The sequence below is a fragment of the Martes martes genome (genome assembly GCF_963455335.1).
Source record: "Martes martes genome assembly, chromosome: 3".
NCBI classification, from domain to species: Eukaryota; Metazoa; Chordata; class Mammalia; order Carnivora; family Mustelidae; genus Martes; species Martes martes.
In genome coordinates, this window is record NC_137890.1 from 121,025,209 (window position 1) to 121,601,924 (window position 576,716).

Here is a 576,716-nt window from a genome sequence, read left to right on the forward strand (position 1 = left end):
ATTTGTTCTTCCAATCCATGAGCATGGAATATTTTTCCATTTCTTTGTGTCTTCCTCAATTTCTTTCATGAGTACTTTATAGTTTTCTGAGTATAGATTCTTTGCCTCTTTGGTTAGATTTATTCCTAGGTATCTTATGGTTTTGGGTACGATTGTAAATGGGACTGACTCCTCAATTTCTCTTTCTTCTGTCTTGTTGTTAGTGTAAAGAAATGCGACTGATTTCTGTGCATTGACTTTATATCCTGACACTTTACTGAATTCCTGTATAAGTTCTAGCAGTTTTGGAGTGGAACCTTTTGGGTTTTCCACATATAGTATCATATCATCTGCAAAGAGTGATAGTTTGACTTCTTCTTTGCCGATTTGGATGCCTTTAATTTCTTTTTGTTGTCTGATTGCTGAGGCTAGGACTTCTAGTACTATATTGAACAGCAGTGGTGATAACGGACATCCCTGCCGTGTTCCTGACCTTAGCGGAAAAGCTTTCAGTTTTTCTCCATTGAGAATGATATTTGCGGTGGGTTTTTCATAGATGGCTTTGATAATATTGAGGTATGTGCCTTCTATCCCTACACTTTGAAGAGTTTTAATCAGGAAGGGATGCTGCACTTTGTCAAACGCTTTTTCAGCATCTATTGAGAGTATCATATGGTTCTTACTCTTTCTTTTATTAATGTATTGTATCACATTGATGGATTTGCGGATGTTGAACCAACCTTGCAGCCCTGGAATAAATCCCACTTGGTCGTGGTGAATAATCCTTTTAATGTACTGTTGGATCCTATTGGCCAGTATTTTGGTGAGAATTTTCGCATCTGTGTTCATCAAGGATATTGGTCTGTAATTCTCTTTTTTGGTGGGATCCTTGTCTGGTTTTGGGATCAAGGTGATGCTGGCCTCATAGAATGAGTTTGGAAGTTTTCCTTCCATTTCTATTTTTTGGAACAGTTTCAGGAGAATAGGAATTAATTCTTCTTTAAATGTTTGGTAGAATTCCCCTGGGAAGCCGTCTGGTCCTGGACTTTTGTTTGTTTGAAGATTTTTGATGACTGTTTCAATCTCCTTACTGGTTATGGGTCTGTTCAGGTTATCTATTTCTTCCTGGTTCAGTTGTGGTAGTTTATACATCTCTAGAAATGTATCCATTTCTTCCAGGTTGTCAAATTTGTTGCCATAGAGTTGCTCGTAGTATGTTCTTATAATTGTTTGTATTTCTTTGGTGTTGGTTGTGATCTCTCCTCTTTCATTCATGATTTTATTTATTTGCGTCCTTTCTCTTTTCTTTTGGATAAGTCTGGCCAGGGGCTTATCAATCTTATTAATTCTTTCAAAGAACCAGCTCCTAGTTTTGTTGATTTGTTCTATTGTTTTTTTAGTTTCTATTTCATTGATTTCTGCTCTGATCTTTATGATTTCTCTTCTCCTGCTGGGTTTAGGCTTTCTTTGTTGTTCTCTCTCCAGCTCCTTTAGGTGTAGGGTTAGGTTGTGTATTTGAGACCTTTCTTGTTTCTTGAGAAAGGCTTGCACTGCTATATATTTTCCTCTCAGGACTGCCTTTGTTGTGTCCCACAGATTTTGAACTGTTGTGTTTTCATTATCATTTGTTTCCATGAATTTTTTCAATTCTTCTTTAATTTCCTGGTTGACCCATTCATTTTTTAGAAGGATGCTGTTTAGTCTCCATGTATTTGCGTTCTTTCCAAATTTCCTCTTGTGATTGAGTTCGAGCTTCAGAGCATTGTGGTCTGAAAATATGCAGGGAATGATCTCGATCTTTTGGTACCGATTGAGACCTGATTTATGACCCAGGATGTGGTCTATTCTGGAGAATGTTCCATGTGCACTAGAGAAGAATGTATATTCTGTTGCTTTGGGATGGAATGTTCTGAATATATCTGTGATGTCCATCTGGTCCAGTGTGTCATTTAAGGCCTTTATTTCCTTGTTGATCTTTTGCTTAGATGATCTGTCCATTTCAGTGAGGGGAGTGTTAAAGTCCCCTGCTATTATTGTATTACTGTCGATGTATTTCTTTGATTTTGTTATTAATTGGTTTATATAGTTGGCTGCTCCCATGTTAGGGGCATAGATATTTAAGATTGTTAGATCTTCTTGTTGGACAGACCCTTTGAGTATGATATAGTGTCCTTCCTCATCTCTTATTATAGTCTTTGGCTTAAAATCTAATTGATCTGATATAAGGATTGCCACCCCAGCTTTCTTCTGATGTCCATTAGCATGGTACATTGTTTTCCACCCCCTCACTTTAAATCTGGAGGTGTCTTCGGGTCTAAAATGAGTTTCTTGTAGGCAGCATATTGATGGGTTTTGTTTTTTTATCCATTCTGATACCCTGTGTCTTTTGATTGGGGCATTTAGCCCATTAACATTCAGGGTAACTATTGAGAGATATGAATTTAGTGCCATTGTATTGCCTGTAAGGTGATTGTTACTGTATATTGTTTCTGCTTCTTTCTGATCTACTACTTTTAGGGTCTCTCTTTGCTTAGAGGACCCCTTTCAATATTTCCTGTAGAGCTGGTTTGGTGTTTGCAAATTCTTTCAGCTTTTGTTTGTCCTGGAAGCTCTTTATCTCTCCTTCTATTTTCAATGATAGCCTAGCCGGATATAGTATTCTTGGCTGCATGTTTTTCTCGTTTAGTGCTCTGAATATGTCATGCCAGTTCTTTCTGGCCTGCCAGGTCTCTGTGGATAGGTCCGCTGCCAATCTAATGTTTTTACCCTTGTATGTTACAGACTTCTTTTCCCGGGCTGCTTTCAGGATTTTCTCTTTGTCGCTAAGACTTGTAAATTTTACTATCAGGTGACGAGGTGTGGACCTATTTTTATTGATTTTGAGGGGCGTTCTTAGCATCTCCTGGATTTTGATATTTGTTCCCTTTGCCATATTAGGAAAATTCTCTCCAATAATTGTCTCCAATATACCTTCTGCTCCCCTCTCTCTTTCTTCTTCTTCTGGAATCCCAATTATTCTAATGTTGTGTCGTCTTATGGTGTCACTTATCTCTCGAATCCTCTCCTCGTGTTCCAGTAGTTGTTTGTCTCTCTTTTGCTCAGCTTCTTTATTCTCTGTCATTTGGTCTTCTATGTCACTAATTCTTTCTTCTGCCTCATTTATCCTGGCAGTGAGAGCTTCCATTTTTGATTGCACCTCATGAATAGCTTTTTTGATTTCAACTTGGTTAGATTTTAGTTCTTTTATTTCTCCAGAAAGGGCTTTTATCTCTCCGGAGAGGGTTTCTCTAATATCTTCTATGCCTTTTTCGAGCCCGGCTAGAACCTTGAGAATTGTCATTCTGAACTCTAGATCTGTCATGCTACCTATGTCTGTATTGATTAGGTCTCCAGCCTTCGGTACGGCCTCTTGTTCTTTTTTTTGAGGTGAGTTTTTCCGCCTTGTCATTTTGTCCAGGTAGGATTTGCTTTCTCCTGCTGTGGAATTCCGCTGTTCTTGGTGACTGAAGTTGGTTTTGGATGGGTTTCTTGTTGATCTTCTGGGGGAGGGGCCTGTTGTAGTGATTTTCAAGTGTCCTTGCCGAAGGCGGAATTGCACCGCCCTTGCCAGGGGCCGGGCTAAGGAATCCGCTCTGGTTTGCTTTCAGGAGCTTTTGTTCCCTGAGCGCTTTCCGTAGAGTTCCGGAGGACGGGAATGAAGATGGCGGCCTCCCAATCTCTCGGCCCGGAGGAGCCGAGAGCTTGGGGTTCCGCTCCTCAGTGCGCTCTCAGAGCAAAGCGCCCAACAGTCCCGCCTCCCTGGCTTGCGGTCGCGCCTCGAGGAAAGCAGTCAATTGTTGGAGCTGGAGAAAAGCGCCGGGTCGCTTTTGTCTCTGTGGCCTCTGGCCGCGCTCCGAGCCCACCCAGCCTGCGACCGGCACAAGGTAACCCTGGGCTTAGAGCTCACTCCTCGGCTTTGTCGCTATAGCCGGCTTCCCCGCTCCAATACCTGCGAGCTCTGCGGCACTCAGACACCCCCAGTCCTTCTGTGACCCTGCGGGTCCTGGGGTTATGCTGACCCCGCCTGGGTTTCCCCCCAGTTTAGCCTCTGGAGCGATGTCTCCCACTGGAGCCGACTTTTAAAAGTCCCGATTTTGTGCTCCGTCGCTCCGCCGCTTGCTGGGTGCCGGCCCCTCCCCCCGGGGTCTATCTTCCCGTCGCTTTGGATTCACTTCTCCGCAGGTCCTACCTTTCAGAAAGTGATCGATTTTCTGTTTCTGGGATTGTTGCTCTTCTTCTCTTTGATTTCCCGTTGGATTTGTAGGTGTTCACAATGGTTAGATAAGCTATCTAGCTGATCTCCTGCTACCCGATGTCGTCTCAGCCTGCTACTTCTCCGCCATCTTGACTCCTATTGAAGTCCAATTTGACTATCTTTAGATTTGATGTCATTTTGCTATGTAACTCCACCTTCCATGTAGCTACATGTAATAATCCATACAAATACAAATGGACACTTTATTTAAATGCATACACATGTTCTTGGTCTCTCTTGATGAAATGGGGACAGTGATACTTCATTCCCAAAGCTATTTAAAGAATTAAAGAGAAGATATTTAGTGTCAGACACCTGGAGAAGGGCAAGAAACTGGTATCTTCATGACTGAATTTTGCTTATATCCCTTCACCCTCTCCAAAGGATTGAATTTGTCTAAAAACAATGTGCAGGGTTTGAGGGCCTTTAGGTGGGGCTCATACTCTCTAAGACTGGCCAATCCCTCATGTTTTAAACCAAGCCAAAATCAAGAATTTTCATTACCTGCCTGGGCCCTATAAGAATATAAGTTTGAAATCCTGAGGCACCTCAGTGGCTCAGTCTGCCTTTGGCTCAGGTGATGATCCTGGAGTCCCAGGATCGGGTCCCACATCAGGCTCCCTGCTCAATGGGGAGTCTGCTTCTCCCTCTGGCCCTCCTTCATCTCATTCTCTCTCTCTCAGTCTCTCTCTCTCTCTCTCTCAAAAAAATGAATAAAAAATATTTTTTTAAAAGATTTTATTTATTTATTTGACAGAGAGAGAGAGAGAGATGACAAGTAGGCAGAGGGGCAGGCGGAGAGAGAGGGAAGCAGGCTCCCTGCCGAGCAGAGAGCCCGATGCAGGGCTCTATCTCAGGACCCTGAGACCATGACCTGAGCCGAAGGCAAGGGCTTACCCACTGAGCCACCCAGGTACCCCTAAATGAATAAAAAATCTTAAAAACCGAAAGAAAGAAGGAAAAGAAACCCTGAAGTCAGTCAACAAGGAGAAATGAAAAATCTAGGAATACTTTGAGACCTCAGTTTTTTCTTTACATACACAAATATCCAAACTCATTGGTTAAAGAGCAGTACCTTAGATTATGCTCCCTTTCTTCAGGTAAATCAGAAACCAGTTACCAGAAAGATATGAAAAATTAGAGAGACCAGAGGGATTTTTTGGGTGTGTGTGTGTGTAATTAATAAATTCTTTCTTTAAACGCTGAAATATGTGATCTGTTCTTCCACTGTGAGCAGATTCTCAGACACAGTCATCTTTAGCATCAAACTACATCAAATTATTCTCTTTCTCTCTCTCATTTTTTTTCTCCTGCTAACTAAAATTCAAGATAACGCTCCACTTTCTTAGATGATATAGAACTTTAGGTCAGACTTCTTTGACAGAGGAGGTTTCTTTCACCTTACCATCGCTGATGGTGAGCTACCAATGGATTAAAGCAGTGACCGCATTAGCGCAGAGGATTCTGGTACTTAGAATAAAAGAAAATTAATTATTCCTTCCTGTACATATATTTTATCACATTAATGATTCCAGAACCAAGGGAGAAATATGTAATCTGAAAAAGAATAAATGGACTACACACAGTAATCTGCATATAATTCTTTTGCAAATAATATATCCTTTTTAGTACTAAAATGAAGAGAAGCCTGCCAAAAAGACTTGAAATTGATGCACGAAACATTTTCACCTAGAGTTCAAACCTATCTATAGAAGCAGCAATTATTTTGTAATAAAAAAAAGGAGTATAAAACTTACCAACAGGAAATAAGTACTCTACTAAACAGAATTAGAAGAAAATCCAATGCCAAGTGACTCTGTATAAAGACTTCTGACTTTCATAACCCCTCTGCCAATAATTTTCTTAGTTTAAGCTATTTTCCATCACAGAGTAATTTTTTGTGTTTTTAAATTAGAAATATTGATAGTCCTAGTTAAAGAAGAGTGGATTATTTAAAACAAACAAACAAAAAAACAAACCTTACATTCCAAAATAGTTCAAGAAGGATAACTGGTTTGAATAATGAGATATTCATTTCCAGCAACTTAAAAATAAAATCTAATAAAAGATATTAGAAAACATTAGAAATTAGGAACAATAGGGGCACCTGGGTGGCTCATTCCATTAAGTGTTTGCTTTCAGCTCAGGTCATGATCCCAGGATCCTGGGATTGAGTCCCGCATCAGATACCTTGCTCAGCTGGGAGCTTGCTTCTCCCTCTCCCTTTGCCGGCCACTCCCACTACTTATGATCTCTCTCTGTGTCAAATAAATAAATGAATCTTTAAAAAAAATTAGGAACAGTATTTAGGAAAATAAGTTGATTACATTAAGTCATTATGAATTCTGTTTTAAATTGTCTGTCTCATAGGTTTCGATATATCTTCTCTTGATTTCCCAGTAACAAAAGATAGAAACTCTCAATAATACTAAAACAAAACAAATAAACCCCCAAAACAAACAAACAAATAAACAATGCTGCCGGTCATGTTCTTTATAGAAATTGGGATAAGATTCACTAAGTATGTGATTAATGGTCAGCATATACTTTCCCTCTGTGACCCAGCAAAGTCACCTGCTTGGGGGGGAAAAAAAAGTAGTAGGAAAAGAAAGAGGTATTTTATTTATTTTCTATTCTCTGACCTAAAGCTTAGGAAACTGAGAATTTGAACCATGCACAAAACCGAACAGTGGTCCCCTCACTCACCTTTAAGTATCATGAGGGCATGATACGGACATGTTTTTGCTGACACTTTATAATCTACTAGATTATAATCTACTAGATTTATAATCTACTAGAGTGCCAGTAATATATAGGTTAAATATATTTGGAATGAATGAATGAATGAATGAATAATGAATGAATAGCTAGCAAGGGGGCACCTGGTGGCTCAGTCAGTTAAGTGTATGCCTTTGACTCAGGTCATGATCATGGAGCACCCAGACTGATTCCCCCCATCAGGTTCCCTGCTCAGTGAGGAATCTGCTTCTCCCTCTCCCTCTACTCCTCCCCCTCTTGTGTTTTCTCTCTCTCACTCTTTCTCTAATAAATAAATGAAATCTTAAAAAAAAAAAAAGTAGCTAGCAAGAACTGAAATCCAACAATTAAAGGAACATTAACAAAAATTAACAACAAGCAAAGAAAAGTTCTTGAGCTAAAATAAGAATTACAGATGTAGGTGCACCTGGGTGACTCAGTTGGTTAGGCATCCCATGCTTGTTTTCTACTCAGGTTGTGATCTCATGGGTCATGGGATCACGCCCCCAGGAGGGCTCCACACTCAGCAGGGAATCTGCTTGAAAAGTCTCTCCATCTGCCCCTCCCCTCACTCATGCTTGTGCACATGGGCACCCCCCCGCCCAGTGCCTGCCTCTTTTGCTCTTAAATAAATAAATCTTTAAAAAAAGATATTTACAGATGTGGACTAAACATTATGGGCTAGTTTGGGGCAGAATGGAGAGGCTCACACCTGTGATTGTTTTAAATTCCAAGAATAAAGAAAAATATTTATAAGAATTGAGGAAAAACATCCTTTTCATAACTTTTCAGTACAGGGGGAACAGACGCTGCTGAGGAGCATCCTAGGATTGGAACTGCTTTGGAAAGGTAGCTAAACATAACTTGGCCAAGAATAGAAGTGAGACATTTACTCTGAGATCTGTCCTACATTCACATAATGGGAGTTTGGTCACAGAGAGATTCCTGGCCTATGAATCATAGGACCATGTTCTTGGCTCAGCTATTTATTAATTAAGCATATCATTTCTTGGACCTCAGTTTTTTTTAACCTAAACAGTGAAGAGTTTAGACTCCTAAAGGTGTCAATTTGGTGACCTGTGAGCTGAATCCAGCCATATAGTTTTGTTTGGAAAGAATAAAGTAAAACTGTTTTTTGTTTGTAGAAGATATGTACAGAGAAAATCCAGATGAAACTATAAACAAATTACTAGAACTGATAAGTGAGTTTAGCAAGGTTGCTTCAGACAAGGTCCATTTACAAAAATAACTAGTGCTTCTACATTTTAGCAATGACCAGTTGGGGGGAGGGGAAGCAGTAAAAAATTTCTTATCAAACTCTTAGGAATAAGTTTAATTAAAGGGTTATTAAGACTTGCATAATGAAAACTACTATTACTAGAGAAACTAAAGAAGGTCTATATAAATAGACATATTATGTTAATAGATTGAAAAAACTCAGAATTCCTAGATTTTAAGGATTTCCAAGTTTATCCATAGATTCAGTCAAAATCCCAGCACACTATTTTGTAGAAATAGACAAGCTGATTCTAAAATTCACATGGAAATGTGGAAGAACTAGAATAGCCAAGAAAATAATGAAGAAGAAAAATGGAAGACAACTTGATTTTGAGATATACCATAAATCCACAAATATTAAATGAGTGTACTATTAGCATAAGAAAAGACAAATCCGCAGCCAGAACACAGTTCAGTGATCGATTCACCTACACGTGGTAAATTCCATTCTGATAAAGGTACCAATGAAATTAAGCAGGAAAATATATTCAGCAAATGTTGCTGGAAAAATGGGACAGTCTACTGAAAAACAAAGCAAAACAAAATAAACAAAACCTTGACATTCTTCCACCATATATAAAAGTTAATTCGAAGTAGCTCAGACACCTAAATGTAACATTTAAAGGATATAGCTCTGAAAGAAAACATAAGAGAATATCTTCCTAACTGAAGAATAGGCAAAGATGTCTTTGGGCACAGAAATCATTAACCACAAAAGAATAAACAGATAAATAAGACTTTACCAAAATGAAAAACTTCTCATCAAAAAGTACTCATAAGAAAATGAAAAGTCAAGATCTGGGGGAGATATTCACAATGCATGTATCTGATAAATGACTTTCATCCAAGATATAAAAGATATAAATATTATTATATATATGACACATATATAATAATATAAATATATTTTATATATATATAATATAAATATAAAATTTAAAATAGTCACTTCAGCAGACAATTCACAAAAGATACATGATTGGCTAACAAGCACATAAGAAGGAGCCCAACGTCATTCATAAACAGAATAATGTAATGAAAACCTCAAGGAGGTACCACTTTACGTCCATAGAATGGTTTAAATTAAAAAGGTTGATCGTACTAAGTACTGATGATAATTTGGATCAACTGGAAATCTAATACACTGACAGCGTTAAATGATACAACCACTTTTGGCAAATGAGAATTTTTAATAAAGTTAAGTATACATCTTTACTGTGACTCGGAAGTTATACCCCCTATAATCGAAGCATATGCCCACGAAGACTTCTATAAGAATGTTCATAATAACTTTATTCATAATAACTAAAAACTCAAAATGACTCAAATAAATGTTCATCAACAGGAAATCATTAACCTAACTGTGGAATAGTCATCTAATGGAATTTACTTAGAAATTAAAATAGCTATTGATACACACAACAATATGGATATATCTCTAAAATATTATGTTGAGCAAAAGAAACCAGGCAGAGTATATACTTATAATCGCATGTATTTCAGTTCAAGAACAGTAATACTACCCTACAACGGAGGTTAGGAAACTTTTTCTGTAAAGAGCCCAATATTAAATATTTAAGGCTTTGCACTGATAAATTTTTAGTATGTATATTCATTTGTTTTTGCCCAGAAAGCAAACAAGAAGTTTCTGGATCAAAGGAAAATACCATTACTTACAGCAGCAATAAATGCATAATTTCCTCCTTCTCCCCCGCCCACCCAATCCTATTCCTTTTAGAGCAATGCGATGAAAGCCAAAAGTTTAGGCCTGTAATACAAAAAGGAGGTTTTTGTATCACAGGAGAGGAATCCTATAATTATGAATCCGAGAGTTTATACAGAAACTGCTGCACAGCCGCCCTCCGCTCCTGAAGGACATAAATCTTACCTCCCTAAGGTACATAAATCTTGACTAGGAATAAAAGAGGAATGTTTCTAGTTTACAATTCTTTGAAATGAAAACAAACAGCTCTAAATTTCGTTTCCCTTTGCAATGTAAATATATGCCCTTCAAATGTGAAGAGCAAATGTTCCTAGGGAACAAAAGAAGGTGTTCTCCATCTTTCCTGCTATGCCAATGTTTCATCGCTGGGGAGGCTGGGTCTCTGCAGGATCACTGAAAAAATCCAAAAAAAAGACGGACTGCCCAAGTATGGGCCACAATGTCTGGGTCTCAACTACTCAATTCTGCACTTGAGCCATGAAAGCAGTAGTATAAAAAAAAAAAAAAAAGTGTGTGTGTGTGTGACTTTATTCCAATAAAACCTATTTGCACCAACAAGTGGTAGAACATATTTAACTAGTGTGAGCTGCAGTTTGCTAACCCCTGTTCTAGAATGATAGAAACAGTAGCAATTGTTTCCTCAGGAGTACAGCTGATTGACTGACATGGAGGTTAGGGGAACTTTCCAGACTGGTGGAAATATTCTTCCTCTTGATTTGGGTGATCATTATATGGGTGTATGTATTTGTCAAAACTCATCAAACTATGCTGTGCATTGTACTTTCATAAAATTTACCTAATACAAAAAATTAAAAAAAAAATCACTACAGATTCCTGCAGCCATTAAAAAGATAATAAAGGAATACTGTGAACAATTTTACACCCATTAACTCAACAACCTAGAAGAAATAGACCAATTCCTTGAAAACCACAAACTAGGGGTGCCTGGGTGGCTCAGTGGGTTAAGCCTCTGCCTTCAGCTCTGGTCCTGGTCTCAGGGTCGTGGGATCGAGTCCCGCATCGGGCTCTCTGCTCAGCGGGGAGCCTGCTTCCCCCTCTCTCTCTGCCTGCCTCTCTGCCTACTTGTGATCTCTGTCTGTCAAATAAATAAATAAAATCTTAAAAAAAAAAAGGAAACCACAAACTGCCAAAATTCAACAAATATGAAATAATCCGAATAGCCATATAACCATTAAATAAATTTAATTCATAATTTAAAAGCTCCTGAAAAAGGTATTGCCAGGATAAAACGGTATCACCAGAGAATTCTACTAAATATTTAAAGAAGAATTAACATGAATTCTACACCACCTTTTTCAGAATACAGACAAGGAGGAAACACTGCTTAATTTGTTTTATGTGGCCAGTAATTACATCACACCAAAATCAGGCAAAGACAGTATAAAACCAAACAAAGCAAAACTATAGACCAATGTTCCTCATATAAGCACAAAAATCTGTAACAAAATATTAGCGAATAGAACTCAGAAATATCTAAAAAGTATTACACCATGATCAAGTAGGGTTTTTTTCCAAGGATGCAAGGCTGATTTAACATCTAAAAATCTATTTTTGTAATCCACCATCTCAACAACTCCCAAAGCAGTAAAAAATCAATTTGCCCTCAGATTTCATTTTCCAACACTAAATGCTGGTGATGTCGCCTATGTTTAAATGGTAAATAAAATACAGTATGTTCCTAACTTGAATTCTTACAGAAAACATATACTTACTCACATATCCTTACTCACATGTGCACACTTGACACAAATATCTACTCTTACACACAGATAAATGAAAAAAAGGGAGGATATATTTTTTAAATGGTGATGTTTCTAGATAGTAGAATATATGTGGTTTGAATTTTCCATTTTAAAAATATGTTTTCTATATTGGGCCTGAATATTTACAGTCAGGAAAAAAGTAAAGAAAGTAATCGGAAGAGAGGTGCACTGGTATTTCTCCTAAGTAATTTTACTCATTTTAAAAAATCTTGAACATTGTATCAAATACCTCTATGACTGATTTTATAATTTCAAAAAACACTAAACTATTTCACAGATAATTCCCCTAAAATTTATGTCTCTATAGGTATATCTGAAAGAACAACGTGTAAGACACTTGACTGTTAACAGCTCTAATGACCGACCACCATACTGGACTTAAACAGATTGCCAGATGGATTAACACGGGCTTATTGAAAAAAATGATACAATTTTACAGTATCAACTATTGCGGTCCAGTCATAAGGAATTACCCCTTTAAAATATACTTTAAAAACACCAACTTTCTATTATGACAAATTTGGTGTCTTCCATGGATACATGCTATTACAAAAATACAGATGAAAAATATATCGGTGGCTATTATTACACTAATATCCAGGATTAATATAATGTCCAGGAATCAGATGCAATTACAGTGAAAACCCCATGGTTTAGATGTGCTACTGGTTTCTTAAATAACCAATCTGAGAAGCTGAACTAGTGAGTTTGAGTCATCTTTACCAAATGGAAATTAATTAACAATTACACATTGATTTCTATTTTAAGTGGACGTTAATGAATAAAGCATGTATTTAATGTAATACCATAGAATCCCGGATAACTCTCCTTCCTGGTAAATGTGTTTCATATTTTCAAACAATTCCAACTCTCCCCTTTAAAAGCTGTAAATGTGACTTTGCTTCCTTGAATGAAGGAAGGTAAAGAGGCTAATAGAAACATTAATTCTAAGAGTCTTTCTTTTGTGGATCATATGGTAAGTATACACACACATCAAGAGTATCTCCATTCACCCATCATAGAAGCAGAAGAGCAAAGGGAAAAGAACCACCCAAAGAAAAATAGAGTTGATGCCTTCTCTGCCTGCTTTGGACTGTTATTTATTTTGCCCTAGAAACTCTGCCCCTACTCTAATTGATAAAAATGATATCATCATAAGTTCACACTCTTCCGGGTTTCCCGCGCCCCGGAGAGGGATAAAACCTATACACTACATTCTGCAGACTGGCCTGCCAGCAGGATTCTAGGCAGAAATACCAATGAGAAGTACTTGCATGAGATTTGTAAGGAAGAAGAAAAGCAAAAGCCATTATCCTTTAGCTTTAGACAGACCCTAGGTAGATGAGAGGTAAGGTTTTTGATATCTTGCATATCAGCCATTTTGATGCTATGGATATCTGAGACCTTTGGTGGCAGTTTTCCTACAATTCTTGCATATTCAGATGTCCCCAAAGAGGCCTTCCAGGCCTTCACTCCTACCTTTCTGCAGTTGTGTGAGCCTTTAATTCCATGTTTGATCCACAAAAGCAGCAATTTCATTCGATTTGGCCTAAAAAGAATATAAAATGAGAAGTTATTTTAGTAAAAATGTGATAATAACACCGCCCTTCTCCAAATGGGCCATATTTCCATTTTAAACAAAAGGCATGGAAAACATGTATTTCTTTCACGTGGAAAAGCATGTCTACAAAAGGTATAATTCTAACATCCTATACATATCTTCTCTTATGGTAGAAACTTTCTTCTGTAATTGGCCTCCACAGCTCTTGATGAGCTTGGATCACTTACCTCCTATTTGCATACTTCAGTCTTGCCCTGGATTCTAGAATAGCCCAGGCTTGATGACAAATGTGCTTATGTTACTTTAGTCACACATGGGTACCCCTCTGCACAGCTCACACTCCTTATTTCACCAACTGAGCCACTTTCTTCTCAATTGTCCTTTTCTAATAAATCTAAAACCCTGTCATTTATTGAGGTTCTGGCTACTTGTGGACAAACCCAGAAACCATGTGACTGGGTTCCAGGGTATTGATCCTTTGAGTTCCTGTCGCTTTGCTCTGCCTATCAGGACACCATTTTATTCTTATTTTTTTTTTTTTCTATTTTGGATCTCATATTGTTGATGGACATATTGAATGGTGACGAAACATTGCTATACTATTGTGCACAGTGCTGAGCATACTTCATTAATATTAAATGAAAGACTAAATGAAAAAATGAAAGACTGTTCAGAGAAGGCCCAGGTTAATGGGAAACTGGTGTAGGAGCCTAAAAATATCTGGATAGAGCCTTTTAAACACATTTACCTCAGGGATTTAGTTCATGCGGGCAGTTGATTGAGGTTTAGCCCAAGTCTTTGCCTCCTTGGTCAAAACTAACTCAAGATAGAGGTTAATTTTTTTTTCCATGAAAAAATACAGACTTGGGCAGACAATATGAAGTAGTATGTATCGTCTTCACCCATATGGCTAAAGCTGGCTGAGCATACTCTACGCTCCTTTTTGAAGCTTGCAGGAGAGAGGGAAAAATGGAAGGAAACAAGCTTTCTTTTTTAGATAGCTTGACCTGGGAGTTTCACATATATATACTACTTCTGCTCATCTCCCAGTGGCCACTGTCATATGACCTCATATGACCACACTCATCTTAAGAACTTAAGAAAGTTATTTCAAAAGGTAGTGTCATGTGCTAAGCTCAAATTCAGAGATTTGATTACAAATGTGAAGAAAGAGCAATTGTTCCTGGGGGGTCTATCTGTAGGGTCTGACAGACGCGGAATTAGAATTCAGCCCTAGGTGAAACCAAAGGCTTGTTTGTTCTATCATGCTACTGTGATAGGTTATAGAAGATACAAAAATTTTAAACAGAGATCTAATATAGTCATATTTGTATTTTTGAATGAGTACTTTGAAGAAACTAGAAAGATGTAGGGATACATTAGGAAGTTAAGGCAACAAGTGATGGCTTAAAGAAATAGTTCTCAATCTTTTCAGTTTTAAGACCCCTTTACACTCTTAAAAATCATTGATGACCCCAAAGAACTTAGGGTTATCTGCGTTATATCTACTGATCTTTATCATATTAGAAACAAAAAGTGAGGAAATTTTCAAGCACAAGAGCGTACAAACACATGTGCTGTTAGTCATTAGACTAATGTTGTCACCACATGTCATGTAGCTTCTGGAAAATTCTCCTGAACATTTGGAAGACAGTGAGAATAAAATAGGCAAATAATATCTTAATATTATTATGAAATCATTTTGACATCATGACCCCTTGAAAGAGTCTTGGAGACCACCATGGTTCCCTGGAATACACTTTGTGAAACAGTGACTTACACTAAGGTCATATCAGCAGAGATATCAAGTAAAAATAATTAAAAGACCTTACAGGAATAGAAATGACAAGATTTAGTGTCCTCCTTCCATAAGATATAATTTACAAACACAACCTTCCATTAGCATAGTTACTGTTTTTTTTTTTAAAGATTTAATTTATTTATTTGACAGGCAGAGATCACAAGTAGACAGAGGCAGGCAGAGAGAGAAGGAAGCAGGCTCCCTGCTGAGCAGAGATCCCAATGCGGGGCTCGATCCGAGGACCCTGGGATCATGACCTGAGCCGAAGGTAGAGGCTTTAACCCACTGAGCCACCCAGGTGCCCCAGCATAGTTACTGTTTTAAAGCTAAACTTTAAGGAATACTGTGTTAAGTGCTTGAAATACTTAATTTTATTTAATCTTTACCTAAACCTTATGATATGGTATTATAAATTTTTTCCACAGCCAATATGTGTAATGAATGTTGTATAATTGTGTGTAGTGACCAGTGTATACTTTCCTGGCGAACCAGAACCGGAGTTCTTTTAAGCAAGTGAAGTTTTGAATAAAAGCTGCTGGCCCGTGCTTCCCTGTACCTTCAGGGAAGTTTTTGTTTTGTTTTCTTTTGTTTTCCATAGCAAGCCCAAGAGATTCTGATCTCTGTTGCTTCTTCAGAGAATTAACTTCTGTATTTTTTTGGATCTGGTTCTGACACTGTTCTTGTTCTGATTATTCAACATTGCTTACTGCTCAACTTTTGTTCCATCTGTTTCTCCTGACTCTATCTTTAACCTAGATTCCATTCTTACTACTCAGCCAAACTGAGTTACTCAACACCTGTTCCAGCTTTTGTCCTATTTGTAACCCCCTCGTTCTGGTATGTAAACTTAGTTTCCTATATTCCAATTGGCGATCTTGTTCAACTACCTCAGATATTTGGGATTTTTCTTTGGTTATTATTTGCAAGGTGATACCACAACTATCTACTGCTCACAGTTGTCCTAGGGTTAAACCTTCAGTTTTTGGCATTTGCCTTTCTGGGACATTCACTAGAGGGAGGATACCACCAGAGGAGAAAATGGAGCAAGACCAAGAGGCACATGCTCTATAGAAGAAAAAAATTGTTTCTTTTGACCTCTAGGAATTGCCAGTAGAGTATCTGAATGTTTTGTTTGTTTGTTTGCAAAGTACATTAACCATAGTTATATGTTAAAGCTATGAACTATATTGCTGAGATCAGATTATGCTGAATGTTTGAAGTGATAGTGTTACTTAGAGACAGGCTTCCAGAAACAATGTCTTTATATAGCAATTTAAGAAAAGTAGCCACTTCCTCAGATAGCTATCAAAGGAAGTTTACTCAGAGTACTTGATTTCTTTTGGCAAAAGAAAATGTGTAGGCTCTTAAAAAAAGTAACCAAAACATCACTATCACAAATAAATAAATAAACAAGAACTCAATAATCAAATACCCAGTTAGTATTCCTGTTTCTCTGGTTATCAACTTATAAGGTGATTAAATTTTTTTCTATACATTTTGTTTATTGGAATCAAGATCCAAATAAGCCCACATTTTACAATGGTTCGACCTGTCTCTTAACATCTCTTCAAGTCTATAGATTCCCCCTTTCTCTCTCTTTTTCCCTTACATTTGTTCATTTAAAAAACCAGGTAGTTTTATTTTTTAAAATTTTATTTATTTATTTTTAAAGTAATCTCTATACCCAAAGTGAGGCTCAAACTCATGACCCCAAGATCAAGAGTCTCATGCTCTCCTGACAGAGCCAGCCAGGAACTGGCTATTCCCAGGTAGTTTTCTTGTAGACTTTCCCACTATCTGGATTGTGCTGGTTGCATTCCTACGGTGTCCCCTGTTTTTCCTGTGTATCGATTGTTAGATCTAAATGCATTATCAGATTACTTCAGAGATGGTGTTGTGTACATCCACAGGAGTTATATCTGATTGCAATTCCTTGTATAATTTTAGCTATTGATGATCATTTTTTCAAATTCATTAATTAATTAGGGTTTGTAAAATAATACTCTAATTCTAAAAACCATTTTACTTAATAGTAGGGACACTTCCATAAAGAAAAGTTTCCCATCATAAACTAATTACCCTGAAATAGAGTTATTTAAAGAAAGGCAGAATAAATGCATGATTCTCCCCTCTCTGCTAGAGGGAGCCTATTCAGCTTATTTCCTGAATCCTCAACAAGGCCCTTGTAGTCACCGACAGTAGCTTCTTTGCGTTCTGGTATAACAAGAAATCTGGTCTTACTCTGAATCTTTCAACACTAGACATGGAGGCTTTATTTCTCCAAAAATCCTTGGCTCCTTTTAGGAAAACTTTATAATAGTGACCACAGTAGGGACACTAGGGATGCTCAGAGCTACTGAATTGGTCATTGTCTCTAGATCTTTTCAGTGTATAGAATTAGGAAATAAGTTTTGTTTGATGGTTTTGAAGATATAACATATCAAGAAACTAGAAAAAGAAGAGCAAATTAAACTCAAAATAAGCAGAAGAGAAGAAAAAATAAGAATTGGAATAGAAATTAATGAAATTGAAATGCAGGAAATCAATAGAGAAAATCAATGAAGCTGAAAACCAATAACTGGTTCTCTGATGAGATCAGTAAAACTGATAAGCCTTTAGCGAGGCAAAGGATAAAGAAAGAGGACATGAATTACTAACAACAGAAATGAAAAAGTGGACATCCCTACATACCCCATTGACATTAATAGGATGATAAAGGAATACTATGAATAGCTATAATACTATGCCTATAAATTTGATAACCTAGATGAACTAGACCAATTCTTTGAAAGACACAATCTGTCAAAACTCACACAAGAAGAACTAGACAATTTAAAAAGGCCTATATTATAAACTGAATAATTGATTAATGATCTTCCCAAAGAGAAAGCACCAGGTCCAGATGGGTTCACTGGTGAAATCTACCAAACATTTAAGGAGGAAATTATACCAGTTCTATACAATCTCCTTCAGAAAATAGAAGTTGAGAGAATAATTTCTAAATCATGCCATGACACCAGTATTAAATACCAAGGGATAAAATATGCATAATATATTCTTTGTGTTATGATGCTGTAGGATTTATGGGGATGAGGTAGAGGTTAGCTTTATAACAGACACTTAATACTTTTTTCCCAAAGTGGGGAAAAGAAACATTTACTGGAAAAAAGAAAGACCATTTACTGAGCTTGCAATTTGGCCAAGATAAAAGTTAAATACTACATATATCATAAATTTTCATGATATGTAATTGCTTATAGCAGTTATGACACACTAAATTAAAGATTTGTGTAATTAATTTTTGCAAACCCTTTTGTAGTAATTACTTTGTACCAGGTACTGTCCTAAGAACTTATACATAATGTTCTACAACTAGGTCAGAAGTAAACTTTTGATTTTTTTATACAAATTCCTTTGATTAGATTTAAGGTTTTTCTCTTTGATGGCAGATTTTTTTTTTTTTTGATGGCAGATTTTTTAACATTGATGGATATTAAATTTTGTTAAGTCCTTTGTCCACATCTATTAAGTGGATCATAGATATTTATTTTGTTAATATCATGAATTACGTGGTTTATTCTTTTTCTTTAAATTTTTTATTTTTTTCTTTTATCCTTTGACCTTCTTCACACATTCCACCTTTCCCTGACCCTCTGCCTCTGGCAACCACAAGTCTGTTCTAACTATGAACTTGTTAGTTTGTTCGTTTTTGAGTTCATGTATAAAAGAGAGCATATGGTCTGTCTTTCTCTGTCTTTTTTTTTTTTTAAGATTTTATTTATTTATTTGTCAGAGAGAGAGAGAGAGTGAGCACAGGCAGACAGAGTGGCGGAAGGAGAAGCAGGCTCCCTGTGGAGCAAGGAGCCCAATGTGGGACTCGATCCCAGGACGCTGGGATCATGACCTGAGCCGAAGGCAGCCGCTTAACCAACTGAGCCACCCAGGCGTCCCTGTCTTTCTCTGTCTTATTTTACTTAGCATTATACCCTTGAGGTCCAACCATATTGTAGCAAAGAGCAAAATTTCATTCATTTTTATTGGTGAATAATATTCCATCATGTATATATACCATATCTTCTTTATCCATTCATTTATCAATGGACATTGGGGTTGTTTCCATATTTTGGCCATTGTAAATAATGTTGTAATAAACTTGGTGTAATTATCTTTCCAAGTTAGTTTCAAGTTAGTGATTTTGTTTCTTTGGATAAATACCCACAAGTAAAATTGTTGGGTCATATGGTAATTTTGTTTTTAATTTTTTAAGAATCTTCCATACTGTTTTCCATAATGACTGCACCAATTTACATTCCCATTAGCAGTGCACAAGTGTTCTCTTTTCTCTACATCCTTGCCAACACGTGTTATTGTTGTTGTTGTTAATTTTGGTAAAAGCTATTCTGACATGTGTGAGACGATAGCTCATTGTGGTTTGGATTTGTATTTCCTTGATGATTAGTGATATTAAGCATCTTTTCATTTACTTGTTAGCCATCTGTACAGCTTTGGAAAAATGTCTATTCAGATCTTATGCCCATTTTTTAACTGGATTTTTTCCCCCTTGAGTTGTATGTGTTCTTTACATATTTTGGATATTAACCTCTTATCAGATATATGATTTGCAAATATTTTCTCCCATTCTGTAGGTTGCCTTTTCATTTTGCTGATGGTTTCTTTGCTGTGCAGAAGCTTTTTACTTTGATGTAGTCCTACTTTATTTTTCTTCTTGTTGCCTTTGCTTTTGTGTCAGATTCAATAGATCCCCAAGAACTATGTCAAGGAGCTCCCCACCTATGTTTTCTTACAGGAATTTTATGGTCTCAGACCTTATGTTCTTTAATCCATGTCAAGTAATTTTTGTATATGGTATAAAATAGTGATCCGGTTTCATTCTTTTGCACGTGACTGTCCAGTTTTCCCAATAACATTTACTGAAGACTGTACTTTGCCCCCTGCCTATTCTCGGCTCCTTTGTTGTAAGTTAATTCACCATATATGTGTAGTTTATTTCTGGGCTCTCTGTCTGTTCCATTGATATCTGTGTCTGTTTTTATGTCAACACCATAGTGTTTTAATTATTAAAGCTGTGTAATAAAGTTTGAAGTAAGGGGACTGATGCTCTTCTTTTTCAAGATCACTTTGGCTATTTGGGATCTTTTGTGCTTCCACAAAAATTTTAGCATTGTCTGTTCTATTGCTGTAAAAAATGACATTGGAATTTTGATATGTGTTGCACTGAATTTATAGACTTCTTTGAATAGTATGGACATTTTAACAATATTAATTCCTTCAATCCATGAGCATGAAATATCTTTCCATTTATTTGGGTCTTCTTCAGTTGCTTTTGTCAATATTTTGTAGTTTTTAGTATACAGGTCTTCACCTCCTTGGTTAAATTTATTCATAGGTATTTTATCCTTTTTGATGCAATTATAAGTAGGATTGTTTCTTAATTTCTCTTTCTGGTAGTTTGTTATAAGAATATAGAAATACAACAGATTTTGTACCCTATAACATTTTTGAGTTTCTGTATTGGTTTTAAGAGTTTTTTTTTCTTCATATATAACTTTTGGCTCCCCCAAAACTTAATTACTAATAGCCTACTGTTGACTGGAAGCCATACCAATGACATGAACAGTTGATTAACACATATTTCGTTTTTTACACATGTTGTATACTTATTCTTATAATACAGTAAGCTAGAAAAGTTATTAATAAAATCCTAAGGAAAATAATATACAGTGTTTATTGAAAAAAATCTGTGTATAAGTGGACCCATGCAGTTCCAATTGGTGCTGTTCAAGACTCAACTGTATATCACTCTTGTGAGTGATACCGAGTATATTATCCGTAGGTACAGATTATCTGTGGGTACAGAGTATATGGGAAATCTCTGTACTTTCCATTCCATTTTACTACAAACCTGTAGTTGCTCTAAAAAATCAAGTCCTTTTTTTTTTTTTAAAGATACATCCTGAGTTAACACTGATACTTTTAATTCAAATCGAGAGCCACTGGATACCTACTGAACCTATCGATTTTGTATCTTTACCATCTTTTCTCTCATGCTGAAAATCCTGGTTCTTAATGACCTCAATACAATTATTCATTTGCTTTATTCTGCACTACACACAAAGCTATCTCAGAATAATACCAACAGAATCGACAATAGCATAATTCATAAAAGACATGTTTGTAGATCTTTTTTTCCCCCAGTAGGGAACTATTATTGCCTTTTTATGTCACTTTAAATCGTTTTGGTATAGTTATGCTACCAACTGAATACATATTTAGATTTATTTTATTTAACTTTTGATTTAAAATATTTACCTTTCAAAGTTAAACTGAGAAAAAAAAATGTTCAAAGAAGTCAAACTTCTATCTCTGCCCTTCCTATCTTTATTTTTTTCTTTCCCACCTGTCCTCTCTACCTCTTTTTCCTTAATTCCCCTATATGAAAATAAAATTTTAGTCTCAACTGGGACACTTTCAAGAGTGAAAAGGGGTTATAGTAACAATTACACCTTGGAAACAAATATAAATGGGGACTATCTGGGCAGCAATGGGGATATGTGTCATTGTATCTTGAAGACACCATTTACATTTGTTTTCCTTTCATTTTAAAAAATATAGGCATATACATTAAATAGAACCATATCACACTGTGATTATGTGACTGCTTTTTAATCTACAAATGGAAATTTTGTGTTCAATCTATATAATGTAAATATTCATATCCTTACTCTCCTAAAGTAAATGGTGGTATATTATACTCACTCTTCCTCACTTCACTTTTTCACTTAAATATATACTGGAGATATTCCCTAGTAGTAGATAAAGACAGTCTCCATTGCTCTTACAGGGGCACAGTCTATGTTGTATAAATGGGTCATAGTTTATTCAGTCAGTCATAGTTTATGCACTCTTGGTTGACAGTTATTTACATATTTTTGGTTTTAAAAATAGTGATGGAAAAAACAAATAAAAAAATAAAAAATAGTGCTGGACTCAATAGCCTTGTACATAATAATGTCCTTTCACATTTTTGCCAGTGTCAATTTGGGGATAGATTTCTAGAAAAGGAATTGCATACAATCAATAATGTGTATGCAGCTTTGCTAGGAGTTGCCAAATCCTTCTTCACAGAGATTGTACTTTTTGCCTTTGCACACTAGTAATATGTGAAGGTTTATACACTCACAGCCTTGCCAGTGGGTATGAGGTCAAACTAGGCATTAGTTAATTTGATATACACCATATTCTTTTTTAAAAAAATTATTTATTTATTTTAGAGACGTAATGAGCAGAGGGTGTGGGAGAGAGAGTCTCAAGCAGACTCCATGCTGAGCACAGAGCCTGATCTCATGACCCTGAGATCATGACCTGAGCCGAAATCTAGAGTTGGATGCTCAACTGACTGAGTCACCCAGGTGCCCCCACACCAGTGTTCTTTAATTTCACTGTGACTTTGTACATGCTGTGTTCTCTTTTAGAGCACTTTCTACTTTGCTCTGTACCTAATGAACTTAATAAATCTTAAAAAAAAGAACAAATTAGGGGCACCTGGGTGGCTCAGTGGGTTAAAGCCTCTGCCTTCGGCTCAGGTCATGATCTCAGGGACCTGGGATCAAGCCCTACATCGGGCTCTCTGCTCAGCGGGGAGCCTGTTCTCCCCCTCTCTCTGCCTGCCTCTCTGCCTACTTGTGATCTCTCTCTCTCTGAAATAAATAAAAAATCTAAAAAAAAAAGGAACAAATTATACTTGAGATAGTATTTATTTTTATATCTGAATAAAATATTCTTTTCACTTTTTTCTATTTTTCCCACCTGTGATCACATTACTGCTTTTATTATATTAATTTACACAGTATGTTATAAAATGTACACTCTTTCAAGGTTTTATTCCATGTGTGTTGTGCATATTAACCGCTCATGTCTGCAAAATACACTCACTCCTAAACTAAATTACATTACAACTAAGTGCCATATACATAAGCTTAGCAATATCTATGTGCACACATATATATACATGCATCCTTTATTTTTAATTTAATTTAATTTTTTTCAGTGTTCCAAAATTCGTTGTTTTTGCACCACACCCAGTGTTCCATGCAATACGTGCTCTCCATAATACCCACCACCAGGCTCACCCAACCTCCCTACCTCCCTCCCCTCCCAAACCCTCAGTTTGTTTCTCAGAGTCCACAGTCTCTCATGGTTTGTCTCCCCCTCTGATTTCCCCTATCTCACTTCTACTCTCCATCTCCCAATGTCCTCCGTGTTATTCCTTACTCTCCACAAGTAAGTGAAATCATATGATAATTGACACTCTCCACTTGACTTATTTCACTCAGCATAATCTCTTCCAGTTCTGTCCATGTTGATACAAAAGTCGGGTATTCATCCTTTCTGATAGAGGCATAATACTCCATTGTATATATGGACCATATCTTCTTTATCCATCCATCTGTTGAAGGGAATCTTGTTTCTTTCCACAGTTTGGCGACTGTGGCCATTGGTGCTATGAACATTGGGGTGCATATGGCCCTTCTTTTCACTACATCTGTATCTTTGGGGTAAATACCCAGTAGTGCAATTGCAGGGACCTAGGGTAGCTCTATTTTTAATTTCTTAGGAATCTCCACACTGTTTTCCAAAGTGGCTGCACCAACTTGCATTTCCACCAACAGTGTAAGAGGGTTCCCCTTTCTCCACATCCTCTCCAACACTTGTTGTTTCCTGTCTTGTTGATTTTGGCCATTCTAACTGGTGTAAGGTGGTATCACAATGTGGTTTTGATTTGAATCTCCCTGATGGCTAATGATGAACGTTTTTTCATGTGTCTGTTAGCTATTTGTATGTCTTCTTTGGAGAAGTGTCTGTTTATGTCTTTGGCCCATTTCTTGATGTGATTGTCTGTTTTGTGTGTGTTGAGTTTGAGGAGTTCTTTATAGATCTTGGATATCAGCCCTTTGTCTGTAGTGTCATTTGCAAATATCTTCTCCCATTCCATGGGTGGCCTCTTTGTTTTGTTGATTGTTTCCTTTGCTGTGCAGAAGCTTTTGATTTTGATGAAGTCCCAAAAGTTCATTTCTGCTTTTGTTTCCTTTGCCTTTGGAGACATATCTTGAAGGAAGTTGCTGTGGTGATGTTGAAGAGGTTACTCCCCATGCTCTCCTCTAGGATTCTGACGGATTCCCTCCCATTGAGGCCTTTTATCCATTTCGAGTTTATCTTTGTGTATGGTCTAAGAGAATGGTCGAGTTTCATTCTTTCACACATAGCTGTCCAATTTTCCCAGCACCATTTATTGAAGAGACTTTTTTCCACTGTATATTTTTTCCTGCTTTGTCAAAGATTATTTGACCACAGTGTTGAGGGTCCATATCTGGGCTCTCTACTCTGTTCCACTGGTCTATGTGTCTGTTTTTGTGCCAGTACCATGCTGTCTTCGTGATCACAGCTTTGTAGTAAAGCTTGAAATCAGGCAACGTGATGCCCCCCGCTTTGTTTCTTTTTCAACATTTCCTTAGCAATTCGGGGTCTTTTCTGGTTCCATACAAATTTTAGGATTGTTTTTTCCAGCTTTTTGAAAAATGCTGGTGGAATTTTGATCGGGATGGCACTGAAAGTATAGATGGCTCTGGGCAGTACAGACATTTTAACAATGTTTATTCTTCTGATCCATATATACATACATCCTTAATAAATGATTGAAAAACAAAAAGCCCTAGACACTTTAAAATTGCTAGTTATACCATTTGGATGGTGTAGAAGGAGTGGCAGAGAGAGAAATGTTTGCTATGTTGTTCACCTATTGGCCCCTCCACAGTTAGGCAGGGCTGTGCCACTAATTCTGGACGATGGCAAGTGAGCAGAAATATGGTACGCTATTTCTGGATTATGGGAAGAGTATGAGTAATTTATTACTTCCCTCTTTTCCTTCATTGGAAACTGGGGAGGCATTGTGACACTATGCAGGTGTAGGGTAGTGAGATCTCTGTCCATTTGCATCCTGAATGACTGTGTGGAGCAGGGAAACTTACTGACATGCCTAGGATATGGAACAAGAGGAGAAACAACTTCTTTTTGTATTAAACCACTGAAGTTTTGTGGTTTTGTGTGAAGTTTCTATAACATAGCTCATTTCTTCATACACCAAGTAGAAGTTTGTGGTCCACAAACTTGGTGTATGAAGAAATGAGCTATGTTATAGAAGAAAACACTTAAAAGATTAATAAAATAATAACATCTTTAAGGTGATTTTTGAATTATAAAGGAATAGAGATAAGGTAATAGACCTTGAAATAGCTTTGAAATGTTTATTATTTTATTTTTTTAAAGATTTTATTTATTTATTTCACAGAGAGAGAGAGAGAGAGAACATGCACAAGCAGGGGGAGCAGGAGGCAGAAGGAGAGGAAGCAGGCTCCCCAGCGAGCAGGAACCCCATCGCAGGGCTTCATCCAAGGATCCTGCCATCATGACCTGAGCTGAAGGCAGACAGTTAAACGACTGAGCTACCCAGGTGCACCTAGATTTGATTTTAAATATAATGCCTAGAGTTCTCCATTTTATTTTAAGTGAAATTAGGATATGACATGATCTAAAATATTTTAAGAGACTAGTTTGTGGGGCGCCTGGGTGGCTTAGTGGGTTAAGGCCTCTGCCTTCGGCTCAGGTCATGATCCCAGGGTCCTGGGATCAAGCCCTGCATTGGGCTCCCTGCTTGGCGGGGAGCCTGCTTCCCCCCCGCCCCCGCGCCTGCCTCTCTGCCCACTTGTGATCTCTGTCTGTCAAATAAATAAATAAAAAGATATCCCAAGCCAAGAACTTTGATTCTTTAAAAAAAAAAAAAAGGAGACTATTTTGTTTCCCACATGGGGAATGGCTAAGAGGACACCATCAGTGGACACTGGAAGAATAGTTAGGAGGCTCCAGGTGGTAACCTGGACAGGTGTGGATGGATTTGGAATATCCCTGGGGAATGGAACCCTCAGAACGTGCTGATAGATTGGATTCAGGGAATGAGGAGGATGATCCCTAGCCTTCTGGCAAAAATAGCTTCAATGAAAGTGATGACATTTATTGAGATGAGGAAGAGGAGGAAGAGCAGGTTTGAAAGCAAACCATGCACTTCACTTTGGATGAGTGAGGAGTGAGATGCCTCCGGGACACCTAATGTTAACTGGACAGTTGACCACAGCAGTCTGAACTCAAGAAGAGATGTGAGCCAGAAGTATAAATTGGAAGATACCCCCATGTAGGTAGCAGATAAAGCTGTAAGAATAGATGAAGCAGTCAGGGAGAAGCGTGAAGGTAGAGAGCAGAACAGCAGACAAGGAATAGTATTTGTGTTACAAATGCTTCCTATTATATAAGATGAAATATTTCAGGAGGATTTACCACATATTAAGTAATAATTTGTAAGGAAATTTGATTGTATTTACAACATATTAGCATCAGCAAAGGAATAAGCAGAAAATGTTAGAGGGAAGTGTGTCTCTTCAATGGCAATCCGTGATGGGAAGATAGAAAGCTCTAACCAGCTCAAAAGCTTTTTTGTTTTGTTTTAACAAGACTAACTGAAATATGTTTCTATTTTAAAGACAGTAGTGTGAAGAAGGCTGGCATCATTACTTTTTGGATGTTTAAGTTTGAAATCTATAATACGGCAGAACTCATTTCATCCCACAAATAAAAGTGACTAAGATGGAGGAAAAATCTAGATACAACTTAGTGTGTCTAGATACAACTTAAATATTAAGATACTCTTAAGACAGTAGCAAGGTGATAAAAAATTTATAGTACTAGGAATATACATTCTATTACCTGATAGTTTATGGCTACCTGGACAGACAGATTAAAGGTAATGTGAGAACAATAGATGGGATTTCCAATTGCAGACCCAAGGTTGCAATTTTATAGACATACAGACTCTCAAATCTCTAGGGAGAAATGTAGAAAAATAAAAACTTACCGAAGTAAAGCTATGTGCATCTTACATTATTATGGCAACAAATCGATAATGGTATTACAATAAAATCTGGTGTAATCACATTTTCCTTCTTTGGTATTGCAGCATTAATCTCTGTCTCATGGGGGGTGGGACAGAGCAGAGGGTATGTAAAGGGATGCAGAATATTTTGTCTGTTACAACCAAGGCAGTGAGACTAGTAATTACTGAAAGGTTTTTGTTTGTTTGTTTGTTTTTTGTTTTATTACTTCTCAATTGCTTGTTGCTTTTTTTTTTTTAGCCCCTTCAACAGTTTAAGTACTGACATCTGGGAGCCCCCAACTCCACACCAGTGCTATTGGTATTAGGCATTCTAAAAATTTCCCTTCATCCTCTCCCTGAACATTTTTACTAGCTGAAAAGCTTAGCGCATCCAGGCCTAGCTTTGACACTGACGTAACTGAACAAGCACAAATCGGTGCTGCCTGAGCCTCAGGCTGAGGGGTCACAAATGGGCTGAGGGTTTCTCTCTTGTCACCTCAGTAGAAGTGTGGCAGAACAGAAGCATTTACAGCTGGTTTCCCTCATGCTATTTTGTCTATAGTCAAGAACATACCCATTAATTTACAGAGAAAAGAAAAGGATTTATAAAGCTATTAAAAAAATCAAATCCAACTAAGATTTTATTTTAGTACCTTCCAACTGCCTTGGATAAATTCATTAACTCTTGTTATGATGTTAAATTTATTATTCTCTACACAGTCTATGGCATGGATTTCCAATTTCCTCTTAAAAATTGTTGATTGTCTTAAAAGTTCTCATCACACACACAAAATTTTGTCGCTTGTATGGTAACTGATGTTAACAAGACTTAATGTGGTGATCATTTTGTAACATATGCAAATATCGAATCATTATGTTGTATACCTGATATTAACATGTTACATATCAATTCTATCTCAGTTAAAAAGTATTGAGTGTAATTTGCAGGAATAATGGCTCTAAATATGCAAAGATCTTTGTAAACAAACACTCCATTGGAAACAAGTATCTCTAAAAGACACGTCCAGTGTATGGTCAATTGCACACATATTTATTTTTATTATATTACGGCCCGGTGTTCAAAAACACATATTAGTAAAATGGGGTGGCATAATCATAGAAGTAAACTCTTACACTGTAATCAGCACAAACATTCACCGAGACCAAACACGCAAAACATTTTTCAAGTGAATATTCCTTCTGAGAAGTGGAGATGAGAACTAGAAGTACCCTGCTAAACATTCAGGTAATAGTCAATCCTATCAACTAACTGTTTTACGATTCTAGGAAAGAGTAGGATATCTGGAATACTTGTAATACCTGGAGAGGCTCCAAATTGCCACATGATACCAAATCATCACACGGACAACAGTATCTTATTTCTAGAAACAATCAAATAAAGCCTATGCCAGCAGTTAGTATCACATCTATTTTAAGCCTTCTGTAAACAATTTCCGTAATCTTTCCTGAACCTGCTTCTATGGCATTCATTAGTATTCCTTTTCTGTCGGGCATCTGGTGCCTCTGTGATAGATATTAAATATCTTAAGGCAGGCAAAGCTCACTAGTATGCAGCAAGCAGATGCAGAGGCTCATGTAAGCCAAAGAAGCCTGTAGGCAAAACCTCAAAGACTGATAGGTCACAGCTGCTAGTTCAAGGCTAGACTGTTGGTGAAGCGAGGCCCAGTGCCAGTTTGTTATCCCACTCAAACGCATGAGCCACACAATCCTTAAGATGATAAGGCTGGATTCTCAAAGTGCTTCTCCTCACTCCAGATGGGAGTCTGAAATTGCCAATGACTTGCACATTTTAGACGCTTAAGCCTAAGTAAGACACTGAGGTGAGCATATTGGATAACTGCAGCTGACACTAGTAGGAAGAAACAGTACTCATCTATCCACTCAGCACATTTATTTGTTATGTAGTTCCTAAACATCGATGATGGGCCATGCTATCTCATTCTCAAATGACCGTAATCCTTCTCTGAACCTCCTGGTTTCCAAACTTTGGAGAGAAGTATAATGCCAATGGTCTTCATATCCTTGTCATCAGATATAAAGCTAGAAGGAATCAAAATTTATAATCCTAGAAAAGTGGAAATTCTTAGCATATTTAATAAGGAATCTTTCTTCCTGGCTTATTGGGAGAAATGCTTGATAGCTTATCCAAAGATGCAAAGGCAAATTCCAATTGCATTTTAAAAAATTTATTTCTCAGGTTTGTGTGTGTGTGTTTGCTATCTAGATCCCTATTCTGAGCTATTTACATGAAAAAGTTAATAATAAGGGTAGTGATAAAGCATCAAAACAATTGTCCAGCTTGAGATGTAAGTTGGTACCCTTAGAACAATCAACTTTTTAAACTATCTTAGTAAAGAAATATGCTTTGTATATTAATATGCACACATTGAATTTTAACACTTGTCTATTATATTGTATATAATGAACTGTATTACATAAGGCAGTTGAAAAACTTTTAGCTTACATAGGAGAATGTTTTCTTAGTGAACAAATTAGAATAATTAATTTTTTTTCAGCACATATAGTGTCTTGATCAGCTGCAAGGTGTCATAAGTAATTACTCACTGATGTAGTAGACAAAGTACCAAAACATGTGGAAGACTTGCCTTTATAATAACTTAGAGGTGGTTCAAGATTATCTCCCTATTGACATCTCTTGAGTCAAGTGTTGGCATGTGTTTTCTGGAGTGTGAGAAAAGGAGTTAAAGAAACTGGACAGAGTGTGACACACATGTGACTCTTCTCATTTGTGTCACAAGGTAAAAAGGCTTGAGAATTGTTGGTTTAAACAAAAGGAGAAATAGACTAGTATAATTAGGGTGGCCAGCTAACTTCTCACATAAACTGGGACACTTCTAAGAATAAAAGGGGGAGCTATTTTTAATTATACATGGTTGTAAATAGGAACTTGAGCTGTGAAGTTAGAAAAAACAAGGTTCAAATCCCAATCCTTCCACTTATTAGCCATATGACATTGGAACAGTTATGCTCTTTTCTATCAATACAATGGGCTTACTAATTGCTATCTCATAAAAGCAGTATCAGCAGGTTCCAAGCAGAAGACAGAAACCTCACAGTTACTTGAACAGAGTGAGTTTAACATAAAAAAAAGTGATTAGCTGTACCAGGGGACTGAAGTTAAGAAAAGATCAGTTAGTGAGTAAAACAGAACTCTACAGAGCCCAGAGACGGCAGTCAGAAGGAGCAGCCACTGCCTGAGGGCTGAGATAGAGCACCCAAGGAAGAACAGCGTAATGGCTGCCAAGTGGACTGAGGGGGTAGCAGAGAAAGCCGTCCATAGGGAGGTGCTTCTCCCTTGAGGCTTGTCTGTGAAGCTGCCTGACTGACTGGGTGCTGGGGAAAGGTTGTGGCCACCAGTGTGGCAGCAGCAGCACTAGCAGGAGCCAGGTGCTAGGGAAGGCACACTGACTGTGAGGTGCTCCCGGCAAGGAGAGCACTCCGGACCCAGCAAGAGAAACATTCCTTCCTCCTTCAATGCACCCCCAACCCTGCTACTGACAAAGTTCTACTGGTGTTATTTTGTAAAGGAAAAATATTCGAGGAGTTCAGCTCTATTTTTTCACAACAGAGAATGAAGGGTAGATTTGGGAATTGAGAGGCAATGAATTGATAAACAGCACGAGCACACGAATGATCATATGAGGTATCGCAGTAATCATGTTTAATATGTTAACATTAGACATATGGAGCACAGTGCCTAGAATACGGTAAGTGATTAATGTATGTCATACCATTATTACATTTTCTATATATCTCATTCTAGTTTTTTTTTTTTTTTAAGATGAATTTATTTTAGAGAGAGAGAGAGCACAAGTGAAGGGCAGGGGCAGAAGGAAAGGGGGAGAGAGAGTCTCAAGCAGACTCCCCACTGAGCACAGAGCCTGATGGGAGGCTCAGTCTCACCATCCTGAAATCAGGACCTGGGCCTAACCCAAGAGTCAGACACTTAACCCACTGAGCCAACCAGGCACACTCAAGCTTAGGGTTTTTAACGTTTAAACGAAACATATTTCTTCATTAATAAAGAGACTTTCCTGTTGAAGCTTTATCACCTTCCTTTTGTATCAGATAGAACTGTCTGCCATCTCATTAATTCTCAGTGCTCTTGGGAAGCAAGAGTATAGGATTATCTGTGCCATTTTATATCACCTTTAGTTCTCATAATTGAGTTAATATGTTATTAAAAATGAGTTTCCTATTTTTTATTTTTCTTACTGTTAGCAAAAGATTGGCAATTTTTTATTCTGAATCATAACATTTTGTTAATTGGGTGCATTTTTTTATGCTTTTTTTATTTATGCTTTTATTCTTCACCATAGTATGTTCTAGCGTCCCAGATCACTGATTTAATTTTTATTTTTTATTTTTTGACAGAGAGAGACACAGCGAGAGAGGGAATACAAGCAGGGGGAGTGGGAGAGGGAGAAGCAGGCTTCCCGCCAAGTGAGCGGAGAGCCTGATATGGGGCTCGATCCCAGGACACTGGGATCATGACCCGAGCAGAGGGCAGAGGCTTAACCCACTGAGCCACCCAGGTGCCCCCCAGATCACTGATTTAAAGGTTAACCATTAGGGTTTTGTATTTATTTCATTTGTCATATCTACATCTCTATTCTTGACCGTTTTCTAAATCAGTCTTCATTTGTTGTAATAGTTGACTCCCACACTGTATTTCTACTCAGAAATAGTCTTTTTTACAGATTTGTATATCTTGACCTCTCATTAAATTAGATTTATAGCCTTTCATCATTTTTCTTCTTCATTATTTCTTTAAAATTCTCCCTGTTTTTAAAACATTTGAGCATATATGATTACTTTAGACTTTTAAAACTGTTAGTAGCCTATTTTTATTCTAGAAAATTTTTTTTTGGCTCTAAGAGTTATATAATACACAGTTTAAGAGCTTCCTGTTGTCATATTTTTTGAACCATGAAGATGATCTTCAAATCTTTTCTCTATCATTAGTTCAATTCTCATTTATATAAAATAGTTACTTTTTTGTTGCTGTTTTAGATACTTCTGTCATGTCAATGAAGAGATTAAAGAATGTGATTAAAGGTATGGAGCTAATAGCAGTAAGTCAGGGCAGATGAGATATCAGCTAAATTTACTTTTTCTTAAAATACATTGTTTCATTGCTTTCCTGTCTTATGTGAAATGTCTATTAAATACAGTCTTATCAGGAGATAGTGGATTTGAAAGGGAATTGGATATTTCATATTTTACTCTGTCATGACCCTTACTTATTGTTGCTCTAAAAATGTTCTGAGGGTAAATTAATAATAAATACTAGAAACAATTTTAAGTCGGAACACAGGAACTCTATAGTATGTAATTTAAAACATTTCTATATAGTTTCTACAGTCAATTTTTTAAAAGACACCTGGTCTTACCCACCCTCTGGAATCTTAAACATTCTCAAGGAATCTCTTCTCCTTCAGATAGCTTTAGACCCAGCCACATTTGTATATTTACCGTTCCTTCATCAATTATCCTATTTCCATTGATTTTTGCTCTTGGCTCTTCTCTGAAGAAAACTTCCACGTTCTTGGCTACTTCCCTAATTCCCAGTTATACTTCAAGGTTAGCTCAAATCTTCCCATTTCCTTAAAACCTTCTCTGACCTTCTTTGCTGTCTCTTAAACTCTTACATTACTTATTGCTCTTCCTGGTTTTAGTCATTTTACAGATGACACTTATTTTCTTGTACTCTCAGGTACCATTTCAGTTATACATATGCCATATGTTATATATGTGATCCAGGGCCAGATAAAAATAGTCAGTCCATAACACTTTTGTAATTCATGAGAAGTGGTTGAGAGCTGTATGTTGATTAATTTAAACAAATATTTATTGAATTGGTATATAGCACCTGCTCTATATCACATGCTGTTTCAGTTTGGGGGAAAGAAAACACAAAATTTAAGAAAGTATTCTTCATGGAACCCTCTGTCTAGTAGTGAGAAATACGCAAGAAAGAATGTGAAATTGCAAGGCCCAGTCTAGACCCAGTGTTCTGGAGGAAAGTTGAACCCTGTAACAGAAGGGGATAGGAAACAAATTTTAGGCACTGATAAAAAGGTGTGAAGATATTGCTGCCTCTAAAGTAATACCTCAGTTGTAACAGAGATTAAATCTTACCTGAAATCATAACGTAAAGATTTATCCTTCATGAGATTGAAACCTGAAAACATTTAGCATGTTTTCCTTGAATTGGGAAACCCCATGTATTCCCATCTGAAACCATCTTGATCCTAAATGTGTGTCAATACCGGCAAAATTCTATTAGGTACATGGTATCATTACAGTAGAAATAAGTTAATACAGACCAAGTTAAAATATATTTCCTCAGGCAAACGCAATAAATATCTCCTTTCCAAGATTTTGTAAGGCTTAATACTAAATAGTAAAGTATATCTCAATGTCAAAATATTTTCAGAGATCCGTTATGGTTAAATTAGTTTTCAAAGCTTTTAATCCTGTGTAAAATTGGAGTAAGGTTTTATTTTTTCTTAATAAACACTATAGCTCTTGGTAACCCTGTGATGTAGGTTCCTAATAAATTCTATGAATACAAGTAGAAATTTGAGGCAAAGTATCCCTAAACAACTTTCCACATAGCCACTCCTGCTACATTGTTTGTAAATGCAGCTCTTCATGTAAATGCTAGATTAGACTGAATGATGAATTTAAAACAAGTGGGTGCACTCACTGTGGCCCAAATTAAGTCTGTTCTAAAGTTGCTATAGCAACATTATCTGTACCAAATGTCCTGCTCTAAAAAATAATTGGAAACATTTCCTGTTATTTAGTGGAAAAAAATAAAATCGCTATTAATTTTTTATATTCTACTATATAAAATGCACTATTCTCATGCAAATATTTCTTTAAATCAGCAAAATTCATGAATGGGTATATGTCATTTATATATCATTGTAACAGCAAAATCAAGAAGAATAAAATTAGTTTTTAGGCATAATATGATATACCTAAGAGTAAAATAAAGTATTTGATAAAAATATTTTTCTTCTTTCTTTCTTTCTTCTTTTCTTTCTTTCTTTCTTGGTTAACACTTAAGATCAGAGAGCCATGAATAGTTTCTCTGGGCTTTGTATATAGGAATTGTTTATCTATGGATCATGATTAAATTTATATTATATTGGGAAAAAACTAAAGAACAGCTGAAGTTTTACTATTGATAGAACAGTAAACAAACACATTCAAACAACATAAAAACACATGACATTCAAGAAGCAGAAAGGTCTAAAACATTTTGTGACGATAACTCAAATAAACCAAAGGAATCTGTGTTTAAAATTTGACCACAATAGTTACCTGATATAATAAAACTCCAGGCCCAGATGCATTTCTTTCTGAAAATGATTTTAAATCAAATCTATCAATAAAATGTTCCCATAAGAAATTATTAGGAAATATTGTAGCATTTAGGTAAAGCAAAAATTTGCATAAAATGGAGGGTAAATAACCCCAATAAACAACATACTATTTACTGGCTGTGTATTCAACATTTTAATACCTTTTTTTTTTAACTTGAGTTTTTGGAAAGGCACTTTCTCTCAATGTAACTCTAAGTGCCATTTCATGCTTCATTATCTCTGAGTGGGAGTTATAGTTTGTAGTTGGACCTCAGCTTCATTTGTGAATCATGGGTGGTTCAGCTAAGTATATTTCTCTAAGCATTTGAGTGAAGTAAATAATACTTCTTCTTTTATATTTTTTAGGCTTTCCTATTTAACAACACTAGACTGCAAAATGAAAGTGGCATATTCTTGGAAACAAGATGAACATATATAAACTTAAACATTTTGGAGACTGCTTAAATTTATTTGCAAAGTAAAAACACTTTATTTGCTCAATCCTTGCCCCCACCCTTGTCACCAACTCCCATTGCTCTTTCTATCAAGTATCAATAATGCTGGATATTATTGGAGTAGCTCAAAGCAAACGTGAATAAAGAGGAGGATTCTCAGTAACTGGCTTTTGGTTTTAACAACTTTTGAGTACTAATGGTGGCAACCAGCAGATCCTTTCTCACTTCCTGTTATAAATCCCAACCTGATTCTCAAAGTTGTAGCTTTGTCTCCTATACACATATAAATATATAAATGCATTCACAGCTCCAAAAGAAACTTAAATTTGGCATGGAAACTGGGAGAAACTAGGATTGAATTAATCCCTTCCACCAGAAGGTTATGTTATGTCTGTTCAATATCGGTTCCATTATAATACAGTTAAGCTTAAAAGTAAGATTTCCTTGTCATCCCCCTCATAATTTATCCAGTTTATTTCCTCTGTGTGTCCACATGTTCTGAAATGTTCTTTAAGTTTTTGCCAAGTCACTCACATAATTCTCCAAGAAATCTTCCATGATGGATGCCAACCAGTCATCTTTCACTATCTATTGTCATTTGCTTTAGATGATGTGTTAGTCAAGCAGAGTGTTTAAGAGCTTGAATTCTGGAGTCAAGTTCAGCTCAAGTTCAAATCCTAGCACAGGTGCTAGGTAAAACAAATAAATCGGATAAATTAATTATGAGTGGGCCAGACACTGTTATAAGTGCTAAAGTACAGCACTGAGTAAGGAAGACAAACAAACAAACAAACAAACAAACAAAAAAACTATTCTTACAGCACTGAGTAAGGCAGACCAAAAAAAACCATTCTCTAGAAGAGAGTGGGATATGGGCAGACAATTAAAAATAGAGACTGTAGGGGTGCCTGGGTGGCTCAGTGGGTTAAACCTCTGCCTTTGGCTCAGGTCATGATCTCAGGGTCCTGGGATTGAACCCCACATCGGGCTCTCTGCTCAGCAGGGAGCCTGCTTTCTCTCCCTGCCTCTCTTCCTACTTGTGATTTCTGTCTGTCAAATGGGTAAGTAAAATCTTTAAAAAAAATAAAAATAAAAAGAGAGACTGTATAGAGTGTTATAAAGGAAAAAAGCAAAGTCATGTGATGCAGGGTCAGTGGAGTCTCCTGCTTAAGGTGGGGGCAAGGGTCAGGAAAAGACTTGAGTTGAGACCTGAAGATTGAGAAGTTAGCTGTGCAAGATCAGCGAAAAAAGTATATTCCAGTCAGTGGAAAAGCAAGTACCATCCTGAGTAGGCTATAACATTAAAAAAAATAGAGAGGGCAAAAAATTGGGGGAGGGACAGAGAAAGGGCTGAGCTTGAAAACAAAAACTATTAAAAGGAGCTTGAAATTTATTCTAAGTTTGAGATCAAATATGGCGACTTTGCTTGACCATCACATAGATTTTTAGAAAGCTGAATTGGATCTAAATATTTAAAAATTATGAAATGCTGCAAAAGATCTTTGTACATTATGCATGTATATATATCTGCTATACATGAACACTTGCCTAATTATTAAAAAAAATTATTTTGACTCATTGTTTTCTTATCAACTCCAGTTGAACACAATATTCTGGGTGATGGTTAGAATAAGGAAAGAAAATACCCCTTGGATGCTACACCAAGTCATAAATGCACCAGCAAGTAAGCTTCTGCCTCTTTCATGTCTGTAGACTCTTGTATACAATGGTGTCAACAAGAGGGATAAGTGAGGAAACGGATCTCTGGGCCTGGAGCATATCAAGGCTGATATTACAAACTTGGGCATCATCAGAGTATAGTATGTTTGCAAATCAGTGGAATGAGATCACCTAAGAAGACCATAAAGATAGAATGGGGCCTCAAAGGAAGTCCTGGGTGTCATGCTAGCATTTAAAAATAAGTTTAGGTAAAGGAGCAGGTGTCATCAGAAGAGACTAATTAGGATCAGCAAGAAACACTGAATCTATTTACAGGAGGAAGACATGGTAAACTGTGAGATAGAGTATTAAGAAAACGGAGGCACTTTTGATGGATTTGACAATGTGAAGATACTTGTAGACCTTGACAAGAACCGTTCTGATAGAAAGGAAGAAATAAGTAAGTTGCAGTAAGTGAAGGAATGTGTGACACGTAAGGAAGCAGGAAAGAGGGAGGCAATCAACTTGCTGGAGAAATTTTTCAGTGAAATGCTGTGAGGCAGCATGGTGGAAGAAGATGGTGGCAAGAAAAAAACAAGAAGTTAGAGGATTTTTAAAAGTATCAGTGGATTAAACATTTTGCATCTTGTGAAGGAGGAAACGTTAGCAATAATACCTCCAATGGTTGCTAAGAGAATTAGAAGGTACTGCAGGCAAGGGACTAGCAGCATACGTGGTGTCCCATATATTCTCAGTGAACGGTTGTTGTCACCATCATGTAGCATTCCTTACACTCAGCACATTTACTTAATTTTTCCTTTTCACTCTTCACTGTCCCATATTTAAGTAATTATCTTTATGTCATGTGCTCGGGAAGTATATTTTGGGAAAGAAATTAAACAATAAGGTGTTAATGGAATTAAGAAATTATTCAACAATGGATACTAAACTCTGTGCTAGGTGTTATGGTTATGTGTAAGAATAAACATGATGTAGTCCATTCCCTTCCCTTTATTAGTGTATGCAGACCGCGTGAGTCCCAAATTACCCTACTTCTCATGCCAACCATAAGTTCAGGGTCCCCAAGACCATCTTTAAGTTAAAAAATTTGCTAGAAGGACTCATAGAACTCAGATAGCAATTATACCAGTCTATACCGTTAATTACAGCCAAAGAATAGAGATTAAATCAGCAGAGGAAAAATGCATGCAGGAAGGACCCAGGAGACACAAAGGCCGTGAAGGTTCCAATAGTCCTTTCTCAGCAGAGTCCTGTGCACAGTACCTACTTCTCCCAGCAACAATCTGTGAAAATACACATGGAATACTGCCAAATCAGGAGACCTTACCTGAGACTTAGTGCCATGAACTTTTTTTTTTTTTAAAAGCTATTTTGTGGTATACACTTGAGCCACTGTTCTTTTTTTTTTTTTTTTTAAGATTTTATTTATTTGAAGGACAGATCACAAGTAGGAAGAGAGGCAGGCAGAGAGAGGGGGAAGCAGGCTCCCCGCTGAGCAGAGAGCCCGATGTGGGGCTCGATCCCAGGACCCTGGAATCATGACCTGAGCCGAAGGCAGAGGCTTCAACCCACTGAGCCACCCAGGTGCCCCAGTGCCATGAATTTTTATTGTGGCTTCTTCATCACCCATGTGGTTAACTTAGTCTCCACCTCCTCCAGAGGCTAAGCCAGTACCATGTGGCCCAAGGCCCTTCACCACACATCACATTGTTAGTGGAGATTACAATATGGCCCAAGGCCCCAGGTAAACAAAAACACTCCAATGAGGCAGGATACTCTAAGGATTTAGAGCTTAGGTCCCCATAACCAAGGCAAAGACCAAACTTCTCTTTGGCGAAGTTAATTCTTATGGCACAATTTACCACCTAGTTGGTGAGGTAATATATAAAAGGAAAACATATAAAAGATAGTACATAATTTAAGAAGAGTTCACATCAACTGTGGAGTGTCACAATGCTAAGATATGTTTACATAACAAATAGTACTTACTGTAGATATTCAGAGAAAGATAGAATTGGAGCTGAGTGATAGGGAAGGTTTTATAGAAAAAGTCCCATTTGAAATAGACCTTGAAAGATTACCTGGATTTGAACTGGCTGAGAGAAAGGCACTCCCAAAAGGGTGAATAAAGGAAGGGGAGATATGGAGGTGTTATAGGATTTTTTCTCTATTGGTGCCCACAGTTCTTGGTCAGGACACTTTGAAGAATGAAAAGGTAGACCAGATAGTATGGTGGGCAGCAAAGCAAGTTTTATTGAGTGACAGCAAAGAGATAGCACAAAGTTCTCAAGACAGGAGGGGATCCAAGAGGGTCACCACCAGAGTTTCTAAGTCTAGGGTTTTTTAGGGACTTGTTGGTGGGCTGTTTTAATCTGATTAACCCTCCATGTGCCTGTCATCCAATCAGGTTTTTGTCAGCCACGTGAGAAAGGGTGGAGGGCTCCTTCCAGGGTGGTGTAAAATCCTTTCAGGGGTGGTATCCTCTTGTGGGGCAGGGGGTTGTCCCTGCTTGACTTTCTTCTAACTATCCTTCATCAGAGGCTGCTTCCCCAGGAGACAGTAAAGAAAAAGGAGTATAAAGTAAGACTGGAAATGTAGTATATTAGTTTTCTAGGGCTATCACAACAAATTACCACAAACTGTGTGGCTTAAAATAGAAATTTGTTCTTTCATAGTTTGAGAGGCCAGAAATCCGAAGTCAAAGAGTCTGCATGGTCAGTTCATCATGGAGACCGAGGGAGAGTCCATCCCATGTCTCTCTCCTAGCTTCAAAGAATTCTGGCAATTCTTGTCAGTCCTTGTCTTGTAGATGCATCACTAATAGCTGCCTCCATCATCACATGGCCTTCTCTCTTTGTGACTCTGCATCTCTGTTTTCTCTTCTTATAAGTTCACTAGTCATTGGATTAGAGTCCACTCTAATATGGTAAGATCCAGGACCTTTTTTTTTTTTAATTTAATTTGACAGACAGAGATCACAGGTAGGCAGAGAGGCAGGCAGAGAGAGAGGAAGGGAAGCAGGCTCGCTGCTGAGCAGAGAGCCCGATGTGGGACTCGATCCCAGGACCCTGGGATCATGACCCGAGCTGAAGGCAGAGGCTTTAACCCACTGAGCCACCCAGGTGCCCCAGGACCTCATTTTAACTAATTGCATCTTTAAAGACCTTACTTCCCAATGAAGTCTTATTCTGAGATTCCAGGTAGGTAGTAATTTAGGAGAAGGTTGGTGCTGGTAACTATTCAACCCAGTATAGGTAGGTTGTGAAAAATGTAGTCTAATGCACACTACAGTTTACAAACACTGTTACAAAAGCATAGACAATGCTGAATATCTTTTAAACATAATTTATTAAACACAATCTTTCACATCATTTAAATTGCTTTTTTCAAACTCTAGAATACCTTATTTCACTGCCAAATACAATAGCCCTCAAGAGTAGAATTTGTGTGTAGTGGGGGTAGAATAAAGAGGTAGAGGGTATACACTCCTCAAAATCTGAGATTGGGCTGTGAAGAAAAGAGCGTAACATTCATGTTGTCTGTACCATCCTCTAATTTTGTTACAATTTTAGAATTATCTTCTTTTTGAAGATGTGTAACTTACTGTTAGGCACTCAGCGTTGCATAGCAATGGCAATATATTTTGATAACAATGGCAATATATATTGAGGCAGTATTTGAAACCCATTATTTGAAAAGGATGTTGGTATTCCTTCCAGGTGCATAGTGAGGTGGCTTCTATGGGTTGAAAATAAAATTACTGCCATTTTCAAAATATTGATGGCCAATGAAGAAAAGGGGTAAACTATTTCAGGTCCAGGAAGTTTTAGAAAAACCCAGAGAATACCTTTCCTGAGCATCAGAAAGAATAAGAACTGACTTGGAAAGATAAAATGGAATGCATAAGAAAATATATTCAGTTTCTTAATATTGTTAGATATTTGATCAAGTTTTGGAACTGTGGCAATTTTTTTTTCTATTCAATTGAATTTTTCTAGCATTCTTCTAACAGAATTGAGTGCAAAGCAAATGAGAAAGGCAACTTTAAAAAGCCCTATCTTTGTCATAAATTTATTACAGTTCTCTAATAAAAACCTGTTTTAACTCAACTGAGGATTTCAGAAGGTTTTTCTCTTCTCAGAGAAAAGAAAAACCTTGCATCTATTCAAAACTGTGATGTCTTCCTTATTAGGAAACTTACTACATTAGCATTTGATTAGTTGGAATGTCTAATTTCTACTCTAGAGTAAAAAAGGGTCAACTAGGACTAAATTTAAAAGAAGATATATTTATTATTGTCATAATCAATATTATAAATCTCATCATTAGAACTGCCCATGATTCTTCACATTAGACAGTTTCTTTCTGTTCTGGTTTTGAGCATTAATATGCCAAGCATACCAAAGTTTTCATTCAGGTAGAGTCATTACCAGGTGAATAGTTAACTAGAATAGTTAACTGTGACAAGGGCTTCACAAAGAATAATACACTCAGAAAAGCCCACAGGTTGTGAAGTCACTAGCATGAAACATGGGCCGAATTCTGGGGTCCCCACCAGCTTCACAGAGAGATTTTAGGCAAATAACTTCTCCACGCTGAGTTCCCATCTACAGGATGTAGCATTGTTGGTAAAATTGAATACAGTATTTTTGTAAATATGCCTGCCACACAAAGTATTCACTTAATAAATATTTGTTCTTTCCCCTCTTTCCAATCCCTGACCACCTCTCCCAAATGGAAACACCAGCTGTCAAGGGCATCACAAACATTCTGAAAACTACAAGTTGGTCAGAATTTCCTGGAGCCTATACTGAGGGTGATGAGGGGCCACCGTGGAACTTCTCAGTGGATCAGCAACAGCAACAAAGTGGTAGGAAAATAAATCACTGTGATCATTTATGATTTAACACACAGATGGAAAAAAAAATACCCAGCATTTACTGAGAGCCAGTATAGTCTTGGCACACTTATTTACTGAATTCCTATATCTGTCTTAGGAAGTGAAATAAATAATTCTTTACTGAAAAGGAAACTGAGGCTTAGAAGGCTGATGGAACTTGCCTAAGGTCACATATACTATATAGCAGTGTAGAAACAATACACTGCTTGATATAACTTTGCTTAACACAGTGACTCACACTGGTGGATATCGGTAAGCTGTCTGTTCTTTACGTCAAAGAATAACAAGATCAAACTGATTCATAAATCATCCTTCAGTCTATGGCAAGCCCAGATATCTGAAGGAATACAGATACTATAACAGAGTAATGTAATAACATGAACTTTAGAGTCTGAAAAAGTTCTGGGTTTCAATCCTGACTCTACCACTAATTATCTCTGTGTCACTGGAAAATTATTAAACTTCTTAAGCTTCATTTCCTCATTCAAAAATAAGGATAATAATGTTACCTACTTCATAGAGTTGTTTAAAGATTATTTGAGGGGTGCCTGGCTGCTCAGTTGTTAAGCATCTGCCTTCAGCTCAGGATCAAGCCCCGCATCAGGCTCCCTGCTCTGTAGGAAGCCTGCTTCTCTCTCTCCCACTCCTCCTGCTTGTGTTCTCTCTCTCACTGTTTCTCTCTCTGTCAAATAAATACATAAAATCTTTAAAAAAAGAGATTATTTGAAATAATGCCTGTAAAATACTTAAGACAGTTCCTGGCATATAATAATGAATTTATTTTTAGTTGTAATAAGATACTGCAGTCTCAAAGTGTTTCACGAAGTTTGAATTAATAACTTCTTGCACCAGATTCCCTGAGGATCTTGTTAAATAAGAAGGTTTCTGGGCCTAGCTCCATACCTCATGAATCAGAATATTTGGGCAGTGAGAATTTGCTATTTTACAAGTTGCCCAGATATAGTCGATTTCTGACCCTGATGCTATCCATTCTTCATTCATTCTTCTCCTGATAACCATAGCCCAATTTCCATCTGGGGGACTACACCCTCCCCTTCCCCGGCACACCCCCCTTCCCGCCATTTTTATTTCTGATGGAGTATCTGACCTGTCACTAGTGCCTGACCATTATTCCCGTGGCTGCAGAGACTGGGACCCATCTATCCCAATTATGGATAATGTGATATATTTAGGATTTTGCTAGAATACTAGGACAAATATAAGCACTCTCCCCTGTTGGATATAGACCTGAAAGGATGTAGTACTGGGAATGTTGGCAGCCATCTTGTGACCACAAGGCAGGGTGGCTATCAGAGAATGAAGTCAGAGGAAGGAGAGCCAAGATAGAGACAAAACTCTCAAACTCATGGTGTCATTTGAGCCTTTGTTATAGCTATACCTAAAGTCAGATTAACTCCTATACTTTTCAAATACAGAGCCAACAGATTCCCCTTTTTGTTACATTATTTTGGCTTATGTTTATTTTTGTTACATGCCACCAAAGGACATAACAAATCAAATAGTATACATGCAACTCTTTTGTCAAATGCTCACTAGCTAGGTCTTAATTCCACACCCCTGGATACCTTCAGATATTGGGCTGGGCCATATATGCGGGCCATCAGAATTCTTTTTGCTTAGGTTTGAGGCAAGGTAAATGGCCTCCTAGATTTCTCCTTTAAGCTGATATCTGGATCTTGGCCTTCCAAGACAAGTAAAATACATCTAGAATACACCAATGCTGATGCTTTGACTGAAACTTGATCCTACTAGCAAGAGGTATATATTCAATTGTCTAAAGGAGCCAGGGAAGAAAAATGACTAAGCAAAACAGGCTGAAGTCCATGGAAAATTTCAAGGCACATCTGATATTAAATGTCCAGCCTCATTGTTAACACAACAACAGGGAATAGGGAGACTAAAGCATTTGGGGGGTCTTGCCTCTTTTAAAAGGAGCTACTTAGCTGCTTGAAGTTGCAATAGGGGAGATGCATTTCCAGTATTACCAGAGGAGGCATCCTGAATTTTATATGAAATCTTCTGAATTTTAAACATTAGCAACTAACTGATATTTCTGACACATAATTGTACAAACTGACACAGTGAGGGCCAAACTACATGTACCCGTGAGGCACCCTATTATCTCCTCTGTAGACTTTTCAAGAGGTGGCAGAGGACAGAGTTATTGGGTAGACTTTCACAATTAGGGCATAACCCCAAGTCCACCTACAAACACATGGGAAAGAAGAAAAAGACTTCTAACAAAATATAGCAAGCATGACTTCTTAGGAGTGTATTATGTTCTTAACTCATATAAGATCTTCTTCCTCTCGGGGGGCAGGAAGACTTCATTTTTTCCCCCCAGAATTAAGGTTGTGTTGCTAACAGAGTCTATGCACTTATTTTCTTATTTTTCCCTTTTTAAAGCTGGTAGGGTCTTCTGGTTTCCTTCTCTCCAGAAGGCATGATTAGCCAGAAGTCCAGCCCCAGGCAAGTACTGAATTAACTTTACAATTCTAAGGAGAAACAGTAACTTGAGTACATCCGATTAATAAATTGCATTTATATATGCTTTTAACATAGGCTTATCTAAACAGTGGTAATCTCTTACTCAACAGATATTCATTCCACTTCTTAGATTTCCAGATATCTGGCAGGACAGAGAGAATTAATGATACAAACAAAAAAAGTCTTTCTAATTCAGTCCTTCAAGATTGAGAAGCCCATGAAAATTCATAACACATGGTCTTCTCTGTCTAAACATTTGTAGGTAGGAGCATGCTAAAATGAACATCCAAGACAGCCAAGAAAGAAAAGAAAGAGTCCAAGAAGGTTAACATAAAGTCTTTGGGGTATGAAAGGGTGATATAATTGCTCTCATATTAAGGAGGAAGTGCAGGGCCGTATCTCATGGTTGCCCAGGTCCCAATAGTCCAATTCTACCCTATCTACCATCTCAGTCCTTATCACAAACACTAAGTATTCAGGGTGCCGAGCTATTAATATCTGATTATTTCCTGATTTCTGGACTATTGTTCTAGTTCCATTTATCCCAGGGAAATTGGGAGAAGTGAGGGAACTAATAGAGAACTATTTCTTAGATGATCAGGGAAGGTACCTATATTTGCAATCTTCTTGACTAGCTAGTGGGGTGTTTAGAAAAAAAAAAATATCAACATAAACTGAAGGTGCAAAGAAGATGGGACCAGAATCCAATGAAGAACTTATTGACTTGCTGGCCAAAAATGTATAAAATCATTAGTTGCTGAGTAGGACATCTCCCAAACAAAATAAACAGAAGTCCTAATTCTATACTACAACTTGGGTAGTTTTGTCTTACTCAGGATAACTAGTTCATGTGAAAGAGTGTGGTAAATATTACTAACACTTATAAATATCTGGTTCTTTTCTCATTCCTACTACATTAAAGACTACAATTCTCAGTGTTAGGTAGGGTTGTGTGACTGGCTCTGAACAATGGAAAGAAGCATAGAAGAGGTGGGTAGGAGATTTTTATAAACTTTTTTCTCTTAACAAACAAAACAAAACAAAACAAAACAAAACAAAACAAAACAAAACAATAAGACCACATATCCCAGATGATACAGGTTTGGTTGGTGGAGCTGCCATCAGCCTGGAGTCTCATTGACCATAAAGAGGAGAGCCCATGTTGCCAAAACAAAGCATGTAACATGGGCAAAGAATAAGCTTTAGTTAGTTAAGGCCATGGGATTTCAGAATGAATGTTTACTGTAGCATAGCATAGTCTACCCTGATTAAAAATGCCAAGTAGGCAAGGAGATTGCCCTATCTCTGGAGCCTAGGGGAAAGAAATTAGAAGCAGGGAAGGCAGCTAGTAGTAAGCTCTCCTGTCTTCTTTCTATCCTCCTGCCTTCCTTTAATCCTTGTTAGCTGCACACAAAAAAATGCACGCATGCTGTCAATTTTCAGTTCTATATTCACACATATGCCAACTTTATAAAATGAAAATAACTGGGAAAACACATAAAGTACACAGCTTAGTCTTGTGCATAATTTAAACATTTAAAAAATTTTATGTATTCAAATGCATTCATGAAAGGAGACATTAGCATGAAAAGCAGATGAGAAGTTGGTTTTTAGTTCTCCTAGTCTTGCTTTTCTTTGCCAAACATTTTCTTGATAGCTCATACCTATCTCCACTTCTCTTCCAAAGATATCCTAGAAATGTTTTCTACCTTGTTAAAATCAACACTCAGAAAACACTGTATTAAACTCATTCACTCACTTAGTCTTCAGCGCATCTTGTGTGTGACATGTGTTGTGTCTGTATCTACCCTCAAGGGACTCCCAGGTTATCGGGGAAGCTAACCTGCAAATAAATCCCCTGCAAAGGGAAGTGTGTGGTATAGACATCTGCAGAAGAACAGGAATTAGAAGCAAGCCCATATGATGTGAAGGTCTTGGGATGTCAAGAAAAGATTCACTGAGAAAGATGTGTTGACTTCACTATTTTTTTTTTTTTAAGATTTATTTACTTATCCTAGAAAAAGAGAAAGAGGAGAGAAAGCAAGTGAGCACAGTGGGAGATGGGCAGAAGAAGAGGGAGAAAGAGTTCCAAGCAGAACCCATGCAGAGCATGGAGCCCAACCTGGGGCTCGATTCCACAACACTGAGATCAGAGCTGAGCTTAAATCAAGAGTTGGACGCTCAACCAACTGCACCAACCAGACTCATCTGACTTTTGCAATGTTTTAAAAATGTAAAGGCCATTCCTTGCTTGAGGTATGGATTTGACTCATAGGCCATAGTTTTTGTCAACACACATTCTAGGTTAGGACATCCCAAGGGGGATATCTTGAGTTAGATAACAGGAGAGAAGGGTCAGCCTGAAAAGAAACTGAAAATTTCAGTTTCTAATACCAATACTACTAACTAATATTACTAACGAGGGCGAATACTACTAACTAGTTGACTGTTTCATCATAAATAGAAAAGCTCTTTCAATAATTTTCAATAATTTTGAAGTTTTGGCATACTTATTGAATTTCCCTTTATTATAAAATCTGCTTTTACAACATGTTCTTTGTTTTAGAAAATAAACCTTTGATTAATTACACCTGTAGTGCTTTAATTTTTTTTTTTTTAATTTTTATTTGCCCAGTACATGTACTTGTCGGTTTTTGGTTGTAATGTCCTCAGTACTTAGAATTAAGAATATAGGTTTCTTCAATCATAACATTTGTGTAGAACCACAAAAGACCCTGAATAGCCAAGCAGTCCTGAGAAAAGAGAACAAAGCTGGAGGAATCACCCTTCTGGATTTCAGACTATACTACAAAAGCCATAGTAATAAAAACAGAATGGTACCAGCACAAAAATAGATGCATATATTAATAAAATAGAATAGAGAGTCCAAAATTAAATCCCAGCATATATGGTCAATTAATCCTAGATAAGAGCCGAAAAACATCCAATGGGGAAAGGATAGGTTTTTCAACTAATGGTGCTGGGAAAACTGGAAAAATCCATGTAAAACAGTGAAATTGGACTCCTGTCTTACACCAGTCACAAAAATTAACTTCAAATGGAGCAGAGACTTAAACATAAGACCTAATACCATAAAACCCCAGAAGAATATTTAGGGAAGGCACTCATTGGTTTGGTCTTGGCAATGATTTTTTTGGACATGACACTAAAAGTACGAACAACAAAAGCAAAAATCAACAAATAGGACTGCATGAAGCTCAAAGGCTTCTGCATAGCAAAAGAAACAATAGAACTAAAAGATAGCCTATGGTCCAAACATATATTGGATAAGGGGTTAATATCCAAAATATATAAAGAATTTATATAACTTAATGACAAAAATGATCATTAAAAAATGGATAGAAAAGGGCACCTGGGTGGCTCAGTTAGTTAGGCATCTGCTTTTGGCTCGAGTCACGATCCCAGGGTCCTGAGATTGATCTCCACCTCAGGCTCTCTGCTCAGTGAGGAGTCTGCTTCTACCTCTCCCCTCTGCTTGCTGCTCCCCCTGCTTATGCTCTCCCACCCCCGTTAAATAAATAAATAAATGAAACTTTTTAAAAAATTAGAAGACTAAAAAATTAAAATGGGCAGAAAAACAAAATAGACATTTTCCCAAAGAAAATATCAAAATGGCCAACAGGCACATGACAAGATGCTCAATATCCTTAATCAAAAGGGAAATGCAAATCAAAATCACAATTAACTATCATCTCACACCTGTTAGAATGGCTATTATCAAGAAGAGAAGAGGCAACAGGTGCTGGTGAAGATGTAGTAAAAAGGAAATCCACATACGTTGTTGTGGGAATGTAAATTAGTCCAATCACTATGGAAAACAATATGGAGCTTCCTCTAAAAATTCAAAATAGATCTACCATATGATCTAACAATTCTACTTATGGATATTATGTAGAGTATATACACAATGGGATGTTACTTAGCCATGAGAAAGGAGGATATCCTGCCATTTGTGACACCTAAATTGGCTCTGAACATTATTTTAATGAGAGAAGTTAGAGAAAGACAAATACTGTTGATATGTACATGTGGAATCTAAAAAAGTCAAACCTGTAAACAAAACAGAACAAAATAAAGCAGAGTAAAATGGTGGTTTCCAAGGAATGGGTGGGTGAGGGAATAAGATTGATGGTATTTAAGGGTACAAATTTATAATAAGTACTAAACAAGCCACAGAAATCTAATGTATGGTATATTGAATATAGACAATCATATTGTAAGTATGTAATGTGCTAAATACCAAAACATAAATAACAGGAACCATATTACAACGTATAAAGGTAACACTCTACATCTTAAATTTATACAATACTACCAAATTTATACAATAAATTTATACAATAAATTTACTATTTATACAATAAATAATACTACTAAAATTATACAATACTATGTGTCAAATATATCTATTAAAAAAAAGGACTCAGCTTTCCTTTGTCATTGTTCAAGTGAAAGAAGAAAGAAAGAAAACTTAGTGCTCTTGCTGGCTTCATTCCAAGCTGTATGACTCTTTTTTTCATATTTCAAATTTCGTATAGTGTAAGTAGAAAGTACTGATATCTGTAGGAAGGCTGGAGGCAAGCCACACAGAGTCACACGGAGCACTCATATGTTTCTGAATTAAAGCTGTGGGTCTGAAAACAGAGTAAACTTTTTTCTTCTAGGTATTTCCAAAATGAGTTAGGTTTGTTTTTTTTTTGTTTTTGTTTTTGTTTTTTTTTATGAGTTAGGTTTTTACCATTTCTCCTTAGATCTTGGGTATATCCATTCAGGTGAACCTTGGAGAAGGTATTGTCAAAGCTGTCAGTTTGCACGTACCATGTTGTTAAATCAGATAGCTCGGGGCGCCTGGGTGGCAGCGTCTGACTTCTGATTTCAGCTCTGGTCCGGATCTCAGGGCCCTGGGATAGAGCCCTGAGTTGGGCTCCTCACTCAGTGGGGAGTTTGCTTAAGATTCTCTCTCTCCCTTTGCCCTCCCCGCGCCCACTCCCTCTCTTTCTCTCTCTCAAATAAATAAATAAATCTTTCAAAAAATCTATCAGATAATTCGGTAAGCCAAGTTTACCTTTGGAATACCTCTAAGGTCCTTGTTCATGGCTAAATACTCTGTTTTCTTCCTCAATCCCTTAAATTTAAATGTTTAAACGATATAATGAAATTAAAGTGACTAAGACAGTATATGTAATCAATAAGTAGAATTCCTTCTTTCTCTGCTCTTTGATCCCCTTTTCCAGTGCCTCGCACTTTCAGTCTTCATCTTGGATGTCCGAGCTCCAGGGGTGCTGTTCAGTGGGGCCTACGGAAGCGTGCCACACTGAAAGCCTCTACCCATCTCCTCCTCAGCTTCAGAACTTGCACGTCTCTGGAAGTCATTAAAGCATTTCAGATATTCCAGCTCTCGGCCTCCCAGGCATTATCTGTCTCCTTGCAGAGAAGCAAGTTCACATGACTAGTTCTGGTTATTAGGTTGGGAGTAGAAGCAAGAAGTATCTCTTTCAGGCCTAGGCATTGAATTACTAATGTAAGACCCTTTAGAGAGCTTTTTGGCTAGACTCTAGTGACCAGTAATATTTGAAATAGTGATTACTCTATTAACCTGAATTCCAGAGTGAAGAGATGTGGAGCAGAGTCCCAGCTCAACTGCAAAAGGCATGAAGTGAAAATAAAAGATAAACTATTGTTTTCAGAAGGCAGTGACTTTGGGAGATATATTTTTCTGTAGCATAACCTAGCTTGTCTATGACTGATACACCATCCAGTACTTCTTCCTTTCATCAGTATACAGGAAAACATAGACTTATTGAGGGCAGAGTGTATGTTGCCATGGGTTTTGTCAGTACCTTCCCAGTGCCTAGAATATGGACAATAATCTATAAATATTTTTTAATTCCAAAAATTAAAGAAAGGCTCTACTTCTGGTTATGGAGGTAGTAGGTTATAATGGAGTAAACAAAGGTAGTTACTCATGCAAATGAATTACAGCTCTATTAACTAAGTCATATGTTTTTGTTCCCGATAACTCTCAGTGGTGTTGCAGATACATTGGAAGGCTGGCATACAAGATGATTTTAGTTAGATCTGGGCTCTTTCAGAAAATGTCACTCGAGCAGCTACCTGACCATCTTCATCAAAAGAAAGGCTCCAAATCTGCTTAAGACTAGATATGAGTTATTGAGGGAACTGTTTGGCACAACTTAAAGGGAGAGAAAGAGCCAGACTGAGCCTTGAGAGTTGTGTTAAATAAGGCTTAGCTGATTAAACTGATCATGCCTCTTGAGTTATCAGTCTTGTACTTAACTGTAACTTAGTTGAATTTTAGGAAAGATTCTGGCTGTGAATTGCTAACATAATTTCACTTTTTTAATCCTTTTTTTCCTTTTCTATATGACTTCTGAGCAAACAGAAAAGCTTCATTTATTTTGTCATCTGAAATTTACCTCTCCAAAAATACTTTCTGAAATACCTACCAAAAGGAAGTTTTTATATAACAGATATATCACTGTGTGATTATAGTTCCTACACACCAAAATCAATTATAATGGAAGTATGAACATTTTCTACCAAGAACTATGTTGGGAATTCCATTGCGGGCTGCAGGCTGGTGCCAAAAGAGAAGCTAATCAGGCTGAGCTGGACCTTGAGAGTCATCCAATTACAACATCCAAAGGTCATGTTAAATGGGTCCTAGCCAGAATATCTAAAATGGGTGAGGGTAGTATTAGTGTAAGCTGGTGATAATCAATGATTTGGAAGGTGAGTGACAGGGTTGAGGTCCCAAGGGCTATCTCACTATTTATCTAGATAGCAACCGTATAACAGTAGATAAACAGACTTCTAGGACAGAAAGTAGAAATGGAGGCTGAGAAGGTAGATTGGGGACCTTGAGCTCTGTAAAGTACAAGGTTTCAGAACCGAATACCAAGTGAGACACTGAGCAAAAAGCTGATAGTGACAGTCAGAAATGAAAATAGACATAGATAATTATCTCATGAGAAAGCTACATTGAATAAATTGTTGATAATAATTTGTTTTTTTTACCATTGAAAAGGCAAGAGTGGTGGGAGACTGGTGAAGGGATTGGTGACAGGTAGCAGAGGTTTGTTTGCTGACTGACAGTCTTCTGTCACCACTTAACATTATGGAAGTCATCAAGTCTTAAATTGTCTTGTTTTACTTTTTTAGTTGAGTATTACCAGTTTCTTTTGTTCTTAAAATTTGGCTTCTTCATAAATTAGCAAAAACAAAGAGATTCTAGATATTATAAATATCAGACTAAGGAACCATTTGTTAGAAAAAGGATGTAAGATATTTAAAATGAAATAATATTCATAATTAATTATATCTTCTTATAACTAAAAGTATTAGAAGGAAATGTATTTAACTGATAAAATATATGAACAATCTATTCTTTCAAGCTTTTAAACTAAATAGTAAATTTGTAAACAAATATATTATTTTCATATTTAAGTGTTTATGAAAAGTGAGGTACTTTCAGATTTATTATGAGTGGTCTCTTTTCATCTTTATTTTGGGTGATCTCATCTTCACTTATGAATTTTACTCTACAATGTTACAACTCGCTGACACAGGATAACATTCTGAGGACAATTTGAGGTCATGGGTTCAGGGAACCTAGAGTTTCAATCCTGGCCCCTGATAACACTTACACTTGATCTTCTACATCTGTAAAAGGTATCATAATAATTTGTCTCATAAGTTCATTCTGGCCATTACTAAAGTTACAGTTGTAAAATCCTTGACCTCATTAAATGATCTGCAAATAATAAGTGCTATTTACTACCTACAAATGTGAGCTTCAAACCTGTGTAAGGAACCTCCTGTTGGCCAAGTCTAGGGGATGTTGCCAAGACACAACACATTCAGGCTCTTCAAAAACAGAACTCACCATCTTGACCTCTAAATTGACTTTGTCTGTAATCTCTGCTTAACTGATTTCAATGTTATCTCCTGGATCTAACCAATCACACAGACCCACTGATTTTACCTCACGTATGTCTATAATGACTCCTCCTTGGTGAGTCCCTTGGTCAGTGCCCTGTTCTCTTATATCAGCCCCTTAATTTGTCTCCTTTGATCTATCCCAGTGCACCACCTATTAGGCTCCCTCTTCAACCCCTTGAATCCATTCTCCATGGGCCTTCAGAGTCATCCATCTAATCCATTTAAAACCTAATAGGGTGACTCCTTTTGAAACTCCCAGTGGAGGGGTGCCTGGATGGCTCAGTCCATTAAACTTCTGCCTGCAGCTCAGGTCAAAATCTTTGGGTCCTGGGATGGAGCCAGATGTCAGGCTCCCTGCTCAGCAGGGAGTCTGCTTCTCTCTCTCTCTCCATCTTGCCCCTCCCTACCACCTTTTTCTCTCTCAAATAAAGAAAATATTTTAAAAAAAGAAGAAAAAGAAAGAAAGAGAGAAAGAAAGAAAGAAAGGGAGGAAGGAAGGAAGAAAGAAAGAGAAGGAAAGAAACTTCCAGTGGCTTCCCATCACAAAAAAGAAGTCTGAGCTCCTAACATGATTTATAAGCTTTAAGTCTCAAGTGTGTTCTTGTTACCTCTAGTTATTCTCATTTGGGGCATTCAAGTTTTACTCCTTTTTCTCCAGGAAGGTGCCTTTGTATCCTAGACTGTGGTGTGAAACGCCACACGGTCTGCTCAGAGTATTCTTACTTTCATTGATCACTTCTCTATATCATATCAAATCACTCTTGGGATGGTCTCCTCTGCTAAACTATGAGCTTTCCAATTGCTATGATTATGGTTTGCTCATCTTTGTGCTGTAGAGTCTACCTTCTAGTAGATTCTTAATGTTTTATGGAACTACTGGCCTTCATTTTAGTTAATTTTCCCTGTTATCTCTCATTTCCCTTCTACCTACAGGAAAAAAAAAAAAAGAAAGAAATTCTCTGCCTCTTCTAGTTTTCATATTTCTGGAAAGGCTATATATAGCTCTGTTTCCACCTTTTTCCAGTCTAGTTCCAGTCTATTTCAGGCATTAAGATTCTGGGGTATAAAAAGTATATAAAAGTCCTATAATACAAATGTTTGTTAAAAACAAACAAAAGAAACTGGTCAAGTCTCCAGAATATTCTGGAGATGCTGAACCAAACTTAAAATGAATTGAGCAAGCTCACGGGATTTAAATCTGCCTGGCAACAAAACAAAACAAATAGGTGGGAAGAAGGAAGGTATAACCTTCTTTAAGGCTAGACCAACTCAGACAACTTTTAGAGCTCTGCTGTCCAATACGGCAGTCACTAGCCACACGTGGTTCCTGATGACCAGAAATGTGGCTAGGACCCAAATGAGCTGTGCTTTAACTGTAAAATACATACCATATTCCAAAGACTTCATACAAACACAAGAATGTATAGTATCGCAATAATATTTTGATATTAACTACATGTTGAAATGACAAGATTTTAGATATGTTGGGTTAAATAGAATATATGATTAAAATTAATTTCACCTTTTTTAAAAAAACGTTTCTTAATATGGATACCAGGAAACATAAAATTATATATGTGGTCCACCTATTGAACAGTCCTAGCAGAGGGAATACCCCCTATAATTATTTTTTCCTTCAGTTGGAACCCCTGAGATATTCCTTTGGGGAATATGATAGCCTGTCTGGGACAGGCCCTGCAGAACCAACCTGTATACTCAGGCATTCCTAGCACCATCTGTGAACAAAACATATCTGCCCCCCCTCCCCCGAAATCAGGCATTAACCTAAATAGGTGTTCTTAGCGGGGCACCTGGGTGGCTCAGTTGGTTAAGCATCTGCCTTTGGTTCAGGTCCTGATCCCAGGGTCCTGGGATGGAGCCCTCTTCAGGCTCCCTGTTCAGCAGGAAGCCTGCTTCTCCTACTCCCCCTGCTTGTGTTCCCTTTCTTGCTGTGTCTCTCTCTGTCAAATAAACAGATAAAATCTTAAAACAACAACAACAACAACAACAACAAAACTGCTTATTAAAAAAAAAAAAAAAATTAGGTGTTCTTAGGCAAAACTACTTCTAACTTCTACTTCCAGGGAGACTTGGGATCCAGTTGAACAAGTTATGTGTTCCCCATGGTTAAGTCATTTCCAATGGGGCATGAACGATGGTTGAGCACCTACCCACTGAATGTCTACTGAGCCAGCATGTGGCTAATTGGCCATATGCCCAGATTGTTAAGGCCCCACTTTGGGTCAGTAACAGTCCTGGTTCTTGGGTGAATAACTGCTCACCTCTCTGAGGTGAATTAACTCTTTCAGGGCACTAGGGCACCACTTAGCACACTGAAAAAAGTAATTTACATAATGGCTCCCTAGGGATATCCTGAATGCAGAGAGGAAGTGCTGCAATTCAAAGCTCACAGGGCAGTCCTGCAAAGCCAATTAGGGGAGCAAGATAAATTAGATGGAAGTGTGCTCTGTCCAATTGAGATATAAAAACAGTTTATATGAGCGGGATGTAATTGCCTAAGTGGGAATCTGGCTAGGAAAATGAGGCTTTGGAAAGAATAAAGCATGGCTAAGACCTCAGTTCTATACAAAAGCAGAGTGTATGCTTGTTCACTTGAAACATTATATTTCCAGATGTTAGGCGTTTGTTTTTGTTGTTTGTATTATCATAACTGTTATGCCTAATTTTTAAATAATAATCTGGGAATTAAGAAACTTAACTTCAAGCCACAGCGCTACCACTGACTACTATGTGATCTTGGGTAGGTTAGTTTTTCTCCATGGGCCTTAGTTTCCCCATGAGAGGATGTCAGAAATTGTGTTGGGATTGGGATGTTTTTAGGTGGAATTTGGTGAAAGGGACTCAGGAATGTCCAAGTCCTACCCCAGGCAACAGCGAGGTGGGACAGAGAGATACAGGCAAGGAATGATAGCCCAAGGAAGCAGATTTATCACCGACTTCTCTTTTAGCTGGGCTCCAGTCCCAAAGTCCAAGGAATGCTCTGCTAAGCTGAGTGGGATCACCTAGCCCAAGGGAGTTTTTTTCTCCTTACCTGAAAGCCAGAAGCAGTCTCTTACCACACACTGGTTGGCTACAGCAAGGACTGAAGAAGATAGTGCAAATGATAGTTTTGCTTGAAGAAAACAGGCTCTAGGTCAAGGCACTTCCTTGTGCTTTGAGAGGAACCCAATACATAGTGGCCCCATTTCCCCATTGCCCATGAAGATGGACTCTAACTCACTGGCTGCCCTCCAGAGGAAGAGTGAGGAAGGGGTGGAAGGCTTCTTAGGGAGGAATGAAGAGTTGTCCTTCCTTAGCTCCCACTTCCACTCTTAACCAAAGTTCCATTACGCCATCTGCATGGAAGTCTGAGACCGTTACTGTTAGTCCGGCAGGTGATTTAGCAGTCTTCTACTTTGCATCTCTAAGGAAAAAAAAATGTCCTGTTGATTGCTTGCTTTGCCTACCTAAAGAGTTCTTTGAGATCTTTTGAGAAAGCTTATTAAAGACCCCTATCTTGATAATTTAGAATAATAGCTCCTCTGACAATCAAGCAATAATAATGATATTAATCACACTCACTCATGCAGCGCTAATTATGTGTCAGGTGCCATTCTAAATGCCATGATATATCAGTGCATTTAATCTTTACAACGAGTCTAGGAAGTGTTTTAATTATAATTGGCATTTCTATTTTACTAATATGAAAACTGAGGTACAGAGTGGCAAAGCAACTTTTTGCAGGCATCATGGAGGCAGAGCTAGGATTTGAACCCAGGGTAGGAGCATTTAAAGCCACTAGGTTATACTTCTGTTCGGTGTCAGTTTTACTCCTTCGACTATACATTTCCATCATATAATCATCTCCATTTATAGAAAAAGCAGATTTAAAAATCTGAAATCCCACTTTTATATTAATTTAAGTGCTTCTAATCGTATGTAAACTACTTATACACAAGTGAACAGTAATTATTAAAGTGTTCTAATTAAGAACACATACACATATTTATATTTGTTGTAGCTAATGTTTTAATTGCATAATAAAATTTTGCTAACATACTGCAGTAATTATAAAACATCAGAAAGTTTCATTTCATTTTATGCAAAAATGTAAAATAATCATGGAGGGCTAATGAGGTTTGGTGCCTCTACACTCATCACCTTTTTGTTCAGACAGGCAGAGGTGTAACATGCAAATCTAACACTTAATGAAAATTAAGCATAATATGTATTACTGACCTACGCCATCCACTTGTCACTCATTAATTTGCAAAATTTAGCAACTTATAATGAGCGCTACTGTTGTTGTGCTCGTGAGTTAATATTTGGGAAAACTTGTCCCTTAGATGCCTAGCAGGGACTAGAGTTGGTGAAAGATTTTCATTGATTATACCTCCTAAGGGAGAAATTCTGAGGCCCTTACATCAGTCAGTGGCAGCTTGGCACACAAAAGGGCAGCAGTTTGAGTCCCAAGTGTTCTAAATAATGTAGCAGGTAACTACCTCATCAGGGGTTTAAAATCCCCTAATGCTTATTTGAATTTTCCGTTATAAACACCTACCTAATAAAAACCTTTCATGTTTGCCACAATTAAATGCAAAGAGCTTGTGATTTAGGTTCTGTAACCAGAACCTAGCTCTCTTCACCCGCATAGTTTTAGAAATATTAAACATTGTTTCCACCTTTTCTGACTCAAAAGATTACCAGGAACAGGAGAAGAAATAGAAGGCCTCTGCTGGTCACGTTTTCCTTAATGGCTTTGGAACAATACTGCAAGTTCCCTTCTCCCATGTGACTAGATTACATGTTATTTTGGCATCGAGGTCGAGTATGCATTTTTGGTGTAGAAATATGTATCCTCATAAGCAAAAGGCTTGTTTTCGAACACAGTCTTTTTCTTCTTTTGGTCACTCCTGGGTCTTCATTTTTATTTTACTTTTTCCTTTCTTGTCTCACCTTTTTTCTCTTTGAAATCTTATTTCAGCCTTTCTTCTTCTACCTTCCCTTATTTCTGCAATTTGTCACTTGAGAGGAATGCAACATGTGGGGAGGGAGTTGTTGAGAGGCCTGGGGGTGGGATGGAAAGGAGGCTGTCACAGTTGACGGAGGGAGGTAGCAATATTCTCCAATTGTCACTGCCTTGAAGAAGCCGTGGGGCTTCACCTTTTCTTCCCACCATGTTTCCTACCTGAAGACCTTTCATAAATGCAAAAATATAAGTTCCCAGCACATAGTAGATGCAAAATAAATGCTTGCTCGATCATCATTTCGCTGCAGCCCTCTGAGGCAGCAAGTGGGCTTATTTTATTGGTTTGGATTTATATTCTAATTGTAGGGACTAAATTCTCCCCTGTACCTCTATTTCTATGTTCAGATTTCTCTAGTGGTGTTTTTTGTTTGTTTGGTTTTCTTTCTTAGAGAGGGAGAGAGCAGAGTCAGAGGGAGAGGGAGAATCTTAAGTAGGTTCCATGTTCAGCATGGAGCCCAGTGCGGAACCCAACGTGGGGCTCGATCTCATAACCCCAAGATCATGACCTGAGCTAAAATCAGGAGTTCAATGCTTAACTGACTGAGCCACCCAGGTGCTCCTCTAGTGGTGTTTTTAAGCAATCACAGCACACAGTTGATTTTGCAATAGTAGGAACTCTGTCCATTTTTACTTGTAATTACAGGCTATCTGCTCTTCAGGTTTACGCTGTCACGTGAGCCTAGTATGGTTATTATGCACAACAGAACCATAAGAAGACACAGATTAATGAACAGGCTGTGTTTCTCTTCCATTATGTTATCACCATTTGCCCTGGTTTAACCTGCAGACACCGTCTTCCTATGTATACTGCTATGTCTGACCTACAGGCTCTGCTTGAGAATGCCGGCTCCTCTGTCAAACGCTAGCTCCCTTAGGTTTGCCATCCTAGCCTGGAATACAGTGAAGCGGCTTGATATGGCACCGTGGGGGTCAGGACCTCTGCCTCACATTTCAGTCACCCTTGGTTACCCATCCGAAATGCAAACCTCTGATTATTTCTCCACATCTTCCCCAGCTCACGGACATGCTCTGCGCTTATCCTACTGGCCTCACAAACTTGTCCATGGCACTCTGAGGTGTAACTACCCCTCATTCCTCAACCCACTCAAAAAATGCTGCCTCCAGCTCTCTGTCTGGCTCTTCCTGGATATCCCCACTTCTCTTCACTCAACCCAGAGAAAGAGCAGTTCATTTTAAACCCAATACAGCACAGTTTCTGGAAACTAAATGGTCTTTTCCAGCTCCCAACACTGATATGGCTATTTATGGAGCACAGTCTATGCACCAGGCACTAAAGTAAGCACCTTATGTAGATAATATTTATTCCTCCTATCATCCCTGATTTATATACAAAAAAAGCATCATTGAGTGCTTCCTATATGGCAAATATTATTTTAAGCACTTTATTTATTCTGAGTTTCCCCAGAAGCCAATCCTGAAAAAAAGATTTAAGTAAAAATTATTGTTTGGGGAGTTGATTCTATGGGGAGTGGGCAAAGAAGCACAGGAAAGGGAAAATACCCCATAAAGCATATGTTATCAAGCAAGTTACCACTTTTGGTAAAATCTGGGTAAAATGGGAAATCTAAGGGTCAGTGTACAATGCCATCCCCAGAGTTATCCTACTCAGGAGTTAAAGTACATAGCCAGAGGCATATAAATGGATTTTTAGATAGTGCTGAGATCTGGCTGGAATTGGAGACTATTCATTGGTAATAACACCAGCCTATTCACTTCTGTGTGACTGCCCCATATGACCCCCACCCAAAGCCTTTATATTTTTATTCTTTAAATTTGTCTACGTCCAAGTCTCTTCTTCCTCCGTTGTTCCCCCACAGTGGTTGTTGTGCCCCTTCCTTTACTGGACATCATCTGCTTGCTCAGAGACATCCATCACTGTCTTCTCTTTTACTTCTTTCTTTAACCTCTTTGTCATGTTTTCATTTTATTTCATTATCATCCCCAAATACGAACTTGTTCAAACCTCTCTTCTCTTAAAAATAGAAATATTCTTTTTACTTATTTGTTTATTTATTTTTGAGAGAGAGAGAGAAAGAAGGGGCAGGGAGGGGCAGAAGGAGGGAGAGAATCCCAAGCAGGCTCCATGCCCAGTGCCAAGTTCAACATGGGGTTCGATCTCTTGACCTTGAGATCATGACCTGAACTAAAATCAAGAGTCAGATGCTAAACTGACTGAGCCACCCAGGTGCTCCCAAAATAAAAACATTCTTGATCCTACCTCCTTCTTTAACTGCTACCTCTTCCCCCTCCCACTCCCACCTCAAACCCCACCTTGCTTGGTTATACCTACAGTATCACTTTCTCCTCTCCTTTTCCTTCTCCAGTCCATCGCCATCAGGTCTCCCTGACCCATCCTCTCTTGAAAGTCCTTTTTTATTACAAAAGACTTTCTTCAATCTTTATGTTAATTTATTTTTCTGGAGACTTTGAATATCTTTAATGACTGACTTTCTTGAAATTCTTTCTCCTTGTCTTCTTTAAAGAATCCTCTTTTTCTTGTTTTTGTTTTTTTTCTGGATGGCTTTAAAGTTAGCTCTAATAGTACTAATATTCTTGCCTTGAGCTGTTTCTCTTCTCAACATATTTCTCCTAGATATCTTCCACGTCTGTAAATTCAATAATCTTCTTCATTCCAGTGACTTTAAAATCTATATCCCATCACAAATATCTCTGATAAGCTCCAGATCTGTATTAAACACAAGGTAATTACCACCTTCTTCTAAACCTCTTCTTCCTTCTCTTTTTTTGGTTAGGGTCAACATTATCTCTCTACTTACTTTTTAAAAAAATGAATAAACCCCAAACTGGATTTTTTAAAAAATTAGTTTCAGAGGTAGAATTTAGTGATTCATCAGTTGTATATAACACTCAGTGCTCATTACAACAAGTGCCCTCCTTGATGTCTATTGTCCAGTACCCCATCCTCCTACCCACATCCCCTCAGTTTGTTTCTAGAGTTCAGTGTCTTTTATAGTTTGCCTCCCTCTCAATTTGCACCTCATTTTATTTTTCCTTCCTATTCCCTATAGTCATCTGTTTTGTTTCTTAAATTCCACATATGAGTGAAATCATATGGTATTTGTTTTTCTCTGACTGACTTATTTCACTTAGCATAATACCCTCCAGTTCCATCCATGTCTTTGCAAATGGCATGATTCCATTCTTTTTGATTGCTGAGTAATATTCCACTGTATGTGTGTGTGTGTGTGTGTGTATATATATATATATATATATATACACACCACTTCTTCTTTATCCATTCATCTGTTGTGGACATCTGGGCTCTTTGCGTAATTTGGCTATTGTGGACATTGCTGCTATAAACACCATGGTGAATGTGCTCTTTTGAGTCACTGTGTTTTTATCTCTTGAATAAATACCTAGTAGTGCAATTGCTGGGTCATAGAGTACCTCTATTTTTAGCTTTTTGAGGAACCTCCATACTGTTTTCCAGAGCGGCTGCACCAGCTTGCATTCCCACCAACAGTGCAAGAGGGTTCCTCTTTCTCTGCATCCTCACCAACAATCTGTGGTTTTGATTTGTATTCCCCTGATGCTGAGTAATATTAAGCATTTTTTCATGGGTCTCTTGGCCATTTGTATATCTTCTTTGGAGACACTGTCTGTTCATGTCTTCTGCCCCTTTCTTTCTTTCTTTCTTTCTTTCTTTCTTTCTTTCTTTCTTTCTTTCTTTCTTTCTTTTAAAGATGTTACTTATTTATTTGACAGAGAGAGACACAGCAAGAGAGAGAACAGAAGCAAGGGGAGGGTGAGAGGGAGAAGCTAGCTCACCGCTGAGCAGGGAGCCTGATGCAGGGCTCTATCCGAGGACCCTGGGATCCAGACCTGAGCTGAATGCAGATGCTTAACGACTGAGCCACCCAGGCACCACTTCTGCCTTTTCTTGATTGGATTATTTGTTTTTTTGGTGTTGAGTTTGATAGTTCTTAATAGATTTTGGATACTAGCCCTTTATCTGATAAGACATTTGCAAATATCTTCTCCCATTCTGTCAGTTATCTTTTAGTTTTGTTGAGTTTCCTCTGCTGTGCAAAAGTTTTTTATCTTGATAAAGTCCTAATAGTGCATTTTTGCTTTTGTTTCTCTTGCCTTTGGAGACGTGTCTAGCAAGAAGTTGCTGTATCTGAGGTCAAAGAGGTTACTGCCTTTGTTCTCTTCTAAGATTTTGATAGATTTCTATCTCACATTTAGGTATTTCATTCATTTTGAGTTTATTTTTGTGTATGGTGTAAGGAAATGGTCCAGTTTCATTCTTCTGCATGTGGCTGTCCAATTTTCCCAACACCATTTGTTGAAGAGACAGTCTTTTTCCCATTGGATATTCTTTTCTGCTTTGTTGAAGATTAGTTGACCATAGTCAGGGGTCCATTTCTGGGTTCTCTATTATGTTCCATTAATCTGTGTATCTGTTTTTTTTTTCTTTTAAAGATATTATTTATTTATTTGATAGAAAGATAGTGAACACAAGTAGGCAGACTGGCAGGCAGAGTGATAGGGAGAAGCAGGGTCCCCAACTGAGGAGGGAGCCCAACACAGGGCTTGATCCTAGGACCCTGGGATCCTGACTTGAGCCGAAGGCAGCCTCTTAACCGACTGAGCCACCCACGTGCCTCTGTGTGTCTGTTTTTATGTTAGACCATGCTGTCTTGATAATCACAGCTTTGTAACACAGCTTGAAGTCTGAAGTTGTGATGCCACCAGCTTTGGTTTTCTTTTTCAACATTCCTTTGGCTATTTGGGGTATTTTCTGGTTCCATACAAATTCTAGGATCATTTTTTTCAGCTCTATGAAAAATTCTGATCATATTTTGATAGGGATTGCAATGAATGAGCAGATTGCTTTGGGTAGCATAGACATTTTAACAATATTTGTTCTTTCAATCCATGAGCATAGAATGTTTTTCCAATTCTTTGTGTCTTCCTCAATTTCTTTCATAAGTGTTATATAGTTTCCAGAGTACAGATCTTCTACCTCTGTGGTTAGGTTTATTTCTAGGTATCTTATGGTTTTTGGTACAATTATAAACCAGATGGATTCCTTGTTTTCCTTCTGCCTCATTTTTTAGTGTATAGAAATGCAACTGACTTCTGTGCATTGATTTTATATCCTGAGACTTTGCTGAATTCCTCTATCAGTTCTAGCAGTTTTGGGGTGGAGTCTTTTGGATTTTCTACATCAAGTATCATGTCATCTGTGAAGAGTGAGAGCCAAACTGAATTTTGTACTTTTGTCTTCTCCTCATTCATTTCCCACATAGAATTTGTCTTGATTTGAATTTCAGTCCATCATTCTGGCATCTGTCAAATCTCTGTCCTCCTGTGAATAATTTAGCTCATGTCCTCATCTTTACTTCGACAGCCTTCTATATGTACTTCCCTGACTCTGTTTTTACCCTTCTCAATTATTCCTCAATCCAATTCCAAAAAACAAATATGACCACATCACTTCCTGGCCTGAAAGCCTTTTCTAGCTCCTCAGGACCCTCAGAATTAGTCCTGTGTTCTTTGGCAAAGCCTGTGAGTTCTTCCTGGTATGACATCTTTGTACCCACTCACAGACCCATGCTTTTGTGCAAGCCACATTTTTTGCCTGGGATACCTGCAGGATCATTGCCCCTTGTTCCCAAACAGAGACACTGTTCTACTACTACTTACCTAAAAAATAACTAAGTATGTATTCTTCTAGCTCAGTTCAGCTCAAGCTTTGAGAGATCTCTTCAGCCTGCCAGATCCGCTCTGGATGCCCTCTTAGGTGATTCCATAACACCAAGTTATCTACAGTAATAAACTTGAGTTTGTTAAATAAAAGGTCCACATTGTATACAATTTCATATTTCAAGCACCTAACACAGTGCCTGGCATAAAGCAGGTGCTCAGTATCTAAGTAGGGAATGCAAACCTTATAGAATTCCTGCCCTCACACAAACACTCAATCCTTCTTGTAAGGAAAACATTTAATGGCAGCAATTCTTATATAATATTTTCTCACCTTTTAGAACTCCTACTATTTGGCTGGAGTTTCTCATTCTACCTTCCACGTCTCTTCCATATTTTAAAAATATTTTTGATATAAAGTTAAATAAAATTAGAAGGATGAACTTTTTATTTCTTAAAACATACTTGCAAGATGGACAATTATGAAGATGTATCTTTAGAGACAACTAAACATCCATTTAATGTAAGTGTGAAATGTCCACTAGCTGCCATCATGATGACTAAATATTTTGAATAGCTATTTTCTTAAGTAATTTTTTAAAATGTGTACTTCATTTATGTGTCAGGAAAACGCACCATTTCATTTGATTAGTGTAAATCAAATTGCTACAAACTGCTCTCTGAACCAACACCATGCTGCTTCAGATGTGCATTAAGTAGTAAATCAACTTTATTGGAAATGCTAGGTCTCATCTTTTCAGAGCGAACGCTATGTACTTTTTTCAGAGATGCAATAATTCTTTTACATTTCTGGATTCTCTATTAAATTGCTCCTATTTAGTAAATTATTACTGCTCTAAGTAGCCCAAAGTAATGAAAGTATTAAAAAGTGTCCAAAAGTTACATTCCTGTGGTATTCCTGAGCTTTCAGCTGAATGCATTTAGCCTTCTCTCCTTATCCTTTCAGGGATTTCTCAATACCTTTGGCAAATTTCGACAAAGATTTGCCAGCATCCATTGACTGGGCATAATATTTTATGACCTGCTTCTAGGGAGCTTTTGGACTAAAAGACATTCAATAATTAGAGCACAGCGAGGGGCTCAGCAGAAGAATGCCATGCTGCCTACAAGCGATGAAAGCTATTGTGTGTGGCCGACATCACACTTATGTGCATCTGTTAAATTAATTCATCTTCTATGGCTTTTCTCATTTTGATAGAAAATTTATCAGCAGCCTAAAAGAGTAAGACTGGTTCAGTTTCACATTTCAATGTGTTGCATTCAAAAGCTGTGAAGTGTGATTTTAAGTACTGCTCAGAAAACAATATCTATAATGTTTAAAAAAAAAAAAAAAAGCTTTGTCAGGTAAAAGAAGGTGCATTTTGGATCCGAAATGGTTCCTTGCTGGACAGCATGAAATGTGTGATAGTGAAGCCTTCCCCTTAAATTAAAGCAATTTAACCTGGCCTTTTCAACATAAGATGATTACTTACTTCTATTTTACTGAAAATGCACACGCATTGAATCTGCTCAAATATGACAGCTAGTGTTTTCTAATCTCTGGTCAGACACATATTAAGTTAACACATTTTAACTGCCTTGTAGGATGACATTTTAGCCCACATGGTTTTAGAAATAGTCCCTGCTACATGCTTCATCAGTTGCAACTGTGGATTGAATGTTCCTTTCAAAGCACGACCATAAATATTTCCACAAATGAGTGATCTGTTCCCATTACATCTGCTAATGCTATTTTATGGCAGAGCACAACAAATAGTTCCAACATCACATCACTGCACACGGGAACTGTTAAGGGGCACTCTGGCGGGGTGTAGCACATCACAGAGAATTGCATCACTGATTGTCTCTGAGGAGCTAACCTGTCTTTCCGGAGACATGTTTCTTGACAGCCTGTCACAAGGAAAGCTGCGGATGTTCAGGGAACAAAGAATAATGCCAACACTGTATATGTTAAAAGTCGCAAACTTTAATCTCGACAGTGAAGGGGAGCAGAGTTTGCAACCCCAAAATTTGCCTCTTTGGCATGCATTTTATGCTAGTTATTTCTTTTTTTCAAAGAAGCAACAGACATTAAAAATAAAAGAAAAAGAAGCAAAGAAAAAGCTCTAAAAACTGAGTAGAAGTTACCCTTTTGTAACAGACATTTATATTAATAAGGGAAATCTCCACTTGTGTGGATGTTCCCATCCCTGTACCGGAAAAAGGGGGAGGATATCTCAATCTCTAGAAACTCTTATCAATGGAGAGGGCAACAACTTAAATCTGTGCAACAACCTTACCCTTGCTTGCTGTGTTATTCCCAGCAACCTTCCATGGTGGACTCCCTGTCCCCGATAAACTTTGTCTTTAACTGAAGATGATATTTAAGGTGACGGCTTCAGCCATTATGGAGACTTACTCCGTTTTCCTGGGTCTATCTCATGTATACCGGAGACAGGCATGTTATTACACTTCTGTTTGTTTTTCTCCTGTTGATCTTATATCAATTTAGTTATTAGACCAGTCAAGGAAACTAAAAGGAAAGAAGAGGAAACTTCTCTGCGCCTATTTTGGTGACCCAGATGGAACCTTTGTAGGATGGATACTACTCACTCTAGAGCCATGGCAGCTGAGAAATCTTGGGGCCTCTGAGAAAAAGCTAGCAGAAGGTAAGAATTCTCACCCTATCAGTCCTGGATCTCTGCCCGCAGAGTTTAATGGAAGCAAAAGGGATTAGTTCTTTTCTTCGTCTAAATTTATGTTAGCAGGAAAAAATGTTTGGGTGAACTAGTTCATTGGGTGTAGTGTCTTCGGTAAAAAATCTGTTATGGGTAGTTTTGTTTCCTATTGATCCCTTTCCTCCCAGAGACAGTCATTGTTTTCTTTCTGTCTCTTTCATCTTGTTCTGTCTCAAGAACTTGGTTTTGCGACCAGTGAGAATATTCTCCTTAGTCTCTGTCAGCCGGAGGGTGCGCGTATGGATATGCTTCTGATGGAGAGCTAAATAGGCTGCGGATCTAATAAGCAGTGACCTCTCTGTCCAGCTCTGCCAGCTCTCAGGAGAATTTGTCATAAGGGTCTTGGTCCATATGGAGCTTTAATCATCTCAAACTTCACTGCCTTGTTAGAGCTAGAAAAGTCCCAGTCTAATAATACCTATTCAGCGTTTTGATTAACAGGTCTGTAACTGGAAGCATCTCATGTTCTCATGGGAAGCCAGAGATACCATTTACACTGTGCCATTCTTACTGTCTATGAAAGGAAGACCTTTGCTTTCTTAGGCTGACTCTGAGAGTGAAGTTTCTAGATCTTGTGAGGCCCACAACTTTGCATTCTCCTTTGGAGATGCCTCTTGCATCTTTGGCTATGCCATAAAAAGGATCACTGGTTTGACCCGTTATGGAGATTAAAATAAGATCTAACTTGTCAATGGCCAGATGATGGATCCTTTGAATTGGACAAACTTTGATATTTGAAATTTTTCCTTCCTTCCTTCCCTCCTTCTCTCCTTCTCCTCCACCTCTCCCTCCTTCTCCTTTTCTCCTCCTCCTTCTTTAGAGCCCTAATCCTAAACAATTGTCTTACTGGTACCTATAGAAAGACCAAATTAAAAAAGTGGACACACAGGCACCTGGGTGGCTCAGTCAGTTGAGTGTCTGATTCTTGATATTGGCTCAGGTCATGATCTTGGGGTCATGGGTTCGAACCCCCTGTCAAGCCCTGCATCAGGCTCTGCACTCAGCATGGAGTCTGCTTGTACCTCTCCTTCTGCTCCTCTCCTGGCTCATGCTCTCTCTCTATCTCTCTCAAATAAATAAATAAATAAATAAATAAACAAATAATAAAATCTTTAAAAAGAAAAGTGGACACAAAGAAGTGTAATGGCTGGTTTTAGGGACTCTCTTGAGGAGAAAGAAGAATAGGAATTAGACTTAAGACAAAAATCAGTATCCACATCCAATGTAAATTCCCCTTCTTAAAATCTACCCCATCTATCTATTTAAGCTTCCTCTTTCCTACAAGATTTTACAGGGACCACTCAGCCTAATATCTAGGCAGAAAGTATACAGGTTGCACATGTAAATGCTGAAAGCCAGAGAGTGAATTTATTAGAAACACCCTAGATGTGTGGTAGGGCTCACTTTGCTGCCCCTTACAATACCTCCTATATTGCAGGGCTCTGTAATCAGGCTCTGCCAGTTTCAGACTTTACTATGCATGTACTTTAGTAGCATGTACTTTAATAGCACTTTACTATGCATGTACTTTAATGCATGTACTTTAATAACACCCGTATATTAGACTTCCATCACAAAGAATTCATGTTCCCTGGACAGCAGAAGATTTTTAATTTTTTTAAATTAACTTATTTTTAATTTTTATTTATTTATTTAGGATTTTGTTTATTTATTTGACAGAGAGAGAGGAAGAGAGAGGAAGAAGCAGACTCCCTGCTGAGCAGCCCCCCACCCCAATGTGGGACTCGATCTCGGACCCCAGGATCATGACCTAAGCCAAAGGCAGATGCTTAAAATGACTGTTTTCCTTTAGTAATTTGAGAAAGAGAGTGAGAGAGAAAGAGAGCATGAGTTGGAGGACGGGAAGGGGCAGAGGGAGAGGGAGAAGCAGACTACCCACTAAGTAGGGAGCCCGATGAGGAGCTCGATCCCAGGACCCTGGGATCCTGAACTGAGCTGAAAGCAGATGCTTAACCATCTAGACAATGCAGGCAATCTGCAGCAGATCTTTTAAATGATAAATGTCTTTAACTTTCTCTTTCAGAAGATCCTACTAAATGTACAGATAAATTAGAATGATTAGTGGCCGTTGACGACGCCCCGCACAGAGAAAAGAGATGACCAAAATTGTTCCTAGGCCCTCCTATAAATTATCAGCTGAAGACATGTTCAGGGGCTGATAGAAGCTAAGTTTGAACTGTACACACAGGAAGTAGGCTTTTGTTGAAACACTTTACACAAAATTTACAAAGACACAAATCTTTTGATCCCTATCTTAGATAGATATCTCTCTGCTATAGAGAAGCAAGTGTATTTGGAAAGGTGGGTAGTTCCTTGATAGTCTAGCTGCAACCCAGTTATTCAGTGAATTGGACATAACAGTCTTCATCTTAGAAATCTCTACAAAACCAAAAATGTGGCTCTAGAAGCCACCCAAAGTTCACCTACCCTTAGCAATCCCCAAACCTCCACTATTGATCTCAAAGTGCTTGTAGATATTGAAAAAGATCAGCACGTTGGAAACAGAATTGTCTTGCACTTAAAGAAAGAAAAAAATAAATAAATAGTAATTATCCTAGACCTCTGAGAATAGTCAAATATGGTTCCAAACTCTATCTTGGAGAAAACGTGAATTGCTTTTGTGATGTACATTGTCTCTGTCTTCTCTAGGACATAAAAACCATTCTTTGAAATGCAAACTTTAGAAGGAGGTATTTCTCATCAAAAGAAAAAAAAAAGTAAAAAGTATGGGGAGCAGGAGCTATTTGGAAGTTGGACTAATAAAAAATCTTAAGTGCCTAAGAATTAATAGAAAAACTATCTGAGCAGGTGAACTTAACTTTTCCAACTGCCAAAACAAAATTTGTATCCAATTTTTTTTCATAAACCAGGGAGTTTTGTGTTATGCCTGATTAGTGGCTCAAATTTTAAGGCAATGGCTATGAAATTGCTGTGTCTGTTTTTATGTTTATGTGTGTCTACATAGGTATATTGTAGATAAAATGATATTTTTCTACTTCTAGATGGTATTGCCAAAATTAATTTGTAAAGAGCTCTGTTTACTTGGTTTTAAATTAAGTGCTTACAAATTAAGTATTCCTAAAGTTCTCAGAAATAGAATAAAAACTAACCCAAATGCTTTGTGGGTCACATGACCTGGAAAAAATACTCAGTATTAAAGCTAGTTTAAGTTCATTGGCTTAGTTAAAATAGACATGTCTTTAGAGTTATCAAGATCGAATATAATGCAGACATACAACTTTTATCTTGCCTAGGTTTACTAGTCAAATAAATCCATGTTTTATATCTGTGTTACAGAAAATTGTCAGCAAGAAAAATAGCCAGGAATGATGGCTGATTTTGTCTAATGGGTCATGAAATTCTCATGGGTAGTCTAGACATAATTGTTGGGCAGAAGTAACTTAGAGACATGTAAGCGGGATAAGAGCTTTTAGGTGAACTTTTTAGCTATAATTATATTTTATGGTATGTGTACTTAAAAATAGTTGCCAAAGTCTTTTTGGTAACTTGAACCTTTAGAGTTTTGCTAAGTGAAATTAGGTGGTGAGAATTCATTCAATATCTATATCATTTCCAAATAAGAAAAAGAGTAAAACATTGATTACTGAATATTGGTTTATCTACTTCTGGCATTTGGACTACAGAGAAACTAAAGATAAATTTGATTCTGTTAGTAACATGTCTTGTGCTTTTTTTTTTTTTTTTTTTAAGATTTTTAATGTATTTGTTTGACAGAGAGAGCACAAGTAAACAGGGCGGTAGGCAGAGGGAGAGAGAGAAGCAGGGAGCAGGGAGCCTGATGCATGGCTCAATCCCAGGACCTGGGAATCATGACTTGAGCAGAAGGCAGCTGCTTAACCAATTGAGCCACCCAGGCGCCCTAGGTCTTGTGCTTTATTGAAAGATTGTACTATGAAGTAGCACGTGCTTCTAGAAATTATAAAATGAGGGGCGCCTGGGTGGCTCAGTGGGTTAAAGCCTCTGCCTTCGGCTCAGGTCATGATCCCAGGGTCCTGGGATCGAGCCCCACATCGGGCTCTCTGCTCAGCAGGGAGCCTGCTTCTCCCCTCTCCCACTGCCGCCCCTTGCCTGCCTCTCTGCCTGCTTGTGTCTCTGTCTGTCAAATAAATAAATAAAATCTTAAAAAAAAAGAAATTATTAAATATATTCATAAATTTTCCAATCTAAGGAATACTGGTGTATCAGACTGTTCACAATAGCTTAATTTTTAATTTTCACTAAAAATTAAAATTTCTAAGGACTAAGAGTTTTAATTAATATTTGTAACAAAAACTACTAGAAATGATAATGGAAATAGCTCCATATGCAAGGAAAGTATGACATATGTTTTTAAAAGAAAGTATAAGGGATGGAAATACATTTTTGTTGGAGGAAAAAAAAAGTAAATTTGTCCCAAACTAAAACTGGTTATTTCAAAACGAGGAAAAATGTATGACAAAATCTGAAGGTTGTAGAAGGTTTGTGGAAAGGAATCTTAATTTTTTAAAAGTTTTTGTTTATTTATTTATTTATTTAGGAGGGAGAGAGAGAGAGAGAGAGAGAGCATGAGCAGGGTGAGGGGCCAAGTAGAAGCAGACTCCATGCTGAGCAGGGAGACTGACGTGGGGCTTGATCCCAGGACTCTGGGATCGTGACCTGAGCTGAAGGCAGATGCTTAACTTAGCCACCCAGGTACCCAGAAGGGAATCTTTAAAAGGGAATTTTATGCGTATTTGAAACTGAATACTATTGAAATGAATTTAATTGAATAAATGAATTTTAATATCAAAAGTAAGCTGGTATAGAATTAGAATTTGGTTTTCTTTCTGATAAAAGGATAATTTATCTTGAACTATTAGTCTCCTCTTGATAAGAGAGTGTAAAATGTTTTTCTTTGCCTTTTAAAATAATCTGCCTAGAAAACGAAGGTTTTGTACTTTATCAAAATAATTCCTTCTGCTCCATGTTATCTCTATCATCACATCTTTGATTACCTAAGTAAACCTAGTCCTCTCAATATTAAAAGAACTAAATTTTGCTCAGAAGTGCATAACCTTCTATATTTGCCCACGAAATCTTTGTCACTTTGGTTAAATAGATAAGTATTCTTTCATAGTGACCCATGATCCTATGTAGTCATGAGAACAAAGACCTTTGATATTCTCCATGAAGTCTTTTTGATCTGGAAGAAATTTTGGGGTAGTCCAAAAGGTCCCTGGAAAATATCGAAATATTTATTGAACAAATTAGGCTTATTTGGCATTTTAAGTTCTATTGAAAGTATTGTCACAAGTGATGCTAAACCGTCTTAGATTATACCTGTACAGATATATGCTATTAGTAAATTACTTATTAATAACATTAGTATGTTTTAATATAATTGTTATTAATATAAGCATTCTAGAAATTATATAAAATTCCTAAAAATCTAATATATCCTGGCATAATGTTATCACTTGTAATTCTAATTATCTTGAAGAGTTGTGTGTCACAGAAATAACCAAATTTTCTTGTCAACTGCATTGTAATGAATTATCATTATTTTATTTTATTTTGAAGATTTTATTTATTTATTTGACAGAGAGAGAGATCACAAGTAGGCAGAGCAGCAGGCAGACAGAGAGGAAGAAGCAGGCTTCCCACTGAGAAGAGAGCCTGATGCAGGGCTCAATCCCAGGACCCTGAGACCATGACCTGAGCTGAAGTCAGAGGCTTTAACCGATTGAGCCACCCAGGTGCCCTCATCAGTTTTTTTTAAAGAGAAAGAGAAAGAGAAAGAGAGTGCGTGCACACATGCATGTTAGTGGGGAGAGAAGCAGAGGGAGAGAATTCCCCCTTCCCAGCAGACTCCCTCTGAACTCAGAGCTTGGAGCTCCATCCCATGACCCATGAGATTACTACCGGAGCCAAAACCAAGAGCCAGATGCTCAACTGACGGAGCCACCCAGGCACCCCATCCTCATCAGATTTTTAACTATGGCCATTTTTTAACTCTTCGTCACTTATACAGAATTACTGTTTTACTCTGATGCTTTTGCAAAGTTGTTTGCTAAAGTGCTTCCTTTTCAAGGAGACTCCCGGAAAGTATTCTAGAATACAGGTTTCCGATAACTTGAGGACATAAAACTGGACTGGGAAAAAAATGTCCAGAACTAATAGAAAAAGTAGATTCAAGCAGTACAAAATTAGTAACATGGGACTGAATGAACTGATGAGGATGATTATAATTTTTGTGACTTTTTTTGTTTTGAAGATTTTTCTTTATTTGAGATAGAGAGAGAGCTAGCAAGAGAGAGAAAAAACAGGGGGAGGAGTAGAGGGAGAAGCAGGCTCCCCACTGAGCAAGAAGCCAGATGTGGGGCTCCATCCCAGGAGTCCCAGATCACGACCTGAGCCGAAGGCAGTGCTTAACCCACTAAGACACCCGGTGTCCCAATTTTTGCAATTTTCTTCCATCTTTTGACTCGGAATCACTGCCCATTTTCCTGAAGCCCTGGGCACTGAAGCTAGATGATTTGATATAAACTTTATAGAAAGCACCATAATAGTTATGTTTAGACAATCTTCTCTGTGCCTGTTGCTCAAAAAAGTTTACTGGTACATCCAATGACATCACCAGAGACATTCAAACTGCAAACCAGCACAATCCATCAGATTGCCACTGCCTGCTCTCACCCCATCTGAAGATGCTTCCAGACTGACATCTGGAAATCTCAATTGTTGGCTCTCCATACTCATATGCTGAGTTTGTAATTTGCTCTGACCTTTAACCTTTGGTTTTCTTTGTCTCCATAGCAATGCTTCTTATTAATTACCTGATTGCTTGCTTACAGAATATAGGCCTAATTGAGATCCCACCTGCATTACCTGCCTCCCAAAATGAGATACAACTGTTTAACTGAACTTACTTATTCTCAAGACTGAGACTGGTTCAATGAGCTGTGGAACAGTCTATCAACTTAGCTTAGAGACTGTGAAAGTTCTTATTTGAAGTTTCAAAGGTGGGACTGAAAGGGAACAGATTTTGCACCCCCAAATATGACTCATTGGCATATTGATTATTTTAAGCTTATTTAAGGTTATTATTTCTTTTTAAGGCAACAGACGTAAAAGAAGTTCTGAAAACTGAGTAGAAGTTACCCTTTTGTAAGAGATTTACATCTTTAAAGGAAAATCTACATTTGCAAGGAAGTCTTCTTCACTATACCAGGAAGAGCGAGATAACTCAATCTCTAGAAATTATTTTTTATTACATTTTTAAACGTCACTATAGTTAACAGTGTTATTTTACTTTCAGATGTACAATATAGTTCTAGAAACTTACCAGTGGAGAAGACAATGACTTAAATCTTCATAATAACCTTACCTTTGTTTGCTGTGCTTTTTGCAGTAACCTCCCATAAAGGACTCCCCATCCCCAACATCTGCTTTTATCTTTAGCTGAAGATGGTATTTAAGGTGATGACTTCTGCTCAACATTTGAAATGCTAAACATTTCAGGGACTTACTCAGTCTTCCTGGGTCTCTGCCATATACACAGGAGGTAGACATGGTATTAAACTTCTGTTTGTTTCACTTCTCTTGTTCTATCTCACATGAATTTAATTATTAAACCAGCCAAAGAACCTAGAAGGGAGGAAAGAAAAACTTTTCTGCCCCTGCAACATCTTCTGCCAAAATATAAGCATCTTTTTAGGGTCAATAAAAGTTTGGGAAAAACTCACAAGAGATGGGCACTCTGAAAACTGGGGGAAAAAATACTGCATCTAACCAAAAATATCATCTACAATAAATTTAGAAACAAAAGCTTAAAAATAATGTTTTTTGTTTTTTTTTTTAATTATTTAATTTATTTATTTGAGAGAGAGCACAAGTAGGTGGGGGGGGGGCGCAGAGAGAGGGAGAAGTATACTTCCTACTGAGTAGGGAGCCCACGTGGCGCTCCGTCCCAGGACTCCAAGATCATGACTTGAGCTGAAGGTAGACCTTAACCACCTAAGCCACCCAGGCATGCCCCAAATAATGTTTTTTGTGAATTTATTTTATTTTTGAAGTCCAAGCAGGTATTATCAGTATTACAGTGATAATTTCACTTTTTTTCCAGTGGAGAAACTGATCAGAATCTGTTATACCTTTTCTCAGTTCAATGATTATTATTTTTATTTGTGTAACAAGTGAAAGTTAAATTACTTTCCACCTTGATAGCAATTTGAGATGTTTCTTCTGCATGAGTGGTTAAAAATGACTAACCTTTTAAGATTTTTTTTTTAAATAAAAACATTACTTGTTGTCATTTTCAAGGAAAGAGACTTAAACAAATGGGGAAAATATCCATATCTTTTAATGCAGCTCAACAAAGTATGGTAAATCATCCAGATAATATTGTTTATGATCAGACATATTATGTCCTGTCATCTTCAGTGTGAGGTGATCAGAACAACAGACGCAACGGACGTAGAGGCATATGTCTCCTCTCTAGAGCACAGCCAAGCTGGCAATGAAAAGGCCGCTTAGTACTCTTTTATTTTTCTAGGGTGCAAATGCTTCTGCATGCCAAAATAAAATAAAATAAAAAGTTTCATGCTGAAAATCAAATAAAGAGCTTCAGTGCTCACAACAATGGACACATTCCAGAAGTCTTCTATTGTGCTAGCCTTGGCACGCTGCATTTGCCATGAGCTCGACTAAATAACCTGCTCACCTCCCAGTTACATTTTCTGCCTTCTGCCTTTGAGGTTGTTGAGAAGTGTCATCCTATAGATGAAGCCAACAAAAAAATTAAAGAGATTCCTCCATGACCAGACTTTCTTGTTTTAAGTGTTGTGCAGCAGAAAGCTTTACTAGCTACTTCAGTGCTTTGTGAGGAAAAAAAAAATACACTCCGAAAAATTGTTGTGTTATAACCAAGAATGTTTCTTAAGAAATGTTTTTAAAAGGAGAACATGGAGGCATCGAGAAGTTCTGTGATTTCTCCAAGTTGCACTGCTCATTGAAAGTAAGACAGAGATCTTTTGATTTCCAAACTCATGCTTTTACCTACTCCTGTGTCTTCCTTAGCAGCCACACAAACTGTGCCAAAATGAGTTCCCATTGCAATGAACTCTTCATCTTGGGTGGCCTCTGCTGGAATTTCAGCCACCTCTTTTCTTGCTTTCTCTGACTCCCCAACCTAGTACAAATATACACTACATATTTGATGGGCTTAGAGCATGAAGTGCTACTATTTTTAAACTATTATTCTATTTCAAGGATTTGCTGTGGTCTAAAATAAAATTAGCCACATAACGAATGTTTATAGGAATTTACAGTATGCAGGAGAAGCACTACAACCATTGCCAAGTAGACTTAAGATGAAGCCCTAAGGGAAATTCTACATGTCACAAACCAGATAACAACGAGAGCAAAGCAACAATGTGGCAACGTCTTCTCACTGAGACAGATTTTCACTGGCAACTACACAGACTATCCTGTTTACTGGACTTGTACTCAGACTTCTACTTGGTCACGGTTTTGTTAGTTAATATTGTTTGGGGAGAAAAAAAACTGTGAAAGACACAAGTCACCTAATCCTGGTTACTGTCTTCTGAAAAGCTAACACCGTTATCCCTACAGGTGCATTTGGTAAGCCCTTACTGTATGCAGAACACTGTTGTGGGAGTGAAGGAATAATAGCATTTGAGAAAGACATATTCTGTTTCTACCTCAAGGAGTTTTCATTCCACTTAATCAGGAACGGGTGCCCATAGCCAGTATGGGATTCCTACAGAAGAAACTAGTCCAGCCAATAGTGATTTGGGCCACTCTTGTGACAAATTTATATTCTCAGACAGTTGAGGGGAAACCCACTCTGAGGATTTGAAATGATTTACTGAAAAGCAGTATCTTTTCTGTGTATTTGCTTCCCCTTAGAACCAGTGAGAAATAAGGGACCAAATCCAATAAAACTCCATCTAAATGTATTCCCCACAGCTCAGGTGTGCTGACTTAATCCTAGTACCACCCAGGGATTTAGAGAGACTAATAGTGGTTTACTGTTAAGCAGTAACATCGTAACAGGGAATACTTTCCTTGGCTATTGGCCCATGTTTCAAAATATATAAATACCTACAAGCATTACATCTGATGACTTGAAACACAGAAGTAATCTTTCCTTACAGACACACAGACACACACATACAAACAAAACAATGGAGGGAAAAAAATGTGTCACATCAACATCCTATATCATTTCTCAAAGGCCAGATCATTAAAGCTAACTATGAACAACTGTGTGAACACCTGTAAACGATCTATGATCCAGGACATTTCCTAGGCAATACACTTCTGCAAACAACTCATGAGCAGAATGCTTTTTATGTATACTTTGCAAGGAAACGAAAGGAGAGATGAGATGGAAGGAGAGAAGAAGGAAGAGAGAGAGAGAAAAAAAACCCTTATCTTTTCTTAACCAGTTAAATTTTATTCATAAAGGCAAAGGAGAACCTGGAGATAATATTTTGTTTAGTTTTATAATGTTACGATAAACAAGGTTCAATTACATATTGGCATCAAATAGTGTTGAACGTAACTTTAACATCGACTGAGCCCCTTTCTCAATGCTGGTGACTCATACTGCAAACCCCTTGAATCAGTTTTCTATCTGTTTTTTCAATAGTTAAACACAACCACTTAGAGATTTGCAGCACATAATTTGTATGCTCTAAGTTCCAGGTCCCATTCACACTGTGCACTCATTGTCTTCCTATGTGACTCAAAGGCAACTGAGGGAAGAGACATCTTTTGCAGTGTCCACTACTGGGTCCAACTATATTTATTACTTCCACTTAGGCCAGGTGTGGCATACAGTTGTTCAGAGCAGAACTTATTACCAGTAAGACCTTTAAATATAGCACAAGCTTAGTAAAAATACATTATGTCCTAATTAGGTACTTTTTTGTTACTAAATGGTGGGCCTGGGGACAATTTTAGGTCCCCTTGGACTATTGATTGTACTTGCTTTGAAAAATTTTCAGGCAGTAATCATCATGTCTATGAAATACTTTGAGACCTTCTTCATAAGCTGAAAATGGAAAAGTGGTTTTCTGAGAAACTCATTTATGCTCTATGCATTTTTAGGCCCATCTCTAGACAGGGAGCCCTTATCCTGGAACCATCTCTGAGGTAGACACGACACAATCCAGGAACCAGTTAGAGAAGGTAGAGCAAGTGGCAGACTGGACTGAGGTATCTTTAACCATGACTTGTCTGTATTAAATAGCAGGGCAATAAGCTTTACCACCACCACCACCACCACCACTACCAACAACAACTAGATAGGGTTCAGTGAGGTATTTAACAAAAAGATGAAACATTGCATGAGAGGGGCTAACCATGTTGTTTGTGATAAAATCAAACTTATATGCATCTATTTAATTTTTTCATCAACTATAAGTCTTTTTCTTTGGGTGTAAATTGGTAATGGTTAGCACTCTAAAAATTAAAACTTAATATGCTGCAGTGATTCTGCTGAGTATTATTTTCAGCAGTACTCAAGTAAAATAAGATTCTCATGTTAAAAGTGTGTGTGTGTTTCTGTGTGTCTGTGTGCTTGGAGACTGGTTTTGTAGAAGGACGCTTGTATTGAAAACTACCATTACTTAATTTAGATGAATTTTAACCCAGGTGTATAAGTTCCTGTATTATTTTTGGACATAAGTCTACCGTTTTATTAGAACCAAAATTATTATTATTATTTCTTTGAGAGACAGAAGGATAGAGAGAGCAAGCACACAGTGGGAAGGGGCAGAGGGAGATGAAGAGAGAATCTTAAGCAGGCTCTAAGCCCAGCAAGGAGCCCAACACAGGGCTCGATCTCATGAGCCTGAGATCATGACCTAAGCTGAAATCAAGAGTCAGATTCCTAACCAAATGAGCGACCCAGGGCCCCAGAAATAAGAGTTCTTAAAGAAATTAAAACTATATAGACTATAAATATGAACAAAATAGAAAAAATAAGCAAAAATACTGGTAAACTTAGGAAGCTCTGATCCCATGATACTTTGCGCTGCCATCCTACCACTCTTCACATAGTCATGTCAACTGCTTCAGGTCCTGAGCCCAACCCTTCCTCATACCACTATGACTCACTTTCCATGTTATTCTAGACTGAAAGAAAGTATTGGGAGGTCCAGAGGATCTATACTGTAAATACTCTGAAAAGTTAAGGAAGGACATTACTGTGGCTGGTTATAAGACCTGGTAAGAAAACTGTACATTAAATGGGAGGACTCCTTAAAGAATCTATAAACAGAGATAAGATGGTAAGAGCAGTGGTTGAGGTAGATGAGCTGAACAGTGATATGAAAGGACTGAGGTAATTTCCTAGACAGTGATACTGAAATAGCAAAAATGGAAAGGGATCTACACCTTCAGTGCTGTTAAGAAGAAATAGGCAGGTCTTAGGGAATATTTAAAGATGGGAAGGATTAAAATATAACCTTGAGGTTTTTTTGTTTTGTTTTGTGATACTTGGGTAAGACAACAATGGAAAACTGATAGCATTAAAAATGTAAGGGAAAATAACCAATTCTGGATAGTAAGCTATTTTTTAAAAGATTTTAATTAATTATTTGACAGAGACACAGCAAGAGAGGGAACACAAGCTGGGGGAGTAGGAGAGGGAGAGCAGGCTTTCCACAGAGCAGGGAGCCTGATGTGGGGCTCCATCCTAGGACCCCGTGATCAGGACCTGAGCCAAAGGCAAATGCTTAACAACTGAGCCACCCAGACATCCCTGGATGGTAAGCTACTAAATGGACTTTCAGACCTGTTAAATCTGAGGTAACAATGAAACATCCATATTCAATTTTAAGAACACATAATAGGAGTGACTGGGTGGCTCAACAGGTTGAGGGTCTGATTCTTGGTTTTGGCTCAGATCATGATCTCAGGATCGTGAGATCAAGGTCCCTGATGGGCTCCATGCTCAGAGTGGGGTCTGTTTGAGATTCTCTCCCCCTTTGGCCCCTCCCCACTGTTCACACTCTGTTTCTTTCTCTCTCTCAAATGAATAAATAAATCTTTGAAAAAGTACAAAATAAGTCTTCACACTTGCATAAAAGATTATGTTTTCAAGGTATTTTCTCATGTTGTTTTGCTAGATCCTCCCAATTTCAGGAGGCCTATTTTACAAGTAAGAAACTGAAAGTCAAGTAAGTTGAATAAATTATCTGAATTCTATCTTATATGTGCTTATAAGTTGCAGAGCTAGGATTCTAACACAAATATTCTAACCACTAAATTATGCTTATACTCAGTTTGGGAGACATAGGATTAGAATTTGTCCCTGAGATTTTGGAAGGTACTAGGTAAAAGAAAATAAGAAAAGCCCAAACCAGGTAACTCAGAAGAAATCTCAGATAGATACAAGACTTATTGTAATTTATTCATCCATCTTTCTTGGGTTGAATTGTTATCTAGCTTGATTTCCTTTCCTGTCTAGCAAAACCACCTTTAAAATGACATGAAATCTGTTCTTTTCCTTAACTGCTTCCCATGCCATTGTTTCCTCCCTCTGTGTGCCCTTCCTCATGGTGATTTTCTTGCCTTTTCTTTCTTCTTAAAGGCCCTGGCAAAGTTTATGTTATCTATCCTGCCATCCTTGCCTATACCACCATATTCTACTTCTGAGTTTTTTCAATTTTGCTTCAAGCACATGCTTAACTGAAAATCTGTAAATTGCTCTCTGGTCTCATGTCCCACGAGTCTCCTCAACTTTGCTTTAAGAGTAAAACCATGAGCTCAAGCAAATGACTTAAGGTAAAGGTGACCTTCAATCCAGGAAAGGAGGGGAATTAGTCAAATAGCCAGTATCTAGTTCAATTAAGTACCATCCCTGGACATACCTATCATTTCTCTATTTTCAACATTTTTTCTCACTTAGAAATTCCCAGGAATAGAAATCCAAGTTATCTGGAAATTCTATTTATTTTGAATGCATTATTCTATAAATCCAGAAAAGATAATGTATTGTATTAAGGGATATTTTCAGGAATATAAAGCGAATCAAAGAATCGTTCCTTTTTCTAGGACGTATTCCCTCCTTTTGGAGGGAACTGTGTATGTTGTGCACGTATATGCATGTATGTAAGCAATATGAACTGGAAGAGGTGCAGCAATAGAAATTAAATAACCGCCACAGAAACAAGAAATAGCAGCACGATGATATTTAGTTGAGAAGGCTCTCTGGAGGTTTGGAAGGTGGAGTTAGGCACTAAAGGAGGGTCTAGATCGGGTCAGTTGACAGAAGATGGGATTCCAACCGCGGAAAACCAAAAGAAGCAAAGACACAGGGACTCTCTGGAACATCTACTAACAGGTACAATGGACACTGAAGATGTGGACCTCGTGTGAAAAATTAGTAGGAACAAACTTAAATTTTAAATCGATGTCCCCCACTTAAGCCTTGACTTTCTAAGATTAGTATACATAGTATTTCTACTCATTAGATCCATATTTTTCCTCTCATTTGTGTTTTTGTTATAATAGCAAGTGAAGCCTTGAAGACAAAAATTATCCAATTAACGTTTTTCTTCAAAGTGGCATTGAAAAAATTTAATTAAAACAATTTATTTATAGATTTCTCTCCTAATTAGAGGCTACAAAAATTAAAAACATTGTGGTCTTAGGAACAAAAATTGATGTAAGCATAATGTGCAATTTTCCTGGCCTGCATAAACATATTTAATGGGCAAATAATTTCAAATGACAATATCATGCCATTTAAAGCCAACTAATGACATTTGTCTAGTAGTCCCCAGCATCTGTTCTCAAATTTCTCAACATTCCTAAAAAGGCAGAGGAAAAAACACAAGTCACAATGGCACCAGCCACTAGGTCTGACAAATCACCTCTCTCTGAGTTAGGAGAGCCACCTTCTAAACTGCAAGGCGACTTCAACCAGGTTGGCAATTGCAATGAGAGAAATGAAGTTCTGCGACTAGCACTCTTGAAAGAAGCAGGAAAGTCCTTCAGCCTCCTCCTTCCCCAACCCCAGCCCCAACTCCATCATAGCTTGATTCCAGACAGAGCTCCAGGCTATTTTTCTTCTGCTGTATTGCTATTGCCTTTGGAAGGATTGGATTAGACATTACGCTCTCATCCTACTTAAATCTGGAGTTTGCAAATCCAAACATCAAGTGCACAGAAAGAAGGTGGACTGGTAAGGTGAACAAGAAAAGTGCTGTGAGCTAAAAAACAGTCTGGGTAGGATTCTTTTCCATGTTGACTTGGTAATCTTTGGCTCTACCTCTTGGACACTGGGCTGAAGGCTGTAGTATAGATACACACAGATAGATCTGTGTTCTGTTCTCTGGTCTGTGGTTAGAGACGTTATCTTTGTATTATCTTTCCTTCAAATTCCTCAAAGCTGGGAACCATTTCAGCCACTTAAACTTGATCTGGGTGATTTTCAGATTTTTAATTGTTTTCCTGAATTTGGAATACACTAATGAGTTGGTGAGAATTTGGATTGGAGAGATGCCTCGTGATTCTTATCTTTAAGTTTATTATTCCTATACAGGCACCCGTTATTGTTGTTGTTGTGATCCTCAGCAATGACAATGGGAGGAATACCTGTCTCTATCTTCAGTCCACCCTTGTTCATCTTCACTCTCCAACTGAAGGATATTAGCAAGGTGGGTTTTTTATTATTGTTGTTGTTTTTTTAATTTGAATTCCTTCCACTTTCCCTTATTTTTCTTCTACTTTCTTGCATTGCTCTGTCAAGAACTGTCGTCATCCCATAATTTGATTCAAATTGTATTATGCAGTGAGATCACTATTTATATTACCAGACCTATACTCGGAAAAATTGCTGCGAGGGCTTGGAAGAAATATTTGATGAGCAATTTGGGATATGGAAGTGAGATGGCAACAGGTAAAGACGGATGAGCAGAGATGGCCGTCCATCGGAGTGGTTTCTGTTAGGGACAGGCCCACTAACCAGAACAGTGTTGTATACAAGTTTACTGAAGAGTAGAGAAGAATTTCTGAACTTGAGAGCCAGCATAGCTGGTCCTCTTCCAGCTGGCCAACTCTTAGCCCTTACAGAGCATGTCCACCTCCATAGGGGCCTCAGGAACTCTCAGCTGTGTTTCCTACCATCCTAGGGTCTTCAGCGTTTGTGAAGTTGAGCACTCTCAGTGGGCCCATCTGGCTGGTACCTCCCTCTGTCATCACCCATTTATTGCTCAGGACTTCCCTATGAAGCCTCAAGTCTCCAGGATGACATTCAGAGAAGCCAAAAGCTGAGGACATTTGAATGTGTGTCAGGCGTGGTGGAACTGCTGGGGACAAAAATGCATAGAGAAAGTAAACATATAAAGTAAACTTACAACCATAAGTTTAATAATTGTGAGTATTCAGTATTCGAAAATTTGGTGGCTTTAGATAATTTCTCATAGGCTTTCCTCTTCTATTCTTAAAAAAAAAAAAAAAAAAAAAAAAAGGAAAAAACCCTGATAGTCTCATTAGTTAACTTAGGTCAATTTTTCCCACTAAACTCAGGTTAGTAGGTAAATCATAGGTAATCATAGGTGATTAGTATAAAACATGTAAACTTTGCATTGTAGATGAACATGAAGTGTGAGAAGCTACTGGACATCACATAGGTAAAGAAGAGATGTGCATTGCACTTCACTGGATACTAAATTCAGAATTTGCTCAGGTGCTGTGTAAGAAACCTCTGATGGCACTTCTTATAGACCTTGCTAACCTGCACAGTAGCATTTTAATAAATAACTAAAAATAAAGGGTTTTTTTTTGTATGTGTAGGGGTACAATGCAAAGTAAGATAAACCCTCCAAATGCCTATTTTAATCTTTCTTAAGGTTTGAAGTCCCTTTTGACTTGAAGTCACATGTTTAAGTCATTGTAAAGTTAAACAAGATTTGTTTGAACAAGATAATACCATTTTTGCAATCTCCCTGACCTTGGCATAAGGTCAAGGATGCAGCAAGTCCTTTCAATGTTACACTGGGGTACTCTTGGTGAAACAAAATGTCGTGGGTTGCCCAGGGCATTCCTGGTTTAGCTCTGAGAGTCCAATGTCTGAGAAATCCCTCAGTTCTTAGAAAACCAAGATAGGTGGTCATCCTGTATACCCAAAAATTGTTTTAGTGTCTTAGGAATTCACTTTTGTATGACTCTGTTATTTGCTTTTAAGGACTCAGACTTGGTGAAGTTACATGTTGATTTGTTGATCTTATCTGACAGAAATTCAGATAAATTATCTAGCAGAAAAGATAACTCCAAAAGTTATTGTTTTGTTTTGTTTTAAAGATTTTCTTTATTTATTTGAGAAAGAGAATGTGCGCACACGTACAAGGGGAGGAGAGGCGGAGGGGGAGGAAGGAGAGGAAGATAGTCTCAAGCTGACTCCATGCTGAGCATGGAGCCTGAAACGTGGAGGCTCCATCTCAGGACTTTGAGATCATGACTGGACCAAAACCGAGAGTCAGATGCTTAACTGACTGAGCCACCTTCATGTCCCAAGTTACAGGTTTTTAATTTTTTTTAGTTTTTAAATTTTAAAATTTCTCTGTAGCTACCCTACAGAGAAATTCCTTTTGTGGGAACCTGGGTGGCTTAGTGGGTTAAAGCCTCTGCTTTCGGCTCAGGTCATGATCCCAGGGTCCTGGGATCGAGTCCCACATCTGGCTCTCTGCTCGGCGGTGAGCCTGCTTCCTCCTCTCTCTGCCTGCCTCTCTGCCTACTTGTGATCTCTGTCTGTCAAATACATAAATAAAATCTTAAAAAAAAAATTCCTTTTGCATGCTGATAAATACCTAGGTTTTTTTGTTTTGTTTTGTTTGTTTTTTAAGATTGATTGATTGATTGATTGATTTGAGAGAGAGAGAGAGAGAGAATGCTCACAGGAACACAGAGGGAGGCAGAAGCAGACTCCCTGCTGAGCAGAGAACCTGATGCTTAGGTTTCCAGACCCTGAAATCATGACCTGGTCAAAAGAAGACTCCTAACTGACTGAGCCATCAAGGTGTCCCTAAATATCTAGTTTTAAAAAATGTTTTACCACTTTATTTTCACATTAATGACTTAACGAATCTTTGGTGTGTTCATTCTGTATATGTGTAATAGTTACATTATTTAAGCAAGGAGACAATTAGACTGAGGTGGCTTTAATGCCTCAGTAGCCTGTGTTAACAAACCAAAACTGAAGCCCAAATGTCTCAAGGATAAGGAAATAAAACCTAAGGATAACCTCTCACAAACAGCCAACTAAGCTTTCCCAAATAAGGCAACCTCTTAAGACATAGAAAGACAATCAAATAATTTCCTTGTTTTGCTTCTTCCTCTTCTCTATAAATGTCTTTCCCCTAGCTTTGATTGACAGAGCACTTCTAACTACTTCTGGTTTGACACTGACCAATGTCAATCAATTTTTGCTCAAATAAACTCTTAAAAATTTTAATATGCCTCAGTTTATCTTTTTTATTAATTATTTTTATTAACATATAATGTATTATTTGCCCCAGGGGTACAGGTTTGTGAATCATCAGGCTTACACATTTCACAGCACTCACCATAACACATACCCTCCCCAATGTCCATAACCAAACCACCCTCTCCCTATGCCCTCTTCCTCCAGCAACGCTGTTTGTTTTGTGAGATTAAGAGTCTCTTATGGTTTGTGTCCCTCCCGATCCCCCCTTGTTTCATTTTCTCCTTCCCTACTCTCCTAACCCCCTGCCTCTCAAATTCCTCATATCAGAGAGATCATATGATAATTGCCTTTCTCTGATTGACTTGTTTCACTCAGCATAATACCCTCTAGTTCCATCCACAGCATTGCAAATGACAAAATTTCATTTCTTTTGATGGCTACATAGTATTCTATTGTATATATATATATATATATCACACATCTTTATCCATTCATCTGTTGATAGACATCTGGGTTCTTTCCACAGTTTGCCTATCGTGGACATTGCTGCTGAACAGGTGCACGTGCCCCTTCGGATCACTACGTTTGTTATCTTTAGGGTAAATACCCAGTAGTGCCATTGCTGGGTCATAGGGTAGTTTTATTTTCAACTTTTTGAGGAACTTCCATGCTGTTTTCCAGAGTGGCTGCACCAGCATTCATTCCTACCAACAGTGTAGGAGGATTCCCCTTTCCCCGCATCCTCACCAATATCTGTTGTTTCCTGACTTGTTGATTTTAGCCATTCTGACTGGTGTGAAGCAGTATCTCATTGTGGTTTTGATTTGTATTTCCCTGATGCCGAGTGATGTTGAATACTTTTTCATGTGTCTTAACACAGTCATACTTTAACTGTTAAAAATTTATACTTAGGCATCACTAAAGAAGACAAGACCTTTATGATTTCAGTGCAGTTCTTTTAGATAATCGTATTTTAGCCAAGGTACTCATGCATTTTTCTAAGCTTTAGTTCACTTATTCCCAAATATGAAGATAATGTAGGGTTTTTATAATGATCAAATGAGATAAATGTATATTAATTATGAAGCAAGATGGCTTATATCCAGTAAAGCTATATTTATGCTTTATTGTCATGGTTATCAACTCATTACTGAATTCTTCCTCTGGAGTATTGAACACCTAAGATTAGCAATATATTTCAGCTAACTTTTATCAATGTATCCTCATTGGAAAAGTCTACATGACTAGGTTCAATATATTATGATTCGAAATATGGTCTGCTGTCCCTCTTAAGTCTTTTTTCATATACTGTTATTCAGAATACAGCCTCATTTTATATTTGTGAGGAGAATTAATCAGTTCTAGTTGCACTACTTTGAATTTGTTCTTACTGAATTTCACCACATTTAATTCAGACTCTTAATTTTTTTAGTATGAGTCTGAATTCTTTCCAAATAACTTGGTCTCTGACATTTTTGTTATCTTTTGTGAAGGTAATACATATAACAAGGCAGAAATGCTTTGTGAAAACATTCAGTTTTTTTCAGAATTAAAGGATCTGAGAAACATTAATGATACAGTAAAGGACATTTTAATTCAACAGTAATTCAGTCGTATATTATGTACTTTGAACATTTCTCTAATTTCTTAAATATAATTAACCAATTAACCTCCAGAGATACCCATTAATGTAGCAGGAGTAAGATTATTCATAAACTTATGTGCTCAAAGCTATCAAAATATTATTAAAATATTCCAGATTTTTTTGGTCTAATGCTTAAAATTTCATGATATTTGAAAGTCATTATAAAAAAAGGTTTTATTTGCAAAAATAGCAGGACAGATTTGACCCTATGGTCACAATTTCCCCTCCCCTATTCTAGGAGATTGCTCTTTTATCTGAACTTAATCTGTATGCTTGATTTTCTCATTATATTCTTGCTTTGTTCTCTGAACTCAATTCTTCTGTTATGGCCTTTTTAACCTTCTCTTGCCTTCTCCAGGTACCATGACTTAGCTCTTTTTATGGACTTTCATTTTCCTAGATTTCCAGAATTCCTGGCAATGACTTCCCACTCACCTGTGGTCACACTACCCATCAGGTGATGCCTCATCCTTCTTAACTTATCTGTACTGGAGCTCAAGTCTCAGAGCAACAATCCCCACCCTCCAGCCCCTTTTATTCTTCCGACTTAGAGAAAGTTCTTAAAAACAATGTTAGCCTCAAAGTAATCCTCGTTTCCACACAAGAGGCATGTTGACACTCACAAAAGTCTATAGGCTTTGGAGTTAGATAGAACTAGGCTCAAATCTTTGGTTACCAACGTTCTGCCAGAAAGAACTTAGTTTTTTTTCTGAGCCTTTCTTCCCACAGTCTTACAATATTTCAGGCTTTTTCTGAAGATTACACACGTAAATGTACATAAAATCTCTGGCATGTTAGAGGAAACAGCCAGTATCTGTTTGACGATGATAATCAAAAATCATGATTGCTGTAATTGTCCCCTAAAATGATTCTCCTTTTAGTCTTGTCTCTTTCATCTGTTATGCACACAAATGTTAAATTAATCTTCCTATGATATCTTTTTCAAAATCTGTCTCCTGAACGAAAATACCTAAAATGATTTCCAGTTGTGCTGATGGAATATGATATTTTAATAACCTAAACCTACAGAGAGTGTTGGGATTAAACCTTCTTCACTGGGGTCATCCAGACTAGAAATCCCTTGAGAAAAGGGGATAAAGGTTACCTTGCATGGTAATAAATTTAACTTTTTCATACAAATGTTCTACTAATTTCTACACAACATTCACACATGCCCCTACATACACACAACCCTAGGTGATAAAAATGATTCAAATATGGCATCACCATCAGAATGTGCACCTATATCTCTGCCTCCTTTTTGACCTAAATTATACTGAAAATATACTTGATTATTGAGTGCTTATTGCTTAACCCTTGTTAAATATCCTAGACACTAATAGGGGAGTGTCAGTTGGGTCCTTTTGGAAGCAGATGGGAGAGAGGAGTGCAAGGGGCTTATTGTAAGTGATGCCAATGGATAGTAAAAGGAGGAAGTGGAGGAGGAAGCAGGATGTGGCAGGGAGAGCTCTCAAGTCATGAGGCAAATCTGACAAAGTCATGGTCAACACAGGGAGCACCAAGACAACCGGTGCCTGTTAAAGGAGTTCTGCATTGGGCAGAAATGGCCAGGCCCCACACAGTACCTCCATGGAACTAGATCACTAGGTGTTGCTTAGGCAAGGGTTGGCCTTGATCCCAAAGGTTTAATGGCTGGCGACTGTCAGCTCACTACAGCTGAATAAGTTTTCCTTGAAGGAACAACTCAGTAACATGCTTCCATAGTTTGCACTGTGAGATAAAGGCAAAAAAAGAAAAAAAAAAAGGTACAATTCCTGTGACATATGAAATAACAGAAACATATATACACTAAGGGAGCTAAATTAATGTATCAATGTTAAGAGATGTAACATGAGCACATGTCCATTTAAATCTCATTAGAGTTTAGAAGAATGAAAAATCAAGTATTTCAAGAAGCAGGTTTCAATGATCGACATTTTATTAGACACTATTTGTTTGCTTTTAATTTGCTGTTTGTAAAACTTAGTTAAAACTTCTGATTCCATATTTACAGTTTTACAACGGAGTGGCTGGATATTTGATTTAATATATTGTGTCTTGTTAAAAAACAGACCCTTAGGGGCACCTGGGTGGCTCCGTGGGTTGAAGCCTCTGCCTTTGGCTCAGGTCATGATCCCAGGGTCCTGGGATCGAGCTCCGCATCTGGCTCTCTCCTCGGCGGGGAGCCTGCTTCCTCCTCTCTCTGCCTGCCTCTCTGCCTGCTTGTGATCTCTGTCTGCGGAATAAATAAATAAAATCTTAAAAAACAAACAAACAAACAAACAGACCCTTAGATTAGAAATTCATTCATGATTTCTCAAAAGGAAATTCCATGGGTTGCTGTGACACAGAGTATTAACCTATATGTTTTAAAAATGTTTCCATGCTCAAACTAATTTTAGGGTAGGAAAGGATAAAGAAGATAGACATGGATCTTTATTGCAAAATTTCTCAGGGGCTTCAAAGTACAAACATACATTGTAATCTCAAAAGGTGGAAGGGGCAAGGTAAATGGAGTATAACGAATTTCTCAGGTTTAACATAGAACCAAAACTAGTTTGGGAATTGCTGAACTAACAAACTTGAAGTTTACCCATATGAAGTAATACAGTCAATTGTTCCTATTTTTTTTAAATATCCAAAAAATAGACTGATTATTTTTTCAGTTTTTATCTGCATATTTGACATTAGTTAGACAAAGCCCAATTTCTGTTTCTTTGTTGAAGGAAAATGTTCTTTCTGAAATAAATCTCATATTTTGAAACCATTAGTTAATAACACTAACTAGAGGCTAAAGGCAGCTATAATTATTTGCATCATCATCTGGAATTGGCTTTCCTTTTAATAGAGCCCATTTGCACTATAATAAAAAGCATGATAGGAACTGATTAAAGCTGGCTGGAGCAGTTTTCATTTAAGAATTTCTCTTCCTGTGTCAGCCAATGTTTCTCTCTTAATGTTATTTTAATGCAGTCATTTTATGTTTGAAAATGAAGGCAATCATGTCAGTCCACGAGCTGGCAAAGGACAGTTATTGATTTTTACAAATCAGTCACCTTTAAAAATCCATATGAGATGAATATTTATTATTTTGCAAGTACAAATCAGTTTCTGTAGAAACAAGAATGGATGCATGATAAAGCAATGCGTTTTGAAAGAATGGAAATGTGACGAGAAATGGCTTGCCTTAATGTGTTCCTTACATTGTGTCATTGTAATAAACATCCCTCATTGATTATTTCTTCCCAAGTATCAGCAATTTTCGTTGTTTGCAGTGTGCCAAATGCAAACACTAAGAATGTTTAAAAATGACATACTCTGGAACCACCTTTTTGCTCATTGAGTTATTGCAACTCACATGTAACAATACAGATTTGTCAAACTTCAACATAAGTTTTTCTGATAACCCGATGCTGAAATGATTTTGGTAAACTGAATCATATTATACATGAAACCAGGGCAATCATTTTTGAACTGTGTTCTATGGGGCCTTTGGGGGAGAATGCAGAAAAGAATTGCCTTCGAGGTTACCCCAGAGATGAGGATGCAAAGAGGGCACTGGCTGAGTGCCCAGCCTCCCCCTCACCCCTCCTTCTACCAGGAAAGGTACACTTTTAGAGTTTTATGCAGTAATTCGTTTGTGGCTTAAACAAACAAAACAAATCAAAATTTGAAATGGACACATTTTGCTAGGGGAATTTTCACTTTTCAATGTTTATCAGCATGAACCCTTTGAAAAGAAATACTAACAACCAATTATGTAAAACCAAGTAAAAACAAATGTTCGCACAGAATTCCTTGAATAAAATAAACCCGTGTATAGCGTAAGGATGATAAAATATCCTTGGATAACAAAAGGTCCTTAATAAGATTTGGGAGCTTTTTCCCTTGCTTTCATTTTCTTTCATATCCTTCATGTCAGTAGGGAGCTAGGAGTGGAAAGTGGTTCCAGAGAGTCTGCTAAAGGCTAATGTATGACGGAAAAGATTATTTTTTACTAAGCTCAAGATAGTCCACCTAAGGCAGCAGGGCAAACTATTATTCAATCAATGGTTTTGACTTCCATGTTATAAATCTGTATCAAGTTTCCTCTGGATTCAATCCTTTCACTACATTTCATCCCTAGAGGAAAGCAACTCTTTTACTTCTCACTGGATCCAGGTCATGTCCTACTGGAACTGCTGCCAATCTTGGCAATTAGCTCCCCAGAAATAATTAACTTGACAGAACAAATAAAAGTTAAAAGATCTTCAAAATGTGACGAGGCATTCAAACAGGTAAGCATGCACTTTGACAGCAGGTTATAGAAATGCTAAGGCAAATCACATCCAATTTAGCGGAGACCAGAATCTCAACTAGAGAGAACAGACTCCTGTTACATGAGCTGAGGAATCTGGAGCAGGTTCCCTAAAGGCTGACAGAGAAAGGTGTGGTCCGTTCACCCTTTTCTTAGCAAGAATGTCTTTTTAGGGCTATAACAACAACAACAACAACAACAGTCTGTATGTTGAACACAAGGAAATGAATTTGCAGAATGCAGATCTCTTTCAGACATATCTAAAAGGCTCATTTGCCCTGCACACTGAATTTACACTGGGTTTATAAGCACGACTCCAGATACTTTAAATTTTGTTTTTGATTAAATCTCCCTAAATTGTTTCTATTCCTGACAATTTGTTTCATGAAAAGCACCTCATTTCAGGATTTAAAATGTCCAATCCATACCAGTAATCAGAGCTCCAAACTTCATTTAAATGAAAGCTTCTCCCCTCACCCCCAACCCCCAGGGATGCAAAGTTTAAGGTCTGGAAGTTGGCCCTGGGACAGCATGGCATTAACTGTGGTTTCTTTGTAATTTTCAACCCTCTCCCCCACTGTCCTGATCACTCTAGGGTCAAGCTCAGGAAGAAAGAGAGTAAGTGAAAAATGGGCAGTGTGGCACACTGTGGTAGGCACAACTCTTCTGTGTGTTTTGTTTTCATTTCACAGGTGCCCCATCCTACTGGGAATTTCCAGGGGCAATAGCAGGACAAAGGCATGCCTCCTCCTTCTGACTCCTGGCTCTCTGCCCTCAGACACAGCCATCCTGCTGGACTTTCCTTTCTCCATGCTGTTTCCCCTGCAGAGTTTTTTCAATGGCTGCAATGAGATCTCTCTCATGGGATGGTCTCACTGTCAGGCAGGGGCAACTGTAGCCTCAATCACTTCTCCTTACACTCTCTTACTAAGACTCAGATTCTAGTACCTCGAGCTTTAGGAGATATTTGATTGGCTGGCAAGAATGGGAGATCTAAAATGGTATGCAGATTGTCTCCAAAGAAATGTTCCTTCTTGATATTTCAATACTGTTTTCTCCTCTGTTCTTTGCCTCTTCTCTTTGTCTCTGTCTCTCTCTTTATCTGTCTCTCCCCCTCTTTCACTCTGTTCCTCCCAGAGCTTGTTGATCATCAATGCTACAGGCCTAGTTATACAGACTCTTTTATAATTTCCTATAGAGATAGTCCAGCGCCTGCCTCTAAAATGTAGAAGTCCTTGGTCTTGGCCTTCGGGACTTCCAGGAAATTATCTTAGTGTTCCCCCACTAAGATACATCCATCCCAAACATACCAGACCATTTAAATATCTATATCCCCCTAGACTGTGAGAGATAACTTATCTAAATATGCCCCATCAAGACAAGACCACACCCTTATTCATCATTATACCTCTAGTGCCTAAATAGGTTTTGAATGTGTAAGATCTGATCCTTTTCTTTACATTCTCTTAACTAGTCAAATTCCTATTTATCCTTCAAGGCTGAATTTAAACATCATTCCTTCGCAAGTCTTTCCTGATCCCGCTCAGCAGCATCAAATGTTTTCTCTGTCTTCATAACTTCTATATAACTTTACTTGTACCTCTGTTATATTGCTTATCCCCAGCCATGCTTTTACAGATAATTAACATGTCACTTGTCTCCTTTAATGCCAAATGCAGGCAGAGAAGAGTAATGTGTCCCTGATGCCCTCTTCTGTCTCTGCATCTAGCCTACTGCCTTCAACACACTAGTAAAAAAAATAATCTCCTCTCCACCCATGTTTCTTTCTTTCTTTTCAATTTCCCTTTGCTAGCAAGAGATCATCAATAGTTATCATGTTGAGTGTTAGTGGGTAAGAGTTTTCTGTGTCATGAGAAGGAATGAAAAACTTATCCTAAAGGGGATTTAAGGGCCTACAACTCTTCCATTAAAGAAAACAAAACCTTCCATTCCATCTGAACAGGGTGACCCCTGAGTGCTATGTATTTACTGCACATCCTAAAGGAATTTCTACTGTATCGTTCAACAAAGATCACAGGCATCAGAATGACCTGGCTTACACTTAATTGGTTATCAGTTACTCAATTTCTCTGAAATTTGATTTACTCATTTACAAACAGGGATGTAGAGTATACACCAGGAAATTTATAAAAACCACATTTGTGCACATTACCTGACTCATGGCAAGTACATAATTAATAGCTATTATTATTATTATTATTAATATTGCCAATTCTTTTGGTGTCATCTATGTGTTGGGTCTGCTGACAATGACCTATGTGTCTTCTTATTTTAGGTAATGAGGAACCACTGCCCTTCCTTGAAATGTATCAGAGAGAGATGTGTACTTTAGGTAGTGAGCTTAATGATGTTTGCAGCTGATATTAACTAGGTTAGGGAATATCAAATGTGAATCAAAGACCATTTTTGCTAAACTGGATCTTTAACACTTAGCAAGTGACAGAATCCTAGTCTCTTTGTGATTTTTTTAAGAGGAAAAAACATAAACAGATGCCATGAAAAATCTATGTATGTAAGAAAGATTACTCATTCTGAAAACAAAAATTGTGCCCTTATTAAGATCTCTATCCCATATTGGGCCAGCTGCTCTGTGGACCCAAGAACCTTTTCTGGGTGATTTGTATCTTCTCCCAAAGTAATGGAGTCATGTATTCTAACACCTGGTACCACCTGCTCCTGATAAGCTAAATGGCTTTGCAGCCTCCTTGACTTTCAATGAGAAGATAAAATGATCCTATGTAGCTAGGAGAGCGTATTATGGGGATGGCAGCAAAAGAGGAATAAATTAAAGCAGTCCCTCTCAATGCCCTTAGGTAAAAAGAGACTTAAGAGATTTAAAATGCTGAACTTTGGGTCAGCTGGGCAATCAAATAAGCAGCTGGAAGGATCTAGAGGAAATGTGATGATGGATATTTGAGGCTCAACTGTCAAGAGGGTCTAGATACACTTTACCATCAGGCCAGGGTTGGAATTGTTTACAGTGAATGTTCCCAATAACCCACAGGTTCTTTTAACTTATCAGTAAAAAGTAAATAAAATTTAAGGATTAGGTCTATTTCCCTCTTCACTTGGTTTTTATTTAAATATATATCTTAGGAGACAAAAACCAGACACTAACATTAAAATGCCCTCTTATAGAATACTTCTTACTTCTTTGAGTAAAATATTAATTTCACAGTAACCCAGGCATTGAGGTCAAGGGAAAATATCAAATATACAGTAGAAAAAGCAGACACATGAACTTTATGAGCATTCTAACCTTTGGGGCATTCTTTTAAAGTAGAAGACACTTTCCAGTAGGGATGCCTGCAACTTAACCCCTCTTCCCAGGGTCACTAAGTATTATGATGCCCCCAAAGACAGGGAGCTGCTTGAGAGGAGGCAACAGGTAGTTGGAGGGGCTACCTGAGATCAAATACTGTTTCTATCACTATTAAATTTTTTAGTTTTTAAAAATATTTTAGCTTTTCAACTTTTTTTTTAAAGTAAGCTCTATGCCTGACATGCAACTTGAACTCATGACCTCTCCCCCACAACCCTGAGATCGAGGGCTGAATGCTCTACTGACTCAATCAGCCAGGCACCCCTCTATCACATTTTTAGTGTATGACTTCTGTGCTTCATTTTCCCCAACTGTAAAATGAAAATAATAATAATAGCATCCTGTTCATAAGACTGTTGAGCGGACCGAAATAGCTGATTCACATAAAAGACTTTAGAACAATGCACTTAACATAACAGGTGCTCAGCATGTATTTTTCGAATGAACTTCCAAAAACATATACATCTACTTCTGTTTTGACTCCTTGTTGGAAATACAGCATTGGCCATAGTAACTACATCAGTGATACCAACAACTTTGCTCACTGGGCTCTTTCAGGTCACAGCCTTTGCCTCCGTCATCTCCTTTATTGCTTGACTGGAATAGAGTGCAGAATTCCTAACATACCATCATAGCACCTTCATGATTTTCTCTTCTCTCTCGTTTATGCCAGACTTGCATGGTCAGAACAACCCATGTGATTTCCAGTGGCATAGGATTTGCTCTGACTGGAATGCAGAAACTGCCACTGTCCACTGACAAACACATATTTGCACTTGAAGACTCAAGTCAATTATCTGCTATTTCAAACTGCTGTCCACTATGCATGAGCAGGCTAGCTTTTCTGTAGCAGTTACTATGGTGCTATGCAAAACTGAGCATCAGTGCAATCATCTCTGAGTTTTATTGTGTGCTCAAACTTCCCTTTCCTCTTTTTATGATTCCTTAGCTCTTCTTTTATAAACCTATCATAAGTACAGTACAAGCTAATCTACATTGACTGTGTCATGATCATCATTAAATAAGCTCTCTCATGGGGCGCCTGGGTGGCTCAGTTGGTTAAGTCTCTGCTTTTGGCTCGGGTCATGACCCCAGGGTCCTGGGATGGAGCCTTGAGTTGGACTCCCTCCTCAGTGGGGAGCTGTTTCTCCCCGCTCTTGTGCTCTTGCTCTCTATCTCTCTCTGTCAAATAAATAAATAAAATCTCTATTAAAATAAATAAATAAATAAATAAATAAATAAATAAAATCTCTAGTAAAAAAAAAAAATCACTCTCTTGCTCTGGTGTCTCATGGGGACGAAGACCCCAGTGTCTGGGTAGGACATCTGGTTACAGGTCCTAGCACCAGCATTGTGTGTAACCTTGGACAGCTTGCTTGATCTAAGCCTCATAAAATGGGGTAATAATACAAACTATTCTATAGCATTTTCTGATGGATTAGATGAGACTATTTTAAAACTGCTTACGACTGTGCTCAGCGTCCTACGTAGGCTCAGTATGCTCTATCAATTTTGTCTATGGTTAACTGAGAAATAAAATAACACAGGCCAAACACTTCCCTTTCGTTCTCTTTCTAAGTGTGGGCACACACACACATAGAAGACACGACGGGCAAAGGGATTACCACAGACATTATCTAAATGCTTACCTTAGAGGCATTTAATAAATATTTGTTGAAAGAATACTCTTGCCATGAACACTATGTTTTAAAAACACAAAAGCATATCTCTCAAACATGACATGCCTAAATAAAGGGATTATTTCTACAAATCCCTCATTAATGAAACAGAGAAACATGAGAATACAACGAAAATTCCAGTTCCTTGGGAATCCCTAACATCTTTTTGCTCTGTTCCTTCGTTCATTAGCCAGTTACTGAATGCCTGCACAACTAGTAACAAATCCTTTACTCGATGAGCTGTATATGGTAGCCTTTGGCTAAAAGCAACAGAGTTCTAACCAGTCAGTTAAATTGTCTGTGTGTAGTTGAATTTTACCATTTTTCCTTTTGTAATCCTTACCTTTAGTGTAGATGCCTCGGTCAGTATACTAAGTTCAGTTATGAAAAAGAAGTGAATGTGCGTATTACTTCTTAAAATACGCATAATTGGAAGCTAGAGAATGGGGAGGTCCAAATATTTTTTGTGCCACTCCTTACTATTTCACGGCTTCATACAGATGAGTGTATGCATGCTTACCAGGAAATCTATGGCTTAAATTGACATATCTTCCCTGTCCCCATATGCTTCAAAAGGAACAGACATTAAATTTTTCGGTGTTAAGGTAAGCAAACTACCAGTTCATTCCATTTACATATGTCTTAATAACTAATTTGCTAACATCTTTAGACTATTTTAGTAAGTTTTCCTTCCCTTTCATTAACGTGTTTTCACAGTATACTATTTTTTTCTGAAGGATGAATCTGTGTACTATTATAGCCAGAGGGGCATTTAAGATACTGCTTTGCACCTGGGAAACGCGTTTAATTACTCGAGCTGTCAAAATGTTTTATTGTAAACAGCTTTTCTGATAGATTCTGTTTCCCTCCTATGAACTATCTTCCCCAGAAGACCATCCTCTTTTCAGAGGAGCTTAAAGTACAGGTGTCATAATTTAGAGGAATGAAGTTTTTATGTTTGAAAATACTCCATCCTTCTTCTTATGTCTGATTAAGAAATATTGTATGTTCATTTTTTTTGGTTTATGTGCATCATAAAACACTATCATACTAAGATTTTAAAACTTGAAATAAAAAAAAACTGTCTATAAACTATAGGTAAAAGTAAGATTTTATCTGAGATAAAAAATAAGATATTTTAAGTTGTTCATTTCTAATAAATCTTTTTAGGATGCAATCTAACAACATAAAAAAGACCTCAATGTTATAAAATTTTAGAATTCACTTAAATAAACTGAGTAGCCATAAATAAACTCAGGAACCAAAACAAGCTTTTGTGATAAACAAATGTCTTTTCACACAACACAGTTGAGGTGAAGGAGCTTTTGTCTTATCAGAACTTGATTGGGCCTAACATTCCAAATCTATTAAATCCCTTCTTTTTTGGAACCTGTACTCTTCATTCCAGGGCCTGCTCTGGCTTGGACTACCAAGAGCATTAACAACTAAGGAAAGTCTTCCACCTTAATGCAGAGAGGCGGAGTAAGCACCATTAATTCTCAACCCTGGAGTTTTCTCATACAAATGTAAGGGCAGTTGGTTAGGTAGAGAAATACAGTGAGAATTCTATCATGGATTCTCTTTTTAAGATTTTAACCCACTGAGCCACCCAGGCACCCCTCTTTTTAAGATTTTATTTATTTATTGTGAGGCCATGAGCGGGATAAGGGACAGAAGGAGAAGTACGCTCCCTACTGAGCAGGGAGCCCAATGTGGGGCTCGATCTCAGGACTCCAGGATCATGACCTGAGCCAAAGGCAGACACCCAATAGACTGAGCTACCCTCTCTTATGGATTCTTAAAGATTATCAGAAGCTAATGGCTATAATTAGAAAAGTATTATTAGCACATTCACTTAAATGAGGCTCCTATCTACAGTATTATTGTAAAGACAATTTTCTTATATCCTTATGCATTGATAACTGTCACATGAAAATATGGATTGAACCTAATTCCTATGAATGAGTGTAAAGTTCAAACAGATGATCTATTATTGGATTGGATGATTAATAAACTAAAGAGACCCCAGCTGCCGTTAGTATATTATTATAGTTTCAAATAGAACTCTAATCTCAATCTTAAATAATGGAGTTGTTGTGAGTCCTTCTCTACTCAATATTTAAATATTCATACACACTTTCTCACATCAATGTGGGCATTGAACTGTCTATGCCGTTAGTACAGTCTGAAGTATGCTACTCTGTTCTCAAAGATACTGCATTAGAACTCTGTCTATTGGGGGCACCTGGGTGGCTCACTTGGTTAAAGCCTCTGCCTTCGGCTTGGGTCATGATCCCAGGGTCCTGGGCTCGAGCCCCACATTGGGCTCTCTGCTCAGTGGGGAGCCTGCTTCCTCCTCTCTCTCTGCCTGCCTCTCTGTCTACTTGTGATCTCTATCTGTCAAATAAATAAATAAAATCTAAAAAAAAAAAAAAAGAAAGAAAGAAAGAACTCTATATATTGAACAGAATGTGGGCTTGGTCCCTGCTTGTAGGTTCTACTCAGCCCATCCACATACAGGGCACATGCATGCACGTGCGCACGTGCACACCACACACACACTTTCTTGCTTTAAGAATTAGGATTATGGTCTTTATTTCAACCAACCAACAATGCAGGTTCTAAGTGTTCAAGGAGTCATAAAGCTACCAAAGATACCAGAAGTGTGGAATACATGTAAAACTATAAGTAACCAGAGCAGACATTTGAAAGCAGTAAGAGAAAATAATGGGTGAAAATATGTTTATAGTGTATAGACCAGGGATTGTCAGCTTAGCTGCACAATAAGATTATCTGAGAGCTTTGAAATAAATATGCTTTCTGATTTAATTTGTTTGGGGTGGGTCTTGGGCATGAGTTTTATTTAGAAGTGTCTCAGGTGAAAATAATGTGCAGAGCTGAGGATATAGATTTAGGTTGTGGAGACTTAATATCAGAGTGTCTGGGTAACAGGATGCCTGGTTAAATTTGAGTTTCTGATAAACAATGAATAATCTTTCAATATAAGTATATATCAAATATTCAATGGTGCATACTTACACTTAAAAATTGGTCATCTTTCTGAAATTGAAATTTAACTGAGAATCGTTTACCTACATGTGCTGAGGTATAAGGAGAGACTTATATTTGAGTTCTGCTAGATGACAGGAAATGACTTGATATTTTTCCTAAATTAAAAAAGTTATTATTTTCTAATAGCACTTGTTAGGTTTAGCAGATAAGTGATTATAGTCAGGTGAGTGGTGAAATCATTAAGAATGAAACTTTTGGGATGCCTGGGTGGTACAGTCAGTTAAGCATCTGACTCTTGGTTTCAGGTCAGGTTGTGATCTCAGCGTCCTGGGACTGAGCCCTGTGTCAAGCTTGATGCTCAGCATGGAATCTGCTTGAGATTCTCTATCTCCCTTTAAAATAAATAAGTCTTAAAAAAATATCATCAGACCTTAGAAGGGACTTTGGAATGGGAGCATGTGAAGCAATCCTGGTTATGAGTTTTAGGTCATTTGCAGTCACCACACATGGGCAAAAGTCCTCATCTGTTCACTGCACACACTTCCTCACCCCCATATGGTTCAGACCAGCACACTGGCATCTCACATTGCAGTTTGGAGTTTGGGGGCCATTTCTTAACTAACATTAGTTCCTTTGCTTTGTCTTATTTTCTAATCACCTGTTTTATTCAGAGGACTTGAAGGTTGCATTTTAACAATCCTAAATTTTCTTTGCTTAGATTTGATAGGGTTAGAAAACTCTGACACCAAAAGACTCAAAATAAAAATTATTTGCTCTACTCAGAAAGTTTCTTTCTTCTTTTCTTTTTTTTTAAAAAAGATATATTTATTTATTTATTGGGGGAGGGGGAGGCTGACATGGGGCTTGATCCCACGACCCTGAAATCACGACCTGAGCGAAAACCAAGAGTTGGATGCTTAACTGACTGAGCAACCCAGGTGCCCAGGTCTGATAATTTGATATAAAAAGATTCCTCTTTTTATATCAGGGATTATTGGTCATGGAAAAGAACAAGAGGAAGAAGATTACCACAGCTTTATCACTACCCCTGGGGAAGAGAAAAACCACTCTCAGTCATCTCCAGCCCACGGGAAAGTCACCTTGGTCTGAACTAGAGAGTTCCATGGAAGAAGAGACTGTGTTGTCTGATGCTCACTTACGGTTTTCTCCAGGATGTCCCTACTTCCTTTGTCTGGATGAGTTTTTAAACCTGGCCTGCTTCTGAGGTTGGTTTCTTTTCTACCATGTGAGGGGTTAAAACTGTTGATTTCTCTTTTTGGCTCCCTCTCTTACTTTCCCCCAGAGTTCCTATCCTAACTGAAAGATCAAAACCTGGATTTTTAAGCTGATTTCATCCCTCACGGAGTTTCTAAGATTTTTCTTTCAAAGGCCCAACAATAGTTGTCAGTTTATATGACAAATTCAGAAGGCTTTTTGCCCTGCACTGGGTAGTCCCTCTGCTTCTGAGCAAACACGGTTCTTGGAGCCAAAGCGATCCAGCCATGGATCTTTTGATTTCCTACTAAATCTTCGAGTACAAGGTAATTCCATTGAGTTCTATTTCCATTTCCATCCAATTTGATGACTCATAGTCAGTGTAATAAGGGCCTTATCCCTCTTTATTTATTTAGTATTTAACTGTGCCACACTCTAGGTTTCTGAAACCCACAAATACAATAAAGGATTTAGCTTACGGTCTCTGAGGGCCCTGACCAGGATATAAACTGACGGAAGACCCTGGCTGTTTTGCCGATCTGTGTGTGGATGTGTGTGCATGTGTGTTTCGTCTTTTGTTTTGGTTTCACTTCAACTCTCCTACGTTCAACCTTCTCCAAACCATGATTTATATAACGAATAAATTGAGAGCACATGGTTGGAATGACTCAGATTGGCTGGAGAAATATCTGTGGGAGTCCCCTGGGGTGAATTTGGCGTGGTTGCCTCTGACCAAAGATGGTATCACAGCCAAGAGCAAGGTAAAGAATGACAGAATCTAGGGCAACCAACCAGGTAGTAACTTCTAATGCTTGACACTAGCATTCCAAAACCAAAACAGAACAAAACGTGAACTTGCGCAAGACAGCCGTGCTGGTTTTGTGGTGAGCTTCACCCGGCTAGTGAGGAACTTTGCATTTATTGTATTTTGCCTGGACTATCAGGTCAGCTGTGCTGGCATCCAGAGTCTTCTTGTAAACTAGTAGGTTCCAACTGCATAGTTTGTGGGCCAGCAGTATCATCTGAGCGCTTGTTAGAAATACTCATTCTTGTGCCCATCCGGGGCCCACTGAGTAGAAGCTTTCACGGTGGAGCCAAGGAACCTGTTTTAATAAAGCCTGCAGGTGATTCTGATGTGTAAGAATCCCTGCCCTAAACACTAGGATCCCTTCTAGGGTTATCCCTTCTAGGGGTATGAATTGGGCCCCAATTCTGCCATTCACTTCTGCCATATTTATTCTCATCCCAGAGAGGAATGTCAGTCCCTTCGTCTCAGGCAGAGAAACATCAACAGCGTCACTAGCTAAGGTTTTCATTGCAAACCCCAAGGTCTCTTTCTGTTGTCACTGCCTGAGAGGGAGGTGTCACAAGGGACTTGGTGGGATGGCCAAGATGACTTCAGAGATGGTAGTCTGAGCCCATTACTCTTATAAAAGGAAAACATAAAAAATATATATATTTACCTCTAGTAGCTTATTACACTACAGAGAACTGAACCATCCTGCCCAGCAGAATGTCCTGGGATTTGTCTAATAGTTGAGGAGTATTTCTAGCCCTTGGGTGACTGAGAGGAAAATGAAGAGCAGGACTCCCTTCAGAGTAGTGATCCTCTGCCTTTGGTTTGCACAGGGATCCACAGGGTCACAAAAAACACAAACATTCAAGTCAGAGATTCTTGTGCAGACGGTCTAAAGTGTAAAGCCGAGGAATCAATGTGTCTGTCAGAATCCCCAAGTGATCTTACAGTTGCTTCCCTAAGAAATTTCAAAAAGTCCTGCCTTCTATGATAATAGATCCATTTTTAGCCTGTATATTATATCCATTTTCCAATCTTCTTAGGTGGAGATTTCAAAGTCTTCCCTCCGTTAAAAATATAAGGTGATACTTTGTAACAGTAATGTTCCCATATGTTCACGGAGCACTTGAACGCTTTTAAGGGTTCTCTCACATGCACCATTTCCAAAGAGGGAGGGCCCCAAATCGTCTACCTTTGAGAATGTGGCTTCCTCAATCCAAGCAGTTTCTTACGAACTTCAGAATATATAGTTGCAGACATATACAGTGTATAGGGATTCATACCATGAATGAAATCAGGCATTATAGAGAACAAGCTTCCCAAGGGAAATTCAAAAGAGGATATCTTTTTTTATTTTTACGTAAGAATTAAATTAAGGTGATTTTTAGTACAACTTCTCTAGAGTCCCAGCTGTTTTCAAGGCTGTGGTCTAAAGTATTGGATTAAGTACTTTTTCCATACTTGAAAAACTAGCAGTGCAACTTCCAACACATACTGCCAAATAAATACTATGTCCAAGTTTATTCATTTGGAACAGACATAAAAATCAACCAAGAACTCTCTTTATTTAGGAGTGGAGGCAGACCCCTGAAGGACACATTTTCATTTAGTAATTATAAAAGATCAGGACATCTCTCAGGAATTTCCCAGTGGGCTCTAGCTCTAACCAGTTACTTTTGTTAGAGAAGAATGCAAATGCAGCCAAGATTGCAAGTGTGATGCCCACAGAAGAGAAAAACTATTCTCTGGTCACATACTGCGCCCTGACCTCCAGCCAGCTGCCATGCAACTGTGGGCCACTGATCAGGAAAGACTTCGAGAAAATTCAAGGAGTTATTAATACTCCCATACATGAAATCAAAGCTCCTTTCATACTGGTACAAGCAGCTGGGGCTTCAGCTCTTTTGTATCTATCACTTAATTGGATTTCAGGCATCTACTGCTTTGAGAGCATCATCGGTTTTTTTTTTTGTACACAACAGTCTTACCATGCAACACATTAGGGGAATCTAAGATGGACTCTGCAGTATTAAATAGATAACACTATACAGAACAATACTGGCGATTAATCTGGACATTTGTATCTGATTACCTTTATTTTTGTCATGTTACTTCCTGGTTTTCTTACCAGATTTTTAAAAGTGGCTACATTGGCATATGACTTGACATTACTATAACTTCACTTGGTTCTGCTTAAGTTTTTTACTCGCAGATTTAGGTTATAAGTAAATATGCACTAATTCTATCTTGAAAAGTTCATTTTAACTAAAATAACTGCTGGAAGATTATACACGGCTTCACTCTGTGTGGAACTTAGACCAAATGTGTGAAACATACAGCATTAAACATACATCTGCACCTCTGTGGTGTCTAATTTCTCCAAAGAGAAAAAGACAAAAACCAAAAGGCGAAGGAAGGGTCCATTTGATACACCTTTTCTTAGTTCTCACTTTCTATTCTGATTTTTCTTCTTTTAAACAACAATATGGAAGGTAAAAATGGTAAAAATCTTTGTCTAAGATGGATTTTATTACAGTAAGATATAAGGACTGGAGTCAAAGGTCTTTTCCCAGGGGCATCCAGAGCAAAACAAAAATGGAAACAGAAGTCTGCAGATAACAAGCTGTGGTGGTCCCTGGGGCTGAGCTTCTCAGACCGCAGTGGAGTTCTACTCCACCACTGCTGGGCACCGTTAATGCTCTGGGCCCACATTCAAGGACTAGTTGGAGGGACAGCACATCTGTGCTGCGAATGCCATCGGCTCTGCAAGCGACACTCAGTGAATTTAAACCACAAGCATCGCTAAACGAGTTTGTATAAAATGAGTTTGAATAAAAACTCTCAGTTAATGTAAGCTATAACGATGTTATCCTGTAGTTGAAGGGCACCTTAGAAATTACCTGGTAGGATGCAAATCCCTCAGATTCCAGATAAGGTAATGACCACTCAAGGTGAAAAGACTTGTCCAAGGACACACAGTTGGTTAGCAGAGTATCCCTCAGCTATTAAAGAAAATTACCACATTTTGACAGCAGGGATAATTTGACTGCCTTAAAAACACTTAGAAAATGAGGCAAGTAATGCCTACAACAGTCTCTGACTCCTACCCAATCCCTTACCCTCATTTCCTCTCTGAATATTTCACCTTCCTCTCTTTTGCACAAGCTTCCTTTCTTCCTTCATTTCTAAGCCATTCCCGATCCTCCTCACACTTTATCCCACCGGGTCTCCCCGCTTGCATCTCATTTGGTAGTAAAGACTCAGCGGGAGGGAAGGGAATCAAGAATATATGTTGCTTATGCCACCTGGCAGTTTTTGTTAAAGGCTTTATATCTTCAGAGGACATTTCAGATGTTCCTATTAAAAGTATCTGCATCAAAACATCCAGCTTTGCAGTAAAGAAACACCATTTAAACACCAGGAATGCTAGATGAGAAATTTTACATTTTAACTTCTGACTGTGCCATTATCTGGAGGTGTATCAGACACTTGTTATATATCTTTCTGATTCTCTCAGACATGACTATCTTCCACTCTGGATACGACTGCCGAGTTGGGCTCTGAGCGGGCGCCAGCCAACCTCACACAGGTGCAATCTGACAGCATCACGTGGCACACGCTGATGTCCTCTGTCTCTCTTTACCGCTCACATGCTTCCCTCCTGCTGCAGATGGAAGAGCCCCAAAGAACCATATGTGGTACCCAAGCATGAACAACTTGGGAGTGGGAAATGGGAATTAGTGGGAAATCAGTCACCTGCCTTCCTCCCCAGCCCACTGGGAAGGTCCCGGTATACAGATTACAAGGCTTTGTGGGGGTGAGATCTCTTGGATCCGGTGACCTGGCCAGCCTGTCTAAGTACCTACATATTGGCTCTTGCTCCTTCCTGTGTCACTGCCTTTGTATCTCACTTCTGTTCTCTGGGTTTGTGTTCTCTAAGGAAGTGACAGCGCCTAAGCCTACTTTCAAGGTAACCCAGGCTAACCGAGTGTTCTTTGATTTGAACTTTACGTTCCGTTCGAATCTCAAAATGACACTGGCCTATATTTTACAGTATATGATTTAGCATTTATCAATTATGTGACTATACCGAATATATACAAAAAAATGTTAATCCCAAACTAACCAAGAAATTGGGTATTAATGACTTTCCTGGACTCTGTTTTAAAAAGGATTCCACTCCATATTTAAACTTGGCTTGCTTTGGTATAATAAGGATGTGTGTGACTTAGAGTAAGGAAAGAAAAAAAATCATTAAAACTGCATTATAAATTTATGTTCCCTATGTTGTCCATACAATTCAAAGTATTGAGTTCATTTGTGATAAAAGCAAGCTATTGATGTTTTAAGTTGAAAATAAGCATATGTTTGGTCAAACACCTTTGGGAAATTTTGAGTTAAATTTATTTTTCTTTATTGTACAATTTCTTAGAGCCTTTGATATGTACAACAAGTACAGATTATTCACTGATATGTGTCAGCATGTCAACATATTACAAGTATATCAACATACTACATGTTGGAGGTCCAATGGTGGACAAACCCAGAAATAATCCTTACTCTCATGTAGCTTTCAGCCCATGGAAAGGAGACCAACATCCAGTTAATGATCACATAAATTAATGTAAATTTGCAAATGTGAGAAATGCAAGGTACATGCGAGTTTGTAACAAAATTCAAATGAGAGCTGTGAATATATAAAGAGGCTAAAATATATACTATTTACGAACATAATTTAATCACCAATTATATTTCAGGGTGACAATTTTTGGGTGTGTGCATGCAACGCTGGATTAAAAATGAGTGCAGGTTTAGAAGCTGAGATTCCAACAATGTTCAAACATTTTTGTCCTTGAGAAAGATTCTTAACCTCTGTCTCCTCATCTGAAAATGAGAAGTTTAAACTTACTGATATCCTGTGGTTTTTCTAGCTGTATATTGTATGACTGAATAATTCTACCTAAAATATTTAAAAATGTGAGTATGTTGTTTGCGATCTCTCCAGGATCCAAATCTTTGCCACTAATCTAATTGCTGATTACCCCCTCCATCTGAATGATATTACGGGAAGTAGAAGCCATAATAACCTACATTAAGAAATTTTGCTACTTATTGACAGCTTTTGCCAGCTTTTTATTGGAACTGTACTCTTTAGCCTACAGTTATGGCATAATCAAACAAAAGGCATCCTCTTTGCTCGAAGAATAAGATTCAATGTAAAAAAAAAAAAATTGAGATAGAGAATTGGTCCACATTTTCTTTGGTGAGCACGATGGATGATAATTGTATTGAATTTTATACAGGAAAAAGTGACATAATGTATTTGGAATTAAAATAATCTTAAAATATTAAAATGATTTAAAAAATCAATTAAAATTAACATAGATGTCTGCTTTAAAGGCCATTTTCTAGCTAATCTCTTTAAGAAGTCAGAGTTCTGTTTCCCATTTGTCTCCTCTTAAAAAAAAAAAAAAAGCTTTACTGTGTGCCATGTATGTCTAATCCGTCTTGGATAATATGGATTTAATAAGACATATTTCCTTATGTGTAGCACTTGGAAAGCCCTTGCCACAATCTGCCATTTCAGGTCGCACACATCTGGTGCTATTTTGATCTGGCAATTACATAGAGTTCCTTCCTTAATTTCAGTGGAAAAAATAATAATGTGACAAATTGGGACTATGTTCAAATTAGCTTTTAAGTTTCTCCTAGTTGGGTGAACTTTGCAAGGACTTCTATATGCATTTCCTTTTCAGAGCTGTATAAAACTTTCTCACCCATTTTTCATTGTCACAAAATGTCCTTTTAAATGTCCACAAGTCAAGTTTAATGGCAGCATTGTAACATTAGTTCAATAAGCCACGCTACAAATTGGGGCTAGATATAATTCTCCCTGGATTATCATGTGCCATAAGTCCTAGCATTCAGCCCTGACTTTACCGCATACAAATTTTGGAACTTTTGTCAATTCATCTGATCACTATTAGCTTGTGTGTGTATTTCATAGTCAGAAATTAAATTATCTGGTCTGCATACATCACAAGATTGGTTTAAGAACCAAGAGAAAAAATACACAAAAATGTGTTGAAATATAAAAGGAATTTTACAAATATGAGATACTGTTCTTGTTGCTTTCCAAAGATTCAATTTATTGAGCTCAATGTCTAGAAATTAATAAGACCTTATTAGATACAAGGAAGATATGAAACCTGCATAATGTGGTTTCTCAATTATAAAAGATAACCTTAAGACACTTAAACCAATTAAGAATATACTAATTAAATACTATGTATTATAAGCATGAAGTATAATAGCTGCTAAAAGAAGTAAATAATCTGTATAAGCTGGAATAATGAGGGAGAGCTTCATAGACTTACATCAGGCAATGAGAAATCCATACTATATGAGTAAGTGGAAAGCAAAAGATCAAGACAGAAAATATTCAGCCAGGATAATCACAAGCACAAAGAGCTGAAATGTCCAAAGGAATAAATCACTTCTCAGGTGACACGGCCAGATCCTTAAACAAAAACAACTATATCATTCTAGTCTTTCATACAAGTTTGAATCCCTGTGTTCTTCTATCCAAAAGAAACATGTGGAAGAATTCAGGACCAGTGAATCATTAAGAATAGTCTGTTCTCAAACACCTAATACGTCCTCTCATTGCTCGTCCTCCACCAAAAGTGATGTAGACCATTTCTGGTAGGCTATCAATATGCAACCTGTCACCACACTGATTAATGTATCTATAGCTAGAAAAGCAATGATAAAAACGACAATGTGATGTTTCAAATTTAATCTCTGACAGCCATTTTCCCAAATACAACCCGTGGAATTTATAACTCAAGAGGAAAATTTTCATATTTTTAAATTCAAGACAATATGGTGATTCCTACTTTACCCCCTTCATACAGCATTAATGTGATTGGCCAGAGTGACTCTTCCCTAAGAAGAAGGGAAGTAAAAAACCTAGGAAGGAGAGAAACAAAAGGAGCATGTTTTGTTATGGTGATGCTCAAGATTAACACATAAATGGAGGCAATCATGGAATCATCTTTTGTCTCTAAAATCTGTCACAGTTATCTCAGAAACCTAGAAAGAATATGCATATGGCATGCCAGAGCCCCTCAGTACTGCTCTTGGGCACACTTTTTCCCAAGGGAAGAAGGCTCACACAAGGTCCCCTCTCTCACCCCGAAGTGTTCAATGATTTCTGTGAGGAATTTCCTCATTGCAGGACAAATCACAAAGTAGTTTTGTGACATCATTAAATCAATTTTGTACTTCCATTCTCTGTTTCTTTACTGGTTTCAAGCTACAGCTGAGTTACTTATTAAGCTTAAAGTTTATCTTGAGCTAATTTCACCTTCATAATCTCTCCACCCCAGAATCCAATGATATGTTCACTTAACAAAAATTTACGTAGTTCCCATGATGCTATGGGTGCTTTGGGGGGACTGATGATCCACAGACATATCATGTCTGGTCCTGAAAACTATTTATTGAAGTCACTATGCACTTATAATACTATCTAAACCTGCACTATGTCAACATAACTTGTTTTATTCTTGCCTCTTTCTTAATATCCCAAAGCAGTCAACTTTGTTTAGAGGTTCTATTTCACTGATGGTACAGTTAGGAAAATCTACCAAATACCTTCTATGGACCTTATGCCAAATTTTGGCATGGAATTAGTGGGGATGGTTACGGAGATGGAGGATGCAGGACCTACTCGATACTCCCTACCACACTGCCTTTCTCACTCACGCCTTGGTAGAAACACAAGCTCACGACAAAGAGATTTTGCCTTTGAAAGCAGTAGAGACAAATTTTTAAGTCATGATATTAAAATATTAAATCTTCGCTAAATGCAATTTACTCTTTGATAATGGCCTCACAGAAAAGCACTACTGAAAGAAGGAAATTATTATGACTTTAGAAGGTATTTGCTTGAGCTGAAAAAATTGGTTGAATCTCAGTCAAGTCATGAACACTACAGCAATTTCACTCTTTCATGCATTTATACATGCTGTGGTCTTTATTTGGAAATACCACTTCTCTCTGCTTGGAGAACCCAGCTTAAATATTACCTTCTGGGTGAAGTTTCTTCTGATCTTTCTGAGGTAGAGAATAATGCTCCCTCTTTTGTTCTTTCATTATATATCCTCATTGAACTTACTTCCATTGGAACACTGATGATTTGTTTCGATGTTCATCTCAACTCAGCTCTAAACTTCTTCAGAACAAAGACATCTTTATATTTGTTCCCTTAGTGCCAGGCTAATCACAGAGACTCAGTACTTGTCTGTGAAATAAAGCATTGTCATGGTCACATGAAGTAAGTGCGAACATTAAATGGACAAGGGACAGGAAGCCATAACCATTTGTCTATGTCCCCAGTGACTGCCCTGGTTGTGAAAAGGTGGGAGTAACCCTCACTGTTTATACTATTTATATTGATAATATCAATTCTGGATAAAATGGATGTCAAGGGCAGCCTTAAAATAAGAAGGTATCCATTCATTCCAAGAGGCATTCTGTAAACATTTACTGATTAATCGCCATGTGCCATGGAAGGCAAGATAAATGACATAGTCTCTGTTCTTAAGGAGACAAGAAAATAAATCTTCACAATACAGGGTATTAAGTGTTGAGCATTGGGATAAGAGATACCTACTAATCCACACTAGGTGAGTCAGGGAAGGATTCTCCAAGGGGGTTATGTCCAATGTCCTTGAAAGACCAATGGACTTAACTGTGAAGAAAGTATAGAAAGCATTCTAAGTTAAAAGGAAAGCCATGTGAATGTTCACTATTGGGGAAGAAGCTAGCATGCCTCTGGACTGCAAGTACTTTGGTATAGCCAGATTTGGGGCCTAAGGGGCAAAGAAAGGATAAGGAAAAGGGGGGTTCTGCCTGGTTACAAGCCAGTGAGGGAAAGGAATGAATGCATATAAATTAGTATCAGGTCTTTAAAGGTATAATTTAGTGGATTCTGATCGCCTATTCCAGCCAAGTCCCTCCTTATAGGGCAGTTCTGCCCAAATCACAGATAATCAGTCAAATTTGATGTACCTGGGGCATTTGGGGAAAGATTTAAGACAGCTATACTAATCCTACCCATTAACATTTTTAAAAAGTTGATTATGTTAAAAATCCACAATGTAGATACACCAATCTTTTTTCTTTTTCTTTACATAGATGTTTAAAAATATTTTAAAAATTTCCTTTAAGGAACACCTGGGTGGCTCAGTTGGTTAATCCACTGCCTTCGGCTCAGGTCATGATTCCAGAGTCCTGGGATCGAGTCCCACATGGGGCTCCTTGCTCGGCCGGGAGCCTGCTTCTCCCTCTGCCTGCTCTGCCTGCCTTTCCCCCTGCGTGTGTTCACTCTCTCTCTCTCTCTGACAAACAAATAAATAAAATCTTTTAAAAAAAATAAAAGGTTCACTTCCACAAACATATTCATTTCTGTTAAAAAAAAAATTTCCTTTAAGTCTAGAAGAAGGATGAAAAACCAACTGATTCTAATATATCAGCACAACTAGCCTGGAGAAAAACATTTTAGTAAAATGGACTATATATTGTAATTTTGAGTACTTTATATTGACAAGATATGGCTATAGTACAATAAAGTTTTTATCCTCATGGATGAGAGATTGATTTAGTACAAGATTAATGTGTCCGTAAGAATCTTCAATAGTAATTTCCTGGACTGAACTTTACTAAGTACATATATAGAAGACCTACCTATTTGTTTCTCTGAGAAAATCACGATACAGGAGAGTCTTATTTCCTTTTATCTCTCTAAAGAGCAGAATCTAGAATTTCCAAGGGATATTACAATCATTTAAGAGGCAGAAAAGAACTGTAAATCAAAAAAGAGCTATAAATCAGTTCCAGCGGTAGAACAATCATCTACAATCTACACACACAAATAGATTCATTCACATAATCTGTGCTAGGATTTTCAAAAGTCTCCAAACCATATTTGAAAAATCTTAATAGGTCATCAAAGAAAGCAAAGTATTTTACATGCATTTATTTAAATAAAGTGAATTCAAGCATTTTAAGTCTCTCCTAGTAGACAAGTCTATGCTAGGACTCAATTAGTACACATAGATGACCCTAGCATGGCTCTAGTCCCAAAGGGTGCTTCAGTGTGGGATAGCTGATGGATCCCTTCCTCTCTGAGTATCTCTTCATATTCAATGTAAAGTAAAATAAACACTCCCCCCACCCCATGTCAACTTACAAATATTTTAAGGCCTTTTGGGAAGATAACTAACTGGGATGAGCTAGGATTAAGATATACTGACCAGTTGCTTGTGAAGTTCATTAGAATGTGGATTTTCAGGAATTTTCCTGACAGGCCAAAAGAAAAGGGGGGGTGGATAAAAAGAGCTAACAGGTCTACGGATACACAAAGATTGTTGGAAATAAAAGGGGAAATAATTTCTTTGTAAATCAGCAACACAAGGAAGCAATCAATGCAGGAGAAGAAAAAGAAAACACGAAAAGTAATTTTTTAAATCTAGAGATTTCTGACTGGAAGTCTAAGATTGATAAATATATGAAAAATATTTTGCAGGGAAACATTATACATGTCTAGATATCAAGATATATCTAAGGTATTAACTTTCACCACACAACTGAGATCAGTGGGCATTATTTCTGCTATTGGTGAAGGAAAGTGCCAAGTTGCCTAAGGCTATGCAGCTTGTCATGGTGTGAACCAGAACTAAAATAGGATTCCTGGCTCTCTGGATTTCTGATATCCAATTCAGCAGACTTTGACTTTCCACTAGATACTCTGCAAGTTAAGCAGTTCTCTATCAGCTTGTGCCAACTACTTAAATACCCTGTCAACTCTTCAAGTGTTGTAAGTGTCAAGTGCCTAGGGACCTAGTATGTCCTCAAGGACTAGTACCTACCTTGTATTGTTAGAATTTAGGTAATAGTAAGAGTTCAAGAAGCCATCATTTCTAAAGTCCTGCATATTAAAATTCTGACGTTAATATCTTATTGAAAGAAGATCCGGTTTCACTGGATACAGGCTGAGGAGCCCCAATTTTTTCCTTAGATAGGAAACAAAATTCCCAATGTTGATAAAGTGAATCAATATTTACACAATATCAACACCGTTTGTTTAAAAAAAAAAGTAGAAGAAGAAAATCAAATAACTGGAAGGGAGTAGGCATGTATTCATAAGTGCTTATGTTGGAGCAGAATTTTTTATAATATGCCACATAACCAGTTTACTTTCTATTCAATTGATTGTTTGGTTGACACTGAATACACACAAGATATAGAAGTGCCTCATATTCAGATATTGGGGTATTAAGTGAAAAATACTCATGCTTAGAAATTTTTCTTGTTGGCATGATTGAAAGATCTGAAAGTTAGTGGTTGAAAATAGAACATAAGGAAAATAAAAAAGAAAGTAGAGGAATGGGAGGTAGAGAGTGAAATGATGAGAAAGATGAGGTAAAAATGTATTATTAAAAAAAGTACCATTCATTTAACAACTATTTTTTAATTTTTACTTTATTTTTACTTTATTTTTATTATGTTCGGTTAGCCAACATATTATTAGTTTTTACTGAAAAATTACTATTCCTAGACACTGAACAAAATATCAGAACTGGAATTCTAGTGAGCAGAGAAAATAAACAGTTATCAAATGTATAATGTGTCAAGAGAGGATAAAAGTTATGGTTATATTGATGTTTTAAGTAGAATTGGCTTAAATTTTAAGTGATGTTAGATTAAAATTAAAAATACTTTTTAGGACAGCTTAAAATAGGAATTATTCACCTATGGTCATATATCCATATGGTAGTATATAGTTCATAATAGAAAGGATTTTCACTAGGTGTTCTTTCAAGCGTCATGCCCTTACATCCCAAGAAACAACCTAAAGCAATGCTTCATTTATAATGAAACTGCTACCAAGATAACCCACTGACTTTATAGAAAGACCTTTCTCTGTATAATCTTTGAAGTAGTAACTCTAACCTTCCCCTCTCATCTCCAAATCCCTATTTTCAAAGCCTGGTTGCTTTGGGACTTAACAGCAGTGTGAAGAAGGGGTCTACGTGGATAGGATCAGACCCCAGAATTAGTTTGATAGCTTTGTATTCACTCCACAGAGCCCTGGAGCTCTGTGACAATTGATTAAAGAGTGAACAGGTAAAGGTAATGAAATGACACCACAAAGGAGACCTCACTGGGGGAAGATGATATACAACTCAGCAGACCATTAAATTACCTCTCTTGATTTGTTCCAATAAGATACATACAGTCTTAGTCCACAAAATACATTTGGTGTTACTAATGTGTATCTGAAGCTCACTCATGATTATTTTATTTCTTTCTTTAATCTCCAACTTTGCTTAAAACTCTCTTCAAGCAAAATAATGTGCATGGGGGAGAAGTCTTGCATGATCACATCCTTTCACACTCTAAACAAAAACTTTTTCCAAATTAACATAGCATTTTGAATTCCCAGTGTTTGGGTTGACAGATAGAACTGTTGCACGTTCCTATTATTGGTCCATTGACTCATTCAGTCATGTAGCAATATGTATTGAGGCTTCAGAATAGTATCAAGGCACTCTGCTAATATGTGGAGAGGGATATAGAGATAAAAGACCCATTCTCTGTTAATCTTGAAAAGAGACAGGCAGGCTTGAAGACAATTATAGTACACCTAAGTGCTATTATAGAAACAGGCATAGAGTAAAGAGAGGTTGGCACCTAACTCACTGTTGGTATAGGATACTGGGCAAGAATTCCTAGAGGAGATGACAATTGTCTTGAATCTTAAAGATTAAGTTATATGTAAAAAGTGAGAGGTTGGTATATAGAGAAGAACGTTGTAAGCAGCCTTTCTTTTTCTTAAAAGAATTTAAAATGCTTAGCAGGGACCTAAGCCCTAGCTCCCAGGTCAGTCATATAGTTATTTCTGCATCATAAATCCTGCCTTTCTGCCCCCATGTCTAGAATCATCTGTTAATGGGTGTATTTATATGGGATCAGAAATACAGAAGTGGTAATTGGGGTCTAGTCGGTGTAAGAGAATAAAACCGAGTTTTCAAAAGTGGGCTAGTTTGTCAGCTTCCAGTCAGGGAGCCGGGTCAGCCCCTGTAATCGACAATCCCAGCCTTTTGATATATTCTCATTGTGCAGCTTGACAAGGGAGGTCTCAATGTTATGAGGCTTTCGACCAGCATTCCTCTGCAAGCTAAGACAAGGTAAAAAGCTGGACTTGGCAGACTAGCTCTTGGTTCTTCAAAGCCATCTGAGACCTTGTGTAGGATGACAAACCCGAGATCTGCTTTTCTATTGGAATGTAGGCCATCCTCCCACTCCTTTCTTGTTGGAAGTCTATAGGATTAGCATGAGTATGAGGCTGCGTGGATGCCTACTGTGCTGAGGAGCCAATGATTCTGGTCTGGGGTGAAGGCTGTGTCTCTAAATTCTGATACTTAGGGACAAAGTGGATCACGATGGTACAAGCCCAATGCTCAAGGGGGCCATTACGTGGTCTAAGGCAATATTCTCCAGGGCACAAAGTCCCAGGGCAATTCCCTGAACTTCTCAGCCTTTGTGCAGCCCATTACAAAAGCACTTCTGAATTCCTGTAGGCCACAAACACCAGGCAGAGCCAGAGGTGCTGTCTCAGGCTTGCTATTGACTGAATTCAATGCCGCTGTGGTTGCTGTTTCTCAGATGCTAAGAGACCATTGGTAGACTCTCTTTGGTAGAACAATGAAGTACTCCTCTACCCAAGTCCCCTCCCTCTAGGGTAGTATGGGAAGAGGAAAAAGGAGGGTGTAGAATTTTTTTTTTTTTAGCTTTTTATATAATATGTATAGATGATTCCATTTAAAGAGTGGGGGAAAGCAAGAGTACTTGCTGCTACTACCTTTAACTGGGCTGCTTCCCTTCTACCTTCTCTAAAGACAAAGGGAGAAGCTTTCCACTTCCTCTTATGTGGCTGGGTCTTTGCTTAGATAAAACTCAATAACCAAGTCCTCCAGGTCCAACATTTGTTATACAAAAGGAAGAGCTCTGAAATTTAGAAATCTCTTTTCTAATTCCGCAAAGGTAAGCTTTTTGCAAGCTTTTTGCTTGTTATATTTGACAGTAAGCAACTTCTTTGTTCAGTGGGTACTTATTGTCCTTCCTGGAGAAGTTCACATCGTATCTCAGGATGAAGGTCAAAGGCAACAAGGGAGCATGATATACAGGAGAAATAAATAACATTAGTTTAATATTTGCAAAATACTATCCTCGTATCATTGGGAAAGACTGAGGCCCCCCAAATTATAATGTATGCTAATTCAACTGACAAATGAAAAGAAGCCTAGATATGTAGGTTTTTAGATAAAGAACTACTGTATACCCAGGTTTACTAGATCAGGTAATCGTTTTTTGGGGCCCATACTACAAGGTTATTCTGATAATATGGAGAAGAACCAAGTATCACAAAGCTTTAGAAATAGATTATCAGCAAGTAAAGAAAGGGCCCCTGTAAGTTGTGTGTAATTAATTACCTTGTTGCAGGAGTGGAAGTTAGGCATTATGCTGGCAGGAGAGGATGTATACACGAAGGTGTATAAGTTCAGCTAGGTGTAGAAAAAGTGCTATTTTAACCTCAAAAAGAGAAACAGCTTGATACATCATGTCCTTTTGACAGAAAAAGTAAGACTTGTTGGTTGGTTGGTTATTTTCTAAAATAAATGAAGAAACAACTATTTTGTTCAAATGCTTAATGATTTCTTCCAATATCTCCAAAAATCAGGGAGTATTTGAATTTAATTAGAAGTCAAGGAGTAGGGTGCCTGGGTGGCTCAGCTGGTTAAGCAACTGCTTTCAGTTCAGGTCATGATCTTGGAGTTCCGGGGTCAAGTCCTGCATTGGGCTCCCTGCTCAGCAGAGTCTGCTTCTCCCTCTGGCCCTCCCCCTTCTCCTGTTCTCTCTCTCATTCTCTCTTTCAAAGAAATAAATAAAATCTTAAAAAAAAAAAAAAAAGAAGTCAAGGAGTCAAATGCACACCATATTTAGTCAGATGCTTGTTAGAACATTTGGAGGTCATAGGAAAATTGAATATAATAAGAAAAGGGAATGTTGCCATTCTGAAAACCAGTGATTTGTTGCCTTAACTGTAAGGATTTTTGAAATCAATGGTACTGAATTAATTATGAAGCCTTATGGGTTGAAGAGTTCAGAACATACATTGACAGTGTTCTTGATGATCTTACTTCATGTTATAAGATTAATTAAAGAAAAATAAATACTGTGAGTATGAAAATGATTATAGGTCTGATTTTTGCTCATGACTTCATCTAGAAGAGATGTAGGCAAAGTAAAAGGCATACAGAGAATTTCTCACAAACATGACTATCACTGCTATTACTAGCCTTACTGTGTTCTGTGAAACACACATGTATTTCCTAGAGCAAACCTGAAAGACTCTTGTCTCTACCTTCACATTTCTTCAAACTGGGAGGAAGTTTGCCTCAGGGTCCTCTTTACTCCCTTCAAAGTGGATGGGTAGATTGACGGATGGATGGATGGGTCTATTTGTTCATTTGTGTATTCATTCATTCATTCATTCATTCATTCAAAGGAGAGGAAACTTGCTCCTTTGCTTCTGCTTCTGACAATGACTTTTTTGGTCTTTTTCTTAAAATTTTCTTCCTCTGGGCTTAGCCTGGGGAACTCCCTATACATCTGATGTCTACTGACACTATCCTCCCTGAAGGCAAGTGAGTTAGAGCCCAACTCACTTGGGGAAGGGAAATGGGAAGAGAAGGTGGCTCACTATAGACTGAATGTGCCCCCCCCCCCCAATTTATGTTAAAATTCTAATGCCCAAAGTGATGATATTTGGAGATGAGGCTTTTGGAGGTGATTAAGGTCATGAGGGTAGAGCCCTTAGGAATGGGATTAGTGCCCTTATAAAAGAGACCCTAGGGAACTCTGCTCCTCTTGCCTTGTGAGGACACAGTGAGATAACAACTACCTATGAACCAAGAAGTAGATCCTTCCCGGACACCAAATCTTGATCTTTGATTTTTCAGCCTCTAGAATTACAAGAGGAGTCAAATGAAGGTATTAATATTCCAACAATATTCCATGCTATGGCAGATGGACTATTTATAGGGATGACAGAGAGGAGAAGGACCTTTTAAAAAAAGATACCACATAGGATTGAAAAGGAAAGGGGGAGCAGTGCTTGGGTGGCAGGTTAAGGATCCGACTCTTGATTTCAGCTCAGGTCATGATCTCAGGGTCACAGAAATTGAGCTCTGCATCGGCCCGAAAGCCAGTAGGGAGTCTGGTAGAGATTCTCTTTCTTCCTGCCTTCCCTCCCCCATTCACACTCTCTCTTTCTCAAGTAAATACATTAAAAAGGGAGAAAGAAGGGAAGAAAGGAAGGAAGGAAGGAAGGAAGGAAGGAAAAGAAAGAAGAAAAGAGAAGGGAGAAATTAAAAGGATACCACAGACAATGATAACTGAAAAATGTCAAACGTTTCTCACCCCTCTCCCTTTCTGTAATGTCCTGGCCGGTCTGTCTCCTGTGGATTATGTAATTAGAGCTGCCATCATTTGTCATTTGTAGCACCACACTCTTCAGTGCACACGTACTCAACAGGATGTCAGATTAGGTCTACATGCATTGCCAAAAAAAGGGGGAGAAGAAACACCTTAGGAACACACAGTGACAAATGTCATGATTTTTGTGTGTTTGTGTGTGTGTGTTTTTCTTTTTAGTCAACAGAGTTGTTTGGGTCTGCCACACTTTGACATGAAAGCTTATTTTTGTGCCACATGAGTCCGCTAAGGTGAGAATAATAATTTGTTTAAGCAGACATGGGAATGCCCTGCTTTGGAAGCAAGGTATCTTTCTATGTACCAGAGCATGCCATTAAAACAAAACAATGTGAACATTTACCAACAGAAGGAATGTATATGTTGGATTGATGAATTGAGGTAGAAGCTCTTTCTGGTGTCTATTCCAAATCCTATGTGAAAGGGGGAGGAGGGTGAAGGAGGAAGGGAGAAGAGATGGAAAGAAGGAACTAACGGTCCTGCCATGGAGAGAGGGTGATGAGAAGGAAGGACAGAGGTCAACATCTGCATTGGACCAGTAGTCAGAGCGTTAGTCATCAAGCCACTGAGTTCCCTGCCAGAGCCAGTCAACACTGTTAATAGTACTGGCTGAAAGATCAAGACATGCTACAGTCCAAGCAGAAGGAGACAGATGCTTGAGATCTTCAAAAGACACAGAGATGCTGATGATCTCAAAATTTACTGACAAAGATTACAGATCTGAACAGAAAAGTCTCATGAAAGAATCCACATTAAAGAGGCAACCCATCCATCATAAAGCTTATAAAGGGGAGATGGAGTCAAGATTTCTGAAATTTAGAAAGAAAACTCTACCAGAAAAAAAAAAAAAATCTTTACCTCTGGAAGGCAGAAAACATGTTTTGTTTTTTATTTTTTTTTTAAATCTTTTTCTCTGTCAGCATCTGGCCTCATAAATAAAATCTGTTCACGTGAGACTTTGGGGTGTAAAGGTTTTACTGAGTACCCTGCAGCTTTCTGCTCAGAACTAGGTAACGCACTTACTAAGCTGGTACTAGCAAGGATCACCGTACGCAAACAGATAACCCCCGTTTTGGTAGTCACACTGTTGCCCTCATTGCCTGGAGATGCCCATCAAGGCTTTCTGAATATATTCAAAAGTATCTTCCCCCAGTTTGTTTTAATACTGAGAAGTAGAAGGAAAGACTATCTTGAGAGTTGGAGGGTCTTAATCTTCAGATTCTGAGATATTCAAAGTGTCCTTATTTTGTTTTCCAAGGAGGAGTCTCAGTTAACAGCTTCACAGTACAGCCTGACCATGATGGATGAGGACGAGGCCAGCTGTCCACTGCTCGGCACAGGCTATGGATTTAAAACCCAAGCAGCAGAAGCATCCCCGGACATTCCTCCAAATCCTCTTTCTGCCACACTCCACAGCTCCTGCTTCCACCCCTTGCCTCCTGCCCCCTTCTCCCGCCTTGGATTTTCACGTTAGATTTTAATTTTTTCCCCTGGAATCTCAGTTGGAGACACATGATACTACTATGTTCTTCGGCTTCCTGCTCAAATCTTAATACCGTACATTCTTGATTTTGGAATTGCAGCAGTTTGGGATTAAAGACACCCCTATCACTGGTCAAGCCAGGCAGCTTTGACAGGGATGAGGGGTTGAGAAAGATTGAAAGCAAAGTAGTACACATATGTATATCCCTTTGATGAGAACACCTGCAAGGCTAATGAAAAGCTTAAGTCAAGCAAAATGCATTTTTCCTGAAAACAAATACAGAATTTTACTTTCATGACTGTTAAAATAATTTTGATGACGCTCCGCTTGTTGTTAAGTGTGTATTCTTTTCTTCTCTGCTGCTAGAGAGTCACTAGAATAAACGCAAGTAGCTGTCATATCCCTTCCTAGAAGGGCAGGTCTAGAAATCCTGAAATTTATTGAGGACTTTGCCTAAGAAAGCAAATCTCCTTAGAGCCATGGGTAATACACTCCGAGGACTGATGGGAGGGCTCCCAGAATTACTGAAGGTCACTTCCTTTAGGGGGAATTAAAGGGGGTATCATTACAGCCTAAGTGTTTTGAGGGTTTAAAAGGAAATTTGTCCTAGGTGGATTCCAAGGGAAGACAGAGGGATGATGGTTTTAGGTCTATGAGGTGAAGGATACCAAAATGCCCTACTTCATGTTCTGAAGCCATTTGCTGCCCACGAGAGTGATGGCATATAAGAACCAAAAGACATGCAAGGTGAAGTGGACAAATTTAGAAACCAGAATGTTGGCACAAAGAGATGAACTGGTTCCTGGTGAGAGGGGTCTCTGTACCTTCGAGACATCACTGCAGCAGTCGGCCAGCAGGTTCTGTGGCAAGACCACGCAGCATTGAGCAGAATGATACCTGGATCAACCCCCTTTTATAGCTCCACTTGGGTATGGAAGCTAGATAGACCCTCCACCCTTTGCATCATAAAAGCTTCCCATTCTCATTGGTGTAAAAGGTTTCTTTATTCATTTTTTTCAATAAAATATTTTGAACATACAGAGAAGAATAATATAAGGAATACCTCTTACCCACAACCCAGCTTTACCAAACTGCAACATGTATAACATTTTGATACAATATTCTTGAACTACATCTTTACTGAAAGATTTCCAGACCCCTTTATAAACTAACCACCCTGAATTTCATTCCCTTCTCTTCACTCCCAAAGTCTGTCATTCCCACACATATTTCTATAATGTTACTGTCCATGTATGTCTTCATAAACAATATACAGTATGGTTTTTAATGTGTTTAAACTATGTATTTTTGCTGGAAAAACCACCTTTATCTACGTATATATCATCCTTCAAACAAATTCTTCAAATCTTCAAGGATTCTTCCATTATTTTCTTTGCCCTTGGTCTTTATACTTATCCATGTTAATATATACATATAGCTGTAGTAATTTTTAAACAGTTCATTTGTAGTAAAACGTCAGACTTCATTTTTGAGGTCTGACTACTGTTAGTTTTCAAGCTCTATCCTTCTCCCCTACCCTTCTGCCCACATCTAGGCAAGGGAATAAGAAAGTCCAGTGCTCACTCATTTACCATTGGGAAGTTCAAAGAACCGAAGCCCTCTTCACTGATATTTAGGTTGTTTCCAGGTTTATCACCATTATAAACAATATTGTGCCAAATTTCCATATGTAGAGATTTTCTTTTGGATTCATCAGGAATCTGTTTAGAATAAATTTCTAGACTCATCATGAACTATTTCACTGGCTCAGGGGACAATAATTGCCATTTGTCCTTACATTTTTCAAATTAATAACTCGAAGCCCCATCACACTATTGGAAGGAAATCTAGTGTCTCTATTTTGAGAACTTGCCCTCTTTTTCCCTCCACAAGCCTAAGAACCTGGAGATTTACTCAGTTCTGCTTTATACATGCTAGAAAATCTGATACGGTCACTAGAACCTTTGTTATCATTAGCTGCGTCAGAACTTTCAAGACAGCCCCTGCCCATCGATCATTATGCTGCTCCCTGTGTGCCCACTCACTGTTCTTTCAGGTCTTGGAACAAACTATGAGCTCTCCTGCCACAGAGCATCTGGTGTTGCCTCTGTTTAAGTTGTTCTCTCCACCCCACCCACCTCTTTACATGGTTAACTCTTAGTTTATCTTCATGTATCCGTCTTAACTACACCCTTCTAAGAGAAGATTTTGCACTCATTCGCTGGTCTTACTATGCTTGGACACAAAGAAAAGGCCCCGTGCTCTAGTCTCTTCCTTGACAGAACCCTTTCCATCAGCGGCACACAAACACATGCAGAGACTTACTAAACTACTAGGCACCCTGTGACTCAAGAGCTTGCCTTGTACGAAGCATCAGCATGACAGGAGTACCCCCTCTAAGCACAAATATCATGTATGATTAACTGACACCAATCAGGAACCAGGCAATGCGCCTGCACTTATCTTGCCCTCTGTTCCTGAAATGAAAGATTTCATTCATACCACGAGGGTTTGTGGGTTGTACTATTTCTTACGCTGGAGATGGAAACGGTGAGGAAACATGGGGAGAATTTGAACCATGAAAATGCCTAGGTAAAAGAAAAGTCAAATTAATTAACTTGTCAAATCCTTCCTCTCAGATGGCGTGAATACAATACATTCTTACATAATGAAGTATCATTTCCCAGTCGTGAACAGCATCTATTTCTTTTTGTTTTGTTTTTCTTTGTGTTACAATTTATGATTTAGTGGTACTCATGAATTAGCATTATATATGCACAAGCTGAAAATGGGGACTAAAGAGCATTTTGCAGTGTTAAATCTTATTTTGCATAGATGTAGGTCTAGATGTACAGAAAGTACAAGAAAATATAGGTTTTTTATGTTGGTAATTAGATGGGCACTGAATATGAGAATTGCAAGTTTTTCATTTTTATGTTATTTAATGTGATTTAATAAATTTAAAATTAAATTTCAGCTTTATTTAAATGTCTTATTTAAGGGGCACCTGGGTGGCTCAGTGGGTTAAAGCCTCTGCCTTCGGCTCAGGTCATGATTCCAGGGTCCTGGGATCGAGTCCCGCATCGGGCTCTCTGCTCAGCAGGGAGCCTGCTTCCTCCTCTCTCTCTCTCTCTGCCTGCCTCTTTGCCTACTTGTGATCTCTGTCAAATAAATAAATAAAATCTTTAAAAAAAAAAATAAATGTCTTATTTAAGTATCTGATATTTAATCCTTTAAGAATACAGCTTAATCAATGATGGAATTTGATATCCGATTGGAAAGGATGATAAAAAGATTTTATAACTAGAGAGGCTGTGGTGCCATTCTCTGAGCAGGAAACACTGATTTGGGAGGTGCTCAATAAGTAATGATCAGATGTTGAATAAAGGACGATGAAGACCAAAAAGTACCCTGTGGATTAAGCAATGTAGAGGTTAACAGTGAATTTGGACGTGACTCTTTGGGTGGAGTGATAGGGGAGTTGAAGTGGAGTGGTTGAGAGGACAGTGTGGGTTATGAGGAAATGGAAAAAATGTTGTGAATGTAGATAACTCTTTAAGGAAGGTTGGCCATGATGGGGGAAAAAGGGAATATGAAGTCAACAGAGGGTTTGGTTTTCGCTTAGCTGTTTTTTGTTTTCATTTTTAATAGGAAATGTCTAAAAGCTTGAAGAGAATGATCAAGCTGAGAGTGGGAGCCGAACCTTCCACAGACAGAAAGGAAAACCAATTGTGTGAACTCTTGAAAAAGCAGGAGTGGCAGAGATCTAAGTACAGAAAGAGGCATTGGGCTTAGGTAGCTGGAGGGAAATGTCCTTAACCTCAACAGCTGGAGAGGAAATAGAAGAGACGCTGATACAGGTGCATGTCGATTTGAAAGTGAAGGAACACCCACCAGGTGGCTCAAGATTCTCTTAGTAAAGTAAGTGATGAGCTTATTTGCTAAGATAATACATAAAGAAAGGTAAGGCAGAGAGAGGCCGGATGTTTGAGGAAAGGGCAATCAGTTAAAACAGTTGCCACAAAAAGGGAAAAAAGGTGACTAGTACATTAGAACTGAATAGTACTGAGAGTCCATTTCAGATTGGTCATTATTAATTTATAGAAAAATATACCTGCTCTGTTGGCGAGAAAACTGTCCGAATGGGCAGTTAGGTTCTACCAGGATACCTGGAGTCAGCAATGAGGAAACCACCGCCAGCGCTTCACAAGAGCAAGATCAAACCAAACAGGACCAAGATGGCAGGCACCATGACAGGAAACCCCTGACCAAATCCCCACCCCAGGTAATGAATATTCTGTCCCCTTGTTGACAACCGTCAATAAGACAGAAACCCAAGCTGCAGGTGTGCAGCTCCTTGAGCTCTCATGCCCATATGTGCGCAAGCTCGCTCTCTCTCTCCTCTTGCTCTCCCCAGAGGTAGCCTGCTCTCATATCTCAAAAGGATACTTTTGCTTTTAATAAACTTTCCTACTAGTGTTACTAATCCACTTGTGCTGTGTGTCTGTCCTTGACTTCATTCTTGTGACAAGACAGAGAACCTTCGGGGACTTCCTTGCATCTGGCTGGGTTGAGGGCTCAGGGACTCCCCAGTTCACCTGCCAATAAAAGGACCATTTAAAAAATTTGTGCTGCACAGCTACAGAAATAGAATGAATTAGAAAATCCCAGTTCTGCCTTTTATGCTGGGCACAAACAGAACACCCTTGTTTGCCTACATTTCCCTGGAGACTTACTACATTTCCTGAGGCAAAAACGGTAACTCATTCAATTTGAAAATGAATTTTAAATGCTCAAAATCCTCTTAAAGAATTTATTTACAGTACATTGATATAAATACATGTTCATTTTCATTGTGATATATGATAAATTATGTTTGTATTTGACCATATGCTTATGTAGGTTTAAATTCACTGATGCTAACAATGTATATGGATTTGAAGCAACTAAATGATTTTGTTCTTGTCAATATGACCATTCCTTAAATGTACATACTCCAATATATTCGAGTTAATTGGATTCGGAAAACTGACTTGTTAATGATTAAATTACTACCAAATCAATTTTTGACATTTAGCAAAATTTAGAGCTCTAGTGGACATAAAATCACAGGTAGAGCAAATTAAGAGAAACTACACATAGATCATGCAAATGAGTCAAGGTGCTCGAAAATTGATACTCATTATTCATTTTTTGATAGGTGATAATCAGCAAAATTGCCATGCCATCTTTTACTTTTAAACATGATAATTTGACAATATTCAGCTCCATTTACAAAATAAAGGTAGAATAATGTAACATTTAGTCAATTGAGATTTTTATTACGTTATTTGTACACTGTATTCTTTGCAGAAAACACATCCTCAAGTACATATTTTGATTATACATCAAATGAAAGATTAAAATATAACCATATTGTAACCATCTTTCTTTTGTATAGCTAATTATAAAATTTTGCATTTTAAAATTAGCCAATTTGAATTCTTCACAGATATAATGTTAAGAAGTTGATTATGTTTGTGTTTTTAGAAAAAAGAAATTGTATGTAACTATGCTTATTTTTATTCAAGGAAATGTCTTTTTTAGGGGATTTATTTTCCAATGATGAAGATAATTAACAAATATTTGTTAACTAAATCAATTTAGGACTTTACATCTTCACTAAAAAGTTAGGTCACTAGAATTTTATGAGACTCTTTGAATTCCTACTTCTTTGTGTTATAATTTTGGTGATTATAAGCACCATAGACTATAGAATATAGACTTTAGGAAATAGCCTAGGTAATTTAATCCAATGAAAATTTGGATTGAGCCATTAATTTGCTATGTTTATGGAGGACTTAAATACTTAATTTATCATTAAGTATTTAATGATTAGATCTCACAAAGTAACCATGTGGAAGTTAATCATGGTGAAATTAAACTTTAGAAAACATGGCACCACAAGGGAAAAAGAGGAGGAGGTGGTGGTGACGTTACACGAAAATCCAGTCTGCTTCTCTTAGGTCTACTTATCAGATAGGATGAGTCATTCAAAATTATTAAAATTACTTATTAGATAGTAATTATTATTTTTTTTTTAATTTAAAAAAAAATTTTTTTTAAAGATTTTATTTATTTATTTGACAGACAGAGATCACAAGTAGGCAGACAGGCAGGCAGACAGAGAGAGGGGGAAGCAGGCTCCCTGCTGAGCAGAGAGCCTGATGCGGGACCTGATCCCAGGACCCTGAGATCATGACCTGAGCAGAAGGCAGAGGTTTAACCCACTGAGCCACCCAGGCGCCCTAGATAGTAATTATTAAAATTACTTATCAGATAGGATGAGTCATTCAAATTGCAGAAAAACGTTCTATAGTTGCCATTCCTCTTGTGTTTCCAATGCAGTTTGTTGTGGTTATATAGACACATTTTAAGAAAACACCCTAGAAATTGCTGTGATTTGTCAAAAGAATTTCCTACCCTGCCAAAGATGTAGATTCCCAGGATCTGGGAAGTGGCATAGTATTTGAGATCTCAGTCAAGAAATCAGGGCGGGAGCTGAAGGCTTAGGGAGGGATGGCATGGGTAGGGCTCAAGGGAAAAGAAATGTAACAAAAGAAGTAACAGTTAATAAACCTGGAGTTGTATCAGAAATGAATCCTCGTCCGTCTAAGGCCTCTGTGGGTCTACCCATGACGGGAATATTCTAAGCTTGTGCCCAGTGACTACCTCTTCACTATCGGTGGTAACACACAATAGAGAACGCCCATACTCCTATACCCAGGATAGGAAAATGTGCTTTGTTTTGTGATAGAAAGTATTTTTAAATCTATGCATGTTTCCCCCTCCAAACGTCCCCAAACACTTCATATTTTAGAAGTGATTCTCTCTGTCTGAAATGCCTTTCTTTAATTCATGTATTATGGGTCTTGCTCCAGACTCATTTCGACATTTTGTCTGCCTGGTTTCTTCTGCTTTTACCTTTGGGAGGATGCTGACTGCGTTCTTTCCAGTGCATCATTGCCCCTCACCTTTTGCTTTCTTCTCCACATCACAACTCCTGACCCCAGTTCAGATTAGGCCCTCCCACTTCTATATACACAAAAACATTTGTTCCCAACCTCATTATAATAGTTTAGCTTATCTTCTACCTGTTGATTCAAACATCTCACCATGGATTATTTGTCTCTGGATGACAATAACTCTGCCCCATTTTTATTTGTATTCCTGGGGCTTAATACATTACTTCTCTGAATATTTTATCTTGTCTATAAAAGCTGCATTTGATATGGGGAATTGAGAGTCCCCTTATTCACCTATTAGAATTCTTGGTGTACATCGTGAATATTCTCTGCTGACCTTTCATTTGTCTTTTAACTTTGTTCAAGGTGGGTTTTTTTTTTTTTTTGCTGCATTGAAAATGGTAATATTGGTGATGCCAAATCTGTCAATATTTTCCATAATGGCTTGTGTTTCATTTCTCATTTAGGAAGTTATTCCCTGTATTAAAATAGTGAACACAGTCTTCCATATTTTCTTTCAATATCTTTATCATTTTTGTTTTCAGTCTTCTTAAGAATCGTACACTTAGTCAAAGACCATTTTCATTAAACTAACCCTGAAGAATTTTATAGTCATAACTGTTTGGAGAAAAGAAGCTGGCAACTCTGACCATTATATGAACAACTTCAGTTTTCTGTGACTCAGAACTTCTGGAAGAATGAAAGCCTAGTGACTTGATAAAGATATATATCACATATGACTACTTCCAAAATTATAAAATACCCCCCCAAAAAGCAGGATTCAAGGGAGTAGTTTTTGGTTATGAGGTAGAGTACACACATAGGAAAGAACGGTTTAATTAGTATATTCCTAAGTTTTAATATCTTTGGTGTTACTGAAATTATTGCTTTAAAATTTACAATTTTTTTTCCAGTTGCTGGCATATAGGATGTATTAGCTTGCTGGTGTTGTCATAGCAAAGCTGCACAGGCTGGGTGGCTTAAACAATAAAAATTTATTTTCTCACAGTTCTGCAGGCTAGATGTATGTGATCAAGGTGTCACAGGGATGGTTTTTTTCTTGTAGATGGCTGGCTTTTCACTATGTCTTCATATGGTTTTCCCTCTGCGTGCTTCTGTGTCCTACTCTTCTCTTCTTATAAGGGTACCAGTCATATTGGATTAAGATTCACTCTAACGACCTCATTTGATCTTAATTACCTCTTTGAAGATTCTGTCTCCAAACATAGTCACATTCTGAAGTATTGGGGGTTAGCACTATAACACAGGATATGGTACAAAATTCACCCCATAATATAGGAGTTCATTGATAAACCTTGTATCCAGTGAGTTTGTAAATTTTATTATTTTGAACTCCACTCTGCTTTTCAATGGGGTTCTACTTAGCTTCTTAGCCACTTCCCCCGAAAAGCTTAAAAATAGGGCAAATGTCTAGAGGGGAAAACCACTGAGATCTGGAGTTGCTTTGTGCCTCCCATCTCACCAGGATCTTGGCCCCTCTAGTTCTAGCACCCTGACCTCCCAACATTTGTCTCTCTCTCTCGTCTTGTGAGACTGTGTTCTGCTGGTGTCTCCACTTCACCATGGCTTTCTGCCTAGACTCAGTTTCTAAATCAGAGCCAAGATACGCAGATGTTCACAGGAAAAAAGTGACTCACCTTTCTGTTCTCCTTCCCCTAGGATCTTATTCTTTCAAGTGTTGGTTTCCTCAGCAGCTCTGTGATGCTTTAAATATACATATTTAAATAAATTTTATATATTTATATAATAATTTCTTTATACTATATTAACATATAGTATATATATTTATATATAAATATATGTTTATGTTTATCTTCATATATATTTATAGATAGATAAATTCAGATTTTCTGGTGATTTCTGATAGATGTCTTATCTACCTTATGCTAGTTTATTCCAGCTTGAACCATTAGTCTTCCATGAATGAATCCATTTGATGCTGGAAGTTTGCCACCATTTAAAATATCAACTCTCAGTTAACCTAAAAACATCAGTTTCCCAGTGTACATCGGACATGAAACTATGATAATTTCCTTAACTGCCAAGTTAAATGTCAGTTCAATTATATTATTCTTAAGAGATTTAGTTGATAGACCATTATAGAACATACGAACATTTTATTCTACTTAAAAGGAAATCAAAGGTTCCTGTGGGTTTTTTTCCCAATTAACTAATTTAGCTTTTAGTACAGTACACTAAGAAAAAAAAAGATTTTTTTTTCGCAAATAGTAAAATGTCTAAAATGCAATTAAACAATTTCTCTTAAGGGAGTCTGAGTGGCTCAGTGAGTTAAGCATCTACCTTCGGCTCAGGTCATGATCTCTGGATCCTGGGATTCAACCAGAACAGGGCTCCCTGCTCAGCAGGGAGCCTGCTTCTCCCTCTGCCCCTCCCCTTGTTCTGCCCCTCTCCCTGCTCTTGTTCTCTCTCTCAAATAAAGAAATAAATAAAAATCTTTAAAAATAATTTCTCTTAAATAATACGCATTGCTATTCATCCAGTAAATTTTTTTACAGCAGAGTATTTACTACATCCAGCGCATATTTTGTTATATTGTCAGCCCTTTTATCATTACACGTGGAAACCAGTAAGATGCAAAACTATGTATGTCATGATCAAAAGAGTTTTTGCAACTTAATGTTTAACATAATCTTTGTTCAGTAATAGAAAATACCAGTTTTGTTTACTTATTAGTAGAACTCACCAATTTTATTCCACTTGCCATTGCTGATACTGATTAATGACCATTATTAGCACAATTGAATTTATACATGAAACTAATTTTCCATGGATCATTTAGGACCTTGACCAGTCATCTTGCATAATTCTGAGATTAACCAGCTATATTTATATTAGTAAGTTACCACACATGAATAGCATTGTTTTTCTCTTAGGAATGGCCTATTCTAAAAAAAAAAAAAAAAAAAAAAAAAGACCTGTTCTATATTAGGGATGCAAGTTTTTTTTTTTTTTCCTTTAAAAAGTGGTTTGAAATGGTTTTAATTGTACTCAAGTTCCTTCATTTGGTGTTGTTTCAAAGATGTGTAAGTTTGGTCTATCAACATTTCTAACCCAGGCACCTGATCTATGCATTGGAGATGTAAATACTATCCAATATTATTCACAAGGTTGCATGAGTAAATACATTCATGGCACTTAGAACAGTGCCTGGTACACAGTAAGCACTCAATAAATGCCAGCTAATATCATTAAAAAAAGATTTTATATATTTATTCATGACAGACAGAGAGAGAGGCAGAGGCAGAGGGACAGGTAAGCTTCCTGCAGAACAGTCCTGAGGTAGGACTCGATCCCAGGACCCTGATATCACAACCTGAGTAGAAGGCAGGTGCTTAACCGACTGAACCACCCAGGCACACGCTAATATCATTTTTATACAGTGAAATTAAATTAAAATAGACTGAGACCATCCAGAAAGGTAAATTAACTCTTGAGAGGGAAGACTAGAATTTAGGAGCTGGATATAGCAGTGAGTCCCAACTATTTTGGTGATAATTTGACTAAATATTTGCATTCCATAATCACCTTACTGAGTTACTATATTTTCAGCAAACTTTTGTGTGTTCTCTATTTCTCTCCTTCCCTCTGTTTGTGCTTCCTGTCATCTTCTCACCCTATTTCTCCACTTACTTCTTTTAACATGCTAACTATCTTAATTATGTCTTCTTGGCCTTAAAATTCAACCAACCTAACAAAAAAGGCATTCCCAGGATCATCTTAGACACTATCCTCAATTCTATTTCACCACCACAATTCCTGAAAATGTTGCCTAAACCGACTGATTCCCCTCCCTTTCCCTGCCTCCTCCTCTTTTCTCACACACTTAACACAGACTAATGAGTTTATGGTAAAAAACTTCAAGCTAGAAAGGCAGGAAGTATGAAAAACAACGGAAGAGATAAGTGCATATTTCTGGAGCATCAGTTTCACTCTGTGGCAGGTAATTAACAGTGATAGGGCTCTGTCAAAACAAGCGCATATATTATGGAGTAGAATGTATGACTTATGTGAAAATTTTAAGATGAATAAAAATTTAAAAAATTGAATTTAAGTTTCAATTTTGGTTTAAGTTTTCTCTCCAGTAACCTCCAGAGGCATGTGATGTCTGGATGAGATCTGGTCCTCCCAGTCCTGGGAGGTGCTATGATGCAAAGTTGGATGTAAGGGATGAAACCCCAATCTCTCCACTGCAAAATTCAATGCAAAACTTTCTTCTAATGGTTTCATGCAATGATGATTTTAGCCTGAATTATTTATTTCTCAAAGAATTACAAAAAAATTGATTATCTGCCCTGCATTTTTAGTCATAATTGTTCTATAAAGAGTGACATCTCTACCTTAATTTTTGTCATTTAATAATACATCTAGCAGATCATCCTTATTTTTGTACAGCTGTATATTTCACTGTGCTAATGTCCCATCATTTATTGAATGAGTTCTTTATTGAAGAACAATTGAATCATATCCATTTTTGTTTTGCTATTGTAAATAATGTCAGAGTAAGTAACCTTGAGCATAAGTCATTAAAAATTTTTTGCAAGTTGTATTTTTGGAAAGAGATTCCTAGAAATGATATTGCAGGGTCAAAGGATAAATGTGTGTTTTAGAAGACAAGAATTTGGCCCTCCTACCCTTTATGACTTCTCTCCCATTATCCCAATGTTTATAATATCAGGAGAGTATCAATAATATTGATTGCTTAGTGAAATGACATGATTACAATTCCTTTCGTACTTTGTTCTACACTTGCTGAAATTGAAAATGCCTTTTAAATATTTTCAGTTGCATTATTTTCTACAAGGCCAAATTAATTAGGTGATCAATTATTTCTGTTTTATTTCCAGATCCTTCTGTCCTCACACTGGAATCTTTGCATAGCTCTTGTCCTAAAGTTTTCCCTTGACTTTTCCTGGAAAATCCCTTTGGATCTTTGCGATGTAGGTTATCTAGATCCTGAAACTTGTTTCTTGGTAGAGTATATCCTTCAGCATCCTGAGAAAGGATTCATGCAAGATAAAATTTTTGAGGACTCATATGTCTGAAAGTGTCTTTATTCTATTCTCATACTTTATTCCCCATCACACTGGTTATAAAACATGAGTAAGAAGTCAATCTCCCTCAGAATTTTGAAGGTTTTGCTTTAATTCCTTTTTCTTCCAAGTATTATTTTCGAGACGCATGATGCTATTCTAGTGCCTGTGTCTACATTTGCTTGGAAGGTCATGGCCAGACCAAATGTTGGCTTAATGAGGAAGTGTAGGATTATGTCATAACAAGACTTCCATAATGTGTTATTAGTTATTAATTCTGGGCCCTTTAGTGCTTATGTGGCCCTATTCTAGCCCAATGTTGCAACATCAGTGAGCCTACACTTCTGAGCTCCTCTCACCTGGTTCTCCTCCCTCTCGTGGGCTGCCCTGCCCACAGAACTTTGTGTCTTTCTGAACCAGGCGAGCCATATTTGTTTATTTGTATCCTTGTCTTGTATCTATCTTTGCATTGTTTGTTTATTGGTTAGTTCGAGAAATAAAGCGAGGGTGACTTTAAATCATTAGTCATCATTCTTGCCAATATCTGACACTGTACCAGTTCTCTGTGATCTTGCTTTTATGAACTTCTCTTCTTCCTAGCATTTTAAAATTAAAAGTACTTTGTTTTTTTTTAACAGTATGATTCCTTGTTATATAAGTTTTAAAACAAAACTTAAAGCATTTTTTTTTAAGCAAAGCATTTTTAAGAGAATCATACATTAGGTGGGAAATTATAAGCAAAAGAAAGGAAATAACATAAGGTCAGGACTGTGATCACCACTGGGGGTGGGGAGGTGCTATAGAGCCACAAAGTACTTTATTTTAAAGGTACCCCCATCTCCACCCCCAACCATATGGTCAACCATTTTGACTTGGAAGCTCAGGTTGTTTAGTTTGGAAAAACAGTTTTATAGTCTTGAATTACTTCTTTTATAATTTCTGCTCTTCCAATTTCTCTGTTCTCTCTGGAACTCCTCTTAGCCAAATGTTAGTCTTCCTGGATGAATTCTCCAATTTAATTTTTTCTCATGTATTATCCACAGATTTTTTTTTTTAAATTCTAGAGTCTCAAAGATTTCATTGGCTATTTTCCAAACCTTCTATTGAATTTTTCTGTTTGGGTATCGTTTTTTACATTACCCAGTACATTGTTGTTCCCAAAATGTTCCTTGAATTCTTTTATTTCTCACATGCAACAACATATTCTTCGTTGAAGTAATTAGAGGAATTTTTAAAACACTTTCTTCTGTTGCCTGCTTTGTTTCTGTTTCCTATGAATGCCTTTCTTTGTTCTCTGTCTTTCATATTATAGACATTCCTTAATTATTTGGTTTTCTTAATTATCCATCAAATTTAAGAGTAAGGCATCAAAAAGCTGATTCGAAGCTGTGTATTCATGGATGTGTCTTGGCTGGTGAGCTTTCAGCTGTGGGATTGTTTAGAGACAAAGTTCTTTTATTCGGGAATTCACAAACATCAGTATCCGTAAGCTTTTTATCTGGAACTGATCAGTTTCTTTAGAATACTCCCATCTTTTGCCTGACAAGTATCCTATTCTATCCATTTCTGCCTGTATTCTGGGAACTGAATATAACAAAAAGGCATGAGGTTCTCAAAATTTCATGTGCAGATTCTTACTTTCCTGTTATCAGTGCAGCACCTCATCCCTGTAATTTGGGTCTCTGGTATTTCTGAATCTAGAGATTTTCTGGTTTACCTTCTCTAGATAATACTTCTCTGGCTTCATCTGAAGGTAGAGAGTGGCTTCATCATCTGGTAGTTTAATGTGTTTGGGGGTAAAGAAGTGGTATCTTTGTCATCTAACACCTTTTAGGCAGACTTTCAAACAATCCCACTCTTTACAGCCACTCACTCACCTTACCCTGCTTCCATGATATTTGGTGTCTCCAAATTCTTGAGACTTTCTAGATTTCTGTGGGTACAAATTAGCATATCTTTCTTCGGTATTCCTCTCAAAAATCTTTTAGATGATAGTAATCCCTCCTCTGCTTGAAAACAGATTTTACTCAATGAGTTCATTTCAGTTTGACCAATTAATCTCTAATTAATTGGTTTCACTCTCTAATCTAATATTGATTCTTGTTCTATTCTCTTTATTCCTGTGTATTTATACATTTTGAATGAGAAGTTGGGGGCTGGAGAAGAGATAAATGCATACGCTTTTCACCATGTTAAACTATAAATCCATCTTCATATTATTTAATATTACTTCTCACCTTAATTTTATGTGTGTAGGTAAAAAAAAAAAGGACAGATCGCAAAGAAAAAATGCTGTGGTGATAGTTTTCTTAATGGAGTGGTATTTGAGCTGAGATCTGATAAATAAGTAGAAGTTAAATCAATTGAAAGCAAAGCAATAAACATGATAGAAAGCAACACTGGTCAGGGAGAAGCATATGCAGAGAATCCATAGAGGAGGAGGGAGAATGATGCATTGGAGAACCCAAATAAAGGCTTCACTCAAACAGCAAGGACAGTCCACTTTTGAGAACAGGTTGAAGAACTAGACAGGGGTCAAATCATGAAATTTAGAATCAAATTATTTAGATAATGTGGTCTTCATTCTGATGGCCTTTGGAAGGCTTAAGCAAGGAAGTCACATGATGAGATTTGCTTTACAAAATCTTCCCATTTGCAGAGTGGGGGATGAATTGGAAGGAGACAAAAAAATTGATGTAGGGCAATAATGTATTCTAATGATAGTCCATATGAAAGAAAATGGTAATGTGCGTCTGCATATTGTGGAACAACATGAGGAGAAACGGATAAATTTTAGAGATTTTTAACAGTAAAGCTGGAATATTGGAATTGGTTAGTTTAGTGTGGCATGTAGTGGAGGGTAGCTGTTCAGATGATCCCTAGGTTTCAGATTTGCATAACTAGATGGCCAAGTTTGAGGGGAAACCAGGTTTGGGGGAGAGATTATAAACGTTTTTGTTTGGTGCATGAGATATCAATTAGGCAAATGACACATGGCTGGGAACTCTGAAGTGAGCTCTAGGTTAGAGAAACAAATTCACAAGCTTTGTGGGTGATAATTAAAGTCACGAGTCTGAACTGGATCACAATAGAAGAGAGGAGAGAGTGAAGGGATAAAATGTCTATGCTCTTTAAGAGAAAGATTCACAGGTACAAAACTTGTAATTTGATAAAGTTTAGCTCTGTATAAGGATAAAATGGCTTATAAACATCCAGCCCCTATTTTAGAGCCTGGCATATAGTAAAAACATATGTGACTGAATTGAACAATAAAAAAAAGACAATGATTAATTATAAAGCTCTTTAAATTCATCACTCTCACATGATTTGCAAAGAATTATCTTCATCAACCTTCTTTTCCTATCCAGATCTTATCCACGACTCGTGCTCATCAAATAGTACAATTGTTATAAAATCTCCTGATACATCATTTCCAAGAAGTGGTTATTTTCTCCTTGAAACCATAGTACTTTGTTGGTATCTCTGTCATGATACCTGTATTTTTAGTAATTTATATATAGATCTTACCTCTCCTTCTATTTCATCAGTTTCTTGAGGACAAGAGCTAAATCTTTTTCAATTTGGTATTCTACACATCCATCTAGCTTAATGGCTGACATGTAGTAGATGGCCAATAAATATTTATTTAATAAATGCAGGAATGTGTTATTATGCTCAGACATAAGTTGCTCTAACAACTCAGTTGCAAAATCCCAGGTCTCAGGATAATAGCTTTGTCATACCCTGGGAGCAGTGAAGCATAAACTTTTGAGAAAGCTCACATTCTTTTGGATTTCTGTGGCCATATAGGCTATCATGTTTTTTACCTAGAAGAAGGTAGGTACTTGTATTTCAAAATGGATTTATCCTTAAATGAATACACCATATGCCAAATAGAAATGTTTATTTTCTTGAAATTATTTTCTTTAAAGTTAAACATTTCTACAGATTTTTAAATTATCAAGCAACACTAGAAGGAAGAGATTTAGGGTTTTTATTCATATTCATGTGTGAATATACATGTGTATGTGTATATGCATACATGCACATATTATTTTTAAAGATATCCAGAGATAAAAGTTCCATAGTTTTCTGCAGTAACACTAACCATCTTTATGATTAGTAAGTTCTTTATGTTAAACTAATGTTTTCAATGTACTTTTTGTTCAGATGCAGGATGAATAATTATAAACCGCTTGTCAGCAGTTTTCTTATTTCCTTATTTCTACTTTTCATTTATTTGAAGACAGTTATTAATTTGTCCCTAGTTAACTTAATGTGGATATTATATAGCTTCAATTTTTCTCATTATGTGCACCTTATTTTCCATCTTATTATTTAATAAGGCCACTGTTGGCTATTTCCAGTCTTTATATATCCTTCTTAATTTGTTTTAGGAAGACTTTATTATAGTACATTAAATAATTATCCAGCACCAATATTATCTTATAATTTTCTTTCAAATTTTCTAGGAATATTTAATAATTAACATAATTTATAAATTTTAAAGGTCAATTTTTCTTTGCTAAAACGATTTTCCATTTTTTTAGTTGCTCCATTCCTAAATCAAAGTATTAGAGAGAAGAGAATAGCATTTATTTTGTAAAAAAATTTTTGAGTTAAAAAATGCCTTTAAAAACCAATCCATAATGAAGGTTAATTAAAACTGTATATTTTTCCCTTAGCTATCAACAACTGGTTTTGGCATAGATTATTGGATTTATAATTAGATGTAATTTGACTTAATTAGTTGGCTATAGCTCTTAATTATGGTATACCTTTTCCCATTATGGCCACTGTAACAGCAGCTTAGAATAAACATTGATGATCCCCCTTGCCAGTGGGACTAGCTCTATCCCTTGGGTTATTTGTGTGATAATGAGAATGAGATTTCAGGAGCGTGACAGACGGTCTAGGCATGAAATACTGTTTTGGCACAGCTCCCTTCACTGCCTTTCAAATGGCAGCTTATTTCACCAAAAAAAAAAAAAAAAAAAAGTTTCATGTGGATTGTTATCGTTTTGGTGAGGTTTTCTATTGGGAAGAGTCAAAGGGAGACTTAGACAAATATTACAAAGAACAAAACAAAACAAAACAAACAAAACAAAACTGGGAAAGTCAAGTGTTGTCAGAAATGTCCTGAGCTCTAAAATATTAACATGAGTTAACTAAATGTGCTTTGCTGAATAAAATAAGTCACACGTATGCTCTGAATCCCTTTGTTTAAGAATTCCATGATGCTATTTCAGCCTCACCCCCAAAATCTATTCTTAAAAGGGATACTAGGAAAGAATGTGGTACATCAGGAAGCTAAAATAAAGCAAGTTTGTATGTTTCCTGTGAATAATGTTGAAGTGATAGTAATCGTCAAAGAAAACATTTTCAAAGGAGTTAGAGAAGGTCCTCAGCTGTTGAGTACTCACTCATGTTAGATATGGAAGCACAGATCCGAGGAGCCACAGAAATAGTCTGGTGTTGAAAATAAAAGATATCCACACAGATTATATGGTAATTTGGTAGCACTTCTCTTATTTGCAGACCAAATCATTCTTAGTCCATTTCATAATAGCCAATTACAGGTTACTCAAGGGACATGGATCATGCAAATCAGCTCATATTTCACTGAGTGACTGTTTCTCGTGTGTTTTGAGCTATTATCTTCATTACAGTGCAGCACATGAATCCAACTCATCTGTACTGTAATTGCTATAAATCAAGCATTCGTTTGCCATTATTTATTGCCTACTATAAAGAGTTTTAATAATATTTAGAGGGCACTGCAATAAAAGCAATCATTTATTGTGTCTGCTTACAGGGTCACTCAAGGTTTTCAACAAAAGCCAATGTCATTTCCTAATCTTTTAATATTCATAAGGTAACATCACTTGCAAATGGTACATTATGATTTATAAACACTTCCTGGCCAGGAACATAAAAGCATCATTATAATTCCTTCCCAGGAAAAACAGTCAAATTCTGTGAGGCAAAGAGCAACATAGGGTACCAGAGCCCTGTGTTCTTACCTGGATCTTGTTTCTTTTTGTCCCCTGCTCGTGATCATTCCACTTAAACTCAGGCTAACTATAATTACAGAAGGCTTGAAAGACTCCTATAAGGGAAGATCTGTGTTCGTATTTGAAAAGGAGGTTCTGACTTTTCCTCTCTCATCTCAGTCATAACAGAAGTGTTATGATGTGGTAAACAACTCTGAAGAAGAAACCACAGAGACCTGGGCTCAAGTTCTATTTACATCAATTACTATGTGTGTGACCTTGGACAAATGAGTTAATCTATATAACACCTGTCTTCTTTCATGTAAAATGGAAATAATACTTGGTCTACCTATTCAAAGGATCTCTGCAAGGATTATATGAAAGCCACTTGTAAAGTATAAAACAATCAAATTATTAGGTGTAAGCACAACCTTCTTGTGATAAAGGTAGAGATAATTTTCCTCCAGAACACCCTTTGTAAAATTATAAAGGACTGAGGAAATATATCACTTTATACTTTATCTAAAAAAACCATGGAATTTCAGTTCTCAGGGACTTATATTGACTATACATATCAGTGTTGAATTTAGTCTACCACACCCCCCCAGACTTTGCTTGGGCATCTCTAATGATGACCAACACATTGCTCTTACCAGTAATGTACTAAATCTGATAGTTCTCCCTAATCCAGTGCTACAGTCCATTTTGGGGGTGGGGGCAGACACAAGCCTCGTGTCTCTCTTCTTTTTTTTTTTTAATTTCTTTTCAGCGTAATAGTATTCATTGTTTTTGCACCACACCCAGTGCTCCATGCAATATGTGCCCTCCCTAATACCCACCACCTGGTTCCCCCAACCTCCCACCCCCAGCCCCTTCAAAACCCTCAGGTTGTTTTTCAGAGTCCATAGTCTCTCATGGTTCACCTCCCCTTCCAATTTCCCTCAACTCCCTTCTCCTCTCCATCTCCCCATGTCCTTCATGTTATTTGTTATGCTCCATAAATAAGCGAAACCATATGATAATTGACTCTCTCTGCTTGACTTATTTCACTCAGCATAATCTCTTCCAGTCCCGTCCATGTTGCTACAAAAGTTGGGTATTCATCCTTTCTGATGGAGGCATAATACTCCATAGTGTATATGGACCACATCTTCCTTATCCATTTGTCCGTTGAAGGGCATCTTGGTTCTTTCCACAGTTTGGTGACCGTGGCCATTGCTGCTATAAACATTGGGGTACAGATGGCCCTTCTTTTCACTACATCTGTATCTTTGGGGTAAATACCCAGTAGTGCAATTGCAGGGTCATAGGGAAGCTCTATTTTTAATTTCTTGAGGAATCTCCACACTGTTCTCCAAAGTGGCTGCACCAACTTGCATTCCCACCAACAGTGTAAGAGGGTTCAATAAATGGTGCTGGGAAAACTGGACAGCTATATGTAGAAGAATGAAACTCAACTATTCTCTTACACCGTACACAAAGATAAACTCGAAATGGATAAAAGACCTCAACGTGAGACAGGAATCCATCAGAATCCTAGAGGAGAACATAGGCAGTAACCTCTTCGATATCAGCCACAGCAACTTCTTTCAAGATATGTCTCCAAAGGCAAAGGAAACAAAAGCGAAAATGAACTTTTGGGACTTCATCAAGATCAAAAGCTTCTGCACAGCAAAGGAAACAGTCAACAAAACAGAGAGGCAACCCACCTTGCAAATGACAGTACAGACAAAAGGTTGATATCCAGGATCTATAAAGAACTCCTCAAACTCAACACACACAAAACAGATAATCATATCAAAAAATGGGCAGAAGATATGAACAGATACTTCTCAATGAAGACATACAAATGGCTATCAGACACATGAAAAAATGTTCATCATCACTAGCCATCAGGGAGATTCAAATTAAAACCGCATTGAGATACCACCTTACACCAGTTAGAATGACCAAAATTAGCAAGACAGGAAACAACATGTGTTGGAGAGGATGTCGTGTCTCTCTTCTTTATCAGTCTCTCTCATATTTGAAGACAAGCACATGTCCTTCCCAAGTCTTATCTTTTTTATATAAAATATTTCAAATTCTTGCAGGAATTTTTTTATGAAACTTGATTTCAAGTTACTGGCATATCTGGGTCAATGTATTCTGAACAATAACTTGATCTGATTAAACTTAATTCAACTCCGTTAAAAAATATTGAATATTTACTATGTGCCAGAGAGGAGCTTGATTTCAGAGATACAAAGCTTAACAAGGTATAGTGAGTGCCCTCAAGTGGTTCCTACTGTACCCCAGCCAACCTTTGTATTTATGGTTATCTATAGTACAACATCGTCAACTGAAATATACTGAACATATAGTCTATGCAAAGCTCTTCGGCATGGCCTGGGAATTCAGCAGGTGAATTCTGCCTTTGCCAAGCTTTCATTTTTGTGGGGGAGTAAAGACAGATAAAAGTCATTTGTAAACAAGTTTATTAGGTGAGGGAGGAAAGAATGTTTTAGAAAGAAAGAAGAGTGTCATGTCTTTGAATGCATGGACCATTTCTGTTTTGTTCCTTGTAATCCCTAGTACCTAGCAAGTGTCTAGTACATAGTATGCATTCTGTAAATATCTTGAATAATGAAAGCAAATAGGCAGGAAGAAATTCTTAAGACATGTGGCATAAGAAGGAAGGGATGTAAGAAGGGACCTCCAGCAGATGCCATGAGAACTGCCCAAATCCTTTTAGGTCTTAGGCACATAGTACTGAAGCTACTTTACCTGTCCCTGAAACAGACCCAAAGTGCTGGAAAATTTACTGGCCCCCCTCTCCACCGCCTTCAGCAGCTTTCAACCAAACACTAGTGAGAGATGGAACATAATAATACCTGTCCCTTCAGTGGGACAATTCTGCAGCACAGGTTTTATCACGATCTTAGAGTTTTCTTCAGTGGACTAATATTTAGTTACCTTCAGTGGTAACCACCTTGACAAGACACGCCTTATTGGCTGACTTCTCTTCTGTATCTCATTTCCCCACTTTTCTGCCCGTGCTTCCTTCATGGTGATCAAATCCTTATTCCCGTGTTTGTTTCTGGGGAACCCATCATGAGATAGGGCCACGTAATGTGAGTCTTATAAACCATATCAAAGAGTCTAAGATTTATCAAATATAATTTAAGGTGCTATATTAGCAGTATAATTAAAGTATTAAAAAGATTTTGTTCATGCCATTTTCAGGACTCTTACTTAGTCTAGTATGAGCTCTGCGTAGAACCTCACTTCCTTTCTCCATAATAAAAACAGGAAAGTGGATATGAGTCCACTTCTAGTATCTTCCTCTGGATAGTAACTGCATTCCTAACTGGAAATTGGTCTTCACATAAAACTAGAAGGTGGTTTAGGAATAAAGAAAAGATATGGGTGATATCCTGACTTTTCAGAGAGTTCTCCTGACTTGATGGCTAGGATATACTGAGCACTCTAGAGGCACTTAGAGCTCGTCGTGGGTCTCCTGAAGAGCCTCATGCACATTAACTGAGACTGATGCACTGGCCACAATAACATGCAGGTTACTCTGGACACTGATGTTCAGAAGGAGGATGGGTCTGAACACCAATACAGTGACTACTATAACCACACATTCTAAACATAACTGATTGCTTCAGATCTTCCTAACAGGGTGGTCACAATCACAACTCCTAATATACCAACTCTCTCGGACAGATACACTGTTTCAGAGCCTCCATCCTGAGGGCAAACAGACCACCATGGACTGTGCATCACCTAGTCTTACCAACTAGTTCCAGTACCCCAGGCAACCCAGGTAGGTTAGGATGAGATCATTTGCAAGGAAGGCCCAAAGTGGTATCTTCTACCTGGCCATATAATATACTTACTTCTATCTGATAAAACATTGACTCCCTAAGGATCCACAGATTATTTCCAAGTTATAACTCAAGCCACTGAATGTACCAACACCTAATGGTTATGTGATATCAGCAACTATTAATTTATAATTAACATTAATGACCAAGACCTTTTGATTATGACTGCTAATGAGGATGCTATGTTTCTTAGTATTTCTTTACGTATTCTTTCTAAAATTTCAGCATGAAGGTGTAACATTAAAAAATTCTATTTTTAACATCATTAAACATAAACATACATATCAGAATTCTAATTACTTTTGAGACTTTCACAAAGACAGACTTTTAGACAAAAGTGATTTTTATTTTCTGATATCTGTATTTAGTTGTGGTCAGCTATAAATTGATCTCTCAAGAGTATGATAATTAGATTCTTCCCTTCCTTTCTCCTTTCCTTCCTTTCTTCTTTCCTTCCTTCTATATGGAACACTTCACAAATTTGCGTGTTATCCTTGTGCAGGGGGCCATGCTAATCTCCGCATCGTTTCAATTTTAGTATACGAGATGCTCAAGTGAACAATGATCACTGGATTTCTTAAGTGCTATACATAAGAACACTTTTCCTCAGCTTAAAATGAAAATTGAAATACATGAATACCTAAATGTGCTTGGTGATAGGAAAAAGTTATGCAACATTGGGTATAGCCATGAGATAGCATTTTAACCAAAAAATGTGACAAATGTTTACAATTTGGTAACATACAGCCCTACCCTACATACCCTAGAGAGACTGAGTGCAACACAGTTTTTACAGCTCTATACTGACCCACCAAATCCACATTTGTAAATACATACTAAAAGTTATAAAGAGATATGCAATGATTTGGCTATAAGAATATATATAACCTTCCTGCTTATAGTATCAAAAAGTGGGTGAAAACCTAAATATTTAGTTATATAGATTGGTAAAATTAATGTTGGGAGTATCTATCAACATTCTTTTCAGCCCTTAAGAACATTATAGTTGAGTATTTATTGACATTAGAAAATAATTTGTTGTTCATTTCTTAAGAACAGGTTATAAGGAAGAATATAAAGTAAGTTTAAAAGTTTATAAAATAAAAATATATGTATCTATATACGTAAGATGTAACTCTAAGGCTAAACACTGAAAGAGTAACATGGTTTATCTTTGAGTGCTGGGTTCTCTGGGTTGTTTTTAAAAGTTTTGTCTTGACTTTTCTTTATTTTTCCCTTTTTTAATGCTAATGAAGGTCGCAGTAGAAAAATAGCTAAGGTGCAGATTACAAAGGGCCTTTAATGCTCTATGAAGGACCTAAAATTTTACTCTGGATGTAACAAAAATATTCTAGGTTTTTAAAGAAGGGAAACAAAATGGTCAGATAACTAGCTGGGAAGCAATCCAACAGTTGGTACCAAAGTTTCTCTAACCTGAGAAACTGTTTTTGTTTTTGTATAAATAAAGATTTAAATAAGTATTTCGAAATGGCAGATAAAGTCCTGAAAACAGGCCTGAAAAAGGATAAGTAGACAAGATAGAAGCAAAACTACTCCACACAAGAAATGATCAGGAACACAAGAGTGAGGGATATCAGAGAAGACAGGAGGCAGAGAAAACAAGAAATGTTAAAGAATATGGCAGGACGCCAGAATCGCATAAAATCATGTCAGGTGAGAAGTTTCCAGTGGTGGGAAGGCTGAAGTGATTTTTAGCACAGAAATACCAAACAGTGTATTCTTAGTTGGTTCCAGGGCTGTGATATAAACCTGCTCCATCACCTACACCTTCAGTAGAGTCCAAGTTCAAACAGGTCAGGCTGGAGGTGTTTAGGAAATCAAGTGTTGGAGCCATAAAGGCCAGTGGGTGTTATTCAGAGAGACCTGAATCAATGCTCCATCTTTCAATTTCTAAGGGAACATGGGAAAATGTCTTAATGAGATGCTGTTTTCTGAGTTAACATTTCATAACTGCTCTACAAAAATGCCAGCAATTATTATTTTACTGCTAACCACGTGCCAAGTGTTCTAAGGGGTATTACAGGCATTTCTTCACTTAATCTTCAAGATAACCCCATAAAGGTATAATCTATTTTATTTATACCCTCAATGTGCCTCAGGTGAGAAAACGAAGGCACACTGGAGTTAAATGACTTCTTTGAGGTCGTGGAGCTTGACAGTGAAGAAGCTGGGATGTAAACCAGTTATTCTAGTTCCAGAGTGTGTACTTTCATCCACCCATGTTATACTGCTCCTTGGAGGCTGGTCACAAGGTAGGGAGAACTAAGTAAGATGACGTATGCTAACGCCAAGCACGGTGACTGCCACAGATAAAGATGCTTAGCAAATTTTAATTATATTCCTTTTTACTTGAATCCACTCTGTATTTATAAAACTTGTTCACAAAGAAGTCAGAGGATTTCTGTCAAATGTCTAAGCTTATAGAGCTATTTTTTTTTCTATTTTCTTGACCAAGAAATAAAAGTATTTAATGAAACGAAGAAAAAGGAGATTAGATACATCTTATTTCCCCCAAATGAACTCTACTTTCTTTTATGTTCTGTCCTAGGATTTTATTTAAAATGGAGCCCATAGAGTTTTAATTCATATATATCTCTGTAGCCCATTGAGTTTTAATTTGTGTATTTCTCTGTAGCCCACTGAGTTCTAATTCGTGTATTTACTGAAGTAGAGTAACATACCTACTTCATTTGCTCCCCATGGCAAGATCAGTAAGACAGACATTTTTTAATTCCTTTCTGTAAATGGGGAAACTGAGACTCAGAGAAGTAAATGCCTTCATCAAGACCATGTGTGTGCCTGCCTTCAGCTCAGGTCATGATCCCAGAGTCCTGATCCCAGGGTCCTGGGATCCAGTCCTGCATCGGGCTCCCTGCTCCATGGTAAGCCTGCTTCTCCCTCTGCCTGCTACTCCCCCTGCTTGTGTGCACAGTCTCTTCCCCTGACAAACAAATAAATAAAATCTTTAAAAAAATTAAAAAATAAAATATTTTAGACTGTTTTTATCCAGTTACTGGGTGTCCAGTTATTGATGGCATTACTTCCATTCATTAGGGTAAATAATTCAGAAAGACTACATTTAGAATTTCCCACATACAATAATAACTATAGATAAAAATAACTGAACCTTAAAGCAGAAAGAAAACCAAAGCTGTAGAAATAAAAAAAATCAGAGGCCTAGACAATCTATTAAATTTAATGATAGCAATTTTCTTCTCCTAACCACTAACAGTTCTGTTGAGCTGAAATCTGAAAATATTTAGAATTCTTACTTAAATACATTAGAAACCATGAACAAATCTCTGTAGCAAATAGACTTTCCACGTCTGCATAGTCACTTAATAGCTGACGAATAGTTTCTATTAGAGCCTATCTTAATTGGTACTTGAACTTTTTGCCTTAAGTTGATTTGGATTCTGTCATCCTTCCTGTCTTATCAACTGAAATGTCCAACTCCCTTAAAGCTTACTAGACCTTGCACATGCTTTATGTGTTTATATTACAGCCTTTTGGACATTTCCCACCTTGTTTTTAATCAAGGCATCGACTGTGTGATTTGTTAAAACAAATTAGCTCTGAAATCTGCATGTACCAAGATATTTAGTTTATTCAGTCTATTTCATAAAACCCAACGCACACATTCCACAACCTGACAAACAAAGAGAATATGGTACTTACATACATAATCATTCTATTATGGCAGATGCCAGAAAGTGGTCTTTGATCAGCCCTTAAAATTAAACATTCATTTTACCCAGGTTGCAATAGAAGTATGGTTCCTTATTCCTTTGCCTTCCCAAGCATCTCCGGCTGGGCAGTTGTTTAGATGTATGTACTAGGATTCTATAGAGTACAGAGCCACTAAACTACCTCCAGGATTGTTATCCTCCACCTCTTGCTTCAGCTAGACCACCACTGCTTCCTAGATCAGAGCAGTCTGTCCTGCTTTCCATTCCTTTCTCTTGTCCAGTTCAGGGATTTTCCTTGCTGGGGAGGCATCTGGCAATGCATCCATTATTTCTTCCAACATATGTACATGCTGTGTGTGCTCAGCTAATTGAGGCTTAGCCAACAGCTTACAAGGCACTTGGCCCCCAACTTACAGCTGGGTAATGTGGTGATGTATCAGGATAAGCAAGTAAGAAGCACATGCTAGAATTATTAAAGACTGGGTACAACAGTAGGCATGACATTAAGCTGGATGCCAGAGAAACTTTAGACTCCTGGGCTGTAACTTTAGGAATCACCCTGTCCCTCATAACTGGCCACTGCAGCCAATTCGCCTCAGCCCAGAAAATAAGCAAAGTGTTGTTGGTATTTTTTCTTTGACTCTGTGCAGAAGGAAAATGCTCAGCTGATTGGATGACTCTACTCAGTAAAAAACATTCTCAATTCAGTGAAATGGCATTCTGTTTTAAGTCATTAAAAAAGCCATCACTGGAAAATAGATACAATTACATATATATGTATGGCAGACACACACACACATATATTTCCACGTATTATGTACTTACATATAACTTACGAGAATCCTTCAGTTTTTATTTTTATTTATTTTTTAATAAAGAGTTTATTTATCTGAGAGAGAGAGAGAGAGTGAGAGCACAAGCAGAGGGGAGAGGGAGAAGGAGACTCCCCCCTGAGCAGGGAGCCTGACATGGAGCTCAATCCTGCGACCCTGGGATCGCGACCTGAGCAGACACTTAACGAAATGAGCCACCTAGATGCCCTGAGGGTCCTTCAGTTTTAAAAATGGTTTAATTTTTCTGGTTATGGAAACTCTAATGTTCAAAAAATTACATTAAAATCATAAAGATCTAGGCATTCTCTCTCTTCAGGTGCAGCAACAAAAAAGCTTGGATATACTCTGTTTTTCAAATGCTCAAAACAATAACAACACATCTCATTTAATACTCAAATAGAATCATGCTACTTTCCCAAAATAGGCCCTTTCATGCTTTATGTATTTGTATATATTTTCCAATTAGTAAATTAGAAATAATAAAAATAACTTTAATGGGATATGAAGTGATCCCAGTCTATGAAGTAGAAATATATTTGAATGAGTTAAATAATCCAGTGAAACCTGTAGTGAGTCTCCTGTGTGAAGAAGTGTATTTATTTTCCGCAAGACTGTTTTATATTCTGTACTCACTAACATTTATAATACATGACTTCCCCATGCAACAATAATTTAATGATACCTTATTCTTTCCTTGAAAAACAAAAGAAATATTATCAGGCAGTATTACAATAAGCTAAACCAATTACCTTCTAAAACGATTTTAATGCAGGCAAAATACAAGAGTCATCATTTTAGCATAGTGAGATTTATTAAGACTGCAATTCAAAGTAGTACACCATGCTTCTTATATGCTACATCGCTTCCCATTGAGTTTCAATTAATATTTTGAAAGTTTGTATTTTATACCACAAAATTTCAAAATGTCATCTCCTAGCAGATATTGTGTAAAGAAACGAATAATATCTTATAGGCCACTTGGTTGCAGCTGTCATATACACACATTCAAATTCAAGGCGCACACTGCAAATGCTACCACAAATGCTGACAGGCCCACCAAATAGTTTAAAACATGGCTCCCATGTCCATAATTCAAAAGAGGTAGAAAAAAGTTATAGAAAAACTACTATGAACCTCAGACCTCTTGACAAATCCCGACTTTCAAGTTAATAATATGCTATGCAAAGGCTTGCCAGCATTACATTACACATTCTTCTAAGGAGATAAGTAGATACATAAATCAGATACTTTCCCCCCTCAAAGATAGGAATAGGTCCTGCCCTTGAATTCTGCATACAAAGAACCACTGTAAGAAAATGATTATTTTCTTTTGTCATTGCCTGGCACATATGTAAGCGTTAGGTGCATTATTTTATTTGAGGAATAAGTGAGAGTTATAGCATACATTTCTTCTTAAACCACTTTTATCCCTTCTTCAGTGAAGTTAGCATCATTTTTTTTCACTGTAATTTTGAAGTACCTCTTTTTTCAGAAAAATCTCAAAGAACTAGAAAAAAGATCTTTTTAAAATAAACACCCCCCCCCAAAATCTTTTAAAAATGACTCTTCTTGGGGGACCTGGGTGGCTCAGTCAATGGGATGTCTGCCTTTGGCTCAGGTCATGATGTCAGGATCCTGGGTTCGAACCCCAAAGCAGGCTCTCTCCCTCTCCCTCTGCCTGCTTGTGCTCTCTCTCTGTCAAATAAATAAATAAAATCTTAAAAAAATAATAAAATGATCTTTCTTTCTTCCCCACAGGATTACTTATCTGTGCATTTCAAGTGCTATAGACAACATACAACCTAACAGTTTGGCTGGAAAAGGAAAACGTATCCACATGGTACCACACTGAGTGAAGTACAACATTAATGGGTTAATAATCACTTAGTAATAAGACACCAAGAGATGCCCACAATTTAACATTTGAGGGAGATTTATTTTGGCTATAAAATTATAAGACCTTTAATTTTGTTTTTGGCCCACTGCATATTCTCACTACAGTGCACGAGTGCTGTTTTCTGTATGTCCACAATTGCTACTGAATAGCTTCAAATTGACTGGAAATCATTGTTCTTAGGAAAAAGAGTCTAGCACCAAGTACAGAAAGGCAGAGGCAGTCTCACTTCCAGAGCTAGAAGTGAGATTCCACCCCTTTGGAATATCCTCCCCATCATCACAAAAGTTCATTTTTATCATGTGCATTTCATATGCACTGCCTCATTGACACCCCACAAAAATTTTGTCAAATAAATACTACTCTTAATCCATTTTATCTGAAGAACATGAGAAGTTCACTTACGACTTGTACAAAGTCATGTGTCCATGATGACAAAGGCAGTGCTCTAAATACTATTCTGCCCCTTTGTCTTCCCTACTGTATACAGTAGATGAGTTGGGTCCTGCAGTACCTGTGAGCAGCAGTACACAACAAGCAGGATTATAGGTTCTGAAGCAGGCTGTCTGGGTTCGTATCCTGGTTCTGCTACTGAGATGGCAAGGAAGTAAGTATGTACTCTCACTTTTCCTTAGGCAAAACAGCAGTCCCTATCCCATAGGGTTGTGGCAATTATGAGATGAGGTAGCACGTGGAAAGCACTTAAAGCACTGCTTGGCATACTGAATTTCCTCAGCAAACTAAGTGATGGCACATAGATTAATTTACCAATTATTTATTAACCTTTCACTATGTGCAAGGTACTTGCAGTTTGGGAAAATGAGTGATGGTCTATGTTTTCAAAGGTAATAGAATCTAACAGGGAAACTTGCACGCCGTTAAACAAATGTCAATAATGGCTATACATCTATTGCTAAAAGAGTCTAAAGAACAGAAAACATATGAGTGTAGATGAAAAGCTGCTTCATGGATGCTTAATGGCTATATATCTATTGCTAAAAGAGTCTAAAGAACAGAAAACATATGAGTGTAGATGAAAAGCTGCTTCATGGATGGAGATATGTTTACACATAACTTGGATTTTGGAGAGGCAGAGGAAAGGTAGCAGGAAGTAATCTGTTGATCTGGGTAGATGAAACAGTTGGAGAATCTTAAAATCTCTCCCCCAAAATCAAGGGTCTTTCATTCTTTTAGAGCAGGTGCACTACCCATTCTCTGGACAAATGCACAGACTGTGTTTCTAGTCACAAAAAAGAAGTATTTCTTCTTAAAGAAGAAAATTGAGGTCAGTCATATCAATGTCCTAATCTTCCACAAATAGCAGCTTATATGTTTAATTTTTTTATGAAACAACAAAACAATGATTTCATTTTTATTGAGGGAAGTCTTTTGGTCATCTTAGACCATTTCCAGTGTATGTGGTGGGGAGCTTCCCTACACATCACCAAGCTATCCTCAGATATCAGCGGAGTGTCTAAGAACTCAACTCAATTCTGAAACAATCTACCCAGGGGGATAGCAGCAGAAACCACAGGTGAAGGCCTCAGTTCTGCAAGACAGCCCCTCCAACTTCCGATGCCAGTTGAAAGCCCAAGTTGTCACCTGCTCCTCTGACCAACCCGGGGGTTTCAATGACCCCCTTCTTGTACTTCAGATGCCAGTTACAAGTCCAGGTTGCTACCCACACTTCTGACCAACTGCCTCTAAGTCAGAGGTTCCCATGACCCTTCCCTCCCCAGGGTTTTAGTTAATTTGCTAAAGTAGCTCACAGAACTCAGAGGAACCTTTTACTTACTAGATCACCAGTTTGTCTGTCTGTTTTTTTTCTCCAATAAAAAGATATAACTTAGGAACAGCCAGATGGAAAAGATGCACAGGGCAAGGCATGGGGAAACGGTGTGGAACTTCCATGTTCTCTTGAGTATGCTACTTTTTCCAGGATCCACGTGTTCACCAACCCAGAAGCTTTCCAAACCTTCAATCCTGTCCTTTTGGTTTTCATGGAGGCTTCATCACACAGGCATGATTGGTTAAGCCAGTGAGCATTGGTGATTGAATTTCACCTCCAACTCTTCTCCGTTCCCTGGAGGTTTGGGGGGTGAGACTGAAAATTCCAACCTTCTAATCACATGATTGTCTCAACTGGCAACCAGTCCTCATTCTTAGATGGGGTCCAAAAGCCACTCATTAACGTAACAGAAGACATCTGTATTACTCTCAACACTTCCTAAATTCCGAGCATTTGGGGAACTCTGTGCCAAAAACAGGGACAAAGGCCAAACATATATATTGTAAATCACAATATCAGAGAAAGAAGAAAACAGCTACAATCTGAAATTGGTCTGTATGGAATTGTGTTAGAACAGGCCTCGTCTTATCTAGAGAAGAGTTTGAATGTCTTGGATCATTCTATCTTATCTCTAGACTGTCATGTCTCTGTCTCTCCTCCTCAACCCTTCTTTTCACTTCAGTTTGGCTTCTAGGTCAGCCCTCTAGAGAGGATAATGGCTAGACTGTCAGATTTAGTTTTTCTAATATACATTGTGCTCCCCATAAACCAGCTGCTTACTCACCCTCCTATTCCTCACACTGGCCGGATCAGAAACTTATGACGTGTCACCATCAACATTTTCCACTTGCTTGTCTCAAAGATCTGGGCCTTGAGATTAAAATTCCAAAATGTCACTAAGATTGGTAGCTTCAACCCCTATTATTTTCCCACTGGCCTGTTAGAATTACTTTCAACTGGCCTGTTTCGTGTCCATTTCCCGTACAATTCATCCTAAATATTTTGCGAGAAAAAAAAGTCTGAGTAGTAGTAAGTTCTTGGCTCAAAAAATTTCAAAGTCTTCCTATTTTCCACAAAATTATGTTGACACTTAGCTGCCACTCAAAACTTTTGGACACCAATCCCAGCTTGCCTTATCTTCCATTCTTGCCCTCTTACTCTCTTTTTTGGAGAATTTAACTTAAAAACAGAATGCAGTGATCATTCTTTTGAACAGGTTCCCTCTCTCAAATGCCTATCCCCTCAGAGATCTTCCTATGGCAAGTCTATGCATTTCTGAAAACCAATCTCAGAAACCGCATCTCTGAATGGCACCAGGAGTCCCTCATTTCTCTAAATTTCTTATCACTTTGTATTTAACTTATGAGGCATTCAGCATATTCTGAATCATGTTATAATCATCTATGTAACATTCTCAATGAAGAACTACTTATATTAAAAAAATACACTCCACAGTACCTAGCTTAGCATCTTAAATAAAAAGTTCTCCGGCTGTATATTGAAAGAACACATGAATAAACGAATCATGGAGAGTGCAAGGGTGAGGATAAGAAAGGCAGAAACTTGCCCATTTGCAAAAACTAGATTCCCAAATAGTTTCATTTGCTTCATGCTGATCCGAGCTCAGTCTGTTGATAATTATATACAAAGACTTCTGCTCTATATAGTAGGAGTGGAATGTGTAGGCCGGCTTTTGTTAAAACAGGGAAATTCAGGAATCAGCATTTTCCAATAAAAGCGTAGGTCTTTGGATATTGTTGCATATATAATTCATCATCATTAAATTTATCTACCAAGATAAAAATATTTCCATGTTGAAGTATTTTTAAATTCATAATGCAAAATACCTTGGTAATAGGCTGTGAAGGATACAAGAAGACAGATATAAGGATCTTTCTAAATGTATACAGCTTGCTAAGGATGCTTCCTGCCTGTCTATGGAAAGATACCTGTAATTATGTCCAGCAGTTAGTGAAGGCATATTGTTAGCATTTAAAGATTCTGTGGACTCTAGTGCTTCCAGGTTCTTCAGCTTATAAAATTTCGAAGTCACTCATGAACTTGAATGCGTTATAAAAATTTGAAAGAAAAGTAATACAGGATTCATGATATTCTTGTACTGACCAGCACTCACACTTTATGTCACCTGATGCCACACACTTGCTGGATTCCAAGGTTACTGAAAGAAAGGGATGAAGCTTTAGAATCAGATAATTTCATTCCATTTTAACTGTTTCATGAGCTTAAAGTATCACTTGGAATTTAAATCAAAGCCAGCTCTAATGAACTAAACAAACCCTGGATGAAAATGCTTCATTTCCCATCAAATCTCAAAGCTGATTATGTATGCACGCTGCTTGCAAAGGTGAAATTTGATTGGCTCACACACTGAAAGCTCTGTTGGAAGTTAATATTATAGCCACTTATAACTCAGATGAAATGAAGCGTTGGTTTCCCTGATAAAATGAACAGGCTGCAGTGAAAAGAACACTACCACAAACAATTTCTTGCTAACAAGATTTGGCTGTGATTTAGTTATTCATTATATACTCATTGGATTCAGGACTCAGACTCTGAAAGATAAAGGGAGCTGTGCTTTAAAGTACCAGGGCAAAGAGGTCCCTGCTTTTGCCCAGGTGACTCATCTAGATCATGACCTACAGGGTTCTGTATGATCTGGTCCCTGCTTCTCCTTCAAACCTCCTCTTGCCCACTCTCCCACTTCCTCACTATGCTCTAGACACTGTGGAGTTCAAAGCCCTTTCCCCACTCTGCACTAAGTCCTTCTCACTGGCTCAGGCTTATCCTGTAGATTTGCTTGGTGCAGTGCAGTAACCCCTAGCCACACGTGCTGTGGAACACTTAAAATGTGGCCGGTATGAAGTAAGCTGTGCCGCTGAATAAACATTAGACTGTGAAAATTTAGGATATAAAAAAAGAATGACCTCATTAATAATTTTTTTGTATTGGCCACAAGTCAAAGTGATAACATTTTAGATATTTGGGCTCAATAAAGCACATTATTAAAATTAATTTGACCTCTTTCTTTTCATAATGTGGCTACTAGAAAATTTTAAGTTACACATGTGGTTTGCATTTGTGGCTTGCGCTATATTTCAAATGAACCATGCTGCTTTCTACATTAATTCAGATGTCACCACGGAGAATTAAATTTGTCAGAAGGCATTTGTTTGTTTATTTTCTCTATTTTATATGCTGCTATATCCAAACCACCATTCATTTCATGTGAGGCATGAAATAAATGTTTGCAGAATGAATGAATGCATTATACATGTGCTAATGAAGATCTTGGGCTCTGGAATCAAGAAGCTTGAATTTCAGTCTCAGTTCTGCTATTCTATTAACTGTATAAGCTGGGACAAGAGCTTATTCTCTCAAGGAGTGGCTGTTAAGATGAATTCTCACATCTAAAGTGTTTAAATCAGTGTCTGATATGTAGTAAGTGCTCAATAAATATTAGCTATGGATAAGTATTATTATTCCATTCTGTAGAACGAAACATAGGCACAATAGTGCTAACCTTTGGTTACTGAGATGTGAATGGGCGTCTTGGGTTAACTCTTGAACTGCATGACTCCAAGATACATTTTCTGCCCATTATGAATGTAAATCAACAGTTAATATAAATAAAAACCTGAAGTCATTTTTTTGGGAAAGATCTTATTTATTATTTGTCAGAGAGAAAGCAAGCACTAGTGGGGGAGCAGCAGGCAGAGGGAGAAGCAGGCTTGTCGCTGAGTAGGGAGCCCAATGCGGGACTCGATTCCAGGACCCTGGGATCATGACCTGAACTGAAGGCAGAGGCTTAACCAACTAAGCCACCCAGGTGTCCCTTAAGTTACTTCAGTAGTGTTAATGGAAGTTATATGATTTATATCTGCTCATCTAAATGATATTGGACTTTGGCTCTAATTGAGTATTATCTATTAACAATGTGACATGTGATAACAATTATCATACTGGTGCATATTTAGGCAGTCTTATTAACAGCAGGCACTATTCTTACCTATTGTAACACTAAAATACTCAAATACTTTACCAACTTTGCAAGTGGACAATGTCCATCATCATCCCAGTTTTCCAGATGAGGATACCAAGGTACAGAGAGGTCAAGTACTTTGTCAAAGTCACACAGTTAAGCACTGAAGGAGGTAGAATTCTAACGCAGCTGGTGTGGTGGCCCCAGAACCCATGCTTTCCCCCATTTCTGCAAAAGCACATTCTCCTCTCACATTTTATGCTTGTGGAATGGTAAAAGATGGCTGAGCATTCAGCCTTACAGTTGCTGGGATTAACTCAAAGATAGGAACTGACTTCTGGTATTTATCAGTAACAGTACATTTTCTAAGAAAAATTGTTTTTCTAACTCAAGCTGTGGAATGGACCATCTAAAAGTAAATTTTCCTTCCAAAAGACATCTTTGTAATCCATACAAACCTAGGCCATCAAAACCTCTGCTATCCTGGGGACTGTCTCTCCTGAATTAGACTTCAAACAAAGAATAAATTATCCTGCATGTCATCGCACATCACATCAGGCCCAATCAAGCTCAGTAAGTGACTATTTGCTTCTCTCTTCAGAAGCCCAGCACAATAGATCCTATGATGATGACACTTACAATATTTAAATAAAGCCAGACTAGGTTTATGATTGAAGAAGCCATCATCTTTCATTAGAACGAGAAAATAAATTTTCAATAGTAGGCCACTAACATGTTTGAATGGCTCAATTCATTTTCTAGCAGGTCATGGCCAATATCCACTACACAGCAGCCTTGTTGAAAACAATCCTCTCAAAGAATCCACTTTGTCTTGATGACAAAGAGGTGTGTTCTTCCTCAGACAAGAAATGGGGAAAAAAATAGCTAAACCCTCTAAGTGTTTTTACATTTCAGTGATTTGGTTTTGTGACATTGTATCCTGTGTGAGGAGAAAGAAGAAACAACGGATAAGGAAAAAGATCGTTATCAGTGAGCACTCCTAGGTATATGGCAGAAGCAAGGAAAACTTGGAAGCCCAGTGGCTGCAGGCAGCCTGGAACAGAGGGAAGTAGCAAACAGGAGTCAGAAAGGCCAGGTTCTGTTTCAACCTTGTCACTCACTATCTCCGTGTATTCGAGCATCTTGCAGACATTTTCCAAGTCATGATTTGTGAAATGAGAGGGTTTGATTAGATCACGAGATCACTTTCAGTCTTTATAAGATCTTCCTGACTGTGTACATATGTCAGAAAATTCCAAAATCTAGAATCTTGTTAGAATATGCTGGTCACAGGGAGGTGTTCTTCTCTATAGAACTTGAAGTGGAAGGACATGATGCTCTCTGGTAGATAAAGTAGCAAAATTCACACACTAAGGGTGTGACCAGTTATCACGGGACTAAACCGGGAAAATGGATGTGACTCTGTGATCAAAGGGTTTGGGAACACTCACAACTTAGAAGCACAGAAATAACATATGAAGATATCTGGGTGTTTTACAGTCTAAACAAAGGTGTTGTCCTTTTTTTGAAGAAGGGTAATGTGAACAGAGAAGGCACAGTCACCCTGGAAAATAGATCAGGAAAGACCACATAGATTTGTATTATTTACTAATCTATCCAGTTCTGAGTCTGGGAGCGTGAGTGAGAGGCATTTCCCTCTGTGAAGATGGGCAGATCAGCCCTTAGCATTTGAACCTGAGTGTTCCAATCAGATAATACTCACTTGCCTTGTTCTGATTCTGCAGACATCCTTTGGCCTACAGAGAGAGAAGGCAGTGGGAAGATTGACATAAATATCCAATTTCCCTAGGGTGACATGTTTTTTGGAAAAAAGTAAACCTGCTTTCTGGTGGGCTTCCTATAAGAAATGGGTCACAAGGGGCACCTGGGTGGCTCAGTTCGTTAGCCACTGCCTTCAGCTCAGGTCATGATCCCAAAGTCCCAGGATGGAGTTCCGCATTGGGCTCCCAGCTCCGTGGGGAGTCTGCTTCTCTCTCTGACCATCTCCCCTCTCATGCTCTCTCTCTCTCTTTCAAATAAATAAAATCTTGAATTAAAAAAAAAAAGAAATGGGTCACAGGAAGTATATGCATCAATTGGCCAACTCGAGTATTTTAGTCTACCTAAAATTGTATTTCTAAGTAATTGACATTTGGTTGAAATATACCCTTCTCAGTGAGCTTTACTAATGGGAGTGTGTCCCTGAGAGTTGGATCTTTCCTAAGGATTCTGGCAAGATGATGTTTAAAACTGCATATCCTCAAGTATTCCAGACCTTGGATTCACCCTTCCTCTCAAAATGCAAACAACAATAGTCCCAGTCTCTATGCTGCTTGATTAGTAGGGAATCCCGTCATTTTCACCTCTATTTCTTAGTTTCTTAGTAATACCTACAAGTCCCAAAACCTCTCCTGGTTGTCACTTAACATGTCTGTCAGTGGTCTTCCTCCTCACCAGCAGGTTCTTTGCAAGTTGCTTTTTGTATGTCCTAACCAGGACCACCAGGCTTCTGAGGAAGTGTTCTTATACAGCATCACCACAGGCCTGGCAGAGGCTTGAAAACAAACCTAGTTCACTTCATTAAAGATGTGCGCTGACTAAAACGAACCACAAAAAAAAAAAAAAAAAAAAAAAAAAAAAGAAAGAAAGAAATATTAAAATTTCATGGGAGTATTGTTATGAGTTGAAGATACCATTACAATTTATTGAAGACCCGGCCCCCCAAGACCTCAGAATTTGACTGTATTTGGAAATGAGGTTGTTGTTAAAATGAAGCTGTCTATGAGGAGACTGGTCCCTAATCCAGTATTACTGGTGTCCTCATAAAAAGGGAAACTTTGGACAGAGAGACAAACATAATGGGGGAATGCCACGGGAAGACTGGAGTTAGATGCCCACAGGCCAAGGCAATGACCAGAAGCTGGGAGAGAGACCCGGAACAGATCTCCTCCTGGCACTTCCAGGCCCTGCTGACACTTTGATCTTAGACCTGTAGCCTACAGAAATATCAGACAATAAATTTCTCTGGTTTAAGCCACTTGGTTGGCAGTGCTTTGCTACAGCAGCTTTAACAAACTAGTACTGGCATTATGGCTCCTTCAAACTTCAGAAGAGGCCTCTCCATAGGTCCTGTTGCATGTTGGCTCCAGCCTGCTGCCACCCTGCAGAGTACAGATCACCTAGAGATAAATCTGTAACTCTCTGTAGCAGGGATGTTGGGCTCTCCTTACCTACTGTCTAGGCCCCTCAACCAAACTTCTTGTGTCCCCTATGACAGATTAGAAGAAAAAAATGTTCTTTCTCTATAGCTAGTGTAAGGTCTACTTCACAGCTAAGATCAAAAGGAGTTCTGCTAAGATGTGATTATAATGACAGAGTTGTCTCACATCATCATTACAAGATAAGGTTTGGCTTCATCTTTGTATAACCAAAGAGGTCCATGAAGCATTCGCCCACAAACAAAAAAGTTTTCTTCCCAAGGTGGAGTACTGCATATCATTTCAGAAAAGAGCTGCAAAGTGGTAGCTTGTCTTCTCTCTAGTCATTTGGGTTTCAGGAGGTAAGGTACTCCATGCCTTTGTTTAGCTGCTATGAGACTGATGAACTCACTGTGGACACAGTGTGAATTTTTTAGTGAATGTCACCTCTGGAGGCTTGCTGGCTGGTGTTTTCCATGAGCAGTGGATAGTGTCCATGCTCCACCCACATCCCGATATCCCCTCAGCACTCACTGTTCTCATACAAGCTAATGGCTGTCAGCAAGCTCTGCCTGACAGTTTTCTCTGGCCTCATTGTGCTTGGAACACTCAAAAGGCAAGCTGAATTACCAGAGTTGACAGTCTTGGGAGTAGTCCTCTGCCAATGCAAAGCCCAAGATGGTAGATAAATGTCTGTTTTGATGAGTTGAATTGTGTCTCCTGAAAAGATATGTTGAAGTCCTAATCTTTGGTACCTGTGAATATGACCTTATTTGGAAATAGGGTCTTTGCAGATCGAACCAGGTGAAAATGAAGTCATACCTCATTAGGGAGGGCTCTAATCCAACACGAGAGATATCCTTATAAGAAGAGGAAGATTGGGACAGATGCAGAGAGAAGATGGCTCTGTGAAGAGAGACGCAGAGACTGGAGTTAGGTTACCAGAAACCAAGAATGCCTGAGGCTACCAGATGCTGGAAGAAGCAAGGAAGAATCTTCCCCTAGAGGCTTTGGTGGTAATACAGTCCCTTTAACACCTTGATTTTAGCCTTCTGACCTCCAGAACTGTGAGAGAATAAATTTCAGTTGTTTTAAACCATCTAGTTAGTGGTACTTTGTTAGGGCAGCTGTAGCAAACAAATACAACTAGTTTGGCTGGGTTATAGTACCAGTTATTAATTCAAACACTAATCTAGTGTTGTTGTGAAGGTATTTTGTAGATATGGTTAACATTAAGTAAAGGAGACTTCCTTTGATAACATGGGTGAATCTCATTTAATCAGTTGAAGGCCTTAATAGCAAAAAATTAAGTTTTCCAGAGAAGAAATTCTTTCTCAAAAAGGAAATATCAGGAGGCCTGGGTGGCTCAGTTGGTTAGGCATCTGCCTTTGGCTCAAGTCATGATCCCAGAGTCCTGGGATTGTGTCCCATATTGGGCTCCCTTGCTCAGCAGAAAGCCTGGTTCTCCCTCTCCCTCTGCCTGCTGCTACCCTGCTTGTGCTCTCTCTGACAAATAAATTAAAAAAAAAAAAAAAAAGAAGGAAGAAAGAAAGAAAGAAAGATCAATTCTTGTCTTGCCTGAGTTGCCAGCCTGCCAGCCTATCCTGCCCTACATGTTTCTGATTTGCCAGTCCCAACAATTCATGAGCCAGTTCTGTAAGAACAATCTCTTTATAATCATATATATACCCATATGGTGTTCTTGACTTGTGTGATCCTATCTCCTTGAGTGTCAGCAGGATCTGACTTACCTGTAACTAAGAGAGGTGATGGGACATATGTCATAACAAGCACATAATTACACTACATATGATTTCAGTATTTGTCTTGCTGAGAGTGTCTCTTTCTTGCTGGCTTTGAGGAAGCAAATGACCATGATGGAAGAGCCCATCTGGCAAGGTCTGAGGGCAACCTCTGACTGACAGCCAACAAGAAGAAACCGAGGCCTTTAGTCTGGCAATCCACAAGGAACTGAGTGCTGCTGACATCATGGTAGGGTAGAAGTAGAGGCTTCCCCAGTCAAACCTCATGTGAGACTACGGCCCCAGACAACACTTTGATTATAGCCTTTGAGACCCAGAAGCATATTACCTTGAAATTTTGGAGAATTATGGTGACATACTAAAATGGAAAAGAAAAATGAAACTAGAACTCAGATCATCCAAGTCCTGGTTCAAGGACCTTTTTGTTCTACCCCAATGTACTCCTCTTGATGTTCACAAGAACATAAATGCATCATGAAAATTTCTGGTGCCAAGAAAAGGCTCTAACTATCCGTTGTACAAGACTGAGCATATAAATGTGGGTGTGAAAGTATGCTTGTCTTTTGTGTTTTGTAAGAATTTAATTTATACATCAGCACCTCTGTTCATCAGTACAAATCTCCATCTCTAATTCAGAGCAACATGGTAGTAATGAGCATCAAACGTAATCCTTCCATATGAGGAAACAGAGGGTTATTCAGCTGTTAGGACTCAGGAAAATTTGCCCTGTTGGCTTCCCACTTCCTGATGGATATTGATTCAATTGGAAAACTACAAAGATGTGGCTGCTTCACTTCCATTTAAAGTAATTAGAATTAGTGAGAGAATGTCTTCTTGTCATACCTATTGCTAGTTTTCACAATTACCATGAACTTCTGGGAAAAGGATAAAAGAGAAACCCATGTTGACCTCTGGCAGGCCAGATTATGGTAGCAATCAACCACTGAACTCACAGGATACCACTTCGTGTAAGTTTTTCTCATTATTTTTCCATAAAATTATGATGTAATTCATTGTCTTAGCACTGACCTATAACTATGGTGTTGAGGAAAATGTGTATGTTCTGAAGTTAGAAAACTCTTCTGAAGTATTCACAGTAGCAGGTATCCATCAACTTGCCTTGAATCGAAAAAAGTAACCTAAAAGCCAGGGCATGCTCCCTTCCCAAGAGAAACTTCAACCTCACTAGATACGGCAAACAATAGCACTCAAATTTAACAAAACTCCAGGGGGAAAATGGATAACTCCACCCTCTGTAAGTGCCACAGGCAACTTTGAGAAACTTGCAAAGTCCTGTATGCCCGACTCCATGCTGTTTAAAAAGTCTCCTAAGTTTTTTGGTTTTTTTTTCTAACCTTTATTTCAAGCAATTTTATCTAGCTGTGTCTGTGTCTTTCTGTTAATCTTACCATGACGTTGGTACAATGGTGCAGTAGCCATGGAGTTGCGGTTAGATGTGGGCATGGGGGACAGAAAGGATTAACATGTCAATATTGTTTGTGTCTTGTGTCTAAGTGATGAGATTACAGGTGAGTTCTATATTCTTTTGGTTTGTTTTTATTTGATGAATTTTCTAAAATGACTATGTGTTACTTGAGTAATTTTAAAGTTATTTAAAGCCAGCTTTGAAACAATGTGGATAGCTGTACATCAAGTTTGATTTGGTACCCATATATTACCATATATAAACCAACTTAGTTGTGGTTAATGTCTTTGGTTGATGAGATTATTTTACGCTTCTACGCATTTTAAAATTTATAATCACAAACGCCAATACATAGAATCTCAAGGGTACCCTCACACTGGGAAATTTTAGAAATCACCATGTAGCTTCTGGTCACTCAAAGTGTAGATCATCAACCAGCAGTGTCAACATCACCTGGGAAGTATAGAAACTCGGGCTCTACTCCAGAGCTAATTCATTCAGCCTCTGCCTTTTTAGTAAGATCTCAGGTGATTTGTATGAATGTTAAACTTTCACAAGTACTTGTGTGGTTAAAAATTCACTACCCAGAGAACTTGTTTCCCCCTCTATGTTATCAGGGCTCTTTAGTGTCTATCTTAAATATTCTGTTAGGCAAACAAATGCTGCTACAATTGAAAGTGACTAAAGTCTGACAATAGACATTTGGTCACTCCTGCGTTTTAGATAAGATTTATTCTCTGTGAAATTTTGAGAAAAAATATACATACTTTAGAAGATTACACATGGCCTTTCTGGAAGATGGAGTAGACGGAAGGCAGGAACAGGTGTGAGGAGGAAGAAACTTTGGCTATAATTAACCCTTGGTGGTGATGGAGATAGGTGGTGCTGAGGTATGAAAGTCACAATGAGGGGGGCAGTTAGAGGTAGGTATGTTCTTCCTCATCACATCAGTTTTGTTTACCACTAATTGTCTGATTATGAAAGGATTTAGTAATAATTTACACTTATTATAGCTTTAGATTTTATAAAGACTTTAACAAATTTTATTTTTATCACTACCCAATGGAATAAGCATTTTAATCAGGAGCACTGTGATTCAGAGATGTCCACATATGGCTAAATACCGGAGAGCTAATCAGCGATGAGACTATAGGTCAAAGCTTCCTTCTATACCCATAGCCAAGACTAAACAAGGAAGAAGCCTTCTTAGCACTTCTCCTCTTCACAGGGTCTCCATCTCTGGCTCTAATCCTTTTCCCTTAACCATGTGTCCTTCTCACCTATCTAAGCTGGGGACTGTGTGTCATGCTAGGCAGAGAGCAAGGAAACACAACACGTGTCCCCATCGACAAGGAGCTCACAATCTGGACAGGCTGTCCCTTCTGCATTTTATGTTTATTTCGTTCAGTATGTCAAGTATTCATGTTATCATCTTGTAAACATGACATACCCCACACTGGGTAAGCGCTCATCCTTGGAATCACTTTTCCTTAATCTCTAGCTCAAAAACTTATTTTGTGACAGGGCCAGGGACTTACCTTATATGCAAGCCAGCATATTTACATTAAGTAAGTGAGTCCGTTTTCATCAGAATGTATTTTCCCCTTTCATTGTGATATCAACACTCATTCACAGAAAACAGGAATAGAATTTCCAACACTAACAACTCTGAACCATTTCAAATGGAAATCCCTCCTGATTATGTAGCTTGTCTCGGTTCTGAAGGGCTGCACCCCAGAGAGCCAGAGAACACATTATTCTGCAGTGCTGTACCCAGTGGGAAATGACTGCTCAGTATTGCCCCCAAAGTAGCAGGTTTTACTGCTCTGTGTACTTGGTCACTGGACTCATTACGACCCCTGAAAGGTTTCAGTTAAAAACAAAAAACCCAGTGCCTTCAATAATGAATGCTTTCAAGAAAATAACAGCTTTACTTTTCATGTTAACCAGGAAATGTTATTAAAATTTTGCTTTAGAACTGAGTACTCTATACACACAGAGGGTTTTTTCCCAACCTCATCTGCCTGTATTTACTCACTTAGTTGGTGATCTCAGATATGACCTTTATAGGCAGCAAAGCAGAATGGTTAGAGTGTGGTGTCTAGAACTCTATTTCCTGAGCTTGAATTGAGCCAACTTATTAGCTCTATGCTCTCAGGCAAGTTACTTAACCTCACTGTGATTCACCTCACTCATCTGTAAAATGGGAATAATAATAGGATCTCAGCATCGTCATAAGGACTAAATGTGATCATATATCCATGGTGCTTACCAGTGGCTAGTATATACTTAGTACCCTATGTGCACTAGCTGCTATTAAGTTGTACCTCTTCTGGAAGTGGGGTCTAAGCATCTTCCCTCATTTCCATACTGTCTATGTGATAGTGCAAGTCTTTGCACCTACAGAAAAGGATGATACAGTAGAAATAGTACTGAACAGGAATTAAGAGATATGTGTTGGCAGCTCTAATTCTCTTAATTAGCTTGGGGATCTTGGGTAATTTCTTAGCCTTTCTGAGATGCAATTCCTTGTTTAGAGAAGAAGAGGTTAGAAGAGGTTAGTTAATCTCAAAATTCTTTTCCGGTTCTAAGTTCCAGTGATTTGGGGGTTTTGTTTAGGGCTCTATTTAGGATTATAGAGCAAGGGTCAGTATGACTCATAATTGCTAATATTGCATGCATTAGGACTAACTGGCTCTCTTGTAAAATTCACTCTGGAGAACGGATATCTATGTGCTAAACCACACTTCCAGGAAAGTGTCTGAAATAACACTAGGAATCTGACCCTAAAATAGCAGGCCAGTGCTGTAACAATTTCATGGCTCTAGGGTCCAGCGCGAGGCTGGAGCAGTCCAGCAACGGGAGGCTGAATCATGGCCAATAGCTCATTATCCTGTGGGAGGAAGGGGGCTGTAACTGAAATAACCTGCAGCCTGGAGTCTTTGAAGACCCAGAGCCCTCACATGGTGTATTCAGCAGATGTTTTGGTTTGTGCGACAGTGGGTTGTGTATGTGAATCTAATAAAATCACTCCTGACTTATATCAGGGCAGAAAGTCTTATAAATCCGCCATCCATGACTTTCAATAACAATTGAAAGTGAAAGTCATTTCCAAGCTAAATACAAAATGGAAGAGGTCATGTTTGTGGTGCTGATGTGGTTCCTCGCCCTCCTGGTGCATTCATTTTAAGATACGTGTTCATCTGGAACTCCTTGAGTCTGTGATATTTGCATGAAAGATAGCCTGTTCACATTAGAGGGTTTATAATTCTCACATGACTGCCATCCCTCTAACCCACATAATTTTTATAAAACAAACTGGGAAAATAAATCCCTGTTGAGATGCAATGCTTAGTGACGACCACAGCAAAATTACAAATTAGACCTTTGGGTGTTCTTGAGTCAGGCCTAGAGTGTAAATGCTAAATGCCCATCATTTAATTACTTTAATGGAGAAGATTTTGCTAATGGTAGGAAAAAGAAAATATGAGAATAGTTGGGAAAAGGTCTATAGATCAGCATTGTCCAACAGAATTTTCTGCAAAGATGGCAAGATCCTAGATCTGTGTGTTGTCCAATATGGTAGCCACTAGCCATATGTGATTATTGAACACTTGAAATATAATAAGGGTGACTGAGAAACTGAATTTTAGATGCTATTTAATTTTGACTAATTTAAATAATGTGGCTAGTATGTATTATTTTGGATAGGGCAGCTATAGATCCAACAAAGCAGGAAAACTGTGTTGTCACCAGTTAGTAAATAAATCTCACCCAACCCCTCTGCCATTATCTCCACTGGCTTTTCTCAAAATCACTTGAAAAAAATTATATTAATTTTACACTAATTTCCAAACTTGGATTTGAGCAGTCTTCTGCAAATCTAGCTCCAAGGAAAATGATAAGGTAGATGATGTCTGTTTTTTCTCTTGTGGCTTTTCTTACCATCCATATTCTCCTTTCTTTGACAACTTTTACTTTTTTCTAACCATCAAGCACCAACCCAAGTCCCATCCCTCCCACCTATATTTTGCTCTACTGTCTATGAACTATTAGCATATAATGTCTCCTAGGGGAATTTTCATTGAAATATGTGACTACTGAAAACCAGACCATGTCTTTGATTCCCAAAGTCAATGCTTTTCAAAACATGGTCTGAGAAACCCTAACATTAGAGCTATCTGGGGGTTGGGAGAAGTATATGTTGAAAATTTGGATTCCTGGGTCCCACCCCAGATACAGGAATTTCAAAATCTCTGGGAAAGGGAAGAAGGAGTCCTCTTGGGACTGGCAGAGTGGTAAAAACACAGGCTCTGGAATCAGGCTGCCTTAGTTTAAATTCTAGTTCCAGCCTCTATTCAGTGTTAAACTTGAATAATTGACAAAACTTTATAGTTCCACTTTCTTTCCTTTGAAAGGAAACTTAACTCATTAACTCAGGGTGTTGTGAGGAAAAAAAAAAATGGTTGATATGTGTGAGGTGCTTAAAAAAGCACCTGGTGCACATTAAATACTACACACACACACACACACACACACACACACACACACACACACTTTTTTTAGAGAGAGAGAGCAAGCCCTCAAGTATGCAGGAGCAGGTGGGGCTGGGGCAGGGGATGGGTGAGGAGGGGCAGAGAGAGGATCTTAAGCAGGCTCCACACCCATCATGAAGCCCAAGGTGGGGCTTGATTTCACCACCCTAAAATCATGACCTGAGCTGAAATAAAAAAGAGTTGGATGCTTAACTGACTGAGCCACCCAGATGCCCCCATATTAAGTACTATACTAACCATCATTCCTATTACTTTTAGCAAACAATTTGAGTAAGTCTTATATACACTTAAGTTTTTGAGAACTCCCAATCAAGGGAAATAGTACAAACAGTAAAGGGATAAAGGAACCCATGTTGTACAGTGGTAGTTTCTATCTTGTGTTTCTGTGTTTTCAGCTGTAAAATAAGATGGTGATATTTACTCAGAATTAAATGGATATAGAAAACAAATGTGAAAGCCTTTTACAGTTTATGTAAAGCCATACTGAGGTTTGCACATGAAAATATCAGATTTGGGATTTTGACTGGAATGAGATGCACAGAAGCTATCAAATGGACAGTGTCACACTGGGTAACAGCAAGAAGGAAGAATCAAACACACACATACAGGAGAGAGAAGTGGTATCCCCATGTGAGCACAATTTGCAAATAGTTGTGCTTATAACACATAAAGACTTTCAGTGGAACCATTGTGCATGCCGGGTTATAAAGCCTTCCATTTCACAAATCGCATATACCTGCCAATTGGGACAGGCACTTTTCCCTTGTCAGCAAGCTGGAGTGAAAGCTTTGCTGATCATCACCCTGCCAGCTAGAAAATGGATCTCACCATCAATTTATTCTGGAACTGAGAAGCTCCTTGCCTCTGGGAGAGATTATAAAATGGAGTCATTTTACTCCTGACACCTTCAGAGTCAGTTACTCCTTATGGGACAACTCAAGAGCCACGTTCTGTGCCTTTGGCAAGAGAACATTTTCTACAAGCTACTGGCTAACACCTCACAGAGGAATTTTATTTAAAGTCCATGTGGGACCAGAAAACTAAAACCAATAAATTGACACTTTCTAGAGAACACAAAATGTCTCAAGACTGAAACTGGCAGATAATTTTTCCCTTTTCTTTCAGTATTATAAATCACTATTATTTCAATATTTTTCACTATTATGATTGAATTCTGAAAGTAGCATACAGTAAGTTTTGACATTTCCTATCCTCTCAATTTCTGAAATAGATATGTAAACTAGCTCATCCCTCCTTTTATTTAGCATGCTGTATTCTCTCTCCAATAAAAAAAGCATGCATGCTGCCCTCTTTTGATATGAAATACATTTTGTAGAGACCTAGATATCTATCATGTAAGTATTTTTCTATGAAACACGTTTCTGCTTTACAGCTTCCTTCAGTAGAGGAAAGGTTGATCTAATTGCCCAGTATACTTATCTGTTTCCAGAGGGCAGTTCGGTTCAGGCTTCCCTTGAGCATGGATCATCTAGCTGCTCAGAAATGGATTTGGGAAAATCGAACTGGGGGAACCCCTGCTACAAAGGAGCCCTGTAAGCTCTGGTCAGCTCTGAAGCTGAGCCAAGTTGAGCCTCTGACATCTTGGGGAGATTGTTCTCTAAGCCTCATCAGAGAGTATTTCATTAGCCAGAAAGAATTTGTCAGTAGTTTTTATAACAGGCCTTGTCCTCCTAAAAGTCTGTGAATAGAAAATCCACCAGATTCTGACTAGATTGAATGGGGTCAGTTGGGTACTCAAGACGGTCAAACTGACAACCCGTGGAGCTGGTAAATGTCTTCACAGGCTTTAGGGCATGGAGAACTAGACACTGAACATATTACTATTTATCTATTCTTCATACCAGGTTGATGTTGATCCAGTTTGGGTTTTTTTCCCTCTCAATTTGGAGTTAACTTCTACTGCATAAACATTGAAATAAATGAACACAATTATATAAGTTTATTGAGAGAGAAGCCTTTATTTGCCCCATTTTCAGCCTTTTTCTGCCCCCATCATAATTTCAAAGTAACTTGTTCTCCACTGCTACAGGAAAAGAGATTCTGGCGCCAAAAGTGAAGAGAAATATAATCTATTGCTTCTTGGCTTTTAAGCTTCCAGTGGCCCAGTACAGATAATATGAGGTTCATTTAAGAAAGTTTCAGAGGTATATCACAATGCACCATATTTTGTATTACTGGATAATTTTAGAGCCTAAGCCCTCACATAAGTTTTTACCTAAAGCATCTCTTTACCTTGAGGGAAGTCATGGACACCTGTGAACATCCAATAAAAGCAATGGATTCAATACCTGATAGACCTTATCTTGTATGCACTAACAAAATTTTGGACACACTTTTGGGGGGTTTCCTGGACATCATGAAAGCATCCATCCAAAACAAACCTATTTTAAACCAAAATACTAAATGTAATATAGCCTTAAAAAATAAACTTTGGAATCTGATAACCTAAATTGTACCTTGGCTCAGTTATTGGCTGTGTGATGTATTTTATCTAGACTTCAATTCTCTCATCTGTAAAATGAGTATAATAAAAGCACCATTTCCTAAAGGGTCTGTGAGGATGAGATGATATCATGTATATAAAAACACAGTGTAGGCCTAGCACCCAGAAAGCATTCAGCTGAAGTTGATACTATTTCTATATTCATCATTTAAAAACAAACATGGATGGGATTCAACAAAATTGAGAATTAGCCTACATGTTGGCTTTCTCCTCTCATCTCATCGCAGAAGTTGCCCCAGAGGCAAAAGAAAGTGAATTTGGAAAAAAAAGGGAGAAAAAAGAGAGTAACAGAAATAATTGAAAATAGAGATGTGACTGAGGAATAAGGTACCATGCTGGAGAGAAAAGATGGGGAGAGTTTTAAGCCTTTTCCTTTTTTTTTTTTTCTCCCATTATCCTGGCTATACAATAGCTCAAGGGACAGCAGTGCCTACCCAGGGCCACCAGGTCAGCAGATAATAGTCAAGCTGCACACCAGACTGACACTGGGCTAGGAGAGATAACGAAAGGGCCCAGTGAGTATGGCAAATCACACTACAGCACCAAACCCATCTTTGGCATTAGCTAATTACAGCCAAAGGGTAGGTAAGATTGGTGAGGAGAGAGCAAAGAGGGATGGTCAAGACCAGACTGTGGCATGGTGGGTTCTCTGTCCAGGGTTGTCATCCTTCCATTCAGGTTTAACTCTCAGAAACCACAAAAGTTAGAACCTGGGATTCCCTATTTATAAAACCAGCTAGAGAGAAACAAGTTCCAACGTAAAAATAACTAGATATCTGAGGAGCGTAACTACTACAAAAAAAGGCGACAAATACAAGTGCAAATACTTAACTGAACCAGCTCTTAGTTTTTATTTACTTATTATCTTATTTATTACTTGAAATAAAACTAATAAAAATTTTGAATTAAGAAATGGTTAGAATATGAAGCAGAAACAAACCTTTTTAAATAAAATCAGGTAGGTATACTTGGTGTGAAAAATATGTGAGTTTCAATAAATTATTAATGCATTGGATAAATAACCAAAAGGATACAGACAAAGAATAAAATAGGATATTAGAAAGTAGGTTAGAATATTTTCCCAAAAAAGCATTTGGAGGGATGCCTGGGTGACTCAGTTGGTTAAACATCTGCCTTCAGCTCAGGTCATGATTTCAGGGTCCTGGGAATGAGTCCTACATTGTGCTTCCTGCTCAGCAGTCAGTCTACCTCTCACTCTCACTCTCTCTCAAATAAATAAATCTTAAAAAAAAAAGCGTTTGGAAAGAAGAAAAAGTGAAAAAAGTCAAAAGATACTTTATATCTTTGGATATAAAATGTTTTGATATATATCAAATATATATTATATATTATATATAAAAATATTTTGATAGAAATATCAAAATTTTTATTTAAGAACTCCCATTAGGAGAGAAAAAAATGGAAAAAAAAGGAGAGGAAAAAAACATATATAGACACAGAAAAGAAACTATTTCAAGAAATGATACCCAAGAACTTCCCCAACTGAAAAGGGATGGAAAACTTCATATTCAAAGGGCTTCATAATGAAAAAGCATAGAGAATAAGATGTCTAAACCTAGAAACATTATGGGAAATTGTGTGCATATTGAAGACAAGAAAAAATTAAAATTTTCTTGAGAGAAAAGCAGACTACCCATAATGGAAAACAAAAATTTTGGTATCAGACTTCCAAAAAACACACTTTGAGTGTACAGTAAAGCAGAATAACATTGTCAAAAGGCTTAAGAAAATAGCTTCCTGTATAAAATGTAATATTAGGTTGCCATATATGGTCATTAAGAGACACATTTAAAAGATTTTTGGGGAAGAATTAGAAAACTCACACTAAAATCTTCACAGAAGAATAAAAGTTGTAAGTAGGTAAGTCAGCTTTGAAAAAGAAGGTAAGGGGCGCCTGGGTGGCTCAGTGGTTTAAGCCTCTGCCTTCGGCTCAGGTCATGATCTCGGGGTCCTGGGATCTAGCCCCACATCAGGCTCTCTGCTCAGCAGGGAGCCTGCTTCCCCCCCACCCCGCCCGCTCTCTGCCTGCCTCTCTGCCTAGCTCTGATTTCTCTCTGTCAAATAAATAAAATCTTAAAAAAAAAAAAAAAGAAAAAGAAGGTAAAAGGTGCATGAGTGGGTGGCAGTGCAGGGACTTTCCCTTCCAAATATTAAGACAGAACCAAAGCTGTACTGATAAAATCAGTATAGTATTAACCTCAACTGAAAAGCAAACTAATCAATAGGAATAGAGTTTGGAAGTAAAATATAGTACCACAAAGCAATGGGGGGAAGGATTATTTATAAATGGTATTTGGAAAACAGGTTCACTAGGGGTGCTTGGGTGGTATAGTCAGGTAAGTGTCCAACTCTTGGTTTTGGCTCAGGTTGTGATCTCAGGGTCCTGGGATCGAGGCCTGTGTCAGTCTCTACACCCAACACGAGTCTTCTTGGAATTTTCTCTTTCTTTCCCTACCTCTTTGTCCTGTCTCTAAAATAAATAAATAAATCTTAAAACAACAACAGCTTCACTATTTGAAGAAAAGTAAAGCTAAATTTGCACATTATCATAGCATAGATGGCAGACTAAAAACATGTTAAAAATGTAAAAAAAAAATAGATAGGTTAAAAAATGTAGAAGATATTTTTGTGACCTAGGCATAGAAAAAAAATTCTTAAAACCCAAAACATACAAACTACCAGACAAAATTAAAAACAGATTTTATTACATCAAAATTAAAGACTTCTAATGAAGGACTACATAGACAAAGTGAAGATATTAATTGACTACAGAGAAAATTATGAATCAGTAAGAAAAAGAAATAGGAATCTCAATAGAAAAATGGGAAAAGAGCTGAACAAGCAACTTATGGAAAGAAAAAACACATGGTTAACAGCAACATATATGGAAGGATGATCAATGCTACTATTAATCAAATAAAGGCAAAATTAGACAATAATGATGTTTTATTTTTCATCAGTCAGAACAGCAAGAATAAGAAAAAACATTTAATAATGAATGTTGGTAAAGATGAGAAGAAAGAGAACCTTTCATATACTGTTGTTAGGAAAATAAATTGGTAGAGATGTTTCTGAAGGCAAACTGGTATTTTATTTACTGGAATAAATTATCCATTTGCCTTAAAACCCACGGATTCCAATCCTGAATATATACATAAAGAGATTCTCACATAGCTTCCTAAGGGAACATGTATAACAATGTTCATACATGTGATGCCAGGAAGGTGGAAACCACTTGAGTTTTTGCTGATCAAGCATATGTAAAATATAAACTGAAGACAATGGAAAACCACGTAGCTAAAAAAACAATAAGTAACTGAATGTACAAACCACAGAGTAGAGAGATTTCAAATGTGTTAAATATGAAAAGTTTAACAGCAAAATGTCCCGTATATAAATTTAAAAATACCCTCCTACAAAATAGTACTACAGGGATGTATGCATAGACCTGTATCACAAATAGGGTGGTAGCCATGAGTATATGGGGAATGGGAGCCATATTAGAAAAAAGATGAAACAGGGTGTCTAGGTGCTCAGTTGGTTAAGTGTCCAACTCTTGGTTTTGGATCAGGTCATGATTTCAGGGTCATGGGATCAAGCCTGGCATGGGGCTCTGTGCTCAATGGGTATTCTGCCCTTCCCTCATATTCTCTTTCTCTCTCTCAAATAAATACATAAATATTTTAAAAAAGAAGAAGAAAAATACTAGTTTGAAGCCTTAAAGTAACAAATGACGACAATGTGCAAAGAACTGAGAGGTATAACTAATTTAACTCTGTACTTGTTATCAACTCAAAAAGAAAAAACTTACAGTGAAACTGTAAGTTTGGATAGATTTGAATATCCTTTTTTCTTAATATGTCTTCCCCAGTTTTTTTTTTTTTAAGATTTATTTATTTATTTGAGAGAGAGAGCATGAGCAAAGAGAAGAGGCAGAGGGAGAGGGAGAAGCAGACTCCCCACTGAGCAGGGAGCCCGATGCAGGGCTCAATCCCAGGACCCTGAGGTCATGGCCTGAGTCCAAGGCAGATGCTTAACCAACTGAGCCACCCAGGTGCCCCTAGATTTAAATATCTTTGGAAGAAAATGTTAAGAAATAATTTTTTAAACTTCCAATAATATAATATAGTATTTTCTTTTAGGAATATTTTTCCTTGAATATATCTTGCTTATTCTTCCTTCTTTTTAACAGAGCACATATCTTATGTGATACTAAAATTGTCATTCAAAAGATAATAGAACCAGTCATACCTAAAAAGAGAAAACTGCAAAAAGTGTTGAGAAGTCACCTAATATTTATCAATGATGATATAAATAATAATATCACTGATGTCTTAAATTAATATACCCTCTTATTTCATAGGTGCTTGAAGAACTATGACTGTACTCATAATATATTTGACACAAATATTATACTGTCATCATTTTTCATAGGTTTTTACATCAGTTCGATGCAGTGAGACCTGGTGGTGTCTGATCTTCTCTGTCAATATCAGAAGGATTTGTGATCCCATTCTCATAATGAAGAGTAAGAGTAGGCGAGTCAAGGTAGCCTCTGGCAGTTATGCTGATCATGGAGATGAGTCAAGCAGAAAGAGAAGGAGACTGAAAAGAAATGATTAAAGAAAATCAGCGAGGAAATATTTTCATAAATTGGAGAAAGTACTATTGGAATCTATAAATTCATGTTTCAGTGACATATTTTTGTTGCCTCCATATGTTTCCTATAAACTGGGCACTAACATTAAGTGCTCCCACATCTGTCACTATCACGGTCTCTATTTCCAACATATCAAATCTTTGTCCTTTTCTAGAGCCAAGCCTAATCATTTCGTAAACTCGATTTTACCTTCTATTGAACCATGACTAACATGAACTAATATTATGAAATATTGATATTTTATTAAACCCCTCCAGAGACCTTCTTTATCCCATTAATCTTTCATTCCATACTTGGAAACTTTATTTTTTTTATTTTATTTTATTTTTTTGCCACAGAGAGAGAGAGAGACAGTACACACAAGCAGGCAGAGAGGCAGGCAGAGGCAGCGAGAGAAGCAGGCTCCCTGCCACGCAAGGAGCCCGATACGGGACTCGATCCCAGGACCCTGGGATCATGACCTGAGCCGAAGGCAGCTGCTTAACCAACTGAGCCACCCAGGCATCCCTAGAAACATTTTTTTAATCTATGAATGCACACCTTTATATTACTTCTACAGTCAGAAATAGAGTTGACAAAACAGCTATGCAATGACACTTTTTTAAATTAACAAACTCTTAATTTCTTTTTTAGATTTTATTTATTTGAGAGAGAGAGAGAGAGAGTGAACAAGAGAGAGAGAGCATGAGCAGGAGTTGAGGGAGGAACAGAGGGAGTGGGAGAAACAGACTTTCCACTTAGCAGAGAGCTTGATGTGGGGCCTCAGTCCCGGGACTCCAAGATCATGACCTGAGCCAAAAGCAGCTGCTTAACCAACTGAGCCACCCAGGCACCCCTTCTTTCTTCTTTCCTTAAAGAATGCTAACCACGTCATAATTTCTGAACATGGAAATTTTTAGTGATGTTCTGAATAAATTCTTATCTTCCTGTTTAAAAATGAGTTCTACATCGTGATTTCCATGTCTCAAGCATTTCAACCATTGTTATAATTCCTTACAGACGTCTGAACACAAAACACAGTCACATAACTTGCTGAATCATGTTGACCATTTTATAAGCAATCATCAAAATTTTATGGATGCAATGATTCACAAAGACGGTTTTTCTTCTAAAAGGAAATGTCTCCCAGACGGACTTGAAATGAACAGGTTGGGCACTGTAACCAAGCATATCATCATTATAACAAAATACTCCACAAAAGAAGCAATACTCCAATGTGACAATTACCCAGAACTCTCTGGTTCTATTCATGTCAACTGAGAATTAAGAGAGGAACTTTCAGTAGTTCGATGACAGGGCTACAAATTACACATGGTTCAGATGCTAGGGCTCAGGAGAAAAAAGCCTCAGAGTTTATACAATAGTTTATACTGTTGAACGAGTGTTATTTTTCCATTAGATAAAAACACACAAGGTCTTTGAAACAGTGAATGAGGAGCGGGAATCCTTTACACTCCATAAAATATTGAAAAATCCTTCCCCAAGGGAAAATACTAAAATAATCTTGTGATGTTTTTATTAACAAATGTAACCTTTCTATTCTCAGGCAATTTATCTAGTTCTGGCAAATATATGCCATCATTAATGTATTCTCTGCTGTCTCATGATTTTTGCTTAATAATAAACTATATAGTGCTCTCATAAACCACAGATGTTTATGTAGAAGTTTATTACTTTTCTGCATATAAAGCTTAAGTGTATTTGCTAGATTTCTTCTCCTTCCCTCTGTCATTTTCCTAATTAACAATTTTCAGCATCCCCAGGCCGGGTTGCATTTGCTTTGTAACTAAAAGATAAAATACTTAATTTGAACTGCATAAATCAGGAAGAAATAGAGTACCAATGAAACTGCTTTGCTCCCCTCTTGCAACTTCTTGGCCGAGATGCTTACTTTGCCACGGAACTATCCCTCAGGAGTCTGTAACTGGAGGTGGAGGTGGGGGGAAGAAGGTGAAGGGGACGAAAGGAGGGAGTGAGGAGGGAGAGAGAACAGGAGGCACTGATTTAATTGGGTCCTTACTATTCTCAGATATTTTATCTAATTACTGTTATTTTATTGATATGGCTAGTCCCTAAAATCACTGTCCCTTTTCTTGTTTTATAACTTTGCCTTATTAGAGCTACCCCTTTATTTCGGAGCCTCTGGATTCAGTTATAAAAGTGTCATACACCAAGAAAAGTAAATCATGGGTGTGGTTCACATCAAGAGCTGATGCATGAAATATCTAAATTTATTAAAAATGACTTTTTTATTGAGACATAATTCACACATATAACATGTACCCTTTTAAAATGTAAGGTTCAGTGGTTTTTAGTCCATTCACAAAGTTGTACGTCTATTACCTCCAAGTTCAGAACATTTTCGCCACTCCAGAAAGAAACTCCACACCCATTGGCAGTCACTTCCCATTCTCTCCTCCTATCAGTCTCTGGAAACAACTAACATCTTTTTCTGTCTCTGTAGATTTGCTTATTCTGGGTATTTCATATAAACAGAATCATATAATATTTGTCCTTTTGTGTATGGCTTCTTTTGTTTACTATAATGTTTTTTAATTTATCCACGTTGAAGCATGAATCAATATCTCAATCTTTTCATGGTTGAATAATATTCCATTGTGTAGACATAGCAAGTTTCATTTACTGTTTGAGTTGTTTTTACTTTTTGGCCATCATGAACATATTTTGACTGCTGTGAACATTCATGTACATGTTTTTATGTGGATATATGTTTTTCATCCTCTTGGACATATACCTGGGACTGAAATTCCTGTGTTTAACTTTTTGAAGAAGTTGCCAACTACACGACTTCTTTAAATGATGAGTTCACTTGTTCATCTAAGTTATGTTAACTTATTTCCAAAATCAACCTTGGCAAAACTGCAAATGTTTTAACTATAAGAAGGTGATCCCCCAAAGGCCTCTTAACTGAAAGGATATAGTAACATAGGAAAAGTCTTTAAGCATGTGAGGAAGGAGCTAACATACTGGGAGACTGATATTGTCACAATAGCAACTTATTTATCTGGCATCATTGGGAAATGAAAGGGTCCCTTCAGAGGAACTGTTTAGCTTATGACTTTTAAAATTTCTAACACAAAGTCATTTTTTCAGGAACCTTTTCTGAAGTGCCTTTTTAGATAGAAACACCAAAGATGATTTAGCCATTCTTGATAACTCAGGGAGTGTGCTATAACCATCTATCATAATATACTGTTTAAGTCCACATGACATATACAGGGCCCTTCGCCACCGTGATAAATTCCCATGCCTTTTGAGATCTTGTGATTATTTTATGGATTTTTTCTTCTCTTTTTATTATTCCTTTACTCATAGGCTATACTGCTTGATTCTGTCTATGAGGATGCTTCTGAATACTTTGTATTAATTCTCATTGTCTTGATTGTGATTTTTAAGCTAAGAGGACACAATTTGTTTTAAAGCATCTCTGAATTTCCTGAATAGGTACACATAATTTTATGTTTTTATACATATATGCATTTCCTGGACAGAGTTTTTTTTTTTAAAAATCAGAAATCAGGAAAGAAATCCATGTTGTCAAAAGGCACTAATCTTTGTTCCTGATATAGTATCACGGTTGTTAAAATTATCTCAGGTAAATTCTAGATAAATATGATCCTAACACAATGATTTATTCTTTGTCAATATTATTGAATCATACATCTTTATGTTAAAGTCTATGGTCAAGATAGATATTTGATAGATCCTTTTCCTCCAAACCACCCCAATTTTGACATGATTCAATTTGAGTATAATGTCAGGCCCTGCTGTCTAAGACACTAATCCTGGTTAAAGACCTTTAGGTCTTACACTGGTTACACCTCAGAAATGTATCCACCAAGCTCCCCCTTATTACTTCACCTCTTTTTAAAACTCTTCCAAAACTTGTTTTCAGAAAAGTTACTTTAAATGACATAAAAACTACTTAACTCTATACATACTTATTGTGGTAAACAAATTTTATCTTATTTAGAGAGTCCTCAATTAGGAACTAATTATCAAGGTATGGCCCATTCCTATCTATACCTTCCTTTACATATATATAAATTTGCTAGAAAATGTATTTTCCTGCAAGTGTCCCAAATGCCACAAGGTTCTATTGGTAAGACAAACTGAGATCCTATTCTCTGACTTCAGGAAAATCAAATGTCCAACACTAGGATAGTAGTTACATAAATTATGTTTTGTCTCAATGATGGAATATTCTGTTGCTGTCAAAACTGTGAATCATAAAGCACTTTAATGACATGAGAGAATTTTTTAAAGATTTATTTATTTATTTGAGAGAGAGAGAGCGAGAGAGAGAGAGCGAGAGAACATGTACCTGCACAAGCAGGGGGCAGGACAGAGGGGGAGGGAGAGGGAAAATCCCAATCAGACTCCCCATGGAGTGCGAGTCTGACACTGGGCTCAATTCCAGGACCCTCAGATCATGACCTGAGCTGAAACCAAGAGTTGGACACTTAACTGACTGAACCACCCAGGTGCCCCTACCATACTGAATTTAAAATAGCTAATTAGAAAGCTAGGTCAACATTTAGGGTAAGTTGAATCTAAATATCTAGAGCTTGATGATTGGGCTGGAAGAAGACATTTGGGAGCTGGCAGGGTAGAAACCATTTAAAGGCAGAATATTACATAAGATTGACAAGGGAGAACATGTTAATAGAAGAAAATGACAAGGGCTAATCTTAAAACATTCTAATATACAGAAGAAGACTTGGTTACTAAGAAGAGGCAAGAATTGTGAAAGGTCTGAGATTTTGGCCTTCTTGAAAGCTAACAAGTTAGCTTGGTCAAGTTCCAGGAATCCATGCAGGAGATACGAGGCTCCAGGATCAGAACCAAAGGGCTTCACTACTCAAAACAGGGCAGGTAGCAGGCACATTGGCATGTTTGCATCAGTTCCTCTTGTCTCAAGTTTCATGGCTGGTGATGCAAAGGGATCCAGGTGGACGCCTTGCATGCGTTGGCTTTGTGCCATAACTGAGGAACTATGAACCTAGGAAATTCAAATCTTTCCAATAGACAGTAAGCCTCTTTCATTTCCACCCCAGAGAAACACATTTTTTTTTTTTAAATTGTACTGGGCAGTAAACAAACCTATCTTTGTATTGGGGAGAGACACCATCTATTTGCTACACAAAAATGCATGGAAAAAAAAAAAAAACAGAATGAAATGAAGACAGCCAGTGCCTCTGCTTGCAAGATGTGCTGAATATTTCCCAACAGGAAATAGATAATAGAAATAACTAGAAGGAGTGGTAAATTAGAAGTATTACTGAGTATACTAGAAGAAAATCCCATGAAATAGAGAGTTTTTGAAGATAAAAGCAGAAGTCAACCATGTCAAACAACCACTGTTATGATGACCTTTATCAGATTTATTTTAGTGTTGGTTTCAAAAGCTTGATTAAAGAGAATTGAAGAGAGAATTGAAAATGACAAAGTGGAGCCAGGGAGTAGAGAGGGTGAACACATATAGTGAGTATAGGGCACAGCAGGAAGCAGAGCTTCTTGATGTCTAGAGGAAGTTTTTAAGTTACCTATGTATATTGACAGGAATGATCTAGTGAGAGTGAGGAAATGATGCAGGATATAATGTGGGAAATTGCAGGGACAAAAACTTGGAGAAGAAAAAAAAATGGTTTACTTTGGTAAAGTACTTGCTATGTCCAGCCCTAATCTGGTTACTTTGCGTGTACTAATTACTCCTCACTCACTTTGAGTGAGGTGCTATAACTATCCCCAGGTTATGGATGAGAAAACTTAAGCACACTAGTCAAGTAATGTGTCTTAACTGTTAAGGACTGCATGGTACTACCTTAGAAAACTGACGGGAGGTTAATCCAGAACACAAATGGAGGGCTAACATTAGGAAGGAAGAAAGACATTTCTTCTATTTCAATGGAAATTTGCATATAGATGTAGTATGAATTTGGTGATGGGAAGAGCAAGCCGTTCTCATCTGCTAGCATCAATTTTCTCTCTAAATATAAGAAAGCGATTGGCCAAGATAAAAACGGGGACAGGTATCAGAAACTCAAAGAGGGAGAAAGAAAAAAAAAAAAAAGAACAGGTCTGAAGTATTCATTTCAGAGACTAGGGCAGGCAGCTTACTGGAGAAATATAATAACCTGGCAGCGTATTTATGGCCATTCAGATTCCTGGATGTAGGTAAAGAGTGACAGAATTTTTGGATTTATAGAGAGGCAAAGAAAGGTATTGAGGGGAAGGGTGTGTTTATTTTACTAGACCCAGAATCCAAGCTGGATAAGGAAAGGGAGGAGGACATGGAGGTGACTGAGAGTGAAGCACCATCGGGTGAATGGATTGGAGGACCCAGTGTGGTCCGCGTTGCCAGAATGCAAGCACAGAGCAACAGGAATGAAAAGACTGAAGGTCAGAGAGGGGAATGCTTGAAACAGATTTTTCAAAGTAGTGCAGTTAAAGAGGAAAAAGCCTTTGAGGAGGGTATGCGAAGGAACAGATGCCAGGTGTGGGATGGGTCATTGTTGTGGATAATAAATGACCAGAATGAAGACCATTACAGTGAATCATGTATTCAAGTAACTAGTAACTACGGGATCCAGGTAGGAAGGACAGTTGCCAGGAGTTCATAGGTGACAGCAAAAAAGAAAGAAGAAAGGCTGATAAAATGCACTTCAAAGAAGAAGGCATTGATGCAGGAGAAATATTTTAGAAGCAAAAGTGATGAAAAAGGAGGTTACCTACTCTGTTTAACAAAATAATTTTGCCTCCTACAAATAGTGTAAGTATACTGAAATCCATGCACTTCTATCAATGGAATAAAGTATAGACTTACTTAGGAACTGAAACTGCTTTTACAAACTGATAGTATCAAGTTTGACAGCGGTGACAGCACTAAAGGGAGATGATTGTCTAAATACAGCATGGCTATCAAGTATAACAAAATCTGAAATATTTCCTTTGTACTTCTTGGGAATGATGACTCCTATGAAGAATAAATGATGAAAATGTGAGGAAACTAATTGGCTTTACCAAAGTACTTCCACACAGGAAAAGATCTAATGTGAAATTGCCAAAATAACACAAAATGAAATGAGCACATTCAATTTTATGTAACTAATACTTACCCTAAGCTTTTTTTAATTTTGTTTTTAAGTTTATATTTACACTGGAAATAAATATAATGAACAGTCACATAGGTTGGGTAGCATTTAAATAGTAAATCATCTAATTAACTAGTCACTTGAAAGTGAAAAGGGAAATTTGGGATCTGTTGTTTAATTGCCACATTTCACAAACACGTTTTAGCTGGCTGCATCTAAAAAGAAATAATAATATGAGATCATGAAAGCATTTCATAGTAATGAGTAGGCTCTGGTTTCTATTTATGGCATATACAAAGGATACTGACAATAGTTTTGGAAAAATGAGTAAAGCTCTCAGAATAGCTAGCACAGAGATATGAAACACTGGTATGAGACAGATCAATTCTAATACTATCTCCTGGGAAGAGGACAGAATTTCTTAAAGCTATAATGGAAAGAGTATATGACTCAAAACTGTATGGCTTTAAATAGTCACCTTTGGACCGAATTCCTGTTCTAGCCACACACATTCATGGGAGGGAAGCATACTGGCTTTCTAAGGACTCACACGTTAAATAGTCTTCCCTACACATGATGGCAGAAGGTTCCAATGTCTGAAATTCCTTCTTTCACTTTCCCCTGTGTTAAACATTGTGTAATGTTAAACATTGTTAAACTCCCACATCATAATAAAAAACAATTATTAGCAGCAACAACAACAACAACAACAAAAGAAACATTAAGTCCCTCATATTGTAAGGTATATGAATATGAGAACAGTCATTTTTCCCCTGTGACACTGATGTGGTAACAGGAATGGGAAACAATAAATTGAAATAAATTGAGAGAAAGAAGAGGGAGTCCAAAAATAGAATCTGCCTGGTGTGTATGGATAGATACACATCCATATATCTATATCTATATTTATATCTATATATCTATGTCTATCCATCCATCTATCCATCCATCTATCTTTTTATAGAGAGGGTTGGTTATACTCCACTGGTCAGGCTAATAACACTTGGGGATCTATTTTCTATCATACCATATACTTGCCATTCAAGACGATGAAATGATATGGAAAATGCTTCTGATATGATGCTGAGTGGGAAAAAATGGGCAACAAGAGCAAAAGATAATTATATAACCCAAAAACTTGAAGGCCTTACAGAGACCCACCAAGGTCTACTCTGACCCCTCGCCACACTGACTTGGAATTCACCTCCTGTCTCTCCCTAATGCTCGCTGCACTTCGGGCACACTGATCTTCTGTTTTGTTCCTGCCTGGAGGACTTAGCTTGGCTCTGGCCTATGTCTGGAACTCTCTCACCCTTGAAAGCCACCTGGCTAACTGGTTCACTTTCTTTAAATCTTTGTTCCAGTATCACCTTCTGCAGGAGACCTACTCTGTTTATGCTCTTTAAAACTGTAAGGTCCCTCCCCCTGCCCTGGGACTCCAGATACCCTCATCTTCTCTCTATTTTCTAACCAAAGCACTTCTCATCTTCTAACAGTTACACAAATTTACTTCTTTTTTATTGTCTTCAATTTCTCAGAATTTAATCTACATGAAAGCAGAGATTTTTTGGTCTGATATATTACAAACTCCTGAAATGATGTTGACACTTAATAAATATTTGGCGAATGAATGGATAAATAAATGGTTTTGTTGCTATGTTTACTACTATGTCACAATTTTTATTGCATATTGTCAAGGCTTCAAAAGGATAATGAAAAATTAAAAAGTTTAATTTGTTGAGGTGACAGGATTATGAATAAATGCTGTCCTTTTATTTGATGTTTAATTATAATTTCTAAAATATTTGTATAATAAGAAATAAAAATGAAAATTTGTGGAGGTTTTCTTCCCTTTCAGGCAAAGCAGAAATATAAACAGATATGATCAGTTGGGTACTGTGAAACAGAGAGATGACCCAATTCACACTAGTTAATATTAAATATATTTACCTTCCTTTGATCAAATTTCAGCTTGTATCAACGAAAACATATGGGATAGAGAGCTTCAGGCATGAGAATATGTTATATCTTTTAAAATATATTTTAACTATAAATTCATACATAAATTGTTACTCCAAATGTGTGTCTAGAAAGGAATTCTATATAGAATTCTGCTTTATTTCCAAAAATTCTTCTTTATCTATTTCAATGTGCAGTAATGCCTGAGATATCTTTTTTTCATTGAAAACTAGATGATGAATAAGTCACAAGGAAACTCATTAAAATGATGCCAAGTATTACAGCATTAGCACTTAAAGGATAAACTAACATTTCTCACTTCTTTCTAATTCATGGTAATGAGTCTTATAGTATTGAGTGTGGGTTATTGTGTGAGATGAGTGATTTAACACGCACTGCACACACACACAAAAAAAGTAATTCAAATCCCTGAATCATTTCTGATGTTCATACTCCTACTTCATACTCCTACTTCTTTTCCATATGATGGCATGCTAATTGTCAAAAGTATTGTATAAAAAAAGCTTTATCTATTTTGATTTTAAAATATTGGTTAGAATAAGAAGCCCAGCGCCTGGCAACAACTGATGAATTTTCTATCTTTCCACAGCTTTGCCTTTTTGATTCATTTTGAAATGCTGAACTAGCCCTGCATTCTTGGGATAAATCTCATTTGGTTCTGTCACTTCATTCTCTCTATTTGTTCATGAAAGCTAGTCTATACTTTTCTTGTACTGTTTCTATCTGGTTTTGATACCAGGGTAACATTGGCCTCATAAAACAAGATAGGAATGTTCTTTTAACTTAATTTCCCTGGAAAGTGTTTGTAGAGTTCTCATTTCTTCCTTAAAAACATGATAAAATTTGCAACTGGGATCATCTAGGTTTGGGGTCTTCTTTCTTGGAACCTTCTTAACCATGAACTTAATTTATTTAATAGATATATATTCGGATTCTCTCTTTCTTCTGTGTGCTTCTGTAATTTGTGTTACTTAAGGAGTTTGTTCATTTCTTCCAAGTTGTCAAATTTAAGGGCATAGGACTAATACCTGTTACTGTCCTTTTAGTACCTGCTATTTCTACAGAGATATTCCTTTTTCACTCCAGGTGTTGGTCATTTGTGTCTTCTTTTTCGCTCCCCATCAACCTGGCTAGAATTATAAAAAATTGGTTTTTGTTTTCATTACATTGTTTCCAATATAATATTATTTCAATATCATAAAAATAGTTTTTTGTTTTCATTATATTGTTTTCATGTTCATGATTAAACATAATTTGGACTTAATTTGCTCTTCTTTTTGTAATTTCTTAAGGTAACAACCTAGATAATAGATTTAAAACCTTTTCCCTTCCTTAATATTAGCACTAAACATGTCAATTTCTCTTTAAGCTCTACTTAAGCAACATCTCACAAAGCTTGATATGATGTGCTTTGATTTTTATTAAATTAAAAATATTTTGTAATTTCCCTTGTAATTTCTTCTTTGCCTCAAGGATTGTTTAAATGTGTGTTATCTAATTTCTAGATATTAGAATACTTTGCAAATGTCTTTGAATTACTGATTTCTAGTTTAATTCTGTTATGGAGAATTATATGATTTAAATCCTTCTAAAATTATTAACATATGCATTACATATTAGAATATGGTCTATACTGGTGAATGTTCCATGAGTACTGGAAAAAAAGTTTACTCTGCTATTATGGGATGGAGAATTCTATAAATGTTAATTAGATGAAGTCAGAGGATAGTGTCTTTCAAGACTTCTGTATCCTGGGTTTTTTTGTCTGCTTAACCTCTTCCATTGATTTTTGAGAAAAGAGCATTAAAGTCTCTGAAATTGTGGATATGACTAATTCTCCTTTTAATTACCTCAGTTTTTGCTTCATGTAATTTCAAGTTTTGCTGTAAAATGCATACACATTTAGAAATGTTATGTCTTATTGTTTAATTGCACGCTTTGTCATTATGTAATGTCCTCTTTTTACCTGGTAGTCTTCCTTGATCTGAAGTCTGTTTGTTTGATATTGGTATAGTTACTCCAGCTTTCTTTTAATTAGTGTTAGCATAGTATATCTTTTGTGAATTCTTCTGCTTTTAATCTATATATTTCTTCATACTTAAATGGTTTCATCTAGACAAAGTAAAGTTGCATCTTGCTTTTTATCTGCTAAAGACTGAATGTTTGTGTCCCCTACAGATTCAAAGGCTAAAATCCTAAACTTCACTGTGATGGTATTAGGAAGTGAGCATTTGGTAGGCTCTGCCCTCATTATTGGGATTAGTGACCTTATAAATGTGACTCCAGAGAGCTCATTTACCCCTTCTGTCATATGAGGACACAGTGAGAAGATGGCTGTTCTATGAGCCAGGAACCGTGCTCTTTCTCTCACTACACACCATATCTGACAATGTCTTGGTCTTGTACTACCTGTCTCCAGAACTGTGAAAAATAAAGTCTTTGTCATTTATAAGACATCCAGTCTATGGTATTTTGTTATAGCAGCCTGAACAGACTAAGACATTATCCAATCTGACAATCTCTTTTAATTAGTGTATTTAAACCATTTTTATGAAGTATAAATATTGATGTAGTTTAATTGAAATCTACCACCTTGCTATTTGTTTTCCATTTATTCCATCTGTTCTTTGTTCTTTCTTGTCTCCTTTTCTTGGCTTAATTTTGATTGAATAATTTACATAATTCTATTTTATTTCCATGATTAGCTTATTATATATACCTTTTTAAAAAAAATTTAGCAGTTGCCCCGGGTCTTCCATGCACACTGTTAATAACAATGTACTTTTAAATATTAGGCTGCTTCATTTAGAGTGCAATTCATAAAATAGCACATTGTCAACTCCTCCCTCTCATCTTTTGTGCTACTAATGTAATCCTTTTTACATTTACATATATTATAAACCCCTAATGCATCCCTACTAGCTTTCTTTCAACATTTAATTATTTTCTTGAGCATGTAAAAGTAAGGAAAAATGTACAGTTGACCTTTAAACAATGGGTTTGAAATGCATGGGTCCACTTACACTTTTTTTTTTTATAAATATAGTACTATAATGTAGTTTCCTTTCCTTATGATTTTCTTAACATTTTATTTTTTCTAGCTTATTTTATCACAAGAATACAGCATATAATATACATAACATACAGAATATGTGTTATTGACTAAACATGTTGGTAAAGTTTCTGGTCAACAGTAGGCGATCAGTAGTTAAAATTTTGGGGCAGTCAAAAGTTACATGTGGATTTTTGACTGCTCAGGGGATCAGCACTCCTGCCCTCTGCACTGTTTAAGAATCAACTGTATTTTATAATTACCTTCATTTTAACTATTCCTAGAGTTCTTCATTTGCAAGTATTTGTATAGATTCCAGTTTCTGTCTAGCATCATCTTCCTTTTTCCTAAAGACTTTTTTGTTTTAAATTTCTTGTGGTACAGGTCTGCTAATATTAATTAATTTATTTATTTATCCTTTCATCTCAAAAACTTTATTTCATCATCATTTTAAAAAGGTCTTTCTAGCATTTCTATTTGGCTTTTCCTCATAGCTTTCATTTTTATGCTAAATTCCTTATCCTTTTAGGCCTATTGGTTACATTTTCTACTAGAAGTTACAACTTATTATTTATTAACGATAGGTGTTTAAAATTCCTAGGTGGTATTTCCAATGTTTGTGTCATTTCTGAGTCTGGTTCTGTTATTTGATTTGTCTCTTGATGGTGCATTCTTTTTTCTCATTGTGCCTTACGTATATTTATTTTTTAATTGAATACTAGTCTTTGTGTATGGCACAAGTAGGGACTGAGGCAAATAACAGTTATGCTGGGAAATGGGCATGCCTCTTCTGTTAGATCAACAGCATGGAAGGCTGTGTCAATCTACTGAATCTTTGAGCTTTGGTTTGAGTTTCGTTGTTATTATTGTTTCCTTCAGGGTTATCTTGGAAAATGAGTTTCCAGAAGGTTTTTCCTCAATGTCCTTGATCCATCCTCAGTCATCAGCCTTCTCTTTGTGCTTGCATCTCATGGTAGGAGTCAACCTTTTTCTCAGGGACAGAAATTTGTTGCCTGTTACTTGGTATCTTCTAAACTTATTATAGCAGGGATAGTAGGCTTTTCTGTTGTCCTGCTCAGGCCTCATTCTTAGTCAGGCCTTGGGCCTTGGGCCTTGGAACTGAAGCTTTGTCCGGGATTTTGCCCCTCATGTTTTTTGTTTTGTTTTGTCTTTATTTCATAAACATATGTATATCTTAGGTGCTTAGAAAATGACTTCTTAAAATGATTCCTTGTTTTTCTGGACAACTGAGTCTTTTCATAGGTCTGATAACTTTCTTATAATTTAAAAGGGAGCTCTGTCTTTGCACTATTGCAATTTTTTTTTTTTTTCTGGTACTCTAAGAATCTGATTTTCTGAGTTCTCCCCATATCACAAAGGCTAATCATCTATAAACTACATACCCCAGACTCACTTTCCTACAGGGAATTGTAGGCTGGAGTCTAGAGTAGGCCCATAGAGCCATATATATATATATATATATATATATATATATATATATAAAATTTTGGCCAATAACTGATTCTGTGCTACAGTGCCAGAGATGAGTATTTGCAACAGAGACCATATAGCCCACAAAGTCTAAATACCTACTATCTGGCCCTTTATAGAGAAAGATTGATTATTCTGGTCTAGAAGTTGTAGAGTATAGAAAATCTAACAATTGTAGGTCCCGTGATCTAGAAAGGAAGAGTATTCTGAAGTGGCAGTTAGGAGATATCTAGCTCAGAGAACAATGCAGAATAAATCTGCTCCATGTTCTTCTTAAATTTATTTTCTTCAAATGAAAGTTTTCCCGTTCATTCACTTACTTGTCTTATGACATGGTTCTTACCACCTCAGTCGAAGTATCCAGAGTTTATTATAAAATGTGGCTTTAAATTTAATTATTCCAGGAATATATTCTATTAAAGTATATATAATATTGAAAAGCCTGCCAATACTTTCCTTATGGATCTATTTCTTTAAAATGCAGAAGGCTGGGTATAGTCTGACCACAATTTCCAGTTTGGAAATAATGTCACAATTTTTTTCCTATACATATTGGAAGGCAGTAAGAAGCAGAGCTCTCGTTCTTGCCTAAAACCTCTCATGCCAATTTATTTGTTTGCTTTTCCGATAACTGGCAGAAATGGCTTGCCTGTGAATTTTCTTTTAATGAATCAATGTCCAACAAAAATATCAACAGATTTAGGTTTTAAATAATGATCTCCTTTAACAGGCAGAAGTTAACATTTTTTTAAAAACTGGATTGGAAATATATACTGTAATTCCACTTTTCTTTCATCAGTTAAGAATTCAGGGTTTTAGCCAAAGCAGTTTTTCAAGCATAACTTACGTTTATGTTCCACTTAGTTCCACCCTTTGAGCAACAGCATATGAAAAACTGCTTCAAGTAATGGTTTCTCTGAGCTGAAACCTTATTTATTCCTTGATAACTTATATATACTTAGCACATATATATCTATATGTACCCATGTGTAAATATGTATGTATATGTTTATGTTTTATATGCATACATATTTTTCTATTAACTTAAATTACAGATGGTATTAGAAATCATGAGGTAATGCTTTATACATAGACCAAACCAATTGAAAAATTTAAGAATAACCTTAAAATTTATTTTTGGTTAATATTATGTATGAGTTTGTATTATGTATGAGTTTGTACTTACTTTTGTCATATTCCAAAGTTGGTCTCTCTTTCTTGAATTTCCTTTACTTTTCTATACGTATACCAACCTCCTGTCTCCCTTCTTACACATAACCCATCTAAGAGTGGAAGAGTATATGTAATGATAGGAAGTTTAATTTCATCTCTATCTCTAGGTTTTACATAGGAGACTGGAATTATATAATGTCCTACCATAGGACTGTCTATTCTCACCCCAATGCAGACGAAGATACTGAAACCAATGCCAGGTTTCAAAGCCAAAGATGGGAGCTCAAAAGGGTCAGTTTGCAAAGTCAAGAACAGGAACATTAAGGGCCAGAGTCAAAAGAAATATTGAGGAAAAAAACCAAGAAATCTTAGAAAAGAGCTAAACTACTAATTTTTACTATTATTAAATTTAAGAATAGGCTGAATGCTTACATCTTGTATTGCCATACCCAATATGTGGAAAACTCCCCTCTCCTCTGAAGAGGTCTGTGATACAATTCCTGGAACCTGTGAATATGTTACCTTATATGGCAAAAGGGACTTTTAGATGTAATTAATTTATTAAAATTAAGATGGCAAGATCTTCTAGGACTATCCTGGTGTGTCTAAGCTAATTACAAGGGTCCTTTAAAAAGAGGAAGGCAGGAGAGAGTCAGAGGGAGATGGTATTATAGAAGAATAGTCAAAGAAATGCAACACTACTGGCTTTGAAGATGAAGGGGGACCATGAATAAAAAAATGTTGACAGCCTCTAGAAGCTGGAAAAGGGAGGAAAAAAAAAAAAAGATTGTCCGATAGAGCTTCCAGAAAGGAATGCAGTCTTGTTGCTACTTTGATAATAGCCCAGTGAGGTGCATGCCAGACTTCTGACCTTGTAAGGTAATAAATTTGTATTGTTTAAGCTATATAGTTTGTGGTGATTTGTTACTGCAACAGAAATTCATCCATCATAGTCATCATAATTATTTATATTCTACTGGTTTTGTTGTTCACTAATATTTTTCTTAATACCATTGTTTCCCTGTTCTTATGTTTTTTACTTTGATTAAATCTTAGTCTAGAAAACTAATTATATGAGAAAAAAATTTTTTTCAATAAAGGCATATGTGGGATTGTCTAGATCTTTCCATCTATGAGCATAATTTTAATTACTCTTGCTCATACACAACAACTTGGCAGTATAGAATTCTTGGGTGACAATCTTTTATTCCCTTCACCCTCTAGATTTTTATTAATAAAATTTTCTTTTTAGCTCTCTCTCTCTCTGTCTTTCTCTACTAGGCTATACTTTTTTGGTAGGAAATCTTTTTTTTCCTATATGATTTTTCTCTTATATCTGGGCAGAATGCTTTGTATTTCTCCTCTCTAAATCTTTTGCTCTCTTCAGACACAAATCTATTTCTTAAAGATTTATTTATTTATTTGAGATCTATTTATTTATTTATTGAGATATTTATTTGATATTTATTTAATTGAGAGGGAGAACACACGAGTGGGAGGGGAGGAGCAGAGAAAGAGGGTGGGAGAATCTGAAGCAGACTTCACACAGAGCATGGAGCCTGATGCAGGGCTTGATCTCATGACCCTGAGATCATGACCTGAGCTGAAACCAAGAGTCAGACTTAACAAACTGCACCAACCAGGTGCCCTGATACAGGTTTTATTTTAAGACATTTTTTTTTCCTCTTCTTTGCTTTCTCTCTCTACTCCTTGGATGCCTATTATTTGTATGTTTCATCTCCCAGATCTGTTCTTCACATCCCTTATTCTTTCCCCTCCTTATTTTACTTCTTTTCCAAGATTTTGAATTAATCAACCCTGATTTAATTTTTAAAAATCTATTATGCTCTGCCTCCACAGCACTTTTTAATTTAGAAAACTTGTTATATCTTTAAATGCATTTAGACCTTTCAGATCTTGGATTATCCTAATTTTATGTTTGTGGCATCCAACTTTATAAGTATAGTATCCTTTATAGAACATGGGTTAGAGATTTTCCAAACTTTAGCTTTCTTCATTCTCTCATTTGCTCTGATTCCTCAGAGTAGATACCACCTCTTGAATTCAGTGATGTTCCTCTGTTTTCTCATCCTAAATTCAAGTCCTAAGTCTGCTTCTCTCTAGATAGAAGCTTGGGCAAAGTACTAGTTCTCTCCAAACTCAGATTCCTTATTTATAAAATATTCTTATAATGTCACCTACCTTAATAGAACTGAAATGATTAACTAAAATAATACAAGGGAAAGCTTAACATAGTGCCATGCACATGGTAATTGCTCAGTGTGTGGTAGTTGCCATTATAATCATTGCTTTCATTGCCGTCATAACCATCATCATTATCATCACTATAGAAGAAGGTCTATTATTGTCTGGGCAGGAGCAGAGGTTGGTTTTGTAAGAGTGCCTGGATTCCTATTTTAGTCCAATAGGTCTAGATAAGAGGAGAAAAATTTAGATTTGCAGTAGTATTACTTTGCTATTTCAGAATTTTGTTTTTCTGGGACCAGCCTGGACAGCATCTGAAGCTGAGCCAGCTGTAGCAGAAAGATTTATTTCTGGTTGAGGGTACCTTTCCCTTTGATATGGCAGCCAGAAATTTGCTGAGGTATTCTGTTTCAACCTTCATTTCCCTCATGCGCTTGTCTGCCTACTTCCTCTTGATGAAAGGCAACCATAGCCATATGTCAGCTCTTTGTCTGACTTAGTAGCCCACATCAAAGGTGTTTGTATGGGGATGGGAGGGGGAGTGAGCATCATCATGGGTTCTCCAGATAATGTGGACACAGTCATGTGTGTGTCTGTCTCCACAGTCATATGTGTGTCTGTCTCCAGTCTTTGCCCCTGTGAGTTGGGGAAATTGTGTGGCAGTGGGGTGAGCTAGGTAAGGATGTGAGGATGCTGAAATCCCTTATTATATTATTATATTATTATATGCTTCTCCTGAAAAGCATGACTTCACAGGTAGGGAAGGAAAACTGTCCTTCCCTTTCTTAGATATATTCCTGTCTGCATTTACACTGCAGAAATCTCTCAAAGTTTTTGGACATGGATATCTCATTCTCCTAATTTTCACTTGGCTTTCCCATTTTTATATTTATATTCTATTTTCCATTTCGTTAGTCAACTAGGAGGGCAGAAGTTAGACATGAATGCTCATATTAATGTTACAGAAAATCAACCATTACTCTTGAGATAAGTTTTCTTTGTCAAGCTCATCTTACACTCAATAAAATGTTCACTGTTTAAAAATCATAATGAGGCAAAATTTCTTCTGATGCTTTCACATTATGACAAAGCTGTAAATGTGAATCTTTTTCCATTTTTTAAAGTTCTCAAATCTTATTTCTATTGCTTTAGAATCTATTTAAGGTCCAGTAATTTCTAAAAATACTTTGCTCTATTAACTTAAAATGATCTAGCATTACTCTGTTATAATAGCAATGAAAACTATGCCAGGTTTTTATATCTATTGAATTTCTTATAACTTCAACTATAGCTCAATCCTCCTATAAAGCTATTCAGCACTTTAGATGGGTAGTTATATATCGGGGAAATAGAGCCCCTCCATTAACGTGAAGCAATCTAAAATGCATACAAAATACTTTCAAGGAGATCTCCTTCCAACTGTGCTTAGACAGACGTTGAATATGTTTTCTGTTTTAAACACTGTTGGTATGGTGTACTCAACTCTTCCCTATTTAGATAAGAATGAAATAATGAGACTTTTAACTTTTCCCTTTTAAATCACTGGAGATAATTGTTTTGTGATGTGGAATTTTATTTTAGATCATACATTGGTTTATAAGAGTCAATCAATTTTTCAACATTTCTTAGTTTTCTTTTTATGAACTTCCACTTAAAGCTTAAAGACTCTGAAATGAGCTTTATTGCTAATTCCTTGTTAAAATCAATTATGTTTAGAATATCTAGAACACCATTAGAAAACTATTTACAACTGCAAATACAAAGGCAAAAAAGTGTATGTGGAAGGACTGGATTGGGTTCTATTTGTGGCTCTAGGAACAGTTGGGAAAATCTCTAGGATTTACTTTTAAAAGTTAGGGAAATTTATGTTCTGACTTCTCCTGGAAACATAGGGTTTGTATATAGTAACAGAGAAGGCATTTGCCCAAAGGATGGGGATGTAAGTCTTCCTGAGGGGAATTTTCTCATTCAACACTACAAAAAGAAAAAAACCAAAAACCGAAAAACTTCTTGTATTGATTTACTGATGAGTACCTAAATTGTAGTAGCACTTTTTTACTTTTTTGTCTAGTGGGCAGATCTTTCCCTTCCTCCTTTCCTCCCTCCTTATTTTTCCTCCCTCTGTTCTCCTGTGTATGGGTATAATCTGGAAAAGCAAACAACATTTAGCCAGGCATTAAACAGACTGAATAAACACATATTGAATTGGATTATTTTGTTTTGTGTTTCTGTCTTAAAATAATCCTGGGAGAGTTGAGATGTTAACTCTCAGTCATAGTGATTATTAAAATTTACTAGGCATAAAAATCATCTTGGATGCTTGCTAAAATGCAGATATCCAAGCTCTATCCATTTGAGATTGTGACACAGGGAATCCTTGGACCACACTGTCTGAAGCTACTCTCTAATATCTTAGTACAAACTTGTTTTGTTAGTTTCCCCTGGGGCAAGTTGAGAGTTTCTGGATGGAACCAAGTAAGAACAGGTTATGTAAGAATGAGAGTTAAACCACTGTCTTTTCTTCCCAGTCTCTGTATGAGGGATGTGAATAAGGGAGTGAGTTTTAGAGTGGATGTAAAAGCAGCTCCCTTTGGCTTCTGCAGGTAAGCGTGGGCAACCAACCACATTGTGTTAGTCAGGTGGCCTTCCTCACTCCGCACCCTTACATCCCAATGGTCAGCGACTGCTCTCCTGGCCCTTCATCAGCGATTTGTAGTCTTCGCCCCATCTCCATGGCACAGCCACTACTTTTGTCAGTCTTAGCATTGCTGCTAGACTATCGCGATGAAGTACGATGACGTAACTTGCTCATGGTGTCGCTCTTCCCTCTATCCCCAGTACCCTCCAAACTGCTGATGAGTCAGATTTCAAAAAAGCAGATCTGATTGACTTACTATGCTGTTGAGATGCCTTCTAAGGATCTTCACTAATTTCAGGATAAAATCAGATGCCTGAGCCCTTTGTGATGTGATGCTTAGTGGCCCACCCTTACACTGACCTCCAGCCACGCTGAACTCTATCCACATCCCTGAAAACAACTCACTCCTCTCTTTCACATCCACAGACTTTGGTTTCTAGTCCTTCTCTTTGCCTGAAGCACCAAAAACTCACCAAAGAAGGCTGAATAATGTCTACTCATTCTCTAGAGTTGTATGTAATTTGGCCTCTAGAATTAAAAATGTTACGACATTAAGAAAATTTCTGATGAATAAAAACTATGAACTTAAGCAACTTTCAAACCTTTATAGAGTTCTATAGTTAGAACAGCAAGGAAATACTGCTGCCTTCAGAAAATGTGACTCCAAGAAATATTAACTGTGTACTGAGTCCTAGGATTATAAATTATTATTCCTCCTTTATGCTTTTCTATATGTTCTATGTTTTATAACCCAGGAATTTACTAAATTTATAAATGGGAAGAATAATTCATATAATTTTTTTGATGATGACTAATAACACAAAACCTGTCATTTCTGTATAATTTCTTTCAAGGAATTGCAAGTTCATATGTACTCACTCATTTGTAGTCTGACATGTTTCTTAGCTAGGCTGAAGCCTGATGTAGTCTCGCTTCACAGGCACAGTGGTAACTTACAAATAATATTTCAGGGAACCAATGGCAGAGCGCTCTCAGGAATGTTTGTCCATCATCCTCTCAGCAGCAACTACTGGCAAGGCTCTAGAAACTCAATCATCATGTTGCTACCATTTATTAAGCGGTCAAGTGGTACAGATCTCTGTATCAGGATATGCAGGACTAAAGAGGCCTTTCAAACAGCAGGCACAGTCCCTGCCTATTTACCTCTAGTCGCCTATATATCATTGAACAGAGACACCACAACACCCCACTGAAAATGACAGAAAACTTCTAAAGTATGTTAGTCACACTAGGTTCTTGATTACTAACAAGAGAAACAATGCTGGCTAAATTGAGCAGAAAAGAATATACTGGAAAGATCTTGCATAGCTCACAGAACTCACAGAAAGTCTAAAGAACCAAGCTCTGTAAAGAGAACACAGCCAGATTCAAACTACAGGCATGATCCTCTTAGGACTCTAACTGTAAATCCTACTGTCCTGCTTCTGTGCTTTCTGCCGGCTCCTCCTTACAGTGGAAGAACTAGACTTTGTGTTTGAACTCCTGCAGGAGTCTAAATCCCCTGAGATTGTGGCCAGTTGGCAGGCTGACTCCATATACTCATGACCTTAGTGACCAAGGAGCAGGGGATCCTCCTGAGACAGGATATGTGATCCAGTGCTAGGTAGAACTAAAAGAAAACAATGTTTGCCACATGAAAGTACCAACAGATGCAGACATACAAAATGACAACATGTGGGTCTGAGCCCTGGGGGAAGCCCCTGGCTCAAGAAAGGATGGCAGTTGTCCCTCTTGGGTTGCTCACGTGCTTGGAGAAGAGAAGATGGAGTTGCTTGTGAAACTGTCCTGAAGGGGAAGGGAAGAAAACTGCAAAAGAAAAGGAGGAGGAGGGCGCCTGGGTGGCCCAGTGGGTTAAAGCCTCTGGCTTCAGCTCAGGTCATGATCCCAGGGTCCTGGGATCGAGTCCCACATCGGGCTCTCTGCTCAGCCGTGAGCCTGCTTCCCTTCCTCTCTCTCTGCCTGCCTCTCTGCCTATCTGTGATCTCTGTCTGTCAAATTAAATAAAATCTTAAAAAAAAAAAAAGAAAGAAAAGGAGGAGGAGGAGGAGAGGAGGACATTTGAATCAGAGGAGAAAGAGAGCAATAAAGGGAGAAGAGACCCCAGATGGCATAAGAAGGAACTGAGACGCAAGAAGGAAAGATGTGGGAACAAGGCATGTGAAGACCAACAGCCCAATGGAACAAACTACAAAAAAAGGCAGGGTCCTTGCTTTCTGTAGTCATGGTACTGTTAAGCTACTTAGTGAAGATTCTAAGATCAGAGAACTAGTACTTTCAATAATACTTGTCATGCAAACATTTTAGCCATTAAATAGTAACAAATCCTATTACTGCTACAGCAGCATAGGTACAAAGTGAGGATTTTTCAAGGCAGACGGAAGGAAAAGCTCCTGTCCTTATCTAACGTTTTAAGACTATATGGTTTTGTAAGTTACCTACTGTTTTTAGAGTAATGACTATAAGTAGCTTTATGAAATGTTCTATGTATTCACATACTAAAAATTCATTTTTATGTACAAATCAGTGGCTTTCCTCATCTTTTTCTTGCTCAAGCTAGAGTTTGTTTTCTTTGTTAACAATTTTTGATTTTATTATGTTTGTTTATCCTAAATAAAATACATATTCCTTTCAGCATCTAATAACTAATTCCACAATTTAAGCTAATTTTTTTTTTCTTAGCCTAGAGTAGGGGTAACAGGAATAGAGTGGGAAAAGGGGGTTAGGACAAATCCAAGTGTAGTTCAGTGAAATAAACCATAGCCATTGGCAAAAATGATTATTTATTCAATCTTCATTATTTCACTAGTTTTAATATGTGTATCATTCAAGGCTAATCTTAAAGTCATAATAGGCAAACTATGTATTCCTCTAAAATTGCAACCAGTGAGATAGAAGGCAAATAGATTAATACTGGTATTAGGATATTAAATCAAACAGAATTCTACAAGAGAAGGTGGAATTCTACAAGAGAAGGGTTCACTAATAGATTTATTACAACTTACATGATTGTGGGGCTGGCTAGCTTAGTCTGGAATCCAAAGGCCAGTGAGCTGGAAATCTCTGTGCGGCAGCTGACACTGCGGCCCACAAGAGGAATTACTTCTTCCTCAGGAAAACATCAGTTTTACTCTTAAGGCTTTTCAACAGCTTGGGAGAAGCCCACCCAGATTATGAAGGATAATCTTTACTCAAGGTCAGGTCAACTAGTTGTAGATGTTAATCATCTTTACAGAAATACCTTCACATAACTAGTGTTTGATTAAAAGACCAGCCAAGTTACTCAGTTTTACTGAGTAAAACTCACTACCACAGATAATCAGTGACTAAGGAGAAGTCTTAGCAGGGATGGAATGACAAGTTGGTATGTTAAAGCTGCTGCACAAAGGGCAAGGCTGACTGCACCCGCTCCCCCCCCCTCCCCGGCCCCCGGACCAGTGAAGACTTTTCTGGACATCCAATGCAACTTTGAGAAAGGCAGATCTACCCTGTGGTTGATTAAAAAAAGAGAGACAGCTATGTTTGAGAATCTCATAAATCCTGTCTCTAGTGAGGGATTAACAACATCAGAAGCAGTTACCATTGACTAGCTTCTCACTATTCATGCCTTGTGCTACGCATTACCTCATTTCATCTCATAACACCATCATGGGCTAATAACGTGAATGCTTACTTTTATAGCTGGGGAAACTGAAGTTTAGAGGGGCCAAGTCTTGCCTAGTAAACTAACACTTGTTGAATACCCATGCTGTGGTAGATGCATTGCTGGGGGTTTACATTAGTAATCTTTATCATATACTTTTACAGGTGGAAGTCTCTCTTATTTTATACCTGACACTATTAAGGCCTCCAGAGTTTAAACAGCATGTTCTGCTTCTAATGTCTAGTAAAGAATAGATTCAAATTAAGGTTTTTCTACTTAAAGCCCATATTTATTCCACTGCTTGGTAGAACGTCAACAATCACTTTTCACTCAGAAGGCTCCGTGACAAAAATGAGGAAGAATTAATATAGAGTGATGATGGGAGGGGAAGGGAGTTGTTTATTTCTAACTTGCTAGATAAAAGAGTGTGTGGGTCACTGTGGTAGCTTTCAGATTACAAAAATAAGAGAGAATTAAGGAGTATGTGGTGTATCCACTGAAGAACGGTTTGTGTAATGAAGGTAAAGCCTGTAAATTTGTGCATGTGTTTGTATATTGTTTTTGAGGAATTATTGCTTAAGCAAACAACAAGGAAACCATCCATTTATACTGTTGCTTTACTAGATAGAATTAAGTAACTAATACATGACAGAGAAGTAATGATGATAATAATAGTAATGGAGGAAGAGGTTTTTTAAACCATGGTATCACAATTCATATATTTTACATAGTCTTTCATGGTATCTACCTTAAGTATCATTAACTATGAAGTGCTGGGGCACCTGGGTGGCCGAGTGGGTTAAAGCCTCTGTCTTTAGCTCAGGTCATGATCCCGGGGTCCTGGGATCGAGCCCCGAATCGGGCTCTCTGCTCAGCAGGGAGCCTGTTTCCCCACCCGCCCCCCAACCCCTGCCTGCCTCTCTGCCTACTTGTGATCTCTGTCTGTCAAATAAATAAATAAAATCTTAAAAAAAAAAAACTATGAAGTGCTGAAGCTTGTGAAATTTTCTTTTTCTTCCTAAATCAGAGCAGATACAAGGGTATACCTATAATAGCACTCTCTCTCTGGGTTTGGTCAGTGTGAGTTTGGTCAGGAAGACCAAGTCCCTGCAATTATTGTAGAAATAAAGGATTCAATACAGAAATTGGGGTTTTCACACATGTGGCAGGGGCTGGATAGCTACAGGCCCTGGGTCAAAGAAATGGTCACTAGTGATTTCAGTTCCCAATCCTAGCGAGGCTGGGAAAATTGAGTCGGTGTTAGCCTAAGAACGGTTGTGTCTTGGGCGGCAAAGCAGATGCTGGTGGGGAAGTGTCTGATGCTGCCATCACTGGTGGTCTCCCAGGAATGACCACTTTCTCTTCCTTTTGCTTTCCAAATCTTCTCCAAATACAGCTCTTTGGCTAACTACCCTGAAATCAGATGGGAAGGGAGGTTCTGGGAAGCAAGTTCCCAGCATGGGAAGATAGCAGTGGTGGTACTAAGTTTATGAGTTACTTTTTTTAAAGATTTTACCTACTTGAGAGAGAGAGCGTCAGAAAGAGAGAAGAGAGAGAGATCAGGAAAAGGGGGAATGGAAGAGAGAGACGCAGACTTCCTGCAGAGCAGGAAGCCTGATGTGAGACTCCATACCGGGATCCTGGGATCATGACCTGAGCCGAAGGCAGACACTTAACCAGCTGAGCCACCCAGGCATCCCTATGAGTTACCTTCCTTTTTTTTTTTTTTAATTAAAGATTTTATTTATTTATTTGACAGAGATCACAAGTAGGCAGAGAGAGAGAGGGGAAAGCAGGCTCCCCGCTGAGCAGAGAGCCCAATGCGGGGCTCTATCCAAGGACCCCAGGATCATGACCTGAGCTGAAGGCAGATGCTTAACCCACTGAGCCACCCAGGTGCTCCCTCTTAAGAGGGAGAGGAAGTATGAGGTTAGAGCTAAGATACCAAGAATGGCATACAGGGGTGTAACACCTGTGTATGAATGTGTCCTTACCATAAAAGAGAAAAAAAAATGTTCGAAGCATCTGTGATAAAACATGTGCCGGAGTGGCCAGGACTCCAGCAGGCTGAGGTAGAGCTGTTTGAATTATAGCATGATGGTATCTTTCCATAGAGTGAGGTTATTTTTTTAGTTACTATTATTATTATCATTTTTTTGTTTATGCTGGATACCATGGAGTGAGGAAAGGAAGGAGATCATGTCAGTGTCTATCCTTTCCATCAGCTGGCGTCAGCCTCCAGAGAAAAAGCAGCAGCAGCGATCCTATGGTCTCCTGTAGGAGGGGAGCAGGCTGCCACTGGACAGCACCCTGTGTGCCCTTCCCCTTGCTATGACCACTGCTCAAAAGGGCAAGTTTGCTTTTCCACTGTGGCTCTGATGTGATGTTGCAAACCTGGGCAATTTAGCTCCCTTATAAAACCAACACCAACATAAGGCAAATAATTTAAAAATAGCACTATAAATTCAGGGCACAGTACCTTACATAGATAAAAAATTAACACCTATTAAAATAAGGCAGTATTTACTTTTTAAGTATGGCAGTATGCACATTATTATTACTTAATATTTAATGAAGGCCACCAGTGTGCCCTTGCCGTAGATCACCCTGCACAAACAAAGGTGTGTGTGTGTATGTGTGTGTGTGTGTGTGTGAGAGAGAGAGAGAGAGAGAGAGAGAGAGAAAGAGAGTGAGCCTGGAATCCTATAATTATATCTTCATGTGGCATCTGGGAGAATGGACCATACCCCAGAGAGGTCAGATGAACAATAGAAACCATAGCTGGTTTATATACTTCATTTCCACCGATCAAAATTCCATCTTTCTTGATAACATTAACATTTAGGTTATACTTCATTGCTTGGGTGAGACTTATTGAAAATTACGACTGCTTGGAAAAAAGTTAAGCTCTCTTTGTTCAACTCTAAGTTGCCCTTACACAGAACTTTTTTTTTTTTTTGATATGTGAAATACTCTTTCTATTTGGTTGAGAGTTGCTAGTATTGAACAATATATTTTAAAGGGAGACAGTAACTATGTTAGACACAATATTTGTCTAAAAGAAAATATTTTTTGTTTAAAAAAAATCTCTAGGGGTGCCTGGGTGGCTCAGTGGGTTAAAGCCTCTGCCTTCGGCTCAGGTCATGATCCCAGGGTCCTGGGATCGAGCCCGACATCGGGTTCTCTGCTCAGCGGGGAGCCTGCTTCCTCCTCTCTCTCCGCCTGCCTCTCTGCCTACTTGTGATCTCTGTCTGTCAAATAAATAAATAAAAATCTTTAAAAAAAATCTCTAAAAATTAAACTGTGCTATGCACCCTCTTGGTTGATTTCTCTATCAAGGATAGTTTTTTTCTTCCATCTTAGAAACCATACATTCAAGACAATAATCATAGTTTTGATTACTGAAAATGAGTCACTGCAGAGAGAAATAGTATCAGGAGAAATGGATCGAAAAATGATGCACATGTTCACCCAAAGTTTCTTTGTAAATGAAAGAACTCCTTTCAACAGCCATTCCTATGCCACTCCCCGGGAAAACTGGTTTTATGGGACAAAAATAGGTAGTAACAAAATCTCAGCTCATTAGGCCCGATGCCTAACTTTTAAAAGTTCTTAGAAATCAAGTTAATCCACAATAAAGATGGTAAAATTTCTACAATTTAAGGTACAGATGAGATAAACATTCTCCAGCTCAGGTGCTTGTAAATTGTTTATAGTACAACAGTTTGCCATGTACTAATTGATTCACAAGACGTTTCTATTTCTTCCACAGCTGGGACTAGATATAATCAAGAAGAACTACTGTGACACCCAGAAATAAAAGTTAATGGAACTTTTGCTCAGCCACAAAGAGAGTCTTTTCAGTGTATGGCTAAGGGTTCAATTTCACACTTGAGAACTTTCTAGTCTGTCCTGGTTTTCACTGGTCTGTACCACTAACACTTCAAGAAAGGATGGAAAAAACTGAGCCAACCTGACAAGAGCAATGTCTTTCAGGCAAGAAATACAGCTGCCAAAGAAGGCAAATGAGGACTTTGTACAAGGACTTTATACAAGCCAGCAGGGTATCTGGGGACATCACATTTCATTGCTCTTTTCTGCTTACTACAAGATATAAAAACAGTCGTTTGCCACCGGGGGATGTTTCATGAATTCACTGTTATAATTCTGTAACCGGATACCATGGCTTTAGGGGACTAAATGAACTTTTCAGTAAGATTTTTTCCCCCGCCAAACTGGGATCCTAGAAGAGATTCTAATTGTCCCTCAAGAGGTAAATGGTAACTGTTTAAGCAAGTCCTGTTGATCCTTTCTGGCCTAAACAAAGAACTTCAAGAGTTCTTGTCCCCTTTCCTTTGCGAGACAAATTCCATTTAAAATTTAGTAATAGCAAAATATTATTAAAGAAACAATTCAATTACTCTTCTCTCTCTCTTCCCCTTCTTCCTGTCCTTCTCCATCTCTCCTTTCCCATTCTCTCTTGCCAAATAGGTGTTTATTTCCCTATCCTTTCCTAACATCCCCAAGTGCACATGAATTCTTTTGGTCCATCTTTCAACCACCTCAAGTGGAGATCGGTTGACAGGTGTAGAGAAACTTGTCCTGTAAGAGGAGCAGTAGCTGAGGAGAGTTCAGGGAAACTGTGCGAAGCCATTACATGGCAGAACTAAGATTGGAAGCCAAAAAATTTGTATTCCACTCACTACTAATTGTCTTCAGTGTAACTTATTTTGAGAGGAAAGCCTTATGAATGTGCTAACCATAACATGATAACGTCTAAAGGTGACTTTATGAATGATCTCAGAAAGTATTGAGAAGTCAGTTTATAGCTACATTCCCTACAGCACACTCTGCATTTTTTTAGCATCAATATTTAAAGAAAATCTACTCGATGCAAACTTTCTCATTATTGATAACACCAACCGTGTTTTTAGCTCTTAATACAAATTTTAAAAGGTGATGTATTGTAGCCACTTATTTGTTTAGCCAATATCTGTTGAGCACCTACTGTATTACAGAGACTGTTCTAAATACCGGGATACATTGCTGAACAGCTAACATCTCTGCCTCGGGGAGTACCCCTGAAAATTACGGAAAACTACACTGTACAAAGACAGTATTAAATTTTTGGTAGTATTAGGGAAGTTAAGCAGATCTGAAGGCCAAAAAACTGTGTTGTTATGGTGAGTCTCTAAATTCTCAATTATGAACCATCTGTGTTTTCAAAAAGTGTGTTAAAGAAGTGATTGCTAAACTTGTCCTTGTGGCAAGCTTAGGGTCGAACATGGACATTAAGAGAAAATGATGCCAAGTGGCTTAGACCAAATATCCAGTCTAGGCTAACTGAAAGATCTGTGGAGTTTCTTGGAAAATAAAAATAAGTTTCCAGAAGTTTCTATAGTGCTGTTATGGCTATGCAAAGACGTCCATGAGAAGCTATATTTTACATTGATGTGCACAAATATTCATGAGTCTTTTGGATTCCTTTTCTCAAAGTCTATGTCTCAAAAGTATTCTCATTCACTATCAATTGTCTCTGATTTCTCTTCCTGCCAGAGAAAAGCATTCAAAAAGGATTTGTCTCTCTTACTAGAGAATCCAGCCGAGCAAATACAGTTGGTGATACCATAGACAGAATATCATCCAAATATTTAATATTTAGCCACAGAATAAATTTCCACATCTCCAAAATGTGGAAGACTTAAAATGCTTAACTAGCTTTTAGGGTTACTGTGAAAACTCATTAATAAAGAGCCTTGAGGAAGACTGTTTGTAAAGCACTTGAAAAGGATAATTACAATGAAAGGCACAATTTAGCAAGCATGTAAAATGTGGTTTAGTCTCCTTTGGTTATAAAGCTCATCACTGTACATAAAAACCCAGATTTTGCATGAATGGATAAGCCAGTTAGAAGAACTCTTGATAGTCAGTTCAGCAAGATATTATATTCAGTAATTAATTTTATAATAACTGGTTCACACATATAAAGTAGTCCATTTGCATAAAAAATTACTGCTTAAATGACAAATCAATTATTGCACACAAAGTCAATTATTATACACTTGTTTAAAACTGAATATCATAATTAAAATTTGAGTAATTTGCTGTTTTTCCTATTGCAACACAGTTCAGTAATTAGTATTCTGGCTCTGTGAGATTAAGTATCTCCATATAGTCATTAAAATAAAAATCCCTAAATCTAATGCATAGTAAATGCATGGTAATTTTAATAGTCAAAGGCAGTTTTTTTCTCCTTCAATAGAAATGATCACTTGGGCCTCCTTTTTTTTAAACCTTCTGACAGAGTCCACATGGCTACTGGTTATCACTTTTTTTCTGAAACAGAGGTGGAGGTAAGAACTGAGCATGCAAAACTGCAGAGCAGGTAGCTTTCTGATCAAAGAAATTCACCTATATAAAGGAATGGTAAATCTTTCAAAAAGCTCTAAAAGGAGTTCTTGTTGAGTTTTCTAACTGGCACATGTTACTCCCAGTGAACAGAAAATAAGCACTTGTTTTGTTTCAATTCCACAGAAATATTCTGCAAGTGGGTAACATTCAAAATGATAGCAGAACCATCATGGGTGGATAAAAGAGTCTATGAATAACTATTCAATAAGCCTTCACTCTGAAGGGACCCCCAGGCCCACAGGGTCATACGGATCCGGCAAGTTGCAGGTATTCACAAATATGTTTCTCCCTAATGATTTTCTAGGAGTGAAGTACACACAGAATGTCTAGTTACCAATTTTGTCCAAAATCTGACCCATTTCACCTCCTGTACTCTACTACTCCAGTCCAAGGTACCATCATCTTTTACCTGGAACAATTTAATAGCTTCCTAACTCCTACCCTACTCTATAGAATTCAACAAAACAGTCAACATTGTCCTTTGAAACCGTAACTCAGATGAAGTTAGAAGCAGATAAGTTAAGCAGCTAACTCTGCTCAAAACCCCCTGACAGCTCTCATCTCACTCACAGCACATGCCAAAGTCTCTGCCATGGCTAACAAGGCCCTGCCCAACCGGCCTGGTTGTAGTAAGAGCTATGAAGAAAAATGAATAAAGGTAACAAGCTGTAGAGTGTCTAAGGGTGCAACCTGAGAAGAGGTAGAGGCGGAAGCCCTTTTTGAGAAAGTGTGAATGGAATGAGGTGTGGAAGTGAGCTGAGATGTTATCTGGGATATTGCTGCCAGAGGATAGCTATGAGCACGCCAAGTCGAGAATAAGTTTGGCACACTGGAGAAAGGGAGGCCAGAGGAGTAGGAGCAGAGGCCCAGGAAGGGTGAGGGGTGAGTGAAAGCCAATGAAGTTGGAGAAAAAAAACCAGGGGTAGGTTTTATAAGACTGCTGGATACTTATTCTTGGTGTGCTGGGAAGTGACTGGAGAGCTTTCAGCAGGGGAGTGACTGGTGACACATATTTTATAAGAAAAAGATCATCGTGGCTATGGTGTGGAAAGCAGACTAAAAAGGGGCAAGCACTAAAGCTTAAGAGAGCACAAAGCCTTATAAGGGAGAATTATTCACAGTAGAGCTCATTGGTAATATTTGGGAGCTGGGATAGAAGGCCCAGAATGGCCAATCATCTAGGGAAATTTAGAGGCAGAATAATATGGGGCGGCAAGTGTACTCTCAGTCACCATCACGGTCATTCACAAAGTTCAAAACAGAGGCCCAGGGTTCAGTATACCTTGGGTGATTCCTCCTAGTGTTGAAAAGGAAAAAGAAAAACACTGTAGCAAGAAATACTGTATTGCTTAATCCTTCAACTGCAGAGAGAGAAAAAATAGGATCAGGAGAAATAACACAAGCAATTAACCATCCATGAGAAGAAAATGGCCAGATCAGCCCTTTAGTCATTTATGTTCACATAAATAAGATATTCATGGATGAAGTCACCCTGACCCCTAAAGGAACAGTTAAATGAGTAAGAACATTTGTCACTGCTGAGATTTATTTTTTCTTTCCCTGTCATAATGTACAATTTTCTTCTTTTTCCCTAATATTCTATTAAATATAAGTGGCCTAGAGTTTTTTTTACAATAAAAATATATACCATGATACTCTGTGGCAACCATAATAATTTCCTCCATTATGAACATCTAGTAATTTAAGTGTATGTCATTTACCTATCTATGGCACAATCCTATTGGCTATGACTAGAGAGGAACTGATGAGTTAATAAAAGCTGTAAGTCCCTTGCACTCACTGTATCATGGCTACCAAAGGAGGTTATGTTTATATTTTTGCACAAAATATGATTCGAAGACTCTACCAATCTGAAATTCTGTATAGCACCCGCTCTCCAAGTGTCCCTAATTGTTTCTAGAAGGTTCTGTTGTTCTCATGTGACTGGAATGCTTATTTTGGTAATAGGCTCACTCATTTCTGGGTGGCCTATTCCCTGTGGATTGAGAAAAAAATACATCACAGCAATCAAAAGCTCAGGCTCTAAGTTCAGATTGCCTGGAATGGAATTCTAATACCTCCACTTACTGGTCACATGATGTTGGCAGATTTCTTAATCTCTATATCCCTCAGTTTCCCGAAGTGTCAAACAGGGATAACACTGCCTTCCTTCCTCCTAGCAATTAGCACTCAGACTCATGTTATGAGGAATAAATGAGATATCCTAAAATATTTGGAACAATGTCTGACATCTGATAAATGATTAATACATGTTAGTGATTATTATCATGTCTTGGGGAGGGTGTTGTTTTCAGCCTCATTACTGCCCCCTCTGTGAATGCTCATTGTGAGAATGCCAATGTCTGGGTCACGCATTCTGTACCCAAGTATCCCAAAGCTGTCCTTCTTTAGTGCTGAGCTCAGGACAAAGGTAGGAAGATTAACTTTCTCTTTTAAACTCTTGGCCAGGCCCTATTTCCTTGGTCCCAAAGAGAACTACTTGGGTCCATCATCTTGTCAAGCTTCTAACCTGTGGTTTACGTTAGTTTCTGGTCCTCTCTCCTCCATTTATGAGGGCTCAAATCCAGACTTTGTGCCGAGACAGGAAGCAGACCTCTTATCATCCTCTATGTTCTATTAGCACCTGCTTCCAGTTGGACTCCTCTCTTTTCCCTTAGTTACCAAATGCCCCCATACATATAATCAGAACATGTAAAACGAATGAGGAAGAGGAGTATTTTCTACACTTTTAATGTCTGCTTCTAGTTTGGTTAGCCAAACACACTCTGTTGCTTATGTTGAAGTTTTATCTACCCAGTAGTGTCAGATTTAGATGGCCCACTGTTACCGGGTTGAAAAGGTATACTGTATTAGTTAGAGTAGATTGTCTTAGTTAACTGTAAATTTCAAAACATAGAGGCCAAAAACATATGGTTCAGATGCAATAAAAATCTTATTTCTTACTCATGAAACAGTCCAAAGTTGATGTAACTATTGGGAAGCTCTCCTCCACTTGGCAATTCAGGGAGTGACCCAGATTTCTTTTCTTTCAAGGCTCGGAGCATTGTAATCATCTGTATCTAGCTCTCTAAGGAGAAGAAAAGGAGCATATAGGAGGCATGTGTGTTTCTAAAAAGACAGTACAGAAGAACACACATCTTTTCCATTCACAGTCCATTGTGAGTTAGTCACACGTTTATACCTAGCAGCAAGGTCTGTCACATGCACTCCCTGGCTAGTGTGTAACTTCCCAGCTCCACTTGTATACTGTGGAAGGGAAAAAACATCTTTTGATGGGCACCTAGCCATATCTACAGAGAGAAAAAAATTTCACATGACCACGGTCAAATAATCAAAATACTTAAACTTTTTATTCAATTTTAGAACTGGTTTACTCCAGATCAAAATTAAAGTTCATCAGTGAATTAGTATAAGGTGAAGCTAATTTTTTTTTTTTTTTTTTAAATTTTTTTTTTTTATTTATTTGTCAGAGAGAGAGAGGAGCGAGAGTGAGCACAAGTAGACAGAGTGGCAGGCAGAGGCAGAGGGAGAAGCAGGCTCCCTGCCGAGCAAGCAGCCCGATGTGGGACTCGATCCCAGGACACTGGGATCATGACCTGAGCCGAAGGCAGCTGCTTAACCAACTGAGCCACCCAGGCGTCCCAAGCTAATTTTTTTTTTAAGTTGTAACTTTAATAGGTATATTTATTCCTCCTGCTACATCCTCTGCAAGGAATCATAGTTTAAATAAGAGAAAAAATGTACTGGCAATGATTATTAAGTTCAGTCTTCATTTCAGAAATCACTTTTGGTAAAAATTAACATTGGTTAAAGAAGAATAATACAGAGGTAAAAACTGGGATGTAAACACCAACTTCTTTTTTTTTTTCTACCTCTTCTAGCATCCAACCAAGGATTTAAGTCTCTGCCAAGTATGGAGGAGGTGGCAGGTACTTCTTGGTACTCATTAACAATATTTTTGAAGACTATTTTTAACCTTAATAAGCTAAATCAATTCATGCTCAGGGAGTTGCTAAAATTCCTAGATTTCAAAGTGCTAAGCAAATACCCCTGACTCAGGCAGCATCTTTTTCTACATTGCTAATGCATTACACATAGGCTTTCCTAATATTGATACCACTATGCAAACAGTAGTGTCACTTAGAGCCACGTTCACCTTTTGTAAACAAATGATTCAATTAATAAACCTCACTAGGGAATAGTACTTTTGACTTAAAGGTTGCCTTTGTAAGATTGCTTTATAAAACAGTCTTCACTTTCCTGGAGCTTATGACCTACGTGCAATCAGGATTTGCTAATGAACTGCTCAGCTGCTGAGTTGAGTAAATAGAAAAGGCCATTTCTCTTTGCTCTTTTCACACCTTTTAATTGGAAGAAGTATGTTTTGGTCTGATTCATACTTCTTTTTTATGTGTTAGAAACTTGTGTGAATAAGAACTTGGTTGAAATTCTGCAAGCAGTAGAGGTCATATTTTTTAACATGGGCAGTAGGGTTGCTTTAATTCTACAGGACAAGAATTAATAGATCATGAGTGACATGATGGATTGGTTTGAGAATTACATTCCAACCTGAGTGAGTTTTAACTCTCATAATGTGTCTTTCTCTGTTTCTAAAGCAATTATTTTCCAAGTAGAATGAACAAGGTGGCCAAAGGGGGCTAAGAGAGATTGTATTAGTTAAGACTCTTTCTGGTTGTAAGTGGTAGAAACACTTCTCAAAATGGATTAAGTGAAAAACGAAATGTCCGTGCTCATGTATGTGAAATGTCTAGGACTGAGCTGATTTCAGGCAAGGTTGGTGGAGCATTGAGGATCTCAATAGGAAACAGCTGGGATACTCATATTAAAATAATGAGAACAGTTTACTTACACAAGGACTACTATATAGGTGTATGAAAATGAGCTAGTATAGCAACCCAGGTTTTGCAAGACTAGAACTGTTACCACCTCTAAGCCTGATGATATGAGATGAGGGAAAAGTTTAAGAATGTCTGGAAAGAAGAGTTCTGGCAAGTCAGCCCGAGACAGTCGGGCAGAGGGATCCGAAGGATCAGACCACTGCTCCTCCTATTGCTGGGCCTCCTCAGGGCCTCACCTCATCTGGAAGCCAAAGTCATTTACTCTAAAAGGCAAATAGAAGCTGCCCCACACAGCTAGATAGGGTCCCTTCAGGGTGGGTCTCCATCTCCTAGACCTCTACTCTCTATTGTCCCCACCATCAGATGTGATTTCCCCTCATGGTGACAAACCACTAGCAGCTCCATGCCTAACTCCTATCAGCCCAGCTGCCCTGAGAAGGGTTTTTTGTTTTTTTTTTTTTTTTTTCCTGCAAGTTGAGCATAAGTCCCCAAACTAGCTCACAGAGCTTTCCCTAAACCAATCACTATAGGCAGGAGATAGAACAAACTGAGAAGCCAATTTCACATGATGTGCCAGACTTTCAACTTCAGCCATACCTGAACCCCCAAAAAATGAATTAGAGAAGATTGCCTCCTCAAAGAGAAAGGCAGGATGTTATTAGCAAAAGAAAGGGAAATTGATGCTGGACAGGTACCTATGCACTGAATAAACAGATACCAATTTCAAAGACCAAAATCAGAAGACGTGTGTAAGCACATCCACTCACTGCACTCCTCAAGCACAACTCCAGTTCTCTTTATATCTTTTGCCAAGATCCATCCTGAGAAATCTGACTCTTTTCCTGGGATATACTCCTAGCGAATCTGAACACCTAGTATATCTTTATCTCTTCTGAGATTCTGTTTCTGTCAGTTCATTTCTTTGGTTATTTTTCTTTCCTTGAATGGAAAATGACTCTATCCTCCCCTGAGGCACACATAAATGAGAAAAGGTGATAGGTTCTTTTGGAATTTTATCATGGAATTTTTACGTCCTAGAGAGTTGAGTTATGAAATCTATGGTGAACACTGTAATTATATATAAACACATCATTTTCATTTTTCTAATGAGCTAGTATAGCAACCCAGGTTTGAGGGAGTATCCACAGCTTTTCTTAGATTTTCAGAGAGGTAGTCCCCCAAATAGTTAATAGCCTCTGATGGCTCACTCTCTCTCATGAATAAATACCCCTTTTGATGGCTCACAGCTTCTACACAGAGCACCTATAAGAGTACTTCATCAGGATATGAGTTCAAGAGAATGCAGACTGCTATTTTTTGATTTTTTTCTTTTTAAAGATTTTTATTTATTTGCTCACATGAGAGAGAAAGAGAGAGGGAAAAATGAGCAGAGGGGATGGGCAGAGGGAGAGGGAAAAGCAGGCTCTCCCTTGAGTAAGAACCACAATGCTGGGCTTGACCCCAGGACCCTGGGATCACAACCTGAGCCAAAGGCAGATGCTTAACTGACTGAGCCACCCAGGTGCCCCTTTTTTTCCTGGTCTTTAAGGTGTAGGCAGGCAGGCTTACTCTATGAAGAGATAACCATGGTCTATAAAAAAGAGAAGAAAATATTTAATTAAAAATACCAAAATAAATAACTTAGATACTTAGTAATGATGCCCCTAATAGTGACGGTGGGTCTAGTAAATAGCTATTTAATGAAAAGAAGTTCTTAGAGTTGTCTAAGGTTAATTCTATTTTTAAAACTCAAAAACCTTTCACCTCCATATTAATTTTCTGTGTCTATAAAAACCATATTGGCATATTAAAAATGCTGAAAAATCTTATAACCAAAACATATTTTTAACCATGATTGAACCAGACTTTTCCAAATTCATTTGATTATGTAAAGGGAGGTTGGAGAGGGGGAAATGACAACTGCATAACTGAGTTTTTTCTCTAGTATTTTATCATCGGTTCTGAGCCTAGCACTGTGTCTCTAGTTGGTAAACCAAACACAGAAGACTCATAGTTTAGCAAGGCCCTCATTTCAAGGTGGGTGGATTTACTAAGAATTTTGCACTATTCATGGCTGGATATCTAAGAGCAAAAGAGACAGAGGATCTGCCATCAGGATGCTAAACAAATACGTAAATGATTCTGATGATGCATGGGACAAGGTGTCATTAGAAAAGGAGAGCAGGAATTGGTTTGGGAGTAGAAAGCAAGGACAACACACATTCAGGTCTTCACTTTACATGCATTTAACAAATATGCATAACTCTCTGAAATCAGTGTTCTCATCCCTGTTTCACATACGATGTTCAAAGTCCTACAGGAGTTAGCAATAGAGCTGGGGTGGAAATCCAAACTCCGGTTTCCCTACACCTACGTCCTCACCATCATGCATTGATCTGAAAAGATCCCCGGAACAGAAGGATGTCTTGGAACATGAGCAAGAAGTCCTTCAAGAAAAATGAGGAAAGGGTCATTGGTCAGAAAGTCCTGTTTTAGGGCATAACATGTTCCATGACTTTTAATAGGAATTTGTTTTCATCCTTAGTGCTGTTGTTTATGATAAACCTGAATAAAATAGAAAGCGCAAAAATAACTTTCTCAGACCTAAGAATATGCTGAGCATTAAAGAGTCAAAAGCTATCCCTGAATTTTATGGTCTGAAAGCAGGTTTGTTGAGCTGTGCTAATTGACAAGGAAATACAAAGGGATAGATTAATTAAAAAAAAAAATCAGATCCCTTGGGACAGACCCAAATGTGTGTCTGTGCTGTGGTTGTGTCTGATCTTCAGTATGCCTGCTATGTCTCTGACATACCCTGATGCTGCAGCAGTTTCCTTGAATCTCGTTAATGTCACCAGCCAACGAAAATTAGCATAAAATGAGGCAATCTGGGATTGCCAAAAAGATACTGAAGCAGTCAGTATAAAACAGCAGTCAATGTGGTTGTGTACCTCTGCCCCGTAGGAGACACATAACAAACATAGACTAGCAGGAGTCCAAACGGCAGCTGAAGAACAGGTTGAACTGAGCAGCTTTCTAGAGACACAGCAGCCCAACTTCCAGTGGCATGGCAGAGCTGGGAATGAACTGGAAGCATCGCTGAGAGACAGAACAATATGGCATGAAGTATGGGGATAGGGTGACTCTTTGACTAAAGGTGTCAAACAGATTGTGAGGAAATGAAACAGATTCTTCCATGGTGACTGCAGCTGAAAATGAAAGGGGCAAGGTCTGTGTGTCAGCAGTGTGCAGAACTCCACTTGGCTCTTTCCAGCGGCAGCAATCCCCCACCCCCAACATCTACACTGTGAACGCTGACAGAGCTGACTTTTTAAGTTTTTGAAAAACTGAACTCACAAGAATAATCCTTTAAGATTATCGAGCCTTCACACATTGTGATTTGCCATGGCATTCTGTGCTCAGTGCAGTCCAACTTCAAATACACAGCTGGTCTGTATCATGCTATTGTACTAATTGTTTTTATCGCCAAACCATGTGAGCTTTTCCTCCAAACCCAAACAAGACAAATGGGGTAAGAGGGAGGGGAGGGGCAGAAGTGTCTCAAAATATTATTACATAAAAAGGCTTAAAAAAAAAAAAAAACCCAAACTAGAGACATTTGGTTAGAAGAAATAAATAAAGGTACTTGTTGAAGTAAACCGAACCAAAATGGGGACATGGGGAGTCTTCAGATATTTAAAAGATTATCCTACAATAGAGGGAGTAGATTGCTCTTGATTCAAAAGAGCAGAACGAAAATGAATTGTTGGGGGGGGGAGCGGGTGGAGAATCCACAAAGAAACAGATTTTAGCTCAGTGCAATCAAGAATTTTCTAATTACATTTCAAAGTTACAAAAGAATAGACAGCACGGAGGTAGGTCCTTAGCTGGAGTGGTCAGTGACTAGAGAACCATTTGTTTAGATGACACAGAATCATCTCTTTAGTGAGTCAGACGTTAAAGTATATGTACTTTATATATACACACACACACACACACACACACACATATTTGTTGTTGTTGTTTTTGTTGTCTCTTATTTTTCCTGCTGGGCTGTAAACTCCTTGAAGACAGGAATAGAGTGTTCTAAATATTTCTCATCTCCACAGAGCCTAACAGGGAACCATGAACACAGCAGGCTCTTAGAACTTATGATTGAATTAATTTTATAGCTTCTTTCATGTTGAGACTGCTATGACATAAAGAATTCAAAAGTATCCACTTAATTTAATTCAGCTCATTAGGCCCAAAGGAATCCATTCATCAGATTTACCCAAACAACTAAATTTTCTGAGACAATGTGATTTTTTATTACCAAAGTGCTTAAATCAGTTCAGATTATGTGTATCAAGAAGGCCAATGTCAGCTGACTATATTTTCTATTTTCCAAACTTATATTACCAATAGGATATAACTATATACATAAGAAAGTAAATCTTAGGGGCACCTGGGTGTCTCAGTGGGTTAAGCCTCTGTCTTCGGCTCAGGTCATGATCCCAGGGTCCTGGGATCGAGCCCCGAATCAGGCTCTCTGCTCAGCAGGGAGCCTGCTTCCCCCTCTCTGCCTGCCTCTCTGCCTGCTTGGGAGCTCTCTCTCTCTCTGTGTTAAATACATAAATAAAACAATCTTAAAAAAAGAAAGTAAATCTTATACTTTTCGGGGATTTGCAACAGTCAGGTAAAAAAGTACAGGTGGATCAGTGTCAATACTTTCTACACTTCGGCCATTCTTGCCTATCCTATTTAAAAAAATTAAAATAAAATGTACCAAATTAAAAAGGGATTTCAGTTATATTCTTTTAAAACTTAATAATTGTTTGACCCACTTCAAAATATCATGTTGACCTTTGAAACTTTTACGCTTAAGTCCATCTTTAAAAGTATGACACTGACATTTTTGTCTTAATAGACGTTTCATTAAGGTCACTGCTACATTTACTGCAATAAATAGAAGAGAATTAAGAGCTCATCAGCACTGTCATAGTACGCATTGAAAAGATTGAATTACGTGCTTAAGGAGATGAATTGATAATCACTGGCAAACTCTACTAAGAAAACTGCTGCCTTCAAAAATATCTCAGAGAAAAAGTGTTTCCACTAATATTTTTGATCCTCCAGTGTATTTTTATTTTGATAAAATATACCCATAAATTAGAGTTATCATTTAAGATTCTAACTTAGACTCTGTGATTTAACTGCCCTCTAATTAGCTCCAAAGAATCACTGTCTTACCTGTGATTTTGAAGTACATTCTGGGAAAACCTGTCGCTGAGTGCTCATTGAAAATATGAGTTGTTCTCCTGACCCAAGAGAGTAATCAAATTGCTTTCTGGTTAACACGCACGCACGCGCGCGCGCGCACACACACACACGGAAGGAAACTGAAGAAATATTAAAATAATGAAGAAATATGTAATGTGTGTAGTATATTGGTATACTCTGAGCTATTTAAAATATCCTTTGTGTAAAATGAAACATCAATCTAATTTCAAGTGTGGAGAGCTAGCATGGCAAATCCAATGTAGCTGCAAGGCAGTTTACATTGTATCTTACCAATGTTCAATTTAAGAAAAGATTGAAGAACATCAGGCTGCTATAAAAACAATTTGCACAGAATAAATTTGGTTCTTGCCAACCATTTCTCAGAGAAAGCAGCTTTCCAGCAGAGCTAGGATGTCATGCGACATGGGTTACTGGTACTCATGCAGAATGATTATTAGGCATAAAATTAGTTCAAAAAATAGATTTACAGAAGTATTAAATGTTTGAAATAAGAGCAATATCTGCCATCTAAATGGTATTTAAATTTTGTTAACTGAGAATAAGTAGTAAGAGAAGCATGTTTCTCACCGAAACTTACAGGTTTCTTTTTTTTTTTTTTTCTTTCTGTCAGATTTTTGCTACAGGTACCTACAAATAAGGTGTTAAGGGAACACCATCAACATCTATGAATTAAGCTTGTCTATGCTCTTTTCTATCTGGCTCATGTTGTTCAGGGTGGATAAAGGGTCAGAAAGGAGAGGGAAACCTGGGGTAGAGGTGGGGGCACAAAAAAGAAAATGTCATTATTCTAATAGGGATAAAAAGCATGGGAATTCAGAGAAAATTGGCTATAAGGAATGAAAGGAATGATTTTGTGGAAGATAGGAGATTTAAGGAGTATACTTCTAAAGAAGTATAGATATCGATACAAGTAGTCAAAAGAAAGCATACTTAACTGACAGCAAATCTTAATGGTTTTGGGCAAAGGTTATGGAGTCTGGTGCCTGGTTTCAATTCTGCCACTTCTTAAATCTGTGTCCTGTGTCCTTGAGTTTCTGTTCTCATCTGTAAGTAGGAATAATGAGAGAAGCTGCCTCTTTGGGTTATTAGAAGGGTTAAATAAGGTAATACATGTAAAGCTTTTAGAACAGAGCCGGGCATGTAATAGGTCCTCACTACAGTTAGCGGTTGGTAGCAGCAGTTGCATCATCAGGCTTGAAATTCCTATTATGAATTCTCTTTATCTTCATTTTTACCTCTTTATACACATATCTTTTCACAAAGAGTAAACCAGAGGATCTTAATTGGTTGGTGAATAAACATGGACTTTAAAAACTCCTGTTGCTTTGGGGCTCCTGGGAGGCACAGTTGGTTAAACATCTGACTCTTGGTTTTGGCTCAGGTTGTGATCTGAAGGTCATGAGGTGAACCTCACGCTGGCTCTGTGCTCACTGCAGTCAGCTTGGGATTCCCTCTCCCTTTCCCTCTGCTCCTTGTGCTTGTATCTTTCTCTCTCTCTAGAATAAATAAATAAATCTTTAAAAAAATCCAGTTGCCCTTTTTTCCCCAAAACCCCTAGAAATTATTTTTCTTTCTCTGAATATATAAACATATATTATAGATGCATGGTCCAATGTGAACTTTGGATTCTTCATGATATTGAAGTAGATACATGCCTAATGCTTGACAGAAAATATTCAAGAAGTAGTAATTGAAGAAAGAATGCAAACTTGAGTGAATATGACTGAATTTATCAAAAGGCATAAGCATATGAAAAAAACTGGAAGCCAAAATGAATTTAGTAGGGGAAGAGCCGTATTATATCTATGCTATTGTAATTTAGTTTATAATTTAAATATATATATTTAAAACATATATTCTTAAATAAAAGAACCCAATGTATAGTATTATAAGAGAAAGGTTTTTGTGTGTATGTGTATTAATAATCAGACAGCCCAGCTTTGTTAGCAGCTGAAAGGTCTCCCTATCTTTTCCAAGCGAAATTACTGTGCTGCCTAGCTCAATATCTTCGGTCATAAAGAGGTGTCACTTTTCTTTGGATCTTATTGTCATTTTTCTTTGGTTCTCTATTTACTTCTTCATCTACAGCAGAAGTGTCAAGTGACCTTGACGAGTTATCAATGAGAATTTGGCTTACAGAGAACACTGTTTAATTCTGTCAATCCCTATTAGATACTAATGGTTGTCATGGTATCAATTTGAATCTTTTTTGCTTCCTTATGTTTTGCCATCAATGTTTTTTTCACTGGCCTAAAACTGATTTCCCTCAGCAGACAAGAGTTAATACATTTGAGAGCTGGACTAGTTAATACCCAGTCAACTTCTCAGTAAGTGAAAGCAATGGAAAATATTAAAAACAAACTGCTAAGTGGCCAGCCAGTTCTACCACTATCCAGTTTAGTAATTTCTTAAACACATACCTTTGTTAGTATTTTCTCTAAAATCCTAAAGCCATAATGGAAATAAGACTCTATATAGAAACCCTCCCCATGTAGCTAATTGAGCTTATTATGCTGACCTACAGAAAACAAAATATTGCAATATTTTTATACCCTTAAACCCTTATGCTTTTAGTTGTTTGTGTTGATAAGTTCTTCTGGGTTCATGTTTCTGAGAACACTGATTTGGCACATGATGAGAGTTTGTTTTCATAAACCAGTAACCAATTAAGACATCTGTCTAGGGGAGGGGGGAAGACATCTGTCTGGGAATGAAATCTGCATCCTTGTCCTTAATTTACACTAAACTGACTAGCCACAACCATCAAATGTCAATTCTTTTGGCCCTTAAAAATATCATCAGGTGTAGTATTGTTTTGGAAAATTATTTTCTCTTAGTAGAGAAGAAGGATTTCAACTGTATTCTCCTTACTAAAACACTTTATGTCACACTAAGCCCTTAAGAACTCATGTCACTGTTTTTTTGAACAGTGTTTTATGCTAGTGAATTTACTTTTGTAAAATAAGTCTCACACAGAGATATTATGTCATTATGATTCTAACTTCAATTAACCTTCTTTCCAGTGGCTAAATTTACACAAATTAGAAAGGATGTCATTCCAAGCTATATAACCTTGGTGTTACAACTAGTGGTCATCTCATAAAAACAGTGCCTCTGTTACGAAAAAAAAAAAAAAAAAAAAAAGAAAGAAAAAAAAAAAGAAAAGAAAAAGAAAAAGAAAAAAATGAGAAAAAAGCATTTTGAATGCATTACAGCACACAGATTTCATTTATCTCTTGGTCCTTATTATACAGTGATATTCCTGGAAATCAGTAGCTACATAATGTCAGTTTATCCCACTTTTCTTCCCCTCCTAAACTGAAATGTTTTAAATAGCCAAAACAGCATTAGGTCTTCTACTTCACATTCGTTAGTCATGCAGGAAGTTAATCATCTAAATATAAATGAAAGCTGGTACCAGTTTCAGTAAGGCAATATTTATTTTCTTTTTATCCTTAGAGATAGAAAGTCTAACTGGTAGAGGAAATTGAGACTGACAAGCCTTGAGACGGTCTGATTTCTAAATACATTTTTTTTTCCATTGAAATTTCTCAGAGCACGGATGTCCAACAGTTTTCTACTGAAAAGGGAGTGAATGTATCCCTCACCCAAGACTTAGTGAATCCTGAGAAGGTAATGGTCCGTGAGTGAGAAGTAGAGGAGGAGAATTTCACACCTCACTTTCATGTTCCTGGTGGTAAGCACAGTTCTCTCTCCATGTATCACTGCAATTTGGAGAGATGTGGAAGACAAGCCTGACAATTGACAGATCTGATTACCTTCCTTTCCTCGAATCCCAATTTGAAATTCTGGAAATCCCTGGGTAAGGAAGATTGACAACCACCATTGCCTGAAGTTGACTCTCAGGTTTCCTTACTGACCTGAGGACTGAATCCACGAGGGAATACTTGTATGTGTAGTAAGTATTGCTTTTATGTCACTGACTGAATAGCCAAAGGCCCTAATAGCAAAGAGTTGCAAAACTGTGAGGTAAATACCTATTCTTAAATTACCTTATAGATTAAGAAATCACTACAACTTAAGATCATACTTTTCTAGTAGAAAAAGTATATTAAATAGGATAAAAATGATTAGCGGCAATTGTACTGAACAGACAATTTGGAAGATTTTTCATTCTAAAATGGCTGACCAAGCACAAATCTTTACCTTGCTTCTTTTGACAAAACCCATTAAAATGAAAGAAGATACACACAAATAAGAATAAATCTGGTATCATAGAAATACTACCATCAACAGAGCTGAAACAGAAGAATTTCTAGAAAAAGGAGAACGGTTGGAAACAGATGAACCATGAAACCAAACGTAGTTGAAGAGGAGAAGATCTCTGCAAAAATAGATCAACCCAACAGAAAATAATAATAATAATAATAATAACCCTAAGATCAGGAACGGGTCTTGGAATAGCAGTGAGCTGTCTACCAGTAAGCATGATAATTTAAAGGCTGTGGAATATTTGTCCCAGTCTTTCCGATCTCAGTTTCTGGTTGCAATGTTTTTCTCTAAGAAAAAGCTATTATTAGAAGTCACTCAGTAAAGTGAGATTTGTTGAAGGAAACTCTCAGAATTAAGATGGAAGTAAAAAGAAAAGCAGGACAGTGTCCCCAGGCAGTCATCATGGCAATCATCATGGAGGACAAGAGGTGACCTAGAGAGCAAACTCTAGACCCCAAAGGACCAGCAACTGTCTGTCCTCACAAACTAGAGCCAGCACTTTCTGTGATCATTCCTTGCAAGAAGAAGAGAGTTTTTTATTTGTGTTAGGGAGCCTGCATCTAGTTAATAGTATTATAAATATTAATAAACCCAAGATCACCAGGCATTTGGGGGGAAATCATCATTCTGAACAAATCCCAAATGAAAATGTTGATGTAAAAGGTAAAAGGGAACTTTAAAACGAGTGTTATTATTATCCTCAGAGAAATTCAAAGGGTTGTCATATACACTCAATAAAAAGACTCCCATTGTGTGTCAACTACACTCAAAGAAAAACAAAAACAAAAACAAAAACAAACAAAAAACCCAAACCCAGACCAACAACAAAAAAGGAAAAGTCCCCCAGACAAACAAGGAAGCAAAATCCCAGACTGCTATGAAAAAGGAATTAAGCCTCTGAAGTGAAAATCATAGTAGTGGAGGAAAAACAAACAAACAAACAAACAAACAAAAAAACCAAAACCCTAAATGGCAAATAGCAGGACTTCATGGCAGGATGTTTCTCTCCAGTTTTCTCTATAATCTTTCATATTAACTGAAGTTTCACCTTCAGGCTCCAAATGGTGACCCTTCAATCAATTTTGACCTTGAGGGGTCAACAACTGCAACTGCTACAGGTCTCAGATTCTCTTCAACAAACATCTGGCATCAGAGACCTCTGGTAGCTGCTGCATGAGCCCCAGAGTTCACTCACTTACAGGCCTGAGCTATTCAGGACAGATGGCCTGCCCATGGTAACAGGGGTAAAAGTCAATCTCAGCCAAACCACTTGGAGGAGACTGGGAGTAAAAGAATCTGTCTTGGAAAAATAATTGTTAGGCAAATGGAATTGGTGCTGCAGAGCCAATCAGCTACATCAATCAAACATGTCGATAAGTAAGAATACAGAGGATCCGGGTAACATATTTAACATGATTAAACTTAATAGTCATGTGCTTCTATGTGTAATAATTAATACATAATTGGGGTAATGAATAATAACTCAATACATTCCAATATGTAGAATTCATACAGATCGTTTTTTTTTTTTATTAACCATGGACCAACAACTCAATATTGACAACAAATGATAGAGGATATCATTATAGAAAATATAAGGTAATTTTTTTTTAAATTAAATTTTTTATTTATTTTCAGCGTAACAGTATTCATTGTTTTTTCACCACACCCAGTGCTCCATGCAATCTGTGCCCTCCCTAATACCCACCACCTGGTTCCCCCACCCTCCCAGCCCGCCCCTTCAAAACCCTCAGGTTGTTTTTCAGAGTCCATAGTCTCTCATGGTTCACCTCCCCTTCCAATTTCCCTCAACTCCCTTCTCCTCTCCATCTACCCTTGTCCTCTATATTATTTGTTATGCTCCACCAATAAGTGAAACCATATGATACTTGACTTTCTCTGTTTGACTTATTTCACTCAGCATAATCTCTTCCAGTCCTGTCCATGTTGCTACAAAAGTTGGGTATTCGTCCTTTCTGATGGAGGCATAATACTCCATAGTGTATATGGACCACATCTTCCTTATCCATTCATCCGTTGAAGGGCATCTTGGTTCTTTCCACAGTTTGGCGACCGTGGCCATTGCTGCTATAAACATTGGGGTACAGATGGCCCTTCTTTTCACTACATCTGTATCTTTGGGGTAAATACCCAGCAGTGCAATTGCAGGGTCATAAGGAAGATCTATTTTTAATTTCCTGAGGAATCTCCACACTGTTCTCCAAAGTGGCTGCACCAGTTTGCATTCCCACCAACAGTGTAAGAGGGTTCCCCTTTCTCCACATCCTCTCCAACACACGTTGTTTCCTGTCTTGCTAATTTTGGCCATTCTAACTGGTGTAAGGTGGTATCTCAATGTGGTTTTGATTTGAATCTCCCTGATGGCTAGTGATGATGAACATTTTTTCATGTGTCTGGTAGCCATTTGTATGTCTTCATTGGAGAAATGTCTGTTCATATCTTCTGCCCATTTTTAATATGATTATCTGTTTTGTGTGTGTTGAGTTTGAGGAGTTCTTTATAGATCCTAGATATCAACCTTTTATCTGTACTGTCATTTGCAAATATCTTCTCCCATTCCGTGGGTTGCCTCTTTGTTTTGATGACTGTTTCTTTTGCTATGCAGAAGCTTTTGATCTTGATGAAGTCCCAAAAGTTCATCTTTGCCTTTGTTTCCTTTGCCTTTGGAGACATATCTTGAAAGAAGTTGCTGTGGCTGATATCAAAGAGGTTACTCCCTATGTTCTCCTCGAGGATTCTGATGGATTCCTGTCTCACGTTGAGGTCTTTTATCCATTTCGAGTTTATCTTTGTGTACGGTGTAAGAGAATGGTCAAGTTTCATTCTTCTACATATAGCTGTCCAGTTTTCCCAGCACCATTTATTGAAGAGACTGTCTTTTTTCCACTGGATATTTTTTCCTGTTTTGTCAAAGATTATTTGACCATAGAGTTGAGGGTCCATATCTGGGCTCTCTACTCTGTTCCACTGGTCCACGTGTCTGTTTTTATGCCAGTACCATGCTGTCTTGGTGATCACAGCTTTGTAGTAAAGCTTGAGATCAGGTAACGTGATGCCACCAGTTTTATTTTTGTTTTTCAACATTTCCTTAGCAATTCGGGGTCTCTTCTGATTCCATACAAATTTTAGTATTATTTGCTCCAGCTCTTTGAAAAATACCGGTGGAATTTTGATCGGAATGGCATGAAAAGTATAGATTGCTCTGGGCAGTATAGACATTTTAACGATGTTTATTCTTCCGATCCAGGAGCATGGAATGGTCTTCCATCTTTTTGTGTCTTCTTCAATTTCTTTTAGGAGTGTTCTGTAGTTCCTCGAGTACAGATCTTTAACCTCTCTGGTTACGTTTATTCCGAGGTATCTTATGGTTTTTGGTGCTATAGTAAATGGAATCGATTCTCTAATTTGCCTTTCTGTATTTTCATTGTTAGTGTATAAGAAAGCCACTGATTTCTGGACATTGACTTTGTATCCTGCTACATTACTGAATTGCTGTATGAGTTCTAGTAGTTTGGGGGTGGAGTCTTTCGGGTTTTCCATATAAAGAATCATGTCATCTGCGAAGAGAGAGAGTTTGACTTCTTCCTTGCCAATTTGGATACCTTTTATTTCTCTTTGTTGTCTGATTGCTGTTGCTAGGACTTCTAATACTATGTTGAACAAGAGTGGTGAGAGTGGGCATCCTTGTCGTGTTCCTGATCTCAATGGGAAGGCTGCAAGCTTTTTCCCATTGAGGATGATATTTGCTGTGGGTTTTTCATAGATAGATTTGATGAAGTTCAGGAATGTTCCCTCTATCCCTATACGTTGAAGCGTTTTAATCAGGAACGGATGCTGGATTTTGTCAAAAGCTTTTTCTGCATCAATGGAGAGGATCATGTGGTTCTTCTCTCTTCTCTTATTGATTTGTTCTATCACATTGATTGATTTGCGAATGTTGAACCATCCTTGTAACCCAGGGATGAATCCCACCTGGTCATGGTGGATAATCTTTTTAATGTGCTGTTGGATCCTGTTTGCTAGGATCTTGTTGAGAATCTTAGCATCCATATTCATCAGTGATATCGGTCTGAAATTCTCCTTTTTGGTAGGGTCTTTGCCTGGTTTGGGGATCAGGGTAATGCTGGCTTCATAAAAAGAGTCTGGAAGTTTTCCTTCTGCTTCAATTTTTTGAAACAGCTTCAGGAGAATAGGTATTATTTCTTCTTTGAAAGTTTGATAGAATTCCCCAGGGAATCCGTCAGGTCCTGGGCTCTTGTTTTTTGGGAGGGTTTTGATCACTGCTTCAATCTCGTTACTAGATATCGGTCTATTCAGGTTGTCAATTTCTTCCTGGTTCAATTTTGGGAGTTTATAGTTTTCCAGGAATGCATCCATTTCATCTAGGTTGCTTAGCTTATTGGCATATAACTGTTGATAATAGCTTCTGATGATTGTTTCTACTTCCTTGGTGTTAGTTGTGATCTCTCCCTTTTCATTCATAATTTTATTAATTTGGGCTTTCTCTCTTTTCTTTTGGATTAGTGTGGCCAATGGTTTATCGATCTTATTGATTCTTTCAAAAAACCAGCTTCTAGTTTCGTTGATACGTTCTACTGTATCTCTGGTTTCTACCTCGTTGATCTCTGCTCTAATCTTGATTATTTCCCTTCTTATGTGTGGAGTTGGTTTGATTTGTTGTTGATTCTCTAGTTCTTTAAGGTGTAGAGACAGCTGGTGTATTCTGGATTTTTCAATTTTTTTGAGGGAGGCTTGGATGGCTATGAATTTCCCCCTTAGGACCGCCTTTGCTGTATCCCATAGGTTTTGGACTGAAGTGTCTTCGTTCTCATTGGTTTCCATAAATTGTTTAACTTCTTCTTTGATCTCCTGGTTGATCCAAGCATTCTTAAGCAAGGTGGTCTTTAGCTTCCAGGTATTTGAGTTCCTTCTGAACTTTTCCTTGTGATTGAGCTCCAGTTTCAAAGCATTGTGATCTGAGAATATGCAGGGAATAATCTCAGTCTTTTGGTATCGGTTGAGCCCTGATTTGTGACCCAGTATGTGGTCTATTCTGGAGAAGGTTCCATGTGCACTTGAGAAGAATGAGTATTCTGTTGTTTTAGGGTGGAATGTTCTGTATATATCTATGAGGTCCATCTGGTCCAATGTGTCATTCAATGCTCTTATTTCTTTATTGATTTTCTGCTTCGATGATCTGTCTATTTCTGAGAGAGGCATGTTAAGATCTCCTACTATTAATGTATTCATATCAATATGACTCTTTATCTTGATTAATAGTTTTCTTATGTAATTGGCTGCTCCCATATTGGGGGCATAGATATTTACAATTGTTAGATCATCTTCGTGGATAGTCCCTTTAAGAATGATGTAGGGTCCTTCTGTATCTCTGACTACCGTCTTTAGTTTAAAATCTAATTTATCTGATATGAGAATCGCTACCCCGGCCTTCTTTTGAGGCCCGTTGGCGTGAAAGATGCTTCTCCATCCCTTCACTTTCAGTCTGGGTGTATCTTTAGGTTCAAAATGGGTCTCTTGTAGACAACATATGGATGGGTCCTGTCGTTTTATCCAATCTGCAACCCTGTGTCGTTTTATGGGTGCATTTAGGCCATTCACATTGAGAGTGATTATTGAGAGATACGTTTTTATTGACATTGTGTTATCTTTGAAGTCTTTCTTTCTGTCGATTGTCTCTATATTTCTGTTCAATGCTATTCTTAGGATTTTTCCTCTTTTATAGAACCCCCCTTAATATTTCCTGCAGTGTCGGCTTGGTGGTTGCATAGTCTTTCAAGCCTTGCCAGTCTTGGAAACTCTTTATCTCTCCATCCATTTTGAATGTCAGTCTTGCTGGATAAAGTATTCTTGGCTGCATGTTCTTCTCATTTAGTGCCCTGAATATATCTTGCCAGCCCTTTCTGGCTTGCCAGGTCTCTGTGGACAGGTCTGACATTATTCTGATGGGCTTTCCTCTGTATGTAAGGAGCTTCTTTGTCCTAGCGGCTTTCAAGAGATTGTATCTACAATTATGATTCCTCAATTTTACTATGAGGTGCCTGGATGTTTTTTTTTGAATTTATAATCTTGGGGGGGGGGACCTTTCTACTTCTAGTACATGAACACTTGTTCCATTCGCAAGATTGGGAAAATTTTCATGAAAAACTTGTTCCACTATATCTTCTAGACTTCTTTCTTTCTCCTCCCCTTCAGGGATTCCAATAATTCTGACGTTGGAACGTTTCATGGCATCATTTATTTCCCTGATTCTGTTTTGTGGCTTCTAAGCTGTTTGTTCCAGGCTTCCTCCTGATCCTTTCTCTCTATCTGTTTGTCCTCCAGATCACTAATTCTATCTTCTGTCTCAGTTACCCTAGCTTTTAGAGAATTTAGATTAGATTGGAACTCATTGAGAGCATTGTGAACCTCATCCCTGGTGGCCTTCAGCTCTGCCCTAACATTATGAACATCCTCCCTGGTCGCTTTCAATTCTGCCCTAATCAATTCCGTTTGGTCATCCATGGCTTTCTCCAACCTAGCTATTGCCTGGATAATTGTTAGCCTGAATTCTCTTTCTGACATATTGTCTATGTTGATAGCCGTTAGCTCTGTTGCAGAAGGCCCATCCTCTGTATTTTTCTTCTGTTGGGGATTCCTCCTCCTAGTCATTTTGGTGAGAGATGACTGGACAGATGTAGCTGGATGTATCAACCGTGGTGCAGTCAAGGTGCACCCTGGAACGCTTCTGAGCACTCAGGATTCCCCACCCAAACAAGAGAAAAAAGAAAAGAAAAAGAAAAAAGAGGGGGAGAGAGAGACAGGGAAAAAGGGGAAGATAAAAGAGAAGGTTCAGCCCAAATGGGCCCCAGGGTAAGATTTATGACATATACAAACAAAAACAGACAAACAAAAAGACTGATAAAAGTATATGACGAGAGAAAAAAAAATATATATATATAAGCAAAAAAAGGAGGATCCTTGTCAAGAAGAACCCCAAGTATAAGATTTATATACTATCAGGACAAACATAAATACACAGAGACACTGGCAGAAGAAAAAGATGGGAGCATGGTTATAGATTCTCGGTGTGGCCGAGGAAGGTTATTTTGATTCTTCCTGGATGTATCTTGATATCTTTGTTAAAGGACTCAACTTTCCTAAGAAAAAGGGGGATTAAAAATTGGTTCACCTATAGGGGTAGCATTGCTTGGAGAAAGGGGGTTACCTTGAAGTTTAACTCTATATGAATATTAGAAAATAAAAATAAAAAAGGAATAAACTGGACTAAACTAAATTAAAAATTTTTTTAAAAATTAAGAAAATAGAAAAGCAAAAGAAAAACACATGTGTATGTATCAAAAAATTCAGGTTAGAAGTTTATCATGGAATTTGATGTACTGGACATCTCACTGTGATGGTAAATAGGTTAAAAAATTATCTATATAAAAAAAGAAAAAAAAATGAACCAGAATAGTGGGAAAGAATTAAAAATAAAAGTTGTATCTATGAAGTAGTGGTGGTTGTTCTCTTGTAGTCTTTTTTTTTTTTTTTCTTTCCTGATTTGTTTTCTGGGGGAGGGGGCTGCCACGTGGGTTTTCAGTCAATGATGTTCCCTGAGTAAGTCCTCCCGACCCCCTCAAGGGGGTGTGCTCTGAGAAAAACAGTTTTTTCAGGTTTTTGTTCTCTGGAGGTTTTTATGTTTGTTCACTTCTTTTCTCTCGCCTTGACAGCTTTTGATGGTTTTTGGAGGTTTAGAGGAAAGAAAACTGCACCCCAACCTCCCTCTCAGAGAGAAGCCTCAGTCTGCTCCCCTGCAGGTGCTGCAGCCGCTGGGCCGCTGGCAGAGCAGGTTCTGAGTTGCGGTCCCTGGGGACGCAGGATCTCCTGCTTGTACGCAAAACCAAGGCAGCTGTGGCTGTCTGGGCAGCTCCAGACCGCCAGAGAGATTCCAAGCAGCGATCGCACACTGAGATTTTCCCGCTGGCTGGGGCTAAGAGCGCCAGGCTTGTGCACACCTCTCCCAGGGGAGGGTTTGGGGCGCGGCGCCTCCAGCTCTATTGGCTCTATCAGCTCTCTCACTGCGTGGGTCCGAGAACACCAGGCTGGGCATTTGTGCACCTCTCTCAGGGGATGTTGAGGCACGCGCGCATCTCCAGTAAGGTGCGCGTTCTGCCGTCTGGTGTGGCTCCCAGCCCCTCACAGGAGCCGGACTCCACCCGTTCTCGGGCGCACTGGTGGCTCAGGGACAAAGACCAGGTTTCTCTGCCGCACTCTCTCTGGCTCAGCGCCAGGGGAGGCTGTCCTGGGTCTGGGGACTTAAGCCCCTGTCCCTAGCCGCCCCGATTCCCACAATTTCCCCGCGCGATCCTTTGCTCTTTTGAGTGCTTTCAACAAGGCTCCAAGTTAATGCTGGTCCCCAGATGCAGGGCACTCTCGTATTGGGGTATTATTTTCCAATCGGTCGCCTCTGGTGGCTCCCTCCCCCTTTTGTTTATCTTCTGATATCAGTCCGACGTTCCCACTCCACTTTACCTGCCCACTGGCGTCTTCTGGCCCCCGTAGAGATCCAGACGTGTATAATTCTGATCTCAGGCTGATTTCATGGGTGATCGGAGTTCTTTGGTAGGTAATCAGCTCACTTTAGGGTACAGGTTGAAAAGGCGCCTCCTCCTACTTCCCCGCCATCTTGTCTCCCCCTCTATAAGGTAATTTTTAAAAATAATGTCTTGGGTTAAAGAAAAATTCAAAATGGAAATGACAGATTATTCATACTATGTGTATGATGATAATCTGATTATAGGGAAACAACAACTGGGGCGTGGATATCAGGGGACTCAGACTCATTTCCTTTTGCTAATGAGATCTGTGACTTTCAGCATGCCACCTAACTGCTTTCTCAGTCTCATTTTCCTGTTCTCTTTATTTTGTTAGCTTAGGAAGAAAGAACGTGTGTTTTTAAAAAATATTCTAATAATTATCTTTCTCCCTATCTATATAAAAATATATATTGCTATATATAAATATATACACAAAGACATGTATATATGCTCTTATTTTCAAGATAATTTAATATCGTTGATCCTAAAGACACCAGCTGTCATAACTTCTAACATTGTATACAATTGTAGCAACCAGGATTTTATTCTCTGCCTGTTTATATCTTAAGACAACATTTTACATCACACATACAAAACATACCCCATTTTGGGGGGTTGTGTGAAGGACAGAGCACAAATGCAAAGCCAGTTTCCTTGATTTTTTTTTTCTTTCTTTTATTTGGCAGACAGAGATCACAAGTAGGCAGAGAGGCAGGCAGAGGAGGAAGCAGGCTCCCCGCTGAGCGGAGAGCTGGATGCGGCTGGATCCCAGGACCCTGAGATCATGACTGGAGCCGAAGGCAGAGGCTTTAACCCACTGAGTCACCCAGGCGTCCCTCCTTGATTTTTTTTGGTTTGTTTTCAGAACTGGAGACTAATTACTTCATAAATGTATAACAGTATATACAGAAGCCTCCCCAGTTATTTCAAAATAGAGACTCCCTGCCCACCCCCTCTGCCAAATTCTCTAAATTCTGGAAACTATCTTTGATAACCCAAAAACTTCTCTGGAGAATTTTTTGGCTACAACTAAACACTGCTAAGAAAGATAACATTTCATCCCTCAGACCAGGTGATAATTGTGAAGATTTGGAAATTTGTGTTATCTCTGCTATACTGAAATTGGGAAAACCACAAATATTAGTGCTTAAATAAGGCCAAATACAATTTCCCTTTACAAGCAACAATCCTCAGTGTGAACCAGGACCAGTATTCACATCCATGCAATGCAAAGAAAATGATCTGATATTTAACAGACAATTTTTGCATTATAGAGTTCCTGGATGATGAGGTTAAAGACATTTTATAGATAGATGAACATAGTTTTGAAGGTCAATGATTGGAGATGAACAATTATTTCACCCCCCAAATCATAAAACAGAGAGATGCTGGACCATAATTAGATTGCTGCTTCTCATCACTGCCCACTCCATCCCCTGCTGCAGCCACATTTTAGCACATTCACAATGAAGAATGTTCATGTAGTTTCAATGATAGTGAAGAGCTCCAAGTGTTAAGAGCATTCCTCCCCTCCCCCATGATAATTTTAGGCACAAATTGGGCATAATTAAAACTTAAGCATAAATTTCATTCCTGATGACCAATAGAGAATGAGGACCATAATTTGATCTCTGAGAACCAGGGAATTTAATATTATTTCTTAAATCTTCTGTTCAGCTTTGACTATATATTTCAATAAGGAAATACTCTAAAATGTCATTTCAATTTCCTCTCTAAGTAATGTTTTGGCACAGTACTAAGAATGCAAAGTTTCACAAGGATTTCTCAAATGGTGTGATTTTTTTTTTTCATTTAATGATTAAGAGGACTATATTAAACAAACTTTCACAGCTTTTAGAGTTTGCTGGTATGTTTTATTACCATTTAATCTCATGTACTTTGGTGAATTGTACTTTTTGGAAAAAATCAGTAAAATAATTAAAAATAAGCTTTCACAATTTTAGTTCAAATCAAAAGGCCACATCGTCTCACTGCTGTTTATAAACATAAAACTTGTGAAATTCTGATTATCTTTTATAATATACACAGATCTAGACTTGAATTAATCATCATCATTTTGGAAAGGATTTTAAAAAACCTCTCACTGTCTCACTAACAAATCAATAAATTTGTGTGTTAGCTGATAGGTATGAAATGTTCTATACACTTAGGTATGTCTGAAACTCAAATGAAATTTAATTTCTATACATACCTATACTTGCAGCCTAATACCTTACATTGTTTTATAATACTAGAGGACAGCTTCACTCCCATCACACTGATACAATTTACAAATGAAATATAAGATATAAAGTAATAGATTTTTTTTTTTAAGAGAGGGTGGGAAGGGGAGAGGGGCAGAGGGAGAGAGAGAATCTAAAGCAGTCTCCATGCCCAGCACAGAGCCTAACTTGGGGCTCAATCTCACAACCCTGAGATTATGACCTGAGCCAAAATCAAGAGTCTGACGCTTAACCGAGTGAGCTATTCAGGTGCCTCTAAAGTAAGGGACTTTTTGGGATGCAATGCTAGTTACTGTAAAGTCCAAGTTTACTTTTTACATTAAAGTACAACTTAGAGTGAAAAGAGCAGATCTAATTTAAAGTTTGATTAATTTTAACAAATGTATATATATCACTGCAAACCAACCTCGATCAAAACATAAAACATTTCCATCATGCCAGCAAGTGCCCACGTGTCAGTTCCAACTATCTTACCATTGCCCCCTCCCCACTCCCCTGTTGCCAGAAGCAGCAACTGTTCTGTTCTCTATCACCACAGATGAACTTTGCCTGTTTTAAAACTTCATACGCATGCATGTAATCTTTTGCATCTGGCTTCATTCACTGAGCATAATTTTGTTTGAGATCTACTCATGGTTTCCCATATGTCACTAGTGTATTTCTTTTTATTGCTGAGTAGAACTCAAGTGTATGAACATACATAGTTTGTTTATCTATTCTCTTGCTGATGGAACAGAGGCTGTTTTCAGTTTGGGGCTATTAAGAATAATGGCACTATGCATATAGATGTAAAAACTTTTTGTGGACATCTGCATTCATTTCTTTTTAACAAATATCTAGATGCTCAATTAACTGATGATAAGGAAAGAGTATATTTAACTTCTTTATGTCTTTCAGTTTTTCCTGCCTTATTGTATGAATAAAATCCAGTATGAATAAAAGTTGGAAAAGCTGATATTCTTTCCTTGTTCCTATCTCAAGGAGAAAACATTCAATATTTCACTATTCAATATGTTAATTGTAGGTTTTCCAAAAATGCATTTTATCAGATTAAGGAAGTTTTATTTTATTCTTAGTTGGCTGAGAGTTTTAGTCATTTCTGGAATGAAGCCCACTTGCTAATGATTAATTTCTTTTTATGTCTTGTGGATTCTCCTTCCTAATATATTTTTGTGTGTGTCTTTAATCACGAGGAACATTAGTCTATAATTTTCTTTTCTTCTAATGTCTCTGTCTGGTTTTGGAGTATGCTTATCCTGGCCTCATAAAATAAGTGTGGGAAATACTCTCTGAAATAATTTGTACAGGATTACTACTACTACTTCCTTAGAACTGATAGGATTCCATATAAAGCTGCTGGGACCTAGGGCTTTCTTTTAGGGAAATATTTAAAATAAAAATTTAACTTCTTTAAAAAATATTAAAATTTTAATTTGTTGTAACAGTTTTGTTAAATTGTGTTTTCCAACAAATTTGTCCATTTCATCTAAGTCACCAAATTTATTGGAATAAAGTGGTACACAATAGTCATTATCCTTTTAATGTCTGTAGCATCTGAAGTGAACTCTGCTCTTTCATTTTTTTCTTTTTCTCCCAGTTTAATTGAGAAAAACCTGACATATGTGATGATATAACATCAAAGTATCCAGCATGATGGTGTGATTTACTTCTATTGTGAAATGGTTACCACAATAGTTTTAGCAAACATACATCTCCTTACACAGATAAAATAAAAAGAAAAGAAAGGGAAAAATTTTTTCTTTGTGATGCAAATTCTTAGGATGAACTCTTTTTTTTCTTTTTCTTTTTTTTTTATTTTAATAAACATACAATGTATTTTTTTCCCCAGGGGTACAGGTCTGTGAATCGCCAGGTTTACACATTTCACAGCACTCATCATAGCACATACCCTCCCCAATGTCCATTTCCCCACCACCCTCTCCCATCCCCCCTCCCCCCAGCAACCCTCAGTCTGTTTTTTGAGATTGAATCTTTTATGGTTTGTCTCCCTCCCAATCCCATCTTTTCATTTTTTCTTTTCCTACCTCCCCCCAACCCCCCTGCATTGCATCTCCACTTACTCATATCAAAGAGATCATATGATAGTTGTCTTTCTCTGATTGACTTATTTTGCTAAGCATGATACCCTCTAGTTCCATCCATGTCGTCGCAAATGGCAAGATTTCATTTCTTTTGATGGCTCCATAGTATTCCATGGTGTATATATACCACCTCTTCTTTATCCATTTGTCTGCTGATGGACATCTAAGCTCTTTCCACAGTTTGGCTATTGTGGACATTGCTGCTATAAACATTCGGGTGCACGTGCCCCTTCGGAGCACCACGTTTGTATCTTTAGGATACATACGCAGGAGTGCAATTGCTGGGTCATAGGGTAGCTCTATTTTCAGTTTTTTGAGGAACCTCCACACTGTTTTCCAGAGTGGTTGCACCAGCTTGCATTCCCACCAGCAGTGTAGGAGGGTTCCCCTCTCTCCACATCCTCGCCAGCATCTGTCATTTCTTGACTTGTTAATTTTAGCCATTCTGACTGGTGTGAGGTGGTATCTCATTGTGGTTTTGATTTGTATTTCCCTGATGCCAAGTGATGTGGAGCATTTTTCATGTGTCTGTTGGCCATCTGGATGTCTTCTTTGCAGAAATGTCTGTTCATGTCCTCTGCCCATTTCTTGATTGGATTATTTGTTCTTTGGGTATTGAGTTTGATAAGCTCTTTATAGATTTTTGGATACTAGCCCTTTATCTGATATGTCGTTTGCAAATATCTTCTCCCATTCTTTTAGTTGTCTTTTGGTTTTGTTAACTGTTTCCTTTGTTGTGCAAAAGCTTTTGATCTTGATGAAATCCCAATAGTTCATTTTTGCCCTTGCTTCCATTGCCTTTGGCGATGTTCCTAGGAAGAAGTTGCTGCAGTTGAGGTCAAAGAGGTTGCTGCCTGCATTCTTCTCAAGGATGTTGATAGATTCCTTTCTCACATTGAGGTCCTTCATCCATTTGGAGTCTATTTTCATGTGTGGTGTAAGGAAATAGTCCAATTTCATTTTTCTGCATGTGGCTGTCCAATTTTCCCAGCACCATTTGTTGAAGAGGCTGTCTTTTTCCATTGGATATTCTTTCCTGCTTTGTCAAAGATTAGTTGACCATAGAGTTGAGGGTCTATTTCTGGGCTCTCTATTCTGTTCCACTGATCTATATGTCTGTTTTTGTGCCAGTACCATACTGTCTTGATGATGACAGCTTTGTAATAGAGCTTGAAGTCTGGAATTGTGATGCCACCGACTTTGGCTTTCTTTTTCAATATTCCTTTGGCTATTCGAGGTCTTTTCTGGTTCCATATAAATTTTAGGATAATTTGTTCTATTTCTTTAAAAAAATGGATGGGATTTTGATAGGGATTGCATTAAATGTGTAGATTGCTTTAGGTAGAGTAGACATTTTCACAATATTTGTTCTTCCAATCCTTGAGCATGGAATATTTTTCCATTTCTTTGTGTCTTCCTCAATTTCTTTCATGAGTACTTTATAGTTTTCTGAGTACAGATTCTTTGCCTCTTTGGTTAGATTTATTCCTAGGTATCTTATGGTTTTGGGTGCGATTGTAAATGGGACTGACTCCTCAATTTCTCTTTCTTCTGTCTTGTTGTTAGTGTAAAGAAATGCGACTGATTTCTGTGCTTTGACTTTATATCCTGACACTTTACTAAATTCCTGTATAAGTTCTAGCAGTTTTGGAGTGGAGCCTTTGGGTTTTCCACATATAGTATCATATCATCTGCAAAGAGTGATAGTTTGACTTCTTCCTTGCCAATTCGGATGCCTTTAATTTCTTTTTGTTGTCTGATTGCTGAGGCTAGGACTTCTAGTACTATGTTGAATAGCAGTGGTGATAACAGACATCCCTGCCGTGTTCCTGACCTTAGCGGAAAAGCTTTCAGTTTTTCTCCATTGAGAATGATATTTGTGGTGGGTTTTTCATAGATGGCATTGATAATATTGAGGTATGTGCCTTCTATCCCTACGCTTTGAAGAGTTTTAATCAGGAAGGGATGCTGCACTTTGTCAAATGCTTTTTCAGCATCTATTGAGAGTATCATATGGTTCTTACTCTTTCTTTTATTAATGTATTGTATCACATTGATGGATTTGTGGATGTTGAACCAACCTTGCAGCCCTGGAATAAATCCCACTTGTTCATGGTGAATAATCCTTTTAATGTACTGTTGGATCCTATTGGCCAGTATTTTGGTGAGAATTTTTGCATCTGTGTTCATCAAGGATATTGGTCTGTAATTCTCTTTTTTTGGTGAGATCCTTGTTTGGTTTTGGGATCAAGGTGATGCTGGCCTCATAGAATGAGTTTGGAAGTTTTCCTTCCATTTCTATTTTTTGGAACAGTTTCAGGAGAATAGGAATTAATTCTTCTTTAAATGTTTGGTAGAATTCCCCTGGGAAGCCGTCTGGTCCTGGACTTTTGTTTGTTTGGAGATTTTTGATGACTGTTTCAATCTCCTTACTGGTTATGGGTCTGTTCAGGTTATCTATTTCTTCCTGGTTCAGTTGTGGTAGTTTATACATCTCTAGAAAGGTATCCATTTCTTCCAGATTGTCAAATTTGTTGGCGTAGAGTTGCTCGTAGTATGTTCTTATAATTGTTTGTATTTCTTTGGTGTTGGTTGTGATCTCTCCTCTTTCATTCATGATTTTATTTATTTGCGTCCTTTCTCTTTTCTTTTTGATAAGTCTGGCCAGGGGTTTGTCAATCTTACTAATTCTTTCAAAGAACCAGCTCCTAGTTTTGTTGATTTGTTCTATTGTTTTTTTTTAGTTTCTATTTCATTGATTTCTGCTCTGATCTTTATGATTTCTCTTCCCCTGCTGGGTTTAGGCTTTCTTTGTTGTTCTCTCTCCAGCTCCTTTAGGTGTAGGGTTAGGTTGTGTATTTGAGACCTTTCTTGTTTCTTGAGAAAGGCTTGCACCACTATATAATTTCCTCTCAGGACTGCCTTTGTTGTGTCCCACAGATTTTGAACCGTTGTGTTTTCATTATCATTTGTTTCCATGAATTTTTTCAATTCTTCTTTAATTTCCTGGTTCACCCATTCATTTTTTTTAGAAGGATGCTGTTTAGTCTCCATGTATTTGCGTTCTTTCCAACTTTCCTCTTGTGATTGAGTTCGAGCTTCAGAGCATTGTGGTCTGAAAATATGCAGGGAATGATCTCAATCTTTTGGTACCGATTGAGACCTGATTTATGACCCAGGATGTGGTCTATTCTGGAGAATGTCCCATGTGCACTAGAGAAGAATGTATATTCTGTTGCTTTGGGATGGAATGTTCTGAATATATCTGTGATGTCCATCTGGTCCAGTGTGTCATTTAAGGCCTTTATTTCCTTGTTGATCTTTTGCTTAGATGATCTGTCCATTTCAGTGAGGGGAGTGTTAAAGTCCCCTGCTATTATTGTATTACTGTCGATGTATTTCTTTGATTTTGTTATTAGTTGGTTTATATAGTTGGCTGCTCCCATGTTTGGGGCATAGATATTTAAGATTGTTAGGTCTTCTTGTTGGACAGACCCTTTGAGTAGGATATAGTGTCCTTCCTCATCTCTTATTATAGTCTTTGGCTTAAAATCTAATTGATCTGATATAAGGATTGCCACCCCAGCTTTCTTCGGATGTCCATTAGCATGGTACATTGTTTTCCACCCCCTCACTTTAAATCTGGAGGTGTCTTCGGGTCTAAAATGAGTTTCTTGTAGGCAGCATATTGATGGGTTTTGTTTTTTTATCCATTCTGATACCCTGTGTCTTTTGATTGGGGCATTTAGCCCATTAACATTCAGGGTAACTATTGAGAGATATGAATTTAGTGCCATTGTATTGCCTGTAAGGTGACTGTTACTGTATATTGTCTCTGTTTCTTTCTGATACTCTAGTACTTTTAGGGTCTCTCTTTGCTTAGAGGACCCCTTTCAATATTTCCTGTAGAGCTGGTTTGGTGTATGCAAATTCTTTCAGCTTTTGTTTGTCCTGGAAGCTCTTTATCTCTCCTTCTATTTTCAATGATAGCCTAGCTGGATATAGTATTCTTGGCTGCATGTTTTTCTCATTTAGTGCTCTGAATATATCATGCTAGTTCTTTCTGGCCTGCCAGGTCTCTGTGGATAGGTCCGCTGCCAATCTAATGTTTTTACCCTTGTATGTTATCTTTTCCCAGGCTGCTTTCAAGATTTTCTCTTTGTCGCTAAGACTTGTAAATTTTACTATCAGGTGATGATGTGTGGACCTATTTTTATTGATTTTGAGGGGTGTTCTTAGCATCTCCAGGAATTTGGTGTTTGTTCCCTTTGCCATATTAGGAAAATTCTCTCCAATAATTCTCTCCCATATACCTTCTGCTCCCCTCTCTCTTTCTTCTTCTTCTGGAATCCCAGTTATTCTAATGTTGTGTCATCTTATGGTGTCACTTATCTCTCGAATTCTCTCCTTATGGTCCAATATTTGTTTGTCTCTCTTTTGCTCAGCTTCTTTATTCTCTGTCATTTGGTCTTCTATGTCAGTAATTCTTTCTTCGGCTTCATTTATCCTAGCAGTAAGAGCTTCCATTTTTGATTGCACCTCATTAATAGCTTTTTTGATTTCCACTTGGTTAGATTTTAGTTCTTTTATTTCTCCAGAAAGGGCTTTTATCTCTCCGGAGAGCATTTCTCTAATATCTTCTATGCCTTTTTCGAGCCCGGCTAGAACCTTGAGAATTGTCATTCTGAACTCTAGATCTGTCATGTTACCAATGTCCGTATTGATTAGGTCTCCAGCCTTCGGTAAGGCCTCTTGTTCTTTTTTTTGAGGTGAGTTTTTCCGCCTTGTCATTTTGTCCAGATAAGATTTGCTTTCTCCTGCTGTGGAATTCTGCTGTTCTTGGTGAGGGAAGTTGATCTTGGCTGGGTTTCTTGTTGATCTTCTGGGGGAGAGGCCTGTTGTGGTGATTCTCAAGTGTCTTTGCCTCAGGCGGAATTGCACTGCCTTTGCCAGGGGCCGGGCTAAGTAATCTGCTCATGTTTGCTACTATGGAAGACTTCTTCTTGAGCCTGTTTTCTCCTTAACTTCTTCCATGACCTCGTTCTGCCTAGATTCCTGCCCGTTCCTATCAAATTCCTGCTGTCACCATCCCTGCCCTCAGTCTACATCAGCATCTTTCTCTACCTCAAGAGTGAATGGGGGAAGGATGCTGCAGAGGGCCCGATGGGACTTTGGAGGCCCCCACACACACCATGGGCTGGGGGTGTCCAGAAGGCACCCGGAGTGGCCAGGCAGGAGGGATCCCGGGTCCCCGAAGTGAGGGGACAGTGGGCTGCACGGGCGCCACGCTGGCCACGGCGCAGAGGGACGTCCGTTCCCCCCGGGCCCGGAGTCCCTGCTCCGCCCCGGCCCCAACTCGGTGCGAAGTGCCTTTGCCGCAAGACTTGCTGAGCTTGGCAGTCTGCGCCCAGGCGGTGGCGGGAGGCGGCTGATGGATGGGTAAGCACAGCGAGCGCTGCAGTCCTTAGGATGAACTCTTATTGATTTTTCTATATTACATACAGCAGCATTAGTTACATTCATGATGTTGTACATTATATCTCAACTATTTATTTAACCGATAACTGTAAATCTGTACCTTCTGACCACCTTCCTCCAGTTCCCCCACTTCCCGTTCCCTCTGCCAATGGTACCCTGAAGTCTGATCTCTTCTTTGGTTATCTATTGTTTTTTAGATGTTAGTCATTCTAACAGGGGTGAGGTGACTAACATTGTAGTTTTAATCTGCACTTCCCTAATGGCTAGTGATGTTGTGAATCTTTTTATGTACTTGTTGGTCTTTTATATATCTTTGGAGAAATGTCTGTTCAGGTCCTTTGCCCATTTTGTAATTGGGTTATTTAGCTTTCTACTATCGAGTTGTATGGGTTCCTTATATATTTTGGATATTAACTCCTTATCAGATACATGTTTTGCAAATATTTTTCCCCATTGTTGTTGTCTTTTCACTTTGTTGATCATTTCCTTTTCTGTACAAAATCTTTTTTCCTTGGTGTTCTGCTTATTTTTTATTTTGTTGCTTGTGCTTTAGGTGTCATATCCAAAAAATCATTACCAAGACCTTTTCAAGGGTATTTATTCCTATGTTTTCTTCTAGGAGTTCCATAGTTTCGGGTCCTCTATTTAACTCTTTAATCCATTTTGAGTTAGTTTTTGTGACTGGCATCAGATATGGGTCCAGTTTCATTCTTTCATATGAAATATCCAATTATTCTATTTATTGAAGAAATTAAATATTCTTTCTCCATTGAATATTCTTGGCTCCCTTATCAAATATTAGTTGACCATATATGCTTTGGCTTATTTCTGTGCTTTCAATTTTGTTGCATTGGTCTATTTGTCTGTTTTTATGCCAATACCATATAATTTTGTTGATTCCAGCTTTCTAGTGTAACTCGAAATTAGGAAGTGTGATGCCTACTGCTTTCTTCTTCTATCTCAGGATTTGGGGTTAGAAGTTTTTTTTTTCCCCCTACTTCTTTAAAGTGCATTATTGGAATGTTCATAGGGATTATGCTGAATCTATAGATGTTTTTGGGCAGTATTGACATTTTAGCAATATTAATTCTTCTGATTACCCAATAATTAATTCTTCCTATCCAGTCCATGAACACAGGATACCTTTTGACTTACAGGTCTTCTTCAGTTTCTTTTATCAATATTTCACAGTTTTTAGAATAGAGATCTTTTACCTCAAATTTATTTCTAGGTATTTTATTGTTTGATGGTGTAAATAAGACTGATTTCTTTATTTCTTTTTCAGAAATGTCATTGTTAGTGTATAGAAGTGCTATTGATTTTCTATGTTAATTTAGTATTCTCCAAATTTACTGAATTCATTGATTACATCTAACAGTTTTTTCATAGGGTCTTTAAGATTTTCTACACATAAAATCATGTCATCTTCAAAAGAAACAATTTTACTTTTTCCTTTCCAATTCTGATACTTTTCATTTATTTTCTTGCCTGATTGCACTAGCTAAGATTTCCTGTATTCTATAGCATAGGAATAGTGGCAGTGGGCACCCTTGTCTTGTTCCTGGATCTTAGAGGAAAATCTTTCAGTCTTCCACCATTAAGCGTGATGTTAGCTGTGAGCTTGTCACATATGGCATTATGTTGAAATATATTCCCTCTATGCTTAATTTGTTTAGGCTTTTATCATGAATGGATATTGAATTTTGTCAAATGCTTTTTCTGTGTCTATTGAGATGATCATGATTCTTTTCTGTCATTCTATAAATGTGATAGATTACACAATTGATTTGCATATGTTAAACTAGTCTTATACCCGTCAAATAAATCCCACTCGATCCTGGTGAATGATCTTTTTAATGTACCACTGAATTTGGTTTGCTAGTATTTTATTGAGAATTTTTATACCTATATTCATCACGGATATTGGTCTGTATTTTCTTTTCTTGTAGTATACTTTCCTGGTTTTGGTGTCAAGACAATGCTTCCTAAAATAAGTTAGGAATTGTTCCTTCCTCTTCAATTTTTTTTTTCAAGTTTCACGTATTTATTATTCAGTGTAAACCCCGACACAATACACCAACATGATTTTGTGCATTTAGAGGGGAAATATTTCCTGGATAAGTGGTAAATTGTGCGGATGGCTTCTGGAAGACCTTCATTTTAAGCAGCTTAAAGTGAAACATTTCATTTAGAAGTCTGGACCTTCTTTCTTCAGTTTGCTGTAATCTACATTCACTGAGTAGAACTTGTATTGATCATTGGGACCCAGTTTGTTCCAGGGTTCTGGGTTATTCTTCCTATCCCAACTGACATCTGGATTGAACAATGCCAGGCACAAGACATATAGTGCTGCTCCTGTACCTCCTGCCCCAATAAATACGAAGAGGGGGATCAAGCTCAGATGCTTCTTGGCCTGACCGATGATCTGGCGTAACATGGCTGCGGCAGAGGCCTCCTGACCAGGAAAGGAAAAAACCAACCGTGGCAGGCCTGGGACTAAGTAAAACCTACACCGAGGATGAACTGACGTCCAAAGTCACCCAGAACCTCCTACCTGAAGGAACCCCCTTCCTCTTCAATTTTTGAAAGAGTTTGAGAAGGACTGGTGTTAATTCTTTTTTAAATCTTGGGTAAAAGTCACCATCTAGAGTCCTGGGCTTTTCTTCAGTGGGAGATCTTTGATTACTGATTCAATCTCCTTACTAGAATTGTTCTATTTAAATTTTCTATTTCTTCCCAAATCAGTTTTGGTAACTTTTATGTTACCAAGAATTTTTCTATTTCTTTTAGGTTGCCCAGTTTGTTGCATATCATTGTTCATGGTAACATATTATGACATGTTTAATTTCTGAAGTATCATTTGTAATGTCTCCTTTTTTCATTTGTAATTTTATTGACTAAGTCCTTTCTCTTTGTTCCTTGGTTAGTCTAGCTAAGGGTGTGTCAACTTTATCTTTTATAAGAACCAACTCTTAGTTTGGTTAATCTTTTGTTTTACTGTTCTCTATTTCATTTATTTCTACTATAATCTTTATTATTTCCTTTCTTTAGCTAAACGGGGACTTAGTTTTTCTTCTTTTTTAGTTCCTTAAGGCATAAAGTTAGGTTACTTATTTGGGATCTTTCTTGCTTCTTAATGTAGGAGTTTATTGCTAGAATTGTTCTGCAGCATCCCATAATTTCTAGTATGTAATGTTTCCATTTTAGTTTGTCTCGAGAAATTTTATTTCCCCTTTAATTTCCTTTTTGATCCATTGATTGTTCAGGAGAGTGTTAAATTCCATGTGTTTACCAATTTTCCAGTTTTTGTTGTTGTTGTTGTTCATTTCTAGTTTCATGCCATTGTGGTCAAAGATACTTGGTATGAATTTAGTCTTGCTGAATTTGCTAAGACTTGTTTTGTGGCCTAACATATGGTCTGTCCTAGAAAATGTTCCATGTACACTTGAGAAGAATGTATATTCTGCTGTTGTTGGATAGAATGTATATTTCTGTATATTTCTGTTAGGTCCATTTGGTCTACATTGTTGCTCAAACCCATTTCCTATTGACTATCTGGATGATCTATCCATTGTTGAGAGTGGGCTATTAAAGTTTCCAATTATTAGTATACTACTGTTTACTCCTCCTTTTAGCCCTGTGAGTTTTTGCTTCATATATTTAGGTGCATCAACATTCAGCCAATAAATATTTACAATTGTTTTAACTTCTTGACATATTGGCCTGTTTACCATTACATATAATGACATTGTCTCATTTTACCATTTTTAAAGTTTATTTTGTCTAATATAAGTATAGCTCCCCCTTCTTTCTTTTGATTACCATTTACTTGAAATGTCTTCATCCCTTCATTCCATCTTAAGGCTAACATGAGTCTCTTATAAGCAGCATATTGTTAGATATTATTTTTTATCCATTCGGTCATGTCTTTTGCTTGGAGAATTTAATCTATTTACATTTAAAGTAATTATTGTGAGGTAAAGACTTACTCTTGCCACTTTGTTAATTATTTCCTAATTGTTTTTCAGTTGTTTCTTAACCTTTTGTGTTTTGTGTGTTTGTGTGCATGTGTGTGTATGTGTATGCTTTTATGTTTTTTTGGTATCAGTATGCATTGACTACTTTATCATGTTCTTTTGTATAATTACTAAAATATTTTCCCTTATGATTATCATGAGGCTTAAGGAAATACCTTAGATTTATAACACCCTATTGTAAACTGATAACTTGACTTCAATAAAATTCATATACTTTACACTTTTACTTCTCTTCAGCCATACATTTTAGATTACTGCTGTTATAATTTACATGTTTTTATATTATATAACTAATAACATATTTTTGTAGTTATAGTTTTTTATATTTTTTAAACTTTCAAACTACAGTTATGAGTCATAAGTACTATTACTATATTTCAGAATCTATCACTATATTTACCATTACCAGTGAGATTTACACTACTTTTTTATGTTTTTGTCAAGTTAATTAGTGCCCTTATAATTCCACTCAAGGGACTGCCTTTAGTATTTCTTGTAAGGCAGGTCTGGTGATAGGGAACTCCCTCAGATTTTGTTTGTTTGGGTGTATCTTTATCTCTCCTTCTTTTCTTTTCTTTTTTAAAAGATTTTATTTATTTATTTATTTATTTCACAGACAGAAATCACAAGTAGGCAGAGAGGCAGGCACAGAGAGAGGGGGAGGCAGGCTCCCTGCCAAGCAGAGAGCCTGATGTGGGGCTCGATCCCAGGACCCTGGGATCATGACCTGAGCTGAAGGCAGAGGCTTTAACCCACTGAGTCACCCAGGCACCCCTCTCCTTCATTTCTGAAGGAGAAATTTACTGGGTATAGAATTCTTGGTTGACCGTTATTTTATTTCAGTATTTCCAATATGTCAGCTCAATCTATCCTGGCCTGAAATGTTTCTGTTGAGAAATCTGTCACTAGTCTTATGGGGGTTCCCTTTTATGTAACTTCTGTCTTTTCTCTTGCTACTCTTAAAGTTCTTTGTCATTGACTTTTAACAATTAATTATAATGTACCTGGATGTAGTACTATTTGGGATCATTTAGGCCTCACAGATTTGGACATGCATTTCTGTTCCCAAGTTTGAGAAATTTCAGTCATTATTTCTTTAAATATATTCTCTGTCCATTTCAATTTCTTTTCTTCTGAAATCCCCATAATGTGAATATTGCTTCTTTTCATTGTGTCTCATAAATCCTGAAGGCTTTCTTTACTTTTTTTCATTTTCTAGTCTCTAATTACAAATGTCCTATTTCCTAGGTTGCTGATTCTTCTGGATGGTTGAGTCTACTTTTGAAACTCCCTACTAAATTCTTTAGCTCAGTTATTGCATTTCTCAACTCTAGGATTTTTTTGTTCTGTTTGATGATTGTGATTTCCTTGGTGAGCACTTGTTTGTTCATGCATTGTTTCCTAATTTTTAGTTGTATATGTTTTCTTGTTGTTCACTCAACTTCTTAAAGGAATTATTCTGATTCTTTGACAGTTCACAGATCTCCATTTCTTTAGGGCCAGTTATGGGAACTTTATTTGTTTTCTTTGGTGGTGTTATATTTACCTGATTTTTCATGATCCTTCATTCATTATCCTATACTGCTATCTATGCATTCGAGTAATGGGGCTCCCCTTCCAGACTTTACAGGCTTTCTTTGGCAGAGGAAGTTCTTCCCCCAGTCAACTCAGTTTGAGTTTCTAGGTCTTTCTGTAATAATGTCTTTAGACAGGCAGGGGCTACTACTGTGGTCTACTTTTGGACAAGGTAACTGTTTCAGCATTAGGGATAGAGATGGGAGAGTGTGTCACTGGCTGCCATAGGAATGCTGGCTTAGTTACCTACCTAAGTGAGGCTGTAGGATGGGCTCTGCTTGGTCAGGCTTACTAGACAGTCAGGACTGGGTACTATAGTCAGTAATAGAAGGGGCTATGAATAAGCTTCCTTGCCCTGGCAAGGCAGAAGGCCAGGACTCAGGGCCTAGGCAGCTTGTTCTTTGGAGGCTCAAATCAGGCCTGAATGTACACTGAATTCCTTGGTCAGATGAGGTCACTGGTTCTGCTGTGCAGTTAGGGGAAGCCACAGGCTGTGCTCTCTGTTCTAGGGCCACTGCATGTTGAGTTATTGAATGGGCTATGCAGCTTCCTCCATGCTCTGGTTAGTTCCCTGGTGAGACCAGTAGGAGGCTATATTACTAAGTGGGGCTACAAATTAGATTCCCTCCTCAGGAACAGTGAGAGAAGAAGCTCTAAAATCAGTAATGCTCTTTGGTATCTTAACTCAAGCCAACTTGCACTTCAAGTTTTCTTGTTGAATTGGGTCACTGGCTTTGTTCTGCAAACTATCAGTTTTGCCTGCCCTTCCCTTGACTTGAGTGCCCCTGGGCTGCACAATTTCTAGGAGTTGTCAGCCCTTTTGGTCAGATGGGACTGGGAGGCACCCTCCAGAGTGGGCAGGGATGTCTCAGAAACCTTCCTTGGGCAGGAGGGCAATCGACCACACCAGGCTACTCTTAATTTCCCAAATGGGCTCTCTGGTTGGGAGGGGCCAGGAGCTACCTTCAGCTTTGGCTATGATTTGATTCCCCTGACCTAGCATGAGAACACTGATGTTCCATATTGGCTTCATTCTAGGAGTGATCACTTCTGCCCACCTACCTCTTGGCTGGAGTGCCACTGGGCCACATAGCAATTTGGAGTTGTTGCCAGACACTGCTCAGGTAGGACTGGAATAAGCTCTCCACAGCACGTAGGGCTATGACTCAGCACCTTGTGTAGGTGTAGGCAAGCCATGCTTTAAAACCAGCAAAACTCTTCATTAGAGAATCTGAATCAGGAAGATCTGCACCCTCCCAAATTCCCTGGTCAGAGTGTACTCCTGACTTGGTTCTGCAGATGAGCAAAACTCTGGCTGGGATTATTACTTGGGCACTGTGGGTAGAACTCAGTATGCCGAGATCCATGTGCTTGTTGTTGGCAGGCCCTCTCACTTTTTCCACCATAGCCAAATTCCCAGCGGTTGAGTCCTGCAGTTTGCCCTGCAGTCTTGTGGGACAAGATCAGAAATGGGCTCCCACAAAACAACCCACAGTGCTGGTGGTGGCTGGTTGACCCTGCCCCAGGGCTCTCTTTTCCCACCAGGGGAACTAGAGGCTCAGGGGAGATGACTCCATGTGGTGCTGAGCTGGCCTGGCAGAGGGGGGACAATGTGACCAATGGGCAGCCTCTTCTTCCCCATCTAATGTGGTCTGTCTTGGTGACCCATAGTCAGGTGGTGTTTCAGCCTCACCTCACAGTCTAGGATTCTCTCAGTGGTGTCTTATTCTTGAATAGTTGTCACTTGTTTTTTCCTGTGGGGAAGGAAAGTCAGAAACAACCTGTGGTTGTCATCTTGGTGACATCACTCCCCAGCCAGATTTCTTTATAATCACAATTCAGCCACTCTGGTAGTCGGTGAAGAGTACTTAATATTTTCCAAATAAGATAACACCATCAGGTACTCTTATTACCTTTTTTGCATTTCATCAATATGTCATTACACAGAAAATAAAAGAGAAGGAGGTACAGGGTGAGTTATTTATGGGCTGTGTCATTAAGTGCAATCTGTTCCTCTACATTCACCTTTTTCACAGGAAATCACTTATCTAAATTGGAAAATTTCTTTTGTAGTTGAAAAAGTAATCAGAATCCATGTCAACACACTTTTGCAAGATGCAGTCTATATGAAAACAAGTAACAAGCAAGATAACCTTGAGAAACTGAAATCCTTGAATTTTTCAGAATTTTTTCCAGTTGACATATTTCACTGTACTATGCTGTATTATTTAGAATTAAGATACTGTCCTGTCATATTGATTATGTAAGTTTTTTTCATTTTTATAACTCATCATGTAATTTTAAAAATAATCTTTATGTATGACAAATATGAGAAGGAATATTTAAAGATAGTAATCATGAATAAAATTTGGCAATCCCTGCCCTAAGAACTTATTCTGAAATGTTACAAACAGATGAACATCTAGACATACTGTTTTCAACTCTAATAATCTACATAATAAAATTGACTGATAGAAGTTTACAACTTTATTTCTTTTTGCAAATCATGAAATATCCCATATTAAGCAGACTATATCTATTAGACTAGGTTGAAAGAAAACAATAAAGCTTCTGCTACTTCTCTTAAGAGGGGTGAGCCTGGTGGTGGGTATTGTGGAGGGCACGTATTGCTGGAACACTGGGTGTGGTGCATAAACAATGAATTTTTGAACACTGAAAAAATTTAAATTAAATTAAATTCAAAAAAAGAAGCATTGTGTAATTTTGATTAAAAGGGAGTCCACTCATGTTTTATGTGCAGTCACACCAAATAGTGCCAAAATATACAAATTACACACACACATTCTATACAGTTGATTTTTAAATGCATATGTGATTATTGATGGACTCATAAATAAAAGTTGCTCTTCTCCAAGTTTAAGAATAATTTTTTTTAGGAAACAAGACAACAAAGTTGCAGAGAGCTACAATTACTTGGGAGTTTGTTGGGAAGGAAGTTGTGAAAGAAGTATCCTGACTATCAGATTATATAGCCAGTGATCTTTACTGCTATTTAAGTATTCAGTTTAAAAATGTACCATTTATGTCCTAGAATAAAATCTTTAAGAAGTAAACCATTTTTAAGGGTTTTCTAACTATGTCAGAAAGAAAAAATAATGTACATTTTGAGTACAGATGATGACATTATCACATCTCTTAACTCTATGCTGTCCAAAAAAAAATCACTGGTCCAGTCCACACCAAAAAAGACATTTTTATATAGTTGGATGAAAAATATTTTTCAATATTAATATAACTGAGAGGATACACACTAAAAAACAAAGCTTAATATTCAGATTTTAGTAACATCCACTATCCTAGCCACTTTCCCCTTTAATTGCTTTCTCAATAATATTATTAATTTTAAGATAAAAATATATAATACTCAAATATTTGGACAAAGGAAGCACATCCATCCTATGTGCCTCCACAGACATAAATACAGATTACATATATGCTTCTCATACCAGGTTAAAATTGGCACTCTGTTTGTATACTTCTCTCCCTCGCAATAGATTGCAAATTCTAGAGACAGAGGTCATAACTTTTTTAATCACTATTGATCACTATTGTAGTACCAGTATATAACTAGTCATAATACAATTTTGTTAAACTTTTATTCATTCATTAAGCAAATAGTTATTAAATGCCTTCTGTGGGCAGTGTGATGGGCAAGAAGTTTCTGACATGAATGTAACCAAGAAGCTCAGAGTATAATAGAGGAAATAAATAATACAGTGTGACAAAGGCAAGTACAAAAAGGTATATCATTTATAAAAATATTAAAAGGGAAGGAGGACTTAATTCCTTCCTTTAAAGTTTATAATAGATTCCAGAAAGAAGTGACACCTGAACTGGATTTTCAATGATGAATGGGCTTTTTCCAGGCAGATCATGGAATAAGATGTGACAAAATTCTAAACAAATGGTACAGTATTTGAAAAAGCACATTGGACATGATGACAAAAACTGACACAACATATATCCCTAAAACATAAATCAGTTTTTAAAGTATATGGCAGTTCTCACTCCACAAAGAGTGAATTCTCACTCCAAAAATCCCATTAACATCCCCTTGATATTTCTGTTGCTTGATCCTAGTCTTTTATAATATTATCATTATTGGAGTTCCATTCTAATTTCGTCAGTATGTCCCACTTAACAGCATGAGGTACAAAATTAAGTTACCCTTATCTTATTCAAATTAAGTTTTTTGAGGTTCTTTTCCATCTTAGAATCCTCTCATTATCAATTGTTCTGAGATCCCCAGGGATAATTTCCTAATCCAAAGGGCCATCTTGGTTACTACCACCTCAGGAATAAAATCCAGGAAAACATGTCCTATCAGAGTAAGAGCCTTGTTCCTACCTGCTGTCCTGTGGCTGCTTACACTGACTGCTGATGTAACCAGGGCAGTCAGCCCAAGTAAATGTAGTCCAAGAAGGCAAGGTGTTTCCTTGGGACTGCATACAGTGTCTTGTGCACACACCAAGCCCAGTGTTTGGTGAACCAGCATGCAGGGACAATTCCTGCCCCACTGAATAAAATGCTTCCTGCCCCCATGCCTGGTTCTGGATGAGGGCATAAACAAAGTAGTCTTATGCTTAGGTTTCCTGGCTCCATGCCACCTTCTTCACAGGCTCCTGGTATGGAAATTATTTAATAACACAAATCTATTTATACACACATACTACACAAAATTCTTTTTATTCTCCAAACAAGCCCAAATATAGAGGAGTTTCCTATTTCACGTGCTATTATGCTATTCCATAAACTACCTTTTTGTGTAGTTCCCAGGAGTGCTAGGGGCCCTACCTCTTCCAGGCACACTGTTAATCACCAGTTCCTATCCGTGGGCAAATAAGATCTTTATCTCTGAAAACCCTGAATCTAATCCATCTTCACAATGCTTCCTAACTAAACTTCTTAAAGCATAACTCTTATTGCACCAGTTTGTGTTTGTGTGTGTGTGTTTACTGGTTCTCCACTGCATATTAAAGTGTGGCCACATGCAGCTTAGCATTCACAGGTTCCCATGTTCCAGTTTTCTGTCATTCTGTCACAGTATACCACTTCATCTAATCATAAATTTACATAGGCTATTAGTCATAAGGAATTAGGTATCACCTATTTCTTTCTTTTTTTTTTTTAATATTTTATTTATTTACTTGACAGACAGAGATCACAAGTAGGCAGAGAGGCAGGCAGAGAGAGAGGAGGGGAAGCAGGCTCCCTGCTGAGCAGAGAGCCCGATGCGGGGCTCGATCCCAGGACCCTGGGATCATGACCTGAGCTAAAAGCAGAGGCTTTAACCCACTGAGCCACCCAGGCGCCCCAGGTATCACCTATTTCTAATTCAACCATCTTCTTTTACTGGTGAGAGAGCAGACATGGAATTTCAAAGTTTTATTATGGAATTTGCATATTCCCCTCTATATAGTCAATGCTGAGAAGAGTGTCTGGCCAATAGAAAATGATCATTAAATATTTATTGTATGAATTAAGGTTAAGATCCATTAATTTTTCTTCTTTCTAGTCTACTAAAAGTTAATCTCTTTAAATTTTCTAAAAGTTAATCTTTCCAGCTTACTTCCAAGGTATTACCAGAGTATATATAGAGAAAGACCTGACTCTCACAACAATCATACTGAGTATTGAAACAAATAAGAATAAAAATTATACATCTATCTATATTCATTAATGTAATATCAAAGTGCACGAATTCAGAACAGCTGTAATTAAGATATTACTATTTCAAATATAATAATTGAACACTTCAGCATGTATCATGCATTCATCTAATACTGTATATGTATTAACTGATATAATCTTCCAAACCATCCTATACTATAGATACTATTATTATGTCCATTTAAAAATGAGGAAACCAAAACCCAAAGACATTAAATACCCAGTACCCTTGGGAGAAGATGTAGGGAACTTTTCACGACATCTTGTGTATGGAAGATAGTGAAGAACTAACTTTAAGTGGTCTGGTCTAAGTATCTGAGTGGATACACCAAAACAAAAATGGCAAATGTTGAATGAATATTTGGATTGGAGGTGTGCTTGTGTACTTTTAATGTTTGCTTTAGATTGTTTTGGGTTAGAGGGAGCTCTAAGATACCCAAGAAGATATATTAGAATGGCAATTGGTTTAGACCAAGTCCTGAATGGGGAATATAAATCTGGGAATCATTGACTTATTACACAATGTCTAGATATGACACTATGACAAAAAATATATATATATACACACACACATGCACACATGTATATATACACATGCTGATACACATACACACACACTCAGATACTAATATACAGAACTATGTCATATAGAACTATAATTTAGCCCAACTTCTGAATATATCATCTTTTGATACTGAAACTTGGGTATCTGTATCACTTAGGATTGATCTTAGCGGCTTGTAACAAAAATGTTACAAATATTACTTAGATAACAAGTCTGTAAGTAGGCATTTTAGGGCCAGCAAAGCTGCTAAGTGACCCATTAAGGACTCAGGTTTCTCATAGCTTCCTTCTCTTCTATCCTAATGGTGGCACTTGCATTCATTGTACTGTGCTATATTCTAGGTAGAGAGAAAAAGAAAGTGAGCAGAAGGAAGAGTAGTGTCTGTATCAGGAAATGAAAACATTCTATTTTATTTGCATTGGCTAGAATGTGTCATATGGTGATCCTTATTAAAAAAAAAAAGGCAGCTGGGAAATCAAGTTTTTGCCTGAGTGTATTATAACCCAAATAAAATTAATAATTTTTTAAGAAAGAAAGTGAGAGTAAATATCAGATAAACTGCTATTTCTCCCAAAGAGCCACAGAGTTTTAGCACCTTAGTAGAATTTGAAACTTCCTTGTTAGTAGAAATCCCTTCATTTTATAGATGAAAAAACTAAGTGATATGCTCTAGGTTACATGGTGAGTAGACAGAGTTGATAGTAGGTAAAGTTGATAAGAACAGAACCTGGATGTTCTGGGTTCTTGTTCAGTAGCAAGTCCATCTTACCACGCTGCAGTATCAACTGCCTTAAGCTTTATCCCAGAGCCTCCATTTCCCACTCAGCTCTCCTAGTTCTCTGTGCAAATGGCTATCATATTTACCATAGTCTACTCTATTTGTGTGTGTCTATTTGTCCTCTAAAATTATTTTGTGTGTCTATTTGCCCTCTAATTTGGAAATACCCCTGGAACAGGTGTTGTGACTTCTTCGTCTTTATCCCCCTCCCTTTTCCCCTCAAGGTCTCAGAGAACACTCATCATATTGTACATAATTAATAGGTTCTTATAAAATGAACTAATCTTACACAGAAAATATAACTTCAGGATGATATTTGAGTGGTTTCTGATGGAAATATATTAAGCATTCTTATGATGTGGACTTTTACTCCAATAGACTCTTGAGCAATTGGTTAATATCATTATTACAATATTATACTCTTATTATAGATCTTAGGGCTGGTAAAAATCATCTGATTTACTCCCCATGTTCATATAGTCTTCTTTTATCAGAGTCAACTAAGGACCAGAGACTTTACATTGTCCAAGTTTACTCAATCAATAGGAGGAAGGGCAGAAACAAAGCCAAGAGTCCTTCTTAGGGCATTTATTGTTTTTATTGTTTTTCAATACATCACATTGCCAAACCTTGATGTAATAATGTATTTCACTTTCATGCCTTATATGTTCAAAGTTTAAAATGGTCCATGCTATTTTAGAATACTGACCCTTTGATATATTCCTAGGTGAAGATGCAAAGGTTTTAACATGTATGATACTGTAAATGGATAACAGCAAGAGAGATCCAAAATTTATTATCAAGATTGAACTTGAGTTTTTCCACTTCTAGGGATGAAACTCATAATACATTTTTAGCACCCCTCCAGGGCAGCTTAGATATCCTACTTTCTATTTGTAACTGGGAAAATAGAGGTTAAGATAAAGGCCAGAGCAACTGTCAGAAACCATTAGTTTTGCTACTCTATAAACATCCATTTGCTTAAATTACACTGGCTCTTAGCATCCACACTTTTGCTATATGTAACATGGTCAGTGCTATTTTCTCAGCACTTTACTCATTTGAAAATGAGAACATGCATTTTATATGATTAAATAAATTATACCAGGCTAGAATATGACACATAGTCCTTGTCCCCAAGACCTAAATGAAATCAGGGAAGCCTATTAAGAGCTAGAAAGTAGACATAAAGACAGTCAGGTGCAGAAGCAAACATGAGCTCATATATTTCTCATATCATAAATATCAAATATATCCTACATATTAATAGCAATCTTCATTTTTTGGTTATGTATAGTCATGTGATCCCTATTCCCCTCAGACATGAATCTCACTTAATATATATTTGGATAAAAGTGATTCATGTTTCTTCTTCAATTCAGTTCAACTTACAGAAGGAGGGAAATTTTTGGAAGTTGTTTGAACAATGAGAGAATTACCTAAGTCAAATAGGATCAGATGGAATTTACATGTTAGGGTTATGGTCCCTAATGTATCCAGAGGGTTAGAGCCTAGAACTTTGTCCTCACAATGTAAAACAGAAAAAGTCTTATATCCAGATGAGAAAAATGAGGCTCAGAGAAGTCTGCAGCCTGCCCAAATTCTAATAACTATGATATCCTGGAACTGGGAGTCAGGGCTCTGCCCCCATACTCTGGACTTCTTTTAATTCAGCATCTTTTCCTGTTCTTAGAAATGGAGTGAGGGTGTTATTATACACTGTGTTAAGTACCCAGCTGATCTCCCATAGATTTATTTTAAAAATTATTTTTTAATCTAGCGTAGTTACTAAACAACTACACTCAAGACAGGTAATTGTTTAAAGCCTCCATCATTTGACAAAAGTATGAAATACCTGAACAGTAATTAGTTCTGCTACACAATTGCTATATTTAATAATTACTGTGCTTTTAATCCATAATTTTCTAATATCTACCTACCTATTGCTGTGGGACCAAGAAACTCTTTTCTGTGATATGTGTGCCCGGTAATCCTCCATGCTCCTTTCATGCTCCATGAAAAGCTGATTAGGAGCAGAACCCATTAAGGTCTATATTAAAAGAACTGTGGGAAAACAATGACTCAGAAAACTGACACAGGGAGTTAAATGGAAAATAAATCCTTTAACACCTGTTCATTCTCATAAAAATGCATGTATTTCTTTTGCAGGGAAGTTTTCGAAGTCAGTTAAAAACTTATTTTGAAAAAGATTTATTGTGAATAATTCAGAACCTTCTTTCACACAGCATTGTTCTCTTGTACCCAACCTGCTCTCCAAATAATATTACGTATGCTACCACTACCTTTATATTTTTGTTTAGTGCTTTCTAGCTGAAAAGAGAATTTTCACATATTTCCTTGATATCTTTCTCTATATTAGTTTGTGCATTGTCTCCCATCTATATACTACTGTATTTCTCCAATCATTTCCTATTTTTTCTAAAATGTTAGCTCAGAGTTTATTCTTGCATCAAAGTGTAAGACATGTGTGTGTTCAGTTTTGAGAATACAAAGAAAGCATAAGATTTTTAGCTAAGCAAGAAGATAGAGGTCCTGAACATCATGCAATAAATTTCCTTACAGAATATTTCATAAAACATCTAGAAACTCCTCATTTTCTTGGATCAAAAAGACTTGAGGATTCAGAAATGTAGAGATGTTCTCATTGTCCTTTGATATTCAAAGATGACTCTAATTACCTATGTCCTCATCTTTATCTGAGGTTACACCTGAACAATGCTTGAAAGTCTTGGTCATTTCCACACAGATCAGGTCCCATTACTGTTAATAGCTGTCATCAAATGATCTGGTTTACATGTTCCTTGATTTCCCATGCTATAAGTTTTGCTTAAACTTCTGAACTCTTTAAGTCAGATTAGCTGACCTGCTGTCAATCTTCTCCTATCCCACAGCTCAATTCTTCTGCTTGAAATTATATAACCTTTATTATACCCATTCACATTGCTTAGTAATTCTCATGTTTCTGTCCAACTTCCCAATTTCCTCTATGTCTAAACTAAGACCATGGATATAATGGGCCTGGGCAAGGGAGAAAACGAGATGAAGCTTGACTTCAGGTGTCCCATCCTCCTCAGTCTACTTGTTCCCTCTCATCCCAGCCTAACCACTCCTCCAGTCAAAATCTTCTTTGAAGAAAGAGTACTATAAATATTAATTTCTATTTAACATAGTAACCCTAATTAAAGAACATTTAAATACATCTTTTTAAAAGATACTATTAAAGATACTTCAGACATCAAATGAGAGAAAAAAATCATAGGAAGGTTGTGATGAAAACAGTAAAGGGTAGAGAGTTTGTTTCTGGAGTATGAATTTGGCTGAATCTTTATCTAATCAGAATCTGACTTTGTGACCTTAAGAGTAGTTTTCTTTACTCTGGTCCTCTGACAGAATTGCCAGAAAGATTAAGTAGGAGATCTTTGACATTTCAATTTAAAGCTAAAAAGCAATGTTTGAGTTATCTTAACTCAAACGATGTCAAACTTAGGGCCAAAAGAAAACATTTCAACTCTTTTATTTTGTTTAATTAATGAATATCTTCCAGAGAAGAAAATATATTCTTGGGAAAGTTTTGGGAAGGGAGATATCCCTGGGAAAGCAGACAATATAACTGTTAAGATGCCTGATTCTTAATGACTCAAAAGGCATCAGAATCGTTGCCCCTTTCTATCATTTTGCCTACTTTCTAAAATGAAAACTTGCCTTTCTAAATTGTACTTGGAACAACTATTAGATATATTAAAATGTCAGCCTTAAGATAAAAATTGGCCAAAGGCATCACCTTGATTTTTATCATTTTATCCCTTGAAAGTTACAACTCAAAAAGTACATTTTTAAAAAAGATTTTATTTATTTGACAGAGAGGAAGAGCACAAGCAGGGAGATTGGTAAAGGGAGAAGCAGGCTTCCAGGGAGCCCAATGTTTACCTCGATCCCAGGATCCTGGGACCATGACCTGAGCTGAAGGCATACACTTAACTGACTGAGCCACCAGGCACCCCTGAAGTGTACATTTAATAATCTTAGTAATGGGCTATAGAAATGCCAGGGGTGTGTGTGTTTGTGTATGCATGTGTGTGTATAAAAATACATACATACATTTATATATCTTCTATGGCAGAGTATATTTCCCAAGATGGCTGCACCAATATATAACCCATCTTACATATTTTTACAATATGACAATAACACTTCAGTCAGGAGGTAAGGTCTGTATTTCCTCTCTTTAGATCTCTGTCCTCACCCTTCCTCTCTACCCCACATGGAGAGAGCACAGAGAAAGTTCAACATGGAAAGAGAGTGAGTGCTCTAGTGAACAGCTAGTCACAACTCCAGATGACTTCAACCCCCACTCTTTGAGTCTTCCAACTGAGGCCCTGGGCATTGTGGAGGAGTGATAAGTTGTCCCCTTTGTGCCCTATCCCAATTCTTAACCCTCATGGTCCATGAGCATAATAAGTGGTTGTTTAACTCAAGTACATTCCGTATGATTTGTTATGTAGCCATAGTAACTCAAACATCACCATATTAGAAATAAGTACTTGATGTTTTTGTTTTCTACTTTTGGCTACTGTCACCAATGCACTTCTTGATTGTTTAAAGAGATACTGAGATATAGTGCTGCCTCATTTACTCTATTTTTTTCCATGTTTCTGAATCTCCTAGGAAGGTGCAATAAAATTCCAGAGATAGGACATGGCACCACCATATTTCAAGACTAAATCATCAATTTAGAAGCCACATGGGAACAACATTTTCTTCAGCCCTATCTGTGGTGGTACCTACATACACAAATATTCAACTTACTTCAACAGATATTTATTGAGTATCTGTGTGTACAAAAGAAGAGAAAGAGGGAATTAATGTTTATTAAGTAAATTGTGCATGGCAGGCTCTATTAGTTCCTTAAATATTTATAACAACCTTTTGACATAGGGCTTCACCACAGATGAGACTCAGGGAGGTTAAATAACTTTCCAGATCTAACTGCCAGTGAGCAGCAGAGTTCAAGATTCAAACTTTCATCTTCACTGTAACAAATACGTGCCTTTTGCATTCTGCCTTAGTTTGGGGATAATAACAACTTCGGTGGTTATTAAGCAAATTGAATAAATTTATGAAAATTGACTACAATGTAGTAAATAATATTAAATAGTACTTACTATTGTTATACCATTTGTCTTACTTTTCAATTTAGTGCCAGCTACCATGAAAACACAAAAATGAATAAGATGTAGTCTTCAATTTCAATAAGTTGAGGTTATAGTTTGGGGGGTATTGAATTAGAGCTATAGTGGTTTAGGTGTTGAGGCAAATACACAAACTTAATGTAAAATGAATTTTAATAAGTGACTCAGAAAGGTACAGGAAAATCCAGGGCACCTGGGTGGCTCAGTGGGTTAAAGCCTCTGCCTTCGGCTCAGGTCATGATCCCAGGGTCCTGGGATCGAGCCCCATATCGGGCTCTCTGCTCAGCAGGGAGCCTGCTTGCTCTGCTCTGCCTGCCTCTCTGACTACTTGTGATCTCTGTCTATCAAATAAATAAATAAAATCTTTAAAAAAAAAAGGTACAGGAAGATTCCTAAATTCAGTAACCAAGGAATTTCTTATGGATGCAATGGTAGTGAGGATGGACCTTGATGGTTAAGATTTTATTTCGATAGGAAGAGTGCTTAATTCCATGCCGAAGGAATTTCATAGCAAAAGAACATAAAAGCATTAGAAACTACTCAAAAATTCTAAGAAATTCAGTATTCCTGGAGGGAAAAAAAACTCATTAATTTTTTTTAAGATGGAAAAACTGGATATGTTTGCAGGTTTAAGGGAAGAAGTCAATAAAGATTATAAGGATAGATATAGAAAGGCGATGGCTGTCCTTAAAGAGGTGAAAACGGATTAGGTTGAGGGAGGTGGAAATGGAGTTGGCTGTGAACAGCAAGTGGAGGATGAAAGTATAGCAAGCATGAAAGTATAGTGAGAGGAAGAAGGATGCATATGGCAGCCTCAGGTCCTCCACTGGTTATGAAAGGAGATTATGGAAGGGGTGGGAGTGAGAACAGGGCTTGAAGAGGATGGAGAAGGCTTAGAATTGTTTTGAAAGGGGATGGAAGAAACAAATGAATAAGGACAAACCCAGTGTTCGTTAATAGTGTTGCTACCAAAACAGACATTGCTTGTTCACTTCCCATGTGCTAGATGTTGAGCGTACCATAATAAACAAAGTTGACATTGCTTCAAGTAGCAAAGTAGACTCTGCCTTCAAGACAGGGATTAGGTAAATAAAAGTGAAATTACTAATCAGTATGATATAGCCAAATAGAAGTTTATTGTGTAGACCTCCATAGGGGCACAGAACCTTGAATTTGTGATTAGAAGAAAATTTTCCAAAGCGCATGACATTTTGATTGAAAATAACAATAATGTCAAAAGCAGTAGGTGTAAACCAAGCAAAGGGAGACAGGAATGGGGGAAGTGTGGCAGTACGTGACCTAGTGGATGCAAAGACCCACAGTTTTAGGAAGCCTGGCATATTTTTCATGGAAAATGGTACTGTCTTTCTTTATATGTTACATCAGTAGTGTGAATTAAACCCCCAAGATATTAGAGAAGGTTTTACATAAAAGAAAATTCAGCACAAATCTACATTTTGGAAAGATGTCTTAGTCAAAGCTCTCGGTGGTAAAATACAGAATCCCACTTGAGCTGACTTAAGCAAAAAGGAAAAAGATTATTAACTATATATTATAGTGCTTTTCAACCTTTTTCATATCCTGGCACAGATGGAAAATAATAATATTTATATAACACCCTGGAGAAAAGAGATGAGACTGCTTGTGGCAGGAAGCAATCGGCCTGGGGACTCAAGCTGCCCTAAGGGCATGGTGGGTCAATATTGAAGCATACATCTTTAGCACACCAGCTGGGGAGCTCAGATCCATTATATGAAATTATAGACACAGGGATAAATCATGAACCTAAAAGACTGGCAGACAGACATATGCAGGGCTGTGGTTGGGAACGCCAATGTCAAGCTTGCTTCTGTTTTTTACTTTGGGCAATGGGGTCTTTCCTCTGCCCCTTTCTGTATATACATACTTTTCTTTTGCTTTCCTTGAGCTAGATTCATTGCTTCCTTGTGCACGTCAGAGAAGATACAGCCTCACAACTCTCACATGTGCAAGTTCTTCCAGTTGAAATATTTAATAAAAATAAATTAAAAGTTCTCAGTGTTGACCCCAAATTCCCCACCCTCCCAAAGTGTCTGATGGGCCCAGGTGTCCCTTCTGTTTGAAATCTATTATTGTCAGGGCCACAGGGCCTGACCATTATATTGTTGGAGGGGACATTTCCAGAGAAGTGGCTGCAGAAGCTGGCAGTTTCTGAAAGGCCACTCTGGCTGCAACAAGAAGGATGTTCAGAAGGAGAGGCAATATGGGAGTCATGGGGATGAGTTGAGAAGCTGCTGCGGTAAGACAAGAAAGGGTCCAGAATGGCCATGGCTGGGATAAGAGCAGGAATAAGGAACTACAGAGATCTGAGCAGCAGTATGTGTTAGCAGAACTAACAAGACTTGGGTTTGATGACAAATGAGTGAGGGAAAAGCGACCCAGAATTCTGGTTTGAACAATGAGGTGAAGAGGGTGGCATCTTTCACTGATAAAGGATAAAAAAGATGATCAAAAGTACGAGATGGAAGAGTTTCCGTATTGGACGCAAATTTAAGGTTTCCTTGTGAAATCCAAGTGGATATATCCAATAGACAGCTAAGTAAGAGACTGCAGCTCAGAGGAGTCATTTAAAAAAGTAGAATTGGCGGCGCCTGGGTGGCTCAGTGGGTTAAGCCGCTACCTTCGGCTCAGGTCATGATCTCAGGGTCCTGGGATCGAGTCCCGCATCGGGCTCTCTGCTCAGCAGGGAGCCTGCTTCCCTCTCTCTCTCCCTCCCTGCCTCTCTGTCTACTGTGATCTCTCTGTCAAATAAATAAAATCTTTAAAAAAAAAGTAGAATTGGGAAATTTTTAGATGATGGCTAAAGTCTGGGGATGAAACTCTGTATTAGAGAGTTTTAGGAGGAGAAGATAAGTGATGCAACAGGGCAAAAACCTCTAAGAAAACCTAAACTTTGAGGGATAGTCAGAGTTAGAGAGGACAAAGCCTCCAAAAGAGATGGAGAAGGAACACAAAAATAAATGGGGAGGGGTGAAAGACCTAGTGCCAAATGCTGCCAAGATATAAAATAGAGTAAAAAGGGCTTGCTGGATTTGCCACTAAAGACCTTGGCAAGAAAGCAGTTTAAGTAGAGGGGTAAGTACAAAGGCCAAATCAGAAAGTATTTTAATGGTACATGAGAGGTAAGGAAGTAGAGCATGAACAAGACTTTTGAGAAGTTTGGTTATGAAAGAGCAGAGAGATATGCCAATAACTGGAGAGGGCTATGGGCTCAGAGAGTGTTCTGTTTTGTTCTTACATACATCACATTAATTCCACACAGGGATGCGGCTGGCTGGCCTCCTCAAGCTGAAGAGTAAAGCATGAAAAGGTGTCAGTGGCCCCAAACCAGTGCTGAACCTTTGCTCCACATACATAAAATGCAGAAAATAATGCTGAATTTCAGGATTTAGACGTGGATTCTCTAGTCATTATACATATCACATGAATAAAGCCTTTAAGATGCTGACAGAGATCATAGTCATATCACCTATATAAGAACAACCCCAGTAACACGGAGGGGCCCCTTACTGAAAAGGAACAAGCCATTCTGAAGCCAAATTAGGAGTCTTCCCAGAAGGAAAGAGCCCAAAAGAAACAGAAGGGAGCTTTTGGGCATGCAATGCATCCAAATAAAAGGGAATTAAGAGAGAGAAGGTGTTAGCTAAAGGAAAGCATAAGATCAAGGTGTGTCTGTGTTTTGTTTTTACAGAATGGGAGAGACCTAAGCCCTCAGTATCATGACCAGCACACAACAGACACTTAATATGTAGAGTTATAAAGGCAAGAGGGAGGGAGATGAAGGGAAAGAGAGAGGAAAGGAAGAGAGGGAGGAGAGGTATGTGCAGGCTCAGTAGAGAGACTCCGTGAATGGTAGGGTTACTGGAGATAAAGCAGAACGGATACATAAATGATGCCTAAAATCTCAGTGAAGTCTGAAAAGGATGCAGTCTAGAACCCATGGGTTTATTTTTAAATTAACTAAAATGGGTTTATTTTTAAATTGACTAAAATTTGCCAAGTGAAAGATTTTTGGAGAGAAATAATAAATAAAACTAAGAATAGAAATATCTGAAAAAGTAGAACAAAGTCCCCAAAACCAAAGGCTATGAACACCAAACATAACTGCAGCATCTTCAGAATGGTGCTTTTGGGGTGAGCTGAGTTACTCTTCCTTGGCTTCCGTGAACAATAAAGTAAAAAGATAAACATAAGCCCTAGAATTTGTTGATTATTTATACAAAAAGCTAAACTGTCATCTTTAATGAGAACCAGATTTAACAGGATGTTGAAATGGACTGAACCTCCCAAATAATAAACATAATGTCCTAATCGAAGTACAAGATAAATATGAAAAATTTCAAAGGTGGTAACCAAAAGCCAGCTTTGTGATTATTGATCTTCTACTTATATTTAGCACATAAAAGATTTTGGAGTTTGAGAAGAAGTTTGGAGAAAAAAAAAAGACCTTCTGTAGGGAGCTAGTATTTGTAGAGATTCCCTCCCAAGTGGGAGAAGTCAGGTTGTCTTTTCCTCACCTCATTCCTAGGAAGGGCCTCAGAGGGCCTGATATGTGCTCCAAGAGCTGGAGGTGGAGGGTATGGGGCTTTGGTCGTCAACTTGCGCCTAAGAAATGCTGCTTTCTACCTTCTCAGTTCCAAGCCTGAGTCAGGCATAGACTTGGGATAAGCAAGAGGTTTTATATTAGATGAATGGTTGGGGCTTTGATATTTATTAATATTTGAATGAAAGTGGCAAAATAATCTGGTCTTATTTTTTCTGACTGAGAATTCATGGAGGGAGAGTTGGGGGGGGTGGCCCACAGGAAAACCATTTGACAAAACAAAACAGGTTTAAAGGTGCAGAGATGAGGTGGCTCCACTGGTTCAGTGGCTGAGTCTTGATTTCAGTTCATGATTTCAGGGTCATGGGATCAAGCCCTGCCATCAGGCTCTGCTCCCTTAACACAGAGTCTGCTTGAAATTCTCTCTCTCCCTCCCCCTGCTTGTGCTCTCTCTCTATCCAAGATAAATAAATAAAATCTTAAAAAAAAAAAAAAAAAAGAAGAGTGAGAGAGAGAAATCAAGGTTCGCAATGCTGTGGCTGGCCAAGTGCCTAAAGAATGGAGCAAGGAGGGAGTTGCTGTACTGAGAGAGGCCTGCTGCCTACACTTCTCAGGGCAGAGGACATGAGTTTTCCCTCTGGACCATCTGTGGGTCTCCTGCAACAAAGATAACATGAATTTTTTCAAGATTTTGTCTTGAGGAATGAGAGAAGTTGAGCAGAGAGAAGCTCTGCTGGGGGCAGAAGGGCTCTAGAAGACTTTATAAAGAAGCAGCTTGAGAAAGACATATGACCTCTGTCAAAGCCACTGCCAATGAGAGGTCCCCACAGGGGAAACATCTCCAGGGAGCTCACGGGAGTAACAAAACAGAAACAACTGCCAAGGCCAGAGTGCTGATACGAAATCTTGTGTTTTCTGCAAGTAAAATTCTCCTGTTTCTCTTAATTTTACCTCCTCTGCCCCCATCCAGATTCCAAACATCAAAGGATCAAAAACTGTCAGAAAGATGAAAAATGGGGTAGTATTACTAGATTGGGAGAGAGAAAATCTCCCCAAGTCTTTCCCCTCATTTCCCACTGCAGGAGGCAAGCCTGGGTAGGTCCAAGGAGGGAGCAATTAACTTAAAAAATAAATTTGGTGTGTTAATTATTACATCAGACTGGATATAGCAATTATGGAAATGAGACTATGATCTGTGTCTTGAAGTGGCTGGGGAATTTTCACTATGAGTGAGTGACCAAGAAAGTTATGGGTTTGCCAAAGAATTCATCAAGGGGCAGGAAAGCGTTAACCCCACACCAAAGGTTTGAATAGTGGGAGAAAAAAAAAAAACACATCAAGCTGTTTTCTGATTGTCCTGCAAGACCCTTCTGTTCATCAAGGTGTTTACACAGGTATTCATAATCCTTCTAGTACTTGCTCCCTTTCTCCAGGCAATATAAAAATAGACATTTCTAGAATCTTGAAATTTTTACCTGTCTTGCAACTTGAAATTTTAAAAAGTAATAAAGGAATGGAAAAATCAGATGGAACCTAAAGTTATTTCATTTCATTAAATGTTGAAACAGTTTTTTCTCATGTGTTTTCTGAGAGAAGTGAGTTAGAGAAAGTTTGAAGAAAAATGCCTCTTACCTCCAGAATATAATCTGTGCTAAATGTGTCCACACATTCCTGGATTAATTTACTTTTTCACTAGTATTTTAATGCCTGTTCTTGAAATATATTTCGTTAGTCAGATGATCCCAGGAAAATGTACTTGATAGGAGAAAAATGAAATTTACAATACGCTAATGTTAATGGCTATTTTTGTCCTGGTTGATTCTGGTTTCATACACTACAAATTATCTGTCCTAAGTAGAAATTTTTTTATTGTTTACTTTCTGAGAATTCATGACTAAACCGTGGAATGCTGATTTCCATGAGCAACACTTGAAATAAAAGCAATCATTTGGAGGTGAAACAAATTCTCTGCATATGCAAAACAACCAGCAATATACCAAGTTAAACACTAGAATTTGGGGAATTGTCTCTGTGAAAATCTACATTGATTAGCTGACTTTTCATGTAGTGCCTCACCCAGGCATTTGGAAATAAAGCAAGTTTGCACTGATGGAACCATTCTTTCAGTAAAATATTGGCATGGCATATTCTCCACCAAAGTCAACTTTTGGTTAATAGCTTGTTGAAATATGAGTTTTACATTTTTACAAATGCCTTCTGAGGCTCTACATTTTGGAGGAGTAAAAGTAATTTTGTCTTTTCCTGCTACAGATAGAGCAGTTCAATTTTTCACTTGAGGGGTAACGTTTCCTTAGTATATTGTTTTATGATGCTGACATTTTTGCTGAGTTTGAATGATAAATTCAAAGGGCAAAAATACAGTAAAGGTATTTCTTAGAATAGTTTTCTCTTACGTGAAAAATTCACAACAAATAGGAAAAATTACATGTACTAAAACAAAAGTTCATATGCCTTGTTAGGAACGTCTTTTGTTTTCTTCAATGGTACTAGTTATGTAATGGTACGAAAGAGAAAGGACAAATATTACGCCTTTATCAAGGTCAAAGAAAAACCTGGGAACAGATTTGGACTAAACTGAATTCAAAAGCCTGATCTAAGCCCCAAACAAGTTTCTTCCATGGTCTATTGAAAGGAAATACTTCTTATTCATCACAAATCTAAAAGTCTCATATTCTCATATTCAAAATCCATTTCTTCATTTAGGGCAGGGTTTCATATTACTGTTGAATCGTGTCTTTAATCTCTAGGAGAGAATATAACTGTTTAGCTTGGAGTTTTACCTTCTGCCAGAGAATGCCTTTGCATGGAAGCAATTTTAAAAACTCCTCACTGGGGGCGCCTGGGTGGTTCAGCAGGTTAAAGTGGGTTAAAGCCTCTGCCTTCGGCTCAGGTCATGACCCTAGGGTCCTGGGATCCAGGCCCTCAGAGCATAGGGCTCTCTGCTCAGCAGGGAACCTGCTTTCTCCTCTCTCCACCTGTCTCTCTGCCTACCTGTGATCTCTGTCTGTCAAATAAATAAATAAAATATTGGAAAAAAAAACCTCACTGTAATCATTAAAAATAAAATATACACACAGTATTGGAACTCAGAACCCACTGATTTGCTTCTACTCATTTCCTTAACTCATATTCCTCAGGGTATGATTTTTGAAGGCAGAGGGTACAGCTCATGGACAAAATGGAGCCTCCTTTTAGAACTACTGTTGTTACAAAGACAATTGCCTCTTTGCTCAGTGAGTCATTTCATTCCTAGAATTTTGAGGAAAAAATTCACCTGACAACTACTGATCCACATAAGAAGCATTAGGAATTTCATGCCAGCAAACTGAGAATACTTTATGTCACATGAAGTTGAAATTCTGACTACGGTTCCAAAATTTTACTTTAATTTATGCCCTAAAAAACTCAGTTTCTAAAACAAAAATTTGATGTGGCCTGAAGATATTCCTTTGGACCCTCTTCCTTGTATTCTTAGCTTTCTTACTGTGTAATGCTTGTTAGTGTTCACAGAAAATCTTGGGCCACCTGTACCATCTATTGTGCTGGCCCAGTTTTCATCCCCACCACTTGTTAAGAGTCCTACAGCTTCAGCTTGTTGATTAATTTTTTCATATATTTTCTCAGTAAATTCTAAGCCACAAAAACCAACGTAAGCATTATATCTGGAGCCTGTGAAGATTGAGCAGTTAATTAAAGAGACATGGGCCCTCCCATCTTGCTGTTTATGTCCAAATAGAAGAAAATGATGGTAAATCATTTTATACTGATAAATTATATAAATTATATATATAAATGGTAAATTATATTATTAATTATTCAAGCACAACTGTGGTAAGTGCTATGAACAGCAGTATAGGGAATGGTGATAGGGTTTAATGGAGGAATCTGAAAGAATCTGGAGTCCAGGAGTTTATTTATTAGTGTCCAGGAGTCAATGGGGAGTGGCATTCCACACAACGGAAATGATAATGAGATGAGCATGAAGTGGAAAGAACATGATGCACTCCAGGAAAGAAAATAAATCATGGTAACTAGAGCTTATTTCTCAAATGAGCTTCCACAGAACTCTAGGATTCTGTAAGATGTCACCAGCGGTTTCACTAGATTGGGGAAAGGAGAGGGGGTATTTTTTCTTAAACTTCACACATCATACAGTGTTAGCACTCATAGTGAGGGCTGTTTATTGAGTGGCCCCAAAAGAAATTTCATTAGCAGTCTTGCAGCTCTGTCTGACAGTATGCAGTAGTAGAGGACATTCTCAGCTGTTTCATGAGTTAGGCGAGGTCACTGATGAATGGTGAATACTGGGGTACACCAAAGGGAGGGTAGTAGATCGCTGACATCAGACTCTCCCTCCCAAACTGTCTCCCTCACCTTCCTCTTATGTGCTAATGGCTGCCTTAGAGGACTGACTGAGCTCTACTTGTAAAACAGAAAGTTGTAAGGTAATTTTTAGTCTAAAGAAGGTATTTTTAGGCACCATAACTCCGCTTCTCTCATGTTGCTTCGCTATTGCTGTAAATGTTGCAATCACAGGTTGCGTAGGTTAATGGTGAACTATATTGTAGTTTCGTGGCTTATACTTTTTCAGTTTTTATGTTTTCCAAAATGTCTGGCATTTCATCATGGCGATTTTTGAAGAGAGGAGTGTAAAGGAAGATTCTGGGCCTAGGTCAATGAATGATTCTGATAAGGTTAGTGAGAAGAGTCACAAACTTCCAAGCCTTACCCTGTACTACAGGGAAAGATACAAGAAATACAAAATAAGTTCATTTTTAACAGTAAAAAAAAAATGAGTTATCAATGAGTTTTGCATGGGTTGGTTATCCAAGTTGTATCCATTGTGCAAATGCATCAATGGTTGCAAGAAGACTAAAGACATGAATATAAATCACAGTCATTTAACAAGTAAAAGGGTTGGTTATTTCAAATGAAATGAAAATATTTATTTTAGAGAAAACTTTGTTTAAAAAAAAGTCACATTTAGTGAAAAGACTCAGGAAGCAAGTTATTTAGTAACAGAGCTCATTGCCCAGAAAATGAAAAACATCATGCACTTGGTGAGAATCTAATAATGCCAGCATATAAATATATAGTGATGAAAATGCTGTCAAGTTGTAGTATGAGAAATTGAAAAGGTTCCATATTACATGGTATGATAAGTTGTCATATTGATGACATGTCACATGATGCTTTGGGGTAATAAACTAAAGAACAACAGCTTCCCATTACAGGGTGATGAATCAATAGATTTCATTGGTAAATGTCATGTTGTAACATTTGTATGATTTCTAAATGGTGATGAAATTTAAAAAAAACTTTCTGCTGCATCTAGCCTGCCTAAACAAGCAAAGGCCAAGACTAGTTAATGTTGTGCCATATATCTAGAAACAAAAGGCCTGTCTTGTGGAACTACTGGCATCTGTGTTGATGGTATCCCATTAGTGATTAGCTACATGAAAGGTTCTGTGTCTCTTATAAAAAAAAAAAAGAAAGAAAAAGAAAATTCTAATATTATCTTACTCATTACTTCTTTACTGAGAAGTACTAGTGACAAAAACTCTTCAACATGAAATAAAAAGACTCTAAGTAATGCCATAAAAATGGTTAAGTTTATTAGACAAAGATTTAGTTTACAAAGAATTTTAGAAACCCGGACAACATAAATCTGCTACCTACAGAAATCCAAATACTTAGCATAGGAGGAGATCTCTATAGGGTGTGTGAGCTGAAAGGCAAATTTCAGGAATACCTAGAAGGACCCAGAAAGCCAGATTTTACTAAATGCTTGAGTGATAAAGAATAGCTGCCGACTAACCTGCTTAACAAACATTTTTCGTTATGTGAACCAGTTGGACAAGTCTCTGCAAGAAAATGTTTTGCCTTCAAATGACAAGATGTTTGGCTTTAAAAGCAACAGAATCATTGGTTAAAAAAACAAAAAACAAAAAACAAAAACGTGTTTCAACAGGAAACCTTGAAATATTTCTTGCTCGGGTTTCAAAGCAAGATTATCAGCAAGATTCTCATCTTCTTGAAACCCTTTTGGAGGACTTGCAGAACAAACCAGTCTTTTCCCTCACAATCAATACAACTGCAGGGCTAGGTGATGGGTCCTATCTCTGATTCTCCTGCTCAGTCTAAGAAACTCATTTCTCTGTATTTGTGAAGTAAAAAATAGGCACATGTTTTACATTAAAGAGGCGAATCTCATTCTTTGTTTTTAGTTTATGTATATACAGACTTATAAAATAGATGAAGAAAACGATATATGTACATATGGATTTTGTAACTGTCTAGGCCTATATTTGAGACTGATATGTGATTCAGCCAAAAGATGTTCTTCAAAGTCATATAAAATTATGCCTAAGCTATATTTTTTATTCATGCTGCTTGTTTGGTAGCTTTGCTATTCAATATTGTTAATGCATTTTCATTACTGAAATAGTATTAATTAAAATCAATTTATGAACTTTATTTAAATGAAATCTATATAACCTATCATTAGGAAAGTTAAATCCCATCTTGGCTCAAGGTAGTTATTTAAGATAAACTTATTATGTTTGTTTATAATTGTTTCTGAATTTATGTAAAGAATAATTTCTAAAGCAGTAAAATTAACTCTTTTTTAAAGAAAATTTGGACAAAAAGTCAATTTTAGTTTTAAATAAGGAAAAAATATAACTATTCCTATACATACTATACATAATACACGCCAAATCTCATTAGCATTTTATAGAGAATAAATTTATAATAATATGTTTAGATCTATTTGAATATCTTTTAAAAAATTGAACATAAAATTTTTAAATAAAGGAAAAGCTGAAATTTCCCTTACTAACTTGCTAACTTGCATTAGAGTTGACATCTTTCAGAGAGGTGGAATGATATGAAAGTGGGCTTATACATTGGCCAAAATAAAAATATCCACTGAAAAATCTTTTCCATTGAAAAAAGCATTAACAGATCTTTCATCTCCATGGTAAATTTATTCTGAAATATTTTACTCTTTTTTGATGCTACTGTAAATGGAACTGTTTTCCTAATTTCTTTTCTGATATTTCATTGTTGGTACATAGAAACACAATTGATTTTTGTATATTAATTTTTTATCCTGCAACTTTACTGAATTTATTAGTTCTAACAGGTTTTTGGTGGTGACTTTAAGGTTCTTTTTAAAATATAGTATCATGTCATCTGCAAATAGAGATAGTTTTTTTCTTCCTTTCCAATTATGATGCCTGTTATTTCTTTTTCTTGCCTAATTACTCTGAGTAGGACTTTGAATAAGATGTTGAATAAAAGTGCAGGAGGGGGCATCCTTGCCTAGTTCCTGTTCTTAGAGGAAAAGCTTTTAGCTGTTGACCATTCAGTATGATGTTAGCTGTGGATTTGTCATATATGGACTTTACTATATTGAAGTATATTCCCTTTAAGCCCACTTTGTTGAAGTTTTCACCATGAATGGATTTGATTTCTGTCAGTGTTTTTTCTGCATCTATTGGGATGATTATATAATTTTTATTCTTCATCTTGTTAATGTGGTATATCACACTGATTAATTGTGGATGTTGAACCATCCTTGCCTCCTTGGAATAAATCCCACTTGATCATGATGTCTAGTGTATTGTTAATTTGATTTGCTAATATTTTATTGGGGATTTTTACATCTATGTTTGTCAGGGATATTGGCCAGTAATTTTGTTCTCTTGCAGTGTCCTTGCCTGGCTTTGGCATCTGGGTAATATTGACCTTGTAAAATGAATTTGGGAGTGTTCCCACTTCTTTCTTTCTTTCTTTCTTTATTATTATTATTATTATTATTATTATTTTGTAAGAGGCTGAAAAGAATTAGAATTAGTATTAATTCTTCTTTAAATGTTTGGTAAAATTCACCAGCAAAGCCACATGATCCTTGGTTTTTCTTTTTTGGAAGGTCTTTATTAATGGGTTCAACCTCCTTACTAGTAATTGGTCTGTTCAGATTTTCTATTTCTTCATGATTGAGTCTTGGTAGGTTTTATGTTTCTAGAAACGAATCTATTTCTTCTAGACTGTCCAATTTTGGGGTATACAATTGTTCATGGTAGTCTCCTATGATCCTTAGTTTTGTATGGTATTAGTGGTGATGTTTCTTCTTTCATTAATAATTTTACTTACAAGTTCTCTTTTTTCTAAGTCTAGCTAAAGGTTTATTTTATTTATCTTTTAAAAAAACAGCTCTTATTTTCATTGATCTTTTCTATTGCTTGTTTAGTCTCTGTTTCTTTTATTTCCACTTTGATCTTTGTTATTCTCTTCCTTCTACTAATTTTGGGTTTCATTTGTTCTCCTTTTTCTAATTCCTTGAGATGTAAAGTTAGATTGCTTGAGAGATCTCTTTTTTCTTAATGTAGGTATTTATTGCTATAAACTTCCTTCTTAGAACTGCTTTTTCTGCACCCCATAATATTTGGTATACTATATTTCCATTTTCATTTATCTGAAGATATTTTTTATCCCTCTTTTTGACTTCTTCTTTGACCTATAGTTGTTTAGAAGCATGTTGCTTGATTTCCACATATTTGTAAATTTTTCCACTCTTTGTAACTGATTTCTAATTTCATACCAGTATGGTCAGAAAAGGTGTTTATACAATTTTAATCTTCTTAAATTTACTAAGACTTTTTTATGGCATAACCTATGATCTATCCTGGAGAATGTTCCATCTGTACTTGTGTAATCTGCTGTTGTTAGATAGAATGTTCTGTACATGTTTGTTAGGTCAGTCTGGTCTAACATATAGTTTAAGTCCAATATTTCCTTATGGATTTTCTGCCTGGATGATTTATCCAATGTTTAAGAACTCTACTATTATTGTATCACTACTTCTTACCTCAAATATATGTTCATATTTGCTTTATGTATTTAGGTGCTCTTATATTGAGTGCACAAATATCTACAAAAGTTATATGCTCCTAATGGATTTACCTTTCTATCATTATACAGTGACTTTCTTTGTCTCTTGTTACAGTCTTTGGATTAAGTCTATGATAAAGTCTTTGAAGACTTAGGATAAAGTCTAGCTACTCCAGTTTTCTTTTGGTTTCCATTTTTATTGACTATCTTTTTCCATTCTTTCACTTTCAGTATGTGTGAGTCCTTAAAGCTGTGACTTGTAGGCAGCACATAGCTGGGCCTTTTTTGTTTTGTTTTGTTTTCATTTTAATACATTCAGTTACTCTATACATTTTGATTGGATTTAGTTCATTTACATTTAAAGTAATTTTTGATAGGTATGGACTTACTATTGCCATTTTCTTCATTGTTTTCTGGTTGCTTTGGAATTGTTATGTTTGTTTCTTCCTTTCTTGTTCTCTTCCTTTGTAATATGAAGATTACCTGTATTAGTATGCTTATACTCCTTTCTCTTTATCTTTTGTGTATATACTATAGGCTTTTGCTTTGCTTATATAAAACATCTATTTTCTACCAGTCTACTTTAGGCTGGTAACAATTTAACTTCATATGCACACAGAAGATCTACATTTTTATATCCTCACCCCACATTTTATGTTTTGATGTCACAATTAACATTTTTTTTACCTTGCATGACCATTAAAATTATTGTAGTTATATTTATTTTTAATACTTTTGTCTTTTAACCTTTATATTAGAGTCATACATTGTTTGCCTACCACCATCAAAATATTAAGAGTATTCTGAACTGTATCTTTGATTTTACCAGTAAGTTTTATATTTTCATGTGTTTTTTCTGACTAGCTAATATCCTTTAATTTCAGCTTGAAGATCTCCCATTAACATTTCTTGTAGGGCCTAGCTAGTAGTGATAAACTCTTCAGTTTGGGGGTTTTTTGTTTGTTTGTTTGTCTAGAATCCTTTATATCTCTTTTAATTCTGAAGGATAACTTTGCCAAAATAAGTGTTCTAGTTGACAGTTTTCTTCTTTCAGCACTTTGAATTTATTAAGCATTCACTTCTGGCCTGCAAATTTTCTGCTGAAAAATCTGTTCATAGTTTTATGGGGGTTCCGTTGTATGTAAAAAGTTGCTCTTCTCTTTCTGCTTTTAAAATTCTCTCCTTGGGGTGTCTGGGTTAAAGCCTCTGCCTTCAGCTCAGGTCATGATCCCAGGTCCTGGGATCGAGCCCCACGTGGGACTCTCTGCTCAGCAGGGATCCTGCTTCCTCCTCTCTCTCGCTCTGCCTGCCTCTCTGCCTACTTGTGATCTCTATCTGTCAATAAATAAATAAAATCTTTAAAAAATAAAATAAAATAAAATAAAATAAAATAAAATAAAATTCTCTCCTTGTCTTTAACTTTGGGTAATTTAACTATCATGTGTCTTTGATGTGCAACTCTTTGAAATAAGGTGTGACGATTTAATGTATAATAAGGGGACTATACTTAATAATACTATATTGTATATTTGAAATTTGCTAAGAGAATAGAACTTAAATTTTCTCATCAAAAAAATTTTTTAAAGGGTAAATATGTAAAAGGTTGTATATGTTAATTAAATCAATGGAGGAAATCCTTTCACAATGTACACACGTATCAAATCACAATGGTATACATTTTAAATACTTTACAAATTTATGTTTCAATTATTCCTCAATAAAAATTTTTTAAGAAGAAAGCATTGACAATTATTATTGGATTATTTTGTCTACAACTTACTACACATAGCATACTGAAAGCGATATATATACTAACTTTATACAGGGTTTTCTGGAATCTGAAAATTATTTCAAGGTTCCCTCTGGATTAAAAAAAGAAAGAGAGAGAGAGGGAGAAAGGCTGATACAGAGAAGTAGTAGTAAAAGATTGACAGATCCTGGATGAAGGTGGAAATGTATGTTAGGATCAGATGGAGTAGAGCTGCCAGAGACTTAATTTTGGTATCTCTTCATAATTAGTATGTTAGAGTCTAACTCCCAATGTGATGGTATTTGGAAATGGGATCTTTGGGAGGTGATAGGTGATGAAAGCAGAGCCCTCACAAACAAGATTATTGCCTCTATAAAAGGAACTCTAGAAAGCACCCTTGTCCCTTCTACCACGTGAAGACACAGTAAAAAGACTGCCATCTAAGAAGTAGAAAACAAACCCTCACCAGACCACAAATCTGTAAATGCCTTATTAGATTCAAGCATCTTCCAACAAATACTGAATACTCCAAGAGAACAAGATTAAGCCTGAAGATCGTGTTCATTTTTCTAACAAAGAGGAAGGGATGACATAAGCAAGAGTAGATTTGTTAAAGTTGCAGCTGTTGAAGCTAAATCAGGTGAGGAGAAGAATAGGTAGGGGATGAGCAAATGGGATGCAGCAAGTTAAGAAAACTTTGATAAGTCTTGTTGTAAGGGAGAGTAGAGAGATGGAGTGGTAGCAGGTAAGCCTATGGCAAGAGTTCAAATGGTGGCTCATATGCTGTATATCTAATTATTTTAAAGTTATAAATCAAATTGACACACCGTTAAATAAAAAATATATTTTCCCACCTTTAAAAAATGTGTCTTTATAACAATCAGTAAGGCCAAGTTCAGATTTGAAAGTTTTGGACTTCTCAGAATTGTGCACTGGAATGTGACATCAAGGACAGTACCTATTCCAGGTCTATATACCTGGCCAGTAATTTGTTTCTCCTTCTATTTTGGTTCACTGAGGGACCTCACATTCAGGTGTGAGGACATCCCAACCTGCCTGTCCAAGTTCTATCCACATCCCCTGCAAACTATCCCCACTTAACCATATCTCTGACTCAGGTACAATGAAGTCCACACTTGAAAGGAGGGACCCTTTAATAAGTCTGTGCCGGTCCTGGAGGTGGGCTTAAGCCACAAGTACCTGAAGTGTGTCTAAAAGAAGAAATGTCAGGGCATCTGGGTTGCTCAGTCGGTTAAGTGTCTGCCCTCAGCTCAGGTCATGATCCCAGGGTCCTGGGATCAAGCCACATGTCGGGCCTCTCTGCTAAGTGGGAGCCTGCTTCTCACTCTGCCTGCCACTCCCCTTACTTGTGCTCTCTGTCAAATAAATAAATAAATTCTTTTTAAAAAACTAAAAAATAAAAGGAGGGAATGTGAGCTTTGAGTTGACACATCTGCTTCCCTGTGGACTCCTAGCTCTATGAAGAGTGATATGGTAAAGTTAGATCTAGGCCTTCTAAAGCACAGGGTTTGTGTCAGAGGTCCCTCTTCCTGAGTTCTGATGGTGGTAGTGGTACCTGAAAAGAAGGTATTTTTAAAACTCACTGTACTTTTCTCGCTTTTAGAACTGAACTGACCTTTTTGGCAAATAGGTAGAATGGCCTGCTTTTACTCCAGTTTTTCCTATTCAACATTATCTAGAGGAGAAAATCAATAGGCTGTAGTATGGCTTCAAATGAAAGAGGTTGGTTACCAAATTCTTGTAAAACATTGATTTGTGAGTTATTTATTCAAGTTCACTGAATAAGCAATTTACAAATCACTTTCATTGAGCTTGATTCAGCACTCTGAAGTAAATAAATATGGAATCTCTATCAGGCTGTTAGTGCTATGTCAGTCTTGTCTAAATAGAGGATGCTGAATTTATGCTATAAATCTAACTCTATTTTGCTACATTTGGATTTTGTTTTCTTGTTGTCATTCCTGGGATTCATATAAAGGCTAGATCTACATTAGCAGAATAAAATGAAAAAGAAAAAAAAACCTTGCAACATTATTTGTTACAATAATATATTGCAAATATAATGATTCAGCCTTAATTATCCACATAACCAGCTTAATTTTCTTCATTTTCATTGAGTCAAACTGTCCAAACATACAGCTTTTTCCTAGTCTTGTTTCTTCTAAAATTTGACAATATTAGATTTAAATACCATCTTGCATTGTGCCTCTAAATTTTAAATTGGCAGATTTTCACAAAAAATATTTTAATATGATTTATGTTTTCCCATATCAATATAATTAATTCATTACATATAACATTTGATGTAAGGTTATAAACTGTACAGATTTTGAAAATACCTCATTTATTGCATTAAAAAGACAATATTAAGGCTCTGTTCCTGTTTCCTTTTTCTACTTAAGGGTCTAAAGAGGGTGACAGATCTAAAGAAATTGTGCATTAAAGTGCTATTCAGTTGTTTAAGAAATCATTAGAGAACAAGATAACTAGAAGAAATTATCTGGTACTTCTCAAATAATTAACTATTTTGATAATTAATAAACTGGAAGAATCAGAGGTTAAAGATATGGAACAAAGTTATGGTTAGTTATTTTAAAATAACAAATTGACCTAAAGGTTAATCAATGAAAATTATTCCCAGAAAGTCTCCTGTTAACATGGATTTATACAACTATATTATGTGGTATATGAATGTCTTGTGAATTATTTCCACATGTTTCCTTCTATTTCTCTCATGTTTGATGTAGAGTTAAATAAGAGGCCCCAAGTGCCATTTAGAACTCTTATGAGTTATTTGAAATTCAGAAAGATTTCAACAATTTTGGTCACATTAGTAATTGCTTTCCTCATTGGGATAAACCCAGCTCTTGAAAAACTTGATACTAAGGCAGTAGACAGAGGCTGACTCATACAACACAATTACAAGCAAAGGGAGCAGAGGTCCACAGCCAAGGTTCTGGTTTTATGGATGTTTTCCTCAGGTTCACTGGTACAAATGTGCCCACCTTCTTCTGGATATGAAGTCAAAAAAACGAAAGTAAATGAAGAGACAAATGGCAGGGGAATGCTAAATTGTGTCAACCCACTATTTTCTTGATGCTGAATAATGGGGAAAACCTGTTTTTATCTTGGACCTTACACATAAAGTGACTCCTGCCCACGAAAGACTTTTAAAATGTCCTTGCCACTCTCTTCACTGCAGAACATCAATGGTGCACTCAGAATGCTGATCAGGCAGCAGGAACAATGGTCAATGAGAACACAAAGACTCACAAATGAATGGCAACACCAGGCAGCCATGCACACTAAGTATGCACACAAAGCATTTGGGGGACAAATTAAATCTTCCACAGAAACATACTAAGAATGATTTGGTGCTTAAATTTATGCTTTGCGTGATTATTTAAGCAAAGATGGGAAAAAAGGGGGGAGGTCCTAGTCATAAGAAGCTTGAAACAAAATTATAGACATCATGGCACTAGAGAAACATGGCACCTATTAAAGGAGATTCTCTCCTGATCAGAATCTTTGCAAGCAGATTGGGTTTTTTATTTATTCCTAAGAAAAGAGGAAGACATAGACATTGATAGCTAACCCAATGCATGGCTTTTGCAAATGACTGTATATAAATATGCACATTAGTCTGAACAGAATTCTTATTATAGTGTATCAGTTTGGTCACTATCAAAAAATCCTTTGGCTGTTTTTGCAAAATACCAGGCTAAAATCTCCTCTAAGGATTGCTATAGTTAGATAGCTGAATTTGACTATATCAAAGTGTTGAGTTAGGCTTCTAGTGAACAGAAAAGGAAAGCCAAATAGTGTGTACCCCATCTGAATGGGGCATATTACATAAACCCTAGCTTTATGAAAACAGATCAAAAGTAGGAAAGAAAAATTTTAAAGTTTTGCAATAGTCCTTAAATCTTTCTAGAAAAAATCGCAATGTATAAGTAATATACTCAATATGAATTTCAATATAAATGTTTGGATGAGCTAGAAATATGATTTTATATTCTATAACAATTTAAATCAATTGCAAGCCTCCCAAGAAAGAAGACATCTACTCAATGAAATTTGGGTTTCTATTCTTCCTTCTTTAGGTTGTATCAAAGTTCAGAGTCATCAGAGATGGGAGAAGGGCATGGATTCTTGGATCCTTGAATTAGCTGGTAGCTCTGCAAAGCTCTTTATGGCTCCCAATTAACTACAAGGGAGCTTGCACGGTTTTTTGTTTTGTTTTGTTTTTTGTTTTAAGTTTTATACTATCCTCCCTCTGCCCAAGAGACAGACACAGATGATGCTACCTCCATGACCCATTAACATATTTGCATCTCATTTCCTCTATATCTTTCCCTTTTCCAGCCTAAGGGAATTATTTCCTAGACTAAAAATTAAGCTTAGAAGACCTCCCCCCTTCTTTCTCCTTAATGTTTGAACACTTTTCTTGTCCTAAATTTAGGCTTAGAATTTTGGAAACCAAAGTTAGGATAATGTATGGGGTTTCTCTTCTCTCTGTACTATCATACCTAGTCCCTGAGGGATTAAAAAAAAGAATCCACTAGCTATTCCAATGGAGTATTTCACTCTAGGAAAAATAATCAGAGGGGAGAAAAATAATATTGGTTAATAGCTGAAATAGAAAGGTGCTTTTTTTCCCTATAAAGCCTTTATAATGAGATCACCGAAAGATGACTGTTCACTTTGAAATCCTAATATATACATCACATAAAATACTGCCACATGTATACTACTATCGTAAGGCTTTTGGCTTTATATTATCAATTTTCATGAGCTATAAAATGCAAATTATGAATGAATGGTACCTGAAAGAATAGTTTGGGTTTAAAACTTGCTATTTAAGATATTTCAAGAAAGAACACTTTTTAAAAACTTCCAAGCTAGCCCAAAATATTATGATTTCCACTTTTTAAATGTCACCATGTTCTAAGCCTTTTGCTTTTAATGATAAACAGAAATTTCTGAAGACATCCAGCAGTAGTCATGACATCAGACAGGAAGAGACAGCCCTCTGTATAACACACACCCAGGAGAGATGTCCTGCAGAGGAAATGTCACGAACAATGTTATGTCGGGGATTTCTCTAAACCTATCATTGCCAGGCACCTGTGCTCCAGGGCATCCATCCAATCAACCAGAGAGCAGGCACCTTGCCATTTCAGCAGATGGGTATTAGTGTTGAAGGCAAAGGAACCATGTACAGTATATATTTCAATTATAAGTGTGGAGACTTGGAGTCCCAGTTGGAATCATGTCCATTCCTTTCTAAGCTGGTAACAAACTAGAGCTTATACCATCCAGAATGTGCTTTACACAGAATTAGCTTTCAGGAAAAATACACATTTGCAAAGGGAAGAACATATTTTGTATGACAAGTTGAGAATCAAAGGAAAGAACCTAAATATTCCTTAAAGAAATTTCCTAGGCTTCATATTTCTACTGAAACAGCATTGAAAAGACAGAGGAGGGGGAAAATTTCCACCACACAGATATATTATGGCAGAATTGACAGAATTTTGAAAGCCTGTACATTCCTAACTGTCAATGTGTTTCAGGTTTTTGAAATGTTCTAGTCAAACAAACCTCAGAGGTGATGTGGCTTCTGGGACAGGGCCATCTTTCATGTTGGTCTATATATTCTAAGACAAAGGTTTCTGAGTTTATCCTTTCAGGTCATGCTGACTTCTGCATTGTTAAATTTTAGAAGTATTTCAAGTAAAAATATTTATGTATCATAGTGATTAAAACTATTTACTGGCCAACCATTATTTCCATATATGATAACACAGAATACCAAATCACTCTGCATTTAACTATTTACCTAACCTTATTATTATCATCAAAAATTAAATGCTCCCCTAAGAGTTTACACATTTTTCTGGCCAGTCAGTATTATAAAACAAGCAGCCACACTTGGGCGAATTGTTGTAATTATCTAAAGAAACATCATCTAGATTGTTTCTTTGCTTTGGCATAAAAATACACAGAAGCCTTCTTAAAACTTTTAATCTGTTACAACTAACTTAGAAATAGAAAAAGAGGGGTTTTTTTTTTTTGTCTTACATCACTAAAATATATATCTATTATTGCACTTGGTATGTCATCAATTCTTATGAAATTGTTTTATGACACCTGAGGTTAGCATATGGGAAAAATGTCAGCATATCTTGGAATTCATCTAGCCCATGAAATGTCTCTAAGTTCTTGCTCAATGATTCAACAATTTATTTCACTGACCACAAGAAATGCTGGTATCCTCCTCCTGAGAAGCAGTCACAGCTCAAGAGTCAAATGGGAATAAGGCATTGTGGAGGGTTCCTGTTAAACCACTCCCATGTGTGTTATGGTTATGTACCAGTGGCAAAGACTTAAGGCCACTGCACGTACTTCAAAACCTGATAGCTCTGCTTGTCTTCTAAAATGCTGCTTGAGGGGCGCCTGGGTGGCTCAGTGGGTTAAAGCCTCTGCCTTCAGCTCAGGTCGTGATCCCAGGGTCCTGGGATCGAGCCCCGCATCGGGCTCTCTGCTCAGCGGGGAGCCTGCTTCCTCCTCTCTCTCTGCCTGCCTCTCTGCCTACTTGTGATCTCTGTCTGTCAAATAAATAAATAAAATCTTTAAAAAAAAAAAATAAATAAAATGCTGCTTGAGGCTTACACCCCTTTAATAATTCATTCTGGTAACACAGAGACTGCAAAAAGTAGCACCTGCAACACTTGAGAGAGTTGTACATGCAACCAGATGGCTGAACCTGTCACCAGAGTGTACAAGTAATAGTAGCAACAAAAACACCCACAGCCCTACTGTCTGTCCAATGTGGATTAAGAAGCTGTATGTTGAATCTAATTCCTAATCTTCTCATGATTTCCAGCTCAACTAGGAACCTGTCTTCCCTTTCCTTTAAGAGTCTTCAGGTTAAGTTTGAAACTCCCAGGCTGTTCTCACCATTATTCTAAAATAGAGGTCCCCATGGGCACGGGCCTAGCATAAGGCTGGCCTCAATCTGCATTCCCAGACAAGAAACAGACCTCCTAGCCCATGAATAACCACCACACACTGACTTACACTGGTATCCATCACACCACAGTCATTGCCTCCTAGTAATAGCAGCTACCACATATTTGCACTTACTATGCACCATATATTAACCTCTTACTAATATTGTTAGTAACTACCTTATTAATGGGAAATGCCCGGGCACAATTACTCAAGAAGACACAGTGAAGTAATTGGTGATTTTCACCATCTGTTGTATCACTGGAAATACAACCTCCTTAAATGAAGTATGATAAGGTTGTTTCACTGAAAGTCAAATACTACGTATAGCGTTGCTGCTTGCTATGTGATTTTTTCCTTTTTTTTCCCCTAAAAGAGTGAACAACTTTTGATAAGTAAGCACAAACAAAACTAAGCATAATCTTCCCTCCATTTAGATGACAGTAGTTTGCATTCCTGGAAAGCCCAGTGTATTTAAAAAAATATATATTTGTATGTAGTTAGGTTCTACGCTTAGATAATTATAAAAAGGATTTTTACCAACATGAATGTCTTGGGAGCTTTAAAAATTAATTCAGGGAATAGTACCATCCTCCATGCTGGGACCGTCCCACATATTGAAGGGTACCCAGCCGCCCTGCTTTCTACCCACTGAGTGCCACTGTCTTTTCTGATCCTGTGATCGTCAAAAACTCCCTCCAAGGGAAAATGCTGCCCTCACCCCACTTTGGGAAACACCATCTTAAAGAACAGGCATTATTAACCCTATTTTACAGATTAAAGACCTGATTCTTAGACATTTAAATAATTTGCTTAAAGTCACATAGCTAGAAAATGAGATTCATACCTAGGGCTCTCTTATTTCTGAAGAATGGGCTCGTCTCATTACAAACAACTGACTTCTGGAACTAATTATTGCTCTGTTTAGAAAATGCCCAAGTAATTTAATTAGGTAGGGCAGAAATGAGGAGTAAACAGTGTCTAGCCTCAGACTCATACTTAAGAAATTTCTACCTATGGTAAGCTTTGAGTGAATAGGGAACTTCTGTGACTTACTTATTTCTCTATCAGGTCATTTTCTCATCCAGTTTTCTAATTTCTATTTTGATTTTAAAATAGTTTAAATTGACCAAAATCCCTTACAAGTTTTAAGAAAATGAAGAAAATGAGCTATTAAACTACCTGTTTTAGTGCCATTTTATATACTATGGATGTTGCTTTTGCTACTTTAACATAATTCCAGGGGCAGCTACAACAGCAAGGATTCTTCAAATACTGAGTCCTTCCTTCAGTTGTAATCATCACCTTTCTTTCTGCTGAAAGAGTCCTCAAGTTCTTCATTTTGGTCCACACCATAGCCAAATACTCATTTGCCAAATCTGTTCTCTCAGTAGAAGACTACAAAAAAGGAATAAATAAAATCTTTAAAAACTTTTTTTTAAAAAGGGGCGTCTGGGTGGCTCAGTCTGTTAAGCAGCTGCCTTCGGCTCAGGTCATGATCCCAGAATTCTGGGATCAAGCCCTGCATCAGGCTCCCTGCTCAGTGGGAAGCCTGCTTCTCCCTCTCCCTCTGCCTGCTCTCCCTGCTTGTGCTCTCTTGCTTTCTCTGTCAAATAAATAAATAAAATCTTAAAAAAAAAAAAAAGACTACAAAGTAGGGATTATCTCATCAATTAAGGATATTTTCTCAAACAATTCCTAAATAATAGCCATTAGTATTTTCAATCTTCTGTTCCTAGAAACATTCACACAGTGGTTCCCCAACTTGAATGTGCATCAGAATCATCAGGAAGGTTTGTTCAAATACAGCTGGCTGGGCCCTACCAGCAATCAGAGTTTCTGATTCCAGAGGTTTAGGTTTAGGGTCAAGTACAAGCAAGTTCCCAGGAACTGCTGATGCTGCTCTTCTGGGAATCATACTTGGCAAACCATTAAAGAAAACTTCCTTCCACTGCTATAGTACATAAAAGGTATATAATGACTAAGAAACAAGCTATACATTCTTATGCACATTCCAACACAATATTGAACAAACTGGTGCAGGAACCTTCATTATAGTTATTTAAAAGAAATCCTTGAACTCCTGTTATGAGGTGATAAGGAGGTGTGACTGTCTAAACAAAGTTCCCATACCTAGAACCTAGCTACTTTAATGAGGAGCCTTATTACCCAGGGAAGTCATGCCATAGTAAATGTAGCAACACCTAAAATTTTAATAATACAATGTTAGTAATAACAACAACTTATATTTATTGAATATTTACTATAGGCACTAAGTATATACTTGGTATAAGTGTACTATGCACTTTCCCTGAATTATTTCACTTAATATTAGCCTTGCAAGATGCAGTTATTGTTAATTCCTATTTTACAGTTGAGTAAATCAAGACACAGTCAGGTTACATAATACGCTCAAGGTCTCAGAGCCAGAGAACTTGCTTTGTCTGCCTCTAAAACAGAAGTGCCTACTCAACCTACTAAAATGTTCCCCTCAACAAATCTTCCTCCTCTTCTCTTCATTAGGCGTTCACATTGACTAGATCCTATGAGCTATGAGATATGGTTGTTCATGAACTTGACAACCATTAACATACTTTTTCTTGGAGCATCGTGTCTAAAAGGTCAGATTTGCATATGATAAAAGTGCATGAGGCTAATTAAAGAATTCATGATCTTTTGAACTGGATCCTAAAATCACACTGATCTGACAACGAACTCTTGGGCAACAGGACCACGGGGACAATAAAAAAGTTGTCCATATGCGGTATGTATTTGTCAAGTTCATAGGTCTCAAATGACTATGAACTATGATAAATTCACAACAACATTAACACAGCTTGTATTAATGCTTGCCATTATTATGCAAATGCGGCTTTCACTTTAATCAGGACTCTGAGAGATCACCAAGCAAAGCATGGTTTGAATATTTTAGTAACAGTCACCTATATGGGAGAAGTTTTAAAAGAACCTAATATTACAGTGAGCACATAGCTTTATCTAGTCTCTTCGGCCACATCATACGCTGAGGTAAAGGGCTCTAAATAAGGAAAAAAGAGCAGTCAGAGTGAATATTTGCTTCATAGTAAGAAAAATAAGAAAACTTCTTTTAATAAATGACTGTAAATGTTAATAAAATGTCAGTAGGGTAAGTGATCAACTGTTGTGACATTAAGAATAAGAATTAAGTAATACATATTCTAAAAGGTTAGCTCACAATTGGGGTGTCATTTTATTTCATTCATGTTACAGCCTATAAATATACCATCTATAAACACAGTCTGGAAACACACAATGACGAATACAACCATCAATCATTGTAGCAAAATATTCTTCAACCAAAGTCCTCACCTTTTGATAGAAAACAAAATCTATAGTGTGACTTCTTAAAATTTTTATGGCAACATTGAAGCTTTATTTTTGAATTAATTGTGCTTTCTTTGATTCTTAACAGCACTCTCAGGTTACCTTTAAATATCCAGGTTTCCAAATAACTGGGTCATGAAATCTTTTGAAAACTGACTTCCTACTATCATTTTGAGGAATTCACCTTTAATTAACAGGAAAAAAATTGATTTGCCTCCAGGTCTTCCTTGTGAGAGTGAACTTTTTACCGAAGGCACAGCTTAAAACAGAATTTTCTCAGTTGATTCATAACAGAACAATACACTGACACATAAGAAAGTCAAAGACTGATTTGCAGTTAATATCTTCCACCCAGTATAACAATTCAAAAGACTCACTCCCCCCCAAAAAAAAAAAAGTAGACTTGAGCTTGAGATTATTTTATCATTTCAACAGAAACTCACCTAACTTGGAATCATAAATTGAACAGGTGGAAATTTTGTAATGGTATTTCCCACTTATTTTTCTAATGGTGGCATTAATTTTTCACTGCATCTGAGCAAGGTGAAATAAAAACAGATTAAAAACGACAAACACAATGGGCAAAAACAAATGTTCTTTTTCCTTTTTTCAAGTTATGCTGGCATGACTTTTTTTAGTTTCTTAAAAACATATTTATTTGAGAGAGAGTGAGTGAGAGGGAGAGAAGGAGCAGGTGAAGGGGCAGAGGGAGAGGGAGGAGCTGACTCCCCCACTGAGCAGGGAGCCTGATGCGGGGTTCAGTCTCAGGACCCCAAGATCAGGACGTGAACCAAAGGCAGATGCTTAGCTGACAGAGCCACTGAGATGCCCCTTTACAGGTGTGATTTTAAAGGAAGGGTGAAGTAGATATTCTCATTTCCAGTTCTCTAGCAGTTCTGATGTCTACCTAATTCTGAAACGTGTGGATTGTGGCTGAGACCAGAAAGGGAGGTAGAAGAGTGAGAGCTGTGGAGGAGCTGAGGACAAAGGGAAAGGAAAACAGGACAGGAAGGGAGAGAGACGTGAAAACAAATTGGGGCTGAGGCCAGAAAGAGCCAGAAGACTTTGTCTAATGGAATACATTGAAAATGAATTAAAAGTGGAGAAGCAAAAATCATGAAGGAAAGTGAGATCATGACAAACTGTCTTAAGGATTCTGGAGCATCCAATACCTTGATTACTCTGCCTGCAAATAAGGTTGTATCACATCATTCATAAAGCTCATATTGAGATAGTAAATGTTCTATACCATCATTTATAATACTCATTATTCTAAAGTCTCAGCCATATATAAACACGTGGCCAAGAAAGTTCATTACATCTTCTAATCATTAACTGGAATGAAGATACTGGAATACACAATAATAATATTTCCAGTAAAGCAGAAAGGTACATGAAGTGTATTTATCTGACAATACGTTTTTATTTTTACTTTTTTGAGAGAAAGATTTTATTTATTCATTTGAGAAAGAGAGAGAAAGAGAGAGAGAGGATGAGTTGGGGTTTGGGGGAGAGGCAGAGGGAGAGGGAGAAACAGACTCCCTGCTGAGCAGGGAGTTGATGTGGGGCTCCCAGGACCCAGAGATCATGACCTAGCCAAAAGCAGGCACTTAACCATCTGAGCAGCCCAGGCACCCCTGTATCTACTTCTTAAACACTCAGAAGTGATCATTTAAAAGTTATTAAAGGGTGAATTTCATTCCGCCAGCTTTTCAATAGTTATTATCCTCAAAATATTTTGTGATATTATTGTTTGAAAGGAGGTCACTTATCACATCCAAAAGTAGAGCCATCTTCCCCAGAGAGGGTCTCTGTAAAAATGTCAAGGCACTGTCACATTCAGTAAACAATTTTGTCCTCAACCAGGTTAACCAAGTAATCAGACAAAAGGGAGAAAATCATACTCAGGAACTATGAATCTTGCCACTGATGGCTATTCTGATTGTAAGATAAATAGCAAAATATCAGAAGAGTTGGTTTCATAAAGCCTGTTCTCCATAAGCTATGATCATATTTTAAATTGTATATGTTCCAATATGTGTTATTAACTCCTGTCTGATAATAATGATTCAAAAAGCAAAAACATCTATATATGCTCTTACGAGAATGCATTTATTGTCTTAACGATTTTCGTGAATTCAGAGAAGGGTCAAATAGAAACCCAGTTATATACCCTCACAACCTTAGGCAACAGGCATACCTAATTACTTCTAAAATCTTGAAGCAGAACATAATATCCTTTTATAAAACTTTGATAACTATGATCCTCTTAATTTCTGAAGTGGTGTACATAATTGCTAACTAATATTCTCTTTTATTTACATGTCCACTAAGCTTTCATAATAAATAATAAATAAATAAATAAATAATAAATTCTGGCCACAGATTCTAGCCTTGACCTGTTGGTTTGCCCTAGGAAACCTGGCATCTCATCCCCAGCACGCTGAACCACCGAGTGGAAATAGCCTGCAGCTGGTGTCAGATTGGTCTGCAGCAGCCCACAGGCAACAGCCAACCCGATCCCAGTGCTTTGCTGAGGTGCATTATTTATGGCCCCTGGTGACTGCAAGCCACATTACACTGCATTACACAAGTACTGCATCCATGGTTCAGGACTGGAGAAGAAATAGATTTTATTAAATACAGTTCATATTCGATAAGAAAAAGGAAATAAATCATCTGTGCACTCCACAAGGAGAGTACTCTAACATCTATCTAAAAAGCTATTAATAATTATCCTTTCAGTGTTGAAGCACTTGATGCTATTTTTATGCAAGTTTTAGATCACAGATCACACTGGAATGCCAGTTAGATATTTCTGGTTCTGGCCAGGCCTGAGTCACTTTATAAAATCCCAAATAAGAATTGCTTTCACTGCTGACACTGGCCATCTGCTGCTGTGCCAACCTGGATAAAAGCGCCTCTATACATGGGTGTAAGGAGTCAGCATAGTGTGCCTGAGGTAGAAACAAAATCCTTCCATGGTTCAAACCCTGTGCTTTTATGCAGCAAGTCCCATATCACCTCTTTTCTTCCAGTAAGCATTGGGTATTTCTTAGAACAAATAACAGTAGGTCTGTAAACTTCCTTCCAATACTTTTTAATCCTCCGTAACTCCAGACATATACGTTCAGACACAAAATCAAATTTCTTTCCCAGAACCCTCACAACAATTCCTCATTAAACATACTGAGAGCTTATTCGGTGGCAGGCTCTTGCTGAAGTGTTTTGCATGCATATTCTCCTAATGATCACAATAACCCAATGAAAAGTAATCAGAAGCAGCTACTAGCACAATATTGCTACCTTTCCTTTGGTTATTTAGTTTGGTAGTTTCCTAGTAGTGTGTACTTAGGTTGGTATATTTTCCTATAAAGCAGATTTTGTGGTTTTTTTTGTTGTTTTGTTTTGTTTTTAAGGAGAGCTAAAAAACAAAAACAAAAACAAAAACAAAAACCCAGAAGGAAACTGGAAGGAAAGAGTGAGAGAAAGGAAAAGAAGAGTGAATTTGCATAAGAAGTCATTTAAGTTCTATAAGCCAAATACAATTTTTGCAAGTATAAATTTTGTTAAAAGTGATTTAACAAATGAGCAAAAAGATCTTACTCATTTTGTCTCCCACAGCACTCTCTACATGCATTCATTATAGAACACAGAAGAACATATTATAATTCTAGGTTTTCATATCTTTCACTCTGTGAAGGCAGGGATCATCCCAATCAATCTGTATTCACAGTGGCCAACTTAATGTCCAGCATTTAGTAGTCACACAAAAATGCTTTTTAAGTGAATGACGACTGAATGGTCTTAAAGCACCAATGTTTCCATGATCCTCAAGAAGTCCAGAGTAGACCCTTACAAGCCATCCTGGAAGACACCAACTTTCCAAGGAAGTTCCTTGAAAAAAATTAACGTCCAAGCAAACATACCTGGTTGACCCTCTTTGCCAGCCCAGGATATAAAATTTCTTATCTATTTTAATACTTGAAATAAATGCTAGAAATCCCTCTTTGCTAAAAATAGCAGGCCCTCCAGTATTTCTCCCCTCTTCACCTTACCTAAATGCTTATACAATATATCTAAAAGGCTTACGCAGTATGAAAGAACCAACTATCCTCTGAAACAGAAGTGAGGTGATTATGTGAGGTAGTAACAAATCCCTGAGAATGCCAGATTGGGAATGATTTGCCTTTTTTGGTTATTAACAGATCATGAGTTGAAACTTTGTGCTATGATTTTTTTTTATAAATTTGAGATATAATTCAAATATACTACAAATCACCTATTTAAAAAGTACAGTTCAATGGTTTTAGCACACTCACAGAGTCGTTGTTCAACAAATGTTAATGCTTTCCTATCCATTGGCTTCAGTTATAACTTTTTTGGTCCATGCATCTGTACAGATCATAGGGATGCCTTCAGGAAGGTGAATGAAACTTCTTAGGTGCTTCTTTTCTTAGGCAGTCTAGATTATGACACCAGGCTTTAAACTCATAAGCTCAACCATTGTTTCCAGAATATAATCCTTATCCTAATGCCAGGTTGCCTGAATGAGACATAAATTCACCATCCACCAAGACCTGGCAACTGAGCTCTTGTCAACAGTCTAGATGTCCTGTAGTACATATGGAGATGTGCAACACAAATCCCCTTCAGATAAAGATAGGCTGTCCAGTGAAGGGAATCTGATCAACAGATGGCCTTCAACTCTCAGCGCTTTTAGGGTTTGCCTCAGCTGCAAAGAGTTGCCTGGCCCAGAATCCCATCTTTCTTGGATAACCAATATCCAATCACTGAGAGAGCCATGAGTCAGCCTTTTGGTCTGACATGGACACTGTGATGGGCAATATTTATTCCAGAACTTTCTTCAGGGTGGGCTGAGATTTTGCTGGGCTGCTTCACAGTTTGGCTTTTTCCTCTTTCCAATACTGTTCCTTCTCCTTCCTTTTTACGGGTGTTAATCTCTAATAAACATCTCACACCTCAGATTCCATCTTAGTATCTTAGGAGTCCTGGCTGTTCTTAAGAATGGTCTGAGGAAGCAGGCAATAAGACAGTTTTGAGGCTGGATCACTTATGCCCAGCTAGTAATGAATGTTGCCTCATCAATGGCAGAGATGAACCACCAATAAGGCCTGGCACAAAGTGGTAATCCAGTTTTAAAACTTTCACTGGAGGTGAATTAGGTGGGTGTACTGGTGAAAAGGAGTGCATTGGGTACAGCCTATCAGGCATTTGAGACATATAGAGGAAATAGTAGCTATAAAGATAATAGGATTAGATGACTATTTCTAAGTCCATTGATGCTCTACAGAAAGGTATTGTACAGTGAAGGGTAAGTAATAGGCAGTTAAAATCCAGATATGAAAGCTAGAGAAACTCTTTGGTGACATACATACAAAGAAATTCTAGTTATTCAAAGGGGAGGGCAGAGAAGGTTGCAGACCAAGACTAGGACTACCTAATAGTATGAATGACTTTATTTCAAAGAAGATTAAACACAAAACCAAGACAAGTCTACTATCTGTAGTTCAAAGAAATGTGTAGGTTTGTTGGAAAAACCTGAAAACTGCTATAAGACCTAGCCAGTGTGAACTGAAAGGAGCAGGGGAATAGCATGGAAGTGAATTTTGAGGGTATTTGAACATTGCATTGGATAGGGAAGAGTCTATTGACTTTTATCTCCCTATACAGATCCACCTGGAAAAGACCCCAAGGGCATAGGGTGAAATTGCTACCAGGATAGCTCCTAGGAACATGGAAAAAGTGATGGCTCATTCTGAGCAAAGGTGAAATGCCAGAATTGTAGCAGCTAGTGAAAAAAGGAATAAAGGACTCAGGGAAGTAGGTATCTAGGAATGAATATATCATGTAAGGTTGGAAGACCCACCAGATGATCACGTTCCGTAAGAATGCCCAGATGATTACGTACTATTTACTAAGGCCATAGGAATGCAGTGGTGACAGGGGTAACAATACTACCAAAAAGTATAGTGGCATCTCCTCTTCAAGTCAGGGCTGACAATAGGAAAGGGTTGTTACATAAACTGGCTTACTGATGGCAAAAGAGAGAATAGGATCCTAAAACCATACAGCTAGGTAATAGCACTTAACCTCCAGAAACCAAGGAGTTGTAATCATTATAATGACTAAACAGGTCTAATTTCCAGTGAAGAGACCAAGCTGCAAAATGCTATAGAGATAAGTAACAGAGCACAATATCCTAAGGGTCATAGAGTTATGTAGCCATCAAAGGTGCTTCTCCATTGTAACAGCAGAAGAAATCACGTATGAATGACCAGAGGGCTGAGGACTGCTGTGTCAATAAAAAATAATGATCCACTTCCATTTTTCAGACCTGAGCTATTTCCCACACCCATAACACAATCACTGAAGAGTTGGTTGGATCCTTAGAAGGAAGGATATATACCAACTTTACCCAGAGATTCCTTCGTCTCTTCTCCAAAGGGACCTATGGCCATTTACACATACCTTGTAGGAAGAAGATACACAGACATTTTAAGGGCATTTTCACATGAGGTCAGAGTTAATACTGGAGATATCTGGAGACCTAAAATGTCAAGGTCTCCTTGGAAGAGTTGGGGGCATGTGTGAAAGAGTTGCTAAATTGGAATTAGAAGTGGGAGAGATTTATTGGGAGAAACTTCTGTGAAAGATAAAGAAAAAACAAATAGGAGTAGGCAAAGAGAGTCTTCAGTTTTGCCCCAGAACTATGTTAATTATCTGGCACTCTCTCATGTATGTAGGATCATCTAATCATCATACAAAATACCACTTGATCCATTACACTGGTGACTTTTTGTTGGAGGGTCCAGATGAGCAAGAGATGGCTAGCATGTTCGAGGTCTTGGTAAGTCACATGCATGCCAGAGGCAAGAAAATAAACTTCATTAATATACAGGAGACTGCCGCCATGATAAATTTTTAGGAGTCCAATGGTCAGGACGTGCCAAGACATCCTCTTAAAGTAAAAACCAAATGATCACATCTTGTGCATCTTACCATGAATAAAGCAGCGTCACACCGGTGGGCCTCTTCCATCTCTGGAATCAGTGCATTCTACCTCTATAACCAGGATGATAAGACTGTCAGCTTCAAGTGGGTTGCACAGTGGGAAAGAGCTCTGCTTCAGGTCTTGGCTGCAATGCAGGCAGCCCTCACACTTGGACTATAGGATTGGGCACACCCTGGGGTGTGGGAGGTGTCAGTGGTGGGAAGAGATGGCATATGGCAAGTTCCAGTGGGAGAATCATAAAATGGGTCCCCTGAAATTTGGGGGCAAGGTCTTGCCATCTGCAATACAGAATTACACATCTTTCGAAAAATAGCTTCTGGCATGTCACTGGCCTGTAGTAAAGATGGAATGCCTGACCATGACTCAGCAAGTGAACATATGGCCAGAGCTATCCATCATGAGTTAAGTCTTCCAAGACTCACCAACTAGAAGGTACTGTGGACCCAGAAGCAATCCATCATAAGGTGAAAATGGTATATCTGTGACTGAGCACAAGTAGGATTGGAATCAACTACGGTTATACCATGGTCCTCCTTCAGCTCACTCATATGGCTATATGGGGAATTTTTGTAGCCAGCTAAAGGAGGAGGAAATCCTCCTAATGGACAGATTAGGTGCAATGCACCTTGTCATTCATTTTAGCTAAAACTAGTGAGGTTATAATATATTCAGACCTATGGACAACAGTGAAAGTCCTGATCAACTCTGCAGGGATGTGAAAAGAATATTAGAAGGTGGAGTACAGTACAAGGAGGTCAGATTGGACATGTGGAATAGCTATCAGATGGACATATGTGAATAGTGTGAAGTGAATATCTGTGTATAAGTTCTTGCCCACTAAAGATTTAGTAATCAACCAAGTAGACAAAATAATTCAGCCAGTTAATGTCAGCCAGCTCTGTCATCAGCCACATCAGTGCTGGCTTGAGAAACACATGAATAAAATGGTCATAGTGGCAGAAAAGGAGATAATGAATGAACCAATATCATGGACTCCCACTCATGAAGGCCAGTTTAGCTACTGAATTTCTAACCTGCCAGCAACACACATTAATGTGGAGCCCCTGATATGGCACTATTATTTGAGTCCATTCAGCCAAGTGAGCCAATTCCATCCTAGAAGGATCATTAGTTTATATTCACAGGACTAGATATAACATTATTCTAAACATGTGTTTGCTTACTTCACCCAGAGGCCTCAGCCAACACTCTGAGGGATTATGCAATGGCTGATATACCGTATGGAATCCAACATAACATTTCTTCAGACTAGGACACCACTTTACAAGATAGGAAGTGCCACCATGGGCTCAACCCCCAAGACATTCACTGGTTATATCACAAACCACTCTATACAGACGCTCTTGGCATAGTAGAGCTTTGGAATGCCCTGTTGAATGAACGACTGGAAGCTCCAAATGAGAGGCAAAACTCTGTGAGGAAGACCTACTATCCTGCAGAATTCAGTATTTACAATGAATTGAAGAACTTTATATAGCAGTGTGTACAGGAAGAATTCATGGACCCAAGAAACAAGAAGTAGAAACAAGAAATGCCCCAGTTACTATTATAACAAATGAGGCACATAGAACTTTGTGCTCTCTGTCCCTGCAACTCTGTGCTTTGCAGGGTTAAAGGTCCTAATGTAGAAAGGGTGACACCATCAAAGACCTACAATCTATGTTTGCTGTCTGAAGACTTGGGGCAAGAAGAGTCATCATCGTCTTGGCAGGAATAACTGAATTCGATCCTCAGGAAGAGATAGGACTGCTGTTACACAACGGGGCTAGAAGTACATGTAGGACCCAGCTGAGCCACCAGAGGGCGTCGTGGTATTCCCTTGCCCAACTGTGAGTGGAAATAGGCAAACTGAGCTATGCAGGCTTGAGAAGAGCATGGTGACCAAGAGATTGGGGGTCTTCTCAATGAGAGTCTGGGTGATGTTATCAGATAAGCCACCAGGTCTAGCAGAGGTAGTGGCTGAAGATACAAGGAATCTAAAGGGAGTAGTTGGGGGTGAAGAAAGTAGTAACTGTGGCCTTGAGATGAACTGCAGCAGTGGAGATGGAATTGATTCTGTTACTCTCCCTCCTTTATATTTCCCCTCAGGAAAAGAGGCCCACGAGAATCCGGGAAAGTCCAGCTCCCCAAACACATACAGAGAAGTGTATACAAGTGAGAGAAGGGGGAATTGTGACAAATATGAAATGTGCCACCCAAATCCTCCTTCAGAGAAGAACTTGCTGCCTTCAGGGTTTACCACAGCTGTAAGAGTTACTATTGCTGCTATCAAACAACCTACTAAACTTAGCCACTTAAAATAAAAAATTTTATCTCAAGTTTTTGCAGGTCATGAACCAGCATGTGGAATGAGCCACTCTTGAGGTTGTAGCCAAGCTTCTTCCTGGAGCTGCAGTCTCATCTGATGGTTCTATTGGGGGACAGGGGGGCGGAGCAGGGGTTTGAAGGGTCCACTTCCAAGATCACCAACACAGTCATCAAATGAGCCTCTCTGAAGGGCTACTTCACATCATGATGGCTGGCATCCCCAGGATAAGTGATCCAAGAGAAAGTGTAATAGGGAGACTCACCCAATGTCATACCCTTTCCAGGGCATCCGACATCCAGGGAATAAATAATGCAAAGAGAAAGACCCAGCCACTTCATTCCAATGTGGGTCACAGATAGTAACACTTGTCTACAGGCTCCCTGTCAGGTTGGCCTGGGCATTGTCAGGCTTGCATTATAGTCCAACTTCTTCCTCTGGTCCATCCTACCTCTGCCATGCTTCCTCTCATAAAAATTGGTCCCTAAAATGTCCTGTATCCCAAACTCTATCTCTCTTGAGGGAACTGGTGAGGGAAGTGTTTTCTTTCTTTTCCTATCATTGCTGAGTGTCTTCTCCTCAGGACATTTTAAGTCCCCTTTTCTAATTCACTACCTCCTCCCCACTGACCAAACCTATAGGCCAACAGACGCCAGCCAGTCTCCACATGCCATAAATGGTCTTGTTATACTTTCCAAGTTAGGAGCTACCTCCTAACTTTATAGTTAAAAGGATTTTAATTGTGGAGACAGTAGAGAAACTGGGGAGAAGTTCTCAGGCACTTTTCTTTAATTAAGAGGTCTACCCTACACTTAGTAATTTAACCTAAATAGAATTACAACTAACTCAAATGGCAGTTGTCTTAAAATTTCTACAAACCTACTTAGTAAACAAATAATGATATTATCAAATGAGAGGTTCTCTCACAAAAGTACATGGAGAGTGGTGGGAGGTACAGCAAATGAAGCCAATAATTTGTTTTTGTTTTTATTAATAATCAAATAATTTTTTAAAATTAAATTTAGAATACCCAGACTATTTTGGTTCTACCTCAAGGTAAATATTCTTCATTGAAATAAGAATTCTTCAATTCTTTTGAAAGTATACAAACGATCAAACATAACACATGTGATTTAGAAGAACAGTTATAATGAAAATGCAAATTAATTCAAAGGTCCATAGTGAGATCATTCAGCCATATGGTCACTAATGAAGTTCCTAATTGTTACAACATCAACACCCCAGTCAGAAGGCAAGATGGAGAAATTCTGCTGTATTTGGACTTCCTTAGAATACTTTAAATTTTTAATTAAATTTCAAGAAATGGTTTCCATCTCTGAAACATTTTTTTTACACTAAGGAACACTGCAAACCTTCTAATTACAAAACTTGAAAATTTTTTTGAATAATAATTTCCCAAGTTGTATAATGAATAAAAAAATCAAAGTACTACATTCATAATTTAGCATATAAAATATATGCCAACAGAGATTCTATGAGTAAAATTAATTTATTCATTCATCCAAGGCATATTTACGGTCATCTAAAAGGTGCCAGGAACTGTCTTACGCATTGGAGAGATGTAACAGTAATCAAAACAGACAATTATTCTTGCCTTCATGGAGTCTGCATTCTACTAAGGGAGACAGAAAGGAAAACAAAAAATAAAATGTGTGGTATGTTAAATAGTAAAAAGTTATAAACATAAAAACAGTCAAGAGAGATATAAAATGTAAGAATTTAAAGTTTAGATCCTATGATGAGGAAAGACTTCACTGAGAAAGTGTCCTGAGTGAAGATCTCAAGTGAGGAGATGAGTTAGGCTTCCTCTGGGGCAAGAGCACCCACAGTGGAGATAGCAATTACAAAGTCCCTGAGGCAGAATTTGACCTTATTAAAAAAAATAGTGAAGTGGCCAGATGAGTTCTGAAAAGTGACAGGTCATGTACACTTGGATCACAAGGAGAATTTTGGCTTTACCCTGAGGGACAAGTGAAGTCTTTGGAGAGTGTTGGACACAGGCAACATAGCAGGATCTCCCTGAGGTTTCAAAAGAATCACTCCAGTTCTGATAAGTACTAAAGTGAGGCAAAATTAGAAGTAGCGATACAAGTTCAGAGCTAGATGAAGGTGAGAGGTGGTGGGGACTTGTCCAGGATGATGGCAGCAGGGCTGGTGACAGATGGTCAAATTCTATAGTACATAAGGTTTCCCAAAGATCCAGATTAAGGAGTGTAATTTTTTTGGTGAAAACGGTGATTCTAAAATGTCTTTACCTCCATTTTATAAAGCATGTTCTATAAGAATCATAGTTCTAAATCTATCTATAAACTTTACTGTCTGTTTGCTTATTTTGTTAGAACAAAGAGACATATTTCTAAAATTTAACACTTAACACTGCCCTGTAGATAATGTTTTATTGATGAAGCTTTAGATGATGTCCCAGTTTAGTACTGAATAATAAAATGTTCAAGAATCTATAAACTTTTGGCCTATTATCATGTTAAAGAAGATCCTTGGAGGAAAACCCTATTGAATAAATTCTTTATCTTACTCAATGCTACGTAAGTAGAAGTTAAATGTTGGCTGTCTGGGGCAGGGGGAACTGGGCAGGGCAGAGGCCTGTGTTTCCAAGGGCATTTGCAGACCCTTCTATAGCATAACTGTCTCTCTCACATCCCAAACAATATCCTCTCAGCTCCAATCACAGTGTCTTCTACTTCTCTGGTTTCTTCTTTTGGGTTTAAATGATGATATAGTCCTTACCGTAGTCATTAGAGTACAATCTTTGTACTCTCCAGTTTCCAGAACGGTGTTATGAATGTTTCTTGAACCTCTTTCATATCTAATTTGCTTATAACTAGACCTAATAAAAAATGAATGCCAAAACTTCAAACACTTAGCATTGTGGTAGTTGTTAGGGGTATTGTTATCAATTGTATTAAGTTGGCTCAGTGATTTGTTCCTGAAGGAGAATCTAGGTGAAAAAAATGAAATTATTAGCATCTTAAAATGGCAAGAAACAAAGAAAACTAAAGACAAAAGAATCAAATGGTATAGTCAGTGGACACCAATCAAGAAACGGAGTAGGGTCTCCAAATAAGAGCAGAGAGCAACACCTGGACTACACTTAGACACATAGAAGCCTAAAGGGGAAAGGACCTTGTGTACAGGACTTAATACCAGAAAAATCAAATAAAATTTAAAAATCAGGGAGAATGAAAAAAAAAATTAAAAATTCTGAGTATTTAAAAGAATGACAAATCTGCAAAAAAAAAAAGGATAAATTTAGAGTTTATTAGGAATAGTTCATTCATTGTCCAAATAACATCGATGGGTATAGAATATATGTTAGAAACATTTGTAATCAGTTAATTGCAAAATGGCATTTGAACGCCTTTCCCAAAACAGAAATATAATCCTAGTCATGAGTAAGTTGAAATTAAGGTCAAGAATCTATCAGCATGACATATTTTGGAAGTAGGAACACAATTCCTGGAAAGAGTTCATTGTTATTATTATAGGAGGATCCAAGATGACCCTCTAAAGATGAAGAAAGGAAGGAGCACACAGGATCAGATTGTCTAATCAGATCACATGGGGCACCTGGGTAGCTCAGCTGGTTAAGCACCTGCCTTCAGCTCAGATCATGATCTTAGTGATGAGGGAGCAGGAGGCTGGCTGAGGACAAAGCAAAAGCTGGCACCTTGCACCCCCTCTCCACCCGCTCCCCTCCCCTTGGTAATATATGTGACATTCCTCAGGCACCCCTGACTGCCATAAACAAGAAACAAACAAATAGTTAACTTGCAGAGATCACAATCCTGCAAGACAGGAGTCTCCCTTGGTTTACCAACTTCCTAGAGATTTACAAACAAAGAAGTTACCTTATCAATAGCACAATATCCAGAGGCAAATAACTCAGTTCCTCAAGCCTTACTGTCACCCTCCCCTCCATAAACAAAACTGAAGGAGGCTGGGGTATAAGGAAATGTAAGTAAAGTTAAGTTTCTTCTATACCTAAATCTCACTAACAAAGACGCTTGATAGCAGGATTGTGACATCCCACCAGGAATCTCCCAACTATCTTGATGTTTATGGCTTGCCAAAAGACAACATTGATCAAGCCACAGGAGCTCAGGTATCCCTGCCCTTATAGGCCCTCTTTAGCATATGAAAGCTATATTGAAACCCCTCTTTCCCTCACCTTCCCCCAACCAGAGGGTACATAACCTGCCATCTCTCCCAACCCTGGGCAGCAGCTCTTCCTGCCCACGGGTCCTGTCCCCGTGCTTTAATAAACCACCATTTTGCACCAAAGATGTCTCAAGAATTCTTTCTTGGTCATCGGCTCTGGACCTCACCCCACCGAACCTCACCTAGGTTCTAGAACTTCATCATTAGGATCCTGGGATCTAGCCTCACATCAGTCTTCTTGGTCAGCGGGGAGCCTGCTTCTCCCTCTGTCTGCTGTTCCTCTTGGTTGTGCTCTCTCTCTCTCAAATAAATAAAATCTTTATTTTTTATTTTTTATTTTAATAAACATATAATGTATTTTTATCCCCAGGGGTACAGGTCTGTGAATCGCCAGGTTTACACATTTCACAGCACTCATCATAGCACATACCCTCCCCAATGTCCATTTCCCCACCACCCTCTCCCGACCCCCTTCCCCCAGCAACCCTCAGTCTGTTTTTTGAGATTGAGTCTTTTATGGTTTGTCTCCCTCCCAATCCCATCTTTTCATTTTTTCTTTTCCTACCTCCCCCCCAACCCCCCTCCGCATTGCATCTCCACTTCCTCATATCAAAGAGATCATATGATAGTTGTCTTTCTCTGATTGACTTATTTCGCTAAGCATGATACCCTCTAGTTCCATCCATGTCGTCGCAAATGGCAAGATTTCATTTCTTTTGATGACTGCATAGTATTCCATGGTGTATATATACCACTTCTTCTTTATCCATTCATCTATTGATGGACATCTAGGTTCTTTCCATAGTTTGGCTATTGTGGACATTGCTGCTATAAACATTCGGGTGCACGTGCCCCTTCAGAGCACCACGTTTGTATCTTTAGGATATATACCCAGTAGTGCAATTTCTGGGTCATAGGGTAGCTCTATTTTCAGTTTTTTGAGGAACCTCCACACTGTTTTCCAGAGTGGTTGCACAAGCTTGCATTCCCACCAGCAGTGTAGGAGGGTTCCCCTCTCTCCACATCCTCGCCAGCATCTGTCATTTCTTGACTTGTTAATTTTAGCCATTCTGACTGGTGTGAGGTGGTATCTCATTGTGGTTTTGATCTGTATTTCCCTGATGCCGACTGATGTGGAACATTTTTTCATGTGTCTGTTGGCCATCTGGATGTCTTCTTTGCAGAAATGACTGTTCATGTCCTCTGCCCATTTCTTGATTGGATTATTTGTTCTTTGGGTGTTGAGTTTGATAAGCTCTTTATAGATTTTGGATACTAGCCCTTTATCTGAAATGTCATTTGCAAATATCTTCTCCCATTCTGTCAGTTGTCTTTTGGTTTTGTTAACTGTTTCCTTTGCTGTGCAAAAGCTTTTGATCTTGATGAAATCCCAATAGTTCATTTTTGCCCTTGCTTCTGTTGCCTTTGGCGATGTTCCTAGGAAGAAGTTGCTGCAGTTGAGGTCAAAGAGGTTGCTGCCTGCATTCTCCTCAAGGATGTTGATAGATTCCTTTCTCACATCGAGGTCCTTCATCCATTTGGAGTCTATTTTCGTGTGTGGTGTAAGGAAATAGTCCAATTTCATTTTCCTGCATGTGGCTGTCCAATTTTCCCAGCACCATTTGTTGAAGAGGCTGTCTTTTTTCCATTGGACATTCCTTCCTGCTTTGTCGAAGATTAGTTGACCATAGAGTTGAGGCTCTATTTCTGGGCTCTCTATTCTGTTCCATTGATCTATATATCTGTTTTTGTGCCAGTACCATACTGTCTTGATGATGACAGCTTTGTAATAGAGCTTGAAGTCTGGAATTGTGATGCCACCGACTTTGGCTTTCTTTTTCAATATTCCTTTGGCTATTCGAGGTCTTTTCTGGTTCCATATAAATTTTAGGATAATTTGTTCTATTTCTTTAAAAAAAATGGATGGGATTTTAATAGGGATTGCATTAAATGTGTAGATTGCTTTAGGTAGAATAGACATTTTCACAATATTTGTTCTTCCAATCCATGAGCATGGAATATTTTTCCATTTCTTTGTGTCTTCCTCAATTTCTTTCATGAGTACTTTATAGTTTTCTGAGTATAGATTCTTTGCCTCTTTGGTTAGATTTATTCCTAGGTATCTTATGGTTTTGGGTGCGATTGTAAATGGGACTGACTCCTCAATTTCTCTTTCTTCTGTCTTGTTGTTAGTGTAAAGAAATGCGACTGATTTCTGTGCTTTGACTTTATATCCTGACACTTTACTGAATTCCTGTATAAGTTCTAGCAGTTTTGGAGTGGAGCCTTTGGGTTTTCCACATATAGTATCATATCATCTGCAAAGAGTGATAGTTGGACTTCTTCTTTGCCAATTCAGATGCCTTTAATTTCTTTTTGTTGTCTGATTGCTGAGGCTAGGACTTCTAGTACTATGTTGAACAGCAGTGGTGATAACGGACATCCCTGCCGTGTTCCTGACCTTAGCGGAAAAGCTCTCAGTTTTTCTCCATTGAGAATGATATTTGCGGTGGGTTTTTCATAGATGGCTTTGATAATATTGAGGTATGTGCCTTCTATCCCTACACTTTGAAGAGTTTTAATCAGGAAGGGATGCTGCACTTTGTCAAATGCTTTTTCAGCATCTATTGAGAGTATCATATGGTTCTTACTCTTTCTTTTATTAATGTATTGTATCACATTGATGGATTTGTGGATGTTGAACCAACCTTGCAGCCCTGGAATAAATCCCACTTGTTCATGGTGAATAATCCTTTTAATGTACTGTTGGATCCTATTGGCCAGTATTTTGGTGAGAATTTTTGCATCTGTGTTCATCAAGGATATGGGTCTGTAATTCTCTTTTTTTGGTGAGATCCTTGTTTGGTTTTGGGATCAAGGTGATGCTGGCCTCATAGAATGAGTTTGGAAGTTTTCCTTCCATTTCTATTTTTTGGAACAGTTTCAGGAGAATAGGAGTTAATTCTTCTTTAAATGTTTGGTAGAATTCCCCTGGGAAGCCGTCTGGTCCTGGACTTTTGTTTGTTTGGAGATTTTTGATGACTGTTTCAATCTCCTTACTGGTTATGGGTCTGTTCAGGTTATCTATTTCTTCCTGGTTCAGTTGTGGTAGTTTATAGGCCTCTAGAAAGGTATCCATTTCTTCCAGATTGTCAAATTTGTTGGCGTAGAGTTGCTCGTAGTATGTTCTTATAATTGTTTGTATTTCTTTGGTGTTGGTTGTGATCTCTCCTCTTTCATTCATGATTTTATTTATTTGCGTCCTTTCTCTTTTCTTTTTGATAAGTCTGGCCAGGGGTTTGTCAATCTTACTAATTCTTTCAAAGAACCAGCTCCTAGTTTTGTTGATTTGTTCTATTGTTTTTTTAGTTTCTATTTCATTGATTTGTGCTCTGATCTTTATGATTTCTCTTCCCCTGCTGGGTTTAGGCTTTCTTTGTTGTTCTCTCTCCAGCTCCTTTAGGTGTAGGGTTAGGTTGTGTATTTGAGACCTTTCTTGTTTCTTGAGAAAGGCTTGCACTGCTATATATTTTCCTCTCAGGACTGCCTTTGTTGTGTCCCACAGATTTTGAACTGTTGTGTTTTCATTATCATTTGTTTCCATGATTTTTTTCAATTCTTCTTTAATTTCCTGGTTGACCCATTCATTTTTTAGAAGGATGCTGTTTAGTCTCCATGTATTTGCGTTCTTTCCAACTTTCCTCTTGTGATTGAGTTCTAGTTTCAGAGCATTGTGGTCTGAAAAAATGCAGGGAATGATCTCAATCTTTTGGTACTGATTGAGACCTGATTTATGACCCAGGATGTGGTCTATTCTGGAGAATGTCCCATGTGCACTAGAGAAGAATGTATATTCTGTTGCTTTGGGATGGAATGTTCTGAATACATCTGTGATGTTCATCTGGTCCAGTGTGTCATTTAAGGCCTTTATTTCCTTGTTGATCTTTTGCTTAGATGATCTGTCCATTTCAGTGAGGGGAGTGTTAAAGTCCCCTGCTATTATTGTATTACTGTCGATGTATTTCTTTGATTTTGTTATTAATTGGTTTATATAGTTGGCTGCTCCCATGTTAGGGGCATAGATATTTAAGATTGTTAGGTCTTCTTGTTGGACACTTTGAGTAGGATATAGTGTCCTTATTCATCTCTTATTAGAGTCTTTGGCTTAAAATCTCATTGATCTGATATAAGGATTGCCACTCCAGCTTTCTTTTGATGTCCATTAGCATAGTACATTGTTTTACACCCCCTCTCTTTAAATCTGGAGGTGTCTTCAGGTCTAAAATGAGTTTCTTATAGGCAGCATATTGATGGGTTTTGTTTTTTTATCCATTCTGATACCCTGTGTGTTTTGATTGGGGCATTTAGCCCATTAACATTCAGGGTAACTATTGGAGATATGAATTTAGTGCCATTGTATTGCCTGTAAGGTGACTGTTACTGTATATTGTCTCTGTTTCTTTCTGATCTACTACTTTGAGGGTCTCTCTTTGCTTAGAGGATCCCTTTCAATATTTCCTGTAGAGCTGGTTTGGTGTATGCAAATTCTTTCAGCTTTTGTTTGTCCTGGAAGCTCTTTATCTCTCCTTCTATTTTCAATGATAGCCTAGCCGGATATAGTATTCTTGGCTGCATGTTTTTCTCGTTTAGTTCTCTGAATATATCATGCTAGTTCTTTCTGGCCTGCCAGGTCTCTGTGGATCAGTCCACTGCCAATCTAATGTTTTTACCCTTGTATGTTACAGACTTCTTTTCCCGGACTGCTTTCAGGATTTTCTCTTTGTCGCTAAGACTTGTAAATTTTGCTATCAGGTGACGAGGTGTGGACCTATTTTTATTGATTTTGAGGGGCATTCTTAGCATCTCCTGGATTTTGATGTTTGGTCCCTTTGCCATATTAGGGAAATTCTCTCCAATAATTGTCTCCAATATACCTTCTGCTCCCCTCTCTCTTTCTTCTTCTTCTGGAATCCCAATTATTCTAATGTTGTGTTGTCTTATGGTGTCGCTTATCTCTTGAATTCTCTCCTCGTGGTCCAGTATTTGTTTGTCTCTCTTTTGCTCAGCTTCTTTATTCTCTGTCATTTGGTCTTCTATGTCACTAATTCTTTCTTTTGCCTCATTTATCCTAGCAGTGAGAGCTTCCATTTTTGATTGCACCTATTAATAGCTTTTTGATTTCCACTTGGTTAGATTTTAGTTCTTTTATTTCTCCAGAAAGGGCTTTTATCTCTCCGGAGAGGGTTTCTCTAATATCTTCTATGCCTTTTTCGAGCCCGGCTAGAACCTTGAGAATTGTCATTCTGAACTCTAGATATGTCATGTTACCAATGTCCGTATTGATTAGGTCTCCAGCCTTCGGTACAGTCTCTTGTTCTTTTTTTTGAGGTGAGTTTTTCCGCCTTGTCATTTTGTCCAGATAAGATTTGCTTTCTCCTGCTGTGGAATTCCGCTGTTCTTGGTGACTGAAGTTGGTTTTGGATGGGTTTCTTGTTGATCTTCTGGGGGAGGGGCCTGTTGTAGTGATTCTCAAGTGTCTTTGCCGCAGGCGGAATTGCACCACCCTTGCCAGGGGCTGGTCTAAGTAATCTGCTCAGGTTCTCTTTCGGGAGCTTTTGTTCTCTGAACGCTTTCCGTAGAGTTCCGGAGGACGGGAATGAAGATGGCAGCCTCCCAATCTCCGGCCGGAGGACCCGAGAGCTTGGGGTCCCGCTCCTCAGTACGCCCTCAGAGAAAAGTGCCCAACCGCCCCTGCCTCCCTGGCTTCCGGTCGCACCTGGAGGAAAGCAGTCAATTGCTGGCACTTGGAGAAAAGCACCCGGTCACTTCCGTCACCATGGCCTCCGGCTGCACTCCGAGCCCACCCAGCCTGCGATCGGCTCAAGGTAACCCCAGGCTGAGAGCTCACTCCTCGGCTTTGTCACTGTAGCCGGCTTCCCTGCTCTAAAACCTCCGAGCTCTGAGGCACTCAGACACCCTCGGTCCTTCTGTGACCCCACAGGACCTGGGGTTATGCTGACCCTGCCTGGGTTTCCCCCCGGTTTAGCCTCTGGAGCGATGTCCCTCCATGGAGCAGACTTTTAAAAGGCCCGATTTTGTGCTCTGTTGCTCTGCCGCTTGCCGGGAGCTGGTCCCTCCCCCCGGGGTCTATCTTCCCTTCCCTTTGGATTCACTTCTCCGCAGGTCCTACCTTTCAGAAAGTGATCGATTTTCTGCTTCTAGAATTGTTGCTCTTCTTCTCTTTGATTTCCCATTGGATTTGTAGGTGTTCACAATGGTTAGATAAGCTATCTAGCTTATCTCCTGCTACCCGATGTCATCTCAGCCTGCTACTTCTCCACCGTCTTGACTCCTCCCCAATAAATAAAATCTTTAAAAAATATTCAAATGACTCATTTTTATTCAATTTCCAACTTTACTAAATAATTATAAGAATACAAGGCATTCAGGAATTATGGATGAAGCAGAATGAGGTCCAGGACATTAACAGTATGTCCCTAGGTCCTTTCTTCCCATATTGAACATACACCGAAAGCCCAGGAACACAGATAAGAAAGGAAAGCTCTCGGATTCCTTACATAATGGGACATGTTTAAATTATGAAATGTCTCAGTTTTATACCCAATGGAGTTTCATAGCCATTGTGACATTCTCCAAGGAGTCATGTCATTTACCCTGGATTTTATTTATTATAGGCAATCTTCAGTCAGGGACTCCTGTTAAGGGCATTTTAGTGATATGGTCTCTTCCTCCAAGCAAACAGCATTAGTCTATTTACCTAGAGGTCCATTCAACAAAGAGATTAGATTGGGTCATCTGCCTTTTCTTTCCCTAGGGGACCTCTGCCTCCTGAAGGGAAAGAATGGATCCCATCACCCTGGCCAGCTTTAACATCTTCTTCCCAGGAAGTTTAAGAGATTATTTTTATGTGCTACTTTTTGTAAGAAAATGTAAGGTGATTTTTGGAAAGTGGGGGGAAAAAGAATTTTAAAAGAATTAAACAAGTGTTAATAAAATCCCTGAGTCTACATTTGGAAGGAAATAAGATATTTGGAGGAAGGGTCAAATAAATGGTAACTTGACTGAAAGTACTTATGGTAGCCTGGGGAGAAACACGGGCTAATGTGTTAAAAGTGCAAAGAATTTGGAATGTTCTCATATAATTGGTAGCAACAATGATTCCCAACCTGGCACTATTCCATTAGCTATGAACTAGATCACCTCCCTTCACAAACAACTTACATATGGTTATAAAATATAAACCATATGTGATATAATATTAAAATGAGGCTTCCTGCTTCTCGCAGCTGAACAAGAAAATAATAGATGCTCTATCCCTAAGTGAGTAGCAAGACATCACATCATGGCCTAGAACCCATTATAGGATGTGAACTACTGTGATCCCCCAGAGCAAAGTCTCTGAGCAGTGGACAGTTAAGGAATCAAAGACTAGGGGAGAAACTGCATCCTGAGGGGAGCACAGCACCTGCATCACAGAAAGTTGCAGGGCAATTCTCCTGGCAGAAGTATCTGAGGAAACTCTCAATGTGTTCTCTGGAAAGGGACAGCTTTAAAATCTGCCAGACTCAGTGAACAAGTGTTTCCCTCAAGTGTCTGAGGGAAAAAAAACAAAACAAAACAAAACAACAATCATCTAACTTTCCTACCATCCTGTTTCATTCTCTCTCTCTTATCTCTACATTTCTTCCAGTTAGGAACATTAGGGCAAACTACCAACACCATAACAATGAGGAAAGAAATAGGAAAGACCAGTTTTCCCTTATCTGGGTTGTGCATGCTGTCAGTCTCAAAGGTTTATTATTTGGGACTGGGCAGTTTTAATTACTAAAATGAGATGGGGGGTGTGTGTGACTTCTATTACCTAAGAGTAATCAGAAAAATCTTAATCCAGTTGTCAAAATAGGAACAATACCCCATGAGTAGATTTAAAGAGACTGTGAGAGACAAAATGGCTTTTACAATTATGCCTTCTAGAAACTTCTCCTTCAATGTATTGGTCAGTTTAGTAACTTTGATCTTCATATCCCTATAGAAAACATAGTTAGCAGCATTAAAAGTCACCTAATTGGGAAAAAAAAATCAAAGAAATCAAACTGACTCCTAAAGGAAAAGTATAGGATTTAAACTATTGTTTCTATTCATTAAAATAATGAATCAATAATTGGCATGTAATCAAACAGTGCATATTTGTTATTTTACAAACTGAGGAAATGCATATGGGAAAAAAATAATGGTATTCTATCTTGCGATAATAACTACTATCAACACTTCAGATTATACCTTTGCAAATGTTTCATAGATGGGATCCTATGTGATATTTTCCCCCTAATGAAATAGTAGCAAATCTACACTTCATATATGAACACTTTCAGTCTTTTTGTGAAATTGAATTCAGACCTTTTTGGGGGCACTTATATGTGTAAGGTAGAGAAGGCCCCATCTCTATGGACAATTATCCCTCAGTTTCAGGAAAGTGCTTCACTGGATTCAGGTGAAACCATCATTCAAAAAAAAAGAATTTCATTGCAGTGAATAAAGGTCGCCTTCCTGTGCTTTAACAAATGTCATTGAATATTTTTTTCTTATCACAGGTAAGTCATCATTTTTATTACCACACAATACTTCTAACATATGCTTGGGTTACTGCATGAAAATTTTCAGTGAATTATTAAAACCATGTTAAGTGAAAAATATCCAATCGATTGTTCAATAGAAATCTAAGTGAAATCTACAAGTACAATTTCTAACAACAAAGATAACCAGTTTCTCCCCAGAATATACTATATCCAGAGACTGGACTAATGTTTAGGCAGTCAAGTTAGACCTAGTGCAATCATATAAAGAAGAAACAGCTCAGGACTACAGATGCCATTGGTTCCAGCTAATTGTGTGAGTTCCCTCAGTCAGGGAAGACAATCTCTTCAATAAATGGTGCTGGGGAAATGAGACAGCTACGTGTGGAAGAATGAAACTCAACAATTCTCTTACACCGTACACAAAGATAAACTCGAAATGGATAAAAGACCTCAATGTGAGGCAGGAATCCATCAGAATCCTAGAGGAGAACATAGGTAGTAGCCGCTGCGAGATCAGCCACAGCAACTTCTTTCAAGAAATGTCTCCAAAGGCAAAGGAAACAAAAGCCAAAGTGAACTTTTGGGACTTAATTGAGATAAAAAAACTTTTGCACAGCAAAGGAAACAGTCAACAAAACAAAGAGGCAACCCACAGAATGGGAGAAGATATTCGCAAATGACACTATAGACAAAGGATTGATATCCAAGATCTATAAAGAACTCCTCAAACTCAACACACACAAAACAGATAATCATGTCAAAAAATGGGCAGAAGACATGAACAGACACTTCTCCAAAGAAGACATACCAACGGCTAACAGACACATGAAAAAATGTTCATCATTAGCCATCAGGGAGATTCAAATCAAAACCACATTGAGATACCACCTTACACCAGTTAGAATGGCCAAAATTAACATGATAGTAAACAACAAGTTTTGGGGAGGATGTGGAAAAAGGGGAATCCTCTTACACTGTTGGTGGGAATGCAAGTTGGTGCAGCCACTTTGGAGAACAGTGTGGAGATTCCTCAAGAAATTAAATATAGTGCTACCCTAGGACCCTGCAATTGCACTACTGGGTATTTGTATATATGGACCATATTGTCTTTCCTACTTGTCTGTTGAAGGGCATCTTGGTTCTTTCCATAGTTTGGTGACTGTGGCCATTGCTGTTATGAACATTGGGGTACAGATGTCCCTTCTTTTCACTCCATCTGTATCTTTGGGGTAAATACCCAGTAGTGCAATTGCAGGGTCATAGGGAAGCTCTATATTCTCTATATTCTCTATCTTTGGCAATTACAGATAAGTAAATCACATGGAGTATACACACAGTTATTTGTAATACAATGTAGAGGATGAAAAGTGTCACAAGCAAGAAATAAATACAGTGATAGATTTCAAAGCAGTGATTACTTTCAGCCAAAGGAATCAAAGAGGGCTTTTTGAAAGAGGCAGCATTTGAGCAGGGCTTAAAAATGGACTTTTGGACTTTATCAAATGCTTTTAGTATTTTGAGGTTAAAATAGTTTTCTTCTTTTGATAAAATTACATATTAATTTTTAGTAGTCATATTCCTATAAGAAAAAATGTTTCAAAAAGTTATTTTGGAGTCAGCTTATATTTTGGGCTTTTGCATACTTATTCATGTATATACCAGAAAACTGATGGGTGCTTTTCTGTGTATCATCTTTATAGATTTTTATTATCAGGTTAACATAAGATGAATCATGTAGCATTCCATCCTTTTGCATATACTGGCAGAATTTACCAAGGTGATCTTCAGTCCCTTGGATAATATGGAAGAATTCCCCAGTAAAACTATTCTACTTTGGATCCTTTTTTTCTACCCCTTCTCTCTAAAGTAACTGAAAATTCTAATTGGGTTTTCAGTTTTCTGTTGATGTTTGTTACTTTTTCCAAAATTCATTAGAGTATTATTTCCTAGAAAGTGTCTTATTGAAATTTTAGAATTTGCATAGAGCTTTCGTTCTTTTTCTCCTTGCAGTCTTTTGACTTCTTTTCTAACAACGATGTCATTGTTCTAATTCTGTTTATGTATTTTTTTTAAAGATTTTATTTATTTATTTGACAGACAGAGATCACAAGTAGGCAGAGAGACAGGCAGAGAGAGAGAGGGAAGCAGGCTCCCCGCTGAGCAGAGAGCCCGATGTGGGGCTGGATCCCAGGACCCTGAGATCATGACTGGAGCCAAAGGCAGAGGCTTAACCCACTGAGCCACTCAGGAGCCCCCTTTTTATGTATTTTTAAATTGGGGCTCTTAAAAATTTCTTGGTTTATTTTTACCAGGAGAGCTGATCCCCAAGAGGAGTAGGATTTGGAGGCACAGAGGCAGGCGGGAAAAGAAAAGTAATCGTTTCATTAATTGAAATATATCTTTTGATAAGAGTGAGCAGAGAAAGAGAAACAAGACTGGGTCCTCCATAAGATAAGAAATATTGTTTGTCATGTTAACATAATAATGCTTTCTGAAGTACTATTTTACTAACCCCATTTGAATAAGAATTGTATTTTAATATGCAAACACATTAATCAAACTGAAGGTCTTCAAATACAGGTGTGTGATTTAAGGCTTATGCCTATCCAGAGAAAAATATACTAAAAATGGAAAAATGTGTGTTCTCACCATTGTACAGACCTGGGAAAACTAGTTTTAAGTGTCTTATCGATCTTCTTGCTCATCCTAACTGAGGAAAATCACTGCCCCATCTTTATCACTCAAGGTTATTTTGCTAATAAATGAGGAAATACAGAAAGAAAGTATTTTGAATCTTTATAAATGGATGGTTAATAAGAAAACTGTAGTTTTCTTTTAAATTTTATTGAAAAATAGATCTTTCTTGGCTAATATTAATAAATTTGCATCTACACCAGAATACTTATCACATGCTTTCATTTCCATGTTTTAGACAACATTGACTGAAATTAAAGTTATTAAACAACTGAAGCCTCAGTTTGAAACATTTCCAAGCAGCCCGGTAACTCCTCACTTAGGTATAGGCAACTGGCAATGTTACACATCACACTGTCTCCATCCTGAAATAAGTAAAGCCATTCGCAAGGAGGCCTGTTATTTATATTGTTGGTCCTCTCCTCTTCTATCAGCAAGCACAAGTACAATGAGATCCTGAACAAATGAGCTTATTAAGATCATGGTTAGACATATCGTTTTTCAAATCACACTCTACAAGACAGATATGCTGGCAAAGCTGTAATAAATGTCAAGGCTCAAGGCATCCACCATTCTTTTCAGCAGCCCGATGGCTTGGCTAGAAAAGCTTTTCATAAATTTTAGTGCACACCTGTCAAGTGGCAGGTGCGATAGTTCGCTATCGTGGTGCCTGAGCTCGCTCTCCAGGCTGGCAGCACAGTCACCGTTTGTGGCGCAATCATGTGCTTTGCTCTGTTTGTGACCGATGAAATCTATGTGATCACACTGAGAATCGGTGCATCTTGGCAGATCTGCCAGGGGTACTCGTCATGCAGAGATTATTTTAGATTGGCTGCCATGAGGTGTTATTTCCCATTTGTTAACACAATGGGGTTCCATGACTATGACATCTGAAATACATTCATTTGTATATGGCTGTTGTCCTTGTTGTGGGTTTAAAAACACACTCCATCTTTCCCAGATTCCTTTAACCTTTCACAATCAATCCTCTACCTGAGACAACTGCTGGGCTAATTATGTCACATTCTCCTCAGAGAAAAGACAGAGGAAAAAAAAAAAACAAAACTTTGGTTTCAGTAAGCTGAATTCGGGAGTTAGAAATATAACTTTTTGAATGAAGTTATGTGGAATAAAACTGCATTTCTTATACATGTCTACAAATATGATTAGAAAACTTCCAAAAGGAAAATCAAACTGTTTATAGTGATACCACTGAAGAGGAAGGAAGATTGGAGGTAAGGGAGTTAGGGTCTTCCATTTTGTTCTCTGTATATTATGGTAATTCTTGAATTTCTATGATCATATTTTCAGATATCCCTTGTGTAATAAAGTAAATTTTAAAACCTAAATATTAATATCAAGGTAAGAACTGGATCCCAAAGGATCATGCTTAGATGAACAATGTCATGTACAGTGTGGTCATGTATTTTCCATCACTGAATCAGGGGGATGATTGAATCAGATATTGGCCTTCTCATTTACATACGTAAAATCTGAAACTTAATGAAGTTTAATGACCTGCTTAGGTTTAAGTTTCTGACTAGCCCTTCTGCTGTCTAGTTGCAGTTTCCATCCCTTCAAATACCTACCACCTACTATGTCTTTAATTTCTGCTCTGAGAGCAACAAATATATTCTTATATATTATCTTTCTAATGGCTATAAAACACACTATCTTTTTCCATTTTTCATATTTCTGACATATATATTCAGTATATATATTTCAGGTTTCCAACAGAGTCACAGTTTTGTATTAATAAAATATGTTATTTAGGAATTTTCAAAGGGAAATTTAGATTTTGGAACATAAGTAGAAATTTCAATACTAAGCTTTCCACTGAAGAAAAAATAACCACAATTTTGTTTAGGACACTATTTTTTTTTTCCCAAAATTATGGCAAATGCAAGGCCTCTGGTTTGTCAACTAATGGATGGCTGCCATAAATCCCATTTAAAACATAACTGGTAACAGGTCTCATAGTCAGAAGAACACATGACTCTTGCTCTCAAGGTTATGAGTTTGAGCCCTATGTTGGGTGTAGAGATTACTAAAAAATAATAATAATAATAAAAATAAACTTAAAATAATAATTGCTAAGTGGTAATATTCATTTCTATGGATGTCATTGTCTATTCCACCAGAATTAATAAAAATTTATGAGTTGGGCATAGGTACATTTTTAAAAAACCTTTAATCTACTAACTGATAATTACTTAGGACAAAAATTTAATATGAGATTTTAGGAAACTACTTAACTGCCCACCCATCCTTTATTCCCACATCTCTGACCTTTCATACACCTTTGTACAATAGCTTATAATCATTTTTCTACTACTTCTTTTGTAAATGGTTCAGAGAATATTAAAGGCTCTTACCTCAAACTTGGTGTTTTAGTACTAAAACATCATATATTCCAACCTATGTGCAGAAAGACTACATTCACATACCACAGATTCCTTTGTGACCTAGAAACCTTTCCTGAAATCTTTGGCACCCACTCTAGTGATTCCCAAGCCTTTTTCTGGCACTCTCAGGAACTAGAATTGTGGTGAAAATGAGGAAGAAATACCCAAGGGGACTAAAAATCTTCAAACAACATCAACAAGTGTCAACAATGATAACTAATCCCAACTACCGCATAGCAGGGTCTTATGTGCCTTCCAAAAGCACCACACTGCTCTTTAGCCCTGTCACTGTTTGAATCTGCCCCCTTTGAGTTTTCCTCACAAGGCAAAGTGCAAACAAAACTTGACTTCCTTTGGGGGCAGCTAGCCATGCTTCTGAACTGTGGAAACCTCAGCTCTCACTCTGTCCATTCATAGGGTATGCTCAGTTCAACATTCACTCTGGCAGACATTTACCAAATCTATCATCAACTGAAGACAAAAATATGCTTTGCTTTGTCATATTGGAGACACACCTGAGAAGGGGAGATGGTAAATGACTGCCACAAAACACAAGAGAACTACCAGCCCTTTACTTTCCCAAGTCAGGCTACAGCTGTGGCTGGCACAGTGACTCTGGAGAGTAGTCACACATTTCCCATGAGTGACTGCTGAATCGCAACACCAAACCCCTGGAGATGGTTGTGACTTTCACATCCTGTACCTGTTCAAGTCCTTGAATCTGCACTAGCAGTTACCCATCTAGGGCCTTCTGACTTGCCCTATGGAAGAACTATAAGCGTCTTCTCCTTCTAGGAGGTTAGAGGCAGGACAAACTCAGCACATTTAACAAGCAATTGCCATTTTGATATTTGTGTTTATTTCTAACATTTATTTCTCTTCCAGTAACTAAGATTTATTTAATATAAAGATATATTTCTAAGACCTTTATACAGTAATTAAACAATAAATAAAGCAACCCAAAGAAAATATACCACCATTACTCAGATTGTATAAATAAGAAAAGTGAAGACACAGAGAGGCTAAGGAATTTGAGAACAGATGTATTTTAAGTGTCCATTCCCTCTCAAAAGTCTGTGGCCTTAACTGCCATGTGATGCTACTTTATTTACTACTTTGTCTGCCTGTTGGTTCTTCCTCCACCTCTATATCCATTTAAACCACGGAACTCTAGGGTTCTCCAGGCATCTCATATAGCCTTGTGTATTGAAAAATATTGTAATTAAACTGTTCATATTGAAATTAGAAGCTTTGAGATTTACTATATTCAAAAATCTTTAAACATGCAGGAAAGCTGGACTTAGTATATAGCATTTTCCCTTAGAAAGTTTAGGTGGTACACCTCCAAAGCTAAACACTGCATTGAAAACTGGTGCATTTTATAAACCATGTTTTACACTCAGTGTCCCCCCAAAATGGGAGAAGGCACATCTGACCTTGAAATCCCTGCTGACCTTCTTAGCCCCTTGTAAGAAATATTCTAGCACTGTGCACATGTGCCTTTCCTTTCAATATCTACTGAAATTGTCCCTGGAGGGATTAAGAAAGAAAGTGGGTAAGACAAAAAGGACACTCGTGCTAATTCTATCCACACCCTGACATTCTATCTTCTATGAAATAACTCGTCGTGTATATGTTGATTTTAGAAAAGGTTTGATGAAAGCTCTGGCACTTTAATGAATCTACAGCTTGTTTCTAGCATGAAATGAACATTTTAGCTAGTGTCTTACTCTGCTGCATGTTGAAGGGATTTCCTTTTCCCTTTTCCTCCTCTGGAGCTAGAACCCCAGGCCTGCTCTAGGTACTGAAAGGACAGAACAGTGCTTGTGGCACCACCCTTGCTCTCCGGGATCTCACACAGTGTCACAGGAAGTTCAGCACCCTGCCACACAGAACTTCCAGGGGGTACCTCTGTGCTCATATTTTAGCTTGTCAACTTTCCAGGTTTGAATTTTAAGTTGAATTAATTGTTCCATTGTCCCCTGCAGCTGTCATCCCAATAGCCTTAAAACAAATACATCTTGCCTAAACTGGTGATCAAAAACTTTAAGTAAATGAACAAAGCAACGGAGACTATCAATCCAAAGGAAATGCTCATTAAATTCTGACAGGGAAACCATTAATACTTAAATAGTTCCAGGGATTATAATCAGATGCCTGATTAATGCAAAGCCATGTTCCACTGGCAGCTTATGCAATCCTGAACAAAATGGCCTGATCCCTATGAAGTAAAAATTTAAAAGAGACATAGAACCTATAAATAGCGTCTTTGCTAGAGCACTCGATCGTTGAGAAATTTAGGCAGAGGATAAGTAGCTCAGCTGCTTCATTTCTCTGATGTTCTTGCAGTAAAGGCTTGGCTGACTGCCTTTTAAATTTTTTTTTTTTTTTTAAAGAGACTTATTGCATTCAGCTTGACATGAAACTGTAGTTTTTACTCAAGGAAGGTGTGGGGTGATTATTTTTCATTTGGAAAATAGAACTGCTACTTTAGTTAGTGAATTGTAAACATGCTAATATTCATTCCCTGAGCCCCATTGCTAGAGGTTTTCCTCACACATTAAGACATCTTTTGGCTGCAGTTCTAATATCCTTCACTGAAGGTAAGCACCACTAAAATGTGCATACTGCTTTACAGGTACCCCAAGGCCCTGCTTGGTTCAATTGCTGTTTGGGTTTGCATAGAGAAATAATGTGAAAATCTGAGATACCATCATCCCTTTATAGGCAGCAAGGTGAGCAATCTACCATTAAAAAAAGACAAGAGAAATAGCTCCCGTATACTGAGCCCAAACACACCATAAAAGCTAAGTGTTCCATTTCACCATCAACACCATCATGGACTATGACAGAACTGTGCTAAGTTATATACTTTCTAAAAATTATTTCTCCCAAAAATTTGAGATAGGCACTATTGTTATTTCTATTTTTACAGTTAAAGAAATTGAGTCTAAACAAGACCAAATGACTTTTTCAACTTCCCTCAGTCAGCTCTACAGTCGAGATGGGAACTCTGGTCTGTCAGATTCCAAAGCTAAACTCTTGCCTGGACCAAGCTGCTCTGAAAATTGAGAAGCTAACTCAGTATAAACTATTAGTTTCCTGCACAGCATGGAAAGAAAGTGTGCAGTCACTTCTGGGTTAAATAAAATTTAAACTTTACTTGCTTATTGTGACAAGTCACAAGAAGGTAACTGTATAATTATACTTTTTTTAAAAGTAAGAATGGAGTCCCTTTTTTAAAAAAATGTTTTTCAAGAATTTTTCATTTATTTGAGAGAGAGGGAGAACATGCAAGCAGTGGAGAGGGACAGAGGGAGATGGAGAAGTAGACACCCTGCTAAGTAGGAAACCCAATGCTGGGCTTGACCCCAGGACCCTGAGATCATGACCTGAGCCAAATGCAGACTGAGCCACGTGGGCACCCCGGGAGTCTCCTGTCATGCATATTTTTTAACTTAATATCTCATCAGCATCCAAGTTAGCGTATACTGATCCTGCATTTTCTCATAACTGCATCCCAATTCAGGAAATGGATAAACCACTTTATCCACACATTCCTGTATTAGAGGGCATCCAGGTTGTTTCCAGATTTTGCTCTGATAAACACTGCAATTGTAAACAGTCTCTACATATGAACACACATGCATATACAATAACAGATGCACATATATACATGTATGTGTATAGGTCTATATATGTGTGTATAGGTACGTATGCATATACATGGGACTTTTTAAATGTTCAATTAGCCAGCATATAGTACATCATTAGTGTTTAATATAGTGTTCAATGATCTGTTGCATGTAACACACAGTGCTCATCATAACACGTGCTCTCCTTAATACTCATCACCCAGTCAACCCATCCTCTCACCCCCCTCCCTTCTATAACCCTCAGTTTGGTTCCTGGAGTCCAGAGTCCCTCGTGATTTGTCCTCCTTGGATTTCTTCCCAGTCTTCCCTCTCTGCCCCTGTGGTTCTCCACGCCATTCCTTATGTTCCACATGTGAGTGAAACTATATGATAAGTGTCTTTTTCTGCTTGACTTACTTCACTTAGCATAATCCCCTCCAGTTCCAGCCATGTCGATGCAAATGGTTGATATTCATCCTTTGATGGCTGAGTAATATTCCATTGTATATATGGACCACATCTTTTTTATCCATTTGTCTGTTGAAGAGCATCTCTGCTCTTTCCACAGTTTGGCTATTGTGGACATTGCTGCTATAAACATTGGGGTGCATGTGGCCCTTTTTCACTACATCTGGAACTTTGGGGTAAATACCCAGTAGTGCAATTGCAGGGTCCTAGGGTAGCTCTGTTTTTAATTTTTTGAGGAATCTCCACACTGTTTTCCAAAGTGGCTGCACCAACTTGCATTCCCACCAACAGTGTAAGAGGGTTCCCCTTTTTCCATATCCTCTCCAACATTTGTTGCTTACTGTATTGTCGATTTTGGCCACTCTAACTGGTGTAAGGTGGTACCTCATTGTGGTTTTGATTTGTATTTCCCTGATGGCTAGTGATGATGAACATTTTTTCATGTGTCTGTTAGCCATTCGTGTGTCTTCATTGGAGAAGTGTCTGTTCATGTCTCCTGTCTATTTATTGACTTCATTCTTATTGATAGATTTCAAAAGTAGAATGGTTGGCCAAATAAACTAATACAATGTCTTTCTGAATGGTTTATTTTACACCCACCAGCAATGTAGGAGATTAGATATTTCTCTAGCTCTTCTTCACATTCAACTCATTGATATTTTTAGTTTTTGAAAGTATGATAGTAAAAAAAAAATTCTATTTTAAATTTCTTAACTAGTTAAGATGTAAAGTTAGTAGAGTTATATTTTACTTTCTACTGTTTACTTACTAGGTATTGCCTTTTCTGTTTGGTTGTATGATTAAGTTTTACATGGTCAGGGTATAATAGTGTCAAGGGCTGTGAATATCTCAAGTTTCACCCTATTTGCATGCCAACAGTTTACTGTAGTTTTGTGGATGCCAGCAGAAGACAAGATGCCTGGGCCAAGACAAAGGGCATGCCTTCTGACACCGCAAGAGGCATCATGATCATCAACATCTGTGTCAGGTCTTCTTGCCTCCAAGTCCACAACGATGCCCAGTTGGGTCCAGACAATACCTGTATCTGAAATTATATCTTGCCTTTGTCTGTCCTTCTTCTTATGGTCCGTGGTCTGATGTGTACTATTCTAATGTTAAATTCAATATAATCACATGGAAATCATTTCCCTAATTTTGAATACAATTATTACTTTGCTCCTAGTCAAAACAAAAACCGCTATTGTCTAATTGATGTTTTATGAAAATCCGTGTCCTTTTTTACCTCTGTTGTATTTTTGCCTTGACAAAAGGGGAATAAAACACCTAAAAAGGGAAACCCATGGGAACTTTTGCTCAATTAAAATAAAGACTTAAGGTTCATAACTCCTTTCCAATTATTACAAATTCAGAGGATTAGCAGTATCAGGACCTTGCATATGAGAAGACCTAGAGTCTAGGGCTTAAAGCTTGTTTTGTGGGGCTTAAAGCTTCTTTAACTGAGGGAGGGGATGTGCTTAAATATAAAATTATAAACAACATGACTTTGACCTGTACAAATTTATACAGCCCATGCCAGTGTGAGGCCTTAGAATGTCAGCTATTACCTTCAGAGTAAATCTGTTCTATCTGGTAAAGCATATGAAACAGAAGGTTGAAGCTAATCACAATTTGAAATTTTTGCTTTTCTAGGGCATAGTGCTACTTTATAAGTTCAGTTAAATATGTGGCATTGGTCCCTCATGGAAAACATTCCATAGCTGCTGCCCTTCCTGACCTTGGATTATGCTGACGGGCAGTTCAAGACGAAAGACGTTTTATTGAATATACCCACTGGGTACAAAAGTTACCACATCAGATCAAGCAGGATTACCTCCAGTGCTGGGTGTGTGTTTGGTAGGGGGGAGTGGGTACTATAACAATCCGTTATATCAGGTGCCTTTCTGTGAACTCCCAAGTGTTTGTAAGGGTAAAATCTGTGCAAAGTGGATTTGAAAGGTAAAGGCAGCAAGAAAAGAGTTGTAGAAGTATCAGAATATAAGGAGTGATTATTTAGGAATGTGCATGAAAAGAAACGGATAAAGTATTTTTAGACAGCCTTAGTTAATCCTGTTTCATCTTTCTGATTGTTTTTAAGTGTCTTACTTCTTTCTAAATTAACAGCAATTGGTAGAGCTGCCTCCTTTCCTCGGATTTGCCCCAGTCATTTGGTTCATGTTTCACAGTTAACTGTAAACAATATATCAATAATAATGAATGCCCAATATTCACATGGTACTCTATAAATCACTGATACAAATATTACAATACTCCCTACTCTTATAGTCTTATAGAAATAAAACAAGTACACAGATATCTCCAAAGCTAGACAATGTGTCTCGTGGCATGAGAGACCAACAATTATTTGACTTTAAAGGAGACTACTTCTTAGTAGAAGCAACATTTAAGATGCCTGAAGGACAAGGTTGTCTGAAATGTAGACAGACAGAATATTCTAGGCAGCTGAAGGGGCAAAGCCTTGGGTGTGGGATAAGAGGCAGAAAACTCCAAAGAACAAGAAGTGAGTCTAGTTTTAGTTGGATGATATGGTGAAATTAAAGAGATTAAGCAAGACAGGTGTGGTACTGTATCACTGAGATCTTGCAGGCCTGTCAAGTATAATCACTAAAGTGTTCATCAATGAGGAGCTGTTTTCTGCAGGGGAATAGATGAATGGGGAAGTAATTTTGGAAAATTAACCTGAAAGGAGTATGTAGAGCAGAGAAAAGACAAGGGAAAGTAGTGGGAGGCCAGGTCACAGAGTACACAATAGGTTTGGAGGGAAAAGAGCCATCTAATCTCCTTGCAGAGATTAAGTCTCATAATGGGAACAGGAAGTGTAGGGAGAAAGTGATAGCTTTCCAGAAATCTCACAACTTTGGGATACTACAGGACAACCTTTTTTACTAGTACGTTTATCAGATTGACTTTTTCATGCTTTTTTTTTTCTTTAGTATTTTAGATAGATGGCCACTCTGATGCTTTCTCTTCTCTTCTTCTGTGCCTTCACTTACCAGGAGCATCTGTCATTTTACTCAGTTTGGTTAGTGGCACGGTAGATTAAATCCTGCTAAGCTCATAGACACTGTGTGGTATTTCAAAAGAAAAAGAAAGCTCAACTCTTCTTAAGGGGTAGACATCTTCCCTGAGATTCAGACAAGAAAGTACAAGTGATAAAAACATGCAAACATCAACACTATCAACTGCCTTCAAGTGTACCAAAAAAAAAAAAAAAAAAAAAAAAGGTGCATGGAGAGATAGTTCCCCAGGGAAGATGGGGAAAGATGAGATGAGGGGGCTACTATCAGGTGATGATGCTATGCAAAATCTCCGTGACCAAGGATAATCAACACACTGCAGAAGAATTACTATGTGATTTGGAAAGCAGAAGGATATTAAAGGTCCAAGACATTGTTAGGGGCCTGGTATACCATGAATATCCTGTTCCTCCATTTCATCTCTTCACCTCCATCTTGTTCTCATAGACACAGGCATTCCCACAAGCAACTGAGGGATTCAACAGGGAAGACATTCTAATGCTATAAAATATTATACAGCATCATCTCCTCTCCATGAAGTATTTATTTACATGTGTTTTCATACCTCTCAGTGATCTAAGGCAAAATCATACAATCTTGATTTCACCTATAAAATGTCAACAGATTCCTGCCAGTCGTGATTATAGACATAATGTCAGTCAGAGATTCACAATAATTGGTATCTATGCCAGAGAAGTGGATCACACTTGACCTGAGAAGTAGATTTAACACTTTGTCACTAAAGGATTTAACACTTTGTCACTAAAACTGGCAGATTTGTTCAAAATTTCAGTGTGCCCCTTGTTACTTGTTATGGTGGAAATCACCACCTTAGGCTAGGAACCCAGATTCTAGAAGTGCTCCATACCTGACTGATTTTGTGATATTCTGCAGGTTGTTTTGAGTATCTAGTGATACAAAGTAAATAAAAAAGTCCATCAACTGTAAAGCCCTATATAAATGAAATTTCTTACATAATTATTACCACAAACGCCACAATTTCCTGTGGCACTCAAATCCTGGTGCTGGTGGAACTTTAGAGAAGGACATTTGAAATGATTGTTTTCAGAAAATTCCTGAGGCATCTAGATTTTCTTCATGACATGGCTAGTATTTATTAGCAGCAAAAGTACCATTCAGGGGTGAGCAAGTGTTTTTACTTTATAAGAAACAAGTCAGAAAATTGTCAGAAAATACAACCAGAAGACATATCTAGGTTTTGACTAAAGCCTTACAGTTTGGAGATCTCTTTTAGAAAAAGAATATAAAATCATAAGTACATAATTTAGTAAAAAATGCAAATATATTTAGACTAAGGAAAGAAATCATAATAAATTACAAGTTAAAAAACCTGACAACACAAGCATACAAGTTTCAGGAAGATGCAGTAAGTGCTTGACATAGAAGTTAAAGACTTTTTTCCCAATTTTTTTTTCTGTATATATAGTCTTATTACCCTTTTAGATAGCCATCATTTTATGTTATTTCTATAGAGAAAGCAACAATGACAATTTAGCCTTTCCTCCAGCGTAGCTGATTGCAATGTTTTTTATTATTTATAATATAAATGTATAAAACATGGCCCTTCATATTTAGATGTATTCTTTGTTTGCTGTTTTCAGATTTGTGCTCTCTTATCAGAGATTCTAATAAATTTTGTGATCTCTTTAAAATATTATATGCATAGTACATTTGTGATTGTATATATTCATTACGGAGAGTATTCTTGACAGGAGAGAACTTCTGTTCAGATTTGATGTCAATGAGAACTGAATCTTCTGCTTCCAATTTTACACATCTGCTGTTTGGAAAAATTTACCACAGACTGCTTCTGGCTCTGTACATCTAATTTTATTTATCCTAAGCCACCCACATATGTACTATGACAGCTTCTGTGGGACCTGTTCATATTGTGATAAGACCTGTACCTTCCTGACATGGTGCCAAGTGTGTTGGTTCAACGGGTAACTTCTAGAAGTAAGTGCCATCTTGAGTCATGGATGTGACTATATCTCAAATACATACCGTCAACTACAAACAATAAAAATACATCTATATAAACTAAATGTATTCATGACTCTACTTCTCATCTACATTTCCAAAATTCCCATAGTCACAAAAACACTGTTATACAAGAGGGAATGGATTTAGGAGCATTCTAGTGGAAGGAGACAACAGTCTGGAAGGGGTGGGTGTCAAAATATCTTTCATTGCCAATATTATAAAACCATATGGCCATATGCAAACACTACAAAGGCCACTATAGTCCTAGAAAAGGCCCAAGCAAATAAGGGCCCTAGAGCTGAAGCTTAATTAGCCTCGTGGTAAGTCTGCCTCTGAATTAATGATATATGAAAACAAGAGACAGTAACTGTATTCACTTTTTCCATTTGTATCACAAAAGTGTGTCAAGTCTAGTTCAGTGATAGGTTACAGCTCTTCAAGCTTGATCAACGATCAGGGTGTAAGGTCAAGTAGATATAACAAAAGGAAGTTTAATCAGGAAAACAGGGTAACAAAGTTGAAATTCTAATGGAGATATAGGGAGGATCACAGACAGGAAAATGATCACAAGTAAATGATCACAGTTCAGAATCACTGGGCATGAAACCACAGAAGGACTATAGCTAGAGATACTTTCTCCATTGGAGTCTTCTGATAATACCTGGGTATCAAACTCACATAGCCCAAGACATAAGAACCTGTCCACTCCAGGAATATAAAAATAGAAGACGTGCTGGTGTTGGTCTAAGTTGTTAAACTATGACATAAACCTCTAATCACCCTGGTTTAGTTGACACTCTGGTGGATTCACCAGGAATTTCTTTCAAATGAGACTATCATTGAGGAACTCAGCTAAGGAGATGTTATGTCATTAGTGCCTCAGTGGGACTGCAGGTAATTACACTGACTTATTTTTAAATATTTTCTTTTAGTACTATCAGCCTTTTTGAGTTTGGGAATTTATAGTCACTTAGGAGGGAGAGGATCAGAAATTTTTTTTTTTTATTACCAGAAAATAAACTCTGGTTTCTGTTTTTTTTCCCTCCTCTATGCCCAAAGAAACACATCAGATTAAAAAAAATATATAAAAGAATGTATTATTTTTAAAAAATAAAATATAGAAAAAATATATTTTTCCATTTCTTTGGGTTCTAGCTTAACTCTGGGAAAATCATACCAACAGTGAAGGCTAGATTAGAGGTGCAATACTTAAGGTAGTTTAACTCTCTTTGAAATCTGTCTTTCCTGGGAAAGACTACAAAATCTACAGGGCTTGGGTAGGAGTCAGAAAGCAAACTGAACTACACCTTCCAAAACAATGTTGTCCAAAGGCCCAGCTGCACTGCAATACTCAAGGGTGCCTGTTTAAAATGCAGAATCGCTGGTTCACAAAGGCTTTAAGGAACCAGAATCTCTGCATGTGGTTGCTATAAGTATGTGTGCCTAACAAGCACTCAAAGGGATTCTTATGACCATAGTGCTAACTCTTGAGAGTGGTAGAAGCTGCCGTAAAGGAGTGGGGATGGATTTAAAGTAGGGTCCTGAGGTACCATCAAGACAGCTCAAAGCATGGCCTCAAGTTTTAAGTCTAGAGTGCAGAGAATCTCAAAAATGAGGATGCTCATGCAGTTTTACCTACCTTCATCCTCCCTGAACTAACCTCCCACAGATTAACATCTTACACATCAGAAACTAATTCAACTTCACTGCTCCCCATTACTGCTCACCTACCTTTTCTTCTCTCTTTTTGTCTGCAACTTCATTGTGGGTGTTTCCATGGCCCTCCCACTCATTCTGAACTCCCAACACTGAAAGGGACCTCAAATCCAACCAGTGCAAATTCCCTCTGCAATATTCCCAAAATATTTCCATATGTCTTTGGGTAGATTGACTCTATTGAAAGGGAACTCTGGGGCAGCTTGTTTCATTTTTAGACACTGCTGATCATTAGAACCATCTTCCTTATCGCAAATCAAAATGTTTCTCTATAATTAGCACCATTGGTCATAGTTCTGACTTCTGAAAGTATATTTCTGGCAATTGCATTCCCTTTCCACATGACGGTTTTGGCTACTTTCTTACTCATGAGTATTTAGCTTTAAATATTTTGTAATGTACCCAGGATGAAGGTACTCTATGCACGCGAAATGAGAATTAACAGTCTCAATTGCCATTCCTATGATAATAGCTTCACGGCAACACGCTAATTAGATAAAAACTGTCAAGACCTCCCCCGCCAGGCCCCCCCCCCCACACACCGGAAAAATAACCTATACCTAGAATAAACCAACCAAAAGCCCGAGGAAAGTTGTCTTTGTGTGTTTCAGTAGTGGTTCTCAAACCTGGGCAATTCTCTCTCCTAACCTGCCCACCACTCCCCTCCCCCATTTTGAGGACATTTGTCAATGTCTAGAGACGCTGATTGTCACATTTGGGAGAGAGGTGCTACTGCCATTTACTGAACTGATGCCAATGAACCACTAAACACCTTACAATGCCAAGAACAGGTCCCTTCAAACTTCCCCACAATAAAGGATTATCCAGACCAAAATGTCAAGTGTGGATTAAGAAATCTTTGTTAGAGAACTCAAAAAAATCAACATAGAAAAAAGTATACAATGATTACTCACTCCTTCTTGAGATTCTTTTCAAAATGACTAAAATTTTCAGACTCCATCTTTCACCTGGAAAATTGTTCATATATTTTTATGAGTTAGGACCATCACTGACAATGTTCTCAGTCACTTAAACATTTGTCTTAGCGTAAAACAGATAAATACTGGCTATTTGGGCATATTTCTCTGAATGTTTTGCTTATCTAGAATCTGTAACTACCCTGAGACAATCAATTCTCCTCTACTTCTAAAGTAAAATAAGTATCAGCAGAGGTCCTGGCTTTGAGTCAGATAGTCAACATCAACCTTCCATAAACTCTGCCCTTAACTCTACTCCAATGAAATAAACCTAAATATAAGTATGTTGAAACTACATATTAAGTAAAGATGAAGACTAAAGTAATTTTAGACATTACTTGGTTTTATAGTCATTCATGAAGTATTTAATGTGTGCCAGACACTTGGTCAGATGTGCGATAAGAAGATAGAGAAGACATGATCCCAACTTTAATAAAAAGTCTCAGGAGGAAGTCAAAATGTTTACTCAAAGCTAATGACTTTTCTTCTAATTCCACCAAAAATAAATAAGTAAATAATAGGAGGAGGAAGAGGTCTTCTTTATGCTTCTGCCACTGAACCTTCTGCCCCACCAGCATCTGTAACCATGTGTACTCTGCCTCCATGCTGACACTATGGATTCATTGTGTCTTATACAGGCCATCTTATCTCACATACTAGGTCCTGTGTCTACCTACTCCAGAGATTTTCTCATGCAATTATTTCCTCTCCTCTCCCTCATCACATCATCATGACCTCTCTCTCTCTTATCATAAAAGCATGCTATAGATCTGTCCAAGGCAGCCCCCAGTCTCCTCTCTAACCCCTTCCCTTTCCAATCTTCCTTTCTTCCTAAACTTCTGATCTTCCTTTACCTTCTTAAACTCTCAGCATCATTTGGTACAGCCCATCACTACTTCTTCCTTCAAAAATCTTTTTTTTTTTTTTAAACCTGGAATTCGGTAAACCATATTCTCCTGATTTTTTTCCTTGCTCATATAGCTGCTACTTCTCAGTCTCCTTTACTGGATGCTGTTCATCTTCCCAACCCTGAAATTCTGTAGTATCATTTACTCTTATCTCATCCATCCCAATGACCACATTCTAATGCTGATGACTCCCAAATTTGTATCTTCAGAGGGAACCTTACCTCTGAATTTTCATACTGTTCTAGGATGTCTAATGGGCATTTCCATCTTAGCAAATCCAAAACTGAGCCTTGATTCTCTCATCTACCATTGTCAAACTTGTTCTTCTTAAGGTCCCTGTAACATCAGTTATTGCCATACAGTATCCAGTTTCTCAGGTAAAAACCTTGATGCCACCCTTGATTCCTCCATATTTCTCATAATTTTTCTTCCATTCCATCATATGAATCCGGTTAGAACTACATCCCAATAATTTCCTGTTCCAAACTAACCCAAACGATCTCCATCTCTCTCTTGGGTTCATTACCTGGTTCTCCAAGAGAACTTCTACTCTGGTCGATCAGTAGTCAGTTTTCCCCACAGTAGCAAAAGAAAAATCTCTTAAAATGGAAATTATGCCCTATCACTCAGATCTTGGATAACGTGCAGTAGGTTTCTAACACTCAAAATAAATTCCTAAATCTTTACTGCAGCCTCTTAGACCCTACCTTAGCTGGCTTTGGCTATCATCTTCCTCCCATTTCCTGTCATTTTTGGTTTTGCTCATGAAACTTCATTGGTCTCTTTGCAAGTTTCAAATATTCTTCCTCCTCAGGATCTTCATATTCACTACTTCCTAAAACAATCTTCCTCCAGATAATAGCATGGCTCATTCTCTCACTTCATGTATATCCCTACCCAAATGCCATTTCCTAAGAGACAATTCAAACAACACTTCTCTATCCCCATACTCTTCTATAATTTTCTTCCTAGTGTTTATTATTAGTTAATATAATCTACTTTTATAGGACCTGTTTATCCCACTATTACATGAACTTCATAACCACAGGGTTGTTATTTTGTTCTTGGCTCTATTCTAGTGCCAAGAATAGTGCTTGGAGTATTAGCTATGCAAATACTAAATTACTAAGTGAACTTGTCTCCATATTCAGCCTGGAATCACTTAGAAAGTATAATCTCAATTTTTGTAAGCTCTTGTCATTTCACTTATTTTTCAACATTATATTTTTGGAAGCAGTATATCTATGTTGTTTGTAGTTAACTGAAAATAAGCATTCATTTATAATGCCTCCTATATTTAAGCAAATCTTACCCTAAGGTGGGAGCAGACAAAATATAACACAGTAAATATAATGCCCACAGCACATCAATTAAGTACAAGTCAACAATTAAAATCATGACCAAAGTATCACATTTAAATTTTTCTAATTTTTAGTATTTTAAATAAGCAAAAATTTACAAGAGTTTGTATGTGTTTTAGATGAAACAGAATGACCCCTAGATGTCATTTTAGAGATAGGAGTAATTTGAACTCTGGAGAAAATTGTAGTGTATGTAATGGTTTTAAACACCATTTTGATACAAGAAGCAATATCTGTCTTTTCTGAATTAGGTTTTGATGCATTGCCTGACATCTAGGATTTGAAGTTTCACAAGCTGACAACACTGAAATTTCACTTTGTCAACAGCAAGTGGAAACATATATTTGAGAATCATCTTAATAACTGTTCAACATAAAACCTGAATGTTAGTGAATCATAAAATGCAGAGATAAATAGACAATTCACACTGTTCTTGTGTAGCCTTAGATTAATTGTCAACTTCCAGAAGTACTAAAAATGAGTGAAGAGTATCCTGCCTCAATCTTGCTGAGAATAAAGATTCTGACACTTATCTGGCATTACAAAGGTCACTAAATGTCTTTTAATAGGGTATTAAAGCACTGGATTGGGAGGGAACAGGCCTGGCTTTTAGTCTTTGCTCATCCACTAAGCAGCTGTATGGCCTTGAGCCTCAATTTCATTTTTCTAATAAAAGAGGGCAGTGAAATAAAATAATTCTACTTTGTGTCTTCCACTTCAGACCAACTTGCATTTAGGTCACAGAGCTACTTATCAGAAGAGCTGAGATCTGAACTTGTATCCATCAGGATAGGCAAGGTTATGCTGGGAAAACAACCTCCAATTCACAGTGAGTTAAAATATTGAAAGTCTATTTCTGACTCATGCTACATGTCAGCAGGCATGGCATACTCTTGGTGGTCATTCAGAGGCCTAGTTAATGAAGTTGCCGTCTTGCCATGTGTCCACTATCAGTGAGGCAGGAAAAAGGGAACAGGATACCTGAAGCTTCTGACCAGAATAACACATACTTTCTCATATTTCATTGGTCAAAGTCATAAGGATACACTTAATTTCCAATGGAATGGAGAAATGCATCCCTCTGTGGGCATGGAAGAACTACCAGGATATTTCTGAAGAACTCAAATGACTGCACAAAAACTAATCTGAGTCAAGAGACCATACTGCTCATTTCCCTGTTAGAGGGAAGATTCTTCATACTTCCTGGTATACAGTAGATCAACAGTGTTTATCTGTTTCTTTTAAAAGTTTACTGAGAAAGAGGAGAAAAAAAAAAGATGTAAATGAAGATAAATACCCTGTATACAAGGATATTTTTAAGTCCCTTATTGAACACATGACACAAAATATATTTGTGATATAAAAATATATGCATTATATATGATCCTAAAACTGGTTTGTGATTGAATAGATTAAAAGAGGAAACTTGAACTTGAAATAATCCTATCATGTGAAAATTTTTTAAATATTGCTGTCATACATATAACCAATATGAAGAAAGTCAAAATAGCCCAACGACAAAAAACAGCAAATTTTATGAATTTTTAATTGTTTTACTCAAGAAAATAGGTGATAGCCAATTTTATGTAACATTCAAAAGCATGAAAGTATCTATATTGGAAAGCATGTAATTCTCATCTTTATCCCCTAGTCATTCAGTTGTTACTCCATAGAACAACCACTGTTTTTAGTATTAATGTTAGAATTAAAGTATTTAATTTAGTACTAATTTTAGTATTAATTTTAGAATTTATGGTGATTTTTATTTATGCATGGATAGCTAAATTTACCAATCTTTTATGGGTTCTGTTTTTTGTTGTTTTGTTGTTGTTTGTTTTTTTGGGGGGATCATTCCTAAAAAGGTATTCTAATGCCAGAAATATTTTTTAAAAATCCCATGGTTTTCTAGTACTTTTATGGTTTCACTTTTCATTTTAGTATGTATAAAGCACATATTTTATTTTTGATGAAGAATGTGAGATCAGAATGATGTATTATTTTCTTATAGTTAGGTATCTGACTGTTTCAATGTTACCACAAAATTCATTAACCTCCACAGATTAGAAAAGTCATTTTTATTTTATACCAAATTTCTGAGTGTTATAGTGTATTAGGTCTCTAAGTTTTCAAGTCAATTGTATGAGCAATATTTTAAATTCAGCATTTACTATATTGTGACACATTTTAAAAAATAATATTTTTACTTGAAAAGTCTGTGAAAGGAAGCATTTCTAGAATAGTAGAGTAAGGATCTCCAACTCTAATTTTCAAAAAAAAAAAAAAATCAATCAGAATAGAAAAGAAAAAAGAAACTCAAAATCAACTCTTAGAACTCTGAAAATTAACCAATAGTTTGCAATAATCCAGGGAGCATTTATTCAAGAAAACTGGCTGCATCTTGATAAAAGCAGTAAGCTTTGTGAGGTTTTCTGTTTGTGTTTTTGCTTTGTGATATCTTTAATTTGCCTTGTTTTCATCTTCTCTATCTCTGTGATCTACATGAAATCTAAAAGCCTTCCAATCCACCGTGATAACCATCAGCCCAGCAGCCACTTGTTGGGGAAGAATAGATTATGAAGCTCCCTAAACAGCCCCATTCTCAGAGAATGGTCAGTTGAATAATCTGGCAGCACTCTGAAAACCAGTACTCACAGGACTTATATTTATTTGACCTGACTTAGAACTTGCTCGGTGAGAAGAACTCTTTCTTTGAGGGTATTTAGCTAAAACAATCAGGGACAATTGTGTAAGATTAGTACAGGACAAACAAATTGCTAAACTAGTGAAGGAGGGATCTGATTTCTGGAATAAATGTATTAAAGATGTCCAGCTTTCAACAATAGAAAAATTATTAGACATGCAATGAAACAGTAAAGTGTGTCCCATACACAGAGGAAGTTAATACAAACTGTTCCTAAGGAAGCCTAGATGTTGGACTTAATAGACAAACACATTGAATCAACTATTTTAAATATGTTCAAGGAAAAAAGGAAATTATGTCTAAAGAATGAAGAGAGAAAAAAAAAAGAATGAAGAGAAATATGAGAAAGCATTCTCACCAAACAGAAACAATAAAGAGGTATACATTAAAAAAATAGAAAACTAGAATTAAAAAGTAATGATTAAAATAAAAACTACTAAAGAGGATCAACAACAGGTAGGAGATGGCAAAAGAAAGAATCAGCAAACTTGAATATAGGTCACTTGAGACTCTGGTCTGAAGTATAAAAAGGAAACAAAGAAATATGTACAAAGACTCAGAGACTTGTGGGACAACACGAAAATGAGAGTCATAAAAGAGAGGAGAAAGAGAAAGGGGCATAAAGAATACTTGAAAATAAAACTCCACAAACTTGATTAAAAATATTAGTTTACCTATCCAAGAAACTCCAACTTGAAGTAGAATAAAAGTCAAAAAGACCCACACTTGTATGCATCATAGTTAAACGTTTAAAAGCCAAAGACAAAGAAAATCATAAATGCAACAAGAAAGACATGACAAATCTTGTACACAGGACCCATAGTAAAATAAAAATTTTTTATCTTAAAATTTAGAGGTCCAGAAAGCAGTGGGATAACATTTTCAAAATGCTAAAACCAAGAATTTGGTATAAGCAAAACTACCCTTCGAAAATGAAATTAAGATATTTGTTGGTGAACAAAAATCTAAGAATTCACTGCTAGTAGACCTGTCTCACAAGAAATATAGGGAGTCCTTCAGGCTGAAATAAAAGGACATTAGAAAGAAACCTGAAGCTACAACAAAAAATAGGAACATAGGAAAAGGTAAATATATAGGTAATTAAACATATAGGTACAGACAAAAGAGAGTAAGTATATTTTTTGTTTTATTTTCTTACCTTATTTAATGGCAACTAACTATAGCAATCATAAAACTGTTGATGTTTGCAATGCACAAAGATGTGCAAAAAACTAACGTATAAAGATGACAACTGCACAAAGGGTAAAGGGAATATAGACATACTGAAGCAAAGTTCATGTATATAATTGCTATAAGGCAGGTATTAATTTTAACTAGATTATAGTAACATGTTAATTACAACCCTTATGGCAATCACTAAGAAAAAAAAATTTAAAAACAAGGACATTAAAAGGATACACATGAAAATATTTAACATAAAACATGTAAGAACAGATTTTTAAAAAGCATATAGAAATCAAAGAGCAAATTAGGAAAGTAGATAAAAAAATAATATTATTCAACTATATGTTGCTAAAAAGGAAACTTTAAAAGACACAAACAGTTTGGGATGCCTGGGTGCTTCAGTCAGTTAAGCACCCAACTCTTGATCTCGGCTCAGGTCATGATCTCGGCTCAGGTCATGATCTCATGATTATGAGATCAAGCCCCATGCATCAGGCTCTACACTGGCATGGAGCTTGCTTATGATTCTCTCCTTCCCTTTGCCTCTCCCCTACTTCTCTCTCCCTCTGTATAAAAAGCAAAAACAAAAACAAAAAAAAAGGCAACCAAACCAAAAAAAAAAGAAAGAAAGAAAGAAAGAGAAAGAAAACCACACATACAAATAAATTGAAATAAGGATGAAAGAAGACAATACCAGGCCAAAAGTAATGAAGAGAGCTAACATGGCTATATTAATATTAGACAAAATATACTTTAAGATAAAAATTATTATAGACAAGAAGTATTGTTTCATAATGATAAAAGGGTCAATACGTTAGTGAGACATAATTTAACCAAATATGCACCTAGAGTCTCAGAATGTATAAGACAAAAATAGAATTGAATAAATAGACAATTCAACAGTAACAGACACTTCAATATCCCACTTTCAATAAATATTCTATTACATTGTTTTAATAGAAGGAACAAGGAATAAACAAGTCCAATGACACTGTAAATCAACTAAAACAGACCTCTATGAAACACTCTCTCAGCAACAGAATACACATTTTTTTCCCCAAGCCCACATGGGCCATTTTCTAGGACAGACCATTTATTAGGCCATTAGAATAGGCTTCAATATATCTAAAATGTTTGAAATCACTCAAAACCTGTTCTCTGACCACATGGATGAAATCAGAAATCAAAAACCAAAGGAAATTTGAGGACTTCACATGTATTTGGAAATCAAATAAGATATGCCTAAATAACTGGGTCAAAGATGAAATCACAAGGGAAATTAGAAAATAATTAGATATGAATAAGAACAAAAACAACATGCCAAACAAAGGGACAACAACTAAAGTAATACATAGTAGAAAATTTGTAGCTGTAAATGCCTAAATTAAAAAAAAAAGATACAAATCAAAGTATATACATTCTGTGGTAGTCCTTTGTCTGTAGTTTCATGAAGATTTAAACTTCACATTTAGTGTTATATACAAACCTGCCTTCATTTCCATTTATTACCTTCTCTTCATCTGAAAGAGCACCAGCAATAGTCAACTTTTGTTCTGGCTACTGAATTAAGCATAGACTCATCAGCTCTTTTTCTTTATCATAAATGTATGTTATCTTGCAGTTCACCAAAAGTTTAGTAGACCACTGCTATCTTCAATGTTCAAAAATTAAAGGAAAACACATTTTTAAAATGATCTTTTGATAGCAAAACTGACACATATATGAGGCTGCATTTTACTGTTGTACATTTGTTATCATTCCTATGTGAAAGATCACTTTATTTATTGTCATGTGACCATAAGTACCCTTCTTTTTAGTTTTGTTAGAGCTTAAATCAAGACTATTTGAAAAGCACACCATTGTTTTTCTATTCTATTTCACTTGCAAATAATTAAATTTGTCCTATATTCCATTAATTGATATCTCATATTTGGTTCTCAAATAATATTTTTGTGGTAAATATATCATACCTGAGAAATTATACTTCATCTTTTTATTACCATAGCCTAAGTTCTAGAATGTCTTCTTGGATTATAAATAGTATGCTTTCAGTTACTTAAATATTAAAAACTTGAGTATGTACATTGAGGCTATTTAAAGTCATGGCTAATGCAGTAAGTTTTAGTCCTGTATCATTTACACTTGTTATACCTATTATATGAAAAAATGTGAAGAACAACATATTCAAATCCCTTGCACAATCTTTAATACTCTGATTTCATAACATTTTTTAATTTTTTAAACACGAAAAAGTGATAAAACAATGAAAAGAGCAAGAGTTTTAAAATAAATGCTTAGGATCATTTCAACTTTGTTGGCCAACAGACTGATATGTCAAATTTCTTTACTAAAGTAATTTTTCAAAAGCCATTCTTTTCTGTAGTTTTATTTATTTATTTATTTTAAAAGATTTTATTTATTTATTTGACAGACAGAGATCACAAGTAGGCAGAGAGGCAGGCAGAGAGAGAAGGGGAAGCAGGCTCCCTGCTGAGCAGAGAGCCTGATGTGGGGCTTGATTCCAGGACCCTGGGATCATGACCTGAGCCAAAGGCAGAGGCTTAACCCACTGAGCCACCCAGGTGCCCCTCTTTTCTGTAGTTTTAATATGAAACTGCCAATACCATAAATAGTAAGGGAGACAACAGGTAATTTTCAGTTATATTTGTATTACCTAAAGGAGCATTGTGGAAGCAGATGCAACCAACCAGTTTTATGATTTGCATAGTGCTGATTTAGAAGCTTCCATATTTACATTTTGTATTTTTCATATGTAATCATATTGCCCAAGACAAACTATTCCATCATTTAGTGTGAGTAACCCTTTCTTCCAGATCTACCAGGAAGTTTCTGTGGCACTGTCTTTTAGTTGCAGTAAAAATGACTGAGTTGCAGCTATTGAAGAAAATCTCAAATCAATAATGCAAACTTGCATCTTAAGAAACTATAGAAAGCAAAGCAAACTAAATCCACAGCAAGAAAAAAAATACAAATCCCAGTAGAATAAGTGAAGTAGAGAATAGAAAAACTGAAAACCAAAAGTTAGTTCTTCAGAAGATGAACAAAACTGGCAAGTATTTAATTAGACCTACCAAAGAGAAGACCTACCAAGTACAGATAAGGCTTAAGATTCAAACTACTAAAATGAGAAATGAAAGAAGGGTTATTGCTACTGACATTACAGATAAAAAGGTCTACAAGGAAATGCAATGACATATTATATGCCAAAACATCAGATAACCTAGATGAAATAAAAAATTTCTACTAAGGCATAGGTACTGAAACAGATTCAAGAGGAAAGAAAATCCCAATAGACCTTTAACAAGTAAAAAGATTAAGTAATTGAGATAATGGTAATAACAACAATAACACCACTAATAAAAGCATCCCACAAAGACGAGCCCAGTCCCAAATGACTTTATTGGTAGTCTATCAAACATTTAGAGAAGCACTAACAATTGTCATAAATTCTTCCAAAAAAAATAGAAGATAAAGGAAAACTTCCCAACTTACTTTATGAGGCCAGTATTACACTGATAAACAACAGACAGCACAATAAAACTATAGACCAACAGGTTTTATGAGTATAAACACAACAATTCTCAACAAAATACTAGTAAACCAAACCCATAAACATTAAAAAGAATTATACTTGATAACCAAATGGTATTTATTTCAGGAAGCAAGGCTGGGCATTAGCAAAATCAATCAGTAGCATCATCTCAGTAAAAGCAGAAAAATATTAATAAGTATTAAAGACCTAAATAAATGGAAATATAGCCCATTTTCATGGATCAAATTATATTAAGATGGTAATAGTCACTAAATGTATCTAGATTCTACACAGTTCTCATCAAAATTCCCATCAGGCTTGTTTATAAAAATTGACAAGGTGATCCTAAAATTCATATCCAAAGTCAAGGTCAAAGGTAACCACAACAATCCTGATAAAAATAATGAAGTTGGAGGACTCACACTTCCTAATTTTAAACATTACAAAAGAACTTCCAATTTCTGATATGTAAGAGGCTGGAAGTCACCACTCCATCCTAACATAAAGTAAAAAGCTAAACAGAATAAAAAATCAACAACTGTCCTAGAACCTAAGAGAGGGATTCCAGGAAAATCACTGCCTCCAAGATTAGAGATGGACAGGAGCATATAAGGGAGAACTGACTTACCAGAAAAGAAACTCACAAGAAGCCACCACAGGAATCCCACTGCTATGGTAGGAAAACTTGAAATGCTACTGTGAAATTGTGGAAGCTCAGTGTGGACAAGTCTCAGAGTTAAAAACTCAAGGAGGAAGCAGTCATATGCGGGGTGGCCACAACATTGAGATTTTGCTCCAGGGGTTCGACCAGATTCTCACAAATACTGAAGAAAACCCCCATCCTACTCATAGAAGGGGGAAGGGAAAAGGAAAATTGTTAAATACACCAGACCACTCTGATTTTCTTAACAAGGCCTGCCCTCAGGGGAAACCAGTTACCTAGAGCCTCATCTGCTGGAGTATTATCAGAGCCTAACTGAACTGGGGAGGGAAAAAACCCAACTCTAGCTGTCTATAGCCATCTTGTCCCAACTAAGCAGAAAAAGAAAAAGAGAAACACTTATAAAAGCATGGTTTGAGGTACAAGCTCAAAAAAAAAAAAATACTATTTAGTATATACCTAGAAATTCTTTAAGTATAAATGGTCTAAATGCTTCAATCAAAAGACACAGTATGACTGAATGGATAAAACAAACAAAACCCATGAATATGCTGCTTATAAGAGACTCACCTAAAAACACATACAGACCTAAAAACACATACAGACTGAAAGTGAAGAGATGGAAAAAGATATTCTATGAAAATAGAAGTGGGGGGGGGAAGCTGGGGTAGTAATATTTGTATCAGACAAAATAGACTTTAAAACACACACTTGGGGCATCTGGGTGGCTCAGTGGATTAAGCCTCTGCCTTCAGCTCAGGTCATGATCTCAGGGTCCTGGGATGGAGCCCCGCATGGAGCTCTCTGTTCAGTAGGGAGCCTGCTTCCCTGTCTCTCTCTGCCTGCCTCTCTGCCTACTTGTGATCTCTCTCTGTCAAATAAATAAATAAAATCTTTTTAAAAAAACCACTCTGAGAAAAGACCAAGAAAGGCATTAAATGATGACAATGATAAAAAGATCAATCCAACAGAAGGATTTAATAATTATAAATATTTATGCACCTAATATAGGACCACCTAAATACATAAAGCAAACATTAACAGATGTAAACAGAAATTAACAGATTTTAATATGCACTTACATTCATGGATAGATTATCCACACCAAAAAAAAAAAAAAAAAAAAAATCCATAAGAAAAAGTGGCATTGAATGGCACCTCAGACCACATATATATATACACTCCATCCAAAAACAGAATGCACATTCTTCATCCTTTTCAAGTGCAGATGGAACATTTTCCAGAACAGATAACATGTTAGGCCACAAAACAACTTTCAGATTTAAGAAGATTGCAATCATTTCAAGCATTGTTTCAGAATGGTGAGAAACTAGAAATTACAAGAAAAAACTAAAAAAAAACCCCAAAAAACCCAAAAACATGGTGAGGCTAAACAACATAACACTAAACAACCAACTGGTGAACAAATAAATCAAAGTTATTAAAAAAAAAAAAACAAAGAAAAGAAAAAGAGAAAATACATTGAGACTAATCAAAATCAAAATCACAATGGTCTAAAATCTTTGAAGAGCAGCAAAGATAGTTTTAAGAGGGAAGTTTATACCAATACAGGCCTACCTTGAAAGACAAGAAAAATCTCAATCAATCTAATCTTACACCTAAAGAAACTCTAGAAAGATAAAAACAAAGCACAAAGTTAGTAGAATGAAAATAAAGATCAGAGCAAAAGTAAATGAAATAGATACAAAAAACAAACAAACAAACAAACAAAAAACAAAAACAAAAAAGATTAAACCAAGACCTGGTTCTTTGAAAAGAAACTGATAAACTTTTAGCTAGACTCATTATGGAAAAAAGTACCGAAAATCAGATATGAAAGAGAATACAACCGACACCACAGAAATATAAAGGATTTTAGAGACTACTACAAAAAATTATATGTCAATAAAATGGACAATCTAGAAGAAATGGATGAATATTTAGAAACATAGAACCCTCCTAAACTGAATAAGAAAAGGAAAATCTAAACAGAATATTATTGGTAACAAAAATTGGTAATCAAAAGCCTTCTAAGAAAGGAAGAGTCCAGGATCACATGGTTTCATTAGTGAATTCCGCCCAACATCTGAAGAATAATTAACACCAATCTTCCTCAAACTTGTCCAAAAAAATAAAAATGAAGGGAATATTTCCAACTTTTATTTTATTAGGCCACCATTACCCTAATACAAAAACCAGATGATACCACAAAAAAATAAAATAAAATTACAGGCCAATATCCCTGATAAACACAAATACAAAAATATTCAACAAAATATCAGCAACCTAATTTACTCTCAAAAAATTCATATACCATGATCAAGTGAGATTTATTCCAGAGATAAAGGATGGATCAATAACCACCAATCAATGCACTATATCACAAGAACAAAATGAAGGATAAAAATAAAATCATCTTAATTGATGCAGACAAAGCATTTGACAAAATTCAACGTTGATTCATAAAATTCTCAAAGAGGGTACAGAATGAATGTACTTTAACATAATAAAGGCCATGACAAGCCCACAGTTAACATCACGTTCAATAGTGAAAGACTGGAAGCTTTATTTTCTAAGATCAGGAAAAAGATAATGATGCTCACTCTTGCAACTTCTATTCAACATAGTACTGAAAGTCCTAGCCAGAGCAACCAGGCAAGAACAATAAATAAAAGGCATCCAAATCAGGAAAAAAAAAATACAAAATTGTCATCATATCGTACACAGAAAACTCTGAGGACCCCATCCAAAAAACTGTTAGATGAAATAAATTTAGTAAACTTATGGGATGGAAAAAATCAGTGCACAAATCTGTTGTTTCTATACAACAACAAATTACCAGAAAAAGAAATTTAAAGGACAATCCCATTTACAACTGCATCAGAAGAATAATACCTAGGAATAAGTTTAACCAAGGAGGTAAAAAAAACCCATATGTTGGATACCATCAGACATTGATTAAATAGACAAACAAGTAAATGGGAAGATATTCGGTACTCATGAATAAGAAGAATATTTTTAAAGTGTCCCTACTATCCAGAAGAATCTACAGATTAAATATAATTTCAAAATTCCAATGGCATTTTAAAATGAAGTAGAATATTAAAATCTGTATAGAACCACAAAAGACTCCAAATACCAAAAGCAATTTTAAGAACAAAGCTGGAGGGGCACCTGGGTGGCTCAGTGGGTTAAAGCCTCTGTCTTCGGCTCAGGTCATGATCCCAGGGTCCTGGGATCAAGCCCCGCATTGGGCTCCCTGCTCAGCACGGAGCCGCTTCCCTTCCTCTCTCTCTCTGCCTACTTGTGATCTCTGTCTGTCAAATAAGTAAATAAAATCTTAAAAAAAAAAAAAAGAACAAAGCTGGAGGCATCACACTTCTGAATTTCAATCTTCATTACAAAGCTGTAGTGAAGAAAACAGTGTGGTACTGGCATCAAGATAGACACAAAAAAATGAGTGAAAGATTAGATATCCCAGAAATAAACCCACATAAATATGGTAAATTAATTTATGACACAGTGCAAGAATATACTATACAGGAAAGAACTAGATAGCCATATATGAAAGAATAAAGTTGGACTATGTTCTTATACCATATGCAAAAATCAACTCAAACTAGATTAAACACTTGAAGATAAGACCTGAAACATTAAAGCTCCCAGAAGAAAAGGTAAGTGGTAAGCACCTTGTCATTGGTATTAGCAAATACTTTTAGGATAGGACACCAAAAGCAGAGGCAATAAAAGCAAAAATTTAAAAAAAAATAGTATCAAACCAAAAGCATCTATACAGAAAGGAAACTACCGACAAAATGAAGAAGCAAACTAATAAATGGGGAAAATAAAGAGTTAATATCCAAAAGATATCAAGAACTCCTTCAAAACAAAAACAAACAAACAAAGGCAGAAAAACAAACATGCAGAGAACAGATTGGTTGTTGCCAGAGATGGGGAATGGGAAAAATTCATGAAGATGGCCAAAAGGTCCAAACTTTCAGCTCTAAGTCCTTGAGATGTTTTCTATAAAATGGTGCCTCTCAATATTATAACGTGTATTTGAAAGTTTTAAGACCTACTCTTAAAAGTTCGCACCACAAGGAAAACAACTATAGCCATTTGAACAAAATTTAAAACCCAACACTGAGACACTACTGCATGAAAAAGAGTGATATAGCACCAGTATTTATTAGTCATTGGCTCTTTGAACTTTTGTGTAGTATTTGGGAACTGTGAACATGGGAAATTGTTGGAATTGAATCAATGACAAAGGGCAACACAGACAATGGAAGGAAATCAGTTCGTCTACTAAGTAAAGCAGTTGAACTACTAGAGTCCTAGACACTGTTGGACTGGGCAGCATGAGAGTGGAACCAAGATTGCCAACACTGAAGATTTAGCACCCTGGATTAGATCCTTCATTTTTACCTCTCAGGGTATATTAGGTATTTTTGCAAACACATTAACTCCTTCCCTTATCAGGAGTAAGCATGATATGAAAGAAAAAAGGAGTGTCTTTGGAACCCCCCATTCGGGTTCAATGCTCATAAATGGGAGTTGGGCTAAGTCAGTTAACCTCTCACAGGCACAAATTTTTCATCTGCAAGAGAGATTTAATAATGTCTTGCTGAGGGCTATGTGAAGATTAAAAAAAATCTTTTGAGTACATTATATAAAAGGACCTGGTATAAACTAGAGATTAAATAAATGCTTATTGAACCAATTCTTCCTGTTAAATAGTGTCTAGTTTTTGGTATTATTTTAAACCACTATAATTTCACTGCAAAAATTCCAATACTCACACTAAATACTAACCCTAGTGACTTGGAAAAGCACATGCTTAATGCAGACATGTCCAAAGTAGATTACCTATTGGGAGAATGTGGCTCAGTGACCTGTGAAAATGCTCCAATCCTTGCTGAGCATCAAAGGGTTTAATATCTGTATCTCCACATAGGAGCGCTCCTTGAAAATATCAGGCTGTAAGGCATGATCTCAAGTACAAAACAAGATCAGTCTTTCAGCACTGTCAAAATTAAGGATTCTCCACAATAATGCTGTTCCCATTTAAAAAGAGCAAAATGAAGTCAGTTTCAAAGACCACAAGACGCTCCAGTACTATCATCACTTATGCTTTAATTGGTTTAAACTGCTTAATTCTAAGATCTGAGATTCCAAAAAGATACATACAAAATTTACCTATTTTTTTTAAATAAGCTTTGTTTGAAATATGTTGAAAACTAAGATTGTTTTAAAGCTGACCTGTGTCTACCAAACACTTGAGGGTTTTTTTTTCTCCCATCTTATGAGAGTATTTCAATCCTCCTGATTTATCAGTATTTCAAATAACGATAAGCAGTAAGAAAATGTGTAATTTACTGTAATCTATATTTGACAGTACATGAATGAGACTATGTATATCAAATAAAGCCACACAAATGGATTAAAAATGATTTTTAAAGTATGAGGGTGCTTGTCATAAGAAAACAAGGTGACTTAATAGAAGCCAGCCAAAAAGAATTGCTTAAAGCTTCAGTTTAACTTGGGTTTATCAAGTCTCAGATATATTATGATCTTCAACTTCAAATCATTTCAGTTTAACAAATGTCATAGTGCTTACTATGTGCAAAGCACTGTTCTAGCCTGTTACCTTCCTCCTGCCCCACTCAGCATTTTCAGATGTCGGCCTTTAAAAAAATCCATTATTGCTTGTCATTTGCTTCTCAGAGCACAGAGGATAATGAATCATGTGTTTCAAAAAAAATTAAAAACTTCTTGCTTCAAAAGGACATTTTCAAGTAAGTGAATTTTTTTTTTCAGATCCTGTCATGTAACAAACTGTTATCAACAAAATAGAAAGAATTCCTGTAACACAGGTCCTACAAAAACAAATAACCAAATTAAAACCTAGGCAAAATATTTAAATAGGCATTTCTTCAATGAGCACATTAAAGAAAAAAATCATTAGTCACTAGGAAAATGCAAAACAAAACTAAACAAAAACCGTTATACCCCTTAGGATGGCTAACATACAAAAGAGAGTGAAAAACCAGTGTTAGTGAAGACGTAGAGAAATTAGAACCCTTATATACCACTATAAATGTTTGGAAAACAGTTTGGCAGTTATTTAAATTGTTGAACAAAAAGTAACTTTGACCTAGCACTTCTACTCCTAGGTATATACCCAAGAGAATTCAAAGTGTCCACATGAAAGCCTGTTCATGAACATTCATAGCAACAGAATCCATGATGATGGAAACAACTGAAATGTCTATCAACTGGTGAATGAAAAAATAAAATGATATATCCATAAATGTGGCTTTATTCAGTCATAAAAAGAAATTAAGTACTGATACATGCTATATAACATGGATTAACTTTTAAGACATTAGGCTAAATCAAAGAAGCCAGGCAAAAATGGCTATATATTGTATAATTCCATTTATATGAAATTTTCAGAATAGGAAAATCCACAGAAATAGAAAGTAGATTAGTAGTTGCCAGGGCCTCAGGGAGGAGGAATGGGTAATGACTATTAATGGGTGATGAAATATTCTGGAATCAGACAGTGGTGACAGTTATATAGTTCTGTGACTATCAGTGCGTTATACACCTCAAAGCATGAATTTTATGGTATATGAATTCTATAATAAAGCAGTTTTGAAAAACAGTCTGAGTCATCTTTAGTTTCAAATCTACCCTGTAAAATATGGACATATTCTTTTATATAAACACATATACATGTATACCCAAGCCCATAGTTTCCGGGTATTTGAAAATGCACATATTTGACTTTTCCTTAAGTGATGAAAAATCAGTTTGCTTGTGTTCCAAATTAACAAGCTAGTTCTATGTAGATATATAGATCTGTGGACTCATTTGACTATTTCTAATATTTACCCAACATAGTATAATGCATATGGATCATTTCTGGAAAGATTCTTAGAACTTCCTAACTTAGAAGACATTAACAAGTTACACTGATTTCTATCAGGCCAATGTCATTATATTAAAAATCTAAGTACTTAAAATTTGTCAGCCAAAGGCATTTCTTTATATCATTTAATATGTGCCACTAGTTAGACAGCTATGAGAACTAAAGAAAGTTCAAATTAAAATATCTGCACAGTCTTTCCCCTAAAATAACCCAATCTGGAAGATAGTATTATCACTTCTGCAGAGCAGTGAAGTCATCAACTTATATAGGTCATGCTTATTTTTCTCTTCCACAAATTTCTTATCTATTGCACACAGACCCTTTTTGGGAAACCACTAGTATGAGAGCAACAGAAGTGTGAATTTTCTAACACCTCTTTCTGTCAATATTTTCCTTTAAGTTCTCCCTTGTTCCATTACAAGTTTGGAGCTCAAGTCATTTTCTAGTCAATAGCTCTTTGTAGCTTTTGACTGAACCAAGAAATAAGGAGACTCTCTATGGAAAATCAAGTCATGATTGACCATTACAGAAGAATCAATTTTAGTCAGAAATACGTAAGTTTGTTTCACTTGAAAATTAAACTGGTGCAAGAGAACTAGGTTGTAAATACTGTGACTGACATAGTATACACTGAAGACAACCAATTGAACTGTCAACTTCACATGAGCAAATAATAAATAACTAGTTTTTAGGATCTTTTGACCTATATCATATATTTGGAATTATATGGCAGAATTATTAAAAAGCTTTTTCAACAGCTTTACAGAAAATACTAATCAACCTTATCCCAATTGTTTAACATACCATAATGAATATTAATACTCCTGGTGTTATGTGAGTGGCAACCATAGACTTTATTATAATTTAGATCACTTTGGGATAATTTTTATTTATAAAAATTGCATGTATAGGAGAATTAAAAAGCTAGAAGCAGTTAAGATACTATTAACTAAACTTTTATAAAAGTTTATAATAATTGATAATTATGCTATCCTTTAAAAAAGTTCTAATTCAATTATTTTTAAGAGAAAAATCTATGTTCAAACACACTCAAATACCAGCAAGTATGTCAAGCCCCAATGCTTTTTATTATTTACCTTCTACATTTCTAAGATTCAGGGATAAACAAGCAAAATCTTTCTCCTCTAAGCAAATTCAAAGATCACTAAAATTTATGAATAATGAAATCAAAGTAAACTGAGCAGCTTGGTAAAAGCAATAAAGAACTTCTGAGACTGCAATTATGTTTGGTTCATGTAATATTGACTTGGTTTTAGTAAATAGATATACTTCTTGCATGGGCTTTGAGAAAATATGGAGCAAGTAAGACAAATTATACTTCGATACAAGACCAAGAAAAACAACCCAAATAATAAAACCTTGGATTGGAAGATTTAGAATTCATCTAGTACATCTTCCCATTAACCAAGAATCCTCCTAACAACATTCCTAGCAGGTGATAATTCAAATGCAATTTTCTAAGTACCCCACTTGCCAAGAAAACATGACTACATCATCGAGTGGCCACCTCCCAAGGTCAAGCTAGTTCTTCAGAAAGCAGCCTATTCTACTCTTACAATTCTGTTTCTTAGAAAATTCTTAAGTTGGGATAAAATCTTCTCTCTGGAATAACTATTTTTACTCTCCTTCATACCTTTTCTTCCTTCTTCTAGTCATCCTTAATGATTAACTTGTATCATAGCTTGAAGTCATAAATAATAACTCTTTCATGGAGCCAGGATATGAATCCCAGCTGCCTGACTCCAGACTTCATCCTCTTAACCAGATTTCATTCTGTTTCCCTGGGATAGAGGAGGAAAAGCCAAATAATCCAGTCTTCCATGTTCTTTCAAGCTCTGGTTTTCTTCTCACTACCTATTTTCTATATAAGTATATTGGATGAAAATTTTTAAAAAATATTTTCTGCCTAGAGTTTTTAAAGTACTAAAGGATTAAATGAAAATATTTTAAGTAACTGAGTTTAACAGGTTATTAATGTTGAATATATAATTTTAAAACCCCTGAAATTATATACGGTATTTTACATATGTGTATGTGTGAATGAGTGAAAGTGCAAGTGAGCATCTTTCCCCCTTGTGAGAAGATGTGTAGCTTTTACTACAGTCTTAGATGGATTATAGATATACACAATGTCAGCATTGTCTCAGATCACCTCTGATCAACTGGGTAAGAAAATTTATCCATGTTTTCTAAGAACATGAAGCTAGAGGAAAAAATTTCTTGAATGCAGGTGAATTGTGATTATAATTATGAAAGTTGGGAATTTAATCTTGAGCAAATTACTTGTTGACTCAGCCTCAGTTTCCTATTTTGGAAACAGGGTAAAAATAGTACCTACCTTAAATAATTCCAAGACTAAATGTAAAGCACTTGGAACAATTTCTGACACATAGTTGGTACTAAATATACCTTAATATTATGAAGAATGTACTGTGTCAGAATGGTCAAAGCTAAAAGATGAATAAGACATATCTTCCCGGATGATTTGGGAAAACTTATTTACACATTAAAACCAGTATTTTATTGAGTACAAAAAATCTCCTGCCTGAATATGAACTAAAGTGGGGGACTTAGAAATTCATTCATGAAGCAGGCATGTTCTACTGAAATACCTCAGTAGAAACATGTGAGAAACACTGGTGTGGGAATTCTCCAATTCGGCAGTTTAATAACATTTGCCAAAGAGGGAATAATTTCTTTAACAACAACAAAAAACAAAAACAAAAACAAAAAAAACTTAAGAATGATCAATTTTACTATAAAATTTTAACTTCTTATGGCATATACTGTCAGAAGACAATACTCCATAGGTCTCTCATTTTTGCATGTCTTGGTAGCAGAGATACTGACAAGTTTTCATGAATCATCTTTTCAAGGACATTTATTTAGCAACAGCCTTGGGAAATAAAGATAGGGCATGTTTGCTGTCCAGCATAGTAATGGCTCCCTATAGGGCAAATAGTGGGCAGATTTTCCTGTTGGCTATTATGAAATACTGCCATGTTCTAAGTTTGGGGTACTATCCTGTAATGAAACCTACCACATGTGCAAACATTAATTACCTGGCCCTTGTCAATTAGGCTTCAGAAAAATCAACCCAGGAAAAGACTGATATTTTGGCTACTGCTATTGCTGTGAATAATGAACTATCCTTTTTCTCTGATCCAGAGGTCTCATGTCTTCTGCCAACACCCATGAAATTGTGGCAACCTAACTTATTAGCTCACAAGCAAGACAAAATCTTGCACCCTTCACAGTTATTTATTAAACACACACAAAACACACACATAATATTATTAAGTCTGAAGTCTGAAATGTAAATGATAAAGAAAATATACTTAACTATATGAAAGACAATGGGTCAGTAGCTTAAATTAAAATTAAAAAAAAAAAACCTTAGGGGAAAAAAAAGAAAAACATTTTTAAAATGAGCTAAATGTATGAAAAGCAAAAAATATATAAATGTTAAGTATGTGAAAATACAAAAACTTTTAAAAGAAAAAATATGTTAAAGCAAAGAAAAGTTTAAATGGATTCTATTAGCTAGGATCTTGTTGAGAATCTTGGCATCCATATTCATCAGGGATATTGGTCTGAAATTCTCCTTTTTGGTGGGGTCTTTGCCTGGTTTGGGGATCAGGGTAATGCTGGCTTCATAAAAAGAGTCTGGAAGTTTTCCTTCTGTTTCTATTTTTTGAAACAGCTTCAGAAGAATAGGTATTATTTCTACTTTGAATGTTTGGTAGAATTCTCCAGGGAATCCATCAGGTCCTGGGCTCTTGTTTTTTTGGGAGGTTTTTGATCACTGCTTCAATCTCATTACTGGATATTGGTCTATTCAGGTTGTCAATTTCTTCCTGATTCAGTTTTGGAAATTTATAGGTTTCCAGGAATGCATCCATTTCACCTAGGTTGCTTAACTTATTGGCATATAACTGTGGATAATAATTTCTGATGATTATTTCTACTTCCTTGGTGTTAGTTGTGATCTCTCCCTTTTCATTCATAATTTTATTAATTTGGGTCCTCTCTCTTTTCTTTTGGATTAGTTTGGCCAATAGTTTATCAATCTTATTTATTCTTTCAAAAAACCAGCTTCTAGTTTCGTTGATGTGTTCCACTGTATCTCTAGTTTCTATCTTATTGATCTCTGCTCTAATCTTGATTATTTCCCTTCTTGTGTGTGGAGTTGACTTAATTTGTTGTTGATTCTCCAGTTCTTTAAGGTGTATAGAGAGCTGGTGTATTCTGGATTTTTCAATTTTTTTTGAGGGATGCTTGGATGGCTATGTATTTCCTTCTTAGGACTCCCTTTGCTGTATCCCATAGGTTTTGGACCAAAGTGTCTTCATTCTCATTGGTTTCCATGAATTGTTTAAGTTCTTCTTTGACTTCCTGGTTAATCCAAACATTCTTAAGCAGGGTCCACTATGACCAGGTTGGATTATATCCATGGCATGCAAGAGTGGTTCAACATTCACAAAACAATCAATGTGATAGAACAAATAAATAAAAAAAGGGAGAAGAACCACACGGTCCTCTCAATTGATGCAGAAATACCATCTGACAAGATACAGCATCTGTTCCTAATTAAAACGATTCAAAGTATAGAGATAAAGGGAATATTCCTCAACCTCATAAAATCTATCTATGAAAAACCCACAGCTAATATCATCCTTAATGGGGAAAAGCTGACAGCCTTCCCTTTGAGATCAGAAACACGACAAGGATGTCCACTCTTGCCACTGTTGTTCAACATAGTACTAGAAGTCCTAGCAACAGCAATCAGAAAAAAAGAAATAAAAGTTATTCAAATTGGCAAAGAAGAAGCCAAACTCTCTCTCTTTGCAGATGACTGATACTTTATATGGAAAACCCAAAAGACTCCACCCCCAAACTACTAGAACTCATACAGCAATTCAATAGTGTGACAGGATACAAAATCAATGTATAGAAATCAGTTGCTTTCTTATACACCAACAATGAAAACATAGAAAGGGAAATTAGAAAATTGATTCCATTTACTATAGCACCAAGAATCATAAGATACCTGGGAATAAACCTGACCAAAGAGGTAAAGTATCTGTATTTGAGGAACTACAGAACACTCATGAAAGAAATTGAAGAAGACACAAAAAGATGAAAGAGCATTTCATGCTCATGGATCAGAAGAATAAACATTGTTAAAATGTCTATACTGCCTAGAGCAATCTATACTTTCAGTGCCATCCCGATCAAAATTCCACCAGCATTTTTCAAAGAGCTGGAGCAAACAGTCCTAAAATTTGTATGGAACCAGAAGAGACCCCGAATTGCTAAGGAAATGCTGAAAAAGAAACACAAAACTGGGGGCATCACGTTGTCTGATTTCAAGCTTTACTACAAAGTTGTGATCAATGAGACAGCATTGTACTGGCACAAAAACAGATACACAGACCAGTGAACAGAGTAGAGAGCCCAGATATGGACCTTCAACACTATGGTCAAATAATCTTCGACAAAGCAGGAAAAAATATACAGTGGAAAAAAGACAGTCTCTTCAATAAATGGTGCTGGGAAAATTGGACAGCTATGTGTAGAAAAATGAAACTCAACAATTCTCTTACACCATACACAAAGATAAACTCGAAATGGATAAAAGACCTCAACATGAGGCAGGAATCCATCAGAATCCTAGAGGAGAACATAGGCAGTAACCTCTTCAACATCAGCCACAGCAACTTCTTTCAAGATATGTCTCCAAAGGCAGAGGAAACAAAAGCGTAAATGAACTTTTGGGACTTCATCAAGATCAAAAGCCTCTGCACAGCAAAGGAAACAGTCAATGAAACAAAGAGGCAACCTATGGAATAGGAGAAGATATTTGCAAATGACACTATAGACATGAACAGACACTTCTCCAAATAAGATATACAAATGGCTAGCAGACACATGAAAAAATGTTCATCATCATTAGCCATCAGGGAGATTCAAATCAAAACCACATTGAGATACCACCTTACACCAATTAGGATGGCCAAAATCAACAAGACAGTAAACAACAAGTGTTGGAGAGGATGTGGAGAAAGGGGAATCCTCTTACACTGTTGGTAAGGCAACAGTGTTGAAGGCAAGTTGGTGCAGCCACTTTGGAGAACAGTGTGGAGATTCCTTAAGAAATTAAAAATAGATGGGGCGCCTGAGTGGCTCAGTGGATTAAAGCCTCTGCCTTTGGCTCAGGTCATGATCTCAGGGTCCTGGGACTGAGCCCTGCATCAGGCTCTCTGCTCTGCAGGGAGCCTGCTTCCTCCTCTCTCTCTGCCTGCCTCTCTGCCTAGTTGTGATTTCTCTCTGTCAAATAAATAAAATATATATAAAAAAAGAAATTAAAAATAGAGCTACCCTATGACCCAGCAATTGTACTACTGGGTATTTACCCCCAAAGATACAGATGCAGTGAAAAGGAGGGCCATCCCTACCCCAATGTTCATAGCAGCAATGATCACAGTCGCCAAACTGTGGGAAGAACCAAGATGCCCTTCAACAGACAAATGGATAAAGAAGATACAGTCCATATATGCAATGGAGTATTATGCCTCCATCAGAAAGGATGAATACCCAACTTTTGTATCAACATGGATGGGACTAGAAGAGATTATGCTGAGTGAAATAAGTCAAGCAGAGAGAGTCAATTATCGTATGGTTTCACTTACTTGTGGAGCATAAGGAATAACACGGAGGACATTGGGAGATGGCCAGAAGTGAGATAGGGGAAATTGGAGGGGGAGACAAACCACAAGAGACTGTGGACTCTGAGAAACAAACTGAGAGTTTTGGAGGGGAAGGGGGTGGGCATTATGGAGCGCACATATTTCATGGAGCACTGGGTGTGGTGCATCAACAATGAAGTTTGGAACACTGAAAAAAAATTTAACTTAAAAAATGAAAAAAAGGGAAAAGTTTAAATGGGAAAAATCATATATAATGATAACACTGAATTTAATATAGATGTTTGGAAATGGTCTCCATTTCTAGATTGTGGGAATATAAATTGTAAAAAAAAAATTTTTTTTTGGAGGGAACTTTGTAGTATGTATCACAGTTCCTAAAAAGAATGCTTACCCTTTGATACTATTATCCCATTTTAAAAAATATATCCTATATAAGTAATTAGACAAAATAATTTTATCACTTCATTATTGTTTATAATAGCAAACTACACAAATTTTCATGACAAATGAATATTGTTTTTAATTATGATGTAGAAATATAATAGAGTATATTATTATTTTAAAATAATAATTTAAACATACATTTATTGGAGCACCTGTGTGGCATCATCAGTTACGTCTCCAACTCAGTCTGGGGTCAAGTCATGATCTCAGGGTTGTGAAACTGAGCCCGTCTTTGGGCTCTGCATCAGCATGGAGTCTGCTTGAGATTATCTCTCCCTCTCCCTCTCCTGCCTGTGCTCTTTCTCTCAAATAATTAAATGAATAAACCCCCAAACCATACATTTACTGATTTGAAAAGACACGGCATTTATAATGTGTTTTGAAGTGGAAACAGAAACATCATAGGAAGTTGTTTTGGTAAAATCTTATTTTGATAAAACTTGTATGTATAATTTCTCACAAGGAATTTGAAAGCTTATACCGCAAAAATGATTGCAGTGATTTTTCTTCTAAAATATAGGATTTAAAGTAGTTTATTTTTTTCTATTTTTTGATTATTTAGAAACTTGTAAAATTTTAAATAGAAGAAATTAACTTACCTTGTCAAATCTGTTTTGTCTATCTGATCTCTTTGAGAGCTCCATCTCCTTAAGGAAGAGGCCCCAAACCCATGTATTCATGAAGATTTCTTTAGTTCTCCACACACAGTGGTCAGTGTCACTAGTTTGAATGATCTGCAGTTCACCTTCTCCCACATTCCAAAAAAAATATACAAATCTTTATCATTTTCTGTTTCTTGGAATGTCAGAATGCAAGTATATGCTCTGAGATGCATAAGACATTTAACTATTTAAACATGTTGCCTAGGGATGCCTGAGTGGAGTGGCTCAGCTAGTTAAGCATCTGCCTTCAGCTCAGGTCATGATCCCAGGGTCCTGTCATTGAGTCCCGCATTAGGCTCCTTGCTCAGTGGGGAACCCGCTTCTCATTTGCCTGCCGCTCCCCCTGCTTGTGCTCATTCTCTCTCTCTCTCTCTCTCTCTGACAAATAAGTAAAATCTTAAAAAAAAAAAAAAATGTTGCCTATTCCCTCTACCTGCTTTCATCTCTGGTTTGGCTTCATCAGTCTTCCCTTTTAAGACTTCATTCTTATACCCGTCTTCCTCACAGTCATCTGTTCTCATTTCTTGGCACTCTAAGGTCACTGCCTTTTTAAAACTTCAAGAAAACATTCTTCCATACCTAGTTTAATAGGATAAAAAGACCACATTTTCCATCATTTGTATATTTATTTAATTTCCATTAATGCACCTCTTTTTACATCTTTTAGAAAGTGGTCATATCACTATGATGTATATTGAACTTCTCACCTACTATAAGTGTTTTCATAAAAATACTGACAAATCAGATTTCTCTCACCTCCATTTCCTAATTGATTTAAGTATTTTTATGTATTTTATGTATTTAAGTATTTTTATGTGTGTATTCATAATTATGTTTAGGACTTCACATTTCACCCCTATTATATTTTATAAACTCTAGTTCTTTTTTTTGTTTTGTTTTTTAAAGATCTTATTTATTTATTTATTTATTTGACAGACAGAGATCACAAGTAGGCAGAGAGGCAGGCAGAGAGAGACAGGGAAGCAGGCTCCCTGCTGAGCAGAGAGCCCAATGCAGGGCTCAATCCCAGGACCTGAGATCATGACCTGAGCCGAAGGCAGAGGCTTAACCCACTGAGCCGCCCAGGTGCCCCTTAACTCTGGTTCTTATCCTAATCAGAAAACTGCAATATAATTTCTAAGCTTGACAAATCCATATGAATTACATATGCCTGTAATTATATTCCTTTGTGTATTTCTTATGCATCTGTATCTTTACAAAATGATGTAGTCAAATAGTTTGTTTTCCTTCAGAGATTAAGTTGTCATCTTGAGAGGATCCTAAGTGAAGGACACTAGAAGTTTAGAAGGAAGGGAAACAGACATTTTTTTACTTTTCTCTATTTTTTTTTTTTTTTTTGGCAACAGACCATTTTAATAAGAGCCCTCAGACTTTGAGGTTCACAAACTCAGAGGGAGGTAACATACGTGAGTGAAGCTGGTTCCTGCTGGACAGCACTTCATCATCCAGAGGGAGAAGCCACTTCTGATTGCTGCCATAAGAGAATGTGGCAAATGTTCTGATTTTTCATGAGAATCCAGAAAGTGGTGTTGCTATGTGAAATCATCCAATTTTCAAAATGCTTCATTTAATTACATGAAAGTCTCAGCATCCAACTGCCCACTACTGATAGCATGCTATGCTTTATTGAGCATTGATTCAAAAAGTATTTAAATTCTTTCTATAATCTATAATCAATGAAAAAAAAATCAATGTCACCAACCTCTTAGCATCTACCCAGAATCTAGAAGAATTTCAACAAAGTCTAATTCAGGATTTCATGTATAAGCCCCTCTAAATTCCTTAATAAAATCAGATCAGGATTTTGCATGACAACTGTTTATCTCCTAATCACCATGAGGACAATTACTCACAATATGCATCTTTCATAATCTAGAGGTATTTCAATGCTTTGGTATTTTTTAATGAGACTTCCCTTGAACCTCACCTTTGTTAAATGTAACTAGTTAAACAACACTTGACACAATGTCAAAATTCCATGAGCAAAAACTCTCCTCTTTGACCGACAGCAACTGTACAATTCTATTTCATGCCTGAAAGCTGATTCTCACAAGACCTCTGACATACCAAACACAATCCATGTCACCTGATTCTAGCTAACAGCAATCACTGTAGATAATTCTTTTTGACTAGTTGTTTGAAAGAAGCAAGAATGAGTTATATATTTGATCTCCTCATGAACAGAGATGGTCTTTCATTAGATCCAGATCTGGAATTAGGAAAAATTTCATTTTGTAAACTGACATATTACTTTAGGAAGCACAAAGAAGTAAATTGATGATTTATATTTCAATACCATTGTTGAGATTTTTCTCCATTTCTCTCCATCAGCCATCCTTTAAGCTAAAGGGAATTCTCTTTAACATGCACATCCCCAGATCAAAAGCAGAGAGTTTCCCCTCTTCAACCTAGAAATGACCCAGAAGTCTGCATTTTATTAGACACTTTAGGATTTTAGGAAGCAGGACATCTGCAAAGTATACTTGGTGAGATACTATTTAAATCCCTATTGCTTCCCTAAATGTTAATCATGTAAAATTTGCACCCATCCTCAATTCTTCACCTCCTCCATATGCACATTACATATTATTCATATCATTTTCAGAAAACCTAGTAAGAGATTGGAAAAGACAGAGGCACTAATTTGTTTAGTGACTGGTAGTCTCTGCTAGCCTATCTCCAGTTATTTCTACCTCGCCCCAGCAACTGACAATGAAAAAAACCAGCCAAAATCTGATTTTTCTGACATAACAGTTTTTTTATCAATATATGATGCTACGCAATGAAGGCTGCCAACTCTCTATGGAAGAGGGACTTTGAAGCTAGCCCAGGCTTCATCTACCACCAGTGGGAACAGAGGGCATAAAGAGCTCTAGTTCCAGTCAAGTTCCAAGTCCACTTAACACATGAGCCCCCAAGAAAGAAAGCTCTGAAATGTATTTGTGTGGGTTAGTTTTAGGAATCTGTGGAGGAGTTTTGGCTGTAACCTACCAGGCCAAATAAACAAAGTGTGACTTCATGTTTGGGTTTCTCTGACCAACAGTTATTGCCAGATCTGGGCAGTGATTTGGCTGTAGATCCAGGTCCTTTTGATCAGATTCTTCCAAACAAAGTTCAGCAATGGGAATAACCATCTTTAACTGGTTATGTTGGCTTATTGGACAGGAAAAAGGAAATAGTCAACTCTGTGTGTAAGGAGGGAGAGACAGACGGACATCTGAGCATTACAAACTTCTCTAATAAGTGACCCAACTGTAATGCTAACTAGCCATATCAATTTCCTTAGAAAGTACTTCAAGAAGAGGACTCACTATCACTATTCTTACTCAGCATAGTACTAAAAGAGTCCTAGCTAGAGCAATCAGGCAAGATAAAGGCATAAAAGGCATGCAAATTAGAGAAGTAAAACTGTCTTTGCAGATATGACCTTATTTATAGAAAATGCCAAAGTCAACCAAAAAACCATTGGAACTAATCAATGAATTCAGTAAGGTTGCAGGATTTATATACAGCAACAATCAGTTGTATTTCTATATAGTAACAACAAAATCTGTGGAAAATAACATCTCATACACAGTAGCAACAAAAAATACTTAGGAATAAATTTATCCGAGGAAGTGAAAAGTGTAAGATTTTAATGCAAGAAATGAAAGATGATACAAACAAATGAAAAGATATACCATGCTCATAGACTGAAAAGATTTGGATTTCCATTGTTTACATAAAAAATAAATTAGACTTAATGAGGGCAAATGATTCCTTCTCTAATGCTCTGTTTCATTCATATACAAGTTTCATTAAAGTCTTAATACCTCATCTGTATATTTCACCAACAGAAGTGAACTCCATGGTATGTCTTATACTTTTTTCCCTTTACTGCATCTGAAAGCATACTTTTCTTTTTATTCACAAGTTTTGGTAGACTAATAATTTCCCTTTTCCTCTAAATTATACTTTTTCCTCTCCTTGAAGTTAGAGATGATCATGGAACTCAAGTCTTAATAGAATGTATATAGAAGTAAGTATATAGATCTAAGCCAGATCCCTAAAACCCTCCTACACACAACTACCCATTCTTTGCCCTCATATAACAGCTAAACAGAGAAAACATGAAGGTCTGGAAGAAAAAGGAGCCACAGATAGAAGTAACTTGTATCCTTGAGTTGCTGTTTATGAAGAGTTACCCAGATTGCTACCTCATAAGGAATAACCATTGTAAGCTGTAAAATAGGCAAGAAAACTGTTTGTTATGTAACTCCCATGTAATGCAGTGTTATTTATGAGCATTTAGGTACCCAATACATAGCACTTACCTCAATTGTAATATTGTTTACTTATTTACTTATCTTCCTAAAGAGCCTAAAAACTCCTGAGAGGCTGGAAATATGCCTGGTTTTGCTTGCTAGCAAGCTTCTTAGCCCCTCACACAGTGTCTGGTATGTAGGAGGTTCTCAATAAATACTGTTGAATATATGAATACAGGAAAGCAAGTGCAACAGGTGTAAAAATGAACAAGTACTTATTAACCTGAAGCACAAAAACAGAAACCCATAAATAAAATTTATAAACTGTATTTTATTTCTTATTTTGTCTTGCTTCCTCTGATCCATAACATTTCAAAATACTTGGCAGTGAATCTCTGTGGGTTTTATTAAGTAATGTAAGTAAATTCCATTCAATCAAAGGACACGTAAACACTGATATTTCCTATCCCCCACCAGGTATATGTAACTGTCTTCCTTTACTAGTATGATTATGTTGCTATGTGACATTCTAGCAGTCAACCAATATTGTACCTGTATTGGCACCATTTTGACAACTATGCTAATTTTGCCTAAATTGTTCTCATTTCTTACAGCTTTCTCCTAGCCAGATAGCTCCGGATGTCTGCTTAATACAACATTTAACCCTATATGAGCCCTTGTGTAGATCATATTAGATCGACAACCCCAGCACCAAATGCCTGAAAGGTAATCTCCTTGTCTTCTTTGACTATAAAGCCAAAGCAATGCCAACAGGCATCTTTACATGTTATTGTACTTACTGTCGGTCAGTGCCAAAACAGACTATCTTAACAGGATTTAAAGTAATGTGGTACTTAAAATGTGTGTGCTGCCAAGACAACAGGGTAGATTGCATCTGTTGCCTGGGATACACATCTACAACTTCTAACGAATGAGCTCTACAGTTCAGTGTTTGAGAAATGCCCAGGACATGCCTATCAAGCAAAAAGTTGAGGAGGAACTGCCTTGGAAGACGAGCACAATCCAAGTAGTCACAGAAGGGCCAGAGATCAAAGCACTAGCTAAATATCAGATCTGTACGCCAAATTTTCATAGAGAGAAATGCATGAAGATCTTATTTCTTAAACTGGTCTTTAACACAATGATTTTCTGCTTGAGACAGCACCTAATCAGTAGGATTGCATAATGTAACGAAATTGTTTGACCATAGACAATTTTCCACTGACCTCTAAAGGTTGTATAACTACACAGATGAAAGTTTTTTTTTCAAACCCTCATTTCCCTAGGATATTCTGTTTTGTGCATGATATACTAGATTAAAGAGGGTCATAAATTCTTAAACACAGCTCTTTTTAAGAGGTAAGTGTATTTACCTTCCTCTTCAATCTTTGCTATTTTGACACATAATGTACAGCAGAAGTGATACTAATTCTGCCCTAGACCTAACTTTTAAGAAGCCTGGCAGCTTCTATTTTGGTCTCTTGAGGACCTGAGCCTCCAAAAATAAAGTTTGACAGTCCTACTGGAGACACAACATAAAAAAGACCTATAACTATATTGAGAAAGAGAGGGGCCACTTGAGGTGAACCTTCTACCTGTCATCATCAGAACAGCAGGCTTTTAAATTAAGCTGTTCTGTTTCATTTAGACTGCCCAAAACACCAGCTAGGACCCCAGGTGACACTTTATGATGCAAAATAATTACCCAGCCAGACCCTGATTGAATTCTTCACATACGGAACTGTTAGATATAAAAGGTACTAAGTTTGAGAACTTTTTTTTAATATACCAATAGATAACAAAACACATGAACATCCAACATCAAAATTTGGTGCAACGGCTTTTATGTGAATCTGTGATCTATACATTGATGACCAGACAATACAATGACCCAATCAGAAGAATGGGGGAAAGGATTTAGATGGACAGTTACCTGCTGCAGGGGTAGCACCCTCAGTGCTTGCCTACCAGAACTACAATCTTTCCAGTACTCCTCAGTCACCATTCCTTGGCTTCTGCTGACTAGCCTAGGGGATTTTCTTCTAAAACCCATAAAATTAAATTAGAATTCACTGCTTAAGCATAATTACTTCCTACTGTTTATGTGGGTTATCATTTACAACCAACTGGCATTTAATCAGACCACTATTTTTATTTGAGGACTAGAGGCCACAACATTGCTTTTTTTCTCTGCCACCCTGTAGGGCTAAGCAGCTTCATCCAAGCTGAGAGGGGTATCAAATTGTTTATGAAAAATCAGCATGCAGTATTGTTTTCAAACATATTTATGATTTCACACCAACTTAGTGAGGATTTAGTTCATTTTGTTGACTGGCAATAATTTTACATTTACATATGCAATAATGTTGACATTTCCTGGAGAAAAAAATATGGATTAAAGGAATGTAATCACATTCTGATACAAATTTACCTGTGTAAGACTAGCCTTGCCTCATAATTCTAACTCTTCCTGAATTGGAAGTATTTAGGATATGCACTCTATTACCATGCTCAAGTGAACAATGTCGGCCCTCACCTCAAGCCTCCCATGTCCACACTCTTGCTCCTGCAATTCCCTTCACCAAGAATTTCCTCCCTCTCTCCGCTCTTAAAGTTCCCTCTCTCCAATTTTTCTTGAAATCATCAAGCTTCAGCTAACTACCAGATCGGTAATGGTCACCCTTGGGTTTGTCTGCACTGAACACCTTCTTTGAATTCTGAGATACACTGCTCTCTTTCCATGAAAGCCTTATCCTCCTCCAGCCCTGACTTCAAGTATGTACATGGCTGCAGGAAAATACCACACATTTCTTGTTTTAAACTAACCAGAGTTGATTTCTGTCATCACTTGCAACAACATTAGTCCTGACTTCTTCATTTTGATGATTTTCCTGTCTCTAACTATAAATTGTCACCTCTGAATACCTTTATATTTATTCCAGTCTTAAATTTCAAATTAACTTGTAATAAGCTAGATGTTCTTTGTGGCAGGTACCTGATTGTTTACTCTCCTTAAGACCAAGCACAGTGTCTTCCTCACACGTAGTTGGTATTTATTTAGCAAATGTTGTTAAATAATGTAGTATCTGTAAAAATATTAAAATAGAGAGAACTGCAGAGGATCTTTTCTTCCCTTTGATAAACTGTAATGACAATGGAAATGTGAATTTGGTTATATACTAGCTGGTTACTATGAAAATCACATATGCAATGCCTCTCCTATCATTGTCCTTTAATGGTACTAATGCTGGGGAAAAGAACAAATTCCTGCCTATTGAATAACTGTTTAGTTAATATTAGGTTTGCAGTATCTGTGTAATTTGAGCTATGGCATAACCAATTTCATCTAATAAGCTGTATTACAACAAAGTCCATTAATTTGTTTAAAAGAATTCATTGGCTTCAAAATTTCTTAGAGCTCATTAGCCAAAAACTTCTGAAAACATATACATCTCAGTAGTATTTCAGGTAAGTCACTAATTTTCAAAAGCAGATATAATAAGTCGGGTATTTACATATGTGGGCAATCCCAGTCCAGGGAAACATGCATTTTATTTCACATGTGCTGGTTGCTGTCATGATCATGCCACAGTTGTTAGAAATTGCAGGTTTTCAGTAGCAAACATCAGCCATCACTGTAATTATTATTATTTTATCAAACACAATCACAGGGAGTATTTTAGGCTGACAAAAACCTTCTAGGTCTTTGTTTATTCCCTGCACCGCAGATTCTGCCCTCCATACTGACTGAGTTAAAGTTCTCTTACTCCTGATTTAAAACCTATTATTAGAGCAAGTAAAGGCTCCCATCTTTAACACAAAGTAAGATTGGTGCTTGCATAGAGAGAACGTTAGTCCAGGAATGTAAATAAAATAAAGCACAACCTGAGAAGCCTTATTCAGTGGGCTTTCAGCAACATTCCCAAAGACACTGCAGCGTGCCATGCAATGTGAAAGTGTAAGAGGTAAGCCACAGGCCAATGCTAGAATAATGAATGTAAAACATCAGATACAAGACTAACAGCTCAAGAAGGCCATGATTTCCATCTAAGAAGCAGCATAGCAAAAAGTCTCCTTCTATACCCTGGACATTTCCCCTCTGCTAGCAAACCATTACTGTCACAAGAAGTCTCTCATGGCACAGAAGACTTTTCTCCTATAAACTCTTTTGTCAGTGTGTAGCAGGTGGCTCAATAAAAGGCAGAGAGTTTAGTGATCTAGTCCCTAGGAGAAAGGAGACAGAAGTCAAAACTACCTCCTTCAGCAACAATGCTGAACAAAGTACCAGCTGACTGGGAGATGGATATTGGCATGGAGCATTTCTAACAGTATAGGTTATAGACACTAACTATCACCAAACAATTTAAACTGCATATTATACATTAATATTGCACAAACTTTTGCTGCCCAGTTATGCCATGAGTAGTATGGGGAGATGATGGAAGTTTCATTGCTTAGCATATTATTCAGGGGAAAAAAAAGATATTCACAATATATTGAATAAAACAGGGGGAAAGTCTGAATGCCCTTAGTCTGTATTTTACAAGGAAATGTTTAATAATTCCATTAGTTGTGTAAAGTCTCTCAGGAGTGGATGCAGTGGAATAAGAATGACATCATCCCTAAAGCATTATTGAATAGTGTTCTCTTATAATAGGAGATATAATCTTATAATTGGATATCATTATTTGGCTCATAAAATTCTAAACTCATGAATAACATGACAAGTTATAATCCTGACATGATCTTTTCAGATGTGAAATACCTTTTCCATATGCTTTTCCATTCAACTAGGTATGTTTTTTCCTAGAACACAAAGTTTTAATATTAAAGTTAATGAATGTTGAAAAAGATGAGCTTTTGTGTACCTAACACAGCACTACAGAATAAACATGTGCTGGAATGCCTTAATACTTTTACCAAGCTTAGATATCATTAGCTTCATTCAAATATTAAAATCTGATGTACATCATTACATTTGAAGCTTGATTCTGCTACTACTGTTTGCTCCTAGAGCTACTCTCTTAATACTATTACCATATTCAGAACAGAAAGTTCTATTGAGGCTCAGTTGCTACCTGAGCCAAAGCTGGACCTACTTAGAAATCACATACTTGCCCTGAAGTTAGAAAAGACAGTGAAAATCAGCTTAACTACACAGTTTACTCCATTAATCCTAACAGAATAGTAAAAAAAAGAAAAAAACGAAAAAACGAAAAAAAAAAGTCCACTTTGGGTCACTGGTCTGTCTTTTCAGTGCCAAATTTAAGGGCTATTCTATAAGGTCATATTTGAATATTTAACCCAATCAAATTTTCTCCTTTTATTTTCACAGTCCAGTAGTCTCACCATTAATTTCCCCTGCAAATTAACCTGTTGACATTTCTTCAAATGATCCTATTCTAAAATTAGCCATTACTCTCCATTTAATTTAAAAATCTGCTAAAAGGCTTTGAAAAGTAAAATCCACACATTACAAAAGTAGACATCAATAATATTATCTTAGTTTCAGAAAAATATTCTAGCAAATATGAAATGAACTGAGGAGGAGCAAGATGGTAGAGGAGTAGGAGACCTAATATCACTGGGTCCCAGGAGTTCAGCTAGATAGTTATCAAACCATTCTGAACACCTACAAATTCAACAAGAAATCAAAGACAAGAAGAGCAGCAATTCTAGGAACAGAAGAGCAACCGCTTTCTGGAAGGTAGGACATGCAGAGAAGTGAATCTGAGGTGATATATGGGAAGATAGACTGCAGGGGGAGGGGCCGGCTCCTGGCAAGCAGTAGAGCAGTGGAGCACAAAATTGAAATTTTTAGAAGACTGCTCCCATTGAGGGACCTCACTCTAGAGGCTAAGCAGATGGTGGAGCCCTCATGGGGACAGTGTGGTCTCAGGACCCCTGAGGTCACAAAAAGACCAAGGGAGCCTGAGTGTGGCAGACCTCCCAGGTATCAGAGTGGGGAAGCCATCTGCAGAGACAGAGCTGAGGAGGGGGTTCTCAGCTAGGGGTTACCTTAAACAGTGATCTGAGGCACAGTCGGCCCACTGTTCTTTGAGCAGGGACCCCCACAAGTGGCAGATCTGGGGAGACACCTTCCTTCTTCCTCTAGGAGGAGTGGCGCAGGAGCACGTTACATGTATGTGCTGGGTTTGGAGACTCCAAACAGGCCATGCACCAGAGATAGAAACACTCGATCACAGGCTGGGTGAGCTCAGGGTGCACAGGAGACCAAGGAGACAGGAGTGATTGACTGCTTTTCTCTGAGAGCACTGAGGAGTGGGGCCCTGAGCTCTCAAGTTCTCTGGGCCAGAGAGTGGGAGGCCACCATTTTCATTCCTATCCTCCAAAGCTGTACAGAAAGCATTCAGGGAACAAATCTTCCAAGACCAAAACCGAGCAGATTACTTAGCCTGGCCCCTGGCAAAGGTGGTGCAATTCCACCTCGGGCAAAGACATTTTAGAATCACTGCAACAGGCCCCACCCCCAGAAGATCAGCAAGAACATCCAGGCAAGACCAAGTTCATCAATCACTGAGAACTGCAGAACTCCAGAGCTAGGGCAATGCAACACATAGAATTCGCGGCTTTTTTCCCATGATTCTTTGGTCTTTCAAAGTTAAATTTTTTTTAATTTTATTTTTTTCTTATTCTATTATTTTAATTTCTCTTCTTATTTTAACATTTTTTAACTATTTTATCTTATCAATACCTTTTTAATAATCTTGTTTAATTTTCATTGTTATAGTCATATTCCATCCCTTCATTGTTTTTAGCCTTATTTTTTGTATATATATAGACTTTTCTTTCTTTAAAATTTTGGGATACAGTTTCATCTAACAGATCAAAATATACCCTAAACCTAGCACATGGCTCTGCTCTGTTTTCTTTTTTCAATCAATTTCTTATCAATTCCTTTTTAAAATCTTTTAAAATTTTCATCTTTACAGTTATATTCCATCCCTTCATTGTGTTTATCCTTGTTTTTGTATATATGTAAGTTCTTCTTTCTTTAAAATTTTGGGAGGCAGTTTTAACAGACAAAATACACCCAAAATCAAGTGTGTGGCTCTGTTCTGTTCACCAGTCTAATATATATATATATATATATATAGAGAGAGAGAGAGAGAGAGAGAGAGAGAGAGATATCTCTATCTTTACCTCTATATCTATACATCAATATCTAGATATATAGATAGATAATTTTTTTTCCCCTTTCTTCTCTCCCTCATTTCAGGTCTCTTCCAATTTGGTTAGTGTATATTTTTCTGGGGTCATTGCTACCCTTTTAGTATTTCAGGGTATTCTATTTTTATCTGTTCTTATTCTTATCTGGATAAAATATCTATTCTTATCTGGATAAAATGACAAGGTGGAAAAACCTCAAAAAAAAAAAAAAGAAGAACAAGAGGCAGTACCAATGGCTAAGGATATAATTAGTATGAATATTAGTAAGATGTCAGATCTAGAGTTCAGAATAACAATTATCAAGGTGCTACCTGGGCTCAAAAAAAAAAAGCATGAAAGATAATAGAGAATCCTTTTCTGGAGAAATAAAATCCCTTTCTGGAGAAGTAAAAGAACCCAAATCTAACCAAGTTGAAATTTAAAAAAAAGCTATGAATGAGGTGCAATAAAAAATGGAGGTTCTTACTGCCAGAACAAATGAGACAGAAGAGAGAATCAGTGATATAGAAGACCAAATGATAAACAATAAAGAACCTGGGCAAAAGAAAAACAAACAACTACCAGACCATGAGGGGAGAATTTGAGAAATAATTGATATCATAAGACAAAACAATATTAGAATAATTGGGATCCCAGAAGAAGAAAGAGAGGGGCAAAAGGTATATTGGAGCAAATTATAGCAGAGAATTTCCCTAATTTGGTGAAGGGAAAAAGCATCAAAATCCAGGAGGTACAGAGAAGCCCCCTCAAAATCAATAAAAATGGGTCCACAGCCCATCATCTAATAGTAAAACTTACAAGTCTCTGTGACCAACAGAAAATCCCAAAAGCAGCTCAGGACATGAGGTCTGTAACATACAATGGTAGAAATATTAGATTGGCAGCAGACCTAGCCATAGAGACCTGGCAGGCCAGAAAGGACTGGCATGATATATTCAGAGCACTTAATGAGAAAAATATGCAGCTAAGAATACTATATCCAGCTAGGCTGTCACTGAAAAGAGAAGGAAAGATAAAAAGCTTCCAGAACAAAGAAAAACTAAAAGAATATGCCAACACCAAACCAGCCCTACAGGAAATATTGAAAGGGGTCCTCTAAGCAAAGAGAGAGCCTAAAGGTAACAGACCAGAAAGGAACAGAGACAATATACAGTAACAGTCACCTCCCCCATACCTCTTGCTTAAATTCTCCCATCAGGTGTACTTGCAGGGGCTTGGAAAGAAAAGAGAAAGCATTATTAAGCAGCAGCTGCTCACCATAGCTAAATTAGCAGCATCTAAGTTTTCCTAAGAAAAATCCACCACAGCATGGATGGGGGCCCTTGACAAATGGATAATGGTTATTATGCTCCTTTCAGGTGAAATTTATAATCATGGTAGGAGATTTTCTTAAAAAAACAAGACAAAACTAAGGTCTCAAATAGGACATACTTAATGTGATTTATATACTAATATAGGGCATAGATTAATCTGGGGATGATTTAAGTATTTTAAATGAGATATTCAAGGAACATTTTCTTCTTTGTCTCCTCACCAAAATTCTACAGTCATTTTTACATAGGTCCTGGCCATTTTTGCTGTTTAGTCTTAAACATTGTAGTAATTGTTGAAATTATTGTGAATAGATTAAATTTTTCCCATTATATTTTTAATCATTTATTATTATTGCACAGTAAATTATTAAAGATTAAACTCAGTAAGAGGAGAAGGAAATCCAGAGATATCTGCCAGTTTGTTTCCCTTGTGTACTCCACCCAGTAATAGAAACTGCAATATACTTTACTGCTCAACCTTGGAAAGTGGGGTCTTCCAGGAATATATTAAATGAAAAGTTAATACCAAATGAAAAATAATGTATTATATTCAAAGTGCAGAGGTAATGTTTTTGCATTACTAATAAACAGTATGTTTAACTGTAAAAGAAGTTCCAAGAAGAAATTAACTACTGAGCAAAATATTAGTAGTACTTTTTCACACCTGAATTTCATTCATCTCAACTAAATTTCCTTCATGTATCTACTGAATATTGTCAAAAGTCCTGTATTCATTCATTTTGACTCCCCACCCCAACACAGACACTTAAATTTTTGTCATACAATAAGCGTCTTTTGGAATCAACACCTAACTCTATAAGTTTGCATTTAAAACATCACTACACTAGCTCTTTAGCAGGCTAATCCCAGGTTGGCCATAATTGTATGCCTCACTAGTGAAGCTTTTTAAAAATGCAGATGTCAAAACCCCACAACAAAGTCTCTGAGATTGCTCTATCTTTAATAATCCAGAGTTGAAAACCCTGGATGCTCAATCCTCGGAGAAATTATAAATGCTCTCTTAATCACAATACTCATTATTTATTAAAAATAGCCATCACTGAGCAGTTGTGAAGATCCAAGCATTGTGTTAAGTACATTGCTGTTGTGAATTTTGCCATTTGATTCTCTACTGTTTTAGAGTCCTTGCCATCCAACTAGTACTACAGAGCCTAGATAAAGGGCAACATGCCCTGTTGTCAGTGCTGGCTTGATGGTAGGGAATGACAACACCCAGTAAGCTTTTCAAAAACACAAGTACTCACCACTGTCTTCCTTTTTTCACATTTTAATGAAGGAAATTTCAACCTGCTCCTGCTGAGGAATCTAGTCTCCTTCTGGAGTTTTCTCCCCTTCAGACTCCCTGCCTCCAAACTATTTGTCTAACAAGGGCTCATTTCCTGATTCTTCTGGCCAAAAAAGATGACTTTTCTATCAGGGTTGTTTTTTTTTTTTTTTTTTTTTTTTTTTTTTTTTTTTTTTTTTTAAGTTCACAATAACAGGTTGCTCTGCACTGAGATCTTTCCTTGAGATAAATTTGGAAGAGAAAAAAATAATGTTGGTTATTTACCCTTTGTTTCTCTGTTTTCACTCTCCTGCATAATCTTCCTGTTTTTGTTTATTTGTTGAATTTTCATCCAGGTAGTTATTGGCTGGTTTTTGTGTTTTTGTGTTTTATCCACTCAGTGAGTGGATACTCTGTTCTCACAAAGTAAACTCAATCTAATAGTTTCCTTCACCAAGCCTTCTAATGCCTTTCTTAATACTCTGCCAAGGTAGTTCTAGCAACCCTACCTAATTAACTACAATCATTGTGTCCAACCTTCAAGGAGCCATCCTAGTGACACATTAGGCCCAACTCTTAAGTGGTCTTGCCAGGACCCTGAATCACAGAAGAGTGCCATCACACATCCTTCCCTACCCAGCCTTATAGTCTCTCCTCTTGGGTCCAAGTCCCTTAACATCCTCTCCCATGTGTGTTACCCCAGTTCCAGCTGGTACATATTAGCCAGACCTTACAGTCCTTTGGTGAGTGTATTATTTCCTCCTGGAGTATATTATTTTCTGATCCTAATTAATGACCTTTAGTCAGTGAGGGAAGGGAGGACAATTTTGATACAATAAACATCATTTGTGAGGGAGCCACCATAGCTGGGGTAGTTTTGGTCTCCAGGCAACCAAGAAGGAGCTCACTTCTAGAAAGGGAAAGGAAACTGCTGCTCCTAACCTGGAGGCCTTGGGTGAATACGGGAATTGTCAGGTTATATTTGTGTGCAGCTGGTTGCTATAGAAATAGCCATAGCAAAAAGGTAGGCTGGGAAGTTGCAGGGCAGAGTATAATAAGTATCTGACAAACTAATGAAGCATTTAAGGTAGGTTTTGGTTGTGAAGTAAGCTGTCAGTCTATTACTAAGGATTTAATGAAAGAAAGCAGCCAACAGTGAGTGGCAATAAACACAATCAAGTGTGAAAGAACAAGCAGGCCCCACTGGTGAACTGGCTGCTTACTAAAGTGAAAGGGCAAAGCAAATAGCAGAATGCAAAAAAACAAGCCCTGTTCAAGAGCGTAATAGACCTTTTTTATTTAGGACCCATTAAATCATCAGAGAGCAAATTTGAATTAGCAAAGAATCAGCTAAAGCATCATCATGGAACAGTTCCCCTGATAAACTTGACATTAAAAGATAAATAAATTGTACAAAAATATGTATTTGGGGGCCCTGAAATAGTTCTGATTTGTTCAACAATTTTGAAATCTAGTTTAAAAGAGAAAGAAAAGGGGGAAAAGGCCAATTTAGAAAAATAAACAGATTTACACCCTGTGCATCTTGATTTTGACTTATGCATTCCTAATTAAAATAGCCCAATTGCATAAATAGTGCCTGTAACTTATTTTAAAAAAATAATAAAAAACAATAATCAAAATAAGAGGAAGGATGTTGGTTCTAGTAGGATGGCACAGCACCTGAGAGCTACCCTTCCCTCTGATTAAAACTAAAAATTCTGGATAAAACACAAAAACCAGCCAATAACTACCTGGATGAAAATTCAACAAATAAACAAAAACAGGAAGATTATGCAGGAGAGTGAAAACAGAGAAACAAAGGGTAAATAACCAACATTATTTTTTTCTCTTCCAAATTTATCTCAAGGAAAGATCTCAGTGCAGAGCAACCTGTTATTGTGAACTTAAAAAAAAAAAAAACAAAACAAAAAAAAAAAAACAACCCTGATAGAAAAGTCATCTTTTTTGGCCAGAAGAATCAGGAAATGAGCCCTTGTTAGACAAATAGTTTGGAGGCAGGGAGTCTGAAGGGGAGAAAACTCCAGAAGGGGACTCTGTAATTGTACATATGAATCCATGTAAGGTTTGGTTCAACCCCTCAATGATATATATTCATAAGATGGACCCAAACCAACATAGCAAAGACTTAGAGACCATAAGTAAAATTTGAATGCCTGTGCACAATAGAAATAAACAGACCTTACTGAGTGAGTCTAGTTTCAGATTGATAGCCTGCTAATATGAAAATACTATTTTCTAAAAGACCATAGTGAGATTCAGAGTCTGCACAATAAAATATTCACAATGTCCAGAATGCAATCCAAAATCACTCGACATAAAAATAAACAAAAAATGTCAAAAGGGATATCTCAAGGGAAAAGATAATCAAGAGATAACCCTGAGATGCCCAGATGTTAGATCAGAGTCTTTAAAGTATCTGTTATAACTGAGTTCCATGAGATAAAGTACAAATATTTGAATGAAATAAAAAAGCATTCTTGGCAGAATAGTAGGCGTTATAAAGAAAACACATGGACATCTGTCCGAGATGGTGGCATAGAAAGCTCGTGAAGTCACTTCTTCCCATGGACAGACCAAATCAATAGTATGGAACAATTCCCTCTGAAAGAAATCCAGAAGTGGAGAAACTCCTACAGTTTGGGCAAATGAAAAAATACCCATACTGATACGGGTAGGAAAGGCTGAAACATACTCTCATCATAAACCCCATAATGGCACAGTGACACACAGTAGCAGTGGGAACACACAATTCTCATCTTCTCCATGAGGAGCAAATGGTTTTGATCCAATATCTGGTGCCTCAACTTTTGAGACTTCTGTCTGAAGGACGGGATCCCAAAACACCTAGCTCTGAAAGCCCATGGGGCTTGCACCCACGTGCACCACCCACAAGACTATAGTAAACAAATAAACAAAAGTCCCTAATAGTTTCATAAGGACTCACTGTGGGTATCCCCCTAGGACTCAGCACAAAGGATACGAACAGAAATCTCAGGCACAGATGGAAGTAGCCCATCTCCAGTCTTTCTCTGAGATAATCTTATGTGCATACTTCAAAAGCTCCTACTTAAGGGTCAGGTTTCTAACTTAGCATACATCTGGGGTGCTGAATGCAATCTTCCCTAGAGACCAGAGAGGCAAGCAGTGCCTTCTCTGCATTCTTCTCTGGCTTACTCCACGTCACTGGTTTTGGCTTGGAAGGAGTTTGTGCATACATCTGGCACCTGGACTTTTGTAGCTGCTTTCCAGGGAATGTACTTGATCACCAGGTTCTGGTGGCAAGTGAGCAGAATTTCTGTTCACTGGCCCTACAGGACTGTCACAAACAAACAAACAAACAAACAAACCAATTTTTAACTGTCTATCCCCCCAGAGCTCAGTGCAGAGGGAGCAAACAGAAATGCCCTCCTGAAACACCTGAAAGAAGTATGTTTGTATACTTTAAAAGCTGCTCCCTGAGGTTCTGGCTTCCAACCTATACCTAAGTGCTGATTGATATCCTTCCCTTTGGGACACTGACAGTTCTTGGCACACACTCAAATACTGAGAGCCACTGAAACAAATAAAACAGCTTGAATAATTAAGAGATAACCAAGAGCTCAGACTAGGCTGAATGATAAAGTTCATCTTACACACAAGATCACTCCATCAAGACTGGTAGAGATGGCTATTTTATATAATGCCAGAAACCAACAAGGGTCAAGGAAAATGAAGAAAAAGATAAATATGTTCAAAACAAAAGAACAAGCTAGAACTCCAGAAACAGACCTTAATGAAAGAGAGAGACGTGATTTACCCAGTCAACAGTTCAAAATAATGATCATAAATATGCTCATCAATGTCAGGAGAAGAATGCATGAACAAAGCAAAATTTTCAACAAAGAAAAAATATAAGAAAGTACCAAACAGAAATCACAGAACTGATCAATATAAAACTGACCTGAAAAATTCAAGATGGGTTCAATAGCAAACTAGATAAAGTGGAAGAAAAGACCAGAAAACTCAAAGACAAAGCAGTGGAACTCATCAAATCAGAGGATCAAAGTGGAAAAAAAAAAATGAATGAAAATGGGTGAATATAACAAGGGACTCCTAGGATACTAAGAAATACACCAATATCTGCATTTAGGGATCTCAGAAGGAGAAAAGAGATAGAAAAGGGCAGGATGCTTATTCAAAAAAATAATACTGAAGCCTTCCTTAACTCGGAAAAGGAAAAGGACATCCAGATTCAGAAAGCCTAGACAGTTCCAAATAAGATATATCCAAAGAAACCCACACAAAGACACATTATAATTACATTGTCAAAAGTTAAAGATAGGAGAGGATCTTAAAAGCAGCAAAAGAAAAACAACTTGTTATGTGCCAAAGTACCCCATAAGACTATCAACAGGTTTTTCAGCAGAAAGTTTGAAAGACAGAAGTGGCATGATATATTTAAAGTACTGAAGGAAAAAAGTGCCAACCAAGAAGATTTTAAAGATATATCTGCACTCCCACATTCACTATAGCATTATTCATAGTAGCCAAGATATGGAAATAATCTGAGTGTCCATCAATGGGTGAATGAATAAAGAAATGTGTGTGGGGGGTGTGTATATAATGAAATACTATAAGCTATGGAAAAGAAGAAAATCCTACCACTTGTCATAGCTCAAACTCAGAAACAGAGACATAAAAAGTGGTTGTTGGGGGCTAGGATTGAGAGAAGTAGCAACAAGTTTGTAAAAGGACAGAAATTTTCAGCTATAAATGAATATGTTCTGAAGCTAAAATGTAAGACATAGTGACTATAATTGACATTGTCTCATAATTGAAATTAGTTAAAGATAGATTTTCACTGAAAGAAAAGGAAAGGAAAGGAAAGGAAGAAAGAAAGAAAAGAGAAAAGAAAAAGGAGAGAGAGAAAGGGAGGGAGGGAGGGAAGGAAGGAAGAAAGGGAAGTATGGAAAGGAAAGGAAGGAAAGAAGGGAAGGAAGGAAGGGAGGAAAGGAAGGGAAGGATGGGAAAGAAGGGGAGGAAGGAAGAAAGATAATAAGAGGAAGAGAAGAAGGAAGGAAAGAAGGAAGGAAAAGGAAAAAGATAAATGTGTGAAGTAATGAATGTATTAATCAATTCAATGTAGGGGAATCCTTTCACAAGGTATATGCATATCAAAAAGCCACAATGTCCATGCACTTTATCTTACAATTTTACATGCCAATTATACATCAATAAAGCTTAAATATTAAACACAATGGAAATTTTAAAATGGAAAAAACACAACTGCTAATTTTTAAAGGCTTCTGGAGTAAACAAAGGAATTTTAGAATACAACAAAGTTGTAATATTTATCCTACCTAATTTCCAAGACTTATTATAAAGCTACCATAATTGAGACAGCTTGGAATTTTGAAAATCTCTCCCATAGATCTGTCCCATGGATGACTGGAAAACAACAGAAAGTCAAGAAATTGACCTATACATATGTGGTCAATTGATTATTTACAAAGGAACAATAAAATGAGAAATTCTTTTGAAAAAATGATACTGAATAAACTGGACATGCAAATGGCAGAAAAAAGAACGTTTACCTTACACAGCACAAAAAACTGAACTCAAAATTGATTAAAGACTTAAATGTAAAATTTAAAACTAAAAAACAGAAGAAAATATGGGAAATAATTGTTGCTTTCTTGAAGCACAAAGGTTTCTTAGAATACTAAAATCATATTTTTTTCTTTTTTTATTAGTTTCAGAGGTAGAATTTAGTAATTCACCAATTGCATACAACATTCAGTGCTCATTATATCAAGTGCCCTCCTTAATGTTCATCACCCAATTATCTCTTCCCCCCACCCAACTCTCTACCTCTTTTCCAGCAACCCTCAGAGTTTGTTTCCTACAGTTGAGCATCTCATCTCTTATGGCTTGCCTCCCCCTCAATTTTCATCTTATCTTAAAAGGAAAAAAATACTAAAATCATATAACACAAAAAGAAAACTGATAAATTGGATTTCATCAAAATTAAAATAATTTATTCCTCAAAAAGATAATACTGATAAGTAGCATTGTTATACACATCTGGTCAAATCACAAAGGCATTATGCTGAATGATAGAAGCCTGTCTCAAAGGTTACATATGGTATAATTTTATTTATATGGCATAATTGAAATGCTAATTTATAGTAATGTAAAACACATGAGTGGTTGCGCAGATTTATGGGTGGGAGAAAGAATAACTATAAAGTGATAGCATAAAAAATTTTAGAGAATGATAAAACTCATTTTTTCCTGAATATGGTGGCATTTTCATGAATCTATATATTTGTTAAGATTTATTAAAGTTCACACACAAAAAATTCAAATTTATTGTATGATCATTTTAAATATTAAAAAAAAAAAGCTATCTTCCAGAGTGGTTGCCCAAATAAACACACCACCATTCCTGTAAGAGTGTATACTATGAGAGTGTTCTTTTCCCATGCTCTGGTCAACGCTGGGAAATAGAAAATTTTTATTATTTTCTGATCTGAGAAGTGAAAATGGAATCTTAGTGTTTTGATTTGTATCTCTTTAATTATAACAATAATGTCTTTTCACATGTTGAATGGCAATTGACAGTGCTATGTTGTTTTGTTTAGATGAAGAGTGTGTGTTTGTGTATGTATGTGTGTTTGAGGCAAAGTAGGGAAGTTCTCCTGTTAACTTCCTATTTATAACCCTTACTTATTTTTTCTATCTTTTAAGTATATTGCTTTGTATAACCTTATAAAATAAAGAAATGGGAAAAAATTGATTTAATTTGACAGGATTGTAGAAAACACTGAGAATAATTGGAAGTGAGATTAAAAACATTCCTTTTTTGCCCCAAAGATCATAAACGGCCTAGAATGTCATGTTAAACCATTCAGATATTTAGAAATCAGCAGCTGAGATGGTAATGACCTATATTCTAAAGCTGTGGCATCATAGCTGGCATGACTAGTGAACTAGATTGGGTGACTGAAATAAGTGGATAGATATTTATGAAGTCTAAAAAGTCTAAAAGGAACCATATCTAGGGTAACATATGGGTGTACCATTATTTTTAAAGAATACACATAGACAATGTAAGTAGAAAAATTGGACTTAAATTAATGGCATACCCTTGATTAAACTTCTGCCCCTGACAACCAAGAAATGTTTCTTGATTTGGTATTGTCACTGGAACATAAATTCCAAGAGGGAAGAGACTTACTGTTATTAATTCCCATTGCTAATATGAATGTCAGTTAAGACTCAACCAGATTAGAGCTCCCTCTTCATATTCTATCATTCTCTGTATTTCCTCCAAATGCTTATCCAGCATAGTGCCAGGAATTTTGTATCTAGAGCTTTTTTTTTTTTCTCCCCCCAAGGGAAAAAAAGAACAAAACCACCTCCTTCTCTTATGAGTCGTATTTCAACCACCACTTTTTGTTATACTCCTCTAGATGAACTGGCTTATTTTATACTACTCCTTTTTTTTAATTTAATGGGTTTTTGTATCCCTAAAAATTATCAAATTAGTTTACTTATTGATGTATCTTAGTCTTTTTCTTACTATTTTGACTTCTGTATGATCAGGGGTGGACCAGGCAGAAGATCATAGAGGAATATTGTAGTCATCCATACCCGATTCAGAATGAACACTATGTTGCCAGCTACAACTGCTAAGTAGATGCAGCATTAATCAAACATAAATTCAAAATCAAAATCAAAATAATTAATTGCTGATAACCAATATTGTCATATTTAACCACAGAACTAACAAAGTGAAATAATCTATGGTTTTTTTTTTTCAGCTAAAAGAATAAAACACCAAGAAAACATGTTTTCCTCTTTAAAATTCTGTGTAATTATATGATTAAACACACTCTCTCCCTGTACCCCCATGCAAATTAGAATAACTGAATGTTTGAGGAATACTTTCAACCTAAATATTTACTCAGGGAAGTAAGTTACTTATAGTTTGTATAAACAACTTATTTAGGCATAATGTTTATTTCTAAGTAGTAAAGTAATGATATAAAACTCTTTGGAGCTGAATTCTGCAACCCTATATAATGTTTGCCATTTTAGACTATGTTACTTTTTCCCTCCTGTAAACATTCTTAATGAAGAATTTAAATGCATGCAACCATATGTCTCTTTTCCAAGCAACAACTACTCAGAGGAAACAAAGTCCCCAGTGATCAGTTTGCTTATGTGTTAAGTAAAATAATATCATAAAGAAGACACACATTAGAACACTACATGTATAATGTAGCCTTTACCATATTTCATGTAAATATAAATCCTAGACTATTTCTACAACTATGTTATTCCAAAAAGAACAATTATATATGTTTACTAGAAATCTGACTTCAGAGATTAAATCTATGCCCAGGCATTAAGCTCATGGGATGCCTCACAGAAGAAGCTGCATAAAGCATTAACATTTAAAGAGAAGGACCTAAGAAACCACCCATTCAAGTTTCTGTCATTACAGAAAGACCACTTATAGCCAACCCTCCGACAAGGGTATGTTTTTTTTTCCTCCAAGTGAGAGCTACACACAGACATCGCACATAGTGGTCCCTTTGCTTTCCTCACAGCTTCTATCACAAAGCAGGAATGCTGTTGAAACTTATTACAGATATTTTGTATTATAATAATCTTGGCAGCCATAAAATAACTCGAATTTAGACCTTATCTTACAGATGGCCCAAATATCAATAGCAACCAGCAGAGAATCTTCTACTGGGGTCAAGAATATTTGAGTTGCATGTTGCCTTGTGTTGACAAGTTTTAGCTCAGTATTTATGATTCCTTTCTAAAAGCCACTGACCTTCTTTACATGTCAATGTTTTCACAATTGGCAGAGGGAGAGTTTGATGGTATATAATTGAGTCAAATTTCATCTTAATTAAGTGTTCATATTTGTGACTTAGATACCGCTCTCTTTAGCTCACCTTGGTTCCAATGCCTGCATGTGGATCACCTGCTTTAGTCTCTCAAGGGTATGTAGCTTGATAATAAGATGAAGGAATGAAAAGAAGGAGAAAAGGAAAACTTAAACCTAAATATAAGATGTCACTGCCACAAAACTCACTGTCCGAAGTGTCTCTTTGTTATGTTCTTACACAGAAAATTCCATAAAAGCTATCTGCCTTCTGTACTCCAACCTTCCATCCTAGCATTTGGGCCTGTAGGCTCCATAGACCAACTTGAGTCCCCCACATCCTTTTTATCTACTCTTATCTTATATCTTCAGTCTTGGATCTTAAAATGGAGAAATATCTCAGGGCTTTATTTGCATTTCTCATCATACTGGCACTTACTAAGGTCACAAATGTGCTTAATTTTTTCAATAACTATTTGTTTTACTGAATCCATAGTATCTACTTAAGCAATTTCACGTTTTTATAAATAAAAGATAAAATGGGAAAACACTAACATCTCATGATTAAATTCATAGTATGCACCCCTATAATCTCAGCTACAGTCATATCTACTTAGTCTCACATACATACATGATAAATGGCATTCATCTTAGATTCTACTGTATCTCTCACTCTACATATTTAGGTTAATATAAAACCCTGTCTATTTGACTTTCTATTTAAACTGCCGTCATTCCTCCATAGATTGTTGCAATAGCTGCTTCATCAAGGCTCTCTCTATCCAGTCTCAATCCCTCCATCCATCCTTCATGTTATTATCAGAATAGTTTTTTCTAAAACAAAAAATCACAACACTTCCTTATTTACAGTCAGTCAAAGGCTTCCCATTGTCAACAAAATAAAGTTCAAACTCCTTCACCTGATCTACAAGATTCATCAAGGTTTGGTTCCTGCATACTTTCTTAGCTTAATCTCCTGCTCTTTCCTGGTCCTTCATCTCCAACACAATGCTCTATTAACTACTTCCATTTAGGGAGTGGTAGAAGAGGGGGGAAACTAAAGCAGGTGTTCTCATCTAAAAGAGGTCAGGCTACTGGGCCCCAGCAAACCACCTCTAGGAAGAAAGCTAAATCGAGCATTGCCAATTCTGATTTTCTCAAGTAAGCCTCAAATCCAGATTATTGTGTGCAATATCCCAACCTTTAAATATTGCACCTAATTCAAAGAAGTTTGTAAAATACTCTGCAAGCCAAACTATACATATACAATGGATTGGACTCCATGTATGGACTGAGAGTTTGTGAGTTCTGAACTAACACTTGTTCTGTTGTAAGGACAAATTCTAATACCTAATAAAGTATCTGACACATTAGTGACCCTCTATAAGGGATTTTTGCATGTGTAGAGCAAGACAAAATGTAATTGATACCTTGATTTAAAAGGTAGTTAAAAAGATTATTTGAAATGTTTGGGGGCTTTAAAAGTAAAAAAGATATTACATAATTCGTTATATTCACTTGAGCATATCAAAAGAAAAAAAAGTTTCCCTTCCTTTGGTTCCTGTCCCCAACAGATATATTTCATACAACTGGCAGAAAATTGAGGTTAACATATTACATTTTCCACCATTATTTAGTCCCACCCCCATCCCTATACTCCCCAGTTCCACAGATTGAAAAAACAGAAAATTAAAGCAATAAAATCCATTTCATTACAACTGGCCCCCTATAAATTATTTGTGACTCCATGAATGTAAACACATGGCAAGCTACAAGATTGTTAAATAGGCATGCAAAATATTTACATAAATGGTTTTGTGATTTGGTTATAAATTATATGAATTACCCAAAGGAAGGGTGCTGTGTAAATGTGAAATAATAATGATGATGGACTATCCATTATTAACCATATAAAAAGAAAATGAAATATTTTGTGTATACTTAGCACATAAGCAAATTCTTTTACTAGAAACAATTAAACAGCAAATAAAATATGCTTATGTGCTGGAAATGGACAGCTGGATTTATGCCACCCTTGCAATATCTCCATCTCAAGCCATATGGTTCTTTCTCATTAATGCAATTTTTAAAGAAAGTCTCACTTGAGAGTAAGTCTGAGTATGATAAATAAACAAAAACTTATTATATCATTGTCCCTCTTTTGCATCTGAAGTGTTTTTATTCAATTTATATCAACAATAGGGTGAACCTATTACCCAGTAACACATCCTTATATAATTTGACACCCTCTTTAACCTCTTTAACGTACCATATTTAGTATGTACTTACTAACAAAGCGTGACTTAGAATGAGGATAACCCTAGTTGATAAAGGGAGCAGTGGCATAGCATTATTTTCAGACATTCCAGGAACAATATTTAATTTAGTTCAAATATGTGCATTGTTTCAGTCCCATAGAGATTAAATTTAAAAATCCTGCTATCTAAGAAAACCCTTGAATTTAAGGGTTATAGATTTTTCTTTAATTCTGGGACAAGAAATTCTGAAAGAAAGTCTACTTCGCAGAGTTTGTTCAAAGATAGTCAGCTCTTCTCTTAAAAGGGATTTAGTCAGAAGACAATGTTCTTAAGAAGCCTTTTAGAAGTCACATGTAAGGAGAGGAATATCTCTGTGAAAACTGCTGTGCCAAATTCTGCATAGATAAAACATTTTTTCACTTCCAGTAACTTTATATTTGAAGAAACATATATATTTTCATTTTAATGTACTCTAACAGTACATTTTGGTAAGTAGATGGTAATTTAATGGTAATGAGAAAAATCTGAAGCACATGGAAATTTGTTTGATGATACTGAATATTATAGAAGAGAAATATCTATGGTTAAGTTCATTCTAAAATTTGTGAGTTGCATAATTTTGACTCTAGACAGATGGCAAAACATGTAGAGATTCTAAGGGCCAGAGATCACCATTCTCCTTATTTATCAAATACCCGTTAAACCATCAAAAAGAAAATACTGTCAACACCATAGGGAAAGTCCTAGTATATTCTATATTCTGAAAGGCATTTTAACATTATATAAGAAAAGATGTAACAATATTAAGCTTAGGGGGTCTGCAGACTCTGTCTTGGGCGGTATATCTAAGCGAAAACCACAGAAATGGGTATCAGTCAGAATTGGCCTCAATTTCCTGATTAATAGTAACAACACACAACACAAATACATAAATGTCAACTTTGGGTGGGGCTACCTTCTAAAGAATCCACTGAATGGATGAAAGAGTAAAATGCTAAGCATATATTCTTTCATCCAAGTCTTAGGAAGCATTATAAAATACACTATTCAGTCTTTAATTAGTCTTTAATCCCAGTAAACTGTAACATCAACCGAGGCTAGAATAATAGAGGAGTTAAGCTAAGGCAAGATCTCAAGGTATATTCTCCCCAGCTCCCCAAAATCACAAGTGATTTCCCTGGATAATCTTCCTCAGACTGAGCAATTAGTGCAGGCTTGGAACCCACCCACTGACCTCAGCTTTCCTCCCTCATGATGAAATGGCCTTTCACCAACATGGCTGCCAGCAACTTCCCATTGGGGATAAACGGAATGACTGAAAAAACATTTCAGAGCAGCTTCCCACGAGACTCTTCTCTAAGAACTAGCAAAATGATTACAAGAAAAAAAAAAAAAACTAGCATAGAAGGGAGCACGGGCAATCATTTCAATATTTTGACTCTCATGAGAAAATTCTATATTAAAAAAAATGTTTCCATAAGCACTTTTTATTATTGTAATATTTTGCTTTTCTACAAGTGCAATCTATATTTGCCTTACTTTTCCCCTTCTTCATTTATTTACATGGGGTCTTTGAAAATGTGTCACAATTAGTGTAAAGCATTGAGCAAGCACCATAGCCCATGTGCCAGCCATTCTCAGACTACAGAGTGTGAACAGATGCTGAGGGCTCTGTGAAGTGCTCTAGCATAAATTTTAGTTTGGGGTAGAGAAAGCTGTGGGAAATTGAGTCAACACAGGGTACACAGTAGTGTTAGATGTTGGACTATGATGTAATCAGTACTCTTCATATTTCAACCTGAAATGTCATGTCAGCAAAGCAATATCATTTATCTTATAATCTCATTTAAATGTTATTATGGTCATCATTTTTTAATATACTGAATCAGTACATTTACTTGGATTTTATATTTGTAGAAGAGCTATTATGTGGAGGTTTTATCTGTTTTATGTTTGAACATGTTTAACTAACATTCTGTTAAAATCAAATTAAGTCAGTATAGAGTTCTGTAGGAAGTTGGAGGGGGCTTCAAAAGGAGCGCAAATAATAAGAAGTTTTAAAACTCAGCCATATCAAATAATAGAATCAACTTTTATGGCTATAATAATCAACTCAGACCTCCAGGGACTAAATCAGAGTGATCCATCAATTATGTAATCCTGCATACCCACAGATTTCAGTTAAGAAAAATATCAGAACATCAGTAAGGATTTCCTAGTATACAACTCTTAATTACTTATTTCTAAACTATTAGAATTCATGCAGCTGAAGTCCCAGAAAATAATGTTGTGTTTAATCTATAAGTAATAAAAGCAGCCCCTGGGTTTACCTTCTCGGATACTGATCACAGCAAATGATGCAAGTGTGTCACCTTCCTTCAGTGCATTCATCGGAATGGGATTCTACGAAAGCTTTCAGTCTTACACACCTACCCAAACCCAGGAACTTGTCTAGTCTCCAAAAGACTGCACAAAATATTCCATTCCTTCTAGCCACAGAATTGACCCGGTTTGTCTATGTCGCAACATTTTCTTCTCTACACCTTATTTTACTTCATTTTAGCCGCTTTTCTTCCTATAGATAGAAATGTGCCCTGTGCTCTGCCAAATCAGGAAGCAAGTCATATTTCCCATGATTCTACACCACATTAAACCACCACACTTGTAAGATAAAACATGTCCTCTTGAGCCAATGTTTTCCGAAGAACAAGAAGAGAGAAAAGACTTATCTTTGCTTCACTCATCTTTCTTTGTGATTATCTGATTTAGCCTTGTGGAAAGGAACTTGTTGACTCATTCACATAGATCCAATGTGAGCCAGATAAACCTCCTTTCAATGACGAATGCTGTTCTGATTTGAGTACTACCACCTACGTAGGGCTTTGATAATTTATTAAATTCAAGGGAGATTTTTGGGTATCACTGTACTCATAGCTACAAAAAATGTCTAGGCTAATCTTAGCTTTTAGACTCAATTTATAGCTGGCAAGTAAATACGTCATATAAGAGTCTGTTATATGACATAGTAAAATATGTAGATTCAAATTATGAAACTGACCATTTGGGTTACCTTACTTGTAAAATGTCACTGTGGAGGGCATGGTGAGGAAGGGGGACCTACATAGCTTATAGGCTTATTTAATCTGGCTAAAACAATTTTTATAATTTATATTTGAAAATTTTTACACAGGGCACTCAAACTTCACCACTTCCTATTATCTTACAGCAGACCAGCTGTGCTCATTTATGTTACCTACCCAATACTTGAAGGCAATACTTCGCTTTATAATCCCTCGATAGCCTTTAAAAATTCTCTCTGTCACAGTTTATGGTGCCTACCAATATCCAGAATACTTTCTGTGCCTAACAATCCTCTTTACTATTTCAGATTGGTATAATATTCAAAGTGCATTAAGTCCTTAGGGGATTTTATGGGAAAGGTCAGCTGTAAGAGGCGATTATTGCTCATTATTATTAAGACTCCTTTGTTCCATACAATCCCTTCATACAGTTGGGGAACACCCCTCAAGGGATGAGTTTATCTCTGTGTACTTTTGCAATAAAAGCAGTATTCATTTGCGGCCTTGGCCTTATTTTAATTCTTTCCCAGTCAAAGAAAGCCAGTTTTTCTGGTTAATGCTTTTAAATTATTACTTTAAAATATATCCCTTCTGAGACATTGGATTTATTTTTACCTGTTACCTCTAAACTTATAGTGACTCTGACCCAGCTAGACACAACCTCCTGGCTTACATTTTTCTTAAATTTGGCTCTCACTACTGGGCACTAATTCCTGGTCCAAATGACAAAATTAGTATTTTAAAAAATGTTTTAAAAAATCATGTAATCATGACCAATCTTTCAAAAAAAATCACCCTTGAAATTATTGCATTCAATTACACCCTTTTCCTTTATTGAGAATCATATCTGTCTTCATTTAATGTATAGGTTTTTTCTTTAAACAGAAAAAATATTTTCCTCTATTAAACTTGTGATGATGTGATTATGAAAAACCACTGACTATGAACACCTGAAAAATGAATCAGCAAAGGGAGACTGAAGAAGAAGCATGTTGCAACTGTCTAAACACCGAATTGTCTTTATCCTGCCAGCTGCAAGCTGAAAGCATCCTGCAAATGGAAACTACAATCTTGTGAGCTGATCAATGAGCCCTATCTCTTTAGAATAGAAGTATTTTCAACTGTGAAAGTAACTGACATGGGGCACGTAGAATACAGAGAAAGCCTCGGAGGAAAAGAAGCCAGAGCCACAAATAAGGGAGATTGATTTCCATGATGGTAGAACCAGCCTTAAAATTCAATGGGTTTGCCTCCTGCTTAGTATGCACAAAGCTGGAAAAAAGTGCTATTTAATCCTTAACAACAATAAGGTAGAAACTACAAAATCATAATTTTAGTTGACCATTCAAAGAGCTAACACGCAAGGCAACCAAGTTGGCAGACTCCAAAGAGGGAAGAGCTTCTCCAAAGACAAACAGAACATGTGAACTGCTTCACTTGTGAGAAATTATGGGAGTCAAGAGTAGCCATAAAACCTTTGCGAGATTAGAGGAAATTAGGTACAGTTTTCACAAACAGTTGGAAAGTATGGCTAATGTGTTTGTCTGGAAAGCTTAGGAATGTCGGTTTCTTCTTGTTACTCACCAGCAAGTTTCTGTTTTGTTTTATTTTTGTTTCTTTTTTTTTTTCTTTCATGAACCTCCACTGAGTGCTCATGAGAAAAAAGTGGAGCAAAGCAATTCAGAGAGAATCCTTAGACACAGGAGACCTGGAGGTGATTTGCAGATGACTGATCCCCCTCTCTTACTTTAAGCAAAGCCGTGAAACCATTAAAGAAGGTGGGACAGAACCCACTGTCTTAAGAGACAGAAAAGGACCAATTGTGGCAAGGCTAAAGCAGAAAAAATGTCTAGGTTTTTGAGAGGGGCAGAAAAGCATCCAGAGCTGAGGATATTATTTTAGTAACAAGCAAAAGTGATCCATTAACACTCAGGAAAGGGCAGAAAACGTTTGCCCAAGATTAACCACAGAAATAAGGCAGCATTTGGCTGTTAGGAGAAGTAGAATCAGGAATACTGAGAAAACCCAAAACCAAAATCCAGGTGCACAAGGCCATCTAGGATCAGGATAACAGAAACCTATTACCATTCCCCCAGTGAGTGACAAACAATGGCAGTCTACACTGGGTGAGGGGCACAACATGGAGAAAAACCCCATGCAAGGGTGCAAAAATGGCTGCCAGGTGAGAGTGGCATACAAACCCTCAGAATGTCCCTTGGCAGCAGAGCCCTCACTCTAAGCACATGGAATGGCAGCCCGCCATTAAAGGGAAAAAAAAGAAAAGAGAGAGAGAGAGGAAAACAAAACAAAACAAAAACAAACAAACAAACAAACAAACAAAAAAACCCCAAGGGCTATGGACTGATTGTTTCTTCCCCCAAATTCCTATGTTGAAATCCTAACCCTCAAAGGTACAGTGTTTAGAGGTAGAGCCTTTGGGACTTGATTAGATCACAAGGGCAGAGCCCTCCTGAATAGGATTAGTGCACCTATAAAAGAGACCTCAAGAGATCCTGGGCCCCTTCTGCCATGTGAGGACACAATAAAAAAACACTGACAATGAACCAGGAGTTGGACTCTCAACAATACCAAATCTGCTAACACTTTGATCATGGACTTTCCAGCCTCTGAAACTGACAAATAAATTTCTGTTGTTTATAACTTACCCCCCCTCATTTTTATGGCATTTCTGTTACAGCAGCTTGAACAGAATAAAACACCAAGTTCATCACAGCCACTAAGTGGATTGACCTAATCCCCTATACCATTGATTTGATACAAGAAGAACACAACTTCCCATTTCTGGGTATAAATAATATTTATATCAATTTCAACTGTTATACTTGATGTTTTATATGCAAGTAAAAAATATAAGAAATACCAGTAAGGAAGAAAAAGTAAACTATCATCAAGAGATAATAAAACCCATAAATGGAACCAATCTCAGAGATGGCCCAGATGTTCAAACCATCACATTAGTTCTGCAAAGTTAACTGATTAATATGTTAAAAGCTCAGGAGGAGAAGGCAAACATCATGCATAAGCAGATGAGGACTTTTAGAAAAGAGACAAGACCATCATGACAGGCTCATCAATAGACTTGACATGACTTAAGAATCATTGAACCTGAAGATGGATCAATATAAATTATTCTCATTGAAGCAAAAAGGAAAAGAATGAAAAAAATATAGAACAGAGTATCACACTGCTGGATGATATCAAGTGGTCTAATACATGTATAGCTGGAGTCATCAAAAAGATGAGCAAGAAGAGGCCAGAAGAAATATTTGAAGAGACAAAGGCCAAATTTCTTTTTAATGATGAAATACACCCAACCACAAATCCAAGAAACTTAAGAGAACTGCAAGAAGAACTAAATTATAAACAAAACAAAATAAAAGTTAAACAAAACACAAGATACATCACATATGATAGTCAAACTGCAGAGAGCCATAAAGAGAAAATTTTGAAGGCAGACAAGAAAAAAAAAAAAAAAGGACATATTACAAACAAAAAATAAAGAAATTAAAGCAGACTACTTGCCAGCAACAATACAAAGCAAAAGATAATGGAGTGACATCTTTAATTTGTTGAAAGAAAAAACCTTATCAACCCCAGAATCCTAAACCTTAGGAAAATATCTCTCAAAAAATGAAAGCAAAAATGAGTATCTCAGTAAAACAAAATCTTAGAGATATTTCACCATCAGGAGACTTACACTAAAAGAAATATTAAAAGATGTTCTTTCAGGCAGAGAGTATAATATTACATCAGAACTTGTGTATACACAAAGAAATAAAGATCGCTGAAAAAGGAACAAAGGTAAATAAATATTGTTTTTCTTATTTTTAATTGCAACAAAAAATTCATTATTTAAAGTAATAACACTCTTTTGTGGGGCTTGTAAGTTAAAGTAAAATGTATGACAATAATAGCAAAAACAGTCAAAGAAAGAATTTGGAAGCGTATTGTCATGAGATTCTTACATTACATATGAAAAGGCGTAATAATACCTGAATATAGAGTGTGATAAGATGACTATTCTAAACTGTAGGGCAAATACTCCCCCTAAGTTTTAAACAGGAAACAAAAGTGAAAATGAACTTTTGGGACTTAATCGAGATAAAAAGCTTTTGCACAGCAAAGAAAAACAGTCAATAAAACAAAGAGGCAACCCACAGAATGGGAGAAGATATTCGCAAATGACACTATAGACAAAGGGCTGATATCCAAGATCTATAAGGAACTCCTCAAACTCAACACACACAAAACAAATAATCACATCAAAAAATGGGCAGAAGACATGAACAGACACTTCTCCAAAGAAGACATATAAATGGCTAGCAGACACATAAAAAAATGTTCATCATCATTAGCCATCAGGGAGATTCAAATCAAAACCACATTGAGATACCACCTTACACCAGTTAGAATAGCCAAAATCAACAAGACAGTAAACAACAAGTGTTGGAGAGGATGTGGAGAAAGGGGAACCCTCTTACACTGTTGGTAGGAAGGCAAGTTGGTGCAGCCATGTTGGAAAACAGTTGTGGAGATTCCTTAAGAAATTAAAAATAGAGCTACCCTAGGACCCTGCAATTGCACTAATGGGTATTTACCCCAAAGATACAGATGCAGTGAAAAGAAGGGCCATCTCTACCCCAATGTTCATAGCAGCAATGATCACAGTCACCAACCAATGGACGAATGGATAAAGAAAATATGGTCCATATATACAATGGAGTATTATGCCTCCATCAGAAAGGATGAATACCCAACTTTTGTATCAACATGGACAGGACTGGAGGAGATTATGCTGAGTGAAATAAGTCAAACAGAGAGTCAGTTATCATATGGTTTCACTTACTTGTGGAGCATAAGGAATAACATGAAAGACATTAGGAGAAGGAAAGGAAAAGTGAATTGGGGGAAATTGGAAGGGGAGACGAGCCATGAGAGACTGTGGACTCTGAGAAACAAACTGAGGGATTTGGAAGGGAGGAGGGTGGGGGGTGGGTGAGCCTGGTGGTGGGTATTAAGGAGGGCACATATTGCATGGAGTACTGGGTGTGGTGTATAAACAATGAAACTTGGAACACTGAAAAAATAAAATTAAATTAAAAAAATAAACAGTACAACTGGTTTAGGTTATCTGAAATGAGCAGACATTTTACTTGTAAATAGTTAACAGGAAGCTTAGAGTAAGAGATATTACTAAGAACATGGTAGCTGGAATTTTAACCCTTAAGATACAGGGCTTAATAAATTAAAGATAAACTAGAGTGAAAAGCCAGGACTTGGAGATTATAGAAAGCCACATTAGGATTTTCAGTTGATGTTGAGAGATCCCAGCCATTAACAGGCGGGAGAGCTTCTCTCAAACCATGTATGGGGAAGTGACTACCATGCAGAAATCTGGTATTCAGTAAAATAGAACTGTCACAAGAACTAGAAACTAGCTATTACTCATGCTTTATTTGTTTTTGGATACCCCAGGTTTCTAGTAAAGTACAGGGACCTACAGGAATGAATAAGATAGACAATTTCCTGTATTCACAGAGCTTACATCATGAATAAAGCAGGGCTGGTGGATAGTAAACAAGTAAACACAGGCAGATATATTGCAATTTGAGATAAAGAGAAATGTGATGAAGTAAAAAAAAAAAATGGGAATATGAGAAAGAGTGTATAGCCCCTGGACAACACAAACTGGTGCAATCAAAGAAGGCATTTCTGAAGAAGAGATATTTTGGCTGACCTCAGTTATTAGAAGGAGGTGGTCCTATACTCTAAGAAGAAGAAATATTAAATGAATGCCCCTGAGATAAGGAGGTTCACAGTGGTTGGAGCAGAGAGGACTCACCTATGCCTATAGAAACAAAGACCAGATTTTTGTAAGACCTTATAAACCATGCTATGTCTTAAATATTACTTTGATATGGGAAAAACTATTAAGAGTGTTTTAAGCAAAGAGATGACATATGACTAATATTTTAAATGAATAAACCCAGAAGCTATAATAATACTATATAAAGACTCCTGGTCTCAAATTTTGGTGATGCTGGACTTACATATGGGTCCAATTAATAGTAAAAGTGTTAACACTTCCACTATTCCCTTTATTACTGCTTCTATCACTTATTAAGTGTTTATTATGTACTAGGAACTTTGTAGAGAGTTTTTCTGTGCATTATATTCAAACTACCCTACAATCCTGACTAGAAACTGAGCCTTAAAAGATTAATTGCCATATGGTCATACGGTGTGTAAGTTTGTTACTGCTACTGTAAAAAATTACCACAAGCTGAGGGGATTAACACACTTTATTATCTTACACCTCTGAAGGTCACAAAGTCTAAAATGTGTCCACAGGGCTGCATTCCTTCTGGAAGCTTTAGAGAAAACTAGTTTTCCAGTCTTTTTCAGCTTCTAGAAGCTGCCTACATTGGTTGGTTCATGACCCCCTACTTCATCTTCATGCATGTCACCCTAATTTTTGAGCTCTGCTTTCCTCCATATATCCTTTCTTGAAATCTAACTACTATCTTCCTCTTTTGAGGACCCTTTAAATTTTACTGAACCATTAAGATAATCCAGGATAATCTCTCCATCTCAAGATCCTAAATTTAATGACATGCAAAGTTCCTTAGTCACATAAAATAATATTTTCACAGATTCTGAAGGTTAGGATACGTATGTCTTTAGGTGGTCATTATTCAGCCTACACACAGCAGCCTTTACATCCTCCATGTTCTGGGGATAAGAGAAAAGAAGGGTCATTATAAAGCTAAGGAATCTCTAAGCAAAAGATCAGGAAATGCTTTCACCTTTCAGGGAAGACACTGAACTGGAAAGGATGATGGGTAGGTGCAGAGTAAAAATAAAACCTGGCCAGGAGCCCACATGTATGACCCAGATTGGCATACCAAAGCAAAAGAAGAATCAACATTTATTGCATTGCCTACCCTGCGTCAGACCCAATAAATATGTCCTAAATACACATCATCCCATTTAATCCTCACAGCCAGTATGTAAAATACGTATCAGAGTCCCAGTTTTACAAGAGAGGAAATCTGAGCTCTGTCAATACAAGTTAAGGAAGCAGTGGGCAAGCACCTCCGTCTGGCTCAGATTCCAAAGCGTACATTCTTTTTTTTTTTTTTTTAATTCAAAAATATCAGAAAGAGAATTTTTTTAAAAAGATTTATTTATTTGACAGAGAAAGATCACAAGTAAGCAGAGAGAGAGAGGGGGAAGCAGGCTCCCCGCTGAGCAGAGCGCCCGACGCGGGGCTTGATCCTAGGACCCCGGAATCATGACCCAAGGCGAAGGCAGAGGCTTAACCCACTGATCCACCCAGGCACCCCCAGAAAGAGAATTATAACAGAAAAAGTGTCAAACTGGAACACTGGACTAGGGGGTAGATTGGGAAAGTACATCATTTTGAAGAAGGGCTCAAAGAACTGGGGATGATTAACTTGAAAGAGAGACTTACAGAAGAGATGATAAAGCTGTCATGTGGAGAAGTGCTAGACCTAGTATGTAAACCTGAGAGAAAACTCATACAAGCAACATGGACTTGAGGTATATGAATTGCATTGAAATGCAAGGCTAATACTCAAAATGCTCTAGACGAGACTATATTTTTTCTACAATCGTGGTTAAGAACTTGGGCTCTGGAGCCAGAGTGCCTCTGTTTGAATCTTAGTCCTCCTATTTACTATCTATGTCCTTAGGCAAGATATTTAACTTCTTCATACCTGATTCCTTATCTGTAAATAAGGACAACAGTAGTACCTTACCTCAGAGATTTGTCATTCAATGAACTAACATATAAAGTGTTTCCGTAAGTTTCTAGCAATAATAACTGCTCAAAAATGTTAATTATTGTTATGCCTATAAAAAACTGAAGAAGTGGGTACTAGTTATAAGGCAAGATCTGGACATGTTGGGTTAGAAGATCCCCATTACTAGAATTATCAAACCAAAGTTGAACAGTCACATGTAAAGGATGCCTACAGGAAGATTCCTGCATTTTTGTTTTGTTTTTTTATTTTTTTGGTTTTTTTTTCATTTCATTTTATTTTATTTCTTTTCAGTGTTCCAAAATTATTTATGTACCACACCCAGTGCTTCATGCAATACGTGCCCTTCATAATATCCACCTCCAGGCTCACCCAACTCCCTACCCCCATCCCCTCCAAAACCCTGTTTGTTTCTCAGACTCCGCAATCTCTCACGGTTTGTCTCCCCCTGTATTTTATAAAAAAAGAAAACATCTTTTTCCAAATTGTGTTCCATGAAATGCTAGTAAAATAAGATATTTAAAAATGTTCATGGGTTGGGAGTGAGGATAAGGTAATTAGTTAAATAAGTTTCAGAAACACTGTAAGTCATTTCTTGATTTGGGAATATACAATGTGTATTAACATATGAAAGCTCTGAGAAGTCATATAGGAAAAGAAAGCCACAAAACTTTTAAAACCCTTCTTTTTAACGTGTGTGTGTGTGTGTGCGCACACACATGTGTGTGTGTATGTGTGTGTGTGTGTGTGTAATGCTTGTTAATATCTAGTGAAATCTTCTTTGGAGTATAGTTTGTGAAATGTAAAATTAATAGACTAGGTAATCTCTAAAGTACCTTCTGCCTCTAAGCTATTACAAATTCTAGGTTGATATAATGCAATTCCAAATGCGTTAAAATAACATGCTCTACAATGATATGAACTCTCAGGATATAACTCTATTTCACTATAGACTTAGGATTCACAGCCCAGAATATAACTCTGTTTCACTACAGATTTAAGATTCACCGCAATCCTTCAAATACTTACGCATTATCATTTAAAAGTAGCAACTTCCACTGACAAGGGTACTTTAAGATTCTGAGCAGCTGACTTGGTTTTTACAACCAGTCTCAACAATAATTACCTTATAATTCAGGATCAGCCATAAAGAGATAAATGGTACATTCACTGGCAAATGACCAGATACATAAAATTCTGGCCAAAAACATTATACATCGCTTCAAAAAATTTAAGAAATATATTGCATAAGACACATGAAAATGTTTTGTAAGTGTAACTGTAAACTGCTCACTTACTCAAGAGTAAAATGACATAATTATAAAAATCATATACTGGACATACTAGGTCTTTTTCATGCATTGGCCAAGAGAATATATTTGTAATTCACAGCATAGAATCGGCACCCTGTAGGTATGCTCCCATTCTTTTAACAACTCAGTGAGGCAAGTGTTATAATCTCTATTTTACAGTTTCAGAGATCTTTGCTCTGCATTTGCTTACTATACTGTAGCTATCCTGACCTTCTCTCACACCTCAAGCTCTCCCCTGCTTCCAGGTCTTTATGCCTGCTATATTCTCTGCTTGAAAATCTTTACCTCTGGCCTTGCCTTAGCTCATTTCTTCTTTTCACTTAGGTGTAGAGTCACCTCCTCAAAGAATCTTTCCTTGATTGCTCTTATCTGAAAGTACCAATGCTCTTCCTACTTAGTAACTAGTTATTCTTGCACTTGTTACTATTTGAGACTCTTTTATTATTTTTTTGTATTTTAACAAATGATAGAATCTACACTACTGTGTATACTTTAAGACAGCTGAACCCTTAACGGAAATGGTTCTCTGTTCCTAGAACAATGCTTGGCCCATATGGTTGATTCTCAATAAATACTCTTTTAGAAAATAAAGTTACATCTTGTCGTTTTGATTAAAGAAGAAAGAAAACCCCCTTTTCATACAAAGCTTATATTAGTTTTAGCCTACCTCAGATTTACTAACAAAGGAAAATTATTGTTTTGTTTTGTTTTTTAACTTCCTTTTCCTAATTACTGATAAGGATGGTGCATACATGACAACAATAAAATGTTCAGGAAGTTTTTTGGTAGACTCAGGTCTCACAGCCACAAATGCTATTAAATGCAAGAAGAAAAATTGGAGCCTCTCCAAGTAACTGACAACACAATGCAATATGATGGAAAACAATTGTCAAGTGAGATCACTAATCATGCAAAAAATGCTCTGATAAAAATGATCCTGGGGAAACCGCTCAAAGAGTACACAAATCTGTTGATAACATTTGTTAGGCCAGAATAAAATATGCTATATGTATTTCCTGATGGAAGGATCATCTGAGTCAGATCAGTTCTGAAAAACTTGGCATTATACTGCCTCAGTACTTACTACTACTTCAGTAAACCTCAATCCAACATGAGCTTTAGCTCCATAGATTAATTTTCTCAGGACCTCATAGTCTCTGAATTAATCATACTTCAAGGTTTTTTATCTTTCTTCCTCTCTATCCTTTAAAAAATATATATTTTTAAATTATTTTGAGGCTCCACAGCACCTTCCAGAATCTTCTTTATCCTTTAAATCCCCTTCACCTATTTTTCCCACCCATCATCTGCTACTTCTGGAAACAACCAAACTATTTTCTGTATCTGTGAGCTTGTCTGTTTTATAGTTGTTTGTTCATTCGATTCCACATATAAAAAAGATCATATGGTGTTTATCTTTCTCAGTGACTTACTACACTTAACATAATGCCATCAAGATCCACCCATGTTGTTGCAAATGTCAATATTTCATTTTCTATGGCTTGAATGATATTCCATTGGATATACACCAGAATTTCTTTATCCATTTGATCCACTGAAGGACACTTAAGTTGTTTCCATATCTTAGCTATTATAAATAATGTTTTAATGAACACGGGGGTGCATATCCTTTTGAGTTAGTGTTTTAGTTTTCTTTGGGTACTCAGAAAAGGAATTGCTGGATCATATGGGGGTTCTATTTTTAAATTTTTGAGGAACCTCCATACTGCTTTCCATAGTAGCTCCATCAATTCACATCCCCACCAACACAACACACGACTTCTCTCTTCTCCACATCCACAACACCTACTATTTCTTATCTTTTTGAAAATTGACACTCTGACAGGTGTATGGTGATATGCCATTGTGGTTTTAACTTGCATTTCCCTGATGATTAGTGATGTCATCATCTTTTCATGTGTCTGTTGGCTATCTGTATGTCTTTGTTGGGAAAAATATCTGTTCAGATGTTTTGTCCATTTTTTTTTAACTGGACTATTTGTTTCGCTATTGAGTTGTGTGAGTTTTTTAATATATTTTGGGAATTAGCCCCTTATCACATATATGACTTGCAAATATTTCCTCCCATTCAGTAGGCTGCCTTTTCATTTTGTTGATGGTTTAGTTTGCTGTGCATAAGATTTTTAGTTTGATTTAGTCCCCACTTGATTATTTTTACTTTTGGCATCAGATTTTTTTTTTTTTTTTAAAGATTTTATTTATTTACTTGACAGAGATCACAAGTAGGCAGAGAGGCGGGCAGAGAGAGAGGAAGGGAAGCAGACTCCCTGCTGAGCAGAGAGCCCGATGCGGGGCTCGATCCCAGGATTCTGGGATCATGACCTGAGCTGAAAGCAGAGGCTTTAACCCACTGAGCCACCCAGGCGCCCGGCATCAGATTTTTTTTAAAGATTTTATTTATTTGTGGGAGAGACAGAGAGAGTACAGGCAGGCAGAGGCAGAGCAAGGAGCCCGATGTGGGACTTGATCGCAGGATGCTGGGATCATGACCTGAGCCGAAGGCAGCTGCTTAACCAACTGAGCCACCCAGGCATCCCTTGGCATCAGATTTTTAAAAATCATCACCAAGACCTATGTCAAGGAACTTACTGCCTATGTTTTCTTCTAAGAATTTTGTGGTTTCAGGTCTTATGTTCAAGTCTTTAATCCATTTTGAGTTAGTTTTTGTATATGTGTAAGATAAGAGTTTAGTTTCATTCTTCTGCATGTGCCTATCCAGTTTTCCCAAGACCATTTATTGAAGGGACTATTCTTTTCCCTTGGATCCTTTGTAAATTAATTCACCATATATGTGTGGGTTTATTTCTGGGCTCTCTTTTTTGTTCCATTAATCTATGTGTCTGTTTTTATGCCAGCACCATACTGTTTTGATTGCTATAAGCTTTGTAGTATAGCTTGAAATCAGGGAGTGTGATGCCTCCAGCTTTGCTCTTTCTCAAGATTGCTTTGGCTATCTGGAGTCTTTTGTGCTTCCATACAGATTTTAGGATTATTTATTCTAGGTTTCCGGAGAATGTCAATGGTATTTTGACAGGAATTGTGTTTACTCTATAGACTGCTTTGGGTAGTATGGACATTTTAATAATATTGATTCTCCCAACCCATGAGCACAGAATATTTTTCCATTTATTTGTATCTTCTTCAATTTCTTTCATCAATGTTTTATAGTATTTTCAATATACTTGTTTTTATCTTTGGTTAAACTGATCCCTACATATTTTATTCATTCTGATGTAACTATAAATGGAATTTTCTTTTTTTTTCCTAAAGATTTTATTTATTTATTCGACAGACAGAGATCACAAGTAGGCAGAGAGGCAGGCGGCGGGGGGGGGGGGGGAGCAGACTCCCTGCTGAGCAGAGAGCCTGATGTGGGGCTCAATCCCAGGACCCTGGGATCGCGACCTGGGCGGAAGGCAGAGGCTTTAACCCACTGAGCCACCCAGGTGCCCCTAACTGAAATTTTCTTAATTTCTCTTTCTATAGTTTCTTATTAGTGTAAAGAAATGCAGCAGATCTTTGTGTATTGGTTTTGTATCTTTCAACTTTACTGAATTTATCAGGTCTAATAGCTCTTTGATGGAGTCTTTAAGGTTCTCTCTGTTTAATATATGTCACTTGCAAATATGTCATTTGCAAATTTTTCTTCTTCCTTTCCAAGGTGAATGCTGTTTTGTTTTGTTTTTCTTGCTTAATTGCTCTGGCTGGGGCTTCCGCTATGATGTTGAATATAAATGGTGAGTGTGGACATTTTTGTCTTGTTCCTAATCCTAGATGAAAAGTTTTCAGTTTTTCACCATTGAATATGATGTTTGGTATGGGTTTACCATAAATGGCCTGTATTATGTTGAGCTATGTTCCCTCTATACCTGCTTTATTGAAAGTTTTTGGATGTTGAATATTTGTCAAATGCTTTTTTTTTCAACTATTGAGTTAATCATATGATTTTTATCCTTTTTTTTAATGTGGTGAAACTATTATTTTTAAAACATTCTTCTTATAAATATTTTTAATTAAATATGGACTTTTAACATAACGCCCAGCAATAGCTTACTCAGAAACTATTAACTAAGGTTAGGGCTGTTTCCACAAGGTCAATAGCAAAACAGCTTCAAGAAATTTTGCAACTATAATTTCCAAGTGTACCAGGTAATATAAGACCCTACTGTCCAGTTGTTACCATGTAGATGGAGGAGACTAATCAATCTGACTCAAAGATACGTTTGAAATGATCCTCATAGTTTTTCTTGCCTCATATACAGGAAAAGTCTAATTTTTCCCCCCACAGACTGAAGAACTAGATATGTCCTTTTATCCTCAATGACAGGAGTTCTAATCGGTTTCTCAACAATTAGGAAAATCAGCCACTGGGTCCAAATCAAAGGATCTTTAGGACTTATTTACTGCAATCTTATCCTCTGTGGATGTAGAAACTAGATGTCTGACAAGTTATGCAACATACTAGGACCACAGAGTAGTAGGAGACAGGGACAAGAGTACTCAAATCCAACTATCCTAATTCTTTCATCCAACCCCCTCTCTACTAATTCACACCACCCTTTCTATAGGTCTAGAATTCTTCATGTCACGTCCACCTTTTTTACCTCTTCTTATTTCCCTCTTTTATCTCTCCTCGGAAGAAAAGGTCCTTAAGGAGAAATATTATTTCATTCTAAATTTACATTCACTTACTATATTTGCCTTATGATTCTTACTTACCTATGTTCAATTTTAGTGCTTGATCATTGCCTAAGTCACTGATAACTTTAAATTGTTCTCTTACCAATCCACTCAACTATTAATCATGTTTTTTAGGTGTAAAGCTCAAACCAACTTATATTGAATTTATTTGTGTGAGTCTGTTCTTCAAGATCAGCTTAGGCATTTGTAATTTAAGCCCTCCCTTAGAGAATAGTTAAATGGCCTAAACATAACCTTGGAAAACATATGCTTGAATGCTGATAGAAGCAGTTTGACTAACAGGTGCAGTTGAAATAAATGCCTTTATGAACTATAGCCTACTATATCCTAGTAATGGACTTCCTGCATCATAAGAGCTTCATTTACTATTTCTATAATCATCATGCTGCCAGTCTCATAAGAAATTAGTGTGTGTTTACCTTCCTATCTGTCCTTCATAATTATTATATTATTGTTACAATAAACTAATGATTAAATTGAAAGAACAAGACCACAGTATTAAGTGATTTTCATAGATAAATGTTTAGTAATTTCATAGGAACTAAAATTAGTCATTTTATAAAGCTGAAAAGTCATTGAGAAATAAAATTGGTTTATTACTTTTTCCTCATAAAAAATCATTTGGTTAAGAGGGATTCATTGTGAGTGTTGATGATGCCTGAAGATGTCATAATCAAGACTGATTTAGACCAGCATAGCCTGACTGAAGATGCATAAAATCTATTAAAGACTGACATCAATATATCACAATCTCTGGACCACTAAAAAGAACTGCTTCGTGAGCAAGTGTGTAACTTTTTCATTGACATAACCCCATTGCTGAAACATGAATTTTGAAATATGATATGTTCTATATTTAAAAGTACTAATTCAGTAATCAAAAATCATAATAGGTTATGCTAATAATTGAGAAAGTTCAATGAATACATATAAATTAGCTATCCCTCTTCTATCAGCAGCTATCAGTAATTCTTTATTTTTTTAAAGACTTTATTTATTTGTTTGAGAGAGAGATAGAGCACAAGCAATGGGAGCGGCAGAGGGAGAGAGAGAATGATGTGGACTCGATTCCAGGATGCTGGGATCATGACCTGAGCTGAAGGCAGATGTTTAACTGACTGAGCCACCCAGGTGCTCCAGGAGTTCTTTCATAAGGAAATCTTGGACACTGAAGCCAGACCGACACCTGGATCCAAATTCCAGCAACACTACTTCTTAGTTGTGTGATCTAGGACAACTCACGTAATACATATCTGTCTCAGCTATTTCACAAGTTACATGAGAATAATATTTTCTACTTTTTAAGACTGTTTTGAAAATAAAAATATCTTTAACATTAACAGTACCTAATAAGTGATCAGCAAGGGTTAGTTTATAGTATTAATAAAAAGTTAATTTTACCAATTAACTCAGATTATATTAGAGTTACCAGGATGGCATGTACTAATTACCATTTAAAAAATCTTTCTTTGGAGATTAGTTCAAAATATGTAATAATTTGAGTCATGTTGTGTACAATGTAAATGATGATTATAATGGAGAAATGCAGAAATGCCCTATAAATAAGATATTTCAGAGTAAATGATTCTAAACGGCATAACTTAACTGCCAATTACTAATTTCAATGAAAGGTTTTCTTGTTCCTTTTCTTGATTAACCTAGAAAAACATTACTACAATAATAGTTGACTACAAAAACATTCATAACAAAATTATTCAGAAAATCCCAAACTGGAAACAATCCAAATACCCATCAACAGGAAAGGGGATAAATAAATCATTACAATTTCATATGCTAGAATGCTACACAGCAATAAAAAGTGAATGAATTACTGATACATACAACACAGATAGATCTCAAAACCATCATGGGTAAAAAATGCCATGCACAAAATGGTACATAACATATAATTACATTTATATGAAATTTGAACACAGTAAAAGTGTTTTATGGTGACTGAAGTTAAAAATAGTGCTAATTCTGCAGGGTAGGGATGATGGGTACTAACTAGGAAGGGGTGTGAGAGAGGCTTCTAGGGTAACAGAAATGATCTGTATCTTGATCCTGGTGTTTTCCTACGTTTATACATATGTAAAATTTATCAAGCTGTACATCAAGTTTTGTGCATTTATAGTATTTATATTATATCACAAAAAAGTAAGTAAATCTAAAAATACAATGAGAGATTACTTTAAAAATTAAAAAAAAAAAAAAAACAGACCTGACAACTGGACTGCCTATGCTTATGTTTTTACTTCTTGAATTTAGATTAACTAGGACTTCCATTTCCAACTGAGATAGAGTAACAAAAGTTGGATCTATCCTCCACATGAAACAACTGAAATCTTGCCATTTCCAATGACGTGGATGGAACTAGAGGGTATTATACTAAGCGAATTAAGTCAGCCAGAGAAAGACAATTATCATATGATTTCACTGATCTGAGGAATTTGAGAAACAAGATAGAGGATCACAGGGGAAGATAGGGAAAAATGAAAAAAGATGAAGCCAGAGAGGGAGACAAACTATAAGAGACTCTTAATCTCAGGAAAAAAACTGAGGGTTGCTGGAGGGGAGGTGAGTGGAAGGGGTAGGATGGCTGGGTGATGGACATTGGGGAGGGTATGTGCTATGGTGAGTGCTGTGAATTGTGTTAAGACTGATGAATCACAGACCTGTACCCCTAAAACAAATAATACATTATAAATTAATAAAAATGTTTTAAAAAAAGAAATAACAAAAATTCAGACAAAATATGGACATCATTTAGTATAGAATAATAATTCCCAAAAGTTTGAAAATAAAAAAAGTGAGCCCTATTGTTGTCCATATTACTGCCTGAAGAGAGAAACGAGGCTGCAGCACAGGGAAAGATAATCTAGATAGAGCTTCTCTGAAGTTGAAAGTCTGAGCAGACCAAGACTGCTAGAGTTTGCAGAACATAGCGCCAAAGAGGAAAGCACTCCACAGACTGGAAATTCCAGAGATCTGTAGAGTATTGTCTTGGATCTTTAGCTGATTAAAGATCAGTGCATGCATTTGAGAAAACTACCCAAGGCTAGGGTAAGAACTGTCTAAAAGTATTTGAAGGAACAATAATCACATTAAATGTAAGTAACCTAAAGGCAGAAAGTAAAAGGTAGAAATTCGCCTATTGGTTCAAAAATAAAACAAGACTCAAGTATATACTGCCTACATATAGAGAATTCCACTGTATAAATATAAGGTCACAGATCGGTTAAAAGTAAAAGGCTGGAAAGAGATATGCTAACAATAATCAAAAGAAAATTGGAATTATTCTTTTAATATAAAACAAAATAGATTTCAGAGCAAAGAATTATACCAGGCATAAAGATTATTTCATAACAATAAATGAATTAATTCTTCAAGAGGATATAACAATCCTAACTTTTATGCACATAATAACAACTTCAAAGTATATGAAGCAAAAAAACTGACTTCTCAGAAACTGTGAAATCCAGAAGACATGAGAAATATTTATTCAAAGTGCTAAAGAAAAAACAGTCAACTAGAATAGACTATCAAAACTACCATTCTAAAAAGAAAGTGAAAAGATTTTTAGGGGGAGTTAAAAAATGAGAGAAGTACTGCCATTCAGTTCAAACTACAGAAAATGATAAAGTTCTTTAGTCTGAAGGAAAACATGGAACCACAAGAAGGATTGGAGAGCTCCGGAAGTTATAAATATGTGATTAAAAATAAGCACTATAGGGCTACCTGGGTGGCTCAGTAGGTTAAAGCCTCTGCCTTCGGCTCAGGTCATGATCTCAGGGTCCTGGGATCGAGCCCCGCATCAGGTTCTCTGCTCAGTGGGGAGCCTGCTTCCTCCTCTCTCTCTCTCTGCCTGCCTCTCTGCCTACTTGTGATGTCTGTCAAATAAATAATTAAAAATCTTTTAAAAAAATAAGCACTATATACTTTTTCTTTCCTTAACTTCTTCAAAAGATAATGTTTAGAGCCAAATATAAAACATTATATGGGGTGCCTGGGTGGCTCGGTCAGTTAAGCATCTGCCTTTGGCTCAGGTCATGATCTAGGCTGGGATCAAGTCCCACATCGGGTTCAATGCTCAGCATGGAGCCTGCTTTTCCCTCTCCCTCTGCTGCTCTCTCTCTCTCTCTCTGTCAAATAAATAAATAAAACCTTAAAAAATAAAACAAAACATTATATTAATGGATTTATAATGGGCACATATGAACACAGTAGCATTAAAGGGGGGGGCTAATTACAGCACCTTGCTTCAAAGTTCCTATAAGACCTGAAGTATTTGGATATTAACTTTAAATAGATTGGAATAAATTTAAGAGGCATATTGTAATCCTCAGAGCAACCACTATGAGAAAGCAAAGAAATTGAGCTAAAAATCCAATTATATAATTAAAATAGAAATATCTAACGAAAACAAAAGAAAGCAAAAGAAGAAACAAATGGAGAACAAAGGAGATGAGAGAAATAAAAACCAAAAAGCAAAATGACAGACCTAAATAAGCAATATCAAAAATTGTTTTATATAGAAATGGAATAAAAATCTTAACAGAAATCAGAGTTTGTCAGAATCACCCACATGTTACTTCAAGAGACAAAAATACAAAGTCACAAATAAGAAACATAAAATACTGGAAAAAGACATGCTATGTCAAACAATAAGATTAAGAAAGTGAGAATGACAATATTAATATAAAAACATCAACTTGAAAACTAGACGTTATTACAGACAGGAGAGTCTATTCATAATAATAAAGGAGTCAATACATCAGGAAGCTATAACAATTATACATATCCATGTACCTCAAATGGAGTTTGAAAATATATGAAACAAAACCAGAAATAATGGTAGAAATACACAAATATACAATCATAACTGGAATCTTTAACACATCCATTTTAGTAATAGATACAACAACTAAAGAAACAAAATCAGTAAAGTAGAGAATCTCTCAATGACATTATCAAGCACATTAATCTAATTAACATTTTAAAAACACTACACTTAACAATTGCAGAATATACATTCTTCTTAAATGCACATGGCATGAGTACCAAGATAAACCACAGCAAGGCTATAAAGCAAGTTTCAATAAATTTCAAAACACTAAAACTTTACAGGATATATTCTCTAACCACAAGAAATTAAAATAAGAACTATAACCAAAAAAGCACCAAATATATACAAATTAAATCACCTATTGAATCCATGGATCAAAGAAATCATGAAAAATACACCTTGTATTCTTGTAATACAAGGTGTATTCTTGTAATACAAGGTGTATTGTTGTAATGTTCTATTACTAAAAATTGAGAACTTGAGCATATAATATGTATCTACAGTTGGGGCTTGGGGTGTTGAGTTCTGTGGGAAGGGGGAAGTGTCTTGAAATGATATAAGAGACAAATTTCATCTGTTCTATCTCTTTTTTTTTTTATATATTATGGCCAATTGTTGGATATATTCCTTGTTTGCTCAAGAGTATGTATTATGCAGTTTCTTGATATAGTGATACACACACACACACACACACAGATCTGTACTTTATGTTGAGGTTATGTTATTAAGTGCTTATGAACATATAGATAATGTGTTTTCCAGGTAGATTAAAACTTCACATTATAAAATAAAAACAAAGAATATTAGAAAATATTTTTAACTGAGTGGTATTTTAGGAATAACATTATCAAAATTTGTGGGATGCAGCTAAAGTAGTCTTTAGAGATATGTAAAACACTAACTATATTAGAAAACAAGAATGGCCTCATATACAATATCAAAATTTTCACCTTACCAAATTATAAAAAGAATGACAAACTCAAAATAGGTGGAAAGAAGAAAGTAAAATAATGGACAGAAATAAGTAAAATACAAAACAGAAAGAAAATCGAGAAAACTGATACAACCCCAAATTCACCCTTTAAAAGGTCAGTAAATTTAACCAACATCTAGCCAGACTGATGAAAGGGAGAGAGGAAACACAAATTCCTGATAACAGGAATAAAAGAGGGAAGAAGACTATACAATCTGCAGATATTAAAAGGATAATATGGGAATATTATGAACAACCACATGCCAATAAATTATAAAATTGAGATGAAATAGACAAATCCTTGAAAGATAAAAACTACAAGAGCTTACTGAATTAAAAATAGATAACCCACCATCTAAAAATAGATAACCCACCATCTATCTATCTAAAAATAGATAACCCTCCATCTATTAGAGAATTAAACCTGTAGTTTAAAAATGTTCCCTTTCAGCCTTTTTAGCCTTTTCAGATTCTCTCATGGGAGGCAGACTGCCAGCCAGGAAGGAGCAGATGGTTGCTGATAGAGCAACAAACAGTATGTGCCATATCTCCCCCATAATACAGTCAACACCAAATCTCCCTTAAATCTTTCCTCTGCCTCTCAAAGCCCCCACCTGCCGGTACTGTGATATCTACATTTAGGAAAATCAAAGAGAAAGGAAGGAAATTATTGCTCTCTTCTCAAGCCCCACATGGAATATTATGATCTACCTTTTCTACTTATATTAGAGTTCTCTTTTCTACCTCTGCTCAAGTTGTTGGGTATACTGGCTAGCCCTTTGGTTGTAACTTCTACAGTTATCTTCCATGCACTTCCATGTAATGGTTAGTATGCCATCTGTGAAATCCAAATACAGATCATATCCTCACTCCTTAACCTTTAGTTCTGTGACTCTGAGTTAGTTACACTCTTGTTCTAGATTTCTAACATGTAAATAAATATGGTTAATACTGTTAATATCATAGAGTTATGAAGATTAAATGCCTTAATACATATGAAGCATTTTGACTAGGAAGTACTCAATACACATTAGCTATCAGTACTATTATTACTATTATTATTATTTTCCCTGATTAAGGGGCAAACATCCATGGCGATTTTGTGAGACCAACGAAAAGACTATGGTTAATACAACTTAAATTATTTTTTTTTTTTAAATTTATTTGACAGAGATCACAAGTAGGCAGACAGGCAGGCAGAGAGAGAGAGGAGGAAGCAGGCTCCCTGCTGAGCAGAAAGCCCGATGTGGGGCTCGATCCCAGGACCCCGGGATCATGACCCGAGCCGAAGGCAGAGGCTTTAACCCACTGAGCCACCCAGGCGCCCCACAACTTAAATTATTTTTGAAGACAGGTAGTTAGTTTGCTAACTAACAAAGAAATTGCCTTTATTCTTATGATTCTTTCTAATTTTCCAAGACACTTTGCATACCTTTTCTATTAAGTACCATTACAAAAGCACTGCATTCTCTTTTTAATTGCTGGTAAGACGTTTCTAACGTAACAGGCAGTAATGTCCTCGCCACTGGCCGACAGCATTCTTAACTGAGGAGTATATTTTATGACTTCTTTATGGCACTCTCTGAAAATTAACAAGGTGACTACATTAAAACGTTTATTAGTGTGTTTATGCTTTGGCACTCCTGTTGGACTTTTATTGAATTTATAAAAGGGATAGCCATTGAGAGAAAAGTTCCACATAAACAGATAATGTAAGTGGCAAAGGAAACTGATATGAATTCTAATAGAACGCAGATGTCCTGAGCACTGTGAAAATTTGTCTCTGACATGATCATAAAATGCTAGAGTCCAGGGATTTCTCAGATTACTAAATTTTAGAGGTGGATCATACCTATGAGGTTGTTTTGGTTAATTCCTCATTTTGCAGGTATGGAAAGAAACAGAAACAAAGAGAAGTTCAGTAACCTATTCCAAGTCAGATCTCAAAACAAGTTCTCAGGCCTTTGACTCACACTCCAATTTTCTTTCCCCAATGCCAGTTTTCCAATCTTGTTGATTTTCCTTCTCTGAATGATACAGTTCCTAACCTTGCAGTTAAATTTACTTGTCCATTGCTTAAACAGAGTTTCATTCAGAAGTGTTTCCATTCATCATTAAAATAGATGATTGAGACTTAATCCAAATATTATTCTATTTAAATTATTTTGCATTTACCTAACAAATCTCCCTTCCTCTCAAAGCTCAGAATTCCCAGTACTTATAAGATTTGTAACAGACTGTTTCCAAAATTTATTAGTGTATAACTAAGGCATCAATAAGTCTAAACAATTATCTCAAGAAAAGCTGGAAGGGGCACCTGGGTGGCTCAATAGGTTAAGCACTGACTCTTGATTTCAGCTCATGTCATGGTCTCAAGGCTATGGGATCAAGCCCTATGTCAGGCTCCTCACTTAGCGGGGAATCTGCTTGTGATCTGCTCCCTCCCTCTGCCCCTCCCCACTGTACTCACTCGCCCTCTCTCTCTCTCTCTCAGAAATAAATCAATAAATCTTAAAAAAAAAAAAAAGAGCTGGCCTGGTGGTGGGTATTAAGGAGGGCGTGTATTGCACGAAGCACTGGGTGTGGTGCATAAACAATGAATCTTGGAACACTGAAAAAACAAAATAAAATTTTTTAAAATGACAAAAAATAGAACTGGAAATTTTATTTCTCAAAGAGCTTGAGTTCAATTACTCTGATTTCAATGGCAAGGGTAGCCAGGATGGGTCACTCACACCTCTTAATCTATGTAATGCCATTAATGCAGTTTATACATGGTTAACACTGAGGCAAGCCATTGGGTCTGGAAAATCTTCACTAGATATTTTAGGAAACTCCACCTCTTCATAGGGTTATACTACTAGAGATTGAAGACTTCTCAAAATGTGTAGGATATGCCTACTCAGAAAACAAAACTGATAAATTTTACTAAGTAACAGAAAACAAAACAATATCATACTTAATGTTGTCACCTAAAAATTATTTATTCACATATGGAGCACACTGTGGCTTAAGGCCTAAAATTAAGGTCTGATATTATGTCCTGCCTTGACATCTGGTAAAATTGGAAAAGCCCTCAAATGGCCTAGGTGCAGGTTCCCCTCCCCACTCTGCCCTAAGAATATGTTCCCCTACCCAAACAACTCTCCTTATCAAACAAATCAGGTACAGTTTTTGTTTCTACCTGAGTAGCAGTTTCAGTTCCCTCCCAGCCAGCAGAATTATTCAAACAAGCTAACCACACCCTCCTTTGGCAACCAGAGAGCACCCACCATATTGTTACTATGAAACCTGCTTACCACAGCTCCTGATTATTTACTCTGTTCCCAAAGACAACCCTCATGTGGCCCTGCACAGTATACCGTATCCTCCTCCAGGCTGTGAGTACATGTGACTAAAACATTTTGTGGTTCTCAGCTGTCCAGTGTTGGGTGTCATGTGCTCAACCTTCACTATAATCTTAGGATAAGAATCCCTCACCAATGGGGTGAATAAGGGGTGACTCAAACACACACATAAATGATTCTGCTTTGTGGCCAGTGAACTCAGCTGAAAGCAGAGACTCCAATGGGCAGGTTCTGTTCCATACTGTCTGCGTTACATATTCAAACACCCTTGGCCCATGCGCCCCCTTTAAGGTATATAACCACTAAAATTACAAGACAAACATTTTATAATTCCCATCTTTGTTCCTGTGGGTGGCCAGCCATTTTCCATTTCAGACAACAGAATGAACCAAAGAAATGAATAAAATGCTGAAAAGGATTACATAAAAGAAAGTGACAGGTGTTAAACATCCTATTGGATATTCTTCATTATCATCTAAAAAAGGACAGATTATCCTTTTTAATTTAATGCAAGGAAAAGAATAGTAAATGATTCCATATGGATTTTTAATACTATGATAATATCAGAATGATAAAATAATTTTTACAAAACACTTATAGGAAATTTACAGGTTAAAATGATAGACTTAAAACAGATTTATATCCCTTGTGCCTCCTGAGGACTCATTGAAATGATAGTAAAGGAATAAATATAGTATAAACTGAAAATAGCAAAAAGATTGAGAAATGGGGCCATGAGAACAGAAGTGATTTTAATGAATTTCTAAAGTGAATGACTGCATACTAACCACCAAGACAGAACAGAAGTTAGTCTAGAAAATGAGCCACAGTCTAGAAAATAACCTGAAGAATGTGAGAATTCAGAACCTACAAGTTTATAGAGAGATCCTGAGGGCAGGAATGAGAAAGAAGGCAAAAAATGGGGGTATTATTTTGTGTCTGAAAAGAGAATATGACTCCATATCTACCCTTAATCTAGAGGGCATGATATAATTGGTAACCAAGCATAATAATTATACCTCTGATACAGTTGTGTCTATGTAGTTTAAATCAATCCTTCACGGGATGTGATAAGCATCTTTAGTCTAAAAACTCAAATTTCTTTTAATCTCAAAGAAGTTTTTAGCATTTGGGGGAATATTTTATCTTCCAGTGGATATTGGTCATCTATAGTTGCTTAAAATCTAAAAATACCATACTTGCAACTTTCCACAGTGTAACTTCCACCTTCCTAGTTAGAAGTCAAATACTCAGAAGAGGGAAATGACCTTCTGGCAGCCATGGAGGTAGAGATGTCACATTGGTGAGGCATAGCAGGATGGAGAATCTTTTGCCTCCAGCCTTAAGTAGTGATGCCAGTGCCATTTGTACTATGGAAGCCCCTTTGTGCTTAGGCATCTTTTTTTTTTTTTTCCCCCCTAACTTCAATATTTGGTCATTAGTCCTAAGTGGCAGAGGTGACCAGTGGTTAGGGCAGTCTTGCTTTTGCTACAGAAGCCCCTAAGTTTTTCTGAGCCATTATGTTCTATCCCCATAGTTCCACAGGCTTGCTCTCCAGCCATATTGTGGATATTCCACCAAATACATTTTAATAAATTCACTTACTTCTTCAACTAGCCAGGGTACATTCTGTTGTTTGCAGGAACAATCTGACCAACATATGTCTCCTACTGTTCCATTTTTCTTTATGGACATCTTACCATTGACTTACCTAGAAATCTTACCATTGGCTTATATCTTCTAGAGCATTCATGTCTTTTATCAATATAATCACAACTTTATTTCTTTATAATTTTGTATTATGTTAAGTTCTACTATATTTCTTCCAATCTTCCAGAAAAGAAACTTAGTTGTCATTTTGATTTTTGATTCTTCTGTTCCTATTTAATCTTCTAAAATCTTATTTTGAATTTTTCTAAAAGACCTTTCATCATAGTTCCTTAAAGTACATCTACACTGAAAGTATAGTGATCTAATTCTCTCATTACTTCTGTGTCCTGTAGAGGCATTTCTTTTGCTGTTGGTTTACTTCCTCTGCTCCAAGTTCATGTGTTTTCTTCTACAGAGTGTAATTTCTCTTTGCCTAGTCATGAGAGTGAATATGGAATTCTTCAGCATCTGGACCCCTCTTCTGTTACAATCTCTCTGAGATGTTAATGATACACTGAGAGTTCTCCAGTGGACCAGTAGCAAAAGCACAGGCAAGCTAGACCCTCACCATTGAACTATATATATTATGGAAGGGAAACCCATCTAAATTTTCAGTACCTGTGGCAAGGAAGCCTATTACTAGATTTAAACTAGAGTGTTGTATCTTTGGGGACAGGTAGTATCATGCAGCATTTACATGCGGTCAGAACATAGAAGAATACTCTCAACTGGGCGGAATCTTCCCAGACTCTCCCAAACTGTCATCTCTTTTACCTAGAACTTTAGGTCTCAGATATATTCTTGTCATATACTGAGACTAGGCACATTTTCCTATCTTTGGAAAATTCAGGACACACCATTTTTCAATGACATTGATGTGTTTTTTTCAGTGATTTCTAAATCACTGATTTCTAAATCCTTTCACACATTTTATGCAGTATTTAAAGCTACAAAATTGATTGATTGTGGGTGTCATTTTGCTTGGTCAGATACATTATTTAATTGCTTGATTAAAAAATGACTAGGTTTTTATTCTTACTCAGAAGGAAAAGAATGTAAAGTTCTCACCTATTATAAAATATAATTTGACACATTTCACTCTTTTAATAACTGAAGTTATTAATGTAAATGTTTAGGGAATATTAACCTTAACCATGGTCAACCTTAGGTCTGATAAAAACACATCTTTTTGAGGGGAGGAGTCAAGATGGAGGAGAAGTAGCAGGTTGAGATGACATCAGGTAGCAGGAGATCAGCTAGATAGCTTATCTAACCATTGGAACACCTACAAATCCAACGGGAAATCGAAGAGAAGAAGAGCAACAATTCTAGAAGCAGAAAATCGATCACTTTCTGAAAGGAAGGACCTGCGGAGAAGTGAATCCAAAGCGACGGGAAGACAGACCGCGGGGGGAGGGGCTGGCTCCCGGCAAGTGGCGGAGCAACGGAGCACTAAATCAAGACTTTTAAAAGTCTGCTCCACAGAGGGACATCGCTCCAGAGGCTAAACCCATGCAGGGTCAGCGTAACCCCAGGACCCATGGGGTCACAGAAGGACCAGGGGTGTCTGGGTGCCACAGAGCTCGCAGGTATTAGAGCAGGGAAGCCGGCTACAGCGACAAAGCCGAGGAGTGAGCTTTCAGTCCAGGGTTACCTTGAGCCGATTGCAGGCTGGGTGGCTTGGCAGAGCGTGGCCGGAGGCCACAGAGACGGAAGCGACTGGGTGCTTTTCTCCAAGTGCCAGCAATTGACTGCTTTCCTCCAGGTGCGACCGGAGGCCAGGGAGACAGGGGCGGTTGGGCACTTTTCTCTGAGGGCTCACTGAGGAGCGGGACCCCAAGCTCTCGGCTCCTCTGGGCCGGAGACTGGGAAGCCGCCATCTTCATTCCTGTCCTCCAGAACTCTACGGAAAGCGCTCAGGGAACAAAAGCTCTAGAAAGGATGCCCGAGCGGATTACTTAGCCCGGCCTCTGGCAAGGGTGGTACAATTCCGCCTGCGGAAAAAGACACTTGAGAATCACTACAACAGGCCCCTCTACCAGAAGATCAACAAGAAACCCAGCCAAGACCAACTTCACTCACCAAGGAAAAAAGCGGAATTCCAGAGGAAGAGAAAGCAAATCTTATCTGGACAAAATGACAAGACGGAAAAACTCACCACAAAAAAAAAGAACAAGAGGCAGTAACGGAGGCTGGGAACCTAATCAATATGGACATTGGTAATATGACAGATCTAGAGTTCAGAATGACGATTCTCAAGGTTTTAGCCGGGCTCAAAAAAGACATAGAAGATATTAGAGAAACCCTTTCCAGAGAGATAAAAGCCCTTTCTGGAGAAATAAAAGAACTAAAATCTAACAAAGTGGAAATCAAAAAAGCTATTAATGAGGTGCAATCAAAAATGGAAGCTCTTACTGCTAGGATAAATGAAGCCGAAGAAAGAATTACTGACATAGAAGACCAAGTGACAGAGAATAAAGAAGCTGAGCAAAAGAGAGACAAATACTGGACCATAAGGAGAGAACGAGAGATAAGCGACACCATAAGATGACACAACATTAGAATAACTGGGATTCCAGAAGAAGAAAGAGAGAGGGGAGCAGAAGGTATATGGGAGAGAATTATTGGAGAGAATTTTCCTAATATGGCAAAGGGAACAAACATCAAAATCCTGGAGATGCTAAGAACGCCCCTCAAAATCAATAAAAATAGGTACACACCTCGTCACCTGATAGCAAAATTTACAAGTCATAGCAACAAAGAGAAAATCTTGAAAGCAACCTGGGAAAAGATAATATACAAGGGTAAAAACATTAGATTGGCAGTGGACCTATCCACAGAGACCTGGCAGGCCAGAAAGAACTGGCATCATATATTCAGAGCACTAAACGAGAAAAACATGCAGCCAAGAATACTATATCCAGCTAGGCTATCATTGAAAATAGAAGGAGAGATAAAGAGCTTCCAGGACAAACAAAAGCTGAAAGAATTTGCAAACACCAAACCAGCTCTACAGGAAATATTGAAAGGGGTCCTCTAAGCAAAGAGAGACCCTAAAAGTACTAGAGTATCAGAAAGAAACAGAGACAATATACAGTAACAGTCACCTTACAGGCAATACAATGGCACTAAATTCATATCTCTCAATAGTTACCCTGAATGTTAATGGGCTAAATGCCCCAATCAAAAGACACAGGGTATCAGAATGGATAAAAAACCAAAACCCATCAATATGCTGCTTATAAGAAACTCATTTTAGACCTGAAGACACCTCCAGATTTAAAGTGAGGGGGTGGAAAACAATGTACCGTGCTAATGGACATCCGAAGAAAGCTGGGGTGGCAATCCTTATATCAGATCAATTAGATTTTAAGCCAAAGACTATAATAAGAGATGAGGAAGGACACTAGATCATCCTCAAAGGGTCTGTCCAACAAGAAGACCTAACAATCTTAAATATCTATGCCCCTAACATGGGAGCAGCCAACTATATAAACCAATTAATAACAAAATCAAAGAAATACATCGACAGTAATACAATAATAGCAGAGGACTTTAACACTCCCCTCACTGAAATGGACAGATCATCTAAGCAAAAGATCAACAAGGAAATAAAGGCCTTAAATGACACATTGGACCAGATGGACATCACAGATATATTCAGAACATTCCATCTCAAAGCAACAGAATATACATTCTTCTCTAGTGCACATGGCACATTCTCCAGAATAGACCACATCCTGGGTCATAAATCAGGTCTCAACCTGTATCAAAAGATTGGGATCATTCCCTGCATATTTACAGACCACAATGCTCTGAAGCTAGAACTCAATCACAAGAGGAAAGTTGGAAAGAACCCAAATACATGGAGGCTAAACAGCATCCTTCTAAAAAATGAACGGGTCAACCAGGAAATTAAAGAAGAATTGAAAAAAATCATGGAAACAAATGATAATGAAAACACAACGGTTCAAAATCTGTGGGACACAACAAAGGCAGTCCTGAGAGGAAAATATATAGCGGTGCAAGCCTTTCTCAAGAAACAAGAAAGGTCTCAAATACACAACCTAACCCTACACCTAAAGGAGCTAGAGAGAGAACAACAAAGAAAGCCTAAACCCAGCAGGGGAAGAGAAATCATACAGATCAGAGCAGAAATCAATGAAATAGAAACTAAAAAAACAATAGAACAAATCAACAAAACTAGGAGCTGGTTCTTTGAAAGAATTAGTAAGATTGACAAACCCCTGGCCAGACTTATCAAAAAGAAAAGAGAAAGGACCCAAATAAATAAAATCATGAATGAAAGAGGAGAGATCACAACCAACACCAAAGAAATACAAACAATTATAAGAACATACTACGAGCAACTCTACGCCAACAAATTTGACAATCTGGAAGAAATGGATACATTTCTAGAGACATATAAACTACCACAACTGAACCAGGAAGAAATAGATAACCTGAACAGACCCATAACCAGTAAGGAGATTGAAACAGTCATCAAAAATCTCCAAACAAACAAAAGTCCAGGACCAGATGGCTTCCCAGGGGAATTCTACCAAACATTTAAAGAAGAATTAATTCCTATTCTCCTGAAACTGTTCCAAAAAATAGAAATGGAAGGAAAACTTCCAAATGCATTTTATGAGGCCAGCATCACCTTGATCCCAAAACCAAACAAGGATCCCACCAAAAAAGAGAATTTCAGACCAATATCCTTGATGAACACAGATGCGAAAATTCTCACCAAAAAACTGGCCAATAGGATCCAACAGTACATTAAAAGGATTATTCACCACGATCAAGTGGGATTTATTCCAGGGCTGCAAGGTTGGTTCAACATCCGCAAAACCACCAATGTGATACAATACATTAATAAAAGAAAGAGTAAGAACCATATGATACTCTCAATAGATGCTGAAAAAGCATTTGACAAAGTGCAGCATCCCTTCCTGATTAAAACTCTTCAAAGAGTAGTGATAGAGGGCACATACCTCAATATTATCAAAGCCATCTATGAAAAACCCACCGCAAATATCATTCTCAATGGAGAAAAACTGAGAGCTTTTCCGCTAAGGTCAGGAACATGGCTGGGATGTCTGTTATCACCACTGCTGTTCAACATAGTACTAGAAGTCCTAGCCTCAGCAATCAGACAACAAAAAGAAATTAAAGGCATCCAAATTGGCAAAGAAGAAGTCAAACTATCACTCTTTGCAGATGATATGATACTGTATGTGGAAAACCCAAAAGGCTCCACTCCAAAACTGCTAGAACTTATACAGGAATTTAGTAAAGTGTCAGGATATAAAGTCAAAGCACAGAAATCAGTCGCATTTCTTTACACTAACAACAAGACAGAAGAAAGAGAAATTGAGGAGTCAGTCCCATTTACAATCGCACCCAAAACCATAAGATACCTAGGAATAAATCTAACCAAAGAGGCAAAGCATCTATACTCAGAAAACTATAAAGTACTCATGAAAGAAATTGAGGAAGACACAAAGAAATGGAAAAATATTCCATGCTCATGGATTGGAAGAACAAATATTATGAAAATGTCTATTCTACCTAAAGCAATCTACACATTTAATGCAATCCCTATCAAAATCCCATCCATTTTTTTTAAAGAAATAGAACAAATAATCCTAAAATTTATATGGAACCAGAAAAGACCTTGAAAAGCCAAAGGAATATTGAAAAAGAAAGCCAAAGTCGGTGGCATCACAATTCCAGACTTCAAGCTCTATTACAAAGCTGTCATCATCAAGACAGTATGGTACTGGCACAAAAACAGACATATAGATCAGTGGAACAGAATAGAGAGCCCAGAAATAGACCCTCAACTCTATGGTCAACTAATCTTCGACAAAGCAGGAAGGAATGTCCAATGGAAAAAAGACAGCCTCTTCAACAAATGGTGCTGGGAAAATTGGACAGCCACATGCAGAAAAATGAAATTGGACTATTTCCTTACACCACAGATGAAAATAGACTCAAAATGGATGAAGGACCTCAATGTGAGAAAGGAATCCATCAAAATCCTTGAGGAGAACACAGGCAGCAACCTCTTTGACCTCAACCACAGCAACTTCCTCCTAGAACATTGCCAAAGGCAATAGAAGCAAGGGCAAAAATGAACTATTATGATTTCATCCAGATCAAAAGCTTTTGCACAGCAAAGGAAACAGTTAACAAAACCAAAAGACAACTGACAGAATGGGAGAAGATATTTGCAAACGACATTTCAGATAAAGGGCTAGTATCCAAAATCTATAAAGAGCTCATCAAACTCAACACCCAAAGAACAAATAATCCAATCAAGAAATGGGCAGAGGACATGAACAGACATTTCTGCAAAGAAGACATCCAGATGGCCAACAGACACATGAAAAAATGCTCCACATTACTCGGTATCAGGGAAATACAGATGAAAACCACAATGAGATACCACCTCACACCAGTCAGAATGGCTAAAATTAACAAGTCAAGAAATGACAGATGCTGGCGAGGATGCGGAGAGAGGGGAACCCTCCTACACTGTTGGTGGGAATGCAAGCTGGTGCAACCACTCTGGAAAACAGTGTGGAGGTTCCTCAAAAAACTGAAAATAGAGCTACCCTATGACCCAGTAGTTGCACTACTGGGTATATATCCTAAAGATACAAACGTGGTGCTCCGAAGGGGCACGTGCACCCGAATGTTTATAGCAGCAATGTCCACAATAGCCAAACTGTGGAAAGAACCTAGATGTCCATCAACAGATGAATGGATAAAGAAGAAGTGGTATATATACACAATGGAATACTATACAGCCATCAAAAAAATGAAATCTTGCCATTTGCGACGACGTGGATGGAACTAGAGGATATTATGCTTAGCGAAATAAGTCAATTGGAGAAAGACAACTATCATATAATCTCTTTGATATGAGGAAGTGGAGATGCAATGTGGGAGGGCTGGGGCGAGGTAGGAAAAGAAAAAATGAAAGAAGATGGGATTGGGAGGGAGACAACCATAAAAGACTCAATCTCAAAAAACAGACTGAGGGTTGCTGTGGGGGAGGAGGGACAGGAGAGGGTGGTGGGGATATGGACATTGGGGAGGGTATGTGCTATAATGAGTGCTGTGAAATGTGTAAACCTGGCGATTCACAGACCTGTACCCCTGGGGATAATAATACATTATATGTTTATTAAAATAAATAAATTAATTAAAAAAAAACACTTCTTATGGTCAATTTTGGTAAATGTTCATTTTCTTTATAAATAAAATTTTTATTTAGAAATTTTCTTTTTAAATAAATTTTCTTTTTAAATGTACATTTTACGTCCACTTTCTGGTGGGCTTAGGGATTTAAATATGAAGTATATAGTTACACATTAAAGTGTCTCAGATTACAATGATGTCTATCCACCTATTGGTTGGATAATTAACAGGTAGGTATTAAGTGATTCTAGTAATAAAGTAGAGAAACTAACCTGTGGAGAATTTATTTTCTTTTAAATTAAAAATCCAAATAACTTCTAGATAGCAAATAGGTCAAAGAAGTATCAAGAGAAATTTTAAAATATTTTTGAACTCAATAAAAACAAAAATGCAACTCATCAAAATGCAGTGAAAGCAGGGCATAGAAGGAAATATATATCGTTAAATGCTTATTTTAGAAAATAAGAAAGATCTGAAATCAATAATCTAACCTCCCACATTAGGAAGTTAGGGAAAGAACAGTAATTGAAGTCTAACAAACAAAGAAATTAGTAATAAAAAATAGAACAGAAATCAATGAAATTTAAGCAGGAACATAGTAGAGAAAATCAAGGAAAAGAACATCCCATTCTCTGAGATCAGTAAGAGTGATCGACATGTAGTCAGGCTAACCATGAATGAAAGAGAGAAGACATATTCTAATATCAAAAATGAAGAAGGAATTATTACTATTGATACAATGGATACTGAAAAGATAATAAAGGAATACTCTGAACAACAGTAAGCCCACAAATTTATAATTTAGATTAAAAGGACCATTTCCATGAAAGACAAACACTACCAAAGCTCACAGAAAGAAAAAGAAACTCTCTCTTTCCGTATATGCACGTATATGATATTGAATCAATAATACTTTCCAAAATAGAAAGCATTAGATTTTATAATGCTTAAGTTGATGACTTTACTAGTGAATCTTACTAAACATTAAAGGAAGAATCATATACATTTTACACAAACTCTTGTTTTAGAGAAAACACTTTGTTCCTTATTCTATAAGGCCAGCATTATCCTAAGCCAGCATTATCCAAAGCCAGAAAGACAATAGAAGAAAACTACAAACCAATATCTCTCATGAATATAAATGCAAAAATTCTCAAGAAAATACTAGGCAAATTGAATTTAACAATGTACAGAATTATACATCATGACCAATTGGAGTTTATTCCAATTATGCAAGACTGGTTCAACATTTGGAAATCAATTAATACAACCTACCACATCAGCAGGCTAAAGAAAAAAAATCATATGATCATATCAATTAATAGAGGAGGAAAAGTATTTGACAAATTCATGCTCATTGATGGTAAAAACTCTCATCAAGCTAGAAATGCAGAGGGACTTCCTCAACTTCATAATATCTGCAAGAACTACAGCTAAAATCATATTTAATGGTAAGAAACTGGATTTCTCCCCTAATGTCAAGAACAAATGCCCTCTCTCAGCATTCCTATGCAACATCATACTGGAAGTCCTAGATAGTGCAGTAAGAAAAGGAAATAAAAGGTATACATATTGGAAAGGAAGAAACAAAACTGTCTTTGTTTGCAAGTAACATGGATGTCTTTATAGAAAATCCCAAAGAATTGACAAAAGCAAAATGAAACCAAAACACCCTGAAACAAATAAGTGATTGTGGCAAGGTTTCAGTATACAAAGTTAATACACAAAAGTCAATTGCTCTCCTATATACAAGCAATGAACAATTGGAATATGAAATTAAAAATGCATGATCATGTGTAGTTCACAAAACAATTAAATAGGTATAAATCTAACAAAATACACATAGGATCTATATGAAGAAAACTGTAAAATAGTTTTAGATTTATAGATGAAATAAATCAAAGAAGATATAAAGAAATGGAGAGTAATTCTACGTTTATCTTTTGGAAAAGATTCAATATTGTTAAGATGCCAGTTTTTTCCAACTTCATTTACAGATTCAATACAACCAATCAAAATTACAGCAAGTTATTTTGTGGTTATTGAAAAAATAATTCAAAAATTTATATGAGAAGGCAAAACTCCAAAATATCCAATACAAAACTGGCAAAGAATATAGTTGGAGAACTAATACAAACAGATTTAAAGACTTATTACACAGCTATAATAATCAAGATTGTGTGGTACTGGTGAAAGAATAGGCAGATAGAGCAATGCAACAGAAGATTGAGCTCAGAAATAGACCCAAATGTATATAATCACTTGAACTTTGACAAAGAAACAAAGGCAATTCAATGAAGAAAGACTAGTCTCTTCAATAAATAGTGCTGGAACAACTGAGTATCGAGATGCAAGAAAACGAATCCAGACACAGATCTTTCACAATTCAAAATGGATCACTTAAATATAAAACACAATAATATAAAACTTTCTGAAGATAACAAAGAATAAATTCTATACTTCGGCTTTGTGATGAGTTTTTAGATACAATACCAAAAACATATCTATGAAAGCTAAAAATTAATAAATTAAACTTTATTAAAATTAAAAACATCTGCTCCACAAATTACACTGTTAAATGAATCAAAAGATGAGCCAGATTGAGGAAAAAAAATTTCAAAACGTATATCTGATAAAAGGCTTATATCCAAAATATACAAAGTACTCTTGAAACTCAGCAGTAAGAAAAGAAACAACCTAATTAAAAATTGAGCAAAAATCTGAACAGAAACCTCATGAAAGATAAGGTGAAAAAAAAAGTACATATGTAAGGATACTCATCATTATTTGTCATTAGTGAATTGCAAAGTAAAGTGACAATGACATATACAGCTATTGTAATAGCTAAAATTCAAGTCCTAATAATAACAAATGCTTGTGAGGAAACTCTCATTCATTGTTGGTGGGAACACAAAATTCTATAGCCACTTTGGAAGACAGTTTCATTGTCTGTTATATAGCTAAACATAGTCTCATATGATCCAGCAAACAGGCTTCTAGGTATTTAACCAACTGATATGAAAACCTGTGTTCACACAAAAATCTGCATGTTTTTAGCAGCTTTATTCACAATGGCCAAAATTTGAAAGCGACCAAGATGTCTTCAAATAGATGAATGAATTAACAGACTGATACATGCATACAATGGAGTATTACTCAGAGATAAAAGGAAATTTTTTTTAATTTCTCTAAAATTTCTAGAATTTCTCTAAAAGTCATGAAAACACATTGAGGAATCTTAAATGAATATTGCTATATTGAAAATGCCACATACTCTATGATTCCAATTACATCACATCTTGAAAAAGGCAAACCAATAGCAATAATAAAAAGATAAGTAGTTGCCAGGGGTCGGGGTTAAATAGTTGGAGCACAGAGGATTTTTTGGCGGGTAGTGAAATTATTCTGCATGATATTGTATTTGAGATACATGACCCAATGTATTTGTGAAAACCCACTGATTTCATAGCATAAAGAGAGAACCTTAATGTATTAAATGTTTCAAAAAATCATGTAGACACTTGGCAGCTCCTAAGATGGAATGCAAAATGTAACAAAACAATCTAATTGTATGATAAATGTATGAAGTTATCTCACAGAAGAGGGTAAGGGGAAAGGTGCTGACCTAAGTAACTATGGAAACGAATGGAGCCTATTACATATAAGAAATTATACATAAGAGCTATATTCCAGTTGAGAAAGGTGTTCACCATGGGAACACAGGTTAGGAATTCTGATACCACTATGTACATACACTAGAAATTATACATAAGAGCTATATTCTAGTTGAGAAAGGTGTTTGCCATGGGAACACAGGTTAGGAATTCTGATACCACTATGTACATACACTAGAACTGATGGTTTCCAAAGGATAGCTGACAGCAGAAGCCACACTTCTCACTGTTAGAAGGTTATCAATGAACAAAAAGAGGCCAGAATGATCTACGTGATAATGGGTTTTGAGTTGGAGACATTTGTATGACTTTAATATAGATACAGATGGCTTCATATAGAAATTTATAGATATGTGTATATACATAGGTTAGTATACATTCATATATTTTGCTCTACCAGTTGAAAGAGCCAGAAGCAAATACACTTTGGCAGCAGCCAGCTCACCTAGTACCCAGATATTGGTTTCTAATACCCTTCTTTAATAAAATGAACAAGAGTTACTACAAGAAATGATTGATTCTAGATGGGGCAGGAAATATAGAAATAGAGGCTACAATATAAAGAAGTGCTTTAAAAAATCCACAATAATGGTAGTATGACAAAGAAATACAGGAATCAACTGCAAGAGCTCTCAATGTTCGAGGATAGAACTGTTTGAAAAACAAAATAAATAGAGCAGCATAGGTGATTACCCTGGTTATAAAATTAATATCTGTGTCTCTAAAAGGTATCAATAAATACATAGGGGAGAATAGACAAATCTCCCATGAATAACTCCAAATAATTTATGTACATACTCCACTTTCAAGTAGGTGGAGCATAGTTCCCCATCCTTAATGTGGGCTATGTGCAGTGGTTCCTTCTTTGCAGTATAAAAATGGATGGAAAGAGTAACTTTATAGTAAAGAATCCTAAAAAACACTACTTCATCCAAGTAATCAAGGTCAACATCAACAGTGATAAGTTATGTTGACAGTGTGTACCTTCGATGTGATGTGATGAAAATGACACTTCATCTTTGTGGTCTTCTTCTCAAAATATGTAACTCCCGTCAATCATGTCTAGAACATCAGGTAATTCCCAAATGAGGGATATTCTACATAAATATCTGAAAGGACTCCTCAAAACTGTCATGGTCATCAAAAACAAGGAAAATCTGAAAAATTGTCATCTCCAAGTAGGAGATGACATAAGGAAATAGAGCAACAAAAACTCTGGGCTGGGCCTCCATATCATCACTGCACAGCTGCAGTCAGGAAGCTGGGACTCAGGAAGACAGTGCTCCTCACGTCCGCTTTTTGTATCAGGATGGGGCTGCTGGAAGTGATGGCTCCTCAGTCTGGTCCTGCACCAAGAAAATGCATGACCCCTCCAGACCCTCCCTTTCCCCACTTCACTCTGCTGTGCATTCAAATCTCTCACGAGTGCATTTGATTGAATGAACTCAAATTAGATCTGGAGCTTCTTCTCCAAAGGAAGTCTGAGAAATGTCCTTTTAAGCTTTTCAGTCTCTGCCATAAAGAAAGCACATTAAGGAAGGTAGAATAAACACTGAGTCAGTCAATCTAGCTTATCCACCACGTATGACATTAGATGACTGTAATGTGAGAAATGCATTTGAGGGGCTATTATTAACTGACCTCTTGCTGGAGGCATATTTTCCTCTAGAATTTAGCAATGATGTATCCGTACAGACCCTGTGCCCAACATATCACTCAGAAACCCAAACGAACCAAAAATATAGTCCCCTCTGAAGTTGTTATAACATCACAGTCATTTTGCATTTGTTCTCCTAAAACATACCGTAGTGTCTGCATCCAAAATGCAATTTTTTTCATTCAATTTTTTTCCTGAATTTCATATAATTTCTTTTTGGATTCCTTGACATGTGTACATATTCACATACATACACATATACCTACATTATCACAAACACACTCAATTCAGCTTTCAGCAATATAAGGAAGGTCCCCGTAAATCACAAATATCTATTAATTAGGAAGATGACTTTGTCTAAACTCACAACTTTAGTATTTGGCCTTCCACATAAAACATATTCCCCTTGGAACAAAATATTAGTTTAGCACTGGCTATTTATTCGATTACCAAATAACCCCATAGGCTATCCTCTGACTTGAGCTCTCACTTCCCAGCACAGACTTCTTTGTCACCAATATCTTGTCTTTTCCATAGATGAGGACAAATTATTAAATGTCTATTCCATTAAATGACAAATTAAATTTCTCCAAGAAAAATACAAAAGGAATATAAAAATTAGTCTGGCTATACTTTTACAGAGTGGTATCTTATAATCACATTGGAGAAAAAAAAATACTCTATTAAGATACACAAACAGAAATTATTAGAGGAAAACCAATAGGATTGGTTGCTGAGGCAGATTAGAAAAGATGACTGCTATAGTCAGAGGAATTATTGAGGTATGAATGAGCTGTTAAACCAGCAACAAAAAAAGTCCTTGTGGAATCCTGTCAGCCATGTCACTCCACTCCTGCCACATGTGTAAAGACAGATGAAATGCAAGAAACTGCCAGAGGTTTCTGAATGGCTACAGAGCATTTCAAAGAGCCTCTCAATTACAGATGGTACCAGTGAAAACACACAATTCTGCAATAAAATCTCACTTACTATGTTTTTCATTCATTCTTTAAATTCCTTCTAAATAATACATTCTACAGTAGAAACTCCTCTACCAAGAATTTCTTTAAATGGATTGGAAATAACAATAAAGAAGAGATCTGAGCACAATATAAAAAAAAAAGCAACCTAAAATAACCTTCTCTTCCCAGTCTATAAAATTTCTCAGATAAATTTTTGAAATGAGGTGTTCATCATTCAGAAAGAGTGCCAAAAAATGGTGGTTTAAGAGGACCCTAAATTTCACATGCTTACACTTGAATTGCTACTATATCAAGAAAAGAATGTTCCACATTGAATTTACTAGCACACATCAATTTATTCATGAAACATCTATTCTCCTATAAAACATACTTCATTTTATCTTCACATTTGTACACCACACTTGAACACAGGAGTTCTTCATGAATGACTTCAAGAAAAAAAAAAAGGAATAAACAAAAATTTGCACCATCAGATTTTCACATTTAATTGTACACTAAATTTTATGAATAGAATCAGAAAAGGAGAGGATAAGAGATTTTTGTCAAAGAAAGTTATGCTTAAGTCAGAAGTAAGTTATATTTATTTTCCCTTACACATTAAGTTTAAAAGAATTATCTTATAATAAGATTAATGCAATTTTTTTTCTTTTGCTTTGCCTCCAAGTAGCCAAGTTGGGGCTATATAATATGCATGTACCCTGTTCAAAGCTGGTATCAAAATAACACAATAGTAACAAGCAAATGATAATATTCATTTTTTTTAAAGATTTTTTTTATTTACTTGACAGAGAGAAATCAGAGCTAGGCAGAGAGGCAGACAGAGAGAGGGGGAAGCAGGCTCCTGCTGAGCAGAGAGCCCGATGCGGGGCTCGATCCCAGGACCCTGAGATCATGACCTGAGCTGAAGGCAGAGGCTTAAACCACTGAGCCACCCAGGCGCCCCCAAATGATAATATTCATACTTCACTGTTCTACTAAACACTTTTACAACATATTGTGCTAGCAAACTATAACCCTATCTTATTTTTCCATATTTTCATTGTCAATTAACTAACAACAATTTTAAAATAGGTAAGTAGCAAAAGTTTACCAAAAGTTTTGTAAGGGCCTACTTAGCCAGAGCGGCCCCACCTTGATTAACAGTCATTTTGTTGTTTATGCAGTAAAACTTAAAATGACACACACCCCCCCCCCCGCCCCCGCCCAGGGGAACTTACTTCAAAGCAAGTCCGGGAAACCAGTTCCAGGCAACAGAGCCCAAATACAAGGGTGGGTTAGGTCAGGTGGAGATAACGGTGGGAATGCAGGGATGAGTTGGGTCAGGTGGAGACATCCAATCAGTAAAGCGTGCATACTGTCTCCCTAGCTACCAAGCAGTGTGGGCCCCGCCTTTTGGGTGCCTTTGGGCGCCAATTCTGACTAAGGTGATAGGCTAGTTCAAATAGCTACTACGGGGTGAATTGTAATTCAATTGGCCACCCATGTGTGACCTAGCATGACTGTGCAGCTTTCTCTGTGTGTTACAATCTCATTCGCCACCTGTGTGTGGCCAGGCCCAACCACATGGCCTTTGCTCTATAAAAGTTAGTCCGTGGGGCAGGGAGGGGTCGCCCTCTCTGTAAGGGGCGGCCCTGACCAGTCTGTTTGACAGTCGGTTTGATTCTTGATGCTTGGTGTGAAATAAAGCTTTGCTTGACCTTCGCTTTGTATCAGTCTCGCTCCTTTGACCATGGACCCATTACTGGGGAACCCAACATTGGGGACCCAACAGTTTAACAAAATTATTTTGGCCACATACAGGTCAAAGAACCCAGCATCTATGAAGTATTTACTATGTACCTGGCAAAATGATTGGAGCACTCACATTCATTATTTTAATCTTCTCTGCAGCTCCCTAAAGTACCTATCAATACCCACCTTCATACAAAAGGAATTGCAGACACTAGGCATTTCTTTTTGGAAGTCACTTGTTTTTGAGAAGTTTTTCATGCTATAATTTGAATTATTAATTGGGGTCACTAAAATATAGCATAAAAAGTGACATGGATATTCATAAACATATAATCTCCCAAATTTCCCCCAAATTAATTCCACATCCATCATCTCAAGTTAATTCACATCCACCATTCAAGAAAATTATATCCACCATCTCATCATTTTGATTAAGTATTTTCGTAAGTACTAAACAAGTACCATGGGAAATTCTGCTTAAGCTAGTTAAAAAAGACAAAGTTTAACTGGAAAATGAATCTCAAAGGAAGACTGTCTTAAAGCTGTCCTCACTGACCTTTGTAATGCAAAGAAATAAAAGGAAGATGAGGAGGAGCCTATGAATTACTGAGGAATTGAGATATCTCTCCCTTTCTTTGAGGGAGAAACACTCAATTAATGCCAACAATAAATAATATGGACCCATTTTTTTTGGTTTCACTTTAGCCTGGGTGACCCCTTTGAACATTCATAGAAGAAAGGGCAGCTAGCTATCCCTGAAGATGTTTTTAATTATGCTCAAAGCTCTATCCCAGCAGACTCCATCATATCGCAACTCATTACTACACATATTGTTACTGTCTATGCCAAATAGCTTCTCACAAACTGTCAGATGTGTTGCAAGAATCAGGGATTATTCTGGGTGTTCATCCTATATTCCCCAATAAGGATGTATTATAAAATATTATTCAGATATTTTTGTTACTCCTATTAAGAATATTCAAAGCTATAGGGAAAAAGGATCAGTGGAAGAAGTTAAATGAAAGAATCTACAAGCACTTTATATTCAAGTGGGGCAAGTATGACAATGGCTTCTAATACTAGAAAAGTTGCAGTCTAAAGTATATTCCAAACTTGATGTAACGTTACCTTTGATAATGGCTACTGATTCTTTTGGCAAGGCTAGTTCATGCAGTCAAATTCTCTTCTTGAAGAACAAGGATATGTATTTAAAAGCCTAGGAGGCTAGAGTACTCTAACATAGAAATCCAAAGAGATCCTAATGTAGTAGAAGATATAATAATTCTTTATTTTTCCCCCTAATCCTGGATCTCACTTGGGTGAACATAGGATTAGTAGAGTATATTCAGCAGGTTTAGGCTTTAGAAACCTGGAGTCCTAGGATATGAAAAAGTTCAATTTCCTTGTCCATTGAACACACATGGATACAGGAATATTTGGACTTTGAGGGAAAAATAACATGTTTTAAAGATTTCCAAGAAATGGAACTGAGATAAGTTCAAAACCAACAACGTATGTGGATATCAAACAGTGTCATACAGCAAAGGCAAATGAGCAATTCTTACCAAAATTTTTTAAAATCATAGTAATGCAAATATCCCAGGAGTTGCACTATAATCAGGTAATACTGTAGCTTTAATACTCAAAATAATAAAGTTACTTATTCATGTTTTTTAAGTATCAGGTTCTTTCAGGAGATGATAATGGCTAGTTACCTGTGTTCATTTATACAACCAAACTTCTCACAGAAATTTTCATAAAAATACTGAAAGTGATATAAAGTCATAATGGTAGAGAAGCAAAATTAGCAATAAAAAAATGTGGCTAAACACTGGGAGGAAATTTCCCTTATAAAAGTGCAGAGTTGAACAGATTGAGAGATAATCAATGCCCAGAGCTATGCTGTGTGAAAAGCTAGCCATTCATCACAAGCGGCCAATGAGAACTTAAATGTGACTATTCCAAATGGAAACATAAAGGAAGTGTAAAATACACATCAGATGTGAAGTCTTCGAATAAAAATAAGAATGTGAAATATCTCATGTGTAATTTTTATATCGGTTGTATGTTTAAATGATATTTTAAAATATTGGGCTGACTATAATATCTCACTTGCTTTCATTTAGTTTTTTTTTTTTTAATGTGGTTTATAGGAAATGTCAAATTACATTATGTGACTGCCACATTTCTAATGGTATTGGTCTACACATTTGAACCAGCAACATGGCTAGAGAGGAATTTTATAAGAGAAAGTTTCCACTCTCTTCCCAGGAACCCTAATGACAGAGAAGTGGGGCCAGAACCACTGACCTATTATATAAGATATATTTTCTTAAAGAGTCAGAATTGGTTCCTCCTTCTATGTCTTTGACATCTATCATAATTTTCTTCCTACCTCCATTAATGAAGCCTCATCGCCTAGCAATGCAACATGGCCAAGAGTAAAGGGCACAGGTTGTAATAAAGTACAACCTGGAATATTGTTGATAATAGCTAAGGACAGAAAGAGGAAAAGTGTGGGGACATTCAATGTTCACGAGGGACAGGAATGTTCTTCCAGAATATTATTTAGGAATAAAGCCACCTACTCATATTAAAAAGAATAGGTAATCAAAGAACAAGAAAACTTTCTGTATGTCAAAGGAATAGTAAATAAAAGACTTTATAAAATAGAAATTTCACTAGCGACTGTGTATCAACTTTTGCTTCAGTATGTACTCTAAGAAAAAGAATCTGACAGCACAGAGATATACAGTAAAGACAATCAAATTAGTATCTTGTCCAGAGGCATATTGGGCTTGGCCAGATCTTTTCCAATTCAAGAAGACTATGGAAAGATTTATAACATGAAGCAAGGAAATCAATCTACTTAAGATTAGAGGAAAAGCATGTCTATGAATGTAGAAGAAAATGTGATTCCATCTGGTTTCACAGACTCTATGAAACATAAGATAAACTAACATGACAAGAAAGAACATTAGCTAAGACAAAAATAGAGTTGGCAGATATAAGAAAATAATGCAGAGAAATGAAAACAAAATAGAAAAATTAAAATATATATTGAAATCAATGGACTACAGATTCAACACTAAAGTAATAGAAACAAAATGTAGAATATAAACTGTTCATTGCTGATCAACAAGGTAAGCTAAACCTATCAGAATCACCTGGATTGCTGCTGCTGCTGCTGCTATTTCTTCTTCTTCTTCTTCTTCTTCTTCTTCTTCTTCTTCTTCTTCTTCTTCTTCTTTTTTTTTTTTTTTTTGAGAGAGTGACTGCACGGCGGGGGGGAAAAGGGGGAGGAGGGGGCAGGAGGGGAGAGGAGGAGGAGTGAGAGAGGGAATCCCAAGCAGGCTCCATGTTCAGCACTGAGCCCAATGTGGGGCTTGATCTCACGACCCTGAAATCATGACTTGAGCCAAAATTAAAAGTTGGAGGTTTAACCAACTGAGCCACCCAGGTGTCCTAAGACTGTTTTTTGAATATATAGACATGGAATCCTAACCTTCAGAGTCTGACTCAATTGATATAATAGGTCTCTAAAACACTGTATTTTAAAAAGTTCTCCAGGTGATTACAATATACACACCATTGTGGGAATGACTAGTGTGGTAAATCAGAGGACTTAAATGCCAAGGAGAGGCAAGAATAAAGATGAGAAAAATAACAAATATGGAAAACAGAGAATGGAAAGAGAAATTAGCAATTATAAGCTTCTTTAGGGAAGAAAGAATCAAGAGAGTAGAAATATTTTAAGAGCCTTAAAAATAGAAAGTTAAGTATATATCTGCAGACTGAAATGGATTATAGAAATCTATGAAAAATGAGCAGAAACAGAAACACATTCCTGCACATATCTTGATGAAACTATTGATTGTCAAGGATAAAGAAACAAATCTTACAAATTTCAGAAAGAAAAAAAGTTACTTGGGGTTAATTTCAAAGAGTAAGAAATCAGGCCTTTTCCAACTTCTTATCTTTAAGATATAATAATTTTATATTGTATATAACTTAACAATATAAACAATATAAAATAAGTTTTATATTGTATATAAATTAATTAACATTATATAATGTTAAGATATAATAATTTTAATAACATTGTGCCTATATTTTCGGCCAGCTTAAATTCATTTACATTACTTGCCATGAAAAGTCTCTTGATTAATATAATAGGAGAAGATAAGGAGGAGAGTAAAATGTGATGGGTAGTAATCTTAAAATGTGTATTGTTAAATCCAAATAAACAATGTTAGATTCTATGGGAATGTGTAGTGTACATGATAAAGTTTCTTAAAATAGAAGAAATATACTTTAGTGAAAATCCTAACATTCACCTGGTACTAAAATTTCTAAATTAGGATTTGGGGCTTGGAGGGGCTAGGCCAGAAGTAAAAGTTTTTTTTTTGTTGTTTTTTTTTTTGTGTTTTTTTTTTTTTAAGATTTTATTTATTTCTTTGACAGAGAGAGATCACAAGTAGGCAGAGAGGCAAGCATAGAGAGAGTGGGGGATGCAGGCTCCCCGCCGAGCAGAGAGCCCGATGCGGGGCTAGATCCCAGGATGCTGAGATCAGGACCTGAGCCAAAGGCAGAGGCTTAACCCACTGAGCCACCAAGGCACCCCCAGAAGTAAAAGTTTTTTAAAAAGATTTTATCTGGAAACTTGAAGTGGATGTTAGGAAAAGTGAGAAATGAAAAGTATAATAAAGTTTATACCTTGTGGAGAAAGGAAAATTAGAAGCAGGAGAATATAATATTTGGGAGATAAATAATTGGTAACTTATTTTAATATATGGATATATAATATATAGGTTTGATTATAAGGGATTAAAAAAAGAGAAGATAACTATTAATGAAACTGAAAATCATAGAAAAATTCCTAAATTTATAAAGTTGAAAAAGAAATAATAACTTGATCAAACCAATACTAATAAAGAAAGGGAAGATAAAAGTTTAAACAGAACCAAAAAGTAGAACTTCAAAATATGAATGCAGAAAATTCTGAAGACAATATTAGCAAATAATAACCAAGAGTGTATCAAAAGAAGTAGCAAATAGAAGGTTCATTCAACATAAGAAAACAAGCAATGAATCTTGGAACACTGAAAAAATTAAATTAAATTAAAAAAAAAAAGAAAATATATCACCATAATTCATTACAGCAAAAAAATGTAAAACAGAAAAATCATATTATATTAATAGATGCTGAGAAGGCATTTGACCATATTCAACAGACACTTCTTTAAAAAAAAACTCTAAGTAGGAATAGAAACAGTCTATTTAAATATAAATAAATCTACTCACTTAAGTTCAATAGCAAATATCACATTAAAAGATAAAACACTAAAATGATTTTATTTATCGTTTGGAACTCAGCAGAGATGTTCACTGCTGTCATTATTTTTCAGTTTTATTTGGGAGGTTCTGGCATATTCAATTTTAAAAAGAAATATCTTATATAAATATTTTAGAAGAGATAAAACTGCCATTTGCTGATAATGCACTTATATGCTGGAGACAGAAAAGAGATTCTAATTTAAAAATTATAAAATTTTATAGAAGAGATTTGTAATGTGGATGAAAAAGAGATAGATATACAAAACTCAACAGCTTTACACTAGAGTATGCATCTATATCAAAAAATATAAAGGAGAAAAGAGTAAAACTAACAATAGTCATGAATTATGTAGGAAAAATCTTAACCTCCCAGGGCCCCGCAAAGACACATGAAGAACCTCATAATATTTAATTGACACTACACCCCTTTAAGAATGATTAAAAGCACCAAAACAAACAAACATAAAGAAACGAAAACAAAAACACAGTATGTCCTGATCAGGATGTGGAACAAGCAGAACGGATATACCACGGGCTGGGGCACAAAACAATACAACCACTCTGAAAAGTTTGCTGGTGTCTTAGGGAGCTAAACATAACTTATCATACAACCTAGCAATTCCACTCATAGTTATTTACTAAGGGAAATGAAAACATATTTCCATACTAAAATCTGTATACAAATATTTAAGGTAGGTTTATTCATCATCACCACAGAATGTCTTATCACCTAGTAAATGGAAAAACAAACTGACTATTCAATGGAATATTCATTTCATGATTAAAGTACAAACAAACTCCAAATACACACAATAACATATATATTTCAAATATTCATGCTAAATGAAAGAAAGTTGACACAAAAGGCAATATATTTTATAAGCTCTCATATATATGATATTCTGGAAAAGGCAAAACTAATTCAAAGAGATTTGATCAATAGTTGCCAGAGATTGGGGGACTGAGAAAATAACTAAAAAGGGGCATGAGGAAATTTTCTGGAGGTGACGGAAATGTCCTACATCTTAATTACAGTGGTAGATATGTGAGTGTATATCTTCGCAGAATTCATCAAACAGTACACCTCAAACAGAGTAATTTTACTGAATATGAATTATACCTTAATAAACATAATTTAAAATAATTGAAGGCCTTAAAACAAGGTGTGAATAAATGGAAAACCCACAATGTTCTTAGATAATGACTTAAAATCAAAATATATTAACTGTGTCAAAATTATCATGTACATTAATGCAGTTCCAATTAAAATCCCAAAAGCATGGTTCTAGAATTAGATAAAGTGATCTTGAAATTCATCCAAAAGAAACAATGTTCAAGAATACCCAAGAAAATAGGAATGAAACATAACTTAGGAGACTTGTTATACTATATCAAAATATACTGCAAAACTACTGTAATCAAATTAATACAATATCAGTTTAGGAATAGACAGACTGGAGTACAATAGAAGATACTAAAATGGATTCTAGTATATAGCTCATTTACTCTATTAAAAAGTAAAGGGTTTATTTATTAACTGATGAACATGAACCCTTTATCTAAGAGAAAATTATGTTGAACCCCTATCTCATGCCGTAAACAACAGTAAAATATGGAGTGGAGGTAGAATATCTAAATACTAAAAACATTATATTCATTAAAATAATTAGGAGCAGTGAGTCTTTTTAATCAAGACAGAAAAACCCTGAAACTACAAATAAGAAAGGAGACATATTTATAATAAATAATTTAATTGACTTATATAGGAAAAGATACCCAAAATGTTTTAATGTGTATTATAGGCAATGAGATAACATACAAGAGCCCTTTAAAACTGAAAATAAAAACAACTCAATAGAAAAATAAGGAAAGGATATAAGTAGTTCACTAATGAGCAAATCTAAATGGCAAAAAAAAAGCTTAAATTTACTATAAGTTTAAAAAATATAAATTAAGGTAACAATGAAATATCACTATATTCAATAGACTGACAAAAATTAAAAGGAATGACACATCTTGCTGTTTAGGATGCTGGGGAAAGTTATGATCATACACTGCTGGCAGAAATGTAAATCACTGTAATCTTCCGGAAAGCAATAAGACAATATCTTAGCAATCATGCTACTGGGAATATATTCCATAACATAAAATTGCCAGTTTCTAATGTTCCTTGTACTTATGTTCATAATGGCCAAACAATGGAAACAAAATTAATAATCATCTATAAAAAGGATAGCAGAATAATATTCACCATTTTACCATGAAATATTAACAATTAGGATGAACTGAGTTGGTTTTATTCCAGTTAATGTGGTAACATTTCCATAGGGTACTATTTGGTAGGGAAAAAAGATGCAGAAAAGCATTTAATATGATGACTGGGTGGATGGATGGATGGATGGATGGATGGATGGATAAAATACTTATATACGGTTCTATGAACATAAAGGAAAAGAAAAGATAAAGACAAGGTTGTTAGGCATTCAGTAGGGTTGAAAAAAGGTGGGAAAGTAAGGCAGATGAAAGAAAAAAGGAAAGGAGAGACCACTCAAGAAGAAAACAAACTATTAATTTAAAAAATGACACATAAGAGACTATCTTTTTTTACGTACAACATCACATATAAATATGGGTGATTCTAAGGATGTATGAATTAATAAAGCAATTTATAAAAGCAAAATTAACTCTGCCTACTGATATATGAGAATGTCAAGATAATTTTATGTGAAAAAAGCAAGTTCTTGTGTGTATGGTGATTTGTTTTTGCATATGTTTGAATGAGCAAAGAGAAGGGACAGAATGATAATACCAGTTTGTTAATTTTGACTCCATAGCTTGAGAATGGGTGACAAGGGTGTGCACAGAATAAGCAAAGTGTGCCACTGGTTTGTGATAATAAATGTTTCCTCTACACAGCTTTGTACGTACTGTTAGAGGAAGTGTGCATTACTATTGTAATGTAAACAACATAAAGGGAAATATACATTGCTATCAAGGAAGAAAATAAAATTACTACTTAAGGTTAATGCTTTCAAAGTAGTTGAGGGAATAAGACAGATGAAGGGAAATGATTTATTGAGTCCCTGGAGGAACGTTTCATTTATAAACATACATTTAAATCCAAAGCAAACATATTAACCATTTACTTTGGTACAGCCTGAGGACTAACACTGCTGAAAGTGTGGATTTCAAACCACCTCTTATAGAATCACTGTGCCGACCTATAAAATGGTATTTTCCCAAACTCACCCAGATTTTCTGAACTAGTCTCCGGGATGAGACCTGAATCTACATTTTTAACAGGTGCTTTCTCCTCCCTGGAATGAATCTAAAGTGTGAGACAGAGCTTTAGACCAGTGGTTAAGAGCCGACAGATCATAAGAATCACCCATTTGAAAAAATACAATCCTGAAAGTTTAGGAAACACAGCCTCAAGCAGTTTCAGTAGAGTCCTCCTATAAAACAATTGATAGAGCAGAGAAATAGGACTGCTGCTTTACTGCAATGTAGTTATAATTTCACAGCAATATTAACAGTGTTTATGCAACAGAAAAGGGAAAGTGAGATCGCAGGTTGTTTTGGTGAGATATTTATGCTAATATTTTCTCACACTTATACTCTCTTTCTCTTTCCACACAGGCCACCTTATAATAACTATGATCTTCTTCCTAGCACATGGCTGATTCCCTGGCCTATCACTTTGGGGAAATTTTTTTTTTTTTTTTTTTTGTCATTCAGAGACCATAAAATGGCAAACCCAGAAATATAGTTCCTTCAGCAGAAAGTCCTGAAAGAGAACCCCTTGGCATTTGTTAGCAACACAGTAAAAATTCCCCAGCTACTACAGGAGTAATTTGAGCAGAATTTGTATCAGGGAGGACTTAATATATTTTTCCTTGTTCAGCTCACAGACTTGTGAGTGGTTAAGTCCAAAAGCTCAGTTATCAATCTCCAACAGGTAGAAAATAGGCTGCAAATCCAGTCTAAATTTCAACTGAAATAAACCATTTGGTTGTGGAGAAGTCACTTCACTGTGCCTCAATGTCTCTGTCATTATATGAAGAGACTGGGCTTAAAGAACTTTACAGATGTATTTAACATCCTTCTGTAACTTTTGAGATATTTAGTGGAAGACAGTTTGTAGCAAATGCAATGCTCTGTAGAAATTTAGGGGACTCCAACAATGTAGAGATAAACAGATCTTAAATTTACGAATAGCCTGGTATTTTATGGTCTTTGTGCTGCATTTTATGGGGTTTGCCTTTTTGCAATGCTTTTCACTTTCTGGGTTCCCTCAAATCCCATGTATTGTCATCAAGCTTTGCTTTTTAGACATAATGAATATGGCCAGCCTAGAAAACCATGTATGTCAAGAAGTGTTTTAGCTGGTGTAAGAATTCTTAGAAAGAGAATAACTCTTTCTGTTAAGAAAATACAACAATAACCTTGTATGGAATAGAAGGTGAGATATAATGGGACTTGAGTATGGGTAAAACTGTTCTGCCTGAGACAAGACAATGGACTCCTGGCTTCAAAAAAAGAAATTAAAAAAAGAGAGAGAGAAAAGAAAGGAAAGGAAAGGGAAAGGATAAATTAAAATACAAGAGAAAGTGGAGGTAAAGTAAGAAGAAAGGCTGTGTAGTGTGACTGGATTTCTGTAGAGAGCTTTCAGGTCTGCATTAAAACCTACCAAATCCACAAATGTGGGCTGATAGATTAAAAAAAAGAAAAAAAAAAAAAACAGAGGAAGCTTGGAACTTTGTACATAAGTAACAAGGGGAGAAATTATGGAAAGCATCCTGGCAATACATTTGGGGCTTAAACAGGGTTTACACAAATCCTCTAGGGGCAGAGGAGCTCATAAAACACCTAACCAACTGACTTCTGTGTACTCTAAAGATCAAACATTAGTACGTTATTAAGGATCTGAGAATTTACATGTAGATCCAGAACCCAGTACAAATAATAGCATGTCTGGGTCAAATGAAGTCTTCCATACAAATAATGAAATCTGACTATGGAGAATAACATCACTATACTTTAAAAATGTGAACAAAATTGATTCCTGTACACACACTAGCTCAAGTAGATAGCAATATGCTAAGCCTGTAACTAATGTAAAGTGTTTTTGTCATGCAGAGAACATCAACTGGCAGAACCATTTGCACTGTTTAGACAAACACAATTTAAGTGGGAGTAAGAAATATAAAAGCTATTTCATAATTGACTTTCAACATGTACATATTTATTTGTTTACCAGGTATTAATTGAGCACATCCTAGATGCATTCCACTGCAGAGCCCCTAAGGGAATTTACAGATATGTAAGAACTCATTCTTGAAGAAGCTCCGTAACTAAGGAGACAGACTTTTAAACACAGAAAGTTAAAAAGGAAAGAGTAAATGAAAATTGATTTTTTTAATTGGCTAGAAGAAAATTTGAGAAGCTGAAATGTCGTTGGTTATATTTTAGGAGCTACGTTAATACCTAGTAAGTCACACAGATAACAAAAGCTGTAGTATTTCAGGTAACAGGAAGATCACTGAAGCTGCCACATAATGGAGAAGTTAGACTTAGTTAACATTCCATTCCAGCATAACAATGCAGAGGCTAAAATGTTAGGACATGATCAGGTCTGCTCAGCTGAAAGAGCATTAGAAAGGCAAACACAGAGATTCTGTGGAAGAGGAAAGGAGAAAACACCAGGATCTACCGCTCTCTAATTAAGAGAACTGGGACAGGTTGTTTACCATTTTCAAATATCTGCTTTCAGATTATAAAATAAAAATTAATAATATTTATATTACCTTCTTTATGCTATAAAAAATCAAATTAGTTCACGTATGTGGAAGAAATACAAACACTTTTAAGTTTCATACAAATATAATTTTCTTTTTCTTACTACAGAGACTCACCTACATTTTTAAGATGGATAACCTATTGGATTCTCAAAAAAGGGGCTTACTGGCATTCACCTTGGCCATCCTGAAACCTAACACTCATGATGTCTTTAACTCCTATCTGTTCTCTCAATTTCAGTTTAACTTTGCCCCTCCATCTTAGGTTTTTGATATACTTAGGTTTTTGATACTTGGAAGTCCACTTTCAAGGTGCCATGCCACCTGCTACCTGACCATGATACGGCCTTCAGAAAGCAAAACTGTTGCCTACTCATGCTCAGCTGACACTGACTTGGCCCATGCTTGGACAAAAACCTGCATATATCAATCACATCTGACACGGAAATTAATACACATGAACCTGGAGTAACACACATCCTTAACACTAGAATGGTTTCTGGATTTATTCAGAGAGTAAAAGCAGCCAAAATGGTTTTAAGTACATGTTGGGAGGATGGCAAATATAACAGATATATGACTGTATAGGAATATTAATGTAACTGGATTAAGAGTGAATTGAACAGAAAGAGGACTGTGTGCCAGTGTATTCTATTATCAAATTTACAAATATTATCTCACGAATATTCAAAACACTCTTAGTAGATATTAATTAATTTATGGCATACCTCATTCCAGAAAGGAATTAAGGCAGTTTACAAAAATGCACACAAAGTGATAAATTTAGGGGTGTTTTTTTTAAAAGAGAAAATCATGTGAAATGTAAAATGAAGGTAGGAAAGATGATGATAAACCCAAGAGTGATGTTAATATATAAAACCATGCTTCAAAGTTATTTATCTTCATAGAGAGAAGCCAAAAATTCATCTGTGCATATTTTATAGCATCCTACAGAAAGAATGAAATGCAATCTGTTTCACATATTATAATTATAATTTTTAAAATAACACTTTCTCAATTATTCAACAAATATTTATTGAGTACTATGTGAGAGGCAAAAGTACAGCTCAAGAACTACCGGTACCAGAACAAGATGGACAAAATTTTTCTCAGAGTTTACACACTTGTGAGGGAGACAGATAATACACAAACAAATATATACTGTAACATTCAGGTAGCAATAAGTGATAGGGGGAAACAAGATACAGAATGCAGAGTGATTAAAGAAGAGGTATAGTTATTTTCGATCAGGTAGCCAGGGAAGACATCTTTGAGGAGAAGACATTTGAGCAGAGACATGATCAAAGTTGATTTCATTCTGAGTTTGATAGGAAGACACTGAAGATTATAAGCAAGGAATTATATGATCTAATTTATATACTAAAAGGCTCCCTCTAGGTTTTGTATAGAGAACAGACTGGGAAGACAAGAGACAGCAAGGCAATGAACCAGGAAGTTCTTCCCATAAGAAAACATAATGGCTTAGACGAGAGGAGCACCAGCAGAGGTGATGAGCAGTTGCAGATGGAATGTATTATGAAGGAGGCTTGCACATGAATTGGACATGTGATGGGAAGAAAACAGCAGCATCTAGGAAGACCCCTAAGTTTTTATCTCGAGCAAATGAATGGTGGGTCTATTTACTGAGAGGAAGATGCCTGGGAAAAGTGCCAGTTTAGGAAGCAAAACCAATAATGAAGGTGCCTGAAAAACACACATTTAAAGAAGGAAGTCAGGACTGAAGACATAAATATAAATGTCATAAATGTTTATATAGCATTTAGATATTAATTTAAATTTTAGATAGGACTAAACAAGATTCCTAGGGAGAACACAGATAGAGAAGAGACTATGCTCAAATGCTGAGTCCTAAAGGCATTTCAACATTCAGGGGTGGTAAGTTAATTTCTCTTTTCACACCACCGCCCTAAGGAGATCAATCATGGCAATTTTCTCAAGACCGAAGGCGTTCCTGGGTTGCAGGATTTTGAGTACAAAAAACAGAGTCCCAGACACACTTGGATGAGCAGATCACCCTAAATCCCCTGTCTGTCCATTTTCCATTTTTTCTTCCCTGCCCTATACCCAGGAGACTGACCTCAACAGACCACTATCAACCCCAGGCTCCCTTTCTTCTGTCTTCCTAGGGCTCAGCAAATGGGAGACATCAGCAGATCAGAAGGTGGGAAGAAACAAAGGCATGAATAAATCTTTCAGTCTCCCTACCTTTCTGCAAAAATGGCAGTTACCACTTCTGTGCAACTGCCCTTTTTCATGGATCCAAGGTCTTCCTCCAAGCTCCAATTACAACACTCCCTCCCCTGCATACTCAGGCCAAAGGGTGATTAACAGCTTTCTGCTGATGCTAATCCCCAGGTGCTTCCCAGTCCTTTCTGTTCCCTGTATGAACTGTAACCTGCGTGCACTTCTTTTAATAGCCCCTAAGTCAAAATTGCCATGGTTAAACCTGATAGGGCCAACTAATTCATAGCTTGGGGAGAGCAGGACAATCCAACAAAGGAGAGGTCTGTGAAGTAGAAGAAGGGGGTTCAAGAACTAAGAGGCCAGGGGAACTATGAGTTGTCAACGTCAGTGATTTTCAGTTTGGTAATATCATCTCCTGAGAGGTGTTTTGAAAACCTGTGGAGGTGATTTTTGCTCTCATAATAATTGGGAGGGTGCCACTGGCATTTAATGGGGATGAAATATGGATGCTAGAAGCACTCCTTTATTCCAGATGGTCTCAATTGTCAAAGAATTGCCCCATGTCCTGGTAAATTTTGAAATGCCTGTTTGGACAGTCACATAAATGGGGACAAAAAAAACACACCAAAAAGTCTGGTTTAAGCATAGACTCTAACATAATGTATTTTTTTTGCACAGTTTTAATATACACTTTATATTTTCAACAAATGCAAACACCATATAAATCAAAGGAAGGTTGTATGAATATATCTGGAAATTTACCAAAGTAATTTAACATTTCAAAAAAATTTTATGACAGCATGGTATTTAATTCTCCCTCATAACATAGCCATTTCAGTCTGTAATTGTCTATTTATTGCAAGCAGATTACCATGTGTTTATGTCTTCTAGTACACTTCTAGTACACTGCTCCTGTTGAGCAATCACATGTTAAAGTACATGTTATTATACTGTATACTATTTCTCTCATATCATGGTTAAGTAATTATACTGACTTTTTAATAATTGCGTTCATTGGTAGAAATTCACTTCAAAATAGGAAAGGGAACAAAGAAATGTTATAAAGCATATAAATAATTGTAATGGGTAAAATATTGGGTCTGATACAGTTGACAATAACTGATAAAAATGGACACAGAAATCAGTGAGAATGATGACAATTTACCGAGCGGCAGGTGCTAAAAATCTTCAATGAGTGACTAGGACAATGGCTTTGCAACATTGCTGCACCTTTTTTTTTTTTAAGATTTTATTTATTTGCCAGAGAGAGAGAGAGAGAGAGAGTACACACAAACAGGCAGAGAGGCAGGCGGAGGCAGCGAGAGAAGCAGGCTCCCTGCCGAGCAAGGAGCCCGATGCAGGACTCGATCCCAGGACCCTGGGATCATGACCTGAGCCGAAGGCAGAGGCTTAACCAACTGAGCTACCCAGGCATCCCAGCTGCACCTTTAATCACCTGGGGAGCTTCCTTCAGTCCTAATCCGCAGGCTGGCCGTGTTAGAATCTCTAAGCCTGGGGCCTGAGCATCAGCATTTTTAAGAACTCCTCAATGAAGCCAAGTTGGAAAAGTCTGAATGAAGAAATGAGAAGAAAATTACAACAAGGAGGAACTGAAGATGGTGAAGTCTGATGGCATGCCATTTAAAGAATCAGTGGTTTTTCAGAAGTGAGGGAAGACAGACATGGACCAGCTGGGCGCTCCAATGGGGAGCGCCTCTGGGTCTGAAGAAAAAAACAGCCACCACTAAAAGACTTCCAGGAAACTGGAACCCTCAGGAATGACAGGTTATAATTATAAATTAGAGGAATGCAGGAAAGGGGACATTGAAGAATGAGGTTGGAGATATAGGGATGTCTGCTAAGTTCCAGAGGCACAGTAGAAGGGCATAGAGTAGCTGGGGAAGGAGACAAGTTTGAATCATATTAGGAGAGGTACAGAGAATATGCTGATTAGAGTTCCAGGACTGACCTGGGAGAGAGAGATGACACACACGATGGGACCGTCCTAACGTTTTTAGAGGAGGATGGGCAGCCACTCTAATCACAGACCCTGGAGCAGACACCTTCAGTGCTCTGCCTTGGGCCTCTGGGATCCCTTCCACCACTTCTGCGGCCCTGCCCCTAGCTTCTTTGCATTTTTGCTTACAATGGCTGCTGACGACAACTCTCTTCAGAGGACTGCCCTTGAGCTGGTGGAGCCCTCTGGCCAAGTGGGAAATACCTGGGCACTGGTGCTCCCACCAGGGAAGCCTTAGCCAAACTGTGACTGGTAGAGCAACATGAAACCCGGCTTCCTTGCCTGGTCAGAAGAATTCTAGGGTCTAATTTATATTTCAGAGTTTTCCTGTAGGATCAAGCTGAAATGATCTTTCCTAATTTGTCTGACATTGTCCCTTTGCTTTGGCTTCCTTCCCTTCCCTGTCCTGCTTTTTCCCACTTCCTTACCAGTTTCTCCTGGCAAACACTTCAAATAAATCACTGGCTTTTGAATTCTTGTCTTGGGGTCAGCTTCTGGGAAACTTGGCCAAGACAACATTCTTCTTATGGTAGACAAGAAGCAGTACATGTTAGCAGGAGCAGGAAGCACACTAGGGTCTCCCAAAACACCAGCTGAAGATAATATCACTGTGAAGGGGTGGGGGGACAGTTTTAACACTCCCAAGTGGAATTACTGAGATGACTAATTTTGATAGACCACAGAGTAGGTTTTTCAATAAGTCCTTGTAAAGAAAATAAAATCTTCAATAACACCTTCCAGGATCTCTGAAACCAATTTACAGAAGAATGTTGTTTTGTTTTGTTTTTTTATTTTGTTTTTTAAGATTTTATTTATTTGACAAAGAGAGAGACAGCCAGAGAGGGCATATGAGCAGGGGAATGGGAGAGGGAGAAGCAGACTTCCCACTGAGCAGGGAGCCCAATGGACCCTGGGATCCCAGGACCCTGGATCATGATCTGAGCCCAAGGCAGATGCTTAATGACTGAGCCACCCAGGTGCCCCCAGAAGGATGTTCCCTACATCATTATTTATCACTCAATATAATCAAATGTTATTGTTTAGAAACAAGCACCTATGTAGGTTGCCAAAACAACATGATAATATGTGAACCCAGCTGCCTGTAGCCCCTATGTTTACCTAGATAGACTTCAGATTACCTAGAAAAACAGAGGGACATATATCCATCAGGAAATCCCTGATTTAGGAAATCCCTTTGTTTTAAAACAAAATATTGTTTTAAAGTACAGATTTTCCTTAACCTATGATGGGGTTATGTCACCAAATATAGGTTGCAAAATAACGTATGTCAAAAATGCATGTAATACATCTAATCTACTGAACATCCTAGATTAGCCTAGCTTACCTTAAACATGCTCAGAACTCTTTTCCATTAGCCTACAGCTGAGCAAAATCACCTAACACAAGGTCTATTTTATAATACAGTGTTAAATACCTTATGCCATTTGTTGGATACTGTATGGAAAGTGAAAAACAGAATTGTTGTGTGGGTACAGAATGGTTGTAAATTTATTTACCCTTGTGATTGCGTGGCTGACTGGGAGCTATGGCTGCCACTGCCTAGCATCATGAGAGAACATCATACTGCACATTGATAACCCAGGAAAAGATAAAAATTCAAAATTCAAAGTATGGCTTCTACTAAGTGTGTAACACTTTCACACCAACATTAAAGTCAAAAAAGTTGTAAAGTGAACCATCATAAGTTGGGGACCATCTGTAGTTAAGCTTTTGATAAATACTGAGCATCAGTAAGTTCAAACCCTTATTTTTTAATCTGATTAGCATTCAAAACTAAACTTAAGTTGCTGTATAAATGAAGAGCAACATATTTTAACTGTCAGTCAAGGTGATACTGTCAGACATTGTAAGATGAGCAAAAATGATGACATGTAAGTAAATAAGAATTAATGCATCTACCTAAGATTTCTGCTTCTTGTCCTTTTCAATATTCAGTATTTTAGATTTAGAATTCAAGTAGTATGTGAAAAAAAATGGTTCTTTCTACTTAAGCTCAAAGTTTCAGAACTATCACAATAAGAACAGAGACTTTCACAATCACTGCTTCATATTAGGAAATGTATAGGTTTGGCTTCTTCTTTTCAGAAGTCTCCTTTAAGTTCCAAAAGGGAGAACAAAGGAGAAATATTTCCAAACCAAGATTAAGAAATGGATGAATTCAAGAGATAATGGTTACAAATGATTACATAAACACTCTCCTTTTAGGGAATACCTTGAGAAATTGAGTGATGGTTACAATGTAGAATTTTTCCTCAATAGATCTGTACAAGCTTAATACCAACATAATACTAACTTTTTATTACCAGCACAGTAATATTATGCTGTGCTTATGACAATAACAGGTCATTAAATTTTTTTCCTCCCTATTCTAGTAGGAAGGCATATCCAACACACAAAGCAGCAACACTGTGTACCATGTAAGGTTGCCAAACCTTAAGCTCTCTTAAGCTCTTTCTTCAAGAGGCAGCCCACTGAAATGAGAGGACCCCAACAGCAGGGCAATGAAAGATGGATTACTCTCTGTAGATTGAGGGTAGGGAGGAAAACTCCCCACTGGAGAGGGAGAAGGAGGGATGTCTCAGTAAGACTGCTAACCCAAGGAACTACACTAGGGGAAGTCCCCTATGAAGCATCCGGAAACTAAAGTTGCTCAAGGAGAAAATCAGTATTTGGCAGCCAGCTGCAGAGCCAGAGTTAGATGAAGGACCAACAATCCTCAGATGACAAGGACAACAAATTCTCTACCACTTTCCAACAGGAATCAATAAAACTTCTTCCTTGCTCCTCTCTACCTACCTCAACACACACACACACACACACACACACACACACACACACACACACACGTGATAAACAGGCAAAGGTGCATGGAATATGGAGGAGAAAAGAGGAAAAAGAGGAATCAGTCTACCTTCCTTTCCACTGCAAATAATTTGTAGCAACCTTGGAGCTGAATGCTGAGGTTTTGGAGAATTTTCACTAACAAAATAAATATGAAATTTATTCCCCAAAGAGAACAGAAGTGATTAAAAATGCCACGTGCTGCCAGTTTTATATTATCTTCTCAATCCACTGTAATTTTCCAGCTATTATCTGTGATAACAGAAAAAAATGCTGTTTTTACTGAGTTGCTGATTTGTATTTCTGTAAGGGTCTGACCTCCATCATTAACCTGGACTTCATCAGATTGACCTTTAATCCATTCAAGCATGTGTTAAAGAGAAAAAAAGCTGTGTAGTAGAAAGAACTCTACTGGTCTAAGTGTCAGTCTGGCTCTATCATATACCAACTTCAGGATTTTAAGAAAGCTTCCCTTGTAACATGCCTAAGCCCTATTTTTCTAAAATTTAAAAGGGGGTCCATAATACTTATCTATATAGCAAGCACTCTGAGAAACAAACTGAGGGTTTTGGTGGGGAGGGGGATGGAGGGTTGGGTGAGCCTGGTGGTGGGTATTATGGAGGGCACGTATTGCATGGAGCACTGGGTGTGGTGCATTAACAATGAATTTTGGAACACTGAAAAAAATAATAATAATTTAAAAATGTTTGTTTTTATTCCACTCATAGCCTCAACTTCATAGACCAATTTTAAAGACTATTTTTTTCAAACAACAGACATTAATTAATTGCACTAATTTCTGTGGTGTTATCTTTTAAATCAATGAGCTATTTCCTTCTTAATTATGCTAAAGAAGTGAACGGATAGTTTCCCTCTAGAATTTTTTGTTCTTGTTGTCTTGCATCTTTAAACGATACTTAACACTTGGGCAGCTATTGTCTATAAATCTATAGTTTGTGTGAATTTAGAGCCCCAATTCACCTTAGCTTGTTAAATCTGTGCCTTAACGGCTTTTGCAGAGCAGGAATACCAACATGACTGAGTTGTGTGCCTTCCCTGTGTGCATATTTGTCTTCCTTCATTGTTGTTTGAGTTAGTCCTTTTAATTTTTTTAAGACAACAGTATGTTTGCATTTGGCCTAGTTCAGCTGTAATAAATTCTTGCTCTATCCCATGACAGGTTTTCTCAGGCTGCCACATAAGTGTCCTGTATCCTGTCAAATTTGCTATTTAAATATTTGGATTTTTCTTCTTACTTTTTTATGGCTTATCTTCCTCCTAGGTTTTGGTGATGATTGTACTCTGACCCTCAAAGGCTCTAATTTGCATGCCCCTAGTAACCACTTTATAGTTAGCTGCTGTAATAGTCCATAACAGAACCTGGAGTCTTTAAAATAGTTCCCTGTAGCAAATCATATCTATAAACATTTTACAGGAAGGGTAAGTCAACATGTTTAAACAGGCTGCCTCAGAAAGGACTTGTATAATTTATGGAGTAGAATGGAAATATTGCTACTCAAAGCATTTTCTCATCCCACTAAAACTATAGTTTGGCTTCAGTGTTCGGTGACTAACTGTTAAGGGAAGATACAGAGGAGGAGGAAATAAATCTTCAGGTTTTCTTCTGGAATCTATAATCTATTTCTTTTTCCATCTTTACATGAGCATAAATAGCTCTGGATCACTTCTCTTGAAATTCCCCTTCAATTTCCCTTGGCCCTGAGCAAATTATATCATTAAGTTACTTCTGTGCCTCAGTTTCCTCATGTGTAAAATGAGGATGATAACAGCAATCTCTTTCCTAAGGTTGTTGAGAGAAGCACATGAGGCTATACATAAAAGGTGCTTAGCATAACCCTGGCCTTCAGTAGGTACTCAGCAAGTGTTAGTTATAAGTTTTATTCCCCCCATCACCTGTTCAGTGCCTTCTTCATCTCCTCCAGACTCTATCCAGCTAGTGAGGCAAAGGAAGATGGAGGACCAAAACCAATGAAAAAGATAAGTTCTTGGATTCACACATCTCAGGTTGACTATCACTTCAAGGAAGACTTTGAATCTTTTGTTCCAGTCCAATGTTTGCCATGTAGCTCTTCTTTACCCCCTGTCCTCTGCTGTCCTACAGACTTTCCCATATATCTCTTGAACCTTATTTCAGTGAACAAGACCACAAATGAAAATTCGTGTTTTACTTTCAATTCAATATCCCTGACACAAGGAACAAGCAACAAATTAGGGGGAATCAGAACTAGAAGAGAGCAAGCTGTGAACATGTAAAGATGGTAACAGTTGGGAAAGTGTCTTCTGGTAGTAGACTTTCCTCAGGTTTCCAAGTGTCACTGCCCTATATCCTTCCTTCAGTAATAACGCTGGGCACAGCTCAGGGATGTATCAGGAAGACAAAAAGATGTTCTAGCTCCACGAGGAGATTATGTTCTGGTCAGTGAGAGAGCAGCATACCACTTCCTGCTGTAATCAACATAAACTGAAAAAATCTTTCTCTAGATCTAACCTATTCAATAATACTTATCTGTGGGTGTGCACACTGAGGTATGAAATGATAAATAAAATATGGCAGTCTGTCTTCAAGCAGCTCATGATCTAGTAGTACAAAAAAGTAACTATACAAATAACCATAATATAAGGCAGTGAATATTAAGTGTCAAAGGCAAAAAATAAATAAGGATCTCTGGGGGAAAACTGGAAAGTATAGTCAGTTCCCACGAATTTACCATGAAATTCATTTTTTGCCTCAGAATCTCTACTAAAATAGCTACTTGACATTCAAAAAAATCTACCTGAGTGCCTGGTCTGATCAAGGCTCTGTCCTGGATTCTACGTTAGGTGCAATGGTTACCAGGTAACCTATAATCTTGTTGGGGATGTAAGACATACAGACACACAATGATAAAAAAGGCTGAATGTTAAAAGGCACTTGAAAGCACAGAGCAGAAAGCAGGGCTCAGCAGACCCACAAAGGCAACATGGACGGAAACAGCTCCCTCCCTAATTCAAGCCCACTCCCATGTCTTCAGTGGGCTTCGGCAATCACTCTGCAGTGATCTTCTGTGCTTTCCCCTGAAAACCTCCCCTTTCCTCTCACTTTGACCACATGATTTTAAAATGTAAAAATCAGATCATGGTTCTTCCTGGTCTACAGCCCTTCAAAGGTCTCTTACTGCCTTTGGAGTCAAACCCAGACACTCTGTCACAGCCTAATGTCCAAGTCTGGGGGGGAGGGTCTGGGCCTTGCCTACATCTGTATACTCAGCTCACACCACTTGACCACTCCACTGTTATCACTGCTGGCTCCTCGCCAGTCCTTGGCCTTATCAAGGCATGTTCCCTTCTCAGCTTCTTTGTACTTACAGTCCTCTCTTCCCAGGACTCTCTTCCTCTCTACACTTTCATTGCTGGTCCATACCTGGGTTCTAGCCTTACCTCTTGAAAATCCCTGCTCCTGCCCTCCAACTTGGTAGTCAGTAGCTGCCAGTGTTACTTCTTGTGCCCCAGTCATTCCCTCGATACTCTGTCTGCTTTCTAGGTGCGGTGGAACTGAGATTTCCCTTTGCTATCCTTAGAATAGATCTCAGACAGGCTTCTTAAGTCGCTTCCTGGGGCAAAGCAGCCCCATGTACCATCGCTGGGGCAGTGAGTTTGATAATGTCTTGGCCAAAGTGTGGTGACATGAGTGCTGCGTATGAAAATGATGCTATACTTCTAATGCTTTTGCTCATTTCCTTTGTGACCTCAATAAAGTTACTTAACCTCTCTGTCTTTCTATCTCCATTTGGAAGGTTCCCTATGTTCCTTCTAGGTCGAAACTTCTTTTCTCTATTCTTCCATTTCTTCATCCTACACATACTTATTGAGGGCCTACTTTATGCATGGTACTATGCTAGCCCTAAGGGCTAAACTGTGAATAAGACACCCAGCATTTATGCATTTTAGGGGTTTAAATGTGAGCACAGGTGATAGACACTAAGCAGTTTTATTCCATGTACTGATGGAATAATACTCTCCCTCCCAAACCCCTGACTGGTTCTCCAGATACAGGAGAAGAGAAATACTTGGATTTTTCCAGATCCTATTACAGAAACCAGGGGAAAAGAGTACCTTTCTCAGAAACTTAAATTGGCACAAGGTACAAGAAAAACTGATATTTCGAAACTTCCCATGCTTGGGTATTTTGCTTGTTTGTTTTTGTAAAGAGTAGATGGTTTTGTTGTTTGAAAAGGTACAATAATGGGTTCTGCTTTTTATGTACTTCCATGTGCTGATAAGCTTCTAAGCACAGTCCCTAAAAGCAGGAGAGTAAACAAAGGAAAAATGTCATTTATCTGTACAAACTGTCCAGTAAGGAGAGGGTAAGCTGTACAGATTAAGTCAGATTTAGGGAAAAGATTTTATTCCTTAATACAGATCTAAGCTAAGTCTATGAGAATTATTGTTTTCCCTGGAGTATGTGTGTATGTATATGGAAAGTGTTCCAACAGTTTCTTCCAAGAGATTTTAAAAAAGAAAAAGGAAAGATGCCTGCATTTCATAGAACTGGAAAGTCTGCCAAAGTTATCTACCTTGACATGAAAAGCCCTCTTTAAGTGGTCTTATAGAATGCCTCTATGATTTTATTTCAGACAGAAATCAGATTTTAAGAAAAAACCCAGTATGGTTAGTTGCATACTTTCACTAAACCTTGTAGACAGAAAGGCAAGAATTACAAAGCAAGATCAGCATTTCTGAGTAAAGAACAAATAAATTGGAATTCACCCCAGGATAGTCTGAAAAGCTCTTACTCTCCAAGGTATAGAGGGCATACCTCAAGCCTGGGAGGGATTAGAAGGTAAGGCTACCCTTTAGGAGGACCTATGTGAAATTCCTTCCCTTGAACTTCTGGAATAGTAACATTTCACAAATAGTTTCAAGATGTTTTCTCCTGTACTATAACCTCCTCTGGTAATCCCTTATTCTTGAATAAAGTGAACTAAACATGGACAGCCTTTCATTAGTAGGATTGTGAGTAATTTGGTTAGAGATTAGTGAAGAGAACAGTGGCCTTTCTCAGATCACTTCCTGCTGATCCAGTGGCAAACACTGAAGGAGACCATGGTTCCAGTGTCACACAAAGGGAGGCAAAGCAAGTAACACTCAAGACATTCACTGCTGAGAGGAAAAGGGAGGAGACCTTGATGTGGTGAAGTTGATGCCAAGTTAGTAGACTCAAAATGGCCAGGAGCCAAACACTCCTTTTTTACCAAATATACCAGAGGAAAGAAATTCTCAAAAAGGTGTGGCTGATGTTTAGGAAACAAGCACATACACAAAATTATAACTGTGGTGGGTATTCCCTGGGAAAGGCTGGGCACTGAGAAATTAAAAAATGGAGAAACTAACTAAGTGTCAAGGTCTAAAGACTGAGTGGAATTCATCAAGTTGAAGGGGAGCATGCCAAAAAGAGCCCCCATGGCAAGGAGAAGAGCGAGGTGAAAGCTGAGAGGTGTTCAAATGGCCAGATCTCTCCCTCTGAGACAGAATGAGGCTGGAGAAGCTTGTGGGGACTGCACCCTGCAAGGACTTAGGCAATTTAAAAATGTTGAATTTTCATCTTAATACCAGAAGGTTGGGCATTTCCTCCAGGTCCCTAAGTCTGAGCGCCATTAGAGACAAGAAGAAATGAACTCATGTTCTGACTTGCAGGAAAAAGTCAGCACAGTCACAGTCCCTTTAGGGATGAGAAAGAGTTTACTGGAACACATATATTCCAAGGATGATCATGGTTGATACAACTGATATAGGCTGAGAGAAGAGAAAGGAGTTTCTAAACAAGAAAAAAGGGAACACTTGTAGTTCAGAGGAGGAGAATTATCATCGTTTTCATTTTAGGGAGTAGCTAAGTCCATCTGCAAAAACAAGACATTATCTCCCCCATCCATATGAAATAATTATTTCTACTTGCAAAATATCTCCATTCTGATTTGTTTTCTTGCCAATGACATGTATAATTAAATATTTAAGACAAGATGAGCTTTGATTTTCTTTGACAACCAGACCATAGGATAATTTTTAGTGTTATCATTGTTGTGTTATCATTGAAATGCTTTCATGTTACAGGTTTACTCATTAATCTAAAATAATCTTTTCAAGGAACTAGGTTTAGATATTTTTCATCTTAACTATGTCTACACCATAGGAGTATATACACAATTAAGAAAAAACTGTAATTCCTGATTTCCTGCCCACTCCTCCTAGGTTAATGGACCACCCACAGTTTTTAAGAGTAGTTTGAAGTGGTATTTGTCTAGTTAAACTTTTTTCCTGATCACTTTTATTCAGAAAAACAAATCTCTTAGTTGGGATGTTTTGAGCTGCAAATGACGTATGTAATTGTAAGTCATTTGACCAATAATGGTGTGCAACTGTAATAAACAGGGCAGGTGGTTTCAGGGCTGAAAGTCATAGGCAAAATGGCCTGAACGAGGGTTGGGTGCTCTCCACCTTTCTGCTGTCATATACAGTACGTTGGAAGGTCTTCCTCATGGCTGAAGATGGGGGTAGCAGCTCCCAATGCCACATAAAGACACATTGATATCTATCCTAATGAGGATGACTTGTCTTTTATAAAGTCTCCTTTTATTGGAAAGAAAACAGTGTCCCCAAAACTCTCTAATGGAAGTCTTCTCCTCAGACTTCAATGGTCACATCTAGATCACAAGTACATGTGTAATGCAATCCCTGAAAAGACGAATGGGATTAAAATGGTTTGTGAGACCAACAGTGATTTACACCTCAAGGCATTATGAGTTTTGTCTTTACGGAGGAGAGGGGAAGGTGGAATGCTAGAGTTAAAGTAGAAATCCCCCAGAAGAGCTCAAACAGAGGAAGACGAGACAGAGCAGGAAAGGAGGGGAGAGAATAAATAATTCTGAAATTAGAGGGCCTGTTTAAAGAAGTGAGAGCATACTGCAAGAAAACCAACCAGGGTGCTCTATATTCTTGGTCTTAAGGGGCAAGAGAAAGGGTGGTTACCAAGACCCAAGGATGAGGTTTTGTTGACACCCACCCTTCCGAAGCCTTTATAAGGCTAGCCTGAGGCAACCCCACAATGAAGGACCCCAGGAGACCACCTGGATTTTGCTTCTCCCTTGTGGATCTCCATCGGCCAATCATGCCTCAAAGCCAGAAGGCAAGTAGTTCATCTAGCACTGACTCCTCTGGCAGGATGAGGGGAGAGGGGAATGGGGGAGAGTTGATTTGCAGGTGCAAATATAGCACAATCAACATAGCCATTGATTAAATCCATTCTGGCTGTCACTGCAAATAGAAACCATACTGCACATTCCTTTTCAAATAAAAATTAAGTATTTTTAATTAAGTAACATAAAGAGTTGTTCTCTTTCCCTTTCTTATCCTAGTCCTCTCAAAGTATATCTACAGCATTGACTGTTTCCTTTAGTTAGTAACAGATTTTTTTTTTCTTTAGCTTGATCATTTAGCAACATGTTAACAACCATTCAAAATGGTTATACACACAGGCACAGGCTAAGAAAGGGGAACTCAGTACCCCCACTGTACATGCTGGACAGAAGACCCCCCATGGAGTCCAGTCCAGGCAAGGAGTCATTTAAGCTGTCTTAGAATTTACATTTTCAAATGATTTTCAAAGCCCTTTTGAAAAACTGCATAATCCTAACCTACACAAAACAATGTTACCTTATTTCACCTCCCTGGATTTCTTCCCAAAATTCTTCAGAAGATCCTCTAACATTTTTCAGATTGGTTCAAATTTTTTCTATCCTCTAATTCCTGCAGCATCAGGAGAAAGAAAAAGACAGAAGTGTATATAGAAACCACAGGAAGAACAAACAAAACTTGCAGGTGTTAACCCTCAGATTTTCAGTCCCTTACTTTAATCTATATCCATCCAGCACTTCCCCCTGCCCTTTGCTGCTCTGATAATAGAACAATAAACTCCAAACAGATGACACGCCACCTCCATCTGTGGTCTATCAACTGCAGCACTTGGCTTTCAAGAGCCTCATTTTTGTCTTGCTGCTGGCTGAACTACTAGAGTACTTTCCAGTGTGCTGCGAATATTAAGGTGCATATACCATGCTTAATCAATTGACTCCGTATTTTAAAACATGATGGTTTCAGGTGAAAGATCCAGAGAATGAATAAAATAGTTATGCAGTCCCCATTATGTGGTACTAATTGATTTTAGTACCTCTTCTAAGCCGAAGAAATTTAAATGGGTTAATTTGGGATAGCTGTTAGCAACACTTAATCTTTTCATGCCTGAAATTTATACTTTATCTATGGCTAAAATTATGAAATCTCTTTGAAATACTTGATATCAAATAGAATAGAAAAGATAAGCTGGACTTTGTTTTAAATAGCTAATACTCTAATAGTTACTTGAGTCTTGTGGCTAACAGAAAGGCAAGATAATTAGTCCACAAATGTAAGATCTACAAGAATAGATACTTTTATCTGCTGTGTTCACTGATGTATTCTCAGTGGCAAAAACAGTGTCTGGCCCGTTGTAGATACTCAATTAATATATGTTGAATAATGAATGAATAGCTAAAGCTCAGAGCAAGACTATCAAATAATTTCAGTATCAAAGATACAGTTAGCTTATTTTACGTGCTAAGTACTAAAAACTATCAATATGAAAACCATTTTTACCATTTCCGAATATTTACTCTTTGCCAGCTCAAATTAAGTGTTTCACTTATAATACCTTGTTGAATGCTTACGAAAGATTCAATTTTACCATAAAACAAGTAGGTGGATAAAAAAAAATCTTTAGATAAAAAATCTTTAGAAAAAAAATCTTTAGATAAAAAACCTGAGACTTAAAGAGGCTATTGTCTATAGAGCCCAGGATTCACATCCTTATCCATATCTGTCTCCAAAGTTTAATCTCTAAAGCACGAAGCCATACCTATAGTTTGTATCACCAAAGTGTAACATCTCAGACTTGGAATCCAAGATTTAGTTCTTGAATTAGAAAATCTTTAACTTAGGTGCAGGCAGCTCTAGATTTAAATATCTGTGAGGCCACTTCCTCTGAGTGACAGGGCACAAGTTACTTAATTTCCCTGTGCCTCAGTTACTTTGTCTGTAGGATGTGTTTAATTACCCTACCTCAAGATGATTTTTCTAGAATGAGGTGAGACGTTCTCATGAAGCTTTCCTAGTATATACTCAATGCTTCTTTTTGTGCTTTTTTGACTCTAGCCACAAAAAAGCACAATGACATAATGGGTTAAATTATACTGTGAAGTAAAAAGGTATAGAAATGTTATCTAAGTAACTTCAACAATGAAAATACCTGTTGTCATTCCATTTTTTTTTTCCTCTCTCTTTTTGTTAGGTTAGGCATAGAAAAGATACTTACTCCGGGATCCTCGGGCTAACTCTCTGTTTCACTTTGGCAACGAGAAAGCTTTATCTATTAAATCTTTTAGACCCATTCTCAGGAAATACCAGTCCCTATTAATGACTGAGGAAGGAAACAGGAGAGGTCAGACTGACATTAAAGTCATTCTTGTTTAGGGCACCTGGGCAGCTCAGTTGGTTTTAAGCCTCCAACTCTTGATTTTGCCTCAGGTCATGATCTCAGGATCTTGACCTGGAGCTGGCCTTTGGCTCTGTGGTCAGCTGAGAGTCTACTTAAGTTTCTCTCCCTCTCCTTCTGCCCCTCACCCCCACATGCACAGGCATGCACACGTGCTCTCCCTCTATCTTCAAATAAAATAAATCTTTAAAAAAAAGTCATTCTTATTTCATATAGTTAGAGCTTTGTTTTTAGAGCCTAAGGAGAGTACAGAAAAGCAGAGAACATTGCCTGATAATTACTTTTTACTAACTCCTAATTGCTAGCTGTTTTTGTTTATTAAACTTTCTGTTTTCTTCATAAGATCACAGACGTTCTCCTTTATTGCTTAATTTTTCCAAATTACAGGTAAGCACAGGGCATCCTCTGGGACCTATCTTCCCTGCTCTACCTGTACCAAAGGGCATTTTTAATTACTTAAGCTTTTCAATTTTTTTTTTGAGAATTATTACATACCAAAGTAGAACATCACCTTAAAATGGAGATAATGTCTAAGCCACTGTTTGTCTGAGCTCCTCATTTTGTTAAGAGCTTCCTTATAAATGAGGGCAAGACATGATGGGCAGGAAAAAAAAAAAAGAAAGAAAAGAAAAAGAATCTCAAGAGAATGGAAAAATAAAATAAGCATACCCTCTTATTTTGTTGATTTTAGGGATTATTAACTTATTACAAATCTCTGGCAGATTGTAGACACAAAAGAAGCGATGTCTTGATATTATGGGAAGAAATGAAGTACAATGGGGATGAGAAGGCATAAGGTAACAATGTTTGAGAAGTCTTTAGGCATGAACCAAACAGGTGTAAAGCAAGAGTTCAGGTGAGACAGAGAAGGATGTCCTAGATTTGACTGAGAAGTCAAAAGGGTAGCTCTGAGAACAATTTCAGAGAACAAGTTAGGCTAATGCACTTTCTCAACTTGGGCTGGTCATGACCATCGTGATGCTTTTAATATCCTGATGCCTAAGTTGCCACCAGGCATTGAAACAATCTCTGAGTGTGGAATCTAGGCATCATATGGTTTTAAGCTCCTGGTGATTCCCATGAGCAGCCAAGGCTGAGAGCCACTGTGCTAAGCACAAAGATATCAGTGCGTGATTCCTCCCATCACTTTGAATCACCCAGACATCCAAGTGGACAAAATCATTATTTTTAAAAGGACAGAAACAGTCCAAACACATTTTCCTGTGTGCATTCACTGCCTGAATTTCCTGACACCTTCGCCCATCATTGGTAGAACTGGAGACAATGTTCTGAGTAAGAATTGAGTTGCAGCTCGGACCAAGTCTTCAGAGTGACAGAATTATAAACAAGGGACTATTGGATCTCTGTACTCCCCTACAGCTGGTGAAAATCTAGGTCTCTGGAGCAGCTGTAGGTAAAGCCTATCTTCTTTCCAGCTGTCCAAGGAAACACTTGCCACCCCAAGCAGCTGCCCCAAAGCATAAATGAATTGCCTCTGCCAGGAGTCACAAACAGCTGCTGAAATCAGCTGCTGGTAGGAGATGAAGAGGAGGGCGGGCGGGGAGTGTTGGCGGGAGAGGACGTCTGGAGCCAATGTCAGTTCCTTGGGGAACCCCAGATCACTCCCAGTATTAGTGTGGGTGGATAAAACACAAAAGGTTGGAAGCTTGTGAAGCAACTGCAAATAAATACCTGCAAATGAAGTTACTAATTATGGAAGACAAACTTTGACAATAAGCTATTAATAACTTCCTACTTGGAAACTTCAATATCCAGCATTTAAAAAAAATACATCTTGAAACGCTAAAATATTTTTCAAATTCACGGCATATTGTTTCTCATCCATTGTTCCTTTTTTAAAATCTGGGCATTAACAAATTTTCTTCTTTGTACTTGTCAGGTTTTATAAACATGAGCTAAAGCTTTTTTTTAAAAAGCTACTTTAAATGAATGAATTTTTCCTTCATTTCAAACAGCGGCATTTTACATATTTTTTAAATGCATTTTTAGTGAGCTAGAGAGTACATTTAAAGGTGTTAACAAATTCTGGAGCTTCAGACATATATTTCCATTTTTCTGGCACCTGGTGAATGTTGCTAAGCAGTGGCAGGAAGAGTCACCATTTGGAAGGCACCATGGTCCTATGCCATTTTGACACTTAATTTTTATCTGTTACCCCCATGATAATATTCTTACTTTACTCTCTTGCTGTTATATTTTATACCTTTAATGTCTTATTGCCTGAGTTTATCACATTTTTAGCTTATTATCTTTTTAGTTCAAGATATGGTAGGTTAACCAACAGAGCTGTAGTAAAAACTATTTTTAAAAGGATAGTTGTGAAGTAATCCCGTAATGATTTCATGTACTTTTATGGTTCAAGGTCTATAGATTTAAAATGACACCAATTGAATCTTTTCTATCTTAAAGCCTCAAATGTATCAGTAAGTTTGCAAATATAGTGTTTTAACTCCACCACCAGTGTCTTTTTGAGATCATTTTTTTTTCCTCAGGGTAAAACATTTTTAATATACTTTTTATAAGATTGCCCAAGAGACAATATATACATACAAATATACCTTTTGAAGCAGAGAAAGGCAGGCTTAGGAAAAATCTAGAGAATTAGAAAAAGTTCAAAAAAGCATTATGTAGAGAGCCAAAAGGTAGAAATTGGAATATACAAGGAACAAGGGACGAATAGGGAATATGTCAATCAGAACAATTTCTGTTTAAAATTACAGAACTTAGGACGCCTGGGTGGCTCGGTCATTAAGCATCTGCCTTCGGCTCAGGTCATGATCCCAGAGTCCTGGGATTGAGCGACGCATCAGGCTCCCTGCTTAATGGCAGCCTGTTTCTCCCTCTCCCTCTGCCTGCAGCTTCTCCTGCTTGTGCTCTCTCTCTCTCTGCCTGACAAATAAGTAAATCTTAAAAAAACAAAAAGCAAATTGCAGAACTCAACTGGAAATGGTCTAAGCAAATAAATATTTAAACTAAGAAATAGCCACTTCCAGTTAAGTCTATGTTTTTGAAAGATATCATTAGGAATCTGTTTCTCTTCCTTTTATATCTCCATTGTCGTCTGTAGGCCTTCATTCCTACTCAGTTTCTCTTCAAGTAATGATAAAGATCACAGGAGACCCATGCTTACATAATACTGCCTTAGCCATCACATGTATATCAAATATATCTAGTCTAGGGGCTGGATTGTACTGAACCAAATTAGAGCAAGTGCCCTTCCCTGGGCTGAACTGTGGCCAGAGAACATACCAACATATCCAGACAACTTGCCAACTCTGAGATCTGGAGAAGCATCATTCCTACCTCACTTACATAGACTGAAAGTGGAGGAAAGGTTGTGACCCAAATGAAAGTCTATGAGATATGAACAGAAAGACACATATACACATGCATGAAAGCACATGCACAAAGCACACACACAAACACACACACACACACACACACACACACACACACACACACACACCTATATATTTCAGCATTCCAGACGCAGAATTCAAGGAAGGTTTGCTAAAGGACTATTTACTTAACAAAGAAACGGGTAGGGTAAAATAGAATGGGAATAAGATGAGACAACAGTTAAAAGAATCTGAAAGAAGGGAATCTATTAGAGATTTCTCCCACTTTGAGAGAAGTAGTAGCTTCTTGTCAAGAGCCAGCACAAGACAACCTGGCAGGGAAGAAGCCAGGGGAATGAATACCATGCTCCTTCCCTCTGATCTCTGATAGAGATCCCCATTGGCCAAACCTAGCAGGAAGCTAGATGGCAAGGGATTTCCTGGGCATGGTAAAAAAAAAAAAATAGAGAGTGGACCTGCCAGAGCAAACAAGATATCTAGCACATACCACCACTACAAGAAAAAAAAATAGTTCACAACAGTGTTTGGTTGTAAATGTATGACAGAACTAATTTGATTACAATACAGGGTGTGGAAATAACATATGTGCATAACTTAAAGGAAATCCATCTAACCTCTAGTTCCAGCATTTATTTGTTTTTCTTCATAGCCAAGTTCATTGAAAGAATATTTCATGTACCTCACTTCTACTTTTTCATTGGATATTCATTCCACAATTACAATTTGGCTTTAGTCCTCCGACGCTCTACAGCAGTGATTTTCCAAATGTGGTCCCCTAATTAGCAGCATCAGTATCACCTGGGAACTTGCTGGAGATGCAAATTCATCTCACCTCATCCAAGACCTCCTAACTGAAAGCTCTTGAGAAGCTAGGGCTCAGCAATCTGTGATTTCATAAGCCCCCGAGGTGACCCTGAAGCACGTTAAAGTTTGAGAATCACTACACTACAGAAACGCATATTTCTAAGATTAACAATAAACTCTACCATGCTAGAATCTATGAATGCTTTTCTGTCCTCATCTTTTCTGACCTTGATTTTGATCTTTTTGTGCAATATTTGACATTGTGATCTCTTCTGCAGGCAGAATCATCCTGTCATCTCATACCTGTCTCAGGTCATAAAGCAGGAATATCCATTCTCTTAAAATAGTAGGAAGTGGGGCACCTGGGTGGCTCAGTCAGTTAAGCGTGTACCTTTGGCTGAGATCACGATCACAGAGTCCTGGGATGGAGGCCCAAGTCGGGCTCCCTGCTTAGTGGGGAGTCTAATTTTCCCTCCCTCTCTACTCCCCCTTCTCCCCCTCCACCCCTACCTCTCTGCTCTTCCCTCTCCTCCTCTGCACCTCCACTTCTGCCTCTCCCCTTCCCCCCTGCTCCTGCTCTCTTTCTCTCAAACAGATAAATAAAATCTTTAAGAAAAATAAAGTATAAATATCGGGAAGAAAACCATTGCTCATGTCTTCACCCATCATATCCCAAATCCCCCTAATACTGGTAAGCACCCTTGATAATAAACAGAGTTAAGGAAGTAAAAATAACTATTCTCCTGGAAACTGACCTGTTTGTTTGCTTTTTAAGTTGCCTCTTGCAGGCTTTATTGTTAATTCTTTTATCCTGCTTCTTCCATGTACAAAACTCAGCAGAGCAATGTGGGAAGGTAAAACCTATAGTTTTCCAGCCATTGTTCTTGCTAGTGGAAAGTGTAGTATCATTCAAGGAAGAAATAAGAAGGCAACCCAGTCTAGCCTAAGGCAAATTTTCCAATCCAACAAATAATTGCTGGATATCAACAACTGTTTGTCAACAAATAATGCTGATATCTTTATCTAGCTCTTATGTGTATTTTTCAATTCAGAATACATTAAACTAGTGAAGAAATGTGGTTAATTGTTACTCTAATCCCCCAACATAAGATGCATTGTCTGGAAAACTGTGAGAATAGATTCAGGACTTCACCGATTTAAATCAAAATGACATGGCCAGATTGAACATTCTAATGTGTCTGAAATGACTACCTTTAACAAGTAGTGGCTACTGAGTTCTTTGACCTTCGAAATCAGCAGAAGCTTATATTGTGGCTAGAGTCTACATGAGTCTACAGAGTCTTAACAGGTTTAGGCTATGTAGTTCACCTTTAGTACAAGTGAGCAAGTGGCCAGTTGGAGCTTTAAGCAACACTTCTCACTGGTGGGCTTGCGCTCAGAAACACAGTTTTAAGCGGGAAGGGGATTCATATTGGCATTCATGATGAACATTTTAAAGCATTCAAATGGAAGAAGCAGAAATCTGATCTAAAGTGAGAAAAATGTGTCCTTTCCTAAGGTCAAAATAAACTCCCTTCAGGAATTTAAATTAGGGAGACACTACCACTTTTTTGGGGACTTGGTCCCACATAAAATAAGATATTTGCTAAAACCAAGAAAGGGACCTATTACAATAGGCAATCTTTCACGCATACGCTGTTGGGAGGCATCTTAGCCTGGAATATGAAGTATAGGGCTGAAATAAGTATTGCCTGATCTGTAGAGGTTGAGATTTTTGCAGTTCTGAGCATCCCTAGAAGAAATCTGACAGATTATTCCCCACCCTATCCTATTTCTTAGCTGCTACTAGATGACCCATAATGGGGGGAGGGGAGTCAAGTCCTCCTTAAAGAGGAATATAAGTGATAGAGAATGTGCTACAGGAATCACAAAGATGAACCAATAACAAAGGAATTAAAAATGAAAGTAATAAAAGTTATTTTAAAGAAGCACATGGCATAAGTTAGTGTTTTTCACTGGACTTCTGTTCTTGCAACTATGAAAACACTGGTTTTGCTGAAATGGGAACTAATCATAGCCAACGTATCAATTTCATGGAGAAGCTAAAACCAAAAATATTTCTACCATTTCTACCATTTTTTAATCTATCTATCCTCCAGATACCTCTAAATACATGATCCTTGGCTGACATCTGTAGTGAGTCTAGATAATATGTTCTAAACCCTGATTATATTATTTTGCTAAAATAATGCTACGGGGCCTACAGATTTCTGTGCTTTCTCAGTCATATGGGTAAACAAGTAGGATTGCTATGATCCAGTGTGTCCTACTGATTCCCAGGCTCCTTTAAAAGACCCAGTGGAAGACACTGTCTTAAAAGACACTGTCGATTATAGCTGCTGAAGGAAAACTCACTGACTTAAAACCCCAACTCAACTGAAAATCAGCAAAATAAAACATGATGGAGAGCTAAACTTTAGATTTTAATTCTTTGCAAATTTAATTTAGAAACAAATTTATTCTGGGCACTTATTTCTCCTCAGCAATTTAATAATTAGAGGTTGTTCTGATTGTGAAAATTTGGGTCATGTTTCTACTGCTGCTGGCATTGTGTTATCTGGAACACTTTCTATTATAATTTGACTGAACATATAACTCACTGAATTATATAAATGAATACAAACTGAGATGGTGAATAGAACAGAGAATACATTTATAATACATCATAGTAGACAGATTATTGAATGTAGTCTTCTTTTCACCCATTACAGATCACTCTGAGGCAAAATATGAATTGCCAACCATGGTTCAAAGAGAATAACAAGGAGTGGTGGATGGTGACAGGGTATGATATCACAAAGATAGGAATAAGACTGGCCTTACAAACTACAGTTCTTTTCTGCACACTAAGTTTTCCATAAGCTTGACTGACAAGCCAAAGTGTCAAGAAATGGAAAGTGGTGGAGTACGAGAGAATCATTTTCTGACACTGATTACATTTCAGCTTCAAACCCTAACATGGGAACTCTCACCCTCTGCAATTTCCTCACTACTCCCAAAGGAAGAAGGAATGACAGATATTGGTGACACCCTGCCCCTTCTTGGGGACAGTTACTGGTATAAAAAATCCTTTTGTGACCTTCCTTCTTTATAAAACTCCATCTTCCTTTGGCTACTATGACTTCAATCTCCCAAATATTTCTGTCTCTGGGCAATTCTTCACAGTATCTTTCACCAGCTCTACTCCCTTCACACATTCTTTTAGTATGCTCTCCAGGGTACCATCTCTGGTGCTTTCAGAACAATCTTTCTAAAATGCAAATAGAGACATGTCACTCTTCCGCTTAACATCTTTCAATGGATTCCTTTAGCTTTCAGAGTAAAATCTAAAACTTTTTAGCTTAGTCTCTGAAGCTCTTTATGATACGATTCCTGATGGCCTCTTGTAAATAAATGAGTAGAGATCATCAAATTTATCAAATCATCAAATTTACAGATTTGAAATGCCACTTTGATAGCAATGTAGATGAATATATATATACATGTATCTCCAGTAAATATTTGTGAAAGAAGGAAGGAAGGAATGAGGATATGAGATCCTGACTGAGGATGTATCAGAGAAAGTGAGAGGGAAGAGTGACTCAGAGATAATTAGTTGGTAAATCTGCAGCAAGGGTAAAATAATTAATTAGAGGTAGGAGATTAGGGGGGAGGTAATATATACATTTTTTTGTTTAGTTGATGGTGTCATTTTTTAAGAGAATCACAAGGAAGAACAATTTTAAGGAAAAAATTTGTAAGTTCAGATTTAGAAATAATGGTCTCAAACTTCCAACCAGAACCCATATAAATCCTTTGCTCCATCCATTTGAAATAATTTACCTCAATGCAATATTTTAATATTTTCTCTGTATTTCATACTTATTCTGATCTCCTTGAGTATATACATCCTTCTTTTGTTCCTGACATCTTTTTAGTCTTTGAAATTCATTTTGAGCCTCCTATCCTTTCTGAAGATTGTTATGCTCCTTCTCTCATCCACTAATTATAAATTATATCCACAAATTTAAGCATCTACCATCCATTAACTTATTTGCTATTTATTTAAGCATCTAATTAATAATGTATTAAGTATTTAGTAAGTACCTATTATGTGCCATGCACCGTCCCTGCTTTTCCCCCCTACTTCTAAAATAATATTTAACATATTACACTGTAGTACTTGATTTAAAATATATCTGTTCCACACAGTACATGCTCTTTGAATGTAGATATGCTCTCTCATTTGATTTAATCTTCCTAGCACCAGCCTATTATTAGGCACATGGAGATTGCTTACCAAATGATTGTGATAGAATGAATCCAAGAAATCTATTGATAGTTAGATGTTAAACTCTGGGCAATGGTGCCTTTGTAAATCTGATCTCTGTAGATTCTACTCTGAGAAAGACAAGGAAACAGAACGCCAAATGCCAAGAATCAAATTTTGCATCAAGTTGAATAAAGTAGACATTAGTGGGACTGATAAGCTAGCAAGCCTTAAAAGAATCAGAAGAGAAGCAGTTGCAACAGGGCACCTCTCAAGTCAAATTCATAAATGTTAAATGATTACCTAGAGGGCCTTTTAGGTATCATAGAGAATGAAGTTCTCTGAACCAGGGCTGGATTCATAAAAGAGTAGAACTCAATGAAATACTGTTAGTATTATCATTAGTAAGTCTTTATTGAATTGTGAATGAATCTTCCATTATCTCAAAATATATTGCAACTTTTTTATAACTGCAATTCCATAACTTTCTCTGGCTGTTAAATATTACTGTGTCTTAAAAATTCTTACAGGACTATTATTTCAAAACCAAGTTATTATTTTCCCCATATTTTCCAGATATAAATAAATAACATAAAAATTTCCATTTGACTTGATTGCTACACTTAATAAGTTGTCCAAGTTTTTTCAACAAAGATCAAGATCTTTTTGTTATTACTTATTCCTAAATTTGTTTAAACTGACTTTAAATTTTATATTTTCATAGATCAATGTGCACTCTTTTGTTAACAGTTCTAACAAATATTCTTAAAGTCTGGTTTGTTTGTTTTTACATATGTTTATTGGAGAACAGATTAAACATTCTGTAGTTGAGGTCAGAATGCCAAGCACACTGTATTATAACGTAAAGTAGTGAAATTTACCTTTAGATAGAAGTTTAAATTATATGTGTAAGTCAATAAAAATGTACAAACATGTTCAAATGCCATAGGATTTTCACTAATCTCGTTCTCACTTATTGATCACTTAAGGAATTTGAAGGGCTAAAAATAAATGAGGAAAATTTATAGAATATGACTGACTGGTTATGAGAGGTCAAGAAATGTTTCTAACCTAGTTAACTAGACAAGTACAGTAACTATGAACAAATAGGAAAATCAAAATGAGGAAGAAACAAATTTATTAAAAGTGAATGAATTTAGCTTTAAAGATATTGAATTAGATGTTATAGTGGGATATCAAAATGACAAAAAAACATTTATACATTACTTGAAGATGTGAGAGAAGAATTCAAGAAGGAGATAATGACTAAAAAAGCACATGTGAGAGTCTTCTATATAAGACAAAGATATAAGGCATGATAAAGAACTCAGAGAGTAGAAATTTAGAATAAGAAAACAGAAGCAATCAATGGAGCAAGTAAAGAAGCAGCAGCAATAAGAAACAGTGAAGAAATGGAATGTGGATAAAACAACACTGGGATAGTGTGGAGTTCAGTTAGCTGGATCCAGAGTTAGATGCCATCCAGCACTTGAACAACACTGGAGGTTTTCAGCGTAGTCTGGGGCATGGTTGTTCTGGAACATACCACCTTCATCTCTAGAGTCAAAATCACAATAAAGAGGCAACTCCTTTTGCTTCATGGCAAAAGGAACATCAAAATACTACTCACCCCAAAACACTACATCCACACTCATTGCAAAGAGTTTTTCTCCCACAGAGGCCTTCTAACAACTGTCCTCTTCAAAAAGCATGAATTCTTTCCATTGACAAAATACACCATCCATCAAACTCCAAATAGGAACCATCTTGCTTAATTTCTCTCCCTTTAAAGTAGGAGGAGGAGGGGCGTATTAATCAGAATAGGCTGTCTGCTTTAACAACCCCCAGATCTACCTGGGTTAAGAAAATAGATGTTTGTTTATTTTTCTCTCACAAAGTCTTTTATAGTTTGGGTGACTCTCCAGGACAGGTGTCTTTTCTGCAGTCACTCAGCATTCCAAGAAACTTTGATCTTATGATATTACTGTATCAACATGTGGTCTACACACTCACCACTGGAAAAATAAGAACCTGACAGTCTTCATAAGGAGTGTGGCAGTTTTATCTTGAATCAACACGACCAATCTGAAACTGTGTTTCTCAGAATCCTCTTCTGCTTTGAGTTTCCCAACGAGAGGTGGCCAATATAAGAATACCCCAAGACTAGAAAGGTAAAAATTAAATGGTATTGGGTATACTCTAAAAGTCAGCATGACTGGAGATAGAGACAGATGCAGAGCTATTAGCAGATTCCACCTTGTCTTCGTTTTCCCCATACTATGAAATAAATGCAGAGGTGCAGAAGATCTTAGCTTCTTACTCACCCTCACTCCATGCTTTTACTACCAGCATTTCTAATCAGCAGTAATACCCAGCCCACTACCAGTCACAGAGGCAAAAACCTTCCATAGACGTCTGCAGCTATCTTTCTTTCACCGTTTGACACTGGCAGGTGGACATCCCTGGCTTTATGTATTCCCTGACAAGCACTAATTTATCCATCTGTGCCAGTGCTTCAAAACTACTGGTTTGTGATTTTTTCATTGATTTCCAAATTACCCTTTATACTCTTTTTTCTCCATCTACTACATCTGTGTAAATTCTTATCCAATAATAAATCCCTTGTTCCATAATACTTATAGTGGTTCTAGTTTCTTGACTGACACTAATTGTCAAGATTATTGGGACCAAGAGTGGCTCCAGGGGAACAGAAGTTTAAGAATGGGAACAAAGAGTGAGTTTTTTGACTAAATAGTAATGAAGGCATTAACGAAACTATTGACAGTGATAAAGAAAACTCTGGTATTCTGCAACATGCAGTGACAAAAATATCACTTAAATTAATATCTGTACTGAAAGGCCTATAGCAGGAAAAGTTTTGGGTGATCAAGTATTTGCTCCTTTAGAAAAATTTAATACAAATAAAAGTATAATGAAATCGTTGTTTGTTCTAAGTGCACTAGAAAAATTGAAGGAAAAAAATGAGGGGCTTAGGATATTAATTTATGTCACAAAAACAGGTAAAAATAAACAGTTTCTATCTGCCCCCCAAAGTCACCCTTATTTAATTGTATATCAAGATTTTTGAAAACAAAACCCAAAATCTAATCCACTAGGTGTCTGAATTACAGCCTCAATTAATTCCCAACCTTCTAGTAAAGGCATTAATTGAGAAAGAGTGAGATGCTTAAAAAATATGATGGGCAGAATCTGAAGTAGTCCAGGACCCTGACTCCCTAGATTGTGCTGATCTTCCTATGTATCTTCCCTTCTCACCTTGTCCAAGTATGGAAATGGCCTCCCTTGAGGTAGTTATCGTGCAGGGATCTACTCAATCAAGACCAACTCTCCTTGCTCCCAGACCTACAACCAGACTTTGTCCTGCCAGACCCCAAGTGCTCAGGTTCAAAATAAGTAGCATACCCACACAAAGATTTGCAATATTTTTGTCATTTTTTTTTAAATCAACAGAAACCAAGTAAATATGTATGGTAATGGGTTATTAGAGTGTTGAGCTGTGGTAGAGGGAATATTTTGTTTGATTAGGCTCAATTTGTTGATATGGCAAGTGACAAATGAAGTTCCCTTAACTTAAAAAGAGAAGATAAGCAAGATTATTGTAACAGACAGCAGAGCTAAAACAATAGTTAAAATGATTTCAGTAGGGATCTCTGGCATTTGACAATTTAGTATGATATACTAAAATGGAAAAACTACTGAAGTCTTACTTAATTTATAGAATCAGAAATTACCTAGGAATGGAAAAAATGTGTCTGACTTGAATCATAATAATAGTCACAGCTGGACTTTTGTTTGCTGAGGAGTTTTTGATTACTGATATAATGTCCTTGCTAATAATCAGTCTATTTTATTTCTTTATGATTCATTTTTTTAAAAGTGTATGTTTCTATACATAGGTATAAGTATACCAGCTTTCTTTTCATTTACATTTGCATGGAACATATTTTTCTATCCCTTCACTTTACGCCTGCATGTGTCCTTAGATATGAAGTGTCTTGTAGGCAGCACATAGATGAGTTTTCTTTTTTAAATCCATTTGGTCACCTTATGTCTTTTGATCGGAAAATTTAGTCCATTTACATTTAAAGGAATTACTGATCAGTTTGTAATTAATACCACTTTGTTTATTGTTTTCTAGTTATTTTTGTAGTTCTTCTCTGTTCTTTTTTCTCTTGATCTTTTCCCTGTGCTTTGGTGATTTTATTTAGTGTTATGTTTAGGTTCCTTTTTCACTGTGTTCCGTGTATCTACTACTGATTTTTGCTTTGTGGTTACCATGAGACTCACATATAATATCCTCTATATCTAACAATTTCTTTTAAGTTGACAGAATCTTAAGTTTAAACATTCTAAAAATTCTAGGTCTTTATTTTCCACATACATTCTTGTTTTTATATCATATTTCGTATCTTTGTATTTTCCAAATCCCTTAACTAATTATAGTTAACTTTATTACTTTTGTCTTTTAACCTTCATATTAGCTTTATAAATTGTTAATCCCTTACCTTCATTATCATTTGCATTAACCAGTGAGGTTTTTACTTTCATGTATTTTCTTGTTCCTATTCGTGCCTTTTTTTTCCCCCCAGTTTAAAGAAATCTCTTTAACATTTCTTGTAGGGCTAGCTTAGTGGTAATAAATTCCTTTAACTTTTGCTTCTCTAGAAAATTCTTTATCTCTCCTTGAATTCTGAATGATAACCTTACCAGGTAGAGTACTCCTGGTTGGAAATTTTTCCTTTCAGCGCATTGAATCTATCATGCCGATTTCTTCAGCCCTGCAAAATTTCTGCTGAAAAATTGTCTTATAGTCTTATGGGGTTCCCTTGTATTTATTAAGTTGTTTTTCTCTTGCTGCTTTTAAGATTCTTTTTTTGGTCTTTAACTTATGACATTTTAATTATAATATGTCATGGTGTGGGTCTCTTTGGGTTCATCTTATTTGGAACTCTCTGGGCTTCTGGAACCTAGATATCTGTTTCATTCCCCAGGTTAGGAAATTCATCAGTCATTATTTCTTATATAATTTTTCTACCCCTTTCTTTCTCTTCTCCTTCTGGGACCCATATAATGTGGATCTTATTCTGCTTGATGGCCCACATGTTCCTCAAGCTGTCTTCACTTTCAAAATTCTTTTTTCTTTTTGTTGCTCTGTTTGAGGGCATCCCACTGCCCTATCTTCCAGGTTGCTGATTCATGTTCTACTTCATCTAGTCTGCTGTTGATCCCCTCCAGTGTTTGGTTTGTGACTTCTGTTTGGTACGTTTTTTATATTTCCTATCTCTTTTTTTAAGTTCTCACTGTACCCATCCATTCTTCTCCTGAGGTCAATGTGCATCTTTATGACCACCACTTTGAATTCTTTATTGGGTAAATTATTTATCTTCATTTATTAAGGTCTTTTATTGAGGTTTTGTTTTGTTCTTTCATCTGGAACATATTTCTCTGCCTCCTCATTTTGCTTAATTCTCTGTGTTTGCTTCTAGGTATTAGGTGAAACAGTTACCTCACCCAGTCTTGAAGGAGTGTCCTTGTGTAAAAAGTGAACCTTATCTTTCAACTTTGCCCTAGGTTTTGGTTGTTTTTCAGACCCTTGTTATTATCTGAATAGTCTGATTTGTTCTTGACAGGTCCCAGTTGTTTGGGATTTGCCAAGTCTTGTCAGTGTTCCAAAGGGAGAGATTCCAGATAGTGTCGAGTTTCAGGCTAACTGTAAGCCAGATCTTCAGGCAACAACTTTAAAGGTATGTAGTATACACACTCTTATAGGTCCACAATTTATAAACTCTGCTGAATTCCAGATTTAATGGAGATTTAGTGGTGTCCACTGGGTTACAGTTGTCAAAACTGTGGCTTAAAATGTGTGCATAAGTTCCTTTAAAGGAGGTATCAGTGAGGGGTGGGAGGCTAAGGAAGGGCACTAATATGGTATCCCCCTGCCCATATTCCCTAGGGGGTTCTGTAGCTTCTGTATACATGGCAACCCTGAAGGCTGCTCCACAGGCTGAAGCTCTGAACAAGAAAACAGGGCTTAGTTTTTGCATGAAGACTGGAGGTTTGTTTCATTTTACAGTTTGTGAAGTGCTCTGGGTGTGGTAGCCTGCCCAGGACTGTCTCTCAGATTGTTTCAGACCTGTGAGGCCCAGAATACAATCCCCACTGGCACTAGAGTCAGGCACTCAAAGGACATCCACTATGTAGGCTATGCTGTGGCAGAGTAGGCTGTACCTGTAGCAGAGGTGGATGGGGTGCTTGGTCGGTCCAGCTGGGGTGGAGCAAGCTGCAGCTGCAGTATAGAGGGATGGGGTACTTGACCAGCCTGGTTGTGGTGGGGTGAATGACACAATTATTGAGCAATCCAAAAGACTGCAAGCTTTGAGTAGGGTTCAAACAAGAAAAGAGATGTACAAAAAAAATCCAAGATTCCTTGTAAGTTATTCTGCTAGTTAGGCCACATAATATACCAGATCCAATGGTTCTTGAAGTGTTTGTGGCAGTAGGAATGCTGAATGAAACCACTGTAAAGCCAATAAAGATTAAAAAAAAAAAAAGTACACAACTTTAAGATTTTGGAGCTATGTTGTGTCATCCTTTGCAGATGCTACTCTCTTTTTGAAAAATAGCTTCTGAGTTTTTGGGGGTCCTAATAGAGAATATATACTTAACAATAGGCCACCAGATTATCTTGAAGACGAAAATGACTATCAAGAACTGATTGTTGACTTACCACCAAGTTATGGGAGCGGCCCTGAGGGCAGTCATGAAGGAAAAGCCCTAGCAGGGGTTTCAGAATTTTAGAATTCTGAGCAAGGAATCTGTTTTTTTCTTTATCTCTTTTGCTTAGAATGAGAGACGTCTCTGAGTATGAATCTATGCTAACTCTTAGACAAGGACTGATTGTTTGCTAAGGTTTGGTAGAAACCTTTGGTATATTTGGTAAAAAGAAGTTCTGGGGAAGAAGCATGTAAATGGACCTCTGAAAATAAGCCAGAATATGAAGATGCTTGTGTATCATGTCAGTGCCAACTAAAGAAGGACTCTAGCAGAAGAAATTTTAATAATCAGATGTACAAGAGTACTATTGCTATATATGTCAGTCAGGCTCTTTCCTTAGCCATTCCTGGCTTTGCTCCATTGGTTCATGAATAAAATGGTCACGGGGTAAAGATGAAAGTTTATTTATGAGCTTAGCAACATGAACCTCTACTTACAAAGGCCACTCTATCAAAAGCCATTGCTGAGTACTGAACCTGAAAATAGCAGAGATTAACACTGAGTTCCAACAGGGTATACTATTCTCCAGGAGAACAAGCCACCTCATGGTAGGTTGACTATTTTGAACAATTTCCTTCATGGAAGAGGCAGGAATCTTCTCTCATCCTAGAAGACAATTATTCTAGATACACATTTGCCATCCTCGACCACAAGGTTTCAGCCAAAACCACCATCTGTGAACTTATAGAATGACTTATCTATCAGCATGGTATTCCACACAGCATTGCTTCCATCCAAGAAACATATTTTATACTAACTAAAAAGCAACAATGGGTTTTTGCTCACTGAATTCACTATCTTATTTCCTGAAATCAGTGGGAAGACTTGGACACAGTGTCAATTGGATGGTAACACTTTGTAGGGTTGGAGTAATGTCTTTCAGCATGCAGTATATGCTCTGAATCAGTGACCAATTTGTGATGCTGGGTTTTTTTCCCCCCATAGCCAAGTTCTTTGGTTGCAGACACAAGGAATGGAAAATGGAATAACTCCTCTCCTAGTGATCCATTAGCAAAATTTTTGTTTCTTTCACCTACAGATTTGAGAACTACTAGTTTAGAGATCTCCATTCCAAAGAAAGGAATGCTTCTAAGGGAAGATGCAGCAACAGTTCAAAAAAACTGAAGGTAAAACTGCCACCTGGCCACTCCTCATGACAGTGAATCAGCAAAAAAAGGAAGTAACTCTAGTTAGTAGTGGGTATAATGTTTTATTCTGACTACCAAGAGAAAATTGTTTCGTTAGCAGAATTCTAATATAGCTCCTAAAATTCCCACTCACTGGTGCATATGCTATTATAACTCCCTCCCCTTGAATGTGGGCAAAACCTACAAATATGATTAGATAGGCACTCCCTTGATTAGGTTACATTATATAAAACTCAGCTGCAGCAGACTGGAGTAAGATTCTCCTGCTGGAGCTGAAGAAAAAGCTGTCATGTTGTTATATAACAGCCTCATGCCTAGGACCTAAGAGCAGTTGTAGACTGACAGTGATCCTCTCTCCTCCTCAGCCAATAAATGGGACCCTGGTCCTAAAACTACAGGAACTGAATTCGGCCAATAGTCTGAATGAACTAAGAAGAGAACCCTGAATTCAGATGAGAGCACAAGCTCAGTGACAACTTGGTTTCACCTGGTGAGACTATGGGCAGACTATCAGCTAACTGGTACCTAAAGTACTAACCCACAGAAACTGAGAGATAATGAATGGATGTTCTAAATTGCTAACTTATGGTTAAGTTGGTATGCAGCAATAAGAATACTAATACAACTGTGTTGGTTCTACACAACAAGGTAGGGAGGCAAGTGTTTATAACACAAGAGATCCTCTAGGATACCTCTTGGGACTCACATATTCTTAATAAAAAATTTATGGAACACCACAAGAATTAAAAATAACAGTATTGCATGGAGCACTGGGTGTGGTGCATAAACAATGAATTCTGGAACACTGAAAAGAAATTAAAAAAAATAAATATTTAAAAAATAATTTAAAAAAAATAAATAAAATAACAGAACTACTAATGGCACAGACTCCTCAGGAATTCAGTTTTGGGACACCCCACCAGTCAAGAAACCATGATCAGCTAAATGTTTGCTGAGGGCAAAAGGAATATGGAATGAGTATGAGAAAAAGCAAGTTCTAAATACCAGCTATAATCACATGACTATTCATATAAATGAAGACTATAGTATTTATGAGTATTTCCTCATTTTTTGATGTATTTGTGTGCATATATGTACGTGTATATATCCATATATCTAACAGGTGGATGGATGGATGGATGGATGAATGCATAGGCATGCATGCATGCATTCACGGATAGTAATCATTTTCTTTATCACTTTCTTCTCTCCTGTTCTCCTACTATTTAACATAATATGTGTTACAGTGATTAGCTAATATGTCATTATTTAAGTTAGGAATTTCAAAAATGGAGTGTAACTCAGCTAGAAAAGGGAAGTATAACACCCAAAGACAGATGAAATGACTGTAGAATTTTGTGCCTTCTTTTTGGGGGAAGATACAATGTTAGCATGTTTTCAGTTTCATGTAGATGCATCATGGTAAGTGGAATCATGATTTGATCATTAGACATAAATATGGTTCAAAACTGTATGAATAGATGCCACACTGACAAGGAGCCACTCTGTAGTTGTTTTCTACTTTATCAAGCTGGCTAACTTGGAGCTATGTTTCCCAGAATCCTCTTCCCCGATATGGTTTTCATTTTGAGGTAATCCAAAGAAGAAATCAATGTGATTTGGAAATCAGAAGTGAAGCAGCCACCAATACTTTCTGAAGGTCATCCAAACTGAAGGCAATGAGAAACACAAAGATTTCCCAAAAGATTTTAGCTTGTCTTTAATCTTCTCGATGTTGAGAGACAGACACAAACATACTCCTACATTCAGCTTGTTCTCACTCTTCCCCACTCTATATTCAGTTCCCCCTCCAAATTGTTCACTCTGCTAATGGACAGGAACTCCTAATCATCACCAAACAGAGAAATAGCAAACTTCCACAGATCATTCTACCGATTCTCCTTTATGGTCTTACTCTAGCAGCTGCACATGTGTACTTAAATCATTAATACAAAATCAATTTTTAAAAAGGAGCCTGAGGGCGCCTGGGTGGCTCAGTGGGTTAAAGCCTCTGCCTTCGGCTCAGGTCATGATCTCAGGGTCCTGAGATCGAGCCCTGCATTGGGCTCTCTGCTCAGCAGGGAGCCTGCTTCCTCCTGTCTCTCTGCCTGCCTCTCTGCCTACTTGTGATCTGTCTGTCAAATAAATAAACAAATAAAATCTTTAAAAAAAAATAATAAAAAAAATAAAAAGGAGCCTGGTGGTGGGTTTTAAGGAGGACACGTATTGCATGGAGTACTGGGTGTGGTGCATAAACAATGAATTTTGGGGCACTGAAAAAAATTAAATTTAATTTTAAAAAACAAAAAAATAAAAAAATAAAAAGGAATGTCTCACTTATATAGGGGAATGTCCTGATTGAATCTAAATAGCTTCACAAATCCCCTGGCAAACTCACTTGTTGATCCACACCAGTGCATCAGAGGGGCAGGGTTAGTGCCTCTTCTCCAGCTTCCCCTAAAATTTTGCAAGATCTTATTCTCATCATAAATCCCTACTGCACTGTATTCAGAGTGTTCTGCTTCCCTAATGGAAGCCTAATACAGGAGTTTCTTACATCCGCAGCCATAAAGGGATAGTTCATGGGCCAATATCCATAGTGCACTTATCTGCAAAGAGGCTGAAAAAGATTGGAGAGCTGACAAGTGAGCAATAGCAATGTCAACCACTTCTTTAAAAAAATTTTTAAATGCTGATTTTGTATTTTAAAGGAAGAAAAATAATAACCATAAGCCAACTTTAAAAACTGCCTGGAATATAAAAGTTGTATCTTCAAATGTCAAGATGCTCCCTTTATCACCCTCCCCCAAATCCCACTCTAAGGGAGCTCTTTCTTTTGTTCATAAAGTATAGGACAAAAGTTTGGATTGAAGTTACAATATACTCCTCTACAGAGTTCACTTGCTTTTTTTTTTCTTCCTATTCCTCTAACTGGTCAGAGGAGAACACATACTGAAAAGGTGAGTGAGAGGCCATAAAATGCCTTTTAAAAGAACAGGCTCAGCATCCTCGTTAACAATAAAAGAACAAAAGTAAAAACCAGGGCTAGATGGTAAGAAAACAACAAAAAGCATTTTGCTAAGAAGGTAAACAGTGGATAGAGGAGGAGATGAGACAACAACCCGAGACAGCAATAAAATCCTTAGAAGATAATCCTGAGACAGGGAGGATCTGAAAACACTCATAGAAATGATGTCAGTGAGCACAAACTAACAAAGGGGAAAAATCCCACGGTTTCAATGACCAGAAAATATAGAAGACTAGAATAAAGAGCATAAGAAGAGAGGGTACTTAAAAAATGACAGACCCCACTTCCCTTCTCAATAGAGAGAGGGATAAGAGCAAGAGCAGAGATGCCAAAAAATTCTAATAGAGAAAGGAGTACAACCCTTCTATCTCTTTTCCTTTCTTTTTCTCCCCACCCCAACATACACTCACCTACAATGAAAAGATTTTTCTATGACGTGATTAAATCATTAACGCAAAATCAAATTTTAAAAAGGCATGGCAGTCCTGACTGAATCTAAATTAAGATTACAAGTGTGAAACCAACAAAGATTTGCCTGCTCCCACCATTATTCCCTGACTCACAAACACAAAGAGAGATACAGAGACAGAGAGATTGAGAAAGAGAGAGAGTGTGTGTGGGTGAGAAAGAGATAGAGAGAGGATACTTGAGTCATATGTATGAAACAGAAAGTGACCTGTGCAGAGGAATTTGGGAGATGGAGAAAAAAAGGGTATAAATAGCATCGTATCTCAGTACACTAGTTGGGAAATTATTATATAAACCCATCATTAATTTGATTTACTTTAACTGTAACCATCTAACTGTGATTTCCAAAACAAAACAAAAGCACATAATTAGGAAAAACATTAAAATATAATCTAGTCTTTTGTGGTCACTCTAGAATCTCATAGATGAACCATCAATTGACAAGCTTTGAAGAAAATCATGAAACAACTTATATCTGAAGCTGTGTTACAAAAACCTGAAGAACAGTTGTGGCAAGAAATATGATGTAGTACAGTATATCAATTTAACTTTTGGTCCTTAAAATCTCCGTAAGATCAGTCACACTATTTCCTGGTGGTAGTAGTAGTAGTAGTAGTAGTAGTAATAACAATAATAACTGATATTACTAAGACCTTACACAGTGTTAGACACTTTCCTAAGTACTATATTTATCTCATGTAACTCTCAAAACCCTAGAAGGGAAGCACTATTATTCGCTCTGCTTCACAGATAAGAAAATGGACTTGAGATACTAAGTGATTTACTCAAGATCACACAGTGAGAAAGGAAACGCAGTACTTAAACCTACAGCTCTTTGACATGCAAATCCTTGTTCTTGACCACTCATCCATGCCACCTTCTTCCATTCAATGACTTCCAAAAATGTCCATCCAACTATAAACATTATGAATCCACCAGCCAAATTTTTTCCTATAGGTTTTATTAAAAATGCCAATATTTTATAAAACTCTACATTTAAAAAATGATTATTTTGGTTATTTTCTTGGCTTTACTGTCTTTCAAAAAGATAGTATCTTGCAAAGTCTGGGCTTAATTTAAATTCAACCCAAGTTGAAAAGGTTTGCCACTCTCCAGAGTGCCACCATTTCTGGTATGGAATTGCTGACCTAGTTCTAAGTAAGGAATAAATTCCCGTAGCTTAACTGTAATCTTTAGGGAAAGAATTGAGTTATTGTTCATGTCCCATTTATATAGAATGCTGACCTTTCAAAATAATGCATTTCTTATTGTAACTGTTTAAAGAATAAAATAACTGTGTTTATATTTTAACATCAATAATCTATGCTACTTTGACCTTGGTTTTTATATCTTACTGTCTGAACACCCAACTTAGGTTCATTCTTAGGAAATATGACAATATTGTATGTTGTGCAAGTAAAATATCACATACTTAACCTTTTATCCCTTTAATCTGAGAGGTAAAATGGGTGGATAGAAAACAGCTGTCTCTACTTTGTGAAGTCTGATAAAAAGAGGGGAAAGCCCATTAATTATCTAACTACATGGTGTTAAACAGTTATTCCTGATTATTGTACTGATGGCATTTGGACATTGACTTTGATTCATATAATAAAGTGTCAGTAACACTAAAAAAATCTACTGATTAGAGATAACAAAATCATAACCTGTGACACTTACAAGCTTTAGGATGAGAAAATGCCCCTAAGCTTCTTCTTGTTTTATCATATTTACAAGGAAAATATATTTGAACATTACAGAATTTAGAAATTGTTATAAAATATGGAATAAAACTCCAAAAGATAAATACTGAAAAACAAAGAAAACAGAGTTGTAGTTATAATAATCTCAATTTGATGTAAATTACTTAAAAACAATGGCACTCAATGTGATTAAGTGAGAGCCATAGATTACATAAAAGAAATAGATACATCAATCAAATATTCAGGGAAGAATATAAAAACCTATGTTTTAGTAAGGATGTATTTAATTGCGAGGAATAGAAATCCTCTAAATCTAGCTTAATGAAAACAGGATTTAACATAAAGGTAAACGTGCAAGTTTCATGGGCATTCAAAGAAAGGAAATGTGACCATAAGGCTCTCATAAATGGGAGTAAGACAGGAACTAAGGCATTTCTCTATTTCTCAGAAATCACTCATGTCTCTGCTCTCCCTCTCACCATCTTCCTAGGCTTACAACACACAACATGGAAACATCACCCCCAGCTCACACCTCTGCTGTCATTTTAAGTGCCTGCTAGAATGAGATGAGCATGATTCCCAGATGCCTCAACTCTGGGTAAATAGCCCCTGGGATACATCTTCATGCCAAATCACATCAGGTGTGGCATTGACCTAAATAAAGGGCAATTTTAATAAAGAAAAACTTCAATAGGAAAAAAAAAAAAAACCAACAAGTTGTACACCTACCTCCACCTACAAAAGAAACAACAGAAAAAAAAAAAACAATAAAATGTAAGCATTAGCAAAAAAGTTCAAATGAGAAAAAGAGAAAAATTTTATGATGGCATAAAAACAAAACAAAAGGGATTCTCGAAACAATTTACTTGGTCCATTTTTCCTCTCATTTTTACACACAAGTAAAACAACTTCATTTTTAGATTACCCAAGTTGAAAACTAATGTTTAACAATGCTTTTGATTTTGGTTTTTGAACTCAGCAAAGGCTGTTCGAATAACATAACTCAACAGCTTCACCATGTACATTTTCAAATGGACAGGTATCTGGATAACATGTAGAAATAATGAACACAGAATTCAGGCCACTTTTTTCAAAATACTTGAATGGTATCCTTCAAATAAGATATCTATTGTAGTTCAAGGAAAAAAAAGGAGTTTAATGTAATTTATTTTAAATTGAGTTTTGTTAGATGGACTCATAAAATAACAGTTTTTAATTAAAAATCAAAATTTTCTAATATCTTCTAAGTATGCCTTCAAGGTGTACATCTAATATTCAACTATCAAACGTGTATATAATATTATTATATAAAGTATCTCATGATAAGATGAGATAAGATAATGTCAGACACTGTCATTTTTCATTCATTACAGAAACATCTCTTAGTTTATTTATTTATTTATTTATTTATTTGCTTATAATCTATAAATTGTTTTCTGCTTTCTATGGAATTCTTGATATTGTGCTTTCCACAAGGGAGGCACTTTAAATTCACTGGTTGATTTTAATTTGCAGTGGTCTGTCTTTCCTTTATCTACAATTCCATAAGTTTTATTAAGTACCCACTTTGTGAAAAGCACCATACTTAGTGATGCAATTAGGTTTTAGACTGGCTTTAATCAGTGATTAAACTTTTACTTTACTCTCTTCTTCTACAGTTCTCTAACAAATGAAGAAATATATACACGAACTGGTAAGTCCTTAGATAATTGAAGATTGATTACATTTCCTAATAATTTACCCACTTTAATTGGTTCTCCTTTGCTTCTATAGCCTCTTTATTGCAGGATTCCTCCCTTAGCAATTTTTCTCTGTGCATCTTGAAATGACAAGTTAATGTCAAGGTAAAAAAAAAAAAAAAGCTAACATTTTTGTACATAATTAATCATTGGAGTCATCTTGAATTGATCTTTCTTTAAATGGGATTAATTGTAGAAAGTTGGGCTTCTTTTATTTTCCAATTCGGTGATGCTAAATTTATACTATTTTACTTAAGAAATGTTTCTGTGGATAGGAATGCCACCAGCTAATATTTAGCCAATAGTGTGGAGCAGTTGGTGGCTTTCAAATTGTGTGCATCATTGCTCTATGTATAGTATAATAAGAATTACAAATTTATCATCTATTTGGAACTTGTGTCTCAGCTTTCTTCCAAATAGCTACTAGTGAAAGTCCCACTTCCAAATTCCCCACTGCAATATTAAAAAGTATTGTTCAATTTTGTGTGTTAACCACATTTTGAAAAATTTTTCATAATAATAGCTAAAAATGAAGCCCAGTTATAACACATTAATAAAACATTACTGGCTACAATTTCACATATTGAGAGCCAAAAGCAACACTATGAGGACCAGTGAATTAAGAACAGAGTATATGTGTTCAGAACAAGAAATTACGAACTAAAATTCTAAAGTAAAATTACTCAGAGAGTTGAGAGGGAAGACAAAGCAGTTGTTAATGCCAAATCAGAAGCTAAATATCCTAGCTCAAGTATGAGCAGGTTGAGACTGTTACACACCAAGTAATAAATCTAAAATCAAAACCAAAGAGGTACTATTCTATTACCATGTGACCTCCCTTCAAGGATCCTAAAATATTGTCATACTTTCACTAGCTAAAAAATGCAGCTCCCTTCACCCAGCATCTGATATCATCCATTTTTCCATATATTCAACCATGGTAAGATTTTGGTTTCTTGAGGGTATGTTATAGGAGAATATCGGGTTGGTAGGCATAAAGTTCCTAAGCTCCTAGAAATGTCTGCTGTGCACTTCCAAGTGTGCATTTCCCAGTTAATCCACTGCCAGGAGATACCACTTTTACTGTCACATTCTGGGGATAGGCATGGAAGTGGCATTCCTTATGGGTTGGGCTCTGAAAAGGAGAAAGGAGAAGAGAAATTGGGAATATTTAGAGGAATGGTAGGAATGGAAAATGGAAAGAAACAGGAGACATTTATAAAGAATCATTCAGGAACATTTTGCTAGACTTCCAAAGTTTCTGACAGTCGATGACATTTACATGGAAGGTATCCTAGAAAAGAGCCAGGCACTGCACACCTTGGTAAACTGAAAATCAGTAAGATCTTCATTTTTTCCATTCCGACTACTGTGATAAGATTATAGATCTGATGATCCTGCTCTTTGAAGGTCTCAGAGGACTTGAACTTCAAGTTCAGAGTAAGAGCAGATGTCTGAACTATATGAATAAAAGAAATAGTACCCCTGAAATTTCTAGGGAAGATGTGGGGGGAAGTATAGGAAGTTGGCCCATCATACACATTCATAGTGAATATAACACTAATTATGAATAATCTGGAAACAGCAGGAGGACATCAACTGTAATAACTAATCCCTGGTGTATTCTTCTAGAACAGTGACTGCCACATAGCTGACACTCAGTATGTATGAGTTGAATGCCAAACCATAGCTGTCTCAGCCTTGACTACACAATTTTCTGGAAATGATACTGGATGTAAATGTCACCATCCCTGTGGTCCATCTGCTGTGTGTTTCTGAGTCTTCTCTAAGGCACAGATAAGGATTAGGTAATGCCTCACATATTAGCCATCAAAGTAGAGCAGACTTCTGCTTCTAAGAACATAAAGTAGACATACTTTTCTCTATTCCCCCTTGCTAAGTACATCTAAAACCCCTGATGGAAAGGAGAAGTGAGTTAGGAGAAATCAGAGGGGGAGACAAACCATGAGAGACTGTGGACTCTGAGAAACAAACTGAGGGTTTTGGAGGGGAAGGGGATGAAGGGTTGGGTGAGCCTGGTGGTGGGAATTATGGAGGGATGTACTGCATGGAGCACTGGGTGTGGTGCATAAACAATGAATTCTGGAACACTTCAAACAAACAAACAAATAAATAAGTAAAGTAAAAAATGAAACTCCTGGACATTATATATAAAATGCATAAAAATCCTCTGAAATTTGGAGAAAAGATCCTGGTACCTCAGGATCCAAGGAATAACAAGATGATAAGTTCTCTGAATTTTCTTTTTGCCTCATACATCTCTAACTTGGGGCTAAAGAAGTTGGCAACCTGAAAATGCCAATGGGCACAGAAAAAAAGCCCCAACAAAAGCCTCCTGTTTCTAGCCAAATAAACAGGAAAAGATCAGTCTAGCAAGACAGAAAATTTAAGACAATAACTGCTCTACTCTAGACAAACAACATAGAAAAAACTATGGTTTTGCTCCCATATCCACCACAGTGAAAGCTGTTGGGTTGTTTAGACTTCCACCTTTACAAGGCTGGTACAAAGTATCCCCCAATCCCTATCAAAGTTATATCAGAGAAAGCCAAATAGAGAACTTCAACTTTCATCTCCACCAGCAGCATAGGTGATGTAGGTAGAGAGTTAGGATGTTCGCCATTGCCCAGTAGTGTCAGGGCAATGCCTCACTGCACGCCAGTGGAGACCACCTAGAAAACTAGAACTCACCCCTCTAGTGTCAAGGCAGTGTCAATGCACCCAAAATGGAGAACCTGGACTTCTACCTTCACCTAGCAATAATGAAGCAGTGTCTTCTCCTCCCTTCCCATGACAGAGCAATATCAGAGAAAAAAAGCTAAAACAAGTTTAAATGAGATCCAGAGTATTATAATATGAAAATATCCAAAACTCTATCAAAATGATGAAAAATAATGAAAAAAAAAAGACAAGACATAAATGACCAATGTCAGGAATGAAACAAGGGATGTCACTATAGACCCTGCACACATCAAAATGATAGTAAAGGAATACTACAACCAACTCAACACACAAATCTGACAACCTAGATGAAGTGGACCAATGCCTTGAAAAACACAGATTACTACAACCCATCCATACATGAAATAGATCATTTAAATGGTCCTGCAATATTTTAAAAAATTAAATTTGTGATTTTAAAAATAAAAAAAGAATTTTTCAGACCCTCACAGTTTCACAGATTCCTGCAAAATGTTTAAAGAAAAATTAACACCACTTGCACAATATCTCTTCCAGAAAACAAAAGAAGAAGAAACACTTCCTGACTCATTTTATGAAGCTGATATAACCACCAGAGAAAAATAGTACAAAGGAAAGGAAGGAAAGGGAGGGGGAGAGGAAGGAAGAAAGGGGGAGGGAGGAAATTATAGACTAAGAGATTCCTCAAAAATATAGACATAAAAATTCTTTAAAAAATTTTAACAAATAGAATTTACCAATATATAAAAAGAATTATATACCACAACCAAGTGGAGTTTATTCTGGGGTTGCCAGGGTAGTTCAATCTTTCAAAAATCAATGTAATCCACCATGCTAATAGACTAAAGAATAAAGATTGCATGATCATATCAACCAATGTTTTAAAGGCATTTGATACAATTCAGCACTCACTCAAAATTAAAAGCTCTCAGAAAAAAGGCATAGAAAATAACTTCCTCAATATGATAAAGATCTATAAAAAACCTAGTGCTAACATTATAGTTCACTGTGAAAGCCTGGAAGTTTCCCCCCGAAAAGACTGGGAATGAGGTAAGGAAGCTTGCTCTTACAACTCCTGCTCAACAGTAGGAAGTTATATCCAGTGCTTGAAGTTCTATCCAGTGCAAAAAAAGAGAGAGAAAGAAAAGGACAGGGAGGGAGAGAGGAGGGAGGAAGGAAGAAGAAAGACAGAAAGAGCGAGGGAAGAAATGCAACTTGACCTAATTTCTCATGTCTTATACTACAAATTAATTCAAAAAGGATTGTGGATTTAAATGTAAAATATAAAACTATAAAACTTTTAAAAACCTTGGAGAATATCTTTATGATCTAGGGCTATGCAAAGAGTTTCTTAGACTTGACACCAAAAGCATGATCCATCAAAGGAAAATTTGTAAATTAAACGTCATCAAATTTTAAAATTTCTGCTCTACAAAAGACCCTGATAAAAGAATGAAAAGCGAGCTATAAAGTGGGAGAAAATATCTGCAAATTCTTATCTCATGAGGGACGAGAATCTAGAATACATTTTTTAAAACTCAAAATTCAACAATAAATAAGCGAACAATCTAACTGGAAAACATACAAAAGACATTAAAAGACATTTCAAAAAAATATATATACACATATATGTGTATGTGTGTATATATATATATATATATATATATATACACACACACACTCAGATGTCAATAAACACATGAAAAGATATTCAACACCAGTAGTCATTAAAGGAATGTGAATTAAAACCACAATGAGGTACCAGTATACATATATCAAAATGATTAAAATAAACAATATTGGCAACACCAAATACAGGACCTGGGTCAGTCATACTTTGCTGCTGCTGATGATATAAAAGCCACTCTGGTGAAGAGTTTGGCAATTTCTTAAAAACCTAAATATTCCACAACCAGACTATTTAACAATTACAATCCAGGCATTTATCCCAGAGAAATGAAGAGTTATGTTCACAGGCAAACCTGCACACAAATATTTATAACCATTATCCATAATGGTCAAAAGCTGGAAACAACCCATTGAAGAAACAACCCATTGAAACATCCATTCAGGGTGAATGCTTAAATAGACTGGTATAGCCATGCCATGCAGTACTTACTCAGCAATAACAAGAAGGAATTATTAACACACAACTTAGATTAATCTTAGATTAATAGAAAATTATGCTGAGTAAAAGAAAAAATCAATATGACTCCTTCTATATCAATATATCAATATCAATATCCTTATATATATAATACATTGATATATCAATATATCAATATCCTTAGTACCAATCTTGAATCACAGAATTATAGAAATGGAAAGCAGAGATTGACACAGTGGGAGTGGAAGTGGGTGTAGGTATAATTATAAGAGGGCAACATGTGGCATCCTCGTGGTGATGGAAAGATTCTCTGTCTTGATAGTATCATTATTTTATATTATTTTATTTATATTTATATTATGTTATTTATATTATTTTATTATATTATCATTATTTTACAAGATATTACCACGGGGGAAACTAAGTAATGGATACACTGGTCATTCTATATTGTTTCTTAAAACTCCATGTGACTCTACAATCAACTCAAAATTTAAAAATCCACAAAGCTGGAAAAAAAAATTAGAGCACAAGAAATGTTCAGGGTCAGGGTGAAACACAAGTAGCATTGTTGAAATGGGTTCCTTGACATTATTTGATAGCTATATGTATCTCAAGGTGCATATGTAGCAGGAAGAAAAAACACTTTTGCCTTGAAGAATAAAAATTTATGAGAATAAAAAAAGATAAGAATAAAAAATTTTAAGAGAAGAATACAGCCTTGATTTAGGGAAAGAGCTTCTTAGTAGTAAACTAAGGTGTGTCGAACACTGTAATGGGTTACCTAGAGAAGTGAACTTCAATGTAATGCATAGTGCAATTGGTAGAAGGCGGCCCTCATCAGGGAATCACAAACTCAAATGCTAACAGGGAGCTGGCTAGGTATTGAACACGAGCAGTTAATGCATGCTGGGAGAAAAAATAAAGAGCAGAAGGAGCAGTGGAGCTATGGAAAACTGGAAAAGCCACCTGCCACTGAGCTCTGGGACACTGTTGCCTTGTGAGACTGCAGATGGAAAGGAGAACTTCAAGTGTTTCAAGAGAAGCTGGGAATCTGGCTTTTTACATGAAATCTCCCAGTAACTAAAATGCCTTTACTAATTTGCTTATTATTTTCAAATACTATGAGGTGTAAAGCTGTGTACTTCAAATAAAACTTGCCCAGCTGTTTTAATTTAAGTACTTTCAGTGAGTCATAAAAATGGTTTCTATCACTGCATCCTACATTTTGATTTCTAAAGCCTCTTAGATTGATATCTATCGTGGATTGCTAGTTCCATGAAAACATCTTAAGAGTAAATATCTCATTTGCTGCAATTTGTATTGATAGTAAGGGAACACTTAGAGTAACATCTTTCTGTTAATCCCTGTATATGATGGCCAACTTTTGGGGGGGAGTCATTTATGAAAGCTCCAACTTTCTTGCAGAATATATTGCCTTTACCACATATTCAGACAGATAATGATATGCTTCATTGTTCAAATTTACTTCATAAAGGTATGTTTTTCTTCTGACATGACTGAAACTTTCAGAGAAAGTGTCAAATCTTAACACTTCCTTTTTATGTCCTCAGTATTATTTACCATAGTTGGATCGCAAGAGTAAGTGCTTAAAAATGGTTAGATCACAAGGATTTACTTACTACCAGACCCTGTGTCAAATAATATAACTGAAGATATTCCTGGCCAAAAAGGGAAAAGTTGGGCTAGAAGATTTATTCAGTCCCGTCCTCTAAGGACTTACCTTAGCTCTACCACAACATCCTAGCCTGTCACCATTAATATTTCCAGCACCATTAATATTTCCCCAGGAGTCTTCAGCAATTCTCCAAAAGGCAGTGATTGAAGTTATCCAGTCACTGTTTAGAATTTCAAAATAAAGTAAAAAACCAGACACACTTTCTCCATGTTCCTGGCATCTTATATAATTGTGGCCCTGGGAAGGATTTGCATTGTAGGGGAGCTTAGATTGACTTTATCAACAAATATAGGAGGTAAATGGCTCAGGTTCATTCCTTTCTTTCAATTTCAAGTAGATATTATGGTATCAGTTAGGGTCTACAATGTCCAAGGTAGGGCCTTATAGCAAAAGAGGGGTCTCTACAAATCAGCAGAGTAACTGAAAACATGGCAGGTGGCATATGATAATATAGAAAAGTAATAATCCCCTCACTTACAGGTCTTCAACTCTCCATCTACTCATCAGACTGAGATTTTACAGTGTGAAAATAATCTTGTATTCGAAGAACATAAAATTACCAGAATGTAGACAATTTTATATTAGGGAGAAAACTGCACACACACACACAACACACACACACACAGAGTTCTTTTTCCCACCAAATATAATGAAAAAAATTTAAAGAACCATCCATAAGGTCTTTGACAATCAAACAGATAAAGGTCAGCATAACTGGTATTTAAATCTTCATCAGAAACTACTTTCAAGAATGTTTAGTTCCACACAAAGAGTCTGAGAACCAAAACCCAGTTTCAGAAATGCCCATATGCCAAGAGTGAACAGGTGTTAAGTTGTTGATGGGCATCGTGCCCTGGGCAAAGGTCCTCACTTACTAAGACAACACGGTTTTCACTTCACTGTTTCCTGAATGGGTTGAGTCATTCTGCCTTCCATTCCAGGAAACTTTATTTCCTTTAGCATATTTCTTTGCCTCCATCAAATTTCTCCACACGTTGTGCATTCCTTTTCCTGACTGTTGCTCCAAATATGACATATCCCTTTCTTTTTTATCTACTAATGTGGTTACTGTTATTTGCACTTCATGAGTGCATATATATATATATATATATATATATATATATATATAGAAAGGAAAGAAGAGAAAAGCAAAAAAAAAAAAAAAAATCCCTGTCCTACTGGGTATTTCAGGTTCAAAAATCAGTTCTGAGGACACAAGCTGCATTGGGAATGGCTGACCAGAATTGTGGGCATGACAGTATGTAAACTTCAATACTAGAAGAGTCTTCTCAGATCCTGAAATGCCACAGAGCAGTACAAAGAAGAGAGATGCGCTCTCTGCTATTTCATGTCACCTTTAGTCCTAAAAAAATAAAGGTACCAAACAATAGACAATTTCTCTCAAAGTGGAGTTCCTTTGCTGACTTTGAGTGTTAGATGTAAGTCTAGTGAAAACAGTAACAACAGTGTTACTTGAACTTTTTTTTTTCCAATCTACAGCCAAAAGGAAGGCAATTTCTTATTTACCGGATTATTGGACCAGCCTTTAACTGGTGACTGACTTCTGCCCTTGCTTCCCCCACCTCTCCAGTTTATTCTCCAAGAGAAGCCAGAGTGAGCCTTTAAAACACATCAGATGGTGAACCTCATCCACTCAAAACTCCAATGGCTCTGCCTTTCAATTGGGATTAAAGCCCAAGTGTTACCCCATCTCCTCACAAACTCATCTCCCTCGCTGTGCTGACCTCATCTATACCCTCTCCCGCCCTTCACTCTACTCCAGCCACAACAGTCTCTTTGCTGTCCTTTGAATACACTCAGCACGCTCTGGCAGGAGGGTGTCTGCCCTTGCTGATCCCTCTGCCAGGGCCACTTTCCCATAGACATCACTGCCTTCAAGATTGCACTCAAATATCAATGTCTCAAAAAGACCTGCCTCCACCACCCTATAAAAGACGAAAATCCTTTCTCTCTTATACCTCCAACTCCTCTCGTCTGGGTCTTTCATGTGTCCGTATTATGTATTGTTTTTGTGTACTGTCTGCTTATGATGCCAGCCTATGAAGGCAGGAATATTTGTTTTATTCACCCATTTAACTCAACTACCTAAAACAGTGCCTGGCATATGCACAGTAGACAATTAAATTTGTTGAATAAATTAAGTAATGGTAAATTGGTTTATTCTTTTCTTTGAAAATAAAAAAGGCATTATCCTGAAAAGAAAAAAAAAGTACTGTCAACAAAGTAACTGTAATTCATAATTACTGAATAATCAAAAACTGTTTATTTTCAGATGCCTGATTGGCTCAGTCATTTAAGTGTCTGCCTTTGGCTCAGGTCATGATCTCAAGGTCCTGGATCTAGTCCCACACTGCGTTCCCTGATCAGTGGGAGCCTGCTTCTCCCTCTGCTTGCCGCTCCCCCCTGCTTGTGTGCACGTGTGCGCACTCTCGCTTTCTGTCAAATAAACAAAAAAATTTTTTTAAAGTTTATTTTCTGAATTCAAACTCATAAACCTCTGTTTGTTTTTTTTTTCCCCCAAAGAGCCATGGAAGACCTTCAACACCCCTATAGCATAACAGTAACATGAACAGCTCCAGCTGAATCTAAGTTAGCAGGTGAACTGAAAATTTCAAGAGCATTTTTTAATTGTCTTCATTTGGAAAACAGGCCTATCTTTTGTCTCACACTAGATGCCCACCCTCAGCTACAAAAACACAGGAACATTCCAGAATCCTGCCTCAAGCATCAAAATTTCCTCCTGGTATTTGGTGCATTAGGTTAGTTTGTCAAACCCTTGCGGATCTTGAGCTTTTCCTGGCAATTTGCTCTGGCTAGTCTGGGACTTGGGCCCATGTCCCTGACTCACGCTTTCTGGTCCCCTACTAATGCTTTTTATACCTTGCTTCTTAATGTCCTTATTCTCTGGGTCTTTTGATTATGCACACCCATGTCTTCAATTTGGTCCCTGAGCCTTGGCTGATTTCCCAAATAGTCATCTATGTGATGGAAACAGAGATGTGTCACCTAGATCTCCCTTCTCAAAAATACTTGTAGCTGTGGCAAATATGGTCAGCAGACTAAATGCCAGTTCCATCAGCTCCCAGCTTCAAATGGCCATCTGCCCCATAGTCACACCCTTCCTCTAGCCAGTATGCACACCATGATTGCCCAATGATGGACATGTTCAGGAGCCATTCTTGCTCCGGAGCTCCCTGCACATTGGCCAAGACTGTGCCTCCCAGTCCAGATTCTCCCTGTGCCCAACCCTGCTTCCACCTCTTTCATTCACAGCTATCCATCTCTAGGAAACATCTTTTATCCCCAAATACCATTGCACAAACTGCTTCCGGAGAACCCAACCGCCCATAACTTCAAACACTTCTAACTAATAGAAAGGTCAAAATTAACAAACTTGAAGAAGTAGAAAGTGAAACAGACTACATGTGAGCAACTCTCAGGGAGCAACGCAGGATGACATGAGAACCTTATCTACTACTGAAGCAATGCTAATAATGCTAATGAGTCTTCACTGTACTATGTTTTTAACATCAGCTTATAACGTAAGAAGGCTACTTTGCTTTCTTCAAACTTTGAGCCAAAACTCTCTTCTAACTCACGCTCTGGAAAATTCTCCTTTAAGATGATGACTCTTTTGTGAGGTGGATAGGTAAATCAATCAATCAATAAATCAAACAATCATATCAATTCTGAGATAATCAGAACATAGTTTAGGTTCCAAATGAGGACTTAGGAGAACTGAACTTACTATATCATAGAATTCATAAGAATTTCATCCTGACAATTACATATTAACAACAATCACTTTTCAGAAAATTACATATCTTTCAGTTTAAAAACAAATTAGGATAGAATGGATCTTTTTTACCTCAAGATACAGTGAATTTACTGTTAATATTTCTGCTGCTGGTTGGTACCGTCTTCTATTGGCTGGAATCATTTATCCCTTACTTTATTGTGATATTTCCCTTATATTATTCTTTGATCCAATGCACCTACTATCTAGGAAAGACCTTAGCTAGATCAGAAACCATGCAAAGGAACTGTCTTGTCTTTGCCTGAGGGTGAATATAGTTAGTATTTTCCAAACTCCGTCTAGTCACCATGCGATCCTTTTGAGTGGCTGATTTCTGGGCCAAGCCCATTCGCCTTGGCCCTTTATGAGTGGTTCTGAATTCCAAAGGCTGCTTGTTTGAAAATTCATGAGCTTCTCAATGATGCGGTTCCTTTTTTGGCTGCCCCACTGCTCAGTTCATACAACAAGCTGCTTAGGGATGGATAATTTTTCCATTTAGCTGCCAAAACCTACAGGGGGGTTGGTATTTTACTGCTATTGTGGAATTTTCAGAAGTTTGGAAAACAGAGGATTTTATTTTTTGTTTTGTTTTGATATAGGACATTTTGACAATGGCTTTGGCAGTGATACAAAAATCTCCATGCTTGTAAACCCAGAATAACATTTTCAGCCATCTGGCTTGCATGTAGCACCCTCTGAGTGGGATAGATATAAAAACAGTTAGCAATTAAGAGGTTTAAAATGGCTTTCCCATTAGTTTCTGAACTAAACTATCCCATGATAAAGATATAATAGGCAATGAAGGGGTTGCTGACTCTTTGTCAGCACACTGATAAAAATTGTCTGACACCTCCATTATTTCTTAATTTCTCAAACTCCCTTCACTATCACCACAACTGTTCATTGATTTCTGGACTCAAATTTTTCTTTTGTCCTAAATATAACCTCCCCAATCATAACACACTACAAAATCCATTAAAAGATCCACTCTATGCCCAGTTATGCTGATTATTCTTCCTTCTGAATATGACTGAGGCTTCATACTGAAAGACAGAGGGAAACTCTCATAACAGCATCATGTGAATCACTATCTTTTAATTTTAGACTTCAAGGCCTAACCTTTATAGGATAAACATTAGATATTTTATCAGGACAGTATTAAACAGACAAAGGAGAAAGTTTTGATTTTTGAAAGTGAAAAGACATAGTTCTTTTAAATCAGGAATTATGGCCTTTGAACTCTTTAAAACTATTCAAAGATATTGATTATAATAATTTCTACATATATAAATAGTACTACCAATGTGGAATCTTACCATTTCTAGGAAAATAATAGGAGACCAAAGTTATCCAATACTCTAAAAACAAATTTTGAGAAGTTGTGCAGAAATGAAACAGTAAGATGAAGTAGAGTTTGGGAAGAGGTATCTATTTTCCCCCTATCCAGCTTGTTCCTTAGAATCCTATCCTGCCTGTCCAAGAGACATGATCTGCTAGGAACCTGAAGAAGAGGCTTTGTGCTGTCACTTGTTTTGCACATTTTACGGAGCACAACATATTTTTATCCAAGGCTTTCAGAGATTTCTCACTTCGTTGTCAAGTTCAGAAAACCCAGAGCTGGAAGAGATCAGACAGGAATTTTCCCAAACAAATTAGCATGTTGAAGGAGGAGGATGTAAATGGCAGCATGAATTCCCCCTGCTTGAGCACGTTTTGCAGCACAGCTAAGACGTTAACAAGTGATGGCCTCATGCACTGGGGCTAGTGATTTACGAAGTTGCTTCCTGATTTAATAGAGTGCTAGAAAGGATTGTTGTTATACCAACTAAAAGAATCATAAAATGGTAATGAATGTTATGAAACTTCATGAATATTTCATCTGAAGATAGGCTGTCAGATTTATCTTAAGGTGAAAGAGCACACAGGGCATAAATCAGGCCCAAGGTGGAGTTGCTTGAGGTTCATAGTTGGTGAGAGCTGTTTACATGTTAGGCAAGGCTATTTGTGGGTGTTTATTACTTTAGTCATATGTCAGACTCCAGTTAACTTAAGATAAAGAAAAAACTTCAGTTTTAAAATAAATCACTTTGAAAAGGATCAACAAAGATTTCTAGGAAGGATTAAAGGTATTTTTTTGAACCCCAATTGGTTTTACTGTAATTTTCTCCTGGAATGTATTAAGTATTCAAAACTATAATCAATATTAAATAAAAAGGTATCACAAGGCTATTGAATTGGTGCAATAAAATGGAATAATGAACATAACATTCTTTAGCTGTGAACTATACATATAACCATCATTTTTATTAAATCTTTAATATATCATCAGTTTTAAGGCAATTTCTCAGTTGGAAATATTTATAGTTGGTTTCAAATTCACTACTTATTTTGTTAGGTATATTTTATTTCTTCCAACAGAACCCCCAAAAATTATGCTTCCCCAGTCTCCACTAAAAACACAGAAGTGAAATTTAGTTCAGTGATTATGAAATTTAGTTCTAGCTCTATAGCTAGCCAAGAGCAATCCCCTTAATTCTTTTAAATTAGGTTTTTATCCTTTCCTATGTTTTTCAAAGTATAACAAATGTTATTTAAATATAAAAATAACCTTTCTGATTTTTTTAAAATTTACCTGGCAGGGGGAATGGAAACCTAACAGGTCATTTATTCATTTGATCAGTCACTCAGCACAATTTTGAATGCTTACTATGTGCCATGTACCTTCCTAGGTGAATTGGGTGAAATGATGGATGAATTAAAGTCCCTACCAGTAGAATGTCTTGCTTCAAGAGAGGTACCCATAAGTAAATAAGCAATTATTTAAAATAAGCAATTATAAAAAGTGTGATGTCTGATATAATTGCGGCTGTTATGAGAGCACATGGAAGGAGTACATTCCCTCGGGTTTAGAGAACAACGATGGTACTTTGAGAAAAAATTATCTAAGGTCAGACCTACCTGGATGAATGAAATCAGAATAAAGTAAGGTGTAGACCAGGATAAAAGAAAAACACACAATCTATTAGAGGAGGTAATGAAAACTTATTATGGTTTAAGTGCACTGAATGTTTACTTTTGGGGGAGAGGATGAGAAGATGGTAAAGGAGGGAAAGGAGGGCATAGTCCATGCCTATATACCCTGCAAGAGGTTTGAATTCCACCTCGGGGCAAAGGATTTCACCAAAGGGGTTTCAGCAGTGTAGTGATATCATTAGATTCTCATTTCATCTTGTTTACAGTTACATTTCTTGTTTGGTCTTGAAGAAGATTTTATACTTCTACTTTTCATATTAAAATGAAAATCAAGAATTTGATCAGATGTTTTAAGTCAGTGAAAGATGGGTTTTGAAAGTAATTTTATAAAGAGAGTGGAGGGAAGAATAAAATTATTTATGTAAAAAATGTTGAACATCTCCCATGCTCTTGAGCGGTGGAAAAGAGGGTCACCAAATAAATACACCTCTCTAAAAATAAAGTCAGACTGGGTTAGTTACCCTGAAGAATTTCCTGTTAGGAAAGTAGTTCCAAAGTTAGATCATAAGATCTCTTTATGAAGATCTTAAAAATAAAAATTATCCCTCATTCTTTAGAGGAAAAGGTAGCTTAAATATCCTAAAGAAATCATTCCTCTAAGGAGGTTTATTTCTGCATTCCACATCTTCATCCTGTTCAATACCCAAAAAATATAGTATTAAATAAAAACTTATTAAAGAAAGACAATGTATTGATCTTTAAGTGTTTCACATATAGTAACTTTTTAAAACTCCTATTTTACATGTATTAGTTTATTTAACTCTCATTCAAAAACCTATATGGTAAATACTATTATTATGCCTTTTTAAAAGATGAGGAAATTAGGAACACAGAGTCAAATAATTTGCCCAAGTCATATGGTCAGTAAGTTGCAGAGCTAAGATTCAAACCTAGGCAGTCATGCTCTTAACCACATTTAGTGTCCCAGAGTTCTCAGTCATGACATACTACTTAGCAACATAGTTTACACAGTTTCGATAGTAATAATCAGGAGGAATATAAATGAAAATTACCATCGTAAGGAAAAAAAAACTGTTCCTGTCTACTCTTGAATATTGTTTTGTGTCTGTGCATGTGGGAGTTCATATTTAGAGAAAAAAGAAAATCCCACTTCATTTTCTGCAAGGCAAGCATACTCTTGCAGATTTGACACCCACAGCAGTATACTCGTACATTGATTATTGATGAATGAAGTTTGATTGCATTTCTACCTTGGTACTCATGTACAGTATACGCATTGAATACATGATATCACATATAAGGGAATAAATAATTTTAAGAATTTTTCCTTCACAGAATATATCATGCTGAACTGTCACTCACATTGCCCTAAGCTGACTTATAATGTTATTACCTAATAGATGCCACACATCCTTCATTCAAAATGAAAATCGTGCTTTTAATTTCCAAAGAAAAACATCCTATGTGTTTAAGCTGATGTATAGGGCCTAATACCAAAGCGTCCCCAACACAAAGAGTCATTTGTTCAATTTTCTGACCTGCTCCATCCTAAAGAATAAGGAGACCGTAGGATGACAAAAGGTTTCCAGCAGAAACGGATTTACAGTCAGAATCAGTTTCCTATGTTTTCATTCATTTTGAATGAATACAAAGAATAATCTCTTGCTGCTAATACAAATGCAGCAAACTGAGCCATTAAATTGACAGTGTGATCTATCCCACTTCACACTGCTTTATAAGCAAAATGTATCATTCTCAGGAGCTTTCTCCTGGTTAAATAATTGTAAGAAATATATCTCTTGCCATTACTTTTATTGATAAAACACAGCATGTCATCTTAATTCATTCTTCCGCTGCTCTATTTTATCATCTTCTACCGAGTGATTGGGATTCTGATCACCCTGCGTTCACTCTCAGATTGAAAGCCTCTATCTACTCATCTGTTATTCTTCACGAAGAAAAGCTCTGGTGTAACATCTGTTTTCTAACTGAATCTTCACTAGAGACTCAGATGTCAGCAAGCAATAACCTTGGGGTTCCCTTAGAAATCCTCGAGGGTCCCTGCTATGTCAGGGCTTGAAGCTAACAGAATTAATGGACAAAGTGTTGTTATTTGATTTTCATTTCTGAATTTGATTTGGGGTACACAAGCTTGGTGGGGCAATGATAATGCTTAACTGATCTCTGAAGCTAGTCATCATTTGATGAAAGGTTTAGAAGGCTGGAAGCTTTAGCTGCATATCTTAAATTTTATTCCTTCCCTTTCCTCCACTGACATTCATCTAAGTTCACATCTTATTTTAATTTCAGAATGCAGAGAACATTTGTGTTGTCTCAGTCAGGTATTTTTGTGAAACTTCCCATTTCTTTTTTTCTTTTTTCTTTTTTTTTTTTTTTTTACAGAGGAGTTGAGGAGGAGAGGAAGAGAAGGAGGGGCAGAGAGAAAGAGAATCTTAAGCAGGTGCCATGTCAGCGCATAGCCCAATGCAGGGCTCCATCTCACCCCCCTGGAATCACGACCTGAACCGAAATCACCAATTGGTCACTTAACCGACAGAGTCACCTAGGCATCCTTGAAATTTTCCACTTCTAATAGCAACTGGAGGTATACAGTTCTAGTCTGAAACTGGCATCAGTTAGATTTTTTTTTTCATTTCCTCATGGAATTTGCTGAAAATTTGCCCACTTAGTTCAAATTACTGAGAAATGTAATGAACTTAAATCAGAAGCAGATTTTAGTCATGGCATAAGTCAAAAGAAATACATAACCTGGAAAATTTGTAGATATTGATCATCTTTACAATTAGTCATAACCTATGTTAAAAACCAAACTGTATACTTTAAACCGATGTGTGTATATTAACACACAAAACACCCACACATACACACTCGGATGTATTCATGTATATATATCACGTTAATAGAACTATTTATCAGTTTTCTTTTTTCTCAGCTTTACTGAAGTATAACTGACAAGCAAAGTGGTAAGATATCAGAAGTGTGTATCATGATGATTTCATATGTATATCTATAAATATATATATGTATATATATACACACACACACACACACATATATATATATATATATATATATAGTGAAAGGATTCTTCCCATCTAGCTAATTAACACATCCATCACCTCCCATACTTATTTATTTATTTATTTATTTAGGTGAGAACATTTAAGTTCTATTCATTTAGCAAATTACAATTATACAAAATAGAATATTAAAGTCAATATTAGAAGCAATGTGTCACCTACTGTTTCATTATCCATTAGTACAAAATCCACTCAAACTGAGCAATTTAAGCAAGAACTTAATTTTTGCCAGTGTCTCAGTTGACTGGACTCAGCTGGGAAATTCTTCTTCTTGTGTCATAGGCTGGCATCACTTACTCAGCTGCAGTCAGCTGGAGACTGAGCTTGACTGGAAGGTCCTAGAAAGCTTTACTATGTTTGGCACTCTGGTGCCCTTCTATATGGCTGTGCCACATAGCTAGCTAGAACTTCCTCACAGCATGGTAATCTCAGGAGAGTCAGATTTTTTTTAAAGTATAGTTGACATAACATTACATTAGTTTCAGGTCTACAACATACTGATTAGCATCTGTCATCCTACAAATTTATTATGATATTACTGACTATCTTCCCTATATTCCCTATGTACTGACTATATTCCAATGCTGTACTTTTCATTCCTGTGACTTATTTTACAACTGGAATTTTGTACCTCTTAATCCCCTTTACCTCTTTTGCCCAACACCCTATCCCTCTCTCTTCTGGCAACCACCAGTTCTCTGTATTTATGAGCCTGTTTCTGCTTTTTTGTTTACTGTTCATTTTGGTTTTTTAGATTCCACATATAAGTAAAATCATACGGTATTTGTCTTCATCTGACTGACTTTTTTCACTTAGCTTAATATGGTCTAGGTCCATCCATGTAGTCACAAATGGCAAGATTTAATTCACAATTTTATACACACACACACACACACACACACATCTCACATCTTTTTTATCTACTCATCTATCAATGGACACTTAGGTTGTTTCCATAAATCAGCTATTGTAAATAATGCTGCAACAAACATGAGTGTACATATATCTTTTCAAATTACTGTTTTCATTTTCTTTGGGTAAATATCCAGCAGTGGAATTACTAGATCATATGCTATTTCTATTTTTAATTTTTTGAGGAACTGCCATACTGTTTTCCACAGTGCTGCACTAACTTATATTCCTACCAACAGTGCATAAGTGTTCCTTTTTCCGCACCTCCTTGCCAACACTTGTTATTCTTGTCTTTTTGATAATAGCCATTCAGACTAGTGTGAGGTGATATCTCATTGTGGTTTTGATTTGCATCTCCCTGCTGATTAGTGATACTGAACACCTTTTCATGTGTCTATTAGAAATCTATATGTCATCTTCAGGAAAAAAATGTCTATTTAGGTCCTTTGCCAATTTATTAATGAGGTGGTTTTTTTGTTTGTTTTTGTTTTTTTGGTTTGAGTTGTATGAATTCTTTGTATATTTTGGATATTAATAGCCTACTGGAAATATCACTGCAAACATCTTCTTCTATTCAGTAGGCTGCTTTTTCATATTGTTGATGGTTTCCTTTGCTATGAAAACCTTTTTAGTTTGACGTAGTCTCAATAGTTTATATTTGCTTTTGTTTCCCTTGCCTGAGGAGACATATCTTTTAAAAAATGTTGTTAAGGCTAATGTCTAAAAGATTACTGTCCATTTTTTTAGTTTTATGGCCTTAGGTCTCATATTTAAGTTTTTAATTCATTTTGAGTTTATATTTGTGTATGGTATAAGAAAGTAGTCTGGTTTCTTTTTTTTGCATTGAGCTGTCCAGTTTTCCCAGCACTATTTGTTGAAGAGACTGTCTTTTTCCTGTCATATATTGTCTCTTTTGTCATAGATTAATTTCCATATAAATGTGGGTTTCTTCCTTGGCTTTCTATTTTATTTCATTGATCCATGTGTTTATTTATTTATTATGTGCCAGTGTCATACTGTTTTGGTAACTATAGCTTTGTAGTATAGCTTGAAATTTGGGATTGTGATACTTCTACCTTTTTTAAAGATTTATTTATTTATTTATTTATTAGAGAGAGAAGGAGGAAGAGGGGAGAGAGAGAGAGAGAGAAGGCACAAGTGGGGGGAAGACAGAGGGAGAGAAAATCAAGTAGACTCCCTACTGAATGCAGAGGCTGACAGACAGTTTATCCTATGATGCATGAGATCATGACCTATGCTGAAATTACCAGTGGGAGGCTCAACCTACTGAGCTATCCAGGTGCCCCATACTTCCAGCTTTATTCTTTCTCAAGACTGATTTGGCTTTACATCATTTAGATGTAAAGTTAGATCATTTATTTGAGATTTATCTTTTTTCTTGTGTTGGCCTGTATAGGATAGTCAGAGTCTTGCACAAAAGCTGGCTTCAAGAAGAATAAAGTAGAAACTGCCAATCCCCTTCAGGGCTAGGCCTGGAATTAGCAACACTTCAGCTGTATTCTATTGGGAAAAGCAAGTCATAAAGCAAGCTCAAATTCAAGAAGAAAGGACTGACTCTACCTCTTTTTTGAGAGAACCATATGAATGAGGGGAAAGGAAGAAATCGGTGGCCATCTTTGAAGATTATCTGGCACACTTACTTAAATTTCAAAGGTCTGTCTTTTTAAAACAGAACAGAAGTACTCTTAGATTTCTTCACAATACTAGACAATATTAATTGATTTTTCCAAAATATTGGTCTGTCTAAATCCCACGAAACCCCACATGTTTAAAACTGCATGGATTAATCTGTTTGTAATGCTATCCTAGGCATTTACTAATTTTAACACTGAAATCAAACTTCATATTTTAACTTTAACATTTTTAACTTTAACTTCCTATTTTAACCGCATAGTCCTCACTGTGGTTTCAATTCTTACTAGCCCTTTCTTCATTAGTTTACGTTTTCCCCTGGGGATATAATTTGAAATCAAGCAGAAAGTAAAAACTGAAAACAAACTTACAGTGTTTCTACATGTACAACCCAGGCAATCTAGTCAAATCCAACCATCTACCCAGAATGTCAAGAGGAATCATGAAACCTGAGAGAAGTCTCCAAGCAGTGTTTCTCACCATCCATCTCATTCAAACAAAGTAGCTCCAGTTTTCAATTATCCACACCAATGTTTCCCCACATTGACAGGAGTAACTGAGAGGTGACTTTGCATTTAATAAGCACTTAATAAATATTAGTCACAAAATATGTTTTACAAATATATCCAAAAAGTCATGCTTTTTCTTGTGAAAACATCAATTGAGATCCCTACATATGCCAGACATTAGAAATATAAAGGTAAATTATCTCCTTTTCAAAATTTCAGTGAGCTAAGAATTTAAGATACTTCATGAGGTTTCTAGGTGTCTTTTTAATCTTTATTTTAATCATATGAAACAAAATGAACTGCCATCAAAGTTTCCATTTATCATGCTTCCAGTACTCTCAAGTGAGATTAAACCAAATAAAACTGCTGTATTGACATAAGGATATTTAACAATAAAAGATTTCTAAAATAAAGACAGAATTTTGTGAGTTTTCTCATTCTCAGATCAAAGATTTGAGGATCATAAACCTCACACAGAAAAATCCTCTGTAGGTTACTACAGAGTAGGAAAATCAGTTCTACGATATGAGGAATACATGAAGGGTTTACTTTATTGATTGATTCAGTACATATTTATTGAGCACCTACTATGTGCCAGCTTCGTGCTGGGTATGCAATGGGAGCAAAAAAAGAGAGAGAGAGAAAGAAAGGGAGAAAATGCAATCTCTCCTTTCACAGAGCCTCCTGTGTGCCGGTAAATACAGACATGCAAGCAGCTATAATATATAATAAATAATGAGGTATATTTTAAGAGCAAGTAATATGAAATCCCAGAGGATCACACAATAGGGTCCTCTAATCTAGGGCAAAGGATCAGGGACAGCCCCTTTAGAAAAGAATGAGCATTAATTAGTTAAGTGTTTAAGTGTGGAGGGTGGGAAAGAAGAATGTTCCAGACAGAGGGAATAGAATGTGCGTAGGCCCAAAGTTAAGAGAAGATGTTCTCTTCTGGGAAGTGAACATCCTTTGGTCTGGCTGGAGCACTAATGTGATGGGAAATTGTGGAATGAGTATGTAGCCAAAGCAGGAATGCTACTGCTTCCTCAGGAGCAGGAGAGGAGTTGTTATGGAAGTCCACTAACATCCTTATTCTAAAGACTTAAGAATATACCATGTACGTTATTAGCTTTGAACAGCATAGGTGTATATATTTGAGCATATCACACAAACATACAAAAGAATGGGGAAGAAAATACATCAACATGTTAATCATGTTGGATGGTGGGATTAAGGAAAAAAATTTTAATACGCAACTTTGTATCTTTTTGCATTTGCAAAATTTTTCATAATGCTATACATAAATTATAATATTTAGCAGAAAAACATCTTGTTTTAAATATAACATAACTTCTGAATATAACTACAAATGATGTTCCTGAACCCTTTTGTAAATCCTCTATTTCTAAGGACACTTTCCATAATAGTGTTCTTCCTGTTTTTTAATAATAAATGTTTTATATTTGGAGGGTAATTCAGCTGAATTGGGTAACTAACTTTAGAACTTGATCCTTTATAAGAACAAAAGCAATATTAAGAAACACAAACAAGAAAAAAGGAACATAAAAAAGTATGCATTTTAATCATGTTCCCTACTCACAGGTCATAATCTTTATATTTGGTAAATATTTTATATATACACATATGATTTTATACACATATATGATTTGAATCTAACATCTTACATATTATTTTGACCACACTGTGAATACCCTGAATGTTACTAAATTGTATCTCTTAAACAAACCACATCTAAACTTTGGAGGATATAAATGGAAGTTAACATTTTTTCTAATTCTAGTAGGTTCTTTCCAGTTTTTTTTTTTCATTTGTCACACCACATAATATTTCCTCACTATTTGAAAATCCTGCGTCTCAAACCCAAACCCAGGAGTCCATCGGATCGTTTGGAATTTAAACCCAAAGTAGACAGGATACCAAACTTATGTTTAACTTTGTATGTGTGGGTGAGACTACAGAAGATGCACACAGAATGAATGCATCTGGTGAGAACCGCAATGAAGATGGCAAGAGTGATGCATGTCCTTGAAAATCAATACACATAAAAAGTGCTTTGTTCCCTTCCTTCCATTTCTCAGAGCTGAGTTTATGGTGTTCTGTAATTCCAGGCATGACTGCCAACACCGAAAATGAATAATCTAAGTCTTAGCTCACACACAGATCTTCAGAGGCCCCTGGCATATTCAGAACATCAAAATTCATAACTTAATTTGTTTACTTAATGAAACTCTCACTTGGTTATCAAATGTGAAGTGTCTTAGAGCTAAGATTAAAAAAAAAAAACTAACATGCCTGAATTATTAATTATCAGTTTATGGTTTAAGTCTTTACTTGGCAAAACAATTCACTTTTCAAAGATTGTTACAACAGGTCTTGGGCACAGCTAGAGCAAACATTTGTGTTTGTATTAAATCTGGCTATTTCCGCATATGCTCACTGTGACTTTAGGAACAGAGCCATAGGGAGAAAGTAAGGCCGGCAGTTATTCACATTGTGCTGATAACAGCAATTTGGGTTGGTAGGCTAGCTGTGTCAAAAGGAACACTAATATTAATATTTATGACTTCCCTTTCTCCTGCTTTAAATCTACTGAAGACATTGTCATATTTATCTTGAGGCTACTCTTGTGAGGAGCACAGGTACCAATTTAAAATAAAAATGTAAGAAGGTTTCTATAATCCTCTTTGTGATGTCTGGTTCAAAGTTAGAAAAAAATATTATATGTATTTGAAGTCCCCCAAACTGATAGCTCCCTGATTGAATTAAAAAAAAAGGTGTTCCAGTTCTACCTTTACTGTATAGATGTCTACCAAATCAAAAGTACGACTTACAGACTGAAGACAGGAAGACTGACCAAGTCTAAAAGAGATTGATAGGATTTGCAACAATGCTCCTCTGTCATTTTCTCTCACAATAGAACACTGTATTCCAGTCCTAGTGTAAAGAGGAGAAATAACAGAGCTATGGTTCAAGGACCACATGGTAACAGGAGAGACCAAAGAAATCTGGGGGTTATGTGGTCTGTTTCCCAACCTCAAAGCAGACTATCACCCTAACTATGTTGCAAACAAGTACAAGCCATAAGTGGTGGGACACACTAACATTTAGTGATGGATTCTAATGAATCCAAACCATGAGTTCAACAAATGTGTCTTAATGCTTAAAATTCTAATTTTAGAATGTCACTTTTGTATTTCATTCTTAGAAATTTAAAAAAAAAAAAAAGCCTGTAAGATTTCCCTCTCTCTTCCCTTCCCCCTTCCTTTTTACTTGCCCCTTCCTTCTTTCCTTCCTCCCTGCCTTCCTTCCTTCCTTTTTGATTTTCTGAACTAAATACACTTTGTTCCTTATAAAATCTTTGGGACAATTTCCCAAACAATCATATTTGTGTTCAGTGCCCTGGATTGTCCATTAAAATCTATAATTAGCAGAACAGGCACAAGGTCCAGAGGAAGTGAACTCAGATACTTTCAGATTAAACGATGCAAGCATGATCTGGTCATAACAGCCACTTAAAATTGGGATATCTAGCTTCAAAATCATATTAATGATACCAAGTAATGAATCAAAGAGAAATGTATAATGTGCACATGAAGCATGAATTATAAAAATCACTCTTAAATTTTTGTGTGCCTCGGAATAACATAATGCACCTATAAAAAGACCCACTTCCCTAGAGATGGAGCCCAGGAATCTGCATTTTTAACTAGCACCAAAGTTAGTTCTGACCTGTGGGCCACACTTCAAGAGACATGGATTAAGAGTATATATATTCTACTCCTAAGAAAAATCAATAATAAATCAGTCATTTAAAATAATCATTCCATAATGCCTTGTGTTCAGAACTTAGCAGAAAACAGATGAGAAAACAAGTCAGACACACTGTCCTGCCTTCATCGAACTTATATCTTACCTACTGGATACAAACAAAATGAAGGAAATTATGGCCATATATAAGAAACCTAGTTAATTTTTATTATATCCTTCAGTCCTCTTAAGAGTTTGCCTCTTAATATCCTTTACACAATACGAACTTTGAAAAATGAGAATTAATTTAGAAACAAAACTTCGTGTATTTTTAAATTCATAGGCAGTGATAAATCTCTAGTGATGAAAGAAAATATAATAAAATGTTTCATTAGGGATTCATTAAATATTATAATTTAGAGGTTGAGTTCTCCTTAGAAGTAGCAGACTAGGAAAGCCCAACATCCTGAATCAGGCTGAACTGAGCTGTTTCATTCAGTTTTAATGTTGGGCCAAATTGCTAGGTGTGCAATCATGTGGTTTGGGTAAGGGCTTTCGTGAGCTTAGGTCAGGTCTGGTTTGGCCCCTAAAGAGTGATACCTAGGAAAAGAATACTGACAACTCAAGAATTCTGGTGGTTATCTAATCCGTCTAGACCACTAGGAACTTTCAGACGAGCTGGGGGCACTACATTTTAAAAACCGGACAAAAATAATACTGAACAATGTAATAGAGCAAAAAAAAAAAAAAAAGTCCATTAGGATTTCTGCAAAAGCTGATTAGTGTGGTCTGAGAAAGGAGAAGGTTTCTTGTGATTAAAAGGTATAAAATGGGCATCAAAAGATAGAATTTAGTGGATAAAAGACTATCTACTAAGAACATAGAAAGACTACAAGCAGAAGAAGGAAAACAGTCTGAATACCACTAAAAATTTTGGAAAATCAGAAAACATAGAAAGAATCAACCCAGATAAGAACAAGCCCTGAAGTCCAGATCAACTGCAGCAATTACAAATTGATTTCAAGTTAAAATGAAGATTTAAATAGATGTTGCCAGACTTCTTTTCAAAATTTATAGCTACTTTTACATTTTCATTAGCAATGAGTATGAGTACCCACGTTCCTAAAGACTCCTCTTCCCCTAATCTACCTTTGCAAAGAACATTAATTGGGGTTTGTATTTTTTTTATTAGTCTGAAGGGTATACAGTGATATTTCATTGTTACTGTAATTCACACACTACTAAGTTTAAGCACTATTTTATTTATCTTGTTTTGTTTAGCTATTTAGATTTGTTCTCTTGTAAGTTGCCTCTTCCTTTCTTTATCACATTTTTCTATTGGCTTAATTTTTAAGTTAGCTCTCTGCCTGTCCTCTGCATTGCAAGAAGTATTTCCAAATCTATGAATTATCAGTTGACTTTCTAACTGATTTCTTTAACCATACATTTATCTAGTCAACTAATTCTCTTTCCTTTTTTGATGGCTTAGTTTCCAATCTTAGTTTAAAAAGCCCTACCCTAACCCTTCAACATAGTCATCTCACATCTAGGAATCTTTTTCACAGAAATAAGAAGAGTATATAAGGATTTAGGTACAGGATATTTTACACATCACTATATTGCAATTACATACTTTTCTCATTTAATCCTCACAATTCTTGAGATAAAATGACTGAGACCTAAAGTAGTTATAGTATTTCCTAGATCATGGCCAATAAATGAAGGGCCAATAGTCAAACCCAGGACTTATGCTTGTAAAGCTCTTGTTCTTTTTAATTATAATAGCTACTGTCAGATAAATTTTTCAAATACAAAAAGGATGGGTAAAGATTGTGTCTTTTTTTTTCCCAAGGTAATCCTTTGAGTTGTGATTATGATATATTTTACGTAATTCTAGCATTGGATTTGTAATTCCTATCATTTTTCTGACACCACATAAGTCCTGGGAATATACGCTCAGGATCATGAAGAAAAAACTATTATTGTGACAGGCAAACTTATTGCAAGTTGTCCCACATGTCTGTTTGGCTAATACAACATTCATTCTCTTATGTGTGGCCCTGAGTGGGGAAGGAAATTTTTCTGTTCAAGGTGAGCTAATAAAGTTTTCCATACATTAGAGAGTGCATTTGTGCCTCCAAGTACACCTACTTATACATGAGAGAATTTTAATAGCCAGTAAGCATATCCAATCACCTCTGACAGAAAAAAAAATTATGTAACTATGACATCTTGCATACAAATTCAAATGTTTGATGCCAAGGCACTTGTATTTGCATTTCCCGTGTTTGAAGAAATGAATATAGTGTGTTCACAGATTCTTTTTACGTATTTAGAGAATAAAATGGCTCACAAATCTATCCACATTTCTTAATTCTTATAAAAGGAATTTCTTTAAATAAAAGAGGTCTTTATTTTTATCTCAGAAGTTACCCAGCAAAGGCTTTAATTTCACTATAAACTATTAACACATGTTTGGGGGTACGTTATAAATATACGGTCCTAAGAGATAAGTGATAAGGGGAAATAAGGGCAGATGTGTAAATAATTATATGTGGACCTATCCTAAAAGAATCTGTAGCCTACAAACAAGGAAAACAAGAAACACACACACACACATTCATTCACACTCTAAAGTAAAAGTGATGAATATGAAAAGATGAAGCAGGAAGTTGTACGAAAAAGAGCTTAAAATCAACCAACATGGGGGTGCCTGGGTGGCTCAGTCAGTTAAGCATTTGACTCTTGATTTTGGCTCAGTTATGATCTGGGAGTTGTGAAATGAAGCCCCATGTCAGGCTCTGGGCTCAGTGGGGAGCCTGTTTAAAATTCTCTCCCTTTCTATCTGCCCTCTGCCACCCCCACATGTGCATGTGCTCTCTCACTCTCTCTCTAAAACAAATAATTAAAAAGTTAAAAAGCAAAATAATAAAATAATAAAATCAACCAACAGTGGATGTGATTTTCAGCTCTGCTGAAGTGACTCTGGACAAATTATTTAAACAATTTGACTTAGTTTCCTTTTTTTGGTATAAAATGGTGCCTACCTTATATAATTATTATGGTGACTAAATAAAGTAATATGTGTAAATCATGTAACTCAGTGTCTAGGCCAAAGATCTGTTCTGTAGTGGTGACTATGATCACTATAAGAAAAGAACTAATGAGTTACCATCAAAATTTCAGAGGAGGTAAAAATAATTTTAAGAAGTATTGTGGAGGTAAAATTAACAAAATTTGCTAGAGGCTAAAACTTATTTGAGTTAAAGGGAAGGGAAGCAGGGCTAATGAAAGTTCTGAAGACAGGTGGGTTAAAGGATGGTAGTACCGTTAATAAAAATATAGATAAGGATGCAGGAAGCCAAGATTAACCAAGGATAAGAAACTGCTGCTTACAGAAAATGACATCATTATTCTTTAACTAGCTTACATTTAACCAGGTACCTTCCGGATGTTTAGAAATAAGAAAAACATGAAAGTCATTTTCCTATGGGTCTATTTTAAGCAATTTAAATTACATGTTCAGCAAAAGTGCTTGATACTATATGAGAGGTACTTACAAAACTTCACCTGCACAGGTCTCCCCAGACTATGCAGCTGGTTCAGAATTACCTGACAGTGCAAGAAAATGACTTTGACAGATTTGAAAAATCTGGCTGTGTTGAGGAATAAATGTTACTGTACCCACCAAACCAAAAATGAAGCCAAAACTTCAAAATCCTATATTTAAGGAAAAAGAAAAGTCTTCAAATACAAGATGATGTAAACTCAGGTTGTAAGATGTTTTGAATGTTAAAATCCTCTAGTACATGAAAAAACTTACAATAAATGAAAAACCCTCAGGTAGTTTCACAAAGTACAACTGACTTTCAACTTGGTAAACTGTAGGAACGCTGTTGAAGGTAAATTAGCTGGGTCAGGGATCTTCTTATTCCCAGCAGATAGGCTCTTGGTATACATTCAAAGGCTTCATGTATCTTGCACACTTTAATTTTTTCTTCAGAGGTGATTAGCACAATATCTTAATATTTGGTATGTAAAGTTACTTTTAAAAACTTTTCCCACTGTGTTAATAGAGAAAGCAAGCGCTCAATGTGTTTGAATGAACCTTACCGACACATCCAGGAAAAGATGAATTGACTACGAATGTAGGAACACTTTTTCCCATAGGGAAGGGTCTAACTGGGTTGACTGCCAGGTCACAGAAAATTAAGGCAGATCCTACAGCAGACTATTTAGCCTCCAGAAAGAGAAAGCATCTTTTAAAAAATATTGCATTTGTTTAGTCTTTGGACTTCACCCTAAAATAAATGCCATGGTTTTCTTGTTTTGTAACTTTCATAAAAGCAAGATACATAGCTCTTTCTAACTGTAGTTTTTCCAGTTAGAGTTCTGAAGCTAGAACTCTCTCTCTACTTAGTTCTTCCATACTTAAAAATGAAGGAACATCATAGTCATGGAGCACCCATCCATTAAAAACATGGGATACAGCCCTTCAGCAAGTGTTAAACATTCTTTGGGAATATGGCTTTATAAGGAAAGTTCTACCCAACAACAACAACAACAAAAATCTCTTCTCTCATACAATAGGAGGAGGAGAGTCCTTTTGTGTTTTTATTTAATATTCATTGGTTTCTTTTTAGTACATAAAATATTTTTAAAAAGTCCATAATCCCACAGCACATATAAACTCTGATGATATTAAAAACAGAAAAACAAGATGAATAATACATTCAAGTAGCAAGAAATTTCAAATACCACTGAAAGCTACACAATTAAAATTCTCCTTCTCATCCCCAGTTCCAAGCCCTTTCCATAAAGGGGAACTCTGTCAACCAGTTTCTTGCACAGACTTCAGGAAAATAATTGGCAAATCCAGTATATTAATCCTTTAAAACGTTTTGACCAAAGAACCATACAAAGCAATTACCCGAGCTTTGCATTTTTTACTTACTATATCTTGGAGACCTTTCCTAATGAGTATATACAGACCTATTCCAATTCTAGAAAAGAGCCAGGTGGTGCCCCAGTGTGCATGAGTCATTACTAGTTAACAGTGTCCTCAACTGGTAGACATTTAGGCTGTGTCCAATTTTGTTTTGTTTTGTTTTTCTTTTACAAATAATGCTGGGAGAATGTCTGCAAGCATATCTATAGAGAAGACTTCCTGCGAGTGAACTGCCTATATACACAGTATGTTCATATAAAGTTTTCACAGATATTACTAAATTGTCTTCCAAAAGATAAAACCAATTTCCACTCCTAACGTCTCTATGAGAATGCCTGCATTCTTCAACCTCATCAAACTTTGCCAAAAGATGTTGAAGTCCTGACCTCCACTACCTGTGAATGTGTGTTAATTAGAAATAGGGTCTTTGCAGATGATCAAACTGAGATGAAGTCATTCGTGTGAGATCTAATCCAATATGACTGTCTCCTTAGAAAAGGGAGGAATTTAATACAGAGACAGGCCGACAAGGAGAGTGCCATGTGAAGATTAAGGTAGAGACTGCAGTTTTGCATCTACAAGCCAAGGAAGCCAAAGATGGCCGGCAGCCCCCCAGAAGCCAGAGGAGAGGTGTGGAACAAATTCTTCCTGACAGCCCTCAGACGGAAGGAACACTGCTAAGACCAGAATCTGAAATCTAGAATCTAAACTCCAGAACTGTGAAACAATAAATTTCTATTATTTTAAGCCACCTAGTTTACGGTAGGTGAAAATAATATTTCATTGTCTGATTTGCTCTTAATTCACTCTTTCTCTTCTCTTCGCCTACCCTCAAACATTTCATTTTTTATGTCTCTTTAGCACCCTAGTACAGTGTTTCAAATATATACAGTAAAAAGTAGGCTAGTAAAATAAAAACAAATTATAGGTGGAAAGAATAGGTTATTGATTGTTTGGATTAACATTTCTTTGTAAGTGAAGTTGGGCATCTGATTATATTATTTTGGGGAACTTTGCAATTTTTTTTTTTTTTGCCTGAAACTACTTCTTCATATTCTATACTTCTTTTTCTATCGAATTTTGGGTTTTATTGACTCATACAAGTCCATTGAAAACCAAAGAGATTATCAGTTTATCATATGTGTTATAAGTATAACCCCAGGCTCTCATTTGTTTTTAATTTAATGAAAGCGCAGCCTTGCCTGGGTGGCTCAGTTGGTTAAGCATCTGTCTTTGGCTCAGGAGGGGCTCTCTGCTCAGTGGGATGCCTGCTTCTCTGTCTCCCTTTGCCTGCTTCTCTGCCTGCTTGTGCTCCCTCTCTCCACGCCCCACACCTCCACCCTACTCTCTCTGTCAAATAAATAAATAAATCTTTTTTTAAAAACAATGAAAACATGTTATACTATTATTTTGTATTTGTATATTATTATGCTCTTACATAATCAAATTTGTCAAACTTTTCCTGTAAGGCTTTTGGGAGTTTGTGTCTCATTTGAAAATACCTTTATACTTTTTTTTTTTTAAGATTTTATTTATTTATTTGACAGACAGAGATCACAAGTAGGCAGAGAGGCAGGCAGAGAGAGAAGGGGAAGCAGGCTCTCTGCCGAGCAGAGAGCCTGATGCGTGGTTCCATCCCAGGACCCTGGGATCATGACCTGAGCCGAAGGCAGAGGCTTTAACCCACTGAGCCACCCAGGCGCCCCTACCTTTATACTTTAAATTACAAAGAAATACAAATTTAGTTTATGATTCTAGTTTTTACATTTACATTCTGACTCATATGCGAGGATGAACTATACATCAGGTTAAAAATGTCAAATATCAGCAGTTTGTTAAGATTCAACTTATTTTTCAGTGCAAGTGAGGTAGTTGATTAGCTTACTTTTTTCTTAATGGCTATGCAGGTCCCAATACTATTTGATGTATAAACTATTTTTTCTCTCATGACTTAAATAAAACCAAATATGATCAACATTTAAGTCAACTTCTGATATTCCTAATACCTATTCTTATTCATTATATCTATCATAAAGAGTATTCCCACATATATATTGATATTTAAGTATTATTGCAAATAAACTTAAGAATCAGTTGGTCAATTTCCTCTCCCTTTCTTCCCTTGCTATTAAAAAACAAAAACAAAAACAAAATTGGATTGTGATTGAGTTTGCATTACATTTGTATAGGTTAGTGGGAAACTGATATTCTGACAAAACTGAGTCTTCTTTTTCAAGAGAAAATTCTCCCTTTACATACAAAAGACATTTTTAAAGATTTATTTATTTTAGAGTGAGAAAGAGAGAGCGAGTACACACAAGGGGAGGAAGGGGCAAAGGGAGAGGGAGAGAAGCAGACTCCCCACTGAGCAGGGAGCCTGACTTCTGTGCTGAGCAGGGAGCCTGGTAGATGCAGGGCTGGGTCTGAAGATCCTGAGATCATGACCTGAGCAGAAATTAAGAGCTGGATAATTAACCAACTGAGCTGCCCAGGCACCCCTATATATAAAAGACTTTTTAAAAAAAATTTCCTTCCAAGGGGCGCCTGGGTGGCTCAGTGGGTTAAAGCCTCTGCCTTCGGCTCAGGTCATGACCCCAGGGTCCTGGGATCGAGCCCCGCATCGGGCTCTCTGCTCTGTGGAGAGCCTGCTTTCTCCTCTCTCTCTGCCTGCCTCTCTGCCTACTTGTGATCTCTGTCAAATAAATAAATAAAATCTTTAAAAAAAAAAAACCAAAACAAAAACAAAAAATTTCCTTCCAAATATTTAACTGCTTTCTTAATGTAGTATTTTCTTATTTCTTCTTAGAATTATTTTTGAATATTCTGATTATTTTTAACTGGCATTATGAATAAGATCTTTTCTTTGTCAACATATTCTTATTAATGTTAGTTGACTAAATTATTGACTTAGACATATTAATTTTGAAAGTGACTATTATAAGAATAGTCTAATTTATACTCATGTTTATGGTAATTCTCTTACATGGTTCAGGTTACAATCAGATCACCTACAAACAGTAATGTCTGCCTCTTTCTTTTCAGTACTGATGTTTGTTTTCTTGTTTAATGGCATTACTTTGCACTTCTACAAAACACTAAATAATAGTGTTGACAGGTGTTCTCCTTTTCTTATTCCTGATTTTAAAGGGACCCTTTTATCATTTGCCATTAAACTCTTACTCTAGGCAGGAAATGAGAATGGATAAATTCTAAGATTTGAAGCTCAGATTCTATGATGTTAAAATTAATTTTAAAACACCTGCCTTATATGGTAGTTAGGAAAATAAAATTATGATATGATTAACAGACAAGGACCTAATGGTAAGCATTTAACAAACGTTATGTAATCTTTCTCTTTGAAATTTTAGATGTTTTAATACTTTTAGTTATTTATTAAAGGAAACTACCATTTTTACTTAAGCAAAAATCATTCAGATTAACAATACTTAGGAATAATTAAATTATCACATATGTATTATGTTGCTATTGAAGAAGTTCAGAGCAAATGTCCCCCAAATGTGCCATTTTAGCATGTGGACTATTTTGAGCTGAAGACAACTGAGACACTTGGGCTCAAGAGAGACTTTTTAGCCCTCCCTAACTACCTGGAAGAATCTAAATTGGGGGTCTTTCTCAGAGTAAGAGTTATTATCAGAGATGAATTTTATCTAAATGACCTATCTATACGGCAGAACAAACACTTAATTACCAAACATCTGTTCTTCTTATTGTTCTATGAATTGTCCTCCTCCCCCTTTGAGTTCCCAGCCTCCTATCCCATTCCCTTGCTCAGAATGACATTTATACCTCATTTTACCTTTCTTTGAACCTCTCATGTATGTGGGGTTCCTATAGGTACAAAATTAAATTTGATTTTCTCATATCAATCTGTTCCATGTCAACTTAATTCTTAGACCAGCTAGAAGAACTTTTTGAACGGGAGAATAAAATTTTTCCTCCCCTACAATATTATGAGCAAGACACCATGAAAGCTCTGGTACTACCACTTCCCCAGAGATTTACCCATTCTCTGACAACTGCCAGTACTAGATCAGGCTCTCACTATCCAAGCTACTAAGTGGCCCCCTATTTTAGTCCACGTAGTAATAATAACATATAAAGCGAAATATGTGCCAGCATTGCTCTTAGTGTTTTACAGATATTAACACTTAAATCTCACACTTTCAATCCCATTTTACAGAAGAGGTGTTGAAATACAGAGTTGAAGGAACTTTCCAAAGTCTTGCAGCCTGGAGTGGTCAAGTGCAAATCAAGGCAGTCTGAGCCAAGGTCCATACTCATAACAAGTGGTTACAATTGTCTCGTTTGTCTTCCTGATCCCAACCCTCATTTTATCTGACACTTCTCTGTCAGTTTAATGTTTTTGAAACAAAGTTCACATGCAAATGTCTTAATTTGGCATTTATAATGTCTGTGAATCAGATTTCAATCTACCAAATCCCCTTGAAGATATTTCTATAAATATTTCATATTTTGTCCAAGCTGAATTTTTCATTATTTCTTGAGAATACCTCGTATTTTCCAAACTTCCTTTTGTTTTATATACTATTACCTCTACTAAGACTGGCCTCTCCTTATCTCTGGAAATTCTAAGCCTGGGGTGCCTGGGTAGCTCAGTCCAACTCCTGATTCCAGCTCAGGTCATTATCTCAGGGTCATGAGATCATGCCCCACGGTGGGCTTTAAGCTCCATGTTCAGTGGGGTGTCTGCTTCTCTCCCTCTCCCTCTGTCCCTGCCCCGGAACACACATGTACTCTCTCTCTCTCTCTAAAATAAACAAAAAATCTGAAAGAAAGGAAGGAAGGAGGAAGGAAATTAATTAATTCTAATCCATTTTTCAAGAATTCTTTCAAATGTTAACTACCCCAAAGAAACCTTTCTCAAGCTTCAGACTGAAAATGGTTTCTCCCTCTTCTCCCTATCCTAGCAATTTGAACTGTTTGTGGCATGGACCACATTTTATTCTACAGATAGTTATTTGTGTACACATGATCACATCTTGGACTGGTGTACTGACAAAATATTTATAGAGGAGACTGTATTAAAGTATATGGGGGGTTAAGATTGGGTTGAGTTTGGACAAAAAGGGGAATGAGAGAGTGTTACAGAAAGAGCTAAAAAAGTTGGGGGGAATAAAGAGGTGAGACAACTAGAAGGTAAAATGTGTATAAAAGAGCAGCGGGAAATAAAGCTGAAAAGGTAAAATGGGGTCAGACCACTCAAACACATTTAATTACCTGTTAAATAATTTAGATTTGATACTGAATGCAATGGAAGATTTCTAAAGGTTTTACATTTGGGAATGAGTACTTGTAAGTGGTGTCCTGGGAAGGTTAACCTGGTGCCAAGTGTAGGATGGATTTGCAGATAGGAAGACTGGAGGCAAAGGAATAACCAACAGTCAAGCCAGGATGAAAATTCAATTATCCTTCTGGTTAAACTTGAATCAATTCTTAGATGTGATTGGCCAGAGTATATTACTCTATCTGAGAAATTGTCCCAAAGCAGCTTCTCAACAGCAAATTCTTTCAGGTCAAAAGGACAACATCCCTCTTGGCAAACTACTTTATAATCAAATTTTCTCTAACAGCAAGGAGAATTTCCAGGCTAGTATCTACTGTTAATAAAGACTGGTGATGGTGGGATGGGAAGGGACTGATAACAGCGTTCAAACAGAACACAGGGGCTTGAGACCAAGTGCTGGGACTGGGCAGCTGCAGGGATGGACCTAAGCCTGCATCCTGGGCCAGTTATAGCTGACACCCAAGGGGACCCAGCACACACTTGAGCCCAGAATCCTGGGACTGGCAGCCACTGCCACCACTGATACCACCGCCCACGCCCCAGAGGACCCAGCTTGGACTTGTGCCCACAGACCAGGGCTGGCCGCTGCTGGGGTCCAGGCTCACCTGGACTAGAATCACTCACGGTTTTGGTGGCATGGGGGTGCAGGGACAAGTGGATCCTGGGTCCGCTGCTGAGAGTGTCACTGGGGGCATGCACTACCTGTGGGAGGTTGTGATACTCAGCGGTGGAGGTGGAGACAGTGTGTTCTGGAGGATTCAGAGAAAAGCAGACTGTGCCTTTTCTCCTCTGAGGCAGAGTCTGGGTGTGGACAGTTTAGGCTGCTCTGACCTTCCACTTCCTCTGGTGTGAAAAGCCACCAGAGACCAAAAGCCTCCAGAGAACAAAAGCCCAAAAAACTGGTTTCCACAGAGCCCAGTCCCTTGATAGGAGGCAGGACAACTCCATCGAAGCAGGACTGACTGAAAAACAATACACAGGCCCCTTCCCCCAGAAGATAAGCTGGAAGAACAAGAGCACAACAAACATAGGGATCCCATAAAACTGTAAAACCCAACACCAGGGGAAACAGTATATTGAGTTCCTGGTATTGCCTCACAGCCTGTGTATTTCTTAGATACAACTTTTCTCTCTCTCACTCTCCATCTTTTTTTAATTCTTTCTTGTGTTTCTTCTGTTTTTTTTTAACCTATGTATAATTTCAACTAGATGTTTAATATGACATATTCCATAGTAACTTTTTAACTTGAACTTTTCACACATATACTTTTTTTAAATTTTTTTATTTTAATAAACATATAATGTATTTTTATCCCCAGGGGTATAGGTCTGTGAATCGTCAGGTTTACACATTTCACAGCACTCATCATAGCCCATACCCTCCCCAATGACCATTTCCCCACCACCCTCTCCCGTCCCCCCTCCCCCCCGCAACCCTCAGTCTGTTTCTTGAGATTGAGTCTTTTATGGTTTGTCTCCCTCCCAATCCCATCTTTTCATTTTTTCTTCTCCTACCTCCCCCCAAACCCCCCCCCGCCTTGCATCTCCACTTCCTCATATCAAAGAGATCATATGATAGTTGTCTTTCTCCAATTGACTTATTTCGCTAAGCATGATACCCTCTAGTTCCATCCACGTCGTCGCAAATGGCAAGATTTCATGTCTTTTGATGGCTGCATAGTATTCCATTGTGTATATATACCACCTCTTCTTTATCCATTCATCTGTTGATGGACATCTAGGCTCTTTCCACAGTTTGGCTATTGTGGACATTGCTGCTATAAACATTCGGGTGCACATGCCCCTTCGGAGCACCACGTTTGTATCTTTAGGATATATACCCAGTAGTGCAATTGCTGGGTCATAGGGTAGCTCTATTTTCAGTTTTTTGAGGAACCTCCACACTGTTTTCCAGAGTGGTTGCACCAGCTTGCATTCCCACCAGCAGTGTAGGAGGGTTCCCCTCTCTCCGCATCCTCGCGAGCATCTGTCATTTCTTGACTTGTTAATTTTAGCCATTCTGACTGGTGCGAGGTGGTATCTCATTGTGGTTTTGATCTGTATTTCCCTGATGCCGACTGATGTGGAGCATTTTTTCATGTGTCTGTTGGCCATCTGGATGTCTTCTTTGCAGAAATGTCTGTTCATGTCTTCTGCCCATTTCTTGACTGGATTATTTGTTCTTTGGGTATTGAGTTTGATAAGCTCTTTATAGATTTTGGATACTAGCCCTTTATCTGATATGTCATTTGCAAATATCTTCTCCCATTCTGTCAGTTGTCTTTTGGTTTTGTTAACTGTTTCCCTGGCTGTGCAAAAGCTTTTGATCTTGATGAAGTCACAATAGTTCATTTTTGCCCTTGCTTCTGTTGCCTTTGGTGATGTTCCTAGGAAGAAGTTGCTGCGGTTGAGGTCAAAGAGGTTGCTGCCTGCATTGTCCTCAAGGATTTTGATAGATGCCTTTCTCACATTGAGGTCCTTCATCCATTTTGAGTCTATTTTCATGTGTGGTGTAAGGAAATAGTCCAATTTCATTTTTCTGCATGTGGCTGTCCAATTTTCCCAGCACCATTTGTTGAAGAGGCTGTCTTTTTTCCATTGGACATTCTTTCCTGCTTTGTCGAAGATTAGTTGACCATAGAGTTGAGGGTCTATTTCTGGGCTCTCTATTCTGTTCCATTGGTCTATATGTCTGTTTTTGTGCCAGTACCATACTGTCTTGATGATGACAGCTTTGTAGTAGAGCTTGAAGTCTGGAATTGTGATGCCACCGACTTTGGCTTTCTTTTTCAATATTCCTTTGGCTATTCGAGGTTTTTTCTGGTTCCATATAAATTTTAGGATTATTTGTTCTATATCTTTAAAAAAAAATGGATGGGATTTTGATAGGGATTGCATTAAATGTGTAGATTGCTTTAGGTAGAATAGACATTTTCACAATATTTGTTCTTCCAATCCATGAGCATGGAATATTTTTCCATTTCTTTGTGTCTTCCTCAATTTCTTTCATGAGTACTTTATAGTTTTCTGAGTATAGATTCTTTGCCTCTTTCTTTAGCTTTATTCCTAAGTATCTTATGGTTTTGGGTACGATTGTAAATGGGACTGACTCCTCAATTTCTCTTTCTTCTGTCTTGTTGTTAGTGTAAAGAAATGCGACTGATTTCTGTGCATTGACTTTATATCCTGACACTTTACTGAATTCCTGTATAAGTTCTAGCAGTTTTGGAGTGGAGCCTTTTGGGTTTTCCACATACAGTATCATATCATCTGCAAAGAGTGATAGTTTGACTTCTTCTTTGCCAATCTGGATGCCTTTAATTTCTTTTTGTTGTCTGATTGCTGAGGCTAGGACTTCTAGTACTATGTTGAACAGCAGTGGTGATAACGGACATCCCTGCCGTGTTCCTGACCTTAGCGGAAAAGCTTTCAGTTCTTCTCCATTGAGAATGATATTTGCAGTGGGTTTTTCATAGATGGCTTTGATAATATTGAGGTATGTGCCTTCTATCCCTACATTTTGAAGAGTTTTAATCAGGAAGGGAATCTGCACTTTGTCAAATGCTTTTTCAGCATCTATTGAGAGTATCATATGGTTCTTACTCTTTCTTTTATTAATGTATTGTATCACATTGATGGATTTGCGGATGTTGAACCAACCTTGCAGCCCTGGAATAAATCCCACTTCGTCGTGGTGAATAATCCTCTTAATGTACTGTTGGATCCTATTGGCCAGTATTTTGGTGAGAATTTTCGCATCTGTGTTCATCAAAGATATTGGTCTGTAATTCTCTTTTTTGGTGGGATCCTTGTCTGGTTTTGGGATCAAGGTGATGCTGGCCTCATAGAATGAGTTTGGAAGTTTTCCTTCCATTTCTATTTTTTGGAACAGTTTCTGGAGAATAGGAATTAATTCTTCTTTAAATGTTTGGTAGAATTCCCCTGGGAAGCCGTCTGGTCCTGGACTTTTGTTTGTTTGGAGATTTTTGATGAATGTTTCAATCTCCTTACTGGTTATGGGTCTATTGAGGTTATCTATTTCTTTCTGGTTCAATTGTGGTAGATTATACGTCTCTAGAAATGTATCCATTTCTTCCAGATTGTCAAATTTGTTGGCGTAGAGTTGCTCGTAGTATGTTCTTATAATTGTTTGTATTTCTTTGGTGTTGATTGTGATCTCTCCTCTTTCATTCATGATTTTATTTATTTGCGTCCTTTCTCTTTTCTTTTTGATAAGTCTGGCCAGGGTCTTATCAATCTTATTAATTCTTTCAAAGAACCAGCTCCTAGTTTTGTTGATTTGTTCTATTGTTTTTTTAGTTTCTATTTCATTGATTTCTGCTCTGATCTGTATGATTTCTCTTCCCCTGCTGGGTTTAGGCTTTCTTTGTTGTTCTCTCTCCAGCTCCTTTAGGTGTAGGGTTAGGTTGTGTATTTGAGACCTTTCTTGTTTCTTGAGAAAGGCTTGCACTGCTATATATTTTCCTCTCAGGACTGCCTTTGTTGTGTCCCACAGATTTTGAACCGTTGTGTTTTCATTATCATTTGTTTCCATGAATTTTTTCAATTCTTCTTTAATTTCCTGGTTGACCCATTCATTTTTTAGAAGGATGCTGTTTAGTCTCCATGTATTTGCGTTCTTTCCAACTTTCCTCTTGTGATTGAGTTCTAGCTTCAGAGCATTGTGGTCTGAAAAAATGCAGGGAATGATCTCAATCTTTTGGTACCGATTGAGACCTGATTTATGACCCATGCTGTGGTCTATTCTGGAGAATGTTCCATGTGCACTAGAAAAGAATGTATATTCAGTTGCTTTGGGATGGAATGTTCTGAATATATCTGTGATGTCCATCTGGTCCAGTGTGTCATTTAAGACCTTTATTTCCTTATTGATCTTTTGCTTAGATGATCTGTCCATTTCAGTGAGGGGAGTGTTAAAGTCCCCTGCTATTATTGTATTACTGTCGATGTATTTCTTTGATTTTGTTATTAATTGGTTTATATAGTTGGCTGCTCCCATGTTAGGGGCATAGATATTTAAGATTGTTAGGTCTTCTTGTTGGACAGACCCTTTGAGGATGATCTAGTGTCCTTCCTCATCTCTTATTATAGTCTTTGGCTTAAAATCTAATTGATCTGATATAAGGATTGCCACCCCAGCTTTCTTCGGATGTCCATTAGCATGGTACATTGTTTTCCACCCCCTCACTTTAAATCTGGAGGTGTCTTCGGGTCTAAAATGGGTTTCTTGTAGGCATCATATTGATGGGTTTTGTTTTTTTATCCATTCTGATACCCTGTGTCTTTTGATTGGGGCATTTAGCCCATTAACATTCAGGGTAACTATTGAGAGATATGAATTTATTGCCATTGTATTGCCTGTAAGGTGACTGTTACTGTATATTGTCTCTGTTCCTTTCTGATCTACTACTTTTAGGGTCTCTCTTTGCTTAGAGGACCCCTTTAAATATTTCCTGTAGAGCTGGTTTGGTGTTTGCAAATTCTTTCAGCTTTTGTTTGTCCTGGAAGCTCTTTATCTCTCCTTCTATTTTCAATGATAGCCTAGCCGGATATAGTATTCTTGGCTGCATGTTTTTCTCGTTTAGTGCTCTGAATATATCATGCCAGTTCTTTCTGGCCTGCCAGGTCTCTGTGGATAGGTCTGCTGCCAATCTAATGTTTTTACCCTTGTATGTTACAGACTTCTTTTCCCGGGCTGCTTTCAGGATTTTCTCTTTGTCACTAAGACTTGTAAATTTTACTATCAGGTGACGAGGTGTGGACCTATTTTTATTGATTTTGAGGGGCGTTCTTAGCATCTCCTGGATTTTGATGTTTGTTCCCTTTGCCATATTGGGGAAATTCTCTCCAATAATTGTCTCCAATATACCTTCTGCTCCCCTCTCTCTTTCTTCTTCTTCTGGAATCCCAATTATTCTAATGTTGTGTCGTCTTATGGTGTCGCTTATCTCTCGAATTCTCTCCTCGTGGTCCAGTATTTGTTTGTCTCTCTTTTGCTCAGCTTCTTTATTCTCTGTCATTTGGTCTTCTATGTCACTAATTCTTTCTTCTGCCTCATTTATCCTAGCAGTGAGAGCTTCCATTTTTTATTGCACCTCATTAATAGCTTTTTTTATTTCAACTTGGTTAGATTTTAGTTCTTTTATTTCTCCAGAAAGGGCGTTTATCTCTCCAGAGAGGGTTTCTCTAATATCTTCTATGCCTTTTTCGAGCCCGGCTAGAACCTTGAGAATTGTCATTCTGAACTCTAGATCTGTCATGTTACCAATGTCCGTATTGATTAGGTTTCCAGCCTTCGGTACGGCCTCTTGTTCTTTTTTTTGAGGTGAGTTTTTCCGCCTTGTCATTTTGTCCAGGTAGTATTTGTTTTCTCCTGCTGTGGAATTCCGCTGTTCTTGGTGACTGAAGTTGGTTTTGGCTGGGTTTCTTGTTGCTCTTCTGGGGGAGGGGCCTGTTGTAGTGATTCTCAAGTGTCTTTGCCGCAGGCGGAATTGCACCGTCCTTGCCAGGGGCCGGGCTAAGTAATCCACTCGGGTTCGCTTTCGGGAGCTTTTGTTCCCTGAGCGCTTTCCGTAGAGCTCCGGAGGACGGGAATGAAGATGGCGGACTCCCAATCTCTCGGCCCGGAGGAGCCAAGAGCTTGGGGTTCCGCTCCTCACTGCGCTCTCAGAGCAAAGCGCCCAACCGCCCCGCCTCCCTGGCCTGCGGTCGCGCCTTGAGGAAAGCAGTCAATTGCTGGAGCTGGAGAAAAGCTTCTGGTCGCTTCTGATGAAGTTCTAGAACCTGGGTGAGGTTCGGTGGGGTGAGGTTCGGAGCCGACGGCTAAGAAAGAATTCTTAAGACGTCTCTGGTGCAAAAAGGTGGTTTATTAAAGCACGGGGACAGGACCCGTGGGCAGGCAGAGATGCAGCTGCCCCGGGGATGTGAGGAGTGGTTAGTTATATACACAGGAGTTAGGTAGGTGAGGACAAAGGGGGTGTTCAGAAGGGCTATCAGGGTAAAGAAGACTGTCAGGATATTGAAGTCCTTGTTACTATCCAGTCAAGGCCGCTTTCCCTCTAATGAGGCACTGACATAAAGACAACTGGGAGTCTCCTGGTGGAATGTTGCATTCCTGCTATCAAGCGTCCTTGTTAGTGAGATTTAGGTTCAGAAGCAATTTAACTTTATTTATTTATCCTTCTACCTCAGCCTCCTTCAGTTTTTATGGAGGGGAGGGTGATGTTAGGGCTTGAGGAACTGAGTTATGTGCTTCTGGAAATTGGGCTATTGATAAGGTAACTTCTTTGTTGTAAATCTCAAGGACATTTGTAAACCAAGGGAGACTCCTGCCTTGCAGGATTGTGATCTCTGCAAGTTAACTATTTGTTTCTCATTTAGGGTAGCCAGGGGTGCCTGAGGAATGTCACACATATTACCGAGGGGAGCGGGTGGAGAGGGGGTGCAAGGTGCCAGCTTTTGCTTTGTCCTCAGCCAGCCTCCTGCTCCCTCATCATTCCCCCCTGAACAATTTTGACCCTTAAATCTTTAAGGTGGTTGAAGGTGGAAGGTCTCATCTTCTGTAACTTCTTCCTGCTGAACAGGGGCGTAGAGCTGTCCCTACCTACTCGGGTCAACATTGATCTGTGGAGGAACGTATAAGGGAGTTACGAAAGGTGGAGGCAGCTGAATCCAGCGCTGACAGTGAAGAGGTGTCTTTATGCGTGGTAAGGATCATCTGTCGTGGTGAAGTCATTGCAGCAATGGAGTCTCAGCACCAAGTAGAGAAACATTGAACAAAGCAACACATTAAGATTAATAAGGCAATAAGGATGAGAAGCCCAAAAAGGAGATTTTTAATTGTTGGCCATAGTCCTTCTTCAAACCAGGAACTTAACCAATCACTGAAAGAGAGAGAAGGATCTTGTAGAGCCTTATGCCATCCTCAGTATAGCGATAAGGAGGGTTTTATAACTTAGGCCCATATTTGACTGGGGAGTTATGGCTTGACAGTAATCCCCTTTTCTTCCAAATAGCTCCATGGGCATGTAATACCAGGAAGGCATATTTGGAGTCAGTGTTAATGTTTATTTTTAAGGCTTTGGCAATTGCAAAGTGCTAGTGAGCCCTGTGGCATACCTAGATTTCTTATTCTTTCTATGAAAAGTATTGTCATCAGTAAACCAACTGTCATTTGTTTTTTATAACAGGGGCATCTTAAATCTTGCCAAAGAGAGTAAGCAAGATCAATAACCACTGAACAGTTTCTGCTCTATAGAGAAAGAAGTACAGTGGTCAGGTTCAGGCATATGGGTAACTAGGTTTAAAGTTTGACAAGTTTTAAGTATTATTTTGGGCATATCTGTTAGTGTAGCCCAGTATTTAATAAGTTGACCTCCATTATCCATTGGCTTCTAAGACATATCTGGACCTGATGTGAAGTCATTACAGTCAGGGACTCTCCTTTTTATGAGGAGGGCTGTTCTATGCTTAGCTAAAGCATTTGTTTGCAATTGCACCTCAACAGAGGTGGCTTCTAGGATAAATATGACTAAGGGCTGAAACCATTAAGAAGCCCTTTGAGTAGGCCAGCCTTAACAATATCCTGAATACAGAGGATCACTGGCAAGTGGGAGAAAACTTGTCAAGAGATAAGGGGAGTCCCCCATGCATAATCCAATTTAATCATAGAGAAAGTGGGTTCATCCATTATCTCCATAAGTCCATAGTTAATCCTATGGAGTGCGGTATGCTGGCTTTTAGGCAATTTCATTATTCCAGCCACACACAAGGTGATAGTTAAGTTATACAATTGTTAGGGAATCAATCCCATTATCTAGTTGTTTAATCATGTGCCATGGGGTCTTGTTATTATCCCCACAGAATAAAAAAACAAGATCATCTAAATGAGCTATTGTGCAACTTTTCTGAAGTTTACCTCAAATTGTCTAGCTTAGGTAAACAAACATTTAAAAACAATCAACTTTAGGATTTAACACCCATAAAGGTGGGTTATTAAAACATAATTTTTCTCTCTAAAATAACCCTCATCTCCAGGGATAGCCAAATCAGGACTAAGTCATTTGAAAAACAAGTCCAGTTTTAACAAACTTGGCCTAATTATTTACATAAGCTCAGCAAGAACAGTGAGTGTGATCATAAAGATCTTTTAGAATCTGCTTTGCTGGAACTCTTATAAGGAATCTCTAGGTTGAACTTTTCGTAGACTCTCCAGGCCAGAAGCCAAGCCACATACTTGTCATCAGACATGCCTGTAATACCTGTTGATTTAGGCGAATGCCTCTTCCTGAGGTTCTGCACCTACCAAGGAGTGACATTCTTTACTCACCTGGTGAGGCTGCTGGGAACTCTGTAAGCAAGGTATCAGGCCAACAGTTCCAAGGGGCTTTACGGCTCCAGGTTTCAAAAAGTCAACCTTAGTTCCTTTAAGCTCTCTGGTCATATCTGAGTCTTTTCAAATATGACATTCCAGTCAAAGCCTTGGTAAAATAACCAGTGTTTCCAATTGCGTCCTGTTATAAGGAGAACAGATTCTTACTGAACTTATGCAAATGACTGATTGCCATGGAAGAAAGAATATTTACTGAGACCTTTTGGTTTCAGAGGGTTCAGATAGAGAGAAAAGTTGAATGCCTTAATTCCTTTACAAATGAGTACTTTTACATCTCTGTAAGTTACAGATAACTTAAGAAAAAGTTTCCTTAGTCTGGAAAAGCAAACATTAGAGAACCAGCAGTGTCTAAAATAAGACAAAACATTAAGAGACACAACACTATAATCTTTTAGTTCATTTAGTCCTGTTATGCCCCAATAATGGGTCCGTGATTAAAGGAGCGAGACTGATATAAAGCGAAGGTCAAGCAAAGCTTTATTTCACGCTAAGCATCAAGAATCTAACCGGGGCCACACCTCTTACAAGAGAGGGCGACCCTTCTGTTTCACAGTCTAGCTTTTAAGGGCAAAGGCCATGCGGTCGGGCCTGGCTACGCACAGGTGACCAATGAGATTGTAACACACAGGAAACTCCACTGTGATGCTAGGTGACCAATTGAATTATAATTTACCCTAGTAGACATTTGAATCAGCCTATTACACCTTGATTAGGATTGGCGCCAGAAGGGTTCCCAAATGTAACCCAAGGTTTATCATTGGTTTAGCAGTACTTCATGAGTAACTTAGCATACCAAGGAAAAGCCTGAGTTAAAGAGATTTACAACTTAAATCTTGTCAACAATTGCTAAAACCTTAGAAGGTTTTACAACACATGCCTAAATATAATTAGGGATGTTAAACACCTGATAAAACAAAACATAGAAACTGGGTTTTCTGGACAGGCAAAGAGAAAACCATTTACATTTTCTTAACAGCAGATCAATTAATCTTTATCCTTTTGAACAGAGAGAATTTCAGTCTTATACCAATGTACCTTTAATAAAACACATTCATTTCAATCTTAGTCCGTCCTGACCATAGTTAAAATTCCTTTTCTGAAGACTTCCCTTCACAAACCTTTTACAACTTTCCTTTTCATTCAGGTTTTGTCCCAAGTTATTTCCTTCCAAACAACCATCTCATTTAGGACAAAATTACCCTTATTTTTTTTTTTAACCTTCAAAAAAAATGCATTTCCATTCCTTAAATCTTTCTTACATATCCTCTACTTTTCCACAGAGTCGTTTTCTTTATTTTTATCAGTCTTACAGTCAGCAGAATTTTGTACTTTTAGAAATATCTTAACCTCTACTGAAGACTAAGTATTAACCAATTGTGAACTGTTACAACAGAATTCTTCAGATGGCAAATTTATCAATCAGTTAAGCACAAAACATGTTTACCAACAGATTTAAATATTCTTAGTTTCTTTGCAGTAAGAAGTCAAAAGCACAAACCTATGTTCAGTAATCAATGACTTAGCATTTTATCCTGAGTGGTTAAGAACTAGATGTCCATAATTTAATTCCATTTGTCATCCAACCAAAACTTTAAAACTTTCAGGTTACCAAAGACTTTGAAAGCTATCTCAGCAATTACCCATTGAAACTTTGAGACAGACAATTAACCATCAGTTTAGTCATTTCTTTGCTAACAAATTTAAACAAATAACACAAGCTCATTTGATCTTCAGTAAACTTCGAAGTTTCACATTTACTGCTGATAACTTAAAAGACATCTATCTTAATTAAACCAACAAACTTAACTTAGTTCCAATACTGATTTACGTTCCATCTGGGCCCACTCCACTTTGAATGTTTACCTGAGACACGAGTGGGGAGATCTGGAGTGGGGGGTGTTAGGTCCAGGGGATGATCTTCTTGCTCCTTGACAGTGAGGAGAGAAGGAGCCGTGGTGCATGATCTAGAGGCTAGTCATGCAGTCTGCACGCACATTGGTGCAGAAACAGGAGAGAGGCAGAGAAAGGATTCCCGGTTTTAGAGCTCATCAGCCCCAACAGAGGAGCAGACACCATGTTTTCTCACCAGCAGCGGTGGGAGGGGTTAAGCAGTCCAAGTCAGGCCAGAGAAAACAGGGAATTTCCCCGAAACAAAGGGAGTTTCGGCAGCTGCTTGGGAATATTCCTTAAGGTCTCTGTCTTAAGACTAACCCCAGTTGGCTCCAGTTATAGCCATTAACACGGGAAATGAGTGAGGGAGAAGCCCCCACATCTATTAGGAGAAACAGAGAGAGAGAAAGTCAGAGTCCCCTTTGCTAGGGATGACCCAGCAACCTGGGTTTACTAGAAGGAGGCTTATTAACAGAATTATCATCCAATATGTCAGGAGAAGTTTACTAGCTGACTCATTTGGGCAAGCACATTCAGCAAAAGCCCCTTAGTTAGGGGTCCTGGTGCAGAGCAATGAAGGCCTAGGTATGAGCAATGAAGGTATCCTAGGTCCATTTGCCCTGTTCCCATTGAGGCCATGCAGTGTTACAGGAGCTCAGTCCTTTTCTAAGTTTTGCAATCCAAATTATTTCCAGTGGGTTAAAAGGCACCCCAAGGTAGAGTCCTTGGGAACTGAAGAAGCCTACTGAGGCCATGCTCCCAGAAACGTAAAGAAGGTCCATTACCAAATCCCCCCTGACTCCTGGGTGGCATCCCACGCAGAATATGTCAGAGGTTCTCGTGTGTCAAAAGCGACCAGAGGCGTCCCTCAAGATATCGCTATTGATCACCATCCTGCCTTCCCCGGGAAGGCATTCCTGCCGTTAAAGGCCCTGGAGGGTTGCCGGCGTCCCTCCTCTTCCCCATCGCATCCTAGGCTGCTGATGGGTGCCTGGTGAATGAACCAAAATACTGTGCCATGCCATGCCATTGTCTGTACTGAAAACTGCATACTGTTTTGCCATTTTAACCCATGGAATTACTAGAAAAGTTTGGCAAAGGGGAAATTAGCCAATTTCATAGCTTTAAGTAGTCTGTAGAAGATACTGACAAGAAACAGTAAAGACTGAAATCCATCATGGTCTATGCGACATTCCAACACATGTGGTCCTTACAGCCAACTTCCCAAGGAAACGGTCCCCGGTTGCATTTTAATTCAATCGGGTACTGGTTTCGGCCGGCTCCCAGTGGAGGTCTCTCAGCCAGAAGTGGTTAGACCAGGGATGTGGAGGGGATCACATTAGATCAATCAGGAGGAAACCTCACACGGGAGTCTTAAGATTGGCAGCCGTCCTGGTGACTTAGGTGGCTGTCCCGTGCCCAAGAGAGACAACTTTATATAAGAACAGGAATAAAGAGAGGGCATTAAGTTTCTGGATCTTATTACCATTCCGGCCAAGGTACTAACTTACAGCCAAAAGGCAGACGCTCTCCTCCCCGTAGAGCAGCCACGGGCTAGAGGATTACAGCCTGAGCAATTGACATGCAAGTGTTCCAATAAGACCATACTCCTTGAAAAGCCCCTGAAATGAGAGTAAAGGGAGAAAAGAGAAAGTACTCACCAATTTTGCACCGAAGCTCAGAGTCCAAATGTAAAGACTCACAGTCCCTTCGTGGTCGCCAATATGATGAAGTTCTAGAACCTGGGTGAGGTTCGGTGGGGTGAGGTTCGGAGCCGACGGCTAAGAAAGAATTCTTAAGACGTCTCTGGTGCAAAAAGGTGGTTTATTAAAGCACGGGGACAGGACCCGTGGGCAGGCAGAGATGCAGCTGCCCCGGGGATGTGAGGAGTGGTTAGTTATATACACAGGAGTTAGGTAGGTGAGGACAAAGGGGGTGTTCAGAAGGGCTATCAGGGTAAAGAAGACTGTCAGGGTATTGAAGTCCTTGTTACTATCCAGTCAAGGCCGCTTTCCCTCTAATGAGGCACTGACATAAAGACAATTGGGAGTCTCCTGGTGGAATGTTGCATTCCTGCTATCAAGCGTCCTTGTTAGTGAGATTTAGGTTCAGAAGCAATTTAACTTTATTTATTTATCCTTCTACCTCAGCCTCCTTCAGTTTTTATGGAGGGGAGGGTGATGTTAGGGCTTGAGGAACTGAGTTATGTGCTTCTGGAAATTGGGCTATTGATAAGGTAACTTCTTTGTTGTAAATCTCAAGGACATTTGTAAACCAAGGGAGACTCCTGCCTTGCAGGATTGTGATCTCTGCAAGTTAACTATTTGTTTCTCATTTAGGGTAGCCAGGGGTGCCTGAGGAATGTCACACATATTACCGAGGGGAGCGGGTGGAGAGGGGGTGCAAGGTGCCAGCTTTTGCTTTGTCCTCAGCCAGCCTCCTGCTCCCTCATCACTTCTGTCTCCGCAGCCTCCAGCCGCGCTCCGAGCCCACCCAGCCTGCGACCGGCACAAGGTAACCCCGGGCTTAGAGCTTGCTCCTCGGCTTTGTTGCTGTAGCCGGCTTCCCCACTCTAATACCTGCGAGCTCTGCGGCACTCAGACACCCCCCGTCCTTCTGTGACCCTGCGGGACCTGGGGTTATGCTGGCCCCGCCTGGGTTTCCCCCCGGTTTAGCCTCTGGAGCGTTGTTTCCCAGTGGAGCCGACTTTTAAAAGTCCCGATTTCATGCTCCGTTGCTCTGCCGCTTGCCGAGAGCCGGCCCCTCCCCCGGGGGTCTATCTTCCCGTCACTTTGGATTCACTTCTCCGCAGGTCCTACCTTTCAGAAAGTGATCGATTTTCTGTTTCTAGAATTGTTGCTCTTCTCTTCGATTTCCCGTTGGATTTGTAGGTGTTCACAATGGTTAGATAAGCTATCTAGCTGATCTCCTGCTACCCGATGTCATCTCAGCCTGCTACTTCTCCGCCATCTTGACTCTTCCCCTATTTTCTAAATCTTATTCTTGGGTTTCACTTTGCTGAGTTTTGGTTTTTGGTTTTTTGGGGTTTTTGGTTTTTGTGGGTTTTTTGGTGGTGGTTTCTGATTGCTCTGAACTTTCCCAGGGTGCACTTTGCCTGGATTGTGGCTGATATTTTCGGCTGTACATCCCCTGAAACATAACTCAACAGAATGACTAGTAGAAGGAACTCCCAACAAAGAAAAGATCCAGAGACAATGGCCTCTCCAAAAGACCTAATGGAAATGGATATAAGCAAGATGTCAGAAATAGAATTCAGGGGCCAGTATGGAACATAGATTCTCTAAGGGAACAAATGAGAGCTGATCTGGCAGAGTTTAAAAATGCTATCAATGAGATCCAATCTAGATAACCTAACAGCTAGCGTAGAGGAGGAAAAATGGATTAGTGATCTAGAAGAAAGACTGATAGGGGCACCTGGGTGGCTCGGGTCATGATTTCCAGGTCCTGGGATCGAGCCCTGCATCAGGTTCCCTGCTCCATGGGGAGTCTGCTTCTCTCTCTCCCTCTTCCTCTGTGTGTATGCCCTCTCTCACTCTCTCTCAAATACATACACACACACACATACATACATACATACATAAAAATAGAAGACAAACTGATAGAAAAGAAGGAAGAGGAGGAGGCCTGGAACAAACAGCTTAAAATCCATGAAAACAGAATTAGAGAAATAAATGATGCCATGAAACATTCCAATTTCAGAATTACTGGAATCCCTGAGGGGGTAGAGAGAGAGAGAACTAGAAGATATTTCTATATTCTGTATACTCTGGGACTACAGATCTATACTCTGGGATCTACAGAACAGTCATGAAAGAATCTATACTCTGGGAACTACAGAACACTCATGAAAGAAATTGAAGAAGACACAAAAAGATGGAAAAACATCCCATGCTCATGGAAAGGAAGAATAAACATTGTTAAAATGTCTATGCTGCCCAAAGCAATATACTTTCAACACCATCCCAATCAAAATAACAAAAGCATTTTTCACAGTACTGAAACAAATAATCCTAAAATTTTTATGGAACCAGAAAAGACCCTGAATCACCAAGGAAATGCTGAAAAAGAAAAACAAAGCTGGGGCATTGCTTTGCCTGATTTCAAGCTATATTACAAAGCTGTGATCACCAAGACAGCATGGTACTGGCACAAAAACAGACACACAGATCAATGGAACAGAATAGAGCGGCCAGATATGGACCCCAACTCTATGGTCAAATAATCTATGACAAATAAGGAAAAAATATCCAATGGAAAAAAGACAGTCTCTTCAATAAATGGTGATGGGAAATTTGGACAACTATATACAGAAGAATGAAACATTACCATTCCCTCACACCATACACAAAGATAAACTCAAAATGGATGAAAGGCCTCCATGTGAGATAGGAATCCATCAAAATCCTAGAGGAGAACATAGGCAGTAACCTCTTCAACTTCAGCCACAGCAACTTCTTTCAAGACACGTCTCCAAAGGCAAGGGAAACAAAAGCAAAAATGAACTTTTGGGACTTCATCAAGATAAAAGGCTTCTGCACAGCAAAGGAAACAGTCAACAAAACAAAGAGGCAACCCGCAGAATGAGAGAAGATATTCGCAAATGACACTACAGATAAAGGGCTGATATCTAAGATCTATAAAGAACTTCTCAAACTCAACACCCAAAAAACAGATATTCAAGTCAAAAAATGGGCAGAAGACATGAACAGACACTTCTCAAAAGATTACATACAAATGGCTGACAGGCAGATGAAAAAATGTTCATCATCATTAGCCATCAGGGAAATTCAAATCAAAACCACACTGAGATACCACCTTACACCAGTTAGAAAGGCAAAATTTGACAAGGCAAGAAATAACAAGCATTGGAGAGGTTATGGAGAAAGGGGAATCCTTTTTACACTGGTGGGAATGGAAGTTGGTGCAGCCAATTTGGAAAATAGTGTGGAGGTTCCTCAAAAAAATTAAAAATAGAGCTACCCTATGACCTGGCAATTGAACTATTGGGTATTTAGCCCAAAGATACAGATATAGAGAAAAGAAGGGCCATATGCACTTCAATGTTCATACCAGCAATGTCCACAATAGCCAAACTGTGGGAAGAGTCAAGATGCCCTTCAACAGACAAATGGATAAAGATGATGTGGTCCATATATACAATGGAATATTACTCAGCCATCAGAAAGGATGAATACCCAACTTTTGCATCAACATGGACAGAACTGGAGGAGATTATGCTGAGTAAAATAAGTCAAGCAGAGAAAGTCAATTATCAGATGGTTTCACTTATTTATGGAACATAAGGAGTAGCATGGAGGACATTAGGAGAAGGTAGTGGAAAATGAGGGGAGGGGACTAATGGGGGAGGAGAACCACAAGGGACCATGGACTCTGGGAAACAAATTGAGGGTTTTAGAAGGGAGAGGAGTGGAGGAATGGGTACCAGTGATGGGTATTAGGGAAGGCATGGATTGCATGGAGCACCGGGTATTATATGAAAACAATGAATTACGGAACACTACTTCAAAAACTAATGATGTGCTGTATGGTGACTAACATAAGAAAAAAAAAGTTTTAAGAATGAGTAAGTTCATTGGTTCCATGGTCATTTGCTTTCTTATAAATAGAGAAAAAGAAAAAAAGGCACTTAATTCATTTTTTAAAGATCTCTTTAAGTAATTCACCATCATAAATCTAAATAATTTATCTAAAAATTTTAATTTTAAAGATGAAGTTTGGCACAGTGGATAGCATAACATTTGATGAAGCCCCAGAGATTTCCATAATTACTAAAAATATTTTTTTACAGTATGACTTCCTTAGCAGCCAGCCTGTAAGATGACCCCAGTGATCCTTACTTCCTGCCATTCATGCCCTTATAGAGCCCCTTTCACATTGCATGAAATTTGGTCTGTGTGACTAACAGAATATGGCAGGTCGGTATTTCCATAACTAGGTCATGGGGACCTAGGACTGTGGCCAGAGACACTGCTTCTCTCTCTCTCTCTCTCTCTGGGATCACTTGCACTGGAGAAAGCCACCAGCCACCATGCTACAAGAAGCCCACATGATAAGGTGCTGAGGTTTCCTGCTGAAAACCACATGAGTGAGCTTGCAAGTAGATCCTTCAGCTAAGATCCTCCACACAAGCCTTCAAATGACTGATGTCCCTACTGATATTTGGAATGAGCCTCGTAAGAGACACTGAGTCAATCTAACCAGGGAAACCATTTCAGAATTCTTGATCTACAAAAACTGAGAAAATTTGGTCTGCTTGATGTTTTTCAGTTTCTGTAAACAGAAATGTTAAATGTTAGTCAGGAGTATTGTAAGGTTTAAGAATACTGTCTAATACTTCATAGCTGTGTGTGTGAGCATATGTGTATATATGCATATACGGAACTGGCAACTTAATTTGCAGGACCTGATGTAAAATGAAAGTATGAGGCCCTTATTCAAAAATATTAAAAATTTCAAAATGGCAACTGCAGAGCATTAAACCAAGCACGATGCATGATTTTTGAACATGGAGTTCTCTGTGACTGCACAGGTCACATGTCCATGAGCAGGCCTTCTGTGTGTGTGTGTGTGTGTGTGTGTGTGTGTACATGCACATGCATGTATGTGTTTCATAGCCATAACTAATATTTACTTACCATATATCAGATACTCCACAAGCATATTCTACTTTAATCCTCACACAACTCTATGAGATAGGTCCTATAAGTATCCTTTTTTCAAATGAGGAAAATAAAGTTTAGAGGTATTATTAACTTGTTCAATAAAGGTCAAAAGGGTATTAAATGGCAGGACAGAGATTCAGACTAAATGTAGAAATCCTTGAATCCAGACCTATAATCATTACATTAAAGTACTTTAAGAATATTATTGTGGCTACTATTGCAGCATAAAAAAAGTTAACCCCTAAGTTAGCAGCTAAAAAAAGAAGAAGGAAAAAAAAACCTTTTATCTTGCTCACATTTCATAGGGCTCAGCTCGGCATTTTGCACTTACAGTCCCTTATGTGCTTGTAGTCAGACTTTGGCTGTGGCTGTGGTAATCTGAAGGCTCAACTGGGTTAAACATCAAAGAATAATCAACTCAGTACCATCAGTTGATGCTGGCTTTTGGCTAGAAATGGGTTGTCAGTCAGAGCATCTACTCATGGACCCTCAGCTTAGCATCTCATAGCAACTGTACTTCTTACATGGCAGCCCTTCTCCGCTTACTGACTATCCCAAGAGAGCCAAAAAAGCTATATGGCCTCTTCTGACTCAATCTTGAAATTACATGGCATTGTTTCTGCTGCACTCTTCTGATTACGAGTGACTGATTAAATAGGTCCATAATCAAGAGGAGAGGACATAAACCCCACATCCCAGTATGAAAACTATCAAAGGATTTGTGGATATGTTTAAACCCACCACAGAAATCAGTTGGATTGTTATTTGGATTCAATATACCTTTTTGAAATCTACCTCTATTAAGTATCTGCTTAAGTTTAATGAAACTTAAAATCGTTTTGTATAAATATGGATAAGATTTTATAATTATTGTTGTGGATAACACTTGATAGAAGAACAATTAAACTAATAATACTTGTTGATTTTATTGATCAAGGCAGTCTAATTTATAAGTGTGTTTTATAATATTTAAATATAAAATAATGGTATGTATAACTTGCATTAATAAAGATATTAGTGACAATTACTACCTTTATTCAACATTTCTTTTTCTACTAAATGCTATGTATTTGCATTTTTATATATTTGTATGTATTACTTATTTTTATGTTGTATTTGTATTTTGGGGGGCAAATGAGTATATTGATGAGTTGCCATTTATGATTGTGCACCCAATTTCAGTGTGCAGGGCTTTTACCCACACACCACCAGGCAATTCTCCAATACCAGCTCCTACAATTCAACTTAATTCTGACACTAATTACCTGGAGGTAATATCAGATCCCACAGGTTAAGGGCTCAGTCCTACAAGATGTGTGAGTCCCACTCCTCCACCTCAGATGCCACCTGGGCTTCTGACCCACGTGCTACAGATCACGTGTTCCAATGACCACCTTCTCAGGTTTGATTAATTTGCCAGAGCAGCTCACAGAATTCAAAGCAACATTTTTCTTACTAGATTAGTAGTTTATTATGGAAGGATGTAAGTCAGGAAACCCAGATGGAAGAGATGCCTAGGGCAAGATATGTGGAAAAGGCACAGAGCTGCCTGCTCTCTCCTTCTGGGCTGCTCTACCCAAGTTTCCATGTGCTCACCAACCCGGAAGGTGTCTGACCCCTGACCTTTTGGATTTTTATGGAGGCTTCATTACAGAGACGCTATTGATTACATCATTGATTATCAATAATTCACTCAAACTCCAACCCCTCTTTTCTCCCAGGAGGTCAGGGGTGAGACTGAAAGTTCTCATCCTCTAATCTAAGGGTTGGTTCCCCTGGCAATCCCCTCACCACCATCCTTAGGTTACCTAGGGGCTTTCCAGAAAGTCGCTTCACTAACATAACAAAAGACAATGTGATCCTTTCCACACTTTCGAAATTCCAGGGGTTTTAGGAACTGTGTGACAAGAGCCAGACAAAGACCAAACACAGATTTTCTTTTATTACAAATCACAATGTCACACCATTATTCTTTAAAACTGTGAAAAACTGAACAATTGTTCAATATGTATACACGTGTGAGAAGAAGAAAAGAGAGGCGGGGAGGGAGAGAGAAAGGCAGAAAGATAAATAGATAAGGATTGAAAAATAGAAGACTTGGTCCAGGGGTTGCTAAACAACCCAGGCTAAACTACACAGACCAAATTCAGCCTGCCCGCATTTTTATATGCTTTTGTATGGCCTGTGAGTGAAGAATGTTTTTTACATTTTAAAATCTATTTGAGAAAAATCAAAAGAAAAATAATACTTAATGACCTGTGAAAATTAAGGAAATTAAAGTTTTAATGTCTATAAATAAAGTTTTATTGGAGCACAGCCAAGCTCATTCATTTGCCTGTTGTCTATGGCTGCCTTGTGCTACAGCAACAAAGTCATGCAGTTGTGGCAGAGACCATGTGGCCTGTACCACCTAAAATGTTTACCATCTGGCGCTTAACGAAATCCAAACAACAAACAAACAAACACCCAACCCTGATTCAGACAAAATGAGAATTAGAGAAATGAAATGATAGATGACACTATTCTTCAAAAAGGGCCACGATGAGCCAATTAATAATGCTGACAGAAATGTTTCTGAACATTTCCATAAATGAGTGGGCATATGAAGTCTTCTTTCCTGATTTTATACTGAGGATACTGCAATATGTGCCCTGCACATCTATGTCACTCTGCCAATGTGAAGCTGACAAACACAAACATACATCTTTATAAACATAATTTGATTTTCCATAGTTACAAATCAGAGGCTATAACAAGCAAATTTCTCATAAATGTGTATGCCACAGATAGGAAAGTTCAGAGAGAATAAAGTTGGGGATCTTTTTTTTCCATTTCATTCTCTTAATTTATTTAGCATCATACTGTATATTATGAAAGAGACAGGTGCTCCTTGCAACATAGTTTCTATTGTTCTTTTAGTTATCACTTGCAGAGGATCAAGGTGCTGCCAGGTAGTTCAACCACAGACTGCAATTTCAACCAGGGACTCAAGAAGCTGGAACATTAGAGAGCAGGATTGTATATATTTTTCTTCAGTCTAGTTATAGAAATAGATGCCAATAATAACAAAAAACACTAATGACTTCAGTCTGCATGCCCCACCCAAGGGGCATATCCAATCACAAGTTAGATGACACAAGAATAGCAGCTTAGATACAGTAAATACAGAGTGTTTCATCTCTAAACTAGATTGAATTTAATCTACCCTGGATGACATTACAATTTTACCTGCTATAGAAAATAAATCATTCAATGTCTTTTCAGGGGTGGTTGTTTAATCTGTAAAAGTGGATGGGATTACCCAAGGAGAGTGACAGGCTAGGGACAGAAAGTGTGTCTCATGGGATCATACTTAGGCCAAAATTCCAAGAGCTGGGACACAGACAGGTATGATAAGCATAAGTGCTCTCGAGCTGCAGAGCATGGAGCCAAGAGATTTCCAAAAAAACAATGCCCAGATATCTATAGATATCTAGATATCAATGATTACCTCCTGATGTCAGTGGCCAAAAATGTTTAAACTAACTGTTTAAATGCTTAATGGTTAAACATTTAATGTTTAAATGTTTAAACTAACTGTAATCAAACTTTTAACTGTAATCAAACTTTTAACTTGTAACTTTTCATTAGGAAGAAATACAAGGAATAGAGAATAATGGACATCATGAAGGAAAGTCCAAAAAAATCAGAATATGAGGCTTTCTATAAGAAAACTGGCCTGGGCACCTGGGTGGCTCAGTTGGTTAAGCAACTGCCTTTGGCTCAGGTCATGATCCCAGAGTCCTGGGATCGAGTCCCGCATTGGGCTCCCAGCTCCACAGGGAGTCTGCTTCTCCCTCTGACTTTCCCCCCTCTCATGCTCTCTCTCATTGTCTCTCTCTCAAATAAATAAATAAATAAAAATCTTTAAAGAAAATAAAAGAAAAGAAAAGTGTCCTGTCTTGGAAAAGTCTATATTAGGGCAAGGTGGAGGGAGGAAGAATGAAGCTATCCCAGATTAAAAGGAATTTAAGAGTAAAATTTAAGAGATTTACATATGATGTGTAATTCTTGATTATATTTTGGGTTTTTGAAAATAGTTATTCTGGAAGAAACTGGTAAAATGTGAATATAAATAGAGTACTAAATTATATCAAGGATTTGTTGCGAAATTTGTTTGATGAGATTACAATACTGCACTTATTCTGTAGGAATATGTGTTTTTTTTTTTTAATTTAGAAATATATGCTATAACATTTAGGTAAGTCCTTCTAGATCCATAATTAACTTTAAACTCGTCTCTAGCCCTTTCTGTATATATAAAGATGTAACAATATCCACAAGCAAATAGTTAGATGTATGTTAATTCTACTTTTTGCATGATTGAAAAACTTATACAAAATGCTTTAAAAAAATATTTCTGGGCAAATAGATAAAAAACCCATTCAGCAGGCTTATAAAGTCTTGATCTAAGGGTTTATACTACGATGACAGAATCCAGCTAAGCTACAGAAAAAAGAGAGCAGAGTAAGCAGGTTTGGAAAAAAAGTGGAAGACCGGAAGGACTACAATGATGCTGAGAGGCTTGTACCTATCCCAGTGGTCTTCGAGGCCCTCATCATATCTTTAGGGTTGATAACAAATCAGGCATATTTACACAGAAAACTGAACCCCTGTGGCCTCAGCACCCCCTAGCCAACCTTCCCCTATTTGTACATTTCAACTTACTCCATTGTTGGCCTTTCTGACAATTTTCTTAAGGGACCTTATTGATTTTTTTACATGAGTCTTTAGTTATATGTCTCCTTTGCCTTTTGTAAATGTTTAAACCTCATCAAAAAGCTCTATGAGCATCACTCTCATTTCTCTTTTTACTTCCATAGATCTTTTTCTTTCATAATTGAAATTTTCTTTTTGATAACTCTCAAACTTGAGATTTTTTTTTCTTTCTCTATTTTCAGGCCATAAGAATATGGCCATCTTATCTCTTATATGGAATCTGCCTTTCTAAAACTGAAGCAGCTGCTTCTGTCTACTAGTCCCCTTCCAGGACTGCATGAGGACTTGAAGGACAGCGATCCTTCCATGCCAAGGTCTAGTGCATTGACCAATTCTTCCTTATGGCCCAGAATTAGCTTCAAGGCAGCAGCTTCCAAATTTCTAACTCTAATTTCTGAAAAATTAAGTAATCAACAAAAGTAGTAAAGAATTTAGCTTTGGATACTATTTAGCTCAAATGATTGAGCAGAAATCTGAATACTTGAATTCTCTGAAACATTTTGCATCTGTGATCTGGGGAAAGACTAAGACTTCCTTTCCCTCCACATGGCTACCTGCATTTGTCCTTTTATCCTCACATGAATGCTCTACTATTCTGTCCTTGATTTTCTCAGGTTTTCCTTATTAACTACTTAATAACTTAATAATAACTACCTTATTAACTACTTCATCACTCACTTATCTACTGCCCACATTTGCCAACAGTTTCCCAAAAAATGAGGAAGAGAGTCAGCATTAGTGAAGAGAAATTTAACTTCCCATGAGAGCTGACTCTACTATATCATGCTACTTTTTCTTCTAACGAACAAGGAAAGACAGATTGGTGAGAGAAAGGCTTCTATTAGAGACTATTAGCTCCTATTAGTAAGGAAGGGGAAGCTAGACATCATTAACTATGTCCCCTAAGGGATTAGGTTTAGGAATGGCAAATTAAACCCCAGCCTCTAGTAGAGAAATCTTGGTGGAAATAAGCTGATGAAAAGTACTGGGAGTGGGGGCCAAAACTAAAAGAGAAATAAACCTTAACCAAAGATGTGCGTGCTATGGGCTGGTAGAACCCAAACCTAGTGAGTCGCTTTGGCTTTCTTATGAGATTTGGTCTCAGTAGCAATCGAACCATTGTCTAAATGGAGCCACCACTATCACATTAAATGCCAGCCAAGTCCAATCAAGGGAGGATGCCCTGTCCAAAACAATCTCTTGACCTGGGACTATTACTGGTACTATTTACTTGTCAACTGCACCCAAAATACACAGGAATCTATTTTTTAAAGCCTGCATTGGGACTGCTTAGATTAAATTAGCCCATATGTGTAGGTTAAGGGGGATTCTCCATAGATGCCCATTTTCATTAAAAGAGTATTTCATACATTTTAATTTATAGAAGAGTAGGACAAGTATTTTACGGAGAGTACAGAAATATGTCATAGATGAGGCTATAGTAAAAGAGAGCCTGCAGCTATTCTAAATGAGTTTAAAATACTAGGTTTAGACTAACTCTAACTTAAGGTATTAAAGAATTTAAAAGCATGATCTCAGAGCCAAGTTAAAGATATCCTGAAAGAAAGAAGATCCAAATGACTAGAAATGGCTATGTTCAATCAGAATAAAAGAATACAAAAACTATGGATGTGGATACTTGGCAAGATTTAAATATTCAATAACTGTCATTATTATACAGTTAGTTTGTGAACATCCATAAACAATGCAGTGACTGCCACAGCAATTGTATACTTTGAACCAATAGCCAAATCATACTTAATAGTGAAATGAGACAGGAGAGATAATTTAGAAACAGTAAAATCTGGAAAATTGAATACAAAATTTTCATTATTCCCAGATGATATAATTGTATAAACAGATAATTACAGGGAATCAATTGAAAACTCATGTTAATTAATAAGGCAGTTCAGTAGATTAGCTAAATAAAAGATAAATAAGAAAAATCAATAGCTTTTCTATGTTTTGTCAACCTCCATTAGAAACTTTAATGGAGGCAAATTCCTAAAGATGGCATCTGTCTGGTGATGCATGCATGAATCGGCCTTCTTCCTCTTCCAAAGAAAATAGCTATGAAAATTCAGAAAAAGATGAACACTCTTAGTAATGCTGCAGATGAAGACTAGAGGCTCATCTATTGTGGGAATTAGGGAAGACTGGCACTAATAATGAGAATAATGAAGATCAAATGCCTGTTACAATTTTTGGTCAAGTCACACACATGTTTTACATGATTCACCAAGCAGTCAAGAAATGCTACTTCGCTTTTTAACCTTAAACAATTATAAAAATAAAAGATCAAGCATTTTTCAAAATCAAAAGTTAAAAACTAGTAAAATTTAAAATACTATAAAATTTGAAAATAATCTGGAGAGAAGTGAAAATAACAATAACAAAAGTCATCTATATAGCAAAAGATAGATGAAAAAGAAAGAAGAGGAGGAGGAGTGAGGGGACAGGGGGAGGACTGAATCAAAAACAGAAAATGTGTATGAGAGTAGTGGGCAAAAAACTCAATTATGGCAATAAATGCAAATGGATTAAAAAAGTCTCCAGTACTGAACCTTAAACAAAACACAACCTCACATCACTTATAAGAATTGCACTTAAGAAAATGGGTCATTTGGGGCACCTGGGTGGCTCAGTGGGTTAAAGTCTCTGTCTTCAGCTCAGGTCATGGTCCCAGGGTCCTGGGATCGAGCCCCACATCAGGCTCTCTGCCTGGCAGGGAGCCTGCTTCCTCCTCCCTCTCTGCCTGCCTCTCTGCCTACTTGTGATGTCTGTCAAATAAATAAATAAATAAATCTTAAAAAAAAAAAAGTTAAGAATGTAAAAATATTTACCAAACACAAAAATAATATAAAAATTAAACAACATCAAAGTGATGAAAATACAAAGATAATCAGCAAGGGACATGATAATGTATAAAAATAGTAAGAAAAAGTATAACCAGCATGACCAATTAAGAGCAACAAAACAGTGCAAGGATAATATTTTTTAGTAAATACAAGGAGAAACTGATAACACAACCTTTGGGCAGCAACAGTGTTCTCAGCCTTCCATTGATCAATTAGGGAAAAAAATAGAACTGAATAAGATAATAGCATAGATCAAACTTTCACAAATAGCACTTTAAAAGTACATAGTTAACATTTAGCAGAAGCAAGAGCTCCTTTCATTCATTCAATAAGTGTTAATTGTAATCTGTATGCCAGACAACCTCAGTACCCTGTGTAAGATCATAAAGAGAACTCCAAGACTCCCCCAAAGCAGCAATTATTTTGGCTATACTGTCTGATCACAATATAACAAAACCAGAATCAAAACATTCACTCACACTCTCTTTCTCCTTCTCTTTGTCTCTCTCTCTCTCTCTCTCTCTCACACACACACATACACACACAAACATCACTTTCTAAGTACCCCTGGGAAGAACTGAAATCAAAACTGCAATTAATAATATTTAGAAATTAATGGCAATGAAAGCATTACACATAAAAACTTATGGGGTATATGATAAATTTAACGTAGATGCCAATCCATGGTTTTAAATGATGTCATTATTAGATAAGAAATATTATAACTTAATAACCAAAGCATTCAACTCCAGACAGAAAGGTGAAATGGAGCATAAGTAACATAAGTCTGGTTAGGATATAAAAAGTTAAAAGCCCATCTTATTACCCTAACAACCAAAACAAACCAAGTCAGCCACAAAATCATAATTCGTAAGCCAATTGAAAATCTAAGGTTACAAAGAAACTTAAGTGAATTAATTCAAGAAATGAAAAAGCCCTTCATAGGAGAAAAAAGACCACAGCTGCTTATATCCCAGGCATCGTGACAAGAATGAGGACAAATGTACCACAGATGGTTTAAGGAGGAATGAATAGAACTTTTTAACAAACTTTCAACCACCATATGGAATTACACACTAGAATTCAAAGAAGCCCCAGCCACAAAGTGTATCTGTACCCACATGCTACCCTCTCCCATAGTTCTTCACCTAGTACAAAGACAATTCCCCAGCAACTCAAAAAGCTGGCAGTCAAAATATAAAGAATAGACAGATCATCTATAGTTAAAAAAAAAAAAAAAAAAACTGATGGCTCACCTGTAAAGCACTAAGAAATTTCTGGAATCTTGCCAGGGCTTAGACTCCAAATACCATTAAAGGGAAAGTTCTGGATCAGCCATTGGGCCAGTGGTGAAGAGAATAAAACAAAAGCTAAATAAATCAATTAATAACAGACCAACTCAACAACAACAGATGACCATACTAACTTAGGTGCCACTCTAGTGATATGGCAAAAGAAATGTGACCTTTTTAGAAGGTAAATACTATTAACTTCAGTGTCTAGCATCCTTTTATGCAAAATGCCCTCTTTGCAATCAAACACTATGAGACACACAAAGAAACATGAATATGTGCCTGGGGCCAAACAGAAAATAGAAAATTATCAACAGAAGACCCAAAGATAGCTCAAAGGTTAGAATTATTAGACAGGGACTTTAAAATATCTGAGAAAAATGCTAACAGATCCAGCTGAAAATGTGGGCAATATGCATGAAAATATAGGGAATTTCAACAATGAGTTGGAAGCTGTAAAAAGAGAAAGAGGACACCTGGGTGGTGCCCAGGTGGTTAAGTGACTGCCTTCTGCTTAGGTTATGATCCTGATGTCCCAGGATCCAGTCCCAGATCAGGCTCCCTGCTCAGCAGGGACTCTGCTTCTCCCTCTGACCCTCCCCCCTCTCATGCTCGCTCTCGCTCGCTCTCTCTCAAATTAATTAATTAATTAATTAAATCTTAAAAAAAAAAAACAACCAAAGGAATGTTAGAAATGAAAAATATATCAGAAATATTGAATGGAAATATCAGAGTAAACACCCTCATTTTATTGTTTTTTCCCCCAAAGATATGTATTTATTTGCCTGTTTGTTTATTTATGAGCGAGAAAGTGCTCTCCTGCACACACAGGAATAGAGGGAGGGGTAGAGAGGAAGGGAGAGGGAGAGAATCTCCCATCCAAGTACTAACCAGGCCCGACCCTGCTTAGCTTCCGAGATCAGACGAGATCGGGCGCGTTCAGGGTGGTATGGCCGTAGACTAGAGGGAGAGAATCTTAAGCAGATTCCATGCTGAGCATGAAGCTCTGGATCTCAGGACCATGAGATCATGACTTGAGTCTAAACCAAGAGTAGGGCACTTAACCAAAAGAGTAACCAGGTGCCCTTTTCACTTTATTCTTGATCTTAGGGGAAAAGGATTCAGTGTTTGACCGTTAAGAATGAGGTTAATTGGGGCGCCTGGGTGGCTCAGTGGGTTAAAGCCTCTGCCTTCGGCTCGGGTCATGATCCCGGGGTCCTGGGATCGAGTCCCGTATTGGGCTCTCTGCTCTGTGGGGAGTCTACTTCCTCCTCTCTCTCTGCCTGCCTCTCTGCCTACTTGTGATCTCTGTCTGTCAAATAAATAAATAAAATCTAAAAAATAAAAAAAAAAAAGAATGAGGTTAATTGCAGAGTTGGGGGAGAAGGGGGCAGGATGGGTTTGGTTTTGTTTCATTATGACGTCTTCAAACTGAAAAAAAAAATCCCTTTTTGGTTTACTGGGAGTTTATTTTATTATGAACGAAGATTGAATATTGTCACATGTTTTTCTACATCAATTGAGGTAATACAGTTGGCATCACACGTGGGATTCTCTAGAATGAACCTGACTCACTAAAGTATGGTAAAAGCATTAATTGGGGAAAGGACAGAGGGGAAAGAATGGTGAGCCATTAATTCCTAGATAGATTCTAAGCTCCTGTGGTATGAGATGTCAGTTACTTTGACATTTGTTACTGGAGGTAAAAGTTACCACTGGAATTTAGAAATACAGATTCAACTCCCAAGAAGCTGGCTCACTTGATACATAAAAAAGTACGAAATCATGACAAACAAGCTAAATATACTATCCTTTGGTTATTTTTATCTGATATAGCTAAAAATCAAAGTAAAGAAAACGTTGGGGATAGATTCTGGTGCTGCATTAAGCTCAGATTTTGACCTTTCCAAGATACAACCTTTAGCCTTAGTGCTGTTACCAGAGGGAAAATTATGCTGGAAAATCAAATGGCACTTCTATAACTTCTGGTCACCAAAAAGTAGTCAAGGTTGTGGGGGGGACAAAAAGGTACTGAAGCCAGGGAGTATAAGGTGAAGGAGTTCTCTCATTTAGTGAACTGATGTTATCAGCTTCCTGAAGAATCTTCACTAACTGGATTGTGAGAATGACTGACTAACTTAGCAGCAGCACTTGTTTGGTTTTGTACAATGTAGAATGGAAAAGCATATTTGGGTTAATGCAAGACCCACAGCTCACTATTGAACAATTACAACATTCACAGATGACTTGTACAGTTTTCCCAGGGAGAAGAAAGTCTCCAAACATAGTTGGCAAGCAGACCACATCAGGCAACAACTGGTAACTCTGGGAGACTATCACTGGGTCCTAACAGGACCAGATAGTGACTCTGGACAGAGATTTGTATACCAGGTGGTAGATGCAAATGTTCAAAACACTATAAAAGGACTGGGGGAAAAGTTTGCTACAGGAATTTGGAGCACCAAATTATATTCCTTGAGAGCAAGGAACACAGCTTACAGCTAATAAATGAGGTCAATTTAATCATAATTCTTAAAATGTAACAATGACGTCTAAATCTGCATTTTCAGTGCTTGGAATTTGTTTGTGATGAACTCTAATGTAACTATGGTAAAGGAATTATATTATTCTATTTTATTAACTGGAACACCTTCTTCTTTTTATATAATCCTTTATTTATCTGCTCTCTACCTTTATCTTTAAGTCCTCATAAATTTTATCTTCTTCATAAACTATGTGGTGTTGACAAAAGTAGCACACAGCAAATGCACAAAAATCTATAAAGATAATGAACATGATAATGTTGATGACAATGACTGATAAGCAGATAAAAAATATACATTGCTAACTAAAAACTTAATTTCCATTTCATTATAAAAGAGTATCTAGGAACAATGAGGAAAAAATGGAAGTTAACAGAGAAAAAATACAAGGATTTTTAAAATCAAGATTCAAAAGGAAAGTGGGCGAGAAAGCAAAGAAAGAAATCACTTAACAAAATCTCTCAGTAAAACATATAATAGGAAACAGGAAATGCTGAAGGCACTGATACAATGATAATTATATCCACGTCTCCCATTAAGATTCTGTTTGTTGCCTCAGGTAGTCTCAATTCAAACTCCTGGGAGACCTCATTCTTAAACCTTGGTTTACTTATTGCCTTGTCCTTTTTTGTTGTTGTTTTCTTTCAGAATTATTAAATTCCCCAACAATAGTATTAAAACAAAATGCCACGCATAGATAAGAATTGCTCATAGTAAGAATTTGATTGTTTTGTGAATTATTACTTCATCATTTTGATTTTGATTGAGTACAGGATGAGTTAAATGGGCCTTGCCATTTTACAACAATTCATTAAAGATGATATTTATTCCTTTATATTCAGCAAATGCTCCGCTTTGTAAATCTTTCCCGTAATTCTTTTTTTTTTTTTAAGATTTATTTATTTATTTATTTGACAGACAGAGGTCACAATTAGGCAGAGAGGCAGGCAGAGACAGAGAGAGAGGGAAGCAGGCTCCCCGCCAAGCAGAGAGCCCGATGCGGGGCTCCATCCCAGGACCCCGGGATCATGAGCCGAAGGCAGAGGCTTTAACCCACTGAGCCACCCAGGCACCCCAAATCTTTCCCATAATTCTTAATATCATGGTGGTGATAGAAGAAGTACCAAAGAAACTACAGGCCACCCCCAGGCTAATAGTATCCAGGTATGTAGCCATCTATGTTAAAACTGGAAAGGATTTAAGATATGATCTGGTTGAACTTCCTCATTTTGATACAGGAGAAGCTTTAAGTCCACTGAGACTCACTCAGAATCACACAGCTACTTAGCTCAGGTCCAGAGTGAAGCGACAATCTTCTCACCACATTTTGCTACTCCCGACTCTTTCTGCATTTCTTAATCTATCATATCTTATACCAAACTGGAAATCAATTTGTATTAGCCTGGGTTCTCTAAAGAAACAGAATCAACAGGATGTGTACATATACAGAAAGAGATTTATTATAAGGAAGCTGCTCACATGATTATGGAGGTTCGCCAGTCCAAAATCCTCAGTGTGGTCTGGTAGCTTGGAGACCCAAGAGAACTAATGGGGCAGATGAAGTCCAGAGTTAAAGAAAATTCACATGAGGATCCTCAAGATATCCTTACCTTAAAAAGTCAGGCAGGAAACTTTTGTTCAAGCCTCAGAGTGTGTGGATGAGGATGAACTTAGAGATACCAAAGTCCCACCACCACAGTAATTCTGACAAGGATTTGATAACTAAGACAACAATGAAATTATTCAATTGCAAGAATTATTATCATCTGTCATTCCTATCTTCTGGTTCATTTGGCTTTCTAATCTGTACTCACAAGCACTAAGTTCACTTCGAATACAATTCAAGGGTATTGCTTTATTGCAAAGTGACTCGAATATGAAACTAGTCTTTTTAGGGGCACCATCTGTTGTTCATGACACTTTAAATGAAGGAGATTTCAGTTGCTAAATATTCCACAGAAACATATGAAGAGAATTCAAAGGGTTTAAGTTTCTAAGAAAATACAATGTCCCCTAAGCATGAAATGAAACCCTTTCTTCAAAGTGTTTGCGATAACAAAGAAGTGTTTAATCATACTTGATATACATAAATCTTTTCTGGAAAAACAAAACAACACATGAACTAAATCAAGTCTACTATAAAGCAAGCGGAATTATGAAAATCAGTGATATTCTTATTTATAATCACGTAAGGACAGAAACAGATGGAGGTAAAGCAATTTGCCCCAAATCAAATGATTCTCAAAAGGCTAACTGATGTGCTCCCCTTACTCAAGTCGTAACTATGAGTCAATTGTACAAGGACAGAGTTAAGCTTTGGAGAGCAAGTGGTCTATTAGTATTTCTCTCAAGGGGTTAATCAGACTTCTTGGCCTCAGCAACTCATTTTTAAATGACTCGAATATGCTAGAATGTCCCAAAGGAATAATTGATGAATACTAATTACGATTCCAAAGTCCTTTCAAATAAGTAGTTACCGGATAAATGTTTAGACATAAGAGTACCTATTAATAATGTTTTGAGTTCCTTAGATAAAAGGTTTTCAAAAACAGCTCAGTTGGACTATTACAAAAGAATAGAAGCTGCCATCTTTTGTGAACCACTCTAATCTATAATAATCTGCCCTGTCAATAAACCAGTTAAACTGTGGCTTTGTTGGAGAGCTGGGGTCAGAAAGTATTATCGTAGATTGTCATTTTGCTCTCTACATGGTGCACTACACATCATTTTAAAATGATATGCTGTGTTCAATATTTTATATGACTGAAGGATAACTCTCGACTTGAATTTATTGCCACACATACTTGCAGCTAAATCATATAATATTACTTCAAATACTATTTTCAAGATATCGCCTAGCATAACTGATGATAAACTATTCTATATATAAATCCATTTTGTCTCATTTTTCATTTGCTGCTTTATTGCTTTATGGTTATCTAAAATATTTTACACCTGGAAAATTCTCTGACAACTTTACCTACAATCTAATTATGTTGCAGTTGGGTAACTAAAAGGAAAACTTGCTGCCTTTATGAAAAGTATTTTAAGGTTTGTTTTGTTTTTACCTTTGAGTTGCTATGATTTTGGAAAAAAGCTCTTTGTTTTGGGACAAAAATCAATGCTGTCTTATTGCAAACACTTGTTTTCAATACAGCTGAGAAAAAAATCAGGACAGAAATCATTTGTTATATTTATCTCTGAATTACTGGTATCTTGTACAGATATCAATTCATCCTGAATTTCAGCTAAATTTTCATTTAATTGTTCTCAACTTTCCTCACAGTGACTATTCCAACACTTGCACTTCAAAAATAAACTTATATTCCAAAATTTAAACTGGCAACTTCTCTCAACAAAAATCAAATGAGGCCCTTTCCAAGACATTGGACATTCAGTATATAGAAAACTCAATAAGCCAAGAGTTTTCTTATTTAAAAGAAAGAAGAAAGTTCTCTAATATGAGCAAAGATCCCACAATGATTGCAGAAAACATCTATCTCTTTGATATAAAAATATTGACTGCCAAAAATCTGAAGACAGATTTCACAAAAGATTTTTTTGCTTTTCTGAAAATGTTTTGACAGTCCAGCAATGTAATATTTAAGTATAGAGACTGCTGTTCTATTTATTTTATTTTTTTAAAGATTTTATTATTTGAGAGAGAAAGAGAGAGTGAGAGAGAGCATAGTGGGGAGGAGGGGGAGAACCTACACAGAGCTCTATCCTAGGACCCCGAAATGACCTGAGCTAATGGGAGACTCAAGGGACAAAGCCAACCAGGCACCCCTGCTGTTCTATTTATTTTCTCTCAGTTTTAATAGAACCTCTTTAAGGGATATGGAACCCACCAACTAACTACTATAGCTTCTAATTTTACACCCAAGGTTATTCAGGCACAGTAATTATTGTGTTAAAACAGAAACTAAATTAGTCAAGGTAATTCTGAGTTACTATTTGGAGCAGTAGATGCCCAATCCACAAGGCATTATATTTTGCCATTGAGGATCACATGCCAGTGTATTGTGATTAATAGAACGTTGTAAGGTTCTACAGGAATAATGTGCATAGATCAAATACAGGATTGTCTAATGGGCATTTACCTAAGAATAACCTCTGAAAGCACTGTATAATATTATATTTCAAGTAGACATAAATCAAGAAGAAAGATGATCCAGGGAACAGAGGAGCCAGGTATTTGTGTCTCTCTCAGTCAAGGGAAGATAAAGTCCATGTAACTTAAGGCAAATTAATTGGTGTCTAGTTCTCATCCACCTTTCCCACCTCCATAAAATAAAAATTATGGCATTTGCCAAGCATCACAGGAATGCCAGATATGAAAAGATTATCTTGTTCACCTACACTCTAAGATTCTCAAAATACTCCATTACATAACATTGTGCTATGATAACTATTTTCCAATGTCAATTTTATATTTTTCGGTAGTTATTCTGTAAGGAAAGAAGTTTCTAGTAAGTTGATTGAAATAACCTCTGTAAATTTACAGAAGACTACAGTGGGGAAGTAACCCTAAGAATACAAAAGGATGGTATTTTATACCTTAAATTTACACAATTTGTCATTTGTTATTTGTCAATTATGACTCAATAAAGTTGGAGGGGGAGAGGGAAATAAAGAAAGAAGAGGGGAGAAAAAAAGAAAGGCAAATAAACCTCCAGGCCTACTTTGTTTATACAATTTTAATGTATACAATTTTAATGGTTTCATGTAAAAAGTAATGAGAAGAGAATTATGTTAAAGAATGGAACATGGGGGCACCTGCATGGCTCAGTTGGTTAAGCCACTGCCTTCGGCTCAGGTCATGATCCTGGAGTCCCAGAATCAAGTCCTTCATTGGGCTCCCAACTCCACGGGTAGTCTGCTTCTCCCTCTGACCTTCTCCCCTCTCATGCTCTCACTCTCTCTCTCTCAATTAAATAAATAAAATCTTTAAAAAAAAAAAAAAAAGAATGGAACATGAGTGGGTTAGCAGAAGAGGAATTAAAGCTTTCCAGAAATTTAACATGTTAAATTATGGCAATAGTGAAATTAATGATTAAAATTAAATCAAATCAAGTACTTAAATAAAATATAAAGAAACATTCAATCATCAGGAAAAAAGGTAACATCTTTGCAACTGCAAAATCTATAACCAAGGTTTTCAAAAGTTTCTGTTCCCATGAACAGGTTTATAGACCTCCTTTATAGCCATTGCTAACTCCCAAAAATAATAAATAAATCATCCACCAGATTACCACTGGCCCTTCATGAATTTATCCATTTGTTTAGCTAATAGCTCCCACTATATGTCTGGCTCTGAGTTAAACTCAGATTAGGAATATTGGGAAATTCTTACTATAATTTATTATTTGAAAATTTCAAAGGAGAAAAAAATGTATGATCTCTCAGGGGTCCTGCAAAATCAACACCTATTTTGAGCTTAACTATAAATTATTTAACTTAATTTCTAAAATAAGGTGTACATATTAGAAAGGAGGAAACAAATCTATCCTAGTTTGCAGATGACATGATTTGAAATTCCAACTACTTGGGACACACATTCACCCTCTGGACAAATCACTATGCCTTGGGGTAGAGAACTAACAACTGTCCAGGGTAAGCACACATCTGACTCCAGAAGGTACTTAATTAGAAGCTCTACTTGAAATCTGTGTATTAAATAACACTGGTTCTCCTAATGAAGAAAAGGGTTATCAGCAGAAGATGGGGGAAAGAAATACTACACATTAAAAAAATAAATAAAAGGGAAATGTCTTACTGGTTTACTATGAGGCTTTAAACAAGACTATGCATATAAATACTTAGCACAGTGCCTGGTACATAATAAGTGCTCATTAAATGATCACTTTAATAACTAAAGTGGGGATTATCTCTCTTTCCCCAGTTGCTCCTGCTTTTGCCTGTGAAGAATGACTGTGTTTTTGGTTCAGAAATATTGAGAAGGCAGTTTCCTATCTCAATCTCCATCTCTCTCTCTCTCTCATTAGACATCAAGAATGACTTATCTGAGTAATTGCTAAGTTTTAGAAAAACACTAAGCAAGAGTAACTCTCCTCCCAGGATGCCCTTCTTGCAATAGCCTGTCCCCAGTCAGGGAAGTCTACTCTTGCCCTGACACTATGCAGGAAGCACAACAAGATCAAAGCTCTACCACAAGTCAAACAAGAAGCCGGTCTCTTCCTCTGGATATAAAGCATGTTGATTCCTCACACATGTAGCCAGATGTCTACTTTAAGGCTCTTTTAAATGTCAATGTGAAACACTAGCTATGAGGGCAAGTCTCAGGAAATTTGATTGTGGTGGCAGATCTATAGTCCAGTTTTATCAGAAAACAAAATACAAAACAAACAAAAAACCTAGTATCATGCATCTGTAGATATACATATATACATATACATATACATATACATATATTTATACATATACATGTATATTCTTTACTGAATCTAAACTCAGAGGGAGAAAGGTATGATTAATCATCATGAATTTGATTGGCAGACATCTTTAAGACCACCAGCATTCGTTGCTATTATTGTTATTGATATATGCCACAGCATTAAACAAAGAAAAGAGATTTACAGTGTCTGCTCGGTGTAATTTTAGGTTTAGTCACAGTTTTACAGAAAGTTATCTGATAGAAAGAACATATACACAACGGAGTGTAGCCAAGGGGGTAACACTAGGACCTATTAAATATAATAGCTGAGATTTCATAAATGATAGTCTACTAACCTTACAATTTTGTGATACAAGGGAGTTTATTTTTTTTTACAAGGGAGTTTATTAACCAAAAAAAAATCTACATAAACAGACAACTCAAGCTTTAGAATCTTGAAATTCCCCCCAAAAAAGTTAGGCATAACTTCTGTAAAGGAATGATATCAAAGTATCTTAATATGAGGTTAAATATATACCAGAATTAATTAAGCCCCCTGTGACATACAGGCATATACTTTTTCAGAGAAGAAAGCCAAGCAGAAAGGAGTAAAATCAGAATGAGGATTAGAAGGGAATAAAATCATGGGAGAGAGAGACTTCACCTTCAAGGGAAAAGCAAAGTTTTGAAAAGACAAAATTATTAAGTGTATGAGAAAGGGTTTGAGACTGTATGGGAAGACATTATTTTGAAATAATTAGGATATATAAAGAAGGTACAGGAGGTCAAGTTTTCTACACTGTGAGTAAACAGACCAAATGACCAGAGTCTCCCAGCTCCATGAAATTCTCTAAAACAAAGTCTCTTTGTAACTCTTTAATGAAATGAAAGTGGTTTAAGTTAATACTTTCAGCCACTGCTTTAACACTCTTCGCTTAAACTACAATTTCCTCTTATTTCATTAAGTACCGTAGAATGTCAAAAAATTTATATATTTTAAAAAATTAAACTGTGGTAATAAAGGTTGTCTTTTCTAGGAAAGTGTATCAGACAGTAGCAAGAAATCTGACTTTGCAAGAAAAACAAGTCTTCACTACCACCAAGACAAAAAGTATCTTATTTTTACTCCTTCATTAAGACTATGGAAAATCTATAATTTCTAGAATCTGGAAAATCTAAAAATCATTAAGAGAATGCTGTTCACTGACTATGGAATTTTACATCCAAATAATTTAGAATACTTTTTAATATGCCAATCCATTGACACCAAAGTGACACCTTTATAGACCAAAAAAAGTTTGAATTTGCACAGGTAATATGATTAATCTTGAATATTATATAAATAACAGATACAAGAATAATCATTTACAAAGAGTCAGAAGTACACACAAAATTCTTTTGATGAATGCTTAGATTTTTCTTTGGTTACTGGGAGAAAAAGGACTGTCTAAGAATTTGAACTAGGATATGTTAATGAAATATTATAGTTCTGGATCTTATTTCAAGAAGTTTACAAAATTTCAAGTATGATTGGGAAGAATGTTCAAGGGAGTAAGGGACATACTACTAACATACAAAAGTCAAGGAAAGAGATAATCATAAGGAATCCCCAAAGCAGAGATGTCAAGGAATTATAAGAAGAGTGGTTTTAGGTTATTTTCTGTTTGTCTGCTATGCTGTAGACTGTTACAGTAATTTCAAATGTTTAATTAAATTATATTTTATGTATGTGAGGCACTAGGCAATATGGGAGGCCATGGTCACTCGCTGGCAAAGTTGGGCAGAAGTCAGACAGTAGTTTCCAGAGGGATATAACAAGCAGGGATTAAGAATTTAACATGAAATCCCACAAAGTGGCTAGGAGAAAAAAGACCACCCCCTACCTGTGCTGCATCTAGAACCTTTGATCTGCCACACAATGGCCAAACTTTCAAGTTTCTGGCTTGCTTGCATACAAATATAAGGCTGCACTGCCCACTATTTTCAGATAGACATTTAATTTTTTTCATGAATCATTCATTTTGTTCAGAGTTACTTAAAGTTTTCAGTCACTGCTATTCTTGTATTTCAATTTTAATTAGTGTTAGTCTACATCAGTTATATTTGCCCAGGGCTATCAGTTAACCCTGTAATATTAACTGTACTTATGGGCTATACTTTCTAGTATACTTTCTAGTAACTAGATTTTAGAGTTTAGAATTTATAGTTCTTGCAGCTCAAATACGGAAGTATCCATTTTCCCATCTTGAAAGCAAATATAAACCTAAAATCTCAATAAAAATATGCTTATGCATTGAAACTGCAATGTTCTCCCTACCAAAAGTAGAAGCAGATAGAGTAGATGAGTCCCGGCTTACTTGTCCAGCCCTGGAAGAACTCTGCAAAAAAACTATAGAATTTGAGATACCTTCAAATTTGTGCTCTCAAGTAAGAATAAAGCTACCATTTTCTAGAATACCTAGTTTTGAACCATCATATCCTAACTGGGTTCTTCACAATGCCAGGCAAATTTTACATATGACACAGGTTGGAAAAAGAGAAGAATTATAGCTGTCACTCTCTTGAATGAAGTAGATCTATTGCCTGAAGTCTTCTCTCCATATTAGTTATAGATGCATATCAAATCCAATTTAAGATTATCTTTCATGAGCCAATTGGAATATAACAAGAGAAAGCAATAAGAACCATTTACACTATACAACTATTATCTTCATACAGCATTCATGCAAAATTACATTACCCTTAGAGATAAATTGTTGAAACTAAAGACAGTGATCTCTCACCTCAAAATTTCCTTTGTCCCTCAAATTACCTTCACATAGTTTCTTGGTAACCAGAGGCATAAGATGGAAAAAAGGGTGAAAATTTTACCTAATTTCTCAAATCCATGCATTTAATATTAAATAATAGAGAATATGTAACCCTGGTCTTATACTTCCCACATTGATCAATGAGACAGTGATACAGTGGAAAAGGAGGTAAAATATATCTTCTTAATTTGTATTGTTTTCAGGTTAACATGTAGAGCATATGGATACCATGGTAATAAGCTAAAATAGTCACAAGAGGTGGTGAAGAGTTGCAGATAATTAATTCATGTCCCTAAACTATGGATGCAGAATTTTAAAGGCTTCTATTTATAGATTATAAGGATTACACTGGAATATATGTTTATGTGAGTACAAATTCAGAAAGTACAATTATGAAAAATTAATGGAAGGAAAGTAAGTTTAAGCATGATGTTATCTTTCCTCACAGGGCAAAACAAAAGTATCCAATTATTACTATTATTCCCCTAGAGAAAGAAGTTAAAGTAGAATGATTCAGTGTTGGTAACTTCACACTGGATAGGCAGTCAACCTCTCAAACACCAGCCCCTGGGCTCTCATAAAGGCAGAACAAGGTGATTCACATCTGTCAAACAGATTGTATTGTCTTACTGCAGAAGATTATTTCCTCTGGGAAAAAAGAATGGATGTGAAGTTCTTGGTTTTCATAAGAAAATTTAGGTTCTGACTTATCAATAAAGGTATTTATAAAACATGGGGTTTCCCTGAGCATAAAAGTATGCTTTCAAGCCTTCTCAGTGGAGAAGTGTAATTTCTTATGGCTTCTTGTTGATAACCTAATTAAATACAGGTCAAGGGTTTCATTTTGAAAAGTCTAACATTTTCTGGGCAAGGTCCTTTTCTCAGTCCAGATTGCCATGTGTCATGGGATAACAGTTATACATCTGCTTCACCAACTTTCTAGCCCTACACATGTCTGTTATTCTTGACTATCCCAACCAATGAGTAGCCTGGTTGATGTGCTGTTATCTAACACACACAGGCTTTGCTCAACCTACCTAAATAGCCTCCCATCCTGGCCCCAAAAGGACTTGTTACAACTTCAACCACTGACATGTCATTTTTATTTTCCAATTAATAATTCAATGACTAGAGCTAAATTTTTAAGCAATTAATGAAGTTTTGACTGTTTAACCTTCTTTTCTGACCAATGGCAAAACAAGAGTAGTGAACACATGAAATGCAGGCTTTCTCTGCATGTCTGCACCCCATGTTCGCAGAGTAGGATTTGTAAATATACAGTATAGTCAATCAGAAAATGAAAAAGTATTGTGTCTGGTGGTGAGAAGTTTATAAAAGACTAAATCATATTTTAAAAAAGCAAACATTTTGTTCCCTAAAATTGTCAGTCGGTTAAAATTTCATTGAATTTTGTTGGATTCTGACTCTAATGACTTCCCTGGATAATTCCTGAATGCTTACAGCAATGTGGCTAATATTAAACTTTCACCATCCTAAGATTGCTAAAGATAGTTGGGAAGATTTTATCAGTTCGTGTTTGGTTTTATGATGGATAACTTCTTTTTATTACTTCCAATCATTTCCCAGAACTTCAATCCTATTTTGAAGGAAAAGAAATGGCTGTTAACTGTGCTTTAGATATTAGGGTTAAGCTGCCAGTTCCTTGACGTCAGACAGTGAAACAAGCGATAAAATAGTGAAATGCAAAAAGACAGTCTTAAGCTGGACAAGGTAAGTCCTAGTTCTCTCCTCTAGAATCCATTAAAAGAACACTTTGTTTATTAATTTGTTTGCTCTCTTATGTAAAAATAAGAATCAGTTTCTCACTGAAAATCCAAATTAGAAATTACATGATTTTGATCTCCTGCTATTGTCCTTAAATTAATTAGTTAAGAAGAGTTTTCCTGAAGTACTACTACTACTACTACTACACACTATTCAAGACATGAAAGTGGCCCTGCTGATATTACTGTTGTTTTGACTCAAAAGAAATTCTAGAAAAGATTATACATGATAGCTGTCAATTGTGAACACTCAGACATTTTAACTTCATTATATCTTCATTGAAAACATCCTAATAAATCTGGATCCAATTTATTTCTTGTTATTTTTCAAATGTTTCTAATGAAGATTATTTCCTGTTATTTAGGCTATGATTACACAATGGTTATTACTCTGCATTTTGCATTTCTTTTTATTTTTACTGGCAAGAATTGTTTTGATATTCCCCCCTTATTTTTCAAATCCACTTACTTTTGTACATAGACTGCTTGCTTCAGGTCTAAACGACATTTTTTATTGTCGTAAGAACACATAATATAAGATCTATCTTCCTAACAAATTTTAAGTTTACAATACATTATTGTTGACTATAGATACAATGTTGAACAGCAGATCTCTAGAGCTTATTTGTCTTGCTTAACTGAAACTTTTTCCCCCGCTGCTTAGGAAACTCCCTATACAATAATTACTGATGTCAAGCCTTTGCAAGAATTTTAACTGAAGTCGTATTGATCAAACCTAAATCCCCATGTTTTCTTATCACATTCTTAAGATTATTCATCTTAAATATATTTTTCTTAAATGTTTAATATTCAAATTTGACCAAAGTTTCAGAATTTAATACAGATATCATTTATGAATGGCTTTACTTTTGTAGTACTTTTACTTTATTAATATAAGGTAACTCAATATTTCAAATGATTAATATTCACTTTTAATTTTTATTCTTTTTTTTTTCTTTTTAGTCTTGATTTGGTAACATTTGCAAAGAAATTAAGAGAAAGTTACAACTATCTTGGGAGTGATTAACTACTTTTCCCAAATAGGACTCCCTGCCATCTAGGTCCCCCTGCTACAGGTGAAGGATAGGACTGAGTTTGTTCTCTCAGAAAAGAATGTTCTTCTTGAAGCTCCCTTCATTTGACTGGCAATAGTGTTCCTAGACTTAATATGGAAACCTTAAGAAATAGAAATAAGACCTGATCTTGGATATAGTCTAATAAAAATATTACTGATTATCTTTTATTTTAATTAATTAAAAAACATTTATTAATGTATGTATCTACCAGCAACATGAGAGATCCTTGTGGCAATGTTCTGTACTCTGACTACATCAATGTCAATTTCCTGGATGTGATATTGCGCCATACTCTTATAAGATGATACTACTGGGGGAAAGTATGTAAAGAGCACTATCTCTCCATGTTATGTTTTACAACTGTATATGAATCTACAAGTCTCTCAAAATAAAACCTTTCATGAATCTAAAGCGCTCACCTAATCCCCTCTGCCCTTTTCTGTAAATTGGCAGATGTGAAGAAAATCTCCCTCAGTGTTGTCCCAAATCCAATATTTGCCAGAATAAAGCTGTGTTCTCAATTTTCTCTTGTATTTTGGTTCAGGAGTCCTGAATTCTAGGCTCAGCTTTGCCAATAAATGAAAGATCTAAGCCGTATCACTTCTTTTTTTTCTCGTATAAAATGACGAATTGAGCTAGATAACTTGAAAGGGTTTTTCCCTATTGCTAAAACTCTATGATTCCAGGTACACTGAGCTAGTGCTAAGTGTTTTTCAATCAAATTATAGTAACTCTGACACATTATCAAAAGTGAGTCCTTAAGTAGAATATCTAACAACAAAGCCAATACCATGGGCTCCTGGGGCTTTCATCTATTGATCAGCAATTGAAAGCTTTGGAGTAGAAAGAAAGAGCACTTCAGGAATCCTTGAACAACTCAGTCTCCTCTGGTCCACTGCAAGTAGTTTTCCCATCCTCCTCTCAATATGTAACAACCTAGGAGATCTTTACCTCAACATTTTGGTACTTTTCCAGTGTTCCTACTAACACCACATTTAGATATAAAAATTTTGAACCAGGGAGCCCTGTGATGACTATGTGTGTTCACCTTGCCCTCTACCTTTTCCTCCACCCACCCCCGCACTGCCCCAAGAATATTCCTCACGATGCAGAACTGTTTGAACTGGTTCTTAATCCTGATACATTATAAGAAAAAAATTCAAACTCAGTTGGGAAAATGCATTCATGCAGTTACTTTAAAGTTTTACTGTTTCTGCTGAAGATTAAATAGACCAAAGAACACAAAAAAATTACTAAATATTTTTTAAAAGAACTTTTGAAGAGATTGTCTTTATATTGCTCAGGATCCTCTGCAAAATGATTCATGCAGATTCAGCATGGATAGGGATATAGCCTTTCAGAATTTAGAACGAGGAAAAAGCTTATTTCTTGTGTAGAACTTATGCATTTATTTTTGTCACATAGTTAGAATTTACATCCCATAATGTTTTCTTCATGATCAGTGCTGCCTAAAAGCTCAAATCTTAATTTAAACCTCAAACTTAGTACTCTTAGACTAGTGGTATTAAACAGTTCTTGGTACACATTCAAAATATCTCAGGACTCATATTAAGAATAAAGACTTCCGGGTCCACACCAAGAAATTCTGAGTAAGCAGGTCCAGGATAAGGGCCTCAAAACTGCCCTTTTGATGAATATCTAAGATAACTATAATGCAAGTAGCCCACAGACCTCACTTTCAGAAGTACTACCTATATAGTTTTAAATTGTCTCCACCGTTTTTGATACTTCAAATGTATCTATTTCTATAGGAGTAGCTTTTTATATAATCATTTTTATTACAGATCATCTTGATTATTTTCTAGATTAAGCAGAAAAATAGTTTTGCATCTCTTCATCAATATAAATATATAACAGGTATTAATTTGTAACAAATGGGGGATACTTGGGTAAACATTTTTTGTAGCCTAAGCATGGTAGGACTGCTTAAACAAAATTGAAAAGACTGGAAAAAGGGAAGGGCTGAATTTCATGGCAACCGAGTTTGGGATTTCTATTCAATGAGAAGTACTACCAAGTTAATAAACAATCAACAGAATGGGAGAATATATTTGTAATTTCTTTTTTTTTAAGATTTTTATTTATTTATTTGACAGATAGAGATCACAAGTACGCAGAGAGAGAGAGAGGAGGAAGCAGGCTCCCTGCCGAGCAGAGAGCCCGATGCGGGGCTCGATCCCAGGACCCTGAGATCATGACCTGAGCTGAAGGCAGAGGCTTTAACCCACTAAGCCACCCAGGCACCCCGGGAGAATATATTTGTAATTTCTTAACGCATCAGAGAATTACACCAGAATATGCTATATACATAAACATACACTAGATTCTACCTAGAACTTATGTAAATCAATAGAAAAAAAATAAAATAACAGCCCCGGCAGAAAAATGGGCAAAGAATAAGAATAAGCAAACATATTCTTTTTAGCTATCAAAATGCAGCAAGCATTTAATGAGATGCTCAGGTTCATTGGCTATCAGAGAAATGCAAATTAAAACAAAAACAAGATATCAACTTACATTTTTTTAAAAGATTTTATTTATTTATTTGACAGAGAGAGATCACAAGTAGGCAGAGAGGCAGGCAGAGAAAGAGAAGGAAGCAGGCTCCCTGCTGAGCAGAGAGCCCGACTCGGGGGGGCTCGATCCCAGGACTCTGAGATCATGACCGGAGCTGAAGGCAGAGGCTTAAGCCACTGAGCCACCCAGGCACCCCTCAACTTACATTTAATAAACTGGTAAACATTAGGAAGCTAGACATTGCCAAGGACTGGCAGGAATATGATGACATAGGAATGTAGCTATTTTGAGAGCAATCTGGCTGTAAAAGAAGTCTGACAGCCCTTGTCTTGCCATAAGATTTTCCAGTAATAATTATACATCCATCATTATGTTCACCAAACCATCAGAGGCCCAAATTAAGTCTTTGCCCTCTCCTTAAATCACACTTTCTCTTGACTTGACAAAAGGCAGAAATCCATCATCCCTTTGTGGACAGGTTTGAGAGATACAGCCCACCAAGAGCCCTCTGTGAAAGTCTCCTTCACAATCCAATCCTTGACCCTTTTGTACCCTAAATGCAAGGAAAGGGTTCCTACAGTCACACAGCCATCTTCACGCAGTTTCTTATCTTCTCCCTTAAATATCTTGCATCCTGGACTCATATCTCTTCAGAATGGGGCATCTGTTAACTCAGTGATTCAATCAAGTTCACCATCATATTAAACACCATGAGAGCTAATGTAGGTCTAGTTGAACAAGGAGGTAAGACCAAGTAAAAAGACTTGGGTGTTTTCTATCTCAGAAGGAGAACAGATTCATGCTATCAGAAGCAGGTTAACTTTTCTACTACACCTGGTACCTGACTATCTTTAGGGTCCCTTCTAGTCCTGTGAGTACAAGATTCTGGGTAGACCAGAATCCAGGTACCGAAAGTCTAGGCAAAAGAATTATCTTGAATTCAAGAGAAAGACAAATCATACATTATTTTTTTTAAAAAATCATTATAGTTATCCTTCCAATGGTACAGTTTAAAAATAATTATGCTTAAAATTTTGTTAACTGATTTTTAAATAAAACTTATGAATAAGGCATAATAATTACACTTATGGATTTACCCTTCCAAGTTGAGGGAAAGTGTTATGTTTCAAGTTTTTAAGTAATACAGAGTATCTTTCTCCAAAGAAATTATGTTCTTTTAATTTCAGAAATTGGGTCCATTTCTCTATCACACCAGTATATTACTTGAGGCTTGTAGAGCAGTATCTCAAAGTGTGGGCAAGACCACAGGTCTCAAAATCACCTGGATTACATTTAAAACATGAATTCATTTTCCTAGAAATAAGTCCTCACCCCTTCCTTGATATATTAAAGCAGACTCTGGGACATGGATTTTGTGTCTTGAAAGCTCCTCAGTATTTTTATGCAATAAACTCACAAACCAAAGTACTTAGGCACAAAAACAGGGAAACCACTGTTTTGGAATCTGCATTTGAGAGGAATTCATTTTTTAATATGGACTAAATAGAATGTCTTCTCTCAATTTATAAACATCACCCTCTCCAGAAAATCAGCTTGGTTTAATGATTAGGACTATGCACCAGAACTCAACAAATGTTTTATTCCCTGTGCTACCATTTCCCCCTATGAATGATATCAGTAAATTATTTAAATTCACTGTGATAAATAGGATATACAGTAATTCCTTTTTCCTGCCTCAGAGGCATAGTGTGAGGTTAATTAAATAACAGCTGCAAAATACTTTTGGCTCCTTAGAGAAAGACATTATATAAGACATTATATTATATATGCAGCATTTTTTTCTCTCCAATGAAAATAGAGCTAATTGTTCTTCAGAACTCAGCCCATGGCAGAGAAAACAACCATGACGTGCTTTCACAGGCATTAAATTCACAAGGGCAAAATTTTGTCACTGTTGGTATCAGACCCAGTGAATTCTATGCTTCGATTCTTTACACAAAGACCACTGCCATCTTGTGGAAAATAGCCATTATCCTTATCTTGGGCTTCTATTTCATTTGTGTGAAATGGTGACAAGATAATTTGGGTTTTCTGCTATCGAGGATTTGTGACACATACAGTCTTAGTCATCCTGAGGCCTGTTATCTGTGGCACATGAGGGCGATGTGAGACCACCCTGAAGGTCAGGTAGTGTTAATGGAAGGAAAAGTTTTATAAACAAGACATCTCCCTAGGGCTCTGAACTATACTTATCCTTCAAATGGGGCTTCCCACACAAACCTGCTTTTGTGTTCCATTTATATTGCAGAATTAGGGCCAAAAATGAAGGGAAAATGTCATCACTGGTGATCATTAAATCCAATGATGATGGCTCTGAGAAAAATATGTCAGTCTGTAAATGTTGTTTGCATTCATTTGTCAAAAGAAGAAGAGGGATTGCTTACAGAAAATAAATGAAATAAGACCATGAAACAGCCCTGAAGTCTATCAAGTCTGATAAATAATTGTCATATTTTGACAAACGTGATGAATTTCTATATCTATCCTACAAAAATAGGTTTTCAGGGAAAGGAAGATTCCTTTCTAGCTTTTCTCATATTTGTTGAAAGACTTACAAGTGTACCTAGAGAAAATATAGTAAATGCCTTTCATTTATTCCAGAGAAAACTTTGCCTTAACAAGTAATGTTACATGGAAAAAAAGAAAAAAAGAAAAAAAAATGGTCTTTCTATAAAGGAGGTTTTCCTTGAGAAACATAATTTTGTGTTATTCGCATTTTTAAATTTTTGTGGCTAAGTCAGCCTTAGGCAAAAAAGCAAAGAGATGAAATTTGTCTTTGATACTCTCTCCTCTGTCCACTTCTCCATTTTAAGTCTATCCCTTGCTTCAAACACTTCCCCTCACCTGGGAGTTTTTTCACCTGTGTCCCGAGGCCCTTGTTTCTGCAGTTATCAGATAACTGAAATGCAAATCAACATACACTAAAGTGTTAGAGACCGAGTAAGTCACTCTACAGAGGAAGGAAAAGGTACATTTTTGGAGAATTGTCAGTTATTACTTAACCTACCAAAAGATGGATTCTAGAAAACTGGGCAGGAGAGAGAATTTGGTGAATTTTTTCTCTAGGACCCAAGATTTCATTATATGGGCACCTATTTATTCAATTTATTGATCTTTAAAAGTTTAAAAAAATACTTGGGCAAGAGGAACATCTTAAGTAGTGCAGTACTACATCAAAAAAACAAACAAACAAGCAAACAAACAAACAAAAAAATCAGGGGTGACTGGGTGGCTCAGTTGGTTAAGCTCAGGATCCTGGGATTGAGCCCCGCATGGGGTGCCTTGCTTGGCAGGGAGCCTGCTTCTCCCTCTCCCTCTGCCTGCTGCTCCCCTTGTTTGTGCTCTCTCTTTGTCAAATAAATAAATAAAATCTTAAGAAAAGAAAGACCACCTTGGCAATTTTGTAAAAAAAAAATTGTATGACCCAACATATTAAAGAATAATATATAAGTTTACTGAAATGTCTTGAAGAGGCAGCAAAAAGAGGGATCAGGAATACAACACATAATACAAATAAATTTTTTTCTATAATCTTTTTTGGCTAGATTTTTCTCTTAACTCCCATGAATTGAAGCAATCAATCCCCTAAATTTTCCATCCTTGTGTATCCAAAAGCACCCCCAGGTTTCTGTTCCATTACTGAGCTCCAGGAGAAGGATTTTCTTATGTGAGCAGAAATCTTTACATGCTACACTTCTGTCCAGAAGCCTAGTCAGTACATCAGAAGACCAGCAACCTAGCATTGACAACAATGTATCTCCTTAAAGGGTGCAGGGGGTCAAAAACAATAAGCATGTGTTCCTCAATAATTTTGTTCCTTTAGCAAAAAAGTAATACCACATTACAAAAAGAAGTCTCTCTCTCAGACCAGTTTATCCCAACCAGGGTTGGCCCTTATTCAGACCTCTGAAGGGTAACCAGTATGCCAATAACGGGTATGCTGGAAGACATTTTGCTAAAGGCTACGTGCATGGCGACTTGATGATCATGCTCGTCCCAGAACACCATTTCCCATGCTTTTGGCCCAGCATACTCCAGCCCATGCTGGAGGAGGCTTCTGTTCAGTCACACACCAAAATGGGTTCTCTGGCAGAAACTGCTAGTTACCTTCTCCCTAATGTATTATTGGCTTATATTCTCATAACAAAACAAAACAAAACCTCTCCATTTTAGCTGAAGGCATGGCCACACACAAGAAAGAATATATTTCCATTTCTCACATACCTTTCAGTTAGATATGGCCATAAACCTGATATCAGACCAAAGGCATGTGAGCCCAGAGGATATGTGCATGTTGTAAGCTGTGCTCTGAAGAGGATCCTGAGTGGCTTCAACTTCTCCACTTTCCCTTTCTTGCTGACTGGAGTGAGGACAGTGGTGGGAACCATGGCAGACCATGTGGATGAAGGAACACACTGGTGACGGCAAAGCAACAAGATAGAGCCCTGACAGGATGTAAGCACCAGACCACACCTGGTGAGGAGACCTCCATCATTTCCACTAGCACTGTATGCAAGCTTTTCTTGCCTGATCTCTCTGCATTCAATAAATGGTGGTTTTCTTATCTATAGACTTGTAAACCCAGGCAGGGAGAAGATCTTATTAATGCCTCTATTCCAGGGTCAGGTACACCATGTATTTGCAATAAATGTTTGTTCACTGGATAAACAGATGGATGGATAGGTGGGTGAGTAAATGAATGAAATAGATGGCTGATCAATCATGTGATCAGTTTGTATTCATTCAGAGTCAGATATTTTTATATTATAAATTAATAGAGTTTTTGAATGGAGTTTTCGGATTTGGGGCATAATATTTAAATTATAATTTAAAAATAAGTTTTGGAAGAAAAAATGCTGTAAACAATAACAAAGGTGGTGACTCTGAAATGCTTGATGTAGGCACAGACATGATTAATGGTAACATTATTTATCAGGTGGGAGTCTCTTTTAATCAATGATCTCTCCTCAAAGTCCTAGGGCTAGTACTGGTTCTGTTTTTATCCTTCTTACTTTTATCAAGGTGGTCTTCTGATAGAGGAAGAAGCTCTAAATATAACAAGCTGCACAATTTCTCTGTAGTTACATAAATCTAGTTTCTAATGAACAAGGCCTCCAGGCTCAGCTGTTACTACCACTGTCCTCTCACTCTTCGTCTATCTCCGTCCCTCTGCATTTCCATGTTCGTATGTTGCTGTGCACTGCTGTATGGGAAAACCTTCCTGACCAGTCATAAAAACCAAACTCATCATTTATACAGTACAGTTTGTACGTGGTACAGAGTCATCATTGGACGAAGAGGATGGTTTCACCCACTTCTAATGCACTCTAGGATATCTCACACCAAGACTCCTCTTCTGATGCTGTATGCAGATACCTACATGGACTGAGGTTTAGATGTTCCATGAAATAGCACTCTTGTCCCTAGATGGTGCTTGGTTCCATGACCACCATAAATAACTATACTGCCCAATCCAGCTGCATAGTTTGTTGACCTACTCATGCTTTTGAATCTATGTTTTCCCTTTGGGGTTTTTCTTGCCCTTCAGTTTCCACTGATCTTCTGTTCCCTCACTTTTCAGCAAGTTAGACATTATTTGGCCTAATAATCCTCCATATAGAATGGCAGTGAGGGGAAGTAACTCTGGGAGTATTTCTTCTATTCCATGGCCTTTCCCCCACTTCCTCCCTCTTCAAACCCCCCCCCACACACACACACCCTTGCTCTGGGACCTTTCCCTGCCTTCCCACCTACAACTACTATGGGGTGAGAGTGAAATGCTCACGTTTATTCTGCAAAGGCTACAGCTGGCACTCACATTGCTGCTGTGCTTGCAGAAGAAGCCTCAGTATTTGTTCTTCTTTAATTCTTTCACCATCCACTTTGTGTGGTTTATTTGGGTTATTAGATGAAACATGCTTCTGTCCTTCGGAGGTTTTATTCTAAAAACAAATACAGACTCAGAAAGTCCTATACCCACTTAGTAGTCTTCTCACAGTTATGGCGTAAGCGTATGTTTACCAATCCAGAACACGCCATAACATCACTACGCATGCTAATTTCCCTCACTTGTATGTGTCTTGGAGTGTGAAACCAAGGCCTTGGCGATACGGGTTTAAAAGGGATCTGGGTAAGTTATTTTACTTTCTGCTTTAAACAGACAATCCATTCCAGACATAGCTTCATTCATGTACAAATTCACAACTCTGTGGCTAGGTAGTGCTTATATTTCATCTGATGAATCGTTTTTCATCTTTGCATTAACACCAGTGGAACTTCCTTTAATCATGCACCTATAATGCACATGATCAGCTATGAAAACACCCTGTAGCCCTCACACATACAGAAGGAATAGGAAAACCATACACATATATACCCAGGTTTCCTCAGCTAACCCACATATTGCCAGGGCCAAATTCTGATAACTCAGCTTTTTTCTACTACCTTTTTACACAGTAATTTGTCAGACTTACAGCTTTCTTGTTCTATCATCTATTAGCTCAGTTCAAACACTACCATTTACTAGGCTTTACTCAATATAATCCTTTCAATTTTCCCTACTGAATTTCAAGTTTCATTCCTCAAATATCCTCCAAACCTCATTTCATGCGATTGTGCCAATACACTTCAATTGATAGGCTTCAATCCAGTAAAATAAATGGCTGGAGGTTGAAACATGACTGGAGAAACTGTATTTGCCCAGACCATCTACCAGAATACTTGGAAAATAAACTGTGGGTCTCATCATTTTTAAATTTCTTTATGATGAATCCAAGGTCAATACTGTGGATCTGTGCGTTATGATAAAGCATCCTCTCAGGGTGGGATCTGTTACGCTACTTCTGTTTAGTAAAAGGGAATGCTAAGTGTCTCCAGCAGGTTTTCATGAGGCAAGTACAGATGATATGTACTTTCTGACATAAAAACATTTAGGCACATGACACAGTCACATTGATTATATGAATTAAAATACTGTTACTTTCACCCTTTCAAAAAACTCCCTAAAGCTGGTGAAGAAATAAAATAGGCCCATATTATGGGTGCTTTGTGTTATGAGCCAGAGGGGGCAACCCTGAGTGCAGGTAAACAGAGCCTAGGGCTCAGAAAGGTGAAAAGTGGTGAAATAGACAGCAACAAAGGACTATTTCTAGATTGATGGAATGGGGGCATCTGAGTGCTTCAGTTAAGTCTCCGACTCTTGATTTTGGCTCAGGCCATGATCTTAGGGTCATGGAGCCCCACATCAGCTCCATGGTCAGCCCAGAGTCTGCTTGAGACTCTCTCTCTACTTCTCCTTCTGCTCCTCCCCCTATTTCCAAAAAAAAAAGAAAGAAAGAAAGAAAGAAATAAAAAGGACCTAGTATAAAATAATAAATTAAATGATTTACTATAACAAACAACCCATTTTGAACACATGCATTTTAATTCTGAAAGTAAATTATTAAATTTAATTATTTCAGATGTATTTTTCCACCAAAATTGAAACCAATGCAGTGGGAAGGACAGGAAGGGGAGTGTTTGCCCTCTGGTAGTGTTTTAAGCAGCAGGCCTGCACGCAGGAGAAAAGGAAGTGGAGGCCATGAGCTCTGCAGAGACACCAGACCAGCTGACTACACGATAGGATGATCAGATTGAGGGCCAGGCTGAAACCAAATGAATGAATAATTGATAAGAATATCAAATGAGTGAAGCAGCAGTTCAGAAAGGCACAAGCCACTAAATTAGAGAGATGAGTCCTGAATGCCAACATCTGCCTCAGTTAGCTTTTCGCCATGGTTACCTGTCATTTTTGTTTAGAATTCTTAGAGTGCTTTAAGTTGGTAGGGTAAATTAGACATATTTTCCTCATTGATCACTACCTACCTAGCCTTAGATATGCCAATACACAGCAAACACTTTTCCCATTAAAAATTAAACTTGGGAAAATCACAAGGGAATTTCAAAGTTTCCTTTCACACAGTACACTCTGAAGACAAAAAGAGGAATCTTCATTAGACTTTCTAATAAATTCATATATTCACTAATAAGTATTTAATGTATAACTGACCTAGTTCCACTGGCAAAAACTGTTTATGTAATATAAACTACATAAATCCTTCAACATAAAAAAATTATTTTTATTTATTGTTCCAGAAATAGGAACGTCTATTTCATTTTATTTTGATGTCATTATGAGCTAAAGTAAAAATGAGACTGTAACAAAAACTTCCTGAAGTTAGGGGTATGTGTGTGTGTGTGTGTGTGTGTGTGTGTGTGTTCCTATATCTGTATTTGTGTGTGGGGGGGTGTTAATTGTTTTAGAAAGGGAAGTTATATTTCAGATCCTTTGTACTTCCTTCTTTATCAGAAGTCCTAAGAGAATTCTGAAAATACATGGGGGACTTCTGCTGGTTCTTCTCTTTAGGTAAAATTACATAAATATTTTCACTCACAACAAATATCCCTCCAGGCTTATTGTTGTTGTCATTGTTATTGTTTATAGTTTCTAACTTTCTACAAAATATTTTTACTTTCAGTAAAGAGTCTTTTAAAAATTCATTTGACAGCTGACCCCATTTATCAACATGCACAAGATCAGTGGTAGTCCCAGGGATAATACCACCAAGGCATCCTCCTTGCAGAGAAGTACATACATTCAGTGAGCCTTTACTGAGCATCTTTCTCCGTGCCCAACATATTGCTAGCATATGAACATGACACCCATCGGTCTAGTTTGTTTGCGTGTATTGCATATTCATGTGTATATTCAATCATTCATTTAATAGGTACCTAATGAAACTGTAACAAGTGCCAGGAATTGTTCTAGTCCAGAGTTAGAATTATAAATACAACATATATTCAGTCTTCTGGGTACTCACTTATTAATAGAAGAGAAGGGAAATGCCTACTAAAAAACCTCTGTGATAACTGCATTCTGTGAAACAGGTCAGAGACACTGCAGTAGCACAGAGGAAAGATGATTAACTTTACACAGAGCCATCAAGGAAATCTGTATGGCCACTGGGCATGCTCAAGGCTAGACAAATAAGGAATCTGATTTTCTCATTCATTTGGGCAGCAAATTTCCTACCAATGTGTCTCAAATCATTCTAAAAGAATACCACCTTCAGACCACCCACCAAATGTCTCTGTCTCTGGGCACAGTTACTACTTGGCATCTGCTGAGATGTGCAGCAAGGGTATTAATTACAGCTCGCCATGTGATTAATGTGGCTGATAGTTCCTGATGAGGTCAGTGTGTTTTGTGGATCTTAGATTAATGATTCCAATTTGACAGACAGCAAGCCACTAAATGGTTACCAGGTGGCAAAAATATTGTGTTACCCTACACAGAACCAAAGAGAGTAACATAGCTAAGAAAGCAACTCATAGCAGGGTTAATTACTTGAAAACAGTTTTCTCATATTTTACCAAATAGTCTTAATTTTTTCCCACCTTTATTTTTAAGAAACAAACTAACTTGTCAGTGTTCTCTACAAAAAATCAGGTAAAGTATTTGATAACAAAACGTAGATTTGACTTCACTGAAGCATAATGAGGAATACCATTTTAGTCTGCACAGTCTAGCTATCCAATAGAAGGGGCCACATAAATGTTAAGTAATTTAACCTTACTACTTACATAGTTAACCATTTAGATTGACTAAGCACATTTATGAGAAAATAGCAAAAGATATTTCCTGAGATTCTGTAGGAAAATTCTATTTGTATATTTTCTTAAATTAAGTACCTAATTTTAAAATATTTTTTAAAAATTTTTAAAAATTAAAAACAGAAGCCAAGAGAGAATAGTTTGACAGAAGAAAACCGAATGGAACAGAATTAATTGCATTTCTGCTTCCTGTTCGCTAAAAACAGCAAAAATCCCAACACATAACACTCTTAGATCTTCCCCAGGGCATGAGCTCATTGAGGAAGAAACCATTCATTACTTACTCTTATATTCCCAGCACTGAGAATAAGATCCAATATAGGGGTTGAATAATTTTGTTGAGTCATTTACCAATCATATCTGGACTATGAAAACTTGGCCTTGACATGAATGCCATCGGCCATGTAGGACTTGGCTTTTTACATCCAGAGTCAATCTGAGATATGGCATGTCACTGAGCACACACAAGCACAATGTGTGAGGCTGCAATAAAAACAGAACTTACAGTCACTCTCCTTCAGGACCTTAATACATTTGCTGAAACAGGTCGGCTGTTGGTTGATAGGAATATTTTGTGTCCCAGACACTAGAACATTTCACCCCACAATGCTCCGTATGTGCTTCACTCAGAAATGCTGACCTAACTTATGACTTCTCCACTTATGCAGCTTTCATCATCATAAATAAGACTGAAGAAGTGATAATAAAATCTCATATGATCAGCCACAATGACACTTTTTCAAAGGACAGCAGATCATGCCATTCTGCTGCTAAAACCCTACAGCGACTCCATTTCCCTCACGGCAAAATCCAATGTCCATGCAAAACCTGACCTCCCTCACATTGGGGAGGGTATGTGCTATGGTGAATGCTGTGAAATGTGTAAGCCTGAGGATTCACAGACCTGTACCCTATACATTATATGTTAATTTAAAAAAAAAAAAAAGAAAGAAAGAAAAGAAAGAAAAAACCTGGCTTCCCTCACTTCCCAGACCCTTCCCACTCCTAGGTAGGGTCTCCTGCCTGGGCTTCTGTACCACACTCACTGTTCCCTTATCCTAGAACGCTATTTTTACTCCATTCCTGTGTTCCTGTCTTTGCCCAAAGGTGACTCTCTCGATGAGATCTACTCCACTCACCCTATTTACAACTGGAACACTTCTCACCCTGTACCTCCCATCCCCCTTATTCTGTTTTATTTCCTGCACAGAACTTACAATCTCTAACATATTATACATATACTTACGAAGTTTAGGATTGACCTCACTTTACTGGAAGGTGAAATCTATACAGAGATGTTTACCTCTTCCGTTCTTTGCTGTATCCTCAGTGCCAAAAAGAGTGTCTGACACATGGGACGCATTCAATATTATTAAACAAATTGATCAATCAATATTGTAACTACCCTGGCCTTTGCACATAAAAGCTGCACATAAGAAGCTAACAGAAATTAGAAAAAATTAGAGTTTAATTTCTCACTGGGATGGAAGAGGAAGGGGTCACAAGAGAAGCCATGCTAGAAATTCTCCTTAAGCAATTATCACAAAAGATTTTCACAGGCATCCAATAAACACTCTACCTACAAGGAAAGAAAAAAAAACAAAACTATAAGAAGAAATGATCCTTATCTTGAAAGCACTTTTAAGGGTTTTGGGAAAATGATGAATATCTATGCATGCTACATAGAAATTTACCAGCAAAGGAAGACTCTTTTCCAGATTTCACCCGCCAAAGCTTCAGGCAGTCTACCCTTGCAGAAAACACACCTTCTAATGGAATAGAGAGAGAGAGAGAGAGAGGGAGAGAATCATGTTTCTGTCACCATTTTCGCCCTATATTAACTAGCTCACAGTCACTTACCAAATGATTTTTAATACTTTTTAATACCCAATTCATACCTGTAAAAGCCTACACATCTATGAAAGATTCCTTCATTTATTTTCATAATCAATTTTAATGTATTATGATTTTTATAAAAGATGTAGAACAGAACACCAAATTATAATCTCATGCTATAAAATAAAAAAAAAAATCAACTAACAGCAATTACTTGACAACCTTGTTCAACACAAATTAGGTGAGAGCTGGAAGTAGTCAATATCCTTAGCAATACGCCTAGATTGGTTCTAAACTACAATGAATTTCCACTATATATTGTTCTCTATTTCCTCACACTCAGGATATTTTGGGCTTTTGGTGTATAAAACTGATATAAGAATCTTGACTGAACAATTAATCATAAAAGCAAAAACTGTTTTTAAATCCCCTTGGAAATATAAAACTATTAAATCACTGTTAATTCCACATTTAATTTAGTTATATGTCATTTAAATCTATGATTCCATCGATTACATGATGCATAATTATTCTATGTCACTAAGAAAGAATAAAACATTGCCAATTATAATTGTACAATATCTTTGACTATAAGATATATCCCAATTTCAGAGATTTTAAAGTGGGGGAAATGTCTATCTGAATCAATGAGTCATTCACTGGTATTTAGGGTAGTTATAACCAGGGTGGCCAAATATTTTTTTTTCTACTAGGGAAACAGTGAGAGCAAATTAATTTCTTGAGTAAGCTACTACTTAGTAAGAATGCTCTTGTGACACTACAGATTATCAAACACTACACCAGACTCAAGGCTAATTGTGGAATAATCCTAGAATGAAATAATTCTGACTTGCATGAGCCATACAGTTAATCATGATCCACAAGGACAAGATCTACAAGAAATCAGGCTGGATATAAAAGAAGTTACATTTTAGCTACAGTCTTTTGAAGGAAATACCATGCTTCCAACAAAGTATTATCTTAGGATAATACTGGTTCTTCTTAAATTCATGAAGTGATCAATTTTCTCAAATTGCTTTTATTAGAATTTTGAATTTTCACAAAATGGCTTTGTCTAATGAAAATATTCACCAATATGATCTTCTATATCCAATTTTTCTTCATGCTGTGCTCTAATGGGAAACCAGAAAATGTCATCCTAAAAATTGTTTTGACAAATAGCAGGTAAATCGCATAACATAAGCAAGATAATGCTTAAAATGGGAGAGGATCTGGCAGCCAAATAGCCAAGAAAGAAAAATGAAAAGTACCAGTACGAAGACTGAAAGCATTTACAGAATTTCAAGAATGTGTGACTAGATCTTTCAAAATGGGAATTATAAACAATAAGAAATGTCATGCAGCAATTTCATTCTATGTAGAACCATGTAAGTAAATATACCATTTGATTTAATAATGAAGATATGAAAAAGATAAACTGTTAACAAAATATAGTGGGCCATATCTCCTTTCAGTAATGGTGTATACATTTTAAAAGGAGAAAGTCAATAGATGTAAGATTAAAAAACATTATTCATCGCGTTCTCACAGCAGGGTGACTAAGCCTGCTGTCACCAAACATGTTACCTCCCTGTTCCCTGATGGAGTCCCTTTAATAGGATGAGATGAATGCAAGTGTTTAACTATTTTAACATATCAACAACAGAAAATAAAAGCAGCTATTGAAACATGATCTGGCTTCCCACTAATTGAATATGTGTATGTCTTTAGACAGACAAGCGCTGATGCCTAGAATTTTTAAAGTGCCATAAGAATCAAGGTTTACCAATTAAACAGCAAATTAGTTTCCATACCATGGAGGTCTCTTGATCCTTAGCCAATCCCTCATAAACAGAAGTGTTTCACATTGGTCAGGGAGTCCGTGCATGTTAATTTTAAATGTACGCTGAATCTAAATCATGATTTCAAAAGTTCACCACTTTCTGACTAATGTTGGTTCAAACACAGGAAAGCACTAAAATTATGACTAGGTCTCACTGCCTTGGACATGCCTATAGTAATATGAGAGTCTCCAGAATCCAGAAAACCTGTCTGGAATGCAAGACACCTTACTATAAAGTCTACAGCCTTTTTGTTCTCTAAAGCACCCACAAACGAATGAAGTATCACTTGGGAACAGTCTCTTAGAAAAAGTCAGAGCATCAGTTCTATAAATGAGCTACTTCCAAATTTCCCAAGTTTTGGCCCTGAATTATCCATAAGTCAAAATGGAAAATAAAACTCCCTCTAGTACCCATTCTTTAATTTACTTCTCTTTTTTCCTAGTCTGTTCTTTTTTCATTGGCTCCCTTTGCCTAAGTTTCTCAATTTTTTTTTTACCCAATCTCTCCTCACAGAGAACAACTTGATAAACTTTTGCCAAGTAAGGACCTAACAGATTATTTCTTCTAGTAACGTGTAGATTTCAAAAGAGGATGATCTAGAGGATTAATAATGTATCACTAACACTGGGATTTCTGGAGATGGCTTTTAGATAACAAAGAACAAAACTTAGCCTCATTTATATAAAGTTGAACCATATCTCATATTTCACATGCCTCAACTATGTCTCCTCCAGATTTCATGACCTATTATTAAGAATTTCACATGGAAATGTGTAGAATTTTCCAGATTAGACAGGGAAGAAAGTATTTGCACGTACAGTTTCACGAAACTCACATGGTTCAGTACAAAAGGAGTTTGGTATTAGGGAACAATTTTGAACTCCAACAAGTAGTTCTACAGAATTTTAACACCCATTATAATAAATGTTTTCATTCTGTCTAATGAGTGGACAAGGTAATGAGATGAGAGTAACAGCCTTTCATCAAGCGTGATGTAATTTCCTTTTTACTATCATATCCTTTAAAGTAGGGGTTATGCCCTGGGGGCATCTAAGAATGTGTGGCCAAAGGGGGGGAAAAAAAGTTTTGTGGTTTATAATGCTTTAACATTGATTATATGTTTTTAGTCAAAATTTTCCTTTAAAGTAGCCCCAATCTGTGGCCACAATTCTGGATTTTCAGTCTTCATACCAAGGAAGAAAGGAAGGAAAGAAGGGGGAGGAGGGAGAAAGAAAGGAAGAAAGAAAAAAAGGAGAAAGAGGAAGGGGAAAAGGTGAAGGAGGTTGAAGAAGGGGAGTGACGCCTTTCTCTTGTACAAAAGAATCTCTTTCGGGGGTATAGCTCAGTGGTAGAGCATTTGACTGCAACAGAATCTCTTTCTTGAATATCAAAACTGGCCAAGTCAACAAACTCCAGTGTCGAAGTTTACACCCAGGAATGAGGCAACCACGAGGTTTCTCCACTGAAACAACTTTGCCACAAATTGAACCTCAGCCTCTTCAGTAAGGTGGTTCCCAGTCCTAGGTACACATTCAAATCACCTGGTAAGGTATAACACTGTCAGATGTGCTGGAGCTGTCCCTGAAGTTCTGAGGGCACTGGCCTGGAGGCAGCCTGGACATTAGGAGACTGGAGAGCTCCCCAGGGATTTGTAAGTGCAGGTACTCAGCATTCATCCAAGGACCGAAGACAGAGCTATCCTGGCACCTGTTTGAGCTGACTGATGGAGCTTGATAGATGGAGCCCCAGCCTCAGGGTGCTGAATCTTCCTAGCATCCCGTGTTTACTCAGTGAAACGGGAACAATAGTGCAAGCAGTTTTATATGGTAGCTCTCTGACCCACTAATCAATTCCTCCCTCTCTCTCTCTGTCTCATTCTCTCTCTCCTGACTCATGCTGCAGTAGAGGAAGACACAAACAGCCCAGCCAATAAAGGACCGTTGCCACCGGATCGCCTTTCTTTGACTACCATAAAGAGCCTTCCAGAAATGCAGACCGCGCAGGAACAAGGTTGCCATCTGGCGGCCTTCCTGGCCATCTCACACTTCTTTCTCCAAAAAGAAATATGAATGACAATCATTACCCTCCACTTCATTTGCATACTAGACACACAAGCTTAAATATTCCCCCTCTGCAGTGCTGGGGGTGCTTTATGGTGACAGGCAGAACCCGAAGGGAGGGGAGAGCTAGCACTCTCTCTAGATACACTGGAACACACACCTTTAAACATTTTTCATCCACAGGTCTGTCTTCAAAGTTCATTTTAAAGGACTTTCAGGAGACAGGTTAGCTCAAATGGGACTCAGAGTTTTGTTACCTAGAAAGATTTAACATAGCAGTTCTCAAAGAATTTGCACATTCCCAGGTGAGTTGCTGGTCCAATGACTGCACCTTTGAGGACCACTTGACAAACTGTAAAAAATTAGTTAAGTGTTAACATTTCCTGATCTAATAAACCCAGCTGAGACAAGACTTGGTGAAATATCCATAGACTGGGGCAGCAGCCGGGGTCAAAAGATGACATCACTTTGGGATTGTTTGTAGATATTAGTGGATTAGCATAAAGGAACCAAAAATACCAGCAAAGAAGTGGTGTAAACGAAGATTGGGCCAAATAAGGCTTCTTCGTTGTTTGACCTATGACCTCTAGGGGCCTCTGGGAATGCGTGGTCTCTTACCCAAATCTCAAATCATCCCAGTCCATTGAGTTTAGCAGGGAACAGACCTGATTCACAAGCCAAAATGACAAACTACAATAGATTTCAAACTGATGGTTTTATAGAGACATAGCAACTAAAGATATATTGGTTTGCATTCCAATATCGCCATCTAGTGGAATCTTGTTTTACACCAAACCCCCTAAAATGGTAGTGATTTACTTTTTGACAGGAAGAGGGCCTCACCATTTACTAACTGTGATACAATTCGGAAGGGCAAGTAAACAAAAAACAGTAAATCGAGGCTACGTGAAAGACGTTTTTGCAATCATGCATAATGTGTTCTATGAAAACAGATCAAAGCTATTAGCTGAGAAACCTACATACACAGAGAAATGAGTACAACTAAATTTTCCAGAATACACGGGCAAGAATAGGTACTGAAAACGGGGAAATTATATCAAACATTATGTTCATGTGTTGTCTTAATATGCTAATGCCTGAAACCTCCTCATAATAACTGATAAATAATTGTGAAAATAAGAAAAAGAAGCTCAAGTTCTGCATAACTTGTAAAATTCATATGATTCTATACATGTATGTGTATATATAATTCATGTAATGATTCACATAACCACATACCTTATTAAACAGTTCGATAAAATGAATTCTCGATTCTCTATTATGGACCCCAGGAAGAGACAGAGTAAGAAGGAAAAGAGAGATACTAAATCACTGCCGCTAGCCCTGAGTAAAGATTAAAAAGGAAAAAAAAAATTAAATTCAAAATGTTGAAAGTCTGCTACACTGGCCTAGAATTCTGTTCTAGGTGAGCTGATAGTTTAAGGGTAACTATTTGCCGAACATTCAGTTAAACATTAACAAGATGCAATTTTATTTTTTCTAAACATCGCTCTAAATGTGATTAGTTGACGGCTGCTTTCCTGCCTCTGAACATCTCAGGCAGATTCCATCAATGTTTGATCATCTCCATGATTAAAAATATATATAAAATTTTACCTAGTCTAAACTAGTGAAAATGGTGATGCACAGGGGTCTCGTCTGACCCTTCTCCTCTGACTCCAATGTTATGAAGCCAAACTGGGAACTTGTTAGAAATGCAAATTCTCAGGCCCAAGTCAAGAGGAAAAAGTTCTTCTCAACATATGTCATATGCAATCAAATGCAGAGTCTTCCATTCTGTGTTTAAAAAAATAACACACAGTTGCCTTGATACTACACTGCTTGGTCCCAAACTCCTTGTCAGGTATTTTTATAAATATTATTAATAAGATTATTAATATTTCCTACCTCAAGTGAGATTTCAGTATGTCCAAGATTTTTAAAATTACATTTAAGAAAGTATATGTAACTCTATAGAGAACCCCCGAATATATTTCAGTACCTTCAACTAAGGTTTTATTAAATTGTGTTTCTATTTCATGTATCAAGAATCCCTGTTCTAATAAATCTTCATTGAATTTTATATGTGCCCAGCGCTCTGCTTTGAATGAAAGATAAGTATCTTAGGTTGGGTTCCCAAGAGGCAGACTCTGAGATGAAGATTCATGAGCAAGTCATTTATTAAGAAGGAGCTCCCAAGAGAAATCAGTAAGGGAGAAGGGGAAGCAGAACAGAGAGAAGCCATGCAAGGATATGTTTCAGACTAAGTCACATGGAGGGTACCCTTAATCCTGCAGGAAACTCTGACATTTATTCAAACAAAGCAAAGGAGCTGGGCTTCCTTTATTCCCAAGCACATGACTCATGAGATAAGGAGCCTGAAGTTGGCCTGGCAAAGAAGTCCAGGTGCCAGCCACTGGAATTAAACCCATGCCAAGGCTGCAGGAGGAGCCAAAAGATAGGTGAGAGATATACAAGAGGATCTGGGTAGAGCACCAACAGTCTATTCTTTAATCAGCATAAAATGCGTTTGCTTTCCACTGGCATTTCACATTCTATGTGAATAACAGATAATAAGAACAGTAATAATAACAGATGATAATATTAACAACTGAAGACCAAAGATCAAATATAGCCAAGTACTAATTTAAGGTGCAGCTGACACACATTATAGCAAACCAAAAAGCAGTGGTTTTCAAAACTCTACTGCACACTGAAGTCACTTGGGGATCTAAAATACACTGAGGGGGGCGCCTGGGTGGTTCAGTGGGTTAAAGCCTCTGCCTTGGGCTCAGGTCATGATCCCAGGGTCCTGGGATGGAGCCACGTATCGCATGGGGCTCTCTGCTCAGCGGGGAGCCTGCTTCCCTTCCTCTCTCTCTGCCTGCCTTTCTGCCTGCTTGTGATCTCTGTCTGTCAAATAAATAAATAAAATCTTTAAAAAAAATAAAATACACTGAGGGCTGGCTCCTGACACCAAGGCATTCTGGTTTATTTGGTATGGGGTGTTACCTGGGCATCGGAATTCTGAAAAGCACTCCCACTCCCAGTGATTCTAATCTTCAGGAAAGTTTGGGAACCACAGCAAGAGAGAATAGTGTGACTTGTTTCGAATTGGGGAAGAGACATCAGGAAAGCAGGGAGGCTTGAACTGGGTCTTGAAAGATGGTTAAAATTGAGGAAGCAAGAAATAAAAATGGGCAAACATTACTGGAAAGAGATGCAGTGTAAGTTAAAAGATAAGAATTAGGATGACTAATAAAGGAAAATAAGGAAACCAACTTGAAAAGTTCTTGCCAAGACTAGGGAAAACAAGGTCTCACAGGTAAAGTGAATCCCTATTTTAGTTGGTCCAGAAGCCAAGCAAAATATTTTGAACTTGATCTAGTGGGTAACCACTGTAGATTTTTTAATAAAGGATGAAGTGATAAAAGTGGTGTTTAAAGAAAACCATTCCAGCAACAATACAAAAGACAGATTCAAATTGCAAGAGACTTGAGTCATTGAGGTCTGCCGTTTCAGTAATCCTGGTATTTGATAGGGTCTTCACTAGGGTAAGAGCTGTCAGAATTGAAAGGAAGGCACAAATAAGGAAGTGTATTTTAAAGAAAAGAGAGGTCTTGGATCTTGGATATAGAAGCCAAAAAGATGAAGGAATTAAAGATAAATCCAAATTTAATAGGGAATGGGAAGTAGAAACTGATGTGTTTTTTCCACGTGTATATTAACCCCCAACCCACTTTAAAATGGTCTGGGGGGCATGAGGCAGGTTTTGTTCTATTTAAGATATCAACGTAGTATAAGAGAAAAAAGACACCAAATCCTTTCCTTTAAATGAATAATAATAATAATTGCATTGTGAATATGACACCAAAGATTCTCAAGGAAAATTGTTAAGAAAGTTTTTTTTCTGCCCTCCCTCCATGTATACTCTCCATGGAAAAGAAGAAGAAAATCAGGTGGGAAGAAGAGGGCTTAGGCACTCAGAGTATAGACTTGGGACACTGTCCATACCCATTTCTCTGCTTCTTCCATGTTCCTCAGTTCTGTGGGTCAAAAAGAGTAGAAAGATGTACAACCCTCCTTTATTCTGACGGACCCAAGGATAGAGTGGAAGGGTACCCTCCTTTTTGCCCCCCATGATACATCAAGGCTTGTGATATCTCAGTCACACAGCTTTTGATGATGTTCCTATATCTCTACAGCCCTGCAGGGGGGTTCTCAAGAAATTGAAGTTATTTGAGTTGGTGGCCCAAAGCAGTGTCAGATATGGTGATAAAAAAATATGGCAGCAGAAAGTGACATTGGACCCTCAGTTCACACACTGTGGCATACCCCCAGAAACATCTCAGCAAAAGAAAGAACTGATATTGATAATCAAAGCAGATGTCAAGAGGATTAAAAATCTCAGCCAATTACAGCTTGCGGCAGATCAAGACTGAGATACAGATGCCTCCCACCAATAATGCATCCTCTACAGTGAAGGGAAAGAGTAGGAAATACCAAATATGTAAAAGTATAATATAAACATGTATATAAGTATATAACATAAATATTGAATATACATCACTGGGAGATCACTGAATTTGATTGAGCTTAACAATTAAGAAATCATTAAAGTGACAGTTTTCCTAGAAATGATTGGGTTGCTTTGTTACTATAAGAAGGAATAATGCATGAGATGAAAATATAATTACATTTTCATTATAGGAAAATAAGAATGTTATATTTTACACATCTGAATTTTCACTCTTTGAAAACCATACTGACTTCATAAGGTTTTGAGCTAATATGACAGGAAGAATGGTGGCGCCAAGATGATGAGTCTTGCTTGGGGGCATGTCAATTTTAAGTAACAAGACAGGCAGTAGAAAATATGCTGTAGGTTGCTGGAATGCAAAACTAGAGCCAGCCTAGAAGATAAAGGCAAAGTTATAGGTTCATTTGGTAGTTATTAGAATGGAGGTGATAATTCCAGCCAGGGTGAATTTGCAAAGAAAAGCAAAGAGGCAAAAGCTCTGAACCTCCGAATCACTCCTTTAGGACATAAAAGTGGGCTTTACATTTTAAATATTGGTGGAATTATTCAAGTATATAAAAGGACATGACATAAAATGTACACATTTTTTCCTGTGTCTTTTTCTATCTGATTAAATTGAATAAATCATAGGGGTTTAGTAGGCTTGTATTTTTCAACTATTTATTTTATATATTTATATCAAATGTAAGTACATGGAGTAGGAAAGAAATCTCAGAAATGACAATGCAGATTGCTAAAATACATGAAAAAGGTTGAGAGATAAGGTTTAGAAAGGTTCCCACATGAACCCTCCTACACTGTTGGTGGGAATGCAAGCTGGTGCAACCACTCTGGAAAACAGTGTGGAGGTTCCTCAAAAAACTGAAAATAGAGCTACCCTACGACCCAGCAATTGCACTACTGGGTATATATCCTAAAGATACAAACGTGGTGCTCCGAAGGGGCACGTGCACCCGAATGTTTATAGCAGCAATGTCCACAATAGCCAAACTGTGGAAAGCGCCTAGATGTCCATCAACAGATGAATGGATAAAGAAGATGTGGTATATATACACAATGGAATACTATGCAGCCATCAAAAGACATGAAATCTTGCCATTTGCGACGACGTGGATGGAACTAGAGGGTATCATGCTTAGCGAAATAAGTCAATCGGAGAAATATAACTATCATATGATCTCTTTGATATGAGGAAGGGGAGATGCAAGGTGGGGGGGTTTGGGGGGAGGTAGGAAAAGAAAAAATGAAAAGATGGGATTGGGAGGGAGACAAACCATAAAAGACTCAATCTCAAGAAACAGACTGAGGGTTGCGGGGGGGAAGGGGGACGGGAGAGGGTGGTGGGGAAATGGACATTGGGGAGGGTATGGGCTATGATGAGTGCTGTGAAATGTGTAAACCAGATGATTCACAGACCTGTACCCCTGGGGATAAAAATACATTATATGTTTATTAAAATAAAAAATTAAAAAAAAAAATAAAAAAAAAGAAAGGTTCCCACAATAAAGAGGAAAAACAAAACAAAACAAAATCCAAAAGGTAGAAAATAAGAGAAAAACGATAGGAGATGTTTACAGACAAGTCCCAGGAGGTCCAACATCCAAAGAATAGGAGTCAGAAAGAGAGAGAAATAAGAGAAGAGAGAAGAAAGAAGAGAGGAGAAGAGAAGTGAAAAGAGAAGAGAAGTGGGGGGGGGGGGAAGGGGAGAGGGAGGAGGGGAGGGGAGCAAAAGGGGAGAAGAAGGGGAGAAGAGATGGGGGGAGGGGAGAAGATAGAAGAATAAAAATTATTTAAGAAATAATACCATTTCCCAAAGTAGTTTCTTGAGTGAATAATATTACATGTTTGTGGTATGATAATCTCTATTTATTGATTTTTATTTCACAAAATCCACCCACTGACAAGTCATAGAAGATATCATTTTAATTCTAGAATAGAGCATAAATCCTATGAACCTTGACAATGTTTATACTATAATTTAATACTGACCGTTTGAGATGTGAAGACAGAAGAAGAGACCCACTGTAAGTGTTGGAACCCAGCTGTCATCACATTAAATAGCACAGAGGAAAGAGAAATTATTTCAAGATAAGAGACTACAAAACAAAGTTTTAAGAATACTATTAAAAGTCTTACTTAGTAGTAACCAACAGAAACCCTATAAATAAGATTATATCTGACTAAATATGGGAGGCAGAGAAGATGGAGGGGGTAATACTGTGTGGCTAAGCAAAATTTCTATGACAGGTAGCCTCCAAGACAGTCCCCAATGACCCCTGACTCTTGGTATCATAATCCTCTGTATAAATTCCATCCACTTGAGTGTAGACTGGACTTAATGACTCACTTTAAACAAACAGAATGTAAGAAAAGTGATAAAAGGTCACTTCCTAGATTAGGTTATAAAGAGACTTCGGCTCCATGCAGGGGACTCAAGCTATCTCTTCCTCATTTTCTCTGAGAGAAGACAGCTATCATGTTGTGGTCCCCACATGACATGGAACTGAGTGGGGCAACAAAACTTTGAGGGACTGAATCCTACCAAACAACCATGCAAGTAATCTTGGAAGTAGATCCTTCTTTGGTTGAAAGTTCAGATGAGAATGCAGCTCAAGCTGACACCTGGATTTCACCCTTATGAGAACTCTGAGATGAAGAACATAGCTAAGTCAAGACTTGACTCCTGACTCCTTGACTATGAACTATACTAAAAATGGAATTATTAAGAAGAAAAATCAAGGGGCACCTGGGTGGCTCAGTGGGTTGAAGCCTCTGCCTTCGGCTCAGGTCATGGTCTCAGGGTCCTGGGATGGAGCCTCTCATCGGGCTCTCTGTTCAGCGGGGAGCCTGCTTCCTTCCTCTCTCTCTACCTGCCTCTCTGCCTACTTGTGATCTCTGTCTGTCAAATAAATAAATAAAATATTTAAAAAAAAAGAAGAAGAAGAAAAATCAAAAAAGCCATCCAAGAATGAGAAAAATATGTGCAAAAATAAGAAAGTTATTAAAGCAAAGATAATAGACAAAAAGAAAACCCAACTCAAAAAATAGGTATTTTCAAGGACAAATGAGAACAAATGGAGTCAAAGCAATACTCAATGAAGGGAAGAACATTTTCCTGAACAATAAAAAAGATCTGAACCTGTAGTTCAAAAAAGCTCAGGATGTTGTATACAACACTGATGAAGAGAGACCCATGCTTAGAAATCACCAGGAAAAATCATTTCAGGGATGAAGGGGGGGAAAGCCCATAAATATTCAGGAAGAATACATAGAATCAAATTTTTAAAAATGAATAAAACTCATTCTCCTCTCAGACACTGGTCACTAGAAGACTGAAGTAATGTCTATAGAGTTTTGAAGAAAAAGTGGCTATGTTATAAGGTGGTGCGTGAGCGTAAGCGCCTGGTAGGCACCACAAGACATAAAGGGGCTATGAAAATAAACAACCCATTAACTCCTGGCTTTAAAAAATATGCAGAGATAGGGGCACCTGGATGGCTCAGTCAGTTAAATGGCTGCCTTCGGCTCAGGTTATGATCCCAGGGCTGGGATTGAGCCCCGCATCTGGCTCCCTGCTCGACAGAAAGTCTGCTTCTCCTTCTCCTACTCCCCCTGCTTGTATTCCTTCTCTCGCTTTCTCTCTCTCTCTTTCTCTGTGCCAAATAAATAAAATCTTTAAATAAATAAATAAATAATAAACAATATGCAAAGATAAACTTTACCTGATTAAATAATCAATAAAAATATGTATTCAATAATAAGAGAAGTGGGATATGAAATGTTTGTGGGGAAACATTTTTATTGGTTAAATAAGTGGGATGAAATCTAAATAATTGTTAATATTCAACTGATACTAAAAAATAAATGTGTGTGAATTCTTCATTGTTCATTCATAGCAATAGTTTCAAAAGTAATTTCATTTTTACTGAATTTGATGAAGACATTGTATTCTAGAAGGTCTTTGAAAAAGTGAAAGAGAACCAGTAAAAGAATTTACCAGTTAAATTTTACTGTATGACAAACCACTCTAAAGCTCACTGAGCTAAAACAACATTTAGCTCATGATTCTGTGGGTAAGCATTTAGATTGTGTTCTGGCAGTCAGTTGTTCTCTTCTCAGCTAGCATCATTAATCCATCTGTGATCAGCTGTCAGGTGGCCTGGGAACTAATGAGTTTAGGATGGTTTCCGCTGGGACAGCCCATATTTGCTTCATGTTGTCACCCATGTTCCAGTATGCTAGACTACGCTTTCTCACATAGCAATAGGAGGAAGTTTCTAAGAAACATGCAAGGCCTCCTCAGGTCCAGGCCAAAATATGATTACACTTTGCATTTTGTTGGTCAAAGCAAATTACAAAGCCAGCCCAGACTTGAGGGATAGAAAAATTGACTCTAACTTGTGAAATTCTCAAAATTACATTGCAAAGCACCATGGAGACAAAAGGGAAATAATTGTGGCCAATTCTGCAAACAATCTAGCACACCCTGATGTCTGGCCTCAATTATTCACATCCATCCAACAGGCAAAATATACTCAATTGCCCTCACCCCATACAACCCAAAGTCTAATCTAATTATTGCATTATGCTCAAAGCTCAGAATTTTAAGATCAACATCTGCCTGCATGGAGTTCTTCTTGACCTAGAGACCTCTGATCTAAAAAGACAAGTTTATCTATCCCCTATACAACAACCTACGACATCGAAACAAAGCAGGATAACCACAACAGACACTTAGATTAAAAAAAGAGAGAGGGGGGCTCCTGGGTGGCTCAGTGGGTTGAGCCTCTGCCTTCGGCTCAGGTCATGATCTCAGGGTCCTGGGCTCAAGCCCTGCATCAGGCTCTCTGCTCAGCAGGGAGCCTGCTTCCCCCACTCTCTCTGCCTGCCTCTCTGCCTACTTATGATCTCTCTCTCTCTGTCAAAAAAAAAAAAAAAAGAGAGAGAGAGAGAGAGGATCAAGGATACATAACAGTTATAGTTCATACAAATTCTGAAATCCAGCCCAGCAGCTGTTTCTAGGATACCCTACTCAGAGGGTATGTTCCTTGATTAAGTCTCAGTTTTGATCCCTGGAAGTAGCTTCTCGATAAATTTTTCTTTATGACTCTTGGCCCCACCCTCTAGATGTCCTTTCTTTCTTTAATCTTGCCACTTCACCTTGAATACAAGCCTGTTTGATAACATTGTGGCCCTGATGCTTCTTTTATCACAACAGCTGACTCCCTGAAAATCTTCAGAAGAACCACATTGTGAATGCATAAAGTCCAAGAGAGCCATCAAAATTCACTCTAAATTGCTGATCCACAGAATCTGAGTTAAATAAGTGCTGTTTTAAGCCACTTAAACTGTAGTTTGTTACACCAAAATAATTCATAAAGTTTTTAAAAACAGTATTCCTAGTACAGAAGATAAAGGCAAAAAAATCATAGTCTTTATAATTGAGATGATAAAGCCAAAAGGAACATAAAAATGAGATGACAGCATCAGTGTATTGTTCATACCAAATAAAAGAGTTAATCCCTCAGGTAAAAAGAAAATGCTCTCATTAAGTTCAAAACAAATTTCAACTACATGTGGCAACAAGAAACATCTAAAATGACATGATAGAGAACTGTCCAAAATAAAATAGTGAAAAAATTATTAGGCAAATAGAAGCAAAAATAAATAGGTGGTTGAATTATTATGTAATTAAAGACCCAAAGCATTGTAATGGTCTCTTCATTTTTTAGAAAAAATAAATCAATTAAGAAATACATACATGGGGGCGCCTGGGTGGCTTAGTGTGTTAGGCCTCTGCCTTTGGATCCCAGGGTCCTGGGATCGAGCTCTGCATAGGGCTCTCTGCTCGGCTGAGAGCCTGCTTCCCCCTCTCTCTGTCTCTGCCTGCCTCTCTGCCTACTTGTGATCTCTGTCAAATAAATAAATAAAATCTTAAAAAGAAAAAAGAAATACACACATGTTGTGAATCATTATTACGAATATCATCAAAATATATAAATATTACGAATACAAAAAATAAGATATTTACAAATTTTTGAACTTGAATCCTATTAAAAGATTGAATGATTTAGAATACAATATCCTATATAAAGAAAGCATGTAAAGAATACATTATTCTCAAGCACCCCTAAGACATGTTTAAAATTTGATCACATAGAAGATCAATATAGAAGTTAAAAAAAATCCCCAAAATAAAAAATTTCAATGGCTCATTTTCTGACCCTATGGCTGAGGCCCTTAATCAGAAGTCTATGCATAGGCTGCAGAAAATCCACGCACTCCTGACACAGTATTTTGTGTTTATAAGCATTTTTCTCAATATTGAGTGCATAATAGTCATCAATTTTCCAAAGGGTTCCAATCTCTCATAAAAATTAAATTGGGAAGCAATAAATACAATTTTAAGTGAAATACTAAAACCCAGTCACACAAAACTGACTTATTTTTTAAAAAGAATATTTTAAACAACAGTGTTAAATTGAATATAATACACAGTTCGAACTCTTACTCCTATTTAGTGAACAGGTAGGTGTGTATAATCAAAATTGCTTTGGGTTTGGCAGTGGACGTAAAGTTTCATATGTATTAATCAATGATTCATAAATAAAAGCATTTTTGTCATTATATTGAATCCAGCTGCATATTGCAATAAGTAAGTTGGCTTTGTGTGTAACTTTCATAAATTAGAACTTTTCCCTTGTAACTAAGAGAAAACATAATTCAAAATGGCCTAAGCAAAGAAGAATTTAATGATAATGAAATTGGAATTTCTAGGAATAGGTTTATTGATGATGCATAAGCTCAAATTGCCATCATCTAGAACTTGGCATATTTCCAACTAGTTACTGGTCTGTTTGCAGATAGGCTCCTCTGTTATACAAGCAAGGGAGCTTGAGCAACTCCAAAAACTTATACAATCTCATATTCCATTTGGGTGGCAAATTACATCTCCCTCTATCCCAAAAGTCTCTGGAATCAGTGCAACCACTATACAAAATTGTATGGAGGCTCCACAAAAATTAAAAGTTGAACTACCATATGATCAAGCAATTCCACTTCTGGGTATTTATCTGAAGAATACAAAAACACTAACTCAAAAAGATATATGCATATTCACTGCAGCATTATTTATAGCAGCCAAGACATGGAAACAACCTAAGTGTCCACCAACAGATGAATGGGCCAAGAATCTGTGGGCTCGTGTGTGTGTGTGTGTGTGTGTGTGTGTGTGTGTGTGTGTGTGTGGTGCGTGTGTGAGATATTATTCAGCCACAAAAAAAGAATGAAATCTTGCCATCTGTAACATGAATGGATCTTGAAGGCATTATGCTAAGTGAAATAAGTCAGTGAGTCTGACAGAGAAAGACAAATACCAAATTATCTCAGTTACATGTAAAATCTTAAAAAGAAACACACACACACATAAACACACACACACACACACACACACACACAGAACTCATAGATACAGAGAACAGATTGGTGGTTACCAGAGGCAAAGAGTGGGGGTTAGTGAAATGGGTGAAGAGGGTCAAAAGGTACAAACTTAGTTATAAAATAAATAAGTCATGGAGATGTAATGTATTAGCATATGTAGTTAATAATATTGTATTATGTATCTGAAAGCTGCTAAGAGAGTAGATCATAAAAGTTCTCATCATAAGAAAAAAGTATATAACTGTGTATGGTGACAGATGTTAGCTAACTGTGATGATCACTTCACAATATATATAAAGATTGAATCACTGCAATGTATACTTGAGACTAATATAATGTTTTATGTCAATTATACCCTAATAAAAACACTTTTAAAATAAAAATTAGGGATTCTATGAGTTTACCTGAGAGTACTAATATTGCATAAAGATGCACATTGTTTTAGTGATGAGAAAACAAACAAACTGGAAACAACATAAATATCCACCAACCACAGTATAAACAGATTGTGGTATAATCATTACATAACTTGTGAAATTAAAAAAGAATCTATTTGCATATCATGACTAAATCTTGAAAACACTGTTGAGTGAAGAAAGAAAAAAAAAACCTGTATCTGCATTATCTTGTTCATATGTTGAAAACAAAATCAAATAATTGTCTAAATTTTAGCTGTTTAACTAAACTTTGAACTCTTTTAATGTTTTCTCACACATTTCAGTAAAGTCAAATCAGACTAATTCATTGTTCATATTCCTGGAAGATACTGGGATCTAAAAATAATCGAATTCTCTACTTACAAAGATATTCTCTTATTTATAACTAAAATCACAATGTATAAAAATTCAGTAGAGATAATTAATGGGAGTTAAAGGATTCTTTTAAAAAGAAGATCAATGAAGTGGAAATGTCACATAAAAGAAAAGTGTAATATGAAAGTTTAAAAAAAGAAAGAAAGAAAGAAACCAACACACTGAGAGAAGACATGGGACCAAAAAGTGTTCAAAGAATGTCTAAGAGCTTAACCTTCCTGACCTCAGCATAGCAGAGTAGAAAATAAAACTTATTTAACATTTCTTAGGCTTCAGAATGTATTGTACATTGAAGGAACACAAGATAAATTATTTAGACTGTTTCAATCGAGATTGGCAAAATCCCAACCTGTCATAAACAGGGTTTAAAAAGCTTGATACTGCATAAATAATTTATAGTTTCTAAACCAGAAAACTTTTAAATTTGAAATCCTGCATTGAATAGAAGACTCTGCATCAACCACAGGGCATACATCTCCCTTCAGGAGTTGACTTGAGATACTTTATAAAAAGGTCACCATCATAAATAAAAGCACAATATTTCATCTCTTATTTCCTATTGTCAGAAATGTAAACCAAATACAGGATATTAAGGAGATATGTCATAGCAATTTTTAAGTAAGCAAGAGCAACAAAAATGCTACCTATACATTCTTATACTTATTATGCAACCTGCATACCAAATTATCTTGTCTTTTTCTTCTTATAGGAGGTTCAGGTTAATTTTATATTTACCCAAGTTCCACACCAGAAAAGACTCCCATGAAACAATGTGCTTTTAAAGTTAGGCAAGAATTATAAACTCCTTAGGAAGAAATCTGACTACAGAGTATTTCTAGATTTTTATAAGAATTTGTTATCTTTCACATTTTCTTGCCCACAACAAACTTGATCTAATTTTTTTTTAATAACTCACCTTTACCAGCTACACCCAAGGCATTCAACTAGGCTAATATAGAAGTATCTCCTTCCTACATTCATGTTTCACTGGTTTACATAATCAGCTCACATGATGGAAATAACAACTATAACTGGCAAACAGGTTTGGGAACGAGCACATTTTGTCTCACGGAAAAACAAAACACATTAGGACACCCGGTGAGAGCTGACCTGCCTTGGCACAGCCATGGCATTTCATGAGGAGCAATCAAAATGTTTTATAAGAGAAATAGAGAGCATTGATTAACCTGGTGAGTGTATTAAGTGGAGGTCAGATAAGAACACTTGCATGGTATAATAAGGAAAACAACTACTATATGTGACGTGTTCACTATAGACCTTGGCACTATTCCAAGTGTTTTACTGACCATCTGGCTGATTTAAATACAGCAGCAGGCAATGAGACATGTGTTCCACGTGATAATGTCCTTAACACAGAGCAGATTAACTAATTTTTTTTTCAAGAGTGGTCAAGGTAGACTTTCCAGAGTTCCTTTGCATTGAAAACCTTGCACAACTCATCCCCAAATGACCTGACTAATCTTATCTTTCACTGCTTCCCCATCTAAACCAGTACTCCAGCAAGAACATCTAGCCATCACCCCCATAACAGGGATGTGTCCTACAGCAAAGGGGTTAAGAGAGCTTTGAATTTTCTCATTCTACTGGGTAGCCTCCATATTGTACCTTAATGGCAATGGGACCGTGGCTGGGTTGCCCAGCCTTTTTGAGTCAGTTTCCTTATTAAAAAAAAAAAAAAGGGAATAATACAATAATGAAGATATACAATACCTACCACTTAAGTGAAATTTTGCCTATAAGGTACCTGACCAATACTTGGCACATGCTAAGTTCTCAATAAATGTTGCCTATTATCATTGTTTTAGAATAGTATCTATACTATTTTATAATATATTATTAATAATTATTAATATTAAGCATTAATTCTAAAGAAGTCTGAGGGGTGCCTGGGTGGCTCAGTCGGTTAAGCATCTACCTTCAGCTTCAGGTCATGATCTCAGGGTCACAGGATTGGCCTCACATCAGGCTCTCTGCTCAGCAGGGAGTCTGCTTCTCCCTCTCCCTCTGTTCCTCCCACCCTCATTGTGTTCATACTCTCTCTCTCTCTCTCTCATAAATTTAAAAAAAAAAAAAAGAACTTTGAGAACAAGTGGGTAATTTTGTCTAATATTTTCTACCACTTAAAATAAGACAACTTTGAATAACCATGTAGTGCTTTTTTTCCTTTATGCAATAAAAATATTACCAAACTCCAAGACTCATTTATAGCACTCCTGGTTAAACTGAAAAAGACTAAAATAAAAAAATATACATTTAGGGAGTGCCTGGGTGGCTCAGTTGATTAAGCATCTGCCTCTGGCTCAGGTCATGATCTCAGGGTCCTGGGACTGAGCCCCAAGTCAGGGTCCCTGCTCAGTGGGGAGTCTGCTTCTCCCTCTCTCTCCTTCTGTCCCTCCCCACTACTCATTCTCTCTCTTAGTCTCTCTAAAATAGATATATATATATATATATATATATATATATATATATATATAGTCTTTTTAAAAATACACATTTCAGCTTTTGCAGTCTCACAGAAAGGTACCAATATTTTGCTTAGTATCAAGTAAACAATACTCCAAAATAGTCAACAGTAATAAAGTATTTCTGAGTGCTTTATACGGATTATCTCATTCAATGTCCAGAAAATAATACGTAAGCATTAATATTATTATCCTTTTCCTTTTCATGTAAAGAAAATGAACCTTGGAGTTCCTGGTAACTTGCCTAAAGTCACATACCTGGTAACTTGCCTAAAGTCACATGGAGTCAGGATATGAACTCAGCCTAACGCCGGAGGCAAAGTTTTAAAGCTCTATGCTATGCTTCCAGGATTCTCACTGATGAAGATCAAAAATCCAAGGGTTTACAAAGTTAGATCAGAGTTCCAGAACAAGGGTGAAGGTTGCAAGTCCTTCTGATAATGTTCCTTCCAGCCCTACTCCAAGTGCTGTTTCACAGGAATAGGAGAGATGCTATGATATATTGGGAAGACCACATATGGCTGGGTACTTGGGAAGTAACATAAATCTGGGATGTTGCGCAATCTTTGTGAAAGCTTTTCTTTGTGAAAGGGATCCATTTTAGGACAATGTCTGACTCTCATGGTTTGAGGAATGCTGAGAACTATAAACATTTTCTAATGCTCTGCTAGCAAATATCCTGTACTGTAGGGCCTATAGTTATGGTAATGGGGACAGGGAGAGACATGGTTCCTGATTAGCTAACAATGACGGAGTTTTAATTATAGTAATTATTGTGGTTTATTTACTACTAGTGTTCCCACTACCACTCTTGGGTCTTCCTTCATGCCATCTCTTCCCCATTCTCAATTCCTGACATTTCCTATCATTTAAATAAATCTATCAAATTATACCCAGTCACACCCCAGGCAGCTTTTCCTGACTATACTAGCTCACCATGATTACTCCCCGATGTAAATTCTTATAGTGGCTGTTGTCCCCATCCATTTTCACCTTTCTGGCTGGTTTTTCATGCACTCTTGCCCTATCTCTACTTACACAGAGATTATAAATTCCTTAGAATTGCACTAGGTCTTACATGTCTCATCATCCTCAGTATCTTCCTTGTGAAACACATTCAACCAAAATACATCGATTTTCTACTTGAAGGAGACATAAGCACAGCATAGCAGCACTGGAAATCATTTCGTGTTCGGATCTTTCTTACTCACTATTGTGATCGGCATACCAAAGAGTATGATGAATACTAGTATCATTCAATGGAATGTGATGTGAAGGAACAGGCAGGGAATGGGGGCAAGCTTGTTCGTTGAAAGGATTTAGGATTTCACTCTAAGATACTGAGAGAGGAAATTTCAGTCACACCATTGTTAACACAAACAATCCCAAAATGAATAAACAGAAAAAACTAAGCCTTGACTACTCTCTAAGCTATTAATGCAGGAGACCCTCCAACATAGTGTGAATCAGGAATTCCATGGCCTGCATATGAAGTAGCAATGACAGCACTCCTGTTACTGAAGAGCCCCAGACCAAAAAATACAACATCAAAAACACCAAGCTCAAAGACGCTTGCTTATTTTTCTCTAAAAACAGAGCTGCTGAACATCAGAGTTTAGATGAAAATGTGTCTCATTTCTTGAATTGTCTCTCATTGAACAATATGCAAATGATTATCAGAAAAGATTTTACTTTCATTTTGTAAGACTTGATTCATTATGACACGAAAAAAAAAATCTAGGGTATCATTAGAACCAATTCAGGATTATTTAAAATAGAATCAAGCTAATTAGGCTCTGCCACAAGTTCCCTTTTCCCTCACCTAGGACCTTGACATTTTAATGAAAGATGCAATTTCAATAATTACTTTTCAAACTATATATTTATTGTTTTATTTTTACCTTTAACCTTAAGGCAAAGACTGATGGGATATTTCAGTTTTCATATAATGCCAGGTAGGGTTTTTCCCATTTTTTTTAAATTTCAAAATACATTTAAGTTATTTAAAAATAACTAATTCAAAATGACAAAATGTGCTGGAAAGAAGAAAATAGGAATTATAGCATGGAAAGCACGGCCACCAAGACATGGAAGTCCCCAAGAAGATGAACAGATAAGAGCAACTGATTTTCACATACATCAAAAGATACAAAGTCCTGATGTTGATGTTTAAGCCATTTTGGTAGTAAACCTGTCTTCACAACAAAGCTATTTAAAAGTGTATCCTTAATTAAGAAAAATTAATTTTTTCATTAAAAAATATGCACTTAGAACAATCTTGAAGGATTCTGAGAGGTATTTAGTAAAAACTCACAAAGCCTGTCTTCGAGTCAATCTCAACATCCTCCCTGCTGGCGCAGCGCTGCAGCCAGGCCACCAGCAAGGTCGCCTGCTCCGTGGACACCAGCATCTGTCTCTAGGTTTCCCTGTCTCCAGCACTCCTCTCTTCCACATCACCTAGCATCTCTTCTCTCTGGACTAATAGCATTGCTGCTTTTTAAGTTTACTTTTGTTTTTTCCCCCTTGGTTTTTCTTTTCTATACATTCTATATTTTCAAAATTTTATATAATGAATATATATTATTTAATAACCAGAAAAACATGAATGAATGCTTTTAAGATGCATATTCTATATTATTAAATATGTTTATACTTCTATATTTGTTACATAAATGTAATATATATTATAAAATACAGATTTAGCACTAAGCCGGACACTTTGATGCCACCCTTATTTATCCACTCCACAAAACTGTCTTTATCAAGGTCATGAATGACCTCCACATTACCACGCCCAGTGGTCTGTTCTCAGGCTTCAGCTTATTTGATCTATTGGCGGCATTTAGCACTCTCTCTTTGAAAAATTTTATTTGATTTCCAGCACACCCAGTGCTCCTGGTTTTCCTTTTACTTTATTGGCTGCCTCCTTCTTTACTATCTCCTCCTCGGATTTTCCCTAAACTGAACAATATCCCAGGACTCAATCCTTGAACTGCCTCTTCACTCCCTCTGAAATCCAATGTCATAGTTTTAATAACTAAAACCTCCTAACGTGTATCCCCTGCCCAGACCTCTCCCCTGAAAATCCCGCTCATATGGCCAACTCTCTACCTACCCTCTTCCCTTAGAGATCTTAGGTGTCCCAATAAACTTCATCCTGGAAATTCCCTTGGCCTTTTATTTTCAGGAGCCCATGTCATCCTGGTTTACTTCTTTGTTTCAGTGAAAATTCCCTAGTAAATTTCTAAGAAAGGATGCATCAGAAGCAAATGATTTGAGGCCTGGCCTTCAGAAATACCTTTATTCTACCTTTACACTTGATTGGTAGTTTGGCTGAAAATAGCATTTCAAGAAATGTCCTGTCTACTTATTTTTGCTCTATCTTCCAGAAATTTCTCAAAACTTGTAATGAATTTTTTTTTTAAATCAGTGTTTCAATTTTTTTCCCCAAGGACTTTTTATTCTCCAAACGTGCTTTTGTTTCTAGTATCCTTTTCTTGTTGAGGATATGCAAGGTATGAGGATACCTTCTATGCTGCTTAATACTAATGTCAAATGACATCTGATTCTCCTCTTGTTGAAGACACAGGTGGGATTGCACTTTCTTGTCCCTTGAAGTTAGCATAGCCATAAGTCTTGCTTTGGCTAAATAATGTGAGAGGAAGTGAGTCTTGTCATTTCCAGATGGAAATATTTAACTCCAATGCTGAAATCTTCAGCCTCTCTTCCTTATAATAGTGACGGTGGAGCCATGTACTGATGTGAAGAGCAAAGCAGCTAGGAATACTGAGCTTGGAATACATAGAAAACAGCAGCCCAGGAGAGAAGTGTGGACCTGCCACAGACAGTGCAGGAACAAACCAGGAAAAAAAAAAAAAAAAGTTTGTATTTAGGTACCCAGATTTGGGGGTTGTTTGTTATCACAGTCTATGGTATGCTATCCTGATTGATTCAACCATTGGTACCACAAGTGGGGTACTACCATAACAATAAATATCAAACATATAACATAGGTTTAGATAGATATATCCTATATCCAAACATAGGTTTGGATAGATAGCAGGTGCTGAATAAACTGACATCAGAGGCAGGAAAGATGGTGATTCATGCTATGTAATTACAAAATCATTGGTACAACTATGAACCAGGAGTCAGACTGTGTTGTTATTGATCTCACAGTTACAAAGATAGGGGTAGGGAAAACGAACTGAATTCTGTGATAGGTTTTTGTGGGTAGTGTTTGACAAGATATAAGAAACAGATGAGGAAAGAAAAGAATTGTCCAGCCTTCAAGTAGCAATTAAAAGAAAGAAAGAGTCCAGAAATCTGAGGACATGTTAGGAGTAAACTAATTTTCAAACACAAGCAGTAAGATATAAAATTGAGAAAATCCTAAAATTAGGGAGGCTCATTAAAACTCAGCCTTAAGAAAGGAATAAAGTTATGATATAGTTGCCATACCCTTATCAAAGCCTCTGGGTATTTTAAGTGTTCTTGGATCACCCAGTAAATTCTTTTAATTAGATAAAAAGCATAAGGAGATGCTAAACAATGCCTCTTATTGAAATCTAATGACCAAAATCTTAAGCTGCTAAATTTCCTCAGAGACGAATGCTCCAATCTCCTGTTTGGGAAGTAAAAGCCTATCTAGTAATAATTCTACTGAGTGGAGGAAGAGAGAGAAGTAAAAGCTTTCCATTCAATATAAACATTTTTATTTAATCTCACTGTTCTTCAGGCTAACACCCAAAGCTCCAGAGAACAAATCTCTATTCTCCTGTTCAATACACATAATGTAGCTATTGTCTCCCTTCCCACAGAGATTTTTTTTCTGTCTGAGTTCATTCCTTTTTGTCCCTTCTCTGTCATTTTTCTGGAATTATGAGAGAGGACAAAGGAAAACCTGAGTGTCCAATGAACTATATTTAACCAGAAGTCTACAATACCCCTTACCTGATCTCCCTATTTCCTCTTCAGTGCCTGATAAACTATTCTCAACACCACAGCCAGAATGATCCTTAAAATAAAATTCATATCATTTCCTTATATTAAACCCTCTTGGATATCCATTACATTAGAATAACATTCAACCCCCACCCCCGCCCACCACGATCTACAGATCCATACATGATCTGAGCCTTGTAGATGTTTTTTTCCTCACATCTCATACATTATCTCCTCATTTTCTATGTGTAAGACACTCCAGATTTGAACATGAGGAGATAATCTCTACCTTAGAGCTGTTTCTCTTGCTGTTTCTTCTAGGAATCCTCTGTCCCTAAGTTAGTACAGGGCCAGTTCTTTTTCATTCAGTTCTCAGTTCAAATATGACCTCTTCAGAGATGTTTACAACAGCCTGATTCCATCGCAATGCCAGTCTCTATATCACACCCCCGGTTCTATTTCTTCCTTACAGTACTTATAATTCTCTTGATTATCCCATTAATTTATATTACATATCCATTACCTGCATCTCCTTCCAGTTAAGCCCCTTCCAAAAGAATGTGAACTTACAAGACCTTGTTTGTCTCATTCATCAATATTTACCTAGTATGAAATATTACCTGGCAAGTAGGTTTCCAGCATATATTTAAATCAATAAATCCATGACTAAGGAAATCATTCTATGTTATGTTATAAATTAGAATTACTTATGCACTTCATTTATTATTTAACTCTGTCAAATTGAACTTTAAAAAAAAGTATGTATTTCTCCTTTCTAGCTACAGCAAAATAACTTATAGAAGAATCTTGCTGAAAACAGCAAGAAACATGGGATAAAATACTACTACTACTACTACTACTACCACCACCACCACCACCAGTAAAGATCAGAGAGCCATAGAGACAATAATTAAAGGAACAAGATCGTGGAGAGGAAAAAAAAAACAAAAAACAAAAATCAGTAGGTCAATGTTCTGTGTATTCATTTTTCTTGAGGCATTTGTCAATTGCAGAATAGCAATTACAAGATTAGAAACAAGAATTCCTAGCAAAGAAAAAGCCCTAATAGGAGGTAGAGAGCCCAGCAGAGCTTTTGGCAATATTATTGCAGTAAGAAAGAAGTGCAGAACACCAGAAAGAGTAAGTATGAAGAAAAATCTAAAAGAATATTAATTGTACTAAGCAATACTAATGTCTTGTGAAAGTTTAGATATATGTAGGATTTAAATGGCTTTAAAAAATAACAAATTGGCAGGATTAGCGAGAGTAAACATAGTTTAATATTCTAAGTAGAGCACATGTCTGGAAAGTGGAAAAGTACAAATTTATATTTGATGTTATTCAGCAATGAATGCATATTTTAAACAGTAAGATAACTATGAATAGAAGAGAAAAAATACTGTAACTAAAAAGATAATTGGAGAAAAGGGAATAATTTTTTTAACTTGATTAATCTAAAAGAAGGTAAGAGTACAAAAAAGATAAAAACAAGTGGGAAATTAGGAAATAAATAAGATTGTAGATATAAATTCAAATAAATCAGTAATTAGTAATTTGATTAATTAGTCCATATTACAAGATTAATATTATCAGATTTGATTTTTAAAAAAGACTAATGCTGAATACAAGAGTCAGACTTTAAATATAAGAACACAAGTAGAAAGGCAAAGATGGAAAACATGAAAATAAGAACCAAGAGAATGTCATTGTAGCTATTCTAGTATGGCAAAGAATTCTTTTTTGTTATTAACATATAATGCATTATTTGCCCCAGGGGTATAGGTCTGTGAATCATCAGGCTTACACATTTCACAGGACTCACCATTTCACATACTCTCCCCAATGTCCATAACCCAACCACCCTCTCCCTACCTCCCTCCCCCCAGCAACCCTGTTTGTTTTGTGATATTAAGAGTCTCTCATGATTTGTCTCCCTCCCGATCCCATCTGGTTTCATTTTTTCCTCCCCTACCCCCCAAACTCCCCCCGCCCTGTCTCTCAAATTCCTCATATCAGAGAGATCACATGATAATTGTCTTTCTCTGATTGACTTATTTCACTCAGCATGATACCCTCTAGTTCCATCCACGTCATTGCAAATGGCAAGATTTCATTTCTTTTGATGGCTACATAGTATTCCATTGTGTGTGTGTGTATATGTATATATATATATATGTATATATATATATATATGTATATATATATATATACACATACCACATCTTCTTTATCCATTCATCTGTAGATGGACATCTGTAGATGGACATAGTTTGGCTATTGTGGACATTGCTACTAAAAATATTCGGGTGCACGTGCCCCTTCAGATCACTACATTTGTATCTTTAGGGTAAATGCCCTGTAGTGTGATTACTGGGTCACAGGGTAGTTCTATTTTCAACTTTTTGAGGAAACTCCATGCTGTTTTCCAGAGTGGCTGCAGCAGCTTGCATCCCCACCAAGAGTGTAGGAGGGTTCCCTTCCTCCTCATCCTCACCAACACCTGTCATTTCCTGACTTGTTAATTTTAGCCATTCTGACTGGTGTGAGGTGGTATCTCATTGTGGTTTTGATTTGTATTTCCCTGATGCCGAGTGATGGTGAGCACTTTTTCATGTGTCTGTTGGCCATCTGAATGTCTTCTTTGCAGAAATGTCTGTTCATGTCCTCTGCCCATTTCTTCACTGGATTATCTGTTCTTTGGGTGTTGAGTTTGATAAGTTCTTTACAGATTTTGGATACTAGCCCTTTATTTGATATGTCATTTGCGAATATCTTCTCCCATTCTGTCAGTTGTCTTTTGGTTTTGTTGACTCCTTCGCTGTGCAAAAGCTTTTGATATTGATGAAGTCCCAATAGTTCATTTTCGCCCTTGCTTCCCTTGGCAAAGTATTCTTAAAGACAAGAAATATTTCTAAAGATAAAGGCCACTCCTTTACAATGATTAAATAATCAATTTACCAGGGACATGTAACAATTCTAAATTTATATGCACTCAATAATGTAGCTTCAAATATATAAAATAAATGTGAATGAGTGGGAGACTTTAATATACCTCTCTCAATAACTGAAAAAAGAAATACAAAAACCCAGTAAAGATCTAACAGACTATACATGTATGTGTACACACACACATGAATTTTTATATATATATATGATATACATATACATACATACAATCCTGCCCTGCCCCAAGAATGTCAGGCTATATATTGTTTTCAGGAACATTACAACATCAGTGTAACATTTATCAAAACAAAACATATGTTGATCCATAAAGCAAATCTCAGCACAGGTAAGGAACTGGGATTTTTCAGAGTATCTTCTATGACCACAAAGAAATTAACTAGAATCCAACAACAACAAAACTAGA

At 37.1% G+C, this 576,716-nt stretch overlaps 1 protein-coding gene across 1 annotated transcript; it reads right to left on the reverse strand.

Moving 5' to 3' along the window:
* Positions 1-235,065: 235,065 nt before the first annotated feature.
* Positions 235,066-235,488, reverse strand: LOC308339939 (cytochrome c oxidase subunit NDUFA4-like). Its single transcript, XM_080799008.1, has one exon. It carries the CDS (start codon positions 235,454-235,456, stop codon positions 235,208-235,210), a length of 249 nt encoding a protein of 82 aa, XP_080655134.1. The 5' UTR covers positions 235,457-235,488; the 3' UTR covers positions 235,066-235,207.
* Positions 235,489-576,716: the final 341,228 nt, after the last annotated feature.

Coding starts and splice junctions, on each gene's coding strand:
- LOC308339939 (XM_080799008.1), bottom strand. CDS start 235,456: ATGTTACGCCAGATCATCGGTCAGGCCAAGAAGCATCTGAGCTTGATC.